General features: G+C 39.6%; 6 protein-coding genes across 24 annotated transcripts; 3 read left to right on the forward strand and 3 right to left on the reverse strand.

The window, feature by feature from the left end:
• Nucleotides 1–119,508: 119,508 nt before the first annotated feature.
• Nucleotides 119,509–326,460, forward strand: FRY (FRY microtubule binding protein). Of its 6 annotated transcripts, none has more exons than XM_042867645.1 (63): nucleotides 119,509–119,629; nucleotides 196,474–196,673; nucleotides 211,120–211,173; nucleotides 218,929–219,068; nucleotides 221,271–221,361; nucleotides 221,792–221,871; nucleotides 221,991–222,071; nucleotides 223,044–223,212; nucleotides 225,347–225,439; nucleotides 225,535–225,633; nucleotides 228,024–228,125; nucleotides 229,228–229,331; nucleotides 229,811–229,919; nucleotides 231,373–231,459; nucleotides 233,390–233,561; nucleotides 235,210–235,342; nucleotides 238,960–239,067; nucleotides 243,369–243,624; nucleotides 244,927–245,109; nucleotides 245,966–246,052; nucleotides 248,006–248,265; nucleotides 248,567–248,756; nucleotides 249,473–249,597; nucleotides 249,780–249,837; nucleotides 252,263–252,354; nucleotides 252,550–252,722; nucleotides 254,611–254,771; nucleotides 255,281–255,391; nucleotides 257,367–257,521; nucleotides 260,098–260,197; nucleotides 260,524–260,695; nucleotides 262,099–262,355; nucleotides 263,106–263,252; nucleotides 266,503–266,671; nucleotides 267,418–267,508; nucleotides 269,916–269,998; nucleotides 273,034–273,184; nucleotides 273,761–273,864; nucleotides 277,043–277,228; nucleotides 279,459–279,657; nucleotides 280,293–280,414; nucleotides 281,284–281,471; nucleotides 282,397–282,491; nucleotides 284,373–284,974; nucleotides 286,556–286,653; nucleotides 286,742–286,912; nucleotides 291,176–291,316; nucleotides 292,045–292,224; nucleotides 293,239–293,400; nucleotides 294,167–294,241; nucleotides 295,268–295,438; nucleotides 297,445–297,453; nucleotides 300,915–301,115; nucleotides 301,627–301,788; nucleotides 304,914–305,077; nucleotides 306,212–306,401; nucleotides 311,145–311,294; nucleotides 312,724–312,822; nucleotides 313,460–313,543; nucleotides 320,294–320,311; nucleotides 322,845–322,955; nucleotides 324,242–324,435; nucleotides 324,992–326,460. In XM_042867645.1, exons 2-63 carry the CDS (start codon nucleotides 196,554–196,556, stop codon nucleotides 325,248–325,250), a joined length of 8,898 nt encoding a protein of 2,965 aa, XP_042723579.1. In that variant the 5' UTR covers nucleotides 119,509–119,629; nucleotides 196,474–196,553; the 3' UTR covers nucleotides 325,251–326,460. The 6 variants fall into 6 exon arrangements, with proteins under 6 accessions (XP_042723579.1, XP_042723573.1, XP_042723576.1 ...); XM_042867639.1 differs by lacking the exon at nucleotides 119,509–119,629 and adding an exon at nucleotides 165,431–165,891; XM_042867641.1 differs by lacking the exon at nucleotides 119,509–119,629 and adding an exon at nucleotides 190,999–191,299.
• Nucleotides 326,461–327,647: 1,187 nt separating this feature from the next.
• Nucleotides 327,648–329,566, reverse strand: ZAR1L (zygote arrest 1 like). The gene is made up of 4 exons (XM_042867646.1): nucleotides 328,810–329,566; nucleotides 328,544–328,636; nucleotides 328,316–328,390; nucleotides 327,648–327,972 (listed from the first exon to the last, which is right to left on the reverse strand). Exons 1-4 carry the CDS (start codon nucleotides 329,410–329,412, stop codon nucleotides 327,829–327,831), a joined length of 915 nt encoding a protein of 304 aa, XP_042723580.1. The 5' UTR covers nucleotides 329,413–329,566; the 3' UTR covers nucleotides 327,648–327,828.
• Nucleotides 329,567–331,617: 2,051 nt separating this feature from the next.
• BRCA2 (BRCA2 DNA repair associated) lies at nucleotides 331,618–368,668 on the forward strand. Its single transcript, XM_042868588.1, has 26 exons — nucleotides 331,618–331,706; nucleotides 334,199–334,444; nucleotides 335,826–335,934; nucleotides 336,770–336,822; nucleotides 336,926–336,966; nucleotides 337,060–337,171; nucleotides 338,770–338,825; nucleotides 339,732–339,846; nucleotides 342,036–343,211; nucleotides 344,042–348,745; nucleotides 349,268–349,360; nucleotides 352,230–352,299; nucleotides 352,678–353,096; nucleotides 353,509–353,699; nucleotides 354,265–354,452; nucleotides 357,451–357,621; nucleotides 357,918–358,269; nucleotides 358,982–359,137; nucleotides 361,184–361,328; nucleotides 363,509–363,630; nucleotides 364,467–364,668; nucleotides 364,847–365,013; nucleotides 365,091–365,226; nucleotides 365,343–365,599; nucleotides 366,297–366,449; nucleotides 367,915–368,668. The coding sequence occupies exons 1-26, from the start codon at nucleotides 331,640–331,642 to the stop codon at nucleotides 368,572–368,574; spliced, it is 10,161 nt and encodes a 3,386-aa protein (XP_042724522.1). The 5' UTR covers nucleotides 331,618–331,639; the 3' UTR covers nucleotides 368,575–368,668.
• N4BP2L1 (NEDD4 binding protein 2 like 1) lies at nucleotides 368,578–381,358 on the reverse strand. The gene is given in 6 exon segments (XM_042868586.1): nucleotides 368,578–370,484; nucleotides 371,349–371,425; nucleotides 372,822–372,910; nucleotides 373,735–373,859; nucleotides 381,118–381,272; nucleotides 381,275–381,358. Coding segments are annotated over 6 exon segments (759 nt in total). The 3' UTR covers nucleotides 368,578–370,255.
• A 666-nt stretch (nucleotides 381,359–382,024) lies between these two features.
• LOC122178411 (NEDD4-binding protein 2-like 2) lies at nucleotides 382,025–426,158 on the reverse strand. Of its 12 annotated transcripts, XR_006178319.1 has the most exons (12): nucleotides 426,053–426,158; nucleotides 422,088–423,505; nucleotides 412,636–412,760; nucleotides 408,314–408,402; nucleotides 407,874–407,950; nucleotides 404,056–404,199; nucleotides 389,740–391,490; nucleotides 387,063–387,148; nucleotides 386,351–386,396; nucleotides 385,143–385,340; nucleotides 383,180–383,349; nucleotides 382,025–382,205 (listed from the first exon to the last, which is right to left on the reverse strand). XR_006178319.1 is itself a non-coding variant. In XM_042868576.1 (11 exons), exons 2-10 carry the CDS (start codon nucleotides 423,503–423,505, stop codon nucleotides 385,189–385,191), a joined length of 3,888 nt encoding a protein of 1,295 aa, XP_042724510.1. In that variant the 5' UTR covers nucleotides 426,053–426,158; the 3' UTR covers nucleotides 382,025–382,205; nucleotides 385,143–385,188. The 12 variants fall into 12 exon arrangements, 10 of the variants coding, with proteins under 10 accessions (XP_042724510.1, XP_042724509.1, XP_042724514.1 ...); XM_042868576.1 differs by lacking the exon at nucleotides 383,180–383,349; XR_006178320.1 differs by lacking the exons at nucleotides 382,025–382,205; nucleotides 383,180–383,349; nucleotides 385,143–385,340 and having other exon boundaries at nucleotides 389,907–391,490.
• Nucleotides 426,159–436,768: 10,610 nt separating this feature from the next.
• PDS5B (PDS5 cohesin associated factor B) lies at nucleotides 436,769–540,555 on the forward strand. Of its 3 annotated transcripts, none has more exons than XM_042867717.1 (35): nucleotides 436,769–436,852; nucleotides 458,099–458,224; nucleotides 460,709–460,912; nucleotides 465,372–465,458; nucleotides 465,547–465,644; nucleotides 466,727–466,853; nucleotides 474,460–474,540; nucleotides 476,355–476,495; nucleotides 484,557–484,672; nucleotides 486,424–486,518; nucleotides 488,545–488,690; nucleotides 489,642–489,793; nucleotides 491,364–491,477; nucleotides 493,021–493,102; nucleotides 496,583–496,631; nucleotides 497,971–498,110; nucleotides 498,188–498,303; nucleotides 499,951–500,056; nucleotides 501,508–501,668; nucleotides 502,290–502,413; nucleotides 503,359–503,517; nucleotides 504,725–504,793; nucleotides 509,203–509,339; nucleotides 515,633–515,756; nucleotides 518,817–519,021; nucleotides 523,038–523,152; nucleotides 523,515–523,647; nucleotides 524,886–525,005; nucleotides 525,326–525,388; nucleotides 527,015–527,160; nucleotides 529,157–529,262; nucleotides 532,158–532,600; nucleotides 532,694–532,795; nucleotides 535,239–535,380; nucleotides 535,982–540,555. In XM_042867717.1, the coding sequence occupies exons 2-35, from the start codon at nucleotides 458,117–458,119 to the stop codon at nucleotides 536,015–536,017; spliced, it is 4,347 nt and encodes a 1,448-aa protein (XP_042723651.1). In that variant the 5' UTR covers nucleotides 436,769–436,852; nucleotides 458,099–458,116; the 3' UTR covers nucleotides 536,018–540,555. The 3 variants fall into 3 exon arrangements, with proteins under 3 accessions (XP_042723651.1, XP_042723652.1, XP_042723653.1); XM_042867718.1 differs by having other exon boundaries at nucleotides 529,157–529,256; XM_042867719.1 differs by lacking the exon at nucleotides 532,694–532,795.
• The last annotated feature ends 26,962 nt before the right edge of the window (nucleotides 540,556–567,517 follow it).

The raw sequence follows: 567,517 nt of genomic DNA on the forward strand, positions 1-567,517 counted from the left end.
GCGTAACTTCACCTAGCATAGCTCCAGGTTCATTTCCACTTAATTTTCCAGATTGTGCTGTCTGACAGCGGCCAAATGAATTTTCCCCAGAGCCACACAGTGTTCCTGTCTTTCTGCCACCAAATGGCTCCTCTCACCCGTATCATAAAACTGGACCTTTGCTCTTCCTTCTGTGCTGCCTTCAGTGGTGTTGCTCCCCTGCTCCTTCCTGGTTGGCTGGTTGTCTCGGCCTCTGGAGTGTGCCGCGGAGGTCCAGTCAGAAGCTGGTGGCCTGTCTTCCTGTTGGCACACTCATTCTGGTGAAACTCATTGGTTACACATTCCCAATAGCCATCTCTGTGATGCAGGAAAAGATGTATTCAGTCAGCAGAGAGCTGTGACAAGGTGCCTGCTGACTGCTGCTGCCCCAGCACATCGGTAGTGGGCACTGATTTGTTAAGATGTCCCCTCTGAGCAAGGAATAACCTGACTGACAGTGTGGGTCATTGAGAGTGACGCTCTGTTCCTTTCCATTGGGAAAACTCTGCTTCTTTATCTTTACCCTAAACTGGTAAATTCCGACAGAAAGTGCAGTTGGACTGGAAGACAGGTGAAAGGGGTCCAATCTGTCAGACTGTTCAGATTCTGTTTGTATGTGCTAAAAAGGTTAAAACATCGAATTGAAATGTCAAACCTGTTGAAAATGCGCAGATGTTCTCATGAAGTCGCACCACCTTTAACGCCTTTTGATTTCTTCCAAAGCAATGCAGAAAGCAGCCATCTCAGAAAATGAGAAAAAAGTTGTATGTAAATATTTCCTTCCCATAAGGAATCCTCAGGATGTGATGTCTGATATCCCGAGATTAATGTGTGCAAAATCCATTTACTTTCTGAGCTGAGAACTGCCCACCCCTGGGTGGAAAGGAAGGAATGGGGGACAATTTGAGCTGGAGAATGATGAATTGAGTAAAACTACCCCAAATACTCATTTCAGAAAAAAAAGAAAAAAGAAAAAAAAAGAAAAAAAAAACACCCAACACATTGCATCTATAAAGCTACCTAGAGAAACAAGACCTCTGTCTAAAAATTAATGAGTGAAGACACAGTAACTCTGAGTTACCCTGTGTTTCATGGAATGGCTTGGATGGGATTGGAAGGGACTTCAAGACCATTCGGTACCAACCCCCTGCCGTGGGCTGGTTGCCACCCACCACATCAGGCTGTCTTGGGCCAACCTCCAGGCATGGAGCATCCACAGCTTCTCTGGGCAGCCTGTCTATGAGACACGGAAGTTCTCTGGTACCACCATGCAAACAAAAGCATTTGTATTTCTTATCTGGCACCAAGTTCTTCCTCGATGCCTATTATTGCTTGAAAATCAGCATTTTATTGGTGTTCTGAGGTCAAAATGGAAAACGTCTGCATTTACTTCAGTATTAACTCCATTTCTGGTTTAAGGATTTGATTTGCTTTGATTCATTACAATATTTTGCAGACAAGCATCTGACAGAACAACATAAAATCTTTGTATCTGGTTCTCTTTTAATTATGGTGTTATAGACCATGAGCATACAGGACTGGACTGCTGCATTTGTAAAACTGCATCACAAAGTCATACTAACTGCTTTGTGAAAGCGAAATAGTATTCACAGAATGAAAAATCTTCTCACCTTTCCTACATTCCTCTTCTGCTTAGTAACTTATCTGCAGCGGGGCAGTCTTATCTAATGTAGAAAAATATCTAGTGGCAACCTGGCAAGCATTCTTGGACTCTGCAAGTATCCAGAATTGGAAAAAACTAATGGAGTGAGGAAATGCCTCACTTCATTCCTTTAAAGTTGACAAAAGGAGATGCCTCAGAGGTCTGGAACTCCTTGTGCAGGTGAGAAGTGGCTGTCATAGGCTGCAGAATGTTCCAAAGGAAGTGATGAACAGTGTCACCATGCCATAGGCAGCAGTTATCGGCCTTGAATGCTCACTTCCACTTTCCTTATGCTGATATGTGACACTGAAATTAATAACCTCATTTCCTTTTCAGATATTCCTGATGCAGACAGTTTGGCAACTTCAAAGCAGTCCAGCAAGCAGTGGATAATTCCCTCTTCAATTCTGCAGTGGCAAACATACATTGCAAGAGCTTTGATGTTGCTGTATTTGAAGCACTGGAGTCTATAAAGCAAACAGCCTTCTAAACTAGAACTTCATAATTTCTGTTGAAAGATGAGTCTATTTACAATAGAGAATCTGTCTTCATAAAGAAAAAGAAAGCTTTGTTTAGTTTAGTTATGGGTCATGAGAGATGGGATTACTTAATTTGCTATCAGAATTGAGTGATTTGTGATGGTTAATTTCTTGCAACTCTGCTTGACTTCTACAGCAGCCCCTTGTCACTCCTGGGGAGAGAACACTCTTTGAAGCTGTGACAGCAAGACGACTTTTGTGATTTGTTCACTTAGCATGCTGCCTGCAAGCCTACCAGAAGCAAGTGAAAACCTTTTTCCAAATAAGCTACAGTAAGTCTCAGGGTGATTATTTTTCTCCTTATCGAGAGTTACAAAAACAGTCCGATGTTCCTTTAAAATATAGTGCGTTCTCTTTGGGTTGTATCTTTTCTTTGTCCTGTAACCGTTGTCCAAATCCACATCAGGATCATTCACACATTCCATCTCCTCATCTTTAAATCTAAGTTAGAGAGACATGAATTTGAAGGGAGGACTATTCAATGGATAAATAATTGATTAGCTGGTTGCAGCCGGAGCCTTTTGGTCAGTGATTCCAGGAGCAAGCTGTTCATGAGTGTCCTTCTTGGGACTGGTGCTTTTCAACATCTTTATGAATTACACAGACAGTGTGGTCTTTACCCTTAGCAAGTTTGCAGACGACACCAAACTGAGTGTTGCTGAGTGTTGCAGCAGAAGGAAGAGATGCCACCCAAAGGGACCCCGACAGGCTCAGTAAGTGGGCATTCAAGAATCTAATGAGGTTCAACAAGGCCAAGTGCAAGGCGTTGCACTTTGGTTGTGACAACCTCAAGTATGTGTACAGACTGGGAGAAGAATTCCTTGGGAACAGCCCTGAAGTGAAGGACATTGGAGTCCTTGTGGATGAAAGGTTGGGCATGAGTCAGCAGTGTGTGCTTGCATCCCAGGTCAACAGCATCCTGGGCTGCATCAACAGAGGGGTGGCCAGATAGAGAGGAAAGGGATCATCCCCCTCAGTTCTGCTCTTGTGAGACCTAATTCTGTCTGCTGTGCCTAGGCCTGGATGTAGAGATGTTGGAGAGAGTCCAGGAGAGAGCCACAAAGATGATGAAAGGTCTGCAACACCTCTCCTATGAAGACAGTCTGAGGGAACTGGACTTGTTCAGCCTGAAGAAGGCTCTGTGGAGATCTCATTGTGGCCTTCCAATGCTTAAAAGGAGCTTAAAATTAGGAGGGAGACTGACTTTTTACATGGTGTGATAGTGATAGGACAAGGGGAAAGAGTTTTAAACTAAAAAAGGGGAGATTTAGGTAACATGTTATAAGGAAATTCTTTGCTATCACTGTGGTGAGGCACTGGCACAGGCTGCCCAAAGAAGCTGTGGGTGCCCCATCCATGTTGGAATTGGATGGGCCTTGGGCAGCCTGAGCTGGTGGGTAGCAACCAGTCCATGGCAGGGGATTGGAACTGGATATTCTTCGAGTTTCTTTCCAACCCAAATCATCAAGTTACCTGCTAATGTGATTATAGTAACAGAATATGGCCTTAACTGCAACTATACACAAAGAAAACATATAGATGCATAGAATAGTATATAGAATAGTCTATAAAATAGTCTGTTCTCTCATTTTATTTCCTCATTAAAAAGTAAAGAGTTTATGGACAAATCAGGCTACACACTCGCAAGCAGAAAAATACAATACCTGTGCCACCAAAATTTAATTCAACCTGTCATTCTTACATCTATTTTTCTGAAAGCATTCCTCTTTGTACACACTATTCATAAGCTATTTTGCATCCTCGGATCAATAGAGTCCTCAATTTTCCATTCTTTCTAATAATAATCCTAAACACCGATTAAAATGCTCCTAAGAAGCATGCATTTATTATGCAACATGTCATAGTACAAAACTCCTAGAACCTAATTACAAAACACAAATCTCAGAATGGAATGTGAAAGAATGAAAGACCTCACAACCATTCAACAGGCCACAGTAATTCTTCCCCTCTTCTCTTTCCTAAACTCAAGGTATGCTCACTCCAACAGTACTTTGTTGCATAGGTCTATTCTTGTATGGGCTTTTTCTCACCCCTTAGTTGAATTCTCATTCAAGTAGAGAGCAACTCTGAGGTGACTACAAATTGACTGTGGCCATTATTTCTTTTCCTTAATTCTTTTTTTTTTTCAATTCTGCCTTTTCTCTGATGACTGAGTTCTTAATGGGGTAGAAGTGATAAGGCTAAGAAGTGATAAGTGAGGGTAAGTGAATTCTGTCTTTGTCATGATGTCATGATGGAGCAGGGAGGGGATGGAGCTATTCCAGGTTCAGAAGTGTGAGCACACAACTCGAGATGGAGGAACAGCCACCAGGTCCATGCAACTGCCTTGATCCTACTGGAGATGCTGGGAACAGAGCTGCATTTACAGCTTGGTTATTTTCTGGAGTAGAGGCTGACATGCCTCATACACCTCAGTGGGGAAGCGCACCCCATCTTGCTACCATGGGATTTCCTGAATGCTCTGTGCAATTACAGATGTTTTCCTCCATGCGAAACACAACAGCAGCATGTTCTGTCCCTGCTCTGTGTCCCTTAGGGTTGGGTAGCAATGCAGCTTTTAATGGTGATTCACAATCTGTGGAGTAGTAACATAACTGAAACAACGCAAACAGTTGTTTCTTTCACAGTGAGGGTGGTGAGGCTCTGGCACAGGTTGTCCAGAGAGGTAGTAGATACTTCTGCCATCCTTGGAGACACTCAAAGTCAGGCTGGATGGGGCTCTGAGCACCTGATAGAGCTGTAGGTGTCTCTGTTCATTGCAGGGAAGTTGGACTAGGTGACCTTTCAGGGTCCTTTCCAATTCTAACAATTCTATGATTCTATGAAGCATGAGACTCTTCACTAAGAAAATCTGAAAAGAAGCACAGATGAGAGGTCTTTTTTTGGAGGGTATTTTCTTATGGGAGTGGATATTTTTCTAGCTGTAGCTGCCAGAGATGTTATCTGTCTTGTGAACACACAGAAAAATTTATGAGCACAGTTTGACCACTGACACTGTGTTTAGATTTTGGATACAACGTTGTAGCACGAGTTGTATTTTCATCTGTGCAAATTGACTGGCTAGCATCATGCAGCAACATAGCATATGGGTGATTCGGCCTCTTACAGATTTTTGTAAATAAAAATAGTAATGATTAGTTTAATTGCTTCTTAACTTGAACTAAGACCAGCTACCCACTTATAAAATCTCTTGCACTTATGTAATACAGATAAATATTTCTCCTTATCTCTTTCTTCATAATTGAGGCATACAGGATTTTCACTGAGGATATACTGGGTATTGTACTGATACTGATAAAACCAAATTCTATGGTATGCTTTAATGAAAACAATAGAATATACTTACCTCATAGAAATGCAGGATTATTATCAGAAGATAGCTTCTTTCTTTACATGCAATTTTTTTTTTTTCCTCAGTAGTTCTTTTCATGCTTCAGAAAAGCAGACAACCAATATTTGCCAATGTCACAAGGTAGCTGGAGTTTTATGTTTGCTTCGATATTTAGTCTTGGGCACTGAATTTAGGCAAAGTAGTGCTTTCCATCTCATTTTACCAGGTACCAATCTGCTGCTACTCCTCTTTGATTTGCAGAGTCATCTAATGCTCAGTGGTGTAAGCAGCTGTGCTCACACAGCTCTGCCACAAACGGTTCCAATGGTTATTGTCACCTGATGGTCACATCCTCCAGCACTGAAGGCATCAGAACCCATTGTACAAGCACTGCAGCATAGTAACTGTAAATTAATTCAAATCATTTTCGGCTTTAGAGGTCAGGAACACTGAGATAAGGTGAGAAACTGCCAAAAGGCACGCTAAATTATATCCTGAATCAACTTTGCATTTTCTTTATATTACAACAAATTGAAAGCATTTCTTGAGTCATATGAAGCAAAAGGGAAAAAATATGTAGGGCTGCCATTCAGCAAAGGTGGGGACAGTTTGAAAACAATCTAAACATAGTCCCCAATACACAGGCTAGCCTTGTGTTTTGGGACAGTTTTGGGACATGATGGCAAAGGCATGACAGATGGTCAGGAGGAGGTTAAATGGATGGATGGTCTGAGGAGCATGGTTTATCATCCATACTTGCTTTGGAGTGACCACAGCCATTTCTTATTAGCAAACTGCCTGCAGGTCAAGAAGGATGCCCATCAGATGTGCCCTGCCCTTGGGACAGGCTCAGTGCAGGGCACATGGGCACTGGTACCTGAAATGCACAGCTCCTTCTGGAGCCTGCTGCTGTCCCAGGGGGCAAGCTGGCAGTGAGTCACAGCCTGGGGAGTGTATGGCAACCATGATGCCATAGAGAAGGTTTTGCCACTAGAGAACAAAAACAAGGAGAAAATGAGGGCTTTCTAGTTCAGCACAGGAATGCACACCAACAACAAATGCCTCTTTTGCTTTTAATGGTGTTCCACTCTGCAAGCTTTTACAACTGAATTGCAAAACCATCAAATATCAGATTATTTGAATAATGCCCTCACTGAGGGGCGTCATTCATCTATGAAGCAGTGGAAGCCCATTTTTCTGCACTCTGCAGGCTCTTCTCATGCCAATGTATGAGTGAAGGCAGGAAAGTTTTCCAGCTGGATCCCCAGCCCAGCATGCAGGAGGCACATAGGAAACACACCCACATCACATCACTCTATTCACACTCAGTCTGTGTGAATACACACACAGTCTGTGATCTCACAAGTGTGCACTTCCCTTCTTCATGCATTACAATATCTCTTCAAGCTCTCCCCAATAACATGCAACCCAAGCAGGGTTAAACCCTCCTCTATCTTTCTCCAGGACCCACTTTAGCCTATCTGCTCCCATGAATAACTCTTGTTAACAGCAGAGCATTCCCATTCCCACTTCCAAAAGAACAGATGGAGCTTTTAAGCAAATATTGGAACAAAGATCTGTTTATGACAAGGTGTGACCTTGATTCCTAACTTAGGTTCTGTTCTAATTACATTTTCCATTCTCAGCCCTGGGCTTATTTTCAGATGCAATTCTAATTTGGTTCTAGAATCAATATTAAAATGTCATCTGGTCTGCTGCTCAGCTGGACTCGGGTATTCCACTTCCCTGTGGCTGTCAGGGAGGAGCACTGTGTTCCCAGGTTATGAGTGTATACTATACTGCAGAGACACCTGTGTTGCCATAGAAATGGTTTGACCGACCCTGTCGTGACAAGTAAGAAAATAGGAGTAATATCACAATCCATTTGACTGCAAGGAATTATTTACTAGATAGAGATGCAGGCTGAAAATATTGCTCATTTTGTCCTTTCTCTTTCTTCTCAGTTTTTCATGAGCAAAGAGCATGCCTGCAGCCAAACTCCAGCTGCCATGGGACCTCTCCCTCTATTTGTAGGAGTAATTATTGATTTCAGGATCAGAGAAGATTGATTACTTCTGAGTCAATGTGTAGGGCTTGAGAACCAAAGTCCAAGGAGGGTTCAGGCAAACTGTGATGTCATTCTTTACCAGAAAAAAGCAATACTCTGTATTTTTTCACTTTATATTTTCTTTGCTACAAAGTTTGATTTCAAACACCTCATTCCCACTGGAAAGTCACATTCAGTCTTCTGTGTTGGCTGATACGCATACATATAAACATATAGACATCTACAGATAAATATACTTAGGTATGTGTGTTGCTACTTTTCTCTTTATTAAGAGCAACTAAAAATGTGCTTTGTTGTTGGAACAAGAGATTGAAGAAATGCCTTCAGCCACTTCTTGTTTCCAAGTTTATTTCCCCCAGTTTTTCAGACCTGCAGGTTTTATCACCATCAGGACTGCTCATTCACTGGACTACCACAGTTATCACATTGCCAATACCTTTGATGCTTTCTTAAGAAGTTTCACATCTGCAGATTGCTAGATTTTGACCTTTACTTTGGAAAGAGCTTTCTTTCCAAACCACTTGTCTGCCTGTTACATCGAGGAGACTTGTGAAATTCATCATCTGAATGATACATCCCCTGGTGGTGTTTGCCCAAATAAAAAGATAGCAGAAGAAGGCATTGCTGGGGAAAACTGCTCACTGTAAAATACTTCTTCAGCCTAAGTCTCCCTTCTGGGGAGAACCACCAGTTGTTTCTGGCAGGTCTGTGCTCAATCATTTCATCCCCCAGCTTGTACTGATAGCAGGGGTTGCCATGACCCAGGTGCAAGATCTTGAACTTGGATTTGTTGAACCTCGTGAGGTTCTCTGGACCCACTGCTCAAGCAGTGAGATATGAGAGTCAAGTCTCTCAATTGTATCTCGTCTCTTGGATGTGTAACCACACTGCACAAATTGGCGTCATCCACAGACTTGCTGAGGGTGGACTCGATCCTACTGTCTATGTCACTGATGAGGATTTTAAAGAGTACTTGCCCAAGTATTGACCCCTGAGGACACCACTCATCACTGATCTCCATCCAGACATTGATCATTGACCACCACTCTCTGGGTATGATCTCACAATCACTTCCTCAACCATCAAACACTCCACCCACCAATTCCTTATCTTTCTAATGAGGAGAGAAGGATGTTGTGGGGGGACCATGTCAAAGGCCTTACTGAAGTCCGTATAGATGACATCAGTGGCTCTTCCCTTGTCCACTGCCACTGTTAGATTATCATAAAAAGCAACAGGTTGGTCAGGCAGGACTTTCCCTTGGTGAAGCCATGCTGGTTATCCTGTATCACTTCCCCTTCTTCCATGCACCCTGGCATTCCAGGAAAATCTCCTTTATGATCCTTCCCGGCACAGAGGCAAGACTGACAGGCTGGGAGTTCCCTGGGCCATTCTTTCTACCCTTCTTAAAAATGGGTGTGACATTGCCTTTTTTCCATAGACTCACAGATGTTTAGGTTCCTCAGGTGATCACCAGCCTGATCTTTGCTTACAGCAGGAGGGACATTGCTCGCTCAGTTTCCACCTTATGAACCTTCTGCTTGAGGGCTGTGTGTAGAGCAGCTTCTCTATGTACGTGGTTATTATCTACACAAATGATTATTATTACCTCATTTGGTACCCTGACACACTAATCTCCATCCTCTTCCCTATTGCTTAACTTCAGTGCTCACCACGGCTCTTCCATTGTTTTGGTATTTTCAAACACAACACCTTTTCTCCTGGCAGATGGAGCTGTTAGACCCTCGTATAACATAGACTCAACATAGATGAATATTACACAAAATGTAACTGATGGGAGAGTAGAAGGATTTTGTCCTTTTCAAAGAAGGAGTGGATTTATTGTTTCCAATTGATTTTACTCTGTTAATCATCATGATGCCTCTATGCAAAATTTTTGAATGAGAAATATAAGTGATTCAGCCAGCAAATTAGACCTTGAATTTATTCACACACAAAGCCTTTAGGAGCAGAATGTTGAAAAGATATCTTGAAGATAAAAGCTTCAGAAACAATGAAGATGTTCTGCTGCCTCTCTGTACACCTCCAGAGAAGAAAACTTAATGAGCAGCTTTGTGATACCAGAACTACAAGGAAACTTTCTGTAAGCCATCATGGGTAGAAATTGACAATGATAGCTACTTTTTCTAAATATGTTGTCTTTGACATAGAAAACTCGAATTGATTCATCTCACTTAATGTAAGTAAAGTGAATTGTTATTCGCCAAGATGAATAATATAAAGCTTTGATTCCAGGTTCAAACTATACCAATAACACCGCTGGGAGATATTTTTACAGTGTTTGTGCCACAATAGTGAATCGTTAATGTTTGCAGTAATGTAGAAATTTAAGATATTTCTTCAAAAATAAAAAATGTTGCTGAAATAAAAGTAGCTGGCTATATCCAGTTTCAAACCTGCTGTTCTTCAGAACACCTTGACTACAGTATTGATGTGCTATTACTTTCAGATCAACCTATGTAGAAATTAGTTATCTGCACATGAACTGGACTGAGAATCATAAAATCCTGAGATTTATAAAAGACCTTTAAAGGTCTTCTAGTCACAGAATCACACAGAATTGTAGGGGTTGGAAGGGACCTCCTGAGATCATCGAGTCCAACCCCCCTGCCAAAGCAGGTTCCCTACACCAGGTCGCACAGGTAGGCATCCAGGCAGGTCTTGAACATCTCCAGAGAAGGAGACTCCACCACCTCCCTGGGCAGCCTGTTCCAGTGCTCCGTCACCCTCACCGTAAAGAAGTTCTTGCGCATGTTTGTGCGGAACTTCCTATGCTGCAGTTTCCGGCCGTTTCCCCTTGTCCTGTCTCCACTCACCACTGAAAAGAGTCCGGCCTCGCCATTCTGCCCCCCACACCTTAGATATTTATAGACCTGGATCAGGTCCCCTCTCAGTCTCCTTTTCTCAAGGCTGAACAGACCCAGTAGTCCAGCTACAGCAATGAACAATGACATCCTCAGCTAGATTATGCTGCCCAGGCCTGATCCAGCCTCACCTTGAAAGTCTCCAGGGATGGGGCATCCACTACATACGTGGGCAACCTGCGCCAGTGTTTCACCACCCTCACTTTAAAAGACTTTTCCTTGTATCTAACCTAAATCTCCCCTCTTTAAGCTTGGAACCATTTCCCCTTTCCTATCACCATAGATCCTGCTAAAGAGTCCGTCCCTTTCTTTCATGTAGCTCCTTTTAGATACCAAAAGTGCACTCTACGGTCTCCCTGGAGTTTTCTCTTCTCCAGGATGGACAGCCCAAGCTCTCTCAGCCTGTGCTCATAGGAAAGTGTTCCATCCTTGGATCATTTCTGTGGCCCTTGTCTGGATGCACTCCAACAGCTCCGTGTCTCTCTCCTGTACTGAGGACTCCACATCTGCATGCAGTACTCCAGGTGAGGCCTCACAGCACAGAGCAGAGGGGCAAAATCACTCCCTCACCCTGCTGGCCACGCTGCTTTGGATGCAGCCCAGGATATGGTTGGCTTTCTGGTCTGCAAGGGCACATTGCTGGCTCACGTATCCTGCTGCCCATCCACCATTACCTCCAGGTCTTTTTCGGCAGGGCTCTTCTCAATCCTTTCATCCCCCAGCCTGTATAGGTAATGGCTGTTCGTGTGACAAAGGTGCAAGTCCACGCACTTGGATTTGTTGAACCTCATGAGATTCTCCTGGGCCCACTTCTCAGCCTGTCCAGATCCCTCTGGATGGCATCCCATCCCTCAGATGTGTCCACTGCACCCATCAGCTTGGTGTCATCCACAAACTTGCTGAGGGTGCACTCAGTCCCACTGTCAATGTCACTGATGTACATGTTGAAGAGCACCTGCCTCAGTATGGCACACCACACATCACTGATCTCCATCCAGACATTGAGCTGTCAACCTCTATGGACTCCATCCTGCAGGCAGCTCTTTGTCCAGTGAACAGTCCACCCATCAAATATATTTCCAATTTGAAGAGAAGGATGTGGAGTACCATGTCAGAGGCCTTACTGAAGTCCAGATAGATAACATCACTGGCTCTTCCTCTGTTCATTGATGCAGTGACACCATCATCAGGGAAGGGAATTATTGTTTACTTCCTGAACAATCAGTTCTCTCTGATACATGAATGATGATGGATAGAAAGTGAGGAGCACAGGCATTAATCAAAACTATTTAGAGTTGTGACAAACCTCACAGAAGTAGAAATTATTGCTCCTGCCACCTGTCACTTCCATTCCGTCAAATTGGGCTCCTGTAGAAATAGCTGTCAAAATAAGATTTAAGGATGCATGGGAATCTAAACTTGGCTGAGGTAAATAAAATAGCCTTTTCTGTTTATTATTGATATTGCCAGCTGGGAAATTGGTCATAATCATTTGGAACTGCTACAGATTTGTTGCAAATTATGGGAGTGAAGTGGGAGGCAATTGAATCAGAGGTTCAGCTGGATTAAAGAGGTGTGAAAAGCATTTCTGTCTCAATTTGTGCTAGAGAGTCACCCAGGAATAAACCATCCGTGATACTGGGATCTACACTTTCTATGTTGTGTGATATTGTGGGGGGGGAGGGGGGAGGGTGGCTTTAAAGTAAAAGAGGAGAGATTTATGTTAGATGTCCAGAGGAAATTGTATACTCAGAAGGCAGTGATGCACTGGCACAGGCTGCCCAGAGAGCTGTGGATGTTCCTCCCCTGCAGTGTTCAAGATCAAGGTGGATTTGGCCCTGGGCATCCTGATATGGTGGGTGGGTGGCAGACCTGCCCGCAGCATAGGTTTGGATGATTGTTAAGATTCCTTCTAAATGAAGCCATTCTGTGATTTGATCATATAGCTTAGGTTTGGCTTCAGTTGAAATCACTGGGAACTGATGCTGCCTCATATCCAACTGCAAGTTCCTCAGCCACCTTTTCATTTGGTGCTCATCATCTGGTAACCTCTTGGCAGTGTGTTGTCCTGCTGAGTACGTCTTGATAATGCTAAGCCTGATCTTCATCACTCTTATAGTAATGTCTCCAAATAGCTATTTCCAACTTTAGCAACTATTTCCAATCATTTCAGTTGAAAGGAGAATCGATCTTAATTAAATAACTTTCTCAGGGAATAAGGCTGACCAGAATGCCTTTGAATGCTTGTTATTATGTAGGCTCATATTTGCAGTGGGTAATTTAGACCCCCTTTTTCCCACCAAGATTTAGATTTCTGAGGACTTTGTGGAGAATAGGTACCGGGTGGTGGCTGAATAGTGGCAACAACAAGAACTAAATGGCAAATCCTGTTGGTGAATTTGCATCCTCTTGGCACCCCCAATCTAATCCTTACACAGCATCCCTACTCAGCCTCCTTTTCCCTCTCTATTTACCCTTGTTGTCACAGAATCACAGAATTGTAGAGGTTGGAAGAGACCTCCCAAGATCATGGAATCCAAGCCCCTGCAAAGCAGCCTCTCTACAGCAGGCTGCACAGGTAGGCAACCAGGCATGTCTCAAACATCTTCAGAGAAGGAGATTTCAGCAACCTGAAGCAAAGCTATATGGTAAACAATACATTATTCTCTTTTAAGTTATTGGGTGAGTACACTGCTTTGGACAGATCTTCATGGGCTAATTCTTCTAATTTAAATAGATGTTTTCTGTGGATATTTTGAATTGATTGTCAAGTCAAATGATTCGAAGAGATTTTTGCAGTTAAATTTTGATGTAAGTACACCTACAGAAAATTAACAGGCTTTGAAATCAGTCAAAGAACATCATTTAATAAAATGATAATTCCTGGAAATATTCTATGGTGCTCAAGCATTAAACGTTTCTGAGGCTTTAAAGGAGCTTTAGTGGGAAGAATGACATTCAAGAGACTAACTGTCCCCACAGAGTGGATAGAAAGTATAATTGATAAATCTGAAAGTCTTTGCTTAGGAAAAGCTTGTTTAGTTTTTTTTTTTCTTTTTCTGGGAGAATATCGTATCATCCCATGATGTGATGAGGTTTCTGATCCTCTCAAGACAGATACTTATTCCGTTTGGTTACTGTTTGTTAGTCCCACAGTTTTGGTATGGATACCATATGGATACCTACAGCCAACGAAGTTTTTGTTGCAGTAAAGAATAAATTGTCTTTGAAGTCTTTATCTGCTTTGTCATCATAGCCATTCCTCATGAGTGTGCATTAAGGAATGACTGGAATTTTCATTGTATCCCCACCTGTCATAAATTTATGTCATAACAGATTTACAGGTCTCTGCTTTCTCACCTATCTAGTAATCTAGTGTAGTTCCATTGTAAATACTGGTGAGCTAACCAGCAAAATCTAAATTAACAATTAACCCTTTTCTCAATTTTTCCTTACATGTTTTTTTTATTTCCACATTTGCCTTTCCTGCAGAAATGTTTCAATTCTATCTGTTTTATAATTCTTCATTCAACATGTCCTGAAGCTTCCTTTAATAGAACTTGAGATTTTCATAGTTATTTTCCTTTCCTCCTCTTTTTGCATAATGAATCAGCATTACAGTAATGTCAGATTAGAGCAGCTCTGGAAAATCTGTACATTAAGAAGCAAAGAAAAATGGGAGATTTAGCATTTCATGTTTTTCCTGATTAAAATGTTGTAAGTGGAAAATGTGATGCTACGAAAAAGATAAAGACCTTGTTCCCCTTGCATAATGAACACGTGTGACCCTCTAGCTGGCCGGTTATGGGATGCAGAGCTGCAGCTGGTACTGTCAGCTGGCAGCTGCAGGGGAAATCACTGGATCTTGGATTCACTGGATCCTGTAACTTCTAAGAAAATCTCAAAACCAGGATCTATGTGTATTTATGAGAGCTTACTACGCATTCCAACTTCTCATCAGTTTGACGTTGAAACAACAAATGTAAATTCAGAAAGCTTTATAAGAGAAGACTGTGTTGAATGACACTTTATGTCATTTAAGGTGCTGGTCTACAGCAGGTCATATGCTACAATTATATATTTAAGCATATTGTACTGAGATTAGTTTTCAAATACTAATTAGATAAGTACAATTTTGAACAGAATATCTTGACGTTTGCCTATATGTAACATCAGTTTGGAGTCTCTAAATGAGGAAAAAAAAAAATTTTATTATAGTTTCATGTAGCTTTCAACATCCCAGGAAAGCTGGAAGCTGAGTAAATGCTTGCAAAATTACATATTCTCTTTGTAACGCATTGTCAGACTTGGATGCTCTGAATTCCCCAAGACCTCCAGCAACATTTTCCTGCACTGTTCAAAGTCACTTGCAAAGCCTTTGTAAATCCGAAGCATTCAGCTGCTCGAAGTGCCAGCTAGAGAGGAATGAATTCATCTTTTCTTCTGTTTTTTGTTTTTTTGAGATAAACTGATTGAATTCACAGATACAGCAGACGCATACACTGCACACAGAATCAGGGCACTGAGTTTACGAAATGGCTGCTGTCCTCCCCTGATAAAAAACTGTTATTATCTCTATGTGCCAGGACTTTTTTACCATTTTGAGGTGAAGATTACTTTCAGTTTCCTGACAGTTTTACATATCATTTTGTCTTTGAGTCTTTCGACATCTGAAGTTGTTTTTAAAAGCACATGGAAGATACTCATTGCTTCCTTTAACACACCTCACTGAAATTTTTGTCAATAAGAGGGGACCTGCTATTTGCACTGTGACCCTGTCTTGTTTGCAGTTATGTCATCTTACCATCTAAGAATGTAAATACCCTAATTTTAGCTTTGTGTTTGAGTAATATTAATACTTTCGAGACTTTAAGGTAAAAACTGAAGAATTGCATAGAATTTGGTTTGATTGCCATTACTTTGAAACATCATCTTAGCAATATTAGTAATTGCTGGAACAGGCTGTTCAGGGAGGTGATGGAGTCGCTGTTCCTGGGGGTGTTCAAGAAATGTGGAGTTTAGGCTCTGAAGGACATGGCTTAGTGAGCACAGTGGGGATGGGCTGACAGTTGGACTTGGTGATCTTAGGAATCTTCCCTACCTTAATGATTCTATGGTTCTATGAATTATCAACACTTCCTCAAGTGCGGTGGTGTTGCAGTGCTCAAAGCCACAGGCGCGCATCTGGTCCTGGTTCTGATACTCCTCAGCCACCTATTGAAGAGATCTGTTGTAGATTTGTTAATGTTTGGGAAATTATCACTAAATCTGTTGAAGGGGGTGGAATCACCTGCTGGTAGAACACCAGCTGTTGTATGAATGACATTAGAAATACAGGGAATGTGCTGGAAACAACTATATACTCAGATTGGAACTTTGGCAAATACCTGAGTATACCATGAAAATAAGACAAGCACATGCAGTATTTCTTCCTAAAATACTCCCAGCTTCCAACTATTTTCAGATCCAAAAACCTCCTTACATTGCTCTTGTTTCTGTGGTTATCAATCCTCCAGCTTTGCCTCCGTGGAATTGTTCTTTCTTTGAATCCACATGACCTGCTGTTTTCCTCAGCAACCTGAAGCAAAGAGTTTAGAGATGTTTGATAAAAAATTCCCTGCACAACTGTCACCTAATGATGGCAGAGAAACAGACAGCATTTCCAGTTACTGTCATCCACAACAGCTACAGAACCTTTTAGAACTGGAGTATTGTACGTGATTTCAAGTACTGCCATCCCATTGGTGATTGTGCACTAAAAATGATGCTGCTTCTACAAGGCATCACACATTTGGTGCTTCACCAGCAATTCAAAAAAGCAGAGGATTTTACAGATAGTTTTCTACTTTTTTCACTACACATCATCTTCCAGTGCTCTGGCAGGCTTCCCTTCACTACATGCTTCCTCTCTGCAAAAAGGAATGTGTGAAGTGCATATTTAATTTGAAAAAGCCAAAATACACGACACATCCAGCTCAAGTGTGTTGCCACTTCAGTTTGTCGTTTCTCTGTGTTTCTATGTTTTTTTGTAGCATCCGTAAATTTGATGTGAGGCACAGATGTACTAAATCTGACTTTTTCTTGCCAGCCAAAGCATCACTACAATATTTGTGCCTTGAATTTCATCCTTTACACAATCTATTCCTTCTGTTTCTACCAAGCTGCAAATTCTTTATGCAGCTTTTGCCTTTTCCAGACTCAGTCACAAACAAGCAGTGCCCTTCACTGCCAGCCATATTGTCATAGAATATCTTGATTTGGAAGGGATCTGTAAGGATCACTGAGTCCAACTCCTGGCTCCACAGCACCACCCCAAATCCAATCCCAATGCCTGAGAGTGCTGTCCAAACGCTCCCTGAGCTCCAGCACCTCAAGGCCGTGCCCACAGCCCTGGGCAGCTGTTCCATGCCCACCGCCCTCTGGCGCAGCCCCTTTCCCTCACCCCCAGCCGCCCTCCCCTTACGCAGTTCCATGCCGTTCCCTGTCACTGTCACACAGAGCAGAGCTCAGCGCTGCCCCTCCACCTTCTCTACTCTGAGCTGAACAAACCAGGGGCCTCCGCTGCTCTTCATGCATCTTCCAATTTGTCCCCATCCTTGATGGGACCCTGTCTCCTCCTAACTGATTTCAGAGCAGAAATTCTTGAGATAACCAACACGCTTCAGAAAATAATTGTTTAAGACAGAACACAAACCAAACAACTGCATCTGCTTATGGCCAGGCTTCTCCGTAAGAATTGTATGGCTATTTTGTAAGTCCTATGAACTGTCCCAAAGTCAGAGAACTCACAGCTTCGAAGCCCCTGGTCATCTTCCCAGAACATGGCCAACCCAGTGTTCAGCTGACCTGGACACCTCAGAGCACAATGATCCTCAGCCAGACAGGATCAGCCTCACATGACCACATGTGCAAGACATAGATGGAGGTCCTGACTTGGCTCACTCACTCTCTGATATTCAGCACGAGCAGAAACATAATGGTTTAATGGTGATAGGAGAGAGGGGAATGGCTTTAAACTAAAAGAGGGGAGATTTATGTTGGATATCAGAGGAAAATTCTTTACTCAGAGGGCAGTGAGGCACTGGCGCAAGCTGCCCAGAGAGGTTGTGGGTGCCCCATCTCTGGAGGTACCCAAGACCAGGCTGGATGGGGCCCTGGGCAGCCTGAGCTGGTGGGTGGAATCCTGCTGATGTCAGAGGGCTGGAACTCAATGATCATTAATATTCCTTCTAATCTAAGCCACTCTATGCTTCTATGATTCTACAATATATGAAAACAACAGTGAAGTCAAATTTAAGTCTTTGCAAGTATATTTTGTCTCAGAAGAACTATAACTTGTTATTTCCAGGAAAATATACTAAACCATCTCATCAAAAACATTCTTCTATGAAATTTTTGGGAAAAAGATGTGAGGATTAGTCACAAGTCAGAATATGACTCCAAAAACATTTGGAAACTGCTGTAAGCTAACAGAAGTTAACATTCCACAGACAGCTATGTCATTTGTGTGACTTCAGTTGTCTACAGTGCTGCCATGCATTATATCTAAGTCACTAGCCTGTACAGCCTACAGTGGAAAATAAGCACTTCTGTCATAATTTGGCTTTGTAGCAGATGCTCCCATAAGGACAAGAACTGTCTTCTTGGATGTGCCTGTTTCTTTTCACCAACCACGAAAGGATTGAGGGATGCTCAGCTTAAATACAGTTGTGCACATTTAACTAGATGAATTCCACCATTATTTTTCAGCTTTAGCTCATGATGTGACATTAATCTCTTGTGGCAGTCATTCCCAAACAAAAGGGCCATGACAGTGCATCTTGATCTGACTGATAGCTTTGCCACACATGTACAGCAGGAGCAGCAAGGTATGCTGCCACAGATGAGGCAGCAGCTTAGTGTGCCACTCTGTTTGCAGAGCTTGTTTGAAGAATAGCCAGAAAGTATTTCTTTTACATTTACACAGCATCTTTTTTCTTAGTTATCTACATTACCATAAATAAATCTATAGAAGGCTCTTTGTAGAACAACAAAGAGCAAGGACAATAAATGTTATCTAAAATAGCATAGCAAAGTGCATCAGTTGGAGTAAAGCATAGATGAGTGTATAAAACTGATCCTGCACTGATGTAAAATTTGCAGGGCACCTTGAGCTAAAGAGGGCATCTGAGAGCCCAAATACTGACCTCCCTTCTCCAGCCATGGCTCCAGCTCCCTTCTATCCCATCAATACTGCATCCCAAGAACTCCCAGCCTCCCTGTGCTCGCTGCCAGCAACATATAATGATGATCTCCATGCAACTTTGGAGAGATTCATTTTCCTTCCAGCAAAGGCATGTAACAGAGAACAGCCAGCACACTACTGCAATGGAATCACATTATTGAAGTGATGGTAACGCTAGGATGATTAAATGTTTGAGAAGTACATGACACATTGCAAAATGTGCCAATTCAATAGTAATAGATCTTCAATGTGTATTAAAAATGAAGTACTTCTGAGGGTCATAGTACATGTTTAAAGGTTTTAAAAGCGTTGCTTAAAAGGCTTTTATATTGGTGTTTTAATGATAAACTTTTTTGTTTAATTTAGATTTGGGCTTAGACCAAAAATCCAGCATCCAATGTTGCATGCCTTAAATTTGAATCCATTTGATACTGGAGCTCAGTGGCTCTCTGGCCATCTATATCCAGGAGTCCAAGCTAATGAAAGATAGCTTTGGCTGTACTGTAGTGGGCTATTTACATTTAATAACTCCTAAGATTATATTAATAGTGTTCTTTTACTGTGTAACCAAGTACTTCTAAGCAGAGACCAATTGTCTGATCCTACCTGGAGTGCATATTCACCAAAGAACCATGTCAGTAAAAAGTTTCTTTAAGTTCATCAAAATTTGTAAGTCTGGATTGCTCCAGATTGTACCAAAGATGACATTCAGGCTGCCCAGAGAGGTTGTGGATGCCCTGTCCCTAGAAGTGTTCAAGGCCAATTGTTTGGGGCCCTGGGCAGCCTGGTCTACTATTAAATGTGGAGGTTGGTGGCCCTACATGTGGCAGGGGGGTTGGAGATTCATGATCCTTGAGGGCCCTTCCAACCCAGGCCATTCTGTGATTCTGTGACATTCTTGTGCTTTATATTCATTCAACCTTCAATCTCAGACAACTGAGTGCTAACAAAGCTTCTGTTGATGTTAATGGGAGTCTGCATTGTATTATGGCTATTTTTGAAATCCTGGCTCTCAAAATATCATAAAACAAGTAGAGATGGCAAAACTAGAGCTTGCTAACCACAAAAACTGAGGAAATAGGCCTTATGTTCTTCACTTGGGAATGGATTGGGTTAAATCACAACACTGTTCTGGGCCCATTGATGTGAGTTGGCACCATCAGTGCCTGATATGAATGGTGGAGGTGAGGCTGCAGCAGGACTGAAGATCAGCAGGGAAGGAGGAGAACAAGGCTCATGCATTGCTGAGATACAATTCCCATAGGCCAAGATGCTGGGTCTGCAGGATGCAAAGATACTTTCTAAAATAGAGTATGTTAAAATGTAACTGCCTTGATGTTTAGCATTTGAATGTAATTACATAATTATATTTTCAGCCCATTAAACATTTCTGTATTTTGATATTAGTCCTTGTGACAGAAAATCAAATACAAACGTTGATCTGCCTCATAAAAGGGTTATTTGCAAAGGGCTAATCACCTGCAGTGGTATCTGCTAGAATATTGAGGATATTTGTTAGGTATATGAATCTAAGACCTAGCAAAAAAATCAGGAAAGACTTAATGAAATACAAACTTGCTCTTTTCTGTCTTTTTCCACATATTTCTTCAAATTTGAGAGTTGTTAAGCTGTAGCATATCTTAAACCAATGTGCCAAGAGTGGCACTTGGGCCCACTGCTTCTGTTGTCAAAGACAGCAAGCAAATACTGAGCGTAATGGCAAAGTAATAAAGCCCATGCTATGGGAAGCACTGTGACAATTAAAGGAAATCTACTGTAGGTGACTATACACATACGTTTAGGATGTCCTTTAGGATAGAGCTAGAGTCAGCTGCACTGTGGAAAGGAAAAGCACCAGAGACAACACTGCAATGGCACAATCACTTCTGGTGAAGTGATTCACAACTGTAGTGAAGAGAGGAATGAGATCCAGTCCTTTTTCTGTAAATAATTACAAAATTTCATTGTATTTGGCATATACACCATTTCTCAATACATGTAGCCGTATGGAAAGTTTGCTGAATCTGTGATGTTTCATTACTTAGTTCATCTGTGGGCAGGAGTACAGTTTGACACAAATGCTGAATTTCTTAGAAGGTTCCATTTTCATTAATATTCATTCTTCAACCATCTAGCAGTTTGGGTTGTAACATGGCAGAAAACTCATTCAAATTGCAGAAGACTACTAATACTGTAGGAGAAGATAGGTTTTATTTCTCACATGTAAAGGAAAGAATGAATTCCTATTGTAAGCAAGAAGAATGATTATACTGGTATAAATCTGGTATAAATCTGTAGAACTTATCAACAGATTTCTGGCAACAACAGACTGTGGTATACACAGTGATCTGAGGGTGGTGGCAAGCAACTGAGATTTGCTCTTGGAAGAAGTTTAGTAGAAAGTTCAAATTTCTCTGCTAAACAAGTCAGAACCATTTTCCTCTATATGATGTACTCATAAACAGTCTCATTTTATTTTACTTTCTTTTTTTCCCCCCACTTTGTACTCTCAATAGCACGTGGTAAACGTTGCATAATATGACTGCAGAAACTTCTCTGCAAGTCTAAGCATAGGACCATTGCTTAGTACCATCCCCCCATCCTTTCCTCTGAATACCAGACCAAGAATGGAACATAAAATTGTTCCAACGCTTTTGATTATGTTCTCTATTTCCTTTTTTTTAAAAAAAAACTTTTTTTTTTTCCAATGTAAAAGCTGGAAATTGCTGGTTATTATATTGCAGACTGTTTTCTGCATGTACTTTATCTGCTACCAATGGAAGAAAATAAAAGTAAATAACAGAAGAAAAGACTCAGAGTCATTTCAAGTGATGAGCCTTGTTTAAACAACACTTTTTGTGTTGCAACCATTTATTTTCTTTGTCCCTTGTGGAAAGAAGACATAATGAACAAATGCAATTTTTTTCTTCAAGGTGGTGCATCCTCATATGTGTTGCAAGGAAGATAGAGTTTAAGCTGGAAAGGAACAGCAAATCCCAGGTTAAGAGTACAGCATTTCCTTCTGCTAGCCAGCAGGTCAGGAGTTGTTTAGGTGGGTGGAAGTACTCAAGAGGCTCACATCTGCTGCAAGATCCAAGTCTCAGTTCTTACACCACATTGAATACAGTGCAACTTATTTAATTGGGTTTAATCTACTGAAGGAGTTCAACACTAAAGTAACATCTGGCCAATTTTATATGTTTTATGGCTCTCAAAACTCAGACAGCACCAACTACAACTTCAAAGCCTTCTCACCTTATGCTGAGCCTGAACTCATGTTTTGCCATTAGTCAACTTCTTTAAACTGAGAATTTATCTGAAGACCACAAATTTATGCTTTCTTTACAATGAGCAAAAGTCACATTCCTCTGCACCTAACCAGCAAAACAAACAAAAACTCACAGAATAAATTTCATTTGGAGGAAAGCCAGGCAGAGAAAAAAAACTACGAAAACTGGTTGATGTCACAGTCAGTGCTCCCTTCACAGATTTGTGCTGTCAGCCATCATGCTCCACAGCTGCAGCCTGGGAGTCTGTGTAATTCTCATCAGTCTGGGGAGTGCTCTTCCCTTGATGCCCCCCAAATGTCCCTGCTGTATAGGCAAGAGGTTAGCCACAATGGCCATTGCTTTGCACGTAAAGGAAGACCTCTCAGTTTACCTTCTTAATGTTATCAGAAGACCATCTGACTTCCAGTTTCATTTTAGATTTGCAAAGGATAAACCAAAACCAAGAAGAGCTATCGCTGGCGTACAGTGAGCTGGCATTTGGATCAGTGCATACTAATATAGATCAAGCAGTTGAGCATCTGGGTTTTTATTGAGTCAACTCTTGGCAACAAATGCTGCCCAATCTCAGCAGGACATGCTGTCTCACCACACTCAGCATCCACTGCAGTCCTTTTCTACCCAGAAATTGAAGCAGCTGTCTTAGCATAGGCTGAAACCTCAACACTGTAATGGTAAAAAAGGTTTTATGGACATACAGAGAGGGAGAGCAGTTTGCCTTCTTAACAGACTTAATGACATGTCAATTTGATGCCTGTGAGTCTCTAACTGAGTCTCAGTGGTGAAGAAAGGGAGTCAAGCAAGTTAGAAAGCAATGGAAATGGGGCAGAACCAAACTGATGGGAGATTTAAAGAGAGCTGGTGTGGTTTGTTCAATTAATCTGCAGTAATTTATTGCAGTAGTCCTGTTGAGGGGAAGTTATAAAGACTACTGAAATTGGCAAAAGATTTGCTGTCAGGGTAATTTTTGTCAGGATCTGGTCCATGGCAAACAGAAAGAGCTCAGCAAATAATGATAGCAAAAAGAAATATTGTGTACATACTGGTATTGACCTCCACCACAGCTTATCATGCTTGCTGTGCCTCTGGCATTTGCTCATCGATGCTCTCTGTTGGCAAAAACAGAGTATTGATCACTCATTACCATGGAACATTGCAGAAAATCTAATTGGTACAAAGTGCAGCACATCATTGTGTTTGAAACTGTGGAAAACAGTGAGAGAACAAAAGGAATAAAAAGATTTTTGTCGTTCATACCTAGAATAAGAAGTTTCTCTGCAGTGTTCTTATAGTCATAAAAACATAAAACTCACCCAACTGTAAAAACAAACAGAAAATAAGTAAGAAAAAAGAAATAGAGAAGTGAGAAGGAGAGAGGCTGCAACAGTCACTGCTCCCTTGTCTCTGTTAAGCAAAAAAAGGCTCACTGGCAGGTGTGTATTCAAGAAATACGTTACTGTTTTTATTTCAGTAGAATGGTGAATTGTCATAACCTTAAAGGTAGGAAACAATTGCTATTTGGACAATGCTGAGCCAAAAGCTTCCTGTAGAGCTGCACACTATGTGAAAGTACCACAAGCCCAAAACAAAAATAATCAAGATCTCATTATGGTTAACCTATAGTTATTTTGCATACTGCACTGCCCTGAGAGTATGAAGACTTCCAGAATAGCTTACAGCTGTGCTGATTGAAGATCTTTCTATCCATCTTCGACAGAGTGATTTTTCTGGATGTTCAAAATCTGATGAACTGAAAATCTATGTTAAATATCATCTCTCTCTCTCTCTTTTTTTTTTTTTTTTTTTTTTTTTTTTCATTTAGAAGCAGGCTTGTGTGTGCAGCTTGTGAATGTAGTGCTGATGGATTTCTCTGCATCAAATCCCAGCAGAGCGCTCTCAGGGTCTCCTGAATGCGTCTGAAAGGAATCCGAACAGAAGCATGGAAAATCCCACTGCATTCTTCCTGATGTGGGAGAGAGATCCTCCCAGACAAGATCACTGGCAAAAGTGATCAGTAGCTCAATGTCTGGATGGAGATCAGCGATGAGTGGTGTCCCTCAGGAGTCAGCACTGAAGCAGGTGCTCTTCAGGATCTTCATCAGTGACACCGACTGTGGGATTGGGTGCACCCTCAGCAAGTTTGTGGATGACACCAAGTTGTGGGGTGCGGTCAACACACCCGAGGGATGGGCTGCCATCCTGAAGGACCTGACCAGGCTGAGCAGTGGGCCCAGGTGAACCTCATGAGGTTCAACAAATCCAAATGCAAGATCTCACCCCTGGGTGAAGGCAACATCCACTAAGCAGGGGGATGAAAGGACAGAGCAGCCCTGCCAAAAGCGAATAGTAGGGCAGTGATGATTTGCTAAGATAGCCAAGATATCTCTGGCATGCTCTGCATGTTTTTTGTAAAACTCCAGTCATGGAGTTGCCTATCAGTGGGGGCTTTCTTGGTTTTCTTATTTTTGCTTTAAAAGAACAACAAGATATCTGCAGTCTGACTCTTGTGTGCCTTAAGTCTTCCCTGTTTTGTTTTTTTTTTTTTATAATTGTCTCTAATAGCTATTGCTTTTTATGATATTTTCTACTTCTTCATATACTCACAAATCATAGAATGGCTTAAGACTGGAAGGGATCTTAAAGCCCACCCTGCCCAACCTCCTGCCATGGGCTGGCTGCTACACACCAGCTCAGGCTGCCCATGGCTCCATCCAACTTGGCTTTGTGCACCTCCAGAGGTGGGGCATCCACAGCTTCTCTGCAACCTGCATCGTTGAAAACAACAGGAAAGCAAGGCTTCATTTTTCTTTTTCTCAAAGTTTTGAGTGGTCAACTCCTCCTTTCTGCAGTCAGACAGACCGCTCAGGTTGTTTGTATTAAGTTCTGTGGAGCTCACACTGCTCATAAGGTTTGGGCATGCTTGCAGCTCACCTCCCCCTTCCCATCTCACACCATTTTTTACATGGGATGCTCCACTGATGGACTGCCACACAAACAGATGAAAAATGCCCTGGGCAAAACATTTTCCTCTGCCTTGCTTTGTAAAATGTTGCTGAATGTTGCTGAATGATTAGGAGAAGCAGTAAGTATTACTGCTGGAGTGCAACTTTAGGACACAGACTATGGTCACTGCCATTCAGTCCATGTATATTACTTATCTGATAGGTGAACAGGATTTGTCCATCAAACCGTTGAGATTTGGTCTTACTCCCACTGAAATAAATTCTGGTATTGATGTCAAACAGTGCAGGATCAGGTTCTTCAGGCTGGAAAGCATTGAATAGCACTGTGTTTGAGCTGAATGATCTACTCATTTATGAAACTCAGTAAGCAAATACTCTATAAAAATAAAAAGTATGAGAGCTCAGTCCTACAAAGATTTAAGTGTCTTGGTTTTGAACCAACAAAGTGTACTCAGCTTTAAGCAGGTGCTTATTCCCCAGGGTATTCCTATGTACTTTAAGTTAAATAAATGCTGAAGTGCTTTACTGGATCAAGGCCATATTGTTTTCAGCATCTTTTAGAGCTCAGTTCTTATGTAACACTTCTTCTCTGAGTTCACAAAGTTCTTTACAAAGTAAGGTGTTAAAAGCAGCTCCTCAAAATATGAAGTCCTGTCATAGCGTAGAAAATGATACTCCTCCCCTGGGTGGGTACAAAGTTCCTACCTGCCATTAAAGCTCCTCACCTCTTAAATAAGTGACAGAAAGAAAGACCTATTTTTGTTCCATATACTAAAAGATGCCCTTCCTCAGTAAACAGAAATGAAGGGGTCAGGTGAGAAGGGCAGGCTTCAAAGTTAGCTCCAGTGATGGAAGTCTCTAGCTATGTGGGCTTTGTTGTATGTTTTGTTTGCATGCAGAGGAATGTGAATTATTTCTTTAAATGAGAAGAATTAAAACTGCTACGGAGATTAACTAAAGATCACTTATAATAGAGGCAGTAAATTATCTCAAGAAAAATAGCAAGGAAATGCATGAAAGAAGAGCTCCTTTCCTGATTCTGCACTAACAGCAATAACGTGTGCTTATACTGCACATATATCACACACTACAGAATGTTGCATCTCACACTAAATAGTGACACTGTAGCAACATTAAAGCTCTTTTTGCAAGCAGTGCACATATACATTAAGAATTTGGATGTATTTTAGAAGGTTCTACAGCACATAGGCGCAAGAAAGACAAAAAAGAAAATAAATGTTTATCACTTCTCTTTCAGGGAGGGAATCAAATGTTTACTCTGGTAGGCAGTGATAGAACAAGGGGGAATGGTTTTAAGCTCAAGAGGGAGGGTTTAGATTGAATATGAGGGGGAATTTCTTTCCAGAGAGAGTGGTGAGGTGCTGGAACAGGCTGACCGGGGAGGTTGTGGATGCCCCATTCCTGGAGATGTTCAAAACCAGTTGGGATGGAGCACAATCTGGTCTAGTAGCAGATGTGGATGTTGGCAGCCCTGCCTGTGGCAGGGGGTTGGAACCTGACAATCCTTGGGGTCCCTTCCAACACAAGCTACTCTGTGATTCTATGATTCCTAAGGCCATCCATCACTTCAGTTTCTGGGCTTCTGAAGTTTTGGGTCCACCTGAACAGTCCATTTTGACACTTTTTGAGCCTTCACGATTTTAACAACTGGTGTTAATACTTACCCAAAGGAACATGCACGCTAAATCTCACTACTTCAGTTAAGCAGTGTTGGAAGGAGCTTCATTACATCAGATGTGGCTCTGTGAATGGGATTAATTACGGACATCTGTTTTGTTGTTAGCTACAGCTAAGCTCATTGTTAACCTTCCTAATGGACAGAACTGAGAGAAACAGAACCTTTCGGGATAGCAGATCTCCCTCTTCCTCAAGCATCTGATGTCTCAGAACAGAGTCACTGACAGCACCAAGTGACCACAAAATCCCTGTGCTCTTCCTCTGCCTGGAGCATGGCTGAGGCTGACACTGTCTTTGAAAATTGTCTATGTTGAATCTGAGTGTATCTCTACTGAGCATGAGAAAGAGCCCTTCCCCCTCTCAAAATTTTTTTGCTCTACTTTTGCAGTTCAGCGGGGTTTTTCTCACTACCCTGATTCACTTTGCAGAGCAGTTCAGGTGTACTGTAAATTGATTCATTTGATGGGACATAAATCTCTTCACACTCCATGCACACCTACCCTTGAGAGACACACAGAGGTCTTTGAGGCAGTGACTGCCCCTTCTGTCATCTTGCAAGCACATGTGCACTGGGAATGATTAATCCAGGGAGCTAAACTAACACTTGTCCAGAATAAACCCATACACTGCATTCCATAGGGATGATGGGCCTCTGACCCAACTCTTCAACCTCTTGAGAGCCTGAATTCCTAAGTAATGTAGAGGGAAGGGATGTAATGTAGAGGGGAGGGATGAGCATTCAGGATATTACTGGTGTCTCACCACAGTTCTGCACTGTGTGATCAGCCTCAACCAGAGGTACCTGGGGGTATTTCCCAGCTCTCATGTCCTACCCATCACTCACTCTGACTCCAAGTGGTTACTTGATGTATATATTCGTTTTGGCAGCTCACTTCAGTCTGTTGTCAGTCCTGGATCTCGTTCAGATATATTTCAATCTTATTTGGACCAGTACAGTACAATCCTACGCCTTCCACAGGATTTGAGAAACTAAGACGCACTGTAATCAGCACCGTCATCAGTAGTAATTGTTCATCAATATCCTAACTTAGTGAAAGAACAGTGAACACCTATCTCAATTAGTTGGAGAGTGCTCTGAAATCAAGAAGTCCTACAATGAGGATGAAAAGTACCAAATGTAGAAATGCTAAATTGAGAATAACTGGCAAAGTTTGTATACTGCAGGAGAATAAATTAGTTTATATACGTAGATGTTTCAGTGGATCACAATGACTTAACAGACTTAACAATGTGCTGCTGGGGACTGAGGGGGAAATGAAGTTGTGGGTTTCCAGAATGCCTTCATTGTATGTATTGTATGGAATTGGTCCCATGTCAGCTGTAAAGTGCTGCTCAGTTCAGGTCACCACAGCCGGGGTAGGTATGGAGTATTTGGAGAACACCCAAAAGATGCTGAGGAGTCCAAAACCTAGAAATTATGGAATAAGAAATACATAATATTAAAATATATATTCCATATTAGAAAAATAGAAAAAATAAAAGAAAAATCCAAAGAGGTGGGATTGTGTAGCCTATTAAGGAATGGATTAAGCAAGTTTTTGTAGAGGTTGCAGTAAAAAACAGTATATCTGGTTATTTACTGCATCTATCAAAGCCAGAAGAAAAAAAATGAACTTAATTTTCAGGAATAGAGGTGTTAGGCAGATATCAGAAAAGCCTTTCTTTTTTGAAGAGTAGCAGAGAAGGAAAGGGTATAAAGCTTCAATAGGCATCAAATAAGGTAATAAAATCCCAAGCCTGGGTAGTTTTGGCTTTTCTCTTTTGGCCAACTGTTTTCTCGCAGAAGAGATGCAAGATTGCCTGAATATCTGAACATACAAAATGTTTGTTTTAGGTCTTCCACTGCACATTGCTGAGTTTTCTGTGATTGATAAAGCAATGGTAATTAAAGAACTAGCTCTGCGCTACAGTCTGCCAGATGGATCAAGTGCTAAATCTCATTCCCTCTGGTGTTCTTTTCTCAGCAATGCAGAACTTCAGCAAGAACTGACCCAGTTTACACGGTGTGCTTTTGACCATTAGAAGGTGAATACATCTCTAATCATTCACTATTAAATTCTACCAACATAATTCCAACTGCTCAATTTAAGTAAGACAGCATTTTTAGTTTGTCTTTTTAACATCTCTGATGTTAATTTCAAAAACAGGACCATTTTTGTGATGCCTCTGGTGTCAGTAAAATGAGCTCCCTTCGACATTACATTACTGCTTTGCAGTGGCTGCTGATGTTTCTCTTCTCTCCTCTCTCTTTGCCATCTGCAGTCACTCATCTCCACTATGAGGGATTTGTGCCTCCTCAGCTGCCAGGTGGTTTATTACCATACCTCTGGAAGTTGTCTGATAAAAATTGATCATTTTTAATATTGGAGTTAGAGCACAGCTACACAAAGCAATCAGAGCAGCCAGCAGAGAGTTTTGGTGGGGAAGGATTTATTTGCACTGCAAGTGCAGCTCTCACAGCCATTGCTTTACCCTCTGGTAAAAGAGAGTGGCAGCTATCAGTGACAATTTTTTCCTTAGCATTCATTTTTTCCACACGATGTGCATCTTTCAGGTTCTCTTTTCTCAACTGCCAGATAATTTTAACTCTAGTTCAGTATATCAGTTGCTGGTAAAATCATTCAGTGCAAGCAATTACACGTTAAGATTTACATTCACATTTCATTGACAGGATGGGGATCTACAGACACAGCGCAGTGCATGGTGACTGATGTGCAAAATGACAACCAATGCCATTAGCCCTGTGTTGGCCTTCTCTCCTGCATTTAGACTTAAGTACATTTCAGAAAAGAATGTCATTGCCTGTCGCATACTTTATGAATGTGTCATACTGCTTCAACACAGCACCATTCGGGATGGAAGATGACTTTATGCTGGGAAATGAGTCAATTTTGGGGGGGATCACGAAATGTAGACATGGATTACTTGACAGAACGTCTGTGCTGACATTACATCTACAGAATGTGACATATTTTGATGTCTCTGATAAATCATAGAGTACTCATCATTTTTTCTTGCTCTTTTATGGGAATACTCATTGAGCAGTGCAGCTTTGGGATCTGAAGGTGAACTGTAGTGAGCAGAACTGAACTGAGAGTCATCTCAAGTATATGAGAAAAGAGAAGGAGGGACAGAAGTCTAGAATATGTTTTTATGGGAAGGGATGAAAACATCCTGACTGTGCTGGCTCTGACAATGTCACTGCTCCTCTTCCTCTTTCAGCTGGATATTAAAAAAGAAAGCCTTGCTCAGTTTGGTGTGGGATAGGTTCCAGTTCTCTCTCTACAGGGTATCAGAAGTCTGGTAAACAGAGATGACTCCATGCATGTCAAAAAAGATTCACACACTGGAAGGGGTTGAAAAGTTTCTCTGCATATCTTTTGGAATATACATTCTAATCACTTTTGCTTTGAGTGTGAATTAATGAGCTCCGTGCATTAGGGTCTGGAAATCCTCCCCAAGGGGAACCCAGATTTCCACAAAACATGTATAAATATTAAGTATAGGTGTTTGTATTTCACTATGGAAGAGCGAAAATTAAATATTATGTGCTTCCCAAACCTTTGCTTCCTTGAGAAGAACCAGAGAAATTTCTTCAACAAGTGTCTAATAGATTCTTTATATAGATTCTAATGTAAATTCTGTAAAGTTTTATATCCAGAAGGAACCAATATCCCTCAGCAGAGATATCACTGCAATATGTCAGCTGAAGCTCTGGGTAGACATGCAGGCTGAAGAAACCAAAAACTCCTTAAAGCAAAATAATACAATTCTCACTTGAATCATTCACAAACTTTGTGTCAATTACCTGGTGTGTTAATTTGGTAATGAATTCAACCTATTCATTAAATCTTAATTGCAAACTCAATTTAGTCCTTGCAGTGTTTTGTCTTTAATTTGTCTTCTTCAGTAGCTTATTTGTTTACTCAGGCTTTTTATTAAAGTCTGGGGAAAATGAAGTCAACCCCGCTTATGTTGATTTAGTCAAGTCACGATGAGGATCATAAACACTGAAGGTACAGTTAGAAACATCCTGCTCATTAGGTTCTGCTTTCAAATGAAATGCAAGTTCCTGAGAGCTTCTTTGTAATCCTTAACAATAAAGCAACTCTCATTACCACAGACAGTGTAAAATATTTTTGTCAATGTTTGCCCAGGAGCTGGCAGGGCTCATTAAGAGGATTTTAAACAAGGTATGCAGGGAGAAGGGATAAAACTAAGCCTGCTGGAGATGAGCCAAGGGGATTGATAACAGGACTGGGGGCAGAGGACTTAGCTGAAGTGCACCTACACCAATGCACTGTCGATCTGCCTGAGGGTAGCATGGCTGTACAGAGGGATCTGGACAGGCTGGATAGCTGAGCTAAAGCCAGTGAGGTGAAATTCAACAAGACCAAGTGCCGGGTCCTGCACTTCGGTCATGACAATCCTAGGCAGCACTACAGGCTCGCGGCAGAGTGGTGGAAGTCTGTGTAGAGGAAACAGACCCAGGAGTACTGGTCAACGCTGGGCTGAACATGAGCCAGCACTGTGTCCAGGTGTCCAAGAAGGCCAATGGCATTCTGGCTTCTATCAGAAATAGTGTTGCCAGCAGGAGCAGAGAAGTGATCGGAGTGACGACACTGGTGGACAAAGGGAAAGTGACTGATGTCATTCACCTGAACTTGAGCAAGGCCTTTAACATGGTCCTCCACAACATCCTTATCTCCAAATTGGAGACATGTGGATTTGATGAGTGAACCATCCAGAGGATAAGGAATCTGTTGGAAGGCCACAGGCAGAGGGTGGTGATTAATGATTCTATGTCTAGATGGAGATCAGTAATGAGTGGCATCCTCCAGAGATCTGTCTTGGGACTGGTGTTCTTTAACATCTTTATCAATGACATTGAAGACGGAATTGAGTGCATCCTCAGCAAGTTTGCTGATGACACCAAGCTGAGAGGTGTGGTTGACACAATGGAAGGAAGAGATACCATTCAGAGGGACACAAAAAGACTTGAAAGGTGGGCCCGGGTGAACCTAATGAGGTTCAACACAGCAAAGTGCAAGATTTTGCACTTGGCCAGAGGAATCCCAGGCATCCATACAGACTGGGAAGAGCAGTCCTTGAGAGCAGCCTTGCAGAGAGTTACCTGGTGGTCCTGGTGGATGAAAAACTTAATATGAGCCAGCAGCATGCTCTTGCAACTCAGAAAGTAAATCCTGGGCTCCATCAGAAGAGCGGTGGCCAGCAGGGACAGGGAGGTGATTGTCCCCCTCTACTCTGCTCTTGTGAGGCCCCATCTGGAGTGCTGTGTTCAGGTCTGGAGCCCCCAGTACAAGAAAGACAGAGAGCTGTTGGAGAGGGTCCATAGGAGGGCCACGAAAATGATCAGGGGACTGGAGCACCTCCCCTATGAAGACAGGCTGAGGGAGCTGGGCTTGTTCAGCTTGGAGAAAAGAAGGCTGCCGGGTGACCTCATTGCAGCCTTTCAATACCTAAAGAGAGCCTACAAACAGGAGGGGAATCAACTCTTTGAAAAGGTAGATAATAGCAGGACAAGGAAAAATGGTTTTAAGCTGAAGGAGGGAAGATTTAGGTTGGATATCAGGGCAAAGTTCTTTACTACGAGAGTGGTGAGGTGCTGGAACAGGCTGCCCAGAGAGGTTGTGGATGCTTTGTCCCTGGAGGTGCTCAAAGCCAGATTGGATGGGGCCCTGGGCAGCCTGGTCTAGTATTAAACAGGGAGGTTGGTGGCCCTGCCTTTGGTGGGGGAGGGAGGCAGTTGGAGGCTCAGGGGAGACCTTATCAGTCTCTACAACTGCCTGAAGGGAGGGAGTGGTGGGGTGGGGGTTGGCCTCTTGTCCCATGTAACTATTGGGGGGTTGGACTCGATGATCTCTGGAGGTCCCTTACAACCCCTACAATTCTGTGATTCTGTGATTCAATAAGACTAGAGGGAACGGCCTCAAATTGCACCAGGGGAGATTTAGGTTGGACGTTAGGAAAAACTTCTGTGAGAGAATGGTCAGGTGCTGGACCAGGCTGCCCAGGGAGGTGGTGGAGTCACCATCCCTGGAGCTGTTCAGTAAATGTTTAGATGTTGTACTAAGGGAAATGGTTTAGTGGGAAATACTGCTAATAGGTAGACAGTTGGACTGGATGATCTTAGATGCCTTTTCTAACCATGGTGATTCTATGATTCTATGATTCATTTTCATTTTGTAGTGCCAGGGGGCTTTGTGAGTTACGCAGTTTCTCACCAGCTTCAGCTGTTTTCAGATAAATATATTTTTAAAACATTTAAGAGGACACCTTTATAGATGATCACATTTTAAATCTAAGAACGTGGCTCTATTGTGTGAAATCCTTCAGTAATTCTTTGAATATTCCTTTGAGATGATGTCACCAGTGTTCAGACTTATTACCATATTTTACAAAAATATTCTCTCATCTGTTATTTCAATTGTATTTCACTTCTTTAATTCACAAAATCTGTTTTTAATTTTTCATGTCTCCATCTATTTCAATGAATGTTAGCAGTAATGCATGCAGATTTCTTTACTACTTTAATAACATCCTTATTTTTAACTTTCATCAGTGCCATTTCAGCAGCCAACCACACAATACTTGGAGGGGAAATACTCTGATTCATATAATATTAAACCAAACACAGCAATTGGAAAATAAAAAAAGGAAGTTTCATTGTAGCAATTCAGCCAGGCAATAAAAGATCGCTTTTCCATGTGCAATGAACACTACTTTCCTTACATTTGGAATGCACTTTACCTTGGCACAGTAATGTAAAGCGTCTTTTAATTTACTATAAGTACTATTCTCTGACTCTCTGAGTTGTTCTTTTCTGGCTTCTTTTATGACATTTGCACAGCATAATGCACTGAGCATGGCACAAACCTTAAGAGGCAACTGCTCAGAGCAGGAGATACATGGCATACATAACATTTTCCTCCCTTAACAGTCAGAGCGGTGTCCAAACAGGTCTATCAGAACACAAGCACACCTTTCTGCATCACCTGCAAGTACCCATTGGTGTTACCCAGCAAGTAACTGGGCTTCAGATCTGATAGCTCTCTGGCTGTCAGTACGCCTACATATATCGAAGCATCCACTACTTTACAGGCTTTGTCAAACAAAGCAGGTTGACAAGCAGATCCCCAAACAAGAGCTACATCTACGGCAGGCCAGGAAACCCACTCACAGGCACCTCTGGCTCAGCACAGCAAAGTATGTTTGCTGTGTGGCAAGGCAACCTCATTCTTAAGTGAGCACAGGAGACGCTCACAGTGGCTTTTATAAGAAGACTTTTACAAGACAGTGCTCTCAGATATAGGATTTGGATTTTGGGTGGTTCTGTGGGGAGCAAGGACTTGGACTCAATGATCGTTGTTGGTCCTTTCCAACTTGGGATATTCCACGGCTCTATGATTCTATGATTCCACCTTCCCTGGTGAAAGCTCACCTTCAGGTCAGCTTGGCATTAAGGAGAAACCTCACCTTCCTGGAACAGACTGCTAACACATTAATTAATTAAAGAACAGAGGATCTAGTGGGGCCTGTGAATATTCATAATTAATTAACAGCTTTGCTACCTGCCTTAGTGTCTCCAGAGAAACCAAGTTAGCACTGCATACACTGCATACACCACATACACTGCAGCCCAGGCAGCCAGAGGGGCAGGACAGTGGGAAAATGTGGGCACAGAGGGGGTCTCCCCAACTGCTCCACCCCTGAATCTGGCCATGGCCATAGCCTGACTGAGTGCTCCAGGCCCCATGCATACAGCAATGCTCTCCCCACACTAAGAACACAGCACAGTCACAGGTAAATTAAAGATGAGGGAATAGAATGCTTTTCCCTAGCATATTGTGTGCAGGTGCTGGAGCAGACACATTTCATACACGGTGCTATTACAGTACAGCTCTTGGCTGTTCCTTTCCAGTAACAAATTGTCTCTGAGCATCACTGCATGATCATTCCAGAAGGAACCAAACAGATGGGTTACACCAAGGCTTTTTCTCAGAGTTTGGCTTTTGGCTGAAGTGTGATGAAGCTGGCATCTTATCTCAACATTTTTTTTGTGTGATCAATGCACATACTAACGCCTGTGAAAGAAAAGGCATCACATAATGCCATGGAAAAATTAGCAGACCCCCTTTCAATTCTCCAGCATCCCAGAATCGCTTCTTGGAAAAACGATGCTGAAGGAATATGCAGCTGTATTCTGTTGGCTGTGTCATGTTCAATAAGATTTTATAGCACTCAGTGTTATACTTGAGTAAATTTCATGTCTCTTAAAAAAGAAAAAGAAAAAAAAAAGAAAAAGAAGAAACCATTGAACTCAGGACTTCCATTTATATTCATTTTCTTTTGATAATAACCCATACAAAGTCACTTGAGATGTCATTCTTTAATGGACCCTGTCTTTACCCAAATGAAACCTCAATTTTCCTGAGATCCCAGTTTTCCTTGGAATTTATAGAATCATGGAATGCTTTCGGTTGGAAGGGACCTTTAAGATCATCTAGTTCCAACCACCATGCTATAGGCAGAGATACCTTCCTCTAGACCAGATTGCTCTGGCCTTGAGTGCTTTACTGGATGTGAATGCTTGGGGAGTTCCTAGATTCACTCAATAGAAATTGAATCAAGAACTAAATAATTCAAGTCTAAATATTTCGTGTCGCGTATCTGTCAGCAGCAGGAGGTCCTGGTGCCCAGCTCACCCCGGCCTTGGCTACTTCACTTGCCTGCACTTGAACATGCTGACCCCAGTTGGCTGAAATGGGCAGTTTCAAACCATGCTGTCTCTAAAGACAACTGCGCCACCAACATCCATAGCTGGCTGTCCTTCTCCTGCTGAGCTGAAGTCTTGAGATGCTTACTAATGGGGCCAAGGGAGGGCTGACAACAGCCATTTGAATCGTTCATAGTGGAAAGCACAAACAGTGTTTCTATTTCTCCTTTTTTTTTTTTTTTTGCCAGATGACAGCTCTAATTCCTCAAGCTCTAGCTTTCCACAATCCTGGTGAATATTTATGCATCTGCCTGTTACAAACACTGCTGAAAAGATCTCCATTTGATACTGAATACTCAGGTCAGGATTATCACAAAAATCATGGAGGATTCATTATCTTTCTCTCAGCAGGAAGAGCATCATTACTTTATACATTTATGGGCATGCAGATGCACTGATACCAGACAAATAATCTTTTTAATAAACCAATGTTCAATATTCAGGAGCTTAAAGGAGCTCACTGCAGCCAAAGGCACAGTGGTGGCACAGGCGGTGGCAGCAGCCTGGCCATCACCTCTCACTTGGCAGGGCTGTCCCACCATCCCCTGTCTGCTGCATGCAACAGCCCCCATACATTTGCTATGCCATTAAACAGGAAAACAATGCAGTGAAAACACAGAGAAGAGAAGCAGGTTTTCAAAATGCCACCATCATCACCACCTACAAGATAAGAGAGATAGATGATGGTCCTTACCATGGCGTATCACAGGTCTCTCTTTTTGGATGGGAGAGTGTAGGTGGCAACTGAAAATTAGACCTTCTTCTGTCACCAGTGGCAGAAGACACAATGGCATGAAAGCCGTAGTATCCTTCTCATTCCTTATATATCAGTGCTGTGGAACAACAGGAAGCTTCACTGCTGAAAATTAGAGGCAGCTGATGATCTATCAAAGCATTTCTACAGAGCAGAAGTCTTCAAGTTAGTCTTTCATGAGGTACTCACCATGTCCTCAGAAGCACACCTACACACACTGATTATAAACACGTACACCAGGCCTGCTGAGAACCCCAGGCTTACAGTACATCTGAGAAAATATTGGACTTTTTACTGGATGAGTTGTGTTACAGTTGGCAAGAGAGCAGTTGAAAGCCATGAAACAAATTTGCATCTCCTTTCAATTACGGTTTTCAGACACAGAAGTGGCAAGAACCAGTATATTACTTTCAGTCAAATATAAAGAAGAAGCTGGCAGCAACATAGCACTGAACTGTAGATCAAATCAGCAGCTTGATGAAATGTTGATATACTGCTGTAAGCAGTGGTCTTGCTATTAGCAATGTCTCTGAACTTCAAAGAATTCCTTTTGCACTGGGTACATGCCACCCTGTTCATCATCTGGAAGATCCAAGTGTGCTCTGTGAGGTGCTGGAGCCTACCAGTGCCTCATGGACTTGCCAATCTGGCCTACTGGTGATCAGTTATTTGAGCACATTCCTCACATCTCAGAAAAAATACTGCTCCCTATACAGATCTCCTGAAAATGATGAATGGGAATTAAAATATTCTCTCTCAGGATTATCTCATAAACGCACCATTCTCAGCACTGTTTTATTCTTCTTTTCCATTTACTTAAAGCAGAGCTAACTTGGGTTATAAACAACTTATGTTGCAAAAACACAGCTACAATTGGACAGAGCAAACAAATAGAATTAAGGGGACATTATTCAGGCTACTGTGAAGCATCAAAATGAAACACTGACTCTACCTACAAGTTGAAAGGGTTATTAAAATGGTAAACCATGACAATTATCATCTCACAGCCTACCATGAGCCAGTCTTATATGATGTAAGCAAGAAAAGCACCTTATGACACCACCCTGTAATGTCTCTTATTCTAGAAGACTGAGCTGATGGTGCATTCATCAGCTCATAAAGCTCCATGGGATTAATCTTGCTGGGTAGGATTTTAACTACAAGTAAAACATGTTTTCTTCTAAAATTTTACAGTCACCTGGAACAAAAATCACGAGGCTTTGCCTGCAAGTCTACTACCATATTGAAAGTACTGAGGGGGAAAAAACACTGGTGAAATGAGCCTGGTGAAACTGGAGAAAAATGTCAGATAAATCATAGGAGTCAAAAATTGCCTGAAGTGAACTGTAGAAAAGAGTATTGAATATCTGGTGCTAAAACCCATTTATTTGTTTCATCCCAAGAGAAGAGCTGAGTAACCAAATGGCAAAAAAAAATCTTCAGTAGGGTCAGAAAAACTGAAGGAAATATGGCAATTATTGGTATTTTCCAATAGAAGAAGGAGTGGATGTCACATCAGTTCAGTTCTCTCCAATAGGTGATGATGCTGGAACCTGAAGGCACTGCAGGACCATTCCAAGGCTCCATTCCAAGTAAAAAAATTTCTCCTGGAGCCAGATATATCAGTTAAATGTACTGCAAAGGTATACAAAATTATGTATTAATGTTAGAGAAATGTGCCAATCTTACATCATTTTAAATGCAGTATACTACAGGTACAGGAGAAGATCTTCTACACATCCATGGAATCTCTTCCAGGAAGAAAAAGTTTTCATTAAGGAACTCATAAATGTATAACATGGGGCAGAAAAACATTAACTTTCCAGAGTAATTAGAGTAAAGGGTAATGATCTCTGGGAAAATGCCATTTTAGAATAGTGAACTGGGAACTGGGAGTGGCCTCTAAAGGCCACCTGTTCCATCCCCCCTGCAGAGAGCAGAGACACCTACAGCTCCATCAGGTGCTCAGAGCCCCATCCAGCCTAACCTTGAGTGTCTCCAGGGATGGGGCATCCACCTCTTGGGCAACCCGTGCCAGTGCCTCATCACCCTGATTGTAAAAAACTTCTTATATACATTCTAAATCTCCCCTCTTTCAGTTTGAAACCATTTCCCCTTATGTTATCACAACACATCTCACTAAAGAGTCTGTCCCCTTCTTTCTTACAGCCCCCTCTAGATATACTGAAAGGCTGCTGGTCTCCCTAGCCTGAAGATCTCCCTGGTGCCTTCAGAAGTTGTTCTTGAAGACAACTAAGTGACTGCATTTAGCTCAACACTACACTATATTTAATAACATGTTTAAGTTTGTGGATGCTTGCTGGTTTTGCAATTAAAAACAAACAGAATGACATCTTTGCTTTGTAATCCCAACTGCAATGTAACAACAGCAAACTGGAGATCTTCATCTCCTTATAAAGATAACTTCATCTGAAAAGAAACCCCTACTATATCCAAAAGGTACTCTATCAGAAAAGGCTTGTGAATGTAGTAGAATGTAAACCCCTTGCTTTGTTTCTCAGAGGCAAGGAGATGCAATCCAGAATGAAGTGGCTGTGATGGTTGAGACAACCGCTGGCAGCCTGGTGGGTGAGAGGGAGCAGGGCTGAGGGGGCAGGCCGGGTGCCAGGACCCTACAGGAGGGCATGCCCTGGGGTATGGGGCGCAGCACTGCCCATGGCCACGCTCCTACCCTCACCATGCCCACACTTCAGGCTGCTGGGATGGTGCTCCTGCTCCACTCTGCTCTCCTGCTGGGAATCAAAGGTAAGAGAACTTCATGCCTCGTTCTTGATAAACACAAATGTCTTTTGGGACACAGTTGGGGATTTCTGTTCATGGTGAGGAACTAACGAGGAATTTCATTTAAGGCAAAGAGTAGGGAAGTGTTTAAAGCAGATGAGGGAATCTGTTTCCATAAAATGATCAGGTTGCCCAGTCAATTTTGATGAAATGAAATTTGTTGAATGCAAAACAAAACAATAAAGCGATGCTTTCTGAAAAAATGCCTCGTGTAATGGAACAGCACTGTCATCAGTAGGCTGCACACCTGGAGCTGAACACATTTTCTACCTGCAAGGTGAAAAAACAAACATTTAATGTAGCAAATTAGTTTTCACAGGTACTTCAGCAACTAAAGCAAAATTTGTGGTAATTTAGCAAAGAAAATCCTTTCAGTAGAAGCACCTGAAAATTATAATTACAAATCTGAAAGCATTTTGAATCAAAAAAATGACTGCCTAAAGTAGTGCTTCTTTGAGAAAAGAGTTTTTTCATAGGAACTCTGATTCAATACTAAAATGCATTTGGAGGTCTTTCTTTTCAATAAATTTTCCAAAATTAAGGCTTCTCAGTTCCTACACAATTTCATTTTTTAATAAAGAATTGTTTTCTTACGCTTCATAATTCCCGAAGCATCGCAGAAAAGTGAATAAATGGTTTTCCCAGTAATTGGTTTATGAATGGCAATTTTTAAGCTTGTGAGGTCTGCAATGAAATCCTTTTTTTTTTTTTTTTTCTAATAATGCAAAGTGAAATCAAATTAAAAAATGGAAATGGTAAATATATCACTGAAAGACAAGAAATCGTAACAAAATATGCCACTGTTAGGACTGGAAAATAAGTATCAGTGATTACATTATTTGTTCCACAGACACTCTACTATGAAGCAAATATATAGGATTTTTATGCACTTAGTTTTATTAAATATTCTATTTAAAATATCTATTTTAAGATTGCTATTTTTTATCACTGAAAGAAATTGTACTCCTATGAGATTTTTATGTTAACAGAACCTTGATTTTATTATGCTTCCAACATTCACTGTAAGACAAGGTGCTTAATAAACACCATGTAATTAGCCACCTTCTCATTACATACACTAATATATTGCTTTCCTTGCCACAAATCTGAATAGCAGAAACAGAATTTGCAAGTAGTTAATTATAAAAGTTCCCCTTGCTACCATCTCTATTTACACACCATGAAATGAATCTTAATTTCACAGAACCACAGAATAGCCAAGATTGGAAAAGACCTCATGATTTCACCCAGTCTAGCTGCCAACATATCACCAATATTTCCCACTAACCCACGTCCATCAGTGCAATGTCTGAACACTACTTGAACACCTCCAGGGATGATGACTCCACCAACTCCCTGGGCAGCCCATTCCAGTACCTGACCACTCTTTTGGAGAAGAAATTTTTCCTAACATCCAACCTGAACCTTCCCTGGTGCAACTTGAGGCCTTTTCCTCTCATCCTATCACTGGTTACACGAGACAAGAGGCCAACCCCCCACCTCACCCCACCCTCCCTTCAGGCAGATGTAGAGAGCAGTAAGGTCTCCCCTGAGCCTTCTCTTCCCTGTACTGAACAATCCCAGCTCCCTCAGCCACTGCCCATAAGACTTGTGCTCCAGACCCTTCATTAGACTGTTAAGACTATTGGGAAAAAAAAAAAAAAAAAAAAAAAAAAAAAAAAAAAAAAAAAAAAAAAACAACCAGTAATGTTTCCCTTTTAATTCTTTCAAATTGCTTTTTCCCTGGCTAAAAAGCAGACAAACAAATGGCTGCATAACTAATAATTCACCATTTCTCATCTGCTTCCCGTAAATGGAAGACCAGCAGGACTGGAGCAGTTTTGCATTGAACTGGAGAATGGCCAAGTCCAATACAAAGTGAATGACTGATGTGTATATGGCAGTATAGCAACTTTGGGAATGTCATAGGATGCAGTGACATTTGGGAAGCCCACATCTGCAGAGCATTTTGAAGTAAGCAGCTGTGCTATAAAATTGGTATCTAGTAGAGGCTGTTTAGGTAGGTATGCTAAAATTCCTATACCAGATATATGAGTTTACTCTAAAAGAGCGCTAAATATCACTAGATTACAAACACTGCTGGCATTTGAATGCTGGTTAACCTTCAAAAAGTGCCCTTCGCATGCAGAGTGAATCAATCGACCCTGCTTAGAAAGGTGGTATCTTACTGCCCTCTAACGGCTGGCGTTACCCCGCTCCTTCTTACAGTACTGTTCCCCCAAAGCTCCCTCCAGCAGCTGCTGGGACATCAGATGCAGGCGCCAAAAGGCAATCTCGCATGCCAGGAGCTCCGGATCGTAACTGCAGCAGCCGGAGCATCCTGGGGAAACAGAGCCGGATACTGTGAGGGAGCGAAGCTTTGCGAATCAGAGCCTTTCTTTGTCTTTAAGGCTAATTAACCAGCTGTCCGAAACATCACTGATTGAAACGTGAAACCCATCATTGTGAATTGATAAGAAGCTCAGGAGAACTGGTGTGATTATCAGAACAGGCCAACTGTGCTTTCTGACCTTTTAGATCACCATCTATTATAAATGTGACAATCAGTCATTTTCAAGTGTCACACAACTACTGGGCATAAATCACAGTGTGACTCAGTTTTGAGACAGGAAAAGACTCACCTGGTGAGGGTGCCATTCACTTCAAAGTAGGGAGCAGGGGGTGTGTTCCTCTGTGGACCACAATGGATGAAGTGACTGTCACTGCAGTGAATACTGCAACTTTAAAGTAAGCATGTTGTAGATTGATGTGAAAACCAAAAGAGTTCGTTCCAATTTTTGCAGATTTCCTAAATTTCACAAGCAGACAGTATCTAATTCGCCCAGCTATTTTAACCTTAGCTCCCGTTCAGGCTGTTACATGGACGTTCATGTTGGACAATCCACATCATTTTTTAAATTTTACAGAATCACAGAATCCTTAAGTTTGGAAAAGACCACTAAGATCACCTACTCCAACCATCAGCCCATCCCCACCATGCCCATTAACCACATCCCTCAGTGTCACAGCTCCATGTTCCTTGAGCATCTCCAGGAATGGTGACTCCATCACCACCCTTGGCAAGTTCTTGCAGTGCATCCAACATCTTTTTAACCTGTGGTTTGAACATACAGACTTGGCTTTTGCAGGGAAATTTTGATGTAAAAACACATCTTTCTTTCCCTAGGTACAGAAAACGTTGGTGAAAAAGAACTGTTATGAAACCTTAGATGTGTGTGCATTCTTTTTTATACTTCAGTGTGTGTCTGAATTGAAACAAGATCCAGAAATGTGAGAATTTGTCTTTCCATTTCCAATCTTTACATTGTTAATCCCATGCACTTTTGATTCATTTTACTTACTTGATTATTTTTCATCTCTTTCCTTCTAAACAATGCTGAAATAACTGAGCTCCAGCTAAGCCCCTATCAATGATATTTCAGTGATTCTGAAACTAAGAAAAGTGACAAGAGAATCAAAAGAAGTCTGTTGTCACCTGAAATATGCCTTAATTATGTGTTACAGCAGCTCCAAGACATTTTAGTTCAACAAGGAGCTTCCACAAAAATGATTTTAGCCTGTGCTGAAACCTGTGGGGCTGTCTTCCATTCGCAGAGAATGCGAGGATTTTTCTGCTTTACATAAAACTGTTCTTCCAACTGCAGTTACTAAGCTAACAAACCTTGTTTGCAATATTAGGTTTGCAATCAGTGTATAGGCTTCTGTTAAAGCACCTTGAATATCAGCAGCATGCTTGAGAACAGTGCTGGTGCTGCACGAACCTGGCTGATCCTCAGTGATGTGCAATATAATCCAACTGATTTGTGCCACCCAGTAATTTGTGGTGAGAAATGGGAAACCTGCTAGTAACTAGAGCAGGAGCAACTCCACCACAGGCAGGAATCTGAAGATGGGATTTTATCACCTGTGATAAAAGGACGGCTTTTATGGTGTCATCACTTTGAAAGCGTAGCTCCCACCTTCGTCTGTAGCTATACATCAGCCAAAGTGCTGTCTGCAGAGCAGTGAATCAGGAGTCCTGGCGGAGTGCTCTGCACAGTGCTGCTGCTCTGCTGAGAGCAGATGTGGTGCCCAACAGATGACACTGCTGAGCCTGAGCGTTACTGAACTGTGTGGCAGGAGCAGCAGCATCTGTCAGAGCAGCAAACACCATGCCTGATGAAGGAGCAGATTAAGATAAGTTACGAGTAATGTGGAGACTCAAAGAGAAAGCTGAAGGAGCAAGTGCCTTCTGTGTGGGAAGTAGCTGGTGTCTTGTCTGCAAGAGCTATAAGCTGAGTGCTGGGAGGGAAGAGGCTTGAGATGTGTATTCAGCTCCACCACTCACAGGACGGTGCAGCTTTGCTTCTCTTGAGGGGTCAGAGTCACACTCAGTCCTTCAGAAAGAGAAAGTAGGGCAGCAGTGCAGATGGTGAAAAAATACTTTGCAACAGTCCTTTTGTCAGTCACAGGAGCAAAGCTTTTTCCAGTCCAGACTTTGTAATATACTGACACATGAAAGACTGGCTAAAAAAATTACCAACATTTGCATCAGTAAGTTTCAGTAAAACCAGCAAATTATCAGAGTCTAATTGCAGCATTCAAAATGCTGACATACAAAAAATGTGTAGTTGTATCAGTCTAAACTACCTATTTTTATTAACACACTGGAGCCCAGCAAGAGCCTTCAGAAAAACCAATCCACAACTCCTCCTCCATACTTCAAAAAATATAGAAGCATAGAATCATACAATTGCTCAGGTTGGACTATACACTTACAGTCATTTAGCTAAAACATTCATATGTTAAAGATCATGTTAAAGATCACTGCTTAGTTGTATTTCTGCTCTTTCTGTATGTGCTGATATTGCGTAGCACCTAACTATCCGTTGGTCTTAAGGAATTGAATTGCCCCACTTTGTTTTTTTCATTTCTCTCTGACATTTTAACCATGTATTTCATTTTCATCTTGTATATCATACATACATATGTAAGGGTCTCGTATGTCTAAATTCAGCATGGCTGCCTTTGCAAGGTGGAGCCATGACACTTCCTTCAGTTCAGCTTAGATTATAATCCAATTTGCTGTTCCAGATTTGAACTTCACTTCTTGGAGAATTCACTACTCAGAGAATGAATGGAAATATAGAACTGCTGTGTGATGCTTTACTTTGTTCTATTTTGTTCTATTTATTCTGCTTTTTTTTTCTCCTCCCCATCCCCAGGTTTTGGCATTCTTTTGTTCAGGTTTTGTTGGTCATAAAATCTCACTAAAATTTTGTGGAAAGGAAAACAAGCTTTTGCAAATGCTTCATAGCTGTAATGAAATAATATAGCAGATTTCCTGCATATGTTCCGCAGAAATCCAATCGTGTGTGATGTGTGCCAGTATAGGAAACAAAAACAATTATCTTGCTTTTGGCATCTTGTCTAAATGAGTGATTTGCATGACAATAAGTTTAACTGCATTTTTGTAGAAATAAATCAATAAATCCCCGAAGTGATAAATCTGAGACCACAATTTTCAGATTCATACCAAAATTTGAGTTGTGAATTTCTCCAAGCTTCTGCTGTAATGGTATCCACAGGTTTTCTCACAAACTGCATCTATCTGATGTGTGAGTGGACACTTCTCTTTTGCCTGGCTGCCTTCATCATGGGATGCAGCTTTACACACGCTCCAGGTGAACATTCTCTCTCCACATGAGAGTTTTTCCCCAGGCCAGGAGCACTGAAATACCGCTGCCCTGTCCACCCATTGCCATTTTCTGGCATTCATGTCCTAGTTTTCATTAAAAGTTGATTAATAATTTATAGTAGAGCTGACAAATGTTAACACTTCTTGTAGGAGTAACAGTGGCTGGGCAAATGTCTTTGCTTTGGTTTATGGAAAGCCTTATTTTCAGGATTTATCAGGAGAATGCTATAATTGCTGCTCTTTCCATTTCATTGCCATTCTGACTTAATCCTAACTGTGCTGTAACACCCTTATTAGTATCCTTAAACTATTTTAATTTCTAAGACTTCACTGCATACATATATTTATTGTAATTATAGAGATATCTGGAATTTTAGATGAGCTCAGGGAATGACTTCAGCTTCCCAGAGCTTTGTTATGTGCCCAGCAGAGCAGAGCGATCTGTGCAGAGCATACTTGTTGGTGCCAGGTTTCAGATTTGCCCACATGTAGGAAAAGGGTAATCAAAAAAAAAATTTTTTTTAATAGCATTGAAAATTAAATACATATGGAACAAAAGAAGAAAGGTGGTTTGGGTTGTTTTTCTTTTCTTTTTCTTTTTCTTTGTGTGTGTGTGTGAAAAACATGCATTTTAAAATATTGAGCTGATTTACATTAAAGCCTTATAAAATATTTACAATATTTTTTCTTGCCTACTGATGAAGAGTAATAAACCCCGAAGCCCATTTCAGTCCAAGTATTACAGCTCCAAGACAGTTCTTCAGATGGACGGTCAAGGGGATTAGCCAAAAAAGCTTTAATCCCAGCCAGCAAGAACAGCATCATAGCAAGAAAGAAGGGAGTTCAGATGCTGTATTCCTTCTGGTTCACACTAGAAACAAAGCATCCCATTTCTCAGTCAAGTGTGGCAACTTCAACAAATCCTCATTCTCCACTGGAAACAGTTGTGCTGGCAATCTCTCAGAGGTTCTTATTTGCATGTATATCTACATATTTATATACACGTCAAACACATGCTGTCTTTCAGTTAAACCCTTATTGTAGCTGGCACCATACTTATGGAGAACAGGATTTTAAATTTCATTTTTTGTGGGTATTGTGAGACATATATAAAGGGCATTCTCTCAGTAATTCCTTTTCCCAGGCTTCCATGAGTACCCAGAAGGTTGTGGCTGCATGGAAACAACTAGAATACAACCATTAAGTATAGGCTCTGCTGCTCTCCAGCATGACTCTGAGAAACGAGAAGATGCCAAAACACACTTTACGTAGTGCTATACTATCAAGTGTAGAATAGGTCAACCCACTACAGACACTTACATGTTGATTTTCTAGCGTGTAGTGAATGCTGTGAGTGTTTTGCTACAGGGCCCTCTTCAAGGTGGATTTCTGCTCAGGGATATGATTTAGCAGAGGGCTGTCAGAGTTAGGGTAGGATGGTTAGGTCGTGGTTGGACTCAATGATCTTTAAGGTCTTTTCCAACCTGAATGATTCTGTGATTCTGGGACTCCGTGATTCGCTTTACAAAATATTTATGAACAGTATAAACTAGTCATGTAATACAGGTTATATGAGCTGGACACAGGCTGTGTTTACTGCTCTCCTCTATAGAGGTTGGGTGTGAGCTGAAAGGTGGATTTTGCCCTGTGCACGTTACAATTAGGCAAGTTGAATGCTGCTTGGGTTTGTCATTCCTATTGCTTGAAGTCTGTTGGCCCCAGGACACTCACTGAAGATCATTGGTTGCACAGCCAGCACTGGGATGATGGGCACTACCAAATATTGCTGAAGTTACCAAAGCAGGAATTTCAGCATTATTGCTTCTTAATGATGACTCACAGCTCCCTTTTTTAGCTTGCCAGCTCCAGGTTTACAGGTTGTAAAAATGTATGTGAGTCTAAATGCTTGTTAATATGGAACATTCTCAAAGATCCATCTGGATGAACAGAATACTTAAAAGCCAGTCCTAAAGCTGAGTAATGAAGTTTGCTGGCTTTCAGTGTGTTCAAGTGGCCAAGTATTTCTACATTCCAGAAACCAAGGTGAGGACTCTCTTTTCTCAGCTCACCCTGGGAGGGCATTGCAGCTTCAGTTGGGATTTACACAGAGTATGGATGACAAAGAAGCTGAGGTTACCAGGCTTCTCAGTCACCCGAAGTAATGCACCCAGTGTAACACAATGTAATGCAGTGCACCCAAAGACCTTTTCAGGCCCTGATCTTGTGCTATGTAATGCATAGAGATCTGTTTTTTCTCTTTGGTACAGAAAACTAAGTGAGCCCGAAGTCTGCCTAATAAGCAGTACTCTTATTTGGTGATGAAATTGAACTTTACTGTTTTAATAGGTTAAATAACACATATTTTATTTTTTTTTCCCTCTCTCTATTTTCATGTCAAGCTACCATGGAAACAAAACTCAAAGTTGGGCAATTATAATGGCAAGTTCTACTGTGCAGTTAATCCCCTAATAGACCATTGGTACATTTTTTCAAGCTGGGTGGTGTCCTCTGTGTTCTTTATATAGAAAGATGGCCTTTTAATAGGAATTTGACTTGGAGAGCGTTCAATACTGGTACTTCCAAGTTCCTCTAGGAACTAATTTGCCCTTCAGGAAGTTATGAATAAGGGAGACATACAGATATATTAAATTTTGAGATAGAATGACTGGTGTCCTTTTTTAATTTGGCTGTTAATAACAACAAAGCCCTGTATGTGGCATCTCCCTCAGATAAATTCTTTTAGGATTAAAGCTAGTAGGTATAAGAAAACAGAGGCAGCTCAAGGGTAAAGAATTCATATGACAGACATTAAATAAATCCTGAAAAAAAAACTGTAAATGCACAACATTTGAGCTTAGTTTTTATTTTTGACTGGACAGTGTTCGCCTTTTCTTGGAGAGTTGCTAATGACAACTCAAACTGCCTTCCATCCAGAAGTTGGCAGCCTTCAAGAACAACTGTCATGGGACAGTGCTGTCTAATCTGAGGAGCGGGCAGAGCATTAGAATCAGTTTTACATAAATAAAATAAAAAAGCATCTAATTTTCAGCAGGGATGCACCACCAGGTTCAAGGCGTATCACTACAAGGGTGTCGACAAGGGATGACTAGAGGTTGTAGAGTCTCATTCTGTGGAGATATTCAAGACATGTCTGAAGGTCTCCCTGTGCAATCTAATGTAGGGTACCTGCTTTAGCAGGGGGTTAGACTCTGATTCTGTTGAGGTCCCTTCCAGCCCCTGCAATTCTGTGATTCTGTGTGATTCTGTGACTAATGATTGTTCACGTTTCAGAAAATTCATAATAGCATATCTGTCACATGCACCCGTATTGGCTTTTCTCCCCATCCTCCAGTGCTTTATACTTTATACCTTCTACTTTATATGCCATGATATTCCATTCCAAAAGCATACTCAAGAAATGGAAAATGAGGCACCATGGAGATAGAGACATGCTGAATAGTCTCAAAGGAATCATTAGAAAGTTCTGCTCTGTTGGAAAACATTGAATCTGACTTCAGTGGTGTTACACCAAGCATTAACTTAGCAGAGTGTTTAAAATGGCAGACAGGGATGTGGGGGATAATGAAACATCTGCAATTCAAAGTTAATAATTCATGATAGTCCTGGCTTTTTTATCTTTTCTATAGCAGATTTTTACAACACAATTGCATTTGGACTATATCAAGGAGAATATTCTTTGGACAATATAGACTTCAGAAATTGTGAGTGCAATATTGGCCTAATTTTGCCTTTTTATATCACTGATTGCTTCTTGGGCATCACAAAGCAAGCATCTTTCAATTATGGGAAATTGCATCTAAGCTCGAAGTGTTCAGTCTCATTCAAACATAATTCAGCATATTGCAGCAGCTTGAGGAAGAACCTAGAAGTGTGCAGTCTGTGCATTTTAACTCCTACTATGACTCTAATTAAACTCTGGGGCAAAGACAAATCACTGAACTTCTTTCTCTATTATTATCCACCCGTTAAAAACTTAGTTCAGCATTTGAACCAGATAGTGCCTCATGTAGTTAATCTTCACAAAGCATATTGACCATAGTTTTCATATGCAACTGTTTAGGTGGTATTTCTCAAAATCACAGAATCACAGAATGGTTTGGGTTGGAAGGGACCTTTAAGACCATCTACTTCCAACCCCCTGCTATAGGCAGGGACACCTCCCTCTAGACCAGGTTGCTCACAGCCCCATTCAACCTGGCCTTGAATGCCTGCAGGGAGGGAGCATTCATAACCTCCATGGGCAATCTGTTCCAGTGAATCACTCCTTCCAACAGCTGATAAAGTCTCAGTGCCTTCAAAAATCAGTCTAATCTTCCAGACTCCTACAGGTATTGACATTTTGATAAATCAGTGCATAATAATAAAAAGCACTGCATCTGGTTTGGTCTGAGAAGAATGTGTATAAGCTTTAGCAAAAGCAGAATGTCTATTGCATCATGGCGAACCTTATCCACCCCTGTGCGCGCAAAGCTCTTCATAAAAGCAGATTTTTAATGCTTTGCCCAGCATCACTCCACAGATGAAATAGTAAAAAGCATTAAGTCAGATGCTCAAATGCTACTCCCTCGCACTAGCAGACAGCCTTTTTTGAGATAACAACCCTAAAATACTTTCAGTCAGCATTTTAAAATCAAATGTTGCTTGTCACAGTTGTTCATCTTTCTGGTTTCTCTTATCACATCCAAAAGTTTTCAGCTTCCCCACTTTAAAATTTGTCTAACATTTTTTAGACAGTATTACTTTCGTTTCAGTGTTAAACTCTTTGTGCAGAGGTATCTCAGTCATAACTGTGTCACTGTACCTCCGAAACCTGTGATATTCGGAGATCTAAACAAATTGAAATGGCTGCTCCAAATTCTTTTCTTTTCCTAAAGTTTCAAGCATATTCTTCATGAAATTAAAGACCATTCTTGAAGTTGTGAAGCTGTTTAGGAGTGTACCTCTTTTCTCTGAATTCTTACAGGAAACTCATGACCGAAACTGAAAATTCTTGAATACAACATGTAGAAATGCAGCTTCTCCTTTCAGAAAACTGAAGGATTATCTAGGTGGTTAAACAATTTGCCATGCAGATACCACTGTGCTGACTGTAACAGAAATTCCAGTTCAGACAGAGCTTATTGTATGTAGGAAGGAGACATAATGTCCTATAAGCTCTTTCAAGTAAACCAGCACCAGAGAGGTATTGTTTCAGTTTCTTAGAAAATACAGCAGCTGTTTTTAATGGCATCCAGGAAAATAAGTCATTGATTTCGCTGGAGGAAAATGAAGATTTTACTACTAACTCCTCGGCTCAGGGCAGAGAAAATGAAAAACTTTGTGTCTTTCAGGAGCCAATGACTCAGCTGTCCCAGCCATGCTCCTGGTAAGCAGCTGCTGCCACCACAGCTGGCTCTGGCAGCCTGCAGATGGAGTTCCATTGAGCTAACACTAAGGCAATGGACAGGGCAGGAACCAAAATATCTCCCCATACCTACCAGCTCCACACAGAAGGATTTGAGGAAGTCCAGAGCACATGAGGAAAACCTACATTATCAGTACTGAGAATGGAAATCATTTAATAGACACATGGTTTTTTGAGTTGGTCAGTTCAGCACATTTCTCAGTCAGCCAATGCATCTACTGTTCGTAAGTAAAATCTGTCTATAAGCTACTATAAAAAAAACACCTGTAGATGCTGTGTCATCTTACTGTCAGTTTTTTTCCCCTGTAGTTTCTGTAAACTCTACATTTGCATTAAATTTTAAAGTAACGTAGCTAATCTAATCTTGGATTCTTCTCAAAAGTTAACATGGAGTCTCCTTCTCTGGAGATGTTCAAGACCTGCCTGGATGCCTACCTGTGCGACCTGCTGTAGGGAACCTGCTTTGGCAGGGGGGTTGGACTCGATGATCTCTGGAGGTCCCTTCCAACCCCTACAATTCTGTGATTCTGTGATTCTGTGATTTGCATATCTCTCTTACACTTAAATATTTTCTTATAAAGCATGATAAAATATCTTGTTTTCTAACCATGTTTTGATTTATGATGATCAATGCTAAGCAATTCATTTGAGACCCTTCGCAAGAAGATCTGTAGTTAAATGCCTCTTATTAACTGTGTGTGCAAGTAAATTATGCTAAAGTTTCCTTTGATAAATATATATATTTTTTTCTGTGAAGAATAAAAAGTGTCATTTGTTTATTGTTAGACCAAGCCACTTCTAAAGGTGTGGCATTCTAATAGATGAGTAGAGCCTTGCCAAAGTTAAACTAATTGTGACTCAAATGACTAACTGAAAAATATCACCGTCCTCTGCCAGTATAAAACTTTAGAGCTGCTTCTTAGAATCATAGAATCATAGAATCACTAAGGTTGGAAAAGACCTAAAAGATCACCCAGTCCAACCGTTCACCTATTCCCAATAGCTCCTACTAAACCATGTCCCTCAACGCAACATCCAGTCTTTCCTTGAACACCCCCAGGCTCGGCGATTCCACCACCTCCCTGGGCAGTCCATTCCAGTGCCTGACCACCCTTTCTGAAAAGTAATACTTCCTCATGTCCAGCCTGAATCTCCCCTGCCGTAGCTTGAAGCCATTCCCCCTGGTCCTATCACTAATGACACGAGAGAAGAGGCCGACCCCCAGCTCACTACAACCTCCCTTCAGGAAGTTATAGAGAGCAATAAGGTCTCCCCTGAGCCTCCTCTTCTCCAGGCTGAACATTCCCAGCTCCTTCAGCCTCTCCTCATATGGCCTGTGTTCCAGACCCCTCACCAGCTTTGTTGCCCTTCTTTGAACACGTTCCAGGGCCTCAATATCTTTCTTGCAGTGAGGGGCCCAAAACTGGACACAGTACTCGAGGTGCGGCCTCACTAGTGCTGAATATAGGGGAACAATCACCTCTCTGCTCCTGCTTGCAACACTGTTTCTGATGCAAGCCAGGATGCCATTGGCCTTCTTGGCCACCTGGGCACACTGTCGGCTCATGTTCAGCCGAGCATCAATCAATACCCCCAGGTCCATTTCCTCTACGCAGTCCTCCAGCCACACTGCCCCAAGCCTGTAGCGTCGCCTGGGGTTGTTGTGGCCGAAGTGCAGGACCCGGCATTTGGCCTTGTTGAAACTCATCCCATTGGCTCCAGCCCAGCTCTCCAGCCTGTCCAGATCCCTCTGTAGGGCCTCGCTACCCCCAGGCAGATCCACACTTCCAGCCAATTTGGTGTCATCTGCGAATTTACTGAGGGTGCACTCGATGCCCTCATCCAGGTCATCAATAAAGATATTGAAGAGGACAGGCCCCAGCACCGACCCCTGGGGAACACCACTCACGACTGGTCGCCAGCTGGATTTGACTCCATTAATTGGATTTGACCCCATTCTTGTTCTCATGAGTTTAGCAAAATTCTGTATTTCACTACAAGTATTCCAATGCAAATGAAAACAGTATCCGTGAACACATGCTTAACCTGGACATTACAGAATCTTTAGACATCTACTGCAGTTAAGTGTAGAATCTCCACCTAGTGGTCTCTGTTTACTCTGGTACACAGACTGCAAGTAACAAATTTCAATGCATTTGCCTATTATTGCTGAAATGGTTGGGTCATAAATAGAAACGAAGGCACAACAAAGACAAGTGTGTAATTCGTTTGATATTTACATTCATACTCAGTACTAGATAAGAAATAGGGGCTAATTTTGGAAGAAACAAATAAAAGAAGGCCAAAACATAAGACCATCCCAGATTTTAAACTCCCTTCTGAAAAATCATTCCACAATTCATGAATTATGCTTTCTTCTTGCTACTTAGGGATTTTGAAGGCAATCATACTAAGGCTTTAACTTATACCACCTTCCTGAGATGCGATGCACTCACTGTATTGTAAGTGAAATATATAGAAAAATAAAGCAATAAAAACCTTTTGAATATGTGTGACTCGTGGCCCTGAACACAGCATCTGTCTCCGTTTATAAAGCCCAATGAGGACAGTCGTGCTTTTGTCAAAGAGTCATTGTTTACAGTTAATCAAATTATTGTAAGCACAGTCACGTGGAACATTTTGGCAGTTGTCACGACATCAGTTATTTCATCAAGCAGAATAAGATATAAGCATACTGTATCATTTCTGCCCTGTGACCAGCTCATGAGTACCATGATGCTTTATAAACTACACGAAGCCCAGGGACTTGGGTCTGAACACAGAGAAGGCACAATGCAGTGTGCCTGTATCTCAACCTGCAGACAGTTTTTCCTGTTGAATCTATTCCTCCTTCAAACAGGGCAGTCTCCATGCAGGGAATGAGAAAAATAATTGTTGCTGTTAAAATTAAGTAATCGAAATTAAATAAACCTAAATTTGAATATTTCTTTGAATATTGAATTGAATACTTTTTTTGTAAAAAATTATTGAATTTGAAATTGAATTTGAATTTGAAATCAAATTCAAAATTATTGAATTTGAATACTTTTCTGCCAGGACAGCAAATCTCAGAGTCTTCAATCAAATATAATTCCATATTGCTCTCTTAGTTAGTAATCTGCTTGTTTATAATCAATTCTAAGGTCAGTTTTCCTTAACTAACTCCTCAGCCTTGAGTGGTTTTCTTTTGCAGTGACTTCATTAACACACCTTGCTACAGATTGTAAACATTATATAGGGATCTGCATAACTTAGAATCATAGAATCATAGAATCACAAGGTTGGAAAGGACCTACAAGATCATCTAGTCCACCATCCTCCCGTTACCATTGCTACCACAAGATACTAAACCACAAAATTCCAACATAGCTAGAAAAAGAAAAAGCCAGGTAGTCACACAGAGACATGAAGTTAGCACTGTGTTTTGAATTAAATCATTACATACTTTGTCTGTTACATATTCCCCCTCTACAGGTTTCTTCACAGAAACAACATTCAATTGGTGCCAGCAAATACCTTTTCCTCATTGAAAGATTTGGGGGAATTTTGAGTTGTTTGAAGTCCAATTTTAAATGATAAGAGTGTGAGCTGTTGCTTGTCTGTCATTTGAGAGTGCATTGCTCCCTTCCTTCTAAAGGTGGGCCAGGAAGCCATCCAGAATCACAGGCTGGAGGGCAGCAGGAGGGAGCTGCAGCTGTTAGTGCCTTGGGTAGCACTGTAGGGAGTGGGGAGTGGGAAACTTACACCTGTGATTCTGAAACCTACAGGATTTTACAGCTAGCATAATTCACAACATACAGCTAGAACGCAAGATCTCCCTGTGCCTTTCAGAAGGAGCCATTGATTCCCTCAAGGAATAGAGAGCCTTGATAAATTGGAGGGCTGAGGGATCACCCAATCATCACCAACTTTATGAAATTCAACAAGAACAAATGCTGACTCTCTCCTTTCAGCAGTGATTAAGTTCACAGATTATAGAGAGACGTTCAGGCAACCAGCTTACCAAATTAGATACCTCAGCAGAACTAGGCATGATGAATCAGAGCTAAGATGCTCCATGCTTAGAAGTTTAGGAACATTTGTGCCAAACATCAATGCCTGTTGCAGCTGGCTTCAAAGTGACTTACGGATAAACCTAGAGCGAAGAGGTATTGGATAAACTGAAGGCATGATACAAGATAATTTTACTGCTATGAGAATTTTAAGTAAGATAGCATGCCTCTTCACTTACAAAAAGGAGAAAAGATGTGTGCTTGAGGTCTTAATTGTTCTTGTTCTCCCTCTTGAGAAGATCTGTCCAGCAATAGGATAACAGAATTACCACCTCACATTCTAAAGACTTGAGGTATTTGCTGAAGATGTAAGTTATACACAAGATTTCCTAACTGAATGTTAAAATGTAAGCATTTAGTTTGCCTTTTTTATTCTGAAATAAAGCTAGAAATAGTTTCTATGCCTTTTAGCAATAAGGAACATTTTGAAAGTCTTCGGCAGCTTCAGTCATTATAAGTAAACACTGAAATATTTTACTAGCATTTTAAACTAAATAATATCCTTTCTTTCTAGGAGAAATATTCATCAGTTGCAAAGAATTGATTGAGATGCTGAGTGTACTTTTATTTTCTATTCCTACAGGAGTACTCAATACTCCAAGGTGGCAGGACAAAATACATGAGTTATAGCCATTCAGTTTGCTCAGTTTTTACTGATCTTCATAAAAGACGAGGCAGGGAGCAAACAGGCATAAATAAAGAACAAAGTACGTAGCAAGCACAGTGAGGTTATCTGGGCAGATAAGAACATAGTAAATGGTAAAGAAGTATTTTAGAACTACTATAAAATCTTTGTGTGTTAGTAAAATACTTCACTGGTCTGATGATTCAGACACGTTTTGTTATTTTTTTTTTTTTTAATTAAGTATTTTACACTGAGCTTGATCCTGGAATTTTTCTTTTTTCTTCTTTAATTTGCAAAAATTCACCTTCACCTAAAAGTACTTCTAATTTTATTGGATTCAGGGTTGAAAAGCAAGAGTATAATACCTTTTTAAAACTGTCAATCTGTGATGTATGACTTTTTCTTCAAACGCTGTCCAAAAGAAGAAAAAAATGTTATTTTTAAATAGCTGAGCTTCAATTCCCTCTATTTTTCTGTCAAGCAGAAGGAATATGCCCTGAATTAATTTGAAAGATTAATCTGAATAGCTTTCCTGCAACTCATTGTTTGATAATTTTCTCTCACCACACAGTCAAAAACACTGTGCCAAAAGTTATGCACAGGATAATATTCAATGCCTCTTCATAGAAAACTATATGTTAAGTGTCCAAGGGTAGCGGGGTGAGTAACGTGTAAAGACTTTGCAGTAAAATTTAGGAGATAGTTCAGGAGACCGGTGCTTTTTGACATCTCCTCTGTCTTTTTTCCTGTCCTCCAGATGTCACTGTTTAAAATCTTTGGTCTTTCATAGTCACTTTGTCAAATTTCTCTGCCCACATGGATGTCTCAGATACCACAGGACATTTCAAATACTACTAGATGGTGTATTACTCTGGAGAGCAGTAAAATCCAAAAGCTGGGGTGAGATAAACCATTTTCCAGATTCTATTGACTGTAGTCACCTCTGGCCTGTTCAGTTATTCCCATGTAGGACTCTGGCGCCATTGGAGACATCCTTGGACACCCATCCCAGCTGCTCATCACCTGCTACTCCAGGAGGCTGCAGGACTCTTGCATGCACGTCTCTACCAGCTGCCTCCAGGGCACATTAAAAGTTTTGTTGGTTATCTGTGTCAGTCATGAGGCAGCTGCACCAGAATAACTTCCTTTGGGATTCTTTTTGAGGTGCATTACAGCCTTTGTTTCCATTATTATTCAAAGATTTAAATGCAGTGGGTATAACTTACTATCAATATTCCAGTCCATAAGCAACCACAGGAGACAGTAATCATAAGACAGGACATTGTTTTGAAATATGGATGGAGACGTGCTCTGCTGCTATATAAGCCTTGACCAGCTGGCAAAAGTATGGCTATATCAATTTGGAAGCACATTAACTGTGATAGATGTGTTACTGCCAGTGTAATAGTACCACCTGCCTGCCTGTCAAAAGCAACTGTCTGATCTGCATTTTCAACTCAGAACACAGTACAGGAACAAAGAATGTAAGACAGACATAATGTCACTCCCCCTAAAATCTGACTGGGTTAGAATTCACCAGAACAAAGTAATCTCAGTACCCATTCATTTTTCCAGAAGCCTTGCTGACAGGATGACAGGCATTTTACTTCATGGGATAGACAGTATATCATCCAAAAACAAAACAAAACAAAACAAAAAAACCCCGAAGTTTTTAAAGTTGAAGTCTTGTAAAAAATATGCTGCTGAGCTTGGGCCAGAACAAGAACCAAACAAGCTCTCAGACTAATTCTCAAATAAAATTTGAAATACTTGTCAAAAAGAAGTTACCTGTGGCTTCCTAAAGGTAAATCAAATGACACATCAGTCTCTCTAGCTGCAGGAACAGAAGGGATGATTTCACTCACCCCCTTATCACAGAATCATAGAATCATAGAATGGCCTGTGTTGAAAAGGACCTCAGACATCATCTAGTTCCAACCCCCTGCTATGTGCAGGGTCACCAACCACCAGACCAGGCTGCCCAGAGCCACATCCAGCCTGGCCTTGAATGCCTTCAGGGATGGGGCATCCACAGCCTCCTTGGGCAACCTGTTCCAGTGCGTCACCACCCTCTGTGTGAAAAACTTCCTCCTGATACCTAACCTAAACCTCCCCTGTCTCAGTTTAAGATCATTCCCCCTTGTCCTATCACTGTCCACCCTCTGCTGCTGCCCCTCCTGTTTATATGCTCCTTTCAAATACTGGAAGGATATGTTCCGTATCTTGAGGCAGGAACTTCTGCAAACAGCTACCACATTTGGAAATACAGGAATTCCTGATCCTGGATTAGGTGCCAAAGTCATGCCTGCCCTAGGACCAAAGCTCTGGAGTTTACAGTTTGGGGTGTAATCTTCTCCTATAACTGATACAAGTGCTTTTATTGCCTTCTTGGTAGAGCCAAGGTTGTAAGTCCTTGTTAGATACAACACGCACGGCCACAACTGTCACGAATTCCTTGCAGTTCTCTTTCTCATACCTTTCACAGTTGCCTTATTCCTTCTTCTATCGGTGCTTTCAAAGTCACACTTTCTTTTCCCATCCTATCAGGTTAATGCATTTCTTCAAGCAATATTTGGAATCCTTCAAAGGGGAGGTTTGTGTATATTACTTACAGTAGCTGCATATAAAAATTCTAAACCCACAAGATCTTCACTGCTCATGTTATTCCTCAACTGGCCATAGCTCCCTCCCATTATTCTGGATTTCTCATCAAAAGCTTGCAGGTCAAGGTTATCCTTATACTGGAGGGGAATTCCTGTTTCCCTAAGAAAAAGCTGAGAGAATTATACATTTTGCCTCCTTGAGTTATTCTTCCCCTCCAGATTCTTACAGCAAAGGCTGCCTTTTATCTCTGCTTATTAATGTTTCCAGGTCTCAGACTCCTTTGTTGGTCAGAAGGCCCTTTGGCCAAGGTTTATAATGGTAAGGGTTTAAATTGCTCTGCTGTGCACAGCTAAGCTCAGCACTTAAGTCAAAAATCTGTATGTGCAAGTCACTTCTTGTGCTTCCCCTAATGGAAGGAAGTGCATTCATTCCTGCTGAATGGACTAACTACAAAGGCAGTCCAGGCTAAATGCATATACCTACAACATAATCTTCCAGTAAAAACCTCCATGTGATGAACAATAGTAGGATGAATATAGTCCAGATTTTATCATAAAATAGTTTCTTTAAGACCTAAGATTTAAGAAAACACTTGTTTGTGTAACTCTTTATTTCTTAACTACTATATTGCATATAATTAATTTACAGCTCACAACATTTGCATATTTTACAGAGATCTGGAAATGATTGGGATTACAACTATAAATGCAAGAATGTTCCAGCATATGAACCTCTCCAACAAAATATAAGAAGGAATATATATATATATATATTTTTTTTTTCATACAAAAATGTCCTAAACCATCCCAGGCTGTTTTTCCCATTGCACCTCAACTGGGAGCCCATTGTCTGGAAAAATAGATTGTGTTTCATTGTTTTACACAGAGAAAGGAAATATGCTTCCCATTTAGTTCCCTCTTTTCTAGAGTTTATCACGTCATTTCTTTTTCTACCTCTACCACTTCTTTCTTTTCTGGCTGAAATGGAATAAGTGAAACTGGTTACTTACTTTGGGATTCCTATAGACTTAAATTTAGGAGGCAGAAGCAGAATAGATCATCCAAGTGCATAAAAATTGGGAACTAAATTAGGAAACAGAAAAGTAATAAATAGCCTCCGAACTACAGTCACTCAGTTGAAGCAAAGGGCTTTCACAGTGGCACACTTTCACAGATAATGCCAGCTAGGATATACACTGAAATTACTCATTTTGTTAAATATATAAAATGTCTTTGTTGGTGAGAAATCTTCATATGTCATTGCTCATATATGTCACAATTCTTACATATTAGAGTTTTATTTGCAGTGGTATTCTTCATATTCTTATATTTGATGTTCTGTTTTATTATTCACAGTATCATTTCACAAATAATATAAGTTCTTGAATTACAGATAAATATAAGAACTAGATTTGAATTTTGATATTTTTGTTTATCTTTTAGTGCTGAGTCACAATGCAGTTGTTCTTCAATGTATTAAGAAGCATCTGTGGACAGCTTTAGATTTATACGTTATTATATCCAGGACTCAGAAAATATTCAAACATATTTTTAAACCATCCAGAAGTCAGTGAGCTGTACAGATGTATTTCGAAACAAACACGTTCTTGCAGGCCTTATTTTGTTTCTTTGGCCTTCTTTATGAAAGCATTGCCTCTGAAACAGAAAAATATAGGAATAATGGTCAAGGAACTGGAACATTTTGGAATTAATATAAAGAGATATTTAGAAGTTCATTACCAAATTTAACTCATTCCACAGACATTCCACAGGGCATTAATGCAGGCAAAATCCTTCTGCCAAGAAATAATAACAAATTTTCTGAAGCCCTTCAGCATGAAGGACACCTACCTGCACACTGACACAAAACTGAGACTAGCAAAGTCTGCTTTCTCACCAAAAAGGAAGATTCAAGAAAGTGAAAACAAAAAATGCATCAAGTCTGAGCATTCCTTCAAATATGGGTAAAGGGCAACACCCTAACAGTGTATGGCAGTGGCCTAAGGGGAGCAGAGGTGTTTGTAACTACTGCCTCCAGGGTAAGCATTTCAGCTGGGACCAAAAGGGCATAAGCTACTATGAGGCACCTCCTTTTGCGTTGTATGTATGTATGTATTCATAAGTATGTAAGTACTCATAATACAATGATATTAATATATTAATACAGTTACGTATTAGAGTGATGTAAGTATATTCAATATAGTTTTGTATACTCTGCACCATATATTACATATAACATCACATACATCCCAGTAATTTCAGTTTGCATTCCAGGTATAAGCATATGTGAATATGCTAGTGTCAAAACACTTTGTTAAACTATGCATTATCTCTTTTTGTACTATTTTCTGATATTCTTCATAGATCACTCCCAAAGAAATGCTGTTTAATTCCATGGAAGCTACAACAGATACCAAGAGCACAATAATGCTATATCATAATGAAAATTCTCACCTATTAAGCACCATTTTTCAACACAATCACCACCATTAGCTCTGCATTTTGACCAGCAATGAACACATCATCCTGCATTCATAAAAATCTGCACCAGCAGATGTGACCCCTTTGATGTCACCACTGCCAAAATGCACCATTCACCACCTCACTGTGCTTACATCTATTGCTGGGTCCCCATAAATGTTCTGCAAGCATCAATGAATGTCAATGGGTGCCATTTTTTCTGCATAGAGGAATTCAGTGACACACCTCTGCTTCATACACACTTCCACTTCAGACACCATTCTGTCAGACTGTTCCAAAGCTGCCATCTGTCACACTGCAACAAAATGGTGTGCAATATTGGTGGGAAAGTTCACAGAATCACAGAATGGCCAGAGTTGGAAGGGACCTCAAGGATCATCAAGCTCCAACTCCCTGCCACACGCAGGGCCACCAACCTCCCCATTTAATACCAGACCAGGCTGCCCAGGGCTCCATCCAGCCTGGCCTTGAACACCTCCAGGGACGTGGCATCCACAATCCCTCTGGGCAGCCTGTTCCAGCACCTCACCACTCTTATAGTAAGGAAGTTCCCCCTGACATCCAACCTAAATCTTCTCTTAACTTAAAACCATCTTCCCATGTCCTGCTGTTATCTACCCTTTCAAAGAGTTGACTGGCCTCCTATTTGACAGAATCAATTCAATCTCTCCTGCCATGCCTACATCTGCCTCTGATGTTGTGGGTCAAGAGAATAAAATAAGAGGTACTGACTTCAGAGTAGCTCTCATAAATGAAAGCAAGCGTCAGAAAATAACTATGACCGTTTAGTTCCTTTGTTATATATTCAAAATGTGTACAAAAAACCTATGAAGCTTAAATATCCTACTTTATTAACTACTGCTATTCATTTTGCATTACGGATAATGGACAGGCTGACTAGTTATACTACTTACAGTCTGATTTACTCAGTAATCATCTACTGTCCTTTTTTTGGCACCAGAACTGATAAGTGCTTCTATTATTTATGAATTGTATATTACACAATTCCAAACAATTGCACTGTATCTTGTCCAGCAGTCATTCCCAAATTAAGAACCCTTGAGCCAACAGAAATGTGGGACCAAACTGACTCTTTCTGTTGCCAAGTCTGCATCCTTGCAAGCTTATGGTGCAATAGGGTGATACTGTTTCCTGATTATTAACCCCTTAAAACACATGGAACCTATTATTTCTTGCCACCTCTTTCTTCAAGCTTTTCAAGGCTATAAACTTTCCTTTCTGACCTCATGTTACTTCAAACAGGAAAGATTTTATCTTGCCTGACTTAAGATGCTTACAGTGCAGATGTCTATGAACTAGTAATCACATTGAACTCTCATTACAGTCAATGGATTGTGCAACTTATCTAATTCTAAGAAAGACATCAAAAGTAGGCATAATGAATCATGCCCCCAAAGTATCAGGAGATGTCATTAACTATAAAGACAGCCAAGGTATGACTGGCTTGTATCATCACTTTCATAAATGGCTGAAGTCAAGTAAAATGAACACACCTTGCTAGCAGGTGCATACTGGGGATGTGTTAAATTAGAAGGGTTGAATTCTAGGCAAGATATCAGAAATAATCTGTGTACTTATTATATAGTGTTGTGTGTATACAACGTCGTGCTATTGACCCGTGTGGTCTTCCACATTCTTCTGGGAACACTTCCAGCTTGCTTCTGGCTGAAACTCAGCCATGGCTGTATCTGTATCCTAAGCAGTGCTGAAACACGCAGCCACCTCTCTCCAGGGCTGGATGCCTTCATGTCAAACTTGGCCATTGCAGGGATTGAACATCCTGCTATCTGCAGAACCAACATTCTGACTACAGCCAGGGAAACAGACTCAACATGGTTGGAAGCCCAGCTAGGCAATGATTCTACTCTTATAGCCTAATACCAGTTTCCACTCATTTGTGACCAGGGGGCTTATCGGTTATATCACATGAATTCTGATACTGCCAACATACGATTGAATTCATATATGTACAGAAATTAAACTTGAAAAGAACAGAATAAAAACATCAGCCTGAAGTATGTAAGAACTGGGTACACTCAGTTTCTGAGCATTCAATCACAACAATGGCTAGGAATTATTCAAAATGCTGCCAAACATTCTCCTCCCTGACCTGCATTTGATGGGCATATGGGTCGTTTTGCCAGCACATACACATTTAACAGTTCTTTCTTGTTTTATCTCTCAATCTCAAGAATGAAGAAAAGCTGCACTCTGAAAGATAAAAAAAAAATGTAGTTTATTTAGAATTTCACAGAGCACTGAGTAAAAAAAAAAAAGGCAATATATATGTCAAATCAGAACAATGTAGTGGCTTCCCATTAACCAAATTATCATGCGATGCTTTTCAACAAATTTACTTTGTTTTGATCCGTATTTCCAGGCAAAAGCCCATTTCAGGTGCTGGGATCTGGACAGAAACAGAGCCTTCCAATAGCTCTCAGCTATTTGGTGTACTCCAATACACAGATTTGCCATCTGATGAATTTTTTAAAGTCTTGCTATGAAACATTGCACATTGTTGTTAACAGCCAAGTTGCACAGCTTGCTCTGCACATGTTCTCCCATCAGAAATTTGGGATGGATATTTATACAGAACTCTCTCAGTCTGAAATGAACATACGCTTCAGAGTGGTTTGTCACTTCGCTGAGGAATATTTTGTTCTTTCATTGCTGTGCAAGAGTCCTGCAGGCACTTTCTGTTTCAGATTTATTGCAGTTTTCCAACATGTGATCAGATCACTGTGGAATCACGAGCCCTCCCTTACTGTGCATTAACTGTGTTTCTATAGTAACTTCTGCAACTTGCTCTCATCTCTCTGTGTAACAGATGGGAACACAAGGTATGCAAGCAGGCCGTGTGATAGCTGACAATATTGAAAAGCCATTCCTAACATGAAAATTATAAGAAAGTAATAGAGGAGAATCAGACAGAGGAGTGGTGGGAGAAAGGGGAGTGAGGAGCTACCATTTCTGTACCACTTGAATCAAAACAATATTTCCCCACAGGTGTAAACCTGCATACCTTCATCATCATAGTGTTTTCACATGCCAGGACTTTTTGCTCCATTTAAAAAAACTGTCAGACAGAAGTGAGGAATCACATTCACAGGGTTGTTGCCGTTGCCGATCAATACTTTTTTTTTTCTAGTATTCACTGATGCCACCTGCTGGATTCCTGTCTTTGTCATTAAAATCCTCTCCTCATTCCAGGTGGAAAATGTAGGTAAAGTTGTGCAAGAGTGTGATTTATTTCGGTAAAGATTCAATTTAAAGCAAACATTCTGCCAGAGGAATTCTAGCTAACCAAGGGTGAAAAGGAATTATTACAAAAAATGTTTGATTTTTATTCCAGGTTCAGAAATTGAGCTTTAGAATATATACATACAAACTTAAATCCATGTGTCCATGACAGCCAGAATACATTACTCAGAAAAGAGGTTTTATTTAGCTACAGTTTCAAAATCCAATATGTATGAATGCAATATGTATGCAATATATATGAATAACTCCACAAAACCATCACTGACCAGGCTCTCCTCTACCTGCCCCTGGAGGGCACACACAGCTCTCCATCACCCGTTATACACAGACCTGCTGACTTTGCAGCTGCTAGAGTATAATGGTGTAATGTTATAGATGGGCTGAGGTTAATGGGATGAGGTTCAACAAAACCAAGTGTCAGGTCCTGCACTGCGGCCACAACAACCCCAGGCAGTGCTACGGGCTTGGGGCAGAGTGGCTGGAAGACTGTGTAGAGGGAACAGATCTGTCGGTATTGATTGATGCTTGGCTGAACATGAGCCAGCAGTGTGCCCAGGTGGCCAAGAAAGCCAATCCTGGCTTGTATCAGAAATAGTGTTGCCAGCAGGACAGGGAAGTGATCACCCCTCTGTACTCAGCACTGGTGAGGTCACACCTCGAATGCTGCATTCAGTTTTGGGCCCCTCATTACATGAAAGACACTGAGGACTTGGAGAGTGTTCAGAGAATGATAAAGAAGATGTGAAGGGTCTGAAGCACAAATTTTATGAGGAGTGGCTGAGAGCTGGGATTGTTTAGCCTGAAGAAGGCTCATGGAGCCTTATTGCTCTCTATAACTACCTGAAGGGAGGTTGTGGTGAGGTGGGGGTCAGCCTCTTCTCCCATGTAACTAGCAATAAAATGAGAGGGAATGGCCTCAAGTTGCACCAGAAGAGATTCAGATTGGACATTAGGAAACAATTCTTCTTGGAAAGAGTGGTCCAACACTAGAATGGGCTGCCCAGCGAGGTGGTTGAGTCCCTGGAGGTGTTCAAGAAATGTTTAGATGTTGTACTGAGGGACATGGTTTAGTGGGAAATATTGCTGATTGGCGGACAGTTCGACTGGATGATCTTAGAGGTTTTTTCCAACCTTGGTGATTCTATGAAGGCCTCCTCTGCTTTCCCATTATAATTCTAGCACACTGATGCCTTATGCTTATAAAAAGTTGGATGAACAGTTTCCCACAATGGCTTTTCTCAATGTTTTTATCATAAGACCAGTTTAGCTTCATTGGTGACACTGAATTCTATATGCATAGCCAGGAGAAAAGAGATTACACAGATTGTTAAACATAAAACATGGCCATAATTGTTGTACAGCTACACCTAGAATGGGATTCAGGATGGTGAGGCTCAGAACCTTCTAGGCAAGTGACATCACTTCTCTGTACTACTTCAGTTTCTCCCTTGCAAAATAAGAGTGATAGTGCTTTTGTAAGGCATTTTGAAACATGAGGTTGATTTCATACCATGTTTTATTGAAGGGAACTCAGATTTATATTAAATACTTTTATAAAGAGAGATGGGCTTCAGACCATGTTCAGAGCTTTTATTAAAGATAGATAGAAAGAAACTCTCCAGGGAAAAGTTCTTTTTTTCCTTCACCTCGTCAAAACCCACAGTGAGCTCAATGAGAAACACAATGAGCAGTGCTGAATTCAAACCGCTTTCTGTAAAAAGAACACCATGATAGAATTAACCAAAAATTAGATAAAGTGACATTAAGTTTAAAAAAACAGGACATAAAGTTAAAATGACGTAAAGATATGCTTGCTTCTTAAGTATTCCTAAAAAAGTGCGTAGTAAGAGTCACACAAGTTTTCCTAGGTCACTTTCTGGATAGTGACATTTATTCTACCAATAAACAGTGCCTTGAGCACCATTCCCTATACTATCACAAGTAGTTTCTTTAACAAGAAATTAAAGCAGTCATTGGACAGTTGTTGAAGGAGATCAGTTTTCAGAAACAATGAGAAGCCTTGGCTACTTCACTTATGAGGACAAACAATTCCCTCATCCTCATTTCATCATTAAGTTTGGACTTTTAAAAATATATTTCCCAAGAACAGTGCTAACTTTCTTCATACCGTATATTCTTCATACCCTATATTAGTTTAAGGCAAGGGACCATTCCAGAACATTTGTCTCTTTTGGACTATACTACCAATTTCAGAATACATCCTTGTGGAGAATGAATTATCACAAGGTCTGACGTTCATTGGGGGAGAAGGCCAGAACATTCTGTGCAACACGTATGTCTATATTAATCTTGCAAGATTTAAATAATATGGGCGCTCTGCAGAGTGGTGAATGTCTCTTTGTGCACATAAAGTCACTACTCAAAACTGCAAGACTCAAATACTGTTATTACAATTTTTTAAGGCACTAAAAGTTAAGTGAGCTTCCTGTGTAAGCAACAGAGTACAGACTGAAATCAGAATTAAATAATGAAGCTCTCAGTGCAATCGTTGAAAGCAGTCAATTCAGTTTTCATTGCATCAGATTTTATGAAGCATAGGCATACTGGCAGCATGGGTGAGCACATGTTTGGGGGAGTATTTATGGGACTTAAGCAGTTGTAAGGAAGAACAATTCACCTTTATTATCTGTGTTTTCATAACCAACTTGGTTATATTTTGATTTCCTTGCTGCCTACCTGTTATAAATAGAAGAATCAAGCCTTCAGAAAAGGTGAAAAGCAAAACCTACAGCAAACTTAAAAAAAATATATTTACTAAATAAAGGCCCCAAAATATTTTAGAAGCTCCAAATTATACATCTTACTGAAGTGTTATCAAACAGGAGTTTGAAAAAATAAGGAGGATCCAGAAAGGGAGAGAAAAACAAAAACCCCACCTAAGTGTGTGGGCTCAACAATGAAAATAAGGAAAAGCCTGAAGAATTAATATTTCTCAGCTGAGATGAAGAGACTGAATATATGCTTCAGGCCCACCCAGACTGTGAAATAAAATGCAGAAATTGAACCATCTCAAAGACAGGAGGTGAAGGCAAATAATAAGGCCACTGTACTGCAGCAGTGAGTTAACTGCAAGGTTTTGACCCACATGTTCATGTAACACAGATTTCAGTATGGTATTCTGTATGAAAAATCAAAATTGGCATTCAGGTATCAGAAGATCTCTCAGTTAGTGGCGTAGTTGATCCACTTTCCAGTACTGCACAACTCACTGGGGGGGTTGGTGTAATTTGCTAGAGCCTGTCTTGCTTAATCTGAACAGTCTCCAGAGCCTCCTGAGGTCAGCATGTACCTGGTAATGGCGGAGCAGGAGTCCAGGGGCATAACAGATACAGCAGCTTGCTGGTTCATGTTTGGATAAGACATAAAAAGGGAGAGGTACCTAAAGCATCTTCACGGCATGTCTTCCCTGGACATGCTTCAGTTATGTCCAAGCCTCTTGTGCTGGGGAGTCCAGACATGGGTCCAGCATTCCAGATGTGTCTCACCTCCTTGACCTACTACAACAAGGTAACACTCTTCCTAATCAAGCCCTTCTCCCCATTTTGTATCCTCTGCAAACTTGCTGAGGGTGTACTCTGTTCCATCATCAAGAAGATGTTAAACCATGCTGGCCCCAGTACTGGCCCTGGGGTACTCTACTAGCACACTGCTTCCTTCTGGGCTCTGCTTCTCAATCTAGCAGCTCAAAAAGTTTTCAATCCACCTTACTCTCCATTTATCTAGTTCATATTTCATAAGTTTGTCTATGAATATGTTATAGAAGACTGTGCCAAAAGGCTTATTAAAGTTGAAATAAACAGCATCCGCTGCTCTCCCTTCACCCACCCAGGCAGTCTCATCTTCTACATCTCATTACAGAAAGCCATCAAAGGCTATCAAGTTGGTTGAGTATGATTTCCTCTTCATACAAACATGCATACTAGTCTGTTATAACTTATCCTTCATGTATGTTTGTGTCATGGTTTTGTGATTTTCGGTTTTCGGTATTCCACATCATAACATCACGTGGGGCACTGGGAGTTTAACTGTTAATGCTCAAGTTCTGGGTACCTGTTCAGAAGAGAAGAAGAACTACATTCCCCAGGGGACTTTGCGGTCACAGAGATAGAACTCCTGGCAAGGTCACCTGATGTGCTCTTTTTCGTCCTCTCTTCTTCGTCGGCTCTCCTCCCGTCTCCCTGCTGCTCAACTGGACTGCGCATCTCACCTCAGTGTTATGGTGAGGCCTATCCACCTTTCAGACATTCTCTCTCTCATTATATGTGATGTATTAGCTTCAATTCTAATTATATTGTATAATAGTGTGTTATCTTGCATTCCGATACTATATTTAGTAAATTAGCTTGTTTCTCCTCAGATTGTTGCCGCTGTTCTTAATTATTTTGGGGTCCCCTGTTCCCTTTTTCTGGGGGTGCAGATTTTATGAAATCCGTCCACCCTGCTGGTCATGGAACTGGGCCGAACCAACCCTTAAACCGTTGACATTCTTGGTGGAGAATGCGGGCAAAGGCTGCTTTTTAGCTTTTTAGAACGAATCTCTCTCTGCTCTCGGACAGCTTCGTTGGGAAAGTTTATCTTTTTCACCAGTGCTCACTGAAAACTTGACCTTGAAAGTCCAGGTGGACTGCCAGAGTTCTGGGATATTTGTAAACTTTGAGCACTGCTATCTTGCTCCCGTAAAGAGAGAAAAAAAAAATGATTTTGCTTTCTCTTTTAAACCTGTTTGCAGAGGGAGCTGCTAATTTCACAGAACTTGGGATTTTTAAACAGGTTCCCAGTCTCTCCTTTGAATCCTTTATGCAGTTTTTGAATGCTCACCTGATCACATTGTTGATCTCCCTGAATTTACTGCTCATCATTTCAGTCAGTTTTTGTATTTATCGTATTTTGAGGAAGCCTTCCCCAAAACCAGAGGATACTGAATGGCAGGGAGTGTGGAGAGGCTTGGGAGAGACTTTAGAGAGATGGACATCTTCGGTGTCATGTAACTTTACTCCTGAACACCTGAAAGATCCTGAGAGCTTAAACACATATTTGAGACAGAAATGTTGCGGCTCAGGCAGATCTGAGGAGGCACAAATGATTTGGGGCCTGGCTAATGCTTATCGGGCCTTATTCAATAGTATCCTAGAGAGGGAGAGAGTTTGTGAAATTGAGAGAGAGTGTCTGAGAGCTGAAAGGGAGAGTCTCAGTATAGTACAAAATGAGAGAGAGAGTCTCCTGGTCGAGAGAAAAGACCTCCAATCTGAGAGGGATATCCTCAAGTCCAAGAGAGATGCCCTCCAAATCGAGAGAGACTCCCTGCAATCCCAAAGAGAGAGTCTCCAGGCTGAAAAGGAGAGTTTCCAGCAGAGACTCCAAGCTGAGAGGGAGAATCTCCAAATCCAAAGAGAGAGTCTTCAAGGCGAGACAGAGAATCTCCAGGTTGAGAAAGAGAGTCTCCTAGCCAGGAGAGAGAATCTCAAAACCTGGCAAGAGTGTCTCCAAGCTGAGAAAGAAAGTCTCCAAGCTGAAGGGGAAAAACTCCAAGCTGAGAGAAGGAATCTCCAATCTCAACGAGATGCCTTCGAATCTGAGCGAGACTCCTTTCAATCCAAACTTGACACCCTCCAATCTGAACGGGACACCCTCCAAACTGAGCGAGACACCCTCCAATCTGAACTAAAATCTCTCATAACTGAACAAAACAGACTCCGAGCGGAGCTAGAGGGTGAGAGCATCAGAACTGACCAACCTGATCAACCACGGGAGGCACCACAATTGATGTCAGTTCCCCCTGTAAGAGGACGGAAAACGAAACAAATCTCGACTAAGTTAGAACAGAAGAAAGAGGAGGAAAGAGGTCCAGAGGCGTGGCTCCGAGATCCAGGAGAAGCACCCTTGAGTCCAGGAGAGGGGCCCTCAGTAAGACCACGGTCACCAACGCCTATGAGGGCAACAAGAAGTCCTGGAAGAGTACAAGGTGAGCAAAATATCGTTACCCTTGTTGATCGATCTCTGAAAATGAATGAAATTCGAAGTCTGAGAAAAGACTTCTCACGTCACCCACATGAGCCTATTGCCACTTGGTTACTTCGATGCTGGGACAATGGGGCCAACTGTGTGTGGCTAGATAATAGAGAAGCTCGCCAACTGGGTGGCATTGCTATGGACTCAGCCATTGACAGAGGCATTAGTACATGCCAGAACCAGGCCTTTACCCTCTGGAAGAGGATGCTGTTAGCTGTAAAAGAAAGATACCCCTTCAAAGATGATCTGATGCCTGAGAAAAAGAAATGGGCTGATATGGAAGAAGGCATCCGTTATTTGAGAGAATATGCTGTGGTGGAAATGCTACATAGCCCTGATTTCATTCCTGATGAGCCAGACCAAGAGCATGATCCTGAGAGAGTCAGGTGTACACCAAACATGTGGCGTACATTCACAAAGACTGCACCAGAAAAGTACGCCAGTACATTTGCAGCTATGTATGGCAGAGGGGAAAGGAGACCCCTTATAAATGAACTGATTAATAAACTTCAAGACTTTGAGTTACATTTAAGCCCTCTACGAGCTTGTGTTTCAGCCATTGCAAAGGTAGCTGAAAAGCTGAACAGAATGGAGAGCAAGCAAGAAGGTATCATAGACAAACTGTCTACCGTGCCTGATGCTGATGGATCCATGGTGGTAACAGATACATCCAATGGGGACCAGAATTCCGAAAACAGCCTACTGGAGGGGCTGATCAACTTGGTTTCCTTCCAGCCGGTGTCATCCAACGTCTCAGCTATCAAAAGAAGACGTCCTCCTGCTCGAGCAAGTGACAACAGTAAGACTACGTCACGTTTTGCCTTGTGGCATTACCTGCGTGACCGTGGAGAAGATATGAAGAAGTGGCATAAGCAACCTACTCCTGCACTTCAAGCCTTGTTAAAAGAATTACAAGACAAATCAACCACCAAGGTGAACTTCTCCAAAAAGGTGATTGCTCCAGTTGCTGCAGACAATGGAAGTAACAAATAGAGGGGCCCTGCCCCCAGCCAGGGGGGGGAAAGGGATAATAGAGTTTATTGGACTGTGTGGGTTAGATGGCCTGGCACATTAGAAACACAGAAATATAAGACTGAGACTGATGGAGACTGGTGGAGACTGATGCTCAGTGCACTCTGATGCCCTCAAGTCACCAAGGGACAGAATCAGTACACGGGGTGACTCTGGGGGTTCCCAAGAGCTGATTATGTTGGAGGCCAAAATCAGCCTCACTGGTAAAGACTGGCAAAAGCACCCTATTTTGACTGGCCCAGGAGCTCCATGTATACTTGGTATTGATTGCCTCAGAAGGGGATACTTTAAGGATCTGAAAGGGTATCGATGGGCCTTTGGAATAGCTGCTGTAGACACAGAAGGTATTAAGCAGCTGTCTGTTTTGCCTGGCCTATCAGAAGATCCGTCTGTTGTGGGTACAAGTAAAAGATCAACAGGTACTGATTGCTATAAAAACGGTGCACAGACAGCAGTACCGCACCAGCAGGGACTCCTTGCTCCCCATTCATAAGTTGATTCATCAACTAGAGAGTCAGGGAGTGATCAGCAAAACTCGCCTTTTAACAGCCCCATATGACCAGTGCATAAAGCCAGTGGAGAATGGAGGCTGACGGTGGACTACTGTGGCCTGAATGAAGTCACACCCTCGTTGAGTGCTGCTGTGCTGGACATGTTAGAACTCCAATATGAACTGGAGTCAAAAGCAGCCAAATGGTATGCCACCATTGACATTGCTAATGCCTTTTTCTCCATTCCTTTGGTCAAAGAATCTAGGCTACAGTTTGCTTTCACCTGGAAGGGCATTCAGTATACCTGGAATCGTTTGCCCCAGGGGTGGAAACATAGCCCGACCATTTGCCATGGGTTGATCCAAGCCACACTGGAACAGGGAGGTGCTCCTGAGCACTTACAGTACATTGATGACATCACTGTGTGGGGCAACACAGCAAAGGAAGTTTTTGGGAAAGGAGAGTAAATAATTCAGATCCTTCTGTGTGCTGGTTTCGCTATTAAGCGAAGCAAAGTGAAAGGACCTTCCCAAGAAATTCAGTTCCTAGGTATAAAGTGGCAAGATGGACGTTGTCACATCCCGACAGATGTGATTGACAAAATCACTGCCATATCTCCACCCACTAATAAGAAAGAGACACAATTGTTTCTGGGCATAGTGGGTTTTTGGAGAATGCATGTTCCAAACTACAGCCTCATTTTAAGCCCCCTTTATCAGGTGACACGAATGAAGAATTATTTTGTGTGGGGTCCTGAGCAGCACCAGGCTTTCGAGCAGATTAAGCAGGAGATAGCCCGTGCCATGGCCCTAGGGCCAGTATGGATGGGATAGGATGTAGAGAACATCCTCTACACTGGTGCTGGAGAGGAAGGTCCCTCTTGGAGTTTGTGGCAAAGAGCCTCAGGAGAGACCCAAGCCCGATCCCTGGGATTTTGGAGTTGGGTGTACAGAGGGTCTGAAGAGCACTACACTCCAACTGAAAAGGAGATCTTAGCCGCATATGAGGGGGTTTAGGCTGCTTCTGAAGTAGTCAGTACTGAAACACAGCTCCTTCTGGCACCTCGACTGCCAGTGCTGAACTGGATGTTCAAGGGAAAGTTTCCCTCCACCCACCATGCTACTGATGCCACTTGGAGCAAGTGGATTGCGTTGATTATGCAACGAGCGCAGATGGGGAACCTCAGCCATCCAGGAATCCTAGAGATGATCATGGACTGGCCTGAAGGTAGAAAGTTTGGAACATCACCAGCAGAAGTATTGCTTGCTAAAGAGGCCCCACCATACAATGAACTACCAGAAAATGAAAAGACATATGCCCTGTTCACAGATGGATCGTGTCGTATTGTGGGAAAGCATCGCAGATGGAAAGCTGCTGTGTGGAGCCCCACACGACAAGTTGCAGAGGCCACTGAAGGGGAAGGAGAATCAAGCCAATTTGCAGAGGTAAAGGCTGTCCAACTGGCCTTAGATGTTGCTGAACAGGAGAGGTGGCCAATGCTTTATCTTTACACTGACTTATGGATGGTAGCAAATGCCTTATGGGGGTGGTTACAGCAGTGGGAGTAAAATAACTGGCAAAGAAGGGGTAAACCTATTTGGGCTGCTGGACTGTGGAAAGACATTGCTGACTGAATAAAGAATATGGTTGTAAAGGTGTGCCATGTAGATGCTCATGTGGCCAAGAGTCAGGCTACTGAAGAACAGAAAAATAATCATCAGGTAGACCAAGCTGCCAAAATTGAGGTGGCTCAAATAGACTTGAACTGGCAACACAAGAGTGAATTATTTCTAGCTCGATGGGCCCATGAGACCTTGGGCCATCAAGGAAGAGATGGAACATACAGATGGGCTACAGACCGAGGGGTGGACTTAACTATGGACGCTACTGCACAGGTTATCCATGACTGTGACACATGTGCCACAATTACACAAGCCAAGAGGATGAAACCTCTCTGGGGGGAAGGGCGATGGCAAAAGTATAAACATGGGGAGGCATGGCAGGTTGATTATATCACTTTGCCATGATCTCACAGTGGTAAATGTTATGTGCTTACTATGGTAGAGACAACCAATGGGTGGCTTGAAACATATGCAGTACCCCATGCTACTGCCCAAAACACCATAATGGGTCTTGAAAACAAGTCCTGTGGCGACATGGCACTCCAGAAAGAATTAAGTCAGATAATGGGACTCATTTAAAAAATTCTCTTGTAAATACTTGGGCCAAAGATCATGGCATTGAGTGGATTTATCATATCCCCTATCATGCACCAGCTTCCGGTAAAATTGAACACTACAATGGGTTGTTAAAAACCATGTTGAAAGCAATGGGTGGCAGAACATTTAAGCATTGGGAGAAGCATTTGGCAGAAGCCACTTGGTTGGTCAATACTAGAGGATCGATCGTGATGGTCCTGCTAGCTCCCTACATACTGTCAAGGCAGATAAGGTCCCTGTAGTGCATGTAAAGAATATGTTGGGAAAAGCAGTTTGGGTCTTTCCACTTCTGGGAAGGTCAAACCACTTTGTGGAACTGTTTTTGCCCAGGGACCGGGGTTCACTTGGTGGGTGATGCAGAAAAATGGGGATGCTCAATGTGTACCACAAGGGAATTTGATGTTGGGGGAGTGCAGTCAGTAATTCCATGTATATATATAGGTTTGTATATGCACATGTTTAATGTTTGGCAATTATTGTTTGTTTGTATATATTAAGCATGATGCAGTGATGGAGAATAAGGGGTGGAATGTCATGGTTTTGTGATTTTCGGTTTTCGGTATTCCACATCATAACATCACGTGGGGCACCGGGAGTTTAACTGTTAATGCTCAAGTTCTGGGTACCTGTTCAGAAGAGAAGAAGAACTACATTCCCCAGGGGACTTTGCGGTCACAGAGATAGAACTCCTGGCAAGGTCACCTGATGTGCTCTTTTTCGTCCTCTCTTCTTCGTCAGCTCTCCTCCTGTCTCCCTGCTGCTCAACTGGACTGCGCATCTCACCTCAGTGTTATGGTGAGGCCTATCCACCTTTCAGACATTCTCTCTCTCATTATATGTGATGTATTAGCTTCAATTCTAATTATATTGTATTACAGTGTGTTATCTTGCATTCCGATACTATATTTAGTAAATTTGTTTGTTTCTCCTCAGACCGTTGCCGCTGTTTTTAATTATTTTGGGGCCCCCTGTTCCCTTTTTCTGGGGGTGCAGATTTTGTGAAATCCGTCCGCCCTGCTAGTCAGGGAACTGGGCTGAACCAGCCCATAAACCGTTGACAGTTTGGAAATGGCTTCCAGGATTATTTGCTCCATCAGCTTCTCAAGGAGCAAGGTGAAGCTGACTGACCTATGGTTCCCAAAATCCTCTTTCTTAACCTTCCTGAAGATAGGAGTGACATTTGCCTTTTTTCAGCGCACAGGAGCATCCTCATATAACTTACACATAAAGTAGTGTGGTGGGTTACTAGTATTTGCGGGATTTTTCTCTCATTTGTAATGTAATTCTTAATGTTTCCATAGCTATTTACTACCTAATAATCTAATACTTAATAAACTAATACCTAATATCCATCTAATTTATCTATTAATTTAAAATAAAGAATAACAGTACAGATAATTGGATGAGAACAAACAGCAGCACTTGAACAAATATCCAACATAAACAACCATCACAAAGAACTGAAAGTTGCCTTTGTACTGTGTTAAACACTTCTGAGATGTTGTCACCAGGATCTGTAGGAAATTAAGCAGAAAAAAACATAACAGTTGGCTTTAGAACATAATTTTCTGACAGAACACAGTGATAAATAAAATCATTACTTGTCCCTCACAGTTAGTAAATGATCAATAGCAAATGAATCACTGGAGCAGGAACAGAAGATGAATGGTGAAAATCCCAAGAGCAGTTCAAGTGCCTGCAATGTGGGGAAATTTTTTAAGATTCTGTATTATGAGCCTGATGGTGGCAGAGAACATTCCTCTGTACCCGGCAGAAATGAGTCACTTATCAGCCCCTGCTTCAGCACTGGGAATTCTAACAGGAGAAGCTTCTACTCAGAGAAACATCCTTTAAAGTGTAACCTTTTATGTTATCTCCCTACTCTAAAGAAAAGACAACACAGGTCAGACCTTGCTTGCAGTGAGCTACATCTAGAAGATGAGGTATTTTATAATTCTTGCAGAAGTGTCAAGCTCTCCTTTTTCCATTTTTTCATTTTTCACTCTATTCAGCATTTATAATGCTTAGTGATTTAGGGGTACATATGTAATACCCCTAGGATAGTTCTAAAATACCGTGCATTATTCATTGTTTGTTCACAATCAAAACGCTTAGTTTTCCTTCTCTGAACAAAGCTTGTACATCAGGATACTGCAATATAAGCAAAGGTCCCCTCAGACAACACATAAATAATGGAACAGAAAGTAAAGTTAGTCACCTTCCTGTCTGCATAAACCTATAAAACGTACTTGACGATGATAGATGATGGTGGTGGTGAGTTGAATGTTGAACTACGTCTCTGCATTCAAGAACACAGATGCCTTAAATAAATGATGTATCCAAAGAGAGTCTCTTCATTCTCAAAAAAGCTCCATCAAAACACATTTACGTCTTTGGCTACCTTCTCTTACTATTCTATTGTTTAAAGACCAATAACATCAATAGTTTTTGAAAGGTCAAACAAGATGATGTGTTCATTGATATAAGTAATATTTCAACTTGTCTGTTATACAGCCTAAAAGTACATGGAAAACAAAGCACAGAAATACCCATTGCATTTAAGCTGAAATGTTGCGATGCTGTTTGTATGCACCAGTTGAAAATTACTCATTAATCTAATATCTTTGTTTATAAGCTGAATCTCACTAATAAAAGCAGAGGTGCAAATAGTGCAATTATCTCCAACGTAACATCCCTCTCTCCTAGAAAGCACAAAAAGCAAAGCACAAAAACCTGGGAATTCTGCCTGCACCTACGAAAAGAATTTCAGGGTTGGCAACCAACTCTGCAATTCCCGAAGATGGAAAGATAAAGAGTTGAATATGAAGAAGCAAGATGCTCTCCTTTTTCAAGGCTTATTGTCTTTTTTTTTTTTTAATGCTCACTGCTGTTTGCTGTCTTTTCTCTACCTTCATTTTATTCCCATATTACTTTTCAGTTCTGTTTTGTGCACACTAATAATAACATCTTGTAGCTGAAAGAAATGCCTTTTTAGAAGTTGACATTTTAGTTACTTTTGTTTTGCTTTTGCTACCACACATAGAAAGGGACTAGAGAACGACAATAGGGGAACTGGAGAGTGAATAATCTCGTTTGTAAAGGTTCACTAAGCAGCACAGCACAAAGGAATTAGCAAGATGTTCATGACAGCTCTCCTGTTTGCTACAATAGCTCTTTAATCACTTGTCTCACATGTGAGAGACCTTTACTGCAAGGGAAAAGGTACGTCAAGAAAAGAGTTTATTTCTAGTGGAGATATTTTTGCCCTTCACTACAGTACTGTTTAAAATAACAGCCATCTGTATTTTATTTCTACTCAACAGTTAATGCCATATAATCTCAGAGACCACTCCTCCGAGGCTCTCAGACACCTTCACACTGAGTACCCTGAATGAATCCATGACCTGCAAGGCCCTCAGGCACTAAAAACGTGCCCTTAGGGTTTGCATCATCTGTAAGATGCCCCTGCTGGCCTTGACCCTAACTCATACTCACCAAGCACCCTGAGACACCACTAAACTGCTCCAGGCAAAGAGATGCTTCACTGCAGCCTCTTCAGCATCCACACTGAACCCAGTGTTCTCCACGGGATGCACCCGTGAAATTGAAAAAATGGAAAAAGGAGAGCTTGATACTTCCAACAGTTCCTGGAGCTGGGCAAAGGGCCATCTGCCACCCCGCAGCACCAGATGTAACTGAGGAGTCATGCCACCAAACCTGACACAGTCAAAATTTGGGTCAGTCAACCTCCCAGTACCCTGAGAGTATGGCTAAGCGTTATCCAAGGGCTGTTGGGCCAGTAAATTTCTTCCTTAGGAAAGAAGCATATGCAGCATAGCTGTAGGTACCGCCAGTAAAGCTTTAATGTTTTTTTGCATCTATCAGCAGCAACTGGTCACACAGCAAGGTCTGGTCACACTGTACCTACTGAAAGGGTAACAATGCTGTGGTTACAGATCTACAGACCTCATGGTTATTTTGCCATAGTCTGGCTTCTCACCACAAAATTGTGCTTACACAAAACAACAGCTAGGTAGAGACTGGTTGCTGTCTTGTTTTGCAATACAAGCTACGGTAAACGTAAGGCCTTCAGGCATTTATATTATCATAGAATCATAGAATGGCTTAGGTTGGAAGGAACCTTAAATATCATTTACTTCGAACCACTTTGCACTGGGTAGAATTGTTACTCACTGATTCAGGCTCCCCAAGGCTACATCCCGCCTTCTGAGTAAAGAAATTTCCTTTTAACTTCTAATCCAAACCCTCTTCCTTGTATTTTAAAGACATTCCCCCTTGTGCAATCACTATCAGACTGTGTAAAAAGTCAGTCTCCCTCCTGTTTATAATTTCCCCTCAAGTACTGGGAAGTCACAATGAGGTCTCTCTGGAGCCTACTCTTCTCCAAGCTAAACAAGCCCCAAACCCTTATCCTTTCTTCACAGAAGAGATGTTCCAGCCTTCTGATCATCTTTGTGACCCTCCTCTGGAGTCTCTCCAGCAACTCCACATCTCTCTTTTACTGGGGGCCCCAGACCTGGATGCAGTACTCCAGGTGGGGCCTCACAAGGGCAGAGCAGACAGGGACAATCCCCTCCTTCACCCTGCTGGCTACCCCTCTTTCGATGCAGCCCAGGATACTGCCGGCCTTTTGGGCTGCAAGAGCACACTGCTGGCTCATGTCCAGCTTTTTGTCCACCAGAACACCCAAGTCCTTCTCCACAGGGCTGCTCTCAAGTTCTTCCCCCAGTCTGTACTCATATCTGGGACTGCCCTAACCTAAGTGCAACATCTTGCACTTGGCCTTATTGAATCTTAATAGGTTCATGTGGACATACCAACTGGCCAACCAATTATTTATTCACCAAATACTCCACCCTGCAAAACCATGTCTCTCCAATTTAGAAATAAGGATGTGGTGTGGGACCATGTCAAAGGCCTTGCACAATTCCAGGTAGATTACATCAGTTGCCCTTCCTTTGACCACTGACGCCAGATTCCATTGCAGAAGACCACCAGATTGGTTAGGCATGAGCTACCCTTGGTGAAACCATACTGTCTTGGATTGTCTCCTTATCTTACATATGCCTTAACATAGCTTTCAGGAGGATCTGTTCCATGATCTTTTCAGGCACAGAGGTGAGGCTCACCGGCCTGTAACTCCCCAGGTCCTCCTTTCTTCCTTAAAAATTGAGTGATGTTTCCCTTTTTCCAGTCAGCAGTGACTTCATCTCAGAGCCACAACTTTTCAAATATGATGGAGCTCAACAATTACATCATCCAGCTCCCTTAGGACCCTGGAATGCATATCATCCAGCCCCATAGACTTATACACATAACAATATCAATATCAAGAGAAAAGAAAAAATTAAACTGTATGAAAACAGTGACTTTTGAAATAGTATATACTGATGGACCAACAGATAAATTAGGTTCAAAAGAATTATCAAACACTGGACTTATCTGGATCTACTGTTAAGGCAGAGGTGTTAATACTATAAATCTAACAAACCAACTGTATATAACCCTTCGGGACTAAACTCTCTTTTCACCTTACTACTCTTTTCACCCTACCATCCTTTTCACCCCCTTTTTGCTGCTGAGAGGTTTTTGTTAAGGTAAAGTGTACTTTTTCAGCCCATGCACACGTTCTCTGATACTTCTGTTACAAAAAAAAATAAAAAAATAAAAAAATAAAAAAAAATAAAAAAATAAAAAAAAGAAAACAAAAGAAAACAAAAGAAAAAGAAAATTCAGAGGGAAAGAGTTTACCAGCTTCATTTTAGGATGTTGGGTGGTCCATGACGAGATATTTTCCCAGATAAAAAGAATGAGGTTGGACCTCTCTGTCCTATGTATTTCTCTTGATCTGTAGATCTGAAACCCAACACTAATGGTTTTGTAGCACAGTTTTTCTCTCAAGTATTCCTGTGTATTTATACAAGACACATGGAAACAGACTAAAAAAAAAAAAGCTTTGTTTCACCTTATAAACACAGTGAAATACAAATAGTAAATAAGCAGCCACAGGTAAATAAGTTTCTTTCAGTTTTACGATTTTAATCCTGCAGTTGTAATAGAGCAAGCAGGGAGTTTTTATAAAGTATGAGGTTTCATTGACAGTGTTTGTTCGAAAGCAGATATACATAGCTATTTTTTCATCTATTTTTTCATCAATATTCATAATGACATTTTGTAATGACCAGATAGCTAACAGAATCCTGCAAATCCTCCATGTATGTGTATATGATCTGGCTTCTAGTAAAGTACAGCTCTGAATTCATGCTTCATATCAGAAGACTTAATATAAAAGTTACAAAAAGACTGCCAGACAAGTTTCAAAAAGCATATTGGCTTCCTCTCAAAATGGCTCAGAAAGCTGCATCTTTTGGCATTATTTTTCATGTTAACTTAGTAAGCATATGTAAGCTTTTTTTTTTTTCCCTCTGGGATACATACTGCTTTTGAAAAACTATGTAATTATTATTATCCTAATTTATTAATCTATTCATCAAAGAAGTTATTAAAATTTTGTTGCCTGAATCTTTTTCTCAGTCACCGTGGGTGGGCAAATCAAATTCTATAGAAAAGTAGATTCAGAACTGGGTCAGAATGTTTTGTGCACCAGCATCTTGGTAACTTAAAGGAATATGGTTTCAGAAAATGGAAATCAAGTAGAAATAAAATGGGAAATAAAGTATTTGTGGAGCACCTCTCCTAAAAAGACAGGGTGAGGGAGCTGGGCTTGTTCCATCTGGAGAAGACAAGACTCTGGGAAGACCTCCCTGTGGCATTCCAGTACTTGAAGCTCACAAGCAGGAGGGAGACAGACTTTTTACACATGTAGATAGTGACAGGACAAGGGGGAAGAGTTTTAAACTAAAGGAGGGGAGATTTAGATTGGATGTTTAGGTGAAGTTTTTCATTGAGAGTGCAGTGAAGTGCTGGCACAGGCTGCCAAGAGAAGCTATGAATCTCCCACCCCTGGAGGTGCTCAAGGCCGGGTTGGATGATGTCTTGGGCAGCCTGAACTGCTGGGAGGTGCCCTTGTCCACAACTGGAGATTGGAACTGGGTGGCCTTAAAGTGCCTTCTAGTCCAAGCCATTTTATGGTTCTGTGATTCCATGATTCTATGACTTTTAGCAGTAGGATTAAAAAATAACAAACACAAAACTGACCTAAAACAAAAGCACTGGTAAATATAGCTATCTAGAGTTCAGCTTTGATCTATCTATACTTTCTGGTACCACTGAATGAAATCCCTCAGAATTGACTCATCTTTGATTTTTCTGAGAATACTAAATTGAGCCTATTTATGTTCAGACCTTAATGGAGTGTATTTACCTTTGGACCTCAGCATGAAAAAAAAAGCCAGATTTTTGTAACGCCAGGATCCTCAAACAACATATGAGATGTATTTGCATAAGTTCCACTTGCAATTAGAAAGATTAATGAATAACAGAGTAGAGTGTCTCATTACTGATCCACTATACTATCTCACAGATTTCAGTGCCCAGAGGTACTGTACTGCATGACATGGTGTGCTGCCTTGTTTTAAAAATCAATTTTGTTATGCACAGAAAACCTGTGTTTAGGTTTTCAGTCTTTGTTCTGAAATATCTGCTCAGTGGGATACTTTAGTGCTTGCCTTGGCACTTCAGTAGAGAAGAGTAGAGTCACCCACATGAAGATGTCCCATTAGGCAACAAGGCAACCAATATGGAAGTCAAGTGACAAGTAATTGCAAGTACACGGTGACAGAAAGCAGCATGCCAAATACTCAGGCTGGCATAAGAACTGATATCTCAGGATTTTGCTAATCCTACAGTGACCATACAAACTACAACTAAATGCACAACCTTCCTGGCTCCTTGAGGGATCCTCAGTTCAAGGGGTATAAAGAAACCAGTACCTAAAATAACCTAGAATAAACAAACTCAAAGGATCAGAATTGCTAGTAGTATATTTGTCTGTTTGCAGAAGCATTTGTCATTATCATTGAGACAGAGGGTATAAATTTGGAATTAAATTATATGTTAGAGGATTCCAGTTGGATAATAGGAAAAATTCATTCTCAGAAAGAAGGGTGAGGCAGTGGCACAGGCTGCTCAGGGAGGTGGTGGAGTCACTGTCCCTGAAGGTGTTCAAGAAACATGGAGATGTGAAAATGGGGGACATGGTTAGTGGGCAGGGTAGGGATGGGCTGGCAGTCGGACTATATGACCTTAGAAGTCTTTTCTAACTTTAATGATTCTATAATTCTATAATAATCATCTCTAAAGTACTGTCTGAATTTATGCATCGATTCTGTATCAGTCATATTGACAAGAATCTGAAATAATGCTTCTGAATTTAATGAAACAACTTCGAATTTTCAGTCATGCTAAAGAAATCTTACCCTAGATTTAAGTACTTGCTTTCAAGGGCGTTACTCAAGAGAAAAAGAAACAGTGAACTACTTTATACAAAATTCCTTGTGCTAAAGATTCAGACCTTTCCTTCTGCACCCTTTCTTTCCTAAAGCAGACACATATTAAACTAGAAAGTCTCCTTAAAACAGAGAGAGAAGAGAAATGAAACAATTCCTACAAAGTGCAGAGCAAACTCCCAAGGAGATGAAATGCAAAAAGAGCATTGGGACTTCTTAAAGCCTGAAAAGACATACCAGAGGAACTGTGCCAAGTACATTCCTGCCAGAAAGGGGCAAGTCAGCTGTGTAAACATAGGCACCTAGAGCCATTCAAGAAGTGCCAGTACTGTGTAGGCATCTCTGATGGTCCCTGCCCATACCTACAGCTCCATGCAGATGTTACAGCTATGACTGCACTCTTTGAAGGGCACCAGGAGCCTGTGCTGGAGCAGCTAAGTCCCACCCAAAGCATCTGCCATGAAATAAAGGATAGTTCTGATTTCTTCTTCAAGCAGGCTTTGGAATGAAAAGTAGCTTTTGCTAAATATTGATTTTATCCCCTAAATTAAGCATTTTAAGCAAGGTGCCTTATCTCCTTTTCAAAAGATCTAATTACTCCTTAATCTATTTAAGCATGCTTAAGCAAGTTTTTAGGTCAATATTTTCAGCCAACAGTACAAAAAACTATGCCTCTTACTACAAAGTTTGTACTGCAGTACAACAATAGCCTTTCATAACAGTTTCAACATAGGATAGTGAAACACTTAAAGCATTAATGTAAGCATCAGAGAACATAAGATTATGGCCCTGCACATCACCTGATGACTTCAGGTTTAGTATTAAATGACATCAGAAAGGTAGCCTAGAAACTTCTGTGGTATGTTTGAATTAAGAAGAAAGGCATATTTGTGAGGATTTCTAAACCCGGGCATCCAGAAAACTTGTACTCTTCTCTTAACCTGTTTATGGAAGTTGTTTATCGTGTTTATAGCACTGCCTGCTGATTTGGGACTGCTTCATCCTGGTGCAGCACCTACTAGCAAAAGTGAGGTCTGCTGCTCTCCATTTTATTCTGATAGGTGTTATGTAAGGAGATAATTCCCGTGCAGCAGAGGGATGCAGAGGAGCACGAGGAGGTAGAATGGAGGAGACTGTGGAATTAATTTTCCACCCACATAAAAGCAAAGGCTACAGCAGTTGTTGAAGCAGCCTTTATTATTTAATGTCTTTCACCTCCCTTCTGGCCCAGAGAACTACAGACTGCAAAGAGAATTTTGTGCTCTGTATAACTGCTCAGCACCACTACAGTTGGCTAAAAGGGCTGAAAAGGTACAGGGTTGTGTACATGCACGTGCCCCGATATACGCCATCAGTCTATTTCAAATGAAATCAGTACCTAGTCTACCTGCTTTTTGCTACTTCTCCAACTTCTGCTATTCATCCAATTAATTTACTGGGATATGTGTTTTGTCTTCCTGCTTATTGCTTCACTAGTCAGTATACTGGCAAAACAGTTTCATCATTTGTAATAAATGGAAAAAACTCTGTAAGCAATGGGACAGTTGCTTAAGACACCTAGATTATAAGCACAGGCATGAAAGCAGGGTCTAATTATTTCTGTTTTCTTGTACAGTTTGTACAACTGTCATGATGTTTCAGCAGCAAAGCTAACTATTCTTACATGAGCAGAAGACACACACTAAACTTTTCTTCCACTCTTCCCAAAGCCATCCATACCTCAGCATGTCACCTATATTTTTGGCTAAAATCATTAATTCATTAATGAAGACCTTGTCTACTTCAGAAAAATTCAGATTCCACAGATCTAATACCTCTGGAAACCAAGTAGTATTACACTGCAAAATGTGAGGAGGGTTTTTTATTTGCAATTCGATTGATTGTGCAGTAATGTAACATCAGCCCCAGCATTGCTGTGACATGAGAACATCTGATAGGAGACATAACGTTCAGAGATTGTGGCTGTTTCTAAGAGTTTCAAAGCCCGTGTGTTAACTCATGCCAGCCTTATTGCCATTCACAAGAGTCTGCAGGTGAGCTTGGGAGGTTTTAGTTCTAAAACTCAGGTCTCCGTTCTCTCAAAAATCTTACCAAGTGAGAACGTGTTATATTTATGTGTCATTATCTTATTCATGCTGCCACACACAAATCCAAGCAAGCAAACTAAAGTGAGATTCCCTTATGTCTTGTTCCAGGCACTAGTGTCACTTACCAATGCAGATCAGGGCATACAGATGAAGCTGGTGTGGTGTGTATTTAGTGAGTGACACCGTATTCGTTATGCTCCTTGAAATGTTCCAATGCGAGGAATATCATTTCAGTGCTTAGTCTAGTATTGTAATTCCTGTTAAACAACTGTAATTAATTCATTAAGGTTTATTTCCCAATCCCTGATTCACAACTGCTCTGAATCAAATCGTGCTATTAGAGAAGTTATTTGCACTAGGGGTCAGAAAGCACCACCTTCTGCAACCCCTTCCTACTGGCAAACACGGCAAGAAGGTATAGAGAACTGAACACTTGAGTCCCTTAGAGGGGACAACCAATTGCAGTATTGTTCAGAATTTGGCAACCAATTCCTACCTTTTGGTTCCCCTGCCCCAAAAATCAGTACAATAGATGCAATTGCACAGTGAGCAGAGCTTGTGAAAAGCATCTGAAGGATGCTTGCTCCCTTCATGATGAATGTGAGTGCCTCAAGACAGTTTCTTCCTCTTAAAGCTGGTTAAGGTCATTATCAAAAAGCATTTTCTCCATTATTCTCCCAAAGAGGAGTCTTCAAATGGAGTGTTTCACAGGAGGGATATTGGAGCCACCAAACTCATCACAGAATTGTGGAATTGGTTGGGTTGGAAGGGATCTCAAAGATCACGTAGTTCCAAACCCCTGCTGCGGGGGCTGAAACCCTTCCTTGCTTCCAACAGATGCTGAGCACAGCTCCATCATCACCTTTCAATTCAGTTTGTTCACTCTGAACCCAACTAATAGAAGACAGCAGGAGTGAGTTCACAAAACTGATGAGTTAGCAGCAGTTAAAGGTCTCTCTGCAAAGCAAATGCAGAGATCCTTTCCAGCCACAGGAAATAAAGCTGAGACTGTATTCGAGAAAGCAATTTCTATGCATTTCCATGATCCTGGATTTCAGTGAAGGAAAACGGGATTTTCTTGTATTGCCTTAAATAAAAATAAAAGGGCAAACTCTGTCTAACATAAAATGATGTCATTTTAGATATTTTCATGTTACTTAAAAATAGTTCTTAATGTTAGGAGAGAAAGGAAGTATCGGCTCTTCACAATAACAACTTCCTCTTTTATTCTTCTGTAAATGTAGCAGTTGCTGAGGTAGAAAAAGGAGTTTGCAGTATCACATCTTTGACAGAACTTGTCGCAAGTATTTTGAGCACAGAGAACAGACCTTTGAGTATTACCAAAGTGTACATGAATGCAGTGCAATAGCCAAAGAGCACCTGTTCTCTGTGTACTTTGAAAAATCAGGGAAGAGTCCAGCAGTAAGGTGCATAGTGCCTTCTCTTTGTCACCATTCTGATTCACTCAATCATTTTGAAATTTTCTAAAGATTTCTGTTGTCCTTCATTGCCAACATTCCATTAACTGGAGAAGAGGAAGGAAGAAGAAAAGCTGGGAGCTTCAAGACATGTTAGCTTCTGGGACAGCCACTCTTCCAAAAGACACCATAACAATACACTGCTGTTTATTGTACCCAAATGCCCGACTATGAAAACAATTTTCTATTAACTTCATTGAACTGACAAATTATCAGTTGCAACTTTGACTGACTGCTTTTTTCAGACATTCATTTCAACCATGTTTCCTTGTTTCCTTGGAAACAGAAAAGAAGGAAGGAACACAAAGTGCCATATTCTAAAACTCTTTTTACATCCATTTAAAAGTTATGCTATAACATCTCTGTTATTGCTGCTTCTGAATATCTGTTAAATCATCAAAAAAGCCATTTAAAAGCCAAAAGATGCAGAGATAAAATGTTAAAGAAAACACCTTTATAATCTGAAATACACTGAGCCTTAGAGAGAGCTCCCACACAAGCAGTGTGATCTCTAAAAGGTTGCAGACTATTCTATTAAACGACAGCCCTGCTCCCAGCCCTTCAGCCAGCATGCACGCCTCATGACTAATCACTTCGGGCTGGAAATTCAACCTCCACTACCCTTGTAAGGACAGAGGCATTCTAATTTGTTTGCAAAGGACTTTAGTATCATTATTCATTATTACGAAGATCTGCCACTGTCATTAGGTAAATAATAGAAAACAGTGCCAGGAGAGTTCAGCTGGTCAGTTCTCTTCCCCTTCCACGCAGTGACCTTGCACAGATCTCAGTTTCCACACTCCTGTCTCCTTCAGAATTTCCTTCAACTTTCCACTTCATACCCTCTAGTTCTGTCCCATATTCAGCCAACAAATACTTTTTCCCAGTATCTCCCATAATACCTTCTTTATCTTCCTCCCTTCTTTCTCCTTCAACACATTTTTATTCATTTTCCATACATTCTTCTTCTTAACCCATCCACCTGCCTTCGTCCTGTCACTTCAATACCCTTTCAGACCTCAGCCTCCTGTTTCCGATTTTTGTTCACTGTCCCACGATTCTGCACTTCTTGTTCTTCAGCAATGTTTTTCTTAATTCCATGTTCTTTCATGAAGAGTATATCCAAATGCCACATATTCCTTCATCACTACACAACCTTTCAACACCACAGTCCTGCTAATTCACTTTTTCTCCTATGGTTAGCATTGCACTTCTTTTTAGCAGCTTTTTCTAGCAAGCTTTTGATCCAATTTAAGAAATTACTGAATTGTTCAGTAGCTGAAATTTTAAGATAATCACATCTCTTTTTATTATAAGATACTCCTTGTATTCATAAAAATAGTTGTGTTTTATGGTCAAGATGGCAGAAAAAGCTGGATAATGCCCATCTGCATTTCAAAAATGTGATTTCTGATTTCAGTGAACAATGAAAATGATACCTGAAATAAGATCCTCCTACCTCCATCCTCAATCATTTTAAGGTACAAATTAGAGCAAAACTCGCCAACACCCAGCTATACCCTTCCTAAATCTTGTCAGACATTCTTGGTGTGAAAATCTTATCATAGTAAAAATCTCATCATGTTTGAGAGACATGCAGTTAATGCTGGCCTTTTTCCAGTTGCTGTCTAACATAATGCAACTTGATAGTCAGTTCCTTGTTTCTGTATAGCTCTAGGATTTGTCAGATATAAAATACTGGACAGAGCAGGTTTCAGTCCGTTTCTAAAAATGTTGAGTATTTCAAAGAGCAATGCACACATTAAGCAGTAGGTTGGCAGAGCCCCACCTTGCACACCCAAAAGACTGATGGGATGGAGTTGCATTCTATGGGTAGCCACCCGTTATCAATAGCAACTTCTACAAACAATAAAAAAATAACAGACTTAGCCTCATCTGTGGCTTTAAGAGAAATCCTAGTCAAATGTTATTACAAATCTAGTTGCCCTGAGGAGACAGGGGCTCACCAAATCCTTTCTAAGACACAATTTCCCCTCTGTTCCTCTTTTGTCCTCAAAGGATAGCAATTTTCTCCCAGCATGCACTATCAGCAATTACAATCAGTCCTGTAGTGGCAAAGTTGTGTAGCATTTAGTGTAGGGTTAGTGTATTCCAAGGAATCAGCCAGCATTTATCTTGCTCAGCATATTGGTCACTCTTGGGGATGAATTTTGTGTGTATAACCTTTACATCCTGGGAATCCGGTGCCTTTCGAAAGTTGCAAGGTAGAGATTTGATTCGGTTTCTCCATGCAGACTTACAATCCCAGCAAATTTTGCAAGATGCTTTCCAAGAGCCTTGTGGCAACCTACAAGATAATGCAGCTTGGAAGGGTGTTGTAGGTGCTATACACAAGGACATCTCCTTTCCTGTATCTCCTTGGAATATCCTTGTGTTTCTGCTAATCGTACCTTATCTTCATTAATTAATTTTTATAAAGGTCAACTTCTAAAATGATGAAGCTGATTTTTCTAATAAAGTAAACCCTGAGACGCAGATGAGATGTTTCCTGATCAAAACAATTGACTTTCTATGAAGCTGGCTATCTGAGGAATACTGGTGCTCAGACAGAAATATCTACCTGCAGTTTTCCTATGGAACATCACAGATGAGATTTCAGGGGAGGCAGAAGCACTGAATTAGACAGTAGCTGCTGTAAAAAAAACAGTCTCTCACCTCCTAACACTGAACACATACTAACTTTGAGTACACAACCTCCACAAGAAACATACGATAAGGTTTTTAACTGTTCTGACACTGACACAAAATACTTAAGAGCTTGTGTTGTAGAACAAGAGGCACAGGAATACAGGTGAAGTCCAACTACCCCATTCTCCCCAGTGCATCTGATCTGTGTGGCAGTGATGTACAGCACAGATGCTGTATAGATGATGTATAGGCAACTCTTTCATTAACCTGTGATACCCTGATAGATATGCCCTTGTTGGATAAAGGAGTCTTGTTCATAATTACTCTCCTAGATGTAAGTGTTTTAATTTAAAAACTAACTGGTATGAGTTACATTAATATATGTTTTATGTCATACAACTATTTATTTGCCACTGATGTGTCTAACTATAATGTAGCATGTGGTTTATAATAGATGCAGAATCATAATTAACACGTTGTATAGGGTCTACCATCACCGTAGTCCTTACTAGAATCCTACAATGGTTTGGGTTGGAAGAGACTTTAAGACCATCGAGTTCCAATCCCCTGCCATGAACAGACCCAAAGCCCATGTAGTCTGACTTTCAACACCTCCAAGAATGGGCCAAAGTCCTCTCTTCTGATCCTGACCTATAAACTCTGAAGCACTGTCATCCACTGACCCCTCAGAAGAGCTGCACAGGGGGCTCTTCACATGGATGGCAGCTCTCACTCCTTATCTTCCATCCAGTTTTACCTGGGAATTCTAAGTGGTGCAGGACGTGATTATTTTGTTATTCTGTCCTGTTGTCTGCCAGCGTGTGCTCACAACTTCTGAAACTTTTCTGCTTAACAAGTAAAATGGAAAACCACGGTGAAAGTCTGAAAGGCATTACATCCTTTGAGATGTCACAAGAAACCAGAGAGATGTAGATGAGGCATCCCAATTAGCCGCACCACTAATTAATGTCATCACTAATCTCACAGTTTTACTTCAGCTTGTTATTAATTTGGAAAGATTAATGACACACGCAGTCAGACCAGCCACTCAGCATGCACACAGCTCAGCTGCACACAGCTCAGCGCACGGACGCTCAGCTGACGCGCACACGAGAGAAAACCTACAGGTGAGTGGCAAGAGTGAGAGCTGAAAGGTAGAAGGACAAGGGGAGAAGGTATGTTCACCCCTAGAAAGCCAAGTGCACCTGCAGTATCGTTCAAGGAGCAATTTGCTTCTCACCAGGTTGCTTTTTTTCAAGCCATTTTCCTAAAGCTGAGTAGAAGTTGGTATTTTCCCTGGTACCTCATCTGACGAGCTTTTTATTTCCCAAGCCAACACCTTCACCATTAAACAAGGACAACCTCCACACGACTTGTATCTTGTGTCCCCACACAAAACACGGACGGTTTCAAGCCTTTACAGGCTGGCTGCGTTCAGACACACCGTCACCCTGCCGTTATCTGACACTGCAGGCTCAAGAACTCATCTTTTCACCGTTTCTCGCTGGCTCCACGCTTGGCAGCAAAGGAGCACCGCTTATCAGGGCGCCTCTCAGAAGCTCCCTTCTGAATACCGAGCAGCAATTACCGCGCGCTTCTCCTTTTTCTGCTTTCTGATTTCATTTAACCCCTGAAACACACATCCCCGCGAAGATTTCGGTTTAAGAACTCTATCACAGGATTCACCGCCCAAACCCCCGATGTTTTTATTCACAGTTGCGTACAGAAGCCCAACACACCGGGGGCGGGCTCAGCCCCACAGCGCGGGCACGCAGCCACCCCTCTCCCACCTCGGAGCTCCGCGCGAGCGATACAACCAAGCCGTCCCCACCGCCGCCTCGCTCCCAGCCCAGCCCTAGCGACGCCTCTCCCGGCGCGGCCCGGCGGGGAGGAGCCGTCCGCCCCGCCCAGCGCAGGGATCTCCGGGCGGGTCCGCACTAAGCAGGACCGCCCGCATCCGCCTCTTGCTTTTCCCCTTCCCCGCCCGGCGGCGGCAGGACCCAGGTGGGAGAGGGGCGGCGCCAAGCGCGCTGAGGGAGGGCCGGGCTGACTGCGGGCTGCGGCTGCCGACCGCGAGGGAGGGGTTGGGCGGAGGAGGCCGGGCTCAACTTTGACAGGAGCGAGCGAGGGAGGGAAGGAGGGCAGGAAGGCGCCGCTGCCGGGGCTGCGTTCGCCGTGCGCAGGTGAGCGCGCGAGCGGGCGGCGGGTGCGCGTCCCTTCAGCGTGCGGGAGGGCGGCGGACGGCTGAGGCGGCGCCGTGCGGTGCGGTGCCGTGCCCCGCTGGTAGAGGAGGGGCGGCGGCGGCGGGGTACGATCTCCGGCTCCGCTTCGGCTCTGCGCGGCGACTCTCCATCCCGGCCCGGGAGAAAGTTTGGGGGCTGCTGGCGGCGCGGCGAGGGTCCGCCTTCCCCTTGGCTCCCCGTGCGTCCTGCGGGCTCGCCCACCCTGCGGCAGCCGCCTCCTTTATTGTCTCCCCGGGCCGATCGGAGACAAAAGCCTCTCGGCCGCCGCCCCACCTGCCGCCCCTCGGCCCGTGCGGGGCCGCCGGAGGCGGGGACGTCGTGTGAGGGACAGACAGTGCGCCGCTCCGCGCCGGCAAACTTATTTTTAGCTGTGCCTGCCGTCTTGGTGTGCTTAAAAATAGCTTCATGTTTATTGAAGGAGTGGGAAATAACGTGATTCGGGAGGCCTGGGTGGGTTTGGGGTGGTTTGTTGTTTTTGTTTTTTTTTTCCCTGTGCTCGTTATTAAATAGCGCCCTTTTGGGTGAGGAGCTGGTCGAGGTGTCCTGTGCCGTCTTTCTGAAGGGCTGGGCTATTTACCTACAAAAATAGCAACACCACGTGTTCGACTGTTTGCCTTTTTTCTTTTTTCTTTTAAGGCCAATACTTGTGTTTCAAGAAAAAAAAAAAAAAATCGATGAGTCTATAAGCACGATCCAGTTAATATCCACAGGTACGCACTGATGCTTTTACTTCTTGCACGTTTAGGGAGAGTTTTTCTTAAGGTCACACCTAAAGCACGGGGGCGGAGATGCTCATCACTGTGTCGTCCTCTATGGCCGTGTCTTCAGGCTGAGGGGCAAGATGTCAGCCATGTGTATACTTACACCTGATCATGTAGGTACCTGGTGGCTCTTCCTGTGGGATTACCTGAGAGATTTCGATCTGTAGTTTTCTTCTGTATTGTCACTTCTGTTTAGAAGATTTGCAGCGTGTTTGTCGTGCAGGTAGGAGTGATAACTGGCAGCGTTGTTCGTTATTTTGTACATTAACCCTTTGATTTTGTTTTAGCCATTGTGTTTCAGCTGATCCTTGTGACAAAACCATTAGCTATATCAAGCCAAATAGTCGTGTTTGTTTATACCATTTTTGCTGATGATCTCATCGCGATTTCTCAGAAAGGAGAAGTTGTTTTTCTTTGTTTTAAAGCCACTGTAAGTGTACAGGAGACATCCTAGAGTGTAAATGAGAAAGGAAATGTGTATATCCAATAGGGGAAGGGATTTTAGGAAAGAAGCTTGTAATCCTAGGATCATAGAGTATTTCAGGTTGGAAAAACCTCTGGATGTCATCTATCCAGCCCCTCACTCACAGCAGACCCGTCTGGATCAGGTTGCTCAGCCATTGCCCTGATGAGTTTTGAGCATCTCTAGGGATGGAAATTCCATTTTCCCACTGGCTGTAGTGGTGCTGGCTTTTGACCACACTTATGATGAATTTTTCTTTATCTAGTAGCAATTTCCCATCTTGCAGTTTGTTTCTTTCCTCTTGCTCTGTCTCTGGCACCTTGTGTGCATGCATCTGCGGGTGACCGTAGCCATATGCTGTGTAGTCCTGGGAGCTAGCAGACAACAGTAATGTTTTGGACCAACGTGCTGATAGTTTCATGGCATCATACTAAGTATTATTACTACATTTCAGACTCATGAATTGGATATTTATTCTTTCCAAATCTGTGCTTAACATTCCCTGTTTATTTGAATGTGGTTAATAGCAGATTAGTAAATTAATTTAATATTCATAAAGTGAACACCTTAACATCCTTAAATACTATTTGTTGTTTTCTTTTTTTTTAAATCAAATTAGCATCTCAGTTCATCCAGCCGTCTTTGCCCAGTTGTGTTTGCTTACCTGAATTTGAGACACTTTTCTCCCACTTTTCCTAGAGTCCTTCTATCCTTGACAGTGCCCTAAAGCGTACTGGAATGGTGTAAAAGCCCACTCATTTGAATGAAAGGAAAGCTTTCAACTGTAATCTCGACTTACATTTTCTTTGAAAAGGGTTGTGCTTTGAACAATGGAGTACAACCTGTTATTACTAGGAAGTTGCTTTTGTACCATATGGGCATTGTTTAATTCTCTGGAGAAGCCTCGGCTGATATTTATAATGCTGTTATGGGGTAAATGCTGTGTGTATCTTTTTTAATTCAGTAGGGAAAAAAAAAAATGGTTCTAGGCTGTGCAGAACGAAAATCTCCATGCTCTCCATTGTGACACATGACTGCCAAAAGTACTTGTTTCTTAATTTGCATAAATTCTTGGATGTTGCTGGTAATATGTCAAGAGCAGGAGAATGTATTTGTAATGTGATTCATAGTGTGTCACTTCTGGACATGTCTGGGTAACGTTTCAAAACATCAGTATAATTCTGCTTAATAGCAAGTGCTTCTGAATAGCTCATACTTTTCCATTAGAGCCATATCAGATGCTAAAAGCAGTTTGAATGGCTGGCTGCGTTGAATTTGATGATATTTGAAATTGTTTGATAAATTATTTAACTCGCCCTTCCAGATAGCATCTGCCATTTTGTAATGACTGTAACAACTGACAGTTAGGCTCACTGGCTTCTATTAATTCTAGTGAGCTTCTACTTCAGAGAGAAATCAAACCTGTGGAAGTATTATGTTTTGGTTTGTTTTTCTTTTCGGTCTACCCCTGCAGTGCTTATACACATCTTAGATACTCGTGACATGCATAAACATTTTCTGCAAGCTGACTGGATTCTAGATGATATATTTGAGACTTGAATATTTACCAGTACTAATGTTTTAGGGCTTCAAAATTCATGTTTTCTGTTTCAAAAGTGGACCACTTAGTTTGTTTTCCCCAATCTGCGTGGATCTCCTATTAGTGGGTCAATATGATAAAATGAACAAACTCCTTACGTGTTCCTATTCTAGTAAAATAAAGCTTTCAGGGAGCCAGTGCAGACTTTACTTGACTGACAGTATCTGAGAACGATCTGCATCATTGCTGTGTCGCTTTATCTTGGACTGTTTGATCAAAATTTTGGAAGGGAAGATCATCGTATGTCTGTATGCAGGAAGGGATAGCAGTGATTTCTATAATCAATTTCAGTCTGAATTTGGATAAGAATATAAAACCAGAATACACTTGTTGGACTCATAAACATTCTGTATATCATAGTGTGTACGGAAGGCTGTTGCTCTCTAATTTTAGAATTATTGTTACAGGAGAGAATTCCATGATGCAGCTTGTAGTGTTTCAGCTTTGTTGCCTGGAGGACTGAATATAAGAACGACTGTGCTAAATTAAACCTGGGGTCTGTGATGATGACTAACAACAGATGCTTCAGTGGGAATTGTAAGAACAAAACTGAGATAATTTGCATCTCATACTCAAGGTGAACCTGATGCTGTTTACTTTGGAGCTGGCTTAAAAACCACATAGCAAAGTTTAATGTCCTTTTTCAGATCTTACTTAAGATTATGACCATTTTGAACATACTTGTTCCTGATGTAAATGACCAATCTGTATCTGTGGCTGCTTTGAGGAGTAGCAAGTTTCTGCCAGTTAACTGCTGCCTTATTTGTTTTTGATGCCGTACTTGGACCAAATTCACAGAATGTTTTCCACTAAATGGAATGATTTGTGCTAATGTAACATCTGGGGAAAAAGAGATGCGTCTGCCCACCGCCTTACGCTTGGGGCTGCAGAGCTTCTAACACCAGACTGGGTGTGAAACTGCCTGGCTTCAGGTATTTTGCCTGTGTCAGAGCAAGGTCTGGAACAGAAGCTGCTTCTCAGAGATTCCCATTATCATCAGTTTGTTGGGTATTCTCAGATTCTCCTGTAGAATGGATGGTTGATGTTTTATTTTTAATTATTAGTAAGTAGAGAGCCTGCCCATGCTTTCTAATTAGGTTTTTTACTTTGGATGTGGGTAACTTGTGAAGTTAGTGTTCCAACAGCTGTCCCACTAAGTGTTCAAGGATTATATATGCAAACAGGATCAATGAACACATCTAAAATGGCCTGCTAACCTAAGACTTACCAGAGATGATCTCCTAAGAGATGAGAAATCTTTGTTCAGAAAGAAGAGCAAAAGATTGACTTAAATGCAAAGAACCTGAAGCATTTGAGTTGTAAAATTTGTTTCTGAGTAATGGTCGGTTTCAGTACTGATGTCATCTTGAATGTGGGATATTTATCTCTAACATTTACAGTATTTGCATGCAGCCCTGTGTAGGGATCTGAAAAGTTTACAGTTTGCTGGTGGAATTCTGCAGTACCTTTTACAGGCTTCAGGCAGTTTCTGTGCTCCGTCCGAGGGCATGTATTTTTGGTCTTTGAGATTGCAGAGTGCTGTTTGAGACCAGTGTTCCTTTGAATTCTGTGTGAGGTGGGCTGGATGTTTTGTGTTTCCTTTTTCCAGAAAAGAAGTCTGTGACTTCTGTATGCGTACCAAACTGGCCCAGAAAGGAACACCGTGGTTCCTGCCCCGAGGGTCCACCTCCTGCAGACTAGAAATTAGTAAGCTGCTTAACGTGCTTAACCCACCGTCCTATTTGGTTGCTAATATTTCTACCAATTTGTCATTAAGACCTGTTTTCCATGGAACACTGAATATTTGCAGCAGGTCTCCTCATTCTGTTCTGCAGCAGCTGTGGCATTTGTGCAGGCAGCCATAGCAGGAGGCTGCTGTAGGTGTCGTGCCTGTCTGGGGGAATGATGGGAGAACTTCTGATGTCTGTACAGTCAGGGGTGGCAAGAACTAAATTTAAAACTTGGATTTCTGCCCCTGAAAACTGAAGTTTTCTAATACTGCCTTGGTAAAAATTGTAGATCTTATTTACTTTTTTGATATGTTTTATTCATGTCAGCCAAGAAACGTCCATAGATGTTTTAAGCAGATGCCTAAAAGCCTAAAGGCAAAAGTGTAGCATGTGTTCACTTTTGTACTTGAGATTCAATTCTTGAAACTTTATACTGAAAAAATATATCTTACAAATTCCTTGTCATCTTTTTAAATGAGCTGGAACAAAGTATGGCTATGTGATAATAGGAATACTCTTGCTCAAGTCCATGGAGTATTGGCCCATACTTCAAGGTAGAGTGCTTTATTTTATTTGAGCTATGTAAGAGCACAGACAGTTAGAGTGCTTTGAAAGGAGTTCACATACATGTCTCAGTCTTTGTTGTGAAATGAATGATTGTTAGGATGTAGGTTTATTTTATTTCTTGTATCATAGTCTGTGGTTTGTCTTGGAGCAGAAACTGGAAAAAATCCTGACTGGGTTGTGACAAGGAACACAGAATTCGTCTAGCAATCCCTTCCAGAGCACCCCTCTCTGGTCAGATAGGAACTTTTGCTTGCTACGTATCTAAGGGAGTGGAAACATTCAACAGTGTTACATGATGCTGCTGTCTTTTGAATGAATTATTAGGTGTATTTAGCTAGTAATTGGTTTTCAAATAAATGTTATTTGCATAATTTCTAAAAAAGAAACTTTACAATCAACTAATGGGAGACTTTAGTAACAGAGCATGTTTTTCTTCTGCATGACTTCTGCTGTGATCATCATACATATACCTGACAAGCTGTAGAAAAACCCCTGTACTTGGCACTGGTGAGGCCTCACCTCCAAGTACTGTGTTCAGTTTTGGGCACCTCGGTACAGAAAGGACATGGAGGTGCTGGAGCAGGTCCGAAGAAGGGCAGCAAGGCTTGTGAAGGGCTTGGAGAATATGGCCTATGAGGAGAGAGCGAAGGAACTGGGGCTGTTCAGTCTGGGGTAAAGGAAGCTGAGGGGAGACCTTACTGCTCTCTTCCAGTATCTGAAAGGTGCTTACAGCGAGAGCGGGTTGGTCTCTTCTCACTAATGACAGGTGACAGGATGAGGGGAAATGGCCTTAAGTTGCACCAGGGTAAGTTTAGGTTGGATATCAGGAAACACTTCTTTACAGAAAGGGTTGTTAAGCACTGGCATAGGCTGCCCAGGGAGGTGGTTGAGTCACCATCCCTGCATGTGTTTAAAAACCGTTTGGATGTGGTGCTCAGGGACATGATTTAGCAGAGGGTTGTTAGAGTTAGGGTAGGATGGTTAGGTGGTGGTTGGACTTGACGGTCTTTAAGGTCTTTTCCAACCTGAGCAATTCTATGATTCTATGAAAACAGCATAGCTGGGATTTACTTGGTATTGAGAGTACTGGCCTTCCTGCTGCTGCCCAAGGGCCATGGCTTTAGCCTCAGTGTGTGCTGAGATGCCACAATGATCCTGCAGTTAGTGTTGGCACTGAGGGCAAAACAGACAACAGGTAACCCACCAACCATTTTAAATGTGCTAACAAAGTCGTAGTCTGTTATTAAGTGGGAAAATAGATACATCACTGGCTATTAAAGTACTTCTAACAGGCTTAACATCACTTATCTCCGTATCTCCTTTTTTTTTTATATTGTGTTGTGATGAGCTTTGAAGTGAGTTAGAAGGAAAGCTGAATGTATTATCTTAATCAGAATTTGCTCTGAAACGCCCCCGTGAAATTTGCTCTGATCAGTCCATAGATGCACTTCCAATGTGGTTATTATTAAATGACTATTTTCAGTACCTCAAAATTCTACATTTTATATCCATAAAAAGTTGTGTTGCTCATTTGAGATCTTCCCAGCCATGCATAGTCTGAAGGAGAAGTTATACTGATGATTAAAAGTTTTCATTACACAATCCTTATTAGAAGATTTAAAATAAAAAGTAGTAACACCTGCATCTTTCATATTTTACTTGCCAGCTTCTTCCTCCTCCTGATTAATTGTGGTCGATATTAAGATATTAGACATGTTATCCTATGAGATCTGGGGCTGATAAAGTTCAGTTTCCTAAGAATTTTTATCTTATGGCTCATCTGATGATGATGATGGTAAAATTTCTCTCCATGAGAGCTTTGTTGATGTGTAACATGATGTGAGCCTTTCCTCCAGCCCATGTCTCTGCTGTGGCACACACTGACTGTCCATCAGAAGCAGTTCTTTACCCAGCTGTTTCCATGGAGCACATAGTAAGTTAACTGCCTTTCAGGTCACTGTTCTAGCAAAAATGGGTAATGCTTCCCAAGCAGTTGAAAACTATTGGGAGGGGAAGAGAAAGACATGTTTGAGGACCCCGTGATCACATAAGCTTCTTAGCTTTAGCAGAGCAGACCTGAATTCTGCGTTTCAATTACTGTGCGACACTTGGGCTCTAATGCTCTCTGTAAGGATATAAATCTCAAAAAATAAAATTGTTTGTTCATGAGAAGTGCAAAACGTTCTGAAAACAGATAACATTTCTTGGAATGCCTGTTATCAGCAGGGGATTACTAGAAGCACTGGCCTATTTTCTTTTTTTTTTTTAATATGGGTCAGATATTTCATTAATGATTTTTTTTCAGAAGTTGTAAGTTTTCATTATTAATTTGAAAGCTATAATATCTACAGTTTGTTCAAGCAGGGCATTTTGATGAGCGTGTATCTTGCAGCTTATTACCCTTATCCTGAAAATCTAAGCAAGAGTTTGTACAAGAAGTGCAGTCTTGCATGTGGGATTAGGGCATCTGTTGGGATGAAGAGCTTTAACATTGCAGATATGAGGCTCCTGCAGTTTATTAAAAATACATGTGGAGTCACGTACCCCAGCACAGTGTCTGACTCCCTTCAAGTAGGGAGAATTTTTATGAAATGTTATTTTAGTTCAGGGCTGCTGCAGTGTCATTTAATCAATTTTGACTGGAAGTCTTATTACACAAGTCATCTTGAAATTAATCCATACTATGCAAATAGGATAATGACTTTTATTTCTTACTGGGTGATTTCCTATGTACTTTAATTTCAGAAAGGATAATAGAAAACTATTTTCTGTCTATAATGATTAATTACAATTAAATCTTGTGGCACCCAGAAGTGTGTTATAGGTAATGATGTGCTGTCCTCAACAGTTTAGTCTTGCACTATGTACGGGAGATGAGACAGGAAAGCAAAATCCAGAAGAGAAATAAAAAAAGAAATGTAAAGATTGCAAAGATAAATGGCATTTATAGATTAGGGAAAACTGATAGATTGATGTGAAGGCATTTGGTGATGGCAGTGGTAAGAACTGGATGTAGAAGGGAATAATAAAGGATGAAGGAGAGGAAAACTGGCATTTCAGGGAGGTGAGAAATGGGTACTTTTGAAAGTTGGTAGTATTCCAAATGAAGCATGGTGTACAGCATCTGTTCATTTTAATACATTCTTTTAAAGATCGCGTTTTTCTAATTCATGTCAAACTGACTTTTAGTAATAAAGTCTTGCCTTTCATTATGTGATCTGGTAGTTGTAACTGATTTGCTGTTTTTAAACATGTAGGGACAATGGTGGAAAGTGGACCAAGGTCCTTCTGTCACCTCATACATTCAGGAAAGTCATACTGCAGTGACGCTGCTTCCACAGTCTAAGTATGGCAAGTAAATGGACTATGGCCATTTACAGCAGTCTCATGAGAATGTAAGCAGGTGTCCTTCAGTACAAAAATAGTTCAATATTGCTCTTGCAGTTACTCAAGTGCTTGCTAACGTCACCTCAGAAGGTAAAACGCATCATTTATTTTCATTTTCTTGTATACAACCAGTATACTAGATGGCAAACACTGCCATTATAAAAAGGAAGAGAGGACATCTGCGTGTATATTTAGCCCTGACTGCTGTCCTTGGGGTCACTTGGAAGATTTGGAAGGTGAGGACCTGCTGGAGTCACTACTGGGGAGCAGAGAGGAGCAGGCAGGAGAGGATCAGTCAGGCCAGGAGACCACAAAGTGTGGGTTGTTCCCCAGCTGGAAGCAGCACCCTGCAGCCACATTTGCAGGGCAGGGACCAACCTGGCCATGGTATGGAGCAGATCTGTCCCAGAGAATGGACCCAGATCCACAGGCAGCTGTGCAGTGGGCAGTATGGGGCAGCTGTGTTTAGGGCTTGGGCTTGCTTCTTGTTCTGCCATGTATTTACCTGTGCAGGGATAACTCAAAACCAATGTTTTCTTTGGGGAGCTGTAGCTGCAGATGGTTATTCAAATACAAATTTGTTACTGCTGCTATTTAGAAGCAGCAGTTGTCAATGATTTGATAGTCCCTAGAGGGAGACTGTAGAGACTTTTTTTTTCCTAGGTAACCACTGAAGTTTGCTGGGTTGGAAATAAGGTCCTGTAGAAAAGAGTTCCTGCGTGGACCTCACGGCTACAGGTTAGATTTGATTCCGAGCTTTTTAAATGGAGTCAGCAGCGACGAACGGGCTTGGATTCTTCTTGTGTGCAGTTGTATTACTAGGGATTCCTGGTTTTGTTCTTTAGTGAAAGCACAATTTCAGAGACTGAAGGTTGTGGTTTGGGGATTTCTCTCTGTCTCTCCTGCCTTCATGTAAAATCAAAGTGGGGAAACAAAACAGGGTTGTTCATCTGGAGTCTATAGGCGTTAGGTTTCAGCTGCAAATGCTGGTGCAATTTATGCTAACAAAAAGCCAAAATGAATAGTTAAGACTGTTCATCTTGTTCTATTTTATGTCTGATAGGATGATGTGGAACATTTGGTGTAAATGCGGGTATTTAGTATGGTGACATCATTAATTGTTGCCAGCTCCCACTGCTGTTTTGTTGTTTTTTTTTTTTTTTGAGTGAATTAATGATTTAAATTTATAAGCATATTTAAAAAGAAATAATTAACTTGCATAAGAAAGTTACAAAAATAGAAAAGGTGGAGATTCCTTTAGTTCCTACCATCACATTTGTCAGTGGAGGGAGACATACTGTGGGAATGGAAGGTTGCTGTTCTGCCTTTTTTTTTTTTTTTTTTTTTTTGTCTTAAAATTTTTTTTTTGATGTTTTTTATTGTTACTTTTTTTTTTTTTTTCTTCTTATTCCAGTGTTCTTTATTTTCCCTTGAAAGCATTGCTTTAGAGTCTTTTCTCCCTTATAATACTGGCCTAGCAATTCACATGCTAATAATGCATTTGGAGGTATATAGTAGGAGTATCTGTGTTCCTCCCAGTCACAAATGAGACTCTGTTCTTGGAGCAGCCTGATTACGTTCCTCATCCCTTGGGAGGATCTGTGTGCTGCCTGCAGGACTCCGGAACAACTTGTGAGGCCTGGAAATACCCACTGCATTTAGGTCACTGCATCCAGCTGAGAAACAGCAGTGTTCATATGAAGTCTGAAGCAATCTGTAAAATTATGACTCTGCTTCTAATTTCTGCTACTATTAGAAGGTAACAGAAAGGAAGAAATAAAGAAATGGCTGAGCTGGTTTTCGGTTCTTTTGAAAGGTTTAAATACATTGCACAGGTTGGTATTTCTTTTTCCCTTAGGAGATGAGCAGATAGATCCTTAATGTGCCACATAAGCTGTATTTAAGCATATGTCACTTCTTCCATACAATTTTTAAGACTGTGGAATTCTTACAGTAGCGATTGTAGTAGCTTAAAATGGTAGATAGCATTTTACTACATCATCAAAACTGTACTTGAGAAAAGATTCAGGAGGCAGTAATTACACTGTTAGCTATTAACAGTGGTATGGACACAGTGGTACTGTGCTGGATAAAAAGTGAACATCCACTGGAAAAAAAAAAAAAAGATATGCTTGCAGGTTGTGTATTTGCTTACTGAAAATCACAAAAGATTCTGAATAAGTTAACATAGTGTGAGGTACAGTGCTGACATACATTAGGACGTACTTCAACAGAGGGAATGAAAGAAAGTACGCATTGTTGAGACTTCAAAGTAAATGATCCTTGTGTTGCTCGGTTAATAGATGATACGAGCCTCCAAGTGCTTTGTTTTTTCTTTCCTGATCTACCTATATGAGTTGATTGTCAGCAAAGATTGGAATATGTGTACTTATGTGCAGCCATTTGCTATCCGAAAAGAGAACAGAAATAGAAGTCAGTATGTAACAACGATGATCAGTAGGTTTTGGAACACCTTCCATATAAAGCAAGATTGAGAAGATAGGCAGTTTCAAACTTTGAACTATATGCAGAAGCTGGCCTTTATTGTTTCTCCTGTCTTTCCATTCTAATGAATGAGTGAAGTGTGTAATGAGGTCAAAAAAGCTCAAATACGTAAGAAGCTCTTTTTTTCATGGTGTGTAATTAGTTTGGGATTAATTGACAGAAATGTGTGAGTGATAAGAGGATGCTGGTATTTCTACAACAAACCTTTAGGTGCTTAAGTGTAATCTGTGTATGTAAGGCAAAAATTGAGTATTTTTCAATTCCTTTCAGCTGTAAATCCTTGTGTTTCAGAATATAAGCAAACAAGATGGAGCAACTGAAAGCACACGTTTCCAATCAGAACTGTCCACCATTGAATTTCTTGCACCTTCTGTCAAACCATCTGCTGCAGGCTAATGAGTAGCCAGCATGCTGCATTAGATGAAGCACTAATGTGAGCTGTTCTGATGGCTCCCATGTCCCTGCCAGTGGGAACCCTGTGGTTACTGAATCACAGAGATGCATTTTTGAGGGCGGAGTGGCAAAGTGTTCTTGCTATGAGATGCCACGCTGGAAGACACTTTGAAAGAGAGGGGTGAAAATCTTGGCTACTTTTGCCAGGTGCCCATGGGAAGTAGTGACTGAGTGGAGCATAGTGCCCCATTTGAATCATTCCATACATCATATGTCATGCTGCAGTGCATGTAGCAGTTTTTGGTGCTGGAGCAAAACAGCAGTTTTACTTTGGGGTGTACCTGAGATCTCCAGTCTCTGAAGAGGCACCACCATCCCCTCTTAGCATTTCTTCCTGCCATGACTCTGGGTGTGAAACCACGTAAATATTTTTGCTGCATGGTGGCAGACACAGATGTATCTGAAGCTGTATAAAGATCAGCTGAGGAGTTATTTTCCTTCCCCATAATATGCCCTTTTGAAGAATTCGTAAGTATGCTTTGTAGAAGTACTTTGAGAGAGGCAGTTTTAATTTGTACTTTAATGATTTTGCATTATTCAGGGTTAAAAAAGGTTAATGGTGCTATTTGGTCACATTTTACTGATTCCTGTGCCTTTTGCTGAAGTATGAGCTTCTGGTAATCATCAGAGAGCCATTACCAATACAGGCAGGGTGGAGGTCAAAGGTGCCCCAGTTTGTCACCACCAGAGCCTTACTGCTTGTGGCCTTCCCATCTCTATGCTTGCTTGTGAGGGAAGCAGGAGCATGTCCCAGAGTAGGCTGCTCTCAGGGCAGAAGAGCAGGACATGAAGTTTCATGTGCAGTATGGTATTCTGGTGTGTTGGAATCTGCTGTTAAATTACCTTTTTTTTCTCTGTTACACACTGATATCATAGGATTATTTGAGGTGGAAGGGATCTTTTAAAGGACATCTAGTCCTGCAATGGGACGTTTATCTGGTGTGTCAGAGCCACATCCAGCCTGACCTTGAGTGTCCAGAAATGGGGCACCCACCACCTCTCTGGGCAACCAACCTGTGCCAGTGCCTCACCACGCTTACTGTAAGGAACTTTTTTTCTTATATCCGATCTAAATCTCCTCTCTTTTAGTTTGAAACCATTCCCCCTAATCCTATCACAAGGGGCCCTGCTGTCCCCATCTTTCCCGTAGCCCCCCTTCAGATACTTGGCTCATCGTTTGGATTATCATTATTGGCATTGTGTGTGTGTAGCTCAAACAATGCATTTTTGTTTTGTTTTGTTTGATTTCAGTTTTTTATAAGGGGTTGTAGAATGAGTATACGCAGGTGCTCCTTCACACAGATGTACTTGCTTTACTGGCAACAATTCTGATGGCTTAACATTTTATTGCAAAATTATCCATAACTTGTCATGTGCCACTGCAAGAACAGCCACTGAGTCCACACTGTTGGTGTGTGGTCACATTGGAACAGTGTGTGTTAGTTAACATCTGCATGCATTGTTAATGAGCAGCCTCTGGAGCGAATTAATTTATTTCACAATCTCATATTCAGCCTACTGTATTTGATGTATTTAATGAATTTTGCTAATATAGTAGGTTGTGCATGAGTCTAGCAGAATTTGAAAGAAGAACTAGGAGTGTTATTGATACAGTGACCTATTTCAGTCCTTGCCTTTTGCCTAATGTGAGTGACTTCATGTTTTTGGCATGCCTGCCTTCAACAAGCTGACCAGGTGAGCCCGCATGACTCTGAAATAAGGCAAGAGCTGTGGCAGCTCATTCGTCATTTGTGGATTCCCATAGGTGAGCATAAATCTGAGGAAGTTAAAGGTAGGTTTGGAGACTTTTAATTAATGTTGCTGTGTTATGATTTCCATTTCAGAACCAAAAAAAGCTTCTGATATATGTGTAAATCATGACTTAATTCTTTTATTTGTGGGAGTGTCAGTTATACCCTGAAGTTAGTTACTAACCACAGGCATTTTGATGATGAATTAGTGTGTAATGTGTCACATAATGTAATTCTGTAGGGAGTCTGCTTGATTTTTACATAAAATACAGGCTAGTGATCTGAGACTGATTGCTCAATTACTTTTTTTTTTCCCTCCCTGCCACTTTATTTGCCAGTTTAGATACTTAAAAAAACGTAAGAGCATCCGGGAGCGTGTCTAAATTGCTTCAGTAGTTTGAGGTAAACAGATGTTAAGGGCATCTTAAGGCAGTGCAACAGAAAAGATACTTAAGAACATAACAAGACAGTGTGAAGTGTACCTGTAATTTCACTGCTTTGAGACCTATGTCTTCCTCAGATGACACTGGGGGACTGTGACACACTGCCACATTTGAAGCAGCACTGTGTGCGTGTTTGTGGGCAACAGAATCAAGTCTGTACTGGCACAGTAGAGGCTGTAGAACTGCTGTAATATACCTAAGCCCAAGTATCCTACCAATATCAGAGGACTTATTTCAGAAATTATGAAGAAAATACGGAAATCAGAAATGTTACGGCTTTAGATGCCTTTAGTCAGACTAGAAGTGTAATTAGAATTTTAAGATAAAGGCTGCTGTACTGTAATTCTTTTAAATTTGTCTGCATCTCCAACATGACTGGAAGGAGCGATCCTATTCAGCGTAACTGAGTGCATTAACAGCAAGTTGGGCCCAATCCAGTCTATAATGTAACAAGTAACCTTTTAGATAAAAAACATCTTAACATTTGGAATGTAGTCATATCTGTTTTTAAATAGGTAGTTCTGCCATTTTAATTGAGTTAGAATCATTTTATTTTGATTTAACTTCCATTCCGCCTCAGTGGTCAGAATCCAGAGGTACTGCATCCAGTTATTGTTTGGCCTTTCTTCTCTGTGTTTTAATGTGTATTGTGGCAGGACAAGAAGGTGGTTAGTTGGTTGATGATGTTTTGTTTTGTTAAATTGTGTAGATAAACTCCCTCTAGCTTGCTTTATTTGACCTCAACCTTGTAAATATCAGCTGTAAATATCAACTCTACAATTTAAACAAATGAATGCCAGTAGTAAGTCTTTGTTGTACTGCGTATGATTCAGAAAGCCTAATGGATTTTGTTGCTGGCCAGATGGAAAAATGTTAAATGGGAAAAAAATCCTTTCTGGTGTGGTCTTATGTAATATTCATCATAAGAGTCTGACCACTTAAAAAGATTTTTGAGGCTAGTGGGTAACACACAGGTAACAAATGGCCTTTTTTACATAACAACAAAAACAACATCCAAGTTTGGTCAAGGAAAGATTTTCGAGTGGCAGTTGCTTTGTTTACTGTTATTTTGAGTAAACGTTTTACTCTCTAGAGAAGTATTTTCAATCTAAGTATTACAAGAAGGTCTCATTTTCAACATGCTCCTAGTTTTCAGTACTTTCAGCTGAAATTTGTTAGTATTATCAACTAAATTACAGTGGTAAAGTATAATTTGTGCAGGTGAGCTAACACTTTCGGATTAAAGTTGATATGGAATTTTAAATATTTGCAGCTTAAACAATTGAAAGTTCATGCTCTGAAACCATAATGTCTTCATTTTATGCTATAAAATTTAATTATTGGATTATGTATTTTAGGCCATATTTCAAGTGGTGTTCATGTCTTGCATTTAGGAAAGTGATAGATTTTGAGGAAGAAACCTTTTGGCTCTATGCAGAATCCACCTTATGACTGGTACCAAATGCTGAGAGCAGCTGTGGATGGAGGGGTTGCACAGAGCATTCATGCAAAGAGGACAGCACGAGCAGAAGTGCTAATAGGAGAGCAACAGCCCGTTTAGTAGTTCTATCAATAAACATACACCTGTGTTGTATGCAGAAGTGTCGTGGGAGGCCTTTTCACATTAATATATCATGACCAAGTGAAGTGAATATATCACGACCTTTCTCCCCTGTGTGAAGCTCTTCATGTGTGAAGCTTCTCTGTGGTCTCTTTGCTTGCTGAACTTGGCTGGTTGCAGGACAGACTCCTCAAAGTAGTGCACCAATAGTCAAGGGCTGTTTTGTTTGACTTTGTTGAAATAATTATAAATTATACTAGCTTCAGCAAGTAGAGGCCCATGAACCACTCACCACTACTGGGGCTGTAATCTACATTCCGGGGTGGTGCAAATTGTGTGGTGCAAATTGCAAGGTGGTCAGAACTGGCACGTACACTGAGTGATTGAAGGAGCTTTCTGGAGTATTTATGGAGAAGCTGAATCAGAAAAGTAAGGTCTGGGAGAAGGTCAGGATCACACTGTTCTGCTCTGAGGAGATCACTGAAGCTTTGTGTTCAAGCCCGAGGAAAAGAACCTGAAGCGCCTGCAGCTGCAGTACATTCAGCTGAAGGGAATTGTGAATACAGTCCTGCTATCCTCCTTTGCTGGCCGGGCAGCTTCTGTGTGCAGAGGGAAGTGCCAACAGTGTGATATGTGTGAATGGAATATTATGGTTAACTGAGTACATTGTGAGTGTACGGATTACTGGAGCTGACTCAGTGTGATATGGAGATGTGATGCCATTGATGGATGGGGAAAAAGCATTTTTTTTTAAAGTATTTTAAAAATGATTTTTTGTTTTGGTGGTGTTTGAAGCTGCCACTTTTTTTAGGCCAGACATTGACATCAGCACTTACTGAGAGCTTAAGATACAGTACTTTCTGTGTTTGAGCCTGATTGTCAGGGATCAGCAGGATGTAGTTGCTCTCCAAGTGAAAGTGAGCCAGCAGCTGGTGATGACAGCAGTGAGCATAATCCCACCCCACCCTAGTAAGGAGAGTGTAATGTGGTGGCAGTTCCAGGGGCAGCCAATAAGATTGGTTTCACACAGTCACAGAATGGCTGTGGGGGGAAGGGACTTCTGGAGGTCACTTGGCCCAAGCCTGCTGCAGTGTGGATGCCCCGAGCAGGATGCCCAGAGCCACGTCTGGCTTTCAGAGAACTCCAAGGAGGAGACTTCACAGCCTCTGGGCAGCCTGTGCCAATGGTCCATCACTTGCACAGCACAGAAGTGCTCCTGGTGTTCAGAGGGAACCTCCTGTGTGCCAGTGCTGGTACAGTCTATTGGGTAGAGCCTCTTGGCATGTAACTACAACTGTTCTTCAGGTATCTGGACACTGATGAGATCCCCGAGCCTCTTCTTCTCCAGGCTGAGCACTCCCAGCTCTCTCAGGCTATCCGAACAGGAGAGGTACTCCAGGCCTTTCATCATCTTGGTGGCCCTCTGTTGGACTCCAGTCTGTCCAGGTTTCTCATGTACTGGGGGGCCCAGAACTGGCCTCAGCACTCCAAGTGTAGCCTTAGAAACACTGGGTAGAGGAGAAGGATCCACCTCCCTTGACCTGCTAGCCTTACTTTGACTAACACAGCCAAGAATACTGTGAGCCTTCCTAGCAGCAAGGGCACATTGCTGAGTTATGTCCAGCTTGGTGTCCAGTTTGCCAGGCAGGTCTGTCTGTAGTCATGCAGGCCCAAGATGAAGCCAGCAGGTCAGTGAGCAGACATGGCTAGGCTGCATGTACAGACGGGGACCAGGGGCTCAGCGTAGTACCTAAGAAAAAGAGGGAAACCCTCAAGAAGGCTTTTCATAAATCTTTCCCAGCAGCTTTTCTCACAGCTCTCTGCATTGCAGAGGAGCTGCTCTTGAGCACAAGCCACTTAATTCCTGGGCAAGGAGGAAGGGAAGAGGAGATGGTCAGGGCCTTGACGCCCACCTTTCAATACCACTTTTGTACCTGGAGGAGATAGATTCGGTCACCTTTCTTCTGTTGTCTTCTTAAATATACTTCTTGACAGCAGTGAGGCTCTGAAAATATGATCAAGTTTCTAATTGAATTTGCATCACAGTTTCCCCTGTTCTATTTTTATTTTGTTTTATATTATATTTTATTTATACCGTTATTTACGTTGAGATGGGGGAGAAGGTGATAGATCCCTGTGTGACTCCACAAATGGGGGCTTTGGACAAAGAGCAGTGCAAAGAAACCACTAAACCGTGCTCAGCTCCATTGCAGAAGGACAGCTGACAGTTGCTCAGTACAAGCCTGGTAATTCCTGCTTTCAAGATACAGGAGGCCACTGGTGAGCAGGGCAGACCCAAAGGAGAGGTTCACCAAGGCTTACAGATTTGTCAAGGACAGTGGAGTCTTAGCCAAACATGAACGAGTAAGAGTTTTTCTTTCTAGGCAATATCCATCTTCCTGTGCCATCCCCAAATTTCTTATTTGTGCAGTTTTTGTGGTGTGATAGTTCCTTCAGGAAAATGAATTACACCTTTTCCTCTTTTATCCGGCGTGAGGTTAATTATTCTTCAAGGGAATGTATCACATAGTTCATTATTCTGAAAAAGAATGATGAGAGAATGATATTAAGGCCTTACTAGGAGAGGCTGTTGCTTCCATGCTGGCATTATTACAGATAGATTTTTACATATTAAAGAAACGTTAGAAATTGCTGCCAGGATCAAAATTAATGACATGCTCAAAAGCACAGCTTGATTGGTGCTTCCTAGAGACCCAGTACAAGAGTGGGCAAAGAGGAAATATTGTTTTGCTTTACAAGTTGAAGGCAGGAATGGTACAGTGTTAAATCATTAAGGATTTGTCTTTTGGATTAATAATGAATAAAAAAAGCCTCACAAATTGAGGTGTATGAAGATGAAGTGTGTGTAACAATAGCAAAAAGGAAGGTGAAGATGAATAGGATCAAGAGTACTGGGCAAATACAGGGGGGAAAAAGGTAATGAAGAAAAAGAGAATTAGAAAGAAGGGAGGGAGGCAGAAAAACTGAGAGGAAAAAAGAAACAGGTGGACTGAAAAGCTGCTAGAAAAATACTTATTTTGAGAAGATGGAAAATGATGTGTGTAAAAATGGCTATACATGTGAAGAAGGGGAAAGAAAACAATCAAATGAAAGTTGTCTCCTGTAAGTTTTATAGCACCAAGAAGGTTGTCAGGTGAGAACACGTTTTGGGTTCAGTTACTTATTGAAAACACGTGATTTGATTCTAACCCTTAATAGGAGTTTTAAAATGTGTGATCTTTGAAAGATGGACTGCGTAAGGAGCTTGGAGTAAGTACTGCCTCAGGACGTTACATTTACACCTTTTACATTCTCAGTTTCCTGGTGGTGATTCAGAGCTATGTATTTATGCTTAGTAAGTAAAGCAGGAACTGGCTTTGTTTTACAAGAGTTATCCTTTCATGCTGCTGAGCAAATGGAGGCATACTGTTATCCTGCAAACTCCACAGTTCATGGTGCAACGAAATAGACACTGTTTGTGTCTACATTTGTGGTGTAAGAAGTAGAATACCAAGTATTCCAACAGCTAAATCTAATACTAGTTTACAGATTCACTGATTAAGGCTAGGAAATGAAGAATAGTGTTACCATGGTGAAGTCTATACGATAAAGCACAAGAAGAACAAGCTAGTGAATAATTGATACGTGTCTAAGATTAGAAACGATCATTTACAGTGTGCTCTTTGATATTCATGCATGGTTTTTACTTTAAAAAACCCCAGAGAAATGAGTTAGTGTTAGAATGTGGTAGGGTTTTGCATAAACTTTTAACCAAAGCACCAGTGGCTCTTATGTAAGAATACACGAATATGCAGTGCAGTGCTAAGATAGGGTGCACAAGCCTAAACCAAAAAGCTGCAAAATGCCAAGCTTGTAACATGGTATGTATTTGGCCAGGCTGCATGTATTACGGTAGTAATTTAAAATTATCACAGAGATAAATGACTGTATGTCATAGAACTCAGTAAGACAGGTGGAAACCTTGTGCCTGTGTCCTTAGCCTCTCATTTTATCTTAAAAAATAGCTGTTAGTTTAATCTTTGAATCTTTTTCAGTAACAATCCAGTAAGGTGTCCTAGGCCATCTTGAGTTTAAGAACAGTGCATGTAAGTGTCCTGAGAAAGTTAAAAGGCACACTATGTCAAACAGGATAAAAATCTGCCTGCTGTGGCCAAAGGTTTTTATCTCTGATGCAAAGTAAAAGAAAGTTATTTTCTGGGATAAACACTGTAGACCTTCTGGAGCAAAGAACTCAAGGCATCATAACTTTATAAACAGTTTTGCTTAATAAATATGTCATTTATTTTTGTAAGCATTATGATTGAAGTCAGTGAACTAACAATGAGTTCAAAATACAGCCCAGCTGCCATGTAGCAAGCTTCTCATAAATTCCTTTCAGGCAGGTCCAGTAGCAGGAGCTATTTTTCATTATTAAGTAGTTCCATTAAAGTAGATAAAATATATACATTTGGCTTGCATGCAAGAATGTTGAAGTTATTAGTTGTGTTTTTTCTGCTCACAAGTTGAATGCAATTATTCAAGAAAAAAATGGACTGATGTGAAGTAATCTTCATAAAAATACTGTTTGATTAATTTTAGGTATGTTTGTTTTCACTGTTTTAATGCATTAACTTTGCAAACAAACTTATTATAAAGGCCCCATTAAAGCAAACTCCTCTTTGTGTTCCCTAGAGCATGTTATAATCAGGTTACGACCATGTATTTACAGCTTAAAAAAATGAGTGCATACATACGGTGTGTATCTCAAAATCTTCTTGGGACACGGCTTACTGAGGAGATACTGGTGGTGCACGGACAGTTGGACCAGATGATCTTGGAGGACTTTTCCAACCTCGGTGATTCTGTGATCTTCCTTTTCCGATTAATTGCTTCTAAACTAGGATGTTCTAAGTAGGAGTTAATGCTATGCTTGAACACCTCCAGGGTTGATGACTCCACCACCTCCCTGGGCAGTCCACAGCAATGCCTGAGCACTCTTTCAGAAAAGCAGTATTTCCTAATATCCAGCCTAAATCTCCCCTGGCGCAGCTTGAAGCCATTCCCTTTAGTTCTATCACCAGTTACATGAGAGAAGAGGCCGACCCCCAGCTCACTGCAACCTCCCTTCACGTAGTTGTAGAGAGCAATAAGGTCTCCCCTGAGCCTCCTCTTCTCCAGGCTGAACATTCCCAGCTCCTTCAGCCGCTCCTCATAAGCCCTGTGCTCCAGACCCCTCACCAGCTTTGTTGCCCTTCTTTGAACCTGCTCCAGAGCCTCAATGTCTTTCTTGCAGTGAGGGGCCCAAAACTGGACACAGTACTGGAGGTGTGGCCTCATCAGAGCTGAGTACTGGGCAGAAGAAGCACGAGTGCTGGGTGCTGTACGTGGGATGGGGAAGCCCTGGCTCAACGTACAGGCTGGGAGGTGAAGGGCTGGAGAGCAGCCGTGCCGAAAGGGATCTGGGTGTTCTGGTTAGTGGCAAATCGAGTCAGCGGTGCACCCTGGTAGACGGAAGGGCCAACCATAGCCTGGTGAGTCAGGCCCAGCACTGCTGAGTGAGGGAAGCGGTTGTCCTGCTCTGCTCTGTGCTGTGCGATCTCACCTCCAGCATGGAGTTCAGCTTTCTTACGTCGTGGCACCGAAGGACATAAAGCTATTAGAGTCCAACGGAGGGGTGCAAAGATGGGGAAGTGTCTGAGTGCACGGTGTGTGAGGAGCAGCTGAGGCCCCTGTTGTGCTCAGCACAGAGCAGGGCAGGCTGAGGGGAGGCCTGATGGCGGCTGCAGCTCCTCACAGGGAGCGGAGGGGCAGCGCTGAGCTCTGCTCTGTGTGACAGCGACAGGGAACGGCATGGAGCTGCGTCAGGGGAGGGCGGCTGGGGGTGAGGGAAAGGGTCTGCGCCAGAGGGTGGTGGGCATGGAACAGCCTACCCAGGGCTGTGGGCACGGCCTTGAGGTGCTGGAGCTTGGGTTTGGGTGGTCCTTTGTGGAGCTGATGGTTAGACTCGATGATCCTTGTGGGTCCATTCCAACTCAGGATATTGTGTGATTCTGTGATCAAGAGCTTTGCTTAGTATTAATGCTTTCGAGAAAAGGATGTTGGTGCAGATATATGTTCATTTGGTTTTGTTAGCCTAAGTTTTGAATAAAGTGTTCTCTGCTTAATTCTGAAGCAGTTGGCTGGCAGTGTGATTAACAGTGGTTTATTGTTTATTGAAGAAAGCAATATTGATAGCTGGTATAAAGGCGTCCTTAGTGGTGCTTTCTGAATTGTTTAGTTTTCCTAAATGAAGTCATCTTTTAAAGAATTTTGCAACTGAAGGGTTTTGTTTTGTTTTGTTTTGTTTTTAATTTACCCTATTGTTTTGTCCATCTTCATGATTCTTGTTCAGAATTTGTTTTGGAGATTGTCACACACACAACAGCTAGCAAGTGTATTAAAGTTATTATTCAGGGCATTACTATTACCAGATTTGGGCATCCTGAGTTTGGTTTTGTATTTTTTGGTGGATAATGTTTAGAAACTTTGGCTCTAATAGCTCAAAATTTTCAGCTAGCATTAGGATTGGCATTCATTTTTGGCGGGCAAATGAAGTCATCTCTATTCTATGATATTAGCCCTCATTTGTCAGGTTACGGCTGTTGAGGTGTTCATTCTGTATCACTTAATTTACTGGTAGGAAAGAAGATAAGTAAATGGTTTCAGGAGCACAAAATGTTACCAGCAGACTGCCTTTGCTAATAGTAATGTGAGCGTACAGTCAGTTGGCAAGATGAACATTTTGTCACAAATTGCATAAATGTTATTAAAAATCCACTTGATCTTACATATGTTTGGTAAGAGGCATTTTGTCAAATTGGGCTCTCGGGATTGTATAGTAAAACATCAGAGAGTAGTGCCTAACTACTACCGAGGGCATTGGTACGTTTATCAGTCTGTTGCAGAATGTCAGCGATGCGTCTCAGACTCTTCGTGTAGTACATGCATTTAGACCCAGAAAGATCTCTTTTCTACACAAAGGAGTATAGTAATCAGAAAAGGCTCCTGTATAGAAGAAACCTGTACGATAACAGTTGAAGCATCAATAAGAACTAATACTGGCTGTCTTTCACAGCATGAGAACAGGATGTGAATGTGTGGTGTGCATTAGGCAGAAATGCTCAACTTGCCTTTTGGAGCTGTTTGCACCAGTTGGGAGCTGCATGCTGCTCCAGTCTGGTCAAGCAAACCCAAAGGAATCTTTCCTTGCTGGATATGGACAAGTGACAGAGCTCTGCTCTTCCTAGCACCTGTACTAAATGTCTTTCCTGTGCTGCACAGTGATAATTGATTTAAAGTCAGTGGAGATACCCTGTTAGAGTAATGTGCTCTGCAGGCTGAGCAGAGTGCATCCCTGCTGCGTGGGATGTAGAAATTGAACATGAGCAGTGTTGTTTGTTACAGGTGTAAGTGGGCTCAACTAAGTTTATCACCACCATGGTACTTAGTCTGTTCTGAACAGGAGCGGGAAGGGAGACATTCTCAAAATGGGAGGAACAGGATGTGGGGAGCATTAAATAAAATCATTTCTACAGCAGTGTAGTGTATGGCCAAATACCTTTTCATTCAGTTGGTTTCATTCACAACTGGTTTCCTCAGTTCTCTCACAGAATATTTATTTATACATCTCCAAAATGATCTGTCATAGAGTCGTCATGATTCAAAAAGACTTCCAGGATCATCCAGTCTAGCTGTCCACCTACCACCGATACTTCTCCACTAAATCATAGAATCATAGAATGATAGAATGGCCTGGGTTGAAAAAGACCACAGTGATCATCTAGTTTCAACCCCCTGCTATGTGCAGGGTCACCAACCAGCAGACCAGGCTGCCCAGAGTCACATCCAGCCTGGCCTTGAATGCCTCCAGGGATGGGGAATTCTCAACCTCTCTGGACAACCTGTTCCAGTGCGTCACCACCCTCTGTGTGGAAAAACAACTTCCTGATACCTAACCTAAACCTCCCCTGTCTCAGTTTAAAACCATTCCCCCTTGTTCTACCACTGTTCACTCTTGTACACAACTGTTCCCTTTCTGTATATATGCTCCCTTCAAGTATTGGAAAGCTGCACTGAGGTTTGAAAGGTCTAAATCATGTCTGTTAGAACAAAATCTAAATGTTTCTTGAACACCTCCAGGAACAGTGCCTGACCACTCATTTGGAGAAGAAGTTTTTTGCTGCGGTCCAACCTGAATCTCCTCTGGTGCAACTTGAAGCCGTTCCCTCTCGTCCTATTGCTGTTACATGGGATAAGAGGCCGACCCCCATCTCACCACACCCTCCTTTCAGCAGTTGTGGAGTGCGATCAAGTCTCCCCTGAACCTCCTCCAGCTGAATAATCCCGTCTCCCTCAGCTGCTCCCCAGCAGACTTGTGCACCACACAGCTTCATTGCCCTTCTCTGGACACGCTCCAGGGCCTCGATGTCTTTCTTGTAGTGAGGGGCCCAAAACTGAAAGTGGTGTTCAAGGTGCAGCCTCACTAGTGCTGAGTACAGGGCAGTACTATTTTTTGATACAAGCCAGGATTCTGTTGGCCTTCTTGGACTCCTGGGCACATTGCTGGCTGATGGTTGATGCTCAGCTGAACAACACCCCCGTATCCTTTTCTTCTGTACAGTCTTCTGGCCACTCTGCCCCAAGGCCAAGCCTGTAGCCTTGCCTAGGGTTGTGGCCAAAGTGCAGAACCTGGTCTTGTTGAATTTCATCCCACTGGCCTCAGCCCAGTGATCCAGCCTGTCTGGATCTCTCTGTAGGGCCTTCCTACCCTCAAGCAGATAGACTCATCCTCCCAACTTGGTATCATGTGCAGACATACTGAGGATGCCCTCATCCAGGCCATCAGTAAGGATACTGAACAGGACCGGCCCCAGTACCAACCGTGGGGAACAGCACATGTGACTGATTGCCAGCTGGATTTAACCACCATTCACCACCACTCCCTGGACTGGTCATCCAGCCAGTTCTTTACCCCGCAGAGTGTTGCCAGCTTGTTTCAGGAAAGGACTGTGGAAAACAGTGTAAAAGGCTTATACTTCCATCCACTTTAAACAGCATAAACTTAGAAAATGAAATTAATTCTATTCCTGAAATTCAGTCAGTAGTGATTTTATTGTTCATGTTCACATTTTTCAGTTTATCTTCTCAACTAGAAGATCCTGATAGTGAAACTTCCTCCCTAACTACTGAAAGACCCAGCTGTTATCCCAGTAATTTTTTAACAAGGCATTTTGATAAGTTGAAATCATTTTGGTATTCAGTGGGAGGGGCAGATGGGTGGCATTGCAGCAAACTATTTACATGATTCTCTGCAGGAAATAACCTGTTCTCTGCATAAATTATTTCTCCCAATAATCATTATCATATTATGATCTTAGAACTAATTACAACTTTGGGTGTGAAATATTTTATCTGCCTTTGATTCTTCTGTGTTGCTTTTCACCTTCCTTTTTTTTTTTTTTAAACCAAGTTCCATTTCTCACATGGAAAGGCAGTGTTTTCCTTCGTACCCAACAGTTCCTGCGTCTTTTTCTCTTTTCCCTTGCTTGGAGTTGCAGAACACACGTGGGGCAGTTGCTGTTTGGAGCCCCACCCGTGGGGTTGCTAGGCAGAGGAGCTCCTTGCGTAAGGAACCTGTGAGCCAGCGGCCAAGTTCTAGAGAAAGCCACTTCCAACTGTTTGGAAGCAGAGCTTTCAAACATGGGGGGAAGAGAGGAAGGGAGGGCGGGGGGATGGTAATTTTGTCTTGAAATAATGAAACAAAGAAAATGTTTGCCTGAAGTATAAATGAAGAATAAGTAAATAAATAAAACCTGAAAATACCTGACAAAATGATGAGTGCTAACAGAGATAATAATGTCATGAATTGCAAAGACTCGATTGCTTTTCTTCCTTTCTGAGGTTTGTGGATGTGGCTCCAGTTGGGGTCTACCTCAGGCTTGAGCCTTGTTGTGACCTTGAATGAACTGCACAGATTTTTTTGGGATAATTTTGCTTTTGTTCTGTGCAGGAGATGTTGCTATTCCGGGTCAGACTGCCTTCTCCATCCCCGCTAACGTTACAGTATTGATTATCCAAAGAAGTGTGCTTGTTAGCATTTGAAATTCAGTAGTAATGCTTTCTGATGAACGGTACTACAAATTGCCTTGACTAAAGCACAGGCATGTCAGCATGTTCTGGAGGGTGTTGTAATTAGCACCATTTTGATGCTGACAATCACAAAAACGTTAGGAGAGCCCCAGGGTGGTTCTCCCACCCTGACCTCCCCTGAGGAGCAGCCCTCAGCACCCCGATGTCCTCCAGGGCCCCTTCCCCTCCCCAGCCCCGCCGCCTCCCCCTCCTCCTCCCTCTGCCGCCCCGATGCAGCGCACATCTGCCGCTGCAGAGCCTGAGCCGGCTTTGGGACGCAGCTGCAGGGCTTTCTGAGCTGAGGGCCTCTGCCACTGGAAATTGCACCATCTGGCCGCTCACCAGAAGGCAGTGTGCAGGGGTTATATTTAGATCACCTTGTCTTTGGCATCTGGACTTTCATTTATCTGCTCGTTCCGTGGGATGTGGCTTGAGTGCTGTCTTTTGTGGATGCTGTTCTCCACAACGTGTCTATTGTTAAGTTCTCGGTTCCATGAGAGCAGTTCTTCCTGCAGAGCTGTCGTTTGTATTGGTGGGAGCTGCACGTGAGATGCTCTTCAGTATTAGTGTTTGTTAGAAATTCCAGACAAAAAGGGCTGGTAAAAAAAACAAACAAACATTTTGCCCATCTAGTTGGATAAATTCTGGCCATCTGCAGAGATGGGCTAATACATGGCAGGTCCAGCAACACTAAGCATTATGTTAGTAAGTGAATTTATGCTGTGTGTTTCAAATTTTTACACCCCAACAGACTGTTGTCTATTATTATTTCAATTTTTATTCTTTCTGTGTTTGTTTTTGCATAAATGTCTCTGTGAAAAACAAGTGACAATTCTGAGAACACAAGGTAACGTGCTGCAGGAAGGCCAATAGAGGGTGCTGAAGGGATGCAGCTGCTACCTTCACTAGTTTACTTTTTGAAGAATAGCATCTATTTTGACAAACCTCCTTGGTTTGGGATGTCTTATTTACAGCTGTAAACTCGGTGCACTTTTTTTGTGAACTTAAGACCATAATTTTCAATAAACTTTTGAATATTATTTTTTCATATAAGATTTATTTGAGAAATAACCTTAAAAGAGAAAGAGTTGCAAGAGTTACAAGTGAAAATACTGCTTTTTCAGGAAAAAAAAGTTGGGCACAGTGTAAGTGCTAGTGATCTCTTTTGACCTGACACATCCAGCCGGCTGGATGTGGCTCTGGGCAGCCTGGTCTGGTGCTTGCTGACCCTGCACATAGCAAGGGGTTGAAACTAGATGATGATTGTGGTCCTTTTCAACCCAGGCCATTCTATGATTCCGTGACATACACACGTTGTATTGCATACATGAGACTGATGTAACAAAGCACTGAGCTAAGAAAGTCATAGTTTCATGGAGAAAATATCTGTGTGGGAGTAACAGATCTACCAAGAAAAGCATTGAGAAGGATGAGTAGAAAACAAACTTGTGCAACGCACTGCATTTAAACTCGATATATCCATGCTGTACTCTATTTTGTGGTTTGCTTATTTTTCTGTTGATCCTGGTCCAAGGTCTGGTTTTTGCACTGGTTGTGGAGAAGCTGTGCTCTCTGTGTGTGGGATTAACTAGCTATATGTGTGCACACGGTTGTATCCTCTGGCTGGAGACTGCTTGATTCAGCTTGCCCATGTTCTTTGAAGTAAAATGTCCATGAGAGTCAGGACATACAGCAATTGTCTGAGAGTCTGTTATGGAAAGCACTCCGTTCCTTTCTTCCGGACCTTCCAGATCCTTCTTCTCCTCCCAGTAAGTTTAGAATAATGGCTTCAGGCTACAAGGGATCGGAAAGTGCAGTGTGCTACATGGGTATGCAGCAAGAGGTGGTTGCTTTTAATGAGAGGCATAGTCTTTCAGTATTACACAGATGACAGATTAAATCCAGGGTTGCATTGATGATGATGATCCAAATGATACCATTCCATATTATTAGGATTTTGTTTGGTTGGCTTAAAAGTCAATAACTTATTTTTGTCAAAAAATCTAACACATTTCTTACAGCATCTCACAGACGCGAATGAAATTCTCAGCAGGGAGGTGAGGAACTGAAGTAGTTGCAGGGACCTGTCAGATCTAGTCTGTCAGTTTTTATTTTCAAAACTAAAACTGCATTCAGGCATTGGGACCTTACCTTCAAAATGCAACTGCAGTGCAGCATACACAAAGATAGCTCAGTATGCAGACAGTTTGATGGCGCAGATCTGAGCCGTCGCTGTTCCATCTCAGTGACTTTTGAGTCTAATGCCACAGTTTGATACTTCTCTTAATGTTCAGGAAACTTGAATTCTTAAGTGTAAATGTGGAACAAGAGAATTATCTGGACTTAAGGCACTGTTTCTTAAACTGCGGGTACAACTACACTTATGTTTTTATGGAAGATAGTTGCAGAGGGCTATCTAAAAGGGAAAAAGAAATAAAAAATGTTTAAGCCCTTTAATAATACATAGTGAAACAGTGAGGTGGTTTCTGCTGTTACAGGAGGGGTGAGGAGAGGAGACAGGTTTGTAAAACAGCACCTAGTGAGGTAACAAATGGGAGACAATATCCTGCTAATATTGAATCTTTTGATTAAACGCACAGTCAGACATTTCTGTTGGCTGAACAGGTAATAATGTTTGCATTGTACTGTCTTATTTACTGCCGTGGATAGTTAGATTGAGATTCAGGAGGCTGATATGACAGCATGGTGATTGTCTGGAAGGTTGTGGATCTCCATCCTTGGAGGTGCTTTGACAGATGTTGTGGTTAGATGAGGGCCTGAGCAGCTGCAGCTGGTACAGAACTAGCCCAGCGTGGAGTAAGAGGCTGTCAGAGAACCAGTGGAGGTTCATCCCATCTGTCCCATCCCGTCAGCCTGGGAATGGACTGATGTATGCAGATTGTTAGTTCACTCACACGTGCCATGGGCTTCTGGGGTATTTTCCTCAAAATACAAATACTTCAACAGTGAAGCTTTTTGGCTTCTGTGCACCTGGCTGTCAGAACCAAGTAAGGTACCTTACACCACAGATTTAAGTAGTATTTAAACTATCTCTGTAGCAGTGAAATTCAGGTTGGGTTTGTTAACTCAGCTCTGTGGGTATCTCAGTATGACCATGATGGGACTGCTCTCCAAAGCAGCAGCCGCAGATATGCTGTCAGCAGTTCTAAACACAGACATGATGCAGGTCGCAGTCTCTGGCTGCCTTTGTGTATGTTGGGATCTGCTGAAACCTCTCCCTTTCCCTTTTCCCTTTTCCCTTTTCCCTTTTCCCTTTTCCCTTTTCCCTTTTCCCTTTCCCCTTCCCTTTCCATCACTGCCTTTTGTAACAGCAGTAAGTCTGAGAAAAACACGTTGAAAGAGGTGTGCCTTAATAGAATGAGTGTGGTGCTTGGGGAAGCACAGTGGAGGCAACTTCATGCTCCTTTGTTACCACATCCAGAGACTCCAGGACTTAACCTTGCAGTCCTAAGGCAATCTCTATGTAGGGATTTTGGGGTATGAGATTTCTACCAGTCCAGGTGGGGAAAAGTTACATTAGCTTCGTGCTGCTTCCATGTAGCATGAAAGCAAATGTATGTAGCCTGTGTCAAGGAGTGGTTATGGGTGAATAACTTCTGTTCCTGATTCTGAAGCTGATATGAGACTGTATTAAAACAGGAATCTACTTCTACTGTTAGGCTATAAATGCAAGGTCCCCATTGGATAGCTATAGTTGCACCAAATAAAAATATCATCTGTTTGTTCACATAGGGACCTTCCAGTTATAGCCAAATAGTAAAAGTGGATTCCTACTCTTAACATTTTTCTTTTTCAGAGGCCCCAATCTGTTTACCTCTGTCAAAGGAATTACAGTGTAACTCTGTTTCTCCTGCTACTGGTGGTTTCTGACCAGAAACCTACAAGAAAAAAGAATGCCATCGTCAGTGGTGAAGACGGGTTGTAGGAAAGACAATAAAATATTTCCACTTGTTTTATCTCTGTATACAACAGGATGGAGGAAAGTATGCAATAATCCTTTTAACAGCGTGCATTATGAAATGTTTAGTAGGTAAATACAATTTTCAAGGTTATATTTTAAGACTTGGCTTTTGTTTAATCTGAACTGGAAGCAGTGATGTATCCTGTTGTCCAGGTGACTGGAGTTAAAAATCACTGTTTTTTTTTTACTAGGTAGTTGTGATGGCACATGATGCAAAACAGTGATCTTCAGGAAGCAAGCAAGAGATCAGCCATACTGCTTGCAATTAACCCATCTCATCCTGAACTAGGAAACTATGAAAATTACATTGAAAAGTTAAAACACTAAGAGGGATCACTACTGGAAACTCTTGCTTTGGGGAAAGGTAAGACCCTAAGTATCGAGGCTTCCTGAATGTACAAGAGATTTGGTTACCAAGAATGAATATTATAGTGAAGTCTATTGTTTTATGAATGCATTTGTTTACTGAGTAAAAGTGACAACTATTATCCATTTTTAAGTAAATATTTTAAAGTATATATATGCATAGGCAAAAAATATAAAGCATTAGGCATATTAAGATTTGGAAGCTTGTATATATTTTTCCTACTGAAAAGGATTGCATGCATGATTTTAACTATTTGGCAATGACAGGTTTGGGTGATTATTCTTATGACCTTTAAACACGAACTACAAAACTATATTAGGACTCATTAAGACTATCCCATGTAACATGAGATTATGCAAAATACTTTATTGCAACCATTTATGAACTCTTCTTCATGACATCAGTGGAAGTTGGCAGACCATGACCAGGAGCTGAAGAAACTTGTGTTTGTTAATTAATCTGATACAGTGCAGGTGTTCAGGTAAAACCTTCCTGGGGCTGAAAGTCCTTACAGAAAACAGTTGGATGTATTTGGTTTTCTGATACTACTGGAAATAGATGAACAAGCATTTTGCACACAGCCTTAGTCACATCTGAAATATGTGCAATTGCTACTGTGCATTTATATCTCAGGGAAAAATAGCAATAAGAGAAGAAATTCATCAGCTTCCTTCCCTTAAAACAAAACATTTTTTCCTACTAAAAAGTTCGGATAAGTTTTAACCTGTCATTATTAAACTCTTCTTAGTCCTTCTGTCATACAAAAAACAAGATTTATTGGAGTCAGTTAATTTGCCCTGTAATTAACACAGTTAATCACATTGTTAGCAGTATATCTCTTGAAGTACTAGCTTCCTTAGTGCTCCCAATTCTATTCCACTGAAGAATTATTTTCTTTTGCTTTCAAAGAGCAGTACTGTAAAGGCTCTTGGCAGGGCTACAGGTTTCTCAGTCTGAGTAGATATTTTTATGTTCTTTGCAGATTGCTTAAAAGCAGATTTTTCTATTTTGGCTTTTCTGGATTTTTAGATGATAGTTTTAAGTACATTGGGACAACTGTAGTATCATTTATTATTCAGTATGGCCTTTTTGAGACAGTGCGGATAAAAAGGAGCAGAAGGATATATTTGTGCTTTGGAGTACAGAGATCTGAACATTTGTGATATTTGTTCTAGTCCTCCATGGGCATTATGAAGATGGGAATTTTCCTTGCCTACATATGAGATGTTCTGTGCAGGAGGTTGCAGACCTGCATGCTGGCAAGAGATGGACTGAATGTGTAGGTTCATTGTGAACTTGTGGTCAGGCTCTAAGTCACATCTCAGCAGCAGCAGTCTGTGTGTTTTCAACCTGGTGCGCATTGTAATGTGCTGAAATCCATGTGTCAGTCACTGGAGGGCATGAAGGAGATGCCTAAGCCATAAAAATAAGTCACAAGAGGAACCAGTGTTGTGTTCACAAGATTGAGCATGTATCATTGTGCCATATGAGCCAGGATGAAATGCATGACTCTGGTCTGAAAATTTACAATTCTATCTATTTACAGTCTCAGCTGGGAAATGAACACTGTCTCCTAAACTACCTTTTGACTGTAGTTCTGGGAGCAAATGTGTTCCAGTTAGGCAAACTCAAAAAGACTAGTTTTGATAATTTCTGGACTATTTTACCTGCTTTACTTTGTCTTGAAATGACCGATTGTTCTAATGCTTCTCCTTGACATAGCAGTTAAAGAAGATAAAACCTTACAGCAGTTAAACTAACAGATTCTGGGTGAAAACTATCTCATGGCAGCAGGCTTCCCACACCAGTGAGTACAAATTTGACATATCAGCAGGCATCCTGTAAATATTGAATTCATAGTTGATGTTAGGCAGAACTGTAGATTGGTTTGGATTGGAAGGGACATTTAAGATCACATAGTTCCAACCCCCTGCTATAGGCAGGGACACTTCCCTCTAGACCAGGTTGCTCACAGCCCCATCCAGCCTGGCCTTAAATGCTTCACAGAATCACAGAATGGCCAGGGTTGGTAGGGACCTCAAGGATCATGAATCTCCAACCCCCCTGCCACATGCAGGGCCACCAACCTCCCCATTTAATACTAGACCAGGCTGCTCAGGGCCCCATCCAATGTGGCCTTGAACATCTCCAGGGACAGGGCTTCCAAGAAGGGGGCATCCACAACCTCACTGGGCAACCTGTTCCAGTCTCTCACCACTCTCACAGTAAAGAATTTCTTCCTGCTATCTAGTCTAATGCATGAACATGCACACCTATGCTTGGGCCTTTGTTTCCTGAAAGGGAGGTGAGACCAACTGACAATATATGCTCTTGTGAAATCTGTATTTTATGATTTAGAGAAAACTCAATGAGTGGAAGGAATTACTTAGTTCCATTTAAATGTTTTAAATGTTTTTGTTTTTTTAATTACACAGGTGGCACATTAGAAAAATTAGTAGTACTGAAGTCTGACAAATGTTGATGTTATCCTTCCAAATGTTCTTGCAGGTTTTCGGTAATGACGTTGCTGGCATCAGCAAGTGAATGCTAGGGGTGATTTTATCTGTTGCTGCTAATAAACACGATTACCTTATTTCCTCTTACGTACTTGAATGCTTCATTAGAAAATTCTGCTCTGTGATTTATTTGGTCTGATAATATTTTTAAGAGTATAGTTGTCCAGCTTTAGATCGAACTCAATTCTGTGCCTTCAGCTTTTGGAAGAATGAACACAGTCTACTGAGACCCTCCAGGATATGTGACAAGCTATCTGGCAGTACTCCAGGAATGCAATTAAATGTACTTAATTATGTTCTTTGTTTACTTGCTTAAAATCATACAAGGTAAAGACTTCACAGGACATACAAGCTCAACATTTTTATTTTAGTGCTTGGACTTAACTTCTGAAGTTTGAGAAATTCTATCATTTCTTCACTCATTTAATTGTGAAAACTCTTATTTTTTGCTTAAGTTCCGGTAGTAAACATTGGTTTATTGAGTGTAAAATGAAAGTGCAGATCTTCTAGATTCAGGAGGTTGTTCTTAGTCTCTCTTTTTTGGAGAGACTTTAAATATGTTGCAGCCTGGCTGCATGGAGGAATCCAGTTCTGTAATTACCAAAGTCTTTGTGTATATCCAAGGATTCTGGTACTTCAATATGCAGCTCAAAAGCTGGTGGATGACGTATTTAAACAGGGTTGGACTGATGCAGGAAAATAAATGAAAGTTAGGTGCCCAAAAATTGAGATGAAGCATAGAAGCATAGAGTGATGCATAGAGCAGTAGGGTTTTTGTTTTTACTTTTTTTTTTTTTTTATAAATTTTTTATTCTAAAGAAGAGCTAAAAAAAAAGTTTGTTTTTGCTATTTTTAGAATTTCCTGCTGGTTGCATAAAAATCACTGAACTCAAAAGGTCAAACCACCACTGTTTAATATCTTCCAAACAGTCATTTTAAATTAATGCAGAGAGCCAAGTGAGGACTGACACTTGGAATTTGGGGGAGGCAATATAATTTTTTTCTTAATTAAAAATATTAGTGTTCTGGGAAACAGATCAACATCATTTATCATGTTGAAGCCAGCAGTGTTGATATTGACTTGAATAAGGTAAGTAACATTTTTAGGGCTGGTATTCCCTATTTAATATTGCCTAATTACTCTTAATAGATAATAGTTGATGAAACAACTTCTGTTGATACTAAAACCAGAAGAATTCTTCAGAATCTTTGTAGCTATAAATGCCTGGAAAATGAGTTTTTAACTTCCTTGTTTTTTTTTTCCTTGGGTTCCTTAAAAAGAGGAGGGGAAAAAAAAAGGAAAAAAAAAATGGAGGGAGACATGCATCTGACATTAAAGAAAATATTTGTGTGTGTTTAGGAAAAGCGTGTAAGGTATCACAAAGTAGGCAACAATTCTTATTGCTACAGCAGATAATTTTTAAAAATAGCACAAGATGAAGAACGAAATCGCAGTAAGTGTGCCCTTAATTCCAAAGTAAATATTTTACCAAATAGATTGTTGATAGAAGGAACACAATGTACAAGGAACAGGATGTGATACATACCCAGTTCAGCATTTTAAGCACACTTCAAACTTCCTGGCTTTTACCTTGCTTATATTCAGATAAAACTTAAATGGTTCAACTCAGTGCTCTTTTGCTTGACTTTAAGTGGTTAGCAGTTTCCCTGTGTACATGAGTGATTTGCGGGCCTTTTTAAAAAATAAGCAATTTTTTTTTATTTCACTAGTTCATCCTTAGAGTAGAATAAGGGAAAGACTTTCTCCTTTCCCCCTATAGAGAAATGAGCTAAAAAGTGAGAAGATAAAGAAATACTATTTTTTTTTCCTCAGTGCTGATGTGCTATTTTGAGATATATGCTGACCTACTTTCTGTGTTTCCAGAGAGAGAGTGAAAAAATCTAGTGAAGGTTGCACAAAGGTTTGGATTTCTTTCAGTGGATTTTTGTCCAGCCATTAATGTTAAATGTGCACTGGGCCTTATGTTGGCTAATGTGGGTGTTGATCTATGCTAGCAAATCAAGATTGCCAGTTTGGTACAATTTCAACAGTAATAGCAGTGGAGATCTAAATACCTGTCTTTTGAAGGTTTGATAGGAAGACTTCATTCTATTTGAGCAGTTATTCAGTGTTACATAAGATATAAAGTTTTCAGTTCCTAATTTGGAATTAACTTGATACCTATGTAAAAGCAGGCGGATTTACTTCAAAGATCACTTTATTGTAATTTTTCCAGTTTATTAATCATTGTCTTAGAAGCTATACAATAAAACTCATTTGAGTTATTGACTTTATGCATCTCTTTATTGATAAGGCTGACCATGGTTGCCATTCCCAGTTAAAATGGTGACGCATACAGCTCAGGAATTGTGTGAGCAAATTATGAGAAAACAAATAATGAGAGATGAAGACCTGGTCCTGTTCTCTGCTTGTCTTTGTATGTATCACACCTGTATAAGAAGACTGTTGATATGTACAGCTGTAGTTCTACTGGGAGAGGCCTCAAAATACCATGAATGACAGGTCTTGTACTTGCACTGTTCATCTTCTGGAAGATTTTATGAGTTAGTTAAGCTAACTTGCGGATATGGCATATGTATATTTCTAGGACAGTAGATCTGATACTTTAAAAAAAAAATATTTACACTGTGTGACATAAAGACTATATACAGTATTTTGCAAACATCTGGCTTACAAATCATTTTTATGTCGTATTTGAGGTAGGTTTTATCTCTCTGTGAGAGTTATGTTAAGGAGTGTATAGATTAAAAGCTTACAGTACAATTTTTTAGCATTTGGGTGATACAAGATTTTCACTGAAGTACCTCTTTGCAGTGCTGCTGCTTACCAGTTGTCTGAAGTTGGTGGGGTATTAGTAAATAATGAAGAAGTTGAAGTACTATTATGGCATGAGTCAGGTGAATTCATAGAGTGGATTGGATTGGAAGGGTCCTTAAAGCCCATCCAGCTTCAACCCCCTGCCCTGGACAGGGACACTTCCTAATAGGTTGCCCGGGGCCCCATCCAACTGTCCATGAACACTCGCAGGGATGGGGCATCCGCAGCTTCTATGGACAGCCTGTGTCAGTTCCTCACTACTCTTATTGTGAAGGATTTATTCATAATTTCTAATCGAAACCTACCCTAATGAGGACTACCCAAAGCCACCTTTTCTCCAGACTGAACAGCCACAGCTCTCTCAGCCTGTCTTCACAGGAAAGGTGCTCCAGCTTTCTATTCATCCTCATGGCCCCCTCTGGACCTACTCCAACAGCTCCTTGCCTGCCTTGTGCTGATTTCCTAGAGTTGAATGCAGTACTACAAGTGAGGCCTCATGAGAATGGAGCAGAGGGAGACAATCCTTTCCCTTGCCCTGCTAGCCACCCCTCTTTTGGTGTAGCCCAGGACACGGCCTTCTGGGCTGAACACACATCCATCAGGACCCTCAAGTCCTTATACTCAGAACTGGTCTCAGTGCACTCATCACACAGTCTGTACTCATGCTTGGGATTGTAGGAGCTTGCCCTTGGCCTTGTTGAACTTCATGAGGTTTGTGCAGGTCCACATTTCCAGCCTGTCCAGGTCCCTCTGTATAGCATCCGTTCATTTCAGGGCGTACTGTACCACATTCCTTGGTGTTGTTGGCAAACTTGCTGATATTACTAAGAGATTAGATAGCACTGGTCCCAGTACCAACCTCTGGGGAATGCCACTCGTCAACAATCTCCTCCTGGACATGGAACCATTGACACAATTCTGTCAGTGCCACTGTTCAGCCATTTCCTTATCCATCAAGTGGTTCATCTGTCAATTGTCCACTTAAGTACTACAGCAAAACAAGTTTTTAATGCTGCTGCATGGAAGATAATAGGAGCACACATTGTAGGGTTTCAAATACAAAATTCTTTGTTCTAGTAACATGAAGGAAAGCCAAGGACCATTCTATACTGCTTGCTCAACTTTGCTGGCAGTATGGTGCTGTAGCTTAGAAGCAGTACTTGGATATATAGAAATCAGATTCTAGAGGAAAAGGGAGAAAACTTTCTACCTCTGCACATTATAGTGGTAATGCAGGTCTTAATGTACTGGATAAGGGCTATGGATTTCCATTCAACAGTGAGATATAAATACAGACTAGAGGTGAAGGAGACCTATGAAATTTTACAAGGTCTGGATGAAAAAAAATCTTTATACTGTAAGGCCTAAAGTACTTAGTCATTTAAATGTATTGAACAAAAGTCTGCAAAGTAAATTTATCATCAGATTTAAATGCTTTTCTTAAAAGACAGTCTGAAAGCAAGGAATTTCAGCTTTCTAAATAAAAGGGTAGCATATACTGCTGGGAGACTGAAGGTGAGCTAGCTCTATCCAAAACCAAAATTCCTCACAGAGAATACAGACACAGCAAAAGATGAGTTGTAGGATCTCTGAGGTAGAATATTCCTGTCAATATTGGCTGGGGTTGTTGAGCCTGGAGAACACTCTGGAGAGACATCATTGCTGCCTTTCAGTATTTAAAGGGGGGTTTTAAGAAAGGTGGAGAAAGATTTTTTACAAGGACTTGTAATGGTAGAACAAGGTATAACAGTTTTAAACCAAAAGAGGGGAGATTGAGATTAGGTATAAGGAAGAAATCCTTCACTCTGAGGATGATGAAGGCACTGGAATAGAGAAACTGTGTATGGCCCATTCTTGGAAATATTCAAAAGCAGTAAGGTTGGAACTAGGTGATCTTTAAGGTCCCTTGCAACCCAAGCCATTCTATGATCATGACGCAGGAACTCTCAGAAGTTAATGATAGTTTCACTATTCAATAGAGTTAGCAGAGAGACAGAGATTTCTCCATGATGTAATTATTGAGTGTCCTGCTCACGTTTCAGCTCTAAAATGGTAACTGGGGAAAATTGTTTCTGTCCATTGACTGTACAAGAATACTAAGCTCTCAGGATGAAGTTGGCTGTGTAATTTAATTTCAGGAGATCTCCAGTACTTTCCAAAAGCCTAGATTTAGCTAGCAGGAAAAATTATAGTTGTATACAGCTGGTCCAGCTGTCCCTCACTTACATTTACCTTTATTTTTTATGTTCTTTTGCTGTATTCTGTTCAATACAAGCAAATGCATCCTGCTCTTCACGCTTGAGAAACATGTCTGGGTATCTCATTTCTGTTGAAAGGAGATTGGAACTTCCCCTATTTCTTCCTATGCTTTCAATCTGTGTAGAGATGAAGAGGAAATTGGGCTATTTAGGACCTTCTAGATTCCTTCCTCCCCAAAATATTTATTACATTTGCACTTTATGCTGAAAGATCTGTTTCCCTGATATTCTGCCACTTCGAATCAGGACTCAGAAGAAAAACCCCAAATAAATCTTTCCACTTAAGAAAGACAAAAATTATATATCCAGTGTTCTGAAGCACCATGACTAAGTCTGAGTGCCACTATCACGCTTCTCACTTCCACAGCTGAAAGCTGTTCAGATGTAGTTGCTTTATCAGCTACATTTATAGTGCTGACTTGACAGTAGTGTAAATACAAAAAATGTAAGAGTGATAATTCCTAGCACAAATTGATGGGAGGATTTATCTTACTGAAATATGCATTCCCAAAAATAATTAGCTCCTATAGTATTATCACTTTCTCTTGAATATTTGTATTACTATAGAAGCATTTAGGAATGTGTTTCTCATCTGTGCCTCTCTGGAGAACTTGACTTTCCCAGAGATAAGCCAAATTACGATATTCTATACTGTCACAGGCATTAATTCTTCAAATTCTCTTGAAACTACTTTTAAATGTCCAAAACCAGTTTGTCCAAGTTACAAGAGCATACAACAACAGGGCTGTACATTCTGTACTTGAGGAGTTCTGAATGGAGGTTAATGTCAGTATTGTCATTCTAAGTCCCAAAGGCTTTCAGTCACCTACAGCATACCTGTGAAACTTACTTTTTCTCAGTATTTTGCCACTCTTCTTAATTTGGAAGATAAAAAACTTGGATCTGAACTTGCAAGAGGCAGAAGGAACTAGTGTTCATGCCTCTTCCAGGACTGTGGAATGAATTACGGGAAGAATTCACTCAGTTTCTCTCTATGCTTTGGGAGTGATGCAGGATTTATCTACCTTGGCAAGGATTTTTCTCTCTAGCTAAGCTCTAAATTGACTTTATGTGAAATAAATTCCCCAGCCTTGAAACCCTGGACAGAGATAACAGTGAAAGTAAGGAGTAGAAGGGAGTTTCTTGGAGAGCTGAGGTAGGTGTTGATGAGTGCTCGCAGTCAGTGGGCAAACAGGTGTCTTTTTGTGCTTGCTCCACTGAGTGTCTTGAAGGTAACCCTGCAGTAACCTAGTTTAACATTAACACTGTGTTTTTCCCACTTGTTTTCACCCTTGTTACTGGATAGAATAAGGTTGTGTAACCTCACTTTAAAACTGATCAGCTGTGCAGCGTATGCTCAGGAAAGTAACTTTTCTGTTCTTCTCTTGCAAGCGAACTTTATTTTCTGATTCATTGCATACACAGGATTTAAAAAATAAAACGTTGTTTATGTGCTCTGCCAGCACAGCTGTGTGCAGGGATACACAGCAACAATCCCAAAAGGAGCAACTGTTAAACATATGATCTTCTTTGTCTTTTTGCCTGTACTGTACAGGTTGCAATGCGAATGCAGCTACTCTCTTCTGCTAATTCTGTTTTGAAACACATCTGCTGTTATTCTTGCAAAATATTGTCAAACGAGACTAAATTGTAGTTAGCTCAGGCCAGTACATAGCCGTAAAGAATCGCATCAACATTTTTAAATGTTTCTCTAGCTCATTCTTTTTTTTGCTGATGTTAATCATAGCTGTGGCCACTTAGCATCCTAATCTGAACAATCATAGAAAAACTGAACAATCAGTATGAATCTGTCTGGTTTATTAGTCACATCTGTAAAAATGCACAGACTCATTTCCTTATATCTAACATTGGTATGCAGACTTGGACAGCTGTGTCAGAGTTGTGGCAGCATAATACAGCATAATTTTGTGCCCAGTCACATTCAGGAAAAATGTTTCAGTCATGATTTGGATGTCATCTCATCATCTAGGTGATGGTTTGAAAGCCAGAAAGAAATAATTGATAAAATTGGAAGCTTTGATTGATGTTGTCTAAAAAGGTTGTGCTTTTTCATTGATTAGGTGCCGATGCATTTTCATGAAACAAAGCGGAGGAAAGAGAACCCTGACATTTCTCTGAATTCAAGTCAGTCTGCACAGGAAGTTCTATTCCCCTTTCGTACTCTGAGTTTTATTTTTTCTAGTTTCTCAGTCTTCAAGCACTTGGAGGCTTTCATTTATCATTGAAACCCAGGGGTGGCTGCCAGGCAGTGCTGCTGCTCGAGACAGGGCTGAGCAGCGGTTGCTTGCCGTTGGCCACCATTTCCTGTGGTTGGAGGTGACCATATTTCCTCCTATTTTTTGCACTTCTCCCATGTACTGGCTGTCATCTTAGAGTATGGGGCGGGAAAAAAAACACAGAAAAAAAACACAGAAAATGTACATTTACTGTTTAGGTAGTTCCCTGTGTTGCTTTCTGCCTTTTACTCTTTTCATGACAGGAGGAGCTCCACAGTGCTCCTACATCCATGTTACGAATTTGCATAGAGACTTTCCCTCAGCTCCTCTCATTTTGTGTATATGATAACACTGCAGAAAGGAGGCAGGGGAAGAGGTCAGTTGCAGGTAGGGATACATTGGACTTCTGAAGGAAATGATGTCGCATTTCAGTTCCTGCAGAGGGATTTTAGAAACCTAAGGATTTTCTTTTTTGCAATGTGGAATTCAGATTTGGCTAAGCAGGAGTCACACAGTTGTCTAACTCAAGTGCATTTTAGAGAGGTGACAGAATTCTGTTTAAAGACTTTAAAATGTTTATTTATTTCTGTAGGCAGAAAAATGCTTATTATGGAAAAAAAGAGTCTTACTGCTTTGCACAGTCAGATAAGTGGATCTCACTAAAAGTGCCCAAATGCAAAATAAGTATTTGCAGTGAAATTGCAGAAGTTAATTACTGTACAACTAATTGTGCAAATCAATCCTATAGGTCTACTGGAGTAGATATTTACTGATAAACTAGAGTACAGAGGGAGGGATTTGCTTGTCTGATTTTGCTGTTGTACATGAGCTAGAAGTATTCCTTCTGGCAATGTGACTTTGCCCTAAGCATGTATCTTGCTTTCAGTGAGGAAGTTTTAGGTGATAGAGCTGCTGTTTGATGCTCTTGCCAGCAGAATATGGCTCTAAATATTCAAATTTTGCAAAAGTCACAGATTTTTAGCTGGCTGCCCATTGTGGCCCAGGAAGCTTTTGCAAGCTGGATTTAGCTGGAGCTTCTGCTTTTGGTATTCACACATGAGAATGTAAGTGGACAAGAAGTGGCAAGCTGCAACTCATTCTTGTCCAGGGAAGTTAGCTACTGATTTCACATAGAAATCAGAGTCACAAAACTGCAAGGGTTGGAAGGGACCTCAAGAGATCATTGAGTCCAACCCCCTGCTAAATCAGGTCCTCTGCAGTAGTTTGCACAGGTAGGTGTTCAGCTGGGTCTTGAATATCTCCTTAGACTCCACAACCTCTCCAGGCAGCCCATTCCAGTGCTCCATCATTCTTGTCGATGGAACTTCCTATGCTCAAGCTTTAGGCCACTACTCCTTGTGCTAATACTGTGCCCCACCAAGAAGAGCCTGGCCCCATCTATTTGCCTCCCACCTTCCTTTAGATGCAGAGATAAATAAGACTGTCAACCCTTTCGGAGGCTGAGTTTCATTCTGTAGTTGTGGAGAAGAACTTGGCTTTGTGGCACATTGCTTAATTTACAAAGGTTCTGCCACTCACAAGGGAAATGAAAAGACTGGGGCCACACCCAAGTTCTCTCTTTAATCTTTATTTGTAAATGTAAATTCCTGATATTTGGACATGGCTCATGCTCGTGATTTCTGAGTACTTGAGATTATTTCCTTGTTTCTGAAGCTTGCTGCTATGATTCTTTGACACCTGCAGTACTGCGCTTGTTTAGCATCAGTGCTTAAGAGTTGCTTAGAACAAAATATTGAGAGTGGGAATATAGGTTCATAAACATATTGGAGATACGGTCTGGATGAAGTATGAAGTGTTCATTAAGCTGATCTCAGCTGGTCTTTTTACAGATCTTATAATAATCTCTAGTAAAATTTTAATATATTTTAATATATTGATGGTGCTCACTTTTACCAAATTATGATGACTACTTTAAGTTATTGATTTCATCTGTACAGTAGCAGATTCTTCTTTTCCACTATTCTTATAGCCTGTAAATTTCTTCCATAATTGTAACAGTTTTCTTTTATGCTGAGGATGGTATGCTTAGATAGTTTTACAGTTGTTAACATTTATGTAAATTCTCTTTGGTCTTAACTGGAACAAATTAGAACTGAATCTCACCTGAATGGGAAATTGTTATCCAGATAAATGTAATAAATGTAACACTAATATACACAATATACATACAACGTATTAATACACGTATTGAACTTTCAGGTATGGCCTAGTGCATGTACAGAATGCATCTTTTTGGGAAATGTCTCTGTGTATTTTCTGAAAGGGAAAACTAACATGTGGGCTACACTTGGCTGCTTAAACCACTGCACTTCTGAAAATAAGTTGATGTGCATGTGGAGGATCTGAAGAACAGTTTGTCCCAACATGAAAGTACAGATGAAGCTGAAGCCAGTAGGAGTCTGGAGAGTTGTGCTTTCTAGCAGTGATTTCTGGAACACAATCCCACAAGACCTGACATGGTTCAACCCTACTTTTTTCTTGGAGTTGGCTTGGGTGTCATGGGGGATCATTCCAGCCTTCATTTGGAATTTGTATGGTGCTGGAGGGAAAGTAATCTGGATTCCTAAGATTTGGGTACATGAATTTCACCTAGATCCAAACTGAAGTAGAAGTTGAATGGTCTGAAGCTCATTCTTAGTGGATGGACAATTTTGTTTCATGATGTGGAGTCAGAAGCAGTCTTGAGGTTTAGAACTGGAAACAACTGTTGAAGAGTTAAATGTTCTTACTGGATTAAAGGCTGGTAATAGTTGTTATCTTGATAAAACACTCACCAGGTATCAGCCTGGGGTTTCAAGTTTGTCCTTTTTGTAACATACAGTGTGTGAAGTCCTAGTTGATAACTAGCAAGGATGTATGAAAGCAAAGTGAGAATACATTATTTACAGTTTGGTATTATACAAAGGTGTGGTGGGTGGGAAAAGACCCCAAGTTAAACATTTACAGGGATAGAGGACTACACGGCAGAATTTTCTTTCTGTATTTTCAACCTGGTACTTCAGAGTGTTTTCTGATCATTGTTCCTGCTGGGTTTTTTTCTTCTTCTTTTTTTCTTTTTTCTTGCTTTACAGGAAAGATTTGAAACCTGATTAAGATCTGTTCCATTTTATTACATACCCTCATATTACAGCCTTTACTGAAGGATAAGATGCATTGTAGCCCTCTTCTTCCTTTCTTCATAGAATCATGGAATCATAGAATGGTCTGGGTCAAAAAGAACCACAAAGATCACCTAATTTCAACCCCCTGCTATGTGCAAGGTCGCCAACCAGCAGACCAGGCTGCCCAGAGCCACATCCAGCCTGGCCTTCAATGCCTCCAAGGATGGGGCATCCACAACCTCCTTGGGCAACTTCTTTGTTATTAAAATTTCATGAAATAACAGCAGTGCAGAGCGCTGATCAAGAGACTATTTCTGCTTCACATCTTCCTCACCTATCTGTATTTCATCTCATCCAGCCATGAATAGCATGCAGTGTTGAATTCCAACACCAAAATTTTTACAAGTCTTTACAATTTTTTACAAGTAATAATATATATATTATTAATAATCCATATATATTTGACTCTCCACGAGAAGCAGAATTTTCATCATCCGTTATGAGCTGGATTTTCCAAATCTCTAGGATTATTCTGGACAGTGACCTCACTTAACAGCAGGGATAGAGTAGGCCCTTTGGAATTGAGGGAAATTTTCATTAAAAGTATCTTTTCTAAAAGGTTCCAACTATTCTGACTTTTTTGTTGTTGTCTGTATCTTTAGTGCTCATTTACAAAACATGAACTGGATTGTCATTATTTCTCAGATGGGTGCTAACAAAATCTAGGTGAAGCACTGAGTACTCATAAATGGTCTTAAGTAGGAAATTGTCTCTGAAATCTGTAGCCTTCATATTTCTGGCCTGCTTGTAGTATTCCCTTTCTACACAGAATGCAACAGGAAAAACCAAGACAACTGACCTGTTTTGTGCAGGACTTGTGCTGTACCCTACTAGGTAAAATTTCTCTTTGGTACTCTGATGCAATTGCATCTAGAGCATAGGCCTACTATAACAGATTGAAGTGCAATAAGAGCAAGAGTGATTTTGTAATTGAGTGTTACAGCCGTGCAGATTCTGGGAAGTTCCACCCTCAGCCTTTGATCTCTGGAAAATACCAAGCCCCTGGGCTGTCACTCAGCACAGCAACGTGTCCTGACTGTGCTGAGGCCATCTGCAGGGATCCATCCATCTCTGCCAGTTCAGTTCCTAAGCTGTTCCTGTTTATAGTGTTGCCTGCCAGAAAATTCCCTCTTCCAGGGTTTGCTCTGCTTTTCAGTTGGAGAAGGATCAACTTTCAAGTCCTCGTGAAAATGAGGCTGTAACAGCTATCATGTAATGGGAACATCAGTGTGAAGTGAAATTATTGTGTCTGTTAGCATCCTAATTGTTCTGCTTGTGAAAGGCTGTGGCATGAGTCAGCTTCCCATGTTAATATGGGAAGCATGCGTTATGGATGAAGCATCAGGGGACTAATACTATCTCAGAACCAAATTACAGGATTAACTACAGATTTTGTTTATTATTAGTAAACAACATGCTTATCTTCTTTCAGTTGAAAGAAAATGCAATTGAAACGCTAGGCCAAAGCTCTTGTCAATATTAATCTATTAAAATCACTATAACAGCATAGAAGGCAAATCTGGAAAAGCTGCGTTCTCTTCTTCATATTTTGTCGGAGTGTATTTTAGGTAAGCAAGGAATTGTCTGGGCTTAATGCTTATTTTTGTTTTCTGCAACTCTAATTGAATATCAGTTTATCACAAATTAAAGCAGTAAATGTCATGCTGCAGTGCACAGTCTGACTAGCATCTCATACTCTCATTTACTTGCTCTAGGGTCAGATGTAGCCTGGCAACTAAGTGCTAATTACGCTGTTCTATGAGTCATGCGCTCGCTACAAGGGTAGAAATTAATATGAATCTAAAATTATCTCTTTGGTGTCTTTGAGAGTACAACCATGTTAACCTCTTCCCCTTAAAAACCCTTCTGACTTGAGAGAGTGTATTTGGAAGCTAAGACTTGTTACCAAATCTAGGCTTTTTCTATATAGCAGCATTAGGCTGTGGGATAAGTTGGTTAATTCAAGCAGAGAATCTCTCAGAAGTTCATATCCTATGCATTTAGACAGCCAGGTTATTCCAGAAAATTAAACAAGTCACCTTTGAGTAACAGCTGGAGGGCTTGAACAGCTCTATGTGATCTTCACTTTTTGACTGCCTGTTTGTAATTCTTGCATGTTTTAACTTTCTTGTTTGAAAAGCAAAACAAAAGAGATTGAAGATTTCATAGCAAAGATACACTCACAGACTGTTCTGCCATGGATAGGGGATGAGACAGGTGATAAGTGCTTTTGCAGAAGAAAAAGAAAAGGAAAAGGTTTTCTGAATGGATTTCTAGTGCTAAGCAGTCTTTTTTGGTCAAGCAGATGCTCAAGAAGCTTCAACTTGATTGGTATCAACTTGATTTCTTCAGACATTTCTGACACCTGTAAAACCCATGCAAATGCAGTAAGTAGCTCGTGTATTGCTTTTGTAACCTTAGTTTTGCAGATTTTAATCAGGCATTATATGACAGTCACTAGAGGAAATGACTTGCACGACTCAGGCCTTGTGTTGTTATTCTTTGTGGCAGTGTAGCTAAAAATAAAGAAAACAGTAACTTTAGATTTGTTCTGTGGTTTTTTGTACAGCCTCAAAAAAGCGGGTGCTGAAGTGACAAGGAAGGAGACTCCATGGTCTACAGTAAAGTGGAAGTTTGGGACTTCATTTACTTTTATTGAGTTGGGCTGGTTTAAATTGTAGTAAAACTCAGGTCTTCTTCTCTTGCCATAGCAGGTCTTCCAACATGCGTGCCTCATCCTTCCTTGACAGGATTTATGTACCATTCTAACTTCGTACGTAGAGCATGGTGGAGAGATGCATGAATAAAAAAGTACACTGATGTGGATGTTGCTTTACTGCACCAGATGGGAACTGATTGTGGTGGCAGTTTTTCTTCCACAGTACAGATTTTCAGAGCCAGTGTATGCTGGCTGACATATTGAGAACACTTTAGGAAACCTTTTCTTTTTTCTACTGTTGATGAGCAAGAATATTTCCCACAGCCTAAGATAGAAATGACAGCTCTAATATAGTCATAATTATAGATGGATTACTGCACGTGAAATATAACTAGATTTTCTGCTATAGTGTTAATCCAAAGGGTAACGATAATTTATCCTGTGAGGAAACTTACTTTTCCATGACCTAGACTGTGCTAATTCTGTAGCCTTAAATCTGTGCAGAGTGTAGTCCAAACACAAATCAATTATCAAACACCACTTTTTGTAGGCTTTCATTTACCAAATTTTAATGAAAAGAAATAATCATAGAAACTACAGAGTGTAAAATTGGGTATTATGCTGTAAGCAAGAGATGTGATGTTCTGATTTTGCCTCCAGACATAATGGATAAACCTAATGATCACTGGTTCAGCCATTAAACTGGGCTTTTTTTTTATCATCATTCTATGCTTTCAAAATTGTAAGAAAATTCTGAATTACGTAGAACCTACTGGAGGTGCACAAACCTAAAAGTGTATCCAAATTACAAAATCCTGTGCCTTGTTTCTCATGTGAGTTCTTCCACGATTTGGTACCAAACTTGATGCAGTGATTATTTATTTACTTTTCAGAGTCTCTTGTGAAATCTCTTGTTTAAGCCTTTGATGGGATAAATAAATAGTCCTCTTTATCTTCTGTGCTCAAGCAACTGTAGTAGATTAGTAATACTTTTTTTTTTTTTCCCCATAGAAACCATGTCGATTAGACCTGTTATATTATAATTGTGGTGTTTTACTCAATGCTTAATTATTTTAATCACTGTTTCAGATAAAAGGCTTAGTGGAGTCTAATTCCTTCAACTATGCTGCATCCTTCTAAAAATATATATATATACTATTCTATTCTCCAGTCTCTACTAGAGCTTTCAGTTATTAAGTAGCCAAACTATATAAATAGTTTTTGATTTTCTGTTTCTTTCTGGATTCCTGGATACATATGATAGGAACTTTGTGGATAGTTCTGTAATAGTTAACAAGTTTATATCCACACATGATGCTTGCAGTTTGGTGGTGGTGTTTTATTTTCCCTCTGGCTGTACTTCCATTTCTAAAATTGCAAAGCATCTGTCTTTAAGCAGAAAGTAGAAGGTCTGAGAGAGATACTGTCACTGCAGCCTTGGTGCTTTGGTGGAGTAGAACCTCAAATTTTATCAAGTTTTTTTCTGTCTGTGTTGAATCTTTTTTTTAATTTTTATTTAATTTTTATTTTTTAAATGCTCCATGCTTCTGCTTACATTACTTGATCTTTTAATTTACAAACTGTTCTTCAAAGTCTCTCTTCCTCCTCCATTCCCACTTTTGTTTTTTTGTACTGTAACTAAATCTGTAGAGGTCTTGTTTGAGATTAGTCTGACAAGTTTTCATATGTTCCTGTCAAAGAGAAGAAAATCTCCATCAGGAGCTATGTACATTAAAGCACCAGAAGAGTTAGGCTATAAAAATGGCACTTGGGCACTCAACCCCAGCAACTTTCAGACACCAGTAAGAGCCTCAGCTTCCTGTCTGCAGCTGCCTGTGTCTCTACTGGTAGATGAGGATTTTCAGTTTTCACACTTAGCATTTGCCTTTTTCTGATCATTAGATCTGAGTGAGTTTTTGAAGTGTATCTGCTGGAATAGATCCTGAAAAGGATACTCAGAGATGAGATGTTTGGGGTTTTCAGCTGTCCCCTCTTAGATTGCTGATGTAAGGCCACTCACTGGAGATAAACTCTTCTTTGATTCTGATGTGCTGCTGGTTTAAGGTTCCCCTGATCAAGAAGAGTGTGGTTTCTGTCATACCTTTGAGTGTCCCAGCAGCGATTCCTCTTGTTGGAATTGTTTCACTTGGCATGAATATTCATTGAGCTGAGGAAGGTAAGACTGTATAGTGCAGCAGTTGTATCACCTGGCTAGAATCTGGGACAGTTTCAAGTCACTCTCCTAATGAATATTTAACTATTTATGCATGTTGGAGCAGTTTCAGCAGGAAACACTAAGAGCTCTTTCCAGAATATCCCGTATCTTGGTGGTTCAGTCACTTACTGAAGACATTGAAATTTTTTTAAGTGCTGCTGTCAAATTTCAGTTTAACATTCCTCAAATGTTGGTTCCTACACTTAATGTTTGTAGTTTTTCAGTCTACACAGAATTCAGATAATACTTGCATTTGCTCAGATTTAAGCATTTTCTGTTATACTGAAAAGCTCTTGATTGAGTTGCTCTGGCTTAGTTGGAATGTTGGGAATGGATGGAATGTTTTTTTGTTGGTTCAGTGAAAGCTGAAAAATCAAGTGGAGTTGGGAGAAAAGGATGGAAAAAAGGGCATTTTCTCTGACTTGTTTCTTTTATTATTATTATTCATTATAATTAACTGGAAAAAAGGATGACAAGAGCATTACAGAAGTGTTTTGGCTCCCAGTGATGAAGACAAGTGCCTAGAAGAATTTTTAAAAAGGACCCAGCCAAATTAGGTTACAGTTCCCTTTGGTTACAACCTAATTCCCACCTAACCTATTTTGGAATCCAGTGGGATTTTCAAAGGCTTATTTTGGCATATAAATGCTGCTCAAGATCTTTTAAACATTTGGCAAGTCTGGAAAAATCAGGTTTTTTATTCCTTGCAGTTAGCTTGTACTTGTTTAAAATCAATTTAGTTTAAAGAATCAGCTTGTTCTGAATCCATTGTAGGTCCCATGTATCTAAGATTGGACTAACACTAATTTCAGCTTCCAGCCAAATACAATTTTATATCTGGAGGAAGAAGAAAAATTCAGCAGACTGTTTGCATTTTTCTCCATTTCTAGCACAATACAGTGTTGAATAGCTAAGCTAAAAATATGCATAAATATACATAAATACATATACAAATCTGTCATTACCCCTCTTCCCTTCCAGAACCACGTGAGTGAACAGTCTATTTCTTGTCAGCAATAATGAAGGTTGCACTGAATTTCACACAAAAACTGTATTTGGAGCAGCCAATCTCTGTATCATTACATCAACTGTAAAACGTAGCCTGCCTTTGGGAAAGTAATTCAGGTAATCATATTTTAAGTGGGGGGAAGTTTCAGGAGGAAGTTCTTTACTGTAAGAGTGGTGAGGTGCTGGAACAGGCTGCCTAGAGAGGTTGTGGATGCCCCGTCCCTGGAGGTGTTCAAGGCCAGGTTGGATGGGGCCCTGGGCAGCCTGGTCTGGTATTAAATGGGGGGGTTGGTGGCCCTGCATGTGGCAGGGAGGTTGGAGATTCATGATCTTTGAGGTCCCTTCCAACCCTGGCCATTCTGTGATTCTATGATAAGTGTTTGAGATAATTCAGAGAAATAAGATTCTGTCTACAGTTGTTAAAATCTGCTTAAGTATCCATAGCATTGGTTGCTGACATTTTAAAGTACCACTCTGCTTATTCACTTGCTATACTATTTTTATTTAATAAGAAAAGTGTTTATAGTTAAAAAACATGTTAATTTACTAAAGAATTTTGTGTCATTTATGATACCATTCTAATTATGAAAATTTTCCACAGAAAAAGGGATTTGCCCTTTCTTCTTTCTAAACTTTAGGGAAAGGAAGACTGTATTCTTGGCGCTCAAAAGCTTTCATTGGGATAACTGGAACAAAACAAGGAGACTTTATGAACTTCTACTAAGCACCTTGGCTTTCATTTAGATGGAGAATTTGCAGACTGCATTCTTCATGTGCACATTGAAATGGCTTGTGTTTAGTAGTCAACAGTTATATGTACAGTAAATCAGTCACACAAATAGGTCTCTGATTCTGTCTGCAGTATAAATGATGTAATTCTTTCTTGAGGACAGGAACAAAGAAATCTAATAATGTGGCCATTTTGTTTTGTGTTTATCAGTCTTAAAAATGCAACACTGGCAAAGGGCAGGACTAAGAACCTGAACGTGCTGCTTAGGTTGTACCTTTCCCAGGCAAGTCCCAGGCAATTGACTGTATTCTGGTTTGCTTTGCTTTTTTTTTTTTCTCTCACACTTTCTGTTGTTTTTTCCTTCTTTTTAAAATTTAGCGGCGCCTGTTTCTCTTGCCAAGATAACGAAGTATTAATGAGCCGATCTGAGAAACTGTAAATACAAACGATACTAACCCAGAGGACAGTGCCTCTCATTGAGGTTGTATTCTCCCCTTCGCGCAGAGTGTGCTGCTGGTTCAGGTTTGTTGAACTTCCTAATTACCTCAGAACTTTCAGACTAATGATTTTGGTGTCTCCTCCCTGCGCTGTGGAAGTGGTGCAAGGAGGGGCGATGCGGTAACCCTACACCTGTTGCAGCACACGCCTGTCGACTCGCACAACTTCCCAGGCAAGTGCTGAGCTAGCCATGAGAACATCTGAGATTGCTCGGCTCTGTAACCACTAGGCACAGTCCTTCTGGATGGTCAGCTTGGCTTTATGCTGCGGTGGCTGTAAAAGTTAATGTTCTAAAATGGCAGTTGATGACAGCAGCTTGTACTCCAGGACTAGGAGTAAACTGAATTCTCGTCAGAATCATCATAAATCAGCAAGACGGAGTAGTTTGCCACCAGACATCTTGCTTGAAAATGATTTTAAAGGCAAGTTTCAAAGAAATATAAAAAATATAGAGCCTATACATCCAAGGCGCTCCAAGAAAAGACCTTCTATTTTTTCAGGTAGGAAATGCTGTGTTGAATAGTATGTTGGTGCTTTCTGGTAATACTGGAGAAATCTAGTGGCTGACTCCAGTTAGAGCTTATTCTATTTTAAAACCCAAGACAGTCTTCATAGATAGAAGAAATGAAGTACCATTATATTTTGTTAGCTATTCGGGTTACAGTGTTGGAAACAAAAAAGAGATTTTCTGGCCTTGTGTTTTTTGCTTGTGGGGATGTTTTTTTAATACTTAGCCACTGATTTCTGCTCAGTGTTTCTCTAGAGCTTTAAACTCTGTGTTCTGCTTAACCCCACTTAGGAGCCATGCAGTTAATGACTGCAGTGTAGGTTTATACCCACTGCTGCAGGGTTCTCTCATTTGATTTTCTGGGGGAGCCCAGTTTAAGGATACGTGAACTTCTGCAGTGTAGCTGACTGGTGGTTGATTTTTTTTTGTATACCCAGAAATTAACATCACTAAATGCTCAAATGCATACTTTGAATTCCTTGCTTGCACTGGAGCCTATAATGATTGTAGTTAATAGTTCAGTGTAACTATCTTGTATGTTAAGAATATCAGTATGGTGTAAGAGTGGATTTCAGTGAACATAGTGGCAAAATGTACTTTTTTGTAATTTTTAAGAAATTATTTCAAATGCACCTAAAAATAGTCAGCAGATTAGCACAAAGGATTTGTTGCAAAGCAGTCAGGTCATCTTTGCAAGGAGGATTTAAAAGGTTTTAGGGGAAAAAATAGAATACAAATTCATTCTTAATATAACTGAAGGTATTTCTGTGAAGCAATTTGAAAATGAAATTCTTTGTAGAAACAAAAATATATTGTTTTTTAAACAGTGTCTCCATTTCCAGATGGAAATGTTGATTTTAAACTTCCAGAGGGAGGATCAGCACAATCATACTGACTTTTGAGGAGATATAGTACATAAAAAAGTGATATTACTTGAATAAGACTATTACTAGGTTTCTTAAATGAAACTTGTCATATCTGAAGTCAGGTGACTCAGACGTGCACAAGGCTCCCACGCTTCCCAGTTCCTGAACAGGCTCTTCTTGAAGTGATGTAGTCTGCTGGTGACTCTCAAAGCACATTATTTTGTATAGGGCTGAGCCTGTCTTTCTCAACAGCTGCTCTTTGTATTTTATCTTTTCTGATTCTTAATTAGTTTTTCTCCAGCATCTTTTCTCCTTTCTCCCCTATACATCAACTTTTTTTGCTAGAAGAATCACATTGAACGGCCTTGTGCTTATTCTCCGCTATCCTTATTCTGCTGTGCCCACATCTATTTCTCCTGTAGTCTGTGATTGGAAGGCTTTTATTTAAAAAAATCAGTTCTTCTGTCTCACAGTTCTTTCCACCCTCCCAGATTACCACACTTGTAATAATGCTCCACAGTTTGTGCTGTGACACATAGGAGCCCTTTAATGTAGTTTGTGTGCCTGGACTACTGCTACTGCATTTGTGAAATCCACTGCAGCTCTGTTACTGTACACTCAAGGGCATTTAACTCACAGGTAATGCAAATTGCTTGCCATAAGCAATTGATAGAGATGATGGAAAAATGGGTGTAGTCTTTCATTTGGTAGGTCAGCAGTATACATGGGAGAAGCTTTACTTGATTTGCTTTTGAAAATAGGTTAACCAGGTAAGCCTGAAGTCATCTAGACTGTTGTCTTTAGTGCTGTAAATGTTGATTAGAATGGAAATAGAAGTATATTGATTTACTTCTTTGTAGTTCTTTGCATCACTGCGGAAGTTCTCTGAAGAATGAGATAGTTCTCACTTCTATCAATCTGGTCATATATTATTATATATATGTGTGTCATTCTGAAAGTAATGCCTCTTATTTATTTCCGTGGAAAATACAAATGACACAATGAGCACAATAATACTATTTGGTAGAGCAATTTTTCAACAGTCACCTATTAGCTATGCATTTTCTCCAGCCATGAACAAGAGCCTGCATGCCATGCTCAGAAGAATCTGCACCAGAGGACGTGACCCACTGTCACTGTCACCACTGCTGAAAACCACCACCCACCTCCTCACTGTGCTCACACCAACTGTTTGGTCTCCATAATGTTCAGCAAGCATTGATGAATGCAATGGGTGCAGCTTTTCTGCATGGAGGAATTCCACATCTTTGCTTCAGTTGCACCCCCATGTCAGATGCTGTTCTATCAGACTGACCCTCTTCTGCCATACCTTGGGGTCAACATTATAAATTAGGAGGCATTCGTTTCACAGCAGTCCTCATATTTTAAATCTATATCATTTTGACTCTTCCACCTTCCTTTAATTCTAGCATCTCAGCTTAGGCTTTAATTTCAACATGGATCTGTCTCAGTTCTAGGACGTGCTTGCAGTTTAGTCTGATAGCAGGAAACAGAAGGCTGTGGGGATACCTCATTGCAGCCTTCCAATACTTAACGTGCATTTATAAATGAGAGGGAGACAGACTTATTACATGGTTTGATAGGACAAGAAAGAATGGCTTTAAATTAATAAAAGGGATTTTTAGATGAGATGTTAGGAGGAAATTCGTCACTCAGAGTGTGGTGAGGCCCTGGCACAGCTGCCAAGAGAAGCTGTGGATGCCCTATCCCTGGAGACATTCAAAGCTGGGATGGATCAGCCCTGGGCAACCTGAGCTAGTGGGTGGCAAACAGTCCAGAGCAGGGGGATTGGAACTGGATGGTCTTTATGGTCTCTTCCTACCAAAACCATTCTGTGCTTCTATGACTTTATGATCGTGTACATCTTCTTTTCCTTATTTGTTTTCTATCTTAAAGAATCTAAGTAATAAAATAGTGAACAGTGATGCATAAAGACATCAAGGTGCAAGACGTGCAGACCAATTCATACATTGAGACTCCTGTTTCACATTTGATGCAGACACAGAAAGAGGCCTCTTGCATGCCTTAGGCTTGCTTTATGTTCTCTTTTGAACTGTGATACTGAAAACTGATTGTTTACAAATGGAAGCTTAAATGTGAAGAGAGTGACACTTCCTGTCATCATGAAGTTAGCCACTCATATGTGCCTGGACAGGACTGTCCAAGCAGTGGTGTGAATGAGTTGTTGTGTGCCTTCTGAGTGGCAAGATGAGAGGAGGACAGCAAATGTGACTGCGAGGAGAAACCATGGTATTGCCAAAGGGATACCCTGCACAGAGATACTTCTTTAAATGAAACACTTCATTTCTTCTTTAAATTCATAGCGTTCAGAACTGTTGCATGCGTCAAAGCTTGCTTAATATCAACTTCCTAATATCTACATTTTCTTTTACCGTTTTACAACTATGCAGAGAAGTACGATTAAAAAAATGTCTACTTGGAAGCCAGTTCTTACTGCAGGCTGGGCATGTTTGCTTAAGTGCCATTGGAAATCCACTTCTAGTACTGTTAGTATCTTGCGGGTTTTTTCCTTCTTCATTTGCATGTGTCTCATGGTATTGTAGGATGATGCTTGTTGATGGCTTCAGAGGAAAGAAGGTGAGAAAAACTATGTATTTTCTGCCTCTCCCAGGACCAGGCAGTACTTGAGTCCACGGCCCATGCCCATGACTCAGGCACTGGCTTTGCAGCCAAAGTCAGCCCTGCGTTGTCAGTGGGATGACTAACACATTATCTCTTCTTTTGTACACTATGGTTGTGTTGTGAGTTAACGTTAATGAAGGGCAGTTGTTAACAGTACTTTATCTAGCTACTTCAAGTAAGAATGTAGGATTCTGGCCTCTAATTTTTACAACAGAATAGCTAGTACTTTGTAACAAATTTGCTGCTTTTTTTTTCAGTGAAAATATTGTCGCAATTAGAAGTCTTGAGGCACTCTATCAAAGCATTTCTGGAGTTCAGACCAGCATACAGTCTAGCAAAGTCACTTTCTAAAATAAGTAAGTTGACCTGAAACAATATTTGTATCTTAATTAAAATACTGAAAACAAAGTAAGGAGGGTTTTATATGTAAGAAAAATGTTTAAAAGTTGTTCAGCAATGATAGGAATAAATATTTCTCATAACACATGGGAATAAAGCAGCTGTTATGTATGATTTTTGATTGGGTTTGTTAATTGGGAAAGACTGGTCAAATTCTAATTACTTTGAGTAAGGACACTTAAAATCATGGATACAATTTGTATCTTCATTCAAAGTTATAATGATGTGTGTTCAGTATTTTAATTTGCTGAAGATTTGAGTATCCTTCCTCCTTTCAGAATAAATTGTACTGCATGGAAATAGCATATACTTGTCGTCTGCAGAGAATAATTTCTGTTCACTTCTGGTACCCTTAGTCCCACTCTGGTCATTAAAGCTCGATAAAACGGTTTGTATTGGTGTTGCACTTCCAGTTATCATCCATTGATAGCAGAAGGGAAGGCAAGACTGACTTGTCTCCAATTTCTTTACTTCCCTCTCTCACTTCAAAATAAAAAAAAAGAGGCTTATTTTTCCTGTAATATTCTTAGCAAGACCTTTTGCTAATTGAAAATGGGAGGGGGGGAATGTGGTCATTATTTGTTGCTTATATTGGAAACCGGCATTAGTTCTGTATGCTACGGTAGTTTTTGGAGCCTTGCTTTGAGATAATCCACTGTGTTAGCAAATTGGTGTGCTGCTGAATGAGTGCTTGCCCATCCATTGATCTGGATGAGTGACCACTTTTTTATTAATAGAAGTAAAAACATTGATAACTTCTTGCTTTTTTTTCTTAGCATTCTGAATTTGTATGCTCACTTACGTATTCCTATGTATGTTACTTAATTCTTTGTCAGCAACTTGGTTCTTGACTGTTTTCTTTGTCATTTTCTTCAGAAAGGATGGGTTGATGATTCAGAGGACAGGTTGGGGTTGTGCATTTAGAAAAGTCTGATGCAATATGTATGTGTTGTCAAACTTGTTTTCTTTCTGCGTTCACTGGTATTTTATGGACTGTGAAGACGGATTTCCTGATGCTTTTGTAGGCAGGAGGTGAAGATACAGTCTGACCTTTCATTTATGTTTGGGACATAAGGGAAACTTTCTGTGTGACTTGAGGTTGAAGATGAGGTGAAGGTAGGGGAGAAGGTGAGGTTAACTTAGGTGAGGTTCTTTCTGCTTCTGTGGTGTGGATTTTTCTTTTCTTCCTTAGTACAAAGCAAAACAAACAACTGTTGAGTTGTCTCCTAGATTTAGATTTTGCTATATTGCCACCACCTGCTGCTGTAGATCTTAAATCCTTGCTTTAAAGCGGAGTTTGGTGGTTGAGTGAAGAAAACCCACTGTACACACAGTAACATCTTGCAAATCTTATTATTTCCAAAGGTTTATAGACCTCACTGTGCTGAAGGATCTTGTGAGGCAATAAAAGCTGTTGCTTCCTGATTTCAACACAGGCTTCTTCGTGTGCTGCCTTAGACACAGAATGTGAAAAAGAATGTGGTTTAGTAACGTGGCTTGCCTGTTTGACCCTTTATCTGTCTGCTCTGTGCTATCTAGAAGATAATGATTACAGGGGTAGAATGACGTCTTAAAATGTGCACCGAATGCTTTCTGTCTGAGAAACATATCAGGCTGCTCCTTTTATATGGATATATAATTTTGAAGGAGTGGTGAATTAATACTCATATAGGTTGCATCCCCAACAGAGTATGTTAATTTAAAATGTGCTGGAATTTAAAATAGAAAGTTACTGTGAGAACATAGGAGAGCACAGTCACTCTTTTCATGGAATGACAATGGCCCTAACTACGTTCCATGCGCAGTAATTGCATGAGGGTTTGTTGGCACTAATATTTAAATATTCCTTTTAAGTAAATCTTTTTTTTTTTTTTTTTTTTTTTTTTTTTTCTGCAATGTGACAGTATATATTTTTTTCTCTTCCTCTGGTTTAAGATGCATGTTAAAGGGCAGATTCACCATAAACTGTGCCCACTTTTGTCCCATAAAGACTTATATTTGTGCTGATGGATTGCAATAATCACCTACAATAATCTTTTTTATTGAGTTGAGAAATATATATAATTTCATTACGTGAAAGATAAGAGGTTACTTTTAAAGCCTTTTAAAGAAGAGATACTTCTGTTGTAATCAAGAGCATATCAGCCAAGAAAAATGGCTGATATTCAAAAGAATTAGACTTAAAGGTTAAGGATGTAGCCTTTTCTTGATGTGTATTTTGTTCTTCTGCTGAAGTGTAGTTTTCACATAACCCATTGTAGTTAATGACATTGAAGTGCATTCTCTTGACAGTCACATAGATCAGTAAACTCACTTAACATGTACTTCCTGTACAGTGCTTGTTTACTTGTAGGGAGTTCTGCAGACATGCTGGATGCTTTTTGTGGTTAACTGTTCTCCCTTTAGTTATTCATACTTCACCTAGCATTAGATGGTTAATAGGAGCATACTGTACACAAGCAAGATCATCTGATAATCTTGGAGTAGCTTAAATAAAAATTCTCAATGTTTTATTTGCATTCATTTCTTTACTATCATGCTGTACCTGAATTTTTAAGGTGAGGATGAGGGAATAGTTTTAAAAATAAGTATTTGTGTGTGTATGCTTAGGAGTTTCTGAATATACTTAACTTCAAGAAGAATAAAATAAATCTGTATTTTATTTGTGGTTCAATGAATAACATTTTGCCTGAAGAGTAGTAATGATAATAAAATCCATTTTAATTACAGAAGGCTACCTAATGAAAACTCTCTGAATGTATCTAAAGTTAGCTGAAAGACATCTTGTACTGCTTCTCTTGATGAAGTGCCTTGATAGCGAAAAGAAATCCTTATGGGACTCCTAGTAAAACAGCTATAGATTGCTAGATATTGAGTTCATATGATTGGATTTTTATAAAAAACAAATTATGTCTGCTGTATCCCCCATATTAAATGTCTTCCTTTCAAGGAATCAGGAGTGTTTCATTTGGCATGTGAACTTTATGAAATTGGGACATTGGATCTTAAATGAGGAACTTAATTTCAATTAGAAGTTCAAGACATTCTTTGTTACATTTGGATTTGGGGGAATTATAGAGTGATTCCATGATTCTTGATTTATCAGTGTTGTTTTGAGATATTTGGGTTTTCTGGGGTGTTGAAGTTGCACAGCGCTTAACAGGGTGAAATCAGTTTAAATTCTTTTTGCCTGGGATATACTAATACCTATCTGCTGCACAATGCTGTATGAAGTTATAAGCAGATGTGCTACTGCATCTGACAGGACGAGGGGAAACGGCCTCAAGTTGCACCAGGGTAAGTTTAGGTTGGATATCAGGAAACACTTCTTTACAGAAAGGGTTGTGAAGCACTGGCATAGGCTGCCCAGGGAGGTGGTTGAGTCACCATCCCTGCATGTGTTTAAAAACCATTTGGATGTGGTGCTCAGGGACATGATTTAGCAGAGGGTTGTTAGTTAGGGTAGGATGGTTAGGTGGTGGTTGGACTTGATGATCTTTAAGGTCTTTTCCAACCTGAGCAATTGTATGACTCTGTGATTCTGTGATACTGAAGACAACCAACAAACAGCTGCTCACATTTTTTAATCATTTACTTAAGTTGCACTTAAATTAAAAAAAAAAAAAATCTTAAGGTAAAAAAATCTTTCCTATCCATTATGGGAAGCCATTACTGTTTCAAGTAAAAAGTTTGTGCATATAAACAATGTAAATTGTGTGTGTGTGTGATATAACCTTGTGGCTGCTTTTCCAAGGTTCTGGCTGTATGAGGATTTTTGTTGTGTTTGTTTGTTTGTTGTAACACTGAGTGTATTGCTGTGGCTTTCTGTGGGATTTTGATCTGTGCCTTTGGAATTCCTGCTTCTGAAATTTTGCTATCCATAATGACAATAAGCTGTAGTTGCAGAATGCTTTATTATGTATCCCTGTACTCCCTTTGCTGTAAATGATATACTTTTCCTAATAAACCTCCTCTGGGGGTAATTTGTAATGTAAACAATGAACTGGCAAAATAATCTTTAAGGATAATGTTTAGTCCCCCTACTGGTAAGAAGAGGGGCAGCCAACAAGTGCCATTTTCCTTATGGTAACCTCAGTTGTCCTGTGTTTTTTACTTAGTTTAGAATCTCGAAACTAGTCAGTACAGCTTGTTTCTTCTCTCCCATTCCTCATATTCAAGCCAGGGAAGTGTCTCTCTAGCAAAGCTGCTCCATTTCATCACCATTCTGTCTGGACCAACCTTCAGTCTCCCCTGACAATTCATAGGCACAGTTCAGAAGACAGTAGTCAGCAAATCAAGAGTTGGATATTGATGCTATTTCTTAAAATATGTTTCATTGTTTGCATGTAGGCTTTTTCATGCAGTCTTTTCTTGTGGCCAGAGAGGAACCTCAGGTATTAATAGAGGCAGGCATATCCTTTGTGGTCTGGCATAACTGAATTGTCAGTCTGGCCAGAGTGACATAATGTGATTGACTATAAAGGTCATTAAAACTCAGTACCAGTTTGTTCAATTAGTCACCTTTAGCTGCTTCCAAGAGAACTTGTTTAGACTTACATGGACAGTTATTGACTCCTGTATAGAATATCATTCAAATGTTATCTTTCCAGTAGATGCTGTAGCCCTACTACAAATTAAAAACTCTTACCTGCAGAGGAGGTTTCACTGTTAACAGGTAGACGTAAGTGTAGAAGAAGGGTAATAAAAGAAGAGCAGAATACCGGAACCTAAATGAAGTTCACAACATGCAAATAGTGGGTCTGAAATGAATTAAAATTTTCTGCCTAATGGTTGAGGATAAAAAAAATTGTACTTGCAAAAGTCATTGTATGTCCAATTCTAAATTCTGAATCTCAAAACAAACAGTTCTTTCTTTAAAAGCTAATAATGTGTTATTTGAATATAGATTTGTCATACTGAATGTTACGTGACTTTTAACTGAGAGTAGTTTCATGGTTTGTCCTTTACATGATTTCAGGGTTAAGAACATTTCATTCTTCCCCATAATCTTAATTTATGCTTGATAAAGAGGTCTGCATAATCTTGATACTTCCAACATGAAAGCCTACCCTGGAAAAGATCTGAGTGAGTGTGTAATCTTCACTCAACATTGGGAAGAATTATTGCAATAGAGATGGAATAGACAGAAGTACTCAATGCCTTTCTTTGCCTCAGTCTTTGCAGATAAGACTGGCCTTCAGGAATCCCAGGCCCCAAGCCTGCAGCAAGATAGATGGACCTCTTGATAGAGAGGTTACAGGTTGGGGAACATTGTAAACAAACTTGACACACGTGAGTTGATGGGACCTGATGGTATGCAACCAGAAGCACTGAAGAAGCTGGCCACCATCACTGTTGGCCAGTTTCAGTGGTCTTTTAAAGCTCTTTCCAATGGGGGAGATTACCAAGGAATGGAAGAGAGCAGATGTGACTCCTGGCATCAAGGTAAGCAAGAAAGAGGATTCAGGAAACTACAAGCTAGTCAACCTCCTCAACTGAGATGATAAAGAATCCAGGAACCAATTTCTAAACACAGAAATAGATGACTGGGAGCAGTCAGCATATGAAGAACAGCATATGAAGCTTATATGAAGAAAGAATCATGCTTGACCAACTTCACCCTGCGGAGAAGGACCTGGGGTTTCTAGTGAATGGAAAACTGAACATGAGCCAGCAGTGAGCTTGCAGCTCAGAAGGCCAATGAAATTCTGGGCACCGTCAGAAGAGAGGTGGCCAGCAGGGACAGGGAGGTGATGACCCCTTTCTACCTTTGTGAAGACCCATCTGGATTACTGCATCCAGGACTGGGGTCCCCAGTACAGCAAAGATGTGGAGCTGTCGGAGAGGGTCCAGAGGAGGGCCATGAAGGTGATCAGAGGGCTGGAGCACCTCCCCTTCAAAGACAGGCTAAGGGAGCTGAGACTTGTTTAGCTGCAAGGAAACCTCATTGCAGCCTTCTAGTATTTAAAAGGGCATTATAAACAGGAGGGCAAACAACTTTTAACAAAGATAGATAGTGATGGAACAAGCAGGAATGGTTTTAAGCTGAAAGCAGGAAGGTTTAGATTGCATGTCAGGGAAAAGGTCTTTACAGAGAGAGCGGTGAGGTGCTGGACCAGGCTGCCCAGAGGTTGTTGAACTCAACAGCCTTATGCAGGGAGACAGCTGGCTTGGTGGATGGTAGGAGAGGAGGCCGTATTGTTTATCTCCACTTTAGAAATGCCTTTGACAGTATTTTCTGTGACAGTTCCATATACGGATGAATGAAATACAAATTGGATAAAAGGGCATTGAGGTGGTTTGAAAACTGTGCTGCTGGGTTGAAAGGACTATGGTTGGAGCTGGAAGTCAGTCATTACCAGTGTGCCCCAGAAGTCAGTACTGGGGCTAGTACTGTTTAATAGGCATTTCAGGAACCTCAAAAAAAGGAAAAGTCAGGTTGATATGACTTTAGCACAATTTTATCTAATGTATCCCTTATTACTTCTACAAATACTTTGGTTTGTAACCCACTCTGCATTACTGAAAATTGTACTGAAAATGGTGCATCTTGCACACCCAGAACTATTATGGTTGTGAAATTTCCTGATTCTTCTTTTGGTAGAGTCTTCGCTACTTGATGTCATCAGAAAAACATTATTTCTTTTTGCCTTTTGTGAAAGATAAATTACAAAGGCATCAAAACAATCCTACAGACCTACATCCAACTTTATTGTGTGCTGCCTGTAGCCCATGGCTGTTGTTGCAGGAGGGGCAGACAATTTTCTTTTTCCATCTCATTTGTTTTCATCATTTTCAGATACTTGCAATGGGAATAGGTGCATTTCCTTCATCACATTTGTCATCTTGAAGAAAAGTTTTGTTGTTATTTTTATTTTATCATGTTTGCAATAATCCCAGTTTTAGGTATAGGCCGCTAAATCCAGCATCTAAGTCAGTGTTTAACAACATTAAGTGTTTTGGAACTGAGAACGTTAGGTCGAGCTTCAAGCTGAGGCCAGTGAAAAATGGTTTTGTGCTCTCCCAGTAGCCTGGTTTTACTTCTTACTTGTGGCTTGTTGGCCACAACAGGGGAACAAACTGGTGAGAAACCAGCAGTGCTGTTCTGCGGTTTTAACTAGGGGTGCTTTCTGACCTGGATGATGAGGATGGAACACATCTTTAAAAACTTAGACATTTGCTGAATAGATGTCCATGCGTAAGCTAGTCACTTGAAGCTCACTTTATGGTCAATGAACAGAAACGGGTCATATTTGAGCTCGGTTCGTATGATCTGTTGTAGATTCCAGCGTTAAATGGGATGAATCAGCCTTTATTTCCATATACTGACTACAAGATATCCAAGCTGAGTAACTGAATTTGGGGTAGTTATACTGAAAAATTCTGCTTTTAGTCACATAAATTCTACCTCAGCTTTGTCCTTATAGCCAAGCAAGAGACAAAGATGCCTACCTGTGCAACCTGGTGTAGGGAACCTGCTTTGGCAGGGGGGTTGGACTCAATGATCTCTGGAGGTCCCTTCCAACCCCTACAATTCTGTGATTCTGTGATTCTGTGAAATCGAGACACAAAGATAAAGAAATGGAAAATTCTTAGCGACTTGCACTCTTCCACAGTATTGCTGGCCTGCACTTTGGTGATTCATAAACCAACCTCTCAAAAAGCATGACAGGATCATTTCTGAAATCTCAGAATAATAAAGCATAGGCTTGTATGCTTCTCAGTCATAAGTTCTTGCAATCTTTTTAAAATAATTATTAGCTATAGTGTTTGTATTCATAAGTGCTTATTTCATTTTATTTTAATGAAGCATTATTGCTTCTTTTAAATACTAAAACATTATGTTTACTAACACAAAATTCGAACACCATGAATGTAAGGTGCTTCTTTATACACAACTGTTTTTTGGGGATTCCATCAATTCTGTGCATCATATCGTGCAGCTTTTTATCAAGCAGCATGACATGAGGAGGTGCACCACTTGCAGAAGATACCAGCTGTGAGCTCTGAGCTGCTTTAACTACCTTCTTAGGGGTATTCAATCATGTTAGGAATGCAGTGACATCCTTATTTCCCCATCCTGTCCTGGTTGTGCAGGTATCCCAGGTGTCAGGAGTTGCCCTGATGTCGTGGTCCAGAGTGACTTCTCACTGAGTTGAGGATTTTGTATGTTTGAAGCCTTTCATTGCTCTGTGAAGAACAAATTAAGATTTCATGCAAACTATTGTGAAAAGGGATTAAAATTAGTTGTGTGTATTGACAATGTGAAAGTAGTAATGTTCATTTAAATGTCTTAAGTTCGTATTATGTAATATTTCTTACTCAGTGCTATTTCTGTGCATCAGTCAAGTGCTGAATGCTCATTGTATTCGTTTGATGTATGACATGAACTTCTTTGTAACAACCATTAGATAATTCAGTATTTAAGATGAACTTGAAAAGGATGCTGCATGAAAGTTCCTTCCCATATCCCCAAAGAAACACATTAAAAGGGAAAAATATGTGTATACATATATACTGATAGCTGAAACATATCTGAGATATTTAATTTGTGGTTCTTTTTATTTTCTGCTCTTTTCCTAAAGGTCATTATTATCTTCTATTCAGTTCAGATTCCCTTTGAATACAGATTGCCTCCTGTGTGTCCATGGGAACAGCTACACTGCAGGACTGATTGCAGCAGCAGCTCTTTGGGCTAGGTGTGCTCCTCTTTTCTTCGGAGCTGACCTCTCTTCTGCTTTTTAGCTAGATTCTGCCTGCTGGCCGAGCAAGTCTAGGGGATGCTGTTTTGCCACCAGTTTTTATCCCACAGTAGAAAGATTCACTAAAAGTATGTAAACTTGCTTTTATGTTCCCGTGTCCCAAAACTGCAGAGTGGTTTCTGTTTGAAGAGCCTGTATATATTTAGTGAAGAAAACTTGTTTATTTTTTCCCTTTTATGCCATTTTCAAACTGTTTTTGTTTTTGTTGAATGTGGACTAAGCAACATGGACTCTATCAGCTTAATATTCTGGTCTGCCAACAAAACCTCATAGAAACAAATATGGGTTGTAGCAGCTGCTTTTTCATAACAGCATACAGCCTGCTGTCCACGTAGATCGATATCTTAGTGTAAATATTTTGATGCAATTGTATGCTATGGAGAATTATTAGACAGTATTGCAAATACACGTGTATGTGAGAAATTATGTTTGCATCTTGTAACTATTTATGGAATCAGCTTTAGTCTGTTTTAACATTTGCAAAGGGTTTAGTTTGGATCCAGCATACCAAGAATAGCTCTGAACTACTGTAAGGATGTTTCTGTTTTTTCTGGCAACTGAACTTATCGTAAGTGGACCATAAGTAAATAAAATCTCTGGCCTGACCTATGCAGGAGATCACACTGATTATCACAGTCCACTGTGGCTTTTAAAACCTTTAAGCTCCTTGCTTGGCAGTGTTGCTTGGAATTAGGATCTGGAATGTGTCTGTTCCTGGAGCAGCCAGAGCAGCACAATAGATCAATCAACAAGGTGGAATAAGGTTCTTCAGTAAAACACGGTGCCTGATGTAAGTGTCTGTAAATTCAAACTGGCTTTGGTGGGAAAGCTGTTTGACTAAGTAACACCTACATAAGTATATCTTTGGTTTTGTGTTGGGCTTTTTTTTTTTTTTTAATTAATCAATCCCTACAGCCTGCCCTGTGTCTGTGTTCCTCAGTGATCAATTGAATGTTACACTGCCTCTCCTGTATCTCCCAAAACAGCACCCAAATGAAATTTCTGCTCCAATCTGAGAGATCTGAGGAAAATGTGGGGAGAAAGAGCAAGACAGGAGGAATTTTCATCTTTTCTGTCAGTACCACTATCTTAGATTGCATTAAATCAGACAAGAAAACGCAACCAGAGTCAAGTCTGTGGTATTATTGGAAGAGGAAGAAGTATTCTCATACTCTTGGGGAAGTTTTAGCTTTGTCATGAATTCTGTCAGCACTGATGCTCTGCTTTCAATTCACTGAATTAATCAGGAGCTAGTGATGACCTCCCTTTGTGGGAGGGTTCAGGCCAGGTCCCTGTGTTGACCATCTGCATGAAACAGCAGATACCGTGTCACCAAGTGCTGCTGCTCCAGGGGAGCTCACATTCCTCCCTCAGGAGCACGGCCAGTGCTCTGTGCTCCTGCACCCCCATGCAAGGCTTCGGGGCGGATGGATCACCACAAGCTTTTTGGGATCGACATCCTCTTTTAAACTTAGCCTGGTGTAAAATCTAGCTTGTCATTTTCCAGATCTACATGTTGTATGCACATGCTTTCGTAAGTGTTTTGTGTTAGTGGATAGTTTTCAGTTATATGCCATTTATCTTGGGTTTCATTTCACAGCTGAGAAGCAAATCCAGAGATGAAAAGGAAGGAACCCATATTCTCTTCCAATCCATGAAAAAAAAAAAAAAAGCATGGGAGAGGATGAATTCCTATTTTAATAATATATGGTTTTTATTTTCAAAGCCTTTAATGATGCAGTGAACAAACAAGCATTAGGAGTTTGATCCTTAAACAGAACAGGCACCTAATAATCCACAGAGCAACTGTTAGAAATTTCAGGAGCTGAATGCCTGCAAAAATCGAGCCTGTGGTGACTCAATATCATTCATCATTTTAAGTGTAGTTAAAGTAGCTATAATTACCACTGCCTTTGCTAGGAAATCTTCCTGTTTTAAGTGTTACATCTTTTTGTGGTTTCTTTCCTGGGTACTAAGGGTACTAAGACACAGATAATGGTTTTCAGGTTATTTTTTTGTCTTTTAGCTAATAAAAAGCAGAATTTAAGTTTTGGGTTGTTCATTTATTCATGGAATTGCAATTTTCATTCAAATCTAGCAAGAGAGAAATTTTGAGTGACATTACCTTCTTAAATAGACAGAAAGTCGTTTGTCTTTTTCTGCCAGAGCTGTGTCGTAACCTGGAGCTCACCGAGAACCAAGAATTGTTTCTAGGTTAGCAAGAAGGGACAGTCTCTGAAGGTCATAAAAGATCCAATTACAAAGGCTGCAAGTGTATCTGATCTTACCTCTGTGAAGACACCACAGCAGTCGAAGGATGCAGCAGTTCTGTAAATCCATTGCCCGAGTTCAGATGGAAGAATTGCTGTTGCAAAACCTTCACCACAGCAAAAGATAATTCCTTGGACAAGTGCTAATCTGCTAAAGCTTATTGTGCTGAGGGCCATAAAAACTCAGCCAAAATACCCACAGGTTATTTTGAAAAGTGAAACAAAGCATGCTTATAGCAAAGAAAGTTTTCTTCCCGGTACATTAAAAACATACAGAGAAGATTTTGCAAGTCAGAGCAAGTGTTGTTATGTAAGCCTGGAGAGGTGTTGTTTTAACCAGTTTTAGCTCTCTCTAGCCTGCCTCGAAGGCTGCGGTAGTGCAAGCACTGCGTAACAACCCCCACACATTCTGCCTCACTGCTGCTTGTGCAGGAGCTTTGCATACACAGGCATTTCAAAACTTTCCCTTCAACAACTGTTTGGAAATGGGGTGCATTCTTGGCATTGCTTTCAATATTAATAATAATTGTGAACGGTGACAGGAGAGAGCGATGGCAGAAGCTGTATCCTCAGGGTCATCTGCTTGTAATGAGAAGGAGCTCGAGAGGATAACAGCCACAAGGAGCAGAAAATTCCCCGTGAAACTGTCTGGCCTGGTTTCTCCTGACACTGCCTCGCTGTGGTTGTTTATAAAGTGGCTGTAAAAGAAGTAGTGTTGGAGTTAGGAAGATTTTTGCTTCTAGCTGGTTGTGTTTCCTTTGGATACACAGAAGTATTCTCTAAAGGGCGTGCTGATGGACACCTAGCTACCAAAGGTACCAGGTGAGCCACGAAGCGTATATTCCCATGTGCACCATATTTATAAACTGCAGTTAGGGGATTTGGCATCACTATCTTGGGTAATCCTGATTTTTTGAAGCGTTATTTCATTCTACCCTGAAACAAAAAAAGAAATAAAAAAAGTGAGAAATATTGCCCGAGTAATTGGGTCCTTTATCTATCCAGAAACGGTGCTCACCTGAGCCACCTGAACCTAAAGCTGAAATCTTTGTTGGCATTTCTGAGTAAAATGAGCCAAGGCTGTGCCAGGCTGATTCCTCCCCAGAAGATGTGCTATCTGGTTTGCAACTGTGCGTGGGAAAACATGTGAGAGAAATGGGGAATGGCCACGCAGTGGTATGTACAATTTGATACTGCTGGATCATTTGGAGAGCAGTAAAACTCCTGATAGCTATCTAAGGCCAACTAATCCTGGGGTGAGCTCAGTTTCCCTCTCTCAGCTGCCTGATTCCAGAACAGAACATTTCTGGGGCTAATTCAGAGTGAATGTTTTTTGCATAAAACAAGGGAAGTGTGGAGGGGTTGTGCTGCCCCAGGCCCTGCCCTCTGACAGGCCGACACCTGATAGCAGAGGGAAAGAGGCAGCAAACACAGCATGCTCTGATCCCTGCCCATGATCTGTAAGAGATGGAAACTGGCTGAAGCTCTTCCAAAATGTTTATTTTCATTTCACAGGTAAGAAATCAGTTTCTAAGGTTGGTGTTGCTTGTGGAGCCAAGGGATGTAAAGAGGAGGGTATCCTTACACACAGGAAGGGAAACGTAGAGGTGTGAGTGTCCAATTAGGTCAGTCAGAAAGGAAGAAGTGTTAATAATTAAAGACAAAGCTAGAGAATGGAAAGGAAGGTTTAAAAAAAGAACAGGTAAGCAAGTTGCTTATCGCAACAGCATCTACTGTCGAGTCAGAAAGGTTAAGGAACCACCGTGGTAGAATTAAGAGAAAGAAGTATCTGTAAATGTATTTGTGGTTCAGGAAAGTGTTTATGTTAAAGATCACATTGCAAGTAGTGCCTAAATTATGTCAGTAATAGACCAGACTAACAGCAGATTGGTCTTTGAGAGCAAATAGGAACTGCCACGCTGAAAATTCCTGCTCCTAATTACATAATCAATGGAAACACCATCTCTTCTATACCATGCTGCATTTAGACCTTGCAGAAAAAGAGACTTTTAAACATTTCATTCTGCAAAGGAGACAAAACCAAGAAAACAGAAGGATGATGTGGTTTGCATTTGGGCCAGGGCCACCTTGTGGGATGCTTCTGGATCCCAGCTGCTGCCTCCTGCCTCTGTGGGGAGCAGCAGGACAGGCTGGGGTGTCCTGGATCAGGGCTCTGGGATGGGAGGAAGCATGTGGGCCTGATCCTCAGGGAATGTGGGCAGCATTAGGGTAGGGGGAAAAGAGGAGAAGCTGAGAAGTCTTATGATCTCAGCTATAATGGCACGCAGTCATTGTTATCCATCCCTGGAGACCCTACAGCAATCAGCATCACCGTATCTGGTGATGAGTGAGTTCCAACCCTTCCCCTTGCTGGCTGCACTTATCTGCCCTCTCACTTGGGCTTGCTGTGAGGATGGTGTGAGAGATATATCGACGTCTTAGAAGGGAAGTGAGGGAAGCCCAGAGTGCGACCCTCAGTGTTCAAGTATTTTGGAGCTGGGTCTGTGCACTGCAGTATTTAAACTTCATACCAAGAGGAAAAGAATGACAGCTGCCATTCAGGCTCTGTATCCCATCCTGTGGGCGACCCAGTGCAAATCTTTTAGGCAGAAATTACTCAATGGAAATTATGCTTTGAGTGGATTGGGGATGGTTCCATCACTAATCTCATCTCTGAAACAAGCACGCAAAATTAGAGGCTCTGTCAGTGATTTGGAAATGTTCTGTTTTCAAGAAATTAGCAAAGTTATGTCAGGCTAGGACATTTGGGGAATATGTTATATAATTTTATGTAAAATACAGATAAGGACATACAACAGTACTGGGAAGGACATTCATTTAGAGGATTCTCATGACAACAGCCAGCTTGTTGAGGGATGGTGCCTGTAAACTGGAAGGTGAAGAATAGGAGGAAAGTGCTGCTCAGACTGTTCTTCTGGCCCACTGATCCCACGTGCTCTGCTCAGAGATGCAGGCTGCATTTTCACCCTTGCAGCAGAATTTGTTGCATCTATGCCACGTGAGGCTGTAATGATGCAGATTTCAAATTGACTGACAGAGCAAGATTTTGGGGTGTGTGAGGGCAGCTGGGTGAGCGATGGAACTGGACAGGCCTAAGAGAACATCGCTGACAGCTCCAAAGCAAAGTCAGGTAAGGGATAACAGTACTTTGAACCTGGGAGGCACAGTTCAGCATTAACTGGCTAACCCTCTGTGAAATCTCTAGTAGGTAGTTGTGATTTTTTTATTTCCAGATAACAGCCTAAGTCACAAACCACTCATGATTTATTTACTCTCATGAATTCGGTGAAGGAACTGAGGATCGGAGCTGGGTGATACATCCCAAATATTGTCACAGATTCACAGAATGTCTTGGGTTCAAGGGGACCTTAAAGCCCATTTAGTTCCAACCCCCTGCCATGGGCAGACTTGCCACCCACCAGATCAGGCTGCACAGTTATATGTGATTTTATGCAAATTGCCTGAGAACCTTTTCCCAGAAATTCAGACGCGCTCTCATCTTCCATTTCGACACAGTTTGCAATATAAATCTGTATTCCCCATGCATGGTTATTTACCGATCTGCTTCTGCTTGTTTTGCTTTCCATCACTAGGTGGCAATATCTTAACAGTCAGTTGCAAACAGAAGGCAAAACAAAATGGTGCAGAAAAAAACGATTGGTGCATAAAACTGAGGAGGGGGATTTCTACCGGTTTACCTCTAGCTTGTGGTGTTAAATCAGGTTTGCTAATGAGATGTTATTTTTTGCTGTGCTTTCTAGTCAATCTGCTTTTTATGTCAACTCTCAGATGTTTATTTTACATTAAATTTTGACATTGGACATTTAGAGTTCAATTGATGTGGATAATGATTCTGATTTTCATTCTAACAGAGGACATTAGCAAAGTATGTGTACCAACTGCTTTGTTAATGTTCAGCGTGAATTGTGTTATGTTATATAAGTTACAGTGAGGAAAACAGAAATAAAGTCTTCTAAACATTTTAAAGTAGGGATAAAGGTCATAAACTCAGTGAAAGCCAAGATGAAGAAAAATCCCACCTCAGTACATCTGAATACCATGGTCGTCCTCTGATTCAATCTAAAAATACTCCTTTCCTATTACTGACACATGGGCTTGTCACTTCACAAATACTACAAAGACATGATGTTGTCTTTGTGCTGTGTTCCCCCCCCCCCCGAAACCAGAAGCAAATCAAGTACTTAAACACAAGTTTCTAGCAGCAAGCCTCCAATTGCAATTTCAGAAGGCCATGGACGTAACGTAGGTCTTGTGTCCTAGCTGCTGGTCTCAGTGAATAGTTTACATGCTTTAGGGTAACTAAAATGGCACTGAATGCCTATATTTAGACACCCAAATGCCATGTCACCAAGACCAGTGTCCATCTGAATGCCAGCACACTCTTTTCTAAAGAGGTTCCAAGCTGTTAAAGAAGGGAATGTGAAATCATGACTGCAGTGCAGCATATCCAGGATATGATAACATAATAGATCCTTTCTGGACTGATCTGCTTTGTGTGTTCTGCTGGGCAGTCACATCAGCTTGGGAACCATTCTCTGTAGGCTTGAGTTATTTCACCCAAAAGAACCTGACCATATCAAAGCCACAGGGACAGTAATCTGCAGCCACCCCTCCTAATTCCTCTGGGAAAAACCTCCAGCCACCCCTACTATTACACAAGCTCCACCTATGTAAACCCCAGTTGTTATTGTGGAAATCAGAGGCAAGGATGTAAATCAGCAAGTAAAAAGCTATCTATTGCTTGATTAGGACTGAAGTGCTCCGTATCTTGCAGAATCACAGTGTAGGAGAGGCTTTGGTGTAACTGTGGACTGAATCATAGGATCACAGAATCACAGAACAGCTCAGGTTGGAAAAGACCTTAAAGATCATCAAGTCCAACCACAACCTAACCATCCTACCCTAACTCTAACAACCCTCTGCTAAATCATGTCCCTGAGCACCACATCCAAACAGTTTTTAAACACATCCAGGAATGGTGACTCAACCACCTCCCTGGGCAGCCTATTCCAGTGCTTAACAACCCTTTCTGTAAAGAAGTGTTTCCTGATATCCAACCTATACTTACCCTGGTGCAACTTGAGGCTATTTCCCTTTATCCTGTCACCTGTCAGCAGAGAGAACAGACCTGCCCTGCTCGCTTTGCGCTGTTAACAGATCTTTGTGCACTTACAGTCACTGTGTTTTATTGATGGAGTTTGAACCAGTGTCCTTAGAGATGAAATACATCATCACCTGCTCTATAATTTCAGGCTCATTCTGTTAGCAACAAATAAGGAACACAGTGTTCTACTTAGTGGTTTGTGCAACTAGAAGAAAATCAGGCTGTGAGCACTAGGAAAGCGTGCATAGGTACAAAATCTGAGCACAGTTTATGTGTTCTTACTGTTGTTGTCATTCCTTAGAGGCTTTAGCTCCTCTTTGCATTTAACCTCAGATTGTTTAGATTGCCAAAACCAAATCAACTCTTTTCATAGCAAACCAAAAGGAGCTCTGAACAATTGTGCAAGCACTGTGCTATAATCATATTGCCATATGCTTTTTTAAGGATTCTTGCAAGCATTACTCAGAACAAAGAGGACTGAACTGCCTGCATAACTGTTATAAATAGTAGTCACTAAGAAATGTGAACAAAATGGGTACCTATGCCACCAAATATTGAAAATCTAAATAAAGTGCCTAATTTACCAAAGTAGCTACCCAAAGTATCATCTGCAGACAGTGAAGACAAATAGGCTGTTTTGGAAAGTAATTGCACTCTGTACCGGAACTTTTGGGAATCTTGAGTCATGCCAAAGGCACTCACCTCCCAGCAGAGGCATCTAAATTGGATGCCTGCAGAAAGAGATTGTGAGTACCTCTAGCACAATGTATTTCTGTTGGTATTTTTCATTGTTTGAGTGAAAGTCGTGGAAGTCTATCATTTCTCAGATGTGCTGCAATAAAAATCACTGTTCATTCAGTGCATTGGTCACAGCAACACACCTGACTGTGGTGGAAAATGACTTCTCCCAACTTGTTTTTTCCAAAGCTGGGGCATGGAAAGTCCACTCGCTTTCCTCAGCCACAAAAGGAGATAATCCGGGTAACCGCAGCTCCTGGATATGTGCTACCTCTAACTTGGAAGGAAGATGAGAGAGCTGAAAGTGACAGCGTGTCACAAGTGCAGAGTTTGAGTTACCTGCAAATGTTTATAATTGAAACATGGCTTCTGGTATCGTGGTAACCAGCAGGTGCTCCATCATGGCAGACCTACAAAGAGTCTTACATTTTGGATCTTTGATTTGTTTTTTAGGTGCAAAAACTGTTACATTGTCAATAACTTATCATAAACTCCCATTTAGCAGTATCATAAATCAGCTCAGTGTAGTTGTAAATACCTAAAGCTGCGATATCCATCAGCAGAGAGCTTATTATGCTGACAGATTTTGAATTCTTCTGCCAGTCTATCTTTCAGATATGAAATACATCATTAAACTCCGAATATCATAAAGCCAGCAAGAATTAAAGCAGAAGCTGTATACCTTCAAAACTTCACAGTCTTGTCAGTCTTCCTGGAACAAGTTCTGAGCACCACACTAGAACGCTGCTGTTTCTGCCATCTCTGTGTTCTGCTTGGTTTGAAGTGTTTCCAAAATGGTCTCCAGCCATGGTTTTACCTGTGAGGCACTTGGGGGGCAGTTTCTCCTCGTGTAGCTCATCAGACTGATGAGTTGTAAACACTGCTTGGTGCACCAAAAGAAGTTATGTAGTCTGGACCCCTGGTTACAACAATTGTGAGATCAGGAGGCCTTATGTGAAAAGATGTGTTTTGTATGAACCCTTACAGACAAGGCAGAAATGCACAGTCTAAGAATGGTGGCATTTTTTTAGAATATACTTCTTGAAATCCATAGACCAGTTAACTGTTTTAGTACAACGGTGTGTTTTGAGTGGAAATGCACAGGACAAAGTGTTACTCAGAATTCTGTACAGTGAAAGCAGTGAGGTTCTGTGCTGTATGTTAATGCTGTGACAGGATGTAAAAAAAGATTTTTATATATGAAGTGGAATGTCTCAAACTCAATTCCAAGAAAGCTGGTGAAAAGGTGCTATAGAGTCGTGCTGCCACTCCAAAACAGAAGGCTGAATGTAGTTATCCTACACAGGCAAATGCAGGTAGGCATTGGGTGATGCCCTTACATCCCAGACACTGATTCTACTTACAGCAGTCAAAGCCAGATATCCTTGGATGGGACAGTTCAGGTATTTCTACCCCAAACAGCTGTAAATCTAAGGAGAGATTGTACTGATTAGGCTTACTAACTGATAAGACCAAGAAGGATGAAGGACAGAAACATAATTAAATCATGTGCTTACAAGATAATTTAGGAATGATGACTTGCTTACAAGATGATTTGGAAAGGCAAACTATGAAAAAATCAAAGGAGCTGCTGAGTGACACTGAAGAAATCAGGTACTTGTCTTTGGGGATGTCTGAAATGAATTTGAAAGCACCAAAACCAGTCAACCAACAAAACATGGAACTTCTCATGCTGCCTGGAAAGGAAACGTGAGAAATGTATGGCTTGGAGGTTAGAGGGTGTAGAATTAAGGTGAGCACTATCAAAAGTTCAGAGTAGGGGTGTGTGAAGGAATGGGAAGCAAATTGTTGAGAGTCCTTGGCCATTTACAGTTCTTAATCCAGAACACAAATTTTTAATGGTCTGGTATTCAGTGAGGATGAGAGGAAGAGTGAAATAAGATATGACTGCTAACAAAGTGAATGCCTTGCCTTTAGGCTCAATAAGAACCAGACCTTAACTAGGGAAACAAAAGTAGGAGGCTTAACAAGTGTATCAATTATTAGGTAAAACAACTCAAAGTCTTTAATTTCACATACAAAAAAACCCCAACTTTCATAAGAATGGAAAGGCAAGCATGTGAAGTTGCTGGTCAATACGTTTTTCAGTTGAATCTGTCAAGAGACATAAAGGAGAGAAACTGCAGAATTTGTGAGGAAAAAATGATCTGTACCAGCAGAAGGACTGCTTGACAACAGCCACACTTAAGGCTACGAATCAAAATCTGGTGAGAGATTATAATTAAGGTGGTTGATCTAACTGAAAATTGGATAAAATGCAGTATGGATTTGGGAAAGAGCAGTATTTGCAAATTAAGCTCATATCTTTATTTTCAGCAAAAGAATGTGATAAAATTAATGTATCAGTGGTTTTTAGATAAGCGTTTGATGCAGCACTACAAAGGTGCTTATCTAAATCCTCGAACACAGGTATTAATACAGCATTTGCAAGAATGGATGAGGGCTTCCAAACCTGACTGGTACTGTCTGCTGAAAACTGAATCAGTGGGATGGTGGGAAGCCATCAGTCCTAGGTCTTGGGACCAGCTGTATTTGCCATTAAGTTTAATGTTCATGGTGAAAGCTTGGAGTCTGCTGGTTAAAAGGTGGTGGCATACAGTGAGGCATTGCCAGGGTTGGGGGAACAGACAGGGCTCTAAGAGAAAGAAACTGTGGGCCCAGAATGATATAAAGGGGGTGATGTTTAGCAGGATGGGGGGAAAACTGTTCAGATCTCTTTGGTAGCTGCTGAGGTATGATAGAATGGCCTGGGTTAAAAAGGACAACAGTGATCATCTAGTTCCGTCCCCACTGCTATGTGCAGGGTCACCAACCACCAGACCAGGCTGCCCAGAGTACTCCAAACATTTCTGATTACACATCTTCAAGAAAGGGTGTCAGCTGGCTTCGAGTGCACTCAGTTTAGGAATTGAAAGAAGGTTTATAAAGAGAGTTTCCACAACAGCCTTCCTTCTCTGCGGGCACGGAACCTTATCTCCATCTGCAGTGTGTTTACAAAAGGCATCAAGCGTGTTTTCAGTGAGAACCGCAGGAGTTTGGACTTGGTGACCCTTGTGTGCCTCAGCTTTCAACCCAAAGATTGAATATTCTGCATACTGAAACTAAAAATAATCTGGAAATATAATCGCTGGCAAAGCTTTTTGAAGAATCAGCAGCGAACAGACTACAATTTGGCTCAGTGACTGTAATTACGAGATGCTGCAGGAAATGTGTACCACGAAGTGAGAGAAGCGCTGTTATTCCCAGAAAACAGTATCTTGAGGGATGGTACCAAGATTATGAGAAACAAAACTATTTGGGTAACTGCCACTTCTTATTTGTCTTTATTAAGACGTGCATAGTGATGTGCTACGAGTATTCAAAATAAAGCCTTAAGAGTGAGAAACGTGTAGCTGGCAATTAAACACTTTGTAGACAATGCACAGTGGTTAACAAGCAGTGAATATCACCTCTTCCTCATTTTCCTCAATGCAATCACTTTGTTCTCTTTCCTTTAAAAGAAAATGACATTGTTCGGGATAAAAATGACACCAAACTGAGAACTTTGAGAGTGGTGAGGTGCTGGAACAGGCTGCCCAGAGAGGTTGTGGATGCCCCGTCCCTGGAGGTGTTCAAGGCCGGGTTGGATGGGGAGCCTGCTCTGGTTTTAGATGTGGAGGTTGGTAGCCCTGCATCTGCAGGAGGGGTGGGGGTTGGTGATCTTGAGGTTTCTTCCAACCCTGGCCATTCTATGATTCTGTGAGCGTTCTGTGTCTCCTTTGGAGGCGAACGGCAGGCAGGGAGCTGTCGGTCTTGTTTGTCACTGGGAATGCAGCTCGCCGTCTCTCGTCTTTTGTTTAAGGGGGAAGAAAAAAAAAAAGTCACGAAAAAATGAGAGCACGTTTCTCTGTCGCTGAGAGAGAAAAGCAGAACCAGCCGAAGCGGTCTCGGTGCCCTGAAAGTGTTTCTCTTGTGCAACCGGGCTGGCGGCGAGCCCCGTTTCTGAGACGTCACTGCCATGAGATGATGGGCGCAGCGCTGCTTTACCGCAGCGTGATGCGGTGCTGTACGGCGCGGCGCGCCGCTCGGGCGGGCGGGCGGAAGGGGAGCAGCTGAGCAGAGCGCGCAGGGGAGGTTCGTTAGAGCTTCTCGTTTGCCCACCGTGCAGCGGTCGGTCCGCGTGCGGTTCCCGCGGCTGCACGCAGCCGTGTGCCGAAGAGCTCCGAGCTGGCGCCGCGCTTGCCGGCAGAGGCGCAGACGCGCTGACGGGAGAGAGCTTGAGCCCAGCGCAGCGCACCTTCCCGGGAGGCTCTCGCTGTGCTTATGGAATCGGCGCCGGGCTGCTGCCGTGGGCGGCCGGAGCGGAGCTGCCCGCTGGAGGAGTGCGATACGTGAAAATCCACATTCAGGGCGTGGGGGAATAAAAACCTCCGCAGATCAATTAAGTACGAGCCCCGAAGGAAGAGCAAAGGACAGAACCTCGTGGTGTGTTTTTGTTGTTGTTGTTGAGCTGCTTTTTTTTTTTTTTTTAATGAGCTTACCTACCATGAACGGAAGAAGTGGATCTGCGGAGACTTCATTTCCTCCTGTGACCCCTCGTTTACATCACTGACTGGTGACAGTCACAGCTACATACACAGTACCTGCCACTTCAGCTGCTCAGAATTAGAGAAGCTTCTTTGTATGCAGCAGACATGGCTAGCCAGCAGGATTCAGGCTTCTTTGAAATCAGTATCAAATATTTACTGAAATCCTGGAGCAATAGTGAGTAGCGGAAGAGTAATCTTTTCGTATTACGCATTGCTTGCTAAATAGCTAGGATAACCTAAAGGATGAGATCTTAGCATTTCTGTGTGTTTGTCTTGTGTAAACCATCTAATCTTGCTTTTACCAGCTCTGAAAATCAGTGTCAGATTTCAGTAGGTTTCATTAACTGCAAAGACCGTAATGAGATTATGCTCGATTTTGCTTGATTGAATTCTGAAGTTAGGCTGCTTTCTGGCTGTCTCTGTCAGTGCACTGCAGGAGTGCATTCCACACAGCATTTCCTGCCTACGTGTTTATTTGATTTGTTCAGCCTTTATCTAAATATTTTGGAAAATGCTGCTTAATCACAAGGGTGTGGCGTTGCTCAGAACTTGGGATTTATTAATTGTGCACCGGGGACAAAAATCTGATGGTTATGCTTTAGGTCTGAAAGTCGTCAGATTAATGTGATGAAAAGCAAAACATCAGCTACTTATAGCTGCACTTCCCACCCTCTGTGCTTAATTTCAGAATCTTATGCAATATTTCCACCCAGAAAGAATCTGTCTGTTTACCTCATCCAAGCTGGGTTCTGCAGGATGTAAACAAATGCCATTTTGGTCTTCCTTGGTCTTTTCAGTATTGCTGTTCCTAATGTCTGTTTCTGTCTAAATCAATCACCCTTCTGATTTGAGAAATAGAATAAGATTTCTGAATAACATTTAGTGCTTGCAAATGTATTCCGATTATGTAAGGCCATGGGATAAGTATCAGAAATCCACTGTTTAAAATACATGAACAGCATATTCCTTTTCCATGTGAGCTTGCATTAACAGTACTAGATCTCTATAATTAATTGTTTTACGAAGGTAGAAGAGGATGTCTCTGGAAAAATCCAACCTGGTTATGTATGCAGTAAGGTTCTGATCATTATTTATAATTTAGTAACTTCTGCATTATACACTATTGCATTAAAATGCTGTGGTATAAACAGAATGGCAGAGCCTGCTTCATGCAAGGCATGTATCTGGGTACCTGCAAAGAAATGGAAATAACTGTTGGATAAGTGGCATGCTAGGCTTGTCTTCATTAAGTGATATCCATAGAAACTCTATTTTTCCAGGTCATTTGTAACCTCAGTAACACTGTAGTGCTTGTTTGAATCTGTTTTTCTGCCTCAAGTATGAAGCCACTAGGGAATAATGCAATTACCTAAGCAGCATTGCTTATCTGCCCTATTTTGTGCATATTTATTCAAGTCAGTATCACAAGGGCTGGAGGGGAATTTTGTGATTTAGTTGCCTTTTTGGACTAATGTTAATTAACAAATGAAAACATCAGTGTGTATTGTGACAGCACATTATAACAAGCTAGACCCAGTTTATGACAGAAGAAAAACAAATCACTTGCATGATGCAGACATCAACTCAGTTCTGGTCAGTTCTGGCACTATTTTTGTAATGTACTGCTGAAACTTTGAGTAAAACCAGCACATAATATAAAAATTACTACATTATGAAGGGAAGGATGACACATTTTAATCTTTTTTCTTTTCCTCTGCGTTGATGTCGAAAGTATTCCAAAATATCAGAGATGTTTCCAGTCTGAAATCAGAACTCCTGAGGTGAAATAGGTTTAGAAAAACGGAGGTGTTCTATGAATAATTGGTGTTTGTGACATACTTTTAGCTGATAAACATGCTTTCTACTGTATTTGAATAAACAGTAAGAGAAAATAGAATAAATTAATGCAGATTGACTTGTTGCCAATTCTTTATTTCTTTCAGACTGGAAGGTTGTGTTTATAAATCTGTACATATCCTTTCTAGCTGAAAAACAAACAATTTGATAAGAAACCGTCAGGGAGTTCAGAAGACCTAGGGCTTTCTTCAGCTCTGTTATGTGCTGGGTGGAGCAGAGGAAAACACTTCCCTTGCTTGGAGAACGGCTGCAAAGCCTGCACATGCATGCACAGGGACATGTTATTCAGAGGATAGGTGCTGTGTCTGCATACCCAGGAGCAGGAGTAAGCTATAAATTATGCTGGGACACTTTACCTAATCAGAAGAGGTCTAACATAGTATTTAAAAGAAAAAAAATGGTACAGGTGGTTAAGTATATGTCTTGCTCAAATGTTAACAGTAGTAAAAGTCCTATCTGTACATGTTTTTGGGAATTGGTACCTTGAAACAGTAGCTGTAAATAGTGTTTATCCTTCCTGTGCTTTATAATCTAGCTGAAACCAGTCGTTTCCATTTCTTTGTGTTTTAACTTCACAAAGAGCAGTGACATTTTCTAATAGATAGCCAGCTGCACCTGTTGCTTGTTCCATACCATGAGATATGGTATGGATAATCAGTTGCTCTGATTTTCCTGTCTCAGGTCTTCTGAAAAGTAGCATTCTTGTAATTCTGGCCAGGATTTCTGGTTAGTGCCATACAGCTTATGTAGAGATGTTCATCTAGGATGATTCTTTGTTTATCATGCCGTTCAGCAACCAGCTAAGGCACCAGTTAATTGATGTGTACTGGAGTCAGGTCATTTGAGGTAACTGTTAACTCTTCTCATCAGGATGGTACAGTCCGTAGTGTGCTCTCAGTGAGCATGCCCTGCTCTCCCTAGGCAACAAAAAAGCAGAGTCATAGTCTGGCCTTTGAATCATCCCACCAAACAGAGACCTCACATTCTGTGTGTAGCTCTCAGAACAGACTTTTGCTCTGTACGTGTCAATAAGATACAGTGCACGCCATGCAGGTCTGAAAGCTGTTCCTGTAATGCACTGGAGATGAGATCAGTATTAGGATTCTCTGGATGGAAAATGTTCAGCTTTTTTTTTTTTTTTAGGTGGTACCATTTATGGCTTGAGATTTTCTTAAAAATGTAAGGGCTTTTGCTCAGCTCTGTGTTGCTTATCAAATGCCTCATCATTTATATTACCTCTTTTTGAAAATATTGCTAAAATTGCCGTGCTTACTCCAGGTTAGCTGTACTCACTCAGGCCCACTGGGGTCACTGAGATTGCAAAAACAGATCAGGACTCACTGAAAGTGGGGCAGAAAAAAGGTCATGGAAATATCATCCAATAGTTTTTAAAGTAAAATCTGTGTTTTTTTCAAAGGGCGGCAGATGTACCCGAAAGTTGAACATTTGAATCTGCTCCTCCCATAGAATTTTTTGCTTTTTGAATGATTTGGATGGTGAGATTGAATCTCAACTTAATTTGGAAATCCATTTACCAAATTCATACTTTCAAAAAGAAATCATCTCAAGAATAATAGTTTGAAAATAAATCTACAGTAAGCTGAAGTGACATCAGAATAAAGTGTAGGGAAATCTGTGGAAAATTCTGCTTTTTACGGTTTGTAGATATATCTGCAGTTATGTTTATACTTCCTTCTTGGAAGAAACCAAGACTCAAGATCTGGATGGCTTGCTTGTGCTCCCACAGGTCAGCTGCAGTGGGGGCTGGTAGAAGCTGCACTGCACTGTCTCCTAGTTACTAGAGATAGGTTTGAAGGTGACTCATATAATGAGATGAGGGGGCACGTTTTGCATAGTGAGCATTGTAGTATTATTTTCTGCTTCTTGTAGGATGGAAGGATGACAACACTTGGTTCTCAGTGGTTTGGAATTATTCACTTTTGAATTTTATTTATTTATTTATTTATTTTTTTCTGTGCCCTTGTATGTAATTGAGATGCTGGTTAAAGCCTTTTTCAGTACCAGGACTTCAGGCCTATACTTCCATATCTTCTTCCACAGTAACCACACATCCAAACTGAAATCCCCTACAATCATACTCTACATTTTGGTGCTGTACACAGCCCATTGCTCAATCCTTCTCCTGTAACTCCATTACTGTGTACCCCCATCTGCCCTGTCCCTGTAACAGTGGCTGTCAAAAGCCACTCAGTAGCGTCAGGGACAGCTTCATCCTGGGACCACATAGGCATCTGCATAAGCTATTGATTGCAGGGCTCAAACACATCAGCATCCCAGAGTATTCCTGGAGGACCTGTGCCAGCTGGACTAGTGCCCCAAGTTGAACATGGCACTAGCATCCACACAAGTTGTTCTGACAGAAGGGCTAAGGTGTGAGAGAAAGTTCTTGATGGCCAATGGGCTTCCCATGGGCTTGTTGGCTGCCAAACAGTCAGCCATATGCTGTTGAGCTCCTGAAGCAATGTTTCTACTGTGTCAGAGCAGGAAGAAGGACACTTAATCTTTCATTAAAATAGTGTAATACACTCAGCAGTAAAATTCACCCTTTATACAGACAAAATTCATCCGACAGGGATGGGATTACCTGTTGCCTTTTGGGTGGCTTGCAGCTTGGGAAGTAGCCCAAGCCAAGTGGGATGTTTGGCTGCAGTGAGTTGGGCCACAGGCTGATTCTGATGGTGATACTGAGCCTGGGATAGAACCATGCTTGGACCTTCTCTTGCTGAGTGCTGAGGTACCAACGCCAGTACGCCTGGAGAAGGCTGGCCACATCTATGGCCTTCACCATTAGAGAGCCCTAGGATGAAGGTTTGGACTGCTCAGGCTTTGGATCAGGCCTCTGGCTTGGATAGTGGACGTTTGATCGCTGTCTGCATCAAGCCTAGAGTTAGGGTGATTAATGTGTTCTTCAGCTGAGTAGTCTGCCCTTGTCAGCAGAAACATGGCTTGCCTAAGAGTGGTCGCTGTTGCCTCCCAGTGCAACTCTGTAGTTATCTTCAGATCAGATCCTCTGCTCCATAGGGCTGTAAGAAAAGATTTTAAAGCAGTGGGGTGTTTGTGTTCTGGGTGTTTCCCATTTTAGAATTCGTATTTTGACGTTCCTCCTAGAAATAAGGAAACATGGAAGTTTTGTGCCTCTAGGGACATGAGAACTCCTACAAAAAGTACTTTGGTTTATTTTGATGGTGGTTGTTCTCTTCAGGACCTTCCAGAATTGTTTCTACCATATTAGGAGGAGAAAAGGATGCAAGAATCAGAAACGCCCTATTGCAAAATTCAGTTTATTTACAGAATTAGATTGCTTGTCTTTAAGAAGTTTGAGTTATTGTCATAAGCAACTATAAATAGTTTGAGTACTGCCTTAGTGCATAAATTCTTGCGGCTAAGCTTCAGTCCTTTTCTCAAAATGTAGTCTGGAGACTGACTATAAACTAGATAAACTGAGTACTGGTAGGTATGCCATTAAGTTCAAATCTTTTCATTTGAAAAAGAATTGTTACAATGTTGGTATCTACTTTGAGTGATGAATCTGTGATATGTGATGTTGAAGTAGTCTTGGTTTATCACATTACCAAGAGTTTGGTTTTTTCTCCAGCACAGCTACCACTCAAAAGCATTATGGAAGGAACCAACATTTATTTGTTTTTTTTTCACAGAAAAAGCAGTGGTATATGAAAGAAAGTGATAATGAACAGGTTACCTTGGGCGTGTAAAGCACACAAAAATATCTGTTGTTAAGTAGTAAAAGATATTTGCACCAGCATAAACTGAAATGCTGTTCAATGTTTCCTTTGCACATCTGTCACTTCTGATGTACTCATTAATATGTCAGATGTTCTCTTGTGTATTTCCACTGCAAATAGTAGGAAAAAATTTCTGCATCTCCAGAGTTGCAAATGGTTGTGCTTGTGCAGCGTTATTTATTATATTCATTCTTGATCATTGTAAGCCATTAGTAAATGCTATCACACAGTGGAGTAGATGGCTCTAAAGACTGAGTTCCTGTAGGTACTGAGCCCACCACGAGTAGATGTGGATTTGCAAGAGCTGTGCCTGGAAGGATCAGTCTCACCCTAGCCTCTTGTCCCTGTACCCTTTGTTCCCACCCCTTTTCTGCCTTTGTAACTCCCCATAGAGTTAACATCCTGACAGATAAACTGCCTAAAATGTTGCCAGACATGGATACAGGGCTAGAAGCAGGAGGTGATTTTGGCAGATTCCTGCTATTACATTTGTTGAGCTGGCAAAACATGTTTACTTTCTTAAGCTTCCCCTCTTCCTGCCTGCTTCTGAATTTCAGAGCTAGTTCCTTCTTCAGGCCAATCTAACTTTTGCATCCTTCTCTCCTCTGCTTCAACACATCAGCAGTGGAGTTCTTGTTGCTATTGTTGTTTCCGTGAGAGATTTGGTCTGCAGAATAATTTGACAGAGGTAGATAGCTGAATTATTTGTTAGTAGGTGATTTTTCATTCACTGCAGTTATCTAAACTAGATTTGAATCAATTGTCCATAGAAGGAAAATCCTTTCTCCTTAGGTATACTTTCCTCTGAATCCTTTGGCTAGTGTTTCAGCTGAAAGGAATACTAAGTATTGTGTTCAAACTTTGCAGCAGCTTTTTCAGCCAGTTATTTTAAGTTCTTATACTATTTATATTTTAAGTAGTTTAAATGGAAAAATGCTCAATAGTACGACAAAGCAGGGCAAGACATCTGCCAACAGTCTTGTCAGCCTGCTGACAGCCTGAAACTAGGAATGACGGTGAAAGGAGCTACAGTTTGGTAGTGGGGAGCAAAGGATGCAGAGTAGTGGGAACAATGGAGACCTTCAGGAGCTATAAAACAGAATGAAGGGACAGCCACCTCAAGTGTAAGTATACAAATATGTGCAGTCTGGAAAACAATCAGGAGGAACTAGAGCTTACAAGACTGAATATCACTGCAGTAACAGTCATGGGATTAATAGGCTGGAGCTCTGTGATAGTAGGTGCTGGTTCTTCAGGGAAGAATTGAAGGGAAGATGAGGAGCAAAGACTACTATCCTGGTGAAGAAGCTTCTCGTAACTACAGAGTTCTTCTGTGGAATGGTGGATGACTGTCTAAGTTTGTGGGTCAGAATCAGAAGAGAGGCCTTTACCCCATTTCTGGAGCTATTTAAGGCTAGGCTAGATGGTGGCCCTGGGCAACTTTGTATAGTGGGATGTGTCCCTGCCTATGGCAGGGATTTGGAACAGTAAGTCTTTAAGGTCCTTTCCAACCCAAACTGTTCTGTGATCTGGCAATACTGTGACTTTTAGGGTGATGTGATGACAGGAATCTGTTACAGGCCACCTGATCAGGGTGAGATCAGGGAAATAAAGTCTTTCTGAGACAACTTGAGAAAGCCAGTGAATTGCAGGTACTGGTTCACACAGGGAATTTTAACCTCTTGATGTCTCCTGGAAGTGAAACCTTGTGGGAAACAAGCAGTCAAGAGTGTTCTTCAAGGGTGCTGGGAATCATATGATCACCAACGTAAAATCATTTCCAACCTCCAAGATCATCCAGTCCAACCACCCAGCTACCACCAGTGTAACCCCACTAATCTGTGTCCTTTAATACCATATCTAAACATTTATTGAACACCTCCAGGGATGGTGACTCAAGCATCTCGTTGGGCAGTCCATTCCAGCACCTGACCACTATTTCAGAGAAGAAATTTTTCCTGATATCCAGTCTGAGGAATAACGGCTTGGTGATGCACAGCTGGATATTTTGCTCACTAACAAGGAAGAGCAGGTTGGAGTTCAAGATCCTGAGGAAAGTGAGGAAAGAAGGTGGCAGAATACAAACTGTGGACTTGAGAGTAGCTTTCAGCATATTCATGAACCTGACCTCTTAGATCACCACTGAAGACCAAAGGAGCTCAGGAAAACTGTTGAGTCCTTGAGAACAGCATCTTCCAAGTGCAAGAGCAGGACGCACCAATCCTTAGGGGAGCAAGCAGTCATGTGAGGAGACCAGCTTGGCTCATCAGGCTCCTCATGGCTGAGCTCAGTGCTAAGAAGGCATTGGAGGTGGCAGCAGGGATTTGTTTACAAAGAAAGAATTTATACACATTGCCCAGGCATGCAATGATGGTGCAGAGATAGCCCAAATTATCATAACATTCACAGCTGAGGGATGACAAGGGTTTTCTCTTCAAAGCCAACAGCAAAGCCAGCTGAAGCAAGTGGCTGAACGAAAACCCATCTGAGAAACATGGGCCTCGTGCTTTGCTCTGAGCCAAGTAGCAGTGGCATCACCAAGCTGTCAAGTGCTGCCTGCTTCCTCCTTCACAAGAAATACAAAGGTCACAAATACAGAGAGACGACCACTGACATCGATGCTTGTGCACAAATGTCAAGGTCATACGTGCAATTGCAGGGCCACTGAGTTTCAGCTTTCCCACAGCTCAGCAGGGAGATTTTGGGGTGCTTTTCAGGCCTCTAGTTTGAAGAGAAATCTGAATGTGTTTTGTACATCTTATGGGATTTCTGCAGTGACACACATCAGTTGTCTCCAGGGAGATGAATCCCTGGTAAGAAGCTTAAGTCTGTAATTGCAACTTTAGCAAAAATTTCAGACATAAAAAATCCAGACCATGTGAGGGACAGATACACAATTTTTATCCTGAATACATTCTATATTTTCAGAAATTTTCTGTCAAATGATGCATTAATGCATGCAAGAGGAGACTCTAAGGGGGTTGGAAGACATGATTCTTGTATAGTCCAAACATGAAGGTGTTAGATGGGTTAGAATTATACAGGAATTGATGGAATGATTGTTACTGCTCTCTGCTTTATTTCTGATTGTGAAGTTACAGTTGGTTTTAGTTTTATTTTGGAAGACTTGAATTGGAAAGACTCATAAGTATTCCTTTGAGTTCTTAAGTAACAGTAGCGCCTGACTCAGCACAGAAGTCTGCCAAAGGTATTGTTTTGCAGGAATTCTCTTATAAACCGTGATCCTTATACTAACATTTGCTCCTAATCTCTGGCTATTTAACTCTCCTGTGTCTCTGTGGCTTTGAAGAGTCTCAGTTTGTATATGGAGTAAATTAAACTTCAAAGAAAGTCTGTTTATCTATTTGTTTTGATATTGATTCCCTTGAGCAGGTTTTGTTAAGTAGAACCATACATAATTATCTTTCTTACTGCATTTCTGATTGTTATTTATGAATGTCACTAAATAACTGATCAGTTTGTCTTTTTAATCAGAAGGATAACTGTATAGAATTTCTATCCAATGTTCTTCCATGAGAGGTCTGCAGATAGGTTTGTTTCTGCATACATTCACAGTAGTATGTTGTATATTTTCAGAATCAGAATTACTCTGTGAGGATTAGAGAAGTGTCATGTATTGGAAGTAGTTTGAGGTACCTGACATCACATTTTGCAATTTAGTCCCTTATAATTAGAATTAATTTAGCCTCCTTTCTGCTTATTCAGTGAGCTGCCTTTTCTGAACATGTTGACCAAATCTAGAAAAAAAATCAAGAACGGGTAAAGATACTGAAGTTCCTACAGTACTTGTAAAGTGAGGCTGTTAGTGAAGAGTAAAGAAAAACGGTAGCATGGGCTTCTTAGGAATAAGAAAATCCATGCTGTGAAAACCTTTGCAAATGTCCCAGCCACAGGACAAGCTGCAGTCACACCTTTGTAAGGGAATGCGCAGAAAACTTGCAGTATTACTTATTTTAGAAGTGTTCAGAAGATGAAAATTGTCATTTATTAGTTCAGATGCAGGGAAACTGGTGCAAATACCTTGCAAAGGTGTATGTTATAATAATATTAATACAGTGCTTACCATCTGGAAGCTTTACAGACTTGAATTCTTTCAGCATTATTACATGCACATGCAAGAAAGATGTATGAGTCCTTTATTCATATTACTGGGCAAATTAAGACAGAGAAATTAACCAAGACACACACAAGATTACACTTGCAACCTGGATTGGAACTGGAAATATAACCCCATCTTCTTTTCCTTTGCTGCAAAAACCATTCTTCATCCAGATTGTTGGTAGCTAAATGGCATACTGTGAATCATGACTCAACTAGTTATTATTTGTAATGAGATTTTTAATTGGCAGTAAGTAGTAATTTTAAAATTGCAATGTCCTTGGATTGTTTTAATTTCCACAGGGTGCATATTTGTTGCTACTGATGCCTCAAGTGAGGAGAAAATTACTTAACTATAATTCTTTTTCTTTGAAGGATTATGTTTGAAACAAATAACTTCAGCGCTCACTTTATCTGTGTGCCATCAGGATTAGCAGAATCAGAATCACAGAATGGCCTGGGTTGGAAGGGACCTCCAGGATCGTCAATCTCCAACTCCCCCAAAAGGGGCAGGGCCACCAACCTCTCCATTTAATGCTAGACCAGGCTGCCCAGGGCCCCATCCAACCTGGCCTTGAACACCTCCAGGGACGGGGCATCCACAACCTCCCTGGGCAGCCTGTTCCAGCACCTCACCACTCTCCTAGTAAAGAATTTCCCCCTGTCATCCAACCTAAATCTTCCCTCCTTCAACTTAAAACCATTTCCCCTTGTCCTGCAGTTACCAACCTTTTCAAAGGGTTGATTCCCCTCCTGCTTGTAGGCTCCCTTTAGGTACTGAAAGGCTGCAATGAGGTCATCCGGCAGGCATTCAAGGCCAGGCTGGATGTGGCTCTGGGCAGCCTGGTCTGCTGGTTGGCAACCCTACACATGATGGGGGGGTTGAAAGTAGATGATGTTTGAGGTCGTTTTCAACCCAGGCCATTCTATGATAGTGGCTCTACAGGAAACTTGCCTTCTGTGGCAAGTACAGTAATACTGGAATATAGTGGAGTAATTAGAATTGTTACTTTGATGAATTTTTAAGTAAAAGTTGTTAATAGAGACTGGATTTTTATGAGATGATAGAAAAAAAAGGAGAATATTTGTTAATAATTATATGTGTATATTGCCATGACTACTTTTTTATTATAAAAAAAAAAAAGAAAAAAAAAAAGAAAACCAAAGCATTCTCTGTTATCAGTATTTTTTTATAAGCTCAGTAGTTTGGTTTGAAATACTTTGAAAATAAATGTCCCTGAAAGTGAATGTTGGAATTTCCTACAGAAGCATTTCTCATAGAATCATGGTGTGGTTTGGATTGGAAGGGACTTCAAAGATGACGTCGTAGTTCCAACCCTGCTGCCATGGGCAGGGACACCTTCCACTGCGGAATCCCACCATGCCCAGTGTTAAGAATTCTCTCACAGTTGGTCATTGGGGGTGAGTGGGAAACAGGAGCTCTGCAGCCAGCTGCCTTGTGAAGGTGATTGCAGAAGGAAACCAAGGGTGGAGGGGAGTGAATTTGTTTAAAAGCCCAAGAAGTGCTCCCTAGGATGAAGGGAAAAGAAGCAGAGGATTTGTCATGGGTGAAGATTTTGGAAATGGGGAATGGTTGTTTCCTGGGTAGTGGGACAGGAAATGATGTAAAGGAGTGTGAAAGAGAGCCAGCAAAGGGCAGACTGGAGAGGGGCTATGGAGAATAGCAGGGATGGGACTGGGATGGGTGAGCTGGGTGCACAAGATAAGTGTGCCCTTGTCTGGGCAAGGAAAGCGGCAAAGTGGAGCCTGGAACCAGAATAGGGATCTTGAGATGGGAGAAACACAGCAGTGAGCTGAAACCAGACTGTGAGAGTCCAGAGAGAGCAGCCTGCAGATGAGGGAGGTGAGAGACAGAGACCCCTCCCAGACACAGGTCTCAGACTTGGGGCTTGCTCCTGCTTGCTCCTGCTTGCTCCTGCCTGCTCCTGCCTGCTCCTGCCTGCACAGCATCCTCCTTGCCCCCGTGCCCAGGGCCAGCAGCAGTGTGAGTGAGGAGTTACCAGGGGAGGGGAGCAGTTGTGTTCCGGGGGATGGACTCTAAGGTCTGTTTTACTTTGTAGCCACTGTAGGGATTTGGAATGAGGCTAATAGTATATTGGTGTTGATAATTAGCATATGTAAGTATCTGCAAAGAAAAAGCAGATGAGTGAGAACATTTAAGTGAAATGAGAGGGCATTTACCGTATCTGAAAAGGCACTTACTGTGGGACCTGGTAAGTGTCTCTGGAGATAGGCTTTATTTTTGAAATGTGACAAACAAGAATGGCTGTGTTTTTAAACCGTACTGCAAGGAACAGCTCTTCACTGGAAAGGAAAGGGTTGGCTGTCTTCTGTGACTGCAGTGAGAGGTACTTGCACCTCTCTGGCTGCACCTGTGCAAATTCCCAGCTGTGCTGTGCCCATAGTGAGAAATCCTGAGTTCTGTGGGCTTTGGCAGAGCTGCTGGGAATGGCAATTAAAGGGAGGGCTTTTTTTCATTTCTTTGACTAATGGAAAGAATGGGAGAGTCACACTACTGGCAACCTTGAGATTTGTTTAATTTTAGCAAATTCTTATCAAATCAATATGTTTTTACAATGGCTTTCTGCCTAATATTAATACCATTATATATAGTTCACCATACAGACTGTTATTGCAGTATGCACTAATTTTGTTGTTACAAAAAGCATGTTTTCCTGCAAAGCAATGAAGTAATTTCTACAAAGTTGGTGCCAGTTATTTTAATCAAGTATTTTTCTGATTTATGCATAGAGATATAATGCTAGTGGGCTCTTCTTGCACAGCAAGCACATATCCTAAACATTTACATAGTAAATTTCAAAATTATTTGTACATACTAGTAAAGCTTGCCTCACTTAAATGCCATGCATTAAAAGTTAGACATGTATCATTATATTTATATCCTCAGGGCATGATTTATTGCCATGAACTTTTATTTTTTATTACATGAAATCCAGAAGTGATATTTCAAGTTGAGATATTTTACAGTTGAACATGCTTACCTATTTTATAGGAGCACTTGAAACATTAGGCTGGGAGATCTGAATCTACATGTGATGTATGTGTGTGTATGAACATGCATAGTGTAATTTGCTACTTAGCACAGAAAAAGGTCTTCAGAAAAGTCTCGTGACACAAATGATCAATGATCGATGACAACAACACTCCCTCAGTCTCTTTTTTTCTTCTGTTTTAAACCATGCATGAATTAAGTTGCCCTTACTGCAGATAGTTGGCAAAGGACGGCTCATTTGGTGCATCTGTCCTTATTCTTCTGCCACTACAGGCAAAGTAAATGAGAGGTTTGTTTCTGTCTGTTGAGTGACCAACGTGGCCATTTGAGTGTGAATTCCTCTGTGCGCTGGAAAATGGACATACAGATTTTTATACATAAATCAGAATTAATGAGCAAGTGGATATATCAAGATATGTGCCTGAAATCTGTATAAATACATGAATGAGGTAATTCTATTTGTTTAAACAGTGACTTGTCTCATGTGTCTTGCCCCTCCTCACAATATTTCTTTCTCTGTCATCTTTCAAATCTGATATCCAAATTCTGGTTTGTCTGTAAGGAAAAACAGAGTGAAGCAGGCCCATGCACAAAATGCTGAGTCCCAGGGTTTTCTCTGTGCCTTCACTTGAACAGAGAGTAGGGCCAATTAGCTTGGGTCTGACTGCAGGAGAGAGAATCCATCCGTGTGATTTTCTCTATGTGCCTTGTATACGTGAGGGTTAATTTTAACATACCCAGGCTCTTTAAAATAGTCTGCTTCAATGTAATCCTTCCACAATTTTATTCATTCTCTTCCTAAAAGTAAAGGAAATAATGTGTGACGAATATTATTGTCACAAATGTAGCATTTACTCCTGGTTAGAATGAAGGAGGATATAATAAATTAATACATGTGAAAATTCACTCTACTGGTCGCCGGCCTGGAATCTTTTTATCCCATGCAGAAGACTCATTTAGTCTGGATTAGTAGCTTGATCCTGGTTGGTTTGGACTGAGTATGTAGAAATCATAGTGCCCACAGAATAATATTTAAAAATTCCTTTATATTTTTTGCACATTGTTCCCCTGTTGCATGGTGACATTTAATTTTGCGAAGATACAGTGCACCAAAACAGAAATCTCTTTGCCCAGAGCAGTTCCTTGGGGGCTGATTCTTGTCCTACCCTTTGTTCTGCTCTGTAGGACAACAAATGGGTATATAACTCCAGAAGCTCCATTCAGTTTATGGAGATCTTTGGAGACATGTAAATTTCACTAGCACCTGCTGTATTTTGTGTTCAGAAGGCAGCCAAAGCCATAACTGCTTTATGTGCCCTGAAGTGTCTTGGTTTTAATAATCCAAAAGCGTTTAGCATGGCTCGGACCCCAGAAGATATGTAAAATTAAGGATCTGGACTGGGGCCAGACATGCAACACAGGTAACACAGACAGGGACAAGAACAGAGGTAATATACAAATGTAGGCCCTCCCTTGCCCAAATACTTTTATATTTCATATTAATTTTAATGTTATTTAATATATCCCATAATTTTTTAATTGCTGCTCACCGTGAGTGACAGTGACTGAGCGACAGCCATGCTTGCTGTTACATTTAATTCAAAGTGTGTTGGATTTGTTCTTCACATTTGACAAAGCTTGACCAAGCATAGCATGGCTAATCCTTACCATTCCAGATGATGGCCAGAAAACAAAAGCTTACCTAGCAGGGAGTTCAAAAACTCTGGAGTAACATTAAGTATTTAACCCAAAGCTACCTTGTTCTGTGACTTCTGTAGCCATTAAACTCTTATGTAAGAACTGGTTACAAACAGTTTACAAAAACAGAGATTCTCTGCTCTGCTTTGTACACTGGGTATGCTGTCCAAGTGTGTGGGGATGTGGCTGCAGGAGTGCTGGGCTCAGCAGCCTGGCAGCACTGAATCCAACTGGGAGCTGATTGCTTGGATCAGTTTTCTTGTTTCTGCCCTATGTGTAGGGTTTAAGCACCCAAATGTGTGGTTGACTGGAGCAATGACTGGCAGTGTCTCAGTGATGCTTGGTCCCCACCAGGGTGATGGTTAGCTGAGAAGATAGAGGACATACTGACAATGTCAGAGCCCCTTTTTCCTGTGTATATGGAAAAAATGTCAATGACAGTCTAAACTCCTAATTTATTAACAGCTTTGTGCACCATTTCAGATACTCAAAGCTTCATATAATTTTGTACATACTTTCTTACTGACACCCAAACAAAGGCATTTATTATCAGTGGGTTGCCATGGATCACATGGATCTGGGAATAACAGCCCATTATGCTAATATAGCTTGTCATTGTGTCTGATGAGAAGTGATGTCCCATAACAACATCTCATGTTTGGAACTAATAGAATTTACAGTAAGAACACAGTTTATGAAACAACACTGGCACTGTCTATGCTCTTTCCTTTGAAATAACTTTTTGATTCTATACTTACTTAGAAAATCATTTGTGTGTTTTTGGGGTTGGTTCTGTTTCTAATTTCTTTCTACAAGGAGAATTAGTTTTTACAGAAGTGTTCTGGCCTAGTTACTTAATGGTACAAATATAATTATCTTCTCCTGTCCCCTTGGAGCCCGCACTTTGTATTATAAAGTACACCGTGGAACAGAAGCAGGACAGTTTACTGGATGCAGTGAATTTCTTCATGCTCTATAGAAGAAGAATGAAAAAAATCACAGCCAGTAGATAGAATATCTAATTGTGTCTAATTGTGTAATGTCATTCCCACAACCTTCCTTGTATGCTCAAGTATGAAACTGAACTTAATTTGGAGTGTGCTACTGTATAGGGAATCTTGAATCTTTATGTTGATTCAGCTTCCTTCAGTAGCAGGCGAGCAGGCATTTGCAGGTGATCTGACCCAGGCATCATAGGCAAAGATGTGATTCTAGCCTCTTCCAGATTCTGAGAACAGTACATCTGAAGTGTACGTGGACATGCTGTCAGTAATGGCATTTCAGCCATAATTCCTCTGTGTTCCTCGGGCATCCACACAGACAGTGGAATATGATGGAGCTCATCACAGGGCTTCAGAGAGCTTCACTTCTCATTATAAGCAATTTCTTATGGCAAACTTCTAGTTATAAGGGATATTTTAAAGTTATTCTGGCAATATACCTTCTCATTTGACTTTTTCTTTTTAAAATATTCCCTGAGAATTGAATCATCCAGAAGGTTGCCTCCATTTTAGTGTTCTCTTGAGGTCTAGTCTACAAAATAACCCTGAAATCAAAATAACCTCTCCAAAGTGTATTTGGCATGTTTGCATGGTTGGAAATTATTGGACTTACTGTGATCAGATTCTCTGACCACAGAAGTTACATCTGTACTGGCAAGTACAAAGAAAAATCAAGTACTGATGGGCATTCAGTCTTCTGTTTTGTGATAGTTTGTGGATTAGAGATAGAGGAATCCTTAGAACATCTGTATCATCCTTTTACCAATGAAAGATTGTTCTCAGTGGTATGTTTTCTACTAATGTATTCAACGAGTCATAAATTATACAACCAGAAAAACCATTGTGTCATCCAGTCTGTTCTCCCCATAGAGCAGGCTTTATGGCTTCTCTGAATTAATTTCTGTTTGAGCTAAAGCACATTTTCAAAGAAAAAAAAATCTTAAATTTCCACTAATGGAGGAATCAGCACCACCCTTAATGGCATTTCTGTAGTTAATTTCCTTTCTTTTCTGTTTAACTTCTTTAATGCATTTGTCTAGTTCAAAATTCCAGCCATTGGATGTTAATGAATGAAGAGCTGTCTATCAGCAAATTTCTGCTGCTTTTCTGTGTTTAGCGGGCATGGAAATCTTCTTGTATAATCTTTAAGCATCCTTAGGGTTCGTGTGGCACCTGACACACTCAAACGAAGCTTTCCTGATAGCCAGCAGACAGGCTGCAGTTCAGATGAGCTGTTTAGACGTTTTTATTAGAACGTGATGAATTATGCCTGATTGCTTGTATTGTCTAGAAAGGCATTTTGGGTTGAGTGGCTCAGTGTGTCTGCAAATAGGTGACTCCTGGCATTAGACAAGTTGATGAAATGACCCAATAACTTTCTCATGGTCAGGCTAATCTAACCTTTAAAACAAGTTTTCCGGTAATTAATTACAGTTGCTTTTCCTGAATGTCCTCTAGTTCATCAGCATCTTTCTCAAGTTACAGGCACCAGAATGGGACTGAGCATCCAGCTGCTGTTGCAAAGCCTCTGGCAGTGCAGCAGTAGAGGTTTCCTGTTTTTGCTTTTGTTTATCCTGCTTGAAAAGGCTCTCCATAGCTCTTCAGGTCACAAGAATAGCAGCCTGTTTTCAACACATTAGTCATCCTGGTCTCAGGCCTTTTTTGTAATCAGTGCTTCCCAGGAATAGAAAGGCTTATTCCGTCCTTGTGGCATGCATTCTTTCTTTCTGGGTATGCAATTCTGTATATGTTAGAATTAATATCTCTTATATATACTTGCATATAGTTTTCCTAATGCTATTCAAATTAGAATGACTACTTTACTGTGATTTTCTGGCAACCACTGTTAATCTGTTTTCCTGTGAACTCCATAGAAATGTGTTGTTTCTTTTTTTCTTTTAGGTCATGAATGGAAGGTGTAAGATCACTGAGAAGTGATCTTTGTAACTCCACTAGAAGCATTAGGGTATGATTCCCTCTTAAGCCAAGTGAGAATTATCTGTTATCTAGCTTTTAACTTGTTCTTGTTGTAATACATTGATTTCGTGGTTCTAATTTTGCAATTTGGTAAGGTACCGATCCGATTATCAATAGAAATACAAGACTCCTTCTTTTAACTTTGTTAACCAAGTTTATAATCTTATAAAAAGATACCATTACTTTAATAAAATCTGCTTTCCACAAACCTATGCTTATGGCATTATTAAGTTAGAATACTTTAGTTCTTTATGAATCAAAGCATCTGTTCCTGAGGATATGTCAGGCTCCCTGTGTTACAGTTGCCTGAATTGTCCTCGTGGACACTTTAAAAAGATTATTACAATGTAAGTTTAGTCCCACCCCTCTGTAATATTGAATGTAACTTTTAATATCCCATAAAAATAATTGTTTATGATTCTCAGAATTTATTAAGCTCTTAGGTTTTTCTGAGAAATTATTCTCTTTTCTCAGTGTTGAAGGTGTTTGAGTATTCGGAAAATCGGATAATCAGCCCAGGAACCTTTCTTCATTCTCATAACTAGCTGCTGCAGGCTTCATCTCTGCAGGTGTCTTTTCCTTGCCTTTGACGACAGGAAAGCATAAATGTGTGGTTCAGACTTACGTGTGATGCTGCTGGATTTCTAAGTGAGGGCAGGAAATCCCATCCCCAGACTTCTGGCATCACAGGGTCACCAGAACTGTGCAGGAACAGAACTGAGAGAGAAAATGTTTGCTCTGGTTTGTCTCAGTTGAAGCCTTCTCTCATCAATTCCTATCTCATTTTGTGCTATCTATAGGAGCAGGTGAGACACTAAACAACAGTTCAGTAATGTATTTCTGGCAGTAACTTTCAGTGATATTTAGACATCTCAATATATGGAAGGAGCTTTCTGTAATGGCTTCCTGACCAGCAGGAGATCAGTGTCCTGTCCATGTTCCTGTCCATGCTGTGTGGGGTTTTTGCAGCTGACCAGTATGTATGCACATCCCAGCTAAAGCCCACATGCTTCACTGATCTGCTCAAGTGAAAGTCTTTCACTTAGCGGATGTAGGTGAGCTAGACAACCAAAAAGCTTCACTAAGCTAATGTGGATGGTAAAATCGTTCTTGTCTTGCTCTTTATGTATTTTGAAATATAAGGAGAAATACTTACATCCTGGGATCTGAGTCTAATAAAGCAGCAAATGTTTGCCTTAATAGCTAAGAAGCCAGGGAGTTCACCTTTTAAAGGAAAAGCTATTACCATGTTGTTAATAAGAGTTACTAGACATTACAGCATTGTAATAGTGTATGGCTAACAAGAGATGATACATTGATGGTTTTATTTTTGGTTTCCTATAAGCAGAGGCCATATAGTATTTAATTCAGTATAGAAGCCAGACAGTGCTGTGAGTGTGCTGCTGTAGTAGTAATAACAATAATGATTCAATCAACAGAAAGAGTAGAGGATTGATCATAGTTATTAATCCTGATTTTGGCTGCAAAACTTTTGCTCTCGTTTTTCTTTGTATAAATGTTACTTTGTTTGCTGCTTTGCAGGGGATAATATGAATGGATTAGTCTGACTTATTTTCATGCTAGTGTTGATTCACAAAAGTCTCACTGTGCTTTCATTACAGAAAGCTTCATAACATTTTGTAAAAGTTTTCTTGTCCTGCAGAGGTGTAGTTTGCCAGCTCACAGTGCCAGCTCGCAGCTTGGTTTACTCCTGGTATTCTGCCATTTTCCACCCACACAATCAATGATAATGAAGCCTCACCAGCAGCAGCTGAAATGCAGCGTGATGCAGTTGGTTTGTACAAGGTACTCTTGAAGAGTTTAGAGACTTGAGAATGACAATCATGTCTCAACAGCCTTGGATGCCTGTCTTTGTTGTCAGTTCTTCCTCAGCAATCACTAGAACTGGATTCATTCTGCCTTAAGCTAAGACTGTAAGAAAGATTTCATGAATCACCTCAACGCATGAGTCTCTCTTCACTTACTTTACCTGGAGCCTTGATGGCTAGGTTAAGCTCAACATTTAGCTTGTAAGTGGCTAAATTTGAGCCTTTCCCTAAAAGGCAGCAATTAGGTGCACCAGGAGATGTGGTTAAGGAAGTGAGTGCAGTTTTAAAGATTTTTCTTCAGTGTAGTACTACGTTGTGAAACACAATAGTTTAAAAATGACTTCATGTTTTTTACAGTGTGAAATCAGCAAAAACCAGTAAGAAGTCAGCTCTTAGCCATAAGCAGACTATTGACTGTTCAGACCATGCACTTGCAGGAGGAAATGAGCCATAGCCTGCTTCTTTTTGTGCAGTAAAAAATGCGTTTGGTTACAGGTTTTCATACCCTGTGAAGAAGCAACATCATCCCTAACCAAAAGGCTGTTTCCATTCCAGTAAAACACATGAGTTTTTATCAGCACAAACCAACATTTGTCTGTAGTTTGGAAAAGGAATTGTGGACTGATAGACAAAACAAATTCATGTAAGGTTCTGGTTCTATCATCGGAGATAGGTATTTGAACCGAAATAGGACTAGAGTGCAAACATGTAATATCTTTTCAATATTCCGTCTTGCCCATGCTCTCACAGCTTTATTGTAGAACATTTAGGAAGAGAAAGAAAGGTATCCTCTCTCCAAGAGAAAATGTATAGGGATGGGAGATGCAGGTCACATCCTCCCTGTTTGCTCATCCTTCTTTTGGAAGTAACCATTTTGTTTCTTTTGGATCCTTGTAGTCTTGTGCTTCCTCGGCGCTTTTCCAAGTTCCCTAAAAATAATTCTTCTGCTAACACCCATCAGCCACAAAACGACGGGAATATCTTCATCTCCATGTCTCTAAAAGGAAAGCAAACCCAACAAAACATCCATTTGAAAAACTTACAAAAAGCTGTTTTCTCATTCACTGAAACCAAAGGAAAGGTTTTTAACTTTGCATATAAAAAAGTATAAAAAAATGTGACATCCTTATTTAAAATTAAAAGCTTTTCTATCAGAACTTGGAGCCCAGAGAAAATCTGTCGGAGTTTCAGAAATGCAGTACTTTTTGTTTTAATTGTTTTAAAGTCTGTTGATCATCTGAACATGATGATCTGATTAGATCTTCCCACCCTTATTTTAAAGCCATTTTTAATTTTGGAATAACAGGTAAAGATAACAAAGCATTTGAAGTCATATAGGAAAGGCTCCCATATAGTTATTATCAAGCCAGTCTTCAAAGAGGCAGCTTTTCCTTACAGTATAAAGCACAGAAACTGAAAATGATTTATGTTTGAATTGGAGCCATCAGAGGCAATAAACGTATTTCCTTTACTGAGAAGTCATCCCCAGATGGAACGCTCAAATGGTAATTGAAAATCTCTTTGGGATTCTCCCATGTCATTTAGCTTTTTTATTCTTTAATCATAAAACCAACTAAGAAAATTCTAAAATAAATCCAGCTAAAAATGTTTCTCTATGTTATATGCCTAGATTCTCATATATCTTCAGCTCATATGCTACAGTTTATGCAAATAAGAAAGCAAAAATCTGGGAGAGAAGGAGCAGAAAAAGGACTGATGAGCAAAGAGAATGGGCTGGGAGGTATGGATTGCTTTCCTGCATCACTCAGATGTCTTGCAGGGATCTGAGATGAGAACGCTGGGAGCACTGTTAAGCAGCACAAACTCTGACCAGTGACTCAGGAAAGGGAGAGAGGGAAAGTCTACATCTTACATCTTAGTTACTAGGAGTTTTGCCAAGTCAGTGAAAAGGGCTGTAGAAAGGGGATGAACGTAGTCAACAGGATTTCCTGTACGTTTGTTTGTTTTGGCTGTTGCCTTTCTTGAGTCCCCTGTGTGCAGAGACATGCTCTGTTGCAAGAGAACAAAATGTGTGCCACCCACCACTTTGTTCTGAGGGGTCTTATCTCAGTTGCCTCTCTCCTGCACAGAGTTGCAGTGCCCATATGCGAATTACAAAGCTTTGCACCAATCTGCTGGCAGCTGGAACGTGACCAGAAGGCTGCTGGTGGCCAATAAAACAGAGCAGACAGTTCCAGCCTTTCTGAGGTGCCAGGCTGAGCTTCATCAGTTAAAGCTGATCGGAGCTTTACCACGCTCAACCAGACAGGGCATGTCAGTGTGTGCCTGGACTGTTCTGTCTCCCTGAGATTGGACAGAGGTATCCACCTTAACTGGTTCTATATTAATGGTGTTCATCTCAAAAGATGGCTCCTTCATCTCCGAGCGGAGCATTCAAGCAATTTGCACAAATTTGCACAGAGCACCCACAGAGAAAAGCATGCCTCACAAGCCTTCTTTTTCTAACTGGGTTGGTCAGTGCTTATTACGCTTCACCAGCAACTCAGCCCCTGCGTAGTGGCTGCATTAATTAGTCTCCTGCTTTCTGGCTTTGCAGTTCCTTGTGTTCACAAAGAATTTACAATCTCTTATCATAATAGGAAAAGAAAGTTTGGAGTAAGATCGCCCAGCCAAGTCTGCACGAGGTTGGAGCTGTGTCCTGTAGTTCAACAAGTATTCTGAATGAATATATCTAAATGTAACGAGCGTTTCTTCACAAAGCCTTCAGACGGAAATAATTTAGAATGTTGCTCTTATCTCAGTTGCATCTGAGCTCCAGAGCACCAAGCTCTGGAATGCCTTTATCACTGAAAATATCTCCTCCTATCTCTTCCCCCATGCCATTTTACACCAGTATCTTTCCCAAAGTACATCTTTGCACATTTAAAGAAACAGAGGAATCTGAAATTTATGAATTATCATTTTCTCCCTTACAATTTAAGCATAATCAAGTATGTTGAGAATTTCAATTCAGAAGGGCTCAGGTCATCTCTCACAACCTTTTCTATTTTGTCTTCTACACTGAATAATAACTCCTCTGCCATGGTGACTCGTATGCTGTGCCCAGATTTTCATTTTGCAAGGAATTGTTGCATAGCAGACCATCTTTCTGGATGCTCAACCAAAGTGACTCTTCCTGAAGAATCCATATGTGATTTGGGGTAGTATTATGTATGTATGCACCATTTTCTTGCATCAGGACAGCAGCATGGAATGATGTAGTGTCTTCTCCCAGAAATTACTTGATTGGTTTGAGAAAGAGTCATCACATCCTAGCGTTATAAAATGCAAATTCACTGAGATTTGTCTTAATTACAGTTTTGGAGACAGCTTTGTCCTACTGAGAGAGAAAACAAGTTTGAGCTTTTTGCTACAGAAACTGTACATTGTATGTACGTTGTGTCTGTAACTGCAGTGTTTGTGTACATATTGCTATCAGTGAGCGAATTTTGCTCTGCAGAGCAATCCTTTCACTTGCAAATGAAATAAGCCATCCCTGTCTATCCCTTGACTAGACACTGTAATCTTTAATAATTAAAGCACAAAGTTGAAATGAAAATCAGATCAAAGATGGACAATAGAAGAATACCAAATAAGGATTCTCAAAATGAAAGCTGCAGGTCCATAACATTTCCTGAAGCAGGAAGACAGGATCAAAAGACAGATTATTATTATCATTTTATTTTTTTTAGTTTATAAGGAAAGAATGGTAACTGAATAGAAATGAATTCCTAGGGAAGAATGTTAGTTGCTATTTTGCAAGTACAGAAAGCAAAGAATTAAAAAGGAGTACGTCTGTGGGACCTGGGAATCCCCTCTGTTCTGCCCTTTGTTCCTGTTCCCTGTGGTGTGTCAGATAAAGACAATTAAAAGGGATTGGATTTTTCACTGAGTCTTAAACTTGGGATGGGATTTGAACTCAGATTTCAAAAAGATGTTAAATCAGTCTGGGTTCAAAATAAGGGCTGGAATACAAAGGAAGAGCAGTATATGTGAAAACTGGAGTGATTCTTCTTGCTAATCCAGAAATGATTCTGTAATAAACCCCATTTAGCACAGTCAGAAAATAGTTGTCCTCAAGCAAGGCTTTGGGTAGCTGAGAAATTGGTAAACCAGGGAGTAAATACGCCATTTCTCAGTCACCCCTCCCCTCTTCCTTACTGCATACTTACAAAATATAATTTAAGCTAATTATGAAAAACATTAAAGTAGCTGTTTGCATGCTTTCTAACAGCTTCTAAGGTCCATATAGAAGCTGTTGTATGAATCTGCCTTAAGAAATGACTCTGTAGACATAGCTTTCCTTCTCTAGTGCTGGAAATCATTTGTACTTCCAGATCATGGGCTAGCTTGCATTCCCCTAGGGATGAAGAGATCTGCAATTGCTTTTTGAATGTGCATGTCCTGTATGGAGAATGTTAGCTGCAAATGCTACATTTGACTGAATCTATTGCTGCAAAACTTGCTTTAATATAAAAAAATAATAAATAAGGTGTAAGCGAAGTATGTAAACAAACTATGTATTGCATAAAGCTGATTTTCTTTTAGAAAGGAAGACCAGCACCTGTACCACTGTAACTTTCACCTTCACTTTCCAAATAGTCTTGATGTGAGACTCAAATAGGCACTGAATCCTATCTGGTGATAGGATCGATATCAATATTATCAATAAATGGTAATCCTATGATAATCCTATCATTTATTGAGTGTAAATCCTCCTGAGCAAGATTCAGAAACACTGAAACATTAGATATTAGTAGTATCTGTTGCTCATTGTGAAGCTCTGTATTTATTTAAAGGAATTAATTCCTAACGTATGTATTGCAAGTCATTCACACTGTGCCTGTTAAGTTTATTTTTGTTAAAATATGCAAAGGAATTGTGAAAATAATACTTCCATTGAAGTATTACTTCCTCCACATTACCCATGGGAATCTTACTATTTCTGGACTATGACTAGGACAGAATCTTCTAGACCTTTAGTTGGCTTTTCTTCATCAAATTTCCCTTGAATTCTGGTCTCTTTACACAGAATCACAGAATTACAGAATGGCCTGTATTAGAAGGGACCTCAGGGATCATGAATCTCCACCCCTCCCACCACATGCAGGGACCAACCTCCCCATTTAATACAAGACCAGGCTGCCCAGGGCCCCATCCAACCTGGCCTTGAACACCTCCAGGGACGGGGCATCCACAGCCTCTCTGGGCAGCCTGTTCCAGCACCTCACCACTCTCCTAGTAAAGAACTTCCCCCTGACATCCAACCTAAATCTTCCCTCCCTCAACTTCAAACCATTTCCCCTCACCCTGCTGTTATCAACCCTTTCAAAGAGTTGATTCCCCTCCTGTTCGTAGGCTCCCTTTAGGTACTGAAAGGCTGCAGTGAGTTCACCTCGCTTTACCTGTCAGACTCACAGTAATCTGGGAATGTTCTGTAAAGGGCACACCAGGCACCTTTTGCTAACCTTGGCACAGCGTACTGTGTCCTTGCAAATTAAGTTCCTGACAGTTTGGTTAATAATGTGTTTTTATTATTACAACAACAGTTTTAAAACAAAGCGCGTTTTCTTCAAGAGTCATTTCAACAGATGCATAATTCAGATGTATAATTATCCTTAAGGATATGTGGTTTGTCACTGACTCTTGGCATGGGAAAAGGACAGATACTGTGTTGGTTTTATCTCAAGGAATTTAGACTGTGTACTGTCAGCCAAAAGGCCTTAGTTACAAAACAAAACGCATCCTGCCTTGTCTCTGTGCTTTGCTTTTCTGTGCTAATTGCTTTCAGCTTGAATTGTATGATCACGCGTGTGTTTGATATGCGTGTTTTGTTTATGTGGAACTCCATTATCCTGTCTCATGTTCTTGGAGTGCCTGAAAGTAGTTTCACTAATCTGTCAGCATAGTATGTACTTGTGGATAAATATAGACGTGCAGCCTCTCTGTGAGTGGTCATCATCATATGCTGAAGCTAAAAATTACCCCTCTGGTTATGGAAAGGCTGGTCTGATCCGGAGGCCTGCGCTAGCTCGCACTTTGTAGGTCTTCAGCACTTGTCTATTTGAAAAACAAAAACCAAAACCTGAACTAAAACTAAAAGCAGTATGGACCAGAATGATGGAGAATTTGTAGTGAAGTGTGATACGGGATTATGAAGCAAGTAACTTCCTTTTAATTTCAGTTAGAAAAGGATTCCAACTTTTCTAACTTGAGCGGAGCATTTCAGGTATTCGCAGGCTCATGGATATTACAGTAGCATGTTGGAGAAAGTCCAGTGTGATCAGCTTTATAAAGGGGCTCGGTAGGTACAAAAATATTGAGAATACGTGTTGTGGTTTGTGGTATTAGTCTGTTTGTGGTTTGCTTTAGTGCAAGTATGATACAGTTAACTAGAAGAATGCCATCTCTGTTTCTTGTGGCTAAAGATACTGAAAATTCAGTAGCTGTTTGGCTGTCGTGGTATCCAGCGCAGTGTACTCTTAGGTTGTCTTCGTCTTTCTGTTGTTTTGCTTTATCTTAGAGCTTTATGAAAAATACCTGGCATGTAAATCATAGCAGAGACTCAGAATGGTAGCTGAATTTTGTACTCGTTCCCATTATCACCTTACTGACTGTGGTCAAACTGCTGTACTTTTTCTATATCTATAACTATTATCTATAACTACACTCAGAGAAACTATTATACATGGAAAAAAATAGCAATGATTTTATTTCAGTAATTCATTCTGTGGCAATAGTATGTGAATGTGGTGGTAAGGGTTTCTGATATTTCATTGCTTGTCCCATATTTCTAACTTGTTTTTAAATGCTTTCAAATGCATAATAGTGAGGAAATGTTATGGTTATAACCTGAGCTAAATGAAAATAATCTGTAGGAAAAGCAAAGAGTATTCTTTGAATACTTTGAGGGACAGCTTATTGCAGATAGACTAGGAAATAAGGAATGTATCCTGTTAACAACAAAATTGGTTGTTTGAGAGAAGTAGCCTTCTGACAGAATTGCACTCCAAAATGGTGCAGCCATCTTACACCAGATAAAGCATAGTGCATTTTTTTCACAGATTTTTATGGGATAGGTGATGTAGATATGTATAGAGCTTACCAGCATTGACTTGCAGATTCCCTGCTTTGGTAGGGCCCTCGGGCATCTGCATTGCCATGGGCTCCTGTTCTCTGCATGGGAATCACCATTTGTTTTCCTTGGGAAAGAATTATGTTTCTCTAATTGAAATGTTTATTTTAACTCAGTATTTGTATGCAGACCAGCACCGTACTGTATGTTAGTAGTTCAGACTAAAGGTTTCAGTGGCCCATTCTGGTAATTCTCCATGTAGGAGAACAGTATTATTTTGAAATTATGTAGTGAAAACTTTATTTGTCAATGAAAACGGCATTTTGAATTGAATATAATTCCTCTGTTAACATCCCACCTCTGCCCTTCTGGAAAACCCACACTGACTTCATATGGTGTTTTTGCACATAAAAATTGTGCCTTTTATTTAATAGGAAAGTGTTTCTCTTGCAGAGATGGCAAAAATGTGGGGTTTTTTTCCATTATTGTTTTTAATGCCTGCATTATAATGTATCAACACAAAAGGGCCAACCATGGATTATTTAATACAAAAATTCAGTTTAGTCGGCTGTGATGTAGCAGTTAGAGTTGACAGTTTCTCCAGCTTCCAGAAAATCCAGAAGGATCAGCCCTTTCTTATAGCAGAAGACACATCACTTTATGGGCTGAGGGCTGTATCTTGAATTTTTTCTTTGATGGGGAATTCACACTGCCACTCCATGGCTTGCCATTTTTATTCCAGTTCATATTGGTGACGTGATGTTTTGTCACCATTAATGGTGCAATCTAGCCCCATGTTGGTTCAGTAGGTCCTGACAAACCTTCATACGGTGTTCTTTCTGTTCCTGTGAAAGCATTCCTGGGATCCACCTGGTGCAAACTTTGTGATATTCCAAAATTTTCCAGTGCATTGAGGCTGTTATTCAACTCCACACGCAGTTTCCTGGTCATAGTCTTCCAATTTGTGTGGATCAGATGATCAATCCACTCTATCTCACTGTATTACTTTTCTGCATGACCATCTGGAATATGGCTTGTCTTTCGTGTCGCTGTCACCACTACTGAAACACACCACCCCCCACCTCACTTTTTGGTCTCCATAAAAGTTCCTCAAGGGTTGATGAATGTCAGGGGGTGCAGTTTTTTCTGCATGAAGGGATTTGATGACACAGTTTTGCTTTAGTTGCACTTCCATGCCAGATGCCATTCTATCAGAGTGCCCCTCTGCTGCCATCTGTCACACAGTAACAAATTATAACAGCACAGGAGTAGGAAGGTTCAACCTCTACTGCCATACCACCAACATCCACCTCTAACACTGTGGGCCAACATTATAAAATAGGAGGCATTACTTTCAGAGCAGCCTTCATAATAACATTTCTCTATTGCAGTCTGCAGTTAACGAATGAATCATAGAATCAGTCATGGAGTGGCTTAAGTTGGAAAGGACCTTGAGGATAACCTAGTACCAACCCTCTGCCATGGACTGGGTTGCCACCCACTGGATCTGGCTGTCCAGCGCCCCAGCCTGTTCCAGTGCCTCACAGCCCTCTGAGTAAAACATTTCGTCCTAACACCTAAGCTAAATAATGCCATTCCCCCTTGTTCTATCAGACCAGGTTGCCTGCCTGCTTGTAAGCTCCTTTCAAGTACTGGAGCACCTCAGTGAAGTCTCCCCAGAGCCTTCTTCAAGCTAAACAAGCCCATCACCCTCAGCGTGTCTTCATAGGGGAGGTGCTCCAGCCCTATCTGGATGCGCTCCAACAGCTCTGCATCCTTCCTGTACTGGGGGCCTGGATGCAGTACGCCAGATAGGGCCTCACAAGAGCGGAGTAGAAGGGCATAAACACCTCCCTCTCCCTGCTGGCCACCCTTCTGTTGATGCAACCCAGGATATAGGTGGCCTTCTGTGCTGCAGGAGCACACTGCTGGTTCACGTCCAGCTTTTGTCCATCAGGACTGCCAGGTCCTTCTCTGCAGAGTTGCTCTCTATGAGTCTCCCAGCCTGTACTCATATCTGGGATTGCCTCAACCCAAGTGCAAAACCTTCGCTTGGCCTTGTTAAACTTCATTAGATTCTCATGTGCCTACTTTTCACAAATAATTGCAAATAATTGATTTCTCAGTTAGATATCTAGAAGAAAATAGATTGAGATCAGTCTGTGTCATAAACCCAGTGTCACAGTTCTTAATAGGCTTCTTATTAAGAACTAAATCCCGATGCCTCCGAAATTTGGACAGAGTACCCTAATGATTGATGGCGAGGATTGCAGCTCTAAGGAAGTGTAATTAGGATTTCGTAGACTTACTTTCATTAGAATGTCAGGCATAAATGACCATACACACCCTTCTTCCTTCCTTCCATCCCTCTTTTGAGTCCCATCTTTTGAACTTAGTAGCTGATTTAAGCTGCACCTGTCTGAGGGACAGATGTGAAGTTTGTGTTTGTTAGGGTTCCTACAGACCCTTTTGAGAGGCAGCCTCGGGTAGCAGAAGGCAGGTGTGTGGCCTTGAGGAGCTTAGATGGGAGGCTTGATGGTGCAGAGCTGAGGGCAGCCTGCGGGAATAGGGGGTGATGGGCTGTGGGAGGACAGGGCTTCTGCTGCACACAGGGCCCTAATACAGGAAAAGGGTGGTTTCACTGCTCGCAGCAAAGCCTTCTTCCTAAGTGAGGAGTCGAGCCATGTGAGTGGATGGCTGTGAGCTGATCCAAATGATGTGCTTGATTCATACGACATAATTGGTGATCGAATAAAACAGATTTGGTAGTCCATATAAATTTATATCTGATCATTTGCATCCCACTGTTCTTATATCTCAACTTCAGGAGAGCCTAGGTGATGACAGTGTGTACTCTTTTTTACAGAGGCCCTTTTTGTTTCATTAGTTTGAAGTAAATGATTGTGTATATTAGAAATAGTTTTGTATTGTCTGAATGTACAGCCTTTCTATATGGTTTCGTTTATGCAGAGTCAGCACTAGCAAATTTCAGTTGATTATGGTTTTGCCGTCAGAAATCAAGAGAAACATTGCAGGTAACAAAACCAGCTGAATGGAAGAATTGATGCTGCTGTGCTAGAGAGTGGTGGTATACCTTATCCATTAGGAGAGTCATTTTCAAAGTACAGTACATATGTTATGCTTGGAGAACAGTAACTAGGTGAACAAAAGCATCTTTGTCTTGCATTACAGTTATATCGTAGACTTCTAAACTGATTTTCTAAGGGAAAATATCTTCTCTTTTACTTAATGGATCTATTTTCTTTTTTCAGTTCGTTAATTTGGGGTCTGATTCTACCACATCTTGAATACTATTAAATGATAATTTAATCATTGGGATTTTTTTTTTTGCCTTTTTTTTTTCTCTGCAATTAAGTGTTAAAAGTATTAAGGAAAGATCTAAAACCTCATTTATTCTTAAAGTAATGTCATTTAGTTAATGAGTTACAGTTGTAGCAGTGGTTGCAGTTTCATTCCTCAGAAGGAAATGCTGAAGGCATTAGATGTGCAGCAACCATCCTTGTAGTTCGTTCTTCTTTCTTTGTAACTTGGACACAACTTACTATGTAACACTCTGTAATGCAGTGCTATTTGTAAATATTATGTTTACTTAGAGCAACGAGTATTCATAATATTTGTTTGCACTGCATTAAAGTACCTCTATCTCAACCACCTGCAGTTACAACATCTGTACAGATACACATGGAGCATAATACCGTGATACTGATAATGGGGAATTCACCAATGTGCAGCACCATTTAGATTGGAAGAGATCTCTGGAAGTTGTGTAGTCCAACCCCTGCTCAAAACTGCAGGATATTTCTCAGGCCAGACAAGTTTTGAGTATCTTCAAGACTGGAGTTTCCACAATATCTCTTTACAACACTCTATGAGTGTCTGACTACTCTTCACAGTAGACTTCTTCCATATATCGAATTGGAATTTCCCATATTCCAGCATGTGTCTATTGCCTGCAAAAGTAAGATAAAAATCAGGCCCTTTACAGCTTACCTTAACCAACAGATCATACTTCTGGCATATGTAAGGATAGCTCTGTTTGAATAGCATTAAAGAATAAGTTTGTTATTTGACACTTGAGTTATAGACCTGCCCTGACTCCTAAAAGGTAGGAAATATGGATGTTGTTCAAAGAATGAACAAAGTATCAACAAGTATGAATAAAAAGAGGATTGAGTGTGTACTGCATTGTAAAAGACTTTGTCTTTTATTTATTCTAGGTTATGTAAGTTTTGCCTGTAACTTTAAGATGGAAATTTTATTTATATATTGCATATTTATTTTACTATCAACTAGCCTGCAGGTGTGCTTTGATGGGCCATTGGGATGCTTTGGAAAAATGAAGGCGTTTACAGAAAGGTAAATGCATGTCTTTTATCTTTCAGCTTCTCCAGTTGGCAACGGATACATCAAGCCACCTGTCCCACCTGTTTCTGGTACGCAGAGAGAAAAAGGACCTCCAGCCATGTTGCCTATTAATGTTGACCCAGACAGTAAGCCAGGCGAATATGTTCTGAAGAGCTTGTTTGTTAACTTTACTACTCAGGCTGAACGCAAGATTCGTATCATCATGGCAGAACCTCTTGTAAGTAAAAGGAAATTCTAAGTGTATACGTATTTTGATTTGAATTGATAGCATTTCCCAAATGGTAAAATACACCACTACTGTGGTGACCAGAAAAACAGAGGTGTGCAAGGTACGCCAAAGTGGCGATGTGAATTAGAAGAATATTTTTGTTTGCTGAATGGCAGTGTGTTGGTGACATTGAGAAGTGGAAGAGTGTCAGGCAGAGTAAGTTTCACAGCTGGGAAGGAGGTCATTTGAGTCAAAGTAGGTTAGAAAGTACTGAAATACAATTAAAAATATGCATAAGAACATTACTGGTTTTCAGCTAAGACACAGAAATGAATAGCACTGCTGGTTCCCCTTTTACTACTGACAGTAGCAGTTTTCATAATCGTACAAAGTACTACAGCACCAATTTTACATATACAAAAGCATTTGTATACATATATACATACACAGCATTTGAAAAAAGAGCTACATTACAGTGTTTTACACAGTGAGAGAGCTGCCAGTATTTGTATTTTAGACAAATTTAAAATATAAACACCTTTGCAGCATACTGTTTTGTATTACTGAATGCTGCTGTTTTAACTTGAGACTACACTTCATATACTTTCCTGTTATTCTGAATATGACATATAACATTTTTATTACAAAAAACAGCACAGAATAGATAAATACCCTATTTTCATCTCTGGGTATTCTGAATTGTGAAATTCAGATTGTCTTAATTCTGTTAACATCTCTTTAGCGTTACGTTTTCATATAGATTCAGAAGCACTTGGTACTTTTTAAGGCTTTCCAGACTTTCCTGTGAAATATTAGGTAGGTGCAAGATGAAGGAAATATGTAATTTGGAAATCACAGAAATCCAAACAGAAATTTTGACAGAGGTCCAGTTTTTCTCCTTCTGTGGGTTCCTTCCAAATACAAAATTGGAATAAAGAAACAGATATGGTCCAGGCCCTTCAGGGGATATAGTGCAAGCATTTATTTAATACCATCCACTCTTGTTGTGACATACCGTGAACACCTTTAAAATTTTAAGACAGAATGTATTGTAAAAGAACTTGACAAAACCTGGGAAACAAGACTGTGACTGAGAACATTTTTTCCTTGGAGCACCTCTGTTCCTCATAAATTCTTACCTGTGCATTATGCATGTAATATTTCAGATACAAATAGGATCCAGTCACCCTGAATTATTCCCATTTCACACTGTGTTAAGATGATTTAGACTTCCTGTGTGTTGATAGATTATTTTTGCATCTTCCTGAAACTATGAAAATCTGAATATCAGTCTTACTCCAGAGACTGCTCAGTGAAATTTTATCTGGCAAATTCAACATAGACTGACTGTAAAAATATAAAAGGGGAGTAAAATTTCACCTTCTTATCAACAGTTTTAGTACAGATTTCTTAGAGAGGTCTAGCTGTGAGACATTAAAAATATTCAGTGACATATTCACATCTAATTAATAAGACTTATAAGCTGTGACATGCTGCTCTTTGAGGGTGACTGGGACAAATGTGCAAGCATGTTTTTGTTAGATATTCTGTCAGAATGTAATCAAGGAATTGGCAGGGAAAATGTAAAAAATTATTCTGGAGCAGTGGCTAAGATGTTAAGTCCACCCTTTTTGTAGGGTAATTGGATGTCTTGCTTTGTTTCTGCATTTTTACTCTACTGGCTAAATTGTGACCAGGAATTTCCAGGGATCTGCAAGACCACAATTATAAATTGGTGATGTAGAACCACCTTTAGCCTTTTTCATAATAGGTAGTCAAATGGTGAACTCTTTGAAGATTCTGTTCTAATTAAACTCCAGTGTACTTCAAAGAAAATCAAACTTGCAAAGTACTCCAGCACTGAGATATTTTCAGCCTGAATTCTCTAAGCCATTACAAGATATGACAGGTTAATTTTATAATGAGTGATGAATACTTGAGATATCTTTTAGAGAAGTTAGAATGATCAGTATATGATCACTTTTTCGTCCCTTTTATCATGAAGTCTTATCTCAAATTCAAGCTCAGAAATTACCATAGGATTAAATTAAAAACTCACTGATACATTTTTTGCATAAATATTTCTTTCCATATGCAGGTTTTGCCTTATTATCTATTCTGATTACCCTTATTATGTTTTTCTGGATTTTTCTCTCAGTTTCTTTGGCCCAGTTGATATTTTCATCTCTCCTTTCTGTGAGATACACAGAGCCCTGCTGTAAATTACAGTGTTCTGACAACTCTGGTGGAAAATCAGATTTGTTGCTGCCACGAGTAGCGGACGCTTGCAAGGCACAAAACGTGTTTGCTATTTTCTAGGGCAGCAGTGAAGGGCACTTCACCCAGTCCTTTCTGCAGCCCCATGAAATCTCATCCGGGATGGCAAGATTCCACCAGCAAGGAAGAGGAGCACAGAGCAATGCCACCCACCCCTCCTGCTACCTTGCTGTTGACAAAACTTGATTTGACATTTTGGTTACTGGACTTGGCAGTGATCATCATAAAAAATGTACCCCCAAGCTGATATGTTTGGAAGGCATGAGTCACATGCCGAAATGCCCCACTGTTAAGACTTTAGCAAGTTACAATGGAAACCTTTTGTTATCAGATGTGATTCTTTTTTTCTTTGTTGGGAGTGTATTTTATTTGAAATTTCAGGTCAAACTTTTCTCCTTTTTAGGGTCCCTGAAGTAAAAGAAAAGTGTCATGATCATATTAAGTTCACTATCGTGTTGCTCACTTTTAATGATGAAACTACTGTATCCAGGTTGTCATGTGGCATTACTCCAAGCTGAAGGCATTTGACAGCAGAATGAATTTAAAGGGATTTTCTGGTTTAAAAAACAAAATTCAGAGAAATGAAACGTAAATCATTTTTTCTCGATAACCTTTAATATTTCCTTGATACCTTGCTGTAAATAATTATTCTCCTTTACAATGAATGCTAAGCATTTTTCCTACAGATCACTTTTCAAAGCTGATTGTAGTCACATATACATTTTTATCAGTTTAAATTTTAGATCTTCTTTACATTGCTTCACTTATAAACACAAGTTGGTCTTTTATTAGCATTGGTCTTTTTTCAAGCAGTGGTGACCTTACAATGAAATGAGGCAGAGGAAGCCAAGGAAATATTTTTGCCAGTTCAAATGATAAAATGTGTTTACAGATAATGATGCTGTAAGGAGGAAAAAAAAAAGTCAACAGAGAAAATGGTTTCCTTTTTAGGAGTGTTGATTATCACTTAGAGTAATAATTCATCCTGTGCATACTGATCAGGCTAATCTTTAAATGTGGCTTTCAGCAGTACTTACACACAGCTGCAGGCATTGATAAAACATAGCGAGCTACAGGCGGTGACAGTGGTTAATGGTTAATTTAGCTGTTGGTAAACTTTCATTATGCTTCTCTCCTGCAAGCATCTTCTTTCACTGAGCCTGCCTAAATTCAGAAACTCATTGCCTTACTACTGAACTCAGCAACAGGATTTACTAATTACAGGATCAAGGCTATCAGCATATCCCTGTATTCTGCCAGTAACTTTCTCCTTTCATTAGGAAGGCTTATCTGGCCTCTGGAAATCCACTGAAAGCAGGCATGTCTTTAATACAACGGTATTTATTACTTCCATTTCAGTAGGAGCTCAAAGATACTAAAATACAGATCTGTTTCACAGTGGAGCTTCTGATATCAGCCGAGGAAGTGGTTAAGAAGCCTATGGAAGAGTAAGAATACTGCGGATTATTTTGCAAAGCTATAAAAAGTTGGCCAGCTTTTGGCAGAGACCAAACAGCATGTATAATGTCATTGCTCTCTGATTAGCTCTATTCTAGGCTTAACTTTCTCTTGGCATTGAAGAAGAAATATACTATGAACAGACATAAATAAAATAAACCATGTTGTTAAGGTTTTTGAGGATTAGCCTGTGATAACTGGTAAGATTGATGTAGATAATTGCTTGATAATAATATCAAGAATTTTATCGTACAGCTGAATTTTCACTTTTACATGGACTAAGTTCCACCTGTATCACATGAGGAGTGACTCATTTATATGACTCACCTTTAATGAGACAAATGAGCATCACACATTTTTTTACATTTGAAGTCCTCTTATATGGTTTGACAAATGTACAAGGTTGGGATCCTATTTGTTCAGAGTGCACAAATAGGAGTTACTATCTGGAACAAGCGATTTTGTTCAGAAGAGGCGAGGCAAATTGCCTCTGCCTATTCACTCTATATGCGTGTGCCCAGAAAAACTGGAAAGAAGGCAACTTTATTTGAATAACCATATGCAGGTACATATTGAAAATGCTATTCTTTTTGCACGTGCATCCTCAGAACCTTCTATAAATGCTCCATACGTGCCTGATTCCCACAGTCATCAGTTTCTATCTGCTCTGTGTCACTCAAGGGTTTTGTGACTCATAACCAATAGAAGTATTTTATTCCACTGGAGGTTGCGATAGCCAGGACTCTTTAAAATAACATGAGCAGTCCCTCATTAACCCTAACAAATTCATGGTATCATAATTCTGGATCTAAAATATAATATCTCTGTATTTCTGCTGCATTCCATATTTAGAATGTAAATTGTATTAATAAATACTAATAGATTAGTTCTTTTAGATCCAGTTGTGACAAATAATGCATTAAAAATAGTACATTGAGTAGAATTGCCAGTCTTTGGATAACTGTCTTTGAAGTACTTGAGGTGCTTCTTTAGAGACTTTCCTTATGTTATTGTGATGTGCTGTCTTCTCTCCTGTTCATCATAAAGTCAAAGCATCTTACTTTAACAACTCAGCATGTGACCTGTACCTAATATCCATTTTTTATGTGGAACCTTACAGATCTCTTACAGTGGATCCGTCAAGTGACTTGTTGAATGGGGCAGATCTGTCTGTCAGCCTCCATCCTCAGGAGGATACCCCATCTTTCATCGTTTCCAGCAAGTCTGAGCTCAGCAGGGTTCCTTTGATCATTGGCAGTATCACAGGTCAATTTCTTAGACTATCAGTTCATCCCAGTATTTTATTCAATTCCCAGCTATATCTGTGGATTAAGTGTGATTTCTTTGTGGATGTTTCCACCGGTTCTGTTTCTCTTTAGTCAGACTTTCCAATAACTTCTCTGGTTCAGCAAAATTATGGGCTGATCATCCTCTTCTTCACTGATCACCTTTTCTTGCATCTTCATTGGCTTTCCAGGTACTTTAACAGTAGTCCTCCAGAACTCTCCTTTATGCTCCCAAACTCCACCAGTGCTAATGAAGTGCACTGAGCCAGGTCAGCTTTCCTTCAAAGGAGAGGCATCTAAGCCTGGGAGATACTGTCCATGAAATCAGGAAATTTTTTATCCAGAAGATGTAAAGGCAGAAAAGTACAGAAGAATCAAGCTTTTATACTGAAGATGGAGAACACCCATGGCAAAGACAACTCCACTACTACAGAGAGCCTTCTCTTAGCCTTCCACTCATCTCTTCAGGAAAAGTATGCCCCTGCAGTTATCTTGATAAGTATCTCCAGCTGAGACCCGTAGCAGATGCCAGGCAGTGTCAACAGGAGCATTCTCAGTGATCTCAGAGTTTCCACAGCTGGGCACACAAGCAGAATAATGTTAGAGGCCTCCGATCTCATTCTAACGGCAGAACTTCACTGTGCTTGAGCCTCACTTGCACATGGATAAAATCAGTCAGTGGTGCATGTGATGGTTCAGATCACTGAGAGGATTGAATGTCAAAAGACAGAGATTGAATCCAAGGTCACTGAAGCTGTCACGCTGTATCACATGTTGGCTGATGCTCACAGATGTGGCAGAGAACCTGCCACATGCCATACACACTAATCACATTTTTATATCATTTAAGGATATTGGTTATTGCCAGTAACCAGAAAGAGAAAGTTGTATTAGGGTCATCTCAGGCCACCCTTATGTCTGGTCTGTTGTTCCTTGTTATGTCACTGAAGACCTTGGTAAACAGTCTTACAAGCCTGAACATGAGGTCAGCATGTTCATAATAACTTGGATTCTGCAATGAGTTCAACAGGGAAGATGCACATTCTGTGCAGATAAAAAAGCTTCCTGTATTTGTCTACAGTGTCCTTCTGCACAACAGAAATAACTTTGCTCATCATCAATCAGTTGGTGTAAAACTATTTGCATACAGGATCAAAGCATCACTTAACTTCTCTGTTTAGGGAACAGAGATGTACAAATGACCAGGCACAAGATCAGGGAAGGGCGTGCTCACCTCTTTGCTGGCTCTCAGAATTAAAGTCAAAGATAGAAAGCAGGGAACCGCAGTGCTCAAGTTATGCACTTTGATCACAATGACTTTATGTCCCAGATCCATTTAATTTACCTCTGGATCTTTCAGAGTTTCTATTTGATAGATGTCTGCTGACCCCAAACCAACCTTGGCTTCATAGAAGTGATTATTATATGCACTCTCCTGATTTATTTATTTTTTCAAATGCATGTATTGGCTGATGACACCTGCCTAGCCATGTTGAAACACCTGAAACAGGAATCTGAATAGCAATTTCCTGCAAAAGTCTTGGATCTAGAACTCCAGGTCTCTGAAGTATATTGTTCTTAGTAGGCTAAAAATAAGTTATAAATTCCTGTATCAAGTGTTATTTTCAGAACATCATGTTTATTCGAGTCCCACAGACTTAGAGGCAAAAGATCTCAGGCTCTCATACAGCATCTCATGACACCATTCTTGACTGACGTCTTATAAAGTATCACATTATTTATTAGTGTATGCCTCCAAAACACCTTCTTCGTGGCTTCATATAGAGGACAAAGTCAGGATGGATGGGGCCCAGAGCACTCTAATCTACTGTTTGATTTGGTGGGTGTGGAACTACACGATCTTTGAGGTCCCTTCCAACTCAGCCATTTTATTAAACAGCAAGGACTAATTTAAAAATGTTTAGAGTCTTATGCAAATTGAAATTTACAAACATCAATAAAGGTGATAACTGTTTTAGGAGTGTAAATCACTGTGGTAGCTGGAGTAGTTAAAATCAGGGTAAAACGAAAGTGTTATGGTGTTAGCCCAGACTTTACAACTTGAATGTATTCAGATAGATTTGAACCTGGTCTGGAGTTCACTCATTTACAAAGTATTCCTTTTAGCACAAAACTCTGAAAATAAACAGACAAGAAAACTTCCTTTCGTGGTTGTGCTGCAGCTTAGCACAAATTTCAGAAAAATCATCCTTTATGCTCTTTAAAATTTTCCAAATTAAAAAAAAAAGTATGTGTTAAAAATATTTCTTTCAGAATTGGCCAGAGGTAGACATCAGCCATCAGCTCTTTTCAGCTCAAGACACCTTTTTTACCTACAAGAAAGCACCTTATTTAGCGACAGGAAAATATTACAAAATACACAAATGCTGGCAGCAGTAGGTTATTTTGGATTTGTATTTTTTTTGCAGTTAACCATATATCTTTAATTGCACTTAACCTTTATTTAAAATTGTGACTGTTTCTTATTGAATTGAATTTAGGGCATGTCTGGGAATTTTTTATTGGTCAAGTAAGAATGTCAGAGCTTGAGTTGTTTGCACAAGAAAACTCATATTTGATTTTTGTGTTTTTTTCTTTCTTGTTGCATGTTCTGTTGAGAAAGTTGTATTGCTAGTTTCTTCACTGCACATCTAATAGCTTGGAAAAAAAATCAGTGAGTTTGCTTCTTTTTTCAGTTTGGTTGGAATTTACTGGTAGTAATAGCAGAAGTATTGCTCTTGAAATGTGATACTTCTTTGGCTTGTTTTGCCATTTTTTTTTTCTGAAATACCACTTATAACCAAAATTTTTGAGAGTCCTTATTTTAGTGTTGTAAAGGGTGGTCAGGCACTGGAATGGCTGCCCAGGGAGGTGGTGGAGTCGCCGTCTCGCTCCGGATGAGGAGCTACGAGAGATGGTTTAGTGCTTGTGGTACTAATAGGAATGGGAGGGTGGTTGGACTGGATGATCTTGCAGGTCGTTTCCAACCTTGTGTGATTCTGATTCTGTGGTAGACAGCCTGCGTTAAAGATGTCCATTGTGGGAAGTGGGATAAACAGGCAAAAATGAGCCTGTAGTACCTGATGCGATGACAGAAGCCATCGCCGAGTCACAGCAGTAGCGGATGAAGTGGATGTCAAAGAGGTGAGATTCAGTGCCAACGAGTGAAAGCCTGTGCTTTAAACAAAACTGAAATTTTCTTACACAGCTTTGTCTTCAGCAGTGCAGCATTACAGTGCACAGTCTTTTCCACAAGAATGAAACAGAAGAGCTGTTAAAAAGAAAAGAGAAGTTAAGAAAGAATAGTGTGGTTTCCTGACCAGTATTGAGTCTGTCTTCTGAACATGCACCTTTCATCATTTTTGTGCAATATCTGTAATTAATGTTTTTGACCTGACTTTGCCACAACAAAAACTTCGGGTAGATACAGAATTTTTCTCTATATATTTAATAGCCACTTGAAATAAGCTGATTTTCCCCATCTGAAATACCAAGTATGCTTACTGTTGGTTTTGTACTTAATTTTCAAAAGCTGCATGATGTTTAGCCGTGTTTTCTTTAACATTTTCGGTGTCTATAATATTGTTTCATGCAGAGATGTGATGTTTTTATGAAGAAAACAGGGGGATTATGTGTTTGATTATGTGTTTAGGGTCTCCTTTTGATTAATTTCAAGACTTAATAAAGGAAGTACCCTATAATGTTTGTTTTACTATCTCTGTACCTGACACAGCATCTTATGTAGGTATCTGATAGCTAATTGATGCTGAGCAGAGTAACAACGTAAATTAAAGATTGGCAAGTTGTATTTTTATGCATGAGGACCTTCTGGCATGCAAAGAACTGTTGTGAAAACGTGGGATACTAATTGCCTGTTTGGTAAAAGCTCCAGGTGGGCAACATCTGTGAGACGATCAGAGTAAACAGATTTTAAGTCAAAAAGCTTGACTCTCTTAATTACTTTGATATAAACTAACTAAGCTTCTAGGGGTGGAGGGATTTCTAAATAGTAAAAAGGTAAATTAGAGATGAAGATTAGTTCAAATAAAGTTTAGAATCATTTTCAGTACAGTAATATCTTACGGGACTGTCGATGAATTTTTGAGAAAGTAAAACAGAGGTAAATACCACATGAGCTTACTCAGTGGAGGATGAGCAGGGAGCACGGTGAGTGATGAGCAGCCAGCCATGTGGAATCAGGAACCAGGCAGACAGAGCTCCCTTTAGCTGGCTGGTAGGTCGGCTCTCAGCTCAGCCCTGTGTTAAAGCAACGCCTGAAGGGTAGGTAGGTGCTTCTACTTAGAGTAATGGTTCACGTGCCCAGGCTGCAGAAACAAATTGACTTTGTGGCATTTCCTCCTAGATGATAAAGAGAATAGTTCACTCACCATGTGAGCGCAGGATTGGCAGCAATACGTTTTCTTATGTTTGTATGTACAAACAACCAGTGGCAAAATGATAAATGCAGTGTGTTTGATCCAGCTCTGCTAGGAGCACAGCTTTTCCTATGAGACACCAACCACCCTTCATTCCTGCTCTAATGAATACAGGACAAGGATGCGCAGTTTCTGTCAGAGTTTATGCGGGCATTCATAGGCAGAGAAGAATTATGCGTGGGGTTTTTTGGTGGAAAAAAAACCTTAAGATTGCATTTATGTGTATTTTATATATATGTTTTAGCTACAGCAGTTGGATGTGGTCTGCGTTTTACAAGAGCTCCATTCTTCTGCTGTTGTCTTTTGCTAACTGTTCTATCCAATCAAACTACACAGTTGAGTGTGTACAGCTGCATTTAGCATGTGCTGTAGTTATATCAGAATAGTCTTGCATTCCCCATGCTCTTAATAAAAAAATGGGTTTTTATCACAGTGAGTAATACAATAACTGTTACAGTTTAGTAGGAATAATGTGCCTAATGGTGAGGTTAGAAGTAACTTCAAGTGACGTTGTCTGTCACAATAACACAGTGATATAGTAAAGCTTAATAGGCAGTACAACATCGTTTTGTTTTCCTCTTTCCCTGAACATTCAGTTCTGTGACAGGTGGTTTGGAAAAGCTCTTCCTGTGTAAATTTACCCAATTACATTTGTGTAGCAACCCGAAAAAGCATTAATATATTAACTGTTGAAAGTAGCTGACTTGTGCAGAAATCTTTCACTCTGACTATGTTAATTGAGGACTTGAGTGATACCTTACTTTTCAGATAAATAAAAAATATTTTATTTAGTTCATATGTCCAAATGTGATAAAATACACATTTGTTATTGCATATTCAACATCCTCTGTTTTATTAGATTCTATTAATGTTCTAGCAGAGTAACTGTGGAAGGAAAGTAATTTTTAGGTGAGCATTTTGTTTTGTAAGCATTGCTGATGAAAAAGTTTAGATTTCATTTATAGAAAAGTGTTTTTTCAAATATTAAATGAAAAATTGTCTTTCCTGATCTTTCCCACTTATTTCTGATATGTATCCATATCATGGAAGTTTACAGTTCTGAAAAAAATAGTGTACAATTGAAGGCAGCACATCAAACAAGAAATTATGATGTTCAACTTAGTGATTGAAAGTGGAAAAGTTATTATTGAGATTCCATTATTTTGTAATTTTTCAGATGTGTTTTATAGCCCAGAAAGCTCTACGCTTTTCACCTTAATCAAACCTTTCTTTATTCATATTTTGTGGTTGTAGGCTTTGGCTCCTAATTCAGGATACTTATTCATCTCAAATTTGGAAGACCTTTCTGTAGGATGTATTATAGCTACAGAGACTCAAACAGAGCCAGCTCATCATATAAAAGGGCCTCTTTGAGATTTCTGAGTTAGATGGGCAATAAAATAAATAAAATAGTGCCTCAAGGCTGGAAAACATTTTTAAAATTTTTAAGAAACTTTTCAATGAGTGTATCTCCAGGATAAATAGAATGCTATGGAAGCTTTTATTAACAGGCAATTTCACTTTATTAGGCTTCTTAACCATGTATTTGCTTGTCCTGAAGCTGTGGGATGTAATGAAAATGCCTACTGTGATGAGTAGAAAAATACTTTGCATAGTAGCTGCTGTAGCAGTAACGTCAAAAACATTGCATGACATGAAGTGGTAGGATTTGTAAGAGTATTTCAGCTAAGTGGTGTAGAATTGAAGTTTACAGTAGACAAGAATGCCAACTGCATAAAGAAAAAATATCGTTTTTAAAGGACTCTCAGAATACGTGCATGTATTTAAGGTAAGGCAGAACATGAAGTCTCTTACAGGTAGCAAGAAGCACACTTCCTGTCTTCTAATTTTCTGTGCTGAAACAGTGCTGGCTAACTGGAAGAATCAGAAATGGGGAAAAACTGGTTGATAGGAGAAATGCAGTGTTGCTGGTTGTCGCCATTCCTTCAAGGGTGCGGTGAGCTGATCTGTTGTGGCACCCTGCTCCCAGGACGGGGTTGCACTGCAGACATGGCTCCATGCAGTCAGCACGGGGGTATCCAGGACCCCCAGGCAGAGGATGAGGAAGAGGCAAGAGAGGGTGCAGCAAAAGCTGTCTGCCAAGGGAACCAAGAGAGGGGAAGAGGCAAGAAGGTGCAGGAGGGGATGAAGGGAAGAAAAAGCCTTAAAATGGGGATGTTGGGAACTTAGAACAGCAGAACCATTCCTGGCTTTGGTACATGCCCCTGGCTCATCTCCATCCCTGGGATGCCTTCTGCTTCTGCCAAGCCTGTTGCATAGCCTGTGAAGGTGAGTCACAGAATCAGAAAATCCTGAGTTGGAAGAGACCCACAAGGATCACCAAGTCCAACTCTCAGCTTCACTCAGGACTACCTAAAATTCAAACCATATTTCTGAGCATTTTCCAAGTGCTCCCTGAGCTCCAGCACCTTGTGGCCGTGCCCACAGCCCTGGGCAGCTGTTCCATGCCCACCGCCCTCTGGCGCAGACCCTTTCCCTCACCCCCAGCCCCCTCCCCTGACGCAGCTCCATGCTGTTCCCTGTCGCTGTCACACAGAGCAGAGCTCAGCGCTGCCTCAGCCTTCTCTGCTCTGGGCTGAGCACAACAGGGGCCTCAGCCACTCCTCACACACCTCAGCCTGCAGACCGTTACCCATTTTTGCAGCCCTCCATTGGACACTCTCTAATAGCTTTGTGTCCATTTTGTACCGTGGCACCCAAACTGCACCCAGAGCTGCAGGTGAGGCCGCCCAGTGCAGAGCAGAGGGGATGATCCCTTCCCTCAGCTGGCTAACAGTGCTGGGCCTGGGGCACCATGCAGTGTGTCTGACACTTTGCAGTGAAGGTGCCACAACGTGGGAATCCCTGATCTAGTGACCTGTAAGAAGGCAAGAGTTGCATTGCCTTTTCTGAAAGGAGGGATCTTCACAGACTCAAAAGCACAGCCCCTGAGGAGTGTTGTCATCAGCTGCTGAAGTATTTGTGAGGTGTGCCTGCATCCACAGGCAGGGTGCGGGTAACCAGGGCATTTTCAGGGTTGTAGTGGCAGACCTAGGTTCGCAGGGCTCGTTTCTTTTGTTTTAAGCATGGTCTTCTTACAGATAAGCATGTAATGAGAAATTCACATCACATTTCTGCCTGGAACACTGAACACATTTTTGCACAATTTGATAAAATGCTTTGCAAGCCAGTGTTGCAGCATCAAGCATTGTAACACAGAGCTTCTGGTTGCCAAAGTCCAGAAGCTATTGAAAAAGAACTTAAGAAACTTCACTGCAGTAGCACAAGACTTCTGTAACAGAATAAGAAATTTAGTAGTAACAAAAAAAAAAAAGTTTATGTATAGTTGCTTTGTTTGTTTTTTTTTTTTAATAAACTGCACCAATTTTCATGGTCCAGGACCCATGAAGACTTAAGAAATTTTTTACTTTTAAATGAACTCAGCAATAATTTTGAATGATGATCTGTCTTCCATTTCAGTGAGCAGCAGATAAAAGAAATATTATCCACCCATGAGACAGAGCTCAGTAGAGTAGCACTGAGCTACCAGTGGAGGGTGAGGACTGTGGAGTGATTTCATGTGTCTGTTACTGGGCTGCAGGATTTGGCATTGTCTGTTCATCTCCAATAAACTAGTCATAGAGTTCTAATTAATAGGTGTTGTGCCACTAAATGTAACCTGGATAAGTAACTTTATACATTAGAGGTAACAATGAAAAATATTAATGTCCTGGATAAATCAGTGACTCAGTAGAAAATACTTCAGTTTTTCTGTTTGTTAGGTAGTCAGGGGATACTGTTGTCACTCTGCAGCCAGACTCCTTGCCAGCTGGCATTAAGTGTATCAGCATAATTAATTTCAAAATCAGTCAGCAGATGACACTGGAAAACATTTTCTGCAGAAGACAACATTAAATAACAAAAATATTTTGTATCACTTCAGGTCTTTCCATTTTGCATCCATTGCCTCTTGTCCTGGCACAGGGCAGTCCTGCCTCCTGAGTCTCCTCTGCTCTACACTGAACAGTCTCAGCTCTCTCAGCCTCTCCCCATAGCAGAGATTTTCCAGTCCTCTAACCATTTTGGTTGCCTTCCATTGGATGCTTCCAGTTATGTTCATGTCTCTCTTGTACTGGGGAGCCCAAAACTGGACCCAGTACTCCAGGTCCAGCCTTACCAATGAGGTGTGGAGAAGGATTGCCTCCTAACCTGCTGGCCTAATGCAGCAAGAATACCATTAGTCATCTTAGCAGCAAGGGCATATAGCTCAAAAGCGTTCAAGTTGGTGTATACAAGGATTCCTGGGTCCTTCACTGCAGAGGCTGATAATTTAATAAATGTTGAGTACAATAGTGTACTTGTACGTGCCACAGTAATTGAGCCTGCTTGGCAAAAAAATGCTGTAAAGGTAAATGGAGACTCCTGATCTGTGCCATTCTCTTTGGCCTTCCCAGATAGTTTGAGAGTGTGTGTTGATAAGCGAAAAAAAATCTTTTTTTCTTTTAACATAACACAGTCATTTTTTCACAGCAGTCTTCATTAACGATGAACCTTCTGGTATCTGATGTAAAATCACCTTTCTTTCAGTGTGTGCTGTGATATAGTAGATATATGAACATCTTTGCACTGCTTGGTAGTAGTGTAACATGATGGTACATCCTATAGGTAAATACTGCTCCTTAGGTACATATTGGAGAAAAAGTTGTGTATTTTCTACTATTTTGAAGTATTTTATAGTTATCAGTATGAACACCAAGTAAATCAGATGTAATAAGCAGTTAATCATTTCCTTTCTTTGAATACACTGAAGACACACTATTGGCGTTAGTTTATATGTGTGCGTGGGTCTTCTTTCACATAAAACAGTCTCTCCAGCATGAAAGGGATCAGGTGGGAAATTATGTAAACAAAAATCTAACAGAGAAATAATACTAGAGCTGGTAGAATGTATTATAATATTGATTTTAAGTAATGCATATTTAATATATTTTCTTTTAGGAGAAGCCACTGACCAAATCTCTGCAACGAGGAGAAGACCCCCAGTTTGATCAAGTAAGACACTTGGAATGAAATTGTTTCTGTTTCTCAAGCTGTAAGACAAATACTTGAAAAGCAATCTAGTGTCACAGTACTGTCATAGTACACTGCAAAATAAAATCTGTCAATGCACTTTAGTAGGATGAGTGCTTGGCCTAACCGTTCTTGTTTTAAATTAGGAATGTCTTCCATTATTTTCAAACTTTTCTGCCATAGAATTTCTTGATTTTTGTGGCATATGTTGTGTTATTTTCTGCCTGTTTCCTCTGATTGAGGTTTGAAGGAACCTTCATACCTTGTCGACATATCTGGTTTTTGAAAGAGGTTCATGGTCCCCAGACATTAAAATAAAAAAAAAATCAAGGAAAAAAAATATTACATGAGTAACCTATTTTGAGATAAAGAAAGTTGTAAAAGAATTTAAGGAACGTAAAGATTGCCAAAACTCATCCCCAGCAAAGAGGAGGAATAGACACAAGGTGTGTCATAAAAAAAACCAAAGTCATTTGCTACTCCACCATTCCTGTCTCAGTTTCCAGCACTGAGCTTTGTGCTTTGGCCATTGCTGCCTGCACCACTGTGCTGCTGGTGGTTCCATAAATACAGGACAGAAGAAAGTAGCAGCAGTGACTGAATCACCTGAAAGCAGTTGTGGCTAATGCCATATGCTGCAAGTACCACATTGAGACATGTAACTTCGGGTGAGGACATATATATGGGTAGTACTTCAGAACCCAGAATGAGCTGAACCGCTTTTATTGAATCTTTTGGTATGGTAGACACATTGTGCCAGAAGAAGAGATGCCTTGTGAGATCCAGAAGGGCTCACTTCATAATTTTAGCTTGACAAAATAACCCTTTCTAGGTTGCTCTGTAGCCACTTTTGCGGGAGGGGAAGGCTGTCAAGCAGGCTTTCCTGGCAGGCATAGGGCAGGACTGCTGTTCTGCAGTTCTGAGCATCCTGCCTGCTTCTGCTGGCCACAGCCTCTGGGGATGCCATCCCCCGTAGGCTGAGGGAAGCTGCTTTGTTAGTGTCATAACTGGTTATTATTTTTTTTTTTTTTTTTTTTTTTTTTTTTTTTTGTGGTATTTTGACCTTAATTTGATTTTTTTTTTTTCCCTTCCTGTGGGGAGAGTTTTAGATATAAATGGGAAAGAAAAACAAATTAAGCCACCCATATGCAAAACCTGTGATACTGTTCCTGCAGTGTGTTAAGCAAACACATAATGGGTGGCCTTGATTACTCGTGGTTAGGCAAAATGTGGCCCTTTACAAGGAAGAGTAAGAAGACTTAATGCTTCTCCTGATTACTGGCAAATAGAAAATTGAACAATCAATTCAACATCAATTAGTGTGAACAGTGTATACTTCTCTAGAGTGAAGCAATTTTGCCTTTCCATCTGTGGCATTTTACTTTCAATCCTTGGGCCAGGGGGGAACCAACAAATGCAGACTGAAAAACAGAGGCACGTTATGTTACATACAACGTTTGTGTATATTTCTCACCACATATCTGAAGCTCTACCTTGCTATGTCTAGAGAGATGGCAGAAAAAATGTAGAGCGGAGGTTGCCTTAAACCTCCTTTTAGAAAACCTTGCTTTCATTTCCATGAAATTTTCCAAATAAACTATCCAAACTGACATTGTCAGGCTTTATGTCAGCCTGAGATTTTGGCAGTGTTTCACTTGTGAGGTTTTCCTTTGTTTTCTTCTTACACAGCGTAGTCATTTTTTGTTGCTGTAGTGCTCGTGGGATTTACTTACACCCATTGTAACCCACTGGGTTAGCTGTAGCTAGAAACTCATTCTAAAATGTCACAGATTAGACAGATTTCAGCTAGAGTAGGGACAGTAAGATAGAGCAAAAAGTCTTTTTTTAGTTGTCATATTTCATTCAGTTTATTTGATCAATGCACCTCAGTGTTACAAAGCTGTTTTACAAATGAGTACGTCAGCTTTATAAAATAGTCATGAACATGCAGATATTATTTGCTGATATTAAAAATTAACTTCTGATCTATCTGGGAAACCTTGCATATTGTGATAATATACAATACTGAAACCAATATTAAAAATTAGAGGCCTTGTGCTTTTAGCTTTAACCATTTGTGTTTACTTTATAAATTAACTTGAATAGGTAGAATATGTGGGATGAAGAAGGACTAGTTTGATAATCCCTTGTTTCTACTCTCTAAATTTGGAAAATTTTGGTATTTATTCCAGAAACAAAGTTATCTAGCAAGAACAGAAAAGGCAATAGGTAACATTCCTGCCATTTCTAATTCAGAAATGGAGGAATCCCCATGAATAAGTGTTACCTTAAGCATCTATTAAAGCATCTATTAACTTTCAAGTGGTATCTAACAGTTTTTTGGTTTTCAATTTGAAGGCATTAAAAATGGCACAGTCAGAAGAACCTAATTTTCCCAAATCAAATTCTGAAGGCTTCAAACAAATTGCCTGTATTCAAGTCAGATGAAATTGATGGGTGGAACAAAGTGAGGCTCTTAAAATATCTGAGCTGCATCTTAACTGTAAATTGAAAAGCAGCAAAAGTAAGGCGTAGCCCAATTTTAAATTTCAGGTCAGCTTCAGAGATGGAAAAAAGGGGTATTTAAAAATACCCTTTGCCAAAATTTATAACAAGCAGAGTGGAGCTTTAGCTACCTTCAGCAATTAGAATGAAGTTTAAGGTTGAAACTTCTGAACCAGGAATGTGTCTCAAAGCATTGTTTACTTTTCCTGAACAGCTTTATCTCTGACTGTCAGAAAATGAGACTCTCTTCTGTCTGTTCTCAAACACCATTTTAGGAATTCTGTTTGTGGTTGTGATCACAGCTCCAGGATCTGGGGACCTGGCAGTGCACATGCATAGCTTATGAGGTGATGCCAGACAATACTGTTTCTTTCCATATGGGTGTAGTATCAATGTCTCCTGGTAGGCAGACAGCATTGTCCTGTGGTTCTGTCTAGCTGTCAATTGCATCAACATCCTCTAACTCATAACAGTATCTTGAGCAATCTATGAAGTAATCTCACTTATCCTGACTTGCAGAACATCTCACTATTAGCCTCACAAACTGGATTCCTTACACTGACTGTGTTTTCTTTGTTAGGTGTATAAAGAAAACACATACTGGAGAATATATAATTTCCATATATGTTATCTTTGTTACGTATTTAAAGTTATGTTCTACAAGTTCTTTGTTTGACGACTTTACTTGCCTACTGATGAAGAGTTCTACTGCTCCAGCATTAGCACGCTCCATCTCACCAATTACAGGAATGTTATTAAACATAGTACTACTGAACTATGACTTAAGCTTCCTCTTACAGGAAACCATGAAGTTGCAGTACGTGAAAAGATCAAAAGGCAGTGCAAAAAAAAAGCATAATTATCCCAGAGACTCATCCTCACCCAAGGACACATTTTTATTAGTCTTCTCTCAGCGCACACTGAAGTATCTTCTGCTGCACAGAATAGAAATGTTCTGTGAATTGATGACACTGAAAGCAGAAAAAGGGCATCGTGTATTCTTGGACCAATCTGCAGACATTTTTCCCTATAAAAATACGGCATGAATATTAAACTTTGGCCCTGCTCATGACCTTCCATGGCATTGACAATTTAACAGCAAGACTTAGCTTTCATGTGAAACAGTCCATATGAGGTCTGTTGTGTGAGAGTTTCAGCACAATCTACAGAAAAGTTTGTAATCATTTTAATTATGCTTGTCTCTCTTCTTAGAAGTGCCTTAAACTAGAGAATAAGGATTGGAAAAAGACAAAACAGGTCAAGCTAGGAAACTAAGCATTTAGTAATAAAAAAAATGTGGGAATACCAAAAATAAATAAGACAGCAGACAACATGCTAATGACTGTGTCCCTCTTCATAACATCCTAACTGGGGTAGGTAATGTGCTGATGATTATTTCCATCCAAAATGAGATTTGTTAGCTGCAGTGAGTGAGTAATCATACCCTCATCACTGTAGCAGCACTGCAGTTCATAGAATCATGGAATCACAAGGCTGGAAAGGACCTACAAGATCTTCTAGTCCAACCGTCCTCCTATCACCATTACTACCCCTTTTGTATTTTCACTTTCACTGTATCTTATATGTGGTCCTTCTGCAGTAGGGCATGTGATTAGAGGAAATAAAAGAAATGATGCTAATGGGGACATAGGACAACACTTGGCTTTTGCTCAGAGATTTGAGTTGAAACAACATGCAAAGAACTAAACAGTATTATGATACTATTTTTTGCTCACAGAAGTGAAAACCAGCGATTCCAACTTTCTGTTACCAGTTTTAACAATTCCCAGACACATGTCTTTTGCCCCCAGAAATGTTTAGACAGAGAGATGAAAGATGAATGAAATAAAATCTACACAAACTCAGCTGTGCTGTTTACATCAAATGCTGTATTTTACAGATTTTTACATTAGTGTTGGATTGTTTAGAAATCATTTTAGAAAACATTTGCAGGAAAAAAAATGTTTTGTCTCCAAGGATCCAATAAGAATTCCACCACATACCTACGTTAATAATAGCTTGGTGTAGTTCATCTCTCTACCATCGCCTCCAAGATTAGGTTATTTGAAATAGAAATTTCATTAACTTTATCCCCTTAATTTACTGTATTGAATATGAAATCCTGGTCTTATGTTGACCATTATTACTCTGCAGTTGATTTCAAGGAACATGAACGTCACTGTAGCTTTTATTTTCCTTGAATCTGTGTTGTTTATAGTTACAGGGTTTTGTTATAGACATGCACTGGATGGAAAAAATGTTGAAGGAAGGGAAAGCATTATTGCATGGCTATGGGTGTCCTAAATATAGCTAAGAAAACATCTATCAAATTCTACTTCTTTCAGTATCTTTGATAGAAAAAAGTGTAACCTCTCTTGTAATGTCCATTAATTTAAGTATACACAATGATTTGAAGACTAGAGTGTGCAGACACTCTCTGAATAATAGTTCAGCAAAAAATAAATCAACACTGCAAAAATGAAGTACTAGATTTCTGCCTTTCTAAAATGGCAATCAAATGTACGTTTGACATACATACTGATAAGTATGGTGTATGAAAGGAAGAGAGTCAGTGGATCAGTGGTGCTGTTGAAAGGAGAATTCAGTTTTGGATGCATTTGCTGTTAAAGCATGTAGAAATTTCATATGTGAAATGAAAAACAACATTATTATTCATCCCGTTAGGGGGAAACATTTCTTAGGTTCTTATTTTGACAGTATACCAAGACTTGTATGAAAGTATATAGATTGTAGCAAACTACCTGGACAGAATTTCATTCCATTTATTTTCACATATTAATCCAAAATAAATATTAAGCATTTATATGAAGTATGTTTAGTGCTCTGTGAACACAAGTTTTAAACAGCTCCACGCTTGTGCAGATTTCTTATCCTGAAGTTATACAGTAGGTGGTTCATTTATGATGGAAGAACATGATCATTTGTACAACAAAGACATACTTGTACATCTGTGCGCTCCCTTTCAGGAGCAGCACAGAGCTAGAATTCATCTCCCTTCTGGACTTCCAATAAATGAAAGGGTTGAGTAACCAACACGCTGGCTAGACTTCCCTCCCTTCCTGTTCCCTGAGAGCCAGGTCTTTGCCCAGTCCACCCTTCCTTCCTGTCTTAAAAGTGCAATGACAGAAAGATTTTTTAAAAAGTTATATTGACCTTTTATCCCTGCTAAAGGCATGCACTGTAAATTCAGAGAAGGTATGGCTTGGGGAGATTTATTCAGTTTGACTGTTTATAGGGAGTGAAATTGTGTAGCTGACATTGAAGGAAGACTAATGATAGACAGCCTATGGGGACACCTGACTGAAACCATTTTCTACTTGCAGTTAAATATTGTGATCTTTTAAAAGATATTGAGCTTCAAGTATGTTTTTGTTTTTTTTTTTTAATGAGCATTGCTGTGATCTTAAAAATAGATGCTTCTCTCAGAAAACCTTGTTGTTTCTGGGTTTTATGGTTTTCTTCGGGAAACTGTTTCTCATTGCATCTCGTAATGAACAGCTGCTGTTGTGGCAGCTTCAGAAAACCTTCTAGCAAACAATAAAGAAGCAATTGAAATGTCTGAGCAGGTAGTGAATCGTCTGCTCTGGCACTGGCTGATTCATGTCTTTTAAGATCTTATCTGAAGCCTTATGCTTAAAGGCTTTGGTATCCTTCAGCCTGGGCCACTGTAATAATTCATCCTGAAAGGCCTGCTGTTGCTGCTGCAAGCATGGCCTCCATGCCATCTTCCACAGCAGCTTGTTTTCTATTTCAGATAATAATGTATATTGGATCGAGAGCATTCCTAAAATGGAACTGTTACATAAACTTTCATTTTTAGCTTTCTAATGCTCTATATTTAATTTTAGACCGTAAGATCTGAACGCAATCAAAACAATCATACTTTATCCTCAAAATGTTTCCTACACTTCAGACCACATCACTATGAGTTAGTTGAATTCTGAGTCTGAAAAACAGAAAAAAGGGATGAGAGTCATTTATCTGAGCTGTCTAAAATACACTAAAATTGTCATTTAAGGCACAACTGACATTGGGAATGGTGTGAACGATGCTCAGATTCCTGATTTTGGTCTCATTTTAGTCGCAGACTTCACATGGGTTTTGTCTTATGCAAGACACAAGACTGCTGTTGTTCCACAGCACTCTGATGTGCTGTTTTGCATTCAAGCACATGAGAAAACCTGGTGGAGCTGCTGACATAATCAGCCTACCTGGCACAAAGTACATTCAGCTCCTGCACTCAGCACTTTGTAGGATCAGACCCTGCATGATCCTGAGTTCATCACAAAACTCCAGATCAGGATTTCATTCATTCTTTAAATGGTTTTCTGTTTGTTGTTTTTTGTTTAATGTACTCAAATGCAGTGGCTGTAAGCGTTCCGTTTCAACACTTATATGGTCCTCTTGGATAAGATTATGGTTGTTTGTTTTACCCAAGCTTCTGATCTTTCACGTATTGCTGGTTTATGGTTTCCTGTAATAGGAAGTTTAAGTCATAGTTCAGGAGTAACAGTTCAAAAATATTCAGTAATGTTGCTGTAATTAGTGACAAAGTTTATATCAAGTGAGCAGTAGCTTTCTTATCCGGTATGACACTAACACTGCTTATTCAGGGACTTCTAAGGAATGACTTTTAACTATATTTTACTTGTTCACAAAAATATGGAGGAGAGCATATGGAAAAGAGAAGTCTAAATTACCCTACATGATGCTAATAGCAAGATGCATTTGCATAGCCAGTTAGTTAAGGTTATCTCAGAGTTCATGGGTTTTCTCAATTTGTTATGAACTTCAGGAGGGACATTCAGCAGTCACACACAACCCGTGAGCCAGTACCACTCCTTAATCATCTTTTCCCCTCCTGTCCTTACAGTGTGCTCAAATTAAATATCAACATTGTGTAATGAATAAAAACAAGCCCCTTGAAGAGCTAGGTGTTTTACTATTGAGTTGGAGGATGTGTGCATTTTAGTATTGTCAATTAACAGTACTTATACTTCAAGAGGAAATGCTGAATATTAGGTATATTAGGTACCTGAAGTTGGACCGTAGATTTATAACTTGAAAAAACACGTGAAAGCAAGAAAGAAAATGTTAAACCATTGAATGTGTTTTTTTTGTTTTTTTTTTTAAACTATTATTATTTCTTTCTTTTGAAGAAGGTAGAGGGGAGCCTTGATCACTGTTTGCATTGTTGTATTTTCCCTGTAGGTAATAAGCTCAATGAGCTCACTTTCAGAATATTGCCTGCCCTCTATTCTGCGCACTTTGTTTGATTGGTACAAAAGACAGAACGGCATAGAAGATGAATCTCATGAGTACAGACCAAGAACAAGTACTAAATCCAAAAGGTATGATTTTTAGTATGTTTTCATGTGCTAATGACAGATTCTAGGTGAAATATATTACATTTCACCTGTCAGCCTTTGTACATTTATTGAAAAGTTTTTTTCATGTTCTTGGAAATCTGCTTTTAGCTTTAACGTAGATGAGGTAATTGTGTCTTTAAAATTATGCTGCAGTTAGTTGAGACACTGGTTTTCACTGCTGTTTTGTATACTGCCATGTTATTTAAATAGTGGCTTGTATAAGCTACAGAATAAGCCTTCTTCACTCGTGAACAGGTAATAATTCTCTGACATTTAGAAGGAGTTTTTTTCATGCAGCATTGTGCTTTGTCAGAGAAATTTCACCTACGGCTGTTCTCTATCCAAACGACTGCATTGGTTAACGAGCTTTAGTAACATTGACTTAACTCTTAAACAAACAAGCAGGCAAAAAGAAAAACCCCAGAACAAATATATTGATCTCTAGATATCAGGAGTTCCTTGGCAATAAGTAAACTGATTGACATTGAGTCCTGACCGCTTAGTACAGTACATTCTTTTTTCTGAATGCATCTACACACTTCATTGAAACAGCAGACTCGGTGTTTGGAATCACACTGGCAGTTCTTTAGATTACAATCATAAAATGGCTTAGGTTGAAAGGGACCTTAAATATCGTCAAACTCCAGCCAGCCTGGGCAGAGACACCACCCACCAGACCAGGCTGTCCAAGGCCCCATCCAGCCTGGCCTTGAACACCTCCAGGGATGCCCCATCATCCACAGATTCCCTAAGCAGCCTGTGCCAGTGCCTTATCACCTTCTGAGTAAAAAATTGCTGACATCTAATTTAAATTTCCCCTCTTTTAGTTTAAAGCCACCCCCTTTGTCTTGTCACTATTAGGCCATGTAAAAAATCTGTCTCCTTCACCCTTAGAAATTCCCTTCCTGTACTGGAAGGATTCCTTTTAGTCCAGTATCTACAAAAGTCAATGGTTGCTGGATTGAAGGGATAAGATCTAGTTTTAGATATCAGCAAGGTAGGTATGGACTTGAATCATGCTCTCCTAGATTCTTTGTGGTGACTGTAAGGAGGCTATTTGAAAGCATGATTCATCAGTTTGTGCATTGGCATGAGATGAATCCTTGTCGTAAAATGCCTCTTTGTGCTGACTGCCCCTTATAGGAGCCTTTTACAAGACAGTCAGTTTATATGTAAGTTCACATACAAGTCTTCAGGAACACCACTCAAAATCTAGTTGAAGGGCAGTTTAACAGTGAACCAAGGCCACTCTGTCAATTGATAGTATTACAAAAAGTACATACAAGCAGTCCTTTCTCCAGTTAATGTGAAACCAGGAAAATCAAAATGCAAATAATTGATTTCAACACTGATCAAGCAGAGATTTTAAACGCGTTCTTGATTAAAAGTACGTAAATACATCCAAAATCAATTATTGAGAAGTGTGCTGGGATCTATTGCCCAAAAGCTCACTGAAGTCAGTGGTACTTCCCTCAGAAGGTCTACAGGACTGTTTGTTGAATATTGAATATTAACAAAAAGAATTTTACGTTTCATGTCATCTTTTCAGTGCACTTTGTAACTCTGATCAGTTGGTCCATGCAGATATGTTTTGTAGTTCTGTTGCAAGCTACTCACTTCAGATTCACCAGGAATGTATTTTTACATACGGCAAATGATGCCAAAGTAGGAAAAAAATAGCATTGGAACAGTTTCAAAAAAAAAAAAAGTGATTTGGTTATGAATTCTCCATCAGTATTTAAAGGCAGTTTTTAAAATTCATCACAAGTCTGTATCTGAATTTGATAGCACAAAATAATTTATTGTTTCCCTTCCAAGTGTAATTGAGAACTGTCTAACTGATGCCATCAGCAAGGAAATTGAAACAAACCCATTTGTTATACTATAGAATCCAGGTTTCCTTGGTTTTTGTTATGTTTTTTTTCCTTGAATAGGCATACTTAAACAGGAAAGAAGAAGAAAATGGAAAGTCATATTTCAATATCTGAACACAGGTGAATGTAGCAAGTTAGATTTGTTTTATTTGTCTCAGATTTTAAGAGTCTCAGTGCATTACTTCTGAAATGTAATGCAGTTTTGAAAAATAGAACATAATCCCTTGTTAACTACATGTGTAACCGAAGAAAGCACATAATGTGATTTATAACATATCTCCTAAATGGTGTGCTTCTTTTGATTTTGCAGTGACGAACAGCAAAGGGACTACTTAATGGAAAGAAGAGATCTGGCTATTGACTTTATATTTTCTTTAGTATTAATAGAAGTTTTGAAACAGGTATGGAGTTCTTCAATTATGTATTAACTAGTAAATCATGGAAATTACAAAATTTGTTTTATAAAGGATTCTTGTTTCTGTTTCCATCTTCAAAAATCTAATAAAAATGTGAGACCCCCTGTATGCTTGTTCATTGCTGACTTTCTTTCACATGTAGCATATGTAGTATTCTGCACTCCTGCAGACTTCACTTGGACAGGTTTTTGAAATGAGGTATTTATCTTCAATTTTAAATGAACTTTAAAGGGACAGCTCATTTCAGCTGTTTTATTAGCTAGCTGCTATTTCTAGTGGTATTGTATCTGTGTAGGAAAGGTACCCACAAGTAATATTAATACTGAGGTATTGGCTTGGTACTTTGGTTTGGCTTGGTACTTTGGCTTAAAGTGTACTATATGTGTACCAGTTATGTTTTATTTTGTGTTTTCAGATTCCACTTCATCCTGTAATAGATGCTTTGGTACATGATGTTATTAACTTGGCTTTCAAGCACTTTAAATACAAGGAAGGGTAAGGCTCTTTTTCATACCAAAATTGTGTGAAAAAAACCTACTTGCTGACTTGTGTAGATTGCATTTAAGCACCAGACCCCTGACTGACAAACAGAATTCTTTCTTCTCTCTTGCTAGGTACCTTGGTCCTAACACTGGAAATATGCACATTGTCGCGGATTTATATGCAGAAGTTATAGGTGTACTAGCTCAAGCAAAGTGAGTAAAATTGAATACCATACATAAAGGAAACCTGAGTAGTTTTATTTGCTTAGTATGCAAATATTCTGATTCTCTCAATTTCTTTAAAGATAGCGCACAGTAAATCATTTCATCTCATTGGTCCTCTACTCATTCAGGTGGTCTAGAGCATAAGGTTCAGAAAATCAGATACTTCCTGTTTCCGTTGTGTGTTCCTGTGTTCCAGTCATTCTAAATAAATTCAACTAGACTAAAAAATTAGCAAAATTATTTTCCCTATCTCACCAATGACGGCTGTGGAAACCCCAAAGTGCTGAAGAGAGCTATTTCAAATACTCTTTTTTCTGTACGCTGTTTTTTCTCTAGCTGGGCAAACCTTAAAATGGCTACAGCAACTTAGCAGTATTTTAAAGTCTTTCTGTAGTTATTTCAGTTTATTATTTAATGCAACTTCTTCTGAATCCCGTAGATGATTCTTATGGATAGAGAATATCAGCAGACTCATGAGAGAGATAAAAAATGGGCACAGCCTCTGCCCCCTATCCCGAGCTGTAGTTAGTGTTATTGTAATGACTGTTCGAAAAAACACAAAGGCAAAAATGGCCTATTTGAATATTTTCATGGTTATCATTTAAGCCTTTTCTTTTGAAAACACTGCATGTACTTTTCATGATCTTTCAACTTGAATTTTTTTAGTAATGTGAGAGGGCTATTTTAATGATATTGTTAGCTCAAATATTGAAAAGAATCACAAGTGGACAATAATTGGAAAGATGTAGTTACCCATAAGGACTAAGATCAGGCTGTACTCTTTATTTTTCTTTTGAGTTTGTCAGAAGTAAAAGAAAGCTGAACAGAAAGAAATCTATTCACCGTATATTTTACAACCAGATGTGAATCTTCTGTAGCTTTTTCCCCATTTGAATGCCTTACAATACATTTCAAACATGAATGTATACTGTTCTGTAACTAACCAATATGAATTCCTAGATTTCCTGCTGTAAAGAAGAAATTCATGGCAGAATTAAAAGAGCTACGGCATAAAGAACAAAGCCCGTATGTAGTTCAAAGCATTATCAGTCTCATAATGGGAATGAAATTCTTCCGTATTAAGATGTATCCTGTGGAGGACTTTGAAGCTTCTCTTCAGTTTATGCAGGTAAAATTCCTATTGCGATACTTCAGGGGATTTCTCCACACATAATTCTCAGTCCTCCAGTCTCCTAACTCAGGAATGTATCATTTCAAATTGTCATGAGTCATATACTCAAGTCCCCATCTCCTCCAGCAAAAAGAGTTTTTCTCCAACAAAAAGAGTAGAACCACGACCTCACATACTGGCATCCCACAGCCATTCCTTGCCCTGCATCCCTGCATAGCTGCTCACTGCCTCCAAAGTCAATTTTCCACCCTTGACATAGTTGCCAAAGAAGAATGGAATTTCTGATGTAGAAAACCACAAAGGAAGAAAAAGAAATGAAGCAAAAGCTGGATGGAATTTCCCTTGGATGGATTGTCACCTTCCACCATACCTTCATGCTCCTTCCTCTATAGGGTATCCTGTACCCATCCAGTTTGAGAACCACAAAGACAGAGCATAGTCTGTCTGGCACGCATGCTTTGAACTAACATATTATATTATTCTGTAAAAAGAAAATCTTATGTGTTTCAACATTTCCACATTTCTGTCTGGTAAAACATGGTAGGTTGTATGCCCCGCAGCAGGTTTGTTTTGCTTAACCTTTTTATCTGCTCTTTTTTCTTGGAATCGTATTCATAGATGCAGAGTTTGTAGCCAATCAGCCAGTAAAATGAATGTTTTATGTAAATCTCCATGTAAGATCAACTTATTAATAGTGTCAGTGGAATGAAAAATATCCATATTTAATATTAGATGCTGACAAATAAGGATTTGGCATTGGAATACAAATGCATACACACAGAGGTATGCAGAATAATTTCTCTAAACCTTGAATGTGAATCACATTATATTTGAATCTTGCAGTGTTTTAAACCATACTTAACAGTACAGAAAAAGTTCATTTTTCTTCTTACCTTGTGTTTTGATATATGAATACAGCTTATTATGTGTTGACTTCATGTAAGTTATTCAGAGATGGCAACACATCAAAGCAGTGTGTGTTCAGTGCACAAGTAATATGAGTGGATGTGTTGTGTTCTTACTGCACGGCGCTGTTGGAATCCAGTGTTCACTGCTGTTGAAATTGGAAATTAGTGAAGCTCTCATGCATTAGGCTCAAAATCTGGATGCTAATAATCTCTGTCTTGCTCATCACTGGAGTATATCAGCACCTAATGAATTTTTATATATCCTACAGTGTATCATAAGATTCATTGTAGATAATGATCATGCATATCAGTGATCCATAAGATGATCCTACGCTGCATCATAAGATATTTAAAATATATGTGATATATATATATTTGTAAGATGCTTTGTATTGTATACGAAAACCAATTTTGCTCAATTTGATAAAACACATATATAGTTTGATTCTGAAAAATTATGCTTGATCTAATCTGTAAACTGTTCTATATGCAGGGAAAAAGGTCAATGGGGACTTTCCTCATAAGGTCAATGGCTTTTGGGACCTTGGATCTAGAAAGAGAAGTAACTGGACTAATACAATTTGTTGTCCTCAGAGAAGTTAACAGAAACAACAGATGTTTATCTTCTCTGCCTCACATCCTGAGCAGCACAGTTGTGTGGATAGCAGCTTGCTGCACATTTAGGACAAAAGTACATTTTTTATCTTCCCTCTCGATTCCCAATTGCAGGCTGGAAGTCACACTGTTATGTTTTGATCTTTCATCAGCAATGCACCATAGCAATTAAATTCATCCCAACATATTTGCTGTAAGATTGTTCCTTGCCACTTTATCTTACTGGAGAAATATGTTGCTTTTCTGGCCTTACAGAGCATTACATAAAGCACACTGTGTGGATTATTCTTCCTGCTTCTGAATATATAGAGAGGGAAGGCATGAGATCAGCCCCTGCATCCATCTCACTTTCCTCAAAACACTAACTAGAAAAGCTGGAGTAAGGAGAGAGTTTGTGGATCACAGTGGTTGGAGCAAGAGATCCTTGGCCTTGATTTGTGTTCTGCTTTGTGCTTGCAGCAGAATGCAAATTTAGAACTTAACACACAGTGCAAGTATTTTCTGTGTGCTTGGCAAGACTTTTTTTCTTGATATGCACTGAGCAGACATTTGGATGTCTTTATTCCAGCTGATACACAATTTATGGTTCTTGTTTTCTTTTGTTTTAGGAATGTGCACATTATTTCCTTGAAGTTAAAGACAAAGATATCAAGCATGCCCTGGCAGGACTGTTTGTTGAAATTCTAGTCCCCGTAGCTGCTGTGAGTTTTATTTTGGGAGTTGTTTGCATAATTTCTTTAAATTAGATAAAACATCTTGAGAAATAGTGTTTCATTAACATGGCATTTTCTTTCAGGCTGTTAAAAATGAAGTGAATGTCCCCTGTCTGAGGAACTTTGTTGAAAGCCTGTATGATACAACACTTGAACTTTCTTCACGAAAGAAGCACTCATTGGTTGGTAACTTTAAGAAGCAGAGGCTGAAATTCACTGTCAGAAATATCCCTTTAACAAGGCTCTTGGGAAATTCACAAAACTAGTTGCAAAACTTTTTCTCTGTTTGACTTTATAGCTAATACATTTCTGTTTGCAGGGTAGGCTATTGTTTCTGCAAAAAAATAACCATATTTATGTTATTCAGAATATGATCTTAATCAGTCTGAACCAGGCAGATGTTTTCAGCTTCTGGGGCTCTGGCTACTAAACCGTTAGGTTTTCTCATACTTGCTATGTGTAAACATTAGGAGGAGAGAAGAAAGAATAGAGTTCATTTCTTGTCAAGTGAGACATGTGGGAACAACTCTTTCACGGGGCTTAAGTAACATTTTGTAAGAATGAAAATATGTGAAAATATGAAAATAACACATGCCCTTTTAAATCCGTAACTTGGCTACTGTGCAGCTCTCTGTGTCATTTTTTTCTTGTGAGATGAACAGTGGCGCTGCAGTGTATTTTTGGAAGCAGAGTTGATCTGAGTTAAATGAAGATCTGAGTCAGTTTGACGCTGGCTGCCTTAAGCAGTTTGTGTCTCCAACTGGGTCAGCGCACGTCAGCGCTGTGCTGTTAGCTAATCCATTTTGAAGCCTTGGGCCTTGTAAGTAAGGAAAGTTGTCGCTTGTCCTTCCTTTCTTGTTGTAGGGGAATGTCCCAAAGTCTCACCTGTTTCCAGGTATTTCGACAACAGCTACTCACCTGTGCTAGCAAATCTCCTGGGAGGACTGCAGGAGTGTGCTGCTGCTTCCTGCCACTGTTGCACTGCCCACATCAGTTACACAAATGCTAGGGAACGGCCTAAGCATTCTCCAGGATGCAGTTCTGGTTCTGTTTGAATTACTAGGAGGCTTGGGACAAATTTCTGATTTCTCTCTGCTTGTGTTTGTGTGGTTCTACTCCACTCTGCCAAGTTAATAAAGCCTTGTTGAAACTATAGCAGGGCAAGGGCTTTGCTGTACAGTTTTCACACTAAATAGAACTTCCCCAAACTGGTGGCTGTGCTTGCCAAAGTCAATAGTACATGCTTGAGAAAGGATTGCACAGCTGGGGATTAGCATTTGATTGCTTGTCTACACATACCACACTGGAAGCTACATAGTTAAAAATGACAAAATAGACTAGATCTTCGGGAGGGTGTGATTAGAAATGCAAACATTGTGAGGAGGAGGGAAGAAGCAAACAGCCAGCAGAAATAGCTGCAGTGCATACTTTCAGACCTCAGGAAGAAAATGTGCTCTTTGGAGTCTGAGAAGGACCTTCTTTTCTGAGATCAGTGTTTTGTGAATCAGCACATTTACTGAACAGGCAGGGTGGGGACCTCATTTTCTGTCTGAAAGAGTCTGGTCTGAGCTAGCTGAGGTTCTCTTAATAGTAAACAGAGAGAACTAGGAAACTCCAGGAGATGGCTTGTGTGTCTTCCACCCGAGGGCTCTGAGTTAGGATGAGTTTAACAATCTTGGTATGTGTCTGAGCTCTGTGATCCTGCCAAGTGCTCATAGCATCAATCTCACAAGAAAATCTTTGAAAAAAGCTATCTTCTGCTATATGGACGTTGGACATAAAGATTATAAAAGTAATAATTAATGTACATTTGCCATTTGCTCAAGAAATCAGGTGAAAACTAGAAATGGGCAATTTATGCTATGTATTACAGGATTTTAGAGTGTACTTAAAGTAGACTGAGCTGTGACTAATGCTGGAGTTTTAGCATTAATTTTGAGAATCGTTGGTCTTTAAAAGTTATCTTATTTTACTATATTTTAAAGTCCTGATTGGCTGTGTTAGCATGAGAATTGAAACCAAAAAGTCTTGCTGAAGCAGCTACGTCAGATTAAAGTCAGAAGGTACCTTTTTGCCCCTTGTTACTTTCTAGTTCACAGGATGTAACCAGCAGCAGACCCAGGCATTGTAATTTAGCACACCTCAGCAGTGCATTTGACACATCTCCCAGTCAATGTCATGACTGCTGATTTTGAGAATTAATTGAGTACTCAAAAATCCCAACAAACTGTGTCAGTCCTGCAGTTTTTATAATAAGGTGTGGATGTTTCCATGCTATCTTTTGTCATTTAATTGACAGAAATTAACCTTGTCAGAGTTTAAAACTATGCCCCTTCTTTGGGTTTGTGATTGTTTTGTAAGTAGGCATTTGTTTGGTTTTGATGCATTTGTAAAACATATCTTTAGCAGCTTTAGAGAAATGTTCATTTTTAACTTGTAACAATGTTTTTGCTGACTAACGTTGCACAAAATGATAGATTTAGAACTTTAACATTTGCAGTAGCTCTTTTAAATCATTTTTATATTTTGTAGATGAGTGAATAATGTATATCATCATCTATTTCCTGTTTAGGCTTTGTATCCTTTGGTAACATGTCTACTTTGTGTCAGTCAGAAGCAGTTCTTTTTAAACAGATGGCATATTTTCCTCAACAACTGCCTGTCCAATCTCAAGGTTAGTATCTTCTGTTTTTAACTACTGTATGAAAACTTAATTAATATTCAGTATCTTGATATGTTGCAAATCCATTTTAGGTAATCATGCTGGATTATTGCCATTAGCTGATCCATACATATTTTTATGCACTGACAGTACATAGTTAGCTATGCAGATTTTGTTGATAACAACTAAGTATACTTCTGCCTAGTTCAATTTTCTCCTGTTTTTCTTCCTCAAATGAAGCCTGAGTCAAACAGCTGTGACACAGGCAGTGTTATTGCTGAAAGTAGCTTGAGTGACTTACCAAAGCTGGCCCAATATTAACTTGCTTTTTTCACGAGGGTATTCTCAAATCTATTACTTCCACAATAACTAGAGTGCCATTCTGCACCTGAAGTGGATTCAAATGAAAAGATGGTTCCCAACCCTACCTAAGCAGTGGTCAGCTGAAATGAAGGGCCTCTTTCCTGCCACTTGCTGAGCCAGTGGTTTGGAGACCTCCGCAGAAGGCACAAGTAGAATATATAATCACTGTCTCAGCTTGGAGTCACATGGTGGAGGGGGTCTCAGTTAACTGGATGTTGAAATGGAAAACTGTATTGCCAAACAGTCAGAAATCATATACTAGTACAAAAGTTTCCAAAAATAAATGGCAATCCAGACAGATAATCCAGTGAAATCTAATTCATTCCAGATGCAACAATATCTGGGCCACCCTAAGAATTTGCAGATTTTTGGTTTTTCTCTTTTGAATATCTTCTATGTTCTTCATACCAGGTCTGCATCATAGGACAACACCTTTTATACTCACAGAATCAACTAAGGACAGCATTTTCTTTTCAGAGTCAAATTGAGTTGGCTTTCAAATGCATATTTTAAATTGTAATCTGTATTTAATCCACACTAACCTGATATTTTGCTTTTCTGACAGCTTATATAACACTGGGAGAGGTAGGTCAAATGCATAGGTATCCTGCAGCTACAGGGATGAGGGTACTGGGCAGCTGTGGGTCTATATCTTTTTTTAATGTCACTGTACAAACTCTGAATCGTGGCATCCATTAAGCGCAGAACTTCGTCTCTAGTTTCTGTCTGAACTTTATTTTTTTTTTTCTAGAATAAAGACCCCAAAATGGCTCGAGTTGCACTGGAATCACTGTACAGACTACTGTGGGTTTACATGATCAGAATTAAATGTGAAAGCAATACAGCTACCCAAAGGTAAGGCGCTATATTTGTTATGATAACCAGGACTTGCAGAGCAGATCTTGCCAATGAAGAGGTGTTACAGTTCTCCTGAACTCCTTTGACTTAAACCTATTCATGCTGTTAAAAAAAAAAAAGCACTCAAAAGTACACAATAAAATACCCCCTTTTGTGTCCCTGTTCATTATTTGCCCACCCTGTGGAAGAACAAAAAATCACGCTCCGCCTCATTAAATTTAGAAGTTGTTTACTGTTATAATATATAATATAATATAATATAATATAATATAAAATAGTCATAATATAGTAGTGAAATAAAATAATTGCACTGAATTTTTTAGCTAAGGATCAGAACAAATTATGCCATTACTTTTTCATATAAGAAAATACTTTCTTAATTTTGTAAATGGTATTGGATTTAAAACTTACATTTCATGACCACTGAAGGTCTGCAAGGACCAGAACTGTCTAATCCTTTTTTCTTTCTTTTACAGTCGACTTATTACGATTGTCACAACACTTTTCCCCAAAGGGTCCCGTGGTGTTGTGCCAAGAGATATGCCCCTAAATATCTTTGTGAAGATAATACAGTTTATTGCACAGGTATGGGAGATCCACGTGTATATGTTTCCAATTAATGGATAACTTCCTTTCCCAATAGCAAATAAAGAAATTTCTATTTTCTGATATATATTTTTTGCAGTACCATTATTAATATCATTCATCCAGGTAATGATAATATTATATATGGGTCATTCCAAAAGTAATGCCTCCTATTTATTTCCATGGAAACTACAACAGATACAAATAACAGTATTTCTCTGAGCAAATTCTTCACAACAAAAAATTGTTTTTCAACATAGTCAAATCATCAGGTATACATTTTCACTAGGAATAAATAAGAATCTGAATGCCATGCTTACAACAATCTTCACTAGTGGAGGTGACCCATTGCTGCATCAGCTGAAACACAGCACCCACTGCCTCACTGTGCTCTCATTGACTGTTTGGTCTCCATAAACATTCAGCAAGTTTTGATGAATGTCAGTGGGTACAATTTTTTCTGCATGGAGGCATTCAGTGACACACATTTCCTTCATAGGCACTTCCACATCAGATGCCATTTTGTCAGTCTGCCCTTCTGCTGCCATCTGTCACACAGCAACAACACGTAGTAGAATATTGGTGGGAAGGTTCAACCTTTACTGCCATACCATCAACATCCACCTCTGATGTCACAGACCAACATAATAAAATAGAAGGCGTTACTTTCAGAGCAATCCTTGTAGATTGAGCTGAGAAAGTCTACTTTGAAGCAAGTTTTTTGTTATCTTTGTTCCTCTGAAGATAGATTAAATTATTTTCAGTTCTGCTCAGGTGTGTTTTTCATCAGTTTTAGAAATTGCCAGCTAGTCAGAAAATACATTAATTGACTACCTCTGACTGTTGATAAAATTTGAAATAGTAAGTTGTGTTTTGTGCTGAAACTGAATAAGTCCTGCTGAACTTTACAAATAAGTTTCTTTGCTTTGAAGAAGGTAAGTTAGAGGAAAAGCAGATTCAGTACATAGCTAACGCATCCAGGTTTCATCAGTTCAGATGGGAATTGCTAAGATACACTAACCTTCAGTTTCTTCTCTTTTATTACTTAAATTCACATTGAGCAAAGCACTTAAGCGTCTGCATAGAAGTGAATACAACAGATGCTTAAAATCTTCCCTGAACTATGCCATCTGTGAATAATCTGCTTTTATATAAAATACTATGTTAGCACCATAATTACAGCAGTTTAAATGAAATAATTAAAAGCCTTATTTCCAAAATGGCTCATTTTGAATGTAAATGCTGTAAATTAAGCAGGCAGAAATTTGTCGTTTGTCAACATACAGCAGTGATGAGAGCTTAGATCTGATGATGTGTTCAGCATACTTCTAAAAGTCTGTTTCTCTGAACATTTAAATAAATCCTGATTAAAGTAGTTTTCAACATTCTTTTGCCTTGAAATGAATAGCAGAAGTGAGAAGTTTAATGATTTGCAATATTTTTACTATTTTAGGAACGTTTAGATTTTGCAATGAAAGAAATTATCTTTGATTTCCTTTGTGTTGGAAAACCTGCAAAAGCTTTCAGTCTCAACCCTGAGGTATGGCATGCATCTGCATTTATTTTTTTGTAGTTTATATGTATTATATTGTGATACATTTGCTTTCTGCTTACATTCCAAGCATGTTTTTGCCATTGTCCAGCTTCTAAGTGATATCTTGAAATTGATTTCTTGATGAAATGCTTCTGTGGACTGATCTGTGAAATGCCTCATTGTTCATTCCTGTCTTGTGCTTCCTTAGTGAAGGTTACAGAGTGTGAAGTCATGTAAATGCGTAAAACAAAAAGGAAGAGAGAAATAAAACTATGGGCCACGCTATTTCCTGATCATTCTGCTGATGATCTGTGTAATGCATGAAAATACTCCATTATAAAAACAGTTTCTTTTTAAAGATTTCAACATTTTTCAACGTTTTTCAGTGTTACTGAGAAAGAGTATATGATGCAAGAAGAATTGAAGGTGGTGGCCATGTGCATCTCCACTGGTGTTAGTCATGTTTCTAGTGCTTTCCTTAGGGAAAACAATCAGGCATTTGAAAATCTTAAAAAAAAAATTAAATACTTCATGAAATAATGAAAAATTCTCTTGAAATTCATTTAACTATAATTAAAAAAACAAAACAAACATTTGAATGTTAAAAAAATAATACATGCAAGATAAGAAGTATTTGTATTCTTCACATAAAATATGTCTATATTACATTAGTTAGTGGGTGGAAGTTCTTTCCTCAGAGAGTGATAAGGCACTGGAACAGGTTGCACAGAGAAGTTGCAGGTGCCCCATCTGTGAAAGCGTTCAGTGCCTGATCTGGTGGGTGGCAACCCTGCCCACAGCAGGGAGTTGGAGCTAGATGGACTTCAAGTTTCCTTCCAGCCCAAACCATTTGAGAATGCAGTGATTCTATGATGCTAATCCTGTTCTGTTGCACAGTCATATCTCTTCACTAAAATGTTAAAATAAAATGAGCTATTTGCAAAAGTCCTGTTTGATTCTAAAACAGATATTTTGAAATATCTGTGTTAAGCTTTCTACTATCAAAACCAGTAAAAACAAGAGAACTCTACTTATAGCACAGCTTTCATCTTTATTCAGTACTACAGAAAAATCAAAAAGAGCTCCTGAGTAGGCAGATCCTGCCAGGGTTGGCATCAGGCTCATCTGTGGTAGTCTGATCACTGCTGTGCTGCAGATATCATTGCACATGAGGCAGAGCTTATAAGGAATAGACGTAGTATTTCTTTGCAGCAAGATATCTGTGTATCAGAGGGACATAGACCTCATAAGATCTTAACATCTGAAATGTTACTGTACATCAGCAACAATGTAAGTCCAAAGACAATGAAATAATAGGGGTAATTTTTGTTCTATGCAGCCTTCTGTGTTTTAAGTCCATGTGAATGCATTTCTTGAAAGCTGTCATTAGGACTGCTTCTCAATTTTTGGAATACATTTCTCAGAAATGAAAAACATTCTGGTGTTTTAATCAATGCAGTATAAAGACTGCAGGTTTTCCTCTCAACTCCCTGGAGACATTCACTGCACTTAGCTTCATCTTCCTGATGTTTTGGTGCTGAGCTCCATCCCAAACTTTTCACACAGTAGGGTCAATCTTGTGCCCTTTTGAGACAGTTATTCATCTTCTGCATAGTCATCATTTAGGACATTTGTGCTTAACTCTAGGTCCAGTTGGGATGTGTTATTAAACTTCAGGTTCAAATCCATATTTTTTATTCTGAAGATAAAATTATAATGTACAGATGGGAAGAATTGAAGTTTTGAGAGTGAAGAGCAACCACTCATAGTAAAGCTATAAATTCATAGTTAATTTTATGGCTATTTTTTATGACATATGTCAGGCTGGTTGTTGTGACCAAAATACTGAACAATGTACAACTGCATAACAAAATTTCAGTGATTTAAGAATATGATTGTTTGATTATGATAATCATTCATCTTCTGAACTTTACAGAGAATGAATATTGGTCTGAGAGCTTTCTTGGTAATTGCTGATAGCCTGCAGCAAAAAGATGGTGAACCTCCAATGCCAGTGACTGGTGCTGTCCTTCCTTCTGGAAATACTCTCAGAGTGAAGAAAACATATCTGAGCAAAACTCTTACAGAGGAGGAAGCAAAAATGATAGGTCAGTATGAAAGTTGCATATGAATGAATGTGGAAAACTCTCTAGAATGATTTAATAGTGTTAAAAATACAGTTGATTTCATTATTGTAAACGTTTCTGTTCTAATGAAATATGTGGTTTAGTTTGATAACTATAGGGGTTTTTAAAATTTTTTTTATTATGCAAAATTATTTTCAAGAATGGTATTTAAGACAGCAATACTCTGTTTTTTTAGATGTTGCAGATGATAGTTAAGAATTAACTCTTTTAGTTCTGGCTATCTGTGTTTATTCATGGGTATTCATCCTACTAGAGACAATTCCAGTGTTCTGAAAATGTACCAGCTTTAAAGTCCAGCAAAGATTTCTTTTGTGTAACCCTGTTTTAATTGCCATGCGTATTTCACACCAAGGGAAACTTCTAAGAATGGCAGAAATTTGTAAATGTAAAACAGCTGAACTGAACTCCCAGGTTGAGAGTGTCCTAGGCTTCTATTGTAGTCACTGTGGAGAATCCCATGCCAAAGAAAACTCTTGTGTATCCTGTGCTGAAAGTGTCTGCATTTGCTAGTAGAAAAGGAAATTTGGCTACTCACCATGGTACTCCATTAAGTCCCCAAATCTGTGTGAATGAAAGAGTCTACGTATTTCCACAGCAGTGACAAAGATGTACTGTACCAGTGCTAGAGCATTGTACCATTGTTAGGAAAGTATAGAAGCACAGGACTCATTGCTGTTAAATGTACAATGGACATAGTATTTAGTGCTATTGTTAAGTCAGTCCATTTTGGTTACTCTTTGTGACAGTGAGGACTGCATTTGGTAATAAACGTTTGAACTCTTGATTTCTTCTATTGCATTAGTAAATTCTTTACTATGTTATGGTACAATATTCTGATTTCCACATATAGCATTTAAGGTTAAGCTGGGCAGTTCCTGTGTTTTCTTCTGCATTCTGCTATGCCATTGAACTTTTGATTTAATCAAATTTGAAAATTGATGTCATTTTGAAGTTCTAAGGTAATGTTGTCTTTATTAAACAGGAGAATTGAATGGAGGTAGCTGATTAGAATATATTATTTGGTGTTAGTAATCTTAAATTTGATAAAGAAAATTAAAATTTTAGCGTTTGATTAATATGGAAGAAGAGAGCATGGAAGTTTTTTGTGAAGTATTTGATTTTCATTAATACCTTTAAAGCTGTGTATCTAATATTGCATTTCACATAAAATAGCATGACACTTATTTCCATATGAGAGAAGATTTAGAAGAGCTTGTTCAGATTCCTTTTTTTTCCCATGCTTGTCGTTTCTAAACCTTGCTACTAGATAAGATCTTTTACCTCTGTTGTGAAAAGTCACCAAATACATAGCTTGGCAAACTGCAGTTTTATTTTTCTGTGTACAGACATATTTTTGACCAGGTATTTTTCAATTACTCCATTGGGAAATATGTATTTATATCACTTGGGCTGCTTTTATGTACAGTAATTTCTGGAGAAGGTCACATATTCCGTCTCTGAGTTAAGATATCTGTACTAACGGATATGCTGTATCATGTGTAAAACATTGTTCTTAACTTACACAACACAGCTTGACTGAGCAGCTTTCTTTTTCAAAATATACACATCTACAAATATCACAGATGATACAAAGTGCATATTATTGCAGGTATGTCATTGTATTATTCCCAAGTGAGAAAAGCTGTGGACAACATACTCAGACATCTTGACAAGGAAGTGGGGCGGTGCATGATGCTAACCAACATACAGATGCTTAACAAAGAACCTGAAGACATGATCACGTGAGTGTTAAAGAACAACAAATCCCATTAAATACTGAGATGCAATTTTAGAACTTTTGCACTGTTTCTGTCTATCTTGGGTCATCAGAGAGTCAGCAAGAAACAGGAGCAGTTGGCTTATGTACACTGAAAAACTGTTTATGATAAGTTGAGCGTGCATCTCTGCATTTTGCAGTGTTTGGAATTGAACTGACGCTCTCAATACTGCCAAAATCTCTGTATGTGTCTTAAGAATGTTTAGATGGTAGAATTTGCAAAGTCCATGGAAATTCTACCAGCCTATGTTTAGAACAGTTTTAAAGTATTGTTGCATCATCAAAGTTCAAAATAAATGAAAAAAAAAATTGTACATCCCTGTTAATACTAAGTGATCTTTCAAAATTCTCATTACTGTGCATACCTATAATCAAAATAAATTATTCCTTAAAAACCCAAGTCACCTTTTCATAACAGTCTTGAATTTGAAAAGTATTCCACTGGACTGGAATCAAACCAGTGTACATCTCAGCCAGTGTTCAACAGCTGCTTTTGGCATTCTCATCTGAACTGAATAATGAGGGAAGTTTCCAGGGGAGAATTCTAGTGAGGTGGACTTTTAGTGTGATGAATGATGGCCAAACTCAACCATCAGTTTACAGCTGATATAATCTCTATGTTTTAATGCCTTTCCTTTGCCCTTGCTTGTTGCTGTGATGAGCCTGATGAGATTTTAAACTCTTTGTGTCTTTAGCTTTGTCTCAGTTTATTTATATGAAATGCCAACATTACTGCCTGGTAATAGTTCATATTTTTCTTGTAATATCATGGACTGTATTGCTCAGTATTTGCAGTCAGTTTTCATATTACTGTTGGGTGTCCAGCTGTTTGAAAGAGGAGGAAAAATGAATTTTCAAACTCACACTTAATTTCCAGAAGATAATAGGTAGAACAGTCAGCACTCAGATGAGAAGTGTTCTTCATCTTAGCTCTAATTTCCTATCTGTGGTTTCTCAGCATCACTGAAGTGCAGTTTATTTTCAGAATCAGTGAATAATTAGACTTGCAAGTTTTAAGTTTCAGAAAGACTTTTGGTTTGGTAGCAACCTTTACCAGAGACATAAAGTTTGGAAGGCTGGGTGGTCTACAGCTGGCCATGTAAGTTAACTGCATTTCTGTGCTGTAACCAGAACAGCCTTTTATCCAGACGGAACATAATTCGGTTAAAAAATGCAAGAGAAAGGAAAAACACATTATATCACGTTTTTTCTTGTTCTTCCATGGAAAAAAAATAAAATTTAAGGTGTTTTGTTATCAGTCTTAACCTAAACTTAAGTCAACTCCTGAGCAACTTCATTAACTGTTACTATCAACTCTTAAAACAACCCTTTTAAAAACTGTACTGTGCATGATTACTGAAAAAGCCAATGTATTGTTTTTATGTAATTGCTCATCACTGTATTCACAGAATTTCACAGTTCACCAGAATTAAATAATTGAGTTCTTATGGGCTTTTGTACCTAGATACAGCACTATAAACTGCGTTTTCTTTGCACCCTCCAGTGGGATATGAATTTCATTACTGGTTATAATTAATTTCCAGGATTTAGTCAGAATAAGGTATATAAACATGTTTTTACTGGCACTTCGAAGATTTTGCTGACAGTACCTAGCTAAAATGCCCTACTGCTGGTATGGAAGCAGACTTCCACCTAAGGACAGCTGTTGGTGTCTTCATCCAGAGCTCATCCTGCTGGATCCTGAGGCAGCCAGAGATGAGCGCAGAGCCGTGTCAGAGCCTGCTTGCCAGGCACTTTGCATGCTGTGCCTGGTAGCTCAGATAAGAAGGGAACTTGAGCCTCAAACTTGGATCTTCTCCTGCTAGACTTCTGAGCGGCTGATAAGCCACAGAACACCCACAGATTTTATATTTATAAATAATTACTCACTTGCCCTCATTACTGTTTCCTCTCAGATTATTATTTTGCATGCCTCATTTTTAACTGCACAAACTGTTTACAATCTCTAGGGTCTGATAATAATGAAACTCAGCAAAGCTCACTTTCCACTTTAAGTCGGCAAGGAAGACTCATTTGTTTTTGTGCAGATAAAATTACTGATAGCACTTTTGTTTTTTAAAACCATAATACAGTATTTTCCAGTAGTGATTAGTCTAACTTCTGTTTACATCAGTGACAGTAGTCCAAAGAGATTTCTTTGTAACCAAGCTGTCAAAAGGGATGTTTTGTTTTACACTTTTTCGAGTCAGTTGCTGACACCTGCTTTCAAGTTGTGTCTGTTGGATATGTGGTGCAGGTATTATAAAACAGAGATAGTTCATTGTGAAAATTGTTTCCCCATTTTATACAATTTGAATTAATCTATTAAAGACATTACCATGCCATTTTGTTAAGATAATACATATCCAAGCTGGTAAGCATATAGGAGTGTTAAGAGAAAGAACGGGATTCAAGTGACAGTGCAAAACTGTCTTTAATCCTTGAATTAAGTAAGTAAGCTTACTGTCACTTTATGCCTATTCTGCACCTATTATTTCAGTAAATAATCAGTAAATAATAATCTTATTTTAGATTTGTGGGATAACATCGTCTTCAGGTTTTCTCTGGGGCTGAACAGTTAGTGAAAAGTTAGCTATCCAAATGCAGTGTCCCCACATTGAAGATTAATAGTGAATAGTATTGTGGGAAAAAACTGTGCATTTTAAAATGCTGTCATGCTCTAACTACTTCCTTTATCCTGTATAGCCAAGTAATCAGCAAGGTAAAAAAGCATGAAAAATATTCCGGGGTCTGTCGCAAGAACTTCTTTGCTCTTCAAAAAAGTTATGGGAAAGAAATCAGGATTGCATCTGTCATGAAAATAATCAGCAGCTGAAACTTGAACTACTTTTAGAAAAATTAAGGACTCTCAACCTAGTTTCTGGTTCATAGTGTACTTTAAACAGAACCACTTTCTCAGGCTGTACAGGAACAGTTAAACCATTTCAGAGATTAGAGCAGCCTTGGGGCTACTGTAACGTGTTTTAGCTGATAATGATTGCTCCATAACTGCTATCTCTGCCAGAGATCAACAGAAACTCTCTGGCCCTACCCACCTCTAAAGAGCGCTTCTCTCTCAGTGTAATTATGGATGCAGCAAGGTTTCCACAGGTTCGTGCCCTCTTGAGGGCAACAGTCTGGTTCTGCTGTTATTTGGCCTTCTTAGGTGTTCACTATTTACTTTATTCAGTTGATGGACTGAAGCTGCATTGGGATGGGGAACATGCTCAGCTTTTTCCTCGTCACTTACATCATGCAAAAGCTGATCTTGATGGAGGAGTCCTCCCATGTTGTAACTCTATTTTGATATATCTGCCAGAGAAAAGCAGTAAGTCAATAATAGTGTACTTTTCAAGTACTGTGTAAATACTTTGTATGAGTATTGTGAATGAAAAATGTCAAAATCAGAATTTTTTATTCAAGAGCAGTTTCCCTGTTTCATTGTTAGTGATTTTCTTTCTGTCCTCATATCTTTATGAGGCCTCTGGTGCTCCATTATTGTCCATCCCTTCTCTGCAAAACTGTAGGTGGATCCTTTAACACCAGTACTTGTGCAATTAAAATTTTGTTTTAAATTTCCAGTGGTGAGAGAAAACCAAAAATTGATCTGTTCAGAACATGTGTTGCTGCTATTCCTCGATTGCTTCCTGATGGAATGTCAAAACTTGAGTTGATCGACTTGCTGGCAAGGTAAGCTGTTCAATCATTAAACAACTGCTGAAGGGGAGCAGAATGGAAAACTGAGCCACAGAGTGTGCAGTGCTTTCTTAGACAAAGCCACATCCATATAAAAAATAGTCTTCTGTTAATGGATAAGAGACAGAAGTTCCAGCATCATTTTACAGCCATTGTGTTTAAATTATAGACTCTTAATTTTCTAAGAGAATAAATATATAATCTAGAGCTCTTTATCATCAATGCCTAGGTTACAAGATGCTCACTATTTATTACTTTTTTTTAACTAATTAACAGAAGAGTGGGAATTTTTTTTTTTTTCTGTATAGTGGAAAAACAAGAAAATGAAAATTTAGTTTTGGTTCACAATTCCCACCCATTTGGCAAAATAGAATATTCTGCATGTGATATGTTTCCAAATACTTTTGAGATTAATTGATAATAATAGTTTTTATAAAATTGACTTTGTTATAAGGCAGAAAGTAAAGTTTTAATTTCTTATCCTCCCTGCTTGGATTTATTTAGATATTGAATTTATATAGGTATACTTCACTTCAGTGCAGAAGGTAGTGTAGAACACGTTCATGGTTATTTTTCAGGACGTCACAACTGTGACTTACTGTAAATAATTATGATAACAAGTGCTAGTCACTACAGAAAGCTCTGTGCGGTACACTTCAGTTCTAGTATGCAAGCCGAAGTTTTCAGCATGTGCTTGTAAGTAGATCTGGTGATAAATCAAGCCACAAGGCCCTAGCAACATACTGCTATCATGTAAATGTGGCAAAACAATATTTTCCACTCTGTTCTTGTTTTCGAAATCTTTCAAATATCTGTGAGGAATGGCAGATGTGGGAGTCGGAGGGTTATGTGCAAAAGCATTTTTTTGTACTCTGTGAACAGCCAACTCCCAGTGATGCACTAGAGCAATGAATCAATTGCTCTCTCTCAAATCAATTAATTCTGCTAGTGGTAAGGAGCACAGACAGCCAAACAAGCCAAAAGGGTAAGGGCACTGTTCCACGTGGCAAGCTTGATTTCCTTGTGTTTACATCCTGCTATAGATCAGTTATGTGTTCTTTCAAATCATCACATTATCAAATTATACAGATACCACATTAGACATGAATCCCAATTAAGGAAAATGATATGGGACATGTTTGCCTTTAATCCAGTATTTTAACCAGCTTCCTGTCCTTACTAATGATCTTAGCAAAGCTGGTAGAAAGCATATGTCTGTTCTGCTCTTTGACCACAGAGGATTGTTAAGATAAGACCTCAGGAATAACTTGTGTAGAATTCAGAAGGTATAGTCACTGATGTGAATTTCTTCATAAATTAATGCTTCTCTCCTTACGTCTCAGAATTGTCAAAATAACCACTGCTTTCTCCTTCTTCAAACCTCAAACTTTATGCAGAAAGGACTGTTTGTGATTGTTTAGCTACAGTTATCATTGTAAGCATTTCTTAGGGGACTACCATGCTGGGACGTTGTAAGCAGTAGGTCAGTTTTGTAATCTTAGTCCTTGGCTCTGAAAGGAAGTGAGATATCAAGAGGAACTGAGAACAGCATCTCCAGGACACGTTTGGATGCAGTTGCATGTCTGTCCATTCTTCCATAGCAGGACCTTTGGGAAGTTCTCATCTTCTGTGCCTATTGTCACTAAAGCATTTCTAAGCCATTGACACTGTTTTAAAACAGATTCTCAAGTACAGCAAAGGAAACAGAATTTAGGTAAACATAAATGGATGTGTGTTGAAATTTTTTTTTTATCAGAAAACAGTCAACAGCCAATTCACGATCCAGGCAACATATACTATAGTGTTGAAAGAACTGGGTCGGGTCTCGGTATTGTGGAATAGGATCTTTGGGTTACAGTGGGTCACAAACTGAGCACAAAAAAGTTACTGAGCACAAGATGTTACTGTGAAGAGGCAAACCTTATACCCTGGTGTAAATAGAAATGTCTAAAATACTTGAAAAAGTTACCCTCTAATTAGCGTCATGCCTGATTTGAAGAGCTGTGTCCAGGCGGATGTGCTGCAGTTAAGAAGAGACTGACCAGAGGAAAACAGAAAATGAATGATTTAAAACATATAAACCAGGCAGAAAGGTTGAAAAAATTAGGTCTGTTTAAAATATGATAGTGTGGACTGAAAATGGTCTACAGAAGTACAGCATCACTGAAGAAGAAAATAAACTGTTTAAGGAAGTAATACCTGTCCTTATCTTAACGTAAGTCTGCAGGCTACCCCAGCAATAGAGCTGCTTCTGCATTGTCTATATTCCATAGATAATCCATTGGGTCTGGATTCACTACTTTTCCCAGCTGTGGAAAAAGTAATTCCAGGAGATTAGTCATTGCTGTTCTCTTATCACATCATAAATCTTATTACAATATTATTTCTTTTCTTAGTCTGAGGTGATTAGATTTTGAGACTAAATCAATACAAGAATAAAAGATTTTGAAAGATTTAAAATTTTTTAACAGAACCTGAAAATCTGTTTTGCAGTGATTTTGTGCAGGGCTTTGTTGTTTGGATGGAAGGTGGTTAAACATTTTCTTCTCACTGAAGATAAAATAACATGTTAGGGTTAATGGGTTCTTTTGTTTACTGTTTGGTTTTAATTTTTCATCCTCACAACAGATGTGTCTTTTGGCAGTTTGCAGAAGGAATCTGTAACTCTACAGCAAGACTTTCTTCCAGGACAGCTGTATTAAAATTAAAGCAGTACAGCAGATGCCAAGTAAATGCTGTACCTTTTACCCCTTTACTGCCCACTGGAACCATTCATTACAATTTCCAAAGCTAGGTTTTAAGTTTATCAGATTCAAGTACCAACAAGCATTTACTTGCACCCTCAAGCTACCTGTGATATGGTAGAAGTACAGAAATGTATTTTCATGCTCAATTGAATTTATTCTCATTGGGTAGTGGTCATTGTCATTGCATAGTAAGTTGGGTTTGTAGATGTACATCTTTTGTACCCCCTTTTCCATTATTTGTGTCACTGTGGAAGTCATTTCCTGGATAGCTTAATCATTGTCTCAGGGGTCTTGCTTTTCTTTGGTTTATGGCAATCCAAAGATGAGAAGGAAACTGTCCTTCCCTAGCACAGCAAAATACTGTGATTCCAAATTCATATGAAAAGACACCGTTATTAAAGATGATATTAAAACATTATAGTTATTTTTAGAGTCATATTCACAGGAGGTCAGATTTCTTTCCTTTTACATAACTAAAATGTCCCTTATGCAGCTACAATGGACTGAAATTGTTCTGAGCTCCATCTTATCATACAATTTTAACCGATTGGAATTTTACTCCCCTCTATTTGGCTGGAGTGTTTTTTTGTTTTTTTCTCCCTCGATTTCTATCCTTTTCTTTCCAATGAATCCTTATTTTCAGCTACTCTATTAAATATAGATTAAATACTTCAAAAATGAGTGCTGACACACTCCAGAAAATTATGGTCTCTTGGGCAATAAAAACAAAAAATATCATAAAGTCAGTGAACCAGGAATTGCAAGGCAGAGTGATCTGAATTTACTTTGTTCTGCCAGGCTACCAACACAGATGTGGTTTGTTAAATTTTGTGTCAGCGCGTACAGATTTTTTGTGTTGAAAGAGAACATCAGCACAATGCAAATTTAGATACAAATGAAATTTAGAAAATGGAATCTGAAATCTAAACTTTTGAAAGGACTTTCAGGGTATGAGGTGAGTTTTTAAAAGTATGGAATGTCCTTAGCCTGGTTTTCCTAATTCCCTGTCCTAAGTTGATTAAAACATGAAGTAGTTTTTGATGGAAATGCTTATTTTTATTTCTTTTGAAGATTTGCTTTCCATAATTGGGATTTTATTCTTAGCTAAAAATGCATTTTAACTGTTAGGCGACATAAGTGTTGCAATTCTTCTATTTCTAAATTGAAAGTAAGCAATTTGATAGATTATAAAATCAAAAAGCTTACTCTCGTATCACAATGAAGTAGAAATGGTTCACAGTACTGTAACTGACTAAAGCAAAACTGTTATTTGTTTGGGGAGAAAGCAGAGTTGCCAAATTGTATACATACCTTTTAGGAGTGAAGCAATTCTTTTGGATCTATGAATATGTTCACATATTACTGTAGAAAGAATAACAGTAAAAACAGTCTAAGGGTGTTAATTGTGATCAGTAATAATAAAACCATGATAGCCATTTACATGGCACTGAGAATTTTCCATCAGTGTTAATTTACTGAGAAACATGCTCGTTACCACAATAAATGCTCCTTAGATTTTCATTACCTGAGATTTACTTCTACTTACAGGCTGTCTATCCATATGGATGATGAACTTCGACACATTGCACAAAATTCTCTTCAGGGTCTACTTGTTGACTTTGTTGACTGGCGGGAGGATGTGCTCTTTGGTTTTACTAATTTTCTGTTACGTGAAGTGAATGATATGCATCATACCCTACTTGACACTTCACTGAAGTTGCTGCTACAGTTGCTCACACAGTGGAAGCTTGTCATACACACTCCAGGAAAAGCTGCTGAACAGGCAAAAGCCAGATCTTCAGAGGTATGAAATGACGAGTTTTGTGTCCAACCATTTATACTAATTAAAGGCAGAAATTGTGTTCCCTTGTGCTTCTGTATTTTGTGTTTCGTATTTACTCACCTGAGAAGAATTCACACCACATAAGATTTTTTAAGGTAATTAGTTCAGCAGTCTTTTGAGGACAGACATTTCCTTGTGTAATACAGCAGATGTTATTGTTGAGCAACAGGAGAGAACGCATATCAAACTGAAGTAAGCATGTCAGCAAAAGCTCATCAAGTGAAATATGTCTGTGTAGTTGTTGCAGAAGAATATTTTCCCAGGACTGAAACTGATTAATAATGCTAGTGGGAATGTAATGTTGGGAACAGTGAAGTGGACCTTCCTTTCCCATAGACATTTCATTTGATTAATCCAAAAACATCAGGTAATATGATTGTTTCTTACAGCCTGCTGTATTCATGTGCTACTGACATTCCTGGGAACTGAGCAGCTTTGCTCCTGCTCCTTCCATCTCCACTGTCCCTTAGATATTTTCATTGTGAGAGATGATTTTCAGACTTAAATATCACCTTATCACCTTACCCAATCACTTCGGAAATTTTTTCTTTTGTGCAAGCATGGTGTCTGCTTTATATTGCAGAGAACCATTATTCATAAATAATAGTAGTTTAAAAATGTGAGAAAGAGAAAGCCTCTAATACTCTTCAGTAAATACTACTGCACTTACTGGTGGGGTCCTCTTTGGTATAAGTTTCTAGAGGCCACATATCCCTTCATAGAGCTGCCTTCTACAGTATCATAGATCTGATATGTGTATGTCCTGATCTAAATCTGTATGTCCTGATCTAAATGTGTATGTCCTGATCTAAATGTGTATGTTTGGTGGCCCTGCCAGGCAGGGGGGTTGGAACTACATGATCCTTGAGGTCCCTTCCAACCCGGGTGATTCTGTGATTCTGTGATTCTGTGATAGGACCTGGGGATCCTGCTCTCTGAAGCAGGAAAACTGCAAAATCTTGGCAGTGTGATTTACTACTTCATCTTTTAGTAAAGAATGGAATAAAACAGAGAGTGGAACTGCAGTTTATAAAGAGGGGTCTAGCCAAACAAATCAGTGCTCATGCATAGGTTTTGTGGAATAGGGTATGTTAAAACAACAAAACTCAGTGGTTTGAGGGAATGCTTTCTGTATCAAACTTAGCATTTACAAGGCCTCTGCATCTTGATTCTTTATGCGTTGTAGTTAAATAGAATATTTCTAAGAGATCTAGTTTCCAAACAGTGTTGCTTCATTTTTTTTCCCCTTGCATCGTTCTACAGTTGATACCAAATGGATCCAGCCACAGGATACAGACTGAAAGAAGCCCCTATTCTAACGTACTACATGCAGTTGAAGGATTTGCGCTGGTTCTGCTGTGTAGTTTCCAGGTTGCTACCCGTAAACTGGCTGTTTTAATTCTCAGAGAGATCCGTGCTTTATTCCTGGCACTTGGCCAGGCAGAGGTATGGTTTTCCTTTTCTGCAACTTGGAGTTAGTGTTTTCCAAAGCTAAAGATCAGAAGTGGTATTACTGTTACTTTTAGCAGTTGCTACAGTGCAGCATGAATGCACTTAGTTTTTTTATTAACTTTTTATATGAGCTTTCCATTTCTGTTCACCTTAACATTGCAAACCTTTCTGTAGTTTGCTGGGCATGCACCCTGTACAAGAATTTGTTCAATCTGAAACTTGTACAACAACTTCATATTTTCTCTTGACATGACGTCAATGTGCAACACACTCTTTTTTTTGGCTGAATGGATCATTTTTGTATTGTCAGCATTACATATTTGTATTGGAAATGAAACTCATTCCTTCAGCATACCATTTTATAAAAAACACAGCATAAAACACATGTAAGATTATTCACATATGTTTTCCTTGTATAGTAAAGGTCTCTTAAGCCTTTTTTACTGATACAGAAGCATGGAGAGTCCTGTGTGCTGGTGCTCACAGCTTAGCAAGTATCTAAATGCCTAAGAACACAAATACATGTGTTCATAGCAAATGAATGTTCTAATAATCAGTAAGCTAATTTTTCAGTCTTTTGATACCAGCTATCTGGAGTTATATAAGATTTTCTGATATGTGATTTTATAGCAGTGAGCTATAGCCAGAAGTCATCTTAATTTAGAACTACAGTGTGGACTTGGTTCTGAGTTTTATGAGGAAAGGACAAAATGCATGCTTCACTACCAAAGTGTTTGGTGTTGTTTTTTTTTTTGCCGTTTTAGATTCATGGCATAATTTTTAGATGGTCAGAAGAACAGAAAAAAATTGGTAAGGAAAACAGCTAATTTATGTTCTCTGTGTTATGCAGGATGACGACAGGCCTATGATTGATGTCATGGATCAGTTAAGTTCTTCTATTCTTGAGAGTTTTATTCATGTGGCTGTTTCAGATTCAGTAAGTAGTACTTCACTGTTACTGCTAGTAGAAATTGACATAACAAATACAAGACATGATGTACTAAGAGCACAACTGCTAGGAGTTAAAGAAATCACACAGCTTTAAGGCTCTAGCCATCTGCCCAGGAGCTCCAAAACTCCATAATATTACAGGCATCACCTGTCTATTGCTTCTGGAAGAACCATTGAGAAAGTCTTATTATCAATGCCATATAATGCTTGAGGTGGTTGGAACTCAGTCACTGCTCTCATTGGTCTTGTAAGTTCAGGAAGAGGTAAGTTGTAGCTCCCATGCATGCTCAGAAGTGCCTTTATATGCACACCTAAACACAATATCTAGAGCATTTCATAGGTATAATGAATCCAAATTTTCTTGTGGGCTCTTGTTTATTGTATCTAACATGCTTTCCTGTGGTGTGAAAGGATGAAATCAGGCCATTGTGCAGCTGAAAACAGAAAAGGTGCAGAATCAGAAACTGCTCGAGCAAGAGCTATTCTGATTCTGTAAGCTAGGAGTTAGGAAATTCATCTGAAATGACAGCACCTGTTTTGGAGTGTTGTAGTTTCTATAGTTGAAGATTTGAGTCTTGTGCTTCCGTTCTATGTATTAATACGTATTATGTATTAATATTGTAGCAAAGTGTGAGTATTGCCAGGAAACTTTCTTTTTGACAAGTACATCCTGGATTGGTAATTCAGTAATTATTTTTGTAACTGTGAATGGAGGATGCAGACGACAGTTCTATCTTATTTAAGGTCTGATAAGTGGTTAATAAGGTTGCCAAAATACATGTGTTGAAGTTTTCATACCAACAGTGATGTTTTCTTCAGAAAATACTGACTTGCTCTACAGAAATGGTTTGTTGATAGAATGAGAACCCTACTTGCCAATGAAGGAAGCAGGATTTAAAGTGGATTAAAATTGCTTAAATGCTTGTGAGGAAGGACTTGGGTGTCCTGATGAACAAAAGGTGATCATGAGCCAGCAGTGTGCTCTTGCAGCCCAGCAGGCCAACTGTATCCAGGGCTACATCAAAAGAAGGTGGTCAGCCAGAAGGGGGAAGGGATTGTACCCCTTCTGCCTTTGTAAGGCCCCATCTGGAGTACTGTGTCCAAGCCTGGGTCCTGCAGTATGAGAGGGATGTAAACATGGTACAGTGGGTCCAGAGGAGGGCCAGGAGGATGCTCAGATGGCTGTAGCACATCTGAGAAGAAAAGTTGAGGGAGCTGGGCTTGTTTAGCTTGGAGAGAGGGCTCCAGGGAGACCTCAGTGCAGCCTTCCAGTACTTGAAAGGAGCTTAGACACCAGAGAGGGACAGATTTTTTACATGGTCTGATATGGTAGGACAAGAAGGAATGGCTTTAAACTATAAGAGGGAAGATTTAAGACAGATATTAGGAAGAAATTTTTTACTGGTGAGGCACTGAAGCAGGTTGCGTGGTGAGGTTGTGGATGCTCCATCCCTAAAGGCATTCAAGACCAGGTTGGATGGGGCCCTGAGGAGCCTGAGCTAGTGGGTGGCAACCCTGCCTATGTCAGGGGTTTGGACCTAGATGATCGTTAAGGTCCCTCCAACTTCAGCCATTCTCTGATTCTGTGATTCTATCATGGACACATATTCAAATACCCTTCTGAATTCCGAAGAATATTTACTGATGATACTGGTATTTATCAGACCAGCATTGCATGGTGGAGTCTTAATCATGCCTGAGGCCCTGTCTGGCTGTTCAGATGATGAACATAAGGACAGTCTATACTTGTTACAGACTGCAGCCTAATACAAGAGACTCCTGAGCTAGAGGCGTTTATGTTGACTAGAAGCATAAAAGTGTTAATCTAAAAAATCCTATAGAAGTTGGCCATAAAGCTGGAAAATAAAGACAAATACTGAGGAGAAGCATGGCTGGAAATAAATTAATTTGGCTGTGATTTTTTTTTTTCTCTTCACAGACAACAATCCCTTTAACACACAGTGTGGATTTGCAATGGCTGGTGGAGTGGAATGCAGTCTTAGTAAATAGCCATTACGATGTGAAAAGTCCTTCCCATGTCTGGATATTTGCACAGTCTGTTAAAGACCCATGGGTTCTCTGCCTCTTCAGTTTTCTTAGGCAGGAGAATTTACCAAAACATTGTCCTACTGCTCTCAGCTATGCTTGGCCCTACGCTTTCACTAGGCTACAGCTGATAATGCCTCTTGTGGATCCAAAGTAAGTGGCATTTTATAGGTTTGTGTCATTTCACTACGAGCTGTATTAGTCTCATATTTCAGAATTGGTGTCTAAGACCTGTGGAGTTGTTACCCAAACATTCAGTTTTGAGTTACATAATTGCAGCTTGTAATGTGGAAGGCTCTAGTTCTCTACCTTCATTGATTTTTGCACATACGATGTCCTGATGAGCAGTAAGTGCTGGCTGCACATGTTCTATTCCCTTTTAATGTATGTCAAGACATTGTGTACTTAAGATTGGGAAATGATTTTAATAATTTAATTCGTTTTTAAATTCCAGTATTCCAGTCAACGCAAAGAAAACAAGTACAGCAGGCAGTGGAGACAACTATGTTACTTTATGGCGAAACTATCTGATTCTCTGTTTTGGAGTAGCAAAGCCCAGTATTATGAGCCCAGGACACTTGCGTGCTTCAACACCGGAGATCATGGCTACCACTCCTGATGGAACAGTGAACTACGATAATAAGGTGATGCACCTTGCTTCAAACAAATTATTCAGTATCTGCATGTAAAATAATGCTGGTGGAAGTACATCCTGGTGAAAGGCATTTCACTTGGGAGAGTGTTTTGATCTATGCAAGCTGGGTAAGGCATGCAATTACTAAAACTTAAGTTTATCATGAGGTGACAAAAATATTTGGCAAAAGCTTTGGCATTTTCAAAAAACTATTTTCTTTTTCTGAATTCTGAGTGATGTATATTCAAAGCACAGACATTTTGTATGACATGTTAAAGTTAACTTGCCATTCCCTTTCTTTACTTGTGAAGGACTCCTGTAAATCTATAGCATAAAGAGATTAAGGGAAATTCCTGAATACACATTGTATGCCTGCTGGACATGAAGGAATACTGAAATATTGTTTCAAGTAGTAGCTTCTGAGAGTAGCAGTAGCACTATAATGCAATTACTGGAATATTTTAATGAAATAGCAAATTAAGTAAATTGCTATAATGTGAATGAAGGTAAAGGGATTTCTCAAATCTATTTATTTGCTAGGCCTTATTGAGATGACTATGGTGTAGTAGACATTCAGTTAGACTGGTGTGTTAATATCCATAATGGTAACATTATTTCAACATATTTTAAACTACATATTGATTCTTAGTGCTATCTTCTTTAACATATGTACTCAGTATTCACATCCTGGCTATGAAGTGTCAATCATTTCTTAATATATTTTAGGCTATTGGAACTCCATCCGTTGGAGTCTTACTAAAGCAGCTAGTGCCTTTGATGAGACTTGAAAGCATAGAAATAACAGAATCACTTGTACTAGGATTTGGAAGAACAAATTCCCTTGTTTTCAGGTACTTCCCAATTCTTATATTCTCAGGTTTTTTTTACTTCTGATTCAAATGTTTCGCTTTTGTTGTAATTTTTGATGTAATTTTTGTTTTGCAATTTAGACATTAGTTTATATGCAATCAATAAAATGATGCTTGTCAGAGAAGACTAGATTGTATTTACCTTTTTTTGTCCCTCAATGTAGGGAATTAGTAGAAGAACTTCACCCACTGATGAAAGAAGCCCTAGAAAGAAGACCAGAGGTCAGTTGAAGAAATTAAATGTAGCAGTTTGTTTAAACTGCAAAATGAATTTAAAAATAGTAAATTTTTTGTCTTTGAAAAACAAAGATCCCCAGATAAGCTCTGTGTACAAGAAACAATAGCTGTATATAAGAACATAACTTAAATGATTGCATTAAATCTTAGTTTAATTTAAATTTGATCAGTGATACAGAATGTACAGGCACAAGCCCCAGAAGCCACCACACACAGTGCTCTCATCTCCCCCAGCTGCTTTTGCTCTGCCATGCTTCCCCTCATTTGCTATCTCAAGTTCATGCTAGAAAAGCACTGCTTTGGCTGTAGTGTCGCCCTATGTTACAGCAGGCGGTTTGTAGAAAACTATCAGTGACTGAGAGAGGTATTGCATAAGTTCTGCTAGGCAGCATGGGCATAGCCAGATTTCTTGGGGTCTTTGGGAGCACTGTGAATATGAGGCCATCTGTACCACTTGACTTTGGGGCATTGAGCAGTTCTTGTCTCTGCTCAGCAGTACAGACATAGCTGTTGTGTCCATGCAGTTCTGCTGAATACAGAGAGCAGTGTATTGATACCGTTCTCTGCCCAGACTAGTTTACCTGGTTCTCCAGCAGTTTCATACTGTGTATTCACTGCACTGTTCTCCACAGCAGCATCATTAAATTACCCTCATGGTGACTTGGCATGCTGTCCCTGTCTGCCAAGTCATGGTCTTTAGTGCAGAAACCACGTAGAAAATAGTGAACAGAAAGAACATAAGTCACGAATAGGCAGAGGATCTCAGCTGTTCCCAATATTGTAATAAACAACAACAAAAAAGTCACTTTGCAGGAACTTAGTTTATGTTAAGTTTTACATGGACAGTTCTTAATAACTCTCTGTCTGGCAAACATTAACTACCATTTCCACTTTGCATGGAAATTTCAATAAGAAATAGATATATGAGAAGAAGAGACCACAGTGTGAATTCCCATCTTTCTCCTGATACAAATCGTGCCACCTTCCAGTAAGCACTGTCACTGGTAAACCCAAGGGTGATTGAATGGGTCAGGTAGCAGTAGAGAACATGGCAGGCCTCCATGTGAGCAGGCAACTGTCCAACACACTAGAAATAGCTTTTTTGAACAGACATATGCCACAGAAAGAGAATTATCAGTACAGCCAATAATTTTAGGGGTAAACCAGTATGGACTGTACACAAGATCCCCCATGTGGGCGCTGCAGCTGAGCTTGCCAAGGGGCAGTGATACAGCACTGGCTGTGATGCTGGTGCAGGGGACAGCTGTGCATGTTCAATACTGTATTATAAAAAAAAGAAGTTTTCTCTCCATGTATGCTTCCCAGAACCCTTAAAGCGTAAAAGGAGCAAATCAGGCCTTCAAGTAGGACAAATCAAATGGCATAATGATTTGAGCAAAACCTTTGGCTAAACTGCTGCTGGCTGCCAGTCCTGAGTCAGAATAAGCAGGGAAAGTGTCACTTTCTTTTCCCAAGCATCTGCTACTGGCCATCAGCAAGGCCAGAGTATGAGGTGAGATTAGCCTTTGATCTGATTCAGTATAGCTGTTCATACATTGTGAAGAGGAAAATTTGAGCTTTCTCTGAGCTTTTCTTGTCCAAGCAGCAAATTTCTTTGAGGGCAGAAGCAGCTTTTTGACCTTCTCAAGCTTTTTTCTTTGTGAGGATGCAAGATAGAAGGAAACAAGTCATTTCAGCCCTTCAGCAAGGAACGGTCTTTGAGTGCTTTCAGAGCAAAATACGGCACAAAAAGACAGAAGAAGATAGATAGAAGATAGTAGGTACAATGAATACTAGAAGATAGTGAGATACAATGAATCAGTTAACAACAGTACTGTCTTACTGGAAGTGTATGTTAACTGTGTACAGCCAACATATCCAAGTTCAGTGTACAGGAGTGTTGTCTGCAAGGAGCTAACTTGAATGCGAGTGATAATGTAGCTGCAGCATTACCAAGTTCAAGAGTGGTTAACCAGTAAAATATTAGAATTCTGAGGTTGGAGTATCTGATCTTTCACCTCACAATATGTCTAGTGTAAAAAGTAGATGGTGTAAGGCTAACGTGAATGTCCATACTATCTGGTGATAGCACGGGAACCTTGAATAATTATTTTTTTTACCCAGTATTTCATGATTTCATTTCCATGTGTCAGTGAGAACTAAGGTACCTATTAACCGTTTCTTCAAGAATAGTTGTAAAGACAAAATTGTGTTGATAATTAATTCTGTATTGACTTATAAGTCAGTATAAGTCACTGTCACTACAAAATATCCAAAAGCAGTCAAGCTACTACTTGAAGAAAATGCTTTAACCAGGTTTTTTTAGATCTCCACTGTGCAGACAGTTACTAGTTTTTCATATAGACATTTATGCATATAAAAATGACTTTTTTTGTTTTTAAACTGCAAGAACAAGAAACGTCGGGAACGCCGAGATCTACTAAGACTGCAGTTACTGCGAATTTTTGAACTACTTGCTGATGCTGGTGTTATAAGTGATAGGTAGGACTATCATTTATCTTAAATACTGCTCTTTAAGTGAAATAATTTTCAGTGTTTACAACACTTGAGTTAATGTCAGTATATTCTTTGAAGAACTGTGTAATAGATTGGGAAGGATTTTTATGTGTTTCTTGAAGAGGCTGCAATATATCTACTCTGTTATTGTATTTAATGTACAACTTTTCTTTGTGCTAGCACAAATGGAGCCTTAGAAAGAGATACATTAGCCCTTGGAGCCTTGTTCTTAGAGTATGTTGATCTGACTCGCATGCTTCTGGAAGCTGAAAATGATAAAGAAGTTGAAATCCTAAAGGATATGAGAGCACATTTCAGTGCAATGATTGCCAACTTGATTCAGTGTGTTCCAGGTATGGTGCTGAATTGTCTTTATGCATTGTGAAATTGCATCTAATGTAGCTAATGTATCTATTGCAAAAGTCATTTATTTTTTCTTCTTTTCTGTTTGCCACTGGTTGTTAATTGTCATATTGCAAATGTGAAGGGAAATGTGGAGCAGAAGTTCAAATGTCTGTGATGAGTCAGAGAAAAAAATAGCAAAGCATATCAAAGCTTGTAATAGTCATCCGTAAGAACCTTCTCTTTAAAAGCCCAGCTAAGAAATTATCTGTGACCTTCTGGGACTTTTTAATTGCAGGGCCTTGTATGCCTCTCCCTGACTTTATTACCACTCTTTATAAACTCAGGCAGACCTTTAAAAATAAGGGAGAAGCAGAAAATGTACACTATTACATGTAGAGGAAATCCTGCCCAAGGTGTGTTTACCATGCTATCTGACTGTAGTTGCTTATCAAAGATTTCTGATGGATTTCATACCCTTTATAAATGAAAAGATCAGAAGTGTAATGTAATTCAGTTAGCAAAAAAATTCAGGAAAGAGCATACTTTAAAAACCTCCATGTAATTACTGAACGATAATGTCTGGGACTTAATCTATGTATGTCTACAATCTCCAGTTTATATATGACAATACAAAACAGCATCTGTCACAATGAATACAAAGGAATTTAAAAGAGTGTAATAAGAGATTAAATAGTAAGTGCTTTAATGTAAGTTTCAAGAATGCAAATGTGATCAAAGTCCTATAGTTGCATTCAGATAAAACACACAAAAAATGTACAGTAACTGAACAACTGAACAACAAACTGACAATCTTGCTCTTCTCATTTAAATAAAAAGATTCCCTTTTGAGCTGAGTAACGTCAAGTTTTTAGCTGCTACTAACAAAAATACTGAATTTCTTTCCTCTATTCCTTTTTGAATTATGCTCAGTATAAATGCAGGATTTCTTTAGTAGTTGCCAACATTAGTAACCACGAGTAATTGCAAATTTGTTCTTTGCATTTATTCTCTCATTTTACAAGGCATGTGAGAAAACAACTGCATGATTTATGAATTTTACATGATTAAACTGCATGTTTTGAGAGGATGCAGTAACAACTGATTCATTTCAATATAGTATGTAATTCTATGAAGAGGGACGTTTTCCATTAATATGACAGCTTTAAAATACGTCAATAACTACTGAAGCAATAACACGTAACTCCTAGCAAACGAATGTTTATTGTGTCATCATCTATCATTTTTAATCATTGTTCATATTGATTTGTGTTAGTATTGTCTAGCTGGGCACTGTCTAGCTTCCATCATGGTTTACAGTCGAGTTTCCTATTCTCTTCAGTGCGCATTCTTACACTTCGTCCATTGTGTTTTGTTTAACGGGACTAAAGCTGTTCTCTAAAACATGTTCTTACAATTTTTTAAACCTTTCATGGTTAAGAATTCATCATTTTTCATTTGCTCAAGTAATTCAGCTCTTTGGGAAGTATACCATGCTTTTGTTGTAAATGAACTGGTACCAAGCTTCTTTCCTTTCTTGTCCCTATCTGTTACTGTATTAGAATAAGAGCTTGCATTCTCAGGATTGGAAGAAAACAAGTAAATAGCTGCCACTAAAGGAATGAAAGAGGCCATAAAAAGACTGATTGTGAAATTAGTTTCTTCTGTGGTGTTTCTAAAGCCAGGTGGACATGCTAGTATAAATATACATAAACTAGGACGTATCTAATTCACTGTTAGATTTGAAAAAGGAACTTACAGACTTTGAATTAGAGTGCACACTGAAGAGTAGAGAAAAATTCCTTTTGTAGAAATTTGAAATTCATGTTATCATCTCTGCCGCATTAATGTTTATTTAAAATTAACAAATCATAACTATTTCTGTTTCTGTTCACTTAGTTCACCACAGGAGATTTCTTTTCCCTCAGCAGAGCTTGAGACATCACCTTTTCATCTTATTCAGCCAGTGGGCAGGACCTTTCAGTATCATGTTCACACCCCTGGATCGTTACAGTGATAGAAATCATCAGATTACAAGATACCAATATTGTGCATTAAAGGTATTAAAGTTTCACTGTCAAAATCCATAATTTCAATTTTCCAATCAAAATACAAGTAATTGTGGGATTTATTTCCTTCTATATAGCAGCATTTTGAATTGTCATACTTGATGCTTACTTTTATATTAGTAAATATATATACAGAGGAATCATTGAATTTAACAGTAATGCAATGTTCTCTTTGTGGACACTTTCAAGACTAATTCTTTTGAAAAAAAAGAATGCATTTTAAAATTTTATTTAACTTAACTGTTCATCAGCAGGTTATCAGATTCACTGGGAGGATTAGACTCTGAAATTAAATATGCTGTCAGTTCAGTATCACACGTGCATGTCTAAAATGTCAGTAGCAATCTATGAACATCAACTGTGTGACCATTTTCACCACACAGTTCCTTCAGAAGAAAAATGGCATCCTTATTAGCCTGAATCTGGGCCAAAACAATTCTCAGAGATTTATTAATGTCATTTTTTTTTTCCCCTTAACTAATGTCTCTTCCTTTTTTTAGGCCATGTCAGCAGTGCTCTGCTGTGGACCAGTATTTGACAATGTTGGTCTTTCCCCTGATGGATATCTATACAAGTGGCTTGATAACATTCTTGCTTGTCAAGATTTACGTGTAAGTAGTAACCAAATGCAACACTGATGAATAATTTTAATCTCTGTACTACGCGAGTAAAGGGTCCATTACTGTAAGAACTGTGATTGTATAAATTCTATTTTGATCAGTAGATGGTAGCTTCATGCAGTGTTCTAATACGAATGTGCAGTTAATATAAAATTATTCTAACAGAAAATGTTATTTCTTAGCACATAACGTATATATGCTAAGCTAATATATGCTATTAAGTAAGCAATAACCTGAAAAATTGCGGCTCATGGCTGCTTGCAGCAAAAACTTACATTTTTCATCTGCTGATAAAGATTAAAAATGGCATGAGCTCAAAAATATTTGTATTTCTATTTGCGCTTCCACCCACCCTCTTCAAGTTTATGCAGAGTGAGAGTGTAAAATCCCTTTCTGCTCAGTGACATAGATGTTGGTGAAACATACCTGAGTGAAAGTAAGTAGGTAGATCTTTCAAAGAAATCAAGAGGATAAATGATTCAAGTGAGGAAATAAAGGTATATATATATTTTTTAAGAACATGCAGTAAATTATTTTTGCCATTTTCTCATCTGTTTCTGTGAAGATGAGTTTCTCTGTTTACCTTGTAACTATCCAGTGATATTTCAATTTTTATAGTTGGTTAGCTCTTTGAATAAGACTCGAAATCAAAGGAGTAGATTGGTGACTTTCATTAAGTGGAGAATTCTGATCTTTCCCTTTGTGAAATCTCTGCCCCTGTTGTCCCTAAAAGCCTTGTACCAAAACAGATAATGCATTATAGTGTAAAAAAAAAAAAAGAGGCAGCAAAGCCTTTAAGCTAGATGTTGTAGAAATGATAATTGATTTGGAAAAAAAATGGAACAGATCAGAAACATTAAGGCAAATTGGAAGTAGGTAGAAATAACTACTGAGAGAATCTTTCCTAAATTGGATAAAACAATTTAGAAATACTGCTGGAGATGGAGCGATAAGTATTTATAGAGATGATACATATAATTGAAATTTTTGTGGATGTGGGAGTAGAATACCCAGCAGAAGAGAAAAGATATACTCTTCCTCATTGCATGTTTTCCATTATGTTCATTATGTTTTCATTATCATCAATAAATATTGCATCACTATGTCTAATTGTACACAACTGGAGGAAAAACACTTTTTTTTTTTTTTTTTTTGGTGGTTTTTTCTTGGTTGGTTGTTTTACTTTTCCTCTTGAAATGCAAAATTTGGACATGATAGATGAAATCTGTTTCCACTAAGCTAGTCACTGTAGTTCAGGACTACAGTAACTACATTGCACTGACTGTACAGGCAGCTCAGATTTGCATGAGGAGGATCCTACCCAATCTGTTAATGCTAAATATTACTGGCCATCTTTACAAGTAGTTAACTGCACTTGTTGTCAGAATACAAATAGTCATTAGGTTATTAGTTCTTCTACTACTTTCCTCTACCTAAGGAGTGGAAAGGCATGGGCCAAGACTCTGCCACAAGATATTTGCAGCTGTGGTGATATCTTGATTAAGATGGTACAGTATCCATAGGGAGAGTTCATATCACTCATAGCTCATTTCATTTAGTTGGATTAAGCAAACAAGTTGTAATATTCACAGATTTACAAGATAACTGTTTTTCTTTGCCCACCTTGCATCTGTGTTAGTCAAAAAAATAATAAACATGGAAGTGTGCAATTTTTTTAACTCAAGTAGGAAATAAACTCTTAATAAATCAGTTAACCAATATGCATGGAAGTTGACCAAGAACATGTATCAGATGTGTCCTAGCTATTGCAAAGATTTTGCTTTTTTGACATGAAAACTGAGCCACATTTCAACTGCGCCATCCGCAATATAAATTTATGATACATTTTCTCATTTCTTTTTATTTGAATACTACAGTTTCCTTTTGTTCTGCTTATGTTGCTCTAAAAATTCTAGTAACATTTTTATTTCACCAGTTATGTTTTGATGTGCGTTTATATTCTCAGGTTCACCAGCTTGGATGTGAAGTCGTAGTCCTGTTGTTGGAATTGAATCCTGATCAAATTAATCTCTTCAACTGGGCTATAGATAGATGTTATACTGGATCCTACCAGCTTGCCTCTGGATGTTTCAAAGCAATTGCAACTGTGTGTGGAAGCAGGTATTCATTAATTTCTAATTATATTTACATAATACGTTACAGCAAATCTATAAAATCAGGTTTGCTATTTCTAAAACAAAATGTCTGGTCATATGCTGTGTATTTCCACTCTTTGCTAGGATAAGCAGATTTAATTGATCTCCAGAATGAAAAATAACAGATAACAGATGGTAAATCTGTTTCACGTTGGTTGCTCTTCTGGTTTGTTTTGTGTGAAGGACAAAGAAGGAGGATATAGGTTTGAGTGAAGGGATAAAAGAGAAATGTGCATGGGCAAATGGATAAAATGACATCTTGAAGAGTGAGGAAACTGGCTGCAGTATTCCTGCCAAAATGCCTAAGGTCATGTGTAGCCAACTGGCATCTTCTAGACATCCGCTGAAAAAGTCATTGCTGTGAAATTTGGTGCTTATGGAAGAAAGGGTCTCGTTATGAGTTTTGGCATAGTGTGCCGTGCGGGCTTTGCTGATGCGCTCATTTCACACTTACAACAGTGCAGGCAGGAGCCCTTCCAGAATGCCGCTGATCAGACTTCACTGAATTGGAGGTTCAGCTGGTGTTATAAAGAATTGTTAGTCACACAGAATGGCTTGGGTTGGAAGGGACCTCAAGGATCATGAATCTCCAACCCCCCAAACACAGGCCACAGTCACCAAGACAGTCACCAGTCCACATTTAATGCTAGACCAGGCTGCCCAGGGCCCCATCCAGTCTGGCCTTGAACACCTCCGGGGACGGGGCATCCACAGCCTCTCTGGGCAGCCTGTTCCAGCACCTCACCACTCTTATAGTAAAGAACTTCCTCCTGACATCCAACCTAAATCTTCCCTCCCTCAACTTAAAACCATTTCCCCTCATCCTGCTGTTATCTAACCTTGTTAAAGAGTTGATTCCCCTCCTGTTTGTAGGCTCCCCCTAAGTACTGGAAGGCTGCCAATGAGGTCACCCCACAGCCTTCTCTTCTACAGGCTGAACAAACCCAGCTCCCTTAGCCTGTCTTCATAAGAGAGATGCTCCAGCACTCTGATCATCATCCCTATACGTTGTAATGTCTCAAGCAGCTCTTGTTTTATTGTTTTATTTACATGATTCTGGAAACAAGCTGATGTGCCTGTTAGAAGTTGCTGCTGTATACACATTTGAAATCTGTGCCAGTTTTTAGTATTTTCATCAGAAAGATACATGATATCCACAACATTGTAATTTGCAATATGGACCTGGTTTCAAAAGATTTTGCATGGAACTTTCATTTACTTTATTTAAAAAAAAACCCTGAGTATTATTAGCTTGAAAGTAGTTACCTTGTTCTTTTTCTAACCTGCTTGAATTTGATTTGGTTACCTGTTACTTTTCTGTGGTCTGATATCACTGCTGCTAATACAAAACAACCACAAGCTGCAAGTTGCAAATAGAAAGCAGCGCTTTGTCTCCCGATTTTGTGATTTTCTTAAAGCTTTTCAAGACCTCTACAAGAAGTAAAAAATTAATTTGACAAGATGTATGATCAGCTGATTTCAACAGAGAAATGTGTGACGTATAGGAAATCAGAACAAGACAAGTATTTTAGAATTCATTTTATGTTGTTCTTGCAGGAACAACCGAACTGTATTTTGCATTATACTGAGATTTCAAAAATATGAATTCAATTTTGTATTTGCAATTTCTAAGATGCTTTTTTTTGTGTAACAAATGAATAAATTACTTCTTCAGCCAGGCTTCTCTCTTCATATTGTGCTACCACTGCCACTCTGTCCTAAAAACTAATCATTCCCATGTCTACATGAAAATTGAGGTGATTAATCTTTGAAGGGAAAGTCTGATTATGAAGTTGAGGATTTTTATTAATACTTGAACCCTGGTCTGTTTTTCCTCTGACATCCATTTTGTCTGCTTAGAGACAACACTGTTGAAACTGCTTGTAAAACGAGCATTATCTCATTTTTTGTGTCAATTTTTCTTCAAAGAACAAAATGCTCAGTGGCTTTCAGTTTATGGCGTTCACATATATTGCTATTGTGATAATATACACAGCATTTCTGGAAGTCACCCCGTGGTGAACAATTATGAAGGTATATTCTCTTAATATATTTACCATTACAATAAATGTTGACTTAGTGGACTTTCTGAAGCAGTTTTTGTTTTTATTCTTTGAACACAATTTTGATAGAATTCCTAATACGTTTGAATGTACATATTGGTGAGAGTGTCTTTTCTTCAAAGAGATTATTTTAATCGCAGCTTGTTTTGCATCTCCTCTCAAAACAGTTTATATTATAATTTAAGGTGAATTGACAGTTGTAGAAATAGGTATTGCATTTTTCTCTGTGGATAACTCAGTGCATTCCTAAGTATTAGTCTAAGGTAATTATGACTAATCCCTTCTTTCTTTCAGTTCACCAGATGGCCCTTTGATCAAACAGCATGTGTTCATAAGAACTCCCTTTCCCATATTCTGGTGATAGAACAGAGGAGAGGAAGATGACATTCTCATTAAGCCATATTACACACTAAATCAGAGTGAATGTAATCTGCATTCCTCACCAACATTCATGAAAATCTGCTGTTTATTCTTCTAGGAACTATCCTTTTGATATTGTGACGCTTTTAAACTTGGTGCTGTTCAAGGCTTCTGACACCAACAGAGAGATTTATGAAATTTCCATGCAACTTATGCAGGCATGTATCAGCTGCTTTTCTACAAAACAGCCAACTGTGTGTGTCCTACCGTCTATTTTTTAAACGTGTGTATGAGCTTCTTAAAAAGTACTGTTTATTTGCTTTCTAGCTTTGTTTTGAAAATAAAAAAGTTCATTTTATCTTGGCCTTAGATATTCATGGGAATATTTATATAAAAATTAATGGGGGAAAGATAGGATCTTTCAAATTTGGAGCATGTGGGTCATTCTTGTGTCACCACAGCATGCGGTGACACCTTGAAGTTCTGACGTTTTCTGAGTCAATACATTCAATTTTCTCATTATGGTTTTTTTTCTCTTTCATAGATTCTTGAATCAAAACTTTTTGTTTATTCAAAAAAGGTAGCTGAGCAAAGGCCAGGCAGTATTTTGTATGGTACACATGGTCCATTACCACCTCTCTATAGTGTCTCACTTGCTCTTCTTTCACATGAACTAGCAAGGATGTATCCTGAACTTACCCTTCCGCTTTTTTCAGGTAACTGTATCTATTTTACTTAATATCTTCCTTACATTTTTTTGTAAAAATAGTAGACTTCTGAGTTATTTCCATCTGTGAATGGTAATTCTGTTTATAGATTTAGCTTGCCCTGGTTTTGATCTGTTTCAGGTGAAATCAAATTTAGCAATAAAACATATATTTCCTAGAGGCAATTATATAAGGTACAGAATATTTGAACACCTCAGTTGGGAGCTCTTGTTCCACTTGTGTCACCTTAGGATAGCTTTGAGATTACAAGAGCCAAAGATAAGTTAAAATGACATTGGAAAACTGTACAGTAATGGGTTCTTCTGTTAAGCACAGTGACTTTCGGCTTAGATTTGTTTATATAGATGATAGTTGTGAAGATAAAATTCTTCACTCCATATGCACATTCAACATGAAGATTGTTTGCCTGTGTCCAAGTAACATTCACCAAATATTCAAATCATTCTGAAAGAGGGATCTCCACCTTTGCCACATCTGCAAGTCTTTATTATCATTTTAATTTTATCAGAAAAACATTGTGTCGGGGTTATTGAGAAAAATGTTGAAGAGTCAGACCTGCAGGGGGACCATTTAGAATACGCTCACTCTGAGACCATCCCAGGAACAACTACATTTTGAGACCGGTCTGTTTGAATCCATCTGATGTGTTGCTCTCGTTTTTAAATACCAGAATGCAGTGTCTGTACATTACAGAGTACACAGCAGAGCCCCTTTCTGTACATCTAGATTCTAGTTTATGTCTTGAAGATTTTTTTAAAAAAAGACAGAAAATCTTATCACAGATTTCCCAAATCTCTTTCCCTTACAGTGCCAGTTCTGTAAACTATGTATGACACATTATACAGCACTCAGGGTGGCAACCACCTGTGAGTGATACAGGCCTCAGCACAGGAAATAAGACTCTAGCAAGATGTTTTTGTAAACTCAATATAATGAGTATCCTGTAATTTAAACTATAGCTTAGACAAATGGATTCTAATGGGACACTGTAATTCTGAAGAACACAGCTGTATGTTTTTCTGTAATTCCCCCAAAACTCTTGAAATTCTAGAATAGCAGCCAATACCCAAATTATCCTTTTTCCTCTTTGCAGACATATTTCACTTAATATATGATGTGGCATGATAGAATTGTAGCAGGTAGTAACTTTCTGTATCCAAACTATGGTTGCCCAAATGTGTTAGAACTACATTAGTTATTCTAGACAAAAGACTTGAACAATTTCTTGCTATTATTTTCTCTTCTTGAAGTGCATGCTTTTGTATGCTTCTGGTTTGCAAGGTTAAAACCATCAGGTGATGTAATAAACATCAGGAATCTGATTTGAGCAGTATATGTAAGGTTTGTTTCATAAGCTAACGTGTCGTGCTTTTCAACTTGTACTATTTTAGAGGTAAGCCAGCGATTTCCAACAACACATCCAAATGGAAGACAAATTATGCTTACTTATCTGCTGCCATGGCTTCATAATATTGAACTTGTAGACAACAGACTGCTTCTCCCTGGTTCAAGCCCTACCACTCCAGAAGATGAACTAAAGGACAAGGATGGGGAAGTTTCAGTCACAAGTGGACTTAAAGGCAATGGCTGGGGCTCTCCTGAGGCTACCTCCTTGGTTCTTAATAATCTCATGTATATGACAGCAAAGGTAAAATAAATAAATAGATATATAAACAAGACCACAAAGCAATTTCCAAAATATTCAAACCTTAATTTTGTATGCAAAACACGCCTCTTTGCCTCCGATAGCAAAAATTTTGCACTGCAACTATCTGTACTAGTCTGACACACAGTTCTTGATAATGAGATGAGAACGCACGCATCCATGCACGCATTGCAATTGGTTCATGATTTCTTCTTTGCCCCGTGTTGAGGCCCTGTAACTAAACCAGTGTGTGCCTCAAGTTATATAGGGGCTGTACCACCAAAACAGTTTTTGGTATTTGCTTTGTATCCGAGGACATGATATTCTGTCATTAATGATCTGCTAGTACAGAGTCTCTAGGATATTGTTAGAGGAATTCTATGGAGTGAAAACAGGAATTCTATGGGATCTGTTGTTGGATGTGTTGAGGTCTCACCTTTGCCACCCACCAACAGTTCATCAAGTAAGTTGCTTCCAAAAACATAGTTTTGTTCCAAAGTGAATAAGTGTGCTTTTGTCAGGCAAAGATGCTGTTTTTCAAAGTGGATATAGAATGTATTTCTTTTAAACAGAATATATGTTCCCACCTCTGTCAAGTGGTTATTGAAAACACCATTTTATCAGTTGTTCCAGTGTTTTACTGTTGATATTGCATGAGAAAATGCTCAAAAAATGGCATGCCTGCAGTTTGGAGGTCTGCATATTTATATCCTATATACATTTCAAGAACTGTGTTCCTATGATCCTTTGCAGTATGGAGATGAAATTCCTGGACCAGAGATGGAAAATGTCTGGAATGCTTTGGCCAACAATGAAAAATGGAGTAACAACCTTAGAATAACACTGCAGTTTCTCATCAGTTTGTGTGGCGTTAGTAGCGATACCATCCTTTTACCTTATGTAAGTTCTTGCACTTTATTTACTATTGGTTACATGGGTTGTAATGAAGAAAACAGCTGTCCCTTGCAGAAAATGGATTTCTGTTTTAGGATTAAGCAGCACCTATGTATTTCCTAGCACACTGCACAGATTAAATTGAGTAAAGAAATGAGCCAAGAAACTGATACTGAAAAAAGGGAATGAACAGTGAGAATCTCAGTCCTTACCAGTGGAGCACGCCTTATTTCAAGCAAGAGATGTGCTCCCCACAAGCAAGGCACATCTTTGCTTGTCTGTGTAAGGGACAAGTAACAAGGACAGACCATAAACTACCAAAATTGATTTTAAAAAATTTGATTTTTTTTTTCATGTCAGAATTGTGTAAAAACATGCAATTTGCATATATGTTTAAAATTGTATTAATTAGGGTGAATGACTTGTCAAAAGTTAAATAACTTGCATGAAAAATTAGGGGAAGTAAAAATAGTAAACAATTAAAATTTTTCTCTGGTGGCATTTAGCTTGCACTACTATTGGATACATTTTGAAAGTAATTTAAGCAATGGAAAAACACTTTTAAGAAAGTGTTACTTTCTCTTCTTTCACAGAATAAATCTTACTGTGGGAAGTATCAAGGGCAACAGCATACCTAACCTTTAAAAGCAATTTAACATATCAACTTTTGCCTTTGCATGGCTCTTGTGAGCTATATAATTGTTGCTGCAATGTATGAGTCAAACTGTGCAGGATATTGTTATTACTTAAGTTAAAATAAAATCACGGTTGTCTGAGAAAAGCAGGATAGCCCCATTCCCACGTGCCTCATTGCTCAGCTGCTGGGAGAAAGAGAATCTAAATTTAGTACATTTTCCAGGACGGTGACACTATGCTGTTTTATTAGTCTCTTTGTGATAATATCCGTGAAATAAATTGGAAATGAATATTAAAGTGATCAAACTTACCCAAAAAGCCTTGTTTACAGTTGCTGAGATAATGTTTTTCTTCAAGTGTTTATGCTGACTGCTAAGCGTAATGGAACAAAGGAAATATGGAAGAACATTAAAAAAAATTGAGACATTGCTTATGCATCATAAAGATCCTTTTGGTTTCCATTCATTCGGGGGGCCTACTGATGCACATTATCTGTTCAGTAGAAGTATGAAGTATGTGCAAAATCAGTGATACTCATCTAATCAAGACGAAAGGTTGAAAGCGGTGTAGCTGTAAGAATACGCTCAGTGTTTGTATGAGCAGAAGATAAAGGAATTGATTCCAAATACCTTGAGGGTATCAAAGATCTTTCCGTGAGTTACGAACTTTCAGCACATCCTTCTTCCAAAAGTATTTCCATCCCACAGCTTTAAGCAGTTTACCTCAACTCCTCTTATTACTCATAGCGCCCATCCTTCTTTCTTCAAAGTCCTTCTAAGCCCTCTTCTCAGATTTTGCAAAATCTGAAAATGTTTTCAAGTTCCACAGGAACATAAAGCCTGACTGTGCTTACAAATTGCCCTTTAATTTTGACTTTGTCTGGAGTAGGAAAATACACCAAGCTTATCGCATGCATCTGCTCAGTGTTTTGATAATGCCCTGGAGTTTACAGATAAGAAGTTGTACTTGACTCTTAACTATTCAAGACAGTTGATGCCATAACCATGTATCTCCAATTAGCATGTAAATAGCAGATACAGTTTTGCAAATAAAGATAATTCAGACATTTTATCAGCGCTGCTTCAGCTCATGTGGGTTCAAAAGATCTTGCAGTTGCAGGATTGCCAGTTTACCCCGTTCCCTTTGGAGCCCTCTCCATCTCAAGGCAGTCACCAGCTGCTTCATGACTTCAGCCATCTGTTCTGCTTGTGTGTGCTTAAGCCAAAAGCATTCCTTGATTCCTTTTTTTTAATTACTATTATTTTTTCAAGCAGCTGAATTCATTGTTTCATCTTTTATACTTGCACCTTCTTTAAGCATTTTTTTCCCAGTGCCCTGATATAAATTGCTCACCTGTTCTTTCTTTTACATCTACTGAAAAACTTCTTAGAAAATTTGAAATTCAGGAAACCCTTCAACAGAGACCTTTACTGTCAAGAACGTGACCCTTTCTGGTGAGAAAGTAGTTGAATGTAACTCCATGAGCCCAAGTAGAAACAAGACTCTGAAAGGAAATTGAGTTGTATCTGGGAAGTCATTGGGAGCATATAGCATGGAAGGGTAAAACAGACTATGAATGTCCATTTTCTCTACTTTAAAAAAATAAAAAGAAAAGGAAAATATAAAGAGTGAAAGAGAAGCAGCAGGAAGTTCTAAATAAGAAATTAGTTATAAGAACAGCAGTGCTTGTTGAGATCAAAAGCCAATTCAGTCCAATGTATTAGCATCGTTACAAGTATTTGTTTAGGGACATCTTTAAAAAAAAGAAGGCAAGCAGAGAAGAATGCTTCTCCATATAGTTTCTCAGCTGCTGCACTTTATGAAAGAAAATGGTTTTGAGCCAGAGAAAGTCTTCATTTTTAGTAGTCATCGACATTTTCAGCCTAGTTTTGTGTCAGTCTCTGGGCAGTCTACATTACTGCTGTGCATACTGTAAAGTTTGAGACCTTGTTAAGTAACACAAAAGGTGTTTTTACCTGTATTTCTGTAAATTATGCTCTCAGATTTTTCAAATCAGGTTGCATGAAGTCTACATACACAGTTGCTCTGCCGTTTTCCCCTATCCTATTACTCTAGTTGCAGATACAAATAGCTCCTGAGAGCCTGACCTACTCTTTGTGGCTACACCTACCTGTCTTTAACATCAACCATATCTGGAAATGCAGACATGAACTTTTGGGTGGATGTGGCTTTATAGATGAGATCTTTGCTCTGTGTAAGGTAGTTAGACTCATCTCCATCAGCGGTCGTATATAATTAAACTGTAAATCCAGGAGTACGATTCAGAGTCAGTGCTGATATCCTTAAATGGTGGATACAGGGTTAGTTGGTTTTCTGTGTTTGTATTACAAATTATTTATCTAAACAGATGATTTGTGGATGGTAACCAAACCTCTCAGGTGATTAGAACACAGATTTGTTCAGCTGGCAAAGTGGTCTTGAAATCAAAGCAAGCAGTTGTATTTCTCTATGAACAAGAAGAATGCAGTTGTGTGGTTGTGTGTCTGATCAACAGTAACATTTGCATTCTGGACATTTTCAGTTCTGCAATGTATGTTATGTTCATTTCTTTAGAAATTCTCTTTGGACAGATTTCAATAACTGAAATTTTCTTCTCTAGATAAAAAAGGTTGCAATATATCTATGTCGCAATAATACGATTCAGACAATGGAGGAGCTTCTTTTTGAGCTGCAGCAAACTGACCCAGTGAACCCAATAGTCCAGCACTGTGATAATCCTCCATTTTACCGTTTTGCTGCCAGTAACAAAGCCTCAGCTGCAGCTTCTGGTATGATCTAAGTATACTTTTTGGTTTTGTTTTCTACTCTTTCCAGTCTCCAAGTCTTTGAAAAAAAGTTTCCTGTTTACTTTTGTACCCATTCAGATGTGTATTTATATAAAGTGCAAGTTTCAGGGCTTTGTTGCACATCTAAATTACAGTTCCTTTAAATTCCTAATGTTGCATAAGTTTTGTAAACATACATGTAATATACTTTATATATTTGGTATAGTTCAGAATTCATGAGGCGGTTCTATTGCTCTCACTAGTTTCTCGGAACAGGAAGGCATCACTAGTGCTGTCATTGGTGATGAAGTCATCGCAGAACTAACAGCTGAAAACCAAGAAATTCAACCAAGTGGCAATTCCATTTTCAAAGGCCTGGGGCTATTTCAATTGACCATAGTCAAAGCTACATAAGAGACACTCAGCCCAGATTCAACCTTGCCAATGTTTTGCCAGGTTCTTGGTAAACGAATTAGGTCAGCTAAGAATGAGCATAGTCCAAGGAGTTGAAGAGCATCACTGTGTTGATCTGCCTCTCGAAGCGTGTAAACTACAGATCATTCAGCCATGCAAGCAGATCATGTTTTGTAGAGGAGCAGTGTTCATTCTTTTGTGCAAGTTGTATTGCAGTTGTATTAGCAGCATGATCTCTTTGGCTGTGACTACTGAAGAAGTTAAAGTTATATGCTTTTATTTGTGCATACTGTCTGCAGCAAATAACAGGTTTCTTGTTGACATCTCATATACAGGAACCACCTCAAGCAGTAACACTGTTATAGCTGGCCAAGATAGTTTTCCTGATGTAGAAGAGAACAGAATTGTGAAAGAGACTGATGAAAGGTTTGTGACTTCTTTTTCTCCAAAATGTGTGCGTTTTCCTGGTCTAAGGGTTAGATGTTGAGCAAAGTTCAGCTTGTTTTCTGAAAATTCATGATGTTTACAAGGATCCTAAGTGGCAGTGTCCTAGTAAAACCGTTTTTAAATGAGAACATGTATAAAAAAGCTGTTTACATGGTTCTCGCTCCTGACTGTTGTTTAATAAATAGTTCAATGGCAATTGAACATCTGTTAAACCTACACTGAAGAAATTGTGCTATTTGGATCATGTTTTCCTTGGAATTATCTATGAAGGAGAGAGAAATTCAGTGAATCTGTATGAAATGATATATGTTGAAGTATTTATTAAAAATCACGTTAGATGATGCCTTTTTATTTCACAGACAAGTAAAATTTAGTTTGGAGATTTGTGTCCATGATTGCTCCATTTTTCTGGATGAAGTGTTTTGCAGAGGAAAATGATGTAACATATTTTGCTTAGAAACCATATGCTCAGTCTTTTATTACATATAGCAAATGCTATCAAGTGATGAAGGTGCAAATGCAAAGCTTGAAGCCCACCTGATACTCAAGCACGGACATGTATTTTTTCTCTTACTGAAACCCACTTATATTTGTAAGAGAACTTTGAATGAATTCTAATAGCATTTATTAGTAAGTGTATTAGTATTACATTAGCCTGTTGCTCCTGATAGTGACCAGTATAATTTCAACATTCCAGTCCACCTTTCAAAGGCTGAGACTTAATGGTACAGAAACAGTTACATGAGTGAACATTTCTGTCCTTCAGACTGTGTACTGTATGTGTGCATGTCTGTGTGTGTAGAGTTAGATTTAGATCACTTTTTAGTTGAATTGAAGATAAGTTGAATAAATTTCATTTCCTGGCTTACTTCAAATCTAACTATGTTTTCAGCATTGCTTACATGAATAATGTAAATGAAGGTTTTTGATAGTTAAATCTGCCAGAGACTGCATGATAAAGCTCAGATAGTCATGTGAAATAATTTCTTAGAATTCCTTGCTGGCATTTACATTATTAAAGATGGTAGTAATGGTAAATGCATCTGTACTTCTCAACTAAACTTAGAACTCAGTCTTAGAATGTCCAAGGCATATTAAATAATGTTTACAGAAAGTAACAGATTGTAAACCAACAATTCTCATTAATGGTGGTACTTTGAAATAACACAAAACTAATAACATGGCTATTTTTATGCAGAAGCAATGTAATGTTAAATGAAAGGCTGAAAGGCCTTTGAAGTATTTCTCAGTGATCCGGAATTTTCTGTGTGTACAAGTTCTGCATTCAGTTATAGCATAGATTAACAGGATAATATTGCATTAACTTTAGTTCTAATGTTTAACTTTTTGATAGATAGTATAATATTATCACAGTGCCTGTCATCTGACATAGTGAATCGTGTTTGTAATATCACTGTGTGTTAGAGAGTTTCAGAGAGTGTGTTTGTTTAAAAAATCTGCCCTGCTCTCAAGCTGTTTCTATGGCCTATTCTTCACTTGTTTCATATCAGTTTCTCTCTACATATTTCTCTATTATTTTTTTTTCATTTTTATTGTGCCCTAATGAGACTGTCTGCTTTGGAAATTTTATAATATATGAATGGATAACTAAATGGCCTTCAGTATGCATGCACATTATCAGTAAGAAATTGTACTGAATGTTGTGGAGAGAATCTTAAGGCTTCTTTTGTTTGATAAAATTCTTTTAACACAGTTAATTTCCTACCTTTGCATAAACCATCGTGTCTTACTGGTGTGAGCCTCCAGCATGGCTCCTCTCACTGCCACTTCAGGTCCTGATAACACTGACAGCACAGGCAAATGAAGGAAGCACCAATAAACAGTTTATTTGTCATGGCACATTTGAGGACAGTTGTGAACAGTTTGTTCTATCTTTAATATTCCATGACGACTCTGCTTGACACGCTCTTGCAGTTGCTGGATTATCCTACGGAAGGATTATCTGCTGCCATTCTTGTTGCTTTGATAATTGTGTAGGCTCGACTATTCAATTACTGGTTTAGCATTTTGCCAGAATTTTGGCCATGAACGTGGGCTGTGACAAAATACCCACTGTAAACAGCTTACATCCAGGCCAACTGCAGCACAGTTTCTTACTTCAAGAAAAGCAGCCATGTGCAGCATGAGAATTCCCCCTCTGCTAAATTTTACAAGCTCATGACCCAGCAGCGCCTTCTTAGAACTTCTCAGAAAAGTCTTGTAAGAGCCTGTTTTTATGAGCATAACATTGTGTTCAGAGTTTTGTCTACTCCCACATAAAAGCGAATGCATGAGGAAGTGGTTTTTTTGTAAAGTAAGCACATACATAAAGCCCAGATGTTTGATGTCAGTGTGTTTTTAATGAAGATTTTTCTTGTATTTGAAGGTTCAGTAATGTAGTCAGAGCACATACTCGACTAGAATCAAGGTACAGTAATAGCTCCGGAGGATCTTATGATGATGACAAAAGTAAGTTCTGTTACTCAATTTGATTAAAGTTCTGTTGTTTGATGGGAGAGGAAAACATTCTTCTGACTGTGGGAGGCTCTCTGTTTAACTTCTGTGTAAATAGCAATGTATCATCAGCATGAAGAGTGTGTCCCTGTTTTACCTTCATACCTCATTTATTTCCTTTGTTTAACTTCAGTCAAACCTACTTAAAGGCAAGGGAACTTCACTGAAGGCAATAACAGAGAATTCTCCTGGCAGTAACACACTGCACCGTACACAGCAAGGTGAAAAACATCCTAGAGCATTGCAACAAGTACTTTGAATTGCTCCCTTTGCCAGCATTTCCCTTCAATTCAAGTACTATTATATATGAAGAAAGGATTTAGTAACTTCCAAAACAAAGTCTTACCTTTTTTAGCTTTTCTCTGCTGTCTGCAACCAATATCTACCTACAATAGGTAAAACTCTGATAGCTGGGGAATGAAATAGGGCTCCAGAGTGTAGTTGTTCTTCATTGTGTATTTCTGTTGAGTAGACTCTTAGCAGATCCTTGAAGATAACCAAGATATTTCCGTCTACTATTGAATTACATATTTGCCATTTGGATAATCTATCTGATTTCTGAAGTGAATCATAAAGAAGCCAACCTATAGAGTTCAGTTAAGACCTAACCAGTTGTATAAAGGCAAGACTTTCTCACAAAAATTCATTTCTGTCATAGTTGAGTCAAGTAAAATAATACAGAGGCCATAATGTGTTTCCTTGGTGCTAAGGACACCAGATGGAGATGGTATTTTGACATAAAACGTAGAAGAGTTCATATATTCTTCCAGACAAATAATTTTTTTGTCAATACTTGTCTGCAAAACATAGAAATAGGCTGACTTTTACTGTATCAGTAACAGTTCTTCATAATTAGGAAGTACAGTATTTACAAAATACTGCATATGTACATTCTGCAGTATTTAAATACACATAGCAAGTGCTCAACATATTAAACTCATCGGGTTTTACTACAGTTATCTGGTTCTCATAATTGTCTTTGAGTGCCGCAGTTATTAAATTTCTTCAGCAGATGTTAATTGGAGTACCAGCACTAATCTGATCTGCATGAGCAACCTTTCAAAACAGAAAATTTTTATATTATCAGAACATTCCTCACAAGTAGCTGGTTTTGACAAGGTCTTTTGGTAATGAAAAGAATTAAAATGCTGAAATTTTCTTTGGTTTTTTTGGAACTTCTCCTCCAACCACTGCTGAAATGATTGTTCCTTCCTGCACCTGCAGACTTTGTAGGAACAGGGGTTCTTTCCACAAATATATGAATACCTAGATGTAAAATTTAATTCTTTTCGCTCATGTGTATAGATCTCTGTATAGAAAGTAATTTTTGTATCATTTTTCAAGCTGGAATATAAATAATGCAGTCTCCATTAAAAAAGTGCAACTTGCTCCCTTGGGCAGGCAGCCTGGGCTTCCAGGGATTTGGTTGTATGGCCTCCCTCCTCTCCATCTACTTGAGCATACATGCATTGCTGAAGATAGAAATAGGAATCAGATTCCTCCAAGACAGGGACTCTTGTTCAGGAAAAGGTCGTGTGTTAAGGTGCAAAATGCTTCTTTATTTTTCTCAGTCCATTACATAAATCCATGAAAAAGTAAGTGAGGAACTCAATCTTAGTGTGGATTTTAGGAAACAGTTTTATGTGAAACACTTAATCTGATGGTTATGAACAGTAACTGTGCAGTGCTTTTATGTGAAAAGCATTTGGCAAATGTTTTCTGGTTAATCCTCATAAGATGAGTAAGTGCACTTGCTGTACTTTGCTACTTTATCAAGGCACTTTATTCTGCTTTATCTATAAATAATAAATCATCCTCCAGAGGATGAGAGAAACAAGTGGAGGTATAAATCATAAAGAATTGAAAGGTCTCTTGGAAGTCTAGGGCTGAAGAATGGGAATAATAAAGTTGGCGTTACAGTACCAATTGCAGGAGAAGGTACTGTATTGAAGAGCTGCTGAAGAGCTGGAAAGCTGGTGACATTTTATCAAAATCATTTAGTGATGTTTAATAGAAAATCTGGCTCTGGTACTTCTTGAAGCATCAAAACACTGTGTCCTGTGACAAAGCCAACAAGGTCGAGGTACATATAGGTAAAACTAAAAGGCTGAGGAGGGTGGTGAGAATTTCAAACCTACCTGAAATTAAGTGTAACAACAACACAACAAAGCAAAAAAATAGCGTTCTCACTGCAAATTCATGAGGGACAATGGTTAGGCATTTCTCAGGAGCATGCTTTCCATGGCATCTTATTGCAGACTGCCAGACCTGAGAATTAAAAACTGACTAATGGGAAAGTCAAGAAGAGTGAAAGGGAATAAAATGCAAGATAGATGAGCTCAGCTGTGCACAGCTGAGAAAAGACAGAAAGTGGTGAAAACAGCTTACTGGACTATCATTGCAATAAGCAGGAAGAATAAAAAATCCTATTTATTAAAGTACAGCAGCTACTGAAGTGAAATTAAACACATATTTCAGAAATTCAGTAATTCAACCCTACTGAGAATGATTTTTATATTCCTTGTATCTTTTTCCTAATCTGGGACACTTTCTTTCTGCCTTTGTAGCATCACTCAGCAGGGTACTGCTGGTGGGGAGTTGCAGGAATGTGTCACTGGCACAGAGCTCCTTGCAGCAGATGGCTTCCGACATCTTCCTTGGCTGAACTTTCCTCTCATTTTTGAAAAGAAAGTCTGTTGCTTGTTGGTTTGTGATCTGGATCCAAAGCAACTAAGTGACAGTAGGGATTCAGCTGCAGCATGTACAATTCAGTACTGTCTGCCTGGAATGTGCTTAATTTCCAGCAGCGTGAAAGAGGGATTAAAAATGCATCACTTGTTATTGAGCACTGGAATTTGCAAACCTAATGTCATCTTATCACATTATTCCAAACAGCTGAGCTGATGCGTTAGCATAAACTCTATTTTATTATTTCTTCAAGATTGTTGACGAGGTTTTTCCGAACCCTGTTTTAATACTTTTCTATGCAGATGACCCTGTTTCTCCATATACAAGCTGGCTACTGAATATTGTTGAAACCAAACAACCACATCCCCTGCCTATGCCTTACAATGGAGGATGTTGGGCACCACTTGTAGACTACCTCCCAGAAACTATCACACCCCGAGGACCCCTTCACAGGTGAGCAGTTTCTCATTCTGACAGTGAGATGCTTCATCTTACTGGTTGGCCATCACTGAACAAACCTGTCCCACCATTCAGAACATTAAAAAAATGAATCTTGAATTTCTCCTGAGTTCCTGCACTTTGATGTTAAAATACATCTTGCAGTTCTTCCTGATTTGTACCAGAAAGTCTATTTACAGTATAGAACATCACTCTAAGAATCAGACTGAAGCAACAAAGCCAAAAGAGAAAAGGGAAATTTGTCTTTCCTGAGCCGGTTTGACTGTTATTCATAGCATTTTTTTCTACTTGATCTGTTATTCTAACTGGGCTATGTATATTATGCAATTCCTCTTTTACATCATTTGTATTGACATTAAATGATCTTTTCAGTAATAGATACTTACCTGCTTAATACTGTAACTAAGTTACTTCAACATTAATCATATTGAGAAATATTGCACATTTGGAAGTGTGTAGTACTGAATTTTACAATGTTGAGATTTTATTTCTTCTGAAATAATAGTTGTCTCATTGATTTTTTTCCCATCTCCAAGAAGTTTCAAACTGATCCAGTGATTTAATTTCCAGGTGCAATATTGCTGTCATCTTCATGACTGAGATGGTAGTGGACCACAGTGTAAGAGAAGACTGGGCCCTTCACCTCCCTTTGTTACTACATGCTCTCTTTTTAGGTAAGGCCAACAGAACAAAAAAAAAAAAAGGAAAAAGATGTGGACTTGTGGGATTTTTTTTTATGATTTCCTAAAAAAATATTTTTAAACATTGAAAGACAGATAGAAGTTTGAAGATACTCAACTTTCTAAAACATCTGCAGTAAATGTAGAACCCACCTAGGAGAAAGGCACATGAAACTCAGGCTTTGTACATTTTTATTTGTGATGGGCAGCTGGCCAGTCTGTGCATGCCTCTGACGTGAACTACAGACACAAGTGCCCCCTATTCTCTTTGCAAAAGTAGTATGTAAGAGAGCCAAGATGAATGCATTGCAGAGACAGTGAAGGTAGGACACGGATCATTGGAAAGCAAGCTTCATTAATTTAACTGCTAACGGAATACTTTATTATGTTTCCTGTTACTTACCTGAGCTTACAGACACTCCTTTTCCTTCACTGCTGTGTCTATTCCTGACCATAACCCAATTCAACCAGAAGGTGATACATTCCTTATCCTACCACTTACTGTTAGGAAAACTGCATGGCCTATTTTTTTAGCTCACAGGAGCATTTAGCATTACAAAGCCTACTGCTTTTCACCAATCAACACAGCTAGAGATTTATAAAATAATTCTGGAGACTGTAGTCCACTTTTCATTTCTCATCATAATTACCACTTAGTCACAGGCAACGTGGCAGGGGTCTGCTGTTCAGCGGGTGATAAAGATTTAGCTGGAAGTTCAGAGCACAGTGATAGAATATATGAGATATACTTTGGTGTGCAGCTGAAGAAGGTATTTCATTCTCCTTTTCTGTTACTCTGTTATCAACTGTTCTACTGGCAATTTTTTCAGGAGGTTTTTTTTTGGAAAATGCATATTCATCAAATACTCAAATATTGTGCATTTTTGCAATGGTTTCAGAACACATTTCAGTAAACACAATAAGAAAAGCTAGGAGCATGCTGGAAAGGACTTCCCGGGTCAGTCTCATTGAGACATTTCTCATGTATTCCTCACTTAGAAGTTCAATGCCATTTTTTGGCTGCCCATAACAATTTTTTTTTCTTTTTATGTCGGTGTCAACCTTTCAAGTATAAGAGGAAGCTGAATAAGAAATGTCTAAGTGTGTGAATCAAATGAATAGCCATTAACTGTTGAAACAACCTCTTTAGTATGATTTGAAACAAGTTACTGTAACTAGCAATTGGAGTTAGAAGTTCTCAGAAGAAAAAAAATAGAACAGAAATAGAATGTAGCAGGGTGGTTACTTCAATTAAGAGAGCTGTAGGGAGCAATCAGGGAATGTATGCAGAAACACAGAATATTGGTGATCTGTTGTTAAAATGTCATTACTGATTATTTCATGCGGTAATGTTTTAACATTGTAGTATTTGGTGAGAAACAAGCAGCAATTTTGAATATCTTTTGAGACAGTCCCTTGGCTAAGAGCTTTCAATTCTTAAATGTGAAATTGAAGTCAAATGTGAAAGCAAAGCAGTAGCTAAAATGACATCATAGCCTCTAGGCTTCAAATTCAGTTTCTCAAGAGCTGTTACACAGAAGAATTTCTGTAGTTGAGCTCTACTGTGATGGTATAAGGAAACAATGCTAAATGTGTTAGCCACAGATATGAATGTGATTGAAAATGGAGTGTTTCTGTCCTGTTGGAATGTGAGAGGCCAGATGCATCTGACTGAAAAGGATCCTGGCAATAGTATGGTGGCTACCTGGGGAGCCTTTGTCCTTCTGTATATCAAGAAGACTGGGGCAATACTGTAGTGAAATAATTCTATGATAGATGTGTTTAATATGCTAGTGTGAACCTGCCTATGTCAGGAGTGTGTTAGAAGCACTGCTATTCAACTCTTCTGCAACCAGTGTGAAATTAGATGAGCCAGCAAGACTACTTTACCATGAAAACATGTCCATGCCACAGAAGTGTATCCTCTCAGACACTCTTTCAAATTAGAGAATGGCCCAGCACCACAGAAGGACAAAGAACTTCTCACTTTGTATGTGTCAATATTTGTTTATAATCTTAGAGGTTAAGTCTTCTTCAGTCACAACTACTGCCAATACAGAAGTTATCTCCAACCAAGATAACTTGTTATATTTTTTTCACTCCTGAAAGCATAGGTTAAAACAGGATAGGTTGGAATCATTATCTCCTGGCAGACAGAAGGAAATTGAGAAAGGAGAATAGGAGCAGAGACCTAAAGAAGCTGAAAAAGTGGTGGAGAGGTTAGCAGTGCTTCTTTTGAAGGAGGCTATAGGCAGATGGGTGAGGCAGAATCACAGGATCTCCAAAGAGATGATAAGATGAGCCGAACGCTTATGACTCAGACTATGGCAATATGAGCAGCTGCATTTTTTCAGGCCAGACAAGAACCAACAAGAGAACACTTGAGTTGAAAGGCTTGCTGGCTGCTGCCACTTTGAGTGAAGAAGCTCCTTTTTAAAGAGAAATATATGTTATGAAAAGTAGAAGAAAACAATTGAAATATTCAGCACTAAAGTGCAAGAAAGTTTTTGTAGATACCATGTAAGATACTGAAAGAGAATTGAAAAAATGTTTATAAAATTAATTTTATGAAAATCTGCTTCCTTTATGTTGGTGATCTATGATTTATTTTGATTGTTAAAATCCGGGAGCACACAAACAGTAATAGTGCTGAGATCAGGGTCCTTCAGTGCTAGACCTTCAGTTTCAGTTCTGTACCCTGAACTGATGATTAATTTCTCATTCTGTCTCTCTGGTAAGTGGCATTCTTTTCAAGGAGTTTTGTCTGTCAGTTCCTTTCCTATAAACCAGCATTTACCTCTTACAGTTTGTATTAGCTTTAAAACTGTCCTCTGTGCAGGAAAGCAAGATACTGTAATAAGCAAAGTGATATGGCCATCAACCAAAAAGCTCTCCTCTTTTGAGGTTTTCTGGCCCTAGTGAATTAATGCTGCAGTGAGACGTAATGCATAAACATATATTGCTATACATTACTTTGTGTCTTCTGAGTGGAATCTGTCTGGCATAATCACAGACCTTTGAAGTAAAAACACAAGTAGCCATGTCCGGAAATACTGCGTCTTGTTTGTTTGCACTGTTACCATGAACTGCCTTGGAATTTTTGCTATTTCTGGAATGTGAACTTGTTTATTATTGCTTTGTATTCAGTGATTGCTGTAACCTTTCCTTTTAGGTCTTGACCATTACCGCCCTGAGGTCTTTGAACACAGTAAGAAATTGCTGCTTCACCTTCTGATTGCACTGTCTTGCAATAGCAACTACCAAGCCATCGCATCAGTGCTTCTTCAGACCAGAGAGATGAATGAGACCAAGACTCTGACAGTACAACCAGCCTACCTACCTGAATATCTTTATACAGGTAACAGAGATCAAAGAGAAGAGAAAGAATGCTGCATTGCACCGAGTTTTCTGAAAGTAGAATGTAAAGGCTGTTTTCCTAAAATGTAACTGTTTCGATAAATATAAGTAGTAAAGTAGCAAATCCAAAGAGTTTGAACTAGTATGAATTCCATGTGAACCATATCCAAATTATTATTAAATAACTTCTAATGATAGTGAGAAAGTTGTCTGCATTAAGCAAAATATATAATGTAAACTTTTTAAACATAACTATGGCTAATGAACTCCTAACTTTCCCCTCATGGAGCCAGGGGTGCTTTAAATAAGGGCAATCAGTCATCAATTAAAAAAAATAAAAAGAGAGAGAAAAAAAAAAAAAAAAGAAAAAAGGAAAAAAAAAAAAGGAAAAAGAAGAAATACTTTCAGTACGGGAAGAACAGCTGGAATATGCAGCTCAGATGTTCCATTCTTACGTTAAATTTGACATGCTATAAACCCTCCCTTATACCACAGGTGCAATTCATTTCTGTCCTGAAATCTGTTTCTGCTTGACTAGACTTACTTCATATCTCTCTGAAATGGATGTTCTGTCAGCTTTTAGCAGTTTACCTGGATTTAAGGAATTGGTTGGGAGCAGTTTGTTGAAAGCATGTAGCTTACTACTGTCATTTAATATTACTGAAAGCAAGCATTGAGATTTGAAAGAGTCACAGAACCAGTGTGGAGTTATGGAGGTGGGATTTGTTGTCTGGAAGATGGTGAAGAATGTTGTGATACACTGAGAAGTGGAAAGATCATCAAATTAGTGGTGTTTCCTTGGTTCCTTGGGAATATAGCCAAAGTAATAAATACCTTCAACTTATAAAGAATATTGATAACTGATTATTCTTTTTGATGGGCTACAAAGGATTGCTTTTTAGATAATGAGAACAGGGATATCGGTAAACCCATTCAAGATTACTCAATTAGTTTGGCCTTTTTGGCCTTTTCAGTCTGAATAAATTCTGTGCAAAATTACCTCATGTATGAACTTCCCAAATGACTTATATGTACATCTCTTTTCCAGTACAGGCCCGTGAATTATTAAATACAGAATAAAATTCTTACATTAAGGTGTTACTGTTTTTCTGCCAAAATGAAATACTGTTTTCATTCCAATCTCTGAAAAACATAGTACTAGGTGTCTTGGCCTCTTGTGTCACAAAAGGTTTTCAACACTTTGTGTTTGGATTCTTTTTGATCAGCTAATATAAAGAGCCAAAATGTGGATGAGTAGCTATAGCAAAGAATCCTAAATGAGAATGTTTCGTATGAGGTTCATTCCACTTAGTATCAGACACCTAAATTGAGAGACTCCAAACTTGCAGTGTACAAGGGCTGCTACGAAAATAATGCTTCCTGTTTTATTATGTCAGCCCATGATGTCAGAGTTGTATGTTGGTGGTATGATAGTAGACACTGAACCTTCTGACTGATGTTTAATTACATTTTGTCACTGTGCAACGAATGGCAGCACAGGGACAGTCTGACAGAATGGCATCTGATATCGAAGTGCATAAGAAGCAAAGGTGTATCACTGAATTCTCCCATGAATTAAAAAACAAGGTGCCCACTGACACCTTAAGAAAATAGGTCTTAGTTTCTGATTCCAGCTCTGAGGTTGCATGGCAAGTGTTTGATCCAGGAGACTGAAAACTTGCCACTTGTTTTACTTACTCACTTGAAAAATTACTTACTTGTTTAGCCTTAATGCTGAACATATTTAATATGAATAGTCCAATCTTTACACAGTCAAACACTGTGTCTTTGTTTCTGTTACATATGTAACATTGGGACAATATAATTCTCTTATGAAGTCCATCCTACAGAGTGCTTTACAGTGTCCAGCTAGCCCAGGGAAATGAGCTGAATTTTTCATGTACTTAGCTAACTTCAAAATCAGTTTTACAAAAAGGCATAATTCCAAATGTAAAGGCCATGAAGCACTTGTTTTTCGAGTACCATAGTCCTTGAGCAGTAAAAGAGAAAACTATCTTGACTTTGATATTCTTCATTTTGCAGTTAAATTTTGCAGTTAAAAACATTGCCGTTTTCACTCTCATCATTATTTGAGGGCTGTTACGTTCTGCAGGTTTCTCCCGTGTTTCCCCATAGAAGCTCTGAAAAGATCTGCTTGGTGTGGATGTGTTCATCTGTAACACTGGCCCAACAGTGCATTCCATCTTTATCTCCTCCCTTTCTGCTGGCAGGTGGCTTTGACTTTCTGCGGGAATACCAGTCCTCTCCGGTGCCAGACTCCGGCTTGAGTTCCAGCTCCACCTCCTCCAGCATCAGTCTGGGAGGCAGCAGTGGAAATCTCCCCCAGATTACACAAGAGGTTGAGGACATGGACACTGCTGCTGAAACAGATGAGAAAGCAAACAAATTAATTGAGTTTCTGACTACCAGGTAGTGGAGATAAGCAGAAGTCACATTTGTACTCAAAATGCATCTTTTTATGTGTTCTCTACAATTATCTGTAGCAATTTAAAGGATTGAAAGGAAAATGACTGAGCTTGCAAAGTAATTACAGATTCCTGTTCCTCTTTTATTGATACCTGTAGTAGTAGGTAGGTACTTAAAAGCATTACAGTGTCAGGGACATGATAAAAAAATCTTGCCTGACAAGAATAAAATGTTTAATTAACGAATACCATTATGTTAAACAGTGAACTAATGGAAAAAGACAGTTTTTTTATTATACAGCTTGACAGGAGGTGCACAAGGCATATTGAAAGGCGATGGTGAAACGAATCCTAACTGCTGACTACAGCTGGCACATCCTAGGCACAATAACAAATTCAAAAATAGGGATTTGTTTATGCTGCTCTCCAAATGCTATCGCATGCACTTTGAGAGGTTTTGTACATTATAGCGTAGGTTATTTTCTTGTATCTTGCTCATGTGCATCTTTTCAGTTGCATGATTTCCAGATTGTGGCCCTGGAAATATCCGATCGGATTTACAGTTTTTGTATTTGATCTGATTACATTTATTTTAGACGACTCAAAGCTATTTTGCACTTTGTTATGTATTTCTTTAAGGGCATTTGGTCCACTGTGGTGCCATGAAGATATCACACCTAAAAATCAGAACACCAAGAGTGCCGAACAGCTTACTAATTTTCTGCGTCATGTTGTATCTGTATTTAAAGATTCCAAGTCAGGTAGAAATATTTTTTTTGCTTTCATATCTAAAAGAATATTCTCTCAGGGTCATGCAGAATGTTCATCTACAGTGATTTAGTAGATCTGCTTGTGCAGAAGCTCAAAATATTGCATGTCTTAAGAACGCTGAATGACATATGAAAGACTTGCTTTAGATGTTAAATATTCCTTCAGATCTGCTGGTAGACAGCCTTTTGGATGATTGGTTTAGCAGATAAAAGCTCCTGTATGTCCCTTTGGTGAAACAGACTTTTGTTACAAAGTAAATGTCCTGTAGTAATTTGTTGTAGCATGTACATTTTAGTTTTCATTTATCATGATTTTGGAGCATAGGAAATGTACCAAACATAATTTGAATACCAGCACAGTCGCTAATCAAATATCTTCCAAGGCTGAAGCAGAATTGAAAATCAGTGTTTATATTTCTATTTATATTAATGTTTAAAGATCTTACCCAAAGCCTAATGAAGCTCATAGAAGATTTCTAATTCAGCTTAGCTTTAAGTTTGGGAGTGTTTGCATTGCTGCTGGTAAGAATGGTGTGCGGCTTCAAAGTTTGTCCAAGAATTGTAAAACAAGTTTGAAATCAGATGAAAAATATATTTTTCTGGGCAAAACATTTCCAGACTGAGAATTTTGAATTTGCAAAGTTTGTTTTCTTACATTCTATGTGAAATAAATGTGAAAGTGGGAAGTTCTCCCCAAACAATATACTTCTAGATCCTCTGCATCCATTTCTTAGGGGCTATGCAGGGTGCACTGGAACGTATGTTCTGCTCCCCAGAGTGTTAGTTCAGCCTGTATATGATCCACAGTACAGTCTGTGAAAATTAAAAAAAAAAGCCTGACCTACTGCTCTTTTGCTTAGGTTTTCATTTGGAGCAGCATCTGAGTGAGGTTGCTTTACAAACAGCTCTTTCAAGCTCTTCACGACACTACGCAGGTCGCTCTTTCCAGATATTCAGGGCCCTAAAACAGCCCCTTTCTGCACATGCATTATCTGACCTCCTGTCAAGATTGGTGGAAGTTATTGGAGAGCACGGGGATGAGATTCAGGTACGTGTGTACATCATTCTTCACAGCACTGTTGATTTAAGATACACTTAATTTAAAAATGCAGTTTTAACAAGGTGTTCTGGAGTCAAGTGGTGCAAAGTATACCATGTGGCCTTAAAAAAGGGCTCCTCTGAATTTACTGAACCTAGATATACTCAAAGCCCAATTTAGGCTGTTACATTCTTACGAAAAACCTAGAAGACATTTAGTAAATGTCACTGAATAATCTTCATGATGACCATTTTTCTCTTTTCATGTCATTAATTTGTGCTTAAGAAGCCAATCATCCTATCTGCTAATGTAATCCTACAGCATGGAATAGCCACCACCTCACTGTTCAGATGTTTAAATCTTTTTGAATAAAGAAATCCACACCATCCATAACAACACAAAACTTACACTGACCTACCTTGATCCAGTCTTCCCTCAGTGAACTGAGATATTCACTCGGTTTAGCTAAATAGACTTTTCTCTCCTGCAGTCTTATAGGCAGAGCCTATTTGTTAAGAGATTCATGACTTACACGAAGAGAACTGCTAGCTCTTAATAAGAAATAGACTGACATTACTTCCATATTTTACGTAGGTAATGAAACTGCCACCAGATGACAGTAGTATTCTGTCACAATGGCTTGCATGGAATTTAAACCAGTGACCTGCAAAGTCAGAGGTTCTGTATGCCATTACTGGTCCCCTGATGAGATATGTGCTCTTCTTGCATGCCTTCATAGATCAGTCAGAGGCAGAAAATAAAACACACTTATAGTGACATTTTAATGTTCAGGGTAATGGCAGTGGTATGAATGCAGTTCTATTTTCAGAAGAAATCATTTTCAACAGATGACTTTATTTTATGAACTAAATATTATTGAATATTCATTATTTTGAAAATCTTTGTTGAAATGACTAATCTCATGCATTGATAGGGGTATGTAATGGAAGCACTGCTTACTTTGGAAGCTGCAGTGGATAATCTGTCTGACTGTTTGAAGAACAGTGATCTTTTGACAGTGTTATCTCGGTAAGAGCCTGCTTCACCTAAGTATATCTTTCTTTTTCTGTGTCTCATGATACAAAGTGCGTGGTTCTGCAACCTGACAGCATTAAATGATTTTTGATACAATTGGGTCCATTTGCAGCCTTCACAGAACTCGACTAAGAGCACATCACAGCCAGACTTTGCAGTAGCTGGAATACTGTTGATAGAACTAATGGCACTTTCCAATGCTTTGTAAATTCTGTCATGTTGCCAATAGGCTATAATTTATTTAAATATCCTAGAAAAATATTATCTTTTTTGCTCTTTGTGTTTTTGTACCATATACTTTAAAACATATCTAGAAAAAAAGTTGTGGTTTAGAATACTGTTTTCATACATCATGTTATTCTCAGTTTTTTTCCTATACTGATTTTGCTAATGGTTTAGACTATCTGAGGCTGCTGGCCTTGAAGTGGACATCTGTGCGTTAAGGGAAAATTCAGGTTATTTCTGTAACATGGCTATTACCAGTACTGAGGGAAAACTAATGTCTGTTGGTCTCCTCATTGCAAGAACAGAATTGGGAATGTGTTAGCATTAAGTTACCAAGCTTTACCTCCAAGATAGAAAACACAGGGACGATTATTTAGATTGAATATTAGGAAAAATTTATCATCAGAAAGAGTGGTAATGCATTGGAGCAGTCTGCCCAGGGAAGTGGTGGAGTCAGGATGCTTTGGAGGTGTGTGGGAAACATGGAGGAGTGATAATGAGGGAGATGGATTAGTGAGCATGGTGGGGATGGGCTGATGGTTGGACCAGATGATCTTAGAGATCTTTCCAACCCTGATGATTCTTTGATTCTATGATTTTATGTTTGCTGAAGCTAGCAGGTGAAGTATTGTTGTATCATACTGCAGAGGAAAAACACAAGTATTGCCTAATGACAGAGTGGAGCTGGGGCAATACAATTTCTGCTTTCTAGACTAAGAGATATTCTTCGGTGCATATTGTAGGAAAGAGCAAAATGGAGCATCAAAGAAGAAACATTTCAGAAGGTAAAGAGATGCAATATTTACCTTAGTATTACTGACTCCATACGATCCTCTTCAAAGATTATAAGCAGTAGGGACTTAGAGTGTGATGAGGTAGGAAACAGAGAGTCAGGAATTTAACTGTTCTCCAGCACAAGCTTCCTTTACATGTATCAACACAGCGTGTTCATCTGTACAGATAATTGATAGGGATTGTCTGGATCATCATATGTTAGTTTATAAGGAGGCATAAATCACTGGAATTGAAACAGCTCAGCTTTCTGTACACTGCCTTCAAGAGCTATTAGGATTCAGGCAGAGGGAAGCTGTGACAAGGTTTCTTGTCACAAGGGTTCTTTTTCAAGGAACCTCTGTGTACTAGCAAGGAGAACTTTGGCAGCCACACGACAGGTCTTCTGAGAGTAATGTGGCATATTGGTCATTCTGCTTAATATACAGTATTTTTAATTTCTACATTTCTCCACATTATTCCTTAAGCCACTGCCTATTTTTCCTGCCAGCTGCTAAGGTTTCTCCACTGATGAAGGCATTTTAAAGACCAACAGATTTCGATTCTACCACTGCCCCTTTTTATGGACGCTTCTACAAGTCACTCCACAGCTCTGTCTCTCCCATCCCCATGTCATTTAGACCTATTACACTGTGGGTTATCCTGTTATGATTTGGCGTTGTGCCATGTGAACCTTACTTCTATCATGTCTGTGAGAACTTCTGGAATAAAAAAGGCAAGATGCAGTAGACAGGTTGCTCATTTACTTTTTCTGTTTAAGTATTTATTTACATTTTGATAAGTACATGCATCCAGCATTTACAGGATTCAAGCTGTGCATTCACACTTCACAATATATGTTCTTTGTTTTGGGTTCAGTTCATCTTCGCCAGATTTAACATCAAGTACCAAGCTGACTGCAAGCCGGAAAAGCACGGGCCAACTGAATGTCAATCCTGCAGGCAGTAACACAGCCACTGCTGAACGAAGCAGACACCAGAGGAGCTTCTCTGTACCCAAGAAGTTTGGAGATGTGGACAAGTCCTCAGATCCACCTCGCAGTGCCACTCTAGACAGAATTCAAGCGTGCACTCAGCAAGGCCTCTCCTCTAAAACCAGAAGTTCATCTTCTCTAAAGGACAGTCTCACTGACCCATCCCATATTAACAATCCGACCAACCTACTGGCCACTATCTTCTGGGTTGCTGTGGCTTTGATGGAATCTGATTTTGAGTTTGAGTATCTAATGGCATTGCGGTTACTGAATAAACTTCTGGCTCATTTGCCACTAGATAAAGCTGAAAACCGAGAGAAGTTAGAGAAGTTGCAAGGGCAGCTGAAGTGGGCAGACTTCTCAGGGCTTCAGCAGCTACTCCTGAAAGGATTTACCTCCCTTACTACTACTGATCTCACACTACAGCTCTTCAGTTTGCTCACACCAGTGTCTCGAATATCCATGGTGGATTCCTCCCAAGCTATAGGTAAAAACAATATATTTTTCACTCTTTCAGTTTCTGTTGCTGTTATTTTTGATGTCAGACCTCACTAGGCTACCTGCATAAAACCCCAAATGGCACTTTCTCTTCTGATATAAAGTAGTCATTGTTCAGATTCATGTGCTTTTTGGAAGTTTCGTAGCAACACAGCATGTTTCTGAAGAGTGAATCTATTGCAAAGTAAGGCTTTGGAAGAGAGCAGTCATGTATTTAACAATTCACTTCTAGGGCTTAGCAGCTTATACAGTTTCTGAGTGCTGATAAAATTAACAATGAATAAGACAAACTTTACATAACCTATTTTTTCCACTTTTTCCATTGAATTATTATCCAGAATATTACAGATTATATGATTTAAATTAGTGCTTTGTGGGATTTTTCTTAGTACTGCACATATTGACAGTAAGGGTACAAATGCAGTGAACAGGCTTTCCCTCTGTAGGCACCCGTGTGTGGTGCTCCCTGTCTCTGGAGGCTTTCAAGGAGAGGCTGTATCGGGCCCTGGACAAGCTGATGTAGCTGTGTGTGTCTCTATTCATTGCAGGGGAGTTGGACTAGATGGCCTTTAAAGGTTTTTTCCAACTCCATTCTAGAATTCTGTGATTCTATATGATCTGATCTTCTGCTGGACATTTCACACATGGGCTGTGAAGTTCCCATCTGAAGGTATCTTTTTCTCTTCCTTGAGTGTAGAGGAAGCCCAGAGAAATTTTGCTCCTAACTTGAGCCCCATGTTTGATTGTATAAAATGATCATAAATGATCAGAAGGTTATTTTCATTAGTCCAGATTCTTTTCCAAAAAAACTGAGTGTGTCTGGTAAACACACTCAGTTTCAACAGTATCAACAACAAGTTGATAATAAGCTCCCAGCTCCCACATGAGTTGGAGTAGTTTTTGTTACAGCTCTGCATTACAATCACTGGCAGCCCTGAGCCAGCTATGACTTGGTGCAGAAGAGCTGAATCCTTGCTCCTGAATGAGCCCATGTGCTGATGACAGGGGCTGCCTCTTCATGCAGGAGCCATCTACTAGCTTTGGAACCTCACATTTGAGCAGTTCCATTTGACAACTTACATCTGAATTTTGATTCATTACTATTATTACTTGAGCAATGTAAAAAATGGAAGCTGTGTCTAGCAGCCCGACTAAAACAGTTGTTTGTTTATCACTGAATTTCTTCATGTGTTTGAGCAGCAGTGATCAAAAAGTCTCTAATGTTAAGACTGCTAAGTGGAAAAGATAAAAATACTCTATAGCAAGAATAAGGACTATACTCTTGTGAGATATCCTGTAAATACCTGTTTCTGTGGTATTACTGTTTGCAGAAGTAGGTTCATGCTTTATAACATATTGGTGCCTAACTGATAGACTGGATTTTCAAACTAAGTCTCCCTTTAAGACAAGTGTGGTGTGGCAGTGGTGTGAACAATTTGACAAGGATCTGTGTGAGTTTATGGGTAATGTAATACTGAAACTGTGACCTGTCCCAAAAATACCATCTTAAAGATTGCTGTGACTGTTACCATCAGGAATATCCATTCTAATCTTTATTTTCCTGTTCTAGGATTTCCACTGAATGTTTTGTGTCTTCTGCCCCATTTAATTCAGCATTTTGACAGCCCAAACCAGTTTTGTAAAGACGTAGCTGAAAGGATTGCACAGGTATGAAAGTTATTTACTCTTTTGTACATCTTCAAATCTTTAAAATGCAATTTGTTCTTAATGTGTTTTGAAATTTATATGTACTTAGGTTTGTTTGGAGGAAAAGAACCCCAAGCTATCAAATCTTGCACATGTCATGACCCTTTATAAAACGCACAGCTACACAAGGGACTGCGCTACCTGGGTGAATGTGGTTTGCCGTTATCTTCACGAAGCATTTGCTGATATTACTTTGAATATGGTTACATATTTGGCTGAGGTAAGTTTTCAGAGACTTCTTGCAGTTTTAACCTTTCTCTTTGCATAACCAAAGAGCTGAATTTTGTGAGATTACTGGGGGATCTCTGTAACTATTATTCAACATGAAGAGTAAAGAGCAGAAATAACAGAGAAGAAACAGATTTACTGTTAGAAATTAATGTTTCTTATAACCACGTTCTTTGTCAGAAAGCTTAAGAAAAGTCAGCAGACATCTCTGATATTGACTGTCCACATATTTTCAAAACTTAGGGGTCCAGGCTGCTCACCCTCACTCAGACTTTGGGGCATGCTTGGCTCTCCCTCAAGTTGCAATTAATCACCGTGCTTGCAGACGAGAGCTCTAACAGTCGTGTCAGATCTTCACTGATGGTGAGAGCCATGACCCTTCTGTTAGAAACTAAACCAAGAACCTGAGATTTTTCTGTTTTCTAAATTCAGAGACTCTGAAAAGCTATTAGCTCTTCAAATATGCCAGCTCTGATTCCTCCAGAATTAGTGATCTTATTCATTGGCAAACTTGAATTTCCAATGAACAAATGCTATAAATACCGAGGTCTAAGCTCTTTCTCCTTTGTTTTCCCAGCCTTAGGAAAGCATTTGCCCCTCTGTTTTACCTTTAGTGTTGTATGCACAATTCTTGGTGTTGCTGCATTTCCACAAAGGCTGTTGAATGTGATCTTCGTTTGCCTTAATATGGTCTTAGGCACTTCCCCTTTAATGTAGTTTAGCACCAGGCTACTATATGAACAGCAAGTCAGGCAGGTTTTTGACCATAATTAAGTCACATTCCTCAGGCAACACCATCATCACAGGATGACAGAGTAGTAAGCACGACTTCCTTTCTCCATATTTACATTGACTGCAGCTCTGTTGAGTCATGTCTGGGGAGTGTTTGCATGGGCACAGGGTAGCTGCCAGTCTGAACGAGTAGCAAGGGACAAGCAACCATCTTGTTCAGCCTGCTGTGCAGCCATGGAAAGACTTCTCCAGCATTCTGGGTGTTTTTCTCCTTTTCTCATTAACTGATCCCCAGAGCAGCACAAAAAATGTTCTGCTGTCTCCTGTAAAGCAATTGTGGGATACACTGTAAATATGTACAACTGAATGGGTTGAGAGCCTTACTGGGCAACCTCCAGTTGAATGTTATAGCTGCTGGTTATAAAGCCTGTGCTATAACAATCCTGGCTCAGTCCCCAGTGCTTGAGCCTGTAGGGTACTGTAGGGAAATGTACAGAGCTTAGAAATAAAAACGTAAATGTTGCAGTGGTGACACCTCCACACACATGGGTTCACCTTCAGAAGGGGTCTTTCTGCCACAAATTATTACAACTGTGAGAACAAATGCTCTCAGCAAAAGACAAAAGCTTCAATTACTGCCATTTAGACAAAAACTTTCATTAATCTGTTTGATGGCAGATAATTGCTTGTCAGCTATAAGGGTATGAGCTGTATGGCTTAAAATGAGACATTTCAATAGTATCCAAACCTTGCAGTGGCAGGCAGTGCTCCTTACTCAATTCTACAGCTACAGCCATGGAAAATGAGAAATTTCATCTAGGCAAATATTTGGGGATCTCAGTTTACAGATGAGGAAAAATAATTGCTTTGCAGTGGAGTAGAATTTTGAACCTCTGTTACAAAAATGAGTATACAAGCAAATAGCTAGAAGCCTACTTGATTTTATGTTAGATTTTTGCATATTCATGTTTAAAAGTCAACCTTGCAGCATGAGAGTACAATCATCCTAGAAGCATATCTGAGTTAGCATGGGTCTTGTGTTAAACTAGCAATTTGTTAGACCAGGATCATTCTTAGGCTGAAACAGTCAATACAGGAGAAAAGGCAGGAAGCACACACAGATTGTAATGTGCCTATGGTAGATGTTCACTCCTCCTTGTTAGAGGACTGCCTGTTTGGAAACATGAACATTAATAACCCCTTCGAAGCCAAGGAATGACTAGAAGTTAAAGCATCTGCCTTGCAAGGTGAAGCACATCCTAGATCAGGTATAATCCCAATGCTACCTTGTCAACTGGGTGTGGCTTGTGAGATACCTTCTATGTTCTCACCTCAGTGCACAAGGAAGGCATTTCTTTGCCTGATAAATGTAGCCTGAGAAGTGCTGCCAGATTTGGAGAGACAAAGGCAGTATTCATTCAACCAGCAGCAGACAGCCCTGGCAGCCCTTGGAGGAGAAGGCTTTGCTTTCCACCAACTTCCTAGTTAACATCTGCTTCAGGAAACTGAGCTAACAGAGTGTGCTACCCTAGACCCAGAAAAACCCTACCTTACCCTAGAGAGGGATCTACAAGTTTTCAAAACAGTTCATAGGAACCAGAGTCAAAGACTGAGAAGAGTTAGATTTCATTTTGCAAATGTAGTGGAACCACCTTGTCCTGGAATTCACTGATCTGAATGATGTGTTATCTAAACTCCACCTTGCTGCTGGTTTTGTTACTTATCATAGCCAAAGAATTCTTACTGTTTTAAATGAGTTTTAAAGTTGTTATTCCTTACCACACTTCAGTTCTCATGAGATATTCATGATGCATTCAAATACACTTGAACTATCAAAAACCACATGCATAATTACATCAGATGAAAACTGACGTAGTCCACAAATGTTTATAAAGTTGAGGGAGAAAGATCTTTTTAAGCCAAATGATTCTGTTGACAACAAACTTATACAAAACTGAATGGAAATTGGAAGCTTTCCTAGAACAGTTTTCTTGCCAGTTACAGAGGAGAAAATCTCACTATTACCCAAGAATTCATTTTCCTTTTAAAAAAGTGATTATCTGATGTAAAAACCTCTGCTTGAGAACACAGAATTCCTTCCTCTCATCCAGATTGTTTCTGGCCATCCTTTATTTCATGCTTAAACAATGTACCAAGTGATGTGCTGGATAATATGAAACAGTGTATAAGGACAGATTCGAGATCCTAATGGAACACAAGAAAAAGCCTATAACGCTGTTTTGAAAAATTGCTAAGCACATTTATCTCTCAGTAAAGGTATTGATGGACTGTAGCTGCTTACCTTGTAGAAACTTTAATTTCAAAATTTCCTACTGTCTTTTTGTAGAAGAATGGATAAAGCATGGTGAGTTCTATCTATTGTGCTATAGTAGAGCTTGCGTACTTTGTTTTACTGCTCCTTTTTACTGGTGAAAGAAATCAGTAGATACTTCATGGGATTACATAGTCTGCTTTACCTGAGCATTTCTGCTGGCATGAAACATTATCATTCAATAGAAAGCCTGTCAGGTCATTCAGGGCAGTGAGTTCATCTAGTAAATTACTAGTGTCTTCTTGAGTAACAGTTGGCATTTTTGTCTTTTGGAAGACTGATGACATGACACACTGTGAAGTCTTTTAAAAGTAATTTTCTAGATCTTCTAATCAGTGCTAGATGAAGTTGGCCTGAATGTAAAGGTAGTTTCTAATCTTGAAGCTCCTGGTACCTTTAGCGCTAACGTTTAACTGCCTCTGAAATTTGTGGGGAGGGACAGTAGCTGTCAGCAATGAAAGAATGTGCTGCCTTCCAGGCAATGTTCAGCTCTTTCACCCACAAGCAAACATAACGTGTCTGTCTGTATGGATCCTGAATTAGTCATGTATATGTTTGAGCACAGTTCTGTTTCCAAGCTTCATTGTGGTATTCCCGTATATACATTCAGGTGTTCCAAGATTCCAGGATCTAGATCAAGCCCCTCTTTGTATTAGTGTGTACATAAGGAGACTCCAGGGAATCCATCTCCTTCTTAGCAGAAAGTGTTTCCTTGGCAGTTACAGCTAGTGAGCAGTGGCAATGAAGTATATTTGGGTAAATATCAATGTCTGAATAGTAGTAGTTTTGTTTCTTTAGCATGTTGGTTTTTTTTTCTCCTTGACTTTCAGCAAAGGCAGAAATATAAAGGTACTCCCCTGTTTTTATTGGATGTACTTCCCCCATTAATGTGTAAATATTACCTGCCAGTTTACTCATCTGTAGAATCTGTTTTCTGGATAAGTTAGGGCAAGCGTATATAGAAGATATGCTTCATAATCAAAACAGGCTGGCATTTGGCTCTCAGCTTAATGCTCTAGCTTATTTCACACTTCTATCATCATCTCTTGTAAAATGTTTGTAAAATGCTATTGCAAAATGAGGGGGTGAGGAGAGATTAACAATAAAAGTACGATTCATGAAACTAGTAACTTTTCCTTTAAGGAAGAAGGTCTCAAAATTTATCTATAATCACTTCACTTCTTTTAACAGCTGCTAGAAAAGGGTCTTCCCAGCATGCAGCAGTCCCTCTTGCAGATGATCTACAGTCTTCTCAGCTATATGGACCTGTCAGCTATTCCTGTCAAACAGTTCAACATGGAAGTGCTAAAAACTATTGAAAAATATGTACAGGTAAATTTCTCCTTTGTATTAAAATAGGAACTTTACAGTATTTAGTATATTGATTTTCTTTGTATGATTTTAAGACTATGTTAGCTGTAAGTACTGAGAACATCCACTGTGATAACTAATTAATAAACATCCTTACGCCTAATAGGCTGTGTGTCCTCAGATAAGATGCCCAGCTGTGTGTTCTCTGTGTGGGAAGGGTTAAACTGCAGCTATATTGCTTTGGGAAGCAGCTTGATACCAGGCAGATCCTGACTGACCACTCTTTTTAAGAATTAGTGTGAGGGAAATGTGGCATAAGCACTTCCTTTTAGAAACTTGTGCACCTGACTCTTGCTGAGTGGAAAGCACCCATCTCTACTAGGAAATCACAGCTATAAAGTGCCTGTTTTCAATCAGTTTTTCTGTTAAGCAGAATCTGCAGTGGCACCTATTCCTAATGATCAGGGCATGCAGTTGGAAGTTTAAATCCTTTGTCTGCCAAACTGGCCTTTCTTTCAGGTCCCCCACTTTGCAGGATAGTTCCCTAACAGTGGTATCTTAGGTAAGGGGCTTAGTTTCTGCTTAGCTGTTCTGTAAATATATATTTAGTCACTGGTCAAGACAGAGAATAAACAGTATTATTCCAAGTCCGCATTCTTATTATGTGTCAAAAATATGACTGCAAATTTGTAAATAGTTATGAAAATATGTGAATCTTTCATTTGCTGATTAAATATGTCTATTTCTAGAGCATTCACTGGAGAGAAGCTTTGAATATCCTGAAGCTGGTAGTTTCTCGTTCTGCCAGTTTAGTTCTACCATCATATCAACACAATGATCTTTCAAAAATGGAAATACATCGAGTGTGGAACAGTGCTTCCAAGGAGCTGCCAGGGAAGACGTTAGAGTTTCATTTTGATATTTCAGAGGTACTTCTTGTAATTCTGCTGCTTAACACCTTGGTGAATCCTGTCATTCAGTAGTTCCTTAAACAAGTTGTAGCTCCTTGAGACAACGGAAAATTTGTGAAATAAAGGAAACTAGCAGTAGGACTAGAGAGAATGGCCTTAAGTTGTGCCAAGGGAAGTTCAGGTTGGACGTTAGGAAAAACTCCTCCAAAAGTGGTCAGGTGTTGGAAGGGGCTGCCCAGGGAGGTGGTGGAGTCACCATCCCCAGAAGTTTTCAAGAAACATTTAGATGTGTTGTACTGAGGGACATGGTTTAGGGGAAATAATGGTGGTAGTTGAGTTGTTCAACAGGATGATCTTGGAGGTCTTTTCCAACCTGGGTGATTCTATGATAGAAGAGATAATTTGAACTCCTTTACAGGAGTGGTTATCCTGAAGATCCTGTATACCTTTTGATTTTGTAGAATTGAATGGTCTTACTGGCTTTAATGGGCAAATCATTCAAGTTATAGTTGCATGTCTGTGTGATTGCTTGTGGCATTATGGATTTCTTTGTGTAGGTAATAGTCAGAATATTGATATAAAGGGCTTTTTTTTTTTCATGTAGGAACATGAAATTTCTAGTAAATGCTGAACTGTCATGAATCCAAGAATTTCATTGTGCATTAAAATGGGGCCAGACTGCTCAGTAATCTTAATCTGGATTTGAAATAAATTTCATAAACTTTCTGGTTTTATTGTTGAAATTACGGGTTTTTGGGTTACTTCTTATGTTATAAAATGTTTTGACAGTTTCTTTGAATGTTAGCTATTTTTTAATTCAAGCACAAGCTACTAGGGATGGCAGCAGCTACTGAGAGTTCACAGTGAAAAGTAATGCACATACCAAGTGACATAAAATTTGCTACACTCCTTCTTTCACCCATGCTTGTGATGTTCAGAGCAATCTTTTCCTGCAACTGAAGTGATTGGCCCCATTTTAAGTTCCTCCTGGAGCACTGCGTTGTATTAGTGAATATTTACTCTCTGTTTAAGACTCCAATTATTGGGAGGCGGTATGATGAGCTGCAGAGTTCTTCTGGACGAGATGGTAAACCCAGGGCAATGGCTGTCACCCGAAGCACTTCTTCAACCTCATCAGGATCTAACTCCAATGTCCTTGTTCCTGTGAGCTGGAAGAGACCACAGTACTCTCAGGTAAACTCCTTTAAAATAGCCCACTATTCCTTAATAGTTGCACTTGGAGCAATTGAATTAACACAAATTGGATTCCAGGCTGTGTGTGCTAAATATCTCTCTCGGATTCAGAAATGAACTGAGTTATGTTTTGTTTCCATATGGCATTCTTTTAACCTGTAGACCTCAATGTCAGATGACTCAGCTGATGGGTGAGTTCAGGTGTCAGCGAGGAGAGCAGACAGACTGCAAGTGCTGTTTTCTAAATGTTGTTTTCTTGGGAAATGTACAAAAAGAATTCCTTGGAACAACATTCCTGAAAGTAATGTTTGATTATGTTACTGATTTTTCTAGCTTCAAGTTAAAACTATGCATAATAAATGTATATTGTTTTTTTTGTAATGCATAATTAATGGCTTGGTTTTTTTGGTGTGGTTTTTGTTTTTAACATAGCAGATTATATAGGAATGACTCAGCCCTTAATTTTGCAGATCATAATTATATACATGCCTAATTGGAAACTTCTAAACTGTCCTTTCTGAAGTTATCCACAGGATCTAATGTTTTGCTATTAGGCTTACTAGGCTAATTTAAAAATAATAAGCACTAAAATAATTAAGAGCTATTTTTATTTCTCTTTGTATGTACAGTTGCTCTGGGAGCAACCCTGAGAGCACTGAATGACTGAACTGTTGATTGGTTTTTTTAATTAATTTTTTTTATTTCTAGCCACCAGAAGAATGAGTGGCTTGAAAAATGCTAACTTGAGAAATGTCTTGTCTTCTAGAAAAGGACAAAGGAAAAGCTGGTACATGTCCTTTCTCTGTGTGGTCAGGAAGTTGGACTGAGTAAAAACCCTTCAGTAAGTAGCCTTCCATTGACCATTTCTGTGTACCTTCGCACCCAGAACTTTAAATGTGAAGAACTATATTTCCCAGTGCTGCTGATCTGATTTGTATAATTTAATGTCATATTGCAGTCATTCTGGTTTACACTGGCTCATACTGCAGTTCTCAGTGTACTGGCCCTTGGGTGAATGGCCTTCTTACTTAAGGATGATTTACTTACAGAGCTACGTGCCTTTTTGTTGAGAGAGATGTGTTGCTAGAAGTTTGATATATGACAGCTAAGTGTGTACAGTAATGACCTCTGGTATTACCAGTCTGTAGCCTTTATAAAGTACGTAATCAAATTACAGAATTAAAGCTGAGGTGGAGTCTGATTTTTCTGTTAGGTAGTACTTATAACTTTACTTTTTAAAAATTAATATTTTCTTGTGCTAAGAAACAGGCAATAGATCATCTAAGGACATTCTTGAAATAATTATTAAATATTTTCTACAAAAAAAAAATTCTAAACCCTCTTCTGAATATAGTTTATGTATCAGTTGTATTCTGATGAACAGATCTTTCATTTCTACAAGACGGGCATTTTCACAGCTAAATTGCATGTATAATTATTTTTAGTAGGAAAGGAAAAATTATCTTCTGATTGTATTTCTAATCTTGACAGATTTTAAACATCATTGTTAACTAGTTTTTTTTTAATTATTATTATTATCTCATTCCCTTGACAGTATCTGTGTTGCAAAGTTCTCTGAATATTGTTCCTGTAAATGCATACAAACATTTCAGGCAACATCAATCTGCAGCCATTAGGAGGTAGCTGTAATATTCTTGGACGTGTTCCTGCAGTATGAAATTGTTTCTTTGCACAAGTTTAATCTGAAGGCACCTGTCCAACATAAATAATAAAGAGTGTTCTAAAAATACTCAGTGAAGGAATTAGGTGTGTACTGGAAATACAGCCTTCTGAATAACCAATTACAGCTTTTAGGAAGAAACAACCATAGGGAACAGTTTGTAACAAGCAGTCCTTTGAATTGTAGGTGATTTTTTCTTCCTGTGGTGATTTGGATTTGATTGAGCACCAGACAAGCTTGGTGTCCTCAGAAGACGGAGCAAGGGAGCAGGAGAATATGGATGATTCAAACAGTGAACAACAATTCAGAGTCTTTAGGGACTTTGATTTCCTAGATGTTGAGCTGGAAGATGGGGAGGTACAGTACATTTTATCTAAAACATCTTTTTTATTAAAATACTTCCACATTATTTGTACTAAAAGCTGTAGTCCTTTTGTAATATGAAGCTTCAGCTGTGTAACTATAAACTTCATTTTGTGTTGAGATTATTTCTAATGTTCACTTACTGTTTACTTCAGTAGCATAACAGTGACAGGCTACCACACCCTTCCTTTTTGAGTCGGCTTTAGGAAACACTGCAGAACTGTTACTGGAAGATAAAGCTGCTGTTCTAATACCTTTTAAGTGAGCTCACTTCTAATTCAGTTTATTTCAAACACAATATTGAAGGTCTAAATTGTTAACAAGTTATATTTTGAGATTTTAAAAAGCATAAAATTGTTCCAAATCTGTTGGTTCATGAATAACCCTCCAAAATACAAATTCAGACCTTCAGGCTGTTGGTACTCCTACAACTGCTGATGAAATCACTAATTCTTAGAGAGATGCACCTTTCATTCTGCTGACACTGTCAGTGATTTCATCATTTCATACAGAAAAAAAAACAGAACCCCGGGGGCCCAGATCAAGTCTTCACAGGTCAGATTGCCTGGTAGCTAAACTGCTGAAGGGAAGAAGTTGGAAAAGTGCTCAAATTTGGTGTGCTGCACTCTTTGCTTATATAAAATTTGAAGTATATCTTTGTACTTGGGTGCCAAACAAGTCTAACAGTTTTGTTGCTATTTAAATGTTCTGGAATTGACAGCTCTTGTGAAGAGTGCAAATGTTCATCATACTTAACTGTTTAACCAATTGCATAATTTGGACATGGATTTTAACATGAATATTCTCAGGCAACACTCTTAGCCTTGAGAAAAACATGTACAGGAAGAAATAATCAGTTTTTTCCACTAGTAGAATTATTTAAGATAAACTGACCCCTCAACTGTGAACTGGCATCTGAATTTAACTTATTTTCCAATGAAAGAAAGGACGAATGAATGGAAGGAGATGTCACAGAGTCCTTACTTATGGTCAGGAATCTCCATATGAAAATGTAATTTAAGCTCACAGCTGCCCATTGCTTTGCTCAACAAAAAATTAAAATTAAATTAAAAAACAAGTGACATCATTAGTCGAAAAAAGATTAAGCAGATATTATGGAAGAACTTTATTTTCCAAACAGTGATAAAAAACGGCAATGCAGGGTTCCTTTGTCAGTGTGTACCAGATGCAATTGTTTCTGTGTCTTAAACGCTTTCAAGATATTACAAAAGATTGGGACTAATTATCATACAATAATTGTTTGACCAGTGGGTGATATGTAGGAATTTCTTCATTCTCTTCAGTTAAAAGCATATATGGATTATGTATAATTACACAGGATAATTCCTGTCCAACAGTGCACCTTCATGGACTGTGATCCTGCAGAGATTTGTTCTCTATATGTGGCTGACTTCAAGTCTGAAGCCTAACTAAATATATCAATTGTCTTAAGTTGGTTGTGAAAAAGATACTAAACTGTTCTAGTTTTATGTGAAATAGAACTAAAAATGTGGTCCTATACAAAAGGCAATTTGGAAATTGCCATGGATTGTATTCCAAGGTCTAGATCCAATCTGATTTACCAGTGTTTTACTGAAATTGCTCCTTCATCCAATTTCAGACCCAGTAGAATCTGTATCTGTAATGACTCAAAGGAAATCAGGTCTGAATTTAATACATTAATAAGCATTAATAAAAAAAGTGTTGGAAAAACTGACACTAGCAAGAGCCAAAAAAAAAAAAAAAAAGGTTACAATTTGAACAGGTCAGTGATGCTTTTATCCCCCCCGATCACAAAACTTTTTTGAAACTTAATAAAGATGTGAAAACGGTTAATGAATATTTTCAAACTTTAAAAATAGGTGTGAAGAGTTGAAGTATTTTTTTTTTATCACATTAGTTAAAACTGTAGGCAAATGTTTGTCTGTGATGTCTTTAATGCAGTAATTTTACACAGATTCTTTCTATTTGTTTTTCTATCTGTTATATCTGCTACCCAGGAACTTCAGGTAAGAACGCTACTTGAACTCAGATGTGCTGGTATATGTTTATGCCTTCTTGCAAATTTGTATTATAAGATAATCTCGTAGTTGTGCTGTTGCCCTCCCCCTCCTGTGTGTTTGGGTGGGTGGGCAGATGAGTGCCTGCCCTTCTGACAGGGGCTTCAGTTTTGTCTTGTGTTAGAATTATTTTGTATTTTCTTTCACAAAGTTAGTTTTAAATTACATTCTGCTTCATTTTAAGTCTGATTTTAACATTTTCAGTGTTCTTGACAAATTTTAAACTTTCTTAATTCTAGTATCAGCATTTCTATTGATAAGTATAATGTATAAGTATTATGTGCAAACAAAAGAATTCCCAGCCTTTCAGTTGCAGTATGTTGGCTCCTGTTAGCATCTCATGAAAGCTGATACTTGAGACCTTTTCAGAAAGCGTAGATTATTGTCAGTGAGAATAAATCAGTTAGTTCATACACCTTAATTCAGCTGCATACTCCTACTGCCTTTTCTGGAATCTGAAGAAAACTGAAAAGGTGCATCAGTGTTTGTGAACTGCGGTGCAGTTTCATATTTAGAGGGGGCTGCAATGACACAGAATTTGGATGAATTATAGAAGGGATTTGACAAAAAATTATTTTGCATCTATGTTTCTTGTATCTTGAATATCAGTTACGATATTCAAAAACAACCCCCAGAAATATCTTTGTCTCAAAATCCCTGTGCACTGGAAGATACAGTGATATGGAAGTGCTGCCATACTCTTCCACACAGTACTTTTGCCTACATCCTTCAGTATTTGTGTCAGTCCATTAACTCTGCCATTATATATGGTAAAAACTTAGGAAATACGTTTTCTATGATTCTTACTGGCTTTAGGAAGGAGATAACACTACTCTCCTCTACCCTGGGCTATATCCCTTTTCAGTGTCTCCCCTTTCTGTGCCTCCCCTTCCCCTGGGTTGTGGTATTGCTTAAAGTGGCTGCCACGGCCAGTTTGCTCCTGTACTCGAGGGCAATGATTGCGGAACGTTGGATGTGATAGCTGCTCACTGCCAGTGAAACACATCTGTAAGTGACTCTTTTCCTGGTGGCTTTGTCAGATAGGAGATGTCTTCACTCAAGCTGTAGATTAAAATGAGCATCCTCTCAAATACATCTTCCCTCCTGCTTGTTTGCTGTGAAATAAGCACTGCTTCAGACCACAAAACCTAGTCCATCTCAGTACACATGCTGACCTCTTGTATAAATTCAGTATGATATAGGTGTCCCTGTAGCAAGGCTATGCTAACACCAAAGCTATGGGTTATTTCAGCTCTTATCCTTTTCTCTTCCTTTTGATTCACTCCCCACTTCTAATAGCATGCCCTTCTTTTCTCTTCGTGTTGGCTTCCTTTTTAAACACATTGCAGAACTAAAACAGGACAGGAAATAGGCCCACAGACATGGGCTGAAAAGTTCATTGATAGCTGTCCTCAACATTGAGGATCCAGTTGTAATAATGGTCATCTTTGCTTGCTCATAGATTTTGCTTTGTTACTTATTAGGTTATTAACTCATGCAGCATGTCCCATTGCTGCTTGTGTCCATCCAGAGGAGGATAAGTTGCCAAAGAATTTGTTAAAATAAGTACTTGAGAACTGCACAGCAATTTCTATGAGTTAGAGATCTAATTTTTTACATCTTGGTTTTTATGCCCTTCCTGCATAAAATTGCTGTGTCTCTGGATGAAAACACAGGGTTCTTCTAATAAATGTATCAGGCTTCATAGCAAATTATTTATCATTTGCTCTTCAATGTAGTGCATTCTTTAGTACAACATGCTCTTGTAGATTGCAGTTTTTGCATTTTTGGATTCTTTTTTTTTCCCCAAAAATGTATTTGTCTTTTTTCCTAATACTTGTTCATGAAAAGCAAGCAGAGTGTAAACTACAACTGAGCTTTTCCTATTTCCAGTCGTTTTCCAAAGCTCCTTGCATTAAAGGACAGTGATGCAAAATAAGATCTACTTGTGCAGGCTGTCAGTTGATTGTTAAGGAAGTGAGGTCACTGTAGAATTAATTGCACATTGCACAGTTCGGGGCACCCATTTCAGGAAATGTCTGAGCCCTGAATATGGATTACTCAAGTGTTTAAAATCAGATATTACCTCTCTGAACTCAGACTGTATTTTTTCTGATTGTACATGGTTTCAATCTTCATGAGCATAGGATAAAGTCCTTCAATAATCAGTGATTTGCTAATGCTTATGATTTTTAGGCAGAACTATATTTTTTTTAAATTCAGCAGGCTCACACTTAAAAGATCACTGCCCACTTGAATTTTCAGCAGTTGGTGCGTTTGTTTAAGAGTGTTGGTACTTTAAAAATCCTGTTTTAAGAAGTCAGCCCTCAACTTTAATGAATGTTTCCTTTCTTTGTAAATTCCCTTCCTGTGTGATGTGACGTTGAGGGTTTTCACCTAGAGAAACCCAAACCTGTTGCTGGATACTTCTCATAGAAACCTTCTGTTGTTTCCAAAGCTCATGTGGTCCATGGCAGGAGCAGCTGCAGATGCACCCGCATTGCTGGACAGGAACATGGCCAGACTTGGTCTGGTTTTGGCAAAATACATGAAGTAATCAGAAAAATGGTAGCAAACTATTTGTCATTTTTATACATAAAAGAAATTAAGTGACCTTTGTACCAGTTGACCATCGTAATAAGTGGTTATGCAATTTGATTAATGCACTCAGTTTATATAAGTGTACGGGGGATTGAAATTAAAAGTTTATACAGAATGTTTGTTCCATTTGACTGTATCCTTTTGCAAAAAACTGATATTATCAAGAAATGTTAGTGAATGCTATACTTTTGAAGTGTAGTTTCAAGTAGTTCAAATAAGTTCAAGTGAAATAAGCCATATGAGCCTAGCATGATAAAAAAGTTTAAAATGTTTGCTGCTTTAGCTGTTACATTTTGCGTGCTGTAGGAGCAGTACATTCAAACCTACCTTAACTCATCACTGTGGTTACGTATGTACAGAAGGATGAAAAATCTTCAGCATATGTTTCACTATTGAAACATTGCTATGCCCTGTGCTCTTTATTGTTTAAACATCATTGGAAAAACCCCTTAAAATTGCTTCAGAACTTTTCTTTTGCCTGTCATTGCTCTACGGTATTGAGGTGTGTGTATATGTGGACTTACAAATCAAATTCTTAATTTGGCAAATGCATGAAAAATATCTAATACTGAAAAGAATCACTCTTCATTTAACTTTCATTTCCATGCTTCTGCTCTTACCTGCAGGTGAAGCACTGGAAAAAATTTTAAATGCTCCTGTTACATTGTGGCTTAACAAAGTAATATTTATATCAAATGTGTATTATATTTCTACATAAAAACATTTATCGACCTAACTTTGAGCTAATTATTAATTTTTTTGTACAATGAGTTTCAAATGCAGGAAGCTGACCCTGTATCCAATTTCAGGGAGAGAGCATGGACAACTTCAACTGGGGAGTACGGAGACGGTCTCTGGACAGCCTGGACAAGTGTGACATGCAGCTGCTGGAGGAGAGCCAGCTTTCTGGGAGCACGCCCAGCCTGAACAAAATGAACCATGAGGACTCCGAGGAGTCATCAGAGGAGGAGGACCTGACCACCAGCCAGATCTTGGAGAACTCAGACCTAGTAAGTTGCTAACTTGAAATTTAACAGTAGGTAGGGTTGTGTTTGTAAATAGGCTGGGCTTTTAGTTTCCTCTCGTTCAGGTGCAGTCTTAATCGTCTGACACTGGGAGATGACACTCACTACTTGCTTCTTCCTTATTTGCATATGTATGCAAGACTTAAAGTCCAAAACATAGGAAGATTCACTTCTGATTAGACACCCTTTTTTCCACAAATTAGTATACGTCTATTTTTCATTAATGGCCAGTAGTAAATCTTCCTGATGTATTTAATACTTACAGAAATAGGAGAAGACTCCAGTTTTGTAAATTGTGTCCAGTTTTCATTGTTCAATTCTAAGATGTTTATATGTTTTTCCAATATATATATGAAAAGTTTGTAATATGTCTGCATGTACAAAGAGCCTCCATCAGCGCCATTTGATATAACGCCTAATTTGCACATTCATAAAAGCTAAGTGATAGGGTAGCTGTGTACTCAATTATTTTGTCCTTTTGTTGTTTTTGGAACAGATTATAAATCTTTCCCCATCCGAGGATACAAACCACATTGACTCACTTTCTACGTCATGTGACACAACCTCAGCAGACCCTCATCATTTTAATATGGGAACATCTAGCTTTGACGTGTCTTTGCCTGATATGAATAATCTCCAAGTGCCTGAAGGATCCAAGGTTGATAAATTTTTACTTTCTTTTCCAGCTGCAATGGATTTCATGTGTCATTTTTCCAAGTTTATTTTGCATATAATTTCATGAAGAGTTTGATCTGTGAAAGCAAGTACATTCTGACTTCCTGAATGTAATGGCATCATGTAGTATATATATAACGTTGGGCACATTTGTAACCTTTCTGTTTTGTTTACAGTTTCTTTATTAAAAGATTATACTTATTGTTTCTTGGGGATATTGCACTATATATACACCAAGATGCTACTAACTCATTAGAAGATGAATTCATGGAGTGTTTACAAGTCACAGCTCTAAGGGAATGCTCTTTTGTTCTTCGTGCTGATTTAAATCTAGCTCATGGGGTGGGTGTATGCTTGTATTTACTGGGATTTTTTTGTGTGTGGGAACCTATTGTATGGTTGTGTGCACTGGATTCAGTTCTTGCCTTTTGGCAGACACTCAGAAATTTTAAATTCGTGACCACAATATTAAGCCATCTTGGAGGGAGGGAGGTAGCAGGATTTGCAAGGATAAAAGAGCCATGTTCAGCACAGTTTATTTCAGACACTTGAATCAGAAGACAAACATAATGTAAGGTTGGTAAATGATAATGAGTGTGGTTTCTTTCATTTTCTATTTGATAATACTTCTGTTTATGGGAGCTCAGGTGAACACTGTCCTTACAGAAATGTAATCCACAGGGGTTTTATTGTGGCTTTATAACACTTCCACCTTACCACTAAAGCTTTCTCTTCAGTGTTTGAGTTGGAATGTCTTCTGCAAGAAAGCAGTGTAAGAGAGTGCGGCAGAGGAGGAGGATGGTTGACTTGTGTGATCATCAGCTTTCATTCCTGTTCTTTCCTTTGATCTCTTTTACATGCAGCCGCACAAATAATTGATGTGGTACTGCTGATGCTGCATGTAAGAGAAGTTACGGAAAGTAGAATTCTAGACAGTAAGACATAGGTTGGAATTGTGCTGAGTATGGAACAAATTCTTTGTGCTAGAAACTTCCCTACGAGGAAGAAAGGACTGGAGGAGGAAAATGCAGTTAAGAATCAGGAAGGAGAGGAACTTCTTAAGGTAATGGTTGTGGAACAGATAAACTGATTACCATTTGTCAAAACAGCTGCTGGTGGACAGGTTATCATGTAACAACTGTGAGCAGCAGAAGTTGGCAGAATTTCAGTTCAGGAAGCTGCAGCCAGAACAGATATGTTTGCAGGTGGTGACCGTGACTAATCATGTGCATCCTGATGTTGTAGTTACTGATTTAATGCATAATAGCCATGCACCAGTGTTCAGCAAAAAGTGAAAAGCTTTGGAAAAGGTAAAAAAGTAAAGGATGAAAAGTTGCAGCAGAGTTTCTTGCAAGATTGACAAGCAAATTCAACTCATCCTGAGACAGGTTGGGGTGGTAAAGTGTACATAACCCAAGGCAATAAGGCTTTACCAATGTTATAAGGATGTATGAATTGATAAACTTTACACGTTGCACCTTCTCAGTGTTTTTCACGTCAAAGATACTTCTGTATTTTTACTCAGAAAAACTAGTTTGTTTATTTTAAGGAAGAAGTGATCCAATTTTTAGTTAAAAAATTGAAATTGCACCTAGGTAATTTTTGGTTAATTTGGTAACATAAAAACTGAACCCCTTCATGCTTCTTTTTCTGTCTGAGTTTTTATTTTCAGAGTGCTGATGGTATGTCAGCAGTGCAGAGGAAAATGCTTGTTTAGAGCTATACACAAAGTTTTCCTTGTTGCATCATAATCAAATACAAAAACATCGCTTCTGCTTTTAAATATATGCAGTGAATGAGAGCAACAGGCAGAATAAGCAAGCATTCTGAAATGGTTATTTCCAAATTCCAGGAGTTACCATGAATGAGAAGAAGTTAATTAAGCTTATTTTCTACTAAAGATAGTGACTACAATAATTTGAGATATTATTTGTAAGAGATCAAAAGTCAGTGATAAATAGTGCTATGAGAATGCACAGATTCAGATTATACATATTTTTCAAGTTACTGAAACTCATCTATTTCTAAAGCGTATTCCAATCCTACGTGTGAATTCCATTCCTACGTGAATCTGCGGAGTCCACTTTTTTTCTTTTTCTTTTTCTTTTTGAAAAATGAATTAGTCTCCAGTGGGTGTGAAATGTTTGCTTCCTCTTTCTTCCTCCTTTATTCTATCCCATCCAAACATGTTTGAAAGTGGTTAATGCTAACTCCTTCTCGATAAAGCATAAACAGTTTGTGCTGCAGTTCATTTTATCTGTCTTGAACTCAGGAATATTACTATCTTTTTTGCTCCCAACACACATGTACATGCATATGTGCATCTATGCAGGAGCACGTGCCTTTATGAGACATCTCAAATAGAAAAGATAAAGAGTTTATGACCTCCTTGCTGGAGTCATCTGAACCACCACTGCTGTGCAGAGATGTTGTGGATGATGTTGACAAAAGGCAAAAGATTGAAACTCAAACAAAATCTGTTCAGACTAAAAATGTAAGAGAAATTGAAAAGCTTTCCAGAAGAAATCAAGGGAGGTGATTAGATGTGTCCATTAGCTTTAGGTACTAACAGACAGAAAAAAAAGGAGTGATAGAAACATAATCCTTTTAATGGCCTGTAAATGCTTTGGCTTCCTCTTCTATGGCAGTTACTGAGTAAACACGGCATGCTAAGAATAATCCTAAATTCTAAACATGCATGCAGTTTTCTGGACAGTGATTGTTTTAAGTCTATCTTGAGAGTCTTTAATTCTCTCTCGGACACCATAAAGTAAGAATTAACAAGGACAGCCTGACAGTAACAGGAACCCTATTGTTCTTCCTGAAAAAAATGCATCCCTGCTATGTTGCCAAGTGTATTGAAATCTGAAATTCCTTGCAATTCAGTTGAAGAAATACCTTTAAAAACAAAATTTTTCTAAGACAGCAAGTTAAGCAGATACAGTCTTATTACAGAAGTGTGACTCGATTCGCGTATTTTATTTTATAGAGCTTTACATCTGTGCCATTTAACATGCCGTTTTATTTTTCATTAAGTACTTTCTAGGTTTTAGTGCTATTAACTTCTTAATTTGCTGTTTTCTAAGACATCATCGTTCACTTCCCTAGGTTGAAGCCATACATGCAGAGCAAGACACAGCAGTCCATGAGGATGAGCTTTCAGCATCTACAAATGAACTCCCCGGAGCATTTGAATGCAGTGATAGCCTCAGTCTGGATATGACAGAGACTGAAGAGAAAGTTGACAGGCTGGAACAATTTGCTCTTGCCAGGTACTTGTAAATGCTGCTATTTCTAAGAGGATTTTCTAAAAATCCTCTTAAGCTGTACAACAAAGTGGTATCAAGATGTTAATTAACTTAATCATTTGGGTACTGGAAAGGTAAGCATAAAATTATCAATATAATTATCACACAACTACAGAAAGAAAAAGATTTTCCTTATAGGAGAAACAAGATACAAATTGTGCATACACCTATGCAGTTAGTCATTTTATACATGGTATATTTCATTAAAAGAGAAAAATACTTTTTAAAGTTTTGCAGTAACAGAAATACTGCTGAGTTAACTGTTCAACAGATTATCCATGCATTCATCCTTTTGATTGCTTATGGATCATAAGGAATTTATATTGCCAAAAATCCTCCAAATGATGCATGGACCCCAGCAAATGCTGCACGAAGGCATCAGGATTCTTCCATGCTATGTGCAGGTCCTTCAGATTTTGAATGCTGAGTTAGACAGCAGTCAGTATCTATGAAGAGTAAAGCAGTAGGAAGGCATAAAGAGGCCTTCTGTCTCTGTACCACATGTTTCAGAATCAGCTCCTGTTCTTGGGAGCTGCAGGAGTGTTTCTCTATCACAAAGGCTAACACACAGGAGCAAGTAGCTTAGTACTCTTTTAAAATAAGAGTCAACCTGTTTAATTCACCATGAAGAACAAGAGTGATGCTCCGTGCTAAGAATGTGTTGTTTGTGGGGGAGTTAAACCAAACATGTCAGAATGTGTACTGTTTGTACACACAAAGATATTTTTTTCCAAGCTTTTGCTGTATATTAACGTAAGCAAGTTTTCCCAGAATAAGTGTTTTCCTCCTAAGTTCTATCCTCCTGTGAAATTTCAGCCTTCCTTTTCCAAACCATTCTATGACAAAACAACATAGGTTCCTCAGGGTAAGGTAATGCAGATTTGAATGGCCTGAAGATAGGGAATCCAGTTTGGAGATTTTACCTCATTGTGGCTGAAGTCCTGCCAATCTTCAAAAATAATTTGGAAGATCATGAGTATTTTTAGAAAGATGCTGTAATTGCTCATGGAATTTAACCTCTCTCTCTTACAGTGTGTTTTATCTGCCACCTCCTTGCGCTTCTGCTTTCATCATGGTTTATTTTCTTTTCTCCTTTAGTTTTGGAGATGTTGATCGAAATGCCTCCCCTCCTCCCTCACCATTTTTTTCTGCCATCCTTGCTGCATTTCAGCCAGCAGCATGTGATGATGCAGAAGAAGCCTGGCGTAGTCACATCAACCAGCTCATGTGCGATTCTGATGGTTCCTGTGCAGTTTATACATTTCATGTGTTCTCTTCCCTGTTTAAGGTGAGAAAATAAGAGACAAATGAAAAATGTGTAGAGTGTGCATGGCTACTGATTTTGACAGTAGTAGTAATGAACTAACAGGGATAGTTTTTCAGGTTTTTCAAGTGCAATTATTATACCAGATTTTCATGTAGAGCTGTCTTCTGTAGTCATAAAAATAATACAAAAATAAAAATCTCATACTTGAAGGCTTGAAAATAACACTAAAAAAATGTGGATCTACTCTAAATGGTATTTTCTTCCATGCTTTGCAAATTGCTAGAAATAGCCTTTTCAACTCAAAGGACTGTTAATCTTCCATGTTAAACTGTTGAGATTTGACAGTGCCCACTGTAAATGTCAACGATGTTAAATATTCTGTAGCTAATCATTTGCATAGAAATACCTAGCTGCCATCATGTAACATGAACTCCAGAAAATGAGTCTAAAAACTATAAACAGATCTGCATTCTAAAACTGTGTATTTACAAAGACAAGCATCATGCAAACAGATTAGAAAAAAGGGGTAAAATTTATGATCTGTTCTAAGGAACCACTATCTAGTTTGCATGTCATTAGTTCTTAAGCTTTTTTCCATGGTTTGTCCTGTTTTATGTGAGGCAGCAGTGTACACAACAGCCAGGTAATTTCATGCAGAATTAAATTCCATGTGGTCTCAGAGTATGCTATTGTTTTTAGCAATTGTTATAGCAGTGGGTACTCTGTTAATAAATATACCATCTTGAGATCTTTTAATGTATTGAAACTGTCCTTACGAAAAAGAAGCATCAAAATTTAGGACTCTCTTCTCCATCCTATTTCCTCTGGAGGAAATAATTTTATGCCTTTTAGCTGTGCACTGTACTCTCCTTTAAAGATTACACCACTGTAAGTAGAGGTACCTAAGAAGATAAGCATTCATTTAAGCACTAATAAATGACTATTTGAAATCTCAGTGCTGACTTGAGTGCATGACGGGTCAACTTTGAAAATTAGAACTGTGGTTCTTCATAATGTGTATTTCAGCTTTTTCCTTTACATCAGTCTTAGAGGTTGGTAGCTCTGTTCAAGTGTTTTGAGAGCTGTCCTTTTTCTCCTCCTTGAAGGGGTGAAAAGGAATTGCTGTTGTGCACTGCTGAAAATTAAAACAGTATATAATAGCATGTAATGCAAAACCTGAACATTACTTTTGAAGTGCTTGTTTAACTCCAAAAGCTGACACACAGTGCATTACTTGTTCTGCTTCTCCTGTTTTCAAAAGATAACCTACTGATTTTCTTCAGTTGATACCGGATAAGAAAGATTTAATACTGCTCTTAAAAGATTTTTCAATCACAGTGGAACATGGATAATAGTAAATGAAAAAAACGTAAGGTGTTGAGAGTATCAAGATACCAGGATTTTCTAAATGGGGTAACAGATACATTTTTACTTTACAAAAGTAGCGGTTATTTTCCCAGATTTTTTTTCGTAAGATCCCAACTTGTCTGGAATTACATTGTGTTGGCGCCATTAGACTTTGCTACTCATCCACGATCTTAAAAGATTTTTGACCCTCACCACCAGGAAGTTTCGGAAATAGGCCCAGTATGTGCAAGGCTTGCAATGCAGAGTGCTGCCAAAATGTTTAACCGTGAAGCAAAGTCCTTGTTTGGAGTGTTTTGTCAACTAAATACTTGGTGAAGCAAAGGAAGTGTGTTTTCCACGGTGCCTACATTTTGGTCTTCATCAAGTCGATGGTAACTTGGATGTTTGCCCACAGCACACTAAACTTGTTTAAAATTCCCGAAATTACTGAAGTACTTTTTCTGTAAACTGGTCGTATCTCAGAGATCTCTGGATAATCCTTTCAGGTCTCTGCTCTAAGCTGCCTCTTTGATTTCTGTCAAATCCAATGACTTTCAGAAAACCATGCAGTTCCAAGACAAGCAGATTTGTGAGCCAGCAAGTAGTTTGCCCAGTTGAGCCTTTTTGTTAATAAAAATCCTCTTCCCAGAAGAAAAAAAATCAGATTAAGAGGAAAAAATTCTGGGGATGTTTTCTTACTTCTCACATTCACATGAAACACAAGACAAAATGCAAGCATATACCTATGATGACAATATGATGATGTTGTCATTATTATTCCTGATAGTTTTATTTATTAAAATGTATGTATGGCCCTGCTCAAAAAATTTCGGTCACTGTAATCTGTACCCAAAGGGACATATCTGAGATAACTTGTTGTAGAACTGATAGTTTCTAAATGCTTTCATTGGCAGTTTTAATACTTCACAACTTCACTCTGTAAGTCTGTTACATTCTTAGCTATAGATTGATTGTTGCTTTCAAGATTGTATGAAAAGGAATGCAGTAAAGGAATATGTTGTCTACTTAACACTATCAGCTATTGATGAAGCCGTGGCTGAAATGTTTTGAGAGAGTTATGTTTGTGAAATAAAGTAGGATTGTTTAAAGTAATTCATAGAGTGCTGGGAGAAAACTGAGGAGTTTGTCTTGCTAGGGGCTACAACTTTCGCCTTGGTCAAATGTTTTTTTAAGCTTCTTTGTATAAACTCTTCTTAACTTGTCTGCTAAGATGAAGCCTCACATCATCTTTTGGCAGTGTTGTTCATTATTCTTCCCATTCCTTGAAAACTCCTCTTCCTCTGTTTTACATCCGTGATTTCTTGCTCTGCCTGCTGTGATACATTATTTTCTTTGTAGTTCCTGCTTATAGTTGAAGACCATTGTCATGACTTCATCTATCCAAATCTTGTCTTATTTAACTTCAGTTCTTAACTTCAACCATCACCATAAGTCATATTTTCTAAACTTCTAGGTGTTGCTATGGGCTTTCTTCAATAAGTCTGTGTATTCCTTGAAAAGCAAGAGCAGATTCTCTACTTTGGCCGAAGTTCTGACCAGCAATAACTAGAATTGGATTAGATGTTCTGTAGAAGCTATTCCTGTGTAAAATCTTGTGTCTCTCTGATAATTGATTTACTGTAGGATACAGCTAATTCATTTTTTGCTTGTAAACCAATTTAATAGGCAGATCTCTTTCTACAGAGCTTTGCCCTCCTGTCTACTCTTCATCGTGAATGTGCACTGTAATTGTTTCTGTGTACAGCCTTGTCCTTTGTTTCCCTGCACTATTTTACCAGTCTGCCAAGATCAATGTGAATTATAATCCTAGCTCCCAGATTGCTTGCAGACCCCACAGTTCAACCATCTCTGCATTTAATAAGCGTGTTGCATGTTCCATTATTAAGTGTTTTCATTAATGATTTGGGTAGTGCCTGAGACAGATCCCAATGGAATCCTACTCAATTTATCTTTTCAGTTGGATAGTGAGCTGTTTATAATTAACTTCTGAGTATGGTTTTACATACCTGGTTACCTATGGACCCATTTTTTCTACCTAAGACAGTAAATACATTAATACAGAACATAACAATTGTTTCTCCTAATAGAATGCCCCTTGTGTCAACCACAGACTCAAGTGCAGCAGAGAATCTGAGCTCTGTGCTAAGTGACATGTGTAGAGCGTTGTTGATGTGTTGAAGATGGTAGAAAAATGCAGTAAGACAAACAGCAGATCTTGAGTGTGAATCTGACTGGTTCAGATGCTTTAGAGAGAAGTTCTTAAGTTGCACTGTAGAGAAATTTTTTCTTTAACTATTTTAGAAATAATTTATGGTGCATACCCTACCTATAATGTGATGGTTATTATTTATTTTTGTAAAGAGTCACCCAATCCACTGGTGTCTGTTATCCATAAATTCTGAACTGAGCTCGCTTGATTTTAGACACTTCGCATCTGGACCCCTGAATAGGAGGACTAAAGGCCATATGTGTCTGTCACACAAACAGGTGTTTGGGAAGCACTTTTCTGCACTGAGGAATGCTTACAGTAATGCAGCTCCTAACTTACATTCCTCAGAGAAGTACCTACAGTTATATGGGGTAAAATATAAAAATGTTGTATATTTTTATTTTAAAAAACATTTTCGCCTTATTCTCACTAGCTGAGGAGTTGGCCTTAGTGAAATACACATTAGCAATGAAACCTGTTCTGTATTTATCAATACAAGTCCTGTGAGACTAAATATTTTTGTTACTCACTTAATATATTAGCTGATGAAAAGGAAGTGTCAGCATTAGGATGCTTCTGATGGTTCTGGAGGACTGGCTGTTTAAGGACTCAAGATGACAAAAAATGAAAAGAAATCTTTTGAGAAGAATAATTCCCGGATGCAGTGCAGTATTTTTGGAGTCCTCCCAAACAACAGCAAACTTTTAGTAAGAAACCTTTTCCCCCAGGGGAAAGCAAAAGTTCTGTTCTGCTTTTCCGTGCTGTTGTTTGGCATTAGGATGTCTATTATACTGTCTGATTAACCCCTTGACATGGAATACTAACAAAACAATGCCCGGAATGGACAGAAAAAGTAATGTGCTGATCAACTCTGTTAACCCTGTACTGACAAGAAAACAAACTACATGTGGGTAAAAGACTTTACATAGATTGAATCATGTTTACAAAAATATATTTCAGCAGTAGATGATTACTGACTCTGCAGCTAGTTTCACAGCCGCACAGCTGTGCACTCTCTCCAGCATAATAATTGTTGCTTCATATCCATGAGCAATGAGTTCTGAGCAGGAAGGTGACCTCTGTTACACATTATTGTATGACACACACACTTCAAAAAAAAAAGCATACAGTTTTGTTTATAAAAGAACTTGAGTAAAGAATATGATAAAGCATATTTTGCTTTACAGAATATTCAGAAAAGATTCTGCTTCCTAACCTGCGATGCAGCCAGCTACTTGGGAGACAACCTGCGAGGAATAGGCTCCAAGTTTGTGAGGTCTTCTCAGATGCTAACATCGTGCTCAGAATGTCCTACTCTTTTTGTAGATGCAGAAACAGTGAGTATATTCTTTTCAAATATCATACGCTGCATAGCAGTGTTATTTCCCCTGTTTCATGTAAAGGCAGTTCCTGTACAGATACGTCAAGAGAGTACCCACCTCCCATCTGTAATTTTTCTTTTTTCTCTTGTTCTTAAGCAAATTTCCATTAACTTCTCATACTCTTTTACTAACTAAGTACTGACAGATGGGCAATACAATGTGTTGAGCCTGTGTGCCAGAAAGCAGTACAGAAGAGGTGTCCGCTGGGTTTGTTTGGCCACACAAATGGCAAAGGAAGAGCTGTTTTTAACATAGTTCACCATGGCTTCATATGAGACATTAAAAAGATCATAAGAAATTTACATAAATCACTCCAAAAGTTATTCCTCCTGTTTATTTCCATGGAAACCACAATAGATACAAAAAAGTACAGTAATGCTATTTGATAGAGCAAATTCTCAGCTTCAAAATACTAATTTACAACATAGTCACCACCATTAGCTATGCATTTTCACCACTGATGAACAAGAGTCTGCATGCCACGCTCATAAAAATCTGCACCAGTGGTGGTGACCACTGTTTATAGTTGCTGTGACAGCATTATTGCTTGGAAAATGTTACCCACATAATCCAACTTTATCCATGCTAACATCCACTGTTTGGTCTCCATAAACATTCAGCAAGTGTCAGTGAATGTCAGTGGGTGCCATTTTCTCCTCATGGAGGAATTCAGCCTTTGCTTCAGATGCATTTCCATGTCAGATGCCATTCTGTCAGACTGTCCCTCTGCTGCCATCTGTCACATGGCATCAAAATGTGATGGAATATTGGTGAGAAGGTTCAACTGCAACTGCCATATCACCAACATCTGCTTCTGATGTCGTGGGCCAACATCTTAAAACAGAAGGCATTACATTCAGAGTAGCCCTTTTATATATTAGTAATTGAGGCGACCCTTCTCATTGTTTTCATTCTGGCCCCTGTTTGTCCAAAAGCTTCAGGAAAATGTGACTTCAAATGGGAGCATTACTTCTGAAATGCAATCTTAGGCCTGCTTTTGGCCAGCTTCTGTGACCACAAAGCACTGTGCTTTACATCATTAGAGAGCTGTAGAGATTAACCAGATGAGCTTTGTGCAGTGTTTTTGGTCTAGGGAAAAAGTCCTTTGTGAAGCTGCTAAAAAAACAAAGCACAGCTTCAAGTCCAAATTACCATCGGTGCACCTGTTGCCAGTAGGCTCTCAATATACTATTCTATTTATCTATTTTTTTTCATAAACATAAAATCAGGTAATTTTTGTTATTGGTGTATATAAACCTAAGTACTATTTTGCAAGATATTTTTTCTGCTGTTATTTCCTATTCTGATAGTATTTTTATGCTTTTATAGTGACATTTGCTAGCTAATGAAATTAGCTAATGCTAATGAAATTTCACTTCTCCAGCTTCTTTCTTGTGGCCTTCTTGAAAAACTGAAGTTCAGTGTCCTAGAACTGCAGGAATACCTGGACACATACAACAACAGAAAAGAAGCAACTCTCTCGGTACGCTGGATTGTGCTTTGTGCTATTGTTCTTGTTTTTCTGTGTGTATATTGACACTATGTCAGGAGACTGCAGGTAGTGTCTAATTGGTGTGGATGCCCCGTCCCTGGAGGTGTTCAGGGCCAGGTTGGATGGGGCCCTGGGCAGCCTGGTCTAGTATTAAATGTGGAGGTTGGTGGCCCTGCATGTGGCAGGGAGGTTGGAGATTCATGGTCCTTGAAGTCCCTTCCAACCCGGGCCATTCTGTGATTCTGTGTTTAACATTCAATAAAAAAGAGTATTTCAGATACTGGATTCATTTCATGTTCCTTCCTGAGCGTATGAACCAGAACTTAAAATGTATTAAGTCCTTTAATTTTAGAAACATCATCATGTTTAATATTCCTAATCTTTCCTTTCTCCCAGCTAGCAAATAATTCTTTCTTTTTCTTGTTTTATGCAATTCAAATATTAATAGTACTAATAGAATGTAAAATTGCAGTTGTTTAAATTGTACTCAAAGCAAATAGTCTGTGTGAATAAAAATCAAAATTGCAAAATTTTGTTTATGTTCTATGTAACTAGAATAATGTTACCATTATGCAAATCAAGCTAAGGGCTTTATTCATATATTCTTTCAATTTATTTCTGAAAACAGTGGCTTGCAAACTGCAAAGCAACGTTTGCTGGGGGCTCACGAGATGGAGTTATTACCTGCCAACCGGGGGACTCAGAAGAGAAGGTAATGAGTGAGAAGGATTATTTCACTTCTCTAAAGTGACATGTGATATATCTTGTTTTGGATCCACAAGGTCATGCTGTACTTCCCCCTTCTCTCACTGATGGAGTTCGGCATAATCCAGTTTTCACACTTAAGACTTACAGGAATTGTTGTTGCCTTGGCCGAAGGAAATGACAAGTTTTCAGAGGCAACACTTATGCCTTCCTATTCTAGACAAGGAATCAGAGTTAACCCTGCCTGGGCTGTGTGTGCAATCCATTTCAGAGAAGTCGTTTTCCCACAGCACACTGTCTCTGAAAATCAGTCCTGATGTACTGTGCTTCCACATTACTCCCATTTTGTCTACAGCTGTTACAGACTCAGCCTGCAAAACAGAAAGACTTACCTGGTTGAAATCCACTTACATTAGCAGTTACAAAATAATGACTGTAAAATGACCGGTTAAATTATTTATGCTTTAGGAAAGTATTTATAGCAAAGGCAAAATAGCTCTTCTGTCACTTCTAAACACAAGTTTTACACATAAGTGTGTGTATATATATATATCTGTGCATATATATTTAGCATATTAATTCCAGTTAAGAAATCAGTCATTTCAGAAATCAGCATGATCCAGTGGCATGCCTGTGATCTGATGTACTACCTATAAGAAACAGGTGATGTCTTTGTGCTGTAGAATGAGTTGGGTTATTTTGTGGGTTGTATTTCTTTTTTGGAGGAAAAGGAATGAGGACATTGAAAAAGGAGGAGGATGAAGAGAATTAGCCAAAGTCAAGGAACAGCAGGAGCATGTAGAAAAAAATAACATATCCTATTTACATGAATTATAGCTTATAACAGGTTATAATGACATTTTCAGAACTCTTTTTTTTTTTTTTAAGACATTGTCATGTTGGTTTTGATTGTTTGTCTTCTCCCCCAAATCATTTTATTGTCTTCTGTTTTTATTTTAACCTCTCATTCCATCTCCATGTATTTCATCTTCCAGTTTGACCTCAGTTGCATTTGTTTCTTTGGTTTGGTTTGATTTTGTGCCGTTGCTCAGTAATCCCAAATCCTTGCCATCCCTGCATTTTAGCTTCCTTGATTTTATTAGCAAATCTGATTTGCTAATAAATCCTCTGGCTGTAGTCACAGGTGGTGGGAAAACTGTCTAGTCTTCCTCCATCTGGCACTGGCACCAGCAAAAGTTGCACATGCCTTCCTATGCGTTTAAAGAAGATGCTGTCTCTTCTGTAATTGTTACGGTGTGCCAGGAAGTCACAAGTGAGCTATTCTCACATCTACAAAAGAGGGGCCTGGAACGTGTGCTACTGCCTGTCCTGCCAAGTAGATCGGGAGAGGGAGATTAAGTGATACATGGAGAGGCACAACAATTGGGCTGTCTGTGGATGACCTCTGCCCACTGGTGCACAAGACTCTGATCAGTGGCTTCAGGTAGTAGGTGTTATGTATGTTGCTGTATGCAGTTTGTTTATACTCTTCATCCCTATTTTGGTAACCCCCAAAAATGGATGGAGGATCAGACATCTTGCTGATCATCTGCTTACTTTCTTTTTGGAAAAAGTACAGCTGAGAGAATGCTGAGGAGAAGGAATAAAGTATGAACTGAGCTCACATACAAATGGTCTGAGCGCTTCTAAAAGTTAATAAATATGTTCCATTTGCATGTTTGATTATTACTTTTTTAATTAGGTGTTCTTTTTCTCAGATTTAAATGTGAAACCAGAGTCAGTATTTTTACTGCTTATCAAGCAGTCTGAAAAAAAGGTTTCTTACTCTTGCAAGAATCCTTGATAATAATAATAACAATAGTAATAATAATAATAATAATCCTCTATCCCAGCAATGTTCTTTCAACCCAAAATACATTATTCCTTGGAAGTGGACAGGATGGTAGGTGTTTGATCAACAGACATATTTGTTTCTTCCCCTTCTCAACTCACCTGTCAATTGAAAACAGCTCTTCCCAAGGGAACTTTCTCATATATAATAATTCATTCTATTTATTCATCAAAAGAATAAATGAATACAAAGCAAAAGAATAGAAACAAAAGAATAAACAAAAGAGTAATGGGAAAAAGAGTTCAGAAAAGAGGAGAAGGAGAAATGTTACTAGAAAGGGAATAGGATAAGTAATTCTTAGATTGACAGATATTTTTTTTCATGCCTTTCCTTTTGTGTTCTCCCTTAGCCTGGATGGCCAAAGAATCTACCAGCTGCAGGAAAAAAACATCTGTCTTACAGTGGTAGCCATTAGGGAACCTGTCTGAACTCTTAGATTTACTGATGGTTTGACTAAGTCCTGAAATCCTGCCTAAAACTTCTGACATAAAAACAAAAGCGAAACACAAATAGCTAAACACAAAACCAGGCTGCTTCTGAAAAGATTCAGAAATAATTGCAAGGAAAAAAAGCAATACCTTGTTCTATGGAGTGCAGAAATCTAGGATTCTCAGAACTCCCCAGAGAACCCCAAAACAGACATAAGATCAGATTCAGTTTTGCCATCAGGGTTGCATCACAACTAGCTTAAATGGGTTTTGCTTGCCTGTGTGCACAATTCATTTGGCACTGATTTCCTTAATCAGATCCTAGTTCCAAATAATTGCACATGATTTGTTGACTGTTGTTACTGTTGCTGAAAATAGGCAAAGGCAAAAATTGCTTATTCTGACATTAAAGGAGCTTGAAATAGAAGTTGTCAAGGCCAGCTACTGGAACTAGCTAATTGGGTAACAGCTGAATGTCCCAGAATGCCTTTCCACCTCTTACTCTTGCAACAGATTGCATGATTGGTCCATGTCTCTGATTTGTAAGCTGTGACGCTACATTCAGTCATTTGATGCTGCAGAATTTTAAGCACTGAGGAGTTAATCTATTGACAGATTACCTGCACAGACTGTTATGCTGTCTGTCCACATGTAACAGATAAGTAGATCTCATGGTACATTCTTGCTCCCTACCAAATGGGGATTCTTATTTTTTTATCTAGCCAAAGACTGGTTTGGGGCGTTTGGGGTTTGTTATTTTTATTTTTGAAAAGAGATACATGAAAGATCCCACTTTTAAAGACAATTATTAGTAACTCATTCAAATAAGTATTTGTCTCCTAATGAGACATTCAGCTTACTCTGCAAGTCCAAAGTCAGTATACACTTTCCTTAAAACTTGCTCATTCAAAAGATTACAGTCTATTGAGTGTGGGCTGTACAAACTCAAGCTGTTAATGGATTTTTAAAGCACACTGCATCCCTTAGCACTTTGCTGGAGAAGTTGAGAATGTGCCTTTTGCTGTGGGTTTTCCTGTGGCTGAATGTTCAATGACTCTGGGCCACCTACAGGACTGAAGGTTTACATCCTGACGCCATAGAAATCTGGAGTTCAACTGAGTCACAGTATACCTAAAGGCAGAGTGAATCTCATTATTAAATTAGAAGGTTGATTGGAAATTAGATTAGAAATTTCAGTTTCTTTACACTATCTGACCACTGTTGGACAGATCCATGGACTCATGACAAGCTCAGTTTGGCTCTTGTGGACAGCTTTTCTAGAGGACCACAGCAGGATTTTGGCTTTCTCCAGATGGAGCAATTTCTGCTGTCCTTCAATTCCAGTGGATATTGAAGAATGCAACAACATATATTGTATCTCTCTTTTTCTCTCTGATACTTATAGAATACAATATATTCATGTATATATTATACATATACAATACAATATATTCATTAACTTTATACTAATATATTCATATTAACTTTCCAGTTTGAGAGAAAAAGCTTTTGTCTACTGCAGTTTCAAATCACATGGAATACCCCAGTAAAATGCGCTTGCAATTAAAAACTCTCGCACAGAGCAACTATTTTGTTATGATGGGACTCTCCTACGTCATCAAATGACTGACAACTGTGTTGCCATCACAGTTTTAATGTCTTAAGAGGCAACTGTGTAGCTCTTGTCTCTTTATAGTATATAAAAATGATTCCTTGAAAAAAGCAAGAAGAAAAGCCAGTGATGTAAGGATTAGTATTTTGCTATCTTCTGCTAATAGTACAGAAAAGTAATTCTTCTTCCAGTAATAAATCAAAGGGTTGCTGTTTCAGTGGGAGTTGAGGGTTCTTAGCTGAAACATTTATTAGCTGCATGAAGGACTAGTGTAAGTGATCCAGTGACTCTAAATATTTGGTATTCTCATAGTCATAGAATCATAGAGTGATAGGCTTGGAAGAAACCTTAAAAACCATCCAGATCCAACCCCCTCCCATGGGTTCCTCCTGTTAGATCTGGCTGCCCAGGATCCTATCCAGTTGGGCCTTGAACCGCTCCTGGGATGAGCATCCGCTCTTTCTCTGGCAGCCTGTTTCAGTGCCTTACTACCCTCATAGCGACGAATTTCCTCCTAACATCTAACCAAAATCTCCCCTCTTGTAGTTCAAAACCATTCTGTCTTCTCCAATTGCTATCAGGTTATGTAAAAAATGGGTCACTCCCGATTATAAGGTCCTGTTAAGCTGCATGAGGTCTCCACAGAGCCTTCTCTTCACCAAGCTGAGTAAGCCCAACTCCCTCAGCCTTTCTTATAGGAGAGGTGCTCCAGCCCTTTGATCATCTTCATGGCCCTCCTCTAAACCCATTCCAACAGCTCCACATTCTTCTTGTGCTGGACACAGTATTGCCTGTGGGGCCTCATGAGGGCAAGTAGAGAAGATACAGCTGATAAAGCCATTAATTGGGTATTGTCTATCACAGTTCCCTTACAATAGGCATTAAAGTAGAAACAGGAGAAAAGTGGAAGCTAGGAGCATTCAGCCCAGATCCACAATACTGAAGACTAAAAGGAATGTCATTTAGTCAAAAAATGATCTACTCAACTTTCATTTTTTATGCTTAAGGAGTGAGGAAGAAAAGTTACAATCATGGAATTGGAGAGCCATGCTGATTTGAATGAGTATTCAGAAAGATTTTATAATATTCCTTGAAAAATCTGTATAGTTTCTTCTGATGAAGGAGGGATTTACATATGAGATAAAATCCCAGTTCACACCTCCTACCGCCTTCTCCATGACTTTTTTTTGCTTATCGTTTTTGAAGCAGTAAACAAGAAAAAAAAAGTTTTCCTGTGGGGGGAAAAAAAAAAGACCATGGAATTCACTTATTTTCTGCTTTCTCTCTTCTTGAAAGTCAATTCCATAGCATGTTAGAAATTATACCTGGATTCAGTGTTTTTCAAAAGTCTGAGTGAAACTTGTTGGCGTGCTGAGATTCAGAGGAGCCCGAGAGAGAGGCAGACAAGATTTTAAAAACACAAATGGGCACCCCTAGAGCACGGTGCTCTGTCTGCTCTTGTCCTCTTCTTATCTGAAACACAGCTTTACAAAACTTAATTTTCATGAACTGCATGGAAGCCAGGATATACAGGAAGGCTTTTTTAAGAATACTAACACTCTTATAGAAAAAAAAAAAAAAAAAAGAAAAAAAAAAGAAAAAAAAAACAGTTCAAAGAACATTAAAGGCTTAAAATTAAGCATTGCAGAAGTGTAAAGCTAAACTTGTCATGGTTTTGTTGAAGGTTAGTGCAAGATTTGGTACGATACTTTTCATACATTTTTAATTGCAAGGCCATGGAAAGAAACAGGACCAAAGTACTTTGTGTGACCATATAAAGTTAGCATTATTTGACTTTTCTCTATTTGATGCCTTTGTACTGATTTACTGAAGGTAAATCATTTTAGTAAGAATTTCCAAAGTTTATTAGTGTCATGTGCAGGCTGCAGCTGGGCAGACGTCATTGTGGTTTGTTGGCTACAACATTGACATCATTATTCTGGTCATCTAACATGTCACAAGAATATAATATAAGTAAGGAAATCTGCATTAAACATGCACAAAATGCGAGTGTAGCTCTTGGTAGAGAAACGAGGAGCACTTCTTTTTTGAGAAATTTATTTCTGAGACGGTGATCCTTAATCTTTGAAATGCTATTATGGGTAAATTGGAGTTTTTATTACTTTGCAACAATGCTTACACTGACATTTTAATAGCTTCAGAATTACAGATCAGTGAATCATGACTGGTAAGAGAAGGGAATGCAGATCTGAACAAGTGGCCCTGCCATGTAGTCAGACCAAACTGGCATTTTCCATTTATTTTTTTTCTTATGATTGCTTAAGTTATGTATAAAATGTTTCCATTGTAGTGTGCCAAGTAGTAAACCCAACAGCTTATCCTGTACATTTCTTCAGATCTATTACATCCAAAAATAGAAGTATTCCTAAATAATAAAATATTTCTTTAAAAGAAAATAAAAAAATCAGTACTGTTAATCGCTTGAAAACCCTGCATAATGTTTGAGTGCTTTGCAGTACGAGCTCTTTACAATATTAAGGAAAGAACATTTAAATAAAAGTGTCATTTCTTGAACTTCCTAACCCAAATTCACTGTAAGCTCCTGGGCTTCTGAGCAGGATAAATCAAAACTAATAAATATGAAGGTCTAACTGAGGAGGATATTTAGACTATAAATTACTATTAGAATTTAGACTATGATTTACCATTAGAATTCAGAGCTTGATTTTATTGAGTGCTCTGCATGCCGTATGTAACACTGCCAGGCAGTTACTGAGGCAAGCATTGCTAATACTGCTGACAAGTTATGCTGTTACAGATGGGCTGTGCTTCCTATTGCATGCATTACACTGACACTATACTTTCTTTCCTTTCCTTTTCTCCTGTGCCATGCTTGCTGTGTAGCAAATGGAATCTCTTGCAGTAAGTTGAAGTTCTTTCATATTCTTTGTCCATCTCTAGATGGACTAATACACCCCAATTTTACTGTTCTACTTCTAAGCATGTTTTCCTTTTTTGTTGGAATTTTCTTGTAAAATATGTGGTTCTACATGCAGTGACTAAAATCATTTACTAAGATGTGTTTTGTGAAATCTAAAGATACTATGCCAAAATTCTGACACTTTCATATGCTATTTCAAATTGTCACATAACTTTGTGAAAACTGAGCCTTTAAATGGTTATCATATGCTGGAGTAGAAGGTTAGTTTTTAAAAATTCTTTTAATTTCACAATTTTCAATTATTCTGTGTGAAAAAACTAAAAATTATAGTAGACAGTTGTTTAAAATTGTTTTTGTTGTATGTTGATGAATGTTCTTAGGTCGAGAGGAAAAAAATGGAGTTCTTTGATATGATAACTTCATACTGAAAGACTCAGACTTGAGCCTTCAATTCAACCTTAGTTTGTCTTAATTCAGGTTAGCAGCCAGCAGAGTAGCACTGAATTATCATGCCCCAAAGACTAGAAAATAGTGTATTACATGCCAAGCTATTGTGTTTCTTAATTATATTACACCATGTGCTGGTTTTGAGTTAATTTTTACCTCCCTGACAACTTGAAGTTTACCTGCCAATTAGATTTACCAGTTCTTCAAAATTTGGACAGAGTGAATTTCTGTAGAACCTCCCGTGTCCCTGCTACTGAACCTGGACTGGGAGCGGGGAGCAAGTGAGCCTCCTGGGCTGGCATTACTGGTGCACTGTTGGCATTCCTGGCTTCATGCTCAACTGTGGCTCAGAAGCAACCAGAAGATAGAGAATTCTTCCAGGAGGTTCTGTCTGAAAAGTCAATCTTACTTGCGGAAGGAGGAACCTTTGTAATACAGATGCAAGTTTGGCAGTGCTGTGTGGCCTCAGTTACAGAGAACAATCACTGAGCAAGTTTAATAGACAGCATCCCTCACGCTCTACCTTGTCATTCTTTTGGCCACAGTAGGTTTTGTCTGTACTGCACCCATAATTCACTTATGGCTGAGCAGGTCACACAGACATTCCTTTCCTTTGCCCCACCACAGATGTGTGGGGTCAGGTTGACCCCCAACACTTGTTGGTCCCCCCCCCCGCTCCCACTTTCTTCCATCGCCTCCCATGGGATGGGCAGGGACACCAGCTCTGCCCAGTTTTGATAATGCCCTTGGTTGACCGTACATAGCTAGGCAGTTGGTGCCCACCCTTACCTGATGAACAATGGTGAGATTTGCCATCAAACTGCTCTTTTGACCTCAACTCTTGGGCTCATAAATAAATTTTAGAACTGGAATGCTAAAGATGTGGTTCTCATCTTATCGGTGAAAACCCTGACACTTACATATTGAACCATATATAAACAGTCAAATTAATGCCTGTGTTTCTAAAGTACTTTTTCTTAGTATTTGTGCTGACATTTGCACTGACCTCTATTGAGCAAGCAGCTGAAGTCCATTAAGGAGGCAAAGGCATAAACAGAATCTTCTTTCCTGCCATGTTTATCATGAAGTTCTGCTCTCATTCTCCCAAGTCAATGGAAAGATCACTGAGCCTGCGCATGGTCACTCTTCCTGTGGAGATGACAAATTAAATGTGGTTTGAAGTCTGTAAGTCTTTCCTGTAAATGACTGGAAGCCTTCAGACATGCACTTGCAGAATTTTCACTTCTGTAATTTGCCAGAGATGAAATATTCCTACCCTCCCCACCATGATCCATCTGTGGAACTCCGAGAGATCCCCTCCTGGTGACACACACAGACAGCAGCACCACCAGCATGTTAGTTTGATGTCTCTGGCACATGTGCCCATTTCTTGTTACTTCAGTGCATCCAACACTTTTCGTATGGTACTGCACAGTCCTCTGGAAGAAACAAATTAGACTTCACAGGACAGTGTGAAGCTAGACATTCTCTTACACATTAAATTCTGTCTATCTGCTGTATGGTTTCATTAAGATGCTGGAAAATCCACGAGCTGAAGTTTAAACTGCAGAGCTGGCATTTTCTCTGCCCCACTCCAGGCTGGGTTTATTTGCTTCTACCTCTCCCGTGAAAGTAGCAGGCAGGAGCTTTGGCCCCTATGGGCAAATACTTCTTTGCTTCTCTCTTGGATTTCCAACCTCTCAGACGTGGTCTTTGGCCATCTCTGATATTTTAAAGAGTTTTATGTTCTATAAGTCCAAGTCATTTCTCCCATGTCCTGCCTCTGCTTTCCAGCTGCAGTGATCAGCTAACCCATACAAACTGCTTTGAGATTGGTGCTGACGTGCTACTTGAGAGCTACTGTAATTTTGACTTCCAATGTCTTATATGATTTATCTGCAGAACATTACGAACATTAGTTGGTTTTTGAAATAGTATATGATCATACTTTGGTAAAATAACATTTTTTGAAGAACTAAACTATCTCAGATTGGTTTTATTGGTTATTAAAAACTATCCTGACTTATGGATCCTTATTGATTAGTTCTTCTGTAACTCTCTCCCTAGCAATTGGAACTGTGTCAGAGATTATATAAACTCCACTTCCAGCTGCTATTGCTTTTTCAGTCCTACTGTAAACTTATTGGACAAGTGCATGAAGTCAGTTCCATGCCAGAGGTATGTAGCCAACATTACTGAGTCTTCCTGATCCTGTTCTGTGGGTAATCAAACTGAAATCAGTTAAATGCTTCCCAAGAGTGTTAAATGTATTTTAAGACTGTAGTTAACAAAATCCCATAATTGAGTCCTTTTTATTGTCAGCATTATAAAGATAAGTATTTATGGCATAACAACACATCTTTTTCAACCCAAACATCTTTGTGCTCTGAGGAGTTTATTGTCAGCAGTTGCAAAAAATAGATGCTACTTTTGAAGTTATCTTCAAGGTTATCACTTTAATTTGAATGATCATCATTCCAAGAGAGACAGTAACAATAACTTGCCATTCCTTGTATACTTTTTTCCTGATGAAGTCCATATATTTTAAACTGCTGAGGAGAAGAAGTTACTGTATGTACTTTTCTTACTGCATTACAAACATTTAAGCGACAAAGTGAATCTTCTCTCATATTCTAGTATATTGCAGATTCTCCAGTAAACAGAGATGGTTGGTTTGTTAGATGTGAGATGTACCATAATAGTAGAAATATTTTCAATATTTGTTGTGTCTTAAGAAACTGTTCTCCAGGCAGTCTTGTAAGCACGTGGGCTACTTCCGTCTAAGAGACAAACAGGTACTGGGAATCTAGTTAGAGTGGCTGAGATTTGAGAAATATCTTCTGTTCTTTATTAGAGGATTGATTACTGTAACTGTTTAATAGATTGTTTTGTTAGATTGCTATAAATAACACATCTTATGGCCGTAGGGGAATGAGGGACAATTGTTTCACCACAAAATGAGCACATTTTGCTGGAGCCATGAGCAACTATGTAAAAGAAGTTCCATTTTTGGTTCATGTGACAGTGGTTATTTTTAATATACATGAGCATCTACAGGTAGATCTTTAACGTTTCAGCCTTTGAGAAAAGGGCCTATCAGCTCCTGCATGTGAATTGTAAATAAATAACATCACTGATAAGAGAAGTAAAAGTTGTTTTCATGAACTTATGCATAATTATATGAAAACAGATATGAAATGGGAATGACAGATAGAAGATTGTTCAGATGTGCTCTTGCAAAAGGAGGACAAAATTCCCACATAGTTAATCTTAAACTCGAAGCTTAAAAATCTGTAGTTTGTGTTTTCTGTTTACAGTACAGAGCACAAAGTTTCAAGGAATGTCCTTGTTGAAGTGGGTATTTTCCATAATTTGTACTGCTAATAGAACAGACTTGAAATAACCACTCTTTGGTACCTATGAAGAATGAAAACATACATCTCATATCTTTCTCCTTGGAACAGCTGCTAAATATGTCAAGAGAACTGAGTGAGTTGAAGAAAAATCTTAAGGATGCTACTGCCGCAATTGCAGCTGAGCCTCTGAGCATGGAATCTGAGCCCACGTTCAATTCTACAGAAGCAGCCATTCAGTCCATGCTGGAGTGTCTGAAAAACAACGAGCTGGTTAAGGCTGTACGGCAAATAAGGGAATGCAGGCAAGTCGTACTGCGCAGTTCACAGTAGACTTTCATGTTATTAGAAGGGCATGCATTTATTACTCTCCTAACTTTATACTAAATGTAATGTGCTGAGTCACCATAATTAATATTACGTTTCAACAGATATGTGGGGCACTGATGTTAGTAGCTTTTGTGGGATGTGCCATAAGTAATGATATCAAATCAGCAGTACAAACACAGATGTTTACCACCATGAAGACGTTTAACAGCATTGCATAGATACAAAGTACTGCTGTGAAGCTCCTGAGAATCTTTCTATATGTATGTCACTGCTATCAGCTGATGTTCAGCCCAGTTTCACTTCATTATTTGAATGAGATTTCTTAGCCTTTTATTTTTAGAAAATAGGAATCATGCGTTTGTGTGATGTCGGTGTCTGCTATCAGTAATTACTGAGTGGCATAAACAAGAGAGTTCCTTTGGCTTGTGATGTGACCAAGTCTGCTCTCTTTGTTGAGACCTCGGTCACTTAGGTTCGGTCTGTGCTGATAACCCATAATGATACGCACATTCTTTTCCTGTTGGGTTGCAGGATTTTGTGGCCCAATGACATCTTTGGAAGTAGCTCTGATGATGAAGTCCAGACACTGCTGAACATTTACTTCCGGCACCAAACCTTGGGTCAGACGGGCACCTATGCACTGGTGGGCTCTAACCAGAGCCTGACGGAAATCTGTACCAAGCTAATGGAACTGAACATAGAGATCCGCGACATGATTCGCAGAGCTCAGAGTTACCGGGTCATCAATACCTTTCTTCCAGACTCCAGCGTTTCCGGCACAAGTCTCTGACAGGACTCTGGGCCCCTCTGTCAGGCTGGGAGTGCTGCCCTGTTGGAGTGAGGTGGCTCAATGTCTTCTCAGCCTTACAAAGGTTTGGTCAAACTGTACTCACTCTTGTTACATTTAGGATTTCTTCTAAAAAGTTACGGGCTGAACTTCAAATGTGTAGCAATACTGTAAGGACGAAGGTAGCATAGAGCATCCAGGACAACATCCTTTGCTCTCTGTTGCACAAAAACCAGTTAGCATTTCACTGAGCAACTGCAACTCACTACTGAAGAAGTGACTTCCGTTGCATTACCAAAGCCTACTACACTGAACAATACTTCCTTTATAGCAAATTAACCTTAGGTTGGCAGAAGTGCAATGTTTCCTTCACAAAATAATATTTTTTGTTATAAAAAAAAAGAAAAAAACTTGTACATTTTTTTCCTTTTTTCTCTTATTTGATTGAGTGAAAGATGGGCAGAATGAAGCTGGCCACGGAATCTTGCAAACTTGTTGGTCAAAAGCTGAGAGCCTGTGTGTATGAAACAAATAGTAAATGGACTACAGTTTAATGTACACTGTAATTTGAATATGACTACCGTATCTTAAAACAACGAGCTGCTATGAAGTACATTTCCTAATGTTACTAGGCTACTGTCTCTGAAGGTACTGGATCATATTGCAGAGGTCTGTTCTTAGGCCCCAGAGTGTCTTGGTAGATTTTTTGTTTGTTTTTCTTTTTTTTTTTTTTAAGAACCTTGGCGGCTTTTTACTAGAGGGTTGCTTTTATGAATATATTTATACTATTAAAGGATGGTTGATCTAATTTAACTTGCCATTTTGTAGGAGAAAGTCCCATCGCAGTCAAATCTTTTGAACTGTATTGCATGCTTATTTTTATTTAATATAAATTTGAAGTATAAAAAGTAAAAAAATATTAACGTGAAATGCAAGGTCTCATGTTAAGTTTCTTTAAAGAGATGTCCTATTTTATTTGTAATGTATATATATAAAAGTCATACCTATATGTTTTTTTCTTACATTTAACTGCTGTCCAGTGTTAAATGTATGCATGTAAATCTGATGCACATCTGAGATACTTTTGTTCTGACAACTCTGTAACTTATTCGCTCTGTAAATACACTTACTGTTTTTGTGAAGTAATTTTGGTTGATACTTGGATCAGTACATCCACTTAACTAAAATATAAAAGTAATGTATAATCACAACAGAGTTCTTGTTAAGACTGTGTCTGTATCTGTACCTATATTGCTGCCAATGGTATGGATGAGAAGCAGCCTCCAGAAGACACCTGTTCCATGGCTTATGGTTAAATTATTACATTGAAAGAGACCCAGAAGTAGTATTTTTTTTTCCTTTATTATCTCTGACTAAAGCAGATTCAAACTGAAAAAGAAAAAAACTACCACCATCTGCAGGTGAAGGCTTATTTCTGTTAAAAAATATTAACAACAGGCCTGTTAACTCCAGACTTAGTTTTCAGTGATTTTTCTTCCTAGTACTGAAAGTGGAAGAAAATCTGTCCAGCCTGCCATGGCAGCCCAGGCTCTCAGAACACAGTAAAGCCCTCTCCCCTTTAACCCCATTTCAGAATGCTTGCTTGATTTTAAGAGGACCCTCATCAAGAGGAAAACTCAAGTTGGAAAGAACTGGATGAAGCACTTCAGGAAGTCACCTTGCTGTACCTCCACTTGAAGTAGCAGTAGCCACAAGGTCAAGTTACTCAGGCTTCTAGCCAGTTGAGTCTTGAAAACCTCTGAAGATGGAGCGTACTGCTTCCTTGGACAGCTTGTTCTACTTGAGAGTCCATGTAGTGGAAAAGCTTTTCACTTCCTTCTGAACCTCTCGGCTTCTGCCCCCTCAAAGCCTTAGGACAGCACAAGCAGTAGCAACATCTTAATATGCTTCTTTAAAAGGTTTTTCCAAGGTTCTACTAACTGCATTTTGTTCCCATTAATTGTGTTCAATTACTCACTACCTTTGAGATACCCTGGAAGACCAGAATGCTCTGTGGTTGAATTAAGCAACTATAGTTGTATAACAGTTTCTGTAGCTGCAGTGTCTAGACAAACTAGAAAACCCATCTCAAAAAGCTTTTGAAGTTACACCAGCTTACTCGTCTTACAAGATACACACATCGTATCCTTAGAAACCTGCTATTTGATTTTTAAGTATACATTTGCTAAGGGGGGGGGGGGGAGAAAAACATGCAGATAACTTTACCACAATTCCCCCCCCAGCCTTCTTCCACACTAGTTCAGTTCAAGTGAAAGAAACTGCTACTACATACTAAACCTTACCTAAAGGTAGACTAAAACCAAAGCCTATGTGGGAAATCCGGTTATTTCTTTCCAGATATGCTTTCCTCCTTGATCACAGCAAGATGAAACAAGCAGGTAACAAATCAGTGCAAACTTTTATTGAACTTTAATTACAGCATATATACAATAAAGTTAAATATTTTATAAATAACACAGGAGCCTTCATCCATTATCCAATGCCAGGTCAAAAGCCTAAGGTCAAAACATCACGAAAGACGGACAACACGCAGAGCACAAACTAGTGGAGGGCAGGCAAATCAGACAATGTACTTGAAGCTGTAGGTGTTATCACAGGACAGCCTCTTGCCTTTGCAACGGCCACAGAGTTCTTGGCGATGAGGTCTCGTGAGATCAATGTGCCTTTTCTTCTGAGGGCAGGTGCAGCGAGTCTTGAAGCAGGTCTTAAGAAATGAGAGAGTGGGAGCAGATAAGAGGCATGCATTGTGTTGGTTTCCCTTAATCATAAGAAGGTACTTGAGCTGATAGGCTTAAAAGAGCTTTTGCAATAAACCCCATGAAGTTAAGCTGTTAAAGCTTCTCACCTAGAAGCACAACACTACCCTACACGTTACTAGATGGTATGAACAGAAAACTGTTCAGGTAGGCCATCAGCAAGATGAGTCCTACGCAATTACCACTTTCCCAAATGTTTCCTAGTTCTGACACAATTATCGTCCCAGTAACAACGAACTGAGTCCATGAGCAATTCGCATAACTTTACCAAAAAAGAAATCTGTAACGTACCTGGCACTGGATTGCCTCCACGCGATAGGGATTGAAGCCCTTCTGGCATTTGCGGCAGAGCTGCTTGAAGTACACCTGAGAAGATTAAGTCTTCAGTGATTTACTTAAGATGTTGAATACCATCACCCAACACTTGTGCCTAAACCATGATACGTTTCTCAGGGATGGTATGTCAAACATGGAAGTGTCAGGAGCAAGACAAGACCTGTTTTGTTACACATAAAGTACCTTGTTACTCCCAGAGATGCACCACACGTAAGCACTCTCCCATCTGGTCTTGCAGTCCTTGCAGTGGAAATAGCCGTACTTCTGCTCCAAGAACTGCAGAGAGAGCTCGCTCAGCATCCTCCCGCCCTCAGCACCAACCGCCTACAGGGGCGAGATGCTCCCAGGGCAGCGGCCGGTGCTGACGGGACAAGGCACATCTCCGCTCCAGAGCTCCATCCCAGGGCTCCTCACCCCCCGGACCCTGCCCGTCTCCCCGCGCCACGCACCTGGAAGGCGGCCCGGCGCCCAGGGGCGGCACTCTGCTCCCGCGGCGCCTCGCTCGAAGCCGCAGCCTCCGCAGGCTCCGCCGGGCCGTCCCGCTGCTCGTCGCTACCGCCCTCCACCTTCTGCTCCTCGGGGGCGGCCGGAGCTGCCGCTTCCTCCTCTCGGTGCGCCGCGGCCTCGGGCAGCGTAAAGAGGCGGGGGTTCAGCAAGGGCGAGTAGAGCGCGAGGCGGCCCCGGGCGCGGGCGGCGGCGGGGGTGAGAGGGCGGCCGGCGGGCAGCGTGCGCGGCCCCAGCGAGCACTGCACGGCGGCGTCGGCCCGCGGGTTCACCTGCACGCCCACCTCCTTGGTGTTGGCCCGACGCAGCCGCGGCGTCAGCCCCGGGCTCACCTGCGACAGCAGCGCCTTGAGCTGCGCCCGGCGGCAGCTGTCCAGGTAGTCGGCCGACACCGGGGTGGGCGGCCCCACGGGGAAGGGGCCGAGGCCGCTGCTCTTGTTCTGCTTCCAGCTCGGCTGCTTCGGTGTCGACTCTCCACCGCGGTTGGGCGGCAGGCCGCCCCTGAAGCTCTGGAACGAGCCGAAAGGGGGAAAGACGAAGCTCTCCATGGTGGTACCTGCAGAAAGGTCAGCTAGGGGTGGCTCCCGGCCCTGCCTTTATGCCGTCTGCGAGCCGGTGTTAATTGCCGCTAATTGAGGGGGAAATTGGCGCAGCCTGTGCTCCTCCGGCCCTCCGTCCTGTCGCACGGGCTGGGCTCATCGCTGGGGCTTCCAGGGCCTTCACAGCCATGGCGGGTCTGCCTGGTGGCTGAAAGGAAGAGAGCTGAGAAGCTAAAGCTGACAAAGCCCTGATAAGCTGATGGTGCCACTGGTGACCCAGCAGAGAATGCGGGCCATTAATCTTTTACGAGAAGTCTTTGTCGTTGCTAAAAGGTTTTAACATCCCCATTACTTAAGGATTGTCTACAAACTGTTTTTCTGTCAGCTGCGTTGTTGTGGGAGATGGGGAGTACTTCAGCTGGTACAAAAGCCCAGAGGGAAAACAGTTAGATTGGGAAAGATGGCTTAATATCTGTATAATGAAATAAATTACAGCTATACAGGTGCCTTCATATTATATTAATAGTCTTTCTGTCCTAATTGCACCACTTCGGTTATGTCAATTCTAAAGTAACAGAGGTTAACAACAAATAATTAAATTCATCAGAGCTGCATTTGCGAATCTGTAGAGACTGTAGAATCCATCACACCTCTGGACTTGCTGTGATGTTCCATGATTTCTTTACACCACCCCTCACCTTTATATAAAAGCGTTGCTTTATAAAAGCCGTGGGACAGCAGGGCAGAAAGAATCAGTAGGAATGATGCCTTTAAACTTCCACTGTGTGGGTGAGAAAGATCCCTTTGAGTGCCTGAATGGGACGAAACAACGTTTTTATGGAACAAAAGGCATTGCTATTCAGGAAACACTCATAGCTAAAAACAAAATGGGTTGAGGTTAGGTGCTGTGTTTGGTTTTGCAGAACACCGTTCCTATCAAGTGAATGGAAAGAAAAAAAAAAAAGATATCAAGATGACCAAGGTAGAACTTATGACTGCAGACTGGGTGGGAAAAAAATAAATAGGATGGAGAATAACATGGAAAGTACTAGCCATCATCTGAATAAATGGTATGGCTTCTACAATGCTATGGGAAGAAGCAGTAGTTGCACCTGCACAGCCTTCTGCAGGATTAAAGGAAGTATATTGGAAGAGTGACTGGTACGGAGAGGCCCTTTTATAGCACAGTCTCAAACTCATGGAATGACAGAATGGTTTGGGTTGGAAGGGGCCTTAAAGCCCATCCAGTCCCAGCATGGGCTATGGGCTGCAGGGCACCCGGCTCAGCCTGCTGGGCACATCCAGCCTGGCCTCAAGCACCTGCAGGGATGGGGCACCCACAGCTATGGGAAGGCAGCCTGTGCCTCACTAGCTGCAAGAGGAGGTGGAAAACTGACTGGAATGGAACATGTCGAACTCCAGAGTAATAGCAGGAAGAATTTTCCATCTGACTTGAAGCTGTTTTATGGACTCCTTGCTCTGGCTAAGAATCAAGAGTCTGGGGAACAGACATGTATGCAGAGGATTATAACGCTTTCTGTAGCCGGTGAGTGCACAGGGGAGTTGGCATCTCATCATGGGAAGGACAGTGCACTGTGAGAAACAGGTCATGGGGGAAAGCAGGTGCAAATGTCACACGGCGTCGTTCCAGGAACGCAGAGCCGCACCGTGGCTCCCGTGCTCGGCAGCGCTCGGCGCTGAGGGAGGAGCGAGCGGAGCGCCAACCGCCCCGCGGCCCTGAGGAGCGACGGCCGTTGCGCCGCCTCCGTCCTCCCCGCGGGGAGGCGGGCACAGCTCCGGCCGCAGCGCGCATGCGGCGGGAGGCGGCGTTGGCGCCAAGCTTTGAACGTGGCGGCGTCTCGGGAGCGCGCAGCTCGGTGGGGCCGCGCCGTGCCCGCGGGACCCCCGCCCTTGGGGCGATGCTGCGGCAGCGGAGCGCTCCCGGAGGCCGGAGGGAGGTAATGTCCCCGCACGGCTAGTGCGGGCGCTCCGCCTCGTTGCCCTGCTGGGGTCGCGGCTCGCGAGGCCGTTGGGTGTCCGCCGGTGCGCGGGGAGCGGTGTCAGCGGATCGCTTCCTTCTGGAGCGTGCCGCTGAGGTAACTACCAGCGTGGGACGTGCGGCGCTGGCGCGTAGCCGTGCGGAGCGGGGCAGGCGGGGCGCTGTGAGCTCTGCGTCAGGCGCTGTTTCCTTGTTTCTTCTCAGGTTTTCCAACAAGTGTTCCGGGGAGATTAAAAAATGGCTTACAAATCTGGGAAAAGACCTACTTTCTTTGAAGTATTTAAGGCGCATTGTAGCGATACAGGTACAGTTTGACTACGTAACGTGTATTAGGGTTGTTGTACGGATGTTCGCATCTGTTATGTGCTACCTGCAAACTCTTCTCATCCCGCTCTGCGCCGTGCCAGCACGGCCTTGCCCTGAGTGCTGCTCGCAGGTCTGGACACTGCAGTGCCAGAAGAACACCAAGGGCTTAGAGAGCGGCCACAGGAGGGCTGCCGAGATGTGAGGGAGCTAAACGGGAATACGTATAAGGAGCGGCTGAGGCCCCTGTTGTGCGCAGCCCAGAGCAGGGCAGGCTGAGGGGAGGCCTGATGGCGGCTGCAGCTCCTCACAGGGAGTGGAGGGGCAGCGGTGAGTTCTGCTCTGTGTGACAGCGACAGGGAACGGCATGGAGCTGCGTCAGGGGAGGGCGGCTGGGGGTGAGGGAAAGGGTCTGCGCCAGAGGGCGGTGGGCATGGAACAGCCTGCCCAGGGCTGTGGGCACGGCCTTGAGGTGCTGGAGCTCGGGGAGTGTTTGGACAGCACTCTTAGACATAGGATTTGGATTTGGGGTGTTCCTGTGTGAAGCCTGGGGTTGTACTCGATTATCACTGTGGATCAACTATGATTCTGTGATTCTTCTGTTTCAAGAAAAGCACTATGCAGGTTGTTCTTGGCTTAAATCTCTATTCATTATTACCTACTTTCTTATGTATTTCTTTAAATCATAGTGGTTTTTTTCATAATGTGTGCTCAGTTGCTTTTTTTTTCTTTTTTCTTTTTCTTTTTTTTTAAATTGAGCCTGATTTTTGTTACATACTTGTATGCAGGCCAGGGTCAGTCTTTTGCCAGATGAGCTGGTGGTAGTACAGCACATTAATCACAGAATTGCAGGGGCTAGAAAGGGCCACAAGAGATTGAGTCCAACCCTCCTGCTAAAGCAGGAATTCTACAATGGGTAGCAGAAATAGGCATCCAGGTGGGCCTTGAATATCTCCACAGAAGGAGACTCCACAACCTCTTTGGGCAACCTGTTCCAGTGCTCTGTCACCTTTACCATAAAGAAGTTGTTCAGTATGTTAGTACAGAACTTAATGTGTTCAAGTTTTAGGCCATTACTCCTGTGAACCACTGAGAAGTGCCTGGCCTCATCCATTTGCCTTCTACCTCCCTTTAGATATTAATAAACATTAACCACATCCCTCTGCAGTTTTCTTTTCCCCAGTCTGAACAGACCCAGGTTACTCAGCCTTTCCTCATGTGGGAGATACTCCAGGCCCTTTATCATCTTTGTGGCCCTCCACTGGACTCCTTCTAGGAGATCCATGTCTTTTTTAAACTAGGGAGTCCAGAACCAGATACAGTACTCCAGATGTGGCCTCAACAGGGCAGAGTAGAGGGGGAGGATCAACTCCCTTCACGTCCTGGTCATGCTCTTTTTAATGCACCCCAGGATACCACTGGCTTCTTGGCCACAGGGGCACACTGCTGGCTCATGGCCAACTTGCTGCTGAATAGAACACTCAGGTCCTACTCTGCAGAGCTCCTCTCCAGCAGGTCATCCCCTAACCTGTACTGATGCATTCAATTATTCCTCTCCAGGTGCAAGACTTCACATTTGGTCTTGCTAAGGCCATATCAGGTCCCTCCCTGCCCAGCTCTCCAGCCTGTTCAGATCTTGTGGAATGGCAGCACAGCCTTCCAGTGTGTTAGTCATCCTCCTGGGTTTGTATAATCAGCAAATGCTGAAAGGGACCTGTTTAACTTGCTGTTATGTGGGAAATAAGGCATGAACTAAATTGAAAGATTTTAAACAAACTGGATGTTCGTTAGGTCTTTGGTTAGGCTTATTTATGGTCTAAGAAATTTGACAGGTTTCTTGTTTGTTTACACTTTGTGGGTATCAGGACTCAAAGCTATGTCCTTCTGGGAGGACAGGCTGAGAAAGCTGTGGCTGGTGAGCCTGGAGAAGACAAATTTCAGGGAGACCTGAGAGTGATCTTTCAGTATCTTAATGGGGGATACGAGAAGGAAGGGGACAGATGTGTTAGCAGGGTCTTTTGCAGGACATGGGGAAATAGTTTTAAACTAGAAGAGGAGATTTAGACTGGATATTAATTTATTTCTTTTTCTTTTTACAATAAGGGTGGTGAGGCACTGGGACAGGTTGCTCAGAGAGGTGGTGGATGTGCCATTCTGGAGACACTCAAGGTTAGGCTGGATGGTGCTCTGAGCCCCTGATGGAGCTGTGGGTGCCTCTGTTCACTGTAAAGGGACCTTTAAAGGTCCCTTCCAATACAAACAATTCATTGATTCTGAGATCTGTCCAGGAATAGAATTATGGCAGTGGAAGAAGTAAAGCATTTTGCTGCTAGCATAAGAATGCATAATATATATTTTCCTATACTGTATAGAGGTTTGATTCTGTACAGCTAATTGTGATGTTCTCTGGCATGTGTCATATATAGAATTAAGATTTCCCTTTTTTTTTTTTTTTTTTTTTTTTTTTTCTCCCCTGTATGTATTTATTCATAGACTTGGGCCCTATAAGTCTTGACTGGTTTGAAGAGCTCAGCTCAGAAGCACCTCCATATGAGCCTAAGTTGTTAGGAGAACCTGAGGGTCCCATTGGTTGGCTTGATCAAACTTTTAAAACTCCAAAGGCAAAATCCTCTACAGACAGCCAGCTGGCATCAACTCCACTGATTTTTAAAGAACAGAATACAATGCCACCTTTTTCTTCTCCTGGAAAAGAATTGGATCAGAAAAAAATGGAAAAAAGTGAGTAAATTTTTACCTGTTAGCCATTGTACCTATCCTTATTGGACAGAAAGAGGAATCTTTTCTGTGGAGATAAAAGCAGGATTGTGTGTAAGAATTTTTTAATGTATTTTTTTGTGTAGAAGAATGTTTAACCTTTTCCCTGCAGTGTTTTGTTTGTACATCTGCTGTGTCTGTGTCCTCCTAGCAATAAGATGAGATTTTCTAAATAGGTTACAGATGAACACAAGTCTCTGCTTGTTGTTGAATTTATCCTTAGACTCTAAAGCAGAGCCTTTAAAGGTGTAGAACCATCTCAGCATTCAAATATAACTTCGCTTCCATAGAACAGTTATCCTGCTTGTTTCTTTTGTTTTTGAGCTTGTGCTCAACTTAGCTGGCACCACGTTTCTAACTTTAGCTATGCAAACTTCTGTACTATTGTAAGTCCCAAGGGAATTACTGGTAGCATTTCACAAGATAGAAATAAAGGAGCCCTGAGGTAGTTTTGTTTCACAGCAGACAATTGTTTAGGCTCCCCTGTAAAGTGAAGACTGTTACTGAAGTTTCAGTGGTTACCCATGTCTGGCTGAAGGTCTTATTCTGTTTTCTTGGTTAGCCAAGTGGCTCATGTGCCTCTGTTTCCTTGTGAAAATGAGAGCATGGATGGAGGTGAGGTCTGGTACTGCGGTGCAGACCTGCAGTGTGTACAGGCTCAGGAATTCGGGAGTAGAGAGGAATGCAGAAATCTAATTTCTGAGAAGGAAATCCACTGGCATTTTCTCACTGGAAACTGTTTTGAGTGGATGCTTGTTCATGCGAGAAGCTCGCTGTCAGGGGCGTTCTGCTGCTTTGCTAGGCATACTTTCTCTTTTACCTGAGGATGCATGAAAGTAGCATTTGTTGCCAGTACCATTGGCAGCACCTCCAATAACAGTTTCAGAAATATGTTTTTTTATTTAGTGCTACTTAAATCAAGAGATGTTATGTCTTAAGTAAATTTGAGAGAAGTCAATGACAATGCATGTTTGGATGCACCTAGTCCCCTGTAAAAGTTGCTTCTGCAATGATACAAAATGCACAATACAGTGTAGTATGCTGACATTGAATATGTAGTTTGAATAATGTCTTGGAAATACACTGAAACAAACCTTAAAAATCAGTAAAGTGACAGAATGAATTGTTTTTGATGGTACATATAATTTTGGTGGAAATGTGGTGAGCTGTGTTAGGATATAGAATTTGGATATGTTCAAAGCACTTGAGGAGAGCATAGCATTAGGTGTGGGTTTTGTACTAAAATCATATCTTATATAATTTTTTTAAAGCTTCTCTTTACACTTCAAAATTGAAACTGTTACTGCAAGATTGTGTTGCAAGATTATTATGTTTTATGTTGTAGGCAGAGAGAATTTGCTAAGTCCAAATATGGCAGGAAGAAAAACAGATCAAGAAATTAAAATGCTTGCTTCTCCTCATGGTATCTGCCACAACAACTACACTGCTGCTAGGTATGCTAAATTAATCAGTGCAGATATAAGATCCATATAAACTGGATTTTAAAGGAACAGCACTTTAAAACTGCTGTATTTTTCTGCTAAACTTCTTCAGAATGGTGAATAATCTCACATATCCTGTATGTTTATGGTACTTGTGGGTTGCTAAACAAATGGAAAATAAAATGCTAGCAAATAATTCTGAAGACTTCTTTGCTTTTAGGTGATCTTCCAATTATTTTTCTACTCCTTCGTAGCTGCCATGTGACAGTTACTGACAGTATTTCAGGTCTCCAGACCCTTTATGTCCAGTCCAAGAGCTAAGAATTGTGATGTATCACGTGCTTCTACAGTTGCAGTTTGTAAAACTGTATCTACTGTATTTGATCCTTCGTGGAATGTTTTGGTAATGGCCTTGGGTGTTGCTTTTTTGCACTTAAAGGCATATTTTTCAGATTCATCTTCTGAAGGCTCTTGTGTTGATTATAAAGAACAGTTGAAATAATTACTTAATTAAAATAAATTAATTGGGAGAGTTTCCATAGCTTCGTACAGCATGTTAAGATGTTCATAATTCTATTGAAGTCTAGCATGTTGTTTATCAAACAAATATCATTGAAAATTAATGTGTTTCACAAAGGAGGCATTTTACTGTTTGACATAAACTCAGTGGGGTTTAAAATTCTGAAATTCTGACTGGTAGTTAGAAGAAATCTGTTATTTAGTCAGGGAAGTAGCTGTGGTTGCAAAGAAAAGCAATAACAGAGGCAGTAATGTACATAATGTCTGCTATGAATATTTACTGTTATTTTCAGAAATCGATACATTAAATTTATTTCTCATTTTGCAGTCCAACTATTTTAAGGAATACTTGCAGAACTCCACAGAAAAGTAATATAGCTGGTTTGTATCTTCATTTTTTCATTCTACGAACGGTCTGATATCTGTAGATGTGTCTTCATTTCTTAGGTTGAACTTTTTGTCCTCATTATGTAATGTTTTTTAGGACCATATGGAAGCTTGTTTTGCACACCAAAATTTTTGGAGGTAAGTATTTCATCCCTGTACTTTGTTTTCTTTTTGTGGAGTGTTATGTTTAGAATTCTGCATAAAAATAAAACTTTTAAAATATATTTCTAGATCCGAACTCCAAAACGTATTTCTGAAAGTCTGGGAGCAGAAGTGGATCCAGAAATGTCCTGGACAAGTTCTTTAGCTACTCCTCCTACACTTGGTGCGACAGTGATAATAGGTAACTCTGAAAATGAACAGTTGCAAAGGATTAAAAACTTTGGGTTTTGATACTTCTTTATTATTATTTTTTTTCAACTCTTGCAGTGATGCTTTGTGGGTGACTGTAAATAATGCAACCTTAAGTAGAAGAAATGAAATCAAACGTATCCTTGCTTTAAAGATATTTTCTTCTCATGTGTGAGGATTTAGGGGATATAAATTTAGAAATAATAGAGCGAAGCATGGAAAGATGATTGGATAATGATTCCTTGTGTTTCTTCCACCAAAAAACTAGACAACTATTAAGTCATGAAAAATATGTTATTAAGTGTAAGGTTGCAGCTTGTTGAGTAAACTTCTCAGCAGCCATGCTGGCTTTGGCATTTTGAGGCCAAACCGTTTTATTGGTGCAGGTAGGCAGGCTGAGATGCTGATCCAGTTGAAGACTGTATTTCCTAGATTATTCAGACTGGATAATTCCTGGACCTTATTTCCTGTACAGCTGCACAAACAGCTTTGCCAGTGTAACTGAGCTGATAGGTGCTTAAGTGTCACTAACAGTGATGTCAAACATCAAGGCTTGACTTAAAGTGTTGTTGTAAGGGGAATTTCTTTAGCATGGTTAACAAGCAAAATGAAATTTAAATTAATAAGTTGATGATTCTTGAGAAAATGGGAAGATCTGGATGTCTGCTTATCTATTAACGGTGCTTTTTTTTGTTACTGTCAAACTATCACTGTATGAAGTATATAAAGTTTACAGACTTGTAAAACATGTGCACGCAAAATATCTAACGCATACTAGGAGTGCATGTCAAAACTGGAGATCTTTGTTAGCAGGATCTGGGCGTTGCTCTTAGCTGGGTATTTGTGACTTCTGAATGATGTGACTTGAAGGAGTGGGGGAAGCACCCATCGTATAATGGTACTCTTCTAGGAAATGAGTTCTGCTTTGAACTCTCCTCATTTTCTCATTTCCCAGATGAGCACAATTATTTTATAGTCATGAAGTCAACTTTCTGCCACCTGTTACCTGTAAAAGGAAAACTAATTTGGCTGCTACAAAAGAGGAGTTCAATTTATTAATCTTAGTACCATAGAGGAGCCTAGGTACCATGTCTGTGACAGGTGTTATTTCAAGATACTGCACTTAAATCATCTTAAAAGTAGCGTTTGCATTCCCCATTTGTAATGGAGTTGAAAAGATATTACTGTTCTTGTGGGTGGAAAAGGAAAGGAAAAAGGAGTCCTGGTAGCAGCTTGAAGATCTCATACAGATCCTGTGACTGAAAAAAAATGAAGGAGTGATACCATGAATAACTGCTGGAAAGGGGAATGGCAGCAGTAGTGGACTCTTAGTACGCCTACATGGCAGCAACCAGATTATATGACTTAGGGTGTTTTAGGCTGTTAAAAATGCACACTCTGTTCCTCAGACTCACCTTTAGGATGTTTTAGTTAGAACTTCTACTTAGTTTTATTAGTTTTTTTTGTTTACAGATTTAAGGTGCATTTAAAATAATCAAATGAAAACCGCCTCAAATCAACTGTATTTCATCATGCTCAATAAAATCACTTAGGAGCAAATGAATTGACTTCTCTGTCTTTCTTCTAAAGCTAGAGAGAATGATTCTATTTCTGGAGCAAAGCAACAGGATGAAAGAGCAGAGATAGTAAGTAGTTTTTAAGAGCTGTGCTATTCCTTAATTTCAGTTAAGCTCTTTAGTTGTATGCTTACATTCCCTGAGCCAAGAACAATAATTCTGTCATTTTCACTCTAGGTCTTCCTATCTGGCTATTCTGGCTATTTTTAAAAGTTACTGGTTACTGAAGTAAGCTTGCAAAACATAGCTATAGATTGTATTTTCACAAATACCCCCTTTGAGGAATATTTTGACTGTAAAACTATAAGTTCAGATTAACTAGCAGTGGGAGTCATTCAAAGAAAAACCAAAGCTGGGAATTGCAACATACCGATTATGTGAGGGTTTACTTGTTCCACTTTATTCCCCTCCTGTCAAAGTTTTGAGTTATTATTTGACTTAAGTTGTCCAATAAGTCCTTGTGCTCAACCCCTATACTAAGAGTTAAAATTGAGGCTTCATTTCAGTCCTTTGATACTGTTACGAAAGGGGCAGTTCCCGCTTAACTGTATTTTTATATGTAAAAGCTGAATGACTTGAGACTGAAAACCAGGAACGTTACTACTGGGATTTCATTCTTAATACCTGAAACTTCACAGATAATATTTTTAACAGCAAAACCACCACACAGAAAGTTGCTCTTCTGTTTCTTTTTGAGAGGCTTGCTTACTGCATGCTGGTGAACCCATTCACTGCCCCATGTGACCCTGTATTGATTACAGAATGAAAGCTGGTTTGCATTGAAGATGGAGATCATCTACTCACTTACTTGCAAGAAGTATAACTGTAAAAACACTACATTTTATTGTAAGAAATGCAGAATTATTTAGAAATTGCAGCTGTTTATAGCTGCGTGTTTTACTGTTCATGTCACTGATACATAGGGTATATAAACATATGTTCCATGTCATGTTTGGCTGTATCTTTGGTTTGCAGGTTTTGCACAACTTTTTATCTAAAGATGATGAATATACTGCAAAGAATGATACAAGTCTGCTGTCCGTACCAGAGACAGTAAAACTAAATGCTAAAGATGACATAAAAGATCTTGGTAAGCATCGGTGTTTTATTGCTATTACTCAATGTATTGTGAAGGAATGCTGAGGTTATGTAGTATGTCTTGAAATGACCATGTAGCTTATTTCCTCTGCCAGCTGTCTGCTCCCACTTTGTGAATTGGCTTGCCTTTGTGAATTTAATGTGGCCATTTAAAAAACAGAACAACAATTTCTGTTAAGTCCACAAATCAAATTAGATTACAATGCCTTTGGATGAAAACCAGATTTTATTGGTGTAAGTGAAGGTGTAAGACCATATGGGAAAGCTGAGAGACAAAAAGGGCACGGGCTCAAGGGGGAGCAAGACTACTACCTATGCCTATTAAGTAGGGTTAGTGAAATTACAAAACTTCACCTCAATCCTCATTTTTCTGTGGTGAGTTTGGGTTTTTTTATTTTTGCTATATCCTTTGTATAGTCATTTCATTATTAATAGCTCAAAGCATGACAAAACTTTATGAAAAAAGAATGTTATCATTGTTTAACAAATGCAGAATACATATAGGCAAGGAAAAAGAAGTTTTGATTTTATGTTCTTAGAACGTTAGTGAACAAGTGTAAATTATGCTCTGGTTTGAGCTTTTTGGTTATTTTGAGAAACAGTGGCAGAAGGGAAGAATATTAACAGAAATTTATTAATCATGCATGGATGTAAAAGGATGTTGTAGAGATTGACACAGGCTATGTGGGATGATGTATCCTTGGGATTGTTGTTTCCTCTCCTTATTTGAATTGAATGGAATGCCATGAAAGCATTGTTTGACAAGTGTAAAGAATTGTGAAATAATCAGTTTGGCTTTTGACAAGAACATCTGAGAATTGTAAAATCACCAAGGTTGGAAAAGACCTACAAGATCATCCAGTCCAACTGCCTGTCTATCACCAATAGTTCTCTCTAAACCATGTCCCTCAACACAGTGTCCAAACGTTCCTTGGACACTTCCAGGGAATGCTGGGGTCAGAAACCATTGAGGATTGTAGAGTGATACGTGCTGTTGGCTTTGTAGTGTAGATTCAAGCTGAGTAAGGGAAACAAGGAAATTAGTAGAAATGGGTTGAGTGCTGTGTTTATAAGGATTCAAACTTGGACAGTTCTGACCATCATTCAGTGTGTTACTCCAGCGCAGAAATGTTCCCAGACTCTAATGTTTAGGGCTCTTTTTTTTTTTTTTTTTTCCTTCAGTAGAGTTGTTAAGAAAAGAGATTAAATAGTTATTGCTTAGTTATGACATCAATTGGGGGGAAAAAAGACAAATTCTGCTTTTCAGTCCTAGTTTTAGAGGTTACTTGTTATCCTGACACATCAGTGAGCTTAAAAGTCAAAATGAACTTCCCTGGTTTTGTTGTGTTGGTGGGATTTTTTGTGTTGTGTTTTTTTTTTTTTTTTTTTCTTTCACTCCTTGGCATCAGAATATTCAGTGTATAATGAGTATCTTCATAGTTTTTCAAATATTTCTGGCTTTCTTCTCCTGTTAAAGGTAATAGCTCCTTTTTAAGTTAAAAGTAGTACAAATGAGCAGGGTTGGAATACTCTCACAATTACAGGACAGAAGGATGTGAATACAGCAGTTACTCCAGGGGAATGCATCTTAATAAGGGAAAAGAACTTTTACCTTCAGTCTGCAGTGTTTACAGTTTTTTACTTCTGAGATCTTGTTTAGATACCTTCAGGCAAAAAAGTAGAAAGTAGAGAGTATGGGCAACTTTATGAGATGTGTTGAGAGGTGGCTTTATGCACAGAGCAGAGGGCATGAAACCATCCTATTGGTGTGTACTACGGTTAGATGCATGTGTGTGAAAAGTATTGAGAAATGGTCTATGGATCTCCAAATGGGAAATCTTTCAGACAGTAGAGTGTTTAACAGTTAGAGTAGATAAATAGTTCTGAATTACAGTTTCATATTGGAGACTTTCACCACATCACTATTGCAGTCTTCAGGCAGCTGGGGCATCTGTACATACATGATTTGCCTCCTGTCTCCTCACTCTTAACAGCTGCTATTAAAGAGTAACCTATTTTAAAGACATATATTTATCTTTCCAAGTTGAATCCTGAGTTGAATAAAGGTAATGACCATAAAATTGAATGTTGTATTTTTACAGGTAAGTACAATACTATTCTTAAGTTATTTCCTGAAATGTAATTTTTTTCTCCCCAATCTCTCTATTTTCAACTATTTAGAGTTGGAGATGTTAGATGGTTTATTTGGTGAGATGAATAGCTTCGAGAATTCATTCAACTTGCCTGCTGAATCCAGTGGAACTCTTCTGCTGTTGCCACGTGCTCTGGATGCGATAGAGAAATGTGAAATAAAAATAGATGAAGCACAAGGAAAGGGTGACGTTCTTTCTGAACAACATATGAGAAGAAAGACTGCCATTTCACAGGAAGTGAAAGCTGCTAACTGGACTGAAAAAAGCTGCTGTGTTGAAGTGAAGGATTCTGTATTCCGGAACACCGATGAAGATATCGTAGATAGTAAAGACAGCTTCTTAATAGGGCATGAAAAAGAATTGGAGTATCTTAGGATTGCAGGAAACTTGCAAGATAATACAACACAGAAATCATCTGTGAATGAGAAGCTCATGAAAGATGTGCTGTCTTCATCAAACCAGTGGTCTCAGCTGAACTTGTCTGATCTTGATGTAACTCATCTGGAAACATCTATGTGTAGCTCTCCGCAGTCTGACTTATGTAGAGAGAAAGGTTTAGAAGAGAAGTCAGTACTAATGACCAAGGATGATGTTGTAGAAACATCTTTACTGAATACTGGAGGCTTGGAAGATGCGCAGGAGCTCTCAAGTGCCAGTTTATCAGAAAATTGTAGTGATATGAAAATAACTAAAAACAACCCAATGACAGAAATAACTCCAGTAAAACCTTCGTGTGTGAGTCCAAAGTTGGTAAAAGGATGTGCACATGAGGAGGTTTCTAAAATGAGCTTTTTAAACTGTAGTTCTTTTTTAATTGAGAGTACAAATGTCATGGAGTATTCTGTAGTCTACAACAGCACCTTTTCCACGCATTTAAAAGCAACTTCAAAATCTGTGGTAACTGATGTTCTTTCTCACTCTCTTATACGTAGCGCTGCATCTCCAGATAATTGCAGTGACCTACATTTAACAAATAGTGAAAATAATCTTAGAAAATCTAGCTTTAAAAGCCTAAATATGTTATCCAGATTGAGGAAGAAATCCAAGAGATTTATTTATACAATAAATAATACTCTAGTGTATCAGGAAGAAAATGTGCAGAAAGAAGTAACCTCTGAATCACCTGCTAATCCTGTGTTAACACGTTTGGAATCTGATTTACATGAATTTAAAGGTTGTCAGGTGGCCATAGATGGTAATCAAGGTATGTTATTAAGCTTTTGCATATTTTTGGAGGATACTCCATTTAGTAAATACCTTTTCTGTAAATACTTCACTTCAAATTGTGTAAAACCTTGTATTTGTGATAAAGTAGATCTGCAACTGTTTTAGTAACCAGGGCATGAATTGATCTGTCATAGTGACAGAAGAGCCTAAGTGTTTTCAAATAGTCTGGTGCTAATTTACTGTTTTCACCTCAGGTTATCTTCTGCAATAGAAACTTCCACAGTGAGCCACTATTCTAATGAAGCACATCAATTATGTTTGTCAATGCTGTTCAGACATCCAAAGCGTCAAGGGCTATCCTGTCTCTTAGATGTTATAAAAGAATGTTAAAATTATTTTTTTCTATAAGTAGGGGATTTAAGATTGTTTATCTGTTTCTTCTGGAAGCACAAAATATTTAACATACATACATATTTAATGAAAGCAAGGACATGCATCTTTAGAAATTGTTACTCTTGGTAGAAAAATTGCTTAAAATTAGGAACAGAACCACCATTTTGTAAAGTTTGAAACATATTCTTGCGTTGAGACACAAGGAATGGAAGCCCTTCTCTTCAAATTTCATTACAATTAATTATTTATTTCATGGTGGCATTAACTGTAGCCTTTTTTCTACTGGCTACCAGAACAAAATTAGGCAAGATAGATCACAAATCCTTTCAAGGCGTTCACATTTGAAGAGGAAAGTGTTATTTATGGTATGAATATATAGAAATGATCATATAGGCCATATTGTATGACAATTTGAATTTGCACTTGTTTGAATAAATGCGAGGTAGTTTAATGTATCTTTTCTCTTTCATGTAGACTGCTTGCATTCAGCTGAGAGACAATCAAATATCAAAGAAAATAATTTCAACACTCCTACTACGGAGGTAGATGCAATGGATAACTCTTCTGATAATTCTGTCAACAGTCGGCTGAAGCAACAAGAGCTGAGTGGCTCAGGGAAAAATGCAAGAGAGTATCAACCTGCTACCTCATTTAAATGCTTAGAAGCACCTCATACTCAGAGTGAAGACACAACAGATTGTTTAAATAGTGGAAGAATTTCAAATATAAAACATAAGGTACTAACTTCAGCATACCTAATGGCAAGAAGGTGTTCCAGATTGTTTCCTGAAGACTGTTGCTTAAGGAAAGTCAAGAATGATACATATATCAGTCCTAAAATGAACAGTCAAGCTGCTGTACCTCAGAGCCCTATAGAACAGCCTCCACAGTCCTTTCCTAGTTGTAGTGATTGCTTGATTGATATGCGCCATGGCACTGCGTTTGTGACAAACAGCAAGTTCAGTAATACTTTGAGTCGGATCAAGTTTGGCATGAACAGAGTTGGTAGTAACTCCTGCAATAAAATATTAGCTGATAAAAGACGTGCTACAGATGAGCTGTCAGGTGAATATAGGGAAATAGTTGCACCGTTGGAAAGAAACTGCTTAGAAAACAATAGTACTGGCTTAAAACAGTGGGGGAAGGAAGATGTAGCCGAAAATCAAGAAACACTCTCTATTAAGAACAGTGAAAACTCTGAAGCAGCTACTTGGAATAATATATCTGTAGAGGTTGCTGAAGAATTCTTGGATTGTATAGATAATTCTTTGAATGAAGTAATTTCTGAAGATAGACAATTAGCACATGTGTGTTTCAACACAAAGCCAATTGAAAACCTAAAACATAAAGGGAAATCATCAGGAGATCTTCACACGTGCAGTCCAAATCTGAGCTTTGGTGGCTTCCAGACTGCTTCCAATAAGCAGATTAAATTCTCTGAAAGCAGCATAGCAAAAGGCAAAATGCTGTTCAAAGATATTGAAAATGAATGCTTTGAAGCCTCTTCCATGGAAAGAGTCAGAAATTTTTCAAATGAAGTTCAAAAGCAGAATATATTTTCCTCAGATTTGAAAAGCAAAACAGGCAGTACTTCATCTGGTTTGCAGACAAGGTGTACACAGTATATTCCACGTAAGGTTGATTTATGTAAAAACTCGCTTAGAAATCAACTATCCATGCAAGAACCAACTCAGTCTTTGACAGCAAGCCAAGAAGCTGAAATTGCTGAACTTTCTAATATCTTGGAAGAAACAGGTAGCCAGTTTGAGTTCACACAATTTCGAAAGCAAAGTAACACGATACAAAATCATGTTCAGCAATTTGGAGCAACAAATGTGGAAAATGCTTCTGAAGCAGGGGAAGATATTAATTTCTATAGCACTCTTAAATCTGAAAATCATGTAATAAGTGACGAGTACTGCAGTAAGTTGAAAAATGAAAATGAATGTAAAATGGTAGAATATGAAAAAGAAAACACAGTGGTTTTCCATAAAAATAAAAAAAAAGTTACTTCTACTAACTTGGACAGAAATGAAAGTGGAATATCCAGCCATGAGAGCTGTCCGGTACCTTTACAGGCCAGCTTTTCTAATTTTGTAGGATTTATTTCAGCTGGAGGTAAAAAAATAAATATTTCTAAGGCAGCTTTGACCAGGTCTGCAGAGCTTTTCAAGGACTTGGATGATAATAGCTTTTTGTTTAAATCTTCTGAAACTACTACTGGATGCTGCAATTCAGATGGGCATGTGTCTTCTAACTGGAATTTTGTCGGATGCCAGACAAAAGAAAGTGAAGGAGGTGTATTTTGTGTTCCAAACATAAGAAGCATAGGTCCCATTTCCCACCGTTCAGAGAAAGAATATGCGGAAGATATTAGTACCCCATGTAAGGAAAATACAGAAAACTGGACAGAAATATTAAGTGATAATGAAAATGTTGATTTCAATTGCACTAATGCTAGATGTTCTGCCTCTGGAATGAGAAGCAGTCCATTATCCTTTAAAAAACCTCACCAGAACTGTAAAAATTCTAATCAGTTTCTGAATCGAGGAGACAGCCAAGTTGAAGGTTGTTTGCAAGAAGACGCTTCGTATCTGATGTGTCTAGGTGATAATAACAGTGCAGAAGAACATGGTTTAAGTGTTTCAGATGAAATGGAAAACCTGTCCCCTAATCAGAAAGAAGACAGAAGGCAGGAAGATGAACACTTGCTGCTAAACTGTCAAGCTGCAGATTCTGATGCTGTATCCATTTCTGACTCATCTTTGTGTAGTTCTCTACGTGATCTCAATGTACAATGTGGGGAAAGAGATACAGATGTTTCAGAGAACTCTAGAAAACAAAAGACAAATAGTGTCAATGTGAAAGGAGAAGACTCCAGACATAAGAACCTGTTTGTGAATGAAAGTGGGATTAAAATAGGCTCTTACCAACATCATCGAGTACTTTCCGAGCAAGAGGTGGATGTTGAAAAAAACAAAGTTAAAGGAACTTATCTGACTGGTTTCCATACTGCTAGTGGCAAGAAAATAGCCATCGCTGATGGATTTTTGGCTAAAGCTGAACAGTTTTTTTCAGAAAATAATGTTGATGTAGGAAAAGATGATAATGATTATTTTGAGGACCACTTAAGGAAACGTAATAAAAGCTATGTTAAAGACTGTGGCATATGTATGGATGGTGTTGCTCAACATGATGCAGATGTACTTAATTTTAAAGATAAGCTTATCCCTGAAGAATCTGGGGACCGACTAAAGCAGGCAGTAGAGGGGAGTCCCATTAAAGAAGCTGTTAATCATGACAGCATTAAAGTGGGTGCATTTATTAACGTGGATGAAGAATGTGAAAAAAATTTGGCAGCTCCGTGTGCAAATAAGGAATCTTATGTCAGACCTGGAAAGTCAGAATTAAAATCTCTTCCTGGACATGGGAGCAATTCTTTAAGTAGAACTCTTTTGTTTGAAGATAGAAAATTGTTTGCAGAGAGAGATGTGGAACACTCAGCAGAAAAGAGGGATAATTCAGAAAGCAAACCTGACTTTCCTCTGAAGTGTGCTACATCTGTGCATTTAACAAAGGTGTCAAGTGACCTTGCAGATAATTCTGTGCCTGGTGGTATTATTAAGGCTGTATCTGCTGAGGATAGTTGCAAATCTAGTCAGTCCCTCCTCTTACCTCATGGTGGTGTTCCAAAAAGTTCCTCACCTTATCTGCACTGTGGCAGTCAAGAGAATGGCTTAAAACGTTTAAATGAACCTTGTTCTAATACAGACTGCTTCACAAATACTGCAGATAATGCTCACCAAGAACAGCCTGAAGTCGATCTTCCTGAAGATGGGACTAATCGAATCTGGTTACAAGAAACATCACTTAATGCTGAAAGTCAAAAGAGTGATCTGAAACAAGTGTTCAGTACAGCAAAAGGTAAAGCAGTCTCTGTTTCAGAAAGTGCATTAGCAAGCATCAGACAAATGTTTCGAACAGACTATGATGAATATGTAAAATCTGAAATTGAGACTAAATCAGGAACTAATCAAACAGAAATTGCTGGAAATTCATCTTTCAGCATTTATGCTGGGGGTCCTGGTTTTGCTACATTAGACACTACAAAAAGTGAGATGAATTTGGCTGCATCTCATTTTATTAATGGAAATGGGAATCTTATTGAAAACAATCTCCAAGGTGCAAACATGTCTGCAGATGCAGATTCTGTTCAAGATTCTCAGATGCAATGCTTTGAGCAGAAGAGTAAGCTTTTAGGACTTTTGCCTGTGCCTAATAAGCAGTCAGGGCCTTCAGGCAGCCTTGGATTTTTCAGTACAGCAAGTGGGAAGCCTGTGCAACTGTCAGAAGAGTCGCTAAAGAAAGCTAGGCAGCTCTTTTCTGAAATGGAAGGTAGCCATTCACCAGAGCTGCAAGATGCACATTTGCTTGAAGATGTTGAAAAATCCAGAAACCGTGATGAAATATTACCTAGAGAAATGCAGCTAGCACTGCCAAGAGGGAAGGAGAATGCCAGCACTGATAAGATTTCAAGTCCTGCTTTGGGGTTCAGCACTGCTAGTGGAAAGCAAGTGACCATCTCTGAAAGTGCCTATCGGAAAGCAAAGGCAATTTTAAAGGAAGCAGATGACCTCTTAAGCAATGAGCTTGGTGTTACAGATGAACTTCGTGAAATTAAAGAGAGTGGTCAACATGTAGAATATTTAACTGGTAAAGTAATTTCAGAATCCAAAACTGAAAAAAGCTGCAGTGAGGAGCTTGACTTGAAAAGCATTCACCCTGAAGGAATCAAGTCCTTTCCAAGCACTCACCATGTCAAAATTACTGAGTGTGTATCACATAGTAAGAGAAACAGCCAGTCAGCGCCCTTTAAAAATAGCTTTGAGCAAGAAGAGACCAGACTTTTTAGAAAAGGAGAGCTGAATCTGGGGGTGAAAACAGAAGCTGAATCAGATTTATGCAGTGCTACATCTAAAGCAGAAATAAACATTTTCCAAACTCCAAAAGGCTACTTGAAAACAGAGGCTGTAGAAAGTACAAAAGCTTTTATGGAAGATGATCTTTCAGATTCTAGAGTCCAGGTTAAGTCTGCACAGTCCTTCGTTGGCAAAATGTCAGATAACCTTCAAAATAAGCCCTTTGGGAAGAGATACTTGGAAGAAAAAGACTCACTTGGTAGGTCTATGTCTTATGTCTGTTTGATTCAATAATAATAGGGTGTTGTGATTTTGCATTTAGCATTGATTTTCTTAATTGGAAGTAGGTCACCATAGACTCGTATAGGTGCACAAGCTCAGGTGCAAGTGTTGAGAAGACTAATGCAAGAAAGTGTGGGCAGGCATAAAAAGGTACATGAGAGTATGTCAGGCCAACCCCAGTCAGCCCACGCCACAGCTGAACTGTAATCTAGAGGGAACAGACCTACTGATTAGAGAATAGTCTGACACAGGCTGCCTTATACGTAGTCTTGAAACCATTCATGATAGCACCATACAAGCTTCTTCCTGTGCAGAACAAAACTTTGCAAAGCGTGCTGAACTAACTAGCTCTGTATTGGAAAAGGATGTTAAAATCATCCAAAAACTTGCTAATTCTGTTTGCTATGACTTCTTCAGTGTTGTATTTAGCAATTTAGTTAAGTTGTACAGTATTGGCAAGAAACTGAATTTAATAGAAACATCCCTGTTTTTATCCTAGGAGAACCTCCAATTAAAAGACAGCTACTGCTTGAATTTGAGAAGATGGAGATTCCCCCCAAATCTTTGAAACCTTTGAAAAGCACTCCTGATGGTAATCCTGGTGTTCTTATGTTCTAAGCAGTAATCTCACTTTACCTTTAAAATTCTTTAGTTTCCAGTTAACTAACAGAAAGTGATTGCTTGAGTGATTCTTTTATCACTACAGTCATGAAAATTCAGGGAAACTGCTATGGTGATGTCCCTGCAGACTTGAAGTCATGAATTAACAGCATGCCATGTGGTATCTAAATGCATTAAGCTGCACTGCTTTTGCAAGAAACCTGTTTAATTTCCGTCATGGTAGGAATTCATCCAGTTTCTCACAGAAGTAAAGCTCACTGTTACTGGCTTCAGTAAGAGGAATGTGTTTTACTCATCTGTGAATTTTCAATCAAAATTTCTATCTACAGGTAAATAAGAAGGTACTGATGATTTTATCTTACAATAGTTAGTGCAGAATATGCTTGCTGATAGCTGTGTTACGGATGCTCTTTCGTACCAGATGATCTGGAGACTCTGGAAAATGAAAATTAAGGCTTAAAAGTTTGAGGTGATGCTCTTTGGGAGCTCGTTACGATTGTTGTGCTAGGGTAGTGTGACTGGATGCTGCTTTTGCTTATGGGATAAGCTGTGTTTTTCAGGGAGCTTGTTCTTTTGAAGCATTGCATGCTGTTGAATGCATGCATTGCATTCAGTAGCAGTGTGCACGTAGTAAATCAGAAAAGCTTGTGCAGCTAGGGATTATTGCCAAGCAGCCTGAGATGAGAGGTCTCTATTTACAGCTGCTGATTTTGAAGCCTTGAAAATGATACAACATGTAAAAGAATCCACTTTGGGTGGATTGGTTTGATGTTACAGAAGATCTCCGTTTCACACACAGAGTACTGTAGTATTGCTGGGTAGTTCTGTGAAAATTTCTTGCATCTCATTGCTGTCACTTCCATTTTTAATTGCCTCAGCCAGCTGCTCTCTTACCTAGGTAATGACCTGCATTGCTCAGTGCAGCAATTTAAAAGCATAATCTTCCTATTTCTTTCTCTAAGTGAATGACACATCCTTTGAAGCAGTGGTGCTATATGTCTACTAATGCTAAATGTCTACTAATGTTACTTTTGTCAGATATTTGGTCCTGTTTTGGTCTGCCTTTATTGTCCCTTTAAGGAGGTACATTCTACATCTTGTTACTCAAAATGGAATTATATATGGACTACTTTTGCAAGTGAGAATTACTACTTTAAATAAAGTGCTTCAAAATATTATCTAAAGTTTTAAGGAGAAAGTTGAAATGAGAGTTGTACTTAAATGGTGAATGTTTTCTTTCACTGCATCAGATACAGGGGAAAAAAAAGAAACAGCATAATATTTTCATGCATGCTGCTAAATTTGTTCTAAGCAAGAAATTAATAAGTTTTTAATGGAATTTGTAAGTTATTGCCAGATAATAATTTTATACCCTTCATACATAAATATTACCCTACCCTGCAGCAGAATCTTAACAGTGTTACTCTGGTGGAACAAATGAAAGCAGTTCTAATTTCTAGAACAGTCCTGCCTGTGGCTTCAGGAACATGTGGCATCTTGTAGCTGTGACTTGTCATCTGAAAATTCCTCTTAGAATCCCAAGGGCATCCAACAAACGAGTTTGAATTCCAGGCTGACTGATTTAGATTTAGATCTGTGATTTAGATCTGTTGGTAATAGGGAGATAAGCACATCCTTAGAAAGTCTGAAAGAGAAGTTCTGTGCAAACGTGCCCTTTTCTATTGCAAATATAGTTGTTTGTTTTTTTTGTTGTTGTTGATGTTTTTTAAAGTTGCTAAATGAGTTCGAAATTGAATGGGAAGCCTGCCTGGAATCAAATACATGTTAAACGTTTCCATTTCAGGAGGCTAAAACATCTTGCACGCTTACAAATGAGGGCTTTTGGGAGTTCAGCACTATGGTGATTTATCTTTTAGATCTGAGTGCAGCTAGTATGAAGAAAAACCGAGGCTTAATTAGAGAGGGCTTCAGTTAATAATTGGTTTTCAATCTGTGTTTTCACTGCCAAGAACCTGAAATAAAACTTAACTTGTGTGTGACCCCTGATGTGTTGGAATTAATTCTGCACTTACAGTTTCTTCAAATGACCACCTGTCCACTCATACTCAGTGCCCGACAAACTGACAAGGGAAGATACTTTTTAAATTTTTTTGTCAAAAAACATGGCATGTGGTTGAATGTTATCTTTCCCAAGATATCCCACAGTCAGTTGTTCTCAAGAGAGAAGAATCTTTAAGAAAAATATAAAATAAAAATCAGTGGGGCTAACGTCATAATTTATCAGGTATACTGGACAACATATGATTACTAACTTTTGTGCCTTGGAAGTGAATTTTGCATTGATGATAGAATGTACAAGGACCTGTCACTAGACTAGTGACAATTCTGTTATTTTCCTTGCTTTTACCCACAGTCAAATTTCTTGAGAGCCCGTGGAAGTCTTCCAATGCCTGATTTCTTGTGCCTTCACTTCCATTTTTTTTTTAAGCATCTCTTTTAAAGGTCTTCCACCAGTCTGTAACAATCTGTATTATCCTTTGCTTTGTCAGGGTAATTATATTGCTTATATCAAACAAATATTAGCAAAACAGCTCGCATCCTGAAGGAAGCTAGTCACTGAGATGGTAAATAGAAATATTATTTCTAGTGGCAGTCAGATTATGAGACAGATCTGTACCTCGTTTTTTGTCAGATTCAGTCATATTGAAGACAACTGCTTTTTCTTTCTTTGTGGGGTTTATATTACTAAATGTAACAAATCTGTTTAAATCCAATCTGGCAATGTCTGCGTTTGTAACATGAATATAGAAGAAATGTGCTGTAAATATCCATCCATGCAATGTATCACTTCTAACTTTTTTTTTCTAATTACCTTACAGGCATTTTCAAAGACAGAAGAAAATTTATGTATCATGTTCCTTTAAAACCAGTAACTTGTCAACCTTTTGGGTGAGAAACTTTTAATGTATTGTAGAGTTTTTCTAATGTAATTTCCTGCAAGTTCTTGTAACTTTAAAAAAAAAACATACAATAGCAATTTGAAACCCAGTTTTCTTAAAGATTAATAATTTTATTTCAAAATAAACGTGTGAAATGACCATGCAACACATGTTGGTGCAGTAGACTGATGAGATGAGGAGCAAAGTTTACACTTTTATTTTTTTATTAGAAACAAATTAAGCATTCAATTTTTCAAAAAATTAAAAGACTAAAAACTTGTCTTTTTATCAATCTGGTGTTGACAGTTACATTACTAAATTAAGACTGTTGAAATTGACAGGCATTTTTGTCAACATGCTGAAGCCTATATCATGTTTTCATCTGCAGGACTACTAAGGAACGCCAAGAAGTCAGGAACCCTACACTTACTCTCCCTGCTCAAGACTCGAAAGGATTTAAATCTATACCTGCTGTTTTTCAGCACTGTGCCCTACGGCAGTCTTCAGGTGGTGCTTCAGGACTTTTTACTCCACGTAAGGCCATGGCCAAAGAGAGTGAGGAAACAAGAAGTTTGTGCAAGCCAGGCAAAGCTGTTAAAACTTTTGTTCCGCCCTTCAAAACCAAGCTGACGCTTTCTACAGCTGAACAAGGCAGCAGCAAGAGATGTCACTCACCAATCGCAAACAGTGTGACGGAGCAGAGGGAATTAAATCAAATCCCAGTTGAACAAAATAGTGCTGAAGCTCAGGATCACCAGTCCTGCATCCTGCATGCTGTGGTCACTGACGCAGAAAATGACAATTTAGGTATTTTCAGATTTCCATCACTTACCTGTTGTGAATGCTAATTATCAGAATGCTAACCAGAGTTTATACAGAATGTGGAAAAATTGTTTTCGCACACTGTGTTTCAGTAACAAGTTTTAAAATAGTTTATATTTCATCTGATATTTGATTTGATATACTTAAGATATTCTAAGGAGTCTGAAGACTAACCTTGCTATACTTCGCTCACTTTTATAGAAGCTTTGTTCATGCTGCTTTCTAGTGAAAGTGTAGGCCCAGCCATGCAAGTGGTTGATTCAGTCTTTTCAGAGGAAACAGTTCACATCTTTAGCTGTCTGACTTTCTCTTGCTTCTCTGAATCTACTTGTATGACTGCATCTCTTAATTTGGTACGTACTGTAAGAGGGTTTTGATGAATTTCTTTTCTTTGCAGTTACAAGCAACATGATGGCAAATCTCCACTGTGCTAGAGATCTACAGGAAATGAGAATTAAAAAGAAATATAGGCAAAATGTTAGCCCACAGCCAGGCAGCCTTTACATCATTAAAACATCTGCAAGAAACAGAATCTCTTTGAAGACTGCAGTAGAAGAAGAAACACCCTGTTTTCATTCTACAGAGAAGGTATATGTGTTGATGATACCTTTTCGCTATGTCTTTGAAGGAGTGAGTTCCTTAAAACTAGAAAACAAAAAAACTGCGTATCTTCAGTTTTGAGATAAGTATTTGCAGTAACTCTTAAAACAGCTGCTACAGTTTTAAAATACTTCTGAATATCCACAGCTAAGAGGTATTGCAGATAATACGGATCATAAGCATCTCTGTAGTGTTAGAATCAAATGAGAGAAAGATCAAACAAGGAAAAAAATGAACCAGTGGTAGTTACTAGCAACTTCTAATCCCTAGGAAGAGCTGTCTTTAGATAACACAAGGTTAAAATTCAAGCTCAGATAAGTCAATATCAAAAACCTTTTGGTACAGTGTTTTTTTAAAGTACAGTGTGATTTTCTGCTAAATAATTTGCATGAGTTCCTCCATTCTTCTTGGATTGCGTATAAAATGGTCATACAAAAGGTCTCCCAAGATCAGGGAGGTATTTCAGGGGAGTTTAAATAGCATTACATATAAAAGATCTTAGTAGAATTCAACTGTATTGTCATTATTTTGTCCTTTTCATCTTTTTTTTCAGCTTTACGCATACGGTGTTTCAAAACATTGCATACAAGTTAACAGCACAAATGCAGAATCATTTCATTTTCTCATCGAAGAATTTTTCAGTAAGGAGTATTTGTTAGCAGGAAATGGGATACAGCTTGCTGATGGAGGATGGCTGATACCTACAGATGAGGGAAAGGCTGGAAAAAAGGAATTTTACAGGTATTATTACTTATAAACTTGAGGCAAATATGGGATTCATTGGTTGTGATACTCATATCCCCTAGAAGAAGTCAAACACTCACTACATTTTGACTGCATTTTCAGTACAACTCTTACTGGTTTAAATGAAGGTATTGTAGGTTTGTAAATTTGCTGTGTGGACTAATGTAGCCTCTTCAATTAGACTAATTAATCGGGACTTGACTGACTGAGTCTTGAATACCTTCAGTGACGGCCTCTCTGGATCGCCCATGCCAGCTGATGCTCATGGTTTAGAAAAAGCCTTTTATCTGCAATTGGAATTTTGCATCTTCCAACTTGTCTGTTGCCTCTCATCCTGTTGTCATGTGCTTCTGAGAAGAGTCCATGCCTGCCTTCTGTGAATTCTCTGATCACGCAGTTACAGGCAGCAACAAAGTCTTTAACTTCTCTCTTAAATCCAAACCCAGCTTTCCTAGCCTTTCCTTGTGTGTCCTGTGCTCAGCCTCTGAGAGTACAACGGTTCTAATCTTGGTGGGTTTGCTCTTCTAGTATACCAGCATCTTTGTCCAGGTGAACCCAGAACTGGGTGCAGTACTTCATTCAGGTGTAGTCACTTCATTCAGGTGTAGTCCATCAAGTGCCAAAGAGAGGCAAAGGATCACTCCCTTTCGGGCTTCACCCTTAATAGCCCAGAACATGGCCATATTTCTTTACTGCAAGGACACCTGCTGCCTCCCAGTCATCATGTGGTTCACTGGGACCCTGGATCTTTTTCTGCAAAGCTGTCTCTTAGAGTCAGCACTGGTCTGTTAGTGTTGCATGGGGTTATTCCACTGCAGATGCAAGACTTTGCTCTTATTGAATTTCATGAAATCTCCATGAGCATGTTTCTCCAGCTCATCCTAGTCCCTTTAAATAGCAAATCCCTGCATTGCCCTCCAACTTATCAATCACTTCCTCCAAATGCAGTCATCTGCAAACTTGCTGCTATCATCTGGATTATTAGTGAAAGCACTGAAAAACTTTGGTCCCTTTATTAATATCAGCTCTGCAATTTCTAAAGTCTTAGTCCTTAAAGCATATTGTGGTTATTCCAAATGCTATAAGGCAAAGCTGATCTACCTACAGATCCATTCTGCATCCTGTGGCATCGCCATGGTCTTGCTGTTCCGTTGGCAGCTGTGAAGCATGTAGTCATACACGCTGAAATAGTCACTTGCAGCAGAGCATGCAGAACTTGACCTAACTTGTGGCTTGCTGTTCTTCCTCCTTTGGCAAGTGTTCTGATACCAGCAATACAGTCCCAAATTCAGCATTTTCTCCCCAGTGGTGGCATGAGTGTTGAATGTTAGGTGGGCATACCTTGCTAGGTAGCATTTATACTGGGTGGATAAAAGAGCGGCTGGGATGGTTGTCTGTGTACAGTTAGCGCAGGATTGCTCACCTACACATGAATGTTCTCGAGTTGCATGCATTTTAGAAAGTGCTCTGGTTGTTCTTTTCTCATGTGAAAATTGCTATTTTTATTTTACCAACAAGTAACACCACTGAAAATTAATAGGAGATGTGAGATTTTGTCATGAAGCAGTAGAACTCTGGGAGCAATGCACCCAGCTCTGGATTACTGTTCTTGCAATCAGTGCTTGGTCATGTTGGAGGTAATCTCAATTATTTTTACACTGCTTTCTTGTGAATGGGAAAGACATTAAAGCATTTGCACAAAACAGGTTATTATTAGATACACTAAAACTTGAAGTAGTCCAACTTCTTGTTCCAGAGGAAGCTTGTCTTTATCCTTTCCACAGGTACTCCTGGTTCTGTGCTCAGGTCATCTAATCCATCTAATGGAAGGCTTTCCCCACATTCCTTTTTCAGAAATAGAAAAGAGAAACCACCAGTGTACCACTTACAGCAGAACAGCTAAGGCATTTTTGATGTCAGAGCCTCTCTGGGTATCAGTGTGGATCTGACCCTTCAGCAAACAATTAGTAGAGGCTGTTCCACAAGCACTGCCTTCAGTTCCTGTATCTTTTCTGGGTTTGCTGTATGTTAAAACATATAGTTGAGAATAAATATTCACTGATTGCTCAGCTGAATCAGTCTCTTTATTCTTTTAAATATATTAACTGGATCTCCATCAACTTCCACATGCCTTTATTTAGTCATAAGTATTTAGAATCTTAACCTTGGGCTGAATTCTGTCTTCAATTCCTGAATTGCATCATTCTTTATAGAAGATCAGGGTATCTCCTAAAGTTTAAGACTGCCCATCTCTTCCACCTTGATAATTAATTTTATAGTCATACCTACTCCTTAACTTCCTGTATATTCACCTACTAAATTGCTTCTTTTCCTCATCCAACCACAACACCATTCCTTAAAATCTTGAGCCTTTCTGGCAGGTTGGAAGTCACTTTTTAGTTGGACTGTGCTGATCAGTTTAATGGCTTATTTGAATGACTTGTCTAATTCCTTCTCCTTCAGTGAAATGAACTTCCTAGTGACTGGCACAGTTGGAAAAGACAGTTTTCCAAGCCAACTAGCACAGTTCATGGTGGTACACCTTGAAATCAATGCCATATAAAGCTCTGCTTAAGCCATTGCATGGAGAGAAGGAAATACTTCAGTAGCAGTGAAGTGTGTTGTTGGGGATCCAGTGAAACAAGCAAGGGACATTCCAGGGCTGAAAGAGAGTAGAGCACACCTCTGTCCTTCTGTGCTATGAGCATAAATACAGGAATGAGAGAAGGCCTGCCCCTGGAGCTATTGGTAGGCTCCAGGGTCTGTTTCAAGAATGCATGCGTGTATATGCATGCATGCTGCCAAAGCTTTTAAGGGCAAAACAGTATTTAGACAATAACCACACCAAACCATGGAATGTAACCTTCTTGTTTACTCTGTAATAAACATTCCTTTGTTAATGTTACCTGTGTGCATAAGCTGAATGCAGTGCTAGGGAAAAATAGGCAAAACTGGCAACGGACTTCAGATTACTTTGTTAACTTTTTATCTGCAGGGCTCTCTGCGATACTCCCGGTGTGGATCCCAAGCTAATAACAGAGGCCTGGGTTTACAATCATTATAGGTGGATTGTATGGAAGCTGGCAGCCATGGAAGTGTCTTTTCCACACAAATTTGCTAACAGATGTTTGACACCAGAAACAGTGCTGTTGCAGTTGAAATATAGGTAAGTGTGTAGAAACATACCTGGAGTTGTAGTTTTGAGATTGTGTGCTTTTGTAGCTCATGATATTTTATAGTCTCTATGTCGCATTTAGTATTTATCACAATGTTGGAATTGTTGAAATAGTCTGTATTAGAAGTAATAGCGCATGTTCTCTGAGAATGTTTAGATAACTTCAATTTTTCTTCACTGGCACTTAATCACTGGATTAAATAATAGTTTGCAACAGTTCATTTCATGGGAAAACGACGTGATGGATTTTGTTTCCTATGTTAGTGTCACGAATCCATTTTTTGTAGGTATGACTTGGAAATCGATAAAAGTAAGAGATCAGCAATCAAAAAAATAACAGAGAGAGATGATGCAGCAGGTAAAACACTTGTGCTGTGTATTTCTAAAATCCTATCACTAAACGCCGCTGTATCTCCTAGTAATAGTAATAACAGTACGGAATGTGAAAAAGCAGCAGCAATAATTGAAGTTACTGATGGCTGGTATGGGATTAGAGCTCTTCTGGATCCACCCCTCAAAGCTTTCTTACATAGAAGAAGGCTGGCTGTTGGTCAGAAGATCATAGTGCATGGAGCAGAACTTACTGGCTCTCCAAATGGATGTACGCCACTGGAAGCCCCAGATTCCCTTATGCTAAAGGTAAACCAAAATACTAAGTTCAGCTTGATTGGATATGCCTGAAAGATGTAATATGCTATTTATTTGAGCCATGCTGTAAACTGGATGGGCTTTTGTAAACATAAAAGTTTTTGTCTGGATTTTAATAACCCAGTTTGTAAGACACGAGGTAGTTAATGCATACTAGTCAGTAGAGTTGGAAGAGAAGTTAATAGTATCAAAAAATCAGTAGTATACAAGTACTTTTTTTCTTTTAAGTTATATAAGATTCTGTTCAATTTTGTTGCACGTTTTGTCAGTTTCAGCTTCCTAGTATGGTTAAGCATTAGGTTGAGGAAAATACTCATCCATCACAAATAAAGTGTAAGGTGAGGGAGAATGTAGGGCGAAAACAGCTTGTGGGAGGATGGGCTTGGGTAGGGAAGACTTAACTTGTTTGAGGGTTATCAAAGTGCTCTCTGAAGTTGCAGCATAAAAATGCTTCTCCTCTTGTATAAGAGAATGGTGTATCTCAGAGGTGCTCGTTTCCTAGATAATTAGAACTCATGAGACTTTTAGTACTTGTTTAAAATTAGCTTTTCAATGCAAAAAGAAGTCCTGAAATTAAAATCCAGTATGTTCCGATGTAAAAATGAGAGAGGTCAGTGTAAAAATAGCCATTAATTTAAATCTCATAAGCTGGAGTTCCTTTTGACCCATCCATGCCAGTTTATTCAGCACTTCATGTGTTCAGATTGCAGCCAACAGCACGCGGTGCGCACGGTGGTACACAAAGCTGGGATTTCATCGGGACCCCAGGCCTTTTCCTTTGCCTCTGTCATCGCTTTACAGTGAGGGTGGTGCAGTGGGCTGCATTGATGTGGTTATCCAAAGAACTTATCCTATTCAGGTATGGTACAAGTATTTGATGAATCTGACAGGTTCTATTAGATTTGTTATCTAATGGCTGGTTGCTTTATCATTCCTCAAATGTGACATAATGTGGACAGACAAAAAATGTAAGAGATTGTATCATGTGCAGCTGGAGAAGAATTGACTGGCAGTGTGAATGTTTTTAATTTTTCACAAGTGGTGTATCCTGTTCACTCAGTGTCTTCTGGTTCAGCTCAAAGAGCCAGAAATTACTGAACTTTTTTTGTGTAATCTAAAAGGCAGAGTTTGTTTTAAAGGAGGAAAAAACATGAGGAGTTTTAGCTCTGAGTAGAAATGTGAAATATGTTTGTTCCTCTTACTAACATATCTCTGCAGCGAAGTTAAATGTTGTGTAATCATTAGTAAGATTCTTTTTTAAATGTAGCTGGCTATATTGAGTAAGATCTATTGTTTGAAATACTACTGACATTACGAAGGGAATATTGTATAAAATAGAATGAAGATGTTTTAGATAGAATCTGACCGTATTTAGAGTTTGTGTGGATAGCAGTTGGTAACTACTTGCTTTTTATAACTGCCCAACTGAAAAAAGAAACTGTATTTTTCACGCTAAGTAGTCCTCTTCATGCTACCAGGTTAGCTGAGATACAGCTTGCAGATTTTGTTATCTTTTCTCAGAGAATGATACACCTGATATATGCCTGTAGCATTTTCTATGTTGTTTGATTTCTGAAATGTTTTATCACTACTGATGGATATAGAATGAAGTCCACAAAGGATAATATAAAGGATAAAGCAATATTTGGCTTGAATAATTAGCTTGATATTTAAATTATTATTTAAATGGAGGGAATTGCAACACTGACATGGACAACATTCTGGTAGAACTAATATTTATTTTGGTCCCAGAAAGGCAGCTGTAATCTCTTAATGCTATCACAGCTAATGGCTTCCAGTTTGGGGAGAAAAGTGGTGCTTCGTTTTTCACTGTCTCCAGAGAATGACAAGCTGATACAGATTTCTTTTAAAACACTGAGAATCTTGCTCAGTCATACCAAATTATAGGAAGATTTGGGCTGTCTGTCTCCCTTTGATTTGTGACTGCTGCACCCCTTGACACAAGAACTGTACTTAAAGCTGTCGGACTAAATAACGCACGATGTATTAGGCACACAGCTATTTCAATAGTTCACTGTCTCATAACAATCAGTCCTTCAGCCTTCCTTCTCCTGCTCTATACTGTCTTGCTGCTTCTGTGTGCCCTGGAGCTGACCTGGCTGCTGTCCCACAGCTGGTTTAGTTCGCAAAATCTGGAGTAAGAAGGCAAAAACAAAAAAAGCAGCCCCACAAAAAAAAAAAACACCCTCAAACAGCTGTTTAATTAGCAAACTAATGTGATCTGGTAGACAGATAAGGACTAGAGCCAGTGCAAGGGAGAGGAAAAGCAAAGAGAGACCATTTTCACCAGCAGTGGCCTCCTGTGTTTGGCTCACCTGTCTCCTCAAACCATGCACTGACTGCGTTAAAGCATGTGAGTTTTGGTAGGATGCTGAAGAAAGCTGTTATCCTGTGGAACCACTTCAAGCAGAAAACATTTAAGGGTGGCTGCAGAACAGTATCACAGCTCTTTTGCAGCATCTAATCTAGCATGCTTCAGCAGTACAGTCAGTGATGAAACACAAATCAAGTAAAATGCAGTTCTGGTGTATTTTTTGAGCTCTGCGTTTGCTTTATATCTAAATGTATCTACAGATTGAATTCAGCTATCTTCTAAATTGCGTAACTGATGCCTATTATTATTATCTATGGTTTCTTCAGCTGTTAAATCACACAGGTTTGACTTCAACTCAGTTCTGTCTCTATAAATTTAAGAGAAGATTTACCAGCCAATGCTATTGTTTTTTTTGTTTTCTATTTGTTACACTAACAGAACTTATGAACTTGTTCACTTCTAAAAGCCTTTTGCTTAACAGTGATTATTGAAAAAAACCTAAATTAGGTTAAAAAAAATTTTTTTAAAAAGGTGTTTTTTGGTTTTTTTTTTTGAAATTTTGTATTTCAGTGGATGGAAAAGACATCAGCTGGCTCATACGTGTTTCGTAACAGCCGAGCTGAAGAAAGGGAAGCTGCCAAGCATGCAGAGAATCAGCAGAAGAAACTGGAAGCTCTGTTTGCACAAATTCAAGCAGAATTTGAAAAGCATGAAGGTAAAGCAGTCATTATTTCAGAATATATATTAAGAACACATAAACATTTTGGACGTTTGCAGATGAGTTTCAAGAAAATAGCAAAAACTTCTAGTGATAGAGAAATGGTGGTTGGGGTTTGGTTTCTGCAGAGGTTGTCTGTGTGTTGCATGGTTTGTTGTTCTTTTTATACTTCCTATGTCTTACAAAGTCACTTACATGTTTTTTTCCTGACTTTGCAACTGCCTAGGAGACTCTTTGTGAACTTACTGGTCACCAAGCTACTAAAAAAAATTAGCATTGAGATAACATTTCGAAAATGGTACAAGATTGTAGAATTCATAACTGCACTTTCTTCAAAAAGCCAGCAGTGTTAATGTTTTGCCTAGAGATGGGTTCTACTAGGGATGTATCTCAATCGGCTGAACACCAAGACTGAGCACTGAGCAATTTTTCTCACAAACTCTGTGGAACTGTGGAGAGATACTGAGGTCAGTGGCGTTAGTAAATGGGACAGATGTCCTGGTGAAACAGGGCATGAAAAAGCCTGAGGTATAAATGCCTTTATTGCCTCAGTCTTACCTAGCAACACGAGCCTTAAGGTACTCCACACTATGGAGGCCAGGGAAAGGATTGGATCAAGGAAGATGTACCTTTGGTGAAAGAGGTTTGGTTAGAGAATACTAACCCAAGGGTCCACAGGCCCCCATGGAACGCTCATGAGTGCTGGGAGAGCTGATTGATGTTACTGTGGTGACTGGGAGAGGTGTCTGAAGGCCGGAGGAAAGCAAATGTCTCCGATCTTCAAGAAGGATGGAAAGGAATACTCAGACAACTCACTGCACGCCAGTCAACCTGACCGTGATCCCTGAGGTTTTGGAGGAACTGATCTTGGAAACCATTTCCAGCCAAGGGCAAGAAAGCAATAGGGAATAGTCAGCAGGGATTCACCAGTAGGTAGTCATGACTGACCAACCTGATAACCTTCTATGATGAAATGACTGGCTTTACTAGTAGAGAAGCAGGGAGCAATAGATACTGTCTGCCTTGATTTCAGGAAGGCTTTTGACACTATTTCTATTAAGATCCTTCTAGATAAACTGATGAAGCATTAGGGGTGAGCAGACAATATGCAGTAGCCAGGCCCAGAGAGCAGGGGTGAGTGACATGAAGTCTAGCTGGAGGACAGTTAACTAGTCATGTAGTTGTTGACCCCAGGGATCAACACTGGGTACAGTCCAATGTAACATCTTTATTGTTGATCTAGATGATGGGACAGCGTGCCTTCACCAGATGTGCATAAAAGGCCCTGGGGTCCTGGCAGGCATCAAATTGAACTTGAGCCAGCAATGTGCCCTGTTGGCAAATAAAGGCTAACAGAGGAGTGCTGGCCAATGGATGTGATCCTTCCTTTTACCCAGAACTAGTGAGGCCACGCTAGATTTAGATTGCACAGTTCTATGATTCTATGAGTCTACTGTACTGAAGGAAATCATCAAAGATGAATCACAATTACTGGAGAGTATAGTTTTATATAGAGAGAGAGATATATTACTATCTCTATATATATTATATATTATATATATATATATAAAATATATATATATATAGATAATCTTATAAGATATTATATATATATAATATCTTATTATTATTATTTAATATTATATTTATATAATTATAAATTATATAAATATAAATAATTTATATAAATTATATAAATATAAATTATATAAATATAATTATAATATTATATATATTATATATTATATATATTATATATCTCTATATATTATATAATTATATAATATATATTATAATATATAATTATTATAATATTATTATATATATATAATATATAGAGATATAATATAGAGAGAGTATATTACTGGAGTAATAGTTAATATAAAGAAGATAACTTGGCTTTTAGCTGGTGTCTCTGATACAGAACCATAGAATCATAGTGATTTGGGTTGAAAGAGACCTCTAAGATCGTCTAGTTCCACCCCCTCTGCCATAGGCAGGGACACCTTGCTCTAGACCAGCTTGCTCCAAGTCGGTCAATCTATCTGTCCCTATATGAAAGCATTTTGTGGTTTTATTCTAGCAATGCCTACATGCTATCATGCTTCCTACATAATTTTCCTTTGCTTTTGAAGTATGCTGGTTGCTGTACTCATGTAACAGATTTTTTTCAACAGAGAGAAACTGCAGAAGAGCACCAAGATCGCGCGTAGTCACCAGGCAGCAAATCCATAATTTGCAAGATGGTGCAGAACTTTATGAAGCAATTCAGAATGCACCTGATCCCAGTTATATGGAGGTAACTGTACAGCATACCTGGCTAATTTTGAAATACTTGTGGAATCATTTCCTATATATCTTTATATATTTAGTATCTCCTGCTAAAATCAACCACTAAATTACTCTTTCTTTTTGTCACCTTCTGAAATTTTCTACAGTACGCTTATTGCTAAGTAAATGAAGATTTAGTTAAAAATTTGAAAAATATTTTAATGAAGTCTAGTTAAAATAGATGAATAATGTCTTAGATTGCAAAAGAGAAGCTATTTTCTCTTGATATATTAAAAGGACAATCATGTGTTTTTTATACCTTTATTAAATATTTGTGGGTGTGTAGTCCTTCCTAGCTGTTAAAAATTAAATACACACTTCTGCACGTCAAGGTCCTTGACTGTCATAAAGCCATCATATAAAGCTGTGACTTAATTTGATAAAATGTTATGCATATCTGTGGTGACGGCACCTGGGTTGTGGAGGGTTGGTCAGAACAGTAACACTCCCAATGATTTCAGCAGAAATTCACTGTGTTAGCTCAGAGATAGCAGCCTGCTGTGACTCTTCTTACAGAAATTCTTTGCAAGATGTCTTACTTGTTATTAAGCAGGCAGACATGCCTGTTGTATGAAATAATTCACTTATGTTTTAAGCAAAAACATAATTCTCACTAATTACTACATAACAATGGTATATAATATAATGCAGAGACAACTGAGCATCAGCCAAGTACCAGTCAAGATTGGTGACCCCAGTTGTGTTAACAATACAGCATTTAAAGTCCTAGAAGTTTATCAGTTGGATTTTCTTGTATTAAAAAAAATAAAAAAAGACACTGAATTCATTTTCTCTTGGTTACAGGGGTATCTCAGTGAAGATCAGTTAAAAGCTCTGAATGCTCACAAGCAGCTGATAAACGATAAAAAACAAACTCGGATACAGGAAGAATTCAAGAAGGCTGTAGAGTCTGCAGAACAGGAAAAACATGGTTGTTCCAAAAGAGATGTGTCTGCTGTATGGAAATTATTTGTAGTAGACTATAGAAAGCAAGAAAAACATAGAGGTTAGTACTTGGAAAATTATAAATAAGCTTTATTTATAATTTATCTGTACAGGAAACAGGCCAACATAACAGGCAGACTTGAAACTTCAAGTTCCAGCTTGCATGTTGCAGTTTCCAGTTTTGTTTAAAAACCTTTATATTAATATTGCACACCTAAATCCTAATCTGGCATTATTAGGAGTGATCCTGAGTATCTGGCGTCCACTGCTAGATGTGTGTTCACTGCTGAAGGAAGGCAGTCGGTACAGAATCTACCAGCTGTCAACATCACAGTCCAAAGGAAGATCAGACTCAACTAACGTACAGTTATCAGCAACAAAGAAAACTCAGTATCTACAACTATCAGTAAGTGCTTTAGTTGCATAAAGATGTATCATCAGGAAGCACTGCAGTCTGTATAACAGTATGAGGGTTTATTTCAGGTCTCGCAGAAGATGCTGCTGCAGATTTTCTTTCCAAGAAAGGCTCTAAAATTCACCAGTTTGTTGGATCCTTCTTATCAGCCACTGTGTGCCGAAGTTGATGTAGTTGGAGTTGTAATATCTGTTAGCAGAACAGGTATGTTGTGGAGATAACCCATCACCCTAATATGCAGGCAGGTAATTGTTTTCCTAAAGAAAATAATGTCTTCATTATTTGCTCAGAATTTAATTCTATTTTTTTCTTACTTTCAGGATTCCCTAACATGGTTTATTTATCTGATGAAAGCTATAATCTTGTGGCAGTAAAAATCTGGGCAGATCTCAGGCACTTTGCTATCGAAGATATCGTTGTCCGCTGTTCGTTCGTTGCTGCAAGCAACCTTCAGTGGCAATCTGAATTCAGATCAGAAATTCCTGTGCTAGTGGCTGGAGATCTTTCTTCATTCTCAGCCAGCCCAAAGGAAAACCATCTTCAAGAGAAGTTTAATGAACTGCGAAGGATGATAGAGGTAAGCCTTCAGATTTTTAGTTGAATGATTAATTCTAGCTATTGTGGCGTTAACGTTTGTCACCAAGAAGTCTGTCGGTACTAATAAAACTTAAGTAGTGCACATCGTGTTGAATTAGGGGGGATTTTGTTGGAGATGGAGTAAGATGTTAATGCACTTTGCCTGGAGGACTCTCTGTATCACCTACTGGATATCTTAACTGGTTTCATTTCCCCTCTCCCCGCCCCAGCTCAACACCACTGCCTTAAGCATGTGCTGCAGAATCCTCTGGCCAGCAAACCCATTTCACTTGTCCACAAGGAATCTGTCATGGACTGTTGGACTCTTGCCTTTTTACAGTTCAAATTACTGTCTTGCTTAGTTGAACGTATTCAGTATCAACCAAAGAACTGTTGATTTTAATTATTTATTCTTAATTTCAAATTAAGCTGTGCTAAAAAGATCATCTTGGTCATGCATTCTCACTTTATTGCACAGAAAATTTTACATACATATTTTTCTTGCAAACAGTAAAAGGAAGGTGTATTTTCTTCCATGGAAAGTGCAGCAGACTTCTGAGTTGTTGATTGGATGTACAGTAAACTTCTGGTGGGAGCACAGCAAGAAAACAAAGCCTGACTATTTAGTATGTGAGCATGGAATACTTAGATAATCTTAGAAACAGCTGTTATGCACTGTAATATGTTCTGCTTTATAGAATGTGGACTCCTTTTGCTCTGATGCAGAAAGGAAATTGACAAATTTGCTCCAAAGAAATTGCTCACTTACACCCATTTTACCTAAAAGATGTGGTTTGGAATGCTTTTCTCCTTCCTGCAACTCAGGCCTTTATGCAGAGGATAAAAGTTCGGTAAGCTACTCGTAATTAGTCTTGGTTTCATACTGCTATGATGTACACTAAGGATATAAGCAGGTTTTTTTACTGATGGTCTCTACTTTCAGACCGCCCCACAGGGTCTCTACAGAGCAATGCAAGCAGATCAGATGCAATGAAACCCTTGTGTGGGTTGGGACTGTTACTCAAAAAGAAATCCCTAGACTAGACTTCCTACAGGCAGTACATGGAAAATACCCTTCATGGCCTGTGTTTCAACAGCATATTTTAAACACTCTGAATTTTACATGAGGAAAATGAATCCTCCCTTTCCCTGTGGATGGTTTATTGCTTCCTCGGTCCTACTGTGAAGATTATCTGACATATCTCCAAGTGAGTGGTCAGGCACTGGAACTGGCTGCCCAGGGAGGTGGTAGAGTCACCATCTGTGGAGGTGTTCAAGAAACATTTAGATGTTGTACTGATGGACGTGGTTTAGTGGGAAATGTTGGTGTAGGTGGGCGACTGGAATGGATGATCTTAGAGGTCTTTTCCAACCTCACTGATTCTGTGAGTCTGTGACATCACTGGGAGGAAAATTCTTCATCTGTAAATCTTTCTTCCATGTGTGCCCTTGTTCAGAGGACTTTTCTTCTAGATATCTCTATAGATGTAGGTATTTCATAGACTTGAGAGGGAAGAGGTATCACCTTGCAAATGCCTGCATTTCACAGCAGCACTACCAAAAACTGAGTAAAACACTACTCTAAGCTTCTTTTAAGGCTGCTGGAGACAGGTTGTTCCTCGTGTGCAGTGCTGAGTGCAGTCAGAATAAAAATATTTTCTCTCACTGGTTGTGAGGGAGTTGGAAACACAGTGATAAAAGGTCAATAAATGAGGACTAAGTAAGTTTGTAAGGCATCCCTTTCCAGTTCAGAGAAAGTGCTAATATTTGATGCTGAAGCTTTAGTGGTATATATCAGTTTGTTAAATACACTGGCCAAATTGAAACAAATGAGCATTAAAAGTGTTTTTAAGCTATGCACGTGTTTAAATGATTTGCTGTGTAGTAGCTATCCTGTGTGTGTGCTACTTATCTTCATGGTTTTTGGTCTGTGTTCTGTCCCTTTTTCCTTCAAACCTTTTTCTTCATTCTTCCCTATTTAATAACCCGTAGAGGATATTTCCAGTGCAGAAGGCTCAGTTAACTCAATTTTATAGTGACCACTTTGAATTCTTACCATCTGGCACAGCAAAATTCCTCTCCATTGATCTCAGACATAGTGCAAATGTGCTGTCTTAGTGTGCATGTAAATGAACTCATCAGCTATCAACAGTTGAAAAAAAAACATCGGTCACTCTCAGAAGTTACCAAACCAAAGGTAACCCGGATATGAATTATACAGCAACTTTTGTATCCGTTTTTGCCCTGTTGTATGGAAGTAATTGAGGAAGATAATTGGTTTTTTATTCAACATGAAATTTTTTTCTTTTTAACTAGATCTCTTCCAAAATTGAAATGAAGCATCCGAGTCCCTTGTCAGCTAGCACACCAAATACAAAGCTTTTCCCACAAGGCTCAGCAATAACGCCTTCATCTGCTGTAAGTAATGAGAACCATCCTAGAAACAGCAAAAAGAGAAAAGCAATGGACTTCCTTAGCTGCATACCTGCCCCTCCATCACTGACACCCATCTGTTCCATCATTTCTCCATCTGTAAAAAAGGCCTTTCGGCCTCCACGAAGTTTGGGCTCACAGCACAGCAAGTTATCAAAAGAAACAAACCCAAATGCTGGTTGTGTCACCCCCAGTAGAAAACTGAGAGAAGCCATCCAGCTTTCTGATAACGACCTGGTTGCTGATGAAGAACTTGCAATGATTAATACACAAGCACTCATAAATACTGTACCAGAAGAAAAGAAGATGGATTATGTACATGAAGACAGTACGAGGGCTTCAAACTTATCTGGTGATACGAGGGCTAATTCATCTGGTGATCTTTCATTCAAAAATAGTTCCAGATCTACTAAGGAAGCAAACAGTTCGTTGAAAAGCAGCTCTGAAGGAGCTGATGCTCTCCAGAAGGACACAGAGGAACGTGAGGGTTCGTTATCGATCCGCAGGGTGCTGCAAAGGCGCAGATCCCACAAATGCCACTAGATGCACGTGTACAGTACTGTGTGTATTTCAAATTTAAATGTTTTTACTTTGTACATTAAAGCCTGATTGTAATAAAGTTACATTACAAAATTCACGAAATGCCTTTCATCTGCAAAGCAAATAATTTAGAGTTGAATGGCACAAATATGTAGCATACAATAGCATCGCTGTGGCTGAAGGTTTTAAAACCTATTACTTTGATTCTAACTTATTCTGAAATTACAGCAGTGCCTTTGTTTCAGTCTTGAGCAGTTTTTTTTTTATCCTCGATAGCATTAGAGTGGTTGTTTGGCTGCCAGGAGTAACAAGGCAAAATTAATTCTCCAAGCTTATTGTAACCAATCACAGCAGTTTTATTCTGAAATATCCCTCTGCAATTCTGGCGTAATTCTGTACCTTTTTCCTTAAAACTTTCTTTATAGTTCTTAAAAAGGTTTTAGAAAGCAGCCGTAATGATGGAAGTTTGATTCATAGCAGAATGACATAGAAAAGTATTAGTAATAGATACAGAGTCTACAGGCAGCCTCGCTCTTACACAGGCATAATGTGTTCCTTTACACCTTATGCTTCTCTGACCATGAACTGCTAGATGAATCATAGCTACCCCCATGTCTCCTAATGTCCAGGGTGAGCTGCCTTCATTTCCTACTGCAAAGCAGCTTGCTTGCTACCATCCTGCTCTATTACTGCTGTCTAATGTTCTGTACCTACTTTAAAAAACTAACATCACTAAAGCTGAGTTTTAGCATCTCATTTCGTGAGGCTTCTTGATAAGCGCATATGAGTAGGGCTTAAAAATACGGATAAAACTCTTGCAGGATGGCTGCTGCTTCTCATTCAGCCACTTCATAGTGGAAGGAGTTAATTTTTCCCTTAGAAACACTTTTCCCTTCCCACTCTCCCTCTCTGCCCTTTCTTAAGTTGTTACTTAGTGCAAAACAGTTTGTACTTCCAAGGTCAGGTACTTGGTAGCTTTGTGCTACAGCTATTTAGAGCTGTTTCTGTAGTGCTGTTCCTTCTCAAAGTTAATGAGTGCTCACCTAACACTTGTGTTCCCTTCAGGATTGCTTCCTCTGGCAGTCCACTCTCTTCAAGATTAAAGGCACAGTTTGGTGTGTTTTTCTCCTTGATGCTGGAGATGCTGTTTGGGTGCATTAGAGCTAAGGTAAGAACAGCATAACTCCAGGCAGCAGATGTAAAGAGGCGGAAGATCAAATCTTAGTATCTTAGCGCTTGTACCTCTCTCAAAGCTAGAAGCAATGCTCCAGATAAGAAGTGGGAAGATGCATAAAATCATAAAGTAGTAGAATAGCAGGAGGTGACCACTGCACAGGGAAGGAATTGGCCACACAGTCTGTAAGAATCTAGGAATGTTTGGTGTTATCTGTAAGTGAAAGAGCAATGAAGGAAAAACAAATGTGAGGCTCTGCCAGTAACACATTTTGCCATGAGCATGAATGCATTTCAGTAAAGGAAGAGATGAGGTTGTACAGTTCGTGCAAGGGACAGTGGTCTTGGATCACTCAGATTGAAGTGACACTTAATGACTTCAGATATAAAAGTCTCATTTAGAAAAGTAGTAGAAAAATAGAAGAATATAATAGTTTAGAAAAAAAAAAAAAATGTAAAACTAGAGATTGTTACACCCTGATAACAAAAGCACACAGAGGAATGCACCTCTTCAGTAAAACACCAGGTTGTTTGTACGTGCCGTGCGAGGTCTTCTGCTTGAGAAGGCTGCAGGGGGGTTGGCACAGGCACCCAGGCCATAGGCTGCATTTGGTCCAGGGGAGCTTTGGTCTTCTCTGCTTGGTTTTTCAGAGTGAAGAACACTGTGGAAGGTAACATAATGCTCATATTGTTCTTTCATCTGTTGTATCTTTTGTCGAGGGACATCATGGATATTTTTTCTGTAGAGTCAACATGAACAAAGAATGCATTACAAGTTATCTTAAACTTGCTGTGGTTCCTGCTATGTTCAGGCCATAGGCTTGATGACCTATTTCTATGTTTTTACTTCATTCTTTTTTATTTTTGCTAAACTGTAATCCACCACTACCTAACTTCTCAATGGCATTTTGAAGACTGCTGAGAAAATGTAGCCAAGCATTTCTGTGGGCAGCCAGGACATAAAAATATAGACAACTGCTTTGAAACACGTCCCAGTAAGAGTTATGTAGAAAAGACGTATGTTATTTTATGTGAATGTTGCTGGGGTTTATTGCCAACAGCTTGCTAGCCTTGGGATGAACTTTCACACATCTGGAGAGAGAGCCCAGATGCTGACTTGTAGCTGTCGTTGCCTTATCTGGGTGCACGTCCCAGAGAAGTCCTACCTGTTGTGGCTCAGAAGTGATGGGGAGGCAGTGTTGCTGACTCCATAGCAAGCAAGAGAAAAGTAAGGAACTGGCAAGAGAAACACTGTGAAATGTACTGCTTATGGTGGAGAGGCTAGCCATGGTGATGCCAGGGCAGATTTATACATGAAGTCTCAGGAGGAGAGGAGCAGCCCAGACATGCAGGGTTGTCGGGATGGACCAGAAACAGTCTTTGCAAAGCCTGCCAGGGACATCTGCTGTCTGCACACTCTGAAGAGCCACCTTTTTACCATGTAGCTGCAAAGAGCACAATTTACTACTGTAAATTTTGCACTACAACCCTGCTGTTGCTATTTACCGCGTTACGTTTTAGGGTGCATGAAGAGAAAGAGTGCTGACCTTCCTCAGAGCACAGAAGTGAGAAGCAGCCTGCTGTAGCAAAGGGAAAAAATGTACCTCGTCAGTTCTCGAACATTGAACTTCCAGGGCGTAGCTGGCTCTCGGAATATAACTTCATAGCTATATTCACGTGCCTGAGGAAGTACACAGAAGTTTTAGATTTATGGCTGCCACGCTCAGCAGTAGCCAGTCTTCCACACCCTTGAGATTTTTCATCTGGTCAAGAGATGTCTCATATATCCCCAGGAGGCAGAAAGAAGAGAGCCACAGATCCCACCAAGATGTTTGTCTGATTCCCAGCTCGTCTGTTCCTTCTTACCCAAAGGATCTGGGTCTCCCAGCAAAACTTGTCTCAGCCTCAGTAGTGACCACAGTGCCTCCCTCCCCACGACTGCCCTGGCTCTGGCAGTCACAGGTACTTCAAGAGCTACATGTTGGAGCTTCTGGGAGTGTCATGCTGTTTCCAGGCACTCAAGCTACAACACTCAGTCTTTTTTTTCTTTTTTTTTTTTTGGTGGTAAAGCATACACACACACACATGTATATACATATATATAGTTAATACAGTTATTCAAAGAATCATAGAACGGCCTGGCTTGAAAAAGACCACAAAGATCATCCAGTTTCAACCCCCTGCTATGTGCAGGGTCACCAACCAGCAGACCAGGCTGCCCAGAGCCACATCCAGCCTGGCCGTGAATGCCTCCAGGGATGGGGCATCCACAGCCTCCTTGGGCAAGATTGATTGCTTTTGGTTTGAAGGGGATAAGCGTTGCCTCCTAAGGACATTACAGAGTAGCAGAAAGGAGGCAGGGGCTCCTGCTGGTCTTTCTACACCTTGTTCCCCTCTACCTGAGGTCTCTCATTTGCTTCACAGTCACCCAGAGGCAGTCACAGCTTCTGCTAGAGGAGCACGCCCAGGACTTCCAGCATCACTACGCATTCTTGCCTCTTCTGAGCTCCTATAAGAGCAATACTCAGCCTCGAAGCTCTTAAATCACAGGATCATAGCCAAAGAGCGTGTAGCTGTGCTCAAGCGTGAGTGTAATGTTATCAGGCTGTATCATAAAACAGTACTAAGAATACTGCCAGAACTGCTGCAAACAGGTATCAGTGGACTATCAAAGATTCTTCCGGCTGTATTTTTCACAAGTCTTAAACTAAAATTGTAAGTCACCTTGATAAACATCTTAACTCTTACGTTCAGCCAGTTTCAAACTCAACAGTTTGGAAACCACTGTATCCATGTTCCTGTTGACATTCTGATTGCCAGGAAGTTACAGGGCAAATTCGAAGACCCTTTAATCTTTTCAATAATTATGCCTTCACTGAGGAACACGGCTGACTAGATAAAATAAGTACCTACACCCCCTTACCCCTTTCTCCACAATATAAATTATTAACCATAATTAGAGGACTGAGGGAAAATGGAAGTAATTATTTTCAACCTTGTTAAGAACTGTTCAGTTAGATCACCTCCTAAATATCATGGTTAAGCATACAAAAGCAATAAATCATAGCTTTCCCTACCATCATCACATATGGCTTCATTTCCCAAGCATGGATGTTGGTATTATCAATAATAACCGGGCTTTTCCCATTCTTCATTGCTTTGCGTGCTGCAATGTAACACATTAAGTAAAGCTAAAATGTATTAATAGCAGACTGTGTCAGGTCTTTCTAGCCCCAAAGTGCCCTTTCTTTGCCCACCCCGGCACACCTGGCTTCCCAAACATTGTGTTTGTATCTCCCTCCCAAACCCAAGCAGAGCTCAGCAGGTGTTTCCTGGTGGAGGTGATGCAGCTGAGCAGCAGCATCTGAAACTCTTACAGAACATATTTAGAGTATCTGTCTGAGCACTGGGTATTTACAGCAGATCCAAGTGACTATTATTTCCAAAAGATTCTGTTTTGTGATCACAGCGTATGTTTGCCATGGCAGTCAACGAGTTTGGAGCACAGACACAAAAGCACGTTACATTTTCTTTCTGAAATAGAAACCGTGGTGACTGCATTCCCAAACTGTCATTAGGTTTGTAAGTATTCCTTTTGGCTATCATGAATTCCTCGTTAACCCACTCGCAGCTCAGGACAGACATCTGAGAACATACAGTCTGTGCAGTGCTGTGCACACAGCTGCGCTGAGTGGCTGCACTGCTGCTATGAGCACGTCACCCTGCTGGGCCCAAACTTCAGCACTGCTGTCTGTTAGCCACCGTTTTGCTTCCAAAAACAGTACCTACCATCACCAACATTTACTCATTATCAATTCCAATTTCTAATGCTGTTGTAACTCAGAAGTGGTGAATGTTTTCTTAACCAGCACACCAGGAGCTTCGGTGTATGGCACTACTCTGAGGTATCTTCTCTGGGTGCTAAACTTAAAGGCACACTACAAAGAAAAACTATGCTGAAAAAAAAAACATTTCAGGCAATTCAGTCACCTCTCTTCTGGTTCCATTTGTGTGCATCCTCTAGGAAGTCAGGGTCAAACACATATACACCATTTCTAGAAAAGAAGTCATCAGTACTAAGAACTACAGCGCTGGGATAGTCACATTTCAGCTGTCTGAAAAAAGAAATGAAAGAAGGATTAGTGTGTGCAAACACATGCCTTTCACAGAGAGCATTAAATCAGGAGCCATGTGAGTGCTCTACAAATTTGCACATCACTTCATTTTGAAAATGCCAGGTAAAAGAGCTCTGGAAGTGATGTGGTCAGTAGATGGACACACAGGAGGGAAGGAATGGAGCCTAAAGGATGTTTGATTTCTTTAATTCAGCAGAGAAATCTGCAGTGTACTACCAACGTGAGTCTGTAATCACAGTAATAATTCAATTTTCTGAGTTATTTGGGAAGGCACGAATGTACAGTAAAGAAATTGCTGCTAATCCCATGGAAATTGGTCTCAAAAGGTGATTTGATCACAGGAGTTTCATTACAGAGAGATTTTTGAAGATAACTCAGAGGAACAGCTTGTCATTTAGTGAGGATGACCCACAGCTGTGGCTGAGAAGGGAGCTCCCTGTGGCTGGTGGCAGAGAGCAGCGCCCCTCCTCTTTACATTGGCGTGTATCCCGCTGTGGTGCCATGGAGCTGACACTGTGCTGCTGTGAGCAAGTGAAAATGCTCCCTAATGGTGGCTCACATTCTTCTGCAAGTCCTTAGAGAGCATAAAACCATCCTGATGCAAAACTGGGTTTCCAGTTGTAGTGCATCCATGGGCTGAACTGTTTATTTTCTCAGACAAGGGAGTGTTGGGAGGAGGAGGAGGGAGGGAATCCCTGTGAGAAGCCAGGGTGAGCGCCCAGCACAACCTCACTGCTCACCATCTCCTCAGGGCCCAGAAGCCAGTGCAAATAAAGCAAGGCCAGTCCAGAAGCCTCATGACTGCGACGTGCACGGTGCTGCCCTGCTATCTCACACTGCATTCAGTCCCCGTGACTCAGCTCAGCTCTTCAATACATCCCCGCAAGCGACAAAACAACTATTTCTCAATGTCTTATCTGGCTGAGCAAACGCAGGGAAAAGGTCCCTCTGGGTAATCAGCAAAAAACAGACACCCAGGCTGAAAAGGCTTAATTCTGTCATTTCCAGCTCTGCTCAAACCAATTTCATCCTAATCTGCCCACCAGAAGCAATGCTTTACTGGGGTTGCATGTTGCTTTAGTGGAATAAAAGTCAGCTTCTGACTTTGTTCCACCCTCACTGTAATTTCTATCAATTTTTGATTAATTAACCTCATTTTGGGGTAGCGACTGCCACAGAGCAGGCTGATGGCTGGCTGATGGCCTGTGCTGCAGCCCCTCCTTTACATTCTGGTTAGCAGCTACATGTAGTCTTCTGGCTCAGAAGTGTGTCAATCACCCAATTCCTGCTGCACAAACAGATCTAACAAAAGTCAAATACTCTAAACTTGGTGCCATGCAAAGAATTCTTATCACGAAGAGCAGAGGGCATCTACTGCTTATCTGCTTACTCTTGTGCTGACACACGGATAGATTTATCTCATCGCCCAGTGCCTTACCTCTCCATTGCTTTACCAACCCTCTTACCAATTCAAAATGTTACACAGTTTTAGCACACACATTACTTAGCTATTAGTGCAAATGCAAAGTCACAAGACCAAACTTGTACTTGAAAGGAGGAAAAATAGGGCACAAAATGTATTAAGAACAACAAATCACTGACACATTCGCTATATTCACACTAAACCAAGTCCCACTAACAGGAAACACTAAGCAGGTTTACATTCTGCCTATTCTGCTTTGACATTTGGCTTTCTAAAACAATGTGACTCTGAAGTTGACAGCTGCTTTCTGCAATCCTTTACAGCCCATGCACTCCTAACCACTCTGTGCAGCAAAAATACCTGTTTTTTAGGAAAATATACTGCACCCATATAAAATGAGGAGCTGGGGGTGACGTTATTACGAAATTTTGAGCAGCATCCATCACAGTTAGACCAGTAAGTGTAAGCCATACTAAGGAGAGGAAGAAAGACAAAATCTCTTTGTGAGACCAAGGGTAATTACATGCTGTATTTGCATTAACAAAAAGCCACTGAACTTTAAGCACTGTGTTGCGATAAACAGCATCTGCCAAAAGTTCCGCACTGGTTTGCCTACATGGGCCACTGAACTGCTTAGCATTGTGCTGTCTTGCAGCAGTTACATGGTGGTGTGTTACAGATATGGAGGTTGTGTCATGGTGTGTTACACTGCTCAGCAAGGCTATGGATGCTCCCTCCTTGCAGGCATTCAAGGCCAGGCTGGATGGGGTTGTGAGCAACCTGCTCTAGAGGGAGGTGTCCCTGCCTATAGCACGGGGTTGAAACAAGGTGATCTTAAAGGTCCCTTCAACCCAAACCATTCTGTGATTTATCACAAGCAAAAGTTTGCTCTGCTTCTCTCTTTTTTCCCAGATTGCCATGCTGGGGGAAGTACCTCATTAGATGGAAACAGGTGGAGAAACAGCTTTCAGACAGAAAAGCAGCCAACTTCATGTGTTTGGGAACTGCTAAAAACCTTGGTGAGGTCACAGGCAGCCCCAAGAGCAGCTGAGGGCATCAGGGAGACTTGGGATCAGTGTAGGCTCTCACCTCCTCTTCCAGCTCTATGATGGCTGTGATGATTAATAAAAGGAGACTCTTGCTGTGGAAAATACAACTGTGCTTCTGTTTGGCCACAGAAGTGTTGAAACAGCTGAGTGTATAGAGAGGGGGTTTTAAAGCATTCTAAATTATTCATCTGAAGAGCTGTTCCCATGATTTATACAGTTTTCAAAGTCTCTTTTTTTATTAACAGCATCTTCAGCACTTTCAAACAATCATTTTGGAGTTTAACTGCATACATTTCTGTCTTCACGGACAACAAAATTATTATCCAGGCTTTCAACTGCCTGGGAGCTTGGGAGAAGTTTTCACAGTCGCTGATAACATCATCGGAGAAAGAAAGCCCCAGCTGCATTTCATCGGCTGAAGCCTCAAGATGCAAACTCCTTCCAAGGTAACATAGGATCATTTAGGTTAGAAAAGAACTCTAAGATCATCAAGTCCAACCACTAACCTAGTACTGCCAAGCCTACCATTAAACCATATCCCTAAGCACCGCATCCACACATCTTTCAAAAAGCTCCAGGGATGGTGACTTAGCTACTTACCTGGGCAGCCTGTTTCAATGCTTCACAACACTCTTTGTGAATAAATTTTTCCTAATATCCAACCTAAACCTCTACCATGCAACTTAAGACCATTTCCTCACGTCTTCTCACTTGTTTCTTGGAGAAGCCTCACCTCAACCTCCTTGCAGGCAGCTGCAGAGAGCAATAACGTCTCCCCTGAACCTCCAAACCGAACAATCCCAGTTCCCTCAGCTGCTCCCTGTAAGATTTGTGCTCCAGACCCTTCACAGCTTCGTTGCCCTTCTCTAAACACACTCCAGGGCCTCCGTGTCTTTCCTGTAGCGAGGAACTGAACACGGTACTCAAGGACCTTAAGTACTAGCACCACACACAACTAGTTGTTCTGGTCACTCTTCCTTACACAGAGCTTTCCCGTGGCACTTTCAACATAAAAATCAGAAATATGAGGAGCAGAGCACAACCTGCCGTGTTTTGACAACTCCTGGCACCCTGAGGACTTTGGCCTGGCACACGGCTGCCGGGCAGCATGACGGGGTGTCCACACCTTGCCCATGGGGTTGGGAGCAGCAGCTGCATTTCGCAGAGCAACAGGCTGCATGTCACACATTGCAGAGAAGTACCCAAAACATAAGCATTTTGTATGTTTGCAGTAGTGTGTTGCCAGCTGGAAGCAGGAGCTGCAGAGCTGATAAGCAAAGTCCACAAACAGCGACAGAGCTGCAGTTCTGCAGTGGAGTTAGGATCCTGGTGGCAGGCCAGGCTGGTTCAAGATCTTACCAAATGCAAGGCTGAACAAGGGACTGGAGGAGAAAGGAAGAATGGAGCAAGTGGGAGAAGGACTGATATGTAGAGTTATAGGGAGCTCTGTGGAGAAAGACCTGGGAGTTCTGGTGGACAAAAGCCAGACATGAGCCAGCAGTGTGCTCCTGCAGTCCAAAAAACCAACAGTATCCTGGGCTCCCTCAACAGAGGGTTGGCAAGCAGGGACAGGGAAAGGGACAGGATTGTCCCTTTCTGCTCTGCCCTCATAAGTCCCCATCTGGAGCATGAGTCCAGCACAAGAATGACACGGTGCTGTTGGAGTGGGTCCAGGGGGGGGCAATGAGGATGATCAGAGGGCTTGAGCACCTCTCCTGTGAAGACAGGCTGAGGGATTTGGGCTTGTTCAGCCTGAAGAAGGCTCTGGGGAACCCTCATTGTAGCGTTTCAGCACATAAAGGGAGCTTATAAATGGGAGGGAGTCCAACTTTGTACACAGGCAAATAGTGATAGGAGAAGGAGGAATGGTTTTAAAGTAAAAGGGGAGAGACTTGGAAGTTAGGAGGAAAATTCTTTACTCAGAGTGCAATCAGGCTGCCCTGAGAGGCTGTGGGTGCCCCATCCCTTCAGGCACTCGAGGCCAGGCTGGATGGGGCCCTGGGCGGCCTGAGATGGTATTTTGTAGCCCTGCCCATGGCAGGAGTTGGGCTGGGTGGGCTGTAAGGTCACTTCAAATCCATTCCATACATCTAAGATGCTACAAAACTGGAGAAGATGTAGCTTATGTCAAGCACTAATGCCTCAGTGCCAATGTACTTTTCACCTTTTGTTTCTCTGTCATCTGTTTGGGATCCATTCTTTCTGCACTTCACAGTGGAGTACAAGAATGACCCCCATTTCAAGTGATAAATAAACAGCAGTGGCTTAGAAGTTGCATATTTGATCATTCCCAGCCTAGTGCTTGAGTGAAACTGCTCAATATGTTGCACAAGTTGTGTATTTCCAGCCAAAACAGACTCTACTGTGAAGCAGATAAGAACTTGCATGTGACTTGATTTTTGGAGATGTTTTTGGAAGCTGTACCCACTACTGCACCTCAGGTAACTGTTTTCTTAGCGCTTGCCTTGATTTGATCATAAAACACGTACTGTGAAGTCAGGGAGGAACGTACCCACGTGGAGGACATTACTCACATCTGACAGAGGCTCTTGGAAATGTAACTCCCTCTCTCTCTTTCTTCTCCCACACTGGTGGTGAACAGCTAAGGGAGCCAGTGGGGCAAACCTAATAAATAGGAGGTTCAGGAAAGCATATCCTTAATAGTGAAGTAATTGGAAAGATTTGAAATTTGCCAGTGAGCAGAACAAATCCTCATTCTGCCTTGATTACTGAATGTGTCACAGGTGGCTCCTTCACTGCCTTTACCAGCAACAAACAAACAGACCAGAACTGACCAGTCCCAATGCCACGCCAGCTCCTCTGAGCTGGTACAGTGACTTGGATGGGGAAACTGTTTCCACAAATACACTGTGATCACATCTCACAGAGCTGTACCCAACCAGTGCTAAGTGATGCTGAAAGGTGTGGGAATCAAGTCATCAGCCCCAGCTTGCCACTGGAAAATGCTCTGAAGTGACAGAGTGAAAATGGGACAGTCTGCTGGAGCTATCAGTGAGTTGAGGTATCAGCAGTGATAACATTCATGGCTCATGACATTTCTGAGTGCTGTAAAGTACAGCTTACAACAGAAATTCTGGCTGATAATAATGAATGAATGGGGATCTGTGTGAAAGCAGCAGAAGAAACAGCAGAGCAAAGGTTAAAACAATAGCATATACTGCTAAACAAACAGCAGTGAAGCTGGGAGATTTGTCCTTCACCCACACACCTCAAAGCCAGCACTCTGCTGAGCCCAGAGCAGATGGATTGCCATGGGAAACCTCTGCAAGCACCTTCTGATTTCAGCCAGACCACTTGTGCAGTGTACTCTGATGCACCTTTCCTCTCGTGCAGGATCGTGCACTGAGCTTGTTGTACTAATTTAGAATCATAGAATTACCTGGGTTGAAAAGGACCACAATGAACATCTAGTTGCAACCCCCCTGCTACGTGCAGGCCCACCAGGCTGCCCAGAGCCACATCCAGCCTGGCCTTGAATGCCTCCAAGGATGGGGGTTTTAATTTAATCTAATCTAATTTTAGTTTGATTTTAGAAAAGTTTAGTTTTTAGAAACGAATTTCTGCTCAGTACATTGCAGCAAACAATGTGGGATGTGGGAAAAGCAAACAGCAGCACTTTCTTGGCACAGACCTTTCAAAACCTAGGCAGAGCTAGTGGAGAGGTGCTAAGTGCAGTTCTCACAGCTGCCCTTTGAGCCCCATCCTGCAGTAGCACAGTTAATGGAGCTAAGTGCAGAACAGGTATCTCAAGCACTCATCTTATATAGGACTAAAGCAACGCTTACAATTCATTTTGCAAATTTCTCATTAATAATTAACCTCATATTTTGACCTAAAAAAAAAAAAAAAAAAAGCCATTTATTTGCATTGGTTGAGAATACACCCCCAAATCATTACATTCAGTCTGTACTATGAGAAAACCCAAACTCCTCTGGCAGTGATGGGACCTGTGCTTAAATGATCTCTTTAAGAACAGACGTGCAGTTGGGCCTTCACAAAAAGTACAGTCTGTGGACATTCACTTCAGAACCCGATCCTGCAGGCCGCCTGTAAGGCAGAAGACCCCGTCCTACAGAAGGGGCTGCCCTGCAGACGAGGAGCTGCAGGTTCAGCCTCACTCTCTGTGCTCCCACCTTTTGCAGTCCGGCCGTTTTGCTGCACCACAGAACGTTGTGATAACGAGCACGGGGCTCCTCAATGCCCGGACCTGGAGGAAGCCCACAGCCCAAGCGGCTCAGGTTGGAAGAAACCTTAAGATCACGCAGTTCCAACGCTCTGCTGGTGCAGGGCTGCCGGCCGCGAGAACAGGCTGCCAGGGAAGGCAATGCAGAGGGCCGTGCTGTGAGCACCAGGAAACGTCTCCGTTCTGAGGGTGAGCGCGGGCGCTGGGAGCCGCGAGGCAGCCGCCTGCGCGACGGCGGACTGGGGCTGCGCTGGGTGACGCTGCTCAAAGTATCCTCGCGTATTTTGGACCGGTTTCGGAGCAGCCTCTTCTGCCCGTACCGCAACCACTGGTGCCCCGAGCGGGGCTCGGACAGCAGAGGAGCGGCAGCCGCAGATTGTGCCGGTTTGCCCCGTCACAAGAGGAAGCGTTTCAGCGCCCGCGATCAACCGCAAGGAGCGCTCGTCCGCTGCTTTTCGCGGAGCAACAAACATCGCGGCTCCGCCGGCACAGCCGAGGCCCCGCCAGAGCAGGGCCCCTGCCAAGCTCCGCAAAGCTCCGTGGAGAGGACGACGGCCTTACCTGGCCAGCGTGCTCTTCCCGGAGCCCGGCAGGCCCCGCAGCAGCACCAGCGTTTTACCGAAGCGCCGCGGGGAGCGGCAGGGCGGGGGCTGCAGGCTGAGCCCTCCCAGAGCGCGGAGCAGCTGCTCCTCCATACGGCACGGCTCGGTGCGGCTCGGCACGGCACGGAGCCCGGCCACGAAGGAGGAGGCGGGCGCTGGTGGGGTGCGGCCCGGCCCCTCTCGATCACAACACCGTGCATCGCCACAGGCTTGGGCGGGGCGGACGGAAAGTTGCGCGAGCGACGGGGAGCTGAGGGTGGTGGCTGACAGCCAGAGCACGAGCCGGCCGTGTGCCCAGGCGGCCAGGTCGGCCCATGGCAGCCTGGCTCGTATCAGCAGCAGCGCAGCCAGTGGCACCAGGGAGGTGATCGGCCCTCTGTACTCAGCTCTGGGAGGCCGCACCTCGAGTGCTGTGTTCAGTTCTGAGCCCCACACTGCAAGAATGACATCGAGGCCCTGGAGCGTGTCCAGAGAAGGGCAACAAAGCTGTGAGGGGTCTGGAGCACAAGTCTGATGGGGAGCTGGGATTGTTCGGCGTGGAGAAGAGGAGGCCCAGGGGAGAAAACAACACAGGCTGCGCACCTTGGGATGAAAGAACGGGTAGCAGACATTGGTGAAGCTTGACATGAAGAGACTGGAAATTAATGCTAACTAACAGGACAAGCAGTGAGGGCTGGAAGGAAGAGGATGAGACCACTGGTACACTGTTCATGCTCTGATACATGCAGCAACATTGGGGCCCTCATACAAATGAATTAAATACAAAAATTCAAGCCTCATTGCGCTCATTAAGATGTACATGTACATTGCAACCGGCTTCAGAAAGCGACCTTTTAACACACATAAAATACATACATACATACATATACATCTCAATTGCAACTTTTATTATGTGCATAAAGCAGCTGATACTGAGGGAGGAAAAAAAGATAACTGCAGATTCACACCAGAAATCGATACTGGCTACTTTCTTCCAGGTTGCTCCTTACATTTGAAATCCTTGGTTGCAAACTGAAGTCCTCTCATGGTGGAATCAAAGTGAAGTTTCTGTAACAAAAGAAAGAAAAGATTTTGTTGGAATACCACAATAGTGCAGGCTTCAATTGTGGCAAATCTGACCTTTGGACTAAAGAATTCACCTATCTGAGATTTACAAAGCCTGTTTCTCTCTCATACTCAGCCGTTGGCCCTTTTTGTAATAACTGAAAAGGAACAGAGAGAAAAGCAGAAAAGAGAAAATGCAGGGAAAAAAAAAAATCAAAAAATAAAAGAAAAATGGAAAAAAAGAAGAAAAGCTGGATGTCAAAATAAGAGCTAACAAGGTCTTAGCAATCACAAGGCTGAAAAAACAAATAAGGAGATGAGTAACACAGTGGACACTTTATTTTTTTAATTTTTATTTCCTATTTAATCCCCCCTCACCCCATATCTTTTATTTCCTCTTATTCCCTGCTGGTAATTATGCTCTCTCCTTAAATAAGTTTTAGGCCATGTTTTCCTGGAAAGCTCTAGAAAGGGTAGGTGAGGTTTTTGGGTCATAATTCTGGGTGCTGTTTCATGCTACATATCAAAGGATAGAGATTTTTAATATCAACTGGAAGAGTTTGACCCTGGGAGGGTATAGCATCTTCTGTTCCATTAATGGAGAACTGGTTTAATTTGCTTTGTATTTTTCAGATCATTTTTCATTCCAGCCTAAAGAGCAAGGAATCAGCGAAGCACCAGATTTGCAGCCTTGTTTGTTCCAGTTCTCAGATCTTCTTGAAGCTCTTCATTTATTGTGACAACACATGAAGCACCAGGTACTCACTTAACAACATACTTTAACTGGTTTTCTCAGGTATTTAACTGGTATTCTCTTTAGTATTTGTTTAAGTTAAAAACACAAGAAACACTGAAAAAGGAATTTGTGAGTAGGAACCGGAGATCATCTTTTTTGCCAGCTCTTGAGTACTGTTTAATTTAAGGAAGTGAGAATTAAAACCAAGTTGTAATAGTAGTCAAATTTTTATGATTCCTACTTTTTCACAGTAAGAGGAGCAGTGTCACAAATCCATTCTCAATGTTCAGGCATAAATATACTTTTTTCCTTTTATCTACATCTGGGAAACTTGCTCAGACTTCTCTTTCTTGCTCAGTTCCAAGGACATCCTTGCTTTTGCCACCATCACACCTGCGACTCCTTAATCTCCTGCATCAAATACAAGATGTTTTAATATCAATGCCCTTGGAGATAGGATTTCACCCCTCCTGTCACTTCTCATTCATCATCATCGATTTGACCTGGCTGCCAGTCATCTCACACTCACTCTCAGGTGATTCTTTGCTGCCTCATCTCTTGGGCAGAGCCAGAGAAGTCGGAGCATCGGCTCAAGCGCAGAGTTCTGCACACCAAAGCAAGTCTGCACTGTATGCAAAGCAATGCATGGATGACAATTCATCCCAGCCTGATGAGAGTTCAGGCAGATCCCTTTGGCATGTGTGTTGAGGTGAGCTCACCCAGCTTCAGTCTAGCTGCAGAAGCACTGCATCCAGCAAGGGGAGACGCCAGCAATAGCATGGCCAGGAAAGGAGGACTGATAACATGTCATCAGGAGATTTGTCTCACCCAAACAACCCCATGGGGCTGTCCTAGAAGATATGTTCCTGTAGGGAGTTAATGCTATGCCTCAAGCAAAAACATGCCTTTATTTTGTAATAATAATGCAGATAAATGCTTAAACTGCTATCGGCTTTTGTCAGCTTGCTCTACAATTCTATCGGCATCTGGCAATGGGAGTTTCCAGTCTAAGAGCTTTTAGGCACTAAAATACCACCCTGTTTTCACTGATCTCAGCATTTTATTATTATTATTATTATTATTATTATTATTATTATTAATCAGGATCTCTTGCCTAATCTCCACAACAAATACTGATGTGCTGCCCATGCTGCTCTAGGAGCTCTTAAAACTACTTTAGAGTAACTATGTTTTCTTGGTGAAACACAAACATTGTCCACTCTCATTTCAACAAAAACAGCCTCATGGAACAATACAGAATCATGGTCATCTGACTAAAAATTAAACAGCATTTAGCCAATAATGCTTGGAACCATAGAACCACTAAGGTTGGAAAAGACTTCTAAGAGCACCAAGTCTACCCGCCAGCCCAGCCCACCATGCCCACTGAGCCCGTCCCTCAGTGCCACATCCACACGGCTCCTGAATGCCTCCCTGGGGAGCTGCGCCACTGCCTCACCCCTCCTGAGAAGAAATTCTTCCAACCTATCAGTATCCAACCTGAACAGCATCTGGCACAACTTGAGGCCACTCCCTCTTGTTCTACCTGGGAGAAGAGGCTGACCTCCATCTCACCACAACCTCCTTTCAGGCAACTGTAGCGAGTGATAAACCGAACACAGCACTTGAGATGCGGTCCCACCAAGTCTGAATGCAGAGGAATCACCCCCTCCCTGGTGCCACTGGCTTCACTGTTGCTGATACAAGCCAGGATGTCATTGGGCTTGTTGGCTACCTGGGCACTCTCAAATGTTTACTCTGAACTGCTCAACAAATCAGGAATATAGCACAGAGGTGACATGAATCACACCAGATCACCTCAGTAATTAAGCTGGCAACAAAGTGCAGCTGCTAAGCATCCTACACCATTGCTTTCACTTTACCAGGCAGAATTTAGATTTTGAGAGGGAAAAAAGAGGGGACTTGCATAGCAAAGTGCTGCCCACTCTTTCCAACTTAGGCTTAAAAACAAAATAAGACCAACAAAAGCCAACAATCCTCCACCTCACAAAAAGACAAATGAGAAAAAAAAATATCAAAACAAACAAAAGAAATCCAATCTCAATCCTTATCTGAAGAAAACAAGAAGAAGTAAATTGGGTGATGCTTAATGCATCTCACCAATCGTAACAACCCACGTTCTTCAGATATTTGGACAAATCTAAAACCAGAAATGAAACACATTTACAGGTGTGACTGATTACCTTTTCCTTCATGCAGTTTTTTTGTTTTAATTAAGGTGTTCTCTCACTACTGATGAAGGACAGCACCCAGACAGCCACTGCTGGCAGAGGTCGCGGCGTTCTCTTCCATCACCCCAGGAGACATTTCTGGCAGCATTTCAGAAGAGTCTTCATTCTCGTGGTGACTTTCATTTAGATCTTCAAGGGTAATAACATCAGCTAAAAAAATAAACAAATTATAAACTGCAGCTAAAAATACTTGAAGTTATCTTACATAATTTGTATCATGAATAGTATATTCATGATAATTTGTATCAGAATAGACTGTTTCTAGAACAAGCTTTTATCTCATCAGAATGCTCAGGATTCTGCTTCCTAAATGGCCTCACAAATAAGCTAATTATTTCGGGTTTAAATAATATAGATACACATCTGTCAGAGATAACATATATACATATATACACATCAGTTTTACATGTACACATATATATAAATCCTGCTTTTCTACTTCCTTTCAGCTCTCTAAGGACCTTCCTTTTCTGTCTCTTTCTGCTGCCCCAGAAACTCTCCTATTTCAGGCAACAAACCCTAACAGCTTCCAGCAACCAACTATTGTATTTTAATCTTGTTGCACAATTTATTCTAAATTACACTAAACTAATACAGAAATAATGGAACCAAACAATCAATAACCGGACAATGTAGCTGCACGCTGCAGGAATTAATGTGTGCAGAATTAATGTGTATAGAAGTCCTGAGCACCTTGTGGGACCTTGATGCCTCCTGCTGCTTGAGGGCCCAACCTGTTGTCAGGCTGACCGTTAAGCTGAAGGTGCTCAGCTTTTCAGAGGAACAAAAGCTAAATAAAAGCTTTTTCATCTTACATTTCTTTCTGATCTGGAATCAGATAAACTTGAATTTAGTATTTGATTAGTTGTATGCAGGAAACTAAAATGCAAAGAGTCTCAGTATGTCAATCGGGAGAAGTGGCAGCAGCTCTGCCATGCTACCTACCCAACCACTGGAGGCACACATCTGCCAGGAGGGTTGGAACTAGATGATCCTAAAGGTCCCTTCCAACCCAAACCACTCTACAATATCTTACTACTTTTGCACAGAGAAGTGTTACCACTCTTTTGTGCTGAAAATCTTTGGCATATTTCACTTCAGTATTAACCGTGTTCCCCACAAATATTTTATACCAGCTCTGTATCACAAAATACACTCACCAGCCAAGGCACTTCCACTCTGCAACCCATTTGCTTTCTGCTTCTCCTGAAATACATAACAACAGTCCAGAGAAAAAGAGAGTATGTGACAAGAGATTTTGCTATTCTGGGAGAGAACAAAATCTGTGTTCTATTTTACATTACTATGTCATTGTACCTGCAGGATTTTCCTCATTTCCACTGCTCCTCAAGTAAAATCAAACCTTTATAAAGCAGCAGCGGGAAGTAGCACAAGAGTAATTTGTAAGTCACAATTTCTAATTAGACAAGGAAAGTTAAGCTGCCATCAGTCACTCTGTGACCTCTTTGGTCACGGCAGGAATAGCCACAAAGTTGCTGCTGTTTGCAGAGGGTGGCACTTGCTCAGATGATGGGAGAAAACCATAAGGAGGAAGACATTAGATCCAGTGCGTTGTATTTAGTGATCACAGGCCAGATCAGAAAGATCAAGGAAACTTTATAAGTTTTGTTAATCCCCCACAGCTACTTTGTACGTACTTCTGAAGCTGAACTTCCAAAATCTGGATCCTCCCATGGCATGAACTGGTTTTGGAAATACCCAGAAGTGTACATACAGCACCCATCTCCTCATTGTGGATATTAAAAAAGGAGAGTTTACTAGCAAAGAGTAGAACCTTGCTTCATGAACTGAGTGATTTCTCTTTACACCTGGAATATTGCAAAGCCTTTCGAAATCCCCTAAAATTCGTACCTCCACAGAGGTCTTCCACAGTAAATAGATCATCTTTGAAACTTTCCAGTCAAGAGGAACTATATAATCATCTGGCAACAAGGATTCTGCAGAAGAAAATATTTTTGCAGTTGAGTGTTCTCATCTCTTCACGGCTAAAGTATATCACTGCATTGTCATTTTTGCTAATTCCTGCATGAGCCAGCAGCAAAGCCAAAACTGACATTTACCAAAGACCAGGGGAGGGGAGGGAAAAAAGATTTGGTTTTGTTTTCTTTTTTTATGCAAAGACTTTCGTTTCCCCCACACTCCCCGAACCACAGCACAAACAAGAACAGAAAGCTCTCAGCCCATAAATGCAACAAAACGCAGTTCTGTAACAGACTCCACGTTTTAAAATGCTTATTCATAGGAAGCACTGCAATATTATCCAATAAATTACTTTCTAGTATGTTTTAACTGCAAAAACTCTTCACTTCTCAAGGAGCTGAAAAGAGATTCTTCATAGAAAAGCAGTCTAAAATATATTTTGTGCTTATAAGAGAAACAGCCAAGCAAGTAAATCAACTTAATCTTTCATTTATAGATATCCAAGGACAATTACCACAATTTTTCCCTCCAAAATTTTTAAACAAAAATTGTCTGCAATTATCACTCACAGACTCTACTGCCTGATGGAGTGGTTGGCAACCCTGCCTGCAGCATTCTGTAGTTCTACGTGTATGCCAATGAACAGCCTATCACTACACAGCTGACCACAGAAAAAGCACAAGAACTTCTGGAGTTGTGAGAAAAACACGTCTGAATCAGAACACAGTCAGCATTCTGTGGAGCATTCACACTTTCGAGGAGAAAACAAACCCACAGCAATCACAAGCTGGGGAGAGCTCAGAGATATCAGGGGGGCTTTATATTTCTTAAAGGTTATTTCCAAAGGAAACTCATCTAGAATATTATATCATAGAATATCATATAATAGAATCATAGGATGGCCTGGGATGAAAAGGACCTCAAAGATTATCGAGTTTCAACCCCTGCTATGTGCAGGGTCACCAACCAGCAGACCAGGCTGCCCAGAGCCACATCCAGCCTGGCCTTGAATGCCTTCAGGGATGGGGCATCCACAGCCTCCTTGGGCAACCTGTTCCAGTGCGTCACCACCCTCTGTGTGAAAAACTTCCTCTAATATCTAACCTGAACCTCCCGTCTCAGTTTAAAACCATTCCCTCTTGTCCTGTCACTATTCACCCCTTGTAAACAGTCATTCCCCTTCCCATTTATACGCTCCCTTCACGTATTGAACAGCCACAATGAGGTCTCCCCGGAGCCTTCTCTTCTCCAAGCTAAACAATCTAAACACCCAGAAACTCACTCACAGAAGAATGACATTTGCTGCACCCAACAGCTGAGTGCTTCGGGATGCCTGTTCTGTTTGCCATCCCCCTGGCCAATCACTTCTTTCAAGTCATGGCCAACTCCAGTCCCTCCTAGATGCTGGCAATCAAGACCACAGACATTAGTGCTTGCCAAGCTTAGATACTGTAGCAGTTGAGACAACCCCAATTGTTCCTGGCTGTGCTTAACCCTGCACATGATTTGGTGCCAAACTGAGGTCAGGCAGCACCGCAGGTTCTTTGGGCACATATCGAGGCCAGCAGTGCTGCCAGGGGGTTGCCATCACTGTTCTGGCAGGTAACATTGCCATCAGCTTGTGTGATAAAACAAAGAATCAGCATGCCTGTTTTGGCATAGAGACAGAACATAAGCTGCTTTTCTGCTTTTTTGGTTAAATTCAATTCCACTGAAGCAGACAGGTGTACAGGCTCAACAACTCATCCGTGTTTTAAAATCTATTTGTTTGCCAAATCAAACTTACTGCTTTTTTCACAGGCTAAGTTTAGGCCAAGGAAGTTGCAGACCCTTACACACAGCGGCCATGGGCGGCTCTTCCCATCGCAGTGTGTTGCAGTGATTCCCAAACATGCCCATTGTTGCTGACTGCAGCTCTGTGCGGCCAGCTGGCAGTGATCTGGAAATCACAGTTGCCATAAACAGCTCCTCCGAGCACTGATGGTGCTTCTGAGTAAGTTCATGTGCTGAACTGGAAGTACAAGCATAGGACAACTAGAGCTCTGGAAGGCAAACATGGCACTGTGGCACTCAGTCACGTGTGATTAAAAAGAAAGCACTGAATATCTGAAAATGCATCCTGTAAGTGGAACTTAAATGAGATTCTGCAAAAGGTTTTCAATTGTATCTAATCCACATTAGGATTTATGAATAAACCCCACATTAGGGCTTATTCCTTTTTCTTTGCTTATGAGAATATGCTACCATCATCAACCGTAAAAAAAAATAAACATGCAGGTTTTATATAAGAGCACCCATTTTTCCATTTAGTTTTGTAATCAACAAATTAAAGCCTTTCTGAGAATGATGTATTCACATCAAGAGCTTTGGATTTGAAGTTGCTAAGTCAGCATCACTCCAGAGAATGTGAGGGTGAGGCCAAACCCAATGGCCCCTTAGAGATAAAGTAAAGATGCTTTAAAAAAAGAAAAAGAAAGAAAGAAATTCACCAAAGCAGCTGCGATTCCTTTCAGGAGGGTTGCTATTTCATTCACTGTTACCTGCAGTCAAAATGAACATTTAATCACACACACACGTATTTACACAGCAGCAGTAAGAAGAGCATTACCCAGCGGAAGACCTGGAGAACCAAAGAGCTGCACAAGTTGAAAAGCAAATCCTATGGATAAGGGAAGTCCCAGGAAGCTGGTTTTCATATTCACATCTTGTTTAAATGCAGGTGGAGAGGCCGCTGATGGCTCAGGGCCATCTGCTTTGTGCACATTTGCAACACACCTTTCCAAGATGCTCGGATCTTCTGCATATTCAGAAACAGCTTGAACAGAAGACAAAATATCTGGCTGGCTGCTTATGACATCTGAGGAGATTTCACCTTCACCTTTGTTACCAACTGCCTGGTGCTGCCTTGGAGTTTGAGCTCGCTCCTCCTTTGTTCTGGAAATCACACAAACACTACAAGAATACTTTGGTGTTGGAGAAGACCTTCCCAAATGAAAATACGAAATAGCTTGTAAGGGGGAATCCACATGAGGGGTGGGCAAGGAATGGGGGGCCTCAGGGCCACCGTACGGTGCAGCATACTCCTGAAACACCAGGTTCTGTTCACGTCCCAGTCCACGGTCCTGCTGCAGAAAGCCCTTTAGCTCCACTTCTAATACACTTTCTGAGGGACCATCACCTTTTAGTAGGAGTTCCTCCCCTCCCTCCATACCACCAGCAATCTCTCTGGGCAGATTAAACTTGGGTGCCAAGTTGACTATTCTTCTGTACCTTTTTCTCTTTGGTGCAACTGGTGCAGCATCATTTACTGGCATTGAACAGTGCGTGGAGGTGCTCCTGGGTTCCACAAGTGAACCCTTGTGCACTTCACCAGGCGAAGATACCAACACACCATTGCTCTGTGTATTACCTGCCTTCTCAGTCACCATTTCCTGGTGGTTTTCCTTTACCAGTCTCTCACTGGGCTGGGGGCAGTTCAGCTCTGCTGAACTGTTGGTGCACATCTGTTTGGGCTTCCTCGCTTTTTTCTGTCTTTGTTCACCTACCAACTTATCCTCAGACCAAGAAGAAGAAAGTTGTGCATCAAAACCCTGCTGTAATTCCTCAGTAGATAAATTAATTGAAAAAAAAGCCCAGGCATTAGAGCAGTTCTCTTCTGTTTTCATTGCACTTTTATTGTCTGTGTTACTATCAGGCACGTTGTAATGCACTTTGGAATTGTGACAGAGAGATATTTCTTTTTCTTCACCAGTTAAAAGTAACTGTTCAGCTTCCATGTCAGGTTCACATGTACTTTTAAGTTTGCTTTCTGTGCTGGACAGTAGGCTGTTACCTTCACAGTTGCATTCTGCTTCTTGGATACAACTTGCATCACTCTTTACTTTCAGGGTACTGCTCTTACAAAGATTTTCCCTATGCTTTTGATTCACTTCCTCATCATCAAACACGTTTTTGGTCGTGCTTCCAGTGCAAAGGGGTTTCTTATCCGTTAGAAGTGAGCTGTCACTTTCTGCAGGCACTTCATGTGTCAGCACCCCATTGGACACAGCTGACATCTCTGTGACTGGAGAGCTCACAGCTTCTGTCCCGCTTTCCTTATCACCATTCGGCTGCTCCTCACAACCTCCCACGGGATCCTCAGCACCTTCCCCAGATGCACACAAGGACTTTCTGTTTTCCTCTTCTGAGTCGTCCCCCTCACTTTCAGATGTTTCCTGGTTGTCTGGAATGAGAGGAGCCGCTCCGCTTAAATTCTGCTTTGTGATTTCTGTCATCTTCATTGTTTTGTTTCTTTTTCGCTTTTTCCTCTGCTTTACTTTTGCCAAGGGATGCCCGTGGCTTTTCTTTAAAATTCTCTCCCTGGATGAAAAACAACAATAGAAGAGTTTAAAAACCAATATATATGTAAATATATTATAAATATTATATAAATGAACATACTTGTGGTGTGCCATTTGAAGGCTATTCACCATTAATGATGGTCAAACACAGACCATCTGCTTTTTAAAACGGGCAGAACCTCAGATAAGAACTTCCATTGATTAAACACAAGTGTAGACCTTACAATTCACAACAATCTTGAACATCTGACATATAAATAAATACAGTTGCAGTCTCAAAACTTAATTTTACTAAAAGCATCAAAAAAATCACTGCAATCCTGTTTCTGGATATCTTTCTAAATTCTTTTTAATAATAGATACTGGATGCATTAATAATAGATGCTAAAGAAGTTGAAGAGCTTCTGCTATTCTGAAATTCCTGAAACGTCCTGCAGAGCAGAAGTGTACCAAGGAAGAAAGGGTCGTCCATTAGGATTAAATAGACTACACTTAGATTAGATGAACTTAAACCTGTACTAACCCAAAGCCTGAATAATGCAAAGGCACAGGGACTACAGCAACACTCTGATGCTGTTCAATGTATTACGAGTGGGCACGTTTGGAGAAAAAAATATTTCACATTCTATATTTGCAACAAAATAATACACTACAGACAAGTTAACTCAGCTGTAGGCAGTGATTTAAAGAGAAATTTGCCTGCATTTCCCCACAAATTCAATAGATAGCAGCCCTAGCAATAACTTCTCTGAAATTGTGGTCTTAGTTAACCCTGAAATGAACACGAGTAAGAAAAACCTTCTGGGCAACAGTGCAGCCACAGCATTACTAAACCAGAACAGGATCCAAAAGCCCCAGTGCCTTCATATGGCTGCAATGAGTGCCATGCTTCACAGGGAAGACCCTATGGGAAAGCACACACATCTAATTGCCCTGAAGTGGTGTCCACATCTGGAAGCATCTTCCTAGGAAATCAGATTTCCTTCTAACGTTGGTATTTGAGTCTCCGTGGTGCTCCTCTCAGTAGTGAAATCTGACTTCCTCTTGCACAAATGAGTACGTTTTCAATGCAGGGCACTGTGCTTTAATTGCAGGTGCCTGTACTGCAGGTACATATTAGTCAAGATGAGTTTTACTTAGCATTCTGCTCACACTGAAACATACTTCCTCTCACCCCAAAGAGAGGCAGACTGCCTGGAAAAAAGAAAAGTAGTTTTAGGACTGACTACATTTCCTTTAGCTATTGAATGAAATTGCAGAAAAGTAGAATGTCTTCAACAGCAATTAAAGAGGGTTTTGTTTGTTTGTTTGGTGTAACCCAGATTTGTCTGAACCGTATACTTATCACAGAACGCGCCTTAAATCCTGACACTAACATTTCTCCTTTTGGAAAGGAGCTTTAGAAGTGAATTTAGAAGAGGAAGTTCTCTGAGGTTTTCAAAATAATAATGCCCCTCACAAGCAGCATATAAAAGAACATTCTATTTGTGCTTGCTTTGAATGGAGCATGGAAATAAAACAGCAGATGTGAGCATCAGTTCCATGGAGAATCTGGTATTTTATCTTTGTGCTGTCATTGACAGCTCTGCAGAAATGACCAGATTGCCAGCGTCAGCACCTAGCACAGGAAGGCTGAAATCCAGCAGCAAAGGATCAGACTCCTCCAGCCTCATCATTGCAGTAGCTGTGCCTGCTCACCATTCAGCTCCCCCAGATGTGGGTTTGTGCTGCTGCCCATAAGTGGGAACCTCAGCCTCAAGCACGTCTCTGCTGCCCAACTCCTTTACCTGAGCGTCCTTTCAGGATAATCCTGACAGACTTTCTTAGGGTGGGATGGCAGGCTAAGAGATACCAAAGAACTCAGCAAAGCAAAGTCGCAGGCCAGCACATTTCCTCTCCTCACCATTAATTCAGATTCAAGGAGCAAAAACATACTGGAAAGGATTCACTTCAGAAGGCAAGAACAGCAGAAACACACCCACCAAATAACAAAGATAACACTGGATAACTCAGAGAAACCAGCAGCTGTTACTGCACTGGAACTGGAGCATGTCATAATAGTGATGGTAGCAAATGTTGGTCCAGGTGGATGATTTTATATGCCTGGAAATATCACTTCATAATGAGAACCAACAGTTCATATTAAATACAACCACATCACTTCTCTACTTTGGAAGAGAGATTTTAGATCAGTTCGGTGAAATTCATTTTTTAAGGGTTTGGATTTCCTCCAGAAAGGACTGAAACAATAAGGGATGTGATGGACTGCTGAAGGCAGAGTAATTTCATCATTCTTCACTCTTCTCAGCCAGCTAGTCCTAACAAAACACTGCCTCTGACAAACGCTGTAATGCACTGTGATGCCACAGCTGAGATTTCCTGGTGTGGGGTATCTCCAATATCATGTAAAGGTTGTTTTTTTCATGTGATAATGTGAATTGTCTACTAACTGTCTTAAATTTTAACCCAGTTCCTCCTCTTTTAGCCCACCTAGTGCTTTTTGGTAGTTTTCCCCAGTCATAAAGCCGTATGGCACACAGAGAAAGTCTGAGAACCAGCATGGAGATAGACTTCCTCCTTGACAGGAACATTTGCTAGCAAGTTGTTTTAAAGCACACAAAGCACACCTCAAGTTGGAAGAAAAACGTTGCAGGTTCAGTTGTTATTTACATTTTGCCACGTATTATTAATTTTAAAGAGACACAACTGTTTAGTAATAAAGACCTTAACAATGTAGTATTTTTGTTGGAAGAGGAACTCACTGCCTATAATGACACTTGGAAATTTCTCAGCCTGCCCCTTGGGCAATGTGAAAAGCTTTTCCCCATAACTCTGTTGCACATGACCTCAAGGTTTAACCCAATGCTCAAAACAGCACCCACAGCCTGAGGGGCAGCACTCAGAGCCTTCACTGGAGAAACAGCGTTTTCATCAGAGCTGAGGCAGAACACACAAAGAAAACCACCTATGGAAGGTAGCTATATATATATAATTATTTTTTTTAAACTGGAAAATGAAAAAAAGAGGAAAAAAAAATAGCAGATATTTGAATGAAAGTTAATTTTAACTTCAGCTCTACCACACATTAAAATTGATGTCTCCTTGATGTCAAAACATGTCTGTAGTAATTACTGTAATGGAAATACAGAGGAACTGATAAATTAAAGATTCTGTATGACATCTAGCAATGAGCTACACACTCTGAGAAAATTAGCATTGATTTCCAAAGTCTCCATAAGGAGTAACTTTCAATGAGAGCTCTACTAGAGCTGCTCATATAAAGAGGTAATTGAGGATATGGTTTGCCTTCCCTTCCTGGTAAGTCCATGTACGTGATTGAATGAACACATCCTTCCTCGTTACCCAACATGACAACAGCAACAAGCAGAAACAGTGGCTATAACTTCGGAATAACAACAACAAAAACCACAGCACCAGCCTCTCTTGTTGCATATTTTGCCTTTCATTCTTAAACGACTGCTGAAGATGCAGTTCCTCAAAACCAAATGGAACAGTGGCATTAGGTGATGAAGCAACAGGGAAAAACCATATGCAAAGTAAATTTGAGCCTGATACCCCCCCCAAAAAAAAACCCAGAAAATAAACCTGCTCAGCAGCACAGGGCTTCCTGAAAGGTGAAATTCCATCAGATGCTGAGCATCCAACTTAGCAGTTCCAGTACCCATCTCTTGCTGGTTCTCCAGCAATCCTTCACAGGTGGGTTCAGCTGCTTAAACCAGCACGGAAAAGCAAGCATAACCTTTTTTTGTTGTTGTTGTTGAGCCAATTCAAGACACCAAAACAAGAAGAAAAATGTGTGTGTGTAGCTGAGAGAACAAAAGTGGTGAGAGCAAAGTAACTCCTTTCAGCAGCAGAAAGTTGGGATAGAAATCCCCCATGTACAATTGATAAGCAATGCTTACACATTGCAATGCTGTAAATTAATGCTACTCATCCCAAACCAATAATAATCCTACTAACTGGGTTCAATCTAAAGTAACTATGCATGGCAGAGGGTTGGAACTAGATGGTCTTTAAGGTCCCTTCCAAGCTAAGCTATTCTATGGTTCTATTATTCTTCATTTCCCAACAGCAGTGAGAAGGAAACATACATCCTCATGAAATACACTATTCTGTCACAGTGCTGACCGCTCTACAGGACTGCTGTTTATATGGCTCCATGCACTACATAACCAGCCATCACATTTCTGATCCAGACACAGGAGACAATGATCCAAAGAGAGCACAGAGAACAGCACACAACAGGTTTGATCACAGCATGCCTTTAGAAGCTGTCCATTTAATCAAATACGCACACAAGTTTACTTTGAAGTAAAACATGTAAAGAAATAAACAACAACCATCTGAAACCCATCAAAAACTCCACCTACCTTAGGTGCTAGTCACAGCAATTCAGCTTCCATATGATGGTCCATTCACTCCACCATTTTGTGCGTAGTGATCATACTGATCGCTTTCCTACCTGCTTGATGAAAGCTGTGCCTGTCTTCCGACAGAAAAAGCTCTTTTCCTTCTCCTCCTCTGGCTATTTCTTCATGGAACGTGTTGAACAACACTAAGGAAATCCACCCTGAATGCACTGATTGATACATTCACACGCACACACACACACACACTGAGAGCATTTCTGCCCAGTATCAAGTATCTACTTCCTGAACAAGTGAAACAGCCACTCTCAACATCATTTAGGTGCCACAAACATCTCACCAGACATCTCAAAACACTAACCAGAACAAAAAACAATAGAAAATTATCACTCTTCTTATTCACGAAGGTTCAAATAATCAATTTCCACTTAAGCTCCCTCTGGGAAAATTCTGTTTTGAAGCAGCTGCCAACACTACCACCTGGAAATACAACAGGAACCATGTTCTCAAGTCCGATAACATTCTAAGATAAGTTCTATTACTTGTGTGATAACAGCTTAACCATGAAGACAACCTGTTCAAAATGAATTCAGGCTAGACAACAAATACACTACTTTGAAAAGCTGTTTGAAGACACATGTAGGCAAACATGTACTAGTTAAAAGTTCAGTGCAATCTGCTGTGCAGCACTCCTTCCTAATTTGCTATTGACATGAAGACATTTCTGTATGAGGCTTTTAGGAACACTTTCTAAAACAGGATGGAAAAATCCCACTTTCCCTGGCAATGAGCGATCTGCTCTGTATAATGTTTTTGAGCAAACTATCATTAAATATACATAACTGGATACAAAGCAATCAGTTCTGATTAAATCCAAAGCACTGTCAGTAACAGCAGAGCACATTTCACTCTAAAGCTGGCAACCCAGGCTGGAAACCATCAGCTGAAGCAGAGACTATTTGAAGTAAATAAAAAAACCCCACTATTTCTTACCAGAGAATAGAGAAATATGTATGGTGATGTATCACTATCACACTTGAACACAAAGGTAACAACCACCAAAACCAGAACTTAGTCATAAGCAAACACAACAAGAAGGTGTTAAAGCCAAAACCAGATTTTTACAGAGTGAAGTGTTGGCTGTTCTTTGTCAGGGCATGATCACACCAAACCAAATGTAAAATGAAGTTTGACGTAAGACAATGAAAACCAAACTGATGAGAATCATGAGTAGGGGCATAAGAATCATAGAACGGCCTGGGTTGAAAAGGACCTCAAACATCATCTAGTTTCAACCCCCCTGCTATGTGCAGGGTCACCAACCAGCAGACCAGGCTGCCCAGAGCCACATCCAGCCTGGCCTTGAATGCCTCCAGGGATGGGGCATCCACAGCCTCCTTGGGCAACCTGTTCCAGTGCGTCACCACCCTCTGTGTGAAAAACTTCCTCTAATATCTAACCTGAACCTCCCCTGTCTCAGTTTAAAACCATTCCCCCTAATAATAAGGAAGCAACAAAGATGCAATGAGGCGTCAGTGGTGCAGTGAGAGTGGTCAGGCACTGGATGGCTGCCCACGGAGGTGGTGGAGTCGCCGTCCCTGGCAGTGTTCAAGAGGTGTCTGGATAAGGAGCTGTGAGATCTGGTTTAGTGCTTGTGGTAGCAATGATGATGGGAAGACAGTTGGACTCGATGGTCTTGTAGGTCCTCTCCAACCTTGTGATTCTTTGATTCTATGATAATTACCACTATTAGCTCTGCATTTTTGTCAGCAGTAAAAAAAAGCGCTCGTAAAAACCCGCACCAATGGAGGTGACACACTGCCACTGCTGCCACTGCTGAAAAGCAGCAGCCACTGCCTCACTGTGCTCACATCCACTGTTTGGTCTCCATAGAGATGTCTATGCCTAAAGCAGTCAGTGGGTGCCGTTTTTTCCTCATGGAGGAATTCAGTGCCACCTTTGCTTCATCTGCATTTCTATGTCAGACTGCCCCCCTGCTGCCACTTGCCACACAACAACAAAATGTAACAATATTGAAGGGAAGGCTCATCCTCTACTGCCATACCACCACCAAGGCAGCAATGCAGCTGGTGATTGAGAAGTATTCTCTGTTAGATACAAAATAAATAGCTCTTTTTGTAAGTAATTTATGCTAGAAATAGCCCCTGGAGACCACAGGGTCCATCATCTGCTCAAAGCAACACCAGCTTAGATCTAGTTGCTCAAACTTGCCTTGCCCAGACAAGTTGCAATGCTTCAAGAGCAGACATTACACAGCCTCCGGGGAACCTCTGCCACTGTCTGACCAACATCATGGGAGCTTGTTTTTTGTTCTTTAATTTTCCTGTAAGATCTAACCAGAATTTCCCATGCTGTAACCTTTATCAGTTGTTTCTCATCCGATAAGAGCCTGGCTCCAGCCTCACAGCCTCCCATTAGGAAGTTGAAGCCCACATCAAGCTGTCTCAGCCCCAGCATCGTCTTCTTCAGGCTGAACAACCCCACTCCTCACAGGTTCTCCTTGTGCACCACGCTGCAGGTTGAAGCACTCTGCCTCAGAACCCTGTGCTCTACTCACTCCTGTATCACATCTTACTCATAGCAAGGATCTCAAAGCCGCACATCCTCAACATGAGCACCACAAAATCAACAGTTAAAAAATCAACTAATTTAATCTCTTTACAACTCACTTCCCTACAGAACAGTTATACCATAGTCAGTTATCTACTCACAACAAAGCCTTTCTTCAAGATCCCGGACAAAAAGAGACAGCATGATGAACATAAATTCAGTATTCATTATTAGAAACAGGAACTCAGTCCGGACTGCTGGAACCAAACAAAAATACAGAATGGAATCCAATGCTCCAGCTGTGTTTTCCATATACACATATGCAGAATGCTATTTACAGTCCCATATACAACGCTATAAAGTCCTGTAAATGGAAATTTCATGAAGTGAAAAAGTTTTGATATTTTCTCAGGCACACCTCACTGAACATTTGGAGTGTGTATCAAACAGTCTAATCTACGCTCTGCAAATGAAGCTCATATACGCATGCCTGTCTGGCTTCAGATCCAATGTCTACACTTTAGTTTTCATGAATCTTGGAAAGCAATGTATTCATTTCACGAGCAGAGTAAAACTGCAAGGAAAAAAGTTCAGTGGGGAGAAGTAAGATAACCCAATCCACTCCAAAGCATGTCCGTGAACCACTGGAAAGTTCATGGCACAAGCAGTGTGTGGGAAAGAGGTTTGGTAAACTATTAGGATGGGAGGTAACAGCTTTAAGTTGCTCCAGGGGAGGGTCAGGTTGGGTATGAGGAATAATTTCTTCTTAGAGTGATGAGGTGTTGGAACAGGCTGCCAGGGAGATGGTGGAGTCACCACCCCAGGAGGTGCTCAAGAAAAGGGCAGATGTGACAAAGATGCAAAAAAATATTTAACACCACTGAAAAGGCTGCAAGTAGGGCTGAGAAAGTTACTTCATAGTTACAGCACATCCTGACTTAGCAGAACATGGCAGTTAGAGCACTATGAAGCAGTAAGGTACACATTACAAGGTCAAGGATCGCCTACCTGAGAAAGGAAGGAGCAGCTCTCAATGGGAAAATAGCTCTTTCATCTAAAAGGAAATGCAAAGACTCGTTCCAGATGCCATACTTCTCAATACTTCTATTATTCTTGATCAACCTGTCACAGCCTACCCAAAGCCAAGGACATCACTTGCTGCTTTTCTGTTACCACAAAAATAAAAATGTAAGTGATGTGACCCCAATAAACTCTTATATAATGTACTGCTTTATCTTCCACACACCTTAAAAACAGCTACGTTATCCATACAGAATCACAGAACAGCTCAGGTTGGAAAAGACCTTAAAGATCATCGAGTCCAACCACAACCTAACCATCCTACCCTAACTCTAACAACCCTCTGCTAAATCATGTCCCTGAGCACCACATCCAAATGGTTTTTAAACACATGCAGGGATGGTGACTCAACCACCTCCCTGGGCAGCCTATGCCAGTGCTTAACAACCCTTTCTGTAAAGAAGTTTTCCCTGATATCCAACCTAAACTTACCCTGGCACAACTTGAGGCCATTTCCCCTCATCCTGTCACCTGTCACCAGTGAGAAGAGACCAGCCCCACTCTTGCTGCAAGCCCATATTTTTCTGCAAAGTGAATATAAGCTGATTTACAGCTATCCAAGCCAGTTAGCTTACTCAGAGAAAAACAAAAACCCTAAATTGATGTATCAGCAGATTCTCATTTAGGAAATAAAATAGAGCTTAAATCTAACAAAGATTATGGTATTTCAGCAAAGCCATACAGCCCTTGCTTTTGCTTTGGAAGGATGAGAAGATAAAATAATGAAACAACGGTGAAAAAAATAATGAAAAATGTCACTGAAGAAACATTGAGGAAAAGTATTCTCACATATCAGACCTATACAAAACATCCGAACTTTTAAATTGACCATCTGATTTCAATTTTATGAACTGCATTTCAACACTATGTTGTCTCATTGCTTCTTACCAGGAGTTGCAATACAGGTCTCTTTTCTTTTGCATGGAAAACCCTCAGTTCTCAACAGACATCTCATGATGTACCAGCAGAGAGGGAAAGAATTTCCTCCAACTAACTGGATTGCTGGAAGGAGGCAGGAGTTCAAATGACATGTATCACACAGACAAATGCAAAATGATGAAAATATTTCTTTTTGCAGCTCATTGAAAATGAATTATATTGGTCAGTTCAAAAAAGGAAAGTACTGACACACTCTAAATTACATCAGGAAAGAGAAAACAATCAAAGAAAAATGAGCTAGACAGAGCCCGATCTTCTCTTATCTACTACAGAGCAATAACGAAAATGTACCAGCCCTGCAGAATGCTTCAGGAGACAAAACATGTAAGACAAAACCCTGGCTTTCATCTTTACTGGAAAAAAACCAAAAACAACAACAACAAAAAAACACCACAATAAAAAGAACAAATTTAAAGTGTCCAGCACAGCAAAATAGACTAGAACGAACCTAAAGGGGCACGGCCACCAGAACAGAAGGCTTAATAGGACACCATGTAACATCATATTTGAAAACAACCAAAAACCTGCTGTTACATTAGGTCTGATGTTTATTATTATTATTTCTGTAAATGGAAAAGTAACATCAAATCATCTGTCAAAGCTTTTAGTACTTCAGGAAATCAAGATACAGAAGTTTAGATCAAGCAGTAAAACTAGAGCTTTTCTGCCCCTTTATTAACAACACATCAGCTGCCTGCTAACAAAATATGCATGTTTCACTGATTTAAATGTCATGATTAGGAAAGTAAAACTACAGCTAAGCATCTGAACTCTTCTGTTTAAATTTACTTACCAAACACTTCACTAGTGTGAAATATGCAGCAGATACTCAGAACCTGCCTTTGCTACACTAACATTCTACATTCTACCTGCTATTTCTGTCACTATTTCATCAAATGCTGTGAACTAGCAATTCTTTAGAAATCAGAAACAAAAGAAAACAATAGCAACACACCTGTGATGTCTGACAAATCAATAGGTGTACTGCATAAACACTATGCTGGATAATAAAAATAATTAGATTTCAAATCCAATGGAACTGAGTTCTAACTGAAAAGAGTCTTTACATTTCTAGTATGTACTTGTTGGCAAAATAAGACATTTTCCTCACTTGCAAGGAGAAATTCAACACCTGCAGCATGTGTATTTCATATCCTCATTTTTATTCCCATATTTGTATCATAGTATAATATGCCATCAGTGACAAGAAAGCAACTTCTGTCTCAGATGCATGCACTTGCAGTTAGTAGCTTAAACCACAAACGTGAGACCCTCACAAAACGTGAACATACTGTAAAATAACAATTGTGTTTTTACCTGTTACGTCGCTGCACTTACCTTGGAATACAGCATTACAGATTAAGCAGTTCCCAATAACTCTTTGATTCTGTGACAAGTTGCAAAGCACTCTATTCTTGTTATGTGTCTTTTGCAAACAGCAAGCCTACGCTGATCAACACGCCTCTGCATGTCAGAACTGCTCCCCATCCACAACAATTTATTAAAGCATTAAATCATGGAAATGCTCCATCCTTTTAAAGCAGTAATAATTCATGTCTACTTAAATCCAAATTTTTAGTTAGAGAGAACTTCAGTGTCAACTAAAAACTGCTTTTAAAAAAAGCCCATTTCCTCTAAAAACAGAAGATGGTTACCTTTTTTTACAGTACTTTTTCACTGATTACCTTTTGGTAATATCTCAGCACGCTCTGTGAACAGCACTTTACTTCATCCCTTTATCATGGTTTAAGGTACCACAGATCACGTGAATAAATTAGATGAGTCTCTCTCTCAAAAAAAATTAAACTTCTAATTTGAAGTGTACTTTTATACTGAAATATAAGAACATGTAGATAATTAAAGCATTACGGATCATTGACAATTATTTCCACAATTCTCTTGAGACAGGGAAAAGGTGACCATGGAAATTAAGATATAGTAACACAATTGGTGTCAATGTTAAATAACAAGTGAGAGCTTTTTTTAAAAAAAAAAAAGTATACATGGTTCAATATGTTAAGAATCCATGCACTACTTGCATTATTGTTCAAATCATTACAGCAACTATTTAAATGTGAAACTGCACACTTCAACTCCTGCAGTTAATCAAATCCCTTAGAAAAATATTATTCTTGACACGGGTTAAATTGTACAAGTGTAGACTTGCACAGTAGTTGTGAAAAACCACAGAAAGATACTTTGTTACATACCTGGATTTTCAGGTTTTGTTATTCAGACTTTAAAGATAAAGCACCTTGTAGGGCCCCTATGACACACTGCCTATAAGTAAAAAACGGAAACCATGCTGGCTTCACAATTCTCCAAATTCTGATGACTATTACATTGTAATAATAACAAAACAGACAACAGAATGGTTTGAGCTAGGTTCTCATACTCTTCACAAGCCTTCAAGATCTACTCATTCAGTGTTTTAGAAAATCAAACACAGAGCTGAAGAGTTGTTTCAGCCAACAGGTTAACAGCAGCGCTCATCTGCATAAAAGCTTAAGAATAAAAAACTTGCACTGAATTACTGAAACAACACTGAAGACAAATATATTTTATTAATACAGAAAGCAGTTAGAAAGCAAGCAAAGTGAAAGCTTATGAATGTATCAGTTTTTAAGCAAAAAAAAAAAAAAAAGTAATAAATTAGTCTATCTCCATGCTGGCTCTTTTGCTGTTATGTGCTGAACAGATCACGTTGGCTGTGCCAAAGAGCACAATCTGGTTTTACAGAGGTATACCCATTACTTGCATTGAATGGATGCACCCCAACTGATGAGATCTGACAGCTTAATTAAATGCTTCATTTTTAGATGAAAGAAATGGGCTAAGAAAGACTTGATGAATTTCGCCTGCAGTGATAAAATTTAGGTTTTTTTAGACACAAAAAGGTCAACGGTGTGCAGACACCATCGTATTCTATAATCTGCTGTTGAGAATGAATAAATAAATTAAAAAAGAAATCGAGATCACAGAGTTTAAGGCTGGTGAATACTGTTGCTTCAGCTGAGGGGAGCTTCTGAGATGAGCCACAAAATACATGCCTTCTTTTTGCCAACAGCTTTTGGCAATATCTACCAGTTAAACATAAGCACAACCCGAGACATCATTGTTTTTAAAAAAAACAAAGTCTCATCAAAGATAATGAGAATCATTAAAATTGATTAATACATAAATAATCTCTTCTTTTGGGACTGAGTTTCCAAAGATATCTAACAGGACCTTCCTTAAAGAAAACCTTCTGTACAGTTATTTGTTGTATGAAAACATCTTTGTCTTAGGTTTCTGTAGAAAGACTACGCTACACCTCGTATCAAATATTTTACTGAAATCAAACTTATTACAACTGTAATAAATATAGCTTTTAAAAACATTTAATGTACAATTTTATTTACATGAAAGTCCACTAAAGGAACAACCTCCAGAAAGAAATGGTCTCGAACCAGGCCTATTTAAACCAGAAAATCCACTGGTTTATTGGAGGTGGTGATGTTTTTTAGAAGGGGAAGTAACAGATTTTTATCACTGCAAACACTGCAACTGTGTTATTGGCTACTGGAAACACTGAAAGAATTCCATGAGTCTGTATTGCCTCCCCACCTATGTCTTCGCTGCAGAGGTGGCCTCTGTGTGTGTTTGTGAGGAGGTAACTCTGAATTCATGACAACAGGTATGGATATTTGATATTCGTATCGTTCCAACATCTGAGCAATCTTCTCACGAGTGACCCCATGTTTATTCCTCCTACAAAAACAAAAATTTAAATGAATTGCCTGGTATGGTTATGTTTACAGTCTATAAGAAAAAAAAAAACCAACTTATTTCACAATTTTTCTCCTTGCTTCTCATTTCTAAAAGAACCAGATGTATTTTCCTGTATTTCTTAGCAGTAATCTTTACATAATTGAAAAACATACATACAACTAAGTCAAGTGATTGCATAAATTTTAATTTGAAACTTTATAGCATTTCAAATTAAAACTTTTTTACACTCTATTCTAATTCTCTCAGTATTCAATTTGCATTAATGCTTATTTTATTTTTAATAATTCACCACTGAAAGCACTAAGTACCAGGAAACAATACAGCCATTCTTCTTTATAAAGAAACCCGCTGTTATTCACCAGGACAGCATACCTAAGCAGCCCTAGAAACATTTTTGTTCCTATTTATTCTTAAGATTTTATATTGTATACTAGCTAACGAGTAGAGAGATTAATGCCTTATAGACTATTACTCTATTATTTGGGAAAATAAACTAGCATCAGAAATGGAACTATATGATTTCAAGACTTAGAGACAGAATATTTTCTCATCAATGAAACTAAGGGAAATGAAGAGAAACATTTTAAAATTATTTTTTAAAACAAGCAGTGCATGCTCATACTTGTATCTACTATTTTTACTGATACTTGTTTCAAATTTAGAAATAGACACAGAAAGGACAGATATGGCAGATAAGGGAAAGAATCAAAGCAGCCAAAAGAGACAATCTGTTCTTGCAGCAGTGAACAACCACTGCTTCCAGAGAGAACTGGGCCTATTAAGAACCTGAGACACTAGAAATTACATTGTAATGCTTCTATTTTCTCAGCACCTATGGAATAACAACTCAAAACTCACATTAATAGAATTTCAGCCTCCCCTAAAAACACAACAATGAGGTTAATGCACAAACTGAGTGTCAGAGAATTACCAGCACTGCAACAGAACTGACTCTAGAAAAAGATCAAGACAGCACATCCTCCTTTGGTATATCTTCCCTAATCTTTTTGGCAGCCTGGCTACACCAAAGGAACATAAAGGCATCTCGTCCTTCACCAACACATGTACCAGCAATATCTCCTAGCAGACAGTTAGACTTTGAAAGCTTTATCTGTTGATAACAGCCAGGTTCTGTCACTATTAAAAGCTTCTACATTAGAAGAATCTTGCCACGCAGAGCACCCCAATCTATTGATAAAATAATACTACATAGACATTACTACCTAAAAATAAAAAATAAAACATCAGCACAAGTTCAATGAAGTCAATGCCAAACTGCAGTTCTATGATCACACTGAAGAAAAACGAATATATTTCGTTTGCTTGCATTTCACTTCTGTTTATATATTCAACAGGTAAACTTTGACATCTATCCTCAAATACTGCTTTGACAGGATATCTGTTATTTGCCAGAAGTCTGAATCAAACGCACACCTCCATGTTCTGCCTCCTACTCAGAAATCATAAAAGCTCTCTGAAAGAGGGTAATGTTTTCATCCACTGCTAAGTAAGCTCTTAAAACATCTCTCTTCAACCAAGGTGCCACTTGTTTGTTCCGACTTGCAGTTTTCAGAATTACCTAAAAATTACATCTGGAAGTACAAAATCCTTTACATAAGGGGTCTAAAAACTTAGTGGCAGTGCTTAAGACATGTTACAAGACACACACGTGGGACGTCAAGACGTTTCCACAAGCTATGCGAAGAACACTAAACTAGAAGCAAAAAAAAATCACACACAAGTGAGTCTAAAGACAATATGTACCTCATCAACATGAGGAAGAAGACACTGAATGCACATTTATCATGTTCCTGACATCAGGCATTCACCTAGTGTCAACTTAGTCTCTTTTCCTTTCAGTAAGGCTTTGCTCTTATTTCTTAAACACTAGGCTGTGGCAGAAACGACTTAATAAAGGTATCTAGAAAAACACAAGACTCCTAGAATATCAGGATAATCTAGTACTGAATAAATGTTATGAACAATTCTATCAGACAGTGCCACCAAAAAAAAAAAAAGAGGGAAGGGAGAAAGGAGGGAAAAGAGAAAAAAAAAGAAGGATATATTCAAAATACTTTGGCTAGGTAAAGTACAAGCTAGCTTGGTTTTATTCCAAGCAGAAACAAAGACTGTAAATAGTGACTTAGGAGGGAATCAGAATGCACAACTCCAGACAATTAATAGGATTTATGGAGTAGTATTTACCCAGGTAGTGCACAAAATGTCGAGCTCAGTGTAAGGGGAAAATCCCCAAACTACAGTAACTCCTCTATCATCTATTTCCTAAATACACTACATAGGGAAAACAACAACATGAACTTGCAGAACAAAATACCACATCTCCACTTTTCCTAAACTCCCAATAAACAAAGTTTATTGCACATCTATTCAAATACATAAAGCAACTGGATTGGCCAAAAAAGTTCCAGAAAACTCACAAGGTAAAATCACTTCATAGTTCAAGGGCTTTCCTTTCATTTTGTTAGGGATTTTGGTCTTACAATTAATGACCAGACAAAGAAATCCAATGATAACAATAACATTTCTCTTTTTGCTTTAACTTTGTACCTATTCATGAGAAAACACCCATTTTCCTAGAAAATTCTAGTTTGTCTCATACAAAGGAAATCTCACACTGAACATCTTAGAAATGCCTGATTACTATAACAGCTTCCTTCCTAACTTTGCAGTGCTGTATCATAAACTAGAAAAATTTATTAGAACTCATCTCAAAGAGAGAGACTCCATCCCTAACAATAAATCACAAGTAGCTTAGGACTAAAAGAAGAACATTTTAGAAGATTTATCAAGAACACACAAAAAAAATGAAGTCTCAGTCAGTAACACAGGTATTACACACGTGGTGTTTTGTAGAGGCTATTTTACAAAGCTGAAATAATGATAAACCAAGTCATCTGGAGACAAACAAAATCATGAACAGTAAGAGAACACTTTATCAACCATGAAAGTATTAAATTGCATTTCAAACACTGAAAGTCCCCTAAGTTGGGCTGGTACCTCTCAGATTCCTAAAGATCTGCCTGAGACAAAAGAGAAATTTACCAAGAATAACCAACAGCTTTTGAGGCACTCTCACAACCCACAGGCTCGACAACTTATGCCCAAAATTATACTCAAAGATCTAAATGCTCTGAAGATTGGAAATAGTTTCACAAAATCCTGTGATAGAATAGCCTAAAACACAAGCTTTCTATTTAATCTATACTGATTTGGAATGCAGTACTGTTCCCTGATGAAGAGACATTTAAAGAAAGAAAACATAAGGCACTTCTATTGAGGCACTCTTAATTTCTTCTTACATTCTAACTATTTATTGTCTGTTTCGTAGCAACAAGTTTCCCAGGATAACTTAAGTTTTTCATTACAGCAGAAGCACTTTCTACAATAGCTGATCACTTCCTAATTTGCTTCCAAGAAAGTTTTAATATTGACTTCTAGAATCAACAAGACAATATTTTGATATCCACAAGTCTAGTGTGTCTCAAAAAGCATATTTTAAACAAATAGTTAAATTATATTTTCAGTATAAGACACTGGATAAAATATAAACTTCCTATATGTTTTTACATGGGCAAATTTCTTTATATCTTTTGATACAATAAATACAATGATTTATCTAAAATAAACCTTACTTTTCCAATTCTTCAGGATCAAATTTCCACCAAGTATCTGGCTCACGGAACTCCACTCTGTATCCCTTTTCTAGAGCCTGTAGCAAGCAAAGAAAAATGTTTTGTATGAGTAGTATTATATAAAATATGAACAGTAATAACTATAACAAGAAGTTCATGGGCCACTACAATAAACAAATGTAGTTAACTATACATTGTAGCACACTGAATTTTACTTGCCCCAAACCTGTCTTTCAGTCCAGGCTCAGCAGATTAGATCACATCTGTCCTAAAACCATTCTGGACTATCGCCATACCATTTCCTTACTGCATCAACAAGCAGTCTCCCTTCAGAAACCAAAGAAAGGAAGATGTTTCTGCACATAGCAGACCAGCTCATTGCATACGAAGGTAAATTCACAGAGCTGTAACAGATGGTATAATTTCAGAATAAAACCTACCACTTCCACATATGGCTTCATCTCCCAGGCTTGAGTATTAGTGTTGTCTATTATAACTGGAGATTTTCCCTGCTCCATCGCCTGTTTGGCTGCAACAAAAGAAACTACATGTAAATAAGCAATTTTATATAATTCAAATACACACGCAAGAAAGTTTTTGCATTAATCTGGTCTGATTGAAACACACAGTTCTACGAAAAGTAGAGATGGAAATGTAAAGTAACATGAGCAAATAGGTAAGAGAAATGAAGCAAGGAACATAGAACCAAGGCAGTGGTGAATTGATACAAAGGGTTAAATAGGAATTGTTGAAACAATACGACAGAGCTGCTCCAAGTATGTGCCCTGTTGAGTGTTAAAGAGACTCCTGGCATGAAACCATATTCAGGCTCCAACTTCACCAGCAGCACATGATGCATTCATAACTGGGACCTATGGCTAGGTAGTGAACTTACTCAACAAAACGTCATGAAATATGTAATATTTATACAAAGACATCCAAAATATTAGTGAGATCCATTAAAAAACCTGTAGAGGTTTAACTTGGCAAACAGCTAAACACTACATAGCCTTTCACTCACTCTCCCCAGTCCCAGTGGGACAGAGGAGAGAAATAAAAAAAAAACTAAAAAACAACAGAACTCATAGGTTGAGATAAAAACCGTTTACTAAAACAAAGAGAGAAATAATAGTAATGATAATGATACATACATGCATATATTTACAAAACAAATGATGTGCAACACAGTAGCTCACTACCCACAACCAGTGTCAATGCCTCAGCAGCGCCTGCCTCCCCAGCCAGCTCCCATGGGTGTTATGGTTTCCTCACCCGATGCCATATGGTATGGAAGATCCCTTTGGCTGGTTTAGGTCAGCTGTTCTGGCTCTCCCCCCTCCCAGCTCCTTCTACCCCTCAGCCCCCTCACTGGCAGGACAGTATGAGAAGCTGAAAAACAGAAACACTCCTGGCTCGGTACAGCATTGCTCAGCAATAACTTGAACATCAGTGTGTAGCCAGCAGTTTTTCTCCTGAAGCCAAAACACAGCACCATACCATTCACTATGAGGAAAATCAACTCTGTTCTAGTTGCAACCAAGGCAAAATCTAACTCTGATCTTGAGATCAGGCACTCATTCCTCTAAATCCCTCATCCCCCACAGTCAGTCCGGAAAGCATTCTGTGAGGATTCCTAACTCTCGTTACCAGGATTTGTCTCTGGAGGACAAAAAGGTATGCTTAAGAAAGGGGTTGTACAACATATCTAAAAAGCATGATTATGTCAACCAGCTTCTGCATAATGGTATACAGGAGTCTTACCCAAGCAACTGAAAAATGCAAGTACTACAATCATATCAGCTTGACATCTACACCTACTTCAGAGAAACTAGGATAGCAATTAATCTATTCTCATCAGAAGTGCAGAAAGAACTCCTACAAAAGAGTACTTAGAGAGGGTACTCTTTTGTACCTCGCTTTTGAGACAAATGTTCTACCTTAATTTTCATTGTTTTAATTTCCTTCACCTAGTGATTTGAAAAGGTCTCCGCTGCCTTTCGTAGAAAGGGACGCTACATTTACATCTTTAGAAAAGGACTACTTTGTGAATTAGGTTCTTTCTGCAGCCTGAAACTAAGCCAGAGGGAGAAGCAGATCTCTAATGTGTGACAGTACATCAGATTCATGCATTAGATGCCTCTAACAATAACTCTAAAGCATCTCACAATTAAAGTAAGACCTCTGTCAAACCATAAACCAAAGAATAATTATTTTGCTGTTTAAAGAAATCTCACAAAGATGAATTCCATTAAAAAAAAAAAAATCAACTGCTCTGGTACTACAGATTTAAAAAAAAAAAAAAAAAAAAAAAAAAAGATTAGCTTAAGATTAACTTTTATTTAGTTCTAAGCAGTATTAATGATCTGAGTTACAAACATGTCAAGAATTTCACATTTCAAAGACCTTGCAAGAAAGAGTTTAGTCTGCCTTTCAGGACATATTAAAAGGGCACAATAGATAAAAAACGCACCATGGCTGCAAAGTAAAACCCTGTACCTTCAGAAATGCATGATCCAAGGCTAGCTGCATAGTAATTACTGGATACATGTGTTACCATACTGAACTTCACACACGTGCTTGTGCACCACTTCCTCTCATAGTCTCCTACCTCTTTCAGCACACAGACTTGTTCCAGGATTGAGTTAGGGGTATGTATCACACCATCAGCATCACTCCAGCATTCCTCTTTTTTGAGATAATTGTAAGATAAATAATGGGTAAGCCAGGACGACTGCCAATGAAGAAGGATTGTCTTCTGGTGAATGTTCCTAAACGTTCCAAATAGCCACTACTTTGCCTGATCTTCATTTTCTAGCTGTCAGTTTTGAAAGTCACAGATATCATTTACAGAAGTGATAGGAACTCATATGAAGACAGTGAAAATTTGAGTACGTGAAGTTCTATTACTACTACACTTCCCAAACAATGCTCAAATTGCCAAGCCTGGCATCCAAGACAGCAAGTTATTTTAACAACCGTGCCTTAGGTTGCCAATAAAAAAAGTTCATAATGTAATACCACCAGTGCTGACATGGGACTTAAGATGATGAACTAGATGACAGAACTGAAATAATTGAAACTCAAAATAAGAATAGTGTTGTAAAAGTTTCCAAGAGAATTAATAATGTCTTGCTAAACTGAGTCAGAAACAGTATATATCAAATGAAAAGAGAGATCCACAGTGAGTACTGAGGATTATTCAGTGTGTGTGTATACACACACACACACCTGTTGTATATGTACTCATTCAACAAACACTGCTCAATCTGTACATTGAATGAAGCAAGTATCCAAAGGAAGAAAAAAAACAACTAAGTTATTGTTGAAAACTAGGGATTTATCCTGATGAAATCAATCCATAAAACAAGAAACTAAAGGAAAAGAGGCTGGGAAGTAACCACAGAGATGGAAGGCAGAAAAAAAAGATAAAGTATGTTCTATCAGAGAATTAGGAATCAGTGGACAAAGCCATGAAGACTGAACAATATTTTGTTCTGGCTTCATTAACCTTGCACAAGTGACAGACTGATGTGATTCAGGCTTCAGGATTTTTCCCTGAAAGATGGCATTCAGGAAAGATTAATAAAGAATACAAAGATTAATAGAGAGAATAACCAATTTGCCAACGAAGGGCCAAAATTTACAAAAGCTTGTGAAGAAAGACTGCATTGAAGTTACAATGGCAAATTAATTCCAGCATTTGCTGTATTTGTGCACTTGATCCCCCAACCTACAAATTAAATGCAAACGTGCGTTGTTATCAAGGATAGGTAATTCACTGTCTTGTAAACATTCAAGAGTTTTAACTCCTGTTCACCTAAATCCCTCACACAGTCACTCAATCTGATCAGCTTTTCTGCTCCCCAGCCAACTCGTAACTTCCTTTGAAATACTGATAATGCTGCAATGCAATGTCAAAAGGGCTTCTTACAAGTTTTACAACTCCAATAACTGCTCAAAAAAACTCTTCACTGTTCACTTGTAACTTTTCCCCAGTGCATCATAAAATTTTTATTAGGGTGAGAATGGAAGAAAAGGGGAAAATATTTGCACCGTCCTGCAGACATCTTTATCCTTGGGTTCTCAATAACTTTTAATGCAAAGGATTCATTCCTCTTGCAGGAAGCTTCTGTTTAATCTCACTCTGCAATGTCTTAATCTGCATGCAAAGGTCTGTCCTATCCTTGGAGTGAATCAAACATGTACAGAGATTCTTACAAAACTACTACAGAAAGGGTGAGAATCAGCCTGTTTCCCATCCTCCTTGGATGTACCTTGGGTACCTACTTCACTCAGTCCTTAACTGCTAGGTGTAATTTGCTTTACGAAAGTGTTAACCCACAAAAGAAAACTGAAGTTTTCCTCAGAAAAACTCTTCCACAAATCTTGGACAAACCTCACATCAGGCAAGACTCTGGAAAAAACAGGACACTGCTGACGCCAGCAAAAGATGTTCAATTCAGACACAAGGATATTAGTCTCAGATGTAACAAATCAGTAGATCAGAGCATACAGAAAAGATTTTGCCCTTAGAATTTGCACTTCTGCAATTTCAAAATCCAATACAAGTTTAAATACTGATTAAAATATAACATAAAGATACAAATACGTATACTCTGACAGTTTTATATACACACATTCCTACACTTCCACACACACATACATGCCCCATCTCATATATAGTATTAGCACACACATGTTTGGCTTTACTTCTGTTTTCTAAATAGAAGAGTGATTTAATAGAATTTCATTTCATTCAAACCTCTCTTCTGGTTCCAGTCATGGGCATCCCCCAGCTGAGCAGCATTATATGTATATCCATCTTGTTGACGAAAGTAATCATCGGTGCTGAGTGCAACGCCATCACGGCTGTGATCGAGCAGAAAACTATTGAGAAAAGGGAAATGCAAAATATTACAGGATTTATTTTTCATATTAAACCCCCCAAAAAACAATAAAGCTAAAATAAATCAGTGCCGTACTTCTGAGATTCTTGCAAAATCTGAAATATTTTGTATTGGAAAAACGTAAGTATACTATTAATTTCAATTCAGATTAAAGCAGTGTTTTTCCCCCCTCTCTACTTCTGTATTTGTTGTTTCTCCAACTTAGAAGTTTGTAGCCACCTACTTCATGGCTCTGCCACAATAGGTTCTGAGCACCTACTGGTCATTTATCATATTTGTTAACATTTGCCATATCAGTTCTTATCTGTAATTATCTCTAGGAACCGATCTGATCACAGGACCTGGATAAACTGAGAAATGAACTGGATGCTTACATAGTTCTTCCTCTAAGCAAGCATTCTTCTGCCCACTGTTCATGTTTCTTGCACATACAATATGCACTGAATAGGAACAGCAAAAGAAAACTTCTAATGTTTTCAGCAATTTCCATATTTTCAGGGAAAAATAGAGCATCACAATAAAAGTTCGGGATTGTGCTACTAACAAAAGTCAGGATTACAGATTGCATCCTATATTGGAGGAATAGGAATTTCTATGTTTATTCCTTCAATATAGGATGCATACTCTTCTGTAATTCCATTTCTACGAAATTTCTGTCTTCTGCCCCAATCCAAGCCACACAATCTCACTCACACCCACCTTTTCTTCAGCAATGAAACTCCCTGCATTGAGAAGTTACTCCGAAAAAAAGTGACCCTTATTTCTTTTTTTTTTTTTTTTCCTGTGCCAAATTTTGGAAACTTTAGCATTTGTACTTACTCAAGTGAAGGCCCAACAAGATGACACAAGGAAAGTGATGAAAGAAGATCAATACAGACCTTCTCTAGTAGCAGCAGTGAGCTGCTACAGGGGTAACCCCATCCTTTAGAACTGCAGTTCCAGTCACACAGGTGACAAGAAATTTAAGATACAGTTTTTAATTGCTGTCATTCACACTTCAGGGTTAACAAGGCGATAGAAAAGCACGCGTTTTATTATCCCTGCACGTATTAAACTTCAAATCAGGAGAAAAACAATCGCTTCTTGAACCACTTAAATCACTTGATTAAAGTGGGTTAGCCTGGCTTCCTGAGGAAATGCCATTTTATGGTGACTTGCAACAGGGCATGAGTTTGATGGGTGAAATGAAAGGGGAAGAAATGCTCGGATAAATCAAAACAGTTAGCAAATGAATAAAATGCAGAGATCCAAACTAGAATCCTAAAAAATTAGAAAGTAAAACGGATTGCAGTGTGAATTTTACATTTACCCAGTCTTTCAGGCCTGCCATTTTTAAGCAGCACAGATATACTAGAAGTTTATTTCGTCTGTGGGTCAGAATAACCTAACACTAAAAATTACAGCAGGAAGCCAGATGAAAACAGCTTCAACATAAAGAACAAAAGACACTGGGGGAATTCAACTCAGGCAAAAGGAAATCTCAGAAGTGGTTGTAAAGTATATTGTTAACAAGTTTTTTATCCGTTTTATAATATTTCACAATATTGGTAATGTTTCTGATTATTATATTAGTTACTGCAATGATTTAGATTAGTTATTGCAATGAGCGATGAAAGAATATTGCACAAATCCATTAAACTTCTCTAGAATTCTCTATTTGCATTAGCATGAAATGCAACAGTTAAACCACTGAGAGGCATAACTGAGCTAGTTTTTGGAGTTAACTAAAATTCATGCTCAGTATTGCCCAAGAAATACCTGTGAATCAGAGAAACCAACGAGTAAAGTTGCAGGTGGGGTTAGCCTCCTCCCCCCCTGGTTGATCAGCAACATCAGAACTTCATACACGTGATCAAACCTACATTAATCCAACCCAGTGAGTAATCTCTATTCTGTCAAACTTTCAGGAAATCCCTGGAAATTGGTGCTTAAAGGAAAATCCTGTGAAATGGAGATAACTCTCCTTTCACTCAGATCTACAAGTCTGATCCCATGACTGTTCTTGCTTTCTATAGTATATTCCAATTTATAAAAACAGCCAGTCATTGCCACAGAGCATCTATATCCCACTGAGACTCTTGGATTCCACTGCCTGATGGAAACTGCAGCAACTACTCAGACTCAAAAATAGGCACTGTACCCAAAGGCTACAAGAAGAAAACTGCCCCAGCAGCATACATGATACACTGTTGCTGAGGTGCCAGGAACAGAGGAGAGCTGGCCAAATCCCAAACAACCCAAGGCAAGAAATGCATGTTAGCTCTAAATAGCTGCAGGGAGAGCTACTTAAGTTTAATTCCCACACAAGGAAGGTGCTGTGAATTGCCATGTCATCAACAATACACCTTGCAGAGCTCATAGTTAAAGACTGAACGGCCCAACTTCACATTGGTTACAGATAGAGATTTGCATTAAAAACGCAGCTGGAAGAAAAATAAATCCAATTTTACATAACAACAATTTAAAAAATTAAAAACACTGTAGTATATTGTTTATATTCCTATATGTTTACTGTCCTACAATTAAGTTGTTGGTTATTCTCGCCTTTAAAGCATGGAGATTTCCTAACAACAAAAACAAAATTAATGGGGAACAGAAGGAACTACAAATAATGCGTCTGTGAAGTAAATGGCCAAAGATGCCTCCGATCCATTTTTTCCTGTTTGTTCTTTCTCCCTATTCCAGGGTACAAGGTTACCTCAAAATAAAGACCAGTGCTCTTTCAGAAAGCAGAGTATGATACAACAAAATTACAGCCACTTTGCTGGACATCATTCAGTCAGTATTTTTGTTTGAGTCTTCACCTTTTGGTAGGATGTGTATTTTACTGGTAGGAGAGCACAAATAAACAAAATGGCACCAGTGAGTCATACAGCATAAAAACCAGCATTCTCTTCTAATACCAATTCCTGTTTCACATAGAACACTTAACAGGAATGCACATTTCCTAAGTTATCTTGCCAGGATTTCACACACGGCCCAATTTTCATATTTTCAGTACCCTAATTTGCCAGCTAATAATGCTCCAAACAACTGGATCCAGCTTCTACACTCACTTCTTGTGTGCCCAATGCATGTGCATGTGTAACAGAGAATAAGAACCGCCCTCCTTAATAAAGGAGATAAGAACTAATAGCTGGGACCTGATTCTTCAACTGATGAACGAACACAGCAATCAATGGGGCACTCATGCGTATTATCATTTCCAGAAACTGTTCAGAGTTCTGTAAAGTAATTCATTTACTCAAATTCCTCTGTATTTTCCAAACCACAACAGTCCTTGCAATAAGGAAACACTACAAGGGGTTAGGAATCTTGCAAACCCATAAACACAATTCATTCCTGAAATACTTTATTACTATTTCTCAATGCTCAGAACGTACCACAATTTATGAACCTATATAACCAGCTAGCAGATTTAATACAGTGAACTGTACAAGAATGAAACTGAAACTACCTAACTGCAGCAGCAGATTGACTCCCAAAGATGACAGGGCAACAGAATCCTTACCCCAAATACAACACACACACCATCTCCAAGTAATGAGCTAATGAACTAGAGCTTCAAATATGATGCCAATGTTCAGAGCCTGTTTCATAACTTTGGCATGAAGTCATAAAACAACACTTTCAAAGTCTAACAATCATCTCTTTTAGAAGCTGTGCTATTTCAACTTGTAAAATCTCAAAACATCAACTTCACGTGGAATAATTTACGCACTTCTAAGATGTATTTGGAAATAAAATTTATCCTAGGCTCATAAAACAATAAAGCTCACCTATGCAAAGAATGAATCTAATCTCACAAAGAGGTGATTCCACTGCTGTGAGGTGAGAAAGGAAAAACAATGAAGATAACTCTCTAACAGGAAAGTCAAACTGCAGATCAGTAGCATCGGTACGCGCACGTGTGACACAAGTTGCAGTAATAACCAACCACTGCAAACCAGCTCCTCTGCATCCATTTACAGGACATTCCATGCAATAGAACATTCGCCTCCAAGTCTAACAGCACAGTGACACTGAAGCAGATAGAAAAATCACAGCAGCTCACTTAGGTTTTCTTTTAGATAATCTAGTTGATCTAATGCAAGTTATCATTTCTACACACAAAACTCATCTGGAAGTTCAAGTGCTCATATTAACTAGACAGCAAACTAATACATGTTTTTTCCAGCATGGACATATCCACATGCACCCATGCACCAGCTTTAAATCCAGTTCTTCAAAACAGTTCCACACTCTGCACGTCAGTCAGCCTACCTTGATAAATAACTTTACAGTTAAGATATCTTAGAATCTAATAAATTATTTAAAATATCTAATTCATCATACAAACAAGGAAAAAACAGACTGTAACTAAACAGTTTTCAAAAATCTGTAGTACTACTAAGCTATTTACATAGTACTTGTAAATGATTCAATAATCAATGTAAACGATGTTGGAATCTACTTCCAAACATGTGAAGGAAATTAAGGTCATTACAAAAAGTCAAGGTAGATTTACAATAGACAAGGCAGAATAGCTTTAAACTGAAACAGGGGAGGTTTAGGTTAGGTATCAGGAGGAAGTTTTTCCACACAGAGGGAGGTGACACACTGGAACAGGTTGCCCAAGGAGGCTGTGGATGCCCCATCCCTGGAGGCATTCAAGGCCAGGCTGGATGTGGCTCAGGGCAGCCTGGCCTGCTGGTTGGTGACCCTGCACATAGCAGGGGGTTGAAACTAAATGATCATTGTGGTCCTTATGAACCCAGGCCATTCGATGATTCTGTGATGTTGTTACCACTATTACAGGCAGCATTTTTAAAGAAACACAGAATTAGAAACAATAGCACAAAAATATTTCTACACCCAGCTCTAAATACTTATTTAACCCATCCACAGCTGTAAATACTTACTTAACCCATCCACTCACAAGATCCAGAAGCTCTTCACTCCAGCAGCAGTATTCTCTTTCTGGAATACTCTCTTATATTGCCTAACAACAGATTTAATTTCAAACGTACATTGTCAATTATGCCAATATTTGTTTTTTCAACCCTATTAAGCTAATTTTACACAAATTCACATTGATCTATTTATAGAGGAATGGAAAATTGGAATTGCTGCCAAGTTTATTTGCAAAACATCCTAAAAAATCAAAGTCTTCTTTTAAATCTTTTTCCCATGGCATTTACATTCTTAAGATCACATTACCAACTACTTAAAATTACAGCACATTTTTGCTACTTGGACTAAAGATACCATCACTATGTACCCACCTGGGCAAATGGTGTAGAATGTTGCTAACTAAACTGCAAAATCACTTCCAAAGCAAAGGAAACAAAGCATTTTCCAAGCTTTTCTCTGAAGTGCTTTGGATTGAGGGAGCATTATCTGGCAAAGTACGTTATCTGCTTTTCTTCTACCTATTTTTTTTCCTCCCGAATTCATCAAAGTTGCAGGACTTTAAGACATCAAGTGCACAGAAAACAGAAGTAAAAAGCACTTGGGTTTGTACAAAGCAGAGCAGAAAAAGCAAAGATTCCCACTGCAATAACTCTATTCCTTCTGCAGGAATAGAGCATTTCTGCAGTTGAAGCAATCTGGATTAGCACCAACCAATGCAGTGCATTATAAGAATGTGCTTCTCCCAGCACAACATTAAGAACAGCAACAGAAGGAAGAAAACTGGCCTAAAATGGGAAGGACTTAGGAAGCATAGCGGTACAAATTGCAATAAGCAACTCACAGCTGTCACCAGAAGAAACAGGGGCAAGGCAAAAGAGTGAAGCACAACAAAGAAATCAGTACAATTAACCTGGGAATGAGACCACACCAGCAGCTGACACAGAGACAAGGTAATCCTAAGAAGAAAAGAGAGAAAGACTGAACCAAGAAATCCACTTAGAATTTTAGGGCAGAAGCAGAGATATTATACTGCAACTGCCTACACATGTAATAATGCACGTAATAAATCAGTGAGATCACGAGAGGTCTCCAGTGACCAGGAAAAGGTTAATGCTATGCCCATATTTGAGGCTAGGAAAGACAAGGGAACTGAGCTGCTCAACCTCACCTAACATCAGCTTCCAGAGAAATCATAGTGCTCTCTGTTGGAATCTACTTCCAAACATGTGAAGGAAATTAAGGTCATTACAAAAAGTCAAGGTAGATTTACAACAGACAAATCACACTTCAGTGGCCAGACTAGACTGTACTATGTGATGAAACTACTGGCTTTGTGGATGAGGCCGAGCAATTAATGCAATATCCTTTGAATGTATTAAGGCTTCTGACATTTCCAGTCAGTACATGCAGAGTAGCAGGACAGACAGTGAAATCAAGTCTTTGGGCATCTTCACCATTAACCAGGATCATGAGGCAGAACTTAAAGCTGACACCACACTGGTAGCAAAGACAGACATACCTAACATTAGGGCTCAGTGTCCTGGAGGATACAGAGAAATCTGAGCACTGGGCTAAGTGAAGTTCAACATGGAAAAGTGCCAAGCTCTCCATCTGGTGCAAAAAGAACCTATGCATTAGTACAGAATAGAAAGTAACTGGTTGAGCAGCCCAGCTGAAAAGATGTAAAAATGTAGCAAATATCAAACTGAAGATGGAATCAATGGTGCAATCTCATTAAAAGAAGAACAAATGCTATTTTTTATTAGGGAAAAAGTGGTCAATGGAGAAAAAACAGTGGATCGACGGAAGATCCCCCCTCTGCCTCTTGCTTATCAGTTCTAAAACACTGTGTTCAGTTCGGGGCTTCCTAGTTCAAAAGGCACTTGGAAAAACATGAAAGAGCTGAGCAGATGGCATATAACCTACAGGCACCAGAGAAGCTTTGAGTACACTAATGGAAGTTCTCAAGGCAAAAGTATGACTGATCCGATCCAATGATGGTGACAGTCACCTCCAAGCAGAAGGATGGACTAGGTGACCTCCAGAAGACCCTTCCAAGAAACATGCCTTTGATTCAAGCATGTGGGATGACAAAGTCAAAACAAAACACAGACTTCATTATAAGAGTAAGAACAGACGTGTCAAGCTGGGGAGCAGGAGGAAATGTGTCTGTATTTACAAATCCACAGTTTGCACAAAAAAGCAGACTGGAATTCAAGATTCCTGAGTCTCACTACTGCTTTGCTGTCATTATAGACTTGGGAAACTTGCAAGATGCAACTAATTCCTTCCACTCCTGATCCATAAAGATACATCAGCTTCATCTATACAGTGATTTTGCTAGCACAAGCAGCAGAGGTTTAAAGTTCCTAAAGATGCCCATCTACCAAGATACCATGGGTACTAATGACACCACAAGGCTATGGTGTCATTTGTTGTCCTAGTCTGCACTGCAGATGCTATATAATTCTGGTTTTTAGTTTCTTCCCCCAGCACATCCCACCCCTTAGGTATATGAGACCCTGGAATACGATTTTGCAGCAATTAACAATTAAAGCCAAGCTCTGAACATACAAAATTGCATACAGCAATTACAATACAATGACAAACAAGTCCCACACAGTTCAAATTCTGCACCCAAATTCAGTGACTATGGTTGACTTTGATCTTACAGCACTCATTTCCCCACCTGTTAAATGCAATCAGTAATTCATCTGACAAGAAGGAGATGAAAAAGCATCAATACAGATTCATAAAAAACAATATTTAGGATTTTTCAGCTAACGTGACTGTCATACTTGGAGAAAGACTGAAAGGCCATCCATCACGCAAAGTATGGAAAAGATAATGTTAAATAGTCTCATAGTTAAAACTACCCAGTTTCTGCACCGAACAAAGCAGTATTTTTCCACTTCAATTATTTTCTATGTTACTTTCATATACTACAGAAACTACTGTAATAACACTCACATATTAACACTCAGCTTCAAAAATATAGGTTTGCAGAACAGAACAATCAGTAACTAGAAAATGTCAGTTAAAGTTATACAAATATGTTAGAAGTTTCTAGTAGATATTCGTCTATGATACAGCCCCCTACACACTGGGGGAAAAAAATATCAAAACCCACAGACAGTAAGGTTGCTCCTTTGTACAAAAACAAACAACAAGGAAGAATATAATCACAGTATCTATTTAATAGTCTGCTAACATACAAGGGAATATAACCACAAATGATGTCCTGTTTGTCACATGCAGTTTCTGGATGAAGCTCAATCACTAAATACTAACAAAGTAACTTCTTCTGCGTGCAAAAGAAATGTGTTTTCATTTACTACAGACAGTGGTTTTGTTCTTTATCAACCTATGCACTTTCTACAGTAAGCAAAAAGAAGGTGAAAATCCAAGCTAGAGTTTGTGCTTGGCTTTAACTCTGTTGGAAACTTCAACAAGCACATGTCTAAGAGAAAATGACATTTTTCTTGTGTGTTCACAAATTAAAAAAACGTACAGACATTAGTATGAAAAACACAAATGAGATTACGCTGTTTCACCAGTACACTGAAAAGGATTACACTTCCAGAGAAGCAAAATTCTTCTAATGGTCTTTGAAGATTTTTGCACAGCCATAAAAAGCTACTACTCCTGCTGGATTATACCAAAGACTTCTTTTTAAACGAAGAAATTTGATAATAAAAGGGGCAGACCATCACATACTAGTGCATATGAGAACTTCAGAATAGAAGTCACAGAACACTTCAAAATTAACAAAAAACAGCTTCTGTTCATCAAAATTCATACTAATGTAAACAAAAACCAAACCGTGTGATTCCAATATGACTCCATTTTAATTGCCTAATTTACAAATACCAAATTTTGCCAAGTGCTTGCTGATAAACTTTTCAAAAATCCTTTTTTTTTTTTTTTTAATCTGAGTAAGCCTCCCAACTTTTAAGCCTTCACTTAGAATCACAAAATGGGTTGAAAAGGACCTCAAAGATCGTCGAGTTTCAACCCCCTGTTATGTGCAGGGTCACCAACCAGCAGACCAGGCTGCCCAGAGCCACATCCAGCCTGGCCTTGAATGCCTGCAGGGATGGGGCATCCACAGCCTCCTTGGGCGACCTGTTCCAGTGCGTCACCTCCCTCTGTGTGAAAAACTTCCTCTAATATCTAACCTGAACCTCCCGTCTCAGTTTAAAACCATTCCCCCTAATAATAAGGAAGCAACAAAGATGCAATGAGGCGCCAATGCAGCAGTGAGTGGTCAGGCACTGGAATGGCTGCCCAGGGAGGTGGTGGAGTCGCCGTCCCTGGCAGTGTTCAAGAGGTGTCTGGCTAATATCCAACTAATATCCAACCTAAACCTCCCCTGTCTCAGTGCAAAACCACTCCCTCCTGTCTTGTCACTTACCGAGATAGAGTTGATTTCCCCGACCCAGGTAGGCCTCTTAAGATAAGGAGCACTTTCCGTGAACAATCAAACCTCTCCTCAGGTAGGAAAGAAAATCTACGCATTCCTTCTGCACTGTAAGTTTTTGGTTCCTCCCAATACTCTTTTCTGGTTTCACAGAAACCATTACTTTGGAGTCCACTCTGGTGATTATTTCCATTTCTAAAGACCTGAGTATTTTGGAAATCAGTATGACCAACATTGTAGCTACTCTGATCGTGCACTGCACCATGACAGTTGATATCCCCATCTTCATGGTAACCATAGTAATTTTCATAAGAAAGTTCATCATTCTGAGAAGGAAAAGCATCTGTTTTTTGCTGTGTGGAATTAAATATCTGAAAATGTGCCTGATGGGTCAGTCTAGGAGGAGGAGGCCCCTGAGGTACTATGAAAGACTCCCTTGATTGCCAGGCAGGTCTGAATTCAGGCACTGAATAATTAGACTCTATTTGTCCATTAAAGGCATTTTCAGTTTTCCAGCCACTTGTTTCCATGACAAACTGTTGCTCACTGCTTATTTTCTGACTTCCCTGTTCCCCAAAGAAATACTGTCCATTCTTGTAAAATGATTGTGGGCTGTCCAACAATACATGTTGATAATCCTCTTGTGATGTTTGACCGCAATTATACACAGAATATTGTTCCTGAGAAGTTTCAGTTTCCTTTTCCTGAAGCAGATTTAAATTTTCACTTTCCAGCTGGTGAATTTCTTTGTAGAACTGGTCCAGTTCATCATCCATTCCTGATACAGCAGAAGAAATGGCTGGCACCTTCTCTGTCTCAGTTCCTTCAGTTCTGTTTCCATGTGTGCCATCTCCCACACTGCTTTGACACTCATCACAGCTCCCAGACTGGTCCTGTGTATTACACTCAGCAGGCTTGTAAATCGGTCCAATAAATTCTTTGCTTGTAATAAACTCTTCATCTGACTCATTTCTATTTATTGAGAATGCTATGCAACTATTTTTAGTATTATCTTCATTGACATCATTCGCAGTAAGAGGATCTTCCTTTCCTTCATCCTCAGTGCCATTTATTGATACAAATGGAGGATTTATGTTCTGCACAATCACAGAATCAACTGTTTGATGAAACTCTAGATTACCTTCTGGAAGCACTTCATTCGCTGCTCCAAAGACATTCATAGGTATTTTCTCCTGCTTCTGCACTTCATTATCCCCTTCATTATCTGAAACACACACTGGTATCAAATCATTGGAGGTTCTGTCAGGGTCCCCTTCTTGAGTGCCTTGGTTGCCACAGTCAGAGAGGTTCTCAAACGCCCCTTCCGTTGACTTCATCTTTTTAGAACACGGTTCAGTTGTGATTTCATCCTGACACTCCAACAGCCTTACTCTACTTTCAGCATGAAGCATCTTTGGAAAAAAAGACCAATACATTATCAACACAAACAATTTTAAAGCAAATTAAAAAAAAAAAAAAAAAAAAAAAAAGTCAAGTTACTGAGGCCTATGATGTGCTTCTTTGGAATCTCCACTATCACAACTGAATGTGAAGCAAGCACTGAGAAGAAGAAAAGCAGGCAATACCTACTGGAAGTCTTGTTTAGTAGCATGGCAATTTTGTTTAAACATCTCTATATATGAGAAACACATTAGTGTTGAACCAGTCTTGCAGTCATGTTTTGTATCTTAATTTACAAATCAGTCTTTCTTCATATGAATTTTATATTTGAAAAATAAGTTAAATCAACAACTTCTGTTCTCCACTGACCTTTGTTAATCTGCCAATTACAGATCTCTACGATAGGATTAACATGTGCCAAATTTCAAAGCACAAACTAATGCCTAACATCACTACTAAGACGACCGACAAAAATGCAAATACTTCAGACACTGGGATTACTTTCTGCGACAGGAACTCAGCTAATTCATTTTACACCAATAAAACAGATACTGGATGGCATCTCTAACTTGGCACTGGTTAAATAAGGCTTAAAGTTAAGTTTACAATCTGACATTATGTTTCTGGTTATGGAACAACTAAAGACCTTCATTAGGTATCAAAACCACGCAGCTGCATACTTTCAAAGTAAACTGAAAGGTAATCTGAGCACTAAATGAACTACAATCTAAGAATGGAGCAGTAAGTTCCAGAATGACAGACAGCTAGAGCAAGAGCAGTTAAAAACACAAAGTCAGATAGTTCTCATCAGTGTGACATGCAGTCATGCCATTGCCCCATCCATTATCCATAGTTTGATTTTCCTTAGCACTCTAAAAGTCTGTATGTAACGCAGTGAAAAGCAAGTCATCATAAATTAAGTGCCAAGTAGTATATTTAGCAAGCCCTCCAGAATACCAAACACAGTATTAAATGAGAAAGTAATTATCCTACCAGAGGATTTATTCCCCTACTCTCTGTCAACTGTGGAATATTTCATCCTTCTAAGAGTTAATATTGATCAAATGTTACATGCTCATCATCTCCAACAAAAACCAACTTTTTCCTTCCTTCGCTCTGTCTGAAAAGGATCTGTAGATAACATCAAAGGAAGATGCGTAAGTAATATTCTTCATTTCAACTTTATGTGTAAAACTTGACAGGTGTTTATCAGGACACCTTCTCACCTACTGTAAAAAGTAAGAGTCAGAAAATGCTTAAGCCAAGGAGATTTTACTGTTTCTATTTCATTTTGATAACTGGAAGATAGCAGTACTGCCATATGGTGGAAAAACATAGCCACGCATGACAATATTCCTTGGTATTACTGGGTTGCTGCTCTGGATACCACTCTCTCCATCTCTCAAGACTCGCACATTGCTTCTCACACATCTCCTGCTTTTCAGTTCCCCCTTTTTACAAATTGGAAAGCAAGTATAATATATGCCTATATCCCCCAACTACTAAAAAATGTTACTTTATCTCTACTCAGAAACACTGCAACCTGCTCTAGGGGACCTGCTTTAGTGTGGGCACTGGACTCAATGATCTCCAGAGGTTCCTTCCAATCCCTACAATTCTGTGATACAGTGAAAAGTTGCTTTACTCTCGTTTCTATTCTCATCTCACTTCTGGAATGGGGCTTAAGCAAGGCATGCACATATTCTTATGTGAAATGAAAGTAAAGGAGCATGTGAGCTACCTGCTGCATGAGAATTTCTCTCATGATAAAGACTGCTGTGTGACTGTCCCACACAGGGAATACTCCTTCTTTCTAATCTTCAGCAGGCGTGCTCAGATAACATTAGGGAAAGATAAAGTGCACGTAAAAAACATTTCCACCTGCAGTCAGAGCATGTACATACTGAGAAAGTGCAATCTACCTTACAGTCTTGCCTTTCGAAGGAGACAAAATAGAACCACAGAATATCCTGAGTCGGAAGGGCCCCACAAGGACCGCTGAGTCCAACTCCCGGCTCCACACAGGAACACCCCAAAACCAGGCCACATATCCAAGAGCACCGTCCAAACACTGCCTGAACTCCAGCAGCTTAAGGTCGTGATCTCTGCCCTGGGAAGCCTGATAGCTCCGTGGCACTGAAGATACGGTTGGAAGCACCGAACCCGAGCTGCACACACGATCCACTTGGCAGTGCTTACAACGCCATGTCATCACTTCGACCTGCCAAACGCCTCCAGCAAGTAACCGACGGCCTTAAGCTCCACGTCTACAATAAATTCACTAACGCAAAAAAAGAGGGCGCATGTGGCAGAGGCTGAAGATTAGGCGAAGGCCCGGATCTGCCCGTTCGGGCACGGAGGAGGCAGCGCTCCGAGCCCTTCTCGCTCACGGACGCACCGCACGGCCGGGCCAGGAGCAGCAGCGCTCGGGAGGCGTGGGGTACCGCCCGCCAGCCGCCACCTTCCCCCATCCCCAGCCAGCCTCCTGGCACCCGCGCCCACCTCCCCCCCACTGACCCCTCGCTTCCCCTCACCCACATACGGATGAGGAAACCAACCTCAAGACACGAGCGCCCGCCAGCCCGTCTTCCGCCGTCCCGGCGAGCGACGCACCCCCGGCCGGCGGTGGGGGAGGGGAGCGGAGGGCAATCCCTCACTCTCAAAATGGCGCCGGCTCCGCCTCCCCTGCTCTCCTCACCGCGGCTCGCTCTGGGACTCGTAGTTGCGCCCCGCAGGGCACAGGCACAGGACTACATCTCACAGAATGCCCTCGGTGGCGGAGGGGTGGGCCGTCGCCCAGCGGGCGGTGAGCGGGCAGTTAGTGTTGTGGGCGGGATTCGGGCCGCTCTCGGTGAAAGGCGGCTCTTGTCCGAGATGCGCCCGGAGCCCCGGCGTGAGGGTAGGGGCGGTGCTCCGGGTCGGTTGCTGTGTGCTGGTGGAGTGACGTGGGGTTGTCTGTGTGCACCCCGTTCCTTCCCCCTGGGGGAGAATTCTCAAAGCCAGCCCGGGTCAGTGGATTTTAGGTATTCTCAGCCTTGGCTGCACTGCCCAAAAATGGGCAAGTTCGTATTGATATCGAAACATTTGGTGTTTATTCCTAGAAAAAGAAAAAAAAAGAAAGCAAAAAAAGTCAGCTGCTGTAAGCATAGGACAAAACTCCTGAATGCTAAAATCATAGCCTCAGTGCTGCAGTAGTTGTGTAGGTATTGTCCATGTGCTACCAGACCTGGGAAATGTGCGTGCAGCTTCTTCTAAGGAAGAAGGGTGGCAGAGCCTTTTCCCACCATTCCTGACTGGAAAAGCAGTGTGTGAATTCCTGTGGAACTCAGGAGCAGTGCAGTGCTTGGTGGTGGTCTTTCTTGTGTCACTGGGGCCTGAGTTTTGTTCCATATTTTGGACAAAAGAGTCAAGTGGACAAATTCTGCTGCGATTTTGAATTAAAGAGAAATTCAGAAGGATCTGGTCATTTCTACCGTGGGGAGTTCTTTCAGGAAGGGAAATAGGAAAAAAGAGAAAAAATTCACCTTTGTTTCTGAAAGAAAAATGGCTAGGTACAGCATATACGAAGGAGTGTGTTACTGTGGTTAGGTGGACTAGTTCTAACTCAAATATTTTTGGAAATAAAAGGACCTGAATTGCTTTATTCTATGCTTTGTATGAGATTATCTAAAAAATAATGAGTAGTCCTTAAGTTTATTGTTCAAAAAGATTTTGTGACCAAGATGATTGATTTCTTAGAGGAGTCTTGATTGCATAATCCTAAGGAAAATATCTATTTCCTATCTAAAATAATAGCTATGGGCTTCTCTATGCAAGCCAAATCACAAAAGAACATGAGAAAACTGTGAGTTAACCATTTACACAGAATGAGTGTCCCCTGGCCTTTTGAAGATAGTGCCTGTAGATCAAAGCTCTCAAGCACTTCATGGTGTGTATCTAGTGATTGTCTCAGATGTATTTCATTTGGGGAATTCTCCCAGTACTCATGTATACAATTAAATAAGCCACGCATTGCAACTGACAATATCAGGTATTTTTTTTTTACTTCACCGGGTGTAATAAAATGTTTCCCTGATGATATTACAGCTGCTACAGGTATCACCCACCTGGATGCTTTCCTGTGCAACCTACTGCAGGGAAGCTGCTTTAGTGGGAAGTTGAACTTTGCCATTTCCAGAAATCCCTTCCAACCCCTACACCTCTGATTCTGTGATCTCATAGGGAAGATGTTATACCTATATCAGACAAAGCTACAGATGATTCTCCTAGGATTCTGAGGTACTCTAGATTGTTAAAGAAGTTCCATCAAGAACATCAGCAGGATAAGTTGATAGGGGGTTAAAAGTAGAGTGAAAGTACCTGACTTGTTCAGGACTAGTCAGAAGTTCCTTGACATCTATGCCAACACCTCAGTACTACTTGATGAAATGTTGTCTTTAATTGATCTAACAGAAGAGTGAAAAGGAAAAATTCCACTTTGTATAATCATTATTGCCATAATGTTTAAAGACTCGTAAGTTTGGGTTGATTTGAATATTAGAGGTACCATCATAATTTGTACATGTAAGGGAAATGAATAAGGTTCAGTCTGAAATAAAAGATATGTAACTTGACATTATGTAACTTTAATGTTTAAACTTGCAAACGAAACGTTTTCTCAGAGTAGCTTTGCATTTTATTTCTTTAGTTATGAGATGAAGGCAACTGCCTATTTTGGAGGATGTCTTGATTACCAGTTATCATGGTTTACCAGTATCCATGACACAGATCATCAAAGTAAGTAGTTACAGTACAGTTACAGTACAACATTCTTCTGCTGAGCTCAATTTCATGTTATGTAGAAAAACACGTCTTGGAGCGCAATTTCAAATTACCAGTAACTTATGATAACAGCTACTGTCAGAAGAGGTTTTCCTGCTACCCCCTTCCCACTCTTGGGCTTGTCCATATGCTGCCCTACTTCCTTGAGTGTATTAGCTTCTGTTTGGCCACTGAGAGTCTCAGTGCTCATGTGTTGGCTTATCACTGGTGGCCCAAGTCTGTCCAGAGCTGGGGAAGGAATGGGAACATGTAGCTGGAGAGAGTACGGGGGACCCCTCCGTTCAGCTGCATTCAGCTGTTTGAATCAGTTTCACTGTGATACCTCATGAATTACTAACGTGACACTTCCAGCACCTTCCTGTAACTGTTGTACTCCAGTATTGCTACCTGCTGTGACTCCACCTCTTGTGTTAATTTCCAATATAATCTTGCTTCTTGCCTGTTTCTCATTAATCATTTGCATCCCATAGTGCTGTATCACTTCCTTCTACCAGTGCTGGTCTTTTTTTCCCTTTCCCTCACTTTCTGTTTCATTCAGATTCTTCGTTCTATTTTGTGTCACTTTCCTGCAAAACACTAACGCACCAACTTTATCTTCTGCTAGTCTGAAATGTGGCACCACGGTGGCATCCAGTTGCTGAGGGGAAACTACAGAAAAAGTACTCAGTTTCTCAGCTCTCAAGTAGAGTCAGTTTGCACAGAGGCAGTGAGACATGGACACCTTTAAGTCTTTGCAGAGACTATTTGTAATGAGCAAGTTTGGGTATGCTGGAATATTCTTCAGACTAGTCTAATTCCTGTTCCATTAAAGGAAGAGCACTAGGTATTTTTAATAAAAAGCATGTTTTTTTTTCTGTGAAGAAAGACTTGCCTTGAGTTTGTTTCTAGAAATATATTAGATAAAACTTCCCGATAATTAAGCATGAAGAAAATAGCTGGCATGAAAAATATTAGTCCAAAAATTAATTGTTGTCAAAACAAAACAATACATTTCTGTTTTCTACCCTTTGATAGAAAATATTAGACAATTATGAGACAAGACAATCAGACTCAAGCTGTAATCACAAGGGAAAAAAATCAAGAGAAATATCCAGAAGGCTCTACTTGACATTAATTTTTACAGTTCAGGGTTAATATAGAATGATAGGTAGTTCAGTCATTTAAGTCTTTTGGCATGATCTTGTTATTAGATTTAGCAGAGTCCTCTTTTTTTTCTTGTCATGATCCTGTTCTACTAATCACATTTCAATAAGACATGCATTTGAGTTCAACAGAACTACTTACAGATATATTTGTCTCTTTCTAAAGAACCTTGTGTCTTAGTTTGTCCTGCTGCTCTGTGAATCACTACATCTATTTAGAAAAAAATGAGGCTTCAAGGTTATTTAGGAAACAATCTTCCATAAGTCTTTGAATTTAAATCAAACTATAGAGAGAAATCCTGGTGAACATCAACACTATAGGAGTATTGCTCATCAGACAGTTTTCTGAAACGTTTATACAGCAAAGTATGCTGATCTGTAAATGACAGTTCAACATTTGAGTAAAAAACAAAACAAAACAAACAAACAAAAAAACAGGAATAGCTTTGGCTTGTTAATTTCCACCAGTAAAGAATTTTTAATTTTCAAATTTCAACCTGAGAACTAACATAGGAATTCTGTTTTACAGTTTTGATAATGCCCTATCTGTTTACCTGCTGGTTTTGGGAGATAGGAGTACTTTCTGGAGCATGTAATACATTCCAGTAAGTGATGTTTAAGGCATGGCTAGTACTTCTTTTCACTACGATAAAAGTAGTTTGTCATTTGAATATTGTTATTTGGTTTCCTTCTTGGTTAAGAGGAGCCCTTTTGGACACAAGAAACAATAGGGGAAAAAAAAAAAAGAAAAAAAAAAAAGGAATATCTCATTAGTTTATTTTGGAGATTTTTAAAATCTTTGATTTAATTTTTTTTTTTTTTTTTTTTTTTTAAAGGGGAAATCTGCAAGATAGATTTTTCTTGACAGTAGAAGACTGGATCTGTGAGTTAGAGCTGAAGCACTATAGCACAAGAAAGCTAGCAGAAATGCACATTTTAGCCCTTGTTTCAAAGGACAGTGCTTTAGAAAATGTAACAACTGCTGGCCTGAGGTAAAGCTGAGTTCATAAGTTGTGAAATGTTAGGGGGAAGCAGACCAAGAAAAACATGATTCCGAACAATTCATGTGTTTCAAAGCAGAGTAAGAGGAGCTTCTGGGAAGAGAAACTTAAGATGAAGATCCAGGCACTGCTTAGTCTGCAAGCCTATCTAAATAGCATCTCAAATTTAAATAAAAATTGGAGGAGAAGGAGTATAATGCTTTCAGTGGGCTTAAATTCAATGAGACATTAAAAGAGGTAGCTTTCAGTAGTGGACAGACAGTGGAATGGTCAAAGGAAAATGTGTGAGTAGGAAAAAATGAGCAACTGAAAAATACCCAGCATTTTCCCAGCAGAATATATTTAAGTATTTAATGCTTAGTACATTAGTCACTCATGGGAGAGGAACAGATGATAAAATGCTATAGAAGTGTAGTGCAAAATATTTATGAAGTTGACATCCCCATTGTTTTGTAGAATACGTGCACAGTTGTTACTTGAAATTACTTTTATTTGAATACTTGAAGTTTAACAACTGAAATTTTTACCTTTCAGATACAACTTAGAGTAAAAGCATTTACCTCTTGAATATTTTCCTCATTTTGTCACACTAAAAGCATTGCTTAAGAATATTTAGATTATGCAATCTCCTTTCCTACCTCCCATCCTACATCTTGATTAAGTGTGGAAAGCATTTAAATCAATTAAAGGTATCTCAGAGGAGAAACTAATTTAATTCACTGACAAACTGAGCTATCACCAGGGAAAGAAAGACTGCTGGTGCAGACTCCCAAAATACTAATTCTGTACTGTCAGCAAGGCATTAAGAGAGGAATATGTATATATATATATATATATATATATGTTTCTAACTACTGTGAGCTTTTAGGTACTGTCTGCATGAGGTGACATTGTAAGCATATGTTGTACTAATAGTTGGGGTGGACAGTGGTTAGCAAAAAGATTCCATGACATTTGGTAACAAAACTAAGTTAAACCACACTAGGATGTAAAACAAACAACAGCAATAAACAAAGCAACAACAAAAGCAACACACTTACATGGTATTAGAAGCCTTAAAGGTTTGTGTATTAATTCTATCAGGCAGCAAGATGATTAGACTGTGTAGCTGAAGCAGAAAAGATGCACTAGTTGGTACCAAAATAAAGCACAAATCCTGACTGCAGTAAAGAGACAGATTCCGTTGGGAACATTAACAATGCAAATGACATTTTCCACTTATGTAGTGTAACATGAAACATTTTATTGCCCTCTTTCCAAACATGTCTTTAGAATCCCATCTGAAGAAGTCAGCAATGAAAATGTATCTACAGTTAAGTGGAGATGGCATGTTTAGGGAGGCCATAGTAGTTACTGTTTTAATAGAAAGACTTCCTTTAAGTCATTTAATCTTCATAGTGTACTGCTACAGATGTTAACTAGTTACATGAGAAAGAGATGGTGTGAAATGCTTCCTTTGGTCATTGTCCTGGTAAGTAACATCTCACCTTCACTCCTTCACTTTTTTTTTTTTTTTTTTTTTAATAACAAAATATCACAGACTAATTACAGACTCCTGTGTTTTACTGGCAAAACAAGACAGGTGCAGGCAGATATATTTGACAGTCAGACTAGTTGGCATTAATATTAAAGTTTTACTTCCTAAATTTCAGAATTAGTGCTGTATATTTGTTAAAGATACCTTCTGAGCATCACTGTGTCTTATTCAGCTTTTTGATTTTTGTTTACAAGAGACAATGTTGGCAACAGAGCTCACAGCATGAGTCTAAAATTCCAGTCATCTTAAGTCACTGTTTCCATGTGGCTTACTTGAGACACATGAGATACTAAAATTAGTTGCAAAGTAACTCACGTTCATAGTAACTTCAGTTATTCAGTTCAAGAACCCAACCAGTTATTTTTTTGTCTTTGAAGCAAATCACTTCACTTGCAAGTAGAAAGAGTGTATAGGCATTAACTCAGCCTCCTATGTGGCAAAAACCTTATTGGTGTGAGTGGCTTAGTACAGAAATGGAATGTAAGCCATTTGAGTTGTTTTTTCTAGTAAAATATTTTGATGCAGTTGTTCAAGAGTTGTAGTGGAGAAACAGAAGGGAAAATTGACTATGCCTGTGCTGGAAACAAAAGTATCCTTTTCACAAACCTGCTACATTAAGAAAGAGAGTTCAGATAAACATGGTAAAAAAAAGGGTAAATATTGCCCTTTAATGTTAGAAATTTTAAAAAATGTCAGTTGGCTTTCATTCAAATACTCTGTTAGTTCTGCTGGCCCTTTTTCAAACTCCAATGATATCTGCACGGAAGGATTTGCTCAACAGTTACTCTGAAGCAATCTGTAAATATGGAAGCTGGTAGAACAGTTAACTTTTTTTCTGTCAAAAGCAGGAGTCTTTGGTCTCTGTTGTGCAGCTCCCTCCCGTCTGAATAATAATAATAATAATAATAATAATAATAATAATAAAGGCTTTTTTCTGATTTTTCTCTCTCCATTTTTTTTCCCCCTGGGACTACGCAATTATCGTGTCAAGCAATTTTAATATTTCAGTGTGACAAATCAGAAGGGATTGCTAAGGTCTACAGCAGTGAGCCTTTCTAAGGCCAAGTTCCTTGCAACTTTCCTTCATCTCACAGTGGCATGCTGTGCTGAGGTGTCTTGAAAGTCTGTGCCATTTCTCAGCTATCAGCTCTCTTCCCAAGATCCCCATCCATTAGTCCTGTAGGTATAAATTACAGCTCTTCATTAAACAGAATCACAGGATCACAGAATGGCCAGGGTTAGAAGGGACCTCAAGGATCATGAATCTCCAACCCCCCTGCCACAGGCAGGGCCACCAACCTCCACGTTTAATGCTAAACCAGGCTGCCCAGGGCCCCATCCAACCTGGCCTTGAACACCTCCAAGGACGGGGCATCCACAACCTCTCTGGGCAGCCTGTTCCAGTACCTCACCACTCTCTGGGTAAACAAAGCTATGACTGGTAAACTAGTGTTCTCCTATTCTGTTACAGAATCATAGAATCATAGAACTGTTTGGGTTGGAAGGGACCTTTAAGACCATCTAGTTCCAACTCCCTGCTATAGGCAGGGACACCCCCTTCTAGACCAGATTGCTCACAGCCCCATCCAGTCTGGCCTTGAATGCCTTCAGGGAGGGGGCATCCACAACCTGTTCTGAAACACCTTAAATTTGGAGAGCCTTCATGCAGTTCTCTAGTTCAAGTTAATGAATGAAAGCAACAGAGGGACCTAAAGGCAAAAAATGCAAAGAGATTCATATGTGCAGATGCCTCAGTATTACTATAATGATTTATGAGACTCAGCAAAAATTTTTAGTGAATCTTCTTATGGTGATGTTACATTGACAGTTGCTGCTTCTACTCCTATTCACACTGGAAAAAAAAAAAAAAAAAAAAGAAAAGAAAACCCAAAGGGGCTTGGATTTTGGTTATAAGAAGACAATGCTGAGAGATACAATCAAATTTTACAGTTGAGAAAAGCTCTACTTAAGCTGAATGCAAAATACATTTCTTAGCCCAGTGTGCAATAAGCTTTGGGAATCTGCTGCCTAAGCAGGCTGGAAAATATGCAGCATTAGCAGGCACATAAAGGTAGACAACAGGTCCATGAAGAGGTTCTAAAGGGAATTGGTGAATATTTGCCATCCATCTACAAAGCAGATGTAGCATCTCTATTGCAGCAATTGTTAATGCTTGCAGTGCAAGATGGACAGAGAATAGGCAAGTCTCCCTGTGTAATATCTCTTTTGCTGTTATTTTTGTTTTATACAGGGGAATATGGCAATCTCAAATTGTGCATTTAAGTTCCCTGCATTGGAAAAAAATTGAACTGGAGGTGCAAGGCATCAGCCTCTTTGGCAGTACTATGTTGCCAACTGTGCCACTGCTGCTTATCAAATTATGAACAAGATGGACTGCTGATCTGACCCAGAAGGGCATCTTCATGTATATTTCTGTAACTAAGGCACAGAGCATCCTTTGTACTCTGCAGTTTTCTTACCGTGTTTTTACACACAGTTGTGAGAAGAATACAGCTCTGAAGGATTGTCTTTTGGATTTCCATCATCATCCCTGGAACACCGAGATGTGAACAGTGCCTTCAACAAACACATACTGTGTAAAAGACCTGGTCCTGAGAACTGTGTGGTGCTGGCTTTCTGTATGTTATGCTGTAAGTTAAACACATGCTTTGTACAGGCATTTCTAATCTTTCTCAAGTTTCTGTAACATCATACATTTATCTTTACTTTTGTCTGTGCTTTTAGATGGCGGCAGAACCAGTAAAAAGAATCCTGCTACCAGTCATCCTTGTGAGATGTGACATTTCAGGTCGTATATTAGGAAGAGATTCTTCTCAGGAGTGGTGGGGCAGTGGCACAGCTGCCCAGGGAGGTGGTGCAGTCCGTCCCTGGGAGGCGTTCAGGAGCCGTGTGGATGTGGCACTGAGGGACGTGGTCAGTGGGCATGGTTGGGGTGGGCTGGCGGTTGGACTTGATGATCTTAGAAGTCTTCTCCAGCCTTAACGACTCTACGATTCTGAGCCCACCCTCAGGACCGCAACCCATGCTCAAGCAGGTCGCATAGCGTGGCAGTTTTATTTCAGGACTGCACCAAGAGGGCTCTCGTTTTACCCTCCTTCAATCGAATATCGGCCCGTAATACTTTCCAAAAGCGTTTTCTGAAGAAACCCGCCGTGCAACACGCCCAGGAGCACTGCAGGACCTCCTCCCTCGTGCTGCCCGCGCTGCCTCCTGTGCTCGAACCGCGGCCTCGCGGCGCCTCCTGACGGCCCCATGGCCGCTGTCACCTCCTTGCGCGCCAAGCGGCCCCGGGCGCGGCGGGAGGGTTGAGGGCGGCGGAGCGGCGTCGGACGGGCTCCCCCGTGAGGGCTGAGCGCGGTACTGCCGCCGGGATGAGCGAGCTCGGGACTGAACGGAACGCGCTGCTGAAGGAGGCGTCCCGGTTCTGTCCGATGGAAGGGAACTACGAAAGGAAGGGAGCGTCTTCTCCAGAAGGTTGCGTTCCGAAATGCTGAAGTGGTCCGGATGAAGACCGGACTTTCTGAGCGTGTTCCCCTCCCAGCACTCAGCGACAGACCTCCTGTTGGGAGCTGGAGTGTGAGGTGCTGCCCTAAGCCCCTCCACAATAAAAATGCCTGCAAACAGTGTGGCAGCACGACGGCTGCTTCCATAACCAGACACTCTCCTCGGTCATTTCAGTGCCATGTGAAAATTCGGCTTTTCAGATTTGTGCAAGTGCTGCACAGTTTGCAGAGTCCTGGCACGGCCGATGACACAGCCTCTGTCAAGGGATGAGGATGTTAGCTTAAAACCAGCCGTGCTGATGACAGTGTGCTGGTGTGGTCAGGAGCTCCGGGGAGCTTAGTTAAGAATTTGGAGCAGCAGCGAGAGCACCTCTGCCTCTGCAGTCCTTATCATCGGTGCCCACAGCAGACACAGCCCCAGGCCGTTCCCGGTGGCTCTGCTGAGAGCAGCGTTCCCGCCTTTGGAATCCGAACACTTTCAGCACTTCTGCTTTCTCCCCGTTTGTCATTTCCAAGCGCAGCACTTCATCGGTAGCAGTGGGGAGAATTGCATCACTGTTCGGTTCGCGTTTTCCTGTCAGGATGCCTGTGAAGCCGTTGTGCTCGCTGAAGCCAAACTGAAAGGTTTGCTGAGTGCTGCCGCTGCTTTTTCTGCTCCTTCCCCGCAGCGAAGGGACTTTACCCCTTCTGGTTTTACACCGATTCTTTCACAGTCCGTGGAAAATACTGATTTCACTAATTTCGTATTAGGCAGCGATCACCAGATGAAGGCTCACCACAGACAGCGGAGCCCTCCCCGTTGGAGCCGTGGCTCCGTCCCTGCCCGCGGTGCCCCCGCGGTGCCGCTCCGTCGACCTCAGGACCCTGGAAATCCCGGGTCGGTTTCCCAAACGCCGCTCGTCCGCCTTCAGCCGGGACTACCGAGCGCCGTGCTGACCCGCCTTGGGGAGTCACGGGCCGCCTCGGGCTGCAGAACAGGGACGGGGCTTCCCCGTTGCTCCCTCCTGCAGACGGAGCGCGGCGGGGCCGGGGCCGTTCGCGGAGCGCGGGCCGGTGGAGCGGCGGCGGCGGCGGTACTGGCCGGCAGGGGGCGCTGCTGCCCCGCCGCTGCCCGGCTCTGGGCCCGCTCGCTTCCCCCGCGGTTCCATTGGAGCAGCCGGAGACAAGTTGGCGCCATTTTGAAGCCGACAGGGGGACCGGGGCGAGCTGCGGAAGGGGAGGGGGTTAGAGGCGATTGGCTGCGGCGACGGCGGCAGCTCCTCTCCGAGCCCGGAGCGGCGGCAGCGCGGAGCGGACCCGCCTGGGACCAGCGACGAGAGGCGGTTGCGGCGGGGTAAGGAGCCCGGCTCGGCGACCGCGCGCACCCCCACCCCGTCCGCCGCTCCATTTTCCCTTCTCCGCGGCGGGGGCGGGGGGCGGCAACTCGGACTGCGCTTCGCGGGCAGCGCCTGAGGAGGAGCGGGGTGAGGGCTCCCCGCCGCCGAACCCCCCATCCCCCTCAGCTCTCCGCGGGGCTGCTCCCCTCCCCCCCCTTCCCCGTGGCCGCCGTCGCAAATTAAATTTGCCGCCCCCTTCCTACCCCCCTTACTCCCCCCCCACCCCGCCACCCCCAGCCCCCGGGGCGCGGCGGGGCCCTGAGGGGGGCTGACCTTGGCCGGGGTGCTCTGGGGCCCGGGGTCGCCCTCCGGTGCCCCCCGCGCCCGCCCCGGGTGGCCCGGCGGGGGATGGCGGCGGGAGGCCGGCTGTCCCCTCCCTGCCCCTCACCGCCCGCCCGGGCTGCGCCCGCGGCTCCGGCGCTCGGCGGAGAGAACCCCCGACCCTTTGGGTCCCCCCTCGCCGCCCTCCTCAGCCGCGCGGACCTCGGCTCTGTGGGTACCTACTTGTGCCAGCCCGGTTCTTTCATGGTGGCTTTTTTTTTTTCTTTTTTTTTTTTTTTTTTAATTTGTTCCTTTTCCCTCCCCCTTTGCATTAAGCTCTGTTAGAAGGCAGTCGAGAGGGAAGTGTGTGTGTGGGAGGGGGTTGGCGCTGCCTGTGAGGTGAAAAACTATGAATTTTACATCGGAATCGCCAGATGGAGAATGGTTAATTTATAGGTTGTGCATTGTTTACGTTGAGAGCCTCTGGTCAGGAATCTAGGGCTGTAACTTCACCCCGCTGCAAATAAATCACTATCTCTTCTTCAAAACAAATCAACAATTAATGATGGTGAACAAATCCCGGCGAACTGAACTGCAGCGGACCCGCTCCTCCAGAGCTGGGTTTGGCTGTGCGAACCTTCTCCTGACTTTTCGCTGCCTTTCCTGCACGAGCGCTGAGAGCCGCGATCGCCCGGCTAGGCGGTGCTGCCTGCCTTAGCACAACTGCCCAAGTATGTTCGTGTTGCTCTTTGTTTTGTGCTCGACGGGTAGGTGCTGGGCTGTAATTGATTTCTCTTTGCGGGAAATGGAATAGAAGGGGTGATTAACATTCGAGTGGCTTTATAGCTGAAAACGGCTGTCAAATCGCATTGTGGGGAGGAGATAAGATGACATGCATTCCTTCAGGTTTTTCCCCTTTCAAACTATAGGAATACTTCTGTTTTTAGTTGATAGAAATTTTGCTCAGTCCCTCTTATAGAGCCATATAGATGTGCTCTAGGTGCTATATACTTGTGTGAAAAGACACGAAGCAGCAGAATTTGTTATGTTTAGATTGCCCTGAAAGAAAGCTGAGAGCGATCGGCAGCTCAGGATAGTTTAGCTGAGGTGCACGCATCACCTCCATGTGAAAGCGTGCGCTGCTGGAGGAAGTAGTTTGGTACTTGTGTGACATCTTGTGTCTGCGTTTGAGGCAGGGTTGTACTTCACTGTGATGTAGGGGCTGATTTCATTTTGTACTGAGTTCTTATGCGTTGTTGATTGTCTGTGTTTTTCTTGTGTTCTCTGTACTACCTATTCAGGCTAGTAGTTCTTGGTGGAACAGCTATGTAAATTGAAATGGAAAGTTGCATGTCTGTGGTACTTGTGTGCTGATGAATTGTTTTAATGTGTGCCATTTAAGTATTGGCTTTGGAGTGTTTTTAGCAGGCTTACTTATGGACTTATTGAGCAAGTCAGCTAAATTATTATTAAGGAGTAATTAAAGATATTAAAAAAGTTACTGCTAGCATTCAGGAAGGTATTGCCATGAGATATGGACGTGACCATGGGCATTATCCAATTTTGGCTTTGAGCAGGAAGCTGTGTTACCTCCTGCAGACCATAAGAGATGCTTTTTCTTTTGAGATAATTTGCTATCTACCAGGCTCTCAAATTATACTTTTCTTTCCTCTCTCATTCTTTCTTCAGGTGCACAGTTTATATTCATACAGCACAGTAAAAGTTTGTATTAGTATTTCTAGGAGTCTCTTAGTAAAGGATCTTCATTTAAAGCTTGTTGGAGCAAGTGAATGCTTTTTCTTGAAGTCTGTGTTGGAAGAGGTGATGCAGGCTACTTGTTGAACATGGATAGGTGGCAGGGGGACAGTGGATGAGAAAATGTGGAGCTGAACACTAAAAGCATGTAAGGTGGAAAATAAAGGAGAATATGATACAAATGAGACTAATTATTTTTCCCTACCGGTTTCATTTCCTTCTGCTTTAATGTTACTTAGAGGTATGTATTTGAGCTTCCTTTGTATAGTCTTTTTTCCTTTCCTTCAGACAAATTCCCTTACTAGAACCAAACCATGTACGTCCCGATACTGACAAGTGGTAGGACAGTGTGTCATACCTGTTACAAGTTGCTCAAGTAGTGGTGTTTTCACTCTTAGCATGAAATACTGCTGTCGTAAGCTGAAAGATTACATTACTGAAATATTGGTCAGTTATGGAATTAGTTGGTAAGGGAGAACTGAGGAAAATCATTGCTTTTTTAAAAAACTTGAGTGTCGCCATCCTTGGAGGGGAAGCGTTGGGTTGGCTTACCCTGCTTTGTGGTATTGCCTGGACTAGTTGAGCAGTGCTGATGGATCCTAGAAGGAATGGTGTGCAAGCTTGTGAAGAATTGCAATGTGTGTGCTTTAAACAGAACAGTAAAACCAAAACAAAACTTCTTTGCTATCATCTGAAAGTTGAAGCTGTACCTATGTAAGCCAAGTACCTACTGCTCTTCCATTGATGATATCTTCAGTTGAATGTAGTCTCCTAGAAAACTTGATTATTTTATTTTTTTTTATTTTTAGTTCTGAAATGTAAAATACATCAGAAGGGCAGTGTGTAAATGGAGATAAACTTTATTTTCGCAGGTTAGTGGTTTGTTTTAAAAAAAAACAAAAAGCAAAAACAAAATAGACCTGGAACACTTCAGATTCCGTAATACAGTGCAATTAATGTCAATAATTAGCATGACACATCTAACTCGAAACAATTCAATGAAACACTACTAATATTTTAACAGATTCTTAATAAGGGTGGAGGAGTAAACTTTTATAGATTGTTACCATCCCTGCATATACTTCTCTCCATCTTTCTTTAAAGTATGGGGAAATTTATGGTTCTTAGAGTGGATTCTGAGGGTTAGATTTGGTTGCCATCAGTGGAATTTACTTTTGTATTTTGTCCCAAGCGCTGGAAGGCATTCTGTAGCATTATCCTTGTTTTATACTGCCTGATATTCAGCTCTGTTATTTCAGCTCATGACAATTTCAGTATAAATATGGTTCAAAAGATGATTTGGGGGGGGGGGGAAGGGAAAAAAAAAAAAGCCATACCTCATTGGGAACAGATGGACGTGTTTGTACTAATCATCTTGTGTCTGTCACCATTTATATGGCAGTACCGTAACCAGGGATCAGGACCCCATCTGGGGTTTTCTAATTTATACCCTGTTCTTCTGAGATCAATTCCAGACAGTCCTAACTGTGTACTTTTTCTCTGACTTAATTAGGAATCCTGGTGGATGCTGTTTCTGCTGAAACAAGGTGCTTCACTTCTGTATCTTTTAACGGACAAAATTAAGTTAGCAGTTAAAAAATGTTATTGTCTTCACTGCTTTTGTCACCTAAACTGCATTTCATAGCTCTGTTAAGGAGCACTAGATTCAACTAAGGCCTAATTGTTAAGCACCTTGAAAGTGACTGCTGAGTGAGATTTTCCAGCTTTTGTGTAGATTTACTCATCAGTTGTCCACAGCTTCTTTCAAAGCAGCCTCTGGTTGTCTGTGAGGCATCCCTGGTGTATCCGCATTGACATCAATTCAACGTCAAGAATTTGGTTTCTGAGAGTCTTAGGAGAAGGAGAAGAACCCCAAAAGCTGTTATTTGTGCTGAGCACAAACATATTACTCTAAATGAAGACTTAGAACAAAACAAAACCCTTCAGAACTGCGTGTGTAATCTTTGTGCCACCTTGAATTTGGCTGTTTCTGTTAGTACTGCTTTGTTACTTGGATATGGAGTTGCTGTAAAGACAGTCAGATTTTTGGGAACACGTATGTTAGGTTTCTGCTCTTATCAGAAATAAGGAGTTGAGATGTGTTGCTCTTAGTTAGGATGTGTGAGCATATTATGGATTGTTGTTGTTTATTATTTTTAATTGTCCCCAGAGGATTTATTTTCCTGCATCTAACTACCTAGAATTTGTAAGTTTTTGTTGGGAAAATAACCAGCCTAACACTGCCATATATCTTTAGCTGTGATACTGTCTTGGGTAATTGCTTTGTTTGACAGTTCACTATGAAACATTGCATGTAGTTTGTTAAGACTTCCTGTACACAAAAACAAGGTGGGTGGAAGAGGCCGTAGCATCAGTTTGTGATGGTGTATGGGACAATCAATGTCTGCAGGCTTTCTGGGTGCCACTCACGGTATTTCAAAGGGAAACAGACAAGTCATGAGTACCTCATTCATGGTTTGTAGTAAAGTTAGGTTGGGTTTTCTTCCAGTTGGGAGTATGAACTAGTCAGAATAAGGCTGTAACATTTTGCTTTATGGAAATGGAGGAAAGAATGAATAAGCCAATTCTGTACCTTTTAGAAGATGTTGAAGGAGTTTTTCAGAGTGAAACTAAGAGACAGGCACGTTTCCCTTTGCTTTACCCAGCTTAGATTACACAGTCCACAGTTTTCTGAAGGAATTAAGAATGGAGATTGCCCTGCACGTACAGTTTTCTGAAATAAATATTCTGTCCTCAGTCGCAATGAGAGTGCTCTGAGAACTTGAAACATTTTGAACCTCTTCTCCCTGTTACTACCTGCCTGTAGTAGATTCTCTATAGGGTTGTTCGTGCAGTGTTATGTACATTTAGAGTAACATTTTTATTTCTTAATCGTTGCCCACTTCTTAATGCATTTCTGTATGTAATATAAACAATATTCAAATTAATTTCGAAAGTACAAGAGACAATTCTAATTCAGCTTTGTCCTCTTAAGCACGTTATGGTAATCCTTAGTTATATTTAGGAATTTATGTGTTTATTTATTTAGTTATGTTCAGGAATGTACAGGAAGGCTGGGGAGGAACTTCTTATAAGGGCAGGGGAAATAGCTTTAAACTGAAAGAGGATAGATTTGGGCCAGATGTTAGGAAGAAACTCTTTGCTGCATGGGTGGTGACACAGTGGCACAGGTTGCCCAGCAAGGCTGTGGATGCCCCCTCCCTGCAGGCATTCAAGGCCAGGCTGGATGGGGCTGTGAGCAACCTGCTCTAGAGGGAAGTGTCCCTGCCTATAGCAGGGGGTTGAAACTAGATGATCTTAAAGGTCCCTTCCAACCCAAACCATTCTGTGAATTTCAGCTCCGTATTAGAATTGGTTGAAGTGTTTTCCAAAAGCTGGAAAATGTGAAATGAATGGACAGGGAAGAGTATTGAATGATCAGAGCGACTGAGTGAACAGAGGGATTCTTTCTTCTTATCAGTTTATTGTGTTTCAAGAATAAGTCTGTTTAAGCCAAGCTTTTTCCTAGTGCTCTTTAGTAGCATTTTGATTTCCTGGGAGATGGGCTGCAGACCCTGAGTTTCATGGTGTTTGGTATTATGGCGTATTTTGGCAGTTGTGGACTCAGTTTCTCTATACAGGCAAAGTTGGTGGACAGCTCTGAAAGTTCATTTTGTTTCTCAAGTTAGTCATCTATAAAATAGGAGTAATCCCTATTTCATCAAGGCATTGCAAAACTGATTATTATTGTTTGCTAATGTTACTTTGGCTGGTCCTATGCAGGAGCCCTGTAGGAAATGGAGTCTCTTCAGAGTATGGTTTAAATAAAGTGTACTGTGGGGCACGTGGGATGACAAGGAGAAAAAGTGAACAGCTTCTTTGCTTTTGGCTGGGAAAGAAATGATGCAGTGGAAAAAGGTAGCGAGGGATCGGGTGGGTCGCCTCCTCTGCGTGATCCTTTTTAACACCCTATCCAAAATCTTGATTCTCTTGTTTTCTAGCTCTTAAAAACTTGCTTTGCAGATGCACTGTCCTAACACCAGGCTTCCATTATTCCTTTACAAGCCAATTTAGTTAAGAAATGTATGTATGGATGTGCTCTTATGAGTCACTAGATTGTAACCTTTAGCTATGTGTAGCTCGTACTAATTAAATTAATGAAATGCTATTAACAGTTATGCTTTATTGTCTGCTAACCAGTGTTTGGTGTGATGAGATGAGTGCTTTCCTGGGGATTCTTGCAATACTTGTTATTGACAGAAGAACAATGTAACATGCATGATTCTACTTTGTACTGGGGGCCCTGCAAGGGGGTGAGTTCCAAGGGATCTGGTTTTTTCTTTTCTTTTTTTTCCCTTACCCCTTCCCTGCAGCTGATCTTTCTGCTGAGTTCTCTTGACTCTGCCTAGTTTGTGCTGATACCTACTCAGGCTTCTGATTAATATTTCATTGTCCAGTAAATCCTACTTGCTCTTCACTTGTTTGGCAGCTCCGACTTCTAGCCTCCAGATTCCTGAACAGTGATGCATTATTTTGTTTTTGTTGTTTTTTTTTTTTTTTTTCCCTGCTGTTAACTGTGATTCTTCTTCTTCTTTTTTTTTTTTTTTTTCCTTCCCCATGACTCCTGAGCTCTTTACTCCATTAGCCTGCAATGACTTGTTGGTAGATGTATCCATAACTCACCTGTTTCTATCATAAATTGAGGTGGTTTTTTGAGTATTTTTGTCTCAAAGACTTAATGCATCCTGTCCTTGAGTTGAGAATTTGGGTGTGGTGTGGACAACCCCAGCTTTTTCTGTTGAAGGAATGGTGATGTCTGGCTGGGAGCAGACAGGTGGATTAGCAATGGATTCAGTTGTCAAAAGGATTTACCAGAAACGTTTGATAGTGTCATGATTTGGCTGCGTTAACCTTCAAACTTGAGAATGAGGAAGCAGGAGACAGGAACCTGGAATGTGCATGTGAACGGTTCTTGTACCTGAAGAAATGAGCAGAAGCTCTTACAGCTGTCATACCTTGCTTGTATGCTCATCATAGACAACATAAGCAGTTATATCTGTTTATGGAGACTTCAAAACTGATTATTTTGTTATTAAAAAAATCTTTTTATAACGTGAAGATTAGTTTCTATTGAATTAACTGCTGCAATCTACTATCTTAACTATTCCCGCTTACAGAGCGTAATGCATGAGTGTGTGTATTTTGGTTGGGGGTGTATTTTGTGTTTGGAGGCTATGCCAAGCTGCTTTTCTCTCCTGTGTGTCTGCTTCTGTGTGCCAGTGCTGATATACGAGGGCTGCTCTGAAAGTAATGCCTCCTAATTTATGCTGTTGGCCCACGATGTCAGAGGCAGATGTTGGTACAGCAGTAGAGGTTGAATTTTCCTACCAGTATTCTGTCACATGTTGTTGCTGTGTGACAGCTGGCAGCAGGGGGGCAGTCTGACAGAATGGCTTCTGATGTGGAAGCGTGGATGAAGCAAAGGTGTGTCATCAAGTTCCTCCATGTGGAACACCATGATGGCAGCTGCGAAAGAGTGGGTTGTCTCCTCTGGTGCAGATTTTACAGGCACAGCTTGCAGGTCCTTGTTCATTGCTGGTGAAAATGCACAGCTAATTATGGTGACTGTGTTGAAGAGTAGTATTCTGTAGCTGAGGATTTGCCCTATCAAAAACCATTACTGTGCTCCTTGTATCTGTTGCAGTTTCCATGGAAGTAAATAGGAGGTGTTACTTTTGGAGTGACCTACATCAGGTTTCTATTCTGGGTAGATTTGTGTCCTCCTTGGATTGGTTATTGTAAGGAAGTAATACGGTGTCTGTGCAGTGAATATGCATGAAATGAGCTCCAACTGGAGGATAAGTAAATACTAAAGATGAATTTTAAAAGGAAAACAGAAACTACAGAGATTAAGCACTTCCAATTCAGAAGGCTAGAATAGCTGTAATAATGCATGCATTTGTGTGTACCAAAGCCAGGATTGAAATGTATCAACGAGTATAAATTCCTGAAGCAAGAGTATGTAGAGGCTGGAGGCAGGTTCTGCCAGTGGTGCCCAGTAGAAGGATGAGAGGCAGTGGGCACCAGCTGGAGTGCAGGGTTCCCTCTGAACACCAGGAGCACTTCTGTGCTGTGCAGGTGATGGAGCACTGGCACAGGCTGCCAAGAGGCTGGGTGGTGGAGACCTTGGGGGTCTTCCAGAGCCACTTGGACATCGCTCTGGGCACCCTGCAGCACGGTTGGGCCAGGGGACTCCAGTTTCCTTCCAGCATCCTTCCAGCATCAGCCACTCTCTGACTGTGAAAACATGAATCCTTAGGAGTGTATAATTAGGGATGAAAAACTGTTTTCAAAGTAATTACAGAACTCAACAGGTCATTGGTGAAGAAAGTTACTTGTTGGTTGAATGTAGAGATAGATGTTAAAGCTAGACTTTGCTGATTAAAACATCAGAAGTCTTCAGGGTGATTTTTAAAGTGATCTTGTTCATGTGTAATAGCAGATGACTAAATTCTGTCACTTGAAGTTTCTTCTAGTTCTTTAGTCTTAATAACCCATCTTTAGGGCACTTAGTTCACCTGGCAGAAGTAATTCTTTATTTTGTTGGTATTTTATACAAAATTATGGGTTCTTCCACAGTCTTCAGAGACACAATTAGTTTTTCAATCTGTTGCTTGCTGTCATGTCGAAGTTCTGTGAAAAGCAAATAAAAGATGTTGTAGTTAGCTGGGGGGAAAGAAAAGCTGGACTGATACAAGCCTTTTGGAGAGGCTTGTAAAACAGCAGCCGAGTGCTGTTCTGGTACTAAGATTTCAGCGTGCAGCCCCAATATAAATGTTTATAATTCATACTGATTAGGAATGGGCGCAGTGTTACTTAGAACAACATCAGTGGACTACCAGTGCTGTCTGTTGGGTCTCACAATTAAAATCGTTGTTTTGGTTTTCTTTGTTCCTCACTAATTGTGACTGAATCATCTGTATTAGGGTGCTAAGCATTTGGATTGATTTATTTATGTTAGTAATCATTACATACTAAGTTAGGAATGGGAGGGAGCCTTATTTATATGTACAAGGTCTGACTTGTTACCAAAGCAGTTTTGTATTTGTTGTCCGTCTGCAGCAGTTCACAAGAAGTTATGCTACATGAAGTGAAACACTCAGATTGATGTTTTTGGAAGTACCATAGCTTATTTCTGTCATGTTCCCCTTATTTTCCCAATGGCTCCTATGCCACTCTTGCATGTTTTCTTTTCTCCCCTTACATGTAAGTACTAAAAATGTTAGCTTTATAGAGCAATATACCTCAATAATGCAATATATGGGGCTTTTATGACTGGTTTGTTACGGTGTTTTGAAGATAGTTAATGTAAAGGAAAACACCCCACCCCCATTCCTTTCCAAATGCTGGAGGAAGGAAGCCATTCTTGCCTTACTGAAAAGTTTCCCTGCTAAAGCAAGCAAGATCATGCCTATGAACTGGTGGTATTGTGAAATACCAGTTTGCTTAGGCTTGGTATTGCCAGTTCTTCACTGTTTTTTTGGAATACCAGCTTAAAGACATGACGGACAGTTCTTAGTAATTCTAGGAAAAGAAACTTTTTGCGCAGGGAAAGGCTTGTTGTTCAAATAGGTGCTTACATAGTAGATGCATCTCCTTTCTGTACTGCTGGAATTCTGCCTGGTGTGATTCAGGTACTTCAGTCTTCAATTACTGATCAGAAAGTTGTTCCAGAACTTCAATTAAAAAAACCTACAAGTCCTCTTCTGGTTTTTCTAAGTAATCTCAACTTTTTCTAGTTCTTTTTTGGGGGGTCTTCAGCACTAACAGTGTTTTCTGCCTCTTTCCTGCTTATCTCTTCTTGACTCCTCTTCTGCTATACTCTTGTGGTATGGTAGACTTTACTGGCACTTGTTCCTGATTTAAGTGTCATAGCTATCTGTAGTTGAAGGTAGTATGCCAAGGAAGTCTGTGCCTGTTGGTTGGATATTGTGGTGTAATTCCATAGCGCTGGTGTGTAATCTTGTAGTGATTTTCTATGCTTACCTCTCCACTTTTTTTTTTTTTTTTTTTTTTTTTTTTCCCCCCCCCTCACAGTGATTTTCTTTCAGGTTTGCAGCATATATTCCTGTTTAGCAGGTCAGATGCAGTCCTTGTACTGAAAAGTATTTCTCTTTTCCCTCTTTTCTTTCAGTATCTCACAGAAGACCCGATCCATCTCCGCATTAACTACGCTTTTCAATTTAGAGCTTTCATAAGACATGATTTTAATGTGAGGGAAAAAATGCAGAATATTTTATCACAGACTTATGAAACAAATTATCCCAGAGTGATCTGATGTTCTTCTAAGTTGCTTTTATCCCTGTATTTAAAAGTTTTCTTCTAGAATGCAGATTTTTTTTCCTAAACTTATAAATCTTACTGATGTCAAAGTTGTGCATCTGCTCAGTGTTCTTTTTCCCACTTTGCATTATTATGAGAAAATATAGGGAGTACTGTAACTTAATCTAACAGTGTACCACATCTTAGCCTTTAAATGTCTTTAGAGAGCTTTGGATACTGCACTGTTTCATGGATTTTAAGATAGTGTCTGTATAATGCTTTGGTTTGAAAATGGGAAGTTCTTAATGTAGACACAGTCACATCTGGTTGAATAAAGTGTTACCAGGTGCCAGGGGAATTAAGTTTTACCTGTCCCTCTTTCAAAAATGGGTATGCAGCTGACTTTTGTCTATTTCAATATTATCTTGATACTTAGTCACCAGTAGTACTTGCTTTTAATTGTTAGCTATTAAAATGCAGTCTTTCTGATCTTTTTTCTTTTGTTTGTTTTGCTTTGTGACAGTAGCTATCTTTGACTCTTATTCTGTCTTCTTTTCTATACTTAATACTCTTTAAATGTAACTCCTATTTCCTGTGATTACTACTTAGAATTTTAAAAAGTGATTATTTGAAAGTGCTTAGTAATATGAAAATGTTCCTTGCATTCAAATAGAGAAATCCAATGTAAAAGTCCAAATTGCTTTGTGCTTTTGGTGTGGTTTTTGCCCGTGATCAAAATGTTGAACTTCTATAAATCTTCAAATCAAATTACATTAGTTTTCAGTTTCTACCTTTCAAAATGGTAGATTTATTTTGTTCTGTTTGCCTCTATTAAGTGTAATAATCGCTTGTCATCTCTGAACATTGACAGAATCCTATCCTGCATGATTCCATACTGTGATGTTGTTTGCCTAACTTAGGTTTTGTTATATACACATAGGTTGGCCAATAACCTACATCCAAAGTAAATGCAGCATGGAGTGGATTTGGTTCTGCAGATGTGTGTATGGCTTTCTGAACACCAGGGCTTGTAATTTCATTCCGGTTTCCCATGCAGAGCACTAATCTTAGATGCAGTATTAGTTTGCGAGGAGGCTCATGTGGACAGATTTCATGCTTCTCCTTACTACGGTAGACCTCTGGGGTACAGATAGGATGTTACGATAGTTCAGGTGGTGGAAAAAAAGCACAAGGGTCTGTTCTGCCAGTGGTCCATATACTGATGGTTCACTGTGCTAAATGTCTGATGATTTTCAGAACATTTTTGCTTACTGTCTCCACTGATGCTGACAATTTGTTGGATTCATCTCCCCATTTTTCCAGGGATGGAAACAGGATTGCAAGTGTGTCCTCAAGTATTTGAAGCACCAATATGTCAGATTTCTTATTGGCACCAGAAGGGCCTGGCATATCAAAGGCGTTCCCCCAGAGAAGCCAAGTGAATCTCAAGGTGGACATATACTGAAAAATGAATGTTAAATGAATTTCTTCGCCCCAAACTCTGTGGCTTCTGTATGACCAAAGTGGCTTCAATTTCTGTGGTTACTTCAGATGTTGCTCTCAACAGCCACTGGAATAATAATTACTCCTGTCCAGAATCAGTGATGTGATGCCTTAAGCTGCTAGATAGAAGCAATGATAGTCACTGTATGGATGGATGTTTGCAGGTTGCATGTATATAGCAGCAGAAAGCAATCTACAAGTAAAGCTTCTATGTCAAGATAAAGTACGTGTGGAACGAGTCACACTAATGGTGGATACAGCAGTCTTGAGCGAGCTTTGTGGTTTTGTGTGATTCTCCCACAGTGTCCTTCTTAATAATTAATTATAGTGTGTTCTGAGCTCTCATCTGTGTTTCTAAAAAATAGGCCTTTACACAGACAATCTCACTTCAGCTTAGTGCTGATTAGTTTGAGCCTTCTGTACAGGTGAGTTCATCTTTTCTTCTGCAGTCATAACGTTAGCAATAAGGATGCAAGACTTCTCAAGCCAATACATTAACTTTCATTTTAATCTTGCTTAGACCAGGCTCTTACTGTAGACACTTGATACTTTTCTGAACGTGGTCTTTCCTAAATCCTATTCAAATCATCCCAAAGCAGGGAGATTTTTAAGGTATAAACACAATAAAGACAATTTTGTAGGTTTTCTTTCTGAGTGGACCCTTAGAGTGGTCTTCCAGCTCTGGTAGAGGGCCTACAGGAAAGCTGGGGAGGGACTTTTTAGAAGGGCATGCAGTGACAAGATGAGGGAAAATGGCCTTAGACTGGAAGAGAGTAGATTTAGACTAGATATTGGGAAGAAATTCTTTATGAGGGTGGTGAGACACTGGAACAGGTTGTCTGGAGAAGTTGTGGATGCCCCCTTAAAGGCTCCTCCCAACCCAAACCATCCTATGGCTATGAAAATAAATTATCTGTAGAGAGTGTTTGTATTCTGTAGTTTCCTATCCTGAAGTCCTATTCGTGTTTTATAGGACAGGGAAATGAGCACTTAAGACAGCTCTGTCAGATGTGTGATATGTTGAATTTAGTTTATTTTGTGTTGGATGCATTGTTGGATATGACTCAACCTTTTAGCAGTCAACCAAAAACCTTTTACATGGGCTGTATCACCTATGTTATTCCAAGTTGGTCAAAGCTGAGGTGACTGAAGATATGTATGTGTGAGTGTTGTATGAATGGACACCATCAAAATCTGACAAGAGGCGTCTCTATTAACTTCATTCAGTAAAACTTCATTGTATTTCAGTGGCCGTTAGCACGTGAAAATATTTCATCATTTGAATGCTAAGATGAGAAGGTTGTTAAAGATTTTATTCCTCTCTCAGACTTGTTTACCTGTATTACTTCTCCCCCTCTCTCCTGCTTCTCGTACCCATGGGAAGTATCATCTTTCTACAAAATCCCCTACATTCAAGCTGGTTTAAGTGAGAACTGCATTCCTGATTTCCTGAGCGTGGTGCCATCCTGCCTCTTTGCATTTTTTTCCCATTATTTTAAGGCATTGTGTTTTTCTAGAGCAAAATAATTCATGTCTACCTGACAGAAGGCTTGAAGTATGTGTCAGGTAAAAATAGCCGTGCTCTTGTCCAAACAAATTTAAGTTAAAACCGATTCGAGTGGCTTATTGTACTTTTTCTTCCTGTACGATTCCTTTTTTTGTAATTGCACTGTTATTTCCTTGCAGCATCGCATGCTTTGCATTAAAGGTTGCACACAGGAGTCTGGTCAGAGTCTGTTTTTTATATACTTTCTTAAAACAAACAAACAAAAAACCAAAAAAAAAAAACCCACAACTTTTTATATAGTGAACTTTCAGAAGATGACCCCCTAACATGCAGTGAGATTTGATGTTTCCCCAAATATTTTTCAGTACATTGCAGGTGTCCGTTTTACTAGCCGATTTTGTTGGTCTGCACTCTTTTCCACTTTGTGATACAAATAGATATTTTTCTTAGTCCCTATTCCTTTAGCTCTGTTTCTGCTTTTTCTTTCTCTGCAAATGGTTTTCCAGTTAATGTCTTGCAGTTACTACCTGCACACCTATTCGTAGAATCACAAGGTTGGAAAGGACCTACAAGATCATAGTCCAACCATGCTCCCATCGCCGTTGCTACCACAAGCACTAAACCAGATCTTGCAGCTCCTCATCCAGGCGCCTCTTGAATACTGCCAGGCGACTCCACCTCCACCCTGGGCAGCCATTCCAGTGCCTGACCACTCTCTGAGTAACTAACTAAGTAAACACTTCATGGATAAAGAAACTTAACGCTCTTCACTCTGTTTTCTAACATAAGGTTGAAAAGTGCAGTGCTTCCTAGCTTGAACAAGCATTATCACTCAAGTATTGACTGTCCAAGGAATCCCACTAATGCAAGTTCCATCATGGAAACCTGGTACTTCTCATATCACTTTCCTGCTGGGTGTGTTGCTTTAGTCTTGCAATGTGTCTCATCACTGCAGAGCATTAATTAGTGGTTTCTGTAAATTCTTCCATATCAGTCCTTACTGTGTATAGTGCTGCCTTGCAGAAATAGGACCGAGCATTTTCTCAGCACTGTGAATAATTACTGGTATCTTGATTTAATAGTATACAAGTGAATAGTGTAACGTATTTCTAAAAGAGAATGCGATGTATTGATGCAGACCTATCTCAGCAAGTATGAAAATATGCTCATGTAAATTCACTTATACGTGGTTCAGTGCTGAAGCTTTCTGTTTTACTTGAAGCTGAAAAGTATCCATCAGCATTCAGCTTGGAGTCGCTTTTTATAGCGGAGTTCAGCTCCTTAGTAGAAGATTTATTATGGTAATGGTTTTAATATAGTGGCACTTTTATAATGTAAGTGTCTAACAAATCTCTTCTCACCTCGGTCAGCTGTCAATCAGCTCTGCATAGCAGGATTTTAACAGGATGTGGCAGTCTTTCTGTAAATGGCTTAAAACATTAAATTATTTGTGTTTAATGTTAACAACCCTGTTGGAGAGAAAGACGTCTGCCTCTTCCGTTTGTGCACGTTGTGGGTTAATCTCTTTAGAATACTTTGTATCTTCTCTGCAAATTACTGCTTGACCGCTTTCTGCACACATACAGTGTTGCTGAAATGAAGCTACTGCTTTTAAAGCATTTGTAGCGACCTATTTTTATTCGTGCAGGGGTGATACCTACTGAGGGTGCAAAAATAGAGAAATAACAGAAATGGCATGCTAACAGAGGAAAGGAGCGATAGAGTGAGCTCTGTTATGGCTTATGAGGTGGAGACGTTCTGACTTCCTCACAATATTCTGTGAAACAACGTAGAGAAAATGATTTTGGGATTTCCTTCTAACACCTTTTCATCTCCCTGGTGGAGTGGCCTGTGATGGGGGGGAGGTCAGGATTGGATTGTAGGGAATGAGTTGGTGACTATTTTACTTTTTCTTGAAAGTTATGAAGATGTCACCAACTTCGTTATTCTTGATCAACGAGGCTGTGGTGGATGCTCCCTCCCTGCAGGCATTCAAGGCCGGGCTGGATGGGGCTGTGAGCAACCTGGTCTAGAGGGAGGCATCCCTGCCTATAGCACAGGGTTGGAACTATGTGATCCTAAAGGTCCCTTCCAACCCAAACCATTTTATGATTCTATTATTATGTTTTTAAGTTTTGAGTTCTGAATTTTGGGAGGCTTGAAGGCAGTAGACACACTTGCAGATAGACAAATTTGCTAGAGCTGGATTCATGATTCTTCTATTGGATTAGGTACATATGAAAATACTTGAAGGATTAAGATTTAGACAAATATGATCTGTGAAAATACTGTTGACACATGACTTCATGTGTGTTAAGGCGTAGTTTATTTAATGATTAGCACAGTTAAGTCACCACAGACAGTGGGAGTTGTCATCCAAACAAAATACAATTAAGTTGAATGTGCTTTAAACCCACCTTTTAGGTTGTTGACTTAATATTCTGTAATGATATTTATTGACCTGTAAAATATATTGCTGAGGTACTTAACATGCAGGATGTCAATCCAAGTTGTTTTGGCATGTGTGTAATCTGTTTTGTGGTGGTGAGCAAGTAGAGTATATGTATTTAGATTAGTGGTGAAAGATTAAATACTGCATAGAAACAATTTGAATATCAGGCTCCTTAACATTTAATATCATGGCCAGTGAAGTTCCTCACCTGGAATTGGGCAACTATAGGGTCCTGCTAATCCTGTACAGAACTAAGCATTGCTATTTCACTTACTTGAATTTGAGCACGTTTTGGCAGTGCCACCTGTTACTAATGAATTCTGTTTAGAGTAATGAATTGTTCTGTAAACACACTCTGGCTGGCTTTTAGAGTTTTGCATTAGGTGTGATCTTTTGATTTAACTTGTTTTCATACAGGAAATGGATGATAAATCCATTCTGTTTCAGTGTGCAATAAATGCATGAATGCATCTTCAATTCTTAATGCTTTAATTCTCCTGTTATCCTTGTACAGAGAATGTATCTTTTATCAATTCTGTTGCTTTTCTTGCAGTAGTTTCCTATGTACTCTCTTTCTTCTGTACCCAACAAGGGGAAAATCACTTTTTAAGTTGTTAGCATTTTCTATACGCACCCGTTTTGCTATGTGCTTCTTCAGACATAGAGACTTGCTCATGCTTCTCCTGATTTTATGTCTACAAGTCATAGTAGCAGCAATGCTTCTGTGTTGAAAGAAGCAGCATCCAGTGCTAAAAAAAAGTAGCAGCATCTCAGCTCCTACTGTCCCACTGCTTTCTACATAAGGAGTGTAGTTCACATTTGAAATGCTAGGTTCATTCAGAATATAGAATCATAGAATGGCCTGGGTTGAAAAGGGCCACAGTGATCATCGAGTTTCAACCCCCTGCTATGTGCAGGGTCACCAACCAGCAGACCAGGCTGCCCAGAGCCACATCCAGCCTGGCCTTGAATGCCTGCAGGGATGGGGCATCCACAGCCTCCTTGGGCGACCTGTTCCAGTGCGTCACCACCCTCTGAGTGAAAAACTTCCTCCTAGTATCTAACCTAACCCTCCCCTGTCTCAGTTTAAAACCATTCTCCCTTGGCTTATCACTGTCAACAACCACTGCCTCTCCTATTTATATGCTTCCTTTATGTGCTGTTATGTACAATATTCAATTGTAGACTTGTCAAGCTTTATTATTTGTTGTAGGTGCAAAATGAGGCTAAATTAAAATTATTGCTGGCCCAGCACCTACATACACCTGTTCCTACCAAAAATCCAGCTCCTATATCTTGTAATGTATTTTCTGAATCTCAACTTGCAATGGAAAGGCAGCTCCAACCTGATCAGTACTGCTGTGCTGCAGAAACCTGTGCTGCCCTGCAGTGGTGGAAGTCCTGCATTGTGAATTTCAGAGTCAGTCAGTTCCTTGGAGGAGGCAAATTGGTCAAACTGGTTTTAGTTCAAAAACTGCTGACCATTCCTTCTAACTAAACAGAGTGGTTCATTTTGATAATTTCCAGTTGAACTTGTATTACTTGAGGAAGAAAAATCTTGGCAGTAATTGCTTTTTTGATGGTGTGGGATGTTGTGGTGGGTTGTCCTTGTCTGGCTGTGCACCATGCTGCTCTCAGTCCCCTTCCTAAGCTGAACAGGGGGTTAGAGTAGGAATGGAAAACTCATGGGTTGAGATAAAAACAGAGAGATCACTGACTAATTACTGTAATAGGCAAACCAGACTTAACCAGGGGGAGGCTGATTGATTGCCAATTATAAATAGAGCAGGATGATGAGAAACACAGACATAACTATGTCACCTCCCTTCCTCCATGCCTTCTTCTTACAGTCTCAACTTCACTCCTTTGTTCCTGAGTCTTCCTCCTCCTTTCCACACCTGCCCATCCAGGGGCACAAGGGAGATGGGAATCGGGTTGTGGTCTATTCATAATGCTTCATTTCTGTTGCTCCTTCCTCTCCTTTTTCAGTTGCTCCAAACAGGTCTTTCCCCATTGATGGCAGTTCTTCCTGAGCTTTGCATGGCATGCAGTCTGTTCCTGTCAGGAACAAATCCATCAACATGGGTCCTCTGTGGGCTGCAGCTCTGGCCTGGGACCCGCTTCTGCCCTCTGCGCATGGAGATGCACTCTGTGTGGTGCCCATGGGCTGCAGGGGGACAGCCTGCTCCACCAAAGGCCTTATGTGGGCTTCAGGAAGCTGCCTGCTCTGCACCTGGAGCACCTCTTGTCTCCTTCTGCACTGACCTTGGGGGCTGTAGGGCTGCTTCTGTCTTCCTGGTTTCCCCATCCCTCACTCCTCTCACACAGCAGCAGCTGTGTGATGGTTTTTACCCTTTCTTAAATGCACTCTCACAGTGAAGCCATCAGAGCAAGTGCTTGGTGTGGCTCTGGCCGATGGGTCCCATTTGGAGCTGGCTGGAGCTGGCTCTGGCCAATGTGGGGGCAGCCATCTCATCTCACAGAGGCCAGTTCTGCCGTCCTCTTCTACCAAAACCTTGCCATGTAAATGCAGATGTTGCATGTTGGAACTTGGTTGCCAGAAGCTTGTTTTGTGTGTCAGTAGGACGTGTCAGCCAAACACTTCAACTTTGACCACAATGTATAAGTTTGTCTTAAATTATTTCTTAGTGCTCTAAATGGGGCTGTATCACCATATTCTAATCAAATTTTAACCGAGTTGATCTGATCTGACAGCTGTCTGACACTGGAAAGGGGAGGTTTTGATCCCCAGTTCCCTTAATTCCTGTTCCTTCCTTTGAATGGGCTCTGATGCATGTCACATGCTTTTCAAAACCAATTAGACTTTTTTTTTTTTTTTTTTCTTTTTTTGAGTTGGTGAGTTTGGCTGGTCCAGGAAAGCACTGAATGCTGTCAGAGTATTCTTAGAGTGAAGGCAGCAAGGCTCCTGTCTGCTATAGTGAACTGTTAAGATAAATGTTTGCATCATGTATAGCATCCCATCTGGAAGTTGCAATGGGGGATCTACCTCAAACAGCAAGAAGAGTAAACTTGGTCATATCTCTGTTTTTGTGTTTTTGAGGAGTTCTAGACTTACTGTCTTGACAGTACACTAAGAAATATAATAGGAATTGGAGGGGTGTCACCTTTTCCTGGGAGTATTAGAAAAAGTTACTTAACTGAGTTTTGTTCATCCCCCAATTTTCTCACTGTCTGCTTTTACTACAACTGTAAGTAGAAGTCATTTCAACTGCCCTGCAGATGTCTGTACAAAGAGAAAACAAACAGCATTGGCTGCTGCGTAGCTATTGAATTGCATTGCATATCATGCCTGTCAAGTGCCTTCAGTTTGTATGTTGGAAGGCGAGGTGACACTGGTACGTGGCTTACATAATAGATGATGTGGGAAGTGAGCTCAGCAGCTTTACCCAGAGATGTGCAGGTGAAGGATGAAAAAGTAAATAAATCTCGTGATGACTTGTTGATGACCTTTTATACTGAAATACACCTGTCTTTGTTCCTGCTTGTTATACCGAATAGCAAACCTTGGTGTTTGAACTGAGAACTGTAAAATAAGTTGCAGTTGTCAGCTCTTAGCTTTGGCCTTAAATGACCTTTTTCTTTCAGTAAAGAAAAGTGGATAATTGCATCATTTAGGGCTTTCTTTTTCATGCTTAGTGTCTCAGATATTTCTTAAAAGCTGTTAACTTTCTGGTGAAATGTCTGGTTATGTTCATTTGATTCATTTTCCCCATTTCCTAAAGTAAAAGTTATACTGTGTGTGTTCTTTACAAGAAGCAGTTTGATGAAAGCTTACTGAAGGATAAGCAAAAACCTGTAACTTACTTTGTCATCTTGAAATGTGAACCAAGGGGTACAGAATGGGTTGGGGTGTTTGGGGCATGGGAGGGTGAGTTTATTTCATGTTCCAGTTTTCTTTCATTGTAGGATGACATTGATTTAGGTGTGTCTCAACTGTGGCAGGTTATGCTGTCCTCTTATGGGACCTACTGCTGTGCTGTCTCTCCTTGCAAATTCTGGTCAATTCTGTTGTTATGGTTCTGAGGAGTTCTATGTCTTATATTTGAGGTTAGTAGGAAAAAAATGCCTCACTTGGATTGCACAGTTCAGGAAGGCAAACACTGGGAGGAAGTATTTCAGACTAATAAAATGGGGTGGGGGCAAGGTAATGGGAGAGAAAAGTTTCCTTTATTTTTATTTTTGCATTCTTGGCTGCGTTTGCATGATATCTATTAAAAAAAATAAATTATCCCAACGTGTGTCATTTAGTTTTATTCACTGTTGTCTGATTTTATTAATTGCTTTATGTAAATATAGCTTTCAGTCTTGAAGTAGAAGAGTAATGTGCATCTTCTTTCTCTGCTGCAATAGAAGTTTGCATAGTTCAGGATGGATTAGGTGACTGAAGTGATTGAAGCACAAATTAAGGAACTGAATAGCTGAGTTGTCTTTAGAACTGGAATTTAGGAATAAGATATTGTTGCTCATTTGCACTTATTTGTTTAAGAGCTTGGGTTTATGGCATAGAGGAAAGGCTTCCAATGGGCTTGCTCTGTTCCTGTGCCTACTGCATTCCCTTATAGATTGCTTATCTAGATTACTATCACTCTCTTCAGGGTGTGATAAAACTTTTTGAAAATGCAGTATCTGCAAATTAAAATTGGTGATGCATAACACTTCTGAAGCACTGCTCTTTAGACTTCTGGGGAAGTTGTGCTCTATTTCTCACTGGTAACAGGTGAAAGGACGAGGGGAAGTGGCCTCAAGTTGCACCAGGGCAAGTTTAGGTTGGATATCAGGAAAAACAGAAAGGGTTGTGAAGCACTGGCATAGGCTGCCCAGGGAGGTGGTTGAGTCACCATCCCTGGATGTGTTTAAAAACCGTTTGGATGTGGTGCTCAGGGACATGATTTAGCAGAGGGTTGTTAGAGTTAGGGTAGGATGGTTAGGTTGTGGTTGGACTCGATGATCTTTAAGGTCTTTTCCAATCTGAGTGATTCTATGGTTTAATTATGCTTTCTAAATAAAGTTCACTCTAGATGTCTGTATTCAGAGAGTGTAAGATCTGTGCTGGCTGGAGTTTATTGTCAAGTGGCTGTAACAGTTCAAACAAGCTACTTGGTTGCATCTTTAAGTGTGATGATCAAACACATTCAGACATATTGGAAGTTCTATTGTACTGTAGGACAGTTGACTTGAATGTCAAAACCATTGCTGCCAGCCACAATCTGAAGAAAAAGTCTATTTTGTCAATTTTCTATTCGCTTATATAGTTTTTTTTCTGTAACATTTTAATAGGATTTTGACTCTTCAAATCTAAACAGTTGCTTTTAAAAGCAGGACAGAAAAGGTAAGCTTAAGTAGATAATTAATACTGACTCTTTTTTTCTTTTTCCCTCACAGTTTTAAAGTTGTGAAATCATGGCTCATTCAAAGACGAGAGCCAATGATGGGAAAATCACATATCCTCCAGGAGTCAAAGAAATCTCTGATAAAATATCTAAAGAAGAGATGGTGAGAAGGCTAAAGGTTAGTAAAAACGCTACCAGTAACTCTGTGATGTTTATTTATGTTTTCTTTTGGGCAAAACTTTTTCTGTGCTTGGAAGGAGGAACCTGTTGGCTGTTGTGCCTTCTGTTGATTGCTTTCCTGCAATAACTGGTCCAAATATATTTGAAAGAGTTTTTAAAAAAAAAAAAAAAAAAAAAAAAAAGAAAGGAAATTAATTTCATATACTTAAATTTTATTTCACTTGTATAATAAGTCAGTGCTTTTAGAGACGAAAATACTGGAAAATGTGAAAGGGGGTGGGTCTTAATTTTGGAAAGAATGCGGATACATCAGAATAAATTCCATACATGCATTTGTGCTCCTTGCAAGGTTGATTATAAAACCTGCTTTATAGAGGCTAATATGAGAATAATAAAGACTTTGATTATTAGTGTAAACGTATACTAAGTTTCCTGATTTTTCTTGACCAGTTTCTTTGGCCTAACCCTACAGAAAGAATGGAAATACTTGGTGGGTAATGATGTTGCTCCTGTTCTTGATCTACCCGTGTATTTTGACAGAATGGCAGACTTATTAGTGTAATGCAGAGGGGAAGCCCATCACATGGGCTTGCTATGAGAAACAGGTCTGGGAGCAGTACCTTACACATTCTGTGATTTGGAAAAGCTTAATTGGGAATTTTCCTGAAGTGCAGGTTGCCTGGTATTACTAGTAAATGAACAAAACAATTAGAAACCCCAAAGCACAAGGATTCCTTCCTACACCATTAACCTTTCTGTTCCTTGGGAATTAAATTGATGGGTATTGTAGTGCATTCTACTAGGTTTAATAGAATACAATGTTCATAATTTCTCCTGCTGGGAGTTAATCAGAGATAAAGATGATAGTGCTGACATTTCTTTTTTAGCTCTTAAAGATGCCTGTAGTTCTTACTGATATTTTTTTCTCTTGTAGCTTCATTTGCTGGCGTGTATTTCTAGTCCTTGAACTGTCAATTTTGCAGGATAAATGTATGTTGCAGGATGTCATGTTTCTTGACCAGCTGTTCACGCTGGCTTTGCATTCATGGTTATGCAGTGAACTGCATGTCCTCCTTGTACTGAATTGGATGATCCAGGCTATTGAAAACACCACAAGTGTGTGCACATACATTATAAACACAGTTGCAGGAGCTAGGGAAAACAAGTTTACAGATAAAGACTGTTAACTTTCTCATTTCCCTCTCTGCTGAATTCACATAAGTATGGGGGAAGAAGCTCTCTCCTCTGTAGATTTTGTAATTCCAAGCAGGTAATTTGCTGTTTGTTAAGTGGAGACAATCCATTTACCTAAACACAAATTATTGTGCAGTCTGAGAATAAAATATGCAGAACGAATTCATATATTAGCATAACTTGGCAAGTTGTATGCATTGCTGATCAACCTGTCCTCCAAGTTATAGTGAGTTTGGAGAGCAGGAAGGGAAAACAAATGCTCAGAGATAGGGACTGAAAAGGCAAAGGTGATAAATGTTTTTGGAAATGGTGAATATTGTGAGGAAAGTTTTTCTTAATATGCAGGAGCTGAGGGATCATGGCATGAGTCATATTTTACACCAGCGATCTAATAACATACTTGTCCATAAATTATTTGAAACGAAATGATAAAGCCTGTTACTGTAGGAGGATGTAGGAGCCAGAAAAATTGAGTGGGTGAAGAAATGTGGACCACATGTGGAAGCTCCAGGAGCGTAAATCAGGGTGGTCTGGGTGCAATTTCAGGCTCAGGAATTCTGTAACTCATTGCTTTGCCAGAAACTAGAAAAGCATGCTAAGAAAACTGTCTTGTTTTACTTTGTTTTCCTTAAGTGCTGTGACAGATTTACTCTGGAGAAAAGCTGACTAAATTTTTGTATCAATACGGAATTTCATCTTGTTAGGGAAGAGAAATGGAAGGTTCATTTCTAGAATGACAAAATATGTGCTTGTTGCAGGAACACTTGTGACACTTGAGTATTCATTTGTTACCTTATTAAATATATAAATTTATTTACTTTCCATAGAGGTGAACGCAGTTTTTCTTTGCTGTTCGTAAAATTACTTCTTTTGTTATTTGTGGGTGTTGAAGATAATAGGAAGAGAAAAAAGAATTGGAAAACTGAAAGAGAGTAAAGGGAAAAAAATACTTTGGAAACTTAAATACTTAAGGGAGAAATGCACAATTTGAATAAAGGTTTGCTGTTCTCCAAATTGTTCAGTGATTCCTTCTGTATCTTTGTTTTCTGGTCGATTTGGTGACATATTTGCTCAAAGTACATGCAGAAGCCTACTGCTGGACTTTTGTCACCCCTGAGGCTGTCTGTGGGATAGTTGGCAGAGAATTTGTCTAATACTTCTCATAGCCTGAAAAATAAGGCACTGGGTTTACTACTGTTATTCAAACAATTACTGCTGCATTGCTTCTGATAGATGTTGTGCATTTTGTCATTGTGTGTATTGAAGTCTTTTCACACTTTCTTTACAGATGGTTGTGAAAACTTTCATGGATATGGACCAGGACTCTGAAGAAGAAAAGGAGCTGTACCTAAATCTTGCTTTACATCTTGCTTCAGATTTTTTCCTCAAGCATCCTGATAAAGACGTACGTTTGCTGGTAGCCTGTTGCCTTGCTGATATTTTCAGAATTTATGCCCCCGAAGCTCCATACACTTCACCAGACAAACTAAAGGTAAATAGAATTAATCTCTTTTATTTTCCATGCCTAATTTTCCAATTGAATGATTAATGTTTGGTTATAACTTCTTTTGCTCTGTTTATTTCTGGTTCAGCCTGAGCTGTCCAGGGCTTTCACATGATCCTTGAAAAAGGATATTCTGTGAGGTCAGAAGCTCGTTGGATAAAGTGATGTATAGTACAGCTTTCAATAACTCATGGGGATTTGGATTTATATTGGAAATAGATGTTTTACTGATCTGTCTTTAGGACTCATTAGTACTGGCCTGTTACTTCAGAATTAGTCTTCTGTCTATAGCTTTTATTGTGATATCTTTCAAGATAGCTAATGCTCTCACTCAGAAAAACATGTCTGTTGTTTCCAATTCGACTACGAAGAGATGGATACAGGATTTCTGTCTATATATAAGCCCTATTGAAACAAAATACTTCTGTCTAAAGAGAAACTTTCTGATGTGAATTGGAAAATGCAGGCATTACAAACATTGCTGATCCCACTAGATGGAGATGGTTGATTGAGAAATGCCAACTTTGAAAAGGCAATACAGATCTGCCCTGTTTGTTTCAGGACTTTTCATTTTACGTTGCTTTTTTTTTGTTGTATTTGAACTCTTATTTTAATAGATGTCTAATTTTCATTCTGGCTTAGAAAATCAAACCCACTTCACTTATACAATTTGAGTCTAGACTAATGAAATGACTTATACAGAAAATATTGCAGGGGAAAATAATGCTGAAAACCACCACATTTTATCTCCCTGACTTACAAGTGTAGTACAGACACATTCCCCCTCCATGGTAGGATAAAAGAACTGTTGGGGTGACAGGTGTGCCTGTTACAGTGGGAGAAATCACTCCGTTTCTGATCTAGTGCTTATGTTGAAAGTGCTTCTTAAGCAAGGTCAACACTACAGTTGCAATTGAAATTGATGCTTTCTTACCTGACGTGCTGGAGAGAAACCTGGGGATTTTTACAAGCTGTATTTTTCTGAATTATTGTGCCTCTGCTCATACTTCCTCAAGTTACCTCTTTTATTGATTACTTCATCTCCAGCTTCAGACAAATGAGCTTTCTCTACTGGACTTTGATGTTAAGTTTCCCAGACGTTCAGTTCAGTTTTGAGTAGCGTGTTTTCCTTTGCTTGCTTGTTGGTCTTTTTTTTTTTTTTTTCCCTTCAGAGTTTGGCTAACAAATGATACTAACCCTCCATACAGAATTTCATCTGTCAAGTACTACAATAATTTACGTTTTATTATTGGGAAATTTACATTACTGATCTTCTATTTACAGTGTAATCATGCTACTAGTGCTTAGATCTCTGAACAGACGACAGGCTTCCTCTGTCAGCATCCTGTTCTGTAATCTGTGTAGATTTTAGAACTCAGGCTCCTGATGCACATTTCTAAATGCATTTTGAGAAATAAAGACAGGGCAAACGGCAGACCTTTGCCTGGGACTATTGAGGTAGATTATTGCAAACCCCAGTTTCCGCTGAACACAGCTTTTGTGGTTGCAGGACAAGCTCTGATACATATGTTGAAGAGTTCCCTCCACCTTAAGACAAAGAGGTAAGAGGAAGAACGCTTCCTCTTGGGTTTTATCTTGGCACTATTTTTATCTAGTGTTTAACATCATGCCTATAGTGCAGCTTTCAGAATCTTCTTTTGTAGGTATAGCATCCAAGTTGAAGATGGAAAAAGGGAAGTGCTGAAATGGTTAATTTTTGGAGAGGGGAAAACATCAATCTGAAGTTTTTATTCTGACTTCATACTTCTCTTTATCTCATTTGCACAATGTGTAAGCTCCACAGAAAAGGGGTCAGGATTTGTGGTCCCCCTCTCTTATGTGTATCCTCAGCATAAATCTTTAATGCCTCAATGAGTGTTGAAAGGTCTTTAACAATAGAGATGGAAAATGCCATGAACTGGGTAAAAGCAGGACTGGAGTTGGGCTGCTCCTCCGGGATATGAAAACTTTTAAGTGAAGGCTGGGGAAAGCCTGGAGCCCAGTTCTAATTTTCTGGGGCGGAGGTATTGTAATCACTGGTTTGTGTCAAAGGGAACTGCTTAGGCTTAGGGATGGTGTGCTTGACACAGCTAAAATGGAAATAGGTGAGGGTGTATATAGCAGCAGAATGTCCAGCATCTGAATGTATTCTGTTTTGCAGGCAATGGCTCTGATGCGCGCTGAAGCCTTTGTGTGGTTAATTTGTATCAAGACAACAATCCACAGAAAACATCTGATACTCTTCCTAAAGTTGAAGCATGCACACTTGTGGTTTTGAAGTTGGGGTTGTAATGTGTGCCTGCTTTACCATGTGGAGGAGTAGTGACAAATTTGTGGAAGTGTTGTGATTTCTGAGCTGCAGCCAAAGTTGATTTATCCTGTGCTTTGTGTGTACAAATGTGTTCAAATACTGTACTCTGTGCTCAGAAAAAAAAAAAAAGCTTTGGGTCATGACACAACGGGTACTTAAAATTGGCAGTTCTATTTCAATTTATTTTGCCTTTTAAAACAGGAATTGAGGGAGGAGAAAGGAATACGTGTGTTAGTTTTTTCAGACTTTATTATTTGTGAAGCATTCAGATGTTAGACCTACTGCACAGTATTCATTAGTGTATATATTCATATACAGTTGCAAACAAAACCAGGAAAACTAGCTTTGATCTCATTGCAGTCTGCGATTTGTTGAATGCTGCATACTGAGCTGCAGGATTAAAAATACAGATTCTTTGCTAAATTAACACAACTTTTACAAGTAACGCTTTAAAAAAAAAAGAATCATTGTACATAAAGCGTGATCTCTAAAATGAAGTAGTTCTTATATTTGGCATTCTCCTAGATGCTCCTTCTCTTGTTTGGTTGAATTCTAACCTTCCTTGAGATTCAGTTTGTGTGGCTGCCAGACTGCCCAGTGCCTTCTGGCCTGTCAGTTCTTTAGATAACAAAGCTCATTGCCCGTGGGCTACTGGCCTAGTAGTGCTTCAGGCACTGCCTTTGGGGGGGAGTCCTTCAGGCTGGTCTTTGTCTATGGACTGAATGCTTTTTAGTGGTAGGAGTCCACAAGGTGCACCCTTTGAACTGCATGTTCTGGTTTAATTTCAACCACAGAGTGATTCGTGTGCTCTGTAACTGATCTGAAGCGTGAACCAAATGGCAACTCCTCTGATCATCCCTAGTTAACACATCAAAGCTAAAGTCTTCTTGAATTCCACAAAGCTGCATCTTTGAGCCACGTGCTTCTTGTACTTTTAGAATTATTATTATTACTTTTTTTTTTTTTTTTTACCAAGTGGTGGTGATGTGAATGCTAATTCCTGTTTATTACCTAGAGCAGAAAATGCTTGGCTTATCTATTAAGGCTGGATTTTGTGCTTGTAGCCTTAAAAATGGAACTATATTCTCATCTCCACTCCATCTCATCATTCTTGGTTGGGGGCAAGGTGGAATGGTCATTTGAAAACGTAACAGAAAAGCTTTCTAATCTTAAGCATGTGGGAGAGGCTCGTGAGCTTTTCTTGTGTATTTAGGCAACTTAATGTGAAAATTGCTTATAGATCACAATTCCTGTCTTCTAAGGGAACTTTTCATGGTGAACTGTGAGGCTTTCATGTATTTATAATGGCAAGTTTATACACTTTATAATTAAATTGTACCCAAATTATTAGGAATATGCTTGGGGCTGTGAACACTGTTGCTAGATGGTGATGATGATGTGTACTTCTCAGTCCTTTGATTTAAAATAGTAGCTAGGAATTTCTAGCTATTCCTTATTCAAATATAAAAAGTAGATTAAAAGGACGAGTTTAAACAGAGGACCTTCCTCTGTTTCCGTTTTGTTCATAATTGATTTCTTGTTCCTTACAACCTGCCTGGATTTATTTTGAGAGATGTTTTTTGACGTTTTCTGTGCTGAAAATAAATACAGAAAGCAGGAGAAACTTTGTTGTTTTTGAAGGTCTTTTATGAGAGACGTGGTCTGTCAGCAGCACTGTGGTGGAAAAATGCACGAATGCTGTGGTATAAATGTATTGTAGTGCTCTTAGGAAAGCTCCAGTTGGCTACTGCTTTATTTCTTCTTTTCTCCTGTTCAAACCCATTGCAGCATAAGGTACAAATTTAGAATTCATTGTCCTTGTGAATAACATTGTCTTCTATGGCATGTGAGCCAACTGCAGCTTTACTTATCAAATTGTCTGTTTTTATTTGGAAAAGAAAATCCTTTTGCTTCCTCAGAAAAATAAAACTTCTCAATTCTTTTTGTAAAAAGTTCGAGGCATTTTAAGATGACTCCTTGAGATGTTTTGTAGATCTCATTCTTTCAGGACAGTAAAATAGTGGCTCTGTTGTTACTATGTATTTTTTACTGAAGAATAGTATTAATAATTTCAAAAGGTAGTTTTATTATAGTTTTAAGTGTCATTTGATTAAATGTAACTTCTTTTCTTTTCAGGATATATTTATGTTCATAACAAGGCAACTTAAGGGTTTAGAAGATACAAAAAGCCCCCAGTTCAATCGATATTTTTATTTACTTGAGGTAAGCTTGATAACTTAATATGAAGTTTTTAAATGCTATTTTTAAACTCAATCTTTTAACTGCTTTATTTTTTCCCTTTTCAACTTAGAACATTGCTTGGGTGAAGTCTTATAACATATGTTTTGAGTTAGAAGACAGCAATGAGATTTTCACACAGCTGTACAGGACACTGTTTTCAGTAATAAAGTAAGTATTGTCACAAATATGTTATTGCATGATTGAGAAGTCGTTTCCAACTTAGATGTTCAACCTGTTGTTAGGCTTTAAGCATTCACAAGCTTAATTTTATAACCCCCTCCAATTCAGCTTAACTAGAAGTAGGTGTCGGTTCACATGCTTTAATTAAACAAGATACACAGCAAATTCTTTTCTTCTGAGAAAGTTGCATTCATTTTCTCTTACTGCATTTATTTGACCCTTTTCTTGAAACTGAAGGTGAATGATACAATATAAGAGAATATAAGAGAACTGGAGGATTCTTGCTGTAGAAATGTGGCACACAGGATAGTGGACACTGGAAGGAACAATTGGAAATCATCTAGTCCACCCCTCCCTGCTCAGCAGGGTCAGCTAGCACAGCTTGTCTTCAAAGATGGAGGGTCAGTGGCCTCTTGGTGCAAGCTGTTAATAGTGTTCATTCACACTACCAGGAAATTAATAAAATATCGTATGTTTAAGTGGTGTTACCATTTAAATAGCATTCAACTCATTCCCATTGATTTTGTCCTGTCACTGGACATTACTGAGGAGAGTCTGGTTTTGACATCTTTACTTCCTAAATCAGGTATTTAAATATAACAAGTTCTCCATGAACCCTTGCTTCTTGAGGCTGAAAAAAAAAGCCATCTCTCTCAACTGCTTCTTTTATGAAGCTGTTCCAGTCTGAAATCATTTCTTGCCCTTTGTTGGACTGACTCCAGTGTATCTATGTCTCAGCACTGGACACAGTGCTCCAGATGTGAACTCAACTGTGTTGAGTAGAGGAGAAAAACTTCTTAGTATTCTGTCTCATTCTTGTGGTGGGGACTGATACAGTTCTTTCTAGTATAGTTGTAAACGAGGGCATGAGATTTGAGAATGAATGAACCCTATGAAAAGTACTACATGCAGTCCAGAAACTTCAGTAGTTCTCAAAAAACTTGTAATTTGATTATTGTTATTGGTATTCCATGGGTTGTTTTCTTTTGGTATCATCTTGGAGAATATTCTGATTAAAACTTTGTCCTTTATGTGGGTAGTACACTGAGCATTCTTGTTTTTTATTTCAGCAATGGTCATAACCAAAAAGTACATATGCACATGGTTGATCTAATGAGCTCTATCATTTGTGAGGGAGATACTGTGTCACAGGAGCTGTTGGATACAGTGTTAGTTAACCTAGTGCCAGCACATAAGGTAAGAGTTACTGTTTTGTAATCGTTCTTAAGATTTGTCTTATATTCAGATATTTAGATTTTGCTGATAGAATAGCTATAGCAAGTATGTTCCTATTATTTGATATAATCTTTTTGTTGACCAATTTTAATAAGTATAAAATTTAATATCACTTTATTGCTTTGACTCACGTGGCATAAGCCAAAGTAATAGCAGTTAAAGTCATTTTAAAGCTTTAATGTCATATGAATTTATGCATAGCTTATGATACATGGCCAATGCTGCCAGACATTTGTATGGAAGGAACATGTGTCCTCTGGAAAGCTTTTAATTGGTGTAATGCTGTATCAGCCATTCAAAACATTGTGCTGTCTTGAGCAGGGGGGTCATTAGAAGCACATTGGCATGTTTTTTACACAGTCATAGAAATAATTGTGTTCAGAAACAGTGGCTGTCTTACCTTAATGAGTAGTGGTGGTTGGTTTTCAAATAAAAAATGATTATAAATAAATTGTACAGTTAACTGTGAGAAGCAATTAACTGTAGACCTTTAACAGACCTTTTATTCTGAAAACTAGCCAGGTCTTACTGAAATCTATTGGGTTACAGTCAAGAAAACTTGTAAGACTCTGAGAACTTCTGGGAAATAATGTAGGAATTGTGTACTTAGCAGGATTTGGGATAGTTTTTGGAATAGTATCACCTGACAGCTTATTTTTTTCCTGAAAAGTGAATTCAGTGAAGATGCTCGTTTTGTTTTAATTGTTACTTCTAAAAAGCGTTAGAGTTGAGTGAGTTGAGTGCATGTGAACTGGGGGATGTTGATGTATCTGGAGAATTTGAATAAGCTTTTTGTAAGATGCTCAATGTTTTGTGCAGCACATGATTGATTTTTCTGTTGACAATGAAAGACCATTTAGGATAATCTTGGGTTTTGTTTCAACTGGAGAAGTTGTCTAGTTGTGTCTTCCAGGGAGTACATTTGTGCCAGAAATGAAAATTGTGTGGCTAAAACTCAGATTCACAAAATAAAACCTTGGAATACAAGAAACAAAAGCAGGAGTGTGCAAAGTATTTCAATTTGCATTGTTTCAGTTGTTAGACATTTGTTATTTGTTTCATGGTGTGATGTGTGTTGAAATGATTTGACTGCACTGTGCTTACGATTCAAGTTTATTATCAAGATTTTTGAGTAATTTGTATGCTGTTTGTTTGGCTCCAGCATTGAAACAGTTTTGTTTCCTAGTGGATTTAAAGTTATGGACTGGGAATGTTTTAATAGGAAAGGCAATTGGAGTTCTGTATTTTCTCTTAGCTCTGATTAAAACTCTGGCTGCTGGGATGGGGTACTTGTTCATGGGTTGCTTTTTAACTGAAGCAGTTTTGTAACTCTAGTTTGTGTTCTGATTACTTAAGTTTTTTTTAACCTTTTTCATGTTAATGGAAAGAAGTTTCTTGTATTTTTGTTTCATCTCTGTTTCTGTGTATAACATTGTAAGATTTTAGAGTTTGTGTAGTGGCTGCAGAAAGTGGTGAGGTGCAAGTGTGTAATGAATTCATTGTGAGAATCCACTAATGAAACATCAGAGCGATTAGGTTTCAGGCCTGCCAAAGGCAAGAGTTTTGACTGATCTGTCTTCTGGGCTGCATGGGTTATAGGAGGGGGGAAGTCCAAAAACCAGATTGCCCACCGAAAATGACACAGTGGGAAGTGTTGGTCTGATGGTAAATAGTAAATCCTTGTCTGGTCAGATTCCCTGGGAACCAAAAGAATAATTTTGATGGAGTGAGTGAAGCATAGAGTTGTTACTACCTCAGATTTGAAAACGATTGGATGAGGAATTGTTGGGTGTAAGGCAGCTATCAATACCTGAAGGGAACCTACACCCGGAGGGGAGTAAACTCTTCAAAAGGGCTGACAATAGCAGGACTAGGGGAAATGGATCCAAGTTGAAGGAGGGAAGATTTAGGTTGGATGTTAGGGGGAAGTTCTTTACTAGGAGAGTGGTTAGGCCCTGGAACGGGCTGCCCAGGGAGGTTGTGGATGCCCCGTCCTTGGACGTGTTTAAGGCCAGGTTGGACGGGGTCCTGGGCAACCTGATCTGAATGTGTATGTTTGGTGGCCCTGCTAGGCAGGGGGGTTGGAACTACATGATCCTTGGGGTCCCTTCCAACCCGGGTGATTCTGTGATTCTGTGACGTGGGCAAACTGTATTTTCAACACAGCCAGGAGGATGGTTGTACATGTGAGGGGCTGTGGGGTGAATTGAGTGATTGTACTGTGGAAAAATAATGGTATTGGTAGTATGACTGCAGGTGTATGAGCAGTTCCACTGGGTAGCACTAAGTTGAAAACGTAAGGAGCTTGATCTATGTATTTTATCAAAGGAGCCTTCTGTGTCTTTTGGGAAGAGAAAGTTCACGCAGTTTCTGTAGTTATGAACCCTGGATGCTAAGGTCCAGTGGCTGGGTTTTGATTCTAAAATTACCTGAATGTTTTTAATTAAATTTCTAATTTACTAACGGTTACTTCCCTTACTGGTACTTAAAAAACATCAAGGTCAGTGCTGCTTTTTTCTTCCTAAGAGAAGTGCTGAATACAAGCCATAGATCTGTGTAGCAAGTAATAAACAGTGGTGCTAGCAGGATGACTGCAAAATTCAGGCAGAGGAATGCGTATTGAGAATGGGACATGTTATCAAATGTCTCTCTGCCATAATTAGTAATCACTGAAGTAGTCTCAGATGTTCCATCTGACTTGAGCAAATATCAGATAATAAAACAACACAATTTCTTGGACTGTTGCCCGGCTCTGAATTTCTTTGCTGTTCAACCATCTTTTTCTGGTTTGGCTCTTCTTTCTTTCTACAGATTCCATTGAAATCTTTTGATAGGATTACATTAAAAGGCAATGAAGTAAATAGTGAACTAAACCCAGGAAAATATTGGAACCAAGGGAGAAGTAGTCAATATAAAAATGCAAGACAAATTAATAGTTTTTTAATTGCCCCTTTCAGATTATAAAGTCTTTATATTAGCACCTGTAAACAGTTCTGTGTTTGTGCAGTGTTAGCAGGCAAATTGTACTTCATTTCCTGGAGTGTTTAACAGTGTTCCATTTTCAGCCTCAGGAGTGCTACAGGGAATCCCACACTGCACATCTGACATGATGAACGTGCTTATCTTCTCAGAAAAGTGATATTGACAATTAAATTCCTAACTGTCTCTATTAGAAACTTGCTTAATAATTAGTGCTATCTATCTTGGCAACACCTCAGCTGCTTTTTCTGTATTGTCAGCCACCCTTAAAAACCTGTCTCCTCCTTCTCCCTCACAAGATCTAGAGGATCCATTTAAATTTGCTTTGCAAAGTGCTCTTGGATGCAACTTCCCCTGCTGTGTCCTTGATTAGCGGGAATAAAATTGAATACCCTTTTCAAATAAAAAATAAAAAAACCTTAAAAAAATGTATTTCTTTAGGAATATTTGCTCTAGATATACGGACTTAGCTCTAGGAATGAAATTTAGATGTTGTAAAAAGTAAGGATTAGATTGATGCCAGCTGCACTTCCTTTTTGAAGAAAAAGATGAGCGCCCTGCACTCGTTTTCTCCTTTTAAAATATGAGTACAAATTATTTTCATTCTTAATTGCTTTGAGCTGCGTTAAATTGGACTTGATGAGACAACTGGAAAAAGTGACTGGGGAAAAAAAAATCAGTAGGTCTGTATTTCTGCCACTGCCAAACCCATTGTATCTACATGACTGGTTTTTGGCAAACTGTCTTGGAGAGCCTTGCCTGTATAACCACAGAAATGTCCCTGCCATGCTGTGAGAGAGCCTGCTGTCTTCTTTTGTCTGTGGCACAAGTTACTCAGGCATTCTGGAGGAGAACAGGTATAAAAATGGCTTGACAAAACTTGAGTTTTACACCTGTGGAAGATACTGATGCCATATGAGAACTTAGGTAAGGAAAAGAAGGAATTAAAGTCAGATTTTACCTTATGGTGTTCCTCTTTTGTGAGAAGGTTAAACCCTCATGAGAAGATTGAAGTACCTTTATGGCTATTAAATTTGGCTATTAAATTAGTCAACAAGATAGGCTTCTTGAACATCTTCCAATCAATTTTGTTTTGGCCTGGTTTGCTCATGTTTTAATTTCAACTGGGGCAATCCTGCTTTCCTACTTTTGCTTCTGTCCTGAAGCTGTAAAAGGGAGGTGAGCACTTTTTCCTGTGCTTTTAAGACAATTTCATAGAATCATAGAATCGCAAGGTTGGAAACAACCTGCAAGGTCATCATGTCCAACCATCCTCCCATCACCATTGCTACCACAAGCCTCTAAACCACATCTTGCAGCTCTTCATCCAGATGCCTCTTGAACACTGCCAGGGACAGCAACTGTCCTGAAATGCTCCCTGGGTAGCCATTCCAGTGCCTGACCACTCTGTGGGAGAAGTTCTTATTTCTAACCTAAACCCAAACCGCTCCTCATCACAGCCTCCCTTCAGGAGGTTGTAGAGTGCAATGTCTGCCCTGAGCCTCCTCTTCTCCAGGCTGAACAATCCCAGCTCCTTCAGCCACTCCTCATAAGACTTGTGCTCCAGACCCCTCACAGCTTTGTTGCCCTTCTCTGGGCACGTTCCAGAGCCTCAATGTCTTTTTTTGTAGGGAGAGGCCCAAAACTGAACACAAAGCTTGAGGTGCGGCCTCACCAGAGCTGAGTACAGGGGGATGATGACCTCCCTGCTCCTGCTGGCGACACTGTTTCTAATGCAGGCCAGGATGCCATTGGCCCTCTTGGCCAGCTGGGCACACTGTCAGCTCATGTTCAGCCGAGCATCAACCAGCACCCCCAGGTCCCTTTCCTCTTCACACTCATCCAGCCACTCATCTCCAAGCCTATAACGCTGCATGAGATTATTGTGGCCAAAGTGCAGGAGCCGGCACTTGGCCTTGTTGAACCTCATCCCATTTTGTCATTTATTTTCAAAAAATACAGCTTTTGGACATTTGAGGACTCTGGCTATCAGCAGAATTAAGTTCATGAGGCTTGGAGGATAAAGGTAGTTCTTCAGCAAAGAACTTTCCTTTGCCAGTTGGCAGCTTTATTTTGTTTTTTATTTTTATTTTTTTTTAGATAGAATGGAGTGTAACGTGAGTAATTTACTCAGCGTTGGAAACTGTTACTTCTAGCCCTTGTCCCAGCAAACATTATTGTATTGGGAGATCTTTTGTCTGGTGTTTAATGGCTTAGTTATGACTCTGTTCTTTTAGACTTCCTTTCCTACAGCTGCTTGCAAGAACTTCTGTTAAATTTTTAGAATTTTGGTTATTAGTAGTTGTGCAAATGGCAGCTTCCATAGTATCAGCTGCTGTGTGAAAGATGCAAGTGGAAAATGTCATTAGTGTAAATCAAAACAGATCTGCCTCTTGAAACTTTGCTGTGCTAAGTCTGCCGTTCAGAACCTGTTTTGCATGTAGATGAGATCCTGCTCAAGATACAGTGTTCACCCTTGCCCAGGTGAAAGCTGCTGTCTTGGCTTTGGTGTGGTGAACTGTGGCAGTCAAGAAGGATTGGAGCAGTAACTGTCAGTGGTACACAGTTCTTACTGTGGCTGTGTATGTGTTTTATTTCCTGAAGAGTCACAATTCTGATAGAATAGAAAAAAGCAGATACTGCAGGTGGGAGTACTTTCTTATTTTTTTCATATTAGAACCTCCTTTTTTCTGGCATTTGGAATAGTGACAAATTTTCTAAAAAGACTGCCGGTGTTGACTCTTATGTCCCCTTTTCATATCTTTATGGGGAAATACTGCAAGGATAAAAACTAGGAATGATTATTTTTCTTCAGGAAGAGAAGTACTCAAAATTTTAAATTGCAAATAAAAAAGACTGAAATGAAGCCCTTCATTTTCAATGTCTGGCAACCTCTGAGATATCTCATTTTGAGGCCAGTGTTAGAACCATTTGCTTCGTTTTGCTGAGAGTCCTGATCATCTTAGAATGTTTTCAGCACGTCTCAAAGAAGAGACTTAAACTGCAGTAACTTTACCAATAAGCTTTGGCTTTCCTTTGGTTACTTTATAACTGCTATTCCTGAAAATACCACCTCTAATGGTAAGTCACTTTATAGAAGCACAAAAATATTAATAGCAAAGAACACTTTATTGCTGAACTGCTTCTGTTACAGCATGGCTTTAATTTCATATCTCTTCTGTTCCTGGTGTGATGTGATAGCAATGTTTCAGTCTTCCTGTAGCTGATCTGTTTCTGCAAAAGTGAGGAAGTAGTGTGGGTGTTTTATTTCTCACTGATATTCACAAGGAGGTAGGATTCACTGCAGGCTGGGCTTTGGTGATTCCTGTTGTTAGCATTTTCTGTAAGAATTCTAGTATCTTTCTAGTAGTGGCAATTTTGTTCACCTTTCCTGTTGGATCTGAGTAAAGTAAATGCTTCAGCATGATCTTCCTTGTCTTCTGACTTCAGTCACTCAACTTAGCTGTCAGGAGGCAAACCAAGGCTTCTGTTGTTTTATTTTAACAGGAAATGTTAATCTCTTCCCACTGCTGTCTGGAAGCCTGCATTTCTGTACAGCTTTTTGAATTGCAGGCCTAATACTCTCAATGTCTTTGTGAAATCTTTTTCATTTAGATAGCTACACAGAACTGCACGTATGCATTACCTGCATATGTCTGAGTGTGGCAGTGCATCTTGTTTGCTGTTCATCATGCTAAAATAAAGTTTACTTCCTTATAGATGAGCTCTGTAACAAAATTACCCTCTTAAACTGTTTTCTAGTGAATAAACTATTGTGTTTTTTATTTTTATTTTGCAGAAACATCAAAATTGAAAGGATTGTATTTTTAGACTTGTAACTACTAAGCATTTATATATAGTTTTTGGTATCGAGTACTGTAGTGTGTCAGTGAAGTTCGCAGTGGGTGACACAAGAATTGGGTTGCATGAAAATGTTTTGAAAATAATTGTGATATAAAAATTGGAGAAAGGACTCAGCAAATGTGCATGGTGTGTGGTGGGCCAGGGAGGAAATGATGGCAGAGCAATAGCTTAATTAAAGGAATGGAGGAGGAGGAATAGTGTGAGCTTTTGTTTCTGTTTATTAGTTTGTTAATTTTTTTGTTAGCTTGTCATCTTTACACTCATAGGTTAAAGTTGAAGGCCAAAATACCAAACCTCGCTGGGAGGTACTTTAGAGAGACTGTGATGTTAATCGATAGGCGGCTACTTGATTCAAGGGCAGGATTCTGCTTTATGTTACATTCTTGTGGAGAGTCTTGCATCAGTGTTGCCTGTAAATGCCGTGAAGTTACTTTGTATTGCTTTTCTAATTTTTGGCAAAGCTGAGCAACAGTAAAATGCAGGAACTGACATTGTTGAGCATTCAGGCTTAGAAGGAGCAACTGAAAAGTAAGCTCTGATTTATGAGAAGTTTTCTAAGCTTTATTTGGACTTGTTTTGGTTTGACTGTATTATCTTTATGCCGGAGAGTATTAAAAAGATGCTGTTTCTTTAATATGTTCATTGATGTATGCTAAATCTAAAATTTTCTGTTTGTTTTTTAAGTCTAATTCATATACTTAAAATTTTTGTTTTTATTTTTCAGAATTTAAACAAACAAGCCTATGACTTGGCAAAGGCTTTGCTTAAGAGGACAGCACAAGCAATTGAACCATACATTACAAATGTAAGTGAAGACTGCAAACAAATAAGGAAATAAATAGATTTTCCAATAGTAAGCTGTGTTATGAAAAGGATGAATTGCCAGAAGTCACAGAGTCATAGAATGGCCTGGGTTGAAAAGAGCCACAATGATTATCAGGTTTCAACCCCCCTGCTATGTGCAGGGTCACCAACCAGCAGACCAGGCTGCCCAGAGCCACATCCAGCCTGGCCTTGAATGCCTGCAGGGATGGGGCATCCACAGCCTCCTTGGGCAACCTGTTCCAGTGTGTCACCACCCTCTGTGTGAAAAACAGTGTGACTTCAGAAACTCATAATTGTTCTTTGAGATAATTGTTAAATTATTTAAATACTCTCCCTTTGACTCTGTTTCTTTACCATATAGAAAATAATAAGTCCTTAACAATTTTGTTTTCTAAAATGGAGTGAATAGTCATTTTCTGCTGTCTTAAGGGACCTTGCTTTTAATTCTTAACCCGATCAGAAGACACAGTAGAGTCATAGAATCGTTATATCTGGACAAGACTGAGATCCTCTGGTCCAACCATCTGCCCATCCCCAGCATGCCTTGTTTCTCGAATACCTCCAGAATCAATCACCTCCCTTGGCAGCCTGTTACAGTGCATTGCCATTCTTTCTGAGAAGTTTTTCCTAATATCCAGCCAGAGCCTAACTAAGGGCTATTACCTCTTCTCCTACTGCTGTTACCTGGGAGAAGAGACCAAACCTCACACCTCACTACAGCCTCCTTTTAGGGAGTTGTGGAGTGATAAAGTATCCCTTGGGCCTCCTCTTCTCTGGACTAAACAATCCCATTCCCTCGAGTTCCCTGGAACTTGTGTTCTGGACTCTTCACCAGCAAATGTGCTTATATATTCTTACTGTGCTTGCAGCAAAGCATGGATTTCTTTTGTTTGTTTGTTTGTTTTGTTTGCTTGTTTGTTTTGGTGGTGGTTGTTTTGTTCTGAAGAAGAGATAAGACTATTTAGAAGCTATGAGAAGGTAAGACAGCAGAACTTCAGTGTCTCCCTCTCAGGAAAAGAGGAGGAAACAGAATCTAAGAAGAGGTAGTGAGGAGGACAGGTGATTAGTGGGTTGAAGAGTATAGCCAAGTTGAATGTAATAAAAACAAAACAACAAAGAAAAACAACAGCAAAGAACATCAGTAGGCATTGTGCATGGAGAGTGAAGACAGGAAGGAGAGGTCATACATAAATATTCTTTGAATTAAGTTGCACAATGGGAAAATAAATAATGCTTTTTTTTTTAAGTAGTTAAAGATGTAGTAAGTCTGATGGAAGCTATCCAAAACCTCAGGAGCTTGAAAACAGTGCAAAATCGTGAATGCTTTTTGTTGGTTTCTTTTAACACCTGTGGTACTTGGGAATTGAGTATGTTCTAAGATTTAAAAAGTATTTTCAGTGAAAACTCTCACTCCAAACCCACTTGTCAAGCTTACTGTCTCAGAGGAGATTGCGTAGGAATGTTTTTCTGCTGTTCAGCTGAAAGCTTTCTGAAATTATTCGTAGCCTTACTGTAGTAAAGCAAACATTACTGCTTTTGCTTTTTCCTTTACGTGTAATTTTGAACATAAACCAAGATTATATATTTACAAGATCTTCTATAATGTGCTGTAAAGTCTTGATCTGTTCTCTGCTGCACCCTCGTACCCACCTCCCCCCTTTTAAACTGTAAAACTGCGGTACAGATTGAGCAGTGAGCAGGCTTAAGATTTAGAAAAATTGTGTGTGTGTGTGTATACAAATACACATATATACACACTGTTGTTATTGATGTACACTCTGTTTTACTTCCTAGTTCTTCAATCAGGTTCTGATGCTTGGGAAGACATCAATTAGTGACCTGTCAGAGCATGTGTTTGACTTGATTCTGGAGTTATACAATATTGACAGTCATCTCTTGCTTTCTGTTCTACCCCAGCTTGAATTCAAACTTAAGGTAAGCATTTTTCATACTTCCAGTCTTTTTGAAACGTGTGCTTTTCACTATTATTACAACTTTTGTACTGACATGGTCTTTTTTTTTTTTGCCTGTTTTTAGATGTAAAACACATCTCTGCATTGCTTAAAACTCACAAAAGCACTTGAGAGTAGTTTAACTTCAGTGTATCAACGTAAAATACAGGTGTGCATGTTTGTATCATTCAAGCAACAGCTTATGTTAAAATAGTTATTTGTGAATTAGTTGAGAATCTGGTCTGTTGTGGTCCTTGGTTACTGTAGTGTTTATTGTGAAGGACTTCAATGTGGTGAAAGCATTTTGCACTACTAGCTGTGCAGGGAATCTGCATCTGTTTTGAATAGCAAAGTTGGTCAGGGATAGGTTGGACCCCATGCTAATGGGAACTGATGCAGTGACAGTTTCTGTCAAATAGGAGGTCTTTCACAGGTGGGAACAGAAATAAGTCTTGTATTGATTGCTACAGTGAATGAACCTCTGATTTAGTCAAGCTCATTTCTTCTATCTGAAAAAAAAAACTTGTTTGGTTTCATGTTTTTCTTCTTGACTGTGTGCCATTTCTGTGCATCTTTATCACTTGGAGAAAGTCAGTATAGCAGCTGATGCTCCCTTTCTTCTATTCTTTGTTTTAATTCATTTTGTTGTTCCACAAGGCTCCTGTGCAAGAGCATGGGGAATTTGATTAGGTTTAGTGTTACAAACTTGGAAACTTAATTCCTCACTAAACTTAAAGGTGGCTGTGTGGTGGGCAATTTTTTAAGTTTGGATGTATTTTAATTATTAAAGACAAAGTCTAGATTTGAAGATCCTGTAGCCAGTTCATTAGATGACAACTTGATCACATCTGCAATTTTTTCACTAATCTTTCCTTGCAGACACGCTGCGCTGTGGTATGATTTGTTTCTAATGGTTGTATCTTTCCTGTTCAATTCATGTTTCTGGAAAAAGAAGTAGGCCTCAGTTTACTTCCTGCCATTTCTCTTTAAAGCAGATCTTTTTCAGCCTTTAATGCCTGTTCCTAGAGATGGAGAACAATCACTGTTCCAGTTCCAATACAAACACAGTTTGTGCATCTGAAGCTGTTATTCACAAGATTTCATCTTAAGTGCTGCTACTTTGTTTTTTTTTTGTGTGTGTTTTCCATAGCTGTAATTGCAGTCATCTTTCCATTTTAGGTCCATTTAGAACTGTAGCTTCTTGAATCATCTTCGTGCTCCTAATGTGCCATGCTTTACATTGACTTGCATATTCCTTTATTTCTATTCAATGCTGCTTATGTCCCATTTTACCATTTGAGTAGATAAGTTTAGTAGCCAAACCATTTTTTCAATTCCTTCAGGAGCTTTGTCTGTTTGTTTCTTCCAAAATCAGCTGGGTGATTTTGGTTCTCAGCCTTTCCTTGGTTTCTTCATCTCCCTTTAAGAGAAATTTCTTCATGTCTGCATTCCTGCTCTTTGTTTAGGATATTCTTCTTAGGTCATAAGCATCTATTTTGTTGCTTATATAATAAGTATCTATTTTGTTGCTTCCTCTCTCCTCAGTCTTACTCCAGCTTCTTACAGCCGGAAGCCCGAAGGGTGAGGAGGTTGGCGCTTTTAGCGCTGGATGTTACAAGTGCTAAAATGTTTCCATTAGGTGTAAATTTTAATAGCTACATTGTTACTGTTCTTATTCCTTGATCTCTTGTTAATCTCCGGAGCCCTAGGTGATTCTCTGCAATGCACGGTAGTGCTACTGTGAGTGGTTTTGTTGCACTGGGTGTCTTCAGATTACAAGGATGAAGTTGTATGCTTGCCTTGTCCTATTGGCTGTCACATCTAATTTGGTACATCTTTTATAGTAAAAATAAATAAAACTCCAAACTCATAAAACTTTTATATGGAGTAGTATAATCCTGTTTTAAGTGAGTTAAGAGGCCTTCCTGTGGTTAAAAGAGTACTTTGAAGATGAATGTTTTGAACTATTAATGAACTACAGTCAGCTTGTCTGAGATTAGCACAAGTTCTTTCTTTCTGCAGTCTTGCAAGTGACAGTGTAAGTACTCTGTGCTCCAACAACAGCTGTGGCTTTATACTAAACAGTGGCAGCTAGTGTCAAGCAGTTTGGATTCAGGTCCAAATAAAGTGTGGATGAGTACACTGGGGAGAGTATGATTACAGTAGAAACTCGAGAGCCTTATGGTGGAAGGCAGCGAATGTTGTGCTGATTTGAATGGAAAGAAATTGGACAGCAGTATCTCTGTTAGCTTAATGAAGCCTTGGATCAAATGGGTGGTAAAGGAGAGAAATATGTTTGGCAGTCCCTAATGGGGGACTTCTCCTGATAGGAGAAGGGAGTTGTGCTTTTTGGATAAAGGCCAATTAAATTTAGTAGTGCAAATTCAATGAGCTTTGCATGTTGTTACGAGCTTGTCCAGATGGTTTGGGCTTTTCTGAATTTTGTGCATAGTTTGTTGTTCAGGGGCTCACCCATACGAGCTTGCATGCTGGGGACTCTACTAGGTATTTAAATAGAAGCAGGAATGGAGTGTGTTTAGGTCATGCATAGTTTTGCAGAAACATCTAATTTTTGTTCACTGAGGTCTGCTACTGCTTTTGGATATACGGCTGTGATAATAGAAGTTAAATACTAGGGGTGATTCTCAAATGCTGATGATGCAATGTGACAGTTACAGTTTTTCTCTGATGGTAGAGGTTTGTAGTACTCCTAAAGTGGAAGAGATTGAAAGAAAGCTCTGATTGTCTCAGCATTAGCAGTGTCAATTTTTGAGGAGTGAAGAAGTCAGCATGATCTTATTTTCAGGTGTTGAGCAAATAGAAATGGGGACTGTGAGAGGTTCCTTTCAGAGAAAAATTGGGTAATTGCTCTCTGTTTAGAAAGTGTGCATTTGCTTTATAATTGACTTCTAAAGTGGCGAGCTAGAAAACATTTTGGCCACGTGGAATAGACCTATTGTAGGCTTCATCTGAGCTACATGCCAACTGTGCCAGTCTGTGAGATGCTTTAAAAAATATTTTCAGGCACAAACTTGATGAGCTCTGCATGAATTCAAACCACAGCCAGTGGATCATTTCAGTGAAACATTGTTTGAAAAGAACTGAAGTATTTTTGTTGGTCTTTGCAGTTTCTGTCATTTTTTATTTAAGAACTGTTCTTTCTAAGTTATTTTGACTTGTCTAAAAATTCCTTTTACCTGCAAAGAGCGATAAAGAACTGGTTTTGTAGAGATGCTAAATGTTGCTTTTTGAAATGTGCTGGCATTGTCACGTGAAGCCTGGAGAGCAATGGAGGTCAACTCAGCAGGGCATAGGTCTTTAAAATGAATTGGGAATAGTAATTGGTCATCTGTATAAGGAAAGAATGATGTTACGTGGGCTTAGCTAAGACAGATTCTGTGGTACTTGATTACTGGCAACTTAGGGAAAAAGAATCTTAAACTTTTGGGATACCATTTGAGAACAAAGTGGGAAATCACGAGTTGTCCTGGTTCTACTCTTGTTTAGCTGGTGTTGTGATTTGAAGACAAGTCCTTGGAAGAATGGTAATGGTGTTGAGAACTTAAATTCTAGAAAGGGTGTGTCTTTGTTCTGATGACATGCTTATTTTGCTGCTTGGTATTGAGGGCTTGAAAAGGAATATGTGCTAATTTGTCCATCCTTTCCCTCCTTTCTGTTTGAGATGCATCAGGGAGACTGTTGATTGAGTTCAGGAGACTTGTGGCTACTGAAGACTCTTGTTCCATGAAAGGGGTGTCCGAGGGGCAGACTGAGATCTGTGAAGTTCTTTCAATGTACAGCTGTTTTGTGATGGCAAAGGCTGGTGTCTTCCCTTCCATAAATTCTAGTTAGAGTGAAGGAGGAAAACAAGATGCTGTTGATCTTGACTGTTCCAATTTTAAGGACTTTCCCCAGTTCTTTGAGGACTGTGAAAGATTTAGGTACTCTTGACTAGCTCCTTAAGGGCTTGTTTGCATATTTCCTATTGACAGTTGGATAACCTCACAGTACTAGTGTTGGGTGCTTCCCTGAGATAGAGATCCTGTTGTTCTAGTCTGATTCTTCCTGCTATCAGCAACTTTTCCTCTAGTTATAAATTGTGCACATGAACCTGAATTTCTCTGTTGTGTCTGATTTCTTTGCTTCTAACAGTTTTGTGGTATGCTTTGGAAATGGTGGTGGTTTAATCACAATGACAAAGTGAGCTTCACAGACCACTGTCTGTTGCCACTTGATCGGACTGCCTTGTTCTCAGTCTCTACAACTGATAGAGTCTTGAGGAAGTGAACGTGTCTGTGACTTGTTACCTGACAGGTTCCAATGTATTTTGCACTCCATCTCCCTGAACTTCCTTGTTAGTCTTTGTGGCAAGAATCCTCGTGGTTTCTTCATGAGACTGGGGGTCTGACCGAAGTTCTAGGCTGTTTGTTTTCAGCGTGGAAAAATTCAAGGTCTTTCCTGTTGATGACCAGATCAATTTTTGGACTTGCAAGAGAGCATAGGTCCTCCAGTAACTCTGTGCATCTTTAATATTTTTGGATCTAAACAATGTGGCCACCTAGTGTTCAGTCACCTTGCATCTTTGGTACTATTACTGGTCTTTTGGTCAGTAACAGGTAATTCTTAATTGCTGTTGGATTTATACATGTTGACTTAAAGAGTGAAAGGTTGCCTGGCAGTAAGCAGTGTTCTTTGAAACATGCAGCTGTGTGCTTCGTTCCCTCAGTTGCTTTTTGTCTTATCTATCCCAAGAATCTTTTAAGTAGTCTTGAAGAGAATTGCCATGCATGTCATGTACAAAATAAAAATAGATAAACCATTTACCCATTTGTATCTGTCTGGGATGGAGTTAATATTCTTTGCAATAGCTTTAATGGTGCTGGACTTTGTGGATTAAACATCGTTGCTAACACTCTAATGCATTGGCTTTTGCTGAACAGTGTTCACACAGGTATGGGCTTTTTCTTCTCCTAGCTAGGAGGCAGCAGTGAGGCGAGAGGTTGGGAAGGGGATGTGCTCAGCAACGAAAGCTCAGGAAAGGAGAAGGAAGGGAGAACTATTGTGATTATAATATCTCCTAAAAGAAAAAACATGCATGCTGAGACTCTACTGTCCAAGAGTGGGCAGGACATTTGCCTGCCCATGGGAAGTAGTGCATAAATTCCTCTCCTTTCATAGAATCATAGAATGGCTTGTGTTGGTACTTGTGCACACATCTTCTCTCCTTAATAAACTATCACTGTCTCAATTCCAAGTCTTCTCAGCTTCCACTTTCTCCCCTTTCCGTCCCTGTGTAGAATGAAGGTGGGTGGAATTTTGGGTGAATTGGCCCAATGTTTTTCTTCATTGAGATGATCGTGGTGTGGAGGATGAGCTGGCCTGACCTTGGTGGCTCCTCCAGCTTAGATGGACCATCCACCTCATCACAACCCTGTTCTTCCAGTTCCCGAGTCTCACATCTGCTGTATAAGGGCATGTGGGAAGCCAAAATAAATGAGAAGGAGCCCTGAGTAGATTTGTATCCATTCACCTCTGTCTCCATCAAGTTACTACCCTCTGGCTGAGGAAAGGTTGTAGGATCCCCTTTGTCAGGCTGTTGCTAGCAAAGGTTTCCCATGGCTTTCCTGTTTGAACAGGAAAGGAGTATTGCTAACTTCTAACACTTGGAGCCTGGTGTCAAAAATCATGGTTGCCTCTTGTTTGTGATTAATTTTATTTCTTTAACCTTATTCTGGAGAGGGAACTGGGGGACCGACAGGAGGAAACTCATTGAAATTCATCTAACTTACCTCACTCTATAGTGAGGATCAGTAATTAATGCCTGATTTTGGCATTAAAAAGTGGTGTGTTTAGAGATCCATTGATACAGAAGAATTATTGGTGCAGGAGAGCAGAGATTAGATTCTGCTGTTGTGTAGGTCAACTGAAAATGTAACTAAGTGATTTCATTCAAATTTGATATTTGAATTTGATATTTGAAATCTTTATTACTGAAATTGAATATTCATCTAATATTCAGGAGAAAGAAAAGCTCGTGAATGGAGCATTTAGGGAATAACCATAATGGACTGTAGGTCTTCATTTTCCTATTCTATCAAATCAGTGTTACTTAATGTTTTACAAATTTTGTTTATTGACTTTTATTACTTCAGAATTTTCTTTCTGGACATGGTGAAATTTTTGACAAGTTTCAGGTCATGTATATTTCTCCTAAATTGCTCTAGAGCAGCAGCAGTGCCCATTCTTCTGAACTTGCTAGTCATAACTGTCTGACCAGCTTCAGCTGCTGTTAGTGGGAGACCTTGGGATGTAGGCAGAAGAACTGTGGCTGCCTGTGGCTGTTGAGCAGGGTGTAAGAAATTGGAAATGTATGTTCAGTGTCAATTCCTATTGGAGAGCCATTAGGGAACACTGTCAAGGTTAGAGTACTGGGCTGCACCTAAGAAAAAATGTCTGAAGTCCTGTGACACAGAGCATCACGGGGGGGAAGGATTATGGTTTATCAAGAGCTTGTGTTACTGACTTTTTCCTCAGAAGAAGAAATAGAGATTGAAGAAGAATATACAAGAGAGACTATAACAACAATGGGTTCATTTAATAACAAATAAGAATTGGGGAATTGAGAATTGATTATGTAACATATGCTTATGAACTCAAACTAGAGAGGAAAAAAAGATGTTACTAACTGCACTCCAAGAGGAGGCTGTATGTGACGTGGTAAATAGTCAATCTGAATTCAAATTGGATAAGTTAGTCAAATGCAGATAAAATGTGCTAATATTAAATACTGAGGTTTGTTCAAAAGTGTTATAGTTTCATGTCATGTAGTAAGACAACAGTGTCAGAGATTTCCTCATCCTTAACTTATCTTCCTCTGGTATTGAAGGCTTTTAAATCTCCGTTTACTGTTCTTAGGGAGCTGAATTAAAGGACGTACTGGAGCACTTTTCAGCTCATTTATGGTACTGAATCTGGTAGGAGAAATAGCTGGTCTTAAGAATGGTGTGTTACAGAACTTTGATAACTACACTGGGCTTTTATTTTGTGTTCAAATTGTGATGTTGAACTAGAACTAATAAAAATTTAAAAGATGACAGAAAAGAATGGTATTGGAAAAGGTCTTTTTCTGTTGGAATAAAGAAGATTGAAATTATGAGAGGTGATTATCAAGTAGTTAATACCAACTCAGCTCTGCTGCTCTGCTTTCAAAGAAGTGCTGCAGCTGGCTTTTTCTTTTTCTTTTTTTCTTTTTTTTTTTTTTTGCAATAAAGAATAAGTTTGTACTAATTGCATGTATGTAAGTATGTACCAATTGCAGAAGTATTAGCACAGCTTTGCAAAGTATGTTTTAAGCTTCATGTGCTGTGTATTGCATTAAATAAGTGTGGCGCAAACCAGCACTACTGGAAATGTACCAAAGAAAGTCTTGCTTTATTTTTGCTAATGTTAGTTTTTAAAGAAGAAGAAAAGCATCTGTTTTAACTTAGCATCTTTAAATATAGGTCCAGTTACTGTGTGTGAAAGATGTTGGGTACTTTGATACGCTTCAGAAATCTGTGCTCTGAAAACATTTTGTTTGTAGTAAAACTGTTGAGGAGAAAAGTTCCAGATAAGTTGAATGTCCTAGATAACTTACAGAGAAGTAGGTGGGGGTTTGTGGCTTCTGTGCTGTGATTGATTTTGTATACGTTTGTATAGGCACAGCATCAGACTTTGTAGCAGCAACACTTGTAATGGAAGGTTGAAAAGGTGTATGTCTGTGTTTTTCACCAGATTTTGTTCAGGAAGCTTTTTCCCCCTACTTTTGCTTTCGCTGCCTTTGTTGTTTTGTCTTTTCCCAGCGTTAATTGATGTGTTTTTTTTTCTCAAGATACACATTTGCATGAAATTTTTTTTTATAGTGATTTCCTCCTTGTTGGGAGGAATGGTGGGGGAGGTGCATAATTGTATAAAATCTGTACAAAACAGTACTTCGTGCTTTTTGGCAGGTTTGTGGTGCTGGTTGGTTGGTTGACTTCTTTTAATAAATGTGTTCTTTTTCCAGAGCAATGACAATGAAGAACGCCTGCAGGTTGTAAAACTTCTAGCAAAAATGTTTGGGGCGAAGGATTCAGAATTGGCATCTCAGAACAAACCCCTCTGGCAGTGCTACCTGGGGAGGTATGCTATGTTAGGTCCATTCACAGGAGGCAGAAAACATTCAGTGAATTGTAGTTCAGTGTTTTTAAACAGCTTTCTCTCCTCCTTCTCTCCCCGCCTTTTTTTTCTCCTCTCAAATGCTACAGTTAACTGTGCCCCCCTCTGCTGTGTCTGACATCTGGCAGATAATGGTTAGGAGATTATTTTATATACATCTTCTGCATTTTTGATTCTGCAGAGTGGACAATTAAAAGTCATCACTTTTTAATTCTTTTTTTTTTTTTTTTTTTTTGCCACTATCTCTACTGCTATTTCCAATAAAAAGAAACAATTGTCTTTATTTGTATTTCTTTACAAGTGACACTACTCAATGATGGATTAATTTTAAAACAATATCAAGTGATGTTTGCAGTATTCGATGTTACCAGATCTATTTTTGATGAAGTTTTCATGTACAGTATTTGTTTTCTGGCTTTAATTCTTTGTATAATTTGACTACTTTAAAAGAAGCATGTAGTATTTACAGTGCAGAAAGCAGTCTTCTGTTTTTGAAATATTCTGCCAGTTTGATACAGGAAATAAAGCTGGAACTTGTAGTCAGAAAGAAGTCAAGAATGTCTGCTGTGATGAAAATATTTTTGAGTAAATAAAGATAAATTATGTTAATTCTGTTAATTATTATAAATGCTGTAGTAATTCAGCGTTCAGTGGTATCAAACACAGAACATCCTCAGAGAAATGCTGCTTCTAAGAGTATAGGAAACTTAACGGAGGGAAAGCTTTGTGCTTGAAAGTATGTAACAATTAAAACATCGCATGTCACTTAGAAATAACAGATCAAATTGGATTCCAAATAAAATAATGCATTGTGTTGCAATGTGAAACAAGGTAGTCATAGTATTTTTTCATGATTACTGTTTTCAGCTAGTTATGAACCACAGACTTGTATTTACTTTTCAAGCATTTTAAATAAGTTAAAATAGCTGTTAGTAGAGAAGCCATTCTTAAATGTTTTCATTCAGAAAACATAACTAACTTTTACTGAAGTAGACATTTCTTGAAACATCTTATTTGATAAATAAGCATTTGTACAAAAAAGTGTTCTAAAATTTGATTATAAGTTGTTCAAAACCAGACATTTTGATGCCCTAAAAATGCATTTTATTTTTCGGAAGAAGGGAGCCCTTATTATGTTGATAGTTTTGTTCGTATCGTTACTTATACCAAACTTAAGCATGAGAAAATGCCAGTTTTCAAGCATCAAATTTAGTTCAGTCTTTCAGAAGCCAATTTTACTGAAGATGAAGTATGGATCGTTCTTAGCACTTGGTAGTAGGTTAGGTGTCCATTGGTTCATAAAGAGAGGAACATCAGCATTTTACAACATTTTTTCAGGTGCTGATTCACGGTTCATGCTTAAGTAGCTGGAAGGTTAGAGAAATGGTATTTAAAATGTAAGACATCTTTCAGTAAATAACTGTTGTCTGCCTGTGAGTTTTTTCATGTGTACCAGGGAGAATATTTCCCTTCCTCTTTAGAACAGGAATCAATACATGGGCACAAGACTTTTCTTAAGGACGATCAAATGAATTCTAGGAAATTAGAGCTGTTCTGTGCATGTAAATGTGCATAGGAAGTGTGAAAATCTTTTCGGGGAGTATTGGAGATTGTGTAGAAATAAGTGAGTAATGAGTGACTATTTTTTTTATGGTTTTGTTGTTGTTGTTGTCGTCACTGTTCTTGTTGTAATGTTTTGTCTTGTTTCAAAATAGGTTTAATGATATCCATGTACCTATTCGTCTTGAATGTGTGAAATTTGCAAGTCACTGCCTTATGAACCATCCCGACCTAGCAAAAGACTTAACAGGTACCAGACTTATTATAACATTAAAATATCATTGTAAGTCTTGTGGAGAAGTCTGGAAGGCTAGTTGTAACACTAAGTAGCGTTCTCTGACATTGTGGAGGATATAATTGAGATTGGATTTCTTACTGGCAGAATCTCTTACCTTCCAGTGCTGCCTCTCAGATAAAGAGACGGCGTACAAAGAATGCCTTAATCCAAAGGAGAGTACCTTCCTTGTCTTGGAGTAGGTGCATTCCCAACTGCTGTTGAAATTAAGCACCGTGGGATCAGGCAAAAGCAGCCTGGCCAGCTAACTAGCCATGGCATTTATTAAGGTGCAGAATATAGACTGAAGTTCCACAAAGCAAGAATGTGTAAATATTATGTAGCCACTATCTAAGGTATCAAAACAGTCCTTGGAACTGTGACCACAGCCATTGCTTTCTCCTCCGTATCAAATACAGCCGGTAATTCAAGATCTCTGTAGGAGGAAGGCAAGTGGCATGGATAAAAGCATTTGGTATTTGTCTCTCCCCTGTGTCTTAATGAATAAAAGTGCAATTAATTGAATTGATTGCTTTTTTCAAAGTTTACATTAAGACTGCGTCTTCCCCTGATCACTCAGCTCCCACTTTGGATGTAGTATGTTTGACCGTCTTCCCTAAGGAGGAGATTTAAGGGGCTGTTAATTGCATGGGATTTCCCTCCTGCCTGCTGAGCATTTGCCAGTTTAGACAAATACGTGCAAGCTGAAGTCACATAATAGTTATTGTATTGTTAACCTAGGACTTTTCTTTAATGGGAATGGTAAAGATTCTCAGAAGTGTATTTTCAAGGTGTTTTTCTTCTTTAGAATTGCTGAAAGACATTGTGCCCCCTCTAATGGTATCCTCTGAGAAATGTAACGTAGCTTGCCCCTTTCTCTTCCCACAGTGCTTATCACAGTCAAACTGTTCAAGAATTTCTCTCACTGGTGTTGTAGACAATAATTGTGCAATGGCAATCTTCTTCAATTGTTTTAGTTCATTTTCATGTGGAACATTCTTTTCAAAAAGCTGTTTATTTTTAAAATTTCATAACTTCAGTTGCTTATGCACTTTTCTTTTTTTGACATTTGTGCTGATTACCAAGTAAGGGTGGGTATTTCAGATGAGGCTTGGGAATGATCATTCACTGAATGCTAATGAGTGCAGTAACTTCTGATTATTTAGAGCAAACTTTGAATTTTCAGTGTTTCCTAATGCTCTTAATGTTTCACTGATGTGTGCTGTGTACAGTGATCTTAAGGCCTTTTATGTGCATTTTCCTACCAGTGTGTGCTTCTAAGTTAAGCTAGAATGCATTTAAAGATAAATGAAGTTTGCCATCTGTTTTGTGCTTTTCTAAAATGATAAAAGTTCCTAAAACATTTGATACTTACCAGCAGAAATCTTCAGATGTTTATAGGAAAAGATTAGTGGTACTACAAATAAGAAGCAATGTGCCAAAGTAATCTAGAAAAATTGCTTTAAGTTGAGTAAATAAGGATTTGTCTGAGTCAACATCTAGCTTACTTGAGTATGCTTTTTTATCTGCCTCAGCTTACTGTGCTTACATGATTCACACTGTGGAGTGTTCCTAGAGCATTTGAACTAGATTCAATTTGGAAAGTAAGCAAATTGTATTCAGGAGTGCAAGTAATGTGCTCTGTAAGTCAAAGGGCATATAGGAGTCTGCAGGAAGAGAGTAGCCTCTAGCCACAAGTAAGGCTTTAAAATGCATATAGTGTGGGTATCAAGTTCCTAGCACTGTGTACTCAGCTTCCAATTCTCTTGGACTATAATAGTTGCTAATGTAGGTATAATAAATGTTTTATATATTAAGCAAATGAGAAGTTTATTACAGACATTCCAGTGAAGGAAAATTAGTGGTTTCTTACTGTCAGTGCTCCAAACTGTAGAAGTCCATGGTTTTCCACGTCTGTCAGTTGGGGTAGCCTCTAGAGAAATAAAAGTAGCTGAAGCTGTGTTCTTAAAATGAAGTACTTATTTTATTTTTATTTCCCTAGAATATCTTAAAGTAAGGTCCCATGATCCTGAAGAGGCGATAAGGCACGATGTTATCGTATCCATAGTTACTGCTGCTAAAAAAGATCTTCTGCTTGTCAATGATCACCTGCTTAATTTTGTCAGAGAACGAACGCTGGACAAGCGGGTAAGACATAATTAGTACCAATAGTGTTTTCTCTTCTCTTGCATCTTATTGTAATTGGATTTGTTTCTTAAAAGTAATGCTTCTAAAAATGTTGAACTACTTTTAAAATGTCTAATGAAAACTCATGTAAAGCAAAAATTTTTTGAAGCAGTGTATTTAATGAGGCACCTTTTGCCCCTGACTGAACTGCAGCATTTTTCGTTGTGCTGTAGTATTATGATAACTGTGTTTCAACATACAGTATATTTTGATTACTCTTTGTTCCAGTTGTCTAGTTTTCATAATTTTAAAATAAAATTGGACCCTTCTATAACACTGACATATTTCATAAGAGATTTTGAGAACCAATTTCAAAAATTTATGGCAGATTATTGATGCAAGTTGTTTTGCCATTGGAGATAGCTGGATTGCTTAATTTTAATTAGATCATTGGAAGACTGCGAGTGTAGTAGCTTTCAAATGTGAGCAGCCTTAAAGTTTAGTTTAGCTTTGTCTGGTTATTTGGCAAAGCTAGGAGATTTGCTGTTTATGTTATAGTGTGGGGTAAGGCTGTTAAATGCAAACTTAAAATTGTCACTTCTTGTTTGGTGACAAGTTTCTTCCTGCTACAGATGTAATACAATCTCAAGTATCAATACAGGTTGTGAGAAAGGGTGTTGGATTGAATTGCTTATTATTCTAAATTCAAGAGGTGTGCTCGTATAGTATTTACCTATGTTGATACGTTTAGCATAATAGATGTAGTGTAGTGTTTGTCCTAAAGAGAAAATATTGTGCTTATTACTCAAACTTTAAAGAAAAAAATGAACTATTTTATTTGGAGGAAGAATAGGAAATACCTATCAGGAAGTTCCAGAGTTTTTCAGGTTTGAATTTTAAACTGCTAAATTTAAAATTCAAATTAAATTAAAATTTAAAATTTAAATTGTGGCACTATTTCTTTTTTTCAAGTGGAGAGTGAGGAAAGAAGCTATGATGGGACTTGCACAGATATACAAGAAATATTCGTTACAGTCAGAAGCAGGAAAAGAAGCTGCAAAACAGATATCATGGATCAAAGATAAACTTCTGCATATATATTATCAAAACAGTATTGATGACCGGTAAGCCAGTCTTTTGGAAGCTGGATATTTTTTTGGATAGGTGTGATAACTTCTCAATCTGTTTTTCCTCTTGAGCTTAAGTGTTGGCAAGGTACTCATTCCGTATGTTTTGAAGAAGTGCATAATACTCTGTGGCTACAGTCAAATTTTCATGAAATCATAGAATGGAAAGGACCTTAAAGGACCTTATTTAGTTCCAGCCCCCTGCCATGGGCAGAGTAGCCAGCCACTAGATCAGGCTGCCCATGGCTCCATCCAACTTGGCCTTGTCCAAGGATGGGGCATCCACAACTTCTTTGAGCAACCTCTTCCAGTGCCTCATCACTTTTGGAGTAAAGAATTTCTTCCTAACATCTGACATAAATTTCCCCTCTTTCAGTTTAAGGCCTTTGACCCTTTCCCTGTCAGTATTTGACAGCATAAAAACCTGATCCCCCTGTTACTTATAAATTCCCTTCAAGTACTGGAGGGACCCAATGAAGTCTTCCCAGAGCCTTCTCTTCTGAAAACTAAACAAGACCAGCTCCCCCAGCTTTTCTTTATAGGAGAGGTGCTCCAGCCCTTTTACCATCTTCATGACCCTCCTCTGGACCCATAGTGGGAGCTAGTCTGCCTTGACTGATCAATATCATCTTGATGGCTTTGGAGATGGATCTTTGTTCTTCATAGGATAATCAAATACAGATAACATTGCAAACCTACACAAGGCTTTGTAAAAAATTGTACTCTCCAGAAATGTCACCTGCAAAATTAGCAATTATTTCCTTAATACCATGAAGATAGGAGGAATTGTCTTGAACATCAGATCTTCATTCACAGTTTAAGAAAATTAAGAAAATGTCAAGATCTTTTAAAACTAGCTGAGCTTGGATTTTGACCACCTGATCTTGTTGGAAGACTCTAGTAACATAAGCTTGCACATAAGGATGAGGATTTTGTTCTCACTTTCAGACTAAATGTTTGCAATATGATAGCAACATGGGTGTGATTTTTCTTTCTTCTCACAGTCTTTTTTGGTAACTGACAGACCTAAAGTTTGTTTCATTCTGTCTCTAAATAAGGATGTTCCATGTTGTAATAGGAACTTTCATTAATTTCCGTGTGAATGTACTTGGAATTCCACTATGGAAGCAACAGAAATGAGATAAATGTTTCCCCTTGGGAAAGGGCTGGGGAGAAGTAGGGGAAAAGCCAAGACTACTATCTGAGTTCTCCTTCTGGGCTTTGTGATAATGCCTAATAATCAACATGATTTTTATTTCTATTTTAAGCCCCTTACATTGCATCAACTCAAGAGCAGACCATGAAACTAATCCTTTAGGCTGATAATTGAGACATCCTTTGATTTTTATCTAGATGTATGTAACTGATTTTGATAATGTCAGCTAATAAATGTTCTGCTAACGTCAATATTATGACTTCCTTAGGTATCTTGTTGTTTAGAGATGAGTTTTACTGAAAGTTAAGTGGCCTCACCTTGAGGCTTTTGAATCTTAATATGCCAGAACTTATTTCTAGAGAATTTCTGAATGAACTTATTAACAATTTGAGGTCAATTTCTTGCTTTCAGATTACTTGTTGAACGCATCTTTGCTCAGTACATGGTCCCTCACAACTTGGAAACAAATGAACGAATGAAATGTTTGTATTACCTTTACGCAACACTGGATTCAAATGCTGTGAAGTATGTGCTTTTTTTTTTTTTACTTAATGCAACATAATTTTTAATACAGTTGTTATTGTAAATTAGTCCTAAATTGTTATGATTAGCCTAAGCCAGCATACAAAAGCAGTTCACAAACTATCAGTATTGCATTTACAGTATGCTCCCTCAAGTGAGAGTCTGAAAAAATGATAGGGTGGTTTTTAAGGTGTGGTACATTTTAACCATAGACAACTTAAAAATTAAAAAAAAAAAAAAAAAAAAAAAAATAGTGCCAAAGAGCTGCCAAGAAGCTTGTGTGCTTGTCAGTCCTTTTATGTCTGAAAAGAGATAGCATAGATTAGTGGCATTTACTAGCACTAGATCTTATCTGACAACTTTGGAATTAGTACAGTCCTCATTTTAGCAGCCAAGATGACTTAAGAGTGGGAAGAAATTGCTTGCTTGCCTCTTCTCCTTACATATGCATTTTACTTACAATTACGTTTATAGAAGACAATTATTTGCCCTCTCCGACTTAAAATTGTGAATTAGACTAATGACAGTTTTGCTACTTTAATGTTTGCTGTTTGATTGAATTTCCTTGATTTTTTTACTTCATTTTTCATTTCGTAGTTTCCAGCTGCTCAAAAATCAAATGTATTTCTTCACGTATGGTAGATAATGTCATAGAATGGCTAAAAAGCAACTACAGCATTGAAGTACTGGGTGTTTGGATGCCCTGCATTTTCTGTATAATGTAGTCAAAAATAATACAATGTTGTAACGCTGAAATTAAAAACATAGTAATAAGAAGTTACTGTTGTAGTAATTTCTGGTATGGGCTAAACTAAATGTGGAATGGCATTTTTTCTGTACTTGATGTTTCAGACAATAAATAGCTTTTGAATTCTACAGTTTTCATATGCTGCAGGATGTATTTGGAAGATGTAGTATATTCAGTTAAATGGGACTGACTTTTCCTTTTGGATTCTACAAGTTTTTAAATCCAAATGGTGATTTACTTTTTGTTTAAAGATGACTTATTTTTCCTGGGAAGCATGCTAATTTTCACTTATGTAGACTCTCTCTAATGCATCCCTTACAAGTCTAATCGTGCCTGCTTTTCACAGTTTTGGACACCTAGTAGGTGCTTTCTGGGAATTGTTTTGATGATTAAAATCTTAAATATCTGCTTTAGCATGCTTCTTTGAACGTCTTTGGAAGAGTGACTTTGGTCTTGTACAAATAAGTTCTTTACAAGGCAGATACCAGTTATTACCCACTTTTAAAGGCAGTGCAGCTAAATGTTTGAAATCATTCTTTATTCCAGTATAATACCGTCAATTAAATTTTCCATGTTATTCTTTTAGGGAACGTTTACAGTTTGCTCACACAGTGATAAAATTTCGGATGACAGGCACCTTCCTGAGTCTGACACTGAGAAAAATGTGAAGGCTCTTGTTAGATGTTATGCTATTTAATGAATGGGAGACTTAGAAAACTTTCTCCTTCTCTTTTCCATCATCTTTGATTTTTCTGTTCTGTTTTTTTTTTTTTTTGTTTTTCTTTTTTTAATTTTTAGAGCATTGAATGAAATGTGGAAATGTCAGAATCTGCTACGACATCAAGTAAAAGATTTGGTTGACCTAATAAAACAACCAAAAGTAAGTTTCATTTGTCTTTATTCCACAGTGAATATGTTTTAGTTAAAATATAACCTGTTTTAATTACATTAATGCCAGTGTTCCTCAAGATCCTTTTTAATGACAGAAAATATTTTGATTGTTAGACTACACTTGCAGTAAGAGATGTGCAATGCCCTTTGTCAGTAGGAGTGAAGAGAGAGATGTTTGTAAGAAATTCTTTAAAAATTATGCCAGAGATTTGATGCTGAAATACGTGCTGCCAGTGTTTGAGTTACATCTGCCAGGGTTGTTCTGGCTCCTGAAAGAGGAAAAACAACGTATAATTTTTAACTACCAACTTGAGCAATTAAGAAAACGTATCTGAAATTTTGATTTCTTTTTTTTTTTATGTAACTCAGTAACAATTAAGAAATATATTTTATCCCAATAGGTTGGGTGTTCCTCTTCTCTCTTGTAAGCTTCTTAAATGCTATGTTGGAAATGTTAGACTACACTGGAAATCTTTGTTTAGAAATTTGCTCAGTAAGAAAAATAAACAGTCCTAGAAGGTTTAGAATATTCTCAAGGTAAATTTTAGATTTGTTTTACTTGTATGTGCACATTCTCATTTGAAAAAAAGATGGAATTCTGGGGCTCATTTAGAATGTGAGCATAGCAACTTTAATGGTAAAAGTTTTTTAATTTGAGGCTTTTAAAAATAAAATTTAAAAAAAAATTTGAAGTGTTGCTGTGCTCATATTCATATCTTCCAGTATTTTTATGTTCTCTATGTGTATTTATTAAAACATAATTGCACTTCTATGGCTGAATTATCAATTTGCTGAAATTACCTGAACAGGATGAGAGGGTAGCTGTGTTTACACAAGTGTAGTTGTGGATTATTTAGTGTCTACTTGGATGTACTACTATCTTGAACATAGGAGACCTATTAAAATCGTACTGCTTCAGTCCTTTTGTAGTTAAGCTGATGGCAGTGAAATTATGATGTTGAGTGTTGAGTGCATTTAAAACGTGCTATAACGTTGCACTGAACTCTAAATGCAGTAATTGCTAATAAGTAACACTTCCTCATGTTTAAGTGATGACTGAAATAATTTCAATCTACTTTTTTATATTTTTAGTATAATTTAAATCAACTTAGGTGTAATACTATACCTGAGTTTGCTTAATATTTTCTGCATTTCAATTGAAAGAGTTAGGGGTGAGAACACAGTGCTGAGGGATGGAATATTGCTGAATTTGGTTTGTTATCAATTAACAATTTTGATTATTGATTCTGATATTCAGAAATAAAAGCAAACAAATAAACACTTAGCAAAACCCCCTTAGGCTTCCCCTCAGACACTTCTCTTTCCAGCTTCATGGTCTCCAGTCTCCTTGCTGCCTGCTATGGTAGATGTAGCAGTTCCTTTTGCTGCTCACTTCTTTTCCTACTGCTGTGCCGTGGATGCACCCACTGGCTGCAGTTCCTTTCGAGTCACTCATACCTTCTCCTTGTTTCTCCTTTCCACCCCTGCTCTGGCAGCTCTTACCCTTCCACCTGTCCTCCTCTCACATTTCTCTGCTCCTGCTCAGATCTCTTCTGCCCTGCTGTCCTTCCTGCCTGGCTTCTCATCCCTAGCAGCTACCACCCTTTCCTTCGTATTTTTCCACGTGGGTACTGTGGCCTCCTCTGACCAGTTTTGGCAGATAGGTTGGTTTTGCTGAGTATTGAGCTGGCTGAAGCCTGCTGTGTCTGGCACTGGCAGTCACTCACCTTATTCTGCCCGGGTCATTCCAGCAGCCCTTTGCCAATTATGCCCAATAAAGATGCTCAGCTGACTGTAGTAAAACATTTTTTTTTAATGGAAATTGTCATTCAGGAGTCTAGCAATTCTTTTATTTCACAAAGCAAAACTAATGAACTAGCAGTCTTTCAGAAGGTAACTTAATGTTACCATACATAAATTTTTCACTTTGGTCTGATTTCTACATTTGTTAGTTACAATACCTTAATTGCTGACTTTTTCTCCATATGGCAAGTGTACGTACTGGAAGAGCTTGGAGATATCCTGGGGTAGGACACGAAGCAGTGTAAAAAATGGCCAATGGAAAATTCTGAGTAGATAATGAGGAGGAAAAGAAATTAAACTCTGAGGATGATAAAATATGGGAACAATTTGTTCAGAGAGGCTGTGAAGTCTTCATCCTTGTAAATACTTAAAAACACAGCCAGGTGAGGCCTGGTGCAAAACCTAAACTAAGTTGGCCTTGCTCTGAGTAGGCACTTCAACCAGGTGACCTACAGTCGTTTCTTCCAACTCGAATTATTCTGTGATTATGGGTCTTTTGAATTTTCCAGTCTACTGTTTTTCCCCCATTCTTGAAAATCATTTTGATGTCTAGTGAAACTCTTCAGGGTTTTTCCTTCCCCACCCCCTGAGGCTCTTTTCTTTTATTGCCCACTGCTTTCCCCAGTGCAAGCTCTATTGTTTAACAAACATGATTGAGGAGACTGAAAAAGTGTTGTGATCTACATACAGCACAGAGGGTGGTGACGCACTGGAACAGGTTGCCCAAGGAGGTTGTGGATGCCCCATCCCTGGAGGCATTCAAGGCCAGGCTGGATGTGGCTCTGGGCAGCCTGGTCTGCTGGTTGGTGACCCTGCACATAGCAGGCACTTTAATGTGTTAGCCCAAGTTATTGTAATAAATAGCAGTGTTACCTCCAAAGCTGACTGGCTTATTTGAACCGTGTTTGAAATCTATATTGAATTGCCCTAAGAAAATAGAAATTGGATATCCCTGGATTTGACTTTCACCTTTGTCTTGATGGTTTCTCCTCTGCTCTGTAATAATTTTGGATCTTCCATAAGAAGATGGTAGTGTCTTGCAACACCGTCGCTCAGTGATGAAGCTGATGAAAAGAGCCACCATCAGTCTTCATTTACCTCATTTTAAGTACTTTGATATGAAGAATTTTTTGTCTTTGTCTTTGTTCCCTGTTTGTGATCTTTAGGCTTGTCTGTTCTAAAGGAAGCTCTCTAAAAGACAGTTCTAGCAGTGGTAGTTGCTAAGCACTATTCTTTTTAACCTTAAATACTTTTCCATGAAAAATCTTAAAGAGTGGCTGTGTTCCCATTAAAATGATAGTCCTGAGAACAAATTAAGTAGTTCTAGCCCTTGATGGATACTACTTACATATATTTATGAATACTTCTGCAGATTTAGTAATCTATGCCACTAAGAATGCTCTTTCAGGAAAAAAAAAAAAAGTCACTGGACAAAAGAGTGGTTTTGCTTTATGGTTTGGAACCTGATAAACTCTTGGCTCTATTGCTATAAGCTTGAATTTTCATTCAGGCTCCAATTCTGACCCTTGTTAAGATTTCAGAGTTACTTGAAAATGCTCATTAAATAGCAATGGAATATTTCTGTTTGTTTATTCTTGCTAATTCCATTTTCAAGTAGAAATATATTGTTTAAAAATTTTACTTTTTTTTTTTGTTTGACTTGCAGACAGATGCCAGCAGTAAAGCTATATTCTCAAAAGTGATGGTAATAACAAGTAAGTCAATTGAAGTATCTACTGTAAGCAGAATTACATACTGTAGAAAGTATTCTTGAAGCTTATCACTTGACATTTTGGCTACTTTTCTAACTGCTGTAGATTAATTTTAAATGTAGGTGACGTAGTGTTATTGTGTCCTTCAGCATTTATTGTGTATTAACTGATGTTGATTAACCTACTAAATTACATATTGCCTTACCTGTTTCTGAGATCTGATTACTGTAAGAGTTGTTGAGAGAATGAAAAAGAGTTTGGGTTCTGATAGTTGGAGACTTGGGCACTTTGGAAATGGAATAACTTCTGGAAAACTTAAACTCTTGGGGGAAATGAGGGAGAAGGCAGGAGAACAAAAGAAGCAGTGCTTTTTTCCCCCCAGCTTGCTGTGCCAATGATGTTACAACCAGTAAGAAGTTAATATACAAATCTCAAATTTTGGTTTTAAAAAAAACTTTAGGATGAAAAAAAATCTAACTGTTGTTTTGGCCAAAAACCGAAAAGGGCTGCCTGAATCATGCTGCCTGGTTGGCCGTGTCCAACATCCTATTTTCTTTTATTTAATTTATATATATAAATATAAAAGCTGATCAGTTTGTAATAGTTCTGATTGCTGTAGTTCTTTATTTCATTTTCAAGAAATAATTAAAAAAACATACATTAAAACAAATATTTAGTAGAATTTGTTTTGAACTTGTGATCCTATAGTCGTATGCTATTTTCTATGTCAACTTTGCTTAACATCTACTGTACCAAAATCATGAAGCATTTGACGTAGTGTACAAATATATTTTGTCAATAAATTGTCTTGTTAAAATATGAAATATAAATATAAGATTAATGCGAGGCTTAAGAAATGCATTTTGTAATGTTGATTATGACATCATAAGTCATTGTGAAGTTTAGATTTAAGGGGAATAATTTAGCAAAAATGCGCTTTTGAGTTTTTTTTGCTTGTTTTATCGACTTATCTGTATACAAAGTGTACTTCTCTGTGGATGATAGGCTTTATATTGTTGCTGTGGTTAGTTTCAGCTGTTACTAGGTGACCAAGTATACTTGCTCAAGGTACACTGTGTTCATGTGGGACGACTGTTAAGAAGCAAAAGGGAAAACAAGTGAAGGGTGAAGAAATGATCAGGGGTCTATGGGTATAGAAGCGTTTGAAAATTAGTCTCCTTGTAGGTATATCTGCACATTCAGATGTTTTGTTGCTTTTTCTTCTCTTTTTGGTTAACTCAAATACATGCAGAAATTCTATTGGTGAGACGTTTCAAACTTGTGTAACTTACAGTCCTAATATTTACTAAAATAAATAGTAATTTCTCTTGCATGCTTTAAGGAAACCTTCCTGATCCAGGAAAAGCTCAGGATTTCATGAAGAAATTCACACAAGTTCTAGAAGATGATGAAAAAATAAGAAGCCAATTAGAAATGCTTGTTAGCCCAACATGTTCGTGCAAACAGGCTGAGGGATGTGTGGTAAGAATAGCTCTTAGCATACCTCACTGTTTTGAGAAATAAATTGGTTATAAACATAACTGAAACTTATGTTGCAGAGGGAAATTACAAAGAAGTTGGGCAACCCAAAACAACCAACAAATCCTTTCTTGGAGATGATTAAGTTTCTTCTTGAGAGAATTGCTCCTGTGCACATTGATACTGAATCCATCAGGTAATTCTGTGAGCATGTTGTGGACTGCAGATCACGTAATTTGAAATTAGAATTTCTAATTTTGCCTTTAAGCACAAGCAATAATGGAATCACTATGGGAGGGGAAATTTTGCGGCCTACTGACCAGCTGTATTTTCTTGTTTTTCCTTGCTAAAGGATTTTGTCTCCCCATTCAGAGTGTAACTACACAATTGTTTGTCATTCATCACAGCTGGCATAAACTGTCAGCAAAAAGTAGATTTATTACTCATGGGGGAAGTTTGGTTTGCAATTGACTGCCTTATTTAAAAGGAAATTTCTATCCATGGCAATTGGAAAACTTGATTAAAAATTTTCATCCAGAATATTAGCTCATAGCACCACAGACTGAGTAATTTAGCTGATGAAGTAAAGGTTGTGGTGATGCGGCACCAAGTGTTTAAGCAGAAGTGAGCCAATGAATTTATGACAGTGAAAAAAGTAATTGCTGAAATAATTATTTAACAGATATATTTGAGATATGTGGTACTGATTTTAGAGAAAACTAGTTCTAAATACTGGTAAATTCCTTTCTGCTAATTCCAACTGTAGTCACTGACTTGTAATTACCTGAGTTTTTCAGTCAGGTACACAGTGTAATGGTGCTGTTGAGATTTCATTTAAAAAATCTTTCAGAAACACAACTTTTCTTTTGATCTTGGATAAAGTACAGCAAGATTTTTGCTTTCAAATTTGAAATTACATTAAAAAGCATCACAAAAGCAATATGAAATGTATGTAAATGTATGTTTAATAGCCGAATGTGGTAAGCTGTAATGTTTGTTTCACTGTGTGCATGCTGACTGACTCTCAAGAAGAGAAGGGGAGTAAGTATTTTTAGTTTTGCTGCTGAGTTGGTCTTTCTTTGTAAATTTTCTCACTTAGTTTTTTTTCTTCATTTTTGAGACTGTCAGATTGTTTTATTTTCCGACAGGTAGTTATTTTGGTCCTGTTAGGTGCATAAAAAAATGAGAATCTTTATAGGAGATCTATTTCTTGGTTTGCTCACAGTGATTATAAATATCCTTTACAGAATTTACTGAAGGAGTATTCTGAATTTTGTTCAGTCCTTTGCAGGAAAGTTGCCTTATAGCACTCACTCACAGGAGCATTTGGATAATTGCCATTTGCCTTCCTAGGGTACAGTGTAAGAAAAAACAAACATTATTGTCAAGGAGAAATGTGCAGGAGATAAGTCTGTCAAATTTCTCATCAATTTCCTGAACAGCTGTTTAATAGTTGTTTGCCTACTACTGTTATTGATGGTTATTGTACATTAGTTTTTAAGTATTCATAGGAACTAGTAAACTCATCATAATTCTAACCTGAATTTGTTACTTTAATTCTCAAATTGTTTGTTTACTTGGATCATCATTCCAGAGTAATTTATTTTTTACTGATTAAGTCATGATAAATGTTTTTTTTTTTTTTTTTTTTTAACTTAATGCTTAATGGGAGGTGAGGAAAGTTGGATAATTTATGTAGTTGACTTGTATTTATTTTATAATAGGCTTATGTTTTATGGGTCTTAAGTTTATTAAATAAAATGTGTGTCTTGAACTTACGAAGGCAGTCAAACAGAATGGAGTTGCAGTAAATGCAAGGCTGTGATTTTATTTTTCTCTTCAGTGCCCTTATCAAGCAAGTAAACAAATCTATAGATGGAACAGCTGATGATGAAGATGAGGGTGTGCCTACTGACCAGGCAATCAGAGCAGGTCTTGAGTTGCTTAAGGCAAGTGTATTCTTGGTTGTCCATAAGCGTGTGAAAACTTTCTATAATAATTTTATTAAGATAACTTTGTAATTAGCAATTAGTAATTTAGTCATAAGAATTGTGGTGGTTGTTTGGAAGAGTACTGGTTTGGTTTTGATTCTGTTTGTTCTGATATATGAGTTTATAACCTCAAAATATAAGGTTATTTTAGAAATGATTTAGAAGCTTTTCTAGAATTCAAAAGTAGTTACATTTATGATATCAACTGCTGATTTTTTTTTTATTACTAGAGTGTGAATTCAGTGGTTTGTGAACATCATTTGTAGTACTTCTAGAACTGTACTTGTGTATGAGTATAACACTGTCATTATTCTGAATTCAACATACACTGGTAATGGTCTACCTATTTTTACTATATGTAATCTTTCTTGAGGCTCAGTTAATAGAGCAAACCCTACCCAACGTGAACCTCCCTCTTGCAACTTGAGGCCATTCCCTTTAGTCTTAGCTAATTATGCAGGAGAAGGGGCTGACCCCCACTTCACCATAACCTCCTTTCACACAGTTGTAGAGAGAGATAAGGTCTCCCCTGAGCCTCCTCTTCTCCAGACTGAACAATCCCAGCTCCTTCAGCTGCTCCTCATAAGTCCTGTGCTCCAGACCCCTCACAGCTTTGTTGCCCTTATCTGGACATGGTTCAGGGCCTCGATGTCTTTCTTGTAGTGAGGGGCTCAAAACTGAATGCAGTACTTGAGGTGCAGCCTCATCAGAGCTGAGTGCAGAAGGATGATGACCTCCCTGCTCCTGCTGGCGACACTGTTTCTGATACAAGCCAGGATACCACTGGCCTTCTTGGCCACCTGGGCACACTGCTGGCTCATTTTTAACCAAGCATTGACCAACACCCTCAGGTCCATTTCCTCCACACAGTCTACCATCCACTCTGTCCCAAGCCTGTAGCATTGCTTGGTGGTGTTGTGGCCAAAGTTCAAGATCCAGCACTTGGACTTGTTGAACTTCATCCCTTTGGCCTCAGTGCAGAAATCCAGTCTGTCCAGATCACTCTGTAGTGCCTTCCTACCCTCAGGCAAATGACACTTCTTGCCAGCTTGGTATCATCTGCAAATTTTGCGAGTGTACTCTAAATTCCCTCATCTAGAAATTGTTTGTCTGAAGACCAGCTTCTGCTCTGAGCCAGTACTTGGTAATATAGGTGTAGCCTCTGAAATGTGTATGCTTACAGCAGCAGGAGAGGAAATAACAGACTGTGAAATGCAGTAAAACTGATAAGATATAAAGACATTTAAGAGATGGGGAAAAAAAAAAAAAAAGTCATATGTCAGAAACGGGCAGCATAGTAAAAATATTCCAAAATAGTGGCCAAAAAGTGACTCTCACTGAAGCGTTTTGGCTAAGTGGACCTTTAAGAAAAATAATAACATGTTGTTCTTTTGTTTGTTTGTTTACAGGTACTTTCATTTACACATCCTATCTCATTCCATTCAGCTGAAACTTTTGAATCTCTTCTGGCTTGCTTGAAAATGGATGATGAAAAAGTGGCAGAAGCTGCGTTACAAATTTTCAAAAATACAGGAAGTAAAATTGAAGAAGACTTTCCTCATATAAGATCGTAAGTTGTATATGTTATTATGAGTAGTGTTTTTAATTACGTGGGATTATAGACTTTCTCATTTTAACTTCGTATGGTGTGGTTTATACTGCATTCTTTTGCAAGACGGTATTACTTCAGATAAAACAGGAAATATTTAAATGACTTTAAGGTAACTTTTTGTGTAGAAGTGTAGAGGTGAAATATATGCAAAGAAGTGCTAGGTAATAGTATAATTTGTATAATTGCCCTTCAGAATCACTTACACTTTTTTCTGTATTAAGTATACAGCAATATAAAAATGCTCTTTGCTATTTAATATCTATCTACAGAGTGATGAGGATGTGCAGACTAAAGCATTTAGTAGCTTGTGCTTCTATAATAAAAATATTTGTCAGTTTTCTCAAATGAATACTTGTATTACCTTGTATGCGGAGGTAAAATGTTTGTTTTGCCACGTGAGATTTTATCAATAGAAGCCACTGTGGTGGTCCCTTTCTTTGAGAAAATTGCCAAAACCAGGAGAAATAGAGTTTTTACTGAGGTGTTATGTTCTATATATGTATGTATGTGGTTTTTGTTAGTTTTAAAGATATCCATTTTTGAGGAGGTATGTGTTTTTTTTTCTTTCTTTTTTTTAAGTGCTTTGCTTCCAGTGTTGCATCATAAAGCCAAAAAAGGACCTCCTCGTCAAGCCAAGTATGCTATTCACTGCATCAATGCAATATTTTCTAGCAAAGAGACACAGTTTGCACAGATATTTGAGGTAAAAATGAAAATACTTGTTTCTTTTGATTTATCTTTTATAGTGCACATATGTAAAATTAAGAGAGACAGTGGCAATTCATATGGCAAATTAGTTATACCAAACCTACAGAAGGTATTTTCCCCTTCTCTCGCTCCCTTTGATCTAATAAGTTTGATGTAAAATTGGTAGTAGAAGATGATTTGATTTTTTTTTTAATTTTTTATTTTTAGAATCTGATGATCCATCATGATACTGGAACAGGTTGCCTAGAGAAGTTATGGATGCCCTCCTCCCTAGAGTTGTTGAAGGCCAGGTTGAATGGGGCCTTGAGCAGCCTGATGGTAGTGGGTGGTGTCCCTGCCCATGACAGGGAGGCTGGAACTAGTTGATCTTCATTCAGTCTTTAGAGAGGTCCTTTTATGATCATGTTTAGGGTTGGATTTTTTTGTTTTTTGTTTTTTTTTTTTAATAGACTATAGAGGAGTTATACACCACCCCTCAGTGCTTTTGGGATTGACCCAGGGTAGTCAAATGGTTACAGAATCTATGAAATACTGAATTATGGTAGAGATTACTTATATAGATGTCATAGTTAAAACTGCAGATGTTCTTTCTGATTAGTACTGATCACCTTGAGAGATGAATCAATCCACTACTGAAATTACCATCTTGAAATGTATTATGCTCACCTCTTCAATAGGAAATTACTTTTTTAAATTTGTTGGTATTCAGTCAGTTCAGGTTGGGCTACCATTTCTTACACCATCCATTTTGTCTTTTTCTTCTTGACTTGTGTTCTTTCGATTTCTAGATCTGTTGGTGAACATGACTTGAAATCTAAATAACAAGTATTTACTTTAAAAAAATTGTATTTCTGAAATAGGAATGTCTCTTCCCCCACCCCTTATCTGAATAAGACATAGATTATATAATTAATACTTTAATTTGTTGCCTTTCTTTTAGCCACTGCATAAAAGTCTGGATCCAAGCAATTTTGAGCATCTCATTACACCACTGGTTACTATTGGCCATATAGCCATGCTAGCACCTGATCAGTTTGCTGCCCCTTTGAAATCTTTGGTTGCCACTTTTATTGTTAAAGACTTGCTAATGAATGACAGGGTAAGTACTTTTAAAACTTTGTTCTAAGATTCTCCTCCTCCTGTTGTAGGATACTCATCACATAGATGTGACCTTTTGCTCCTATTCTTTGTAGATGGTTATGCTTGGATTTCCACATGTGCTGTGACCCAACTGAGTACTCACAGTACAGGAAAGGATGAAGTACTAATTTAGTGCTGATTTGATAGTACTTAAAAGGAAAAAAAGAAAAAAAGGGTGTTTACACAGCAATTGAGATTACTCATGTCTGGCCTCTTTTTAAAAGTAGGAATATTGATATTGAGTTCAGTCACTCCTGTCTTAAGCGAGCAAGTTGCATTTCTTACTTTTAAGGAAGTATGAGTGTTGGCTTTAGGTAGTAAGCTTTCTTGAAGGAGCTGCAGAGATGAAGTGTGATGTACTCAACTCTGTCTCCCTGCGCTGTTCAGTTGGGGTGGATGCAAGAGGAATAGAATATTTAAGATTGAAGTTGAACTTCGAAGAAGCAGGATTGTAGGAAGGAGGTGGTTTTGATTTGCTTTTGTTTCTCAGTGCCCGACTCTGATTTTTAGTTGGCAGTAAATTAAATTAATCTTCCCAAAGCCAAGTCTGTTTTGTCTGTGATGATAATTGATGAGTGATCTCCTTATCCTGTCTCAATGCACAAACTGTTCTGTCAGATTTTCTTCCCCATCCTGCTGAGGAGGAGAAACCAGGAGAGTGGCTGGGTAGGCACCTGGCAGCCAGCCAAGGTTAAACCACTACAGTATGGTGCATTTGAAATTGAAATGAACTGAGACTCGTAATGTTAATCTGCACGAGACTTCTGTATTGACGGTGATCGCAAAGGGAAAAAATAAATTGTGTGTTGTCAGCTATGTTTAGGTTGAAATTTACTGTCTAAAATTATGCATGTGAGATTCCAGTCCACTGGATATGAAAAATAGAAATTATTTTCAAAGCAGTGCCTATTACATTCTGAAGTAGTAACATTCAGATAATAGCAAGACAACAAAAATCATTTTACAAGTGATACATTTGCCAGTATTTGAATAGCAAGACAAGAACCGTATCCCACTTCTCTAGTAGTTACTTCTATAAAATACATAAGACACAGCTAACCAGTTAGTGCTGCTGTATTGCTTTCAGAAGAAAACAGAAAGAGGAGATTACAGCAGGTTTCACTGAGGACTAACAGTAGTGTAACAAAATGTAAAATTTGTTTTAGCTTCCAGGAAAAAAGACAACAAAACTTTGGGTCCCAGATGAAGAAGTGTCTCCTGAAACACTAGTCAAAGTAAGTAGCATTTTCTGTAATTGTGTTACAGATAATAAAATTAAATGTCTGTGTTCCTACAGCTGTCAACTCTGTGTCCTTGTCACCTTTATTAAAGTAAAAAGGAGAAGCTATTTCTAAATTGATGGCTTCGTAAGATAAAAAACATCTTAGGATGGATAGAAGAAAATATTTTGATTTTGGGAGCATCATCTTCTATAAAATGAATGCAGTAAATATGCACATCATTGAAGTTTTACTGTCATTTATTATATCCTTATGTAAGCATTGCACATGAAATCCTTTCCAGATGTTAACACAAATGAAGTTAGTTTGTTTTATTTTTCTGTTCAGCAGGAATTAAACATCATAAAGACATTTTCTCCTTTTTTCTTTCTTTTGAATTTTTAGGACATTTCAGTAGACTCTTAGTGCTGTTTTGGAATATGGAAAAAGTTGTTTTTGAACTTGGCATTCTTCTCAAATGAGTACATGTGTTACATTGTATGTAGAAGAATAATGTGTATTAAAGAAAATATTCTTTTTTTTAACCTGTGCTTAAAAATGTAATCTGAAGCTTGTTCTTTCTCTGATATAAATGTATTATTGCCATTTCTGTTCTTGCTATGAGTTCTTTTTTCACTCAAATAGACTTAGTCTCTACAGCATATGTCTTGTTTTTAAATGTCCTTCCTTCAGATGAGGGAGAGATTGTAGTTTAACATCATGCATCTTTCTAACTACAGAAGATATACTCCGTATCATGCTGTTTTCAAGTTAATTAGAGCAGTTATTTAATTTCCAGTTCCTTTTGAATGAAGTTGCTCAGATGATTTTAAGAGACTCTGCTTTCTTTATTGAAGTTGTTAAACTCTTTGCACCTTAATGCTTCCTGGTCTGCTAGTTTAGTTAGTTCCTTGGTTTCCAACTTGGTACAAAAGTAATTAGTGGAAACCAGTTCTGTTTGGAGCTGCTTTGTTAGCTTTTTACTCATTCAGCTGCAGCAGAGGTGTTTTTCCTATGCATGCAATGCTGCAGTTATGTAGTATGCTTCAAAACCTGCTGGTTTAAAATATACATGGTTTCACTTCAGTGATTATGCATGTCACTTGGCATAGTCAGTGTTGCTTGATATATACATTTTTGAAGAGATTTGTGCAGCTTTAAAATGTGCTTTTTGTTGATAAAACTCTTCTACAGCTTGGCTATTTGGAAGTGAAATTGGCTTCTAGAAAATCCTAGGGCAACTTGGAGTTGAAGCCAAGCTCAAACACTGTGAGAAGCATTTGTTGGCAAGTGAAAACAGGTTATTGTGAACATTGATCTGCAAATTTAAGTAACATTTATTACCACTGCAAAACCTATATTTAATGAAGAGTGCAGGCCACACCATTAGTTTAGAAATGGATTTGTGACTGTATTTTACACTGGTTTTAAAAGCCTTTCTCCCCTTTAGTAATGTAATTGTATAAAATAGCTAATGACTGTCTTAAATCTAGCAAGATTAATTATGAATATTTCAGTGTGCCGTGCAGCTAGATTGAGTCTTACACAGTAGCACTAATATTTCTTGTTTGTTTCTATATATCCTACAGTATTGGGTTTCTATTTCTCTAGCTGTGTTTTATGTAGGCAGTGTTGCACTTTTTGTTACTGTGCTAACCTTGAAGTTCTGTGATACTTCTGTGGTATTTGTAGCTCCCAAAACTTGAGTAGAAGAAATTTGAGCAACCTGATGTAGACGTACATGAATGTAGTAAGGAGACAGTGTTTCCAGGATTGTTTTCTAGGATTACTTGAAGGGATGGGAGCCCACTATGTTTTTATAGTAGAGGTATGATGGTAACCTAGATGAGAGAAAAAGGCTATAATTTACTGTTGATTTTTTTTGTTGTTAATTTTCATTTTTAAAGGTTAATGCTTACTTGCTGCTGATTGTTTATGTAAAGCTAGTTATTAATTTCAGTTCCCTTATATGACAGCCAGTGATACATCATCTCTGGAGGAAAAAAAGTGATCATGTACTATTGTTTTTGATTGCACTTAAAATACACCTAATTCATGTTGTGCTGTCTTATCTGGTGGTAGGGAGTAATTTGTGACCTTAACTTCTGATATCAGAGAATTGTAGTCTCATAGAGCATAAAGTGAGACAAGAGATTCAGAGTAGATATAAGGAAAGAACTGTTCAGAGTTAGGCAGGTTGCCAGCAGGCTGTGCAATCTCTATTCTTAGAGGATTTCAACACCGAACTGAGTAAAACTAACTTCATAGTTGATCTTCCTTTCAGATTGGACTGGGGATAATCTGAAATTCCTTCCAACCTGAATTATTTTTGATAGTTACCCTATTTGGCTGCAAAAATGACATTTAAAACATGGAGGTGGTGCAAACTCATGTTCAGGCAGCTTGATGCAGTGGGCAAGGATTTTCATGCCCCCTAATTAATTTTATTGGAATATTTGATTCTGAAGCAATGTTGTAACGTTGTCAAAACATCAGTAACAGCAGCAGAGGAATAAGGAACAGAGAAGAAAGATAGGAAAATTCTGAAGGACGTGGATTTAGGACTTGCTATGTGACTGCATGACTAGAGTAGTAGGCTTCTTAAAAACTAGGGGGAAGGAGCTGTGGAGAGGAAGGGAGAAAAGCAAAGGTTAAAATAAAAGTTGACCAGGAGCTGACCAGAGATGCAGGAGCACAAGACAGCATTGGCTGTTCCCTGACTAAATTGGCATGCACAGTAGTCTGGTGTTGATGAAGTTATGCAGTTCTAGGAGTGAAGATTCATATACTTTCTTACTTGAAGACCACATAGAACTATATTGTTTCTGTCTTCATAACAAATGGGAGACAGTAATGATACAGGTACTGGTTGTGACATGAAATAATTAAATAGTTAGACTACCAAAACTGCTGCTGCTGATATTATTATTGTCATTGTCATCATCTTCTAGTGGATAGCTACAAACTGCTTCAGGATGCCTGAATACCAACTGAGGGATAGGGCAAAACTGAATTTCATTTCTGTTCCACAAATTTGATTTGTGATTTTACTTCTTGATAGCCTGCCTCCTGCTGGTGTTCCCAATATACTTAATTCTGTTGGTGGAATAAATGGCCTGTGGAGCTAAAAATAAACGTGTAAAAATACTAGTGACAAAATTTAGAGATCTGAAGGGATCACTGTGTACAGTTTTACATGAAGGAGGTCATATCATGAACTTCATTCCATAATATTTTGACTATAAGTTGGAATAATAGAATTATATTATATTACAATATTAGAATAATAGAACTTTGTCTTTCAGGGAAAAAGGAATTCTAAGTTACTGTGTACAATCACATATTAAAAGAGATTTAGAATGTAGTAGGTTCCTTCCAGTGCTAGCTTTGTATTTAGTTTTTTTAATATTTATGTTTAGATTTTGTAGAGCTCTTGAATTCTATGTTCTGGATTTCTCCCCACCCCCCAAGAATGTCTACTTGTTTTAGACGAACGCTTTCATTTTGCTTTAAGAAAATATTCCTCTTTCTGTTTTCATTACTGTCTGTGCTCTCATACAGAAGGAAAACTAAAGACAGAGAGATTCAGATAATAAAACAAATTTATTCTCCAAACTCATGCTTTATTTTCACTAAAGAAATTAAAAATTATTCAGTGTTTCATGATAGCTGCTAGATTCTGCGTACTTTTAGAAGCTTGCCTCAAAAGACTCAGCGTTTCCATTAGCAAAGGACAAGTTATCTTAAGTAACAGGCTTTGAGGCTTTTCTTTAAATAGCTAAGAAAGAAATATTCTTTTCTGAAGCCAGTTATCTTAATGCAGGTTAATACTGTACTGATTGAAATGTCTACAAAGTGGTTTTAAATTTACATTTCTAAAATAATTTTATATTCAAATATAACATATGTAAGGACTTCGTAGGGATTATTAAAGCATCCGAGTTCTGTGAGCATAGCAATGTTTCATTTAGATCCAGTAATATTTTCTTAAGTATACATAGTTTGCTGATCACACAGTGTTTGGATGTAAGGTCAATTAAGACAATGTTTTCACAGGACAGAATGTGATTGTGTAGTGGAAGAAACTGCCAGAACTTTAACTAAATGTCATATTACTTCAATTTGCTGTAATTAATGTCAAAGATTGTCAGTTTCTAGTGTTCTTTAATTTTCATTTTTATCTGTCTGGTTGTCTTTCAGTAGTGGGCACAGTATTTTAAATGATCAAACATTCATTCTTAGTAAAAAGCACTTGAGAAAACAGTAGTTAACCTGTTAGATTATTTTAAATAGTTATGATGTTATAGTATGTCTATAATATAGTAGTGGGCACATGATGTTTATGAATGTCTTACAAACAAAGTATTTACTTTTCAAATGAGACATATGAAGTGACTTGACATTTGCATATCAAAATCTTTCAGATTCAGGCCATCAAGATGATGGTTCGATGGTTGCTAGGAATGAAGAACAATCACAGTAAATCAGGAACTTCTACTCTAAGATTGCTAACAACAATATTACACAGTGATGGAGATTTGACCGAGCAGGGGAAAATTAGGTATGTAACAAATGGTAACATTTTGATGCCCTTGGTGATGCAATAGGTGGAGTACATGAATTTTAGTCAAAGTAATACTTGACTGTTCTGTATGAGAATCTTTATATGATTTGTTTTTTAAGAACTCAAAGATAAGCTTGGCTGAATTCCTACAGAAGTTTGCTGAGTCTTGGTTTATTTTAACACCTTAGATATGCTGTATTTTAATGTCTTTTTCTGTTTTATCTTCTTTAAAGGGCCATTACTCAGACTGCAAGAATAAACTGAGTAACTTCCTCTGTACCACTGAAAATGGGTTTTAAATTTTTTTGTCACTTATTGTTGCCCATGTACCAGTTGTTGTGTATGCTCAAAATCCATAAACAGCTTTTCTCATAAAACACATTTGCCAGCATACCGCCAATGTATTGTTTTCAGCATGTTGCCAGAACCCAGGTGGGAATAGCTAGTACATGAGGCACTTCTGTGTGAAGGCAGACTTTATTCCCTGGAGGTCTCTGAAAGTGAGATGAAGTTGGAAATGTGTAAAGAAGATTAATTCTCATTTAATAAATAATTCTCCATTAATAAATAATTTCTCTTTTAGATGGCTGTTAGACAACTTCTTTGTTTCACTGTTTTTTTTCTTGAGAAGTTTTCAGGCATTATTGTTTTCCAAATATTGAAAACTTGTGTCTGCAGAAGCTGTTAAATGCATACGTGGATTGTGCCAGTAAGAGTAAAAAGATTTTAATTTTGGGGCAGAGTTAAATGTTGTACAGCCATCTGCAAATTCAGGCCCATGTTGTGTGTGTAAAGCTGAAACCTGAGAATTTACTGCTATATCATCTTTGTAGTAATGTGTGGGCTTTCTTAAAATTTCTCATAAATAGCTGTTTTATTGTTGTTACATATATCATATTACATCATATTTTACATTTATCATATTACATTTTGTAATATGACCATTTGTGGCAGTTACCAGGGGACTAAGTAACACCATTAGTTTTTCCAGCGTAACTGCTTGGAGCTACAGGCCAGTAGCTTTGTGAAAAAGGGTCCAAGGTAACTGATTATTACAGAGTGTTCATTCTGGCAAACATGAGATCATGCAAAAATGGCAGGAGATCAGCATGAATGAACAAAGAGTTCCTGACAAAACTCAGACGTAACGGAGGTGTGCAGAAGGTGGAAGAAGGGACAGGTAACCTAGGAGGAATACAGTTGTGCTGTCTGAGCATATGGGGACATTAGGATAGTCAAAGCCCATCTGGAATTAAATCTGCCGAGGGATGTCAAAGACAACAAGGAGGGCTTGTAAATAGGTGACAAAAGGAAGACTAGGGAAGGTATGCATCCACTGCTGAATGGGGCAGAAGCCTTGGTGATGCAGGATGTGGGAAGGCTGGGGTATTGAATGTTGTCTTTGTCTCAGTCTTTACTAGCAAGACCAGACTCAGGAATCATAGGATTGCTCAGGTTGGAAAAGACCTTAAAGATCATCAGGTCCAACTGCAGCCTGAATGTACATGTACTACCTGAACTCTAACAACCCACTGCTAAATCATGTCCCTGAGCACTGCATCCGAATGGTTTTTAAACACATCCAGGGATGGTGACTCAACCACCTTCCTGGGCAGCCTATGCCAGTCTCAGGCTCTGGAGGACAGGGGAACGTCTGGAGAAAACTAAAGCCAACTCTTGATGGAAAAGAGCCTGTCAAGAAGACACCTAGATGAACATAAGTCCATGTCCTTCCATCAGAGGACCCTAAAAACTTGACTATAGGCCAATCAGACTTGCCTTCATCCTTAGAAAGTGGAGCGACTAATTCCAGAAACCATTTCCAGGTACAGGGAAGTCATCAAAAGTACTTAGCTCAGATTTAACAATAGGAAGTCATGCTTGGCTGACTTGATAATCTTCTTTGATAAAATAACAATTTTAGTAAACAAGAGGAGAGCAGTGAATATAATCTACCTTAACTTCAGAAGGCTTTTCAACACTTGTCTCCTTTAAGATCCTCATAAAGAAGCTGATGAAGCATGGGCTGGAGTAGATAATGAGATGAACTTAAAACTATCTGAATGGTTAAGTCCAAAACATGGTAATCAGTGGCACAAAGTCTTAGCTGAAGGCCAGTAACCAGTGGTGTACCCAAGAGGTCAGTCTCTTTAACACCTTCCTTAATGGTCTGGATTATGTGACAGTGTACCTTTAGAAAGTTTGCTGGAGGCACAAAACTGAGAGAAGTGGCTGATATGCCAGAGAGATGTGATGCCACCCAGAAAGATGGAAACAGGGCTGGATAGATGTGCTGACAGGTACCTCACAAAGTTCAGCAGTGGGAATTGCAAAGTCCTGCACTTGGGAAGGAATAATCCATGCACCAGTACATGCTGGGAGCTGCCTAGCTGGAAAGCAGAAAGGGACCTGACAGTCATGTCCAGTTGAACATGAGCCAGCTGTGTGCCTTGGTGGCAAGAAAGGCAGTCAGCATACTGGGCTTCAGTCGGTGGAGTATTGCCAGCAAGCTGGGGGAGATCATTTTTCTCTACACTGTCACCACTGAGGGCCCCACCTGGAGTTCTGTGTTCAGTGGTACACAGTGCCAGGACTAGAGATAATGAGCATGAACTGAAACACAGGAGGTTCTGTTTGAGCATAAGAACATTTTTCCACTTGTGTAGGTGTCTGGCTACTGGCACACGTTGCTCAAAGATGTGGTGGAGTATCTCATTAGAGATACTCAAAAGCTGTCTAGATATGCTCTGGGCAACCTAGTGGTTGTCCCTGCTTTAGCAGCCATGTGTGGCTGTCTGACCTGTAGCAGTTCCGACTAACCACAGCTATTCTGTGATGCCTGGTATTGCACTTTCAAAAGTTCTGACATCCAAGGAGCACAGTTTTGCATTGTGTCTACTGTTGTGAGCTATAGCACCTGTGCTGAAAAGTAACTTCATAAACTGAAGCAGGGAAAATGATGCTTCAGGCATGTTAGTTTTACACAGATCTTCCTGATCTGGCTGACCCTTCCGGGCCTTTATGCCTTATCCTTTGAAAATGCAGTGGCAGCTTGTGCTGGATCTCTGGTGTGGAAATTTGATGCTTCTTTTGGATTAATGTAGGCTTTGAAAAGAGAAAAACTCCATGCAGTGCAGAATCTTGCCTTCTAAACTACTAAATCTGCTGCTGTTCTGCATAGTGTCAATATTTGTGTTTGTGGCTTGCATTTGTCTTTTAAATAATAATGTGTAATTTGCTAAAGATAATTGAATTACATGAAAGTAGCTGGGTTTGGGACACATTTGACCTCTTGTAGGCTGAAAGTCATGTTGTAATCACTTTTATTGCCATTCAGTTTGGTGTTATAAAATGTTCTAATCTTATTGTTCCACATCATTACAAGGTTGAACTAAAGATTCTGGAACAAGTATTTCTTAATCAACCATAAAAATGACTCAGATCTCAACTCTTTAAATCTACACAGATACACTTTTTCAGTGACCATGTGAAGGTATGGGATTTATTAAATTTCAAAGCATGATTCAGCCTAGAGTATGGTGTGAAGACAAGGACTCGCTTGCAACAGAAACAAATAAATCCTGTCTCTTCATCTTTCTCATTTTGACATAGGGAGATTGTTGACTTTGTTGAATTGCTTTTAATTACTTTGAAATGTTAACACAGGTAAATTAAATTCACTGGTGTCAGGAATAGTTTAATATTGAATTTTGTCAATAAACATTATCTCAGTGGTGGTTTCCAGGTATTTATTTTTGATTTATTTATTAATTACAAACACTTCTACAAGTTCAAAATTCAATATGGTACCAATTCTTCTATTTCTGATTAGTAAAAACAGCCATGCTGGGTATTACATGCCTTATTTGTAGAAGAATTTTAATCCATAATGAGCATAAAGTAAGAGCATTGGAGGATGCTAGCAGTTGCCCAAAGTATTGATACCAAATATGAAACTGCATTGAGACTTTTGGGAAGGCAGTCTGTATTTTTCCTTACTGAAGCTTACCAGAGGAAAAAATACGTTAATCTTCTAGAATTAAGCTTTTAGAATTTCATGGTATATAATAATAACCAGCTCTGCCATCTGACAAACAACATTGTCAGAGAGTCTTTTTAGGAGAAACATTTTTATTCTGTGGAAAATGGAAGATGCTTACAAAATCAGACACTGGCATTTATGCCCTGTGGAGGAAAAGGAAAATCTTAGCTATCAGTTTGTGAAGTGAGAGGTGATTATACACTAGATGTATTTTGAAGGCACATTTATTTGGGTTAGCTTTGTGCATCCCAACACAGTATTTTGCACTTGATAACATCTTTCCATGTGGTTGCATTTCTGTTCTGATTTCAAACATCTGGTCTTCAGCAACAGCAATAGCACTCCAGAAAATAAATGTCCAGGTCCCCCTTTTAGCCTTTAGGGAGTTTCTGATACGACAAGGGCATCTGTAGTGTTAATTTTCAAAATGCCAAGAAATAATTGAAAACAACAGATACATCAGACTGAAGTTTTAATTTCTGCTTTAAATTGTGTATGTTGGGACAGTACAGATTGGAAAATATTTGGTTAAGACAATTTGATGAAAGATAAATCCTTTATTTAGTGTTTTATTTTAGTATAATCCTCCTGGGTAATAGGATAGATCTGATCTTCATCTTTTATCATAAAAATACGTAACTGTCACTGTCCTCTTCCTCCTTCCTGCAGCATGCTCACATGCTTACAAGTATTTCTGGGATACAAGAATATGTTGGATATACTCCCCAAAGTTTGAGCCAACTTGTACTTGTAAAGAAATATCTTTTGATTCAGTTTCCAGAATTAAATGCTGTCTCTGCCAAAGCTAAGGAAGACTGAAAGTTCTAAATTTCATTTCTTTGGCTCTTTCATTCTGTACCACTAAGTTATTGTTCAGTAGTCACTGGTGTGCAAAAATCAAATTTTTTTGGATTCACTTATCACAGTAGATGCAACTTAAAATGAAATTTAGTATATGAGGACTAAATGTTAATCTTCCTGTTCTATTTGAAATGTAGTGTAGTATTGTCCTCTGCTCATCATCTATTTGATTTTTCCGTAAAATACTGAGGTATTTATAAGATCTGATTAGATAACATGAAAGTTTAAGCTCTTCAGGTGTTTATTCTGTTTAACAGTGGCTTTTAATCTTTAAAAGCCTTGTACAGTTTTCATGGTAATAATAATGCTTAGGAGAACAGTGCTTGCTGTCCCTAAGAATAAAGGGCAAATGGTTAAGAAATTAAATTATATTAGTCCTGCTTGAATGAGTGATTATTTTTAATTTGGAATGCAATTTGTTGATATCAAAGGAATAGGCTGCACTTAATACTACTGGGTATAGTTCATTAGTGAGAATTTTAAGTGAGGCACACAACTTTTTACTTTATTTTACTGCTTGATCCGAAGAAAGGCAGTAGTAATGTTTTTTTTTACTGAGATAAAATTTCTAAGAGTGAAAGCCAAACTAAGTTTATTAATGGACTTGTTGTGTGGATATCAATTTGTAAAGCTGATGTGAAGATACTTTTGATATTCTGAGGACCTTTGTAAACATGGTTACAGTCTGTAGAAAAATTGCTTTCAATATGAAAAATAGCAAATGCCTGGAGTGTTTTGCTATGTAGGAATACAGTTTGCATGTACAAGTCAAGTAATAGTGCTTCCAACGTGTTAAAAATATTTTTGGTTGTTACATCCTTTTTGTCTTGAAAGTACAATTCATTTGGCCACCTCTAAATGTTTCTAATTAAAATAAATTTGTGTTGAGGTGCAGTGAGGATTTTGAGCTATCTATTCCTTAGAAGAAAGTTTGGCAACTTTGGGGACTGGAAATGGGCTGTTTCCTTGACAGGAGCCCCCTGCTGAAGGAAAGCAAGCATGCTGAACAGAACCATGTTGGAGGTCATTGAGGTCTCTGAAAGGCAGCCTGTACTGATGTGTGCTGATCCAGCACGCAGTTAAAGCAGGTTTACATCCGTGTTGTACTTCGAGGAAGTTCCAAGAAATATTTTCATTGCAAAGCTGGGTCGAGGGAATAGGTATGTGGTAATAGACTTCAACATCTGATAAAGTAGAAACAACTTGTGATATGAGCAGTTACTTGTGCTGTTGTCTGGGAACTGAGGCTGGGTGGAGGCCAGCTCTGGAGATTTTTTCTTCTTTTTAAAATAGCTGTCTTTCAGCAATGCTAATTCACCAAAATTTAATTAAGTCAAACAATTCTACATTCTTTTATTAACTCATAACCTATGTGCTTGTTTTTCAGTAAACCTGATATGTCTCGATTGAGGTTGGCTGCAGGTAGTGCTATTGTGAAGCTGGCACAAGAACCCTGTTACCATGAAATCATCACCTTGGAACAGTACCAGCTGTGTGCACTAGCCATAAATGTAAGGAAGTTGGGTGTGATGTGTGGGATATTGGCAAATATCTGTGTGTATGTGATGCTTGTTGCATATACTTCTGCTAATCTGTATTTATGAAAAATCGTTGGGTTTGACATGAATTTCTTTTTTCTAGTTCGTAATCCTGAAAATTGATTTTTGAGTGAGAATTAGATATGTTGGACTGCAGTGACAACACAGATCATTGTTTCTTGATAGATGGGTAGAATGCATTTGGAACATGGAGATCTGTGAAGGTCATTGGTGTGTTTTAAATTGCAGAAGAGTTAGGAGCAATTTCGCCTTTGAGATTGAAGTAGCAGAAGGGAAATATCTTTCAAATTATAAGTGAAGACTTAGAATTTCTCTCCGTTCCTGTTTTTAAAGTTTTGTAAATTTTACAGTAATTGATTGACCTTTGTATTTGTTTACCAAAGTTTAGATTTTAAGCTCTTTCAGGACAGAAATTCTATGTTTACTGATCCATGAGGCACCTAATGGATTATGAATAATTATAAATAACTTTTCTAGATATTCTTGAGTTTTTCTGCCATTTTCGTCCTCCTTTTAGGCTGTTGAGTTCAGGTCCTCAGGTGCAGAGGATCTACACTTCAAGATGATCTATGTGGGAAATAATACAATCTGTATATGTGTTTTTCAAATATTTGCAAATATAAGATTATGCAAAGTACTAAAATTAATTTACTGGTGGTAGACACCTACCAACAGTAAGCTATTAGAACAGTGTGTAATCCTTTTTGTCACTAGCAAGTCTGACCACAGATTAGGGCACTCGGGTGATGTTGAGGCCAACTGGTATTTTGTAACTTAATATACTGCAAATTTTCTTTAAGTGGACAGATCAAGAAGCAGATAAAACAAAAGGAAAAGCTTAATTTTTAAGGTTTGCTGCGGTTGCATTTGTTCTACTGTATTTCTGTGCTTGATATTTAATGAATCTTTTTTTTTTTGAGAGAGAGAGAGAGAGAATACCACATTCTCTAATGTGGAATTACTTGAGTGTAGAATGCATAATTAAATGCCGTTGCCCGTTGCTTTAATGTTTCAGTGACTTTATGATGATTAAGTGCACATAGTTTTAGTCCTTTTAGAATAAGTGATGTATGTATTTCCCAAGCCTGTAATCTCCCCAGCAGCCAAGTTCTTTGTTTTACAGAACAAACTGACACGTCGGCAAAGCTTCATGTTGAAAGAGAGTAGAAAAATGGCGTTGACTACTTCAGTATTCAAAAGTTTTTCAGATCAGATTTAAGATTTTAAGATAAGCTGTTGAAAATACAATTTTAGTTGTTTTGAGAACAAATATTTTTTGTTATTTAAGGTACATTAAAGATATCAAAAGCAAAAAGAACCATTAACAACAAAAAAAAAAAAAGAAGGAAAAAACAAAACAGCAAACAAACTTGCAGAGATTCTTTCATAATCTCAGTCTGAGGGAGTTTTAATTAGTTAAGCAAGTCTGTCAGTTTTCATGAATCAGTGTTATTTCTTAGGGAGAGACATAAGCAGCTTTGCAAATACCTTTTTTTTTTTAAAAAAAAAAGAGTATTAGAATTAAATTCAGAGAATAAGCAGATAAAATTGGGCTTATGTGTGATTTGTAGTGGTATACTGGGGAAATAATGGTAGAGCTTGACTGATTTTGGTCCCTCTTCCTCTCAGTGAACTTGTGTACTGAGCTGAACTTATCAGAATAACTTGTAAGTTATTCTTGATATTGGGATATAAAGGAATAAAAATATTTCAAATTTCATCTCACAATGGCATCAGTAACGAAGAACCATACCTTACATTAAGTCTAATCTAAGAGGGATTTACTTCTTTGTCATAGCAGCTGGACAGAAGTCTGTTCTAAGATTTCTAAGGACTTTAGACATAAGTAATATTAACGAATGGGAGAAGAGGGCTCCACCTCCATAGCCTTCTGCTAAGGGGTGGATTTACTATGGAGGCAGGCCATACACAGATGCAACAGACCTTGAGTATGGCTTACAGGTGGAGTTTCCAGTTTGGGTTGCTGCTGCTTCATCAGTCCACTCTGGCATTTGGAGGCCTTTTAAAAATCTTAATGTATACATATATTTACTTCATTTGCAAATTCAGAGGTTGGGTGTTACCAGTGACTACATCTTTGTCTCTGCTCTTCCTGTTGGCTGATATCTGGAAACTCTCTAAATTTCTAAGCTGTCATTTAACCTAATAGGTATTTATTTCTGTTAATGTTTTTTCTTCATATTTAGAGATAACAAATCTTTTTCCTCTTGATCATTTTTGCTGGGATAAATAAGTTTATAATACGTTTTCCTGTGCATTTTCCACACAGCATCTTTTAAGTTTTTGGCCTTGAATGGTCCTGATGTTTGTAGGTTGTTTTCATAAAGAGAATTTTGAAGTTAATATCTCCTCTGGGAATACATGGCTTAATAAATCATAAGAGTACACTTGCTCCCCTTATTTTTTTACTTAGTGTTCATTGACAGCTGTTGGTCACAAATTATACTCTTCTGTGGTCAGTCATGGTTCATAGGTTTCTAAATTATGATGGAAATGTTTGGTAGTCTCTTAAGCATGTGACCTTTAGTTCTGTTAAGTATTACTCTACTTCCAATGCTAATGACTTGATGAAGATTTGTGAAATTGCAATAATAAAATCAATAGTGGTTACTTATGATTAAACAATGTTTCAGTGCAGGCCTTTACCTTTGGCCACACAAACTGAGTGGTCCCATTATAAGCAATTTCTGTGCCTCTGTTCTGTGCCAAGTCAGGCCTTGGATCCTGAGTGTGGCATCTTTCTCCACAGTCTGAGACATAACTTTCTTCCTTGCCTTCAGGGAAACTGCAACTGATTAATTCAATTTAATTGTTTTGAATTGGTATTAAAAAAAAAAAACAACACCCAAGTATTTGTACAGTTTCTACATTTCTGTGGGGCCAGGATCTGAACTTGATTTTGACATTCATTCAGCTTTCTGTGTTTTATTTCACACTCAATATTAATTTTAGTAAGGCTCACTGTTTGCTTTTTTGTTTTGTTTTTAATAGGATGAATGTTACCAAGTGAGACAAATATTTGCTCAGAAACTCCACAAAGGGCTTTCTAGACTACGGCTGCCACTAGAATATATGGCTATTTGTGCACTGTGTGCAAAAGATCCAGTGAAAGAGAGAAGAGCTCACGCTAGGCAGTGCCTTGTGAAGAACATAAATGTCAGAAGGGAGTATCTGAAGCAACATGCAGCAGTTAGTGGTAAGAGAATAGATGTCACTTTTTGGTATGAGTGCTAGAATTCAAGCTTAATGTTAATGCACTGTGGAAATATTTTCTCTTTTAATGCACTGAATTGCTGTAAATTTTTAAGTTTTACTCACAGGTCTCTGATGAAAACTGAAAACAGAGTTCAGATTTTCTTTTGCACTTAAACAGGCATGAGTGAGATCTTTCAGTTTCTTTAAGACTTCTGTTAATGCTTACGCCTAAGTATTGGAAGTGCAGCTGTTTTTCAAAAGCAGATCTGTATTGTTTGAATGTAATGGTTAATTATGTTTTAGTTGACGTAGCAATAATTAATTTTACTGAAGTAATTAATAATATGCAACCTTAGTGACATTTTAAAAGCTGCACTCAATTAACAGTCTTTGAGCTGCTGTACCAAGTAGCTTCTTATCTTGTCTTCTGCTGGCAAAAGGCTGTATTTGTAGGCACTTCAGGATGAGTTCATCTAATTCTTTTCTTCCCAGTAACAGGCTGCTTTGAAGTTATTATGGTCTAATGTTAGCTATTCTTCTCTTAAAATCATTCCTTGTCCCTTTTGACTATACAGATGACCGTATTGTATGTGTGTGTTTGGTTACGCTGGTACACAGATGTATGATAACATCGACCTTTCTGAAGAGCTCATGACATTTTGAGGAAGTGTCTTTGAGAGTTTTATTTCTTTAGAGGATTACTGATTGTTCTCAGCTCTGACATTTGTGAAATGCTGTGGATTTTTTTTGTCTTGGGGTACACCTGTTTTGTGAATCTGTTCTTATGGATGCTGTCAGATAACGGATTTCATTCTGCATTTATGAATCACAGATTTTATTAGCCGTGTCAGTCTGTGTGCTTCAGTCCCATTAGACTTACATCAGACAATAAGTCTGCAGAGAAATCCTTTTGTATGCTGTTAATTAAACTTGGGGGGGAAGCCAGAACATTTTCTCTCTCCTCAATAATAGGTAAAAAAGAAAACTACATTCAGCAGAAGCCTCTAAGTCATCCTCGGATTATTCCTCTTGAAAGCTTGAACGATCTTGCAAAATCATTTCAGTTATGGAGGAGGAAATATAATAGTTCTCATATAACAAAACATAATTGCTGATTTCCTAGTTGTACTGAGATAGATACTGCAGAGTTACTATGGCAAAGTCATTAGAAGCAATAACGTGAAGCCTTGGTGTGTGAGACGTCTTGAATTCAGCAGGACCTCAAAGTGTGACTGGCAGGTTTTTTTTTCTTGCTGAAAAAAACTTACCTTGAGTGATTCCACTGAATGAATTTACACTGTAACCCAGAAGAACTTCTAATGAGCTATAGCTGATTAGCTGATGATAGCTGCAGGATTTTTGGGGGGTCACATTGCTGATTCTGTGATTCTCACATCTACCAGTCTAAGATTTTAACAAACAAAAAGTCTTGAACTGTGTATTTCTTACAGAATTATTACTGCAGATGAAACCCACTTCTGATAAGATCACACTGCTTAGATGTGTACTTCTCACACTTGTTACTGGCTGTGCAGTAGCTCTTGCTAGTAATGACCCTAGGATGTACTTAGAAAAGCATCCACAAAAAGCTAAAGATGAGAATCTGCTTCTTTCGAAACACAGTTAGTTTTGTGGATCTACAAGCCTGGTGATTTTGTAATATGCTTCTTCTTGAAAACTTGATAAAAGGTGATGAGGGAATTGGGAAATTCGGGAGGGTATCTCAGCATTTGTTAAAAAGCTCAAGAGAAATGTACAAAGAACTGGTACCAGGCATAAAATTGCCACTTTGCTCCAAGACTGCAAGGCTGGGAGTTGCACTGAGGTCTCTGTGTTCTCTAAGTGGTGTTCACAGTGGCACAGAAGATGCTCGTTTGACTGTGTATCTACATATCACCAATTCTATCTCTGTATAGACTTGTCCTGCATAGGAATCTTTGCTTTCTACTTTTGGACTTGTACCTGCGAGTCAGCAAGTGGAAAAGTTATAACAGTAAATCTTGATTTAAAAAACAACAACAAAAAAAGTTTCTTAACTTCCCATGGATGTGGATCTGGGGCACATTCTTGTTTCAAGTGCTTGTAGTTTATGTCCATGAAGCCATCCTGCCTTTTAGGTAGTCTTTGTTTTCTCTTTAGAGATGAACAAAGATTGTGTTAATACTATTTCTGTAATAATAAGGATTAAATATCATATGTTTCAATTTATCCTTTTTCTTTTTTAAACGAATCTGTTTAGTTTGTTTTGCAGGCTCAGTTGATACTATTGCTGTAGTTACATTAGCAGGTGTACAAGGCAAGAAGTTATTGAAACTGTGTCACTAAGCCTTCTATTTAAGTTCAAAATCAACTTTGTATTGCCTTGGACACATATGGAAGCCAGTTTTGCTAGTGTTCTGAAATTGTAATTGTTTTTAGTTCCTTGTCACCTCTTTGTTTTTCTTACTTAGCTGATGACTGAAATGCAGGACAGTGCTTGATGGAGAGGAGGATGTTTAAAACGTTAATATTTGAGTGTCTCTAGGAACATGTTACAATCTGCTTTGCAAAGTACACTGGATTTCAGTTACATAAATATGCCTTAAAATACAAAGAAATAGATGTCTTTATTTTTTCAAGCTTCATTATGACTTACATTGGGTGGTGTAATTACTCTCTATTTTTTAACTGGATCAGCTGCAACAGCTGTGTGAAGGTGTATCCGTGGAACTCGGCAGCGCTCTCTTCTGTGGGCCTTCATAAATTTTGAATGTTTTCCTTGTCATTGTGACTGAATCCAAATAGTTTATGAAGCCTGTGCAGCACCTTCCTTAATCTATCTCATTTGTAATGATCTGCATAGTGTAAGTTTTTACTTTTGCATAGCAATTATTTATTTAGTCTACATCCCTAATTTGGGATAGTTAAAGCTTCCTGAAGGAAGATTTTCCAGATATGGTCATGTCTTTCATGACCTTCTACTTGCTCAAAAATGTGATTAGATATTTCCATAAGTGGAGCCAGGAATTCCTCCCCTTCCTTCATATGTTCATTCAAATGTTTATACTGTGTATTTGCATGGGCTGCAAGCATTGAGATGCTTTTAATGTACTAATACACAGAATACTAGCATGCCTCGCCTGTTGTCCTGCCTGATGCACAGGACATAGCTTTAATAACTTAAATGTGCTGCATTCAGTTGTTCAGTCATATGAGGCTGGAGAAGGCAGTGTTTTTCTGTACGTCTTTCTGCCATCATTACCCTTTTTCTTTCTGTTTATCAAACTTTTGAAATGCTGAAACTCCTACGTGGTTGGCTCGGGAATTTTTTACCCTATGGAAGGTGTTCTTTGTCATTGGGACTGTCAAAGGGTCTTTGGTAGTAGTCCTTATTCTTTTACCTCCTGAGTAAGTTGGTCCATCTGATTATTGTAATGTGGAAGACTTCTGTGGCAATTAGACTGCAAAGTCTCATAACTCTCGTTTTCTTTTTTTCCTTTTTCCTTTTTCCTTTTTCCTTTTTCCTTTTTCCTCCCCTCCCCTCTCCTTCTTCTTTTTTTTTTTTTTTTTTTTTTTTCAGAAAACACATTTTTCTACTCTCTTGACTTCTTTACTGCAGTATATAAAAAGTAATAGCTTACTCTGCAGTTGTGCTGGTCTCAGATGCTGCAGTTAACATGGATTTTGTGATTGATCATCATCTGCTTTTCAGAGTCTTTTAGAATAATGGTTTTGAACCAAGGAAAAGACTTGGGTGTAAAGGGAACTGCAGCTGATTTTCAAGATATCTAGGAAATATCAGTCCCTGGAACATGGTTAAAATCTCAGGTTTTGTATTTATGAAACATCTACACGTCAACAATTAGACAGATATTAACAAAAACCTCACAAGGAAATGATAGATGCACGTGCCTGTACTTATGCTTTATGTTAGTGTATGCTGACTCTTTTTGCTCTTTCCTTTGCAGTAGAAAATATTTCAGGAAAATGTATTTCTTGAGATGCAGTATTTTAATGCATCTTTCTTTTGCTTTTCAGAGAAACTGTTGTCGCTTCTACCAGAGTATGTTGTTCCTTACACAATACATCTTCTAGCTCATGACCCAGATTATGTCAAAGTCCAGGACATCGAGCAACTAAAGGACATTAAAGAGTAGGACTGTCTTTAATGCTGTTATTTCTGAGAATTGTAGTAATCAAATTTTATTCTAAGTAGAATTTTAATTTAATGAGTTATGTTGATACATTGTCCAGTACATGTAACAGTGGCAGTTATTACTGTGAAACACTGTGGGGAAAATGGTGTATGTGCTTATTTAGTGCTCTTTGGCACCCTATAGAATACCTGCACCTTCTGCTCATCCTGACCTTCATTTCTTCTTTCTAATGAATTGGTTTCCTGGAGATTTGTAATACTAATAAAACTTCAGTAAACCACTTTGTAAGTGTGACTTTTTTGACAGTAGTATTTTTATTCATGTCTTTGCTCATGAGGAGTACTACCTTTCTCCTTAGGTGTTTGTGGTTCATACTGGAAATATTGATGGCTAAAAATGAGAACAACAGTCATGCATTTATCAGAAAAATGGTAGAAAATATTAAGCAGACTAAAGATGCTCAAGGACCAGATGATGCAAAAATGAATGAAGTAGGTGACACTTTTTATTGGTAACTACGTTTAATTTTGACATTGCTCTGGAAATTGGCTACTTTTGTTTACACACCAACTTGAAGATGTCTTTTGCTACAGTTGTATAGAGGACGTGTTGTTTTACATAGTGAGTATGTTATTGCAGTTGAGATGTCAGACATGGTGACAGATGTCTTGTTTCAATAGGACATAACAGTTTGACATCATTCTGTTTCAATCTCAGCAACATTATTGAATGCTACCTTTAGATGTATTTAAGCAATAAGTTTTACTCTTTTAAATCATCCCATAATGTGAAAGAGTAAGAAAAATACATTCATGAGATGTTTGTATTACGTAGTGAACAGGTCAAACTCTCATCTTGTTGAGGTTTTTGCATCACTTAATATGAGGACTGCACTCAAAGTAATGCCTCCTATTTTATGATGTTGGCCCATGATGACAGAGGCAGATGTTGGTGGTATGGCAATAGAGGTTGAACCTTCTCACCAATATGCCTTTAAATGTTGTTGCCATGTGACAGATGGCAGCAGAGGGGCAGACTGACAAAAAGGCATTCAGTGTGGAAGTACGTATGAAGAAAAGGCGTCATTGAATTCCTCCATGTAGAAAAATTGGCAGCCTCTGACATTCATTGACACTTGCCGACCATTCATGGAGATGAGCTCACAGTGGATGTGAGCACAGCGAGGCTGTGGGTGTTGTTCCAGCACTGCTGATGGCATCATGAAAGACAAGTCACATTCTGGATGGCCGTGCCGATTTTTGTGAGCATGGAATGCTGGCCAAAATATATAGCCAGTGGAAGTTGCTGTGCTTTTGAAGATGAGAATTTCTCTGTCAAATAGTGTTGCTGTGATCTTTGTATCTGTTGTAGTCTCCATGGAAATAAATAGGAGGCATTAATTTTGGAGTAACCTATGTGACTAAATGTGTCACTTTTTTACTTTTCCCAAAGGATTGGGTTTAACTTTGTCTTTGAAACTGTGACATATGTTAATCTTAAAGTGTAGAAAGATCATGGAAGCCAGCTTTCTTTATCTGCTGGGTGTACAGTAGTTTTCTGCTTCTGTGTTTTAGAACTTGGTGATATACTGTTTAATATGGATGCTGCTGTTAAATATTCTTTTTGACTCAGACCCCTTATAATCCTCTCCTCGAAAGAATATTTTCGTCAGACTTTGAAATGCCCTTCTGATTTGTCATTTTTACTTTTTATTGTTTATTACTTACAGAAACTCTACACAGTCTGTGATGTAGCAATGAATATCATTATGTCAAAGAGTACAACATACAGTTTGGAATCCCCTAAAGATCCTGTACTTCCAGCACGATATTTTACTCAACCTGACAAGGTAGACCTTGGAGTTTAATTTTTCTTGAGATAAGTCTATTTAAATCTTCAGTAGTTGTACTGCAAGAGTTCTGTAGATCTTGTAGAATTCTCTGTATTATAATTAGTTGAAGATATGTGTTTATGTTCTTGTAAGTATTTATGTTTACACGCATTTTTCTGCCTTTGTAATTTTTTTAGGAGATGTTGTAGTTCAGGTTTGAAATTTCAAAATTATAAATGATGTAATGAAAATCTCTTCCAGTACTACTTCCAAAATGTTTATATCTTGTTCACTGATTTTTTTTTTTTTTTTTTTTTTTTTTTGTTCTTTCTTTATAGAATTTTAGTAACACCAAAAATTATCTTCCTCCAGAAATGAAGTCATTTTTCACTCCTGGAAAGGTGTGTGTTTGTTTGTTTATTTTCAAGGAAATTGATTTGTCTGCTTTACTTTTAAATAAATAACAAAAACAAGACAAAAAAAAAAAAACCAACAGAAGTTAATAATTTAATATTTAGTAAAGGAAAGGACATACTATGGCTTTCATCTGGATTAATGTATCTTGTTCCTGATTACAGGAAAACATTTATCTGCTGCTTTGCTAAAGAAGTGAAAGTGCAGCATCTTCATTAGCCTTAACTTTGCAAATGTGAGCCAGCTACTTTCCAGTAGAGGTAGAATGCAAGTTAGGAAAATATATGTATGATGGTGTCTTTATTTTCAAAGATGAAAGCCAATCTTTCTGATCTAAATATATAAGCACTGTATTGAGTGTGTAAATATTTGAACTCAGTGAGTTAAAAATCACTTTTTATTGGAGATACAAAAGTTCTGAAAAAGAAGTTTTGTCTTTTAGATTTCAGATAGTCAGTTTTAAGTTCTGTCATCCCATGCTTGACAGAATTCTTAACTTCTGTGCCAAGCTCGCTGATAATAAGTTTGCTGTGACAACATTAAAATACAAGTAACATGGTTTTGCTATCATGAAAAATCAGAATGCTTGAGGTTGGGTGGGACCTCTAAAGGTCATCTGGTCCTAAAGTCCCTGTTCTCTCAGCCTTGTTTCAACTGAGAAATGCTCTTGAATCTTCATCATCTTGGTGGCCCTTTGTTGGATTTTCCAGTAGCTCTATATTTCACATGTAGCCTAATTTGAAATTGCTTTTCTAAAGAAGGTTTTATATTTAACTTTCTAGAGACAGGTATTCTAGCACTGTGGCTTTTTCTTTATGCTGTCACCAGCTAGAATCTAATATTGAAATATAGAACGGATCATTCTAAATGTTGTGAAATCTGGGGGATGGTCTTTAATTGCTCACCGCTTCTGTAGGCAGGTGTTTGGATAAAGGTCTATTCTCTGTAGGACTAACTGAATGCTTTCAGCTTTCTCAAAAGTAATTATGAGCTAGAGGTATTTGGCATATCTGAAAGGTAATCCACTTAAGTAACCTGAAGTTCACCATTGTCTGGAAATTTTGGCTCCTAATAAAAGCCTGATGATTTCCAAATCTGTGTATGAATCATTGGAGTCTTCTCTGGAACATTTGCTTTTGAGACCCTCATTCGTTCCAGTTGAAGTTGGTGTGGTTTGCCATTACAGCTAAGCCACTTTAATGGCTTACTTGCTGAAAGTGCTGTGCTACTGCTGCCTCTGTTTTTGCCAGTTGAGATGCTTATCTAATCCAAATGGTGAGCTGCTTCCGGCAGTGACATTTGCAGGAAGCAAACTTTAAAAGAAGTGCTGAAGTGACTTACTGCAAGGTCAGGTGACCGCCCAGTACTACCAGTGAGAAGAGGACAGAGTTATAAGTGTTGAGAAAATAATACTGGTTTTGGTGGCACCTGCCTGTTTGATTGCAAGTCTATCAGCTTCCTTCTTACTTCAGTATTTTAATGTTTATTGTTTTGTGTTGTAATCAAAATTCTGATTGCAGGAAGTGAAATGTGTGAATATTTTAAGTATAGTACATGTTAATATTATCTAAAATGCTTAGTTGAAAATAAAGGAAATATATTTTTGGTTTCAGCCCAAAGCAGCCAATGTTCTTGGAGCGGTTAACAAGCCTCTTTCGTCAGCAGGCAAGCAGTCTCAGTCCAAATCTTCACGAATGGAAACTGTAAGCAATGCCAGCAGCAGTTCAAATCCAAGCTCTCCAGGAAGGATCAAAGGGAGGTTGGTAGACAACAAAGGAGCTTTGATATTTCAAGTATTTGTAATGGAAACTTTGAATATTTCTATAATGCTTTTTATTTGAGAAACAAAGTTATATCGTTTTAAAATGAAGTTGTAATGGCACACTGCATAATGGGAACCACAAATTGAGCTTTTCAACAACAGAAGTAAATTTTCTCTTTAAAAAAAGAAAAGAGAAATGAAGAAAGAAAAAAGATATTCAAGAACCATCAAAAGAGATTAAAATCACATCTACAAGTTTGTTGAAGAAGGAAAAGAGGTTTTCATACATTTTTATTTAGGTCTGCAGATCGTAGGAAATTTGCAAGCTGCTGTAATGTGTTTACATGTCATAGAAATAGAGAACTAGGCCAATATGGTGGCCAATATGGATGTAGTATAATTTCCTCTTCTATGAATCTGTGCTGGACTTCGCAGATAAATGTTTCTGGGGTTTAAATTTTGTGATCATGGAAAGGACATACTGAAATATTAGAGAATTTGTTGTCTCATTAGCTAGCTGTCCATAAAATTTATACATTGTTTTATTTTGATTTTCTAGGTTACAATCTTGGTGTCTTTTATTTAACTGAAGGTCACATTGTTAATTTGTTTCACAGAGAAATTCAGAGATGACACAGTCCCCACATTCATTCAAGACTGAGAGAAAGTTATGTTTTGAACTAAGACTTCTCAGTTGATTCTTCTGTGAATATTTAATATATACTATTAATTTGAAAAGTAGGGCAGTGCTACACAACAAATACTTCACCACTCCATGGCAATTACACAAACTTGTAAGAAGTCATGCAAGTTCATATGCAGAAATGCATTATTGATTAAAGGCAGATTAGAATCCATCTTCTTCATATCCAGTGAAGTGAATCTGAGACTACATGTAGTCTATTTAAAAGAAGTAACGGTGCTGCACTTGCAGCTTATCCTACTCTGTCATCTTCGTGGTCTCCCCAGCTCACTTAAGTAAAATCAGTTAGCATTTCGAGTGGTGACACCAAAGAAGGAAAGCCCACCAGAAGCGATGGTAATGATTCATTATGCATGGTATTTCCCATTCACTATGATTGAATATATTCACACAAGCTTGCATCCGTTAAGGTGATGTATAAAAACTGTCAAAACTTACTGCAGATTTTCTCCTTGTAGAAGAATGTCTTTCTCATACTAGGCAGTGCCCAGTACAGGGAGTTGGTGTATCTAAATGCCACTTGCTTTTTTAATGCGTAGAATAATTATTTACTGTTAGAACTCTGTGCTGTTACTTAATAAAATAAAATTAAAATTGCTTTTTCCAGCTTTGGTGCAGATGAAGAGGAACTTTTGTGTATTATCCACTACTTATGGGTCTCAGTGTTTTACCAATCATTGCCTACTTACAAATGTGTAGAAACTGAAATAAAAGTGGACTTGCTTTTACATATATGCTGCCATAATTAACTAAAGAAAGCTGGGGGATAAACTATCTCTGAAATTTAGATCTGCTGTTCTACCGCACAAACCATACCATAGGAAAGAGCTTTAGTTGATCTGTGGGGATTTTTGGTATGTAAAGGGTATGCAAATGTAAACAGACACAGATCTTTTGTACCTCAGTAAGGCTTTTCTGTTTCAAAAAGATCAGCTGTGTTTTTTTGTTTTTTTTTTTTTAACTGAGATGAACATACTAGCTTGTGGGTGACCCCTTGCCCTTAGATGTTCTTGTTTGTGGTATCCCATGATAGCTGTAATAGTCTGAGTGAAAGGTTCTGCCAGATTGTTCATGGTTTAGGAATAGATTCCTTCTGAAGGTTTTATATATATATATATATATTAATATATATATATTAATTATATATATATTATATATATATATTATTATTTATATAAAATATATTTATATATATTTTATATATATATAAAAAGATTTTTTTTATATGTATATATAAAGATTGCCTGCTATATTATAATAATAAGGAGAACAAATGTTTATTGATTCTAGGCTTGATAGCACTGAAATGGACCACAGTGAAAATGAAGACTTCACACTGAGTTCACCATTACCAGGGAAGAAAACTGATAAAAGGGACGACTCTGATCTTGTAAGGGTGAGCCTTTTGGTTGCGTTACAGATGTTTCATTTTCAGTCACCAAGACATTAAAATAACAATGGATATGCTGATACTTAATATTTTTCTAACGTGAAACTGAGGTAATGTTTTCAATTGGTGAAGGATGTGCTTAGAGATGAAAAACGGAATGAAAAAAAAAGTTCAGTTTGGCTGATTACATTACCTTTGTGTCATACTGACAACTTGAGTAAGCTTTCAAGATTGTCTGTTACGATTTGCAGGATTTTGAAAGTAGATTGTGCTAAAGTGAGGTTGGTGGCAATTAGTCCACAATTAGTCTGATGTTTGGAATTCATTGATAAAGTACTTGAAACGTTGGTCAAGTTGATACCTTGCTTGGGCTTCTGTTTCCCAGTATACTGTAGTTTTTTTTTAATGTGTCTGATGGTTAGTGAAAATATGACTTTGTAAGAATTAATTGGACTAACTTCAGAATGTTCAACTACACAGGAATTCTGGAGGAGCACATTAACCTGTCTGAGATATCAGATTGCCTTCTGAGGTTGTAAAAATTATTTTAGTAAATGGTTTATTTGCTTGTAGCTAGCAAAATGGTAACACATCAATTACAGTGCTGATGTATTACAATGAAGTATTGTAATTCTTACCTTTTTTGGTGTTGTGCCATTATTGATGTGAAGACATGTTCTTTTCCAGACAACTGTGGTGTTTTTCAAAAGCTATAGGGAATAGCAACTACCTAGTCATAGGTTATCTTGAATAGGAAAAGGGCATTCTGATTTGACATTGGATTTAGAAATTCAAGTAAGAGTTATCTGAATAGCCATATGGATTTTGTTTTCTTGCACATAATTTGTACAGCAGTGAAGGCGGGAAAAATCAGGAAATTGGATGGTTCTGAATGATAGGTATCACAAGCAGAAGCTATAGCCTGATTTTAAATGTCTGTGCATGCTGTGATCTGCCATAGGCTTTAGGGTAGAGTCAGCTAGCTAACTGGTAGTCATAGATCAATGGAGTCTCACAGGATTTGAAATAGTTGTAATTCTCAACAAGCACATTGCCAAACTGTTCCAAGAGAACATTAAACTTCAATGGGTAGCAGAATGGTGTCGTTGCTATGCTGACTTACAGTGTCAACATAATTCAGAAGACATTACACATCTCTTTGAAAGAAATTTTAGTGAGTGGCCATTAATCATTACCTTTGAGGGCAATAGGCCCTCTGCTTACCAGTTCTTACTGATAGACTTGCATATTTCTGTGGATCAGCAATTCTCAAGACTCCTAATGAGAGCAGAGGAACTGATTTGGGCTCCCACTAAGATTTAAGATTTTAATTTTTAGCGCAAGTATTAACAGGCTGGATATTCAGTCTCAAGCAACATTTACACATTATATCAGAATGCAGGAAAAAATGAAGAAAATTATAATTCTAGTAACAGTTTGAATAAAAAGAAACTCATATCATTAGTAAACTATTTTTTGTTCCTTAACTTTTGGCTGTCTGTCATAATTGTAGTAATTTAAGTTATACATGAGACATTACAAATGAGATCAAATCTATTAAAACTTGATATTCTAGAATGTATTAAGGATATGCTGCATCTGATGTCACTGCTACTTCGGTTTTTTTGGACCCTCTGTTCTCCTGTTAGGTCAGTTTGTCACATTTCTCTGAATTGCCTGGGACATAGGAAGCTACTGACTGGTAAAACTATCTTGAACTTTTACTTGTCTTGAAGTGCAGATAACCATCCTGTGCTGTAGTATTTTGTAGGTGAAGCAAACAGGCAGCATAAGAAAAAAAATAAAAAAAAACAACCCAACTCTTTAAGCACAACACAATTTTATTTCTTACATTCAACTTTCAGCTTTACATTTTTCAGACCAGTATTGCCATATATACACATACATTCTGTATGCTCAAAAGTCTAAAATTGGCATAATGTGAATTAATACGTTAATGCTTACATAGAACTTCATTTATTTTAATTACAAAACCATTTTGACAGCTTAATTCAGGTAAGGGAAAGCAAGAAAATAGTTGAAGAAAAAAACTTCAACCTTGGATAAGCAACTTTTTAAACAGCTTGGTTTGGTGTGTTGCATCAGATGTAAATCTGAAGGGTCTGACATGCGGTAGTTGAGAGGCTGTGGGTTGAGTTGATAACTGACAAAAATCAATACAGTTCAATATTTCAAGTACTCCTAAGGGCATTTATATCTCATTTTGAATATATAATAAAACTGCTTAAGGTAATAGATTCAGAATTCATTTTTGTTTCTTTGGAGCTAGGCCGCACCTTGAGTACTGTGTTCAGTTTTGGGCCCCTCATTACAAAAAAGACATTGAGGCCCTGGAGCTTGTCCAGAGAAGGGCAATGAAACTGGTGAGGGGTCTGGAGCACAAGTCTTATGAGGAGCAGCTGAGGGAGCTGGGATTGTTCAGTCTGGAGAAGAGGAGGCTCAGGGGAGACCTCATTGCTCTCTGCAACTTCCTGAAGGGAACTCGCAGCAGAGTTCAAGCCTCAAAAGGTTGATGAGGCATTCGACTGTTTCTATCCTATCTTTCTATTTTCCTACTGACAAAACTGCAGTCATGTACATTCAACCCAATTGTGTTTGCCACAGATGAGGAAACAGAATGAGAAAGACCTTATACACTTCTGTGATTTAATTGCTTGTGTTTTAAATTAATCTTTCTTTGTGGCAATTATTGTGTGTGTGTATATTTATTTATACTTGTGCAAAGGTTTGGAAATGGACACTGTAGAGATGCTTGGTAGAATTTCATCTAACTTCCAGACTCTTTGTCTTGTTGGGTTAGAGTTTTTCAGCTTCTGTGCATGTACCAGTTTCATACAGTAATTCAGTTTTTTAATTTGAGATTTAATCTTACTTTTTCAGTCAGAACTTGAGAAGCCTAGAGGAAGGAAGAAGCCAGCTATCACAGACTCAGAAGAGAAGCTAAGCATAGATGACCTAAATAAACTGGGACAAGAGCAGAAGCTAAGAGGCAGTCAGCGGGGAAGGAAGAGACCTGCAGTTGTTTCAGAGTCTGATGAAACACAATGGCAAGAGGAAAAAAGGCTAAAAGAAGATGTAATAGAAAGTGAGGATGAACAGAACAGTCCGCCAAAGAAAGGGAGAAGAGGACGCCCTCCCAAACCAAATAATGGGGGAACACCAAAGGAAGAGCCAGCAGCAAAGTCATCAAAAAGGAGCAAAAAAAAACAAACGTCAGCAGCAGCAGTAGAGGAGGAGGAAGAGGAAGAAGAAAGGCAGACTGAAAACATTGAACAAAAGCCAAAAGGCAGGCAAAACAGGTCGACAAAAAGAGCGCAGCAGAGGTAAGTCAGTCTTCTTGTAAGTGCATCTCTTTTTGTATTGTTTGACATCAGTTATAATTTGATACTTTGCAATTTGGGTCTTCCTCAACACAGAGCAGAGCCATCTGAATCTAGTACAGTTGAATCAGCACAGTCTACGCCACAGAACAGACGAGGAAGGTCATCAAAAACACCACCATCACAGCAAAAAAAAGTGTAAGTGGTGAATATTTTCTGAATTTGTGTTTAGTAAATTTAAAAATATTCCTCCGTGCCCCCAAGCAATCATTTGCTGAAAATATTTCAGAGTACTTTAACTTTCAGTTATGAAAATAAATTGCTGTTACTATTTCTAAAAGGTTTTCCCCAGCTACCTCTCCTAGAGCATCTCAAACTAGAGCAAATAGGCCATGAGTAAATTGAATGTGCTCAGGTAGTGTATATGTAGCACTGCTCTTCTAGGAGAAAGGTCAGTACAACACATGAGGGCCTTGAGGATAGGGCTTTATAAAGACTGCAAGGAGTAAGAAGCATTACTGTTTGTTTTAGATAGGGAGGAAGAATCAAATTGTTACTACTGTGAAATGATATGGTGAAGAGTATAAATAAATATTTTCTAAATAATAAATATAATAATAAATAAATATACTCTGGTTCTTCTTAAATTAATTTCCATTGACTTTCTAGTTTATGACCTCCTTATTTTAAGGTAATGTATAATAAAATGTTTTATGGTCCACAGAGAACAGTTCTTGAAAATTCTAAGTCGTGTTGAGCTACAAAATAAACTGTGACCAGTTTAATTTTCTTGTGCTTGCTGTAAAAACTACTGTTATCTCTGCCTTTTCTTTAAATGTACGTGCAGTGTATGTAAAGCAGAGGTGTACAAGTGGACAGGAAAATAATAACTGGAACATGGAACAAATTTGCAACATACCTTTCCAGAACCTGGTAGTAAATTCCTTAGGGTGCTACTTACACACATCACCATTCTGGCCTTTTTTTGTTATTCTGTTGCCAGTATTGTTTTTCTAGAGTGTGGGCTTCTCCTCTGGCAGGATCCAGATTTGCCTGTCCTATTTGCCTGTCCCCGTCAGTCTGTTTTTTCTATACCTGAAATCCTTGCCTGAGCAAGTTTGTATCCTCCATGAAATTCCAATTTCTCACCTAATCTCGTGTTCTGGCATTTTGCACTCACAGTATCCCGACTTTTCCAGTATTGTTTTCCTGCCTCTTCACCCATATGTGAGAAGATGAAGCTAGCCTGTGAATAATTCTCCTGCTTCCTTTTTGATTGTGTTGCTTCTGTCAGTCTTAGAAGGCCTCAATTAAGCTATTGATTTTTCAGAGGTTGCCATGTTGTTTGGTTGGTTCTGAAACTCCCTCTGTACTTTAATTATGTGTAATTTGGTGGTTTTATTCTGAGCTGTGGTTCTTGTGACTGAAAATTCCCTTCACCTATGGTTTGAAGCTGGTGGAGGACAGTTGTTTAGGGCCTGTATCACCCCCAATGAGGACTGAAGTGAATTGTCTATCTGGAATGGAGTTTCTAGTTTAATTTCATCCAAGAAGTCACGTAGTTTGGGTGCATCAAGACTACTTCACAGACCAAACCAAAGAGTCGCAAAAGGCATGAATCAATGATTTAATTGCAAACTATGTGAACTACACAAACCAAAATGGTAACGTGAGTGCAGCCTTTAGTTTTAGATGCATATCCAAGTTTCATTTTCTTGTTTTTAAAGCAGGGAGAGCGTGAGGCCTAGCTCTCATTTTCAGCATATGGTTAGGGTTTTTTGGGTGTTGGTTGTGTTGTTTTTTTTTTTTGCTTGTGATTCAGCTCTAATAACTAACAAAATATACGATATTGTTGATTGTTCTTGATTATCCTGATTAGGGTGATAGTATTGCTGATTTATCCCTAGCTCTTAGTATGAGCTAGTTTGGAAGCTTTAGGTCTACTACAGTGTTAACTTCATAAATAACAGTATGTGGGTTCTTCTAGGTCTGTAAAATGATACGCACACAGTTATTAAAATTCTGTGGTGTATAAATCACAGATCACAGAATGGCTCTGGTTGGAAGAGACCTCAAGGATCATGAATCTCCAACCCCCCAGCCATAGGCAGAGCTGCCAACCTCTAGAATTTAATTCTAGACCAGGCTGCCCAGGGCCCCATCCAAGCTGGCCTTGAACACCTCCAGGGACAGGGCATCCACAACTTTTCTGGGCAGCCTGCTCCAGCACCTCACCACTCTCCTAGTAAAGAACTTCCCCCTGGTATCCAAACTAAATCTTCCCTCCTTAACTTAAGACCACTTCTTGGTTTACTGTTGTGTCAGCTTTCCTTGCGCTGTGTCTGGTGCTGAAGAGCAATACCTGTACTGTCCATAGATGAAAGACATTGTTCACCATTCTATTCCTGGCATTCTATTCTGAAAGAAACTGGCTTCCAATTGCTGTTGTTCAGATTCCTATTAATATGTCTACTATTCTTTGTACAGATGAACTAAAAAAGCACAAAAGGTAGAAATATGTCATAGATTGGAAACTTAAGGCTGCTGTTCTTATCAAATGAATGTTAGTTCTCTTGCAAAGCTGATGCATCTGCAGACCCATATAGCATGAAACTGATTTTAATTTTTCTTCTGATTTTAGCCGTGCGGGACGTTCCAAACAAGCAGCTAGTAAGGAGAATGAATCCAGTGAAGAGATGGATGTATTTCAGAGTAGTTCACCTGTCAGTGATGATGTTCCCCAGGAAGAAGTAATGGAAGAAGAGGAAGTTTCCACAATCAATGTAAGAAATGCCTTCTGTTTTGCGTGCTTTTTTTTTTTTTTTTGAGTCTGTAGGATTGTCTTTGTATTGATGTGTTTGAAGACTGACTTTTCCTGTTCCCATAACTTAACCTTCCTTCTTTAAAGAGAACGAGGTGGTGGTGGTCAAATGTCAGTGTTGTGTAGCAGCACTGCAATGTAGTTTCATAGGGAATTTGCATTTCTCAGACAGAAAATGTCAGTTTTTCTTAAGAGTCCTAAGTTTACTGTCCTGCGTAGCTTTTGTTATCTATCTGATCTGCACACAGCTTTGTGGGGATTTCCAGGTAATTCATACCTTTTCTTGTCAGCTATATTACAATAGTGAGTAATGTGACTAGCTTATTTTTTTTAATATTTGAAGAATTCAGGGTTGGTAACGTAAATAAAATTATGTGGTCATTGATCAAGGCTTGTACTTAGGATAAAAGGAGTGATGAACGATACTGTAGTCAGTTTCTTATGCAATATTGTGAGAGAAGGCATTTTCTAAATGCATTTCCATTATAGACTGTATTTATTCTTGATTTTTTCAGAACTTAGTATTTCTGTGCAAATATTTAAAATACTTTTTCCCCAAACAGGTGCGTCGCAGAACTTCCAAAAGGGAAAGGCGATGAGTGAGCATGTAGTTGTCAGCCTTCCAGGTGAAAGCTTTGAAGAATGCTTTTAATATAAAGCTTGAGACTGAACAAAGCTGTTAGTGCACAAATGGGGTTGCTAAAAAAAAAAAAAGACAAAACCTATTTTACTCTTACTGCCCCTGCATTTGCAGTCCCTAGGTCACAAGCTTTAGCCACACACACGTTGATATCATTAACTGTGGATTTTTGTGAAGTGTAATGTGCGCTGGCTTTGTAGACATATGAACTAAAGAAGAAAACTGTAAATAGTTTTTTTAATGTTTCTGACTTCTAAAGTGCTTGTATAGCTTTTATCTGCAGCTTTAAACTGACAGTGCCCCACTGTTTATTGGATCTATTGATTTAAGAATGATCTCAAGCAATATCTGTCAGTGTTCGTATTTGTACTCTTGTTGACATTTAACTGTGAAAAAAAATCAGTTGAACAAATAGTGCTACTTTCCTTTGCCACTATTTGTTGAGAAGAAATGCAATGATGTTTGTTTGCTTTGTGAATCTGACCTGGTGTTTACCTGTAGGCACCTACCTACCATCAGAGGTGCTAAATTACTTTCTTTTACAGTTGAACAATGTTGGATAGAATAACACAAGAGATGCAAATTGTGAAAGTTGTTTGACTTGTTTTACACCTCAGTATTGATGCCAGACTTTTCTGGACTTCTAGTGGCATTGAAAAAGTTCAAAAAAGATTTAAAATATTATAATTTTAAAAGTGTGTTATTAAATAATGTACTGAAACCCTACCCATTTTATCTTCCCCGTCAGTTTTTATTAATCTACTGTATCAATAAAATTCTGTAACTGAGTTTTTAAGTCTAGTATGTTAATGTGTATAGATATTTCCTTCTGAACGTGATGTTCACAAAGAGCAAATTATTACTACATTATAATATGAAATCTGATATATAAACATTAGTGAAAATACAGTTCTTATTACAATGTAAAGTTAATCACAAAGAAAATTTTATTGATGCAGTGTGTCTTTATAAAGCTGTTCTTGAGAGCCAAGTGTTTTGTATTTTATAGTGAAGTTGCATGTTTATGAAAAATGTGCTGAAAATGGGATGTAATGTTTTTTTTTGGAAACTCGTATCTAGCAGTAGTGTATGGTAGGTTGCCTCATGAGAGAGCCTTCTGTTGAGAGTTTATTGTACTTTTTTCTTTTTTTTGTGAGCCAAATTTTTTTGGTATGAAGAGCTACATTTCTGTTGAATGACTGCAGTCGAGCTGTTGGTGATTGCAGTCAAGGTATTCAAGATTTGAATGAAGCTCCGTTTTTATTTTATGCTACAGTAGAGAAGTTGTATTTGTATTTTTAGGTACAAGCCAGGGAGAAAAACAAGAAATCAAAACAAAATTCCTCTGTCAACACCCTGTGTGCAGTTCTACAGTTTACAAACTGTGTCTTTGAAAACCAAAATGTATAGGTTATTATACCTTGCTTTGCCAAGCACGTATTATAATTTCATGTGCTGTTCTCTCTCTGGTTCCCTACAGTTGGCAACATGTGAAAAAAATCAATTTCTAACTTCAGAAAATTGATCCCATTGAGTAATGGAGCATTTTCATATAATCCATCAAGAAATACATGATAGTCGCAAGGTGACCTGTAAATGTTTGTGGGATGAATAATAATACTGAAACATGGATTTACCGATTTGTGAACTTAGAATGTTGCTAGTAAAGAAACCTTTAGACTTTTTTTCATTATGTATTTTTTGTTACTGATGGAAAAAGGTGCTTTTAAACTAGATTGTTCTGCCTGTGCTTAATTTTATTCTCCCCCCGCCCCAGTATTCAGCTTTTCAACATTTACACCTGTTGGTATGGAGAAATGCTGCCTAAAATGGTAACTAGTTTTGGTTTGAGTTGATTTCAAAATAGTTGGCACAACTGAACTGGCTTACTTAGGATTCAGCAGTGCAAATGCAAGTTGTTTGTTGTGGTTTTTTTCCCCTTTAAAATGATTGAAAGCTAGCTTTATATTTTCCTCTTTGACAGAATTGCACTGAAAACATTTATGGAAGATGTATCTTTGAGTCCATTTTATACAAAAATATGAAAAATTGATGTTGAAACTGCTGCAGACTCTTGAGGCTTTATGTGCATAAACATGGTTAGGTTAAACTTCATCAAATATTGATGCACATTACTGATCATAATGCTTAATGTAAATTTAACTTTAGTTTTGCAATTTAAATGTTGATTTCTTGGGTTATAATGTGTCATTCATTATTTCTTGAGAAATAGGCACTGCAAATATTTCATTCTTATCTTCAAGCCTCTTTTAAGTTTATTCTCATCTCATAAAGAAAATGAATATTTTATGTACTAACATTTTGAGATCTGCGTACAGTAGCTACAGTAGAGTATAATTATATATAAAAGATAAATTGCTAACATTCAGTTAGCATGCTCTCTACAATGATAATGTTAACTTTATAAAATGTACTGTATTACATTAAAAGATCAAGTTGAACTCGCTTATAACAAGTTCCAGTATGAAATGTTTATGAGATTGCCGAAGTATCCTGCTGTACTTCGCAGCAGATTACGCTTCTTTTGTGTCACATTTCTTTTTCATGCTGCAGTGCAACAGGAAAATTTCTGTGATCTGTAGTTCATATGTAAAAAGCAAACAGTGACTGTAATCTTGATACTAGTGTTTAAGAATAATTTGCTATGATTTCAGAAGCATGGAGTTTTTTTTACTTTTTATGAGCTCAGATTATTAATATTTAGCACTAGCTAATCCACTAATAGGAAGGAAATATATGAAACTGCTTGAAAGTTGTAGTGTAAATACACCTATTCCACCTAGGGTACTCTAGATTCCTACATGAATTATATTTGACTCTGACAATTGACTTTATTTTCTGGCAAAATTGAGCCCTTTTTCAAATATTTTCATGTTTGCTGTTTTGACATTTCAATCTATGTGAACAAAAACAGAATTAACAAAAAAGCATTCATATTAAAGACACTTCCACTGAATATGCATATGTTCAATTTGTGAGTTACGTGCGAAAATTTAGACTTGAAGATTAAATAATACTTCATTCTGACATAGCATTTGTCATTTGGTGTTCTCAAGAAAACCCACTTCATGTACCGGACTGAGTGCAATTGTATTGCTATTATATTTCTCACGTGTAGGTTTTGTCACATCATCAAAGTCTACTTTTATGAATGCGTACAGTATGCCTTGCATCCTGCAAGTTTAAATCCCTGTGTTTGTGGGGTTATTTTATCCTGTGCAAAAAACCTACATGTATATGTTTGAATGTTCTTACACTTCTACATACAGGACATGTGATGGTAAGGGAGCATATGCGTGTACACATGTACCCCAGGTATACAAAAGTTGGAGTTTATATACGGAATTTTTAAGAAACCTATCTGTTTAATAGTATATATATGTATTTTGTAGAGATTGATACATCTCTACCTCACCAAGGTAGGTACAGTATGTATTATATAAAGAATTTTTAAAAGAAAAACATTTGGATGTATTTCATGCTTACAAGCCAGCATGTCCACAAACAGGTGATGAAGACAAGCGCGATGGCCATCCCACTATAGACTGATGGCTCTTTGCTTTTACAGTAACGGGGACCAAAATGATCAAAATGTACCCAACCAAGATCTTTTGTCCAGACCTCCAGAAGGAGGAGCAGAAGAACCTGACTGGATTTCTGTTTCCTGCTGTGCTTATGGGTTGGCACTCTAGTCTTTGCATCTTTGTTGGATGTTGCCTTCACAAGAAGATGCTTACTAATTTAGATGCAATTTCTGAATGCCGGCAGAAGTGACTTCAAATACATAGATAAATAACTTCCTCTGTTGAGAGGTTTTGCCGACGTATTTAGGACATCCACCTCGTTGTGTACATTACAGCATCTGGAACTCTGTTGCTAGTGGAAAATAAAGAGCCAGTTGTTGGTAATGGGGAATAGAAATACTGGGGTGAAAAATAAACAATTTGCTTTGAACTTGAAATTCTGCTATCTAAAAAATCCAATCTCTGCACAGAGTTTGCCAAGTGCCATTATGTTTGTATTGGCAGGATAAACATAAAATAAACATCATACAGCGTATGTATGGAGTATCTACAAGTTTCACACTTGCATTTTTTCCAGTGCCTCACTACAGACATGATGTGGTTTTCAGCAACACATTCATTTCTGTAATGATAATGTGTGTTCTTTACAGATAGCAGCTTCATATCTATGCATGAAGGAAGGAAGGCCTCTCAAGTGCTCGTTTCCAGTCCTGCAGATGGGTATTTCAGTGCTCATGTGATAAGTTTGGAATTAGTTTTAACATAGACAGTTTCTTTGGAGGATGGCTGCCGTCTCACGCAGTGATTTATTTGCCTAGCTGTGCTTCTGATGCCTCGCATACACAGAAACAAAGGAACGTGGTATTTTGAAAATTAAAGCAGTATTATTGAATACATTTCCTGCTTACTCGGCAGTAATTTTATTGAAAATAAACAAACTGTTTGCATATCACAACTCTGTTACTTATTTCTGAACAGATCCAGAGAGCTGAAGGTTAAAGATTTTGTTACGGTTCTGTAAGACTCAGTGTTGTTGAATTTTTATTTTCTTTGGATAGGAGACAATTGCTCAAATTACGACACATACTGAAAAGGTGAACTTGGTAACAGTCTTATTAGTAGTAATTTCTGTTATAACACGAAGGAATGTGTTAGTATGAAACATTCTTCCAATAAGACCCTTTTCTTTAAACATCGAAAAGAGTGAATGCCAAACTGCTTTCTCCTAAAGTCATGACAATTGAAGTACTCTGATGGGGAGCAGCTTTGGGTTGTTTTTTTTTATATTTGACATATATTTCAAGCTTACAGGTTTCTGTGCTTTCGGTAATGCATTTATATTCAGCACAATTCTTGTAAACTAAAGATATTTTGAAGAAGAGTTTTTAATCCATACTTAATAAAAAAAAATAATCAAGGTGTTTATTTTAAATAGTGAGTTTTATTTTTCTTTATAGCCATGTCTACAGATGTAATAATGTATTACATGAATCTGATGTACCCTAACATTCCTCTGGAGCCTTTGGCCTACCATGTACTGAAAGGTACTGAAAACTGCCCTTGTATTTTCCTGGAAAGGCAGTTGCTGTTGTCCTTCTCTAAACATTACTTCAGAAAGTAAGAGCTGGGAGAATTATGATTGTTTTGTTTACCTTCTGTTTATCTGCTGCTATATTCTATATGACTTGAATGAAAAACAATGGTGTGTGGAGGTGTGCTGAGTGAAAAATAGGATGTTAGAAATGAGTTACTAATTTGGCACAGAGATGAGTAAAGGGTAGGGAATCAACAGATGACATTGAATAGCTACTTTCCGATCACATCAGGTGAGCAGTGGTAGGAGTCTTGTATTCAGAATGAAATCCTCCACGAGGGAAAGTAAGTTGGTGGCTTTTTTTTTAATTTTTGTTGTGTTGGATTTTTTGTTTGCTTGTTTAACAGTTCTGCTCTCTTAAAAAAATAAATAAGAGAAGATATGTTGCTTTCTTTGGTTTGGAGGAAGAGGTTGTGGTGCTGAAATGCACATAAAAGAATTGAGGTTAGTGCCCAAGTAGTGGAAAGTGGGGCTGATAGCTGCTAGAGACCAAATTTCATAGAAGGGATTCTAACCTCTGTAGATACCAGTGTAAGGTAATGTATCATCCATCTGAATGCAGCACTGCAAAGTAAGATGGGTCAAGACAAGCAGTGCAGAAACAGGAACTCTTACGAGCTGCCTAATAGTGCACCTGTAAACACTTCAACTGCAGATAGCAATAATCAGTAATGGTGTTCCACACACTGCCTCTCACGAAATCTTTTAACTTGAGCTGTTCTCTCCACAGCTTTACGTGAAACCTCAATGACCCAATCTTCTGTAGTCATTTCATCTTAGCAGCTTCCTCACATTTACCTCATGTACGTAATGCCTTCTCCTAGGAGATGTCATAGCCCGCCATTGCTACTTCAGTGGTCCCCAACAAGCTGGGGGTCTGGAGCTGTATTTCTTCTTTGAGGTATCATCTGGCTCACTGGCTGTGAATCAGCTGCAGATGTCATGCTGCTTGCTTCACAGACGTCAAATTGTGAAACAAAAGCAGCCATCAGACTACTACCCAACTGCATCATACTCTGGAAAATGTGCACGCAAGTTCTGTAGCTCTGGTGAAGCAAGCTGCACTCGGGGTAATCATTCTTATGAGCTGTAAAATTGTTTTCCAGTATCTGACCAGCATTATCCAAAGGAAGGTCAGGTAAGGGCTATGTGAGTAGCTAAGTTGGGCTCACGTTCTGTTTTGTATGAGGACTGCTCAAAAAAGAATGCCTCCTATTTCATTATGTTGGGCCATGATTGCAGAGCAGGGTGTTGGTGGTATGGCAGTAGAGGTTGAACCTTCCCACCAGTATTCTGTTACGTGTTGTTGCTGAGTGACAGAGGGCAGCATAGGGGCAGTCTGACAGAATGGTGTCTAACACGGAAGTACATGTGAAGCAAAGGTGTGGCACTGAGTTCCTCCATGCAGGAAAAATGAACCCACTGCCATTCATCAACACTTGTTGAATAGGTAATGGAGAACAAACAGTGGATGTGCCCACAGTCAGGCAGTGGGTGGTGCATTTCGGAATTGGTTACAATGATGTGAAAGACAAGCCATGTTCTGGATGGCCATACAGACTTTTATGAGTGCAGCTCTTGTTGATTGCCATCCAAAATGCATAGCTAATGGTGATGACTGTGTTGGAAAACTATTTTGTAGCTGAGAACTTGCTCTGCCAAATAGCATAGAATATATGTATTGCTGCTGCATATCAGAGTCTTCATCACAGAAAAATGTTGTATGTTGTACAACCTCAAATATCTGTTCTCAGTGTAAGCCATCTCTTGGAGTACTAGCTGAGGCCTTCCTCAGACAACTCAGACAAGCCTTATGTTCTGAGGCTGTGGTCCTTGGGGAGAACTTAATGCACCAGATACCATTTCCAGCCTCAGTTATTTTGTGATTCTGTATTAGGTACTGCCTTCTAGCAAACATGATGAACGCACTATTCCTGGGAGAGAATTCCTTACGGAGTTGGGTGTTTGCTGCAGTTGGAGACATTTGGATGACTTTGTCTTTTTGCACAGGGACCAAGGAGTATTGGCATCTCAAGTTTAGCCACGACTCGTCTACCATATACTGTCAAAGAAAAAGATATTGGTAGGTTTTGGTTACTGCATTGTATAATCTTTGTTTTCTACCATGGGAAGACAAAGTTTTAGCTTCTGCATTTCGAAATAGGCTACCTTCTCTTCAGAAGTCTTGTTCTCCCTCTAAATTGGCCAAATCAGTAGGTAATGGCCAATCAAAAATATATCAAGAAAATTCCCTAGCTGTGGGAGAAGCTTGGAGAAGTGTAGCTCTTCCAGCAGGGAAGAGTCCTCTGCCTTGCTCGAGGAAAATGTTAAATGGCAAAAAGTGCAATGGAGAGAGGTCATTTTTCACAGCTCTGTTTCCTTTTAAGTTTGCTGCTCTTTTTTCACTTCAGACAGCTGAGATCTTTTGCTTAGGATCATGAGCACCATGAGACCAGGGCATCTGCACTGACTAGAGCTGTAACAGAAGTAAGTGACTACCACTTAATTCTCCAAACACAAGAAATAATTTCTCCAACAAAAACTGTATCCCACTCCAGACTTCACTCTGTGCTCTTGATAGGCACCATCAACATTTAATAAACCAAAATTCCTTAGCAGTTCTATACCTTGTGCTCCTCTGTGCTCCTGCCTTTTTGTTGCAAGTTGTGTGGTCCTTTGTAGTCCTGATTTTTCTTTTAAGTAAACACATTTTCAAATGGTCTTCACAAAGAAGTCTGTGCAAATTAGTTTATGGATGACTGAATGTGACCAATAGTGAAAATGCAGCCAAATCTCATAGAATCATTAAGCTTGGAAAAGACCTCTAAGATCACCTAGTCCAGCCATCGGCCCATCTGCACCATGCCCACTAATCCATGTCCACCAGTGCCACAACTCCATGTTTCTTGAACACCTTCCAGGAATGGTGACTCAACCACCCTGCTGCTGTAAACAATACCTCGATGTATCTCTGATCCTGTTTGGTCAGATCTCATGCCATTTTGTTTTGTTTTATTTTTTCTTGGTTACATTAGTAAAGATGTGCAAACCAAACTCTGGGAGACTTGAGAGCTTCATGCTGAAATCAGTAGCTGAGAGGACACCATGATAATGGCTTAAAATATGCTGGTAGTCTCTGAAGTTTAATTGAATCTTCACTCTGGGATTCCCCGTGGCTTAGGGTGAAAAATCCAACTTACGGTGACTGAGTCTGGAGATTCCCACTCGTGGCTGCCATCCTGGAGTGCAGGCAGGAGGTCACAGCCTTCTCTTAAGATAAGGAGAGGTGTAAGAGGACGTGTGTCTGCACTTTGCCCCTTCCTCATGTCAGCAGCAGCTCATGGCCCTTGGGTTGGGTACTGGGCTGTGAGTGTGAGAACAGCTGTGTCCCAGCTCCTCTCAGGGAAGAAGAAAACCTGCAGGCAGGGTTTGACCTGCGGACCCCAGTTGGGCTCTTCTGTGCTACCCCATGCAGTAACTACATGGAAAATTATATGCTGTACAAGATTTATATTTTTTCATTAGTGTGGTTTGATGTGGGGTGTGTGGGTATAAGTGATCACATTCTGAAAGTAGTTCCTGCCACTGTTTTGAATGTCAGTATCTATAAATCGAAGCTTGATAACATGTGTTAGGTTTGGCACTGTTTCTGAAGTGTTGCTTTGGATTACTGTTGATGTTGTATGTGTATTGAGTAGTTGGTTTTTTTTCTTTGATCTGGGAAATTAATGTTGTCATTAAGAGAAACAAATAGGCTGTTTGACAAGCGTAAGGCTGACTTATCAGTGCGGCTAGTGGGCGTTAACATGAGCTGCTTTATCCCCTGTGATTTTAAACCAGTTGAAATTGCTGATAAGGGCTTTTGAGTTGGGAGAATAATGAGCAAGATTGTGCCTCAGTTTTTTATGCAGGTGTTCTCTATTAACTACGCATTATGGATCCTAAGAAATAATTTAAAAGCACAGTATGTGAACAAGACAGCAGTGCTCAATCATCTGATTTCAAATTTGATCTCAGTAGAGTTTGTTAAAAACTTTGGTACTTCCATGAAAAAATAAATGTGGAGGCTACGGAAACTGGATGGAAGAAAAAACAAACAAACAAACAAAAAAAGGAAATATAGGGCAAGGTAAGGTATATAAAGGAGCTTTAAGTAGATCAACAGTGAGGTGATGAATCTGAATGGTACTAGGTAGGATAATTGCCCAGGGAGGTGTGGAAGGGAGCTGCAGGGAGTGTACATTCCTGGGTACTCCTGGAAGAAGTTGATGAGAGATGAAGAATTACACAGAATAATTTAAATATTGGTTTATGCACTGGGTAATTTCCTGATGACTTAGTGGAAGTTGCTTTTTACCCACATTTTAGTTGAATCTGTGTGCATTGTTATTCTGAAGAAAGATTATTTTCTCAAAGACAGTGTTTACAGTTTGCAAGATGATCAAACAGATGGTTTAAATTTGTTCTGATGCTCTGTGTTTTTTCACAGTCCCTTTGTAAGTTAAATAAACTTGCAAATGATCTGTCTAGAACTGTGTCATTTCCCAAACAAGATAGTTTATTGAGGACATGCCTGGCTTCTCTCTCCAAAGAGAATAATCCTCATCTTCAGTGGCTGTGATTCCTTGCCCTTCCAGGGCTTTTCTTTTTCTCTCTACTCTCCAAGGTGAGACTACGACCTCGCTTCTTTCTACTGTAGCTTCTGAAAGCAGTCCCTCATTGTCCCTTGTCCACAGACATTGTCCATGTCCTTTTCCTGTTGGTCACACCAATAGTATTGATGCTGGCATGTCAAGAGGGAGCAGCGAAAAAGCAGGGCAGCGTGAAAAAGGTGCCAGAAGTGATATTCCCAGTGTGCTGCTGTTCAGAAGCGCAGGCACTTCCTTTTAGCATCCCTCCAAGTGTTCAAATCTCTTTTCCCTTGCTGACAAAGCACCTACTCTATAGCCTACAAAAGCCACATAGGTATTTTTTTTTTTCTTTTTAAAGAAATGAACTTGTAACTGTTTGTCCTAGTTGATGTGAGTTTCACAACTAGCTCAAGTTTGCTCAGACTGGCTTGTTCCAGTCCTCTGTAACTGGGTCTGTAATCCCCAGTCAGCCTCTTGCACAGTAAATGCAGTTAACAAAGATATTTTGGTGTGCCCATGGAAGCCCAGATTAAGCAGTTCCAGAAAATTTAATTGTGCGTGACAGTAGCACTTTTCTGTATTATTATTATTATTGTGGAACAGGACTGCAAAATCTACTCTTCATTGCTTTGTGCATTCTGCAGCTTTTATAGTTTAGTGAGTCCATGATCACAAAGTCTTGTGCAACACATTGGTAGAGCCTGGCCAAAGCCTCTCCTGCTTTCCTGAGGGCTACTGCCTGCTGGAGCTGTCTGATCTAGGTGGGCATGCATCTTGTACGTATCCCCTGCGTTATAACTTGCCAGATCTCTGAACTGGCACGTGTGCTGTATTTTTCATCTAAAAAATTAAATCATGTGTTTTCTATAATTTCCTGGTCTTTAGGCTGGTGTTCCATCACTCTCTGGGATGCTCAGTGGAGGTTTATTATTTATACTTCCACACTCCAAGGTGGGTACCGACTGCAGTGCAACAACATCCAAATGCTGCTGTAAAAGTTTCTGGTGAAATCTAATGCAAAAGGGAGGGCAAAAGAATATGGGGAAAGTTGATGGATGTGTCTTTAGGATGAGGCTTCCTGGAGTTGGGTTCCTTGAGCGCTCATAAGCGATCAAGGGATTTTTGTAAGTCCCTGATTACATTAAGCAAACAGTCTACTTAGGAATGCAAATGGAGGATTTTAATGAAACACTGACAGAGCTCTCAGAAGCGGGCACTTGCAGGTAGGCATTTTGGAGATGGCAGCATAATGCCAGTCTGCAGCAGGCTTGTATGGAAGGTTTGAGAGGAGCTGGAAAAGTGTTTTTGGAGGGGTGAGAAGGTAAAAGAGGGTCAGGTAAGGCAGGTGGAGGGCTTGGCCTCCATGTCAGAGCTGAGGGTCTTGAGAAGGAAGAAAAAAAAAACAAAGCAGGTACAGGAGTAAACCGGGACCTGACGGTACGGACAGGCACCTCAATGCCTCAACGGTGCTTTTTAAGTAAAAGTCTTAGGAATGCCTGAATTAAAGCTGATTCCTGTAACTGTTAGTGCTGTGTTTTCACAGAATCATACAATGGCCAGGGTTGGAAGGGACCTCAAGGATCACGAATCTCCAATCCCCCTGCCACATGCAGGGCCACCAACCTCCACGTTTAATGCTAAACCAGGCTGCCCAGGGCCCCATCCAACGTGGCCTTGAACACCTCCAGGGAATGGGCATCCACAACCTCTCTGGGCAGCCTGTTCAGCACCTCACCACTCTCTGGGTAAAGAATTCCCCCCTGTTTTGTGTTGCTGTTTTTAGCAGTCACTGACCACAGCGAGCATCACTGCTTCTTAGTGAAACAGGAAGGTGCTGGCAGGAGTCAGAAGAGCTGCGTGCTGCTACATTCATCACACTGTGCGTCCTGGGACTGCCGGCCTGGGGCCAGGCCGCCATGGCTCGCCCGCTTCTCAGCGCGGGGAACCACTCAGGACATCCGCGGCGGCCGGGGCCAAGCGAAGGGCGGGCAGCAGAGGCCGTGCCCGCTCCCTGAGGGCGGCAGAGAAGAGCGCGGGAAGGCGGGAGAGCTGCGGGGCTGAGAGCGGGAGGCGGCGGCCGGCAGGTGGCGCCGCAGTCCCCGTGCGGGGCGGGGCGGGGAGAGAGGAGGGGAGGGAAGAGCCCTTCCCCTGAGGTGATAACGGTCGCCTGAAGGGGCGGCGAAACGGCTGAGAGCGGCTGCAGCTGTGGGGTGCAGAAACGAGTGTGTGCTGGTCACAAGCACACGATTGACCGTGTAAAAAAAGTAAAATAGCAGAAGCTTAAGGCTTTTCTGGTGAATTGCTTCTGGTTTCACTTCAGGGTAGAAGCCTTTTTCCTTGCTTTTCCTCTAGTTTACTGACTTTTCTATATTCTTCTCTCTAATCGCGTGGGGAAAATGTCAGCAGCTTAGTGGCTTTTCAGAGAGCCACTTCTTACCCTGGCAAGAAGGCATATTAAGGAAATAACACCTGTTATGTACAGCAGTTCTCTAGAAAATTGAATGAGAAACTGAAGTTCAGAAACAGATCTTGTAAGCAGCTGGAACAGATCTTGGAAGGAAATCATAGAATCACAGAATGGCCTGGGTTGAAAAGGACCACAAAGATCATCCAGTTCCAACCCCCCTGCTATGTGCAGGGTCACCAACCAGCAGACCAGGCTGCCCAGAGCCACATCCAGCCTGGCCTTGAATGCCTCCAGGGATGGGGCATCCACAACCTCCTTGGGCAACCTGTTCCAGTGCGTCACCACCCTCTGAGTGAAAACTGTGAGATTCAAAACCTGGTTGAAACATTTGATTCAGTTTTATGTCATAGGAATATATAAATTGACCTTAGTAGGGCAATGACCTTCCTATTGCATAGGCAGTCATTGCATCAGTCAGTGGAGCCTGCTGTTGGTGTTATGTTTAAGGACATAAGTTACCGAGATAGCAATGCAGTGCCATAAAAATGGTCCAACAACTAAGGAAGGAAACAGGTGCAATATTTACAGAGGAAAAACTCAGAAATGATGAAAGATGCAGAAGTACACATCAAAAACTAATATAATATCAGGAAGTTACTTGTATGAATTCGTCCTTTCAATCTCAGGTCTCCTAACTGTAAAGCAGCTAAAGAGGGAGCCAGAGGGGAAGGTCTGTGTGGGTCCCTATTGCTGATTCCAGCAGGATTGTCCTCTGACAGTCCTGTGTGGCTGTGACGAAGCTCAGGATTATGCTGGCCTCTTCTGAAGAGAGCAATGCTGTTTTCTGTGATGGTAGCACAGCATTCAAGACTGACCACCCCCTCTTAGTAGAGGTGGCTGTAGGAGGTCTCCATGCTGGGGTGATCCTTTCTGGCTGTTCAAATTTGTACAGTGATGTAGTGAAGACAAGGGCTCTGCTGTCCCTCTGGGAGGCCCAGGATGCACCAGAAAAAAACAGAAAAACAGGTCTTCCACACGAATCTGCTCAAACCCGCTCTCACCCCCAAGTGAAATGTGCGGTTCTGGAAGCATTGTGCTCCTGTGACTGGGAGGTTTCCTGCCCCCCAGGATGAGTGTAGGAAGCAAGGTATGCCCCATATTTCCATGCAAAGGAGCAAAATCAGCCCCCTCCCCCCAGAGCAATGAGGATGGAGCAATTTTTTGGTGTGTTTGCGTCAGTTGTGCAGTGGGCATAGATGACTTCTCTGCTGTTATTATCCAGAATTAAGAAACCTGCTGATGCTTTTTGTATTCTTTAAACACTCTCCTGTAGAGGGAATATCAAGGAGAGATAGAAGAGCTAATTACCCTACTTCCTTGCTGCCCGATTTCCTCTCTGATTAAACAGGGCTGACACATGCTTTGCATGGAGATTAAAGCTATTTTCTCATAGCAAATGATAATCAAGCTGACCACCTTGTTCTGCAGAGGCTCCAGTGAGCTCAGTGAATCTTTGATTTGACATGCATGGCAGAACCCAAATGTTGGTCGTTTTATATTTCTTAGCTGTCAGAAGCAGTTTTGAGAGGCAAAATTTCTAAATCAGTTCTACTTTTCTGGCCTGTTTTCACCCAGGAATCTAAGGAAACAGCCTGGTCTAGTGGTTGGCGACCCTACATATAGCAGGGAAACTGGAAACATTGTGGTCCTTTTCAACCCAGGCCATTCTATGATTCTATGAGTAATAAACTCTGTAGAGGAAGTTAGCTTTCCTGAAGCAGTACCACACTGAAGAAAAAAAGAAATTCTTGTTATGATGGCAGGTTGTACTGAAATGGACCTGCACCTAGGCCACATATGTGGTATTGGGCTCCATTCGTCACTCCATCATCTCTGTGATGGTTTGGGGCCGACTTCCAGCACTGTGACAGGCTTTCTGTGAAGGACCTCTCAGGTTCTGGTCTCCAGTCAGGCTGTGACCCATCTCTTAGATTAAGTTTAGTTTGCCTCTCTGTATGATGGGTACCATAGCAGAAGTGTGGAGTGCAGCACACATCAGAGAGTCTTGCAGAGGCAGGATAGCTCACCTCTTTTGGGCTAGTGCCAGCTTTCCTCCTTTTACTTTCTTAGAAGCGTGTGTGTAGAGACAAGCTGAGTTGGTCTCTGCATTTCAGATGAATGTTTAGAACGAGAACACCAGCACCTGCTCTGTCTTACTTTTCATAAGCTTCCTGGACTTTCCTGTTCTCTAGCATTGGACTCCATCACAGCTTGACTGTTAGCAAAGATGCCTGCACTGTATACAAAGCTTTGAGAAGATGAGAGGACCTGCAAAACTCACAGTGCTTGCAAACTGTGAGTCCCTTCTTCACATTTTCAAAGTTTCAAAGCCCAGGTGTGGGCTCCAGGGTGTCAGCACTGTCTCATCACTGCCAAATACAGAGAGCATAGAGCTTCTGTGTTCAGTATGCTACTACTCAAGAGGTAGCAGCATTTCTTTTGGTTGTTCCACTGTTCTACTGACACCTGTGTGCTTTGCCTCTCTGACTTCCTATGCTCTTTTCAGAGCTGCTGCTTTCTAGAATCTCTCTGTTGCACAGTAAGAGTGTCTCTGTTGGTCCCAGGTATGTGGCCTTGTGTTTGCATGTACTGGTTCTCAATCAAAGTGGAGCTGCTTCTGTCAGCCTCTGGCTTTGAGCAAGATGAGAATGGTGGATGTGCCTATCCTCTGATTTTAAAAAAACAACAAACAAAAGACAGAGCATTAAACTAGATTGCAGTGTCTCCTGAGCTATCTGGGAGCAAAGTCTGCTTTAATAATTTGAATCTGACTCCTATGGGAGCTAATAAAGTGAACAGTTTGAAGTGCTCATTTGCAAATCTGTCTTCTCAATTTAAAAAAATAAAAAAAAGGAGGCATGAAAAGAAGTATGGGAAATACTTCAGGCTTTTCTGCAGAAAGACAAGGAGTACAATCTGCCTCGTGTTCTTCCTTCTGATCGAGTTGTTCTGTTCAAGATGTGACATGGAGCCAACTTGGAGTGAAGAGGCTTCATTTCTCAGAGGTGAGAAGATCTGAACAGAGAAGACCATGAAAAAGGGCAAGGTACCAAGTGTGACATACTGAGTATCAGATAAAACCTAGGCTCCCCTGCCTTCTGTGTGCTCAGCTTTCTGCTTGTGCTGAAGTGAAGTGGGATAGTGTTGAAACAGTGAGACGCGTTGTCCCTTTAAACCTCAAATCTTGCACAAGGGAGACTGAGCACTGCTCCTCAGCCGGCCGGCTGTGCTCCTCAGAACACCAGGGTTCAGTGCTCGAGTCTAAGCTGGAGCTGCCCAGTGTACTGGTAAGATCAGCCCTTGTTCCCATGAGGAGCACAGTTCTGTGCTGTTTTAGTAAGGGGATAATGAGAACCACAAGATTTGGTCGTTGTTGTAATGTTACTGGTTTACCAAATGCAAGGGTGGAAAAAAAGCAATAGGGATGTGTTGATGGCAAGAAACGGTGTGAGCAGCAGCTGTGACCTCCCAAGCTAACTGAGAGAGTTTGCAGGGGCACAAAAGTACTCCCATTAGACCAGGCTGTTCTTCAGACTGAAGAGCTGTTTACTTGCTCTACTGATCGCCTCTGGCCAATTTAATCTTGAGAGTATGCCTGCCTTGTTCTCTGCTTTGATCTCTTTCCTTCTGAGGGAAAACACAAAGATGTTATTAAGATAAATTAGTAAAGACAACTCAGGAACTGGGTGGGAAATGCTGATCATCATCTCTCTTGGAGATAAAGTAATCCCCATGCTCAATCAATTCAGGGTATGGAGCAGTCCTGAACAACTGCTTTGAAACATGGGAAAAACAATGGTGCTTTAGGAATTGATTGTATTTGGCCTAATTACAGAAGACCTTTGCATGGGAGTATTTAGAAATTAATTAGAGATAGTGCTAGAAATGTGCAGAACAGGTAAGTGCGAGCTGAATAACCTTTAAGCTGCAACATTAAATCTCTCTGTGCAGGCCTGGTTTTATCCACTGTTGTAAGCAAAGGAGTGTAAGAGCTCTGGAGAAAAATGCTGTATAAAGTTTAGTGAAGAAAAACAGCATTTGTCTGTGAGAATGGCCCTCAGGAATGAATTGTTTTTGAACAAAATGAATGAAAGATGCAGGGCTTTTTTTTTTTTTTTTTTGCACATGCAGCCCCATTTGGGAGCACATAGGTTAAGATGGCAAACTTGAGCCATTGAAGATCATAAATACCTTAGATATAAGTTCCTGAGTTTTCCTGAAGAGAGAAAATTAATAGCATCAGATATAGAGAAGATTCAGATAATAATTTCTCTAAGAAGGCTGTGACTGAGTCTCGGTGTACAGCTGTAATTCAAACCACCCATGTAACAGTTAGGGAATTACTTTGCAGTAATTTCAGCCTCTAGAAATACCACTAAGAAACAACTGCTTGTTGCCATAATTTTTCCTAGATGGCACAGCAAACAATGCCTCTTTACAAGGATCAGTCTAAATTTAAGGTATAATACAGTGTAATTAATATCTTGCTGCTGTGATTTTTATGAGTTACGAAAATCCACGAATGTTTAAGAGCACAGAGCTGAAATGCATATATCAAAAGCAGCATAAAGCAGCAGGGCACACTGTAGGTAATGCAGTGCGTATAGCAATGTTTGTAAATGCCCCACTGAAGTATTAGGGGATCTAACACTGCTAACAATAACAACAAAAAGGTGGGGATTTTTTTTCTTTTTTCTGTGGTAATTCAAATGCTTCACTTTGACCTGCAGGCCTGATGCAGAGTGACTTCCAAGCATCAGTGGGTGGAAAGCTGGAGCATCTAAGCTCCTGCTTAGAAAAACTTGCACTGTAGGGAGTAGTGATGAGTAATTGTGAATGTAGGCTTCTGTGTGTTTTGGATCCAAGTAGAAACAGCAGTGTAACTGGGAGCTGCGACCACTCAGCATGGGAGGAACCAAGGATTTGAGGAAACCCTTCCTGGAAAGCAACTGAATTGGACATGGTTGTGACCTTGAACTTCCAGTTAAGCATAGCTGACTTTTCACGTGCTTGGAATTTCACTGGCATCAAAGTTTCATTCAGTCTGGTTTAAAATGAAGAAGAGGTGCACTGAGCACAAGCAGGATGTGTTTCTGAGGTGCAGGAGTTGCTGTAAGATTGTGGTAGGGAGCTGCACAGCAGGAGTCAGTTTGAAGTTGACAAGATCAGGACTAAGTGAAAAACAATAAAGGAGGCACAGCATGAAGCATTGTGATTTTCACCTCCTTCCTCATTTGCCTAAGGCTTTTCCTGGAAAGATGCTGGTGAAAAGCACACCATCTCAGTGCTCTCTTCCAGAATGTGACTGGCTTGCAGAGCAAAATGGGAGGAAGGAAGGGAGAGCAGTTTTACTCGTGTGATATTACAGTGCAAATTTAAGGAGTCCACCTCAGAAATGACAAAACCAGCTTGAAGGTGACTCTTGTGTATAATAAAATAGTAGCTTGCATTTAAATTGATGTTTTATCTATAGCCATTGATATGCTTTGTCACAAGAGCTTAACCAGCAATACAGTTGTAATTTGGTAGAAGATCAGCCCCCAGCCAGTGGCTCTCTCAAGGTCATGCAAGGAACCAGGAAGACAACCCAGCCATGCCTATGGCTAGATTTAGGGTTCTCTTTATGGCTCAGTACTGAGAAACTATTCTTTGTATGCTCCTATGCTTTTGCTTGGGCTGAAGTAGTGCATGGAAAAGCCAGTCATCTTTGTTTTCTGTCTTCAGACCAGGCTGACTCTTCAAAGTAGGAAGGCTGTGATAGCCATCAGTTAGCATAGTTGGGTGTCACTAGCATGAAGAAGATAATTGCTTCCAACTAAAAATGACTACAGTGACTACAGAAAGGAGCCTGAATAAGCCATGTTCCTGCTGTGAGTCTTTGTGATGGTGATACAAATCCATCCATGGTTTCGTAGGCTGTCACGCATCCAAACTCGGTGTAGCTCAGTATTTACTGTATTCATGGTAACACGGAAGGGGCCAGAGGTAAGGCTCCAGGACTTGTCAGGCTTTGTCTGGGCTTGTCATGGCCTGCCTGAAGCTTTGCTTTTGCTTGTTTCTGCGGCAGCTGCTTTCTAAAGATCAGATGACAATTGTCCATTTGTTCTGCTTCTGCTTAGCTTTGCACAGTTGTGTGACGTAGCGATAATTTTTATGTAGCTGAGAATAACAAGCACTTATTTAGAACAGAAAGTGTAGGGCTCTAGCAAAACAGTGCAGTGTGGAGGGCTCTGCACATAGCAGAGGCCTCAAAAGGGAAACCACAGGACGCACTGCAGAGATGTGCAGATACAAGATGGCAGTAGAGGACGTGAGATGATAGTTGGGACCTCAGCTATAAATAACTCATCAGTAGTTAATTACTAATAGCTGAAAAAAAGGCAGAGCTGGTTGGTTTTCGTTGTCACAAAGAGCAAGAATCCTGTGTGAAACCTCACCTGTGGTGTGAAGTTAGCAACCTTAGAATCCAGAGGGGCAGTGGAGACTTGAGCAGTGAAGAAGGGATAGGAACTAAGGAACTAAGAAGTGTGTGTAACTGCTGTCTTGCCTGTATCTTTACTGAGACTTAAGAGTGTTCTTTTTTTTCTTCTATCTTTTTCTGTAGTTCCCTGCTTATCAGTTAAAGTTTAGATCATAGTAACAGCATGGTTTTGTCTTTGTTCATGAGGTGTATTTCTTTTGGTCCGTATCAGGGTTTTGACCTTAACATCTTGCTCAAAGTGCATCCGCCATTTGGAGTACTCAGTAAGAAGTTATGGAGCTGAAATAGCTCAGGCATTCCACCAAGGCAGTGCTGCATGTTTTCTATAGGCATTTACTTACAAGAAAATGAATTGCTTATTTGTTCTGTAGGGGGTGAAACAATGTAATAAAATACTGAAAAAGCGTCCCTGCGATGCAGCGGTTTCAGTCAAATATATATTCTTTTCTCAGGATGTTTGTTATCTGCGCTTCAGGAAGCTTTGCAAAAGGTTATTTACTGTACACCATATGTTTTGGGGGGAAGGGAAGGTGAATGCATCCCTAGTTAAGAGAAAAGCTCGAGTCTTTTTTTTCTTAATTGATTAATCCATTGCATACAGTAAATACTTCAGATATTTCATGGGGCTGTATTTCAAGTATAATGCATTGTATTGTATTTTGCATCGTAACATGGATGTGCTGTAGAAATAAAACAAGATTTATTTCCATTTTTAGAATATGATGTTGAATCAAATACCTTCGTAATGCAGTTTGGTACATCTACTGTGCCTATATTTTCCCTGAGCAATTATGTATATTGACATACATTCTCATAAAATAAGCCCCTAATAAAAAAGTTTTATATGTAATTTATGACAAGCTGGTGGATTTATTGAAATATGTGCTCATCTTCCAGATCAGTTTAAATGTACCTATTGAACAATCTTCTAGCACATTCTAGCAAAGCAGTCAAATTTGCCAATACTAAAAATCTTTGTTTGATGAGTTTTAGTGACATAATTTGACTCAGTGTAGAGAGATGGCTATGAGTTAAGCTTCGGTTTCAATTTTGACAGTACAACTTTTGGTTAGCCAAGTAACTTTCCGTTAAGGCACAACATAAAAATTCACCACAGAGAAACAAATGTTTTAAGCACATGGTTACTGTGAGAGTAGAGCTCTGGATTGATTTCTGCTGGCCAACGTGCAAGATTTAATGAAGTGAGGTGTCAGATCTTTCCCCACATCTCACTTCCACACGCAAGCACCTTGAATTCTGAGCTGCAGCTGCTTGTGATACCTGGCTTGCCACTTTGTACTGCAGCACTGGGATTTTAGCCCACAGAAAGTAGGACAAGCAGTGGTGGTGGGATGATATTTGGATTTACTAACAAGATACCGTGTCTTTGCAAAGTGCAGGACTGAAGAAGTTAGCCAAAGAACCCATAAAGATACAAGGATGCAGTGAGATGGTGGCCAGCTGTCTTCATTAGCCGTTGCTGAAGCTGCACAGAAAAATTTAATTGTAGGTTGTGTAATGGTAGATTGCATGAAAACATTTCTTCTCCTCCGCCTGCCCTGCAATTCTTGTCCAATGGCCTCTGGAATTGGAGTTATCAGTTCTTACGTGACTTCCATGTGACATGAAACGTAGCTGAAGATGAGAGCACAATTGGAGAAGTTCCAGCTTTTATTGTTCTTTCTCTGACTCTCTCTTTTTTTTTTTTCTTCTTTTCCAGGCCTGCAGATGCCTTCCCATCTGAAGGATATCTTTATAGCATCTACCACCTCACTGAATGCAAAGGAAAACAGAAGCTCTGCATTACTGAGTAGTGATGGCAACCCCATAGCAAAGCAGTTTGCTCTAACTATGCTGTGTACTCTTAAAAGGAACTTTGGTATGCTTGATGCATCTCAGCAATAAAATTGAATTATTTCTTTTTTTTCTGGAATTCCTCTTGACTGCAACAAACATAGACGATCAATTCATGGCAGAAAATGTAATTTAATGCAAGTCTTGAAGCTGCCTAACAGTCAAAAAATAGCCATTCATTTTTATTTTATCTTCCCTGCCATTCTTGCTGGTGCCCTCTGCAATATGCTGCAGCTCTCCCTCAGACAGTGTTTGTACCATGGGATCTTTCTTGCTAAGCCACAGGCTGGTTCTGTTGGTGGGGCAGGGGCTGCATCTCCTTAAAGGCCTGCCTGCACTTCAGCCTTGTCTCGCAGGATCAAAAGAACTTCCTCCAGGGTATTTGGTGCTCTCTGTACTCACAGCTTTCCACAGACTTATGGATCATGCTTGAGAGTTTGATAGAGCCTCCTAGGGCTTCACAGTGATATCCTATCTCTATAGCCTATCTTAGGATGGGAGCTAAGTGAGTGAGTGTTTTTTGCACTTGGGGAGATAAACTTATGTCCTGAAGCGTGGATGGGTTGTATCTGTTGTTCTGGGATATTCAGCAGGCCACAGACTACCCACTAACTGTCCTTACCTGGAGGCTATAAACCTCACTGGAGCTGCTAGCCTGCTGCATAATATTTATGGCAGATGCAGCTCAGAGAGGTGTTCACAGCACGGAGCCACAATACACAGACATTTCAAATAGGATGTAGCTGTGAGCTAATGGGAAATTAGAATCGAAACAACTAAGCCTCTTGTTGCTGTATAAATTCAGCACTGCCTCAATCTCTTCTTCCACCAGCTGTCTTTGCTCTTTGGATTCCTGTTCACCTTTCTCCTGCTGATGCTTCTCCTTCTGCTATTGGCAATGTAAACAGCCTCTGTCCTGGCTCTTGTCAGCGAGAGCAAGAGAAAAAAGCTGTTCTTTTTGCACAGACCAGACACAGTAGTACCATAAGGAAAAAGAAAAGGCTGCTCTTTTGTTCTGAGCATTCCGTGACATCCACAGATTGACCGAGCTGCTGCTTGCTGTGTGTGTCTGTATGGAAATGTGTCTGGGTAAAGCTTTTTCTGGTCGGCCTTGAAAGTGGCAAATGCTGCAAGTTTGTCTTGGTCTCAAAGAGAAACTGCATCCTCCTCCTTTGCGTCAAGGAATGTGGGCCCCCTGACTTGCCTGCCTTGTGAACTACCTGAAATACACGGTGGATGGATAGCACCTGTCAGCACGTTTCAGTAGCTCCAGTGGAAAAAAACAGTTTAAATAATTGTCTCTCTCTCTCCCTTGTGCATCAGGAAAGAGCTATTTAAAAAAGAAACAACAAAACAACTGGGGATGAAAGACTGCTGAAGCCTTAGGACATTCTATTTCTTTTTCCCGGGGCAAATGCAAGTCTCTTTCTTATAGTAAAAACATTTTAAGCTCCTGTTCTAAATTTATTTAGTGACAATACATCTGAAACTTCCCTGGAGAGCTTATTCTGTAATTTAATAGATGCCACAGTTGGGGATTTTTTTTTTAATATTCTAATTTACAAAGTACTATGTGTTTTTCACCTCTAAAGCCCATAACAGACATTAAATAACCTGTGGACAATCACTGAGAGGTAGCAAAGCCACCACCTCTCTTACCCTGAATCTTTCTGTTAATAACTCTGTGGGAGCTCTATTCAACTTAACTCAGATGTGGAGTTTTTTTTTTTTTTGCCGTTAAATGAGAATTTGTGTTATGCTAAAATGGTAGGTCAGGCACAAAAGATGTTTCTTCCTTGTGTTCTCTTTTTAGACCATATACAACTTGCTCATCATTTCAGATGTTTCCTAACATTCAGCTTTCGTAGCAGTTTTCTTTTTCCTGTTGCATCTCACTGTTCTTCTGTACCCTAAGTCACACCACTTTGAAGTGTATGAGGTGTGTATGGGTGATTATCTGATGTGGCCTTGTTTTTGCAGGGCCCAGCTCTCCTACCCTTGTCCAGCTGAGCCCACCTTCCTTCCAGGCTAGGCCATCTTTTACCCTGGCATCAGACTTGTCTGACACCTCCAAGGAACAGCTTGTAGTCACATCTGTGTTTCCTCTTTCCTGCCAGCAGCAAAAGTTTCTTCATTGCCCAAGACAGCTAGTAAAATTGCTGCTGTCTGTCCTTCATTCTTCATGCCACTTCATGTGGAAGGGCAACTCTACTGCAGCTAAAGCTGAGAGAGAAACCTCTCTGTCTTAATACCTGAGAAATATGTCAGAAAGACGTAGGTCTCAGAAGATGACATCAGTGCCCATTTGTGGGCACCAGTGGGAAAGAAAGAGAGCAAAGATGCTCTGTGATTGTTAAGAAACTGAAAGCCTTTCTTTATTCCTGCTGAGTTGCCCTTGGCCAGTGGCATCCTTGTGTCCTTGCCCTGGTATCTGAGGCATAGGTAGAATGATAAGATCTCAGAATGTCTAGAGTTGAAAGGGACCCATAAGCTCCTGGTTTCACACAGGATCATCCGAAAATGAAATGCTTCTTGAACTCCACGAGGCTTAGTGCTGTGCCCACTGCCCTGAGGTGTCTGCTCCAGGTCCTAAGCACCTTTCAGTAAAGGACCTTTCCCTAACCCCTCCCCTGATGCAGCTCCATGCCGTTCCCTCAGGCCCTGTCGCTGTCACACGCTGAGCACACCAAGTGACCTCAACTGCTTCTTGTGTATCTTGCGCTCTAGGACTTTTGCCACCTTCATAACCCTCTTTTGGATTCTCTCTAATAGCTTTATGTAGTTCTTATTACTGTGGTGCATCAAACAGATGGGGTGGCTGCCTGCACAGCACTGTGCCCTCTGGGAGTCCCTGTGCTTGCTGCGTGGGCATGGAGCCAATGCCAACAAGATTTGAAACACAGTGACTGGAATTAAATGTTTCAGGCCAGAAAGTCTGGGAGGCTCTTGTGAGGGTCATGAGGCGGCCCTGTCTCACCCCTTTGGCAGCTTGGCCAGGGCACCAGAAAAAAAACATCTATTACACTTTGCTGCTACAGTCGAGTGCGTGTATGTTTAGAGCAGGTTTTGGTGCAGAGGTGTTACATACCTGTCTTTGTCCAGGACAGCGATCACCTCTCATCAAGCAGCCGTTAGTGTTGCATGCTTTCAGGCAAGACCTGCTCATGCCTCACCTGTGTAAGTTGTTCTAAATGATTGCTACCTTACAGTGTGTACACAGCTATAAATAGCACTGGCTTTTCAGCCATCACGTTGCATGCTGAGCACTTACCTGATAGTAGGCAAACAACCAGCACATGTAAGTAGGAAAATCAAGGTAGTGATCAAAAGAGCATTTGTCCACTTTGTTTGCCTGGTAATTTCTCTTATGGATTGTGCTGTCATTTAAAATGTAGCAAGTGCCTCTGTATTCAGCTTGTATCACTCCAGATGGCTGGTTTACCTCTTTCATATTTCATTATCTTGTATTTCATGGCTGTATTTAAAATTGCTACCTTTTTAATAGTTAACTACAGGACAAAATTACACACTGCCTCAAGCCCAATGAACTGCTTTGAGGAATACCTGCGATAGGACCCTGACTTCTTAATATTGTAGTCTGCCTTCTGTTTTTGCTTGGGTAAGCTTGCACAGGGAAGAGCCATATGTTACTCTGACACACCTGGCATAGCAGATCAGAGTTTAGGTTGATGTTATATTTCAGGTCATCTGGAATACACAGTTTCAGTTACTGTTACAGGCAGATACAAGTCAAAGACTGAAAAAAAAGCCATCTGTATATATGGATTATTAGCTAACATTCTATGCTGAGCGCCAAGGAATGAAATGCTGCCCACCAGTCTGACCATAAAGCTGGCATTTAATTTTTGGGATGATGATCTTGGATTAAGGTCTTCATTCTTCACAGTTTCACTGGTAGCACATGCATTCCATCGGCATGTCCTCTGGGAGGACTGCACTTAATTTTTTGTTTTGTCAGGAAGGCTGATGCCAGCCCTCCTTAGCATTGCAAGCCAGTATGTTCCACTGGCAAAATCCTTAAGTCACATTGCAGTAGCTGTTGCAAATAGACCTTTGCAAGGTATTGCACAGTGCCTGACCCTGCACTATGAATACCTGTGCTGGGTGAAAGTGATGGTGCAGGGTTTTTTTTTTTTGAGAAGTGGTAGAAACTAGTGGGATAACTGCAGGTGCACCTCAGTCCCATACTGAAAATCACATCTGGATGGGGATCCTGTAGCTGTTTAATGGACAGCACTGGGCATTTTACACCTTCTTCTCTCTGGCTTTGGGCTCTCTGAACTCTTGCTTCCATCCTTGGTATTTCCTACTCTCAAAATTAAGTACTTCCAGTACTTAATAGGGGCTGCAAGAAGGATGGGGAGGGACTCTTTCCCAGGCTATATAGTGACAGGACGGGGGGTAATGGCTTTAAACTAAAAGAAGGTTAAATTACATCAGACATTAAGAAGAAATTCTTTACTATCAGGGTACTGAGGCTCTGCAACCGATTGCCCAGAGAAGCTGTGAATGCTCCATCCCTGGAACTATTCAAGGCCACTTTGAATTGGGCTTTGGGCAACCTGCTCTAACGGGAGGTATCCCTGCTCATAGCAGGGGGATAGGAACAGGATGGTCTTTAAGGTCCCTTCCAAACCAAACCATTCTGTACGTCTATGAAAATCCATACCACTCAGCAACAAAACCTTTTGGAGTAACTAGTTTACTTCAATTGTTTGCATTAGCAAACCTAAGGAACGTAAAACAACTGTAAGCAATTTCAAACGACCACATAAACTTAGTTTTCAGTGTTATTCTGGTGTAGGGTGGGCAGACAGTTTCTGGGGTTATAAACCGAATGGTAAAAAATGTAGGCAGGTGATCATTCAAATAAAATGCATGGTACAAATCTAATGATCTTAGCAGTTAGTGTTTAGTCTGTATGAATTTTATGATTAACTTTGTCATGTGAATTGGAAAATTATCATGTTTTGAATTTTCATTGAAAGACTCCAGAACAAAGGAGCTGCGCGTTGTCCTGTGGTGCAAGGCTAGGAGTTACAGATCGTACTTTACTGTCCCAAGGAATTTGACTTTGAGTGTTTGTCAGGTAGGCGGTGGTAACAAATATCCCTTAGGCTCTTTGGCCTGACTGTGCCACTTATTCTCTGCCAGTATGTAAGTATGCCTGTCCTGTGAAGAGCTGCTTTGCCTTTCCTGTCATTTTCTTTAATTTCCCTCCCTATGTTTGGCACTCTTGGGATGAATTAAAAGGGTTGGAATCCCCACTGCTTTCACTGAGTCTATCAGTGCTTTAAGTACTGTTATAACTAAATTATCTGGGCTGTTGAATGTAGAAAACCAGAAAGCTAGAAAAGGCTTAGAAAAGTCCCTGACACACCAGCTGGGATTACTGAACTACACTGAAGGAAGTAAAGCAGAAGCTTAACTGGGTCATATCTGTTTATCACGTTTGGTTTATCCTTTCCTAATATAAACGTCCCACATCAGTCAATCTTTTTTCAAATAAAACAGTGTCCATGCCTCCTGTAATTCTCCTTGCCTCTTCAGCATGTGGTCTGACCTCTGATCATAACAAGAAAAATGAGTTAACTTAGATATTGAACAATATCAGTATAAAAGTGAGTTAAGTTAGATATGAATATCAGCCAGTGTTCAAACCTGGACCCTTCCAAGTTTGATAATCACAAAGATTGATGTTTGCAGGGTTCAACAGAAATGAGATTGAAATGAATACTTGTTTTAATGGGATGGTAGTTATTAAGAATGAGAAGTAAAGTTTATACATCAGAAAATCAGTGTGTTCTCATGAATCTTTAGAACTTTTGTGCCCATAGATTGTCTCATAATAGATCTCAGATGTAATGAGAATCCTAAAAGCCCACCTCCCTCCAGGGTGCATCAAGCCACAGAATGCTTTTCTTATACATAACAAAGTGATTCCAAAGCATCCTGCAGGAGGAACCTCATCCCAGAAGAAAAAGGGCTGCTCTACCACTGCCCACTGCCTCTTGCCCCAGTTGCTGATGGTCTTCCCTGTGCCTACTCTCCAGCCAAGTAATTACCTACCAAAGGTCTGGGGAGAGAGAAAGAGTCCCAAACTCCTGACACTTCTAGTTCAAAGGCCTCCAAATATCACGTGCTACCTCAACAGAGTGGTAGAACAGAAAAGGCAAAGGGCATTGCTGGCGTGTTTCATGAGGCATGCAACTTGAAGCACTCAGTTAATATTATTTCCATTACGTTTGGTATTGCAGCTTTAAATTTGAAGTGTCAGATTTGCTCAGAAGGTCAATATAAATAATTTAGAATATCTAGGGGAGTCATGAGAAAAGTATTCAGTGATTTTTTTTAAACTACACTTCAGAAGTTTTATATTTTTTTGCTGTGTTAATCCCTCATAAACATGTTTTCATTAGCATTCTTTTTTGTTGAATACTAAGATTATCTCAAAATGAAGGTCATAACAAAAGCTTTATGCCATACAAAACTGCAATAGCAATCCTGCTTATTGGGCTTGCTAATTACTGCCAAACCTTACTGCAGAAATGCCAGTAACAACAGCTAGCAGGACTACTGAAAAAACAGCCTCACTGCGTGCCCATATGGACCGCAGGGTTGCATGGACATGCATCTGGAAATGTCTGGGGTTTGTGCACAAGGAGTTAGAGAGATAACAGAGAGGAGAGTGACTCAGCCCTGCACAGCTTGGACTTGGTTAGGGTGGAATATTTGCAGCCTCAAAATTGAGTGTCCTGTTCAGTGTTAAAAGCCGTATTTTCATTCATTTTAAGCCCTCTGCATTTCTCACCACCTTCAACAGTTAATGAATAACTCTACAACTTCTTTATCCTCCATCCAAAATTGAGGCCTCTTTATGCAGGAAGAAAATGCATTTAATGCCTTCATTACTGGTTGGCCCTGACATGCAGGCAGGAACAGAAAGGTACATGCCTTTTCTACATAGAGAAATTGCAGAAGCTTGAATAAAACATCCTTAAAATCAGTTTCATTAGAGTAGCACAACCCATCTGGATGCACAGGAACTAGTTGGCAAGGGAGATGGTAGGTGCCCCATTTCTGGAGACTTTCATGGCCGGGCTGGATCAGGCCCTGGGCAACCTGATCTAGTGGTGCCTGTCCCTGTTCACTGCAGAGGAGTTGGACTAGACGGCCTTTAAACGTCCCTTCCAACTATTCTGTGATTCCATGATAGTTAGCACCTGGCTAATAATGGTTTTCATCGTGTCAGTGACTAGATGAAGCAGGTAGACTCCCTGTCTTGCAGCAGCAGCGCGTGTGTGAATTGATTTTTCTAAACCTCATTGGAAACCTTTAGTAGAATGTGTAATAGGAATATATTATTTATGTGCCTTTTGCTGTGGGTTTTAAAAACATAACAGTTTACTGCATGACGCAAACTGCAGTGATTATGTAGCCTGTTAGCTCCTTGGGGGTAAAAAGGAGGCATTTTTTGGTTTAATGTCTAGATAAAGATGAGAAAATGTGCCTAGATTAATACAGTTTGAGTGTGAAACAGTGACAGTGTTGTGTTATCAAGTTCTTAGCACCTGAACAGACTGAACCGTTGCTGAAATTATCACTCAATTTTTAAAATAAATGTAATTTAGCTGGTGATCTATAATTAACAGAAATTATCTGGTGAAGCATGAGCAGGATGTCTGGAGTGAAAGCAGTGAATTCCAGACAGTGTGCACAGAGCTTCCTCTCCTCTTTGCTCTGGGTGCGCAACCATATGGGAATCTGCTTTTGATGCTTTTACATGTGAGCCCTTCATCTTCACCAGGGGAGAGACAGAAACACTGTCAAGGAATTGTTGCTGAAGCTAAAATGCCGTGTACTATTTTTCATTTTTTCTCCCAGTCTCCTCTTGTGCAGCCAGCTGCTGGCTTTGGCCACTTGCTGACCCCAGGCAGACAGATGACAACATGGAAGTGAAGTGGCCTGAGAAAGCAGGGTGTCTCAGACCCAGGAAGTTCTTGCTTTTCAGTCTTGTGACTGTTTTTAATTTTCTGAACGCAGTTGCCTTCCTGCCTAGAAAAAAGAAGTCTAGAAAATGTGGTTTTCAGTCCGTGCACAGACTGCTGGATTCTGCTGATGCTTTCTAAGGGATCTGTGACAGGTGTTGAGGAAAATCAGTTATCATCTCTAGGCTGACCTTCACCACACCGAAACCCTCAGTTTCTCTGGGGAATTTTCAGTCTCATATGCTTAGAAAAGATGGAAAGCTGTTGTCGTGAATCATAGTTGTTGTGAATCATAGTTTCTGAGAGCTGTAAGAATAATGCTTCTGTGGGAAATTCTAACAAGTAAATGTGTATCCCCCATCCACCTCCTAATGCCACAAAATATGCATTGCTAGGTGCTTATTTTTATAAAGATTGACTGCTTCTATATCAAATATTTCAATGTTTGTAAATTAATGTCGTTGCACTAAAAGTTATTTGTTACATAATCCCACATTGCAATCCCATATGGATTAGAAATGTAGTATTCCAGTGACAGATTAAGTTCTGCACTTTGATGATTTTACTAGATCTTAGCATTATGGTGCAGAATTTTTATTTACCCACCAAAACAAACACCTTTCTGTGAAGCATGGGCAGCAGTCTAGTCCTTTTATTATATTTTGCTTTGTAAAACTTGTGTGGTCCCTAATTTGAGGTGTTTCAATAGATCAGGACTGTTATAAAGTAGATCTGTGGGCAGTCTTACAAAGCATGTGGCAAAGTTGAGTGATGCTCATTTTTTCTTACAGGAAGGTATACCAAGGGAACAGCAACGCATTCCTGCCCCCACTGCATTTAAGACTCTTGTGTTCAGTTGGACAATAGAATCTCTTCCTACTTTGGAGCTCAGCTGTTTCAGAAAGTGGAGCCAGACTAGTTAGCAAGTGCAGTAAATGGTTTAATGATCATCAGTGCTTTGAAGGTACTTTTTTAAATTTGGGGACAATAGGTTGGTTTGCAGGTTGATTTTTAGAAGTTGCCTCCATCAGGAGAGATCGGAGTAAACAAATGAGTATGGATGGACTTCAACCACAGAATGTGAGTCCAAATGCAGCCTTGAAAGTCTGTGTTGTTTAAATTCAGGGCTCCCCATCATCCATTTATAGCGAAGGAGGACAGACACCTGTTTGGATTTCTTTCCAGATTTCCTTAAATATGAGAACAATTTCAGATGTGGGATTTTGGTTTGGGCCCATTTGCAGTTTTGATGGTATACAGCTGTGGAATAGCAATGACAGAAAGGCAAAGGTTACACTGAAGAGTAATTATTCATAGCTATAATGCAGGAACAGACAGAATGTTGGTAGTATTGTTTAGCAGCTGTATTCTCACAGTCTAAGCTCTGCTGTGATTCCATCAAGGATCTACTGTGCCTTCTGGTAAAGTAATGCTATTCATGCTGCAGAGGGATGTCCTTGAATAGAGAGAGCTGGATTTTTCTCATAATAATAGAATAGTCACTAGTTATTTACTGCTATCCCTGACATCTTTGCTTAAACCAGTGCTGACATCATTAGGCTGCTTCTGAACCAGTGCTTTTTGCAAAAGCAACTTGTAACTTTACTGATACAGCTCTCACTGGCTGTCTTCAACCTCACAGCCATGGTGGAAGGACTGATGGCTGGACACAGTGCTGCAGGCACTGATGTGCCAAGCTGTGACATCCCTGGTGTTCTCCACCTGAATTAGACATTTGTGGCTTCATTGACCTATGCTCATCAGGACTTCTTGATAGAAGCAGTTTTATAGGGATCCTAAGCAGAGAGGCTTTCAGTGGTTTTTGCCCTCAGCAGCCTATCCTATTCTTTCCTTTCCATCTCTCTCTGCTGCTGTTTGTCTAGCAACTGCTCAGTGGCCATAATTCACGGATAGAATATTGAGACAATGGGCATTGATTTAAACTGCCAAGTTGTAAAATGAAATGTTGTGTACCAGGAGTTGTCTCAGAAGCTGTGAAGACATCCAGGCAGCAGTAGGTTAGTAATCTTTGCTGCCCATCCTGCAACAGTTGAAACCGTACAGCATGGTGGGAACATCCCATAAAGGAAAAAAGCAGATAACTGAGGCAGAAATGGCTTTGTAATTTCACTCTCCCTGTTTGAAATTAGAGCTAATAATACCAGCAGGAATTTGAGATATGGAAAGCTCTTTATGAAAAACAAGTATCTGTACAGAACCTCAAAAACAAGCAGCATGTAGGCTGGGAGTAGAAAAAAATTAACAGTGAAGTCACTATGAAAAATAAGGCCATGCTATGTCTTAAATTTCTCACGTGTAGTATTTCAAGGTTCTGGTATATAAGATTTTTCTCTTTTTCTGGTTGTTTAAAATGTGGTTTTCTCCTCCCTCCCTCTCTCTTCCCCCCTCCCCCCACCATTGGCTCAGCACACATGTGTGCATGGAACTTTAATAGGAGTGAAGGAGTCAGAGAAAGATGGTAGGGAGGGAAGGGCAGGTGGATCTCACCCTGTGGATATTAATGACATTTTTCTATATTACAGTTCTCGCAATAGAGATGATAGTTATCTTCTTCTGTTGCCTGGCTTAATGCATTCTGTGGTGTATGGAGCAGACAATAGTTCTCTAGGGGCGCTGGGCATGGCTCATCTACAGCCTGCATCACTGTTCTGAACATCATGTATCCCCTTGTGTGGCATCACTGCTCAGTGGTCCTGTGCTGGCTGCATGTCACTTGAGATTTACTTCTTTACTTCTCTCACACTACACCCACCATGGAATAGATCATAAGCATTGGAAACTTACATGAGTAACAGTGCCACTTCCTCCTTCAACTATTGTGAATAGAAAAAAACAAGGAACCTAACTATAAATCATC

This window comes from Lagopus leucura, unplaced genomic scaffold (assembly GCF_019238085.1).
Source record: "Lagopus leucura isolate 7727_CA_CO unplaced genomic scaffold, USGS_WTPT01 Super-Scaffold_100001, whole genome shotgun sequence".
NCBI classification, from domain to species: Eukaryota; Metazoa; Chordata; class Aves; order Galliformes; family Phasianidae; genus Lagopus; species Lagopus leucura.

Excerpts from the sequence above, each read along its gene's own strand:
- LOC122178411 (XM_042868575.1), bottom strand. The coding sequence starts at position 423,505 with ATGCTTCATGCTGAAAGTAGAGTAAGGCTGTTGGAGTGTCAGGATGAA. Across the intron at positions 408,403-412,635 it reads TGACTGGAACCAGAAGAGAG|CCAAACAGGCGATGGAGCAG; the intron begins GTTTGAATGAAA and ends CTTTTGTTGCAG. Across the intron at positions 404,200-407,873 it reads GATCCTGAAGAATTGGAAAA|GAGGAATAAACATGGGGTCA; the intron begins GTAAGGTTTATT and ends TTGTTTTTGTAG.
- BRCA2 (XM_042868588.1), top strand. The coding sequence starts at position 331,640 with ATGGCTTACAAATCTGGGAAAAGACCTACTTTCTTTGAAGTATTTAAG. Across the intron at positions 334,445-335,825 it reads TCAGAAAAAAATGGAAAAAA|GCAGAGAGAATTTGCTAAGT; the intron begins GTGAGTAAATTT and ends TTTATGTTGTAG. Across the intron at positions 364,669-364,846 it reads AAAGCAAGAAAAACATAGAG|GAGTGATCCTGAGTATCTGG; the intron begins GTTAGTACTTGG and ends TGGCATTATTAG.
- FRY (XM_042867639.1), top strand. The coding sequence starts at position 165,822 with ATGGCTAGCCAGCAGGATTCAGGCTTCTTTGAAATCAGTATCAAATAT. Across the intron at positions 254,772-255,280 it reads ACCAATATTGTGCATTAAAG|GCCATGTCAGCAGTGCTCTG; the intron begins GTATTAAAGTTT and ends TCCTTTTTTTAG. Across the intron at positions 281,472-282,396 it reads AGCACGGGGATGAGATTCAG|GGGTATGTAATGGAAGCACT; the intron begins GTACGTGTGTAC and ends ATGCATTGATAG.
- PDS5B (XM_042867717.1), top strand. The coding sequence starts at position 458,117 with ATGGCTCATTCAAAGACGAGAGCCAATGATGGGAAAATCACATATCCT. Across the intron at positions 504,794-509,202 it reads CTCCTGAAACACTAGTCAAA|ATTCAGGCCATCAAGATGAT; the intron begins GTAAGTAGCATT and ends AAAATCTTTCAG. Across the intron at positions 532,601-532,693 it reads ACAAAAAGAGCGCAGCAGAG|AGCAGAGCCATCTGAATCTA; the intron begins GTAAGTCAGTCT and ends TCCTCAACACAG.
- ZAR1L (XM_042867646.1), bottom strand. The coding sequence starts at position 329,412 with ATGGAGAGCTTCGTCTTTCCCCCTTTCGGCTCGTTCCAGAGCTTCAGG. Across the intron at positions 328,637-328,809 it reads GGCGCCGGGCCGCCTTCCAG|TTCTTGGAGCAGAAGTACGG; the intron begins GTGCGTGGCGCG and ends CTCTCTCTGCAG. Across the intron at positions 328,391-328,543 it reads GCATCTCTGGGAGTAACAAG|GTGTACTTCAAGCAGCTCTG; the intron begins GTACTTTATGTG and ends TAATCTTCTCAG.